General features: G+C 34.4%; 63 protein-coding genes, 8 long non-coding RNA genes, 3 other non-coding genes and 34 pseudogenes across 136 annotated transcripts; 48 read left to right on the top strand and 60 right to left on the bottom strand.

Moving 5' to 3' along the window:
* The first annotated feature begins 6,492 nt into the window (after window positions 1-6,492).
* On the top strand, window positions 6,493-6,957 carry LOC147946899 (uncharacterized). The gene has a single exon (XM_087507284.1). It carries the CDS (start codon window positions 6,493-6,495, stop codon window positions 6,955-6,957), a length of 465 nt encoding a protein of 154 aa, XP_087363410.1.
* Window positions 6,958-8,028: 1,071 nt separating this feature from the next.
* Window positions 8,029-9,494, top strand: LOC147946898 (uncharacterized). Its single transcript, XM_087507283.1, has 2 exons — window positions 8,029-9,163; window positions 9,451-9,494. Exons 1-2 carry the CDS (start codon window positions 8,029-8,031, stop codon window positions 9,492-9,494), a joined length of 1,179 nt encoding a protein of 392 aa, XP_087363409.1.
* Window positions 9,495-18,740: 9,246 nt separating this feature from the next.
* On the top strand, window positions 18,741-20,734 carry LOC104777170 (uncharacterized). 5 transcript variants are annotated; one of them, XM_087504266.1, is made up of 2 exons: window positions 18,741-19,748; window positions 20,141-20,734. In XM_087504266.1, exons 1-2 carry the CDS (start codon window positions 18,951-18,953, stop codon window positions 20,567-20,569), a joined length of 1,227 nt encoding a protein of 408 aa, XP_087360392.1. In that variant the 5' UTR covers window positions 18,741-18,950; the 3' UTR covers window positions 20,570-20,734. The 5 variants fall into 5 exon arrangements, with proteins under 5 accessions (XP_087360392.1, XP_087360415.1, XP_087360395.1 ...); XM_087504289.1 differs by having other exon boundaries at window positions 18,796-19,752; window positions 20,144-20,734; XM_087504269.1 differs by having other exon boundaries at window positions 18,797-19,752; window positions 20,184-20,734.
* A 2,224-nt stretch (window positions 20,735-22,958) lies between these two features.
* Window positions 22,959-26,072, bottom strand: LOC104777168 (uncharacterized). Its single transcript, XM_010501377.3, has 9 exons — window positions 25,205-26,072; window positions 24,761-24,959; window positions 24,563-24,651; window positions 24,332-24,470; window positions 24,183-24,257; window positions 23,857-23,978; window positions 23,685-23,760; window positions 23,512-23,571; window positions 22,959-23,345 (listed from the first exon to the last, which is right to left on the bottom strand). Exons 2-9 carry the CDS (start codon window positions 24,899-24,901, stop codon window positions 23,211-23,213), a joined length of 837 nt encoding a protein of 278 aa, XP_010499679.2. The 5' UTR covers window positions 24,902-24,959; window positions 25,205-26,072; the 3' UTR covers window positions 22,959-23,210.
* Window positions 26,073-28,458: 2,386 nt separating this feature from the next.
* LOC104777166 (protein argonaute 2) lies at window positions 28,459-32,478 on the bottom strand. The gene is made up of 3 exons (XM_010501375.3): window positions 31,728-32,478; window positions 30,294-31,458; window positions 28,459-30,210 (listed from the first exon to the last, which is right to left on the bottom strand). The coding sequence occupies exons 1-3, from the start codon at window positions 32,128-32,130 to the stop codon at window positions 28,731-28,733; spliced, it is 3,048 nt and encodes a 1,015-aa protein (XP_010499677.2). The 5' UTR covers window positions 32,131-32,478; the 3' UTR covers window positions 28,459-28,730.
* A 5,419-nt stretch (window positions 32,479-37,897) lies between these two features.
* On the bottom strand, window positions 37,898-41,828 carry LOC104777167 (protein argonaute 2-like). The gene is made up of 3 exons (XM_010501376.3): window positions 41,065-41,828; window positions 39,632-40,766; window positions 37,898-39,545 (listed from the first exon to the last, which is right to left on the bottom strand). Exons 1-3 carry the CDS (start codon window positions 41,624-41,626, stop codon window positions 38,141-38,143), a joined length of 3,102 nt encoding a protein of 1,033 aa, XP_010499678.1. The 5' UTR covers window positions 41,627-41,828; the 3' UTR covers window positions 37,898-38,140.
* A 2,703-nt stretch (window positions 41,829-44,531) lies between these two features.
* On the top strand, window positions 44,532-45,587 carry LOC147946897 (uncharacterized). Its single transcript, XR_015592363.1, has 5 exons — window positions 44,532-44,629; window positions 44,712-44,814; window positions 44,892-45,136; window positions 45,225-45,265; window positions 45,375-45,587. It is a non-coding gene; the product is annotated as an uncharacterized LOC147946897 (long non-coding RNA).
* A 3,624-nt stretch (window positions 45,588-49,211) lies between these two features.
* On the top strand, window positions 49,212-51,047 carry LOC104777164 (putative zinc transporter 10). The gene is made up of 3 exons (XM_010501374.2): window positions 49,212-50,029; window positions 50,309-50,458; window positions 50,582-51,047. Exons 1-3 carry the CDS (start codon window positions 49,364-49,366, stop codon window positions 50,885-50,887), a joined length of 1,122 nt encoding a protein of 373 aa, XP_010499676.1. The 5' UTR covers window positions 49,212-49,363; the 3' UTR covers window positions 50,888-51,047.
* Window positions 51,048-55,771: 4,724 nt separating this feature from the next.
* LOC104777162 (uncharacterized) lies at window positions 55,772-59,247 on the top strand (annotated as a pseudogene). Its single transcript, XR_015592380.1, has 3 exons — window positions 55,772-55,920; window positions 56,239-56,691; window positions 58,824-59,247. The product of XR_015592380.1 is annotated as an uncharacterized LOC104777162 (transcript).
* A 1,949-nt stretch (window positions 59,248-61,196) lies between these two features.
* LOC104779000 (putative zinc transporter 10) lies at window positions 61,197-64,080 on the top strand. The gene is made up of 3 exons (XM_087504253.1): window positions 61,197-61,917; window positions 62,219-62,368; window positions 63,639-64,080. Exons 1-3 carry the CDS (start codon window positions 61,285-61,287, stop codon window positions 63,651-63,653), a joined length of 798 nt encoding a protein of 265 aa, XP_087360379.1. The 5' UTR covers window positions 61,197-61,284; the 3' UTR covers window positions 63,654-64,080.
* Window positions 64,081-68,224: 4,144 nt separating this feature from the next.
* On the top strand, window positions 68,225-70,783 carry LOC147946896 (uncharacterized). Its single transcript, XM_087504251.1, has 2 exons — window positions 68,225-68,353; window positions 68,699-70,783. The coding sequence occupies exon 2, from the start codon at window positions 68,967-68,969 to the stop codon at window positions 69,837-69,839; it is 873 nt and encodes a 290-aa protein (XP_087360377.1). The 5' UTR covers window positions 68,225-68,353; window positions 68,699-68,966; the 3' UTR covers window positions 69,840-70,783.
* Window positions 70,784-74,647: 3,864 nt separating this feature from the next.
* Window positions 74,648-76,145, top strand: LOC104777161 (transcription initiation factor TFIID subunit 8-like). Its single transcript, XM_010501370.3, has one exon. The coding sequence runs from the start codon at window positions 75,030-75,032 to the stop codon at window positions 75,864-75,866; it is 837 nt and encodes a 278-aa protein (XP_010499672.1). The 5' UTR covers window positions 74,648-75,029; the 3' UTR covers window positions 75,867-76,145.
* Window positions 76,146-76,705: 560 nt separating this feature from the next.
* On the top strand, window positions 76,706-81,583 carry LOC104777157 (bifunctional aspartokinase/homoserine dehydrogenase 1, chloroplastic). Its single transcript, XM_010501368.3, has 18 exons — window positions 76,706-77,067; window positions 77,177-77,375; window positions 77,470-77,844; window positions 77,980-78,068; window positions 78,170-78,473; window positions 78,592-78,644; window positions 78,735-78,943; window positions 79,022-79,109; window positions 79,198-79,311; window positions 79,385-79,483; window positions 79,591-79,785; window positions 79,865-79,947; window positions 80,027-80,252; window positions 80,377-80,522; window positions 80,632-80,767; window positions 80,857-80,940; window positions 81,029-81,121; window positions 81,210-81,583. The coding sequence occupies exons 2-18, from the start codon at window positions 77,180-77,182 to the stop codon at window positions 81,453-81,455; spliced, it is 2,736 nt and encodes a 911-aa protein (XP_010499670.1). The 5' UTR covers window positions 76,706-77,067; window positions 77,177-77,179; the 3' UTR covers window positions 81,456-81,583.
* A 5-nt stretch (window positions 81,584-81,588) lies between these two features.
* LOC104777160 (phosphoribosylglycinamide formyltransferase, chloroplastic) lies at window positions 81,589-83,271 on the bottom strand. The gene is made up of 5 exons (XM_010501369.3): window positions 82,791-83,271; window positions 82,535-82,649; window positions 82,263-82,439; window positions 82,050-82,176; window positions 81,589-81,956 (listed from the first exon to the last, which is right to left on the bottom strand). Exons 1-5 carry the CDS (start codon window positions 83,140-83,142, stop codon window positions 81,843-81,845), a joined length of 885 nt encoding a protein of 294 aa, XP_010499671.2. The 5' UTR covers window positions 83,143-83,271; the 3' UTR covers window positions 81,589-81,842.
* A 1,448-nt stretch (window positions 83,272-84,719) lies between these two features.
* LOC104778998 (uncharacterized) lies at window positions 84,720-86,877 on the top strand (annotated as a pseudogene).
* A 16,168-nt stretch (window positions 86,878-103,045) lies between these two features.
* Window positions 103,046-105,354, bottom strand: LOC104777156 (phosphatase IMPL1, chloroplastic). 2 transcript variants are annotated; one of them, XM_087504239.1, is made up of 10 exons: window positions 104,843-105,265; window positions 104,629-104,696; window positions 104,366-104,499; window positions 104,193-104,281; window positions 104,023-104,080; window positions 103,894-103,946; window positions 103,590-103,802; window positions 103,407-103,508; window positions 103,201-103,304; window positions 103,046-103,118 (listed from the first exon to the last, which is right to left on the bottom strand). In XM_087504239.1, exons 1-9 carry the CDS (start codon window positions 105,143-105,145, stop codon window positions 103,206-103,208), a joined length of 1,119 nt encoding a protein of 372 aa, XP_087360365.1. In that variant the 5' UTR covers window positions 105,146-105,265; the 3' UTR covers window positions 103,046-103,118; window positions 103,201-103,205. The 2 variants fall into 2 exon arrangements, with proteins under 2 accessions (XP_087360365.1, XP_010499669.1); XM_010501367.2 differs by having other exon boundaries at window positions 103,046-103,304; window positions 104,843-105,354.
* A 348-nt stretch (window positions 105,355-105,702) lies between these two features.
* Window positions 105,703-106,240, bottom strand: LOC147946895 (uncharacterized). Its single transcript, XM_087504244.1, has one exon. It carries the CDS (start codon window positions 106,123-106,125, stop codon window positions 105,949-105,951), a length of 177 nt encoding a protein of 58 aa, XP_087360370.1. The 5' UTR covers window positions 106,126-106,240; the 3' UTR covers window positions 105,703-105,948.
* A 569-nt stretch (window positions 106,241-106,809) lies between these two features.
* On the bottom strand, window positions 106,810-108,434 carry LOC104777155 (uncharacterized). Of its 2 annotated transcripts, none has more exons than XR_002037516.2 (2): window positions 107,677-108,434; window positions 106,810-107,115 (listed from the first exon to the last, which is right to left on the bottom strand). It is a non-coding gene; the product is annotated as an uncharacterized LOC104777155 (long non-coding RNA). The 2 variants fall into 2 exon arrangements; XR_002037515.2 differs by having other exon boundaries at window positions 106,810-107,093.
* Window positions 108,435-112,109: 3,675 nt separating this feature from the next.
* LOC147946894 (uncharacterized) lies at window positions 112,110-114,743 on the top strand (annotated as a pseudogene).
* A 9,917-nt stretch (window positions 114,744-124,660) lies between these two features.
* LOC104777154 (sulfiredoxin, chloroplastic/mitochondrial-like) lies at window positions 124,661-125,686 on the bottom strand. 2 transcript variants are annotated; one of them, XM_010501366.2, is made up of 5 exons: window positions 125,518-125,686; window positions 125,246-125,409; window positions 125,114-125,147; window positions 124,933-125,026; window positions 124,661-124,834 (listed from the first exon to the last, which is right to left on the bottom strand). In XM_010501366.2, the coding sequence occupies exons 1-5, from the start codon at window positions 125,588-125,590 to the stop codon at window positions 124,819-124,821; spliced, it is 381 nt and encodes a 126-aa protein (XP_010499668.1). In that variant the 5' UTR covers window positions 125,591-125,686; the 3' UTR covers window positions 124,661-124,818. The 2 variants fall into 2 exon arrangements, with proteins under 2 accessions (XP_010499668.1, XP_087360361.1); XM_087504235.1 differs by having other exon boundaries at window positions 124,661-124,856; window positions 125,518-125,653.
* LOC104777153 (14 kDa zinc-binding protein) lies at window positions 125,671-127,385 on the top strand. Its single transcript, XM_010501365.2, has 6 exons — window positions 125,671-125,809; window positions 125,890-125,997; window positions 126,078-126,164; window positions 126,279-126,426; window positions 126,870-126,987; window positions 127,067-127,385. The coding sequence occupies exons 1-6, from the start codon at window positions 125,718-125,720 to the stop codon at window positions 127,132-127,134; spliced, it is 621 nt and encodes a 206-aa protein (XP_010499667.1). The 5' UTR covers window positions 125,671-125,717; the 3' UTR covers window positions 127,135-127,385.
* A 3,741-nt stretch (window positions 127,386-131,126) lies between these two features.
* On the bottom strand, window positions 131,127-134,545 carry LOC104777152 (uncharacterized). The gene is made up of 6 exons (XM_010501363.2): window positions 134,062-134,545; window positions 133,063-133,985; window positions 132,174-132,983; window positions 131,882-132,055; window positions 131,697-131,744; window positions 131,127-131,589 (listed from the first exon to the last, which is right to left on the bottom strand). The coding sequence occupies exons 2-6, from the start codon at window positions 133,981-133,983 to the stop codon at window positions 131,395-131,397; spliced, it is 2,148 nt and encodes a 715-aa protein (XP_010499665.2). The 5' UTR covers window positions 133,984-133,985; window positions 134,062-134,545; the 3' UTR covers window positions 131,127-131,394.
* LOC147946893 (agamous-like MADS-box protein AGL63) lies at window positions 134,262-136,809 on the bottom strand. 2 transcript variants are annotated; one of them, XM_019243777.2, is made up of 6 exons: window positions 136,205-136,809; window positions 135,583-135,661; window positions 135,296-135,469; window positions 135,003-135,062; window positions 134,828-134,869; window positions 134,262-134,677 (listed from the first exon to the last, which is right to left on the bottom strand). In XM_019243777.2, exons 2-6 carry the CDS (start codon window positions 135,658-135,660, stop codon window positions 134,459-134,461), a joined length of 573 nt encoding a protein of 190 aa, XP_019099322.2. In that variant the 5' UTR covers window position 135,661; window positions 136,205-136,809; the 3' UTR covers window positions 134,262-134,458. The 2 variants fall into 2 exon arrangements, with proteins under 2 accessions (XP_019099322.2, XP_019099323.2); XM_019243778.2 differs by having other exon boundaries at window positions 135,003-135,050; window positions 136,205-136,781.
* A 2,161-nt stretch (window positions 136,810-138,970) lies between these two features.
* Window positions 138,971-140,436, top strand: LOC104777151 (uncharacterized). Its single transcript, XM_087504219.1, has one exon. The coding sequence runs from the start codon at window positions 139,279-139,281 to the stop codon at window positions 140,242-140,244; it is 966 nt and encodes a 321-aa protein (XP_087360345.1). The 5' UTR covers window positions 138,971-139,278; the 3' UTR covers window positions 140,245-140,436.
* A 14,694-nt stretch (window positions 140,437-155,130) lies between these two features.
* On the top strand, window positions 155,131-159,243 carry LOC104777150 (potassium transporter 10). 2 transcript variants are annotated; one of them, XM_087504212.1, is made up of 8 exons: window positions 155,161-156,174; window positions 156,370-156,595; window positions 156,694-156,939; window positions 157,029-157,079; window positions 157,179-157,249; window positions 157,387-157,439; window positions 157,527-157,694; window positions 157,795-159,243. In XM_087504212.1, exons 5-8 carry the CDS (start codon window positions 157,236-157,238, stop codon window positions 159,084-159,086), a joined length of 1,527 nt encoding a protein of 508 aa, XP_087360338.1. In that variant the 5' UTR covers window positions 155,161-156,174; window positions 156,370-156,595; window positions 156,694-156,939; window positions 157,029-157,079; window positions 157,179-157,235; the 3' UTR covers window positions 159,087-159,243. The 2 variants fall into 2 exon arrangements, with proteins under 2 accessions (XP_010499663.1, XP_087360338.1); XM_010501361.3 differs by having other exon boundaries at window positions 155,131-156,174; window positions 157,179-157,439.
* Window positions 159,244-159,274: 31 nt separating this feature from the next.
* On the bottom strand, window positions 159,275-159,348 carry TRNAI-AAU (transfer RNA isoleucine (anticodon AAU)). The gene has a single exon. It is a non-coding gene; the product is annotated as a tRNA-Ile (tRNA).
* Window positions 159,349-160,074: 726 nt separating this feature from the next.
* Window positions 160,075-162,113, top strand: LOC104777149 (uncharacterized protein At4g15970-like). Of its 4 annotated transcripts, none has more exons than XR_015592328.1 (4): window positions 160,079-160,421; window positions 160,705-161,079; window positions 161,302-161,491; window positions 161,616-162,113. XR_015592328.1 is itself a non-coding variant. In XM_087504203.1 (4 exons), the coding sequence occupies exons 1-4, from the start codon at window positions 160,131-160,133 to the stop codon at window positions 161,635-161,637; spliced, it is 933 nt and encodes a 310-aa protein (XP_087360329.1). In that variant the 5' UTR covers window positions 160,080-160,130; the 3' UTR covers window positions 161,638-162,113. The 4 variants fall into 4 exon arrangements, 3 of the variants coding, with proteins under 3 accessions (XP_010499661.1, XP_087360331.1, XP_087360329.1); XM_087504203.1 differs by having other exon boundaries at window positions 160,080-160,421; window positions 161,247-161,491; XM_010501359.2 differs by having other exon boundaries at window positions 160,075-160,421; window positions 161,247-162,113.
* A 201-nt stretch (window positions 162,114-162,314) lies between these two features.
* LOC104778995 (putative F-box protein At1g30920) lies at window positions 162,315-162,755 on the bottom strand. Its single transcript, XM_019240230.2, has one exon. It carries the CDS (start codon window positions 162,753-162,755, stop codon window positions 162,315-162,317), a length of 441 nt encoding a protein of 146 aa, XP_019095775.2.
* A 3-nt stretch (window positions 162,756-162,758) lies between these two features.
* Window positions 162,759-163,454, bottom strand: LOC147946892 (putative F-box protein At5g42430 pseudogene; annotated as a pseudogene).
* Window positions 163,455-165,317: 1,863 nt separating this feature from the next.
* LOC104777147 (putative F-box protein At1g31090 pseudogene) lies at window positions 165,318-167,082 on the bottom strand (annotated as a pseudogene). Its single transcript, XR_015586979.1, has one exon. The product of XR_015586979.1 is annotated as a putative F-box protein At1g31090 pseudogene (transcript).
* Window positions 167,083-168,247: 1,165 nt separating this feature from the next.
* Window positions 168,248-172,041, bottom strand: LOC104778994 (F-box protein At1g67130-like; annotated as a pseudogene).
* A 2,109-nt stretch (window positions 172,042-174,150) lies between these two features.
* LOC104777146 (uncharacterized) lies at window positions 174,151-178,720 on the top strand. 3 transcript variants are annotated; one of them, XR_015592322.1, is made up of 8 exons: window positions 174,197-174,362; window positions 175,068-175,262; window positions 175,341-175,515; window positions 175,730-175,829; window positions 175,906-175,997; window positions 176,078-176,119; window positions 176,197-178,163; window positions 178,254-178,720. XR_015592322.1 is itself a non-coding variant. In XM_010501356.3 (6 exons), the coding sequence occupies exons 1-3, from the start codon at window positions 174,247-174,249 to the stop codon at window positions 175,692-175,694; spliced, it is 399 nt and encodes a 132-aa protein (XP_010499658.1). In that variant the 5' UTR covers window positions 174,157-174,246; the 3' UTR covers window positions 175,695-175,829; window positions 175,906-175,997; window positions 176,078-176,119; window positions 176,197-176,464. The 3 variants fall into 3 exon arrangements, 1 of the variants encoding a protein (XP_010499658.1); XR_015592321.1 differs by lacking the exon at window positions 175,068-175,262 and having other exon boundaries at window positions 174,151-174,362; XM_010501356.3 differs by lacking the exons at window positions 175,068-175,262; window positions 178,254-178,720 and having other exon boundaries at window positions 174,157-174,362; window positions 175,587-175,829; window positions 176,197-176,464.
* A 3,021-nt stretch (window positions 178,721-181,741) lies between these two features.
* Window positions 181,742-183,100, bottom strand: LOC104778993 (F-box protein At1g31080 pseudogene; annotated as a pseudogene).
* Window positions 183,101-187,559: 4,459 nt separating this feature from the next.
* Window positions 187,560-188,997, bottom strand: LOC147946891 (F-box protein At3g57590 pseudogene; annotated as a pseudogene).
* Window positions 188,998-190,683: 1,686 nt separating this feature from the next.
* LOC104778992 (putative F-box protein At1g30925 pseudogene) lies at window positions 190,684-191,822 on the bottom strand (annotated as a pseudogene).
* Window positions 191,823-192,868: 1,046 nt separating this feature from the next.
* On the bottom strand, window positions 192,869-194,122 carry LOC104778991 (putative F-box protein At1g33020 pseudogene; annotated as a pseudogene).
* A 2,032-nt stretch (window positions 194,123-196,154) lies between these two features.
* On the bottom strand, window positions 196,155-197,445 carry LOC104778990 (putative F-box protein At1g30925 pseudogene; annotated as a pseudogene). Its single transcript, XR_015586971.1, has one exon. The product of XR_015586971.1 is annotated as a putative F-box protein At1g30925 pseudogene (transcript).
* Window positions 197,446-205,211: 7,766 nt separating this feature from the next.
* On the bottom strand, window positions 205,212-206,702 carry LOC104778989 (putative F-box protein At5g42430 pseudogene; annotated as a pseudogene).
* A 2,294-nt stretch (window positions 206,703-208,996) lies between these two features.
* On the bottom strand, window positions 208,997-210,344 carry LOC104778988 (putative F-box protein At1g33020 pseudogene; annotated as a pseudogene).
* A 323-nt stretch (window positions 210,345-210,667) lies between these two features.
* Window positions 210,668-214,635, bottom strand: LOC104777145 (UDP-N-acetylglucosamine diphosphorylase 1-like). The gene is made up of 15 exons (XM_010501355.3): window positions 214,111-214,635; window positions 213,961-214,015; window positions 213,699-213,850; window positions 212,999-213,038; window positions 212,733-212,825; window positions 212,519-212,631; window positions 212,354-212,428; window positions 212,223-212,262; window positions 212,051-212,133; window positions 211,884-211,961; window positions 211,651-211,794; window positions 211,486-211,553; window positions 211,301-211,415; window positions 211,066-211,222; window positions 210,668-210,978 (listed from the first exon to the last, which is right to left on the bottom strand). Exons 1-15 carry the CDS (start codon window positions 214,327-214,329, stop codon window positions 210,881-210,883), a joined length of 1,530 nt encoding a protein of 509 aa, XP_010499657.1. The 5' UTR covers window positions 214,330-214,635; the 3' UTR covers window positions 210,668-210,880.
* Window positions 214,636-225,072: 10,437 nt separating this feature from the next.
* On the bottom strand, window positions 225,073-227,528 carry LOC104777144 (uncharacterized). Of its 4 annotated transcripts, none has more exons than XR_015592317.1 (6): window positions 227,201-227,528; window positions 227,054-227,078; window positions 226,554-226,942; window positions 226,137-226,486; window positions 225,556-226,030; window positions 225,073-225,460 (listed from the first exon to the last, which is right to left on the bottom strand). XR_015592317.1 is itself a non-coding variant. In XM_087504171.1 (4 exons), exons 1-4 carry the CDS (start codon window positions 227,271-227,273, stop codon window positions 226,014-226,016), a joined length of 465 nt encoding a protein of 154 aa, XP_087360297.1. In that variant the 5' UTR covers window positions 227,274-227,526; the 3' UTR covers window positions 225,838-226,013. The 4 variants fall into 4 exon arrangements, 1 of the variants encoding a protein (XP_087360297.1); XR_015592318.1 differs by having other exon boundaries at window positions 227,046-227,078; window positions 227,201-227,465; XR_766223.2 differs by lacking the exon at window positions 226,554-226,942 and having other exon boundaries at window positions 227,046-227,078; window positions 227,201-227,465.
* Window positions 227,529-230,561: 3,033 nt separating this feature from the next.
* LOC104777143 (transcription factor bHLH111-like) lies at window positions 230,562-233,975 on the top strand. The gene is made up of 7 exons (XM_010501354.3): window positions 230,562-231,008; window positions 231,833-232,373; window positions 232,564-232,680; window positions 233,045-233,113; window positions 233,239-233,304; window positions 233,433-233,471; window positions 233,563-233,975. The coding sequence occupies exons 1-7, from the start codon at window positions 230,692-230,694 to the stop codon at window positions 233,737-233,739; spliced, it is 1,326 nt and encodes a 441-aa protein (XP_010499656.2). The 5' UTR covers window positions 230,562-230,691; the 3' UTR covers window positions 233,740-233,975.
* Window positions 233,976-236,612: 2,637 nt separating this feature from the next.
* On the bottom strand, window positions 236,613-237,023 carry LOC104778987 (F-box only protein 12 pseudogene; annotated as a pseudogene).
* Window positions 237,024-238,196: 1,173 nt separating this feature from the next.
* LOC104777142 (protein RGF1 INDUCIBLE TRANSCRIPTION FACTOR 1-like) lies at window positions 238,197-241,401 on the top strand. Its single transcript, XM_010501353.3, has 4 exons — window positions 238,197-238,834; window positions 240,067-240,141; window positions 240,217-240,354; window positions 240,932-241,401. The coding sequence occupies exons 1-4, from the start codon at window positions 238,622-238,624 to the stop codon at window positions 241,238-241,240; spliced, it is 735 nt and encodes a 244-aa protein (XP_010499655.1). The 5' UTR covers window positions 238,197-238,621; the 3' UTR covers window positions 241,241-241,401.
* A 3,980-nt stretch (window positions 241,402-245,381) lies between these two features.
* Window positions 245,382-246,480, bottom strand: LOC147946890 (uncharacterized). Its single transcript, XR_015586969.1, has 2 exons — window positions 246,274-246,480; window positions 245,382-245,937 (listed from the first exon to the last, which is right to left on the bottom strand). It is a non-coding gene; the product is annotated as an uncharacterized LOC147946890 (long non-coding RNA).
* A 6,943-nt stretch (window positions 246,481-253,423) lies between these two features.
* On the bottom strand, window positions 253,424-255,393 carry LOC104777141 (thioredoxin O2, mitochondrial). Of its 3 annotated transcripts, none has more exons than XR_015592308.1 (7): window positions 255,146-255,344; window positions 254,937-255,045; window positions 254,624-254,689; window positions 254,464-254,514; window positions 254,282-254,375; window positions 253,859-253,903; window positions 253,424-253,751 (listed from the first exon to the last, which is right to left on the bottom strand). XR_015592308.1 is itself a non-coding variant. In XM_010501351.3 (7 exons), exons 1-7 carry the CDS (start codon window positions 255,173-255,175, stop codon window positions 253,653-253,655), a joined length of 480 nt encoding a protein of 159 aa, XP_010499653.1. In that variant the 5' UTR covers window positions 255,176-255,393; the 3' UTR covers window positions 253,424-253,652. The 3 variants fall into 3 exon arrangements, 2 of the variants coding, with proteins under 2 accessions (XP_010499653.1, XP_087360208.1); XM_010501351.3 differs by having other exon boundaries at window positions 254,282-254,361; window positions 255,146-255,393; XM_087504082.1 differs by having other exon boundaries at window positions 254,282-254,514.
* Window positions 255,394-255,481: 88 nt separating this feature from the next.
* On the top strand, window positions 255,482-257,680 carry LOC104777140 (protein OSB4, chloroplastic). The gene is made up of 6 exons (XM_010501349.3): window positions 255,482-255,930; window positions 256,377-256,648; window positions 256,746-256,849; window positions 256,946-257,081; window positions 257,214-257,281; window positions 257,376-257,680. The coding sequence occupies exons 1-6, from the start codon at window positions 255,590-255,592 to the stop codon at window positions 257,484-257,486; spliced, it is 1,032 nt and encodes a 343-aa protein (XP_010499651.1). The 5' UTR covers window positions 255,482-255,589; the 3' UTR covers window positions 257,487-257,680.
* Window positions 257,681-259,461: 1,781 nt separating this feature from the next.
* Window positions 259,462-259,545, bottom strand: TRNAL-CAA (transfer RNA leucine (anticodon CAA)). Its single transcript has one exon. It is a non-coding gene; the product is annotated as a tRNA-Leu (tRNA).
* A 118-nt stretch (window positions 259,546-259,663) lies between these two features.
* On the top strand, window positions 259,664-263,263 carry LOC104777139 (protein SUPPRESSOR OF FRI 4). Of its 6 annotated transcripts, none has more exons than XM_087504132.1 (7): window positions 259,664-260,055; window positions 260,653-260,753; window positions 260,988-261,111; window positions 261,540-261,946; window positions 262,044-262,186; window positions 262,275-262,328; window positions 262,864-263,263. In XM_087504132.1, exons 1-7 carry the CDS (start codon window positions 259,862-259,864, stop codon window positions 262,933-262,935), a joined length of 1,095 nt encoding a protein of 364 aa, XP_087360258.1. In that variant the 5' UTR covers window positions 259,664-259,861; the 3' UTR covers window positions 262,936-263,263. The 6 variants fall into 6 exon arrangements, with proteins under 6 accessions (XP_087360258.1, XP_087360255.1, XP_087360252.1 ...); XM_087504129.1 differs by having other exon boundaries at window positions 259,693-260,055; window positions 261,537-261,946; XM_087504141.1 differs by having other exon boundaries at window positions 259,714-260,055; window positions 260,653-260,807.
* Window positions 263,264-263,499: 236 nt separating this feature from the next.
* On the top strand, window positions 263,500-265,974 carry LOC104777137 (GTP-binding protein ERG). The gene is made up of 7 exons (XM_010501347.3): window positions 263,500-264,128; window positions 264,297-264,386; window positions 264,494-264,639; window positions 264,952-265,110; window positions 265,215-265,389; window positions 265,486-265,625; window positions 265,719-265,974. The coding sequence occupies exons 1-7, from the start codon at window positions 263,601-263,603 to the stop codon at window positions 265,801-265,803; spliced, it is 1,323 nt and encodes a 440-aa protein (XP_010499649.1). The 5' UTR covers window positions 263,500-263,600; the 3' UTR covers window positions 265,804-265,974.
* On the bottom strand, window positions 265,882-267,470 carry LOC104777136 (protein UNUSUAL FLORAL ORGANS pseudogene; annotated as a pseudogene).
* Window positions 267,471-273,623: 6,153 nt separating this feature from the next.
* LOC147946888 (putative F-box protein At5g42430 pseudogene) lies at window positions 273,624-274,775 on the top strand (annotated as a pseudogene).
* A 2,045-nt stretch (window positions 274,776-276,820) lies between these two features.
* Window positions 276,821-278,428, top strand: LOC104777135 (putative F-box protein At1g30930). The gene has a single exon (XM_010501345.3). It carries the CDS (start codon window positions 276,897-276,899, stop codon window positions 278,376-278,378), a length of 1,482 nt encoding a protein of 493 aa, XP_010499647.1. The 5' UTR covers window positions 276,821-276,896; the 3' UTR covers window positions 278,379-278,428.
* Window positions 278,429-280,040: 1,612 nt separating this feature from the next.
* On the top strand, window positions 280,041-281,481 carry LOC104778985 (F-box only protein 12 pseudogene; annotated as a pseudogene).
* A 3,789-nt stretch (window positions 281,482-285,270) lies between these two features.
* LOC104778984 (putative F-box protein At1g30930 pseudogene) lies at window positions 285,271-286,791 on the top strand (annotated as a pseudogene). The gene has a single exon (XR_015592314.1). The product of XR_015592314.1 is annotated as a putative F-box protein At1g30930 pseudogene (transcript).
* Window positions 286,792-287,981: 1,190 nt separating this feature from the next.
* LOC104778983 (uncharacterized) lies at window positions 287,982-289,355 on the bottom strand. The gene is made up of 3 exons (XM_019240218.2): window positions 289,252-289,355; window positions 288,708-288,976; window positions 287,982-288,561 (listed from the first exon to the last, which is right to left on the bottom strand). The coding sequence occupies exons 2-3, from the start codon at window positions 288,958-288,960 to the stop codon at window positions 288,281-288,283; spliced, it is 534 nt and encodes a 177-aa protein (XP_019095763.2). The 5' UTR covers window positions 288,961-288,976; window positions 289,252-289,355; the 3' UTR covers window positions 287,982-288,280.
* Window positions 289,356-289,722: 367 nt separating this feature from the next.
* LOC104778982 (F-box protein At3g57590 pseudogene) lies at window positions 289,723-299,189 on the top strand (annotated as a pseudogene).
* Window positions 294,390-296,460, bottom strand: LOC147946887 (uncharacterized). 3 transcript variants are annotated; one of them, XM_087504111.1, is made up of 6 exons: window positions 296,067-296,460; window positions 295,416-295,947; window positions 295,210-295,329; window positions 294,764-295,139; window positions 294,554-294,680; window positions 294,390-294,469 (listed from the first exon to the last, which is right to left on the bottom strand). In XM_087504111.1, the coding sequence occupies exons 1-6, from the start codon at window positions 296,443-296,445 to the stop codon at window positions 294,390-294,392; spliced, it is 1,614 nt and encodes a 537-aa protein (XP_087360237.1). In that variant the 5' UTR covers window positions 296,446-296,460. The 3 variants fall into 3 exon arrangements, with proteins under 3 accessions (XP_087360237.1, XP_087360234.1, XP_087360236.1); XM_087504108.1 differs by having other exon boundaries at window positions 294,390-294,680; XM_087504110.1 differs by having other exon boundaries at window positions 294,390-294,680; window positions 294,764-295,153; window positions 295,230-295,329.
* Window positions 299,190-300,815: 1,626 nt separating the features above from the next.
* Window positions 300,816-303,861, bottom strand: LOC104757484 (uncharacterized). Of its 4 annotated transcripts, XM_087504066.1 has the most exons (10): window positions 303,757-303,861; window positions 303,356-303,617; window positions 302,803-302,971; window positions 302,183-302,332; window positions 301,924-302,100; window positions 301,728-301,816; window positions 301,596-301,660; window positions 301,404-301,506; window positions 301,204-301,314; window positions 300,816-301,119 (listed from the first exon to the last, which is right to left on the bottom strand). In XM_087504066.1, exons 2-10 carry the CDS (start codon window positions 303,542-303,544, stop codon window positions 300,994-300,996), a joined length of 1,179 nt encoding a protein of 392 aa, XP_087360192.1. In that variant the 5' UTR covers window positions 303,545-303,617; window positions 303,757-303,861; the 3' UTR covers window positions 300,816-300,993. The 4 variants fall into 4 exon arrangements, with proteins under 4 accessions (XP_087360192.1, XP_087360190.1, XP_087360196.1 ...); XM_087504064.1 differs by lacking the exon at window positions 303,757-303,861 and having other exon boundaries at window positions 303,356-303,723; XM_087504070.1 differs by lacking the exons at window positions 302,183-302,332; window positions 303,757-303,861 and having other exon boundaries at window positions 303,356-303,695.
* A 1,182-nt stretch (window positions 303,862-305,043) lies between these two features.
* Window positions 305,044-308,426, bottom strand: LOC104777133 (vacuolar-sorting receptor 6). Its single transcript, XM_010501342.3, has 11 exons — window positions 307,687-308,426; window positions 306,888-307,580; window positions 306,650-306,808; window positions 306,492-306,575; window positions 306,333-306,409; window positions 306,163-306,244; window positions 305,972-306,054; window positions 305,819-305,882; window positions 305,608-305,736; window positions 305,398-305,501; window positions 305,044-305,286 (listed from the first exon to the last, which is right to left on the bottom strand). Exons 1-11 carry the CDS (start codon window positions 307,979-307,981, stop codon window positions 305,161-305,163), a joined length of 1,896 nt encoding a protein of 631 aa, XP_010499644.2. The 5' UTR covers window positions 307,982-308,426; the 3' UTR covers window positions 305,044-305,160.
* Window positions 308,427-309,255: 829 nt separating this feature from the next.
* LOC104777132 (uncharacterized) lies at window positions 309,256-311,152 on the bottom strand. The gene is made up of 5 exons (XM_010501341.2): window positions 311,008-311,152; window positions 310,320-310,492; window positions 310,143-310,241; window positions 309,898-310,049; window positions 309,256-309,788 (listed from the first exon to the last, which is right to left on the bottom strand). The coding sequence occupies exons 2-5, from the start codon at window positions 310,488-310,490 to the stop codon at window positions 309,401-309,403; spliced, it is 810 nt and encodes a 269-aa protein (XP_010499643.1). The 5' UTR covers window positions 310,491-310,492; window positions 311,008-311,152; the 3' UTR covers window positions 309,256-309,400.
* A 49-nt stretch (window positions 311,153-311,201) lies between these two features.
* Window positions 311,202-312,247, top strand: LOC104777131 (uncharacterized). Its single transcript, XM_010501340.3, has 2 exons — window positions 311,202-311,624; window positions 311,971-312,247. Exons 1-2 carry the CDS (start codon window positions 311,390-311,392, stop codon window positions 312,096-312,098), a joined length of 363 nt encoding a protein of 120 aa, XP_010499642.1. The 5' UTR covers window positions 311,202-311,389; the 3' UTR covers window positions 312,099-312,247.
* Window positions 312,248-312,408: 161 nt separating this feature from the next.
* On the bottom strand, window positions 312,409-313,830 carry LOC104777129 (peroxidase 7-like). Its single transcript, XM_019243770.2, has 2 exons — window positions 313,483-313,830; window positions 312,409-313,332 (listed from the first exon to the last, which is right to left on the bottom strand). Exons 1-2 carry the CDS (start codon window positions 313,777-313,779, stop codon window positions 312,568-312,570), a joined length of 1,062 nt encoding a protein of 353 aa, XP_019099315.1. The 5' UTR covers window positions 313,780-313,830; the 3' UTR covers window positions 312,409-312,567.
* A 4,264-nt stretch (window positions 313,831-318,094) lies between these two features.
* On the top strand, window positions 318,095-323,927 carry LOC147946886 (uncharacterized; annotated as a pseudogene).
* Window positions 323,928-330,250: 6,323 nt separating this feature from the next.
* LOC104777128 (uncharacterized) lies at window positions 330,251-333,363 on the top strand. Its single transcript, XM_010501338.3, has 5 exons — window positions 330,251-331,414; window positions 331,532-331,650; window positions 331,760-332,419; window positions 332,506-332,845; window positions 332,935-333,363. Exons 1-5 carry the CDS (start codon window positions 330,614-330,616, stop codon window positions 333,247-333,249), a joined length of 2,235 nt encoding a protein of 744 aa, XP_010499640.2. The 5' UTR covers window positions 330,251-330,613; the 3' UTR covers window positions 333,250-333,363.
* A 219-nt stretch (window positions 333,364-333,582) lies between these two features.
* On the bottom strand, window positions 333,583-334,757 carry LOC104777127 (uncharacterized). The gene has a single exon (XM_010501337.2). It carries the CDS (start codon window positions 334,692-334,694, stop codon window positions 333,774-333,776), a length of 921 nt encoding a protein of 306 aa, XP_010499639.2. The 5' UTR covers window positions 334,695-334,757; the 3' UTR covers window positions 333,583-333,773.
* Window positions 334,758-339,214: 4,457 nt separating this feature from the next.
* LOC147946885 (uncharacterized) lies at window positions 339,215-340,069 on the bottom strand. Its single transcript, XM_087504094.1, has one exon. The coding sequence runs from the start codon at window positions 340,067-340,069 to the stop codon at window positions 339,236-339,238; it is 834 nt and encodes a 277-aa protein (XP_087360220.1). The 3' UTR covers window positions 339,215-339,235.
* Window positions 340,070-340,987: 918 nt separating this feature from the next.
* LOC104777126 (uncharacterized) lies at window positions 340,988-341,961 on the bottom strand. The gene is made up of 2 exons (XR_766221.3): window positions 341,593-341,961; window positions 340,988-341,515 (listed from the first exon to the last, which is right to left on the bottom strand). It is a non-coding gene; the product is annotated as an uncharacterized LOC104777126 (long non-coding RNA).
* Window positions 341,962-342,357: 396 nt separating this feature from the next.
* LOC104778978 (uncharacterized) lies at window positions 342,358-343,954 on the bottom strand. The gene is made up of 6 exons (XM_019240208.2): window positions 343,924-343,954; window positions 343,770-343,815; window positions 343,547-343,661; window positions 343,277-343,447; window positions 343,118-343,186; window positions 342,358-342,837 (listed from the first exon to the last, which is right to left on the bottom strand). Exons 1-6 carry the CDS (start codon window positions 343,952-343,954, stop codon window positions 342,814-342,816), a joined length of 456 nt encoding a protein of 151 aa, XP_019095753.2. The 3' UTR covers window positions 342,358-342,813.
* A 275-nt stretch (window positions 343,955-344,229) lies between these two features.
* On the top strand, window positions 344,230-345,396 carry LOC109130545 (uncharacterized; annotated as a pseudogene).
* Window positions 345,397-346,056: 660 nt separating this feature from the next.
* On the top strand, window positions 346,057-347,447 carry LOC104777125 (MD-2-related lipid-recognition protein ROSY1-like). 2 transcript variants are annotated; one of them, XR_015592303.1, is made up of 4 exons: window positions 346,057-346,354; window positions 346,666-346,759; window positions 346,897-347,057; window positions 347,165-347,447. XR_015592303.1 is itself a non-coding variant. In XM_010501336.2 (4 exons), exons 1-4 carry the CDS (start codon window positions 346,252-346,254, stop codon window positions 347,282-347,284), a joined length of 483 nt encoding a protein of 160 aa, XP_010499638.1. In that variant the 5' UTR covers window positions 346,140-346,251; the 3' UTR covers window positions 347,285-347,447. The 2 variants fall into 2 exon arrangements, 1 of the variants encoding a protein (XP_010499638.1); XM_010501336.2 differs by having other exon boundaries at window positions 346,140-346,354; window positions 346,661-346,759.
* Window positions 347,448-353,763: 6,316 nt separating this feature from the next.
* Window positions 353,764-355,470, bottom strand: LOC104777124 (putative purine permease 4 pseudogene; annotated as a pseudogene). The gene has a single exon (XR_015592309.1). The product of XR_015592309.1 is annotated as a putative purine permease 4 pseudogene (transcript).
* Window positions 355,471-369,875: 14,405 nt separating this feature from the next.
* LOC104777123 (uncharacterized) lies at window positions 369,876-371,066 on the bottom strand. The gene is made up of 2 exons (XR_766220.2): window positions 370,827-371,066; window positions 369,876-370,706 (listed from the first exon to the last, which is right to left on the bottom strand). It is a non-coding gene; the product is annotated as an uncharacterized LOC104777123 (long non-coding RNA).
* Window positions 371,067-374,135: 3,069 nt separating this feature from the next.
* TRNAV-AAC (transfer RNA valine (anticodon AAC)) lies at window positions 374,136-374,209 on the top strand. The gene has a single exon. It is a non-coding gene; the product is annotated as a tRNA-Val (tRNA).
* A 402-nt stretch (window positions 374,210-374,611) lies between these two features.
* On the bottom strand, window positions 374,612-376,971 carry LOC104777122 (actin-related protein 2/3 complex subunit 2A). 2 transcript variants are annotated; one of them, XM_019243769.2, is made up of 11 exons: window positions 376,680-376,963; window positions 376,441-376,507; window positions 376,119-376,326; window positions 375,852-376,009; window positions 375,673-375,750; window positions 375,456-375,588; window positions 375,268-375,359; window positions 375,116-375,172; window positions 374,950-375,015; window positions 374,793-374,862; window positions 374,612-374,717 (listed from the first exon to the last, which is right to left on the bottom strand). In XM_019243769.2, exons 1-10 carry the CDS (start codon window positions 376,739-376,741, stop codon window positions 374,827-374,829), a joined length of 957 nt encoding a protein of 318 aa, XP_019099314.1. In that variant the 5' UTR covers window positions 376,742-376,963; the 3' UTR covers window positions 374,612-374,717; window positions 374,793-374,826. The 2 variants fall into 2 exon arrangements, with proteins under 2 accessions (XP_019099314.1, XP_010499634.1); XM_010501332.3 differs by having other exon boundaries at window positions 374,612-374,862; window positions 376,680-376,971.
* Window positions 376,972-398,058: 21,087 nt separating this feature from the next.
* Window positions 398,059-402,885, top strand: LOC104777121 (uncharacterized). 2 transcript variants are annotated; one of them, XM_010501329.3, is made up of 22 exons: window positions 398,059-398,454; window positions 398,788-398,969; window positions 399,075-399,154; window positions 399,271-399,357; window positions 399,457-399,507; window positions 399,618-399,735; window positions 399,822-399,878; window positions 399,989-400,053; window positions 400,160-400,243; window positions 400,339-400,389; window positions 400,485-400,547; window positions 400,644-400,690; window positions 400,783-400,852; window positions 400,932-400,994; window positions 401,089-401,178; window positions 401,258-401,296; window positions 401,379-401,606; window positions 401,697-401,782; window positions 401,867-401,915; window positions 402,000-402,080; window positions 402,158-402,251; window positions 402,346-402,885. In XM_010501329.3, the coding sequence occupies exons 2-22, from the start codon at window positions 398,852-398,854 to the stop codon at window positions 402,528-402,530; spliced, it is 1,806 nt and encodes a 601-aa protein (XP_010499631.1). In that variant the 5' UTR covers window positions 398,059-398,454; window positions 398,788-398,851; the 3' UTR covers window positions 402,531-402,885. The 2 variants fall into 2 exon arrangements, with proteins under 2 accessions (XP_010499631.1, XP_087360157.1); XM_087504031.1 differs by having other exon boundaries at window positions 398,118-398,509.
* Window positions 402,886-404,696: 1,811 nt separating this feature from the next.
* LOC104778977 (uncharacterized) lies at window positions 404,697-406,653 on the top strand. The gene is made up of 7 exons (XM_087504033.1): window positions 404,697-404,779; window positions 404,865-405,007; window positions 405,113-405,223; window positions 405,337-405,443; window positions 405,528-406,106; window positions 406,188-406,241; window positions 406,350-406,653. Exons 2-7 carry the CDS (start codon window positions 404,869-404,871, stop codon window positions 406,431-406,433), a joined length of 1,074 nt encoding a protein of 357 aa, XP_087360159.1. The 5' UTR covers window positions 404,697-404,779; window positions 404,865-404,868; the 3' UTR covers window positions 406,434-406,653.
* LOC104777119 (uncharacterized) lies at window positions 405,294-409,974 on the bottom strand. Of its 2 annotated transcripts, XR_015592302.1 has the most exons (4): window positions 409,687-409,974; window positions 409,226-409,435; window positions 409,013-409,124; window positions 405,294-406,104 (listed from the first exon to the last, which is right to left on the bottom strand). It is a non-coding gene; the product is annotated as an uncharacterized LOC104777119 (long non-coding RNA). The 2 variants fall into 2 exon arrangements; XR_766219.3 differs by lacking the exon at window positions 405,294-406,104 and having other exon boundaries at window positions 408,469-409,124; window positions 409,687-409,956.
* A 304-nt stretch (window positions 409,975-410,278) lies between these two features.
* Window positions 410,279-414,756, top strand: LOC104777117 (lysine-specific demethylase JMJ18-like). 3 transcript variants are annotated; one of them, XM_087504021.1, is made up of 12 exons: window positions 410,310-410,511; window positions 410,746-410,863; window positions 411,252-411,341; window positions 411,447-411,524; window positions 411,625-412,116; window positions 412,200-412,424; window positions 412,513-412,674; window positions 412,770-413,141; window positions 413,228-413,804; window positions 413,894-413,997; window positions 414,089-414,268; window positions 414,354-414,756. In XM_087504021.1, the coding sequence occupies exons 2-12, from the start codon at window positions 410,819-410,821 to the stop codon at window positions 414,501-414,503; spliced, it is 2,475 nt and encodes an 824-aa protein (XP_087360147.1). In that variant the 5' UTR covers window positions 410,310-410,511; window positions 410,746-410,818; the 3' UTR covers window positions 414,504-414,756. The 3 variants fall into 3 exon arrangements, with proteins under 3 accessions (XP_087360151.1, XP_087360147.1, XP_087360149.1); XM_087504023.1 differs by having other exon boundaries at window positions 410,508-410,618; XM_087504025.1 differs by lacking the exon at window positions 410,746-410,863 and having other exon boundaries at window positions 410,279-410,511.
* A 6,682-nt stretch (window positions 414,757-421,438) lies between these two features.
* Window positions 421,439-422,965, top strand: LOC104777116 (F-box protein At5g25290). The gene has a single exon (XM_010501327.2). It carries the CDS (start codon window positions 421,548-421,550, stop codon window positions 422,742-422,744), a length of 1,197 nt encoding a protein of 398 aa, XP_010499629.2. The 5' UTR covers window positions 421,439-421,547; the 3' UTR covers window positions 422,745-422,965.
* A 644-nt stretch (window positions 422,966-423,609) lies between these two features.
* LOC104778973 (F-box protein At5g25290-like) lies at window positions 423,610-424,791 on the top strand. Its single transcript, XM_010503374.3, has 2 exons — window positions 423,610-423,752; window positions 423,907-424,791. Exons 1-2 carry the CDS (start codon window positions 423,610-423,612, stop codon window positions 424,745-424,747), a joined length of 984 nt encoding a protein of 327 aa, XP_010501676.2. The 3' UTR covers window positions 424,748-424,791.
* Window positions 424,792-425,368: 577 nt separating this feature from the next.
* LOC104778972 (uncharacterized protein At4g04775 pseudogene) lies at window positions 425,369-425,816 on the top strand (annotated as a pseudogene).
* A 212-nt stretch (window positions 425,817-426,028) lies between these two features.
* LOC104778971 (uncharacterized) lies at window positions 426,029-428,430 on the bottom strand (annotated as a pseudogene).
* A 27,077-nt stretch (window positions 428,431-455,507) lies between these two features.
* Window positions 455,508-456,703, top strand: LOC104778969 (F-box protein At1g30790 pseudogene; annotated as a pseudogene).
* A 1,227-nt stretch (window positions 456,704-457,930) lies between these two features.
* On the bottom strand, window positions 457,931-458,709 carry LOC104778968 (uncharacterized). Its single transcript, XM_087507282.1, has 3 exons — window positions 458,683-458,709; window positions 458,494-458,572; window positions 457,931-458,391 (listed from the first exon to the last, which is right to left on the bottom strand). Exons 1-3 carry the CDS (start codon window positions 458,707-458,709, stop codon window positions 457,931-457,933), a joined length of 567 nt encoding a protein of 188 aa, XP_087363408.1.
* Window positions 458,710-459,906: 1,197 nt separating this feature from the next.
* On the top strand, window positions 459,907-463,029 carry LOC147946883 (F-box protein At1g30790 pseudogene; annotated as a pseudogene).
* On the top strand, window positions 461,631-462,332 carry LOC147946884 (uncharacterized). Its single transcript, XR_015592301.1, has 2 exons — window positions 461,631-461,855; window positions 462,011-462,332. It is a non-coding gene; the product is annotated as an uncharacterized LOC147946884 (long non-coding RNA).
* Window positions 463,030-469,475: 6,446 nt separating the features above from the next.
* On the top strand, window positions 469,476-470,321 carry LOC104777111 (uncharacterized; annotated as a pseudogene).
* An 83-nt stretch (window positions 470,322-470,404) lies between these two features.
* Window positions 470,405-473,054, bottom strand: LOC104778967 (lysine-specific demethylase JMJ18-like; annotated as a pseudogene). Its single transcript, XR_015592300.1, has 6 exons — window positions 472,513-473,054; window positions 472,038-472,409; window positions 471,376-471,951; window positions 471,183-471,286; window positions 470,912-471,091; window positions 470,405-470,843 (listed from the first exon to the last, which is right to left on the bottom strand). The product of XR_015592300.1 is annotated as a lysine-specific demethylase JMJ18-like (transcript).
* A 2,747-nt stretch (window positions 473,055-475,801) lies between these two features.
* On the bottom strand, window positions 475,802-477,314 carry LOC104777110 (F-box protein At5g25290 pseudogene; annotated as a pseudogene). The gene has a single exon (XR_015592293.1). The product of XR_015592293.1 is annotated as an F-box protein At5g25290 pseudogene (transcript).
* A 2,912-nt stretch (window positions 477,315-480,226) lies between these two features.
* LOC104777109 (monolignol oxidoreductase AtBBE-like 13) lies at window positions 480,227-482,500 on the bottom strand. The gene is made up of 3 exons (XM_010501322.2): window positions 481,979-482,500; window positions 481,093-481,579; window positions 480,227-481,011 (listed from the first exon to the last, which is right to left on the bottom strand). The coding sequence occupies exons 1-3, from the start codon at window positions 482,452-482,454 to the stop codon at window positions 480,391-480,393; spliced, it is 1,584 nt and encodes a 527-aa protein (XP_010499624.1). The 5' UTR covers window positions 482,455-482,500; the 3' UTR covers window positions 480,227-480,390.
* Window positions 482,501-490,660: 8,160 nt separating this feature from the next.
* Window positions 490,661-491,026, bottom strand: LOC109131409 (uncharacterized). Its single transcript, XM_019242389.2, has one exon. It carries the CDS (start codon window positions 490,974-490,976, stop codon window positions 490,884-490,886), a length of 93 nt encoding a protein of 30 aa, XP_019097934.1. The 5' UTR covers window positions 490,977-491,026; the 3' UTR covers window positions 490,661-490,883.
* Window positions 491,027-491,187: 161 nt separating this feature from the next.
* LOC104777108 (protein PSK SIMULATOR 2) lies at window positions 491,188-494,568 on the top strand. Of its 2 annotated transcripts, XM_010501321.3 has the most exons (13): window positions 491,188-491,408; window positions 491,499-491,775; window positions 491,924-492,249; window positions 492,326-492,418; window positions 492,518-492,608; window positions 492,727-492,820; window positions 492,901-492,998; window positions 493,074-493,143; window positions 493,230-493,327; window positions 493,402-493,518; window positions 493,617-493,693; window positions 493,775-493,819; window positions 493,922-494,568. In XM_010501321.3, exons 2-13 carry the CDS (start codon window positions 491,524-491,526, stop codon window positions 494,406-494,408), a joined length of 1,848 nt encoding a protein of 615 aa, XP_010499623.2. In that variant the 5' UTR covers window positions 491,188-491,408; window positions 491,499-491,523; the 3' UTR covers window positions 494,409-494,568. The 2 variants fall into 2 exon arrangements, with proteins under 2 accessions (XP_010499623.2, XP_087360119.1); XM_087503993.1 differs by lacking the exons at window positions 491,188-491,408; window positions 491,499-491,775; window positions 491,924-492,249 and having other exon boundaries at window positions 492,327-492,418; window positions 492,529-492,608.
* An 89-nt stretch (window positions 494,569-494,657) lies between these two features.
* Window positions 494,658-495,555, top strand: LOC104777107 (uncharacterized). The gene has a single exon (XM_010501319.2). The coding sequence runs from the start codon at window positions 494,695-494,697 to the stop codon at window positions 495,340-495,342; it is 648 nt and encodes a 215-aa protein (XP_010499621.1). The 5' UTR covers window positions 494,658-494,694; the 3' UTR covers window positions 495,343-495,555.
* Window positions 495,556-495,560: 5 nt separating this feature from the next.
* On the bottom strand, window positions 495,561-497,523 carry LOC104777106 (berberine bridge enzyme-like 12 pseudogene; annotated as a pseudogene). Its single transcript, XR_015592297.1, has one exon. The product of XR_015592297.1 is annotated as a berberine bridge enzyme-like 12 pseudogene (transcript).
* LOC104778966 (berberine bridge enzyme-like 11 pseudogene) lies at window positions 497,489-499,353 on the bottom strand (annotated as a pseudogene). Its single transcript, XR_015592299.1, has one exon. The product of XR_015592299.1 is annotated as a berberine bridge enzyme-like 11 pseudogene (transcript).
* A 756-nt stretch (window positions 499,354-500,109) lies between these two features.
* On the top strand, window positions 500,110-502,595 carry LOC104777105 (uncharacterized). Of its 2 annotated transcripts, XR_015592295.1 has the most exons (4): window positions 500,246-500,611; window positions 500,796-500,890; window positions 501,420-501,893; window positions 502,360-502,595. XR_015592295.1 is itself a non-coding variant. In XM_010501316.3 (3 exons), exons 1-3 carry the CDS (start codon window positions 500,587-500,589, stop codon window positions 501,666-501,668), a joined length of 369 nt encoding a protein of 122 aa, XP_010499618.1. In that variant the 5' UTR covers window positions 500,110-500,586; the 3' UTR covers window positions 501,669-502,595. The 2 variants fall into 2 exon arrangements, 1 of the variants encoding a protein (XP_010499618.1); XM_010501316.3 differs by having other exon boundaries at window positions 500,110-500,611; window positions 501,420-502,595.
* A 675-nt stretch (window positions 502,596-503,270) lies between these two features.
* LOC104777104 (berberine bridge enzyme-like 10 pseudogene) lies at window positions 503,271-505,070 on the bottom strand (annotated as a pseudogene). Its single transcript, XR_015592294.1, has one exon. The product of XR_015592294.1 is annotated as a berberine bridge enzyme-like 10 pseudogene (transcript).
* A 1,132-nt stretch (window positions 505,071-506,202) lies between these two features.
* On the bottom strand, window positions 506,203-508,173 carry LOC104778964 (berberine bridge enzyme-like 9 pseudogene; annotated as a pseudogene). The gene has a single exon (XR_015592291.1). The product of XR_015592291.1 is annotated as a berberine bridge enzyme-like 9 pseudogene (transcript).
* A 3,891-nt stretch (window positions 508,174-512,064) lies between these two features.
* Window positions 512,065-517,468, bottom strand: LOC104777103 (berberine bridge enzyme-like 8). 14 transcript variants are annotated; one of them, XR_015592278.1, is made up of 9 exons: window positions 516,759-517,468; window positions 515,606-516,485; window positions 513,909-514,331; window positions 513,494-513,659; window positions 513,352-513,389; window positions 513,218-513,276; window positions 512,943-513,132; window positions 512,611-512,657; window positions 512,065-512,362 (listed from the first exon to the last, which is right to left on the bottom strand). XR_015592278.1 is itself a non-coding variant. In XM_087503955.1 (2 exons), the coding sequence occupies exons 1-2, from the start codon at window positions 517,393-517,395 to the stop codon at window positions 515,530-515,532; spliced, it is 1,593 nt and encodes a 530-aa protein (XP_087360081.1). In that variant the 5' UTR covers window positions 517,396-517,468; the 3' UTR covers window positions 515,411-515,529. The 14 variants fall into 14 exon arrangements, 1 of the variants encoding a protein (XP_087360081.1); XR_015592279.1 differs by having other exon boundaries at window positions 515,637-516,485; XR_015592277.1 differs by having other exon boundaries at window positions 513,352-513,659.
* Window positions 517,469-520,695: 3,227 nt separating this feature from the next.
* On the bottom strand, window positions 520,696-522,780 carry LOC104777102 (berberine bridge enzyme-like 8). The gene is made up of 2 exons (XM_019243748.2): window positions 521,936-522,780; window positions 520,696-521,749 (listed from the first exon to the last, which is right to left on the bottom strand). Exons 1-2 carry the CDS (start codon window positions 522,609-522,611, stop codon window positions 521,118-521,120), a joined length of 1,308 nt encoding a protein of 435 aa, XP_019099293.1. The 5' UTR covers window positions 522,612-522,780; the 3' UTR covers window positions 520,696-521,117.
* Window positions 522,781-524,217: 1,437 nt separating this feature from the next.
* Window positions 524,218-526,326, bottom strand: LOC104757459 (berberine bridge enzyme-like 8). The gene is made up of 2 exons (XM_010480201.2): window positions 525,643-526,326; window positions 524,218-525,389 (listed from the first exon to the last, which is right to left on the bottom strand). The coding sequence occupies exons 1-2, from the start codon at window positions 526,277-526,279 to the stop codon at window positions 524,434-524,436; spliced, it is 1,593 nt and encodes a 530-aa protein (XP_010478503.2). The 5' UTR covers window positions 526,280-526,326; the 3' UTR covers window positions 524,218-524,433.
* A 2,062-nt stretch (window positions 526,327-528,388) lies between these two features.
* LOC104777100 (patellin-4) lies at window positions 528,389-531,148 on the bottom strand. Its single transcript, XM_010501310.2, has 4 exons — window positions 530,878-531,148; window positions 529,276-530,445; window positions 528,923-529,186; window positions 528,389-528,833 (listed from the first exon to the last, which is right to left on the bottom strand). The coding sequence occupies exons 2-4, from the start codon at window positions 530,434-530,436 to the stop codon at window positions 528,576-528,578; spliced, it is 1,683 nt and encodes a 560-aa protein (XP_010499612.2). The 5' UTR covers window positions 530,437-530,445; window positions 530,878-531,148; the 3' UTR covers window positions 528,389-528,575.
* Window positions 531,149-532,514: 1,366 nt separating this feature from the next.
* Window positions 532,515-537,292, bottom strand: LOC104777099 (primase-helicase Twinkle, chloroplastic/mitochondrial). The gene is made up of 19 exons (XM_010501309.3): window positions 536,844-537,292; window positions 536,462-536,595; window positions 536,243-536,298; window positions 536,100-536,157; window positions 535,914-536,006; window positions 535,690-535,773; window positions 535,382-535,462; window positions 535,209-535,274; window positions 535,011-535,124; window positions 534,866-534,913; window positions 534,643-534,789; window positions 534,376-534,558; window positions 534,161-534,292; window positions 534,016-534,077; window positions 533,796-533,879; window positions 533,536-533,667; window positions 533,220-533,451; window positions 533,059-533,126; window positions 532,515-532,851 (listed from the first exon to the last, which is right to left on the bottom strand). The coding sequence occupies exons 1-19, from the start codon at window positions 537,133-537,135 to the stop codon at window positions 532,788-532,790; spliced, it is 2,130 nt and encodes a 709-aa protein (XP_010499611.1). The 5' UTR covers window positions 537,136-537,292; the 3' UTR covers window positions 532,515-532,787.
* Window positions 537,293-538,485: 1,193 nt separating this feature from the next.
* LOC104778962 (transcription factor bHLH52-like) lies at window positions 538,486-539,599 on the top strand (annotated as a pseudogene).
* Window positions 539,600-539,958: 359 nt separating this feature from the next.
* LOC104777098 (primase homolog protein-like) lies at window positions 539,959-542,209 on the bottom strand. Of its 2 annotated transcripts, none has more exons than XR_015586967.1 (9): window positions 541,845-542,209; window positions 541,606-541,676; window positions 541,429-541,512; window positions 541,179-541,262; window positions 540,970-541,060; window positions 540,766-540,882; window positions 540,614-540,664; window positions 540,382-540,531; window positions 539,959-540,288 (listed from the first exon to the last, which is right to left on the bottom strand). XR_015586967.1 is itself a non-coding variant. In XM_087495670.1 (9 exons), exons 1-9 carry the CDS (start codon window positions 541,855-541,857, stop codon window positions 540,217-540,219), a joined length of 717 nt encoding a protein of 238 aa, XP_087351796.1. In that variant the 5' UTR covers window positions 541,858-542,068; the 3' UTR covers window positions 539,959-540,216. The 2 variants fall into 2 exon arrangements, 1 of the variants encoding a protein (XP_087351796.1); XM_087495670.1 differs by having other exon boundaries at window positions 540,986-541,060; window positions 541,845-542,068.
* Window positions 542,210-542,363: 154 nt separating this feature from the next.
* Window positions 542,364-543,812, top strand: LOC147946882 (uncharacterized). Its single transcript, XR_015586965.1, has 3 exons — window positions 542,364-542,628; window positions 542,832-543,247; window positions 543,402-543,812. It is a non-coding gene; the product is annotated as an uncharacterized LOC147946882 (long non-coding RNA).
* A 10,023-nt stretch (window positions 543,813-553,835) lies between these two features.
* LOC104777097 (putative WRKY transcription factor 14) lies at window positions 553,836-557,077 on the bottom strand. The gene is made up of 3 exons (XM_010501307.3): window positions 555,971-557,077; window positions 555,164-555,304; window positions 553,836-554,675 (listed from the first exon to the last, which is right to left on the bottom strand). The coding sequence occupies exons 1-3, from the start codon at window positions 556,534-556,536 to the stop codon at window positions 554,078-554,080; spliced, it is 1,305 nt and encodes a 434-aa protein (XP_010499609.1). The 5' UTR covers window positions 556,537-557,077; the 3' UTR covers window positions 553,836-554,077.
* Between the last annotated feature and the right edge of the window lie 585 nt (window positions 557,078-557,662).

Below are 557,662 nucleotides of genomic sequence, written 5' to 3'. Positions count from 1 at the left end.
CGGATTAGTTTTGTAAGAGGATAGATACACCACAATATCGGATAGTAGTTTTGTAAGAGGATGATTTTTTTTTATTTTGGTTTGTCGTCAAAAGATGAGAAGTTGCTTGTTAAATTTTGGTGTGAGATATTTTAATGGTTAAGAACAATTGTATTTCTAGTGAGATTAGGTATATTTAGGTTATCATTTAGAAGTTAATATTTGATATATCAAATCTCAGAAAGATATATCTTTTTCTTGTTTTGTTATAACTAAAAGATGAATATTCCATTTGTAAGACTATCCTAAAAGATTGTTTTAGATTTGCAGTTAAAAACAATCTCGGCAATCAAGCAATTTTGTAAGATTTGGAAATCAAAATATATGGTTTTAATTAAAACTATTGAAAAAATATGTGGCCAAGATATAATTTTATTTTGAGAATCAATGGATAATGTTTGATGAGAAAATCGGATCAAATAATTGGTAGTCAATGACCAGCGCGAGATCCGACTTAATTTGAATGGTTAGAGAATTTTAATGTCAATATATACTAATGTATTAATAATTATTGATTACTAACCATTATATTTAAAAACTACCAAAACAAAGTCATGGTCCAAAAGTTGGTCCATGATTACTCCTGCATTAATAGTATAAATTCATTAACCAAATAAATTTGCGATAAGCAACAAATAAATCTGTAATAACTAATAAATAAGTCTGCCGTCAAGACAAATATTTCATTGAACACCTTTCATGCAATACGTTTTTTATCATACATTTTATTAGTGAAATAACTCGACCGTTTTTTTTTATAATATAATATATAATTAAGCATCTCATACTACTTAATTAAACCAACCAAACCATAGTTCAACAATAAACCAACAACAACCAAGATGCACAGCAGAAACATACCAACAATACAAAACCAACATATCATCAATACAATAACATTTCTAATCATTCTATCCAACAACCTAACATAACTCTATCCAAAGTTCCCACATCAATAACATAACCATAACACCATAATCGAGACCCTAGATCATCCACCTCCTCATCGCCATGATTCCACGTCACATACCTGCACACCACAAACAACAATTGAGATGCGTAAGTATTATCACAAATACTTAGTGAGGCAACCCTCCCATCTACTGGGTTATACACAAAAGCAACTGAGAAACCAATGTTTAACAAATAGCAAACAAACACAAACAAACCAGGAAAAACAAGTATCAGCCGTCTGCTGAAAAGATTGGTGTCGACCGACACCCCACTGGTGTACTTGGTGTCGATCGACACCGACTCCGCATATCGTTCTGCTCGAAGCCGAAAGTCGCAGAACCACTTCCCAAATCCTCCAAATCGTCTGAAACTCACCAAAAACTCATGGAAGCTCATGGAAACCAACAACCGACCACAAGAACACAAGAAAACAACACATACAGCCACAAAACAAGCAAAACAAAGGATTCTTAGGCTTAGATCAGTCATGGTCATGCACTCACCTCTTTTGCAGGAAGATTCTGTCCAATACTGACAAATCCAACACTCTAGAAGGCTTCTCCTTCGTTCCTAGCACAATATCTCCACTCTTCAGAGACAGATCTCACCAAACAAGCCTTGAATCTCCAAAATCTCCCAAGAACACTTTCTCTTCTCTCTTTTCTCTCTAAATTTTCTCTGGAACAGCTAAAAGTGTTATTCCCGAAACCCTTAGGTCGATTTTTCACTTATAAACCTCGATTTGGGATCCCACTTAAACCAAACCAATCAAAACGACAATTTGAAACAACCCGGTCGAACCAAAAATTGATAGTGTCGATCGACACCCACTCCCAAAACTCACAATTTGGTTCGCGTATGTTACAATTAGATAGCCATGAATTGTTGGAAACCCTTGATTAAGAGGAGAACGTGAGACAGAAAACTTACTAGAACTCGAAGAGGAGAAGACAACTCGACCAGGAAGAGGAAGAGACATAGATTCGCCAAGAAGATGAGAAGATGACTCAACCAATGAGGAGATTCACCAAGAAGAGCAGATAAAGAATAGGAGAAAAGAATAGATAGGTTCATACTCGATCAATAAAACAGAAATACTGGAAAATGTGAAGACAATTCGCCGAGAAGAGGAGATAGGGACACCAGAAGGAGGGTCACCGAAGAGAAACAAAAAGCGTCGGAGAAGAAGAAAGAAAAGAGAAAAGAGTTGTTTTCTAATTTAAGGTTTTTGTGATTTTTTGTGATTTTTTTATTTATTTTAATTAATTATAATGACAGTTTTGTAAATAAAAATGAAAAATAAGGTAGAAAGTCATTTGACAAAAGATTTGAGTCATTCTAGTTATATCATCCATAACAGAGTCATTCTAGTTAATTTTACAAAGATATAGATCATTCTTGGTAATTTTTACAAAAAAACAATTTAACAATAATAAAAATGAAATTTCAAACGTTTGTTTCTTCCAACATAAACTCAATTCAATAAGGTATATGATAAATAAAGTATGCGAAATTGACATTTTTTTTTTGTTAAAAAGCGAAATTGACATTTGATGCTCTTTCTTTTCATATGTGTTTTTAAATTTTAGTGCTACAACTTTAATCGTTGACTTTTGAATACAATAGACACAATATATATTTTTCGAATAATTTGATCTTTGTTCGTTCTCACAATTTAAAGTAAAAAATAAAGGAAAAAATATTTGATGACAAAGAAAACAATTTACATTAGAAGATGTCCATCCCAATTTTAATTGTAATATAATAAGGGTTTTTACTCCTTTTTTATTGGTCTACTTGGCACTCTCTTTTAGTTTAAATATATATATTCTAATACTTAATAGTCATTATATTCTAATACTTAATAGTCATTCTATTTAAAATCCGTTTATTCTCATGAAATATTTCATATATAAAGACCCACCTCTTTGCCCAAAAAAAAAAAAGACCCAGCTCATGTTTGTTCAAAAAAAAAAAAGACCTAGCTAACAAATTACTTTTAAAAATGACCCAACTGACAAAGAATTTTTTAATAAGAATGATACAAAGTACTCATAAGTCATAAATAAAAGAAACTATTATTAAGAATGACCAAACTAATAATATTTAATGCAAAGTCGTATTCAAATTATTTGGTGTACCCATTTTCCTATATCATTTTTCAAAAATATGATTTCATATTGTTCATTTTTTAAAATATCTTTTTTATGTATAAAATAACTTAATTTGAAGGGAATTTTTGAGAAATACGCTTTTTGATGTACTTTTTTCAAAAATACCCCTTTCATCTATCCATTTTCAAATATATCTCTTTTAAAATATGAAAAATTATTAAGTTTTATATGGCTCACAAGGTACTTCTAGATAATAACTACTACATCTAGACTCAGTCAAAATATTTATGAATTTTTAAAACATAATAAAAGATTTTTACAAGCTTTTTAAAAGGTTTAAAAGGTTTTTAAAAGGTTTTTAAACAGTTTTTATAAGGTTTTTAAACAGTTTTTAACAGTTTTTTAAAAGGTATTTATATTGTATTTATAAAATACATAAAAAAAATTACACACATATAAAGGTAATTTGTGTATATATTTATAAGATTACACACAAATTTTGAAAAATTACAAATTTTAATGGTTTTTTTGGTAAAGTTTGAAAGAGGGTGTATTTTTGAAAAATGATATTGCAAAAGGGGTATTTCTGAAGTTTCCCCAAATTTTAATTCCTAAACAACAAATATTAAACCCTACCCCCTCAAAACTATATCTTAAATATAAATTAAAGAATCTAAACCTAAAAAAAGTTTAAAAAAATTAATTTAATATATTGTAATTGTGTAGAAGAGGATATCCCAAAAGAGGTATTTAATTACTAACAAATTCTCAAATTATTTTTATATACTCATTTGAATAATATGGCTTTCGTAGACCAACATATAAAACCATGGGCAGTTCTTAATAATAAAACTTTTATGACTAATAAAAGTAATTTGTAGTCATAAATTTTTGTAATAATTTCTAAGTTTTGTCATCACTATTAATATGAAGAATTTCTAAGTTGGGTCTTTATATTATTATATATATGTAATATTATTCGTAGGTTCGATCATTCACAATAAACATAGTTTGTAAGTTGGGTAATTCTTACTAGTTATCCTACTATATTAATTGAGAAGTACATTTATAAAAGTAACATTAAAAGTGTAAAAAATTACAATAGACTGCCATTGAAAATAGTACAAAAAAAGTTATGATTATTAAGGATAATTAATACAATTTAACTAGAGTAAACAAAAATTAAAATTAAATTTGTTGCTAAAAAAATATATTTGGAAATATCCATTCGGTGAAACAACTAAGAATTTTTTATGATATAGTACCATAAAAATAATCAGATTTTCTACAGATTTTTTTTTTGCAACAACCTCTGCATTCACATTTTCAAACGTTACTCACACGTTACTCACATTTGCTTGCATTATGGATTTTATTTATTATTTGTTTCAAATTCAGTTAGTAGGATTTCTTTTAAATTTATCCAATATAATAAGGATAAAGTTTCCATTTACGTTTAATAATAAATAAAGAGTAATGTTGAAAGTAATAAATAAAAATTAATCTTCAAAGTAAATTCTCATTTACATGTTGTATATATACACAAATTATTGCTATTAAAAAATTAAATTATTACAATCAACACTAAAATAATGAACTCATTTTAAAGTTAAAAACAGTTTTAAAATATGCATATATAAATTGCAAATCACAAAAGACTATAAATAACAAAATAACAGAAAAATATATTGTAATTTACTTTAAATAAAATGTTCAGCCCACGGTCCACTGTGGGTTAGTACCTAGTTACTTATATAATTTGTTTGACAAAATATAGATAATTTGTAACTTAATTGGCTTTGGGTTTCCTGAGGAAAGCTGCTTCGTCGCTTTGTTTGGAAATCATCCCGACGAGGTGACCCAAACATCGTGGTATTATTGGCACATTAAATATCATTTCCAATAGTTGTTCTCCACTCTTTGTTTCGCAGAAATGTGTTCCCTTAAGAATTCATGAAAATAAATGGTTTGTAAGTGTAATCGGACGTACAACCCTTACAAGAGTAATGTCTCGCTAAAGGGAATTTTTTTTATAATAAATTTGGAATATTATTACCAAAAGTAAAGAGTGTCTTACGCCAAAGTCAGGCTGAAACTTAAAGATAAGTAAATGGGAACTTATAAATATGCAAATCATTGAGACGACAATCCACTGCAACCTTAACGATATATGCGGGCGAGAAGAATATCTCCAATGCTTCTATCGATTTGTGAAAAGACTAATAAAAAGAGTAGTGGAATTAGAATTGTGAAAACGGTTATTTCTTTCTCGCCAGAGAAACTAGACCGTAGCTTGTGCAGTTAGACGCTTCAGAATCGTAGAAACTGAAGGAGATTTAGACATAAGCCACGAGATAACTGTTGGCCAATCAGCAAACATGGAAGGAGGAAAGCCAATGCCAAATCTGCTCTAAAAATGAGCAGTGTAGATGGAGATTATCCCTTGTTTCTTCAAACTGACCACAAAGGATGCAAGTGGATGGAAATTTTATTCCCCAATTAGCCAAAAGGATTTTCCTGATCTACTTGATATGTTTTCGGAGTGAACCAATGTACTCTGCCCGACTTATCTACGTGACTCATAGTATTAAATTGGTTCAAGAGTCCGGTCGGATCGGACAGGTCCAAATCACTTGATTATTCCACATATATTTATTATGTTTATGACAAGCATATTTTGAGGAGCGAGCACGGTTGTTTAAAGACTTCTTATTAGTTTGCTTTATATTTTTTTGATCTTTTGTAACTAAAAATTAGGAGAGATAGTCCTCACCTATTTATGGAACATATACAATAGTTAAAAACAAAAAAAAAATAGCAGGAATGGAGAATAAAAACATGAAAAATATAATAAAACATAAAACGAGTGTGTCTTGTCGGTTGGGACGATGCGTTCGAAATCGTTAGAAGTAAAAAGACGATATTTTGATACCAAAAAAAAAAAAAAGAACACGATATCAGTTAATTATTCTTCTTTAGAAATTTTGGTTCTTTTTAATTAAATGAAATGATGTATAGAATATAGATGCATCAAACATTTGGATGTGTTTAATTAGATATATTATTAAATTTATGATGTATTACATCATTGTATAATATAATGTAAGCATTATATTATAATGGAACACTCAAATATCTTAGTCGTTGGACAAAATTGCGTCTTAAATAATACTACCTCCTCGTTCAGTTGTCCCATGATTTCAACCATTAGATTAGAAAGGAGTGTCCAAAGATCTGAGCCGTTAAGATCAAAATGAGAAATCTATATAAGAAGCAGTACTTCTCACATCAAATATTTGAAAATATTTCTTCTATATACTATAATATGCCTCCATCTCTAAAGAAGGTTCATAATAATTCTACGAAGCCGGTGCATGTATACACGATGGCTGGTGGTGACGGGTGGCCTATTGCTTATGGAGAAACTAAGGATATTAATGATTATATCACTTCTGATGTATATTCGGAGATCAATGTACAAGATGGAGATAATCCTAAAGGATATCGGCTGAAGTACAACAATTACAAAATTTGCGTTAATGATGATGTTGGCATCAGTTCTGGTGTTGCAGATTCTGAAATTCGTACATATGAGGATAGAATAAATATTAATATACATGTACATATTAATCATATCCAGATATGGGGTAAGAATCCTTTTATAGGGATATTTCAACCTGATGGATCTATAAAATATTATAATTCTATTAATGCTACAATCAAAGAAGGAGGAGGTCTTACACTTGAAGGATTTCAGCCTCGAGGTGGGATAACTAAAGATGAAGTCGAAGAAGATGGAGAAGCATCAGCGGAGGATGGCGCAACCCAAAGTACCAGCAAGATTGATTAAGTCATATGACTAATTAAGTCTCCTTTTCTCTTTAAGTTCTGTTTTCTTGTGCAAATAATACAGTGGCTTTATGTTCCTATCTTTGAGGGCAAAACCACGTTTTCTTTTCTGCTTTGTGTGCTTCCAAGCGTGTAGGAGTTGAGACTCCTTTGTAAATTGAAATTATAACACATTGTCGATAATAATTGAAGAATTTGCGCATTTGCTAGCTCTAAAGATTTTGTATTCAATCCGAGTTCAACTCAAATCTGCAGTTTGCTGCTACACGTTTTTAGGGTCTTTCCAACTCAAATAAATAATGTGCATGGATGTGTATAGTTTTTGGCTGATCGGTTTATACCACACAAAGTCTAGATCTCTTTAAGAAACTACACAACTATATACTATCTAATCGAGAACCACACCAAAACGAGAATCGATCTGCATCCACTTTGCATTTTTTAAATATCCTAAAACTCTACTCAAATTTTTCAAAACACCAAAACATACAAACTCCACAAAATCATCTAAAATCTTTGTTCCAATACACCCTGTCACCCCCCTTAGATTATGTATGTTTCAATTCAATTTTTTTCTTTTTGGACAAAAATATATTTCCATGTTCAATAAGATTTAAAACGTGATTTAAAATCAAAATTAACTAATCGACTTCGTTAACCAATAGTATCCTACCCGAAAGACAATATGAACGACCAATCATTATTTCACTACATTTAAGTAAATAACCATCATTATTGATTGGTCGTTTAATACTATTTTCATCTCATTTCGTAAAATGGCACATTGATTAATATTGGGCTGCTTATATATATTGGGCGTCGATGTATTGTTTAGCCGACTTGTGTATAGTTGCTTGGTCAGCACTTTTTGTTTAGGGTTTGTCGTAGTTGATCGAGTCTGTATAAATAAGTCGTGAGGCAGCCGTAAATAACACACATAGAATTCATTCATTCAATCTTTACATGGTATCAGAGCATAGATCCTTCTTATTGATCTAAGCTTCTGAATTTTTTTTCACTCTCTTGCTAATTCATTTTCTTTTGTTAGTATCAAAACTCTCTTGTTCGTGAGATGGGGGAGGATGATAAGAAGATAGTTGAAGCTGGCGTGACCGGTGATAAAAGTTTTGTTGCATCTCCTTATGTGATGTTCTCGTCTGACAATCCAGAGGCGTTAATCACATTGGTGCAACTAAAAGGTGACAATTACAACGAGTGGGCTACAGAGATGTTGAATGCTCTCCCAGCAAAAAGAAAGACGGGATTCATTGACGGGTCTCTAAAGAAGCCGTGTGAGGGACATGCAGATCTGGAGTCATGGCTGAGTGTGAACTCAATGATCGTAGGTTGGTTGAGGACGTCAACTGAACCTCGTGTAAGATCGACGGTGACATTCATCAACGATGTTCACAAGTTGTGGGAAAATTTGAAGGAACGGTTCTCAGTTGGGAACAAGGTTCGGGTGCATCAACTGATGGCTAAGCTGGCGTCGTGTAAACAAGATGGACAAGCAGTCATTGACTACTATGGACGTCTTGCTAAGATGTGGGAAGAACTCCAAACATATAGACCCCTACCGGCGTGTATGTGTGCAGCAGCGGCGTCATATGAAAAAGAAAGAGAAGAAGAAAGAGTTCATCAGTTTGTGATGGGACTGGATGAGTCGAGGTTTGGGAATGTCGTGACTGCCATCATTGAAGCGGACGTGTTACCGGATCTCGGAAAAGCTTATAGCAAAGTTATCCGAGAAGAAGATAGACTCAATTCAGCTAAATCACGTGAACAACAACAAGAAGCTGTTGGGTTTGTGACTCGACTAGAGCAAGGAAGTGGTGAAACTAGTGGAGGACGTCGTGAATCTCGGAACGGAGATACCTTTGGAGTCCATGCCTCCGGTGGAAACAGAGGATGCGATCAACTTTGTTCTAACTGTGGTAGAGCTGGGCATGAAAAGAGTTCTTGTTGGCAGATTGTGGGGTATCCCGAATGGTTTTCGGAGAGAGGAGGTCAAGGAGGACGTGGTCCATCACGAGGTGAGGGTCGCGGTGGTTATTCTGGTGGACGAGGACGAGGACAAGTGAATGTTGCATACTCAACCAGTCCCAATCCTACCGGAAATTCAACGGATCTTACTCCAGAGCAAATGTTGCAAGCACTCTCCCATCTGCTTAAAGACAAATCAAGTGGTGGAAGTGACAAGCTAATGGGTAAGATATGTGGAGATGTGATCCTTGATACAGGAGCTTCACATCATATGACTGGAGACTTGTCGGTTCTTACGAATCTTAAAAATACTTCTCCATACACAATTGGTTTTGCAGATGGAAGTACGACGTTGTCAACACAAACGGGCGTGTTCCATTTATCAGATCGTATAAGCTTATACGATGTTTTATGTGTCCCGGACTTGACTTGTTCATTAGTCTTGGTTTCGAAGCTGTTGAAACATTCTAATTGTTTTGCCTTTTTGACTGATGCGGTGTGTATTGTGCAAGACCGGTTTTCGAGGACGCTGATTGGAGCCGGGAAAGAACTTGATGGAGTTTATTACTTTACGGATGTTCAGGCTGCTCGAGTAAACAAGACGGTCCTAAAAATTGATGCGGTTTTGTGGCATCAGCGGTTAGGACATCCATTGTTTTCAGTACTATCTACTATGCCTTTGTTTTCTAGAGTTTCTGTTAGTTCAAGTTCGTGTGAGACCTGTTTTCAGGCTAAGCAAACTAGATAGTATTAATAAAACAAGTGAATGCTTTTCTTTAATTCATGTTGATGTTTGGGGTCCGTACCGTATCAAAGCTTCTAATAGTGCAGCTTATGTTTTGACAATTTTGGATGATTTTTCACGCACAGTATGAACGTTTTTGTTGTTAGAAAAATCAGAAGTTAAGAGTGTTCTACAAAAATTTTGTGCCTACTCCGAAAAACAGTTTGGAAAAGCAGTTAAAATGGTTAGGAGTGATAATGGAACAGAGTTTCTGTGTTTGTCTCCTTTCTTTCGGGAAAAAGGAATTGTGCATCAAACAACTTGTGTGGGAACACCGCAACAAAATGGTAGAGTGGAAAGAAAGCATCGTCATCTCCTCAATGTCGCAAGATCTTTGTTGTTTGGGGCACACTTACCTACAAAATTTTGGGTAGAGGCGGTCTTAACTGCAGCACATGTTATTAACTTGACACCAACGAAGCTGCTTCACAATAAATGTCCTCATGAGGTGTTGTTTGGACAACAGCCGGTGTATGACGATTTGTGAGTGTTCGGTTCGTTGTGTTATGCACACAAGCAGATACGAGACAAAGACAAGTTTGTTCCTCGTAGTAGAAAGTGTGTGTTTGTGTGTTACCCCTATGGTAAGAAAGGTTGGAAGTTGTACAACTTGGACACAAATGAAATCTTTGTCTCACGTGACGTGATATTCAAGGAAGGTGAATTCCCTTTCTCTACTCATACGCAAGTAAAGCCATCTCGTGATGTTCTTGTTGGCACAAGTGATACTGATTGGCTTATTCATGAATCGGAACTAATTGGAAACAGGGGGAGTGTTAGTGACTCCGACGACAGGGGGAGTATTGAGATTGGTGATTTGACTGGTGATGTCGCTAAACCAGCAGTACCAGAAGATGATCCGGCTGCACTTGATGATGCAATTATCCAAGTCGGCCCCATTGTACCGACTAGTCCATCGTCCGTTGTTGACGGGTCTGGTTCTAGTAACCAGAATACTGTCGTACCTCATCCCAAACCTGAAATGGGACAGGGCAAACGTCTCAAGATACCGTATGTTCGTTTGAACGATTATGTGTTGTACAATGCAGTGGCAAGTGACTCCTCTCATCACGATCTTCCCGGTCTCTCCACCAGCTCGCCTCAAGACACGGTCCAAGGTACATCACTCTATCCTCTAACTGATTTTATCACTGATGCACGGTTTTCTCCTCGGCATCAAGCGTTTCTTGCAGCTGTAAGCACAACAGTGGAGCCACGAAGTTATAAAGAAGCTATAAAAGATAAGCGTTGGACCAATGCTATGGGTCACAAGGTAGGAGTTCTTGAAGAAACAAACACATTTAGTCCAGCAGATTTACCTCCTGGAAAGGTTGCTCTTGATACAATGTGGGTTTATAAAATCAAGTATCACTCTAACGGGAGCACTGAGCGACATAAGGCAAGACTAGTAGTGTTGGGAAATCGACAAGTTGCTGGTCGGGATTTTGCTGAAACTTTTGCACCGATAGTAAAAATGACTACGGTGCGAGCCTTGTTACGTATTGTCGCTGCGAATAATTGGGAAGTTCATCAAATGGACGTGCACAATGCGTTTCTTCATGGTGATCTCCGTGAAGAGGTGTATATCAAGCTTCCGCAAGGTTTTACGCATTCATCTCCGAATAAAGTTCTTCGATTAAACGAAGCTCTTTATGGCTTACGACAAGCACCCCGATGTTGGTATGAAAAGCTCTCTACGGCTCTTGCCAAGGCTGGTTTTGTTCAATCTTATTCGGACTACTCTTTGTTCACTTACACACGTGGACGTGTTTATGTTGATGATCTTGTTGTTTGTGGCAATGATGGGGACGCCATTCGCAAATTTAAAACATATCTCGGAGAGTGTTTTCGTATGAAGGATTTGGGGAAGCTTAAATACTTCCTCGGCAATGAGATTGCCCGTAATAAAGAAGGTTTTATGTTGACACAACGGAAATATGCCTTGGATATTGTAAGTGAAACAGGGTTGCTTGGTTCTCGGCCCGCGGTTACACCAATGGAACAAAATCATCACTTAGCTTCTGATACGAGTCCTTACCTCCAGGAGCCCGCATCGTATCGACGACTAGTGGGTCGTCTTATCTATCTCGCTAACACTCGACCTGATCTTTCAACTGTTCACATTTTGTCCCAATTTATGCAAAAGCTGCGAGAGAGGCATTTGGAGGTTGCGTTGCGTGTAGTCAAGTATCTTAAAGGAACGGCGGGGCAAGGTATTTTACTTAGTTCCCGTACGGATCTGGAACTCTCGGTTTATTGTGATACTGACTGGGATACATGTCCATTATCTCGTCGTTCTTTAACCGCCTATGTCGCTTTGTTTGGTGGCTCTCCAATCTCTTGGAAGACTAAGAAGCAAAAGGTGGTGTCACAGTCATCTTGTGAGGCTGAGTATTGTGCCATGTCTATTGCTATGCGCGAGATAATGTGGTTGCGCCAACTATTTAAAGATTTGGGTTTTCCACCAACTGCTCTTTCTCGTCTCTTTTGTGATAGTAAGTTTGCTCTTTATATTGCTGTTAATCCTGTTTTTCATGAAAGAACAAAGCACATAGAGATCGATTGTCATCGGGTACGTGATGCTCTTAAAAGTGGAGTTCTTACAACTGCGCATATCGGTACTAAGGAACAATTGGCGGATCTTTTAACAAAGGCTTTAGGCAAAGTTCAGTTTATTACTTTAATGTCCAAGTTGGACGTTTGTAATCTTCACGCTCCATCTTGAGGGGGAGTATTGGGCTGCGTATGTATATTGGGCCTTAATGTATTGTTTAGCCGACTTGTGTATAGTTGCTTGGTCAGCACTCTTTGTTTAGGGTTTGTCGTAGTTGATCGAGTCTGTATAAATAAGCCGTGAGGCAGCCGTAAATAATACACACAGAATTCATTCATTCAATCTTTACAATTAACAAACCATTTATTTTTAGAAAACAAGTATAGTATGCCATTTGCAATCTAACTCTTTAACCTTGTATTCGTCATGCCATTTGGTTATTAGATAATACATATGCATGTTGTAAAGTATAAATTTTCTTTGCCAGAGTTCCTTTGTTTACACTGTTATCTTATCTATGTCTGGTCGGAATCTTATTATATAAGTGGTTTACACTGCAAGCTTGATAGAGTAAGCCCTTTAAGGAGCCCTTTCGTGAATTAGTGATAATTTGCCCAACTTTGCTTATCTAGAACTGAAGGAAAACCTTGCTTTCCTTCAGTCCTTATCAACATCATGTTGGTTTTGGATCACTGTTTCACAAAGCCTAAACGTACGATTTATTCTTTTGATATCTCGATTCTCCAACTAGTCATATTGTATATTTTGATTTGAATATGTGGAAAGATAATCTTTCTTTGTCCCACAAATTTGCAACTACTAACGAGAGGTTAAAAGAAGAGACTAAGCCCCAAACTCTTAATGAATGAATTAAGTTTAGCTTTCCAACAGACGAACATATATATATCCAACTCACCAAAAATCCATCATCGAACAAACATTCTCCACGCATCTCTTGCACACGAAATTAGTTTTTTAAAGGACCCAAATGTGCTACTAAAGATTTCTTAAATTTTAAGAAAATTGGAAATTTTTGCAGTTAAGAAAAAACCCTTGGGTTTATAAAACTGTTTAGTGTCTTCATTTTTTTTTCTTGACATCCAGTTTTTTGTTTTTAAACGTCCATATTTCTTCTACAGGAAATGCCACTTTTCACAATACTCTTATTAAATAATAGTATAGCATTTTCTGTTTATGATATCACTTGAATTGACCTTAAGTAAAAATAAAACCAAAAGTAAAATCGTTACATTGTTGCAAAAATAATGTGTTTTGTTTCTTTAGAGAGAGATGCATTGCGAAATCTACAAAAGTGATTGGTCAAAGCAAATACTTGGGGTCCTAGCTGGTTAAATTACTTGACAAAAGAAGACGCTGACGTGGCGTCGCAGGCTTTTCAGTGTCCTGTCTTAAAGGACGAAATGGACTTTTTTTTTTTTTTTTTTTTTTCTTCAGAAAACAAAATTAAGATATGATGCTCAAAAGAAATTGCGATCACGCCTCAAAACTTTGCATTAAACATTCTAACCATAAATATGTAAATCAAATTCATCATTAAAATCATATAGGTAACACTTAACACCATCATAGTTAGTACTTAGTAGTTACTATATTTTTGTTAATTTTATTCACAGTGGATAACTAACAAACAAATGACAACACATTATATGGACACCACATTTCAAAGTGATATATATTGATGCTTGTGTTTGGTGTTTAGAGCAAGTGATAATACGTTTGTGTAATTTTTTCTATTCATCTTTGGTTTACATATATAGGCTTTTTCCCTTCATTGAAATATATTGAGTCTTATTTATTTCACTGAAATGATTAAGATTTAAATTCAGAAACTATTATAATTTACTTTTAATTAAGGTAAAAATTTTATTGTGTACAATTATCATAGAAAAATAATAAGAAGAATTAATACATGCATAATTTTTCATTTTTTGAGTCAACTTTTGTTTTAAATTTTCAGAACATCAGATCTTACATTTTCAAATAAATCATATCGTTAGATCCTCCAAAAATTCTAAGAAATAGGCTAATTTTCCATTTAATATATTTTGCAAATTCGTTATCAATTATGAAAAATTATTGAGTGGAAGTCCAAAATTGAATTTTGCAGTTCGTCTAAAGTATATGAAACATACGTTTACTCACGATTTTTTTTTTTTTTTTTTTTGATAACTCAAGGTAAATCCTTACCTATGGGAGAGGATATCCCATGGGTAGAGTTCCACGAGGCTTTCAAATGGGCTATAAAGAATAATCCATATCTATGTAGCTAAAGGGATAAAGCTAGTAATTTTGCGTTTGGGAAAAATCGATCATTGGCTTTGACTAACAGATAGACTCTTTCAACCAAGGTAGAACTACTAGCCCACCACCTCGTAGTCACACTTTCCATTTTCTTTGTAGATAAAAAAAGAAAAAACATGCAAAGTAATTAGTTTCTACCAACTACAATATTTATACACAAAAATATCATTTCGATCAGTTAAACACTTAGGAAAATTCCTTCATAGTATATAAACAAAAAAAGAAACTCTTCTATAAGTGTTAGTTATATCAACTATGTATACTTAATTTGTACCATTCAAAACCAAAATTCATATTATTATTTAAGTAAAATATTGTGTACAATTACTCTATATATATTAAAACGAATACTTTTTTTTTGTCATGATATGATCAAGCTACTGTATATATATTTGATTTAAGCATACTAATTAGGTTCGTCAGTCGTGACTATTGAAACCACCAATTCCTTGCATATAGCCAAATTTCAATTTCATATTTTAAAGTCCTATTTTAATGAACAGAAATATCAATAGCTTGATTTGTTCCAAATATATATATATATAGCTTGATAATATCATGAAAAAAAGTATTCATTTTAATTTTTTTAAAGGATATACTTTTACTAGGGTTTCATTGTTTTGACGTGACTAATTATAGTGGCATGCATGTCAACCATGAAACAAATACTACAAATAAGAAGAGAGAGAAACAGAGACTTTGCATTTTAATGATTGTTAAGGTTGTAACGTCGGTCTTGTAATTGATTCATGTATGCTTTTCATGCTAGATTTGATTTTTATTTTATTTTAAGTAAATAAAATTTGAAAGTTTAAGAGATATGATCTTTACAAAAAGCATACACGATCCATGCATGCAGAAATACATATGATTAAGTCCACTCCCTCCATGCAAGTTTCGACAGATCCTTTACTTGTTTAAGTTCATTCCACTTTCATTTATTTATTTGTTTTACAGGTCTATCAATTATCATTGTTACTTTGAATTGCATCATTCTTATAAGTTATAAATATCGATATAGGTTTAACCGTTTAAGTATCTTAAACCACAAGAAAATATATAACTTTTACTCTACAAAAAAGGTTACAAAATCTTTTGGAGAAAACTTACATTTATGGGTTGGGAAATTACTCACCAAAATTCGTCTATAAAAGAGTCCGTTTACCCTTTCTTTTCCACCATCTCCTAGGACAAGTAAGATCTGTCCTTAATCTCAACTGTGGTTTCTTGTTTTCTTTCTCTCAAATGGTTTACGCTCTCTGTAGGTTTAGGAGGCACGAAATTATAAAGAACAAACCCAAATCATTTCTTAAAAAGTCTTCTTAAACTAGGGTTAGAGACTTGGTTTAATAGGGTTTGTGTAAATGACATAACAATTTATACAATTTTATGACTAAAGTTTACTCATTTTAATGTCACAAACTGTGACTTGCATATATGTTATAAATTCATAACTAATTTGCAACAACATATTGGTCACAATGTAGTCATAAGAGTGACGATTAATATTATCTTAGCATATTCGTCATTAATTGTGATAGATTTTGGTTACGATTTTTTTCTGTCATAATATAGTGACAAAATACTATGAATTTGTGACATATAAATTTAGTCATAATATCGTATTTAAAATGTCACAAAATTGTGACAAAAATTTTATGTCTCAAAAATACATCTCAATAAAATTATTTCTTGTAGTGCTTCTTAAACCATACACACACACATTCTCATGAAAATCTTCTTAAACTATTTAAAATTTAGTATTTTTGAATTTTGTGTTTCAAACCATACATGATGTTTGTAAGTAGAGTTGCAACAATAGTTATCTAAAAAATACTTCAGATGTAAATTACATGTAAAAAATGGCTCGTCCATGGCCTCATTAGAAAAGTGGTTTTATTATCCTAATTGATTTGTAGTTCAAAGTCTTGATCGAAATAAACGATCTGCTAGTTTTATTCGATACACACCTTTTGCGGTATATATATATATAGAGAGAGAGAATTAAACTTCTGATTTTAGCATAGATCATCTAAAATAGATGGATTCCAAATGTTACATTTCAAATAATTTCGTATATATTATATTTCCTAAGAAATCATTTGTTTTGAACCTTATATTGAAAGAATAATAACATCTCTGCATCGTAGATTTGTAACGTGGGAGCTTCATTGTTTATGTATCATTTTGCAGACAATGATGCACTGTTTGTATTTTCCATATGGGATGCAATAATATCTCTCGCCATGCAATGCAACTTACGTAGTGTACGCAAATTATTATGTATATATTAATTTATCTATTTCTGTTGCTGAGAAAGTACTTTTACGAAAATGATACTTTTTTGAGTTTTTAAATACTGCGACATCTGTAATTACATCTGAAGTATTTTTTACATGTAATTTACATCTGAAGTATTTTATACAATAACGAAGTACTGTAAACATTGAAATTTCAGATGTAAATATTGAAATTACATGTTTCAGATGTAAATATTAAAATTACATGTAATTTCAGATGTAAATTACTGCGACATCTGAAATACTTCATTATTATTTCAAAAATACTTCAGATGTAAATATTGAAATTAATTTCATTAACCTGTCAAACTACTTTGGAAAATAATGAAATTTCAATATTAATGTATTCTAATTCATATATATTTACTACTTACATACATTAAGAATACTTTAGCTATCCATGAATATTTACTTTTATATGTTTCTAAATATCGCATTCTTTTATTAGATAACTTATATAGAAAACTAATCTTCATGCGAGAATTTAATCATATGAAGACCAAATTTATATATGAAATTTAGTTGAATTTTGATTTAAGGTCTTCTAATTACCAAAATAGGATAGAAATGAGAATTTAATCATTACAAATATGCTTTCAAAATTTTAAAGGATAAAAAGTTGTGTCCTTTAAAAAATCTGTGAATAAATATATACATATTTTGTGTAAGGGAACCTATAAGAAGAATCCTAATCCATGTTTGACTCCAAATCCTTATACAAATGATTTCTAAATATAATTTATGTACGTAAGGAAATTAAGCATTGACGTATTCTATACGAATTAACATACATGCATGCGCAGAAATAAGTTCAAAGGCAGATATATTAAAAGAAAGTAATTATTCTACTTATAGCTCGTGCACATGAGTTAGAGAATCGCAAATCAATCCATTTTTTTGTAAAAGAAAGTATGAGAAGCAATCATACACAAAGCCAATAGCTTTTCGAAGTTTGAAAAAAAAAAGTCATGTATATATTATCAATGTATTTGTTTTATTAAAATGGAAACGAGATCTACATAGGATGCCTCCAAAATCTACCAATTTCTTATATAAGTTTGAAAACAGATACATCATCACTCATGCATTTGCCTTGTTGAATAAGACCGTTTATGAAAACATTTGTGGTCCTAAACTAATTAAAAATATCGAGTCGCATTGTTATCATTTGTGGTTTCTTGACATTTTTGTCGTATATATACGTCTAGCTTTGTCTACTTACCGTTCAATACATACAATGTATAGTATCTAATTATGTAGCAATGGTGATTTGAAAACCTAGAACAACAAGAAAAGAAAAAAATCGATCGATAGATGTTCTTCTCTATTTTAGTTTCCTAAACATACCACATTTTGTTTGACAAAAAAAAAATATATATATATATATATATATATATATATATACCACATTTTTACTGCGATTATAATTAAAAGACACATTTTTACCATTAAATTATATAAAAAAAAATAGGGAAGTAGATTTTGTGTAACATTGACCCATTTACTCCACCTATTTGAAATTGTGTAACATAATTAGAAATGCTAGATACACCTAAGATTTCCTGTCCCCAAAGAAATAAAGAGAGACATGAATGAATGAATGAATGAAGTTTTGATATATAAACAAAAAAAAAAGAAAGAAGAAAAAATAGTCAATTTAATAAATTAATGATGAATGTTGCCAAAAGAAAAAAAGAAAACAATTAATGAATGAATGGGTTACAACACTACTTAGTTTTCTTTTCACTTGGCTCCCAATTTTGCAAATACTTGTCCTTTTTATTGCACTTGGTGACAATCTTAGTACTACAACAAAAAGATTTTGACCAGTCTTCTCAATCACACACCCACATGAAAAAACATAAAAGAAAATAAATCAAACTATCCCCAAAACTTAAACACACACTACACCTATCCCCACCTCAAGACAATCCCTTTCTTCTCCCCTTTCTCCAACACCTACCAAAAGCCTCTCTCTCTCTCTCTCTCTACACTAATCTCTCTCTAGTTCTTGATTTTTTCAAGATTATTTCAAGAAAAACCAAAAAAACATGGCTGACCAAAGTGGTGGGTTGGTTATGATGAGAGAGTACAGAAAAGGTAATTGGACTCTAAACGAGACCATGGTGCTCATTGAAGCCAAGAAGATGGATGACGAGAGGCGGATGCGACGATCCATCGGCCTTCCACCGCCGGAGCAGCAACAAGACAGCCGTAGTAGTAGTAATAAACCAGCGGAGCTCCGGTGGAAATGGATAGAAGACTATTGTTGGAGAAAAGGCTGTATGAGGAGCCAGAATCAGTGCAATGACAAATGGGATAATCTCATGAGAGACTACAAAAAGGTTAGAGAGTACGAGAGACGAAGGGTAGAATCGTCTTTTGCCGCCGGAGAGTCGTCTTCATCTTCAGCTGCTGCCGCCGCCTCGGCTGGGGATACGGCGTCGTACTGGAAGATGGAGAAGAGTGAGAGGAAAGAGAGAAACTTGCCGAGTAATATGTTGCCTCAGACATACCAAGCTTTGTTCGAAGTGGTTGAGAACAAAACGCTGTCTTCTTCCACCGCAGCAACCGCCGTGACCGCTGCTGTTGCGGCTGCTGCTGCCGCTATTGAAAGTGGAAACGGTTCGGGCGGTGGACAGTTACAACAGCAAGGTTTAGGATTTGTTGTTCCAAAAGTACATCAAATCATTCATCAGCCTCCTCCTCTTCCTCCTCCTCCTGCTGTTATAGTATCTCTTCCTCCGCCACCGTCTCAACCACCACCGCCGCTGCAGCCGTTACCACGACCACTACTTCTGCCACCGCCTCCACCGCCTTCTTTTCATGCTCAGCCAATACTGCCCACAGTAGGTACCTTCTTTCTCTCTCTTCTTAACTTCTAGCATTTGCTCTTAAGTTTAGTTTTTATTATTTGAGAATACTAAAAAAAATCTGACATTAAAAGAAAAACCCACATTGTAATTTATGTCAATAATTAGGCTGATTAAACCTGAAAATAATTTACAATTTTAACGCAACTTTTTGATGTATAAAAGCTAATGTTATTCTTTTATTTGATACAACTCTTAATTAAGAACAAAAAAAAATACTAATGTATCTAACAAAAACCATACATTAGTTGTATCTTGATATTAAGTTGGATTATTTTAGATATATATATATATATAGATAACGTTACCTTTAATTGATATTAACAAGTAATTTGGTTTCGGGTTATGTTTAATAAACTTTTTTGAAGAAGGATAGTAGTAGCTCAGATTCTGATACAAGTGAGTATTCAGACACATCACCGGCGAAGAGAAGGAGAACAATGCCGACCACAACGGCCGGTCCTAGTGGTGGCGGTGTAGAAGTGGAGGAGGCTAGACGCAGTAAGAGAGATGAAGAAGAGACGACAGTGGCAGCTGCGTTATCAAGAAGTGTGACTGTGATTGCAAACGCGATTAGGGAGAGTGAGGAGAGACAAGATCGGAGACATAAGGAAGTGATGAGTGTACAAGAGAGGAGACTAATGATCGAAGAATCTAGTGTTGAGATGAACAGAGAAGGGATGAATGGATTAGTGGAAGCCATTAATAAGCTAGCTAGCTCCATTTTTGCCTTGGCTTCTTCTTCATCATCTTCTTCTGCTCGCCATAATAATCAACATCAAGGAGGTCCACCATAATATATAACTTGAATAATTGTTATGTAGTTAATTTGATTAGGGAAGTGATGAAATCGTGGAGAGTGATGACCGGAGTACATAAATTGATATCTGAAGTCTTAATATTGTTTTTCACTCTCAAATGCTTTTTATAAGTAAGTGAAATTTGTTGATTCCATGCAAAAATCGAAATGTGATACTTATGAACATGGTAATTAAACTGTGGACTTCATATCACAAGGAAACTATATGTTTCGATTTTGATAATGTACGTATATGTTCCTATAGAATAAATACACCAAATTAAGGTGCTTAGCTAGTAATAGGTCAAAACTGTATCTTTACTAATTATCAAGTTAACTTACGTTACATGTATGTATGCTTTCTTGGCATATGTATGATTCTATACAAAATACATGATCTATTCGTATTAGAGAGATCCTTGACGATACTTAGACAGTTTGTGACTAACGTTCAAAAATATGGAGCCTTATCGGATACACGTAAATCGGTAAATGCAATGCTGCTCAATTACATTGGTGTAACCAAAAAAGACTTGGAAGGACGACGTAGATAGCTAATCATGGACCTAATCATGCAATTAAATAAGAAGAAGCTATGGAACTTTTGGATGGAGAGCGTGAGATGAACGAGCAGGAGAGAGGAGCGTAGGGAAGCATTTAAGTGAGAGAGAAAGTGGTCAAAGGGGGCAGAGAGAGCAGTCAAAGGAAGGGGAAGAGTGTGGAGGCCATTCTATTGAGTATTATTGGTTCCCTTCTCATTCTTCTCTCTCTCTCTTCAATGCATCAAAAAGCTTAGTGACAAAAAAACAAAAATCCTTCTAATTCTTTTTTAGCTTCTAAGATTTCTGATTGTTAATCAAAGTGTAAGAGTGTAGTTAGAATACAAACCTAAGGTTAGACCATCCTGTCCAATATACATACTAACTACGAATGGAACAACGGGTTAGACACAACCCACGTACGTTAACCCTAGCTATGGTCAACAATCCTACCATGGTGGGGTTAAGGTAGAATTACTTAAGCCACGTTTCAATTTTCCTTGAATTAGATTTCAATATCTCTAAGAATGTAGTTAAGAAAAGTGGAAACTATTCTGTCTAAGTTGAGCTTGAATAAAACATGCTTCATATAGATATATAGTCAATGCGCAGATCCTATAAACACACGTAAGGTCCATCTTATGAACACGATAGTTCGATATTTTATTTGCTAGTGAAAAAGGGGAAATAAGAGGAACCCATGAGGGGTCACAACAATAAATCACAATGGGCCAATTTGGTAACCAATATAATATGATATAAAATTATAAAATGTTTATATAGAAAGAGAAAAAAGAAAAGAAAAGTGAAGTATGTAATGTGGTATAGTGTTGTACTCTATGGCCAAAAGTGCCTCTCTTTTTCTCCCCCACACACCCCCCTTCAGATGCAGCTTTTCTACAGAGAAAGTGAGCTGTGTTGAAATAATGACAATAATAATAATAATAATTAAAAAAACATTTTAGATAGAGACTGGTGCGCTATGTTAACTTATGACACACCAAATTGTACCTGAAAAATCAAATCCAGATAAATCTATTCGTGTGATTAAAAATGGTTTACTTAGACTGATTTACAGACAAAACAAGTTTTAGATTGTATGGTTAATGTGGTTAATGTATGTGGTTACATCGATTATAAACTTGGTCTGACAATTTAGTCGTGATTTAGTACTTTAAATTTAACAAAAAAGAATGAAAAATAATAGTACTAATGATAACATTTACATAAATGTGGATTCTATCACCGTCGAGATTCAAAACCGGTAAAATGCATGGTTTTGACATTTCTTTTTCTTAATAAGAGAATACTATTCTTTTTTTTCACAAAAATTAAAAACAAAGCACTATTTTTTTGTCTTACAGAAACAACAGAAAATAAAGTAAACAGGACTAAAAAATACACAATCAGTCACATACCGTTGTTTGTATCCGTACATTATCCTAATTATTATAAAAAGAGAACTCAATGATGTCGACACATACGAATACGCAGTTCATGTGACAGTGCAGTATTCATATTGTGCAATTGTGTTCATTGATTGGGCCTATGAGCCACCACCGATAACCACAACAACTAGTCCACATAATGGCCTTCACGAGCGGGGTTTTAAATACATGTTAGAGTTCCACCCAACTCTACGCTATTATCTATTTTGTTGTTATATCCTAACCTAAACTTTAAATCTTTTATCATCTATACTACTACATTTGGTTCAAATACAAATTTGTTGTTTTAAGACATTCATAGTTTTTGTTACTGAGAAAATTGAACCAAATATAGTAAAAGTTACCAAATGTTTTCTTCCTCTAGTTTTCACTCTACATGTACCTAATTTAAAACCCTAAGAGCCAAAAAAAAACTATAAGAATGAAAACAGAATTACATTGTATACTGAAAAACGTAAAGAGAGGCTTGAATTTTTGATCATTTACAGAGTCAGAGGATCGTATCATTTTTGGTTTTTTTTTTTCCTTTTTCTTTCTCCATCAGACAAAAACTACTTACACTAGAGAGACAGACATATGTCAGAGGGACGAAGAAGAGAAGATGATGATCTGATGAAACAACATTGTGAGGAAGAGGAAGACTCACCAATCCTCAACATTCACATCTCTTTGCTAATGTTTTCTTTACCCCTCTCACAATTTTCCCGAACCATACCAAGTTCATGACACCAAGCGCAGCTGGTACCCCGAATACCAAAACGTAGCCGAAGATGTGCATCCTCATGACCTACCACAAAACAAAGTAATTCCCAATTTCATAAACCAAAAAAGAACGCATCGAGAAATTTGAAGCATTGTGATGTATTGACTTCATGGGGAAGATTTTGAAGCTATAGGTATCAACATATCAATAAAACCGATAGATAGTAAGGAGAAGGGATCATGTGTTTTACCTGGTTGTAGTGGAGATAGACATGATAAAACATGTATATGAACAGTAGGATTCTAGCAACCTGACATGAAAGTATTTGAGTCATACGTAGAGACATAAATGCCTAGCATCAAAATGAATCAAATGTTGATTAGGATTTTGTAATCATTATGGAAACGCCATTAACAAACGTACCAGCCAGGCCAAGAAGATGAAAACGCCATTAACAACATATGCCAATGACTTCTTCATACCAGCGGTGTCCAGGTACCTTCAAAAGACCCCCCACAGTCCGTTTTTTTTTTTGTCAGAAGAAAGATTGCTTAGGTGATAATTCCTGTACAGTAAGTGGAAAAGAGGGAAGTACCATCTCAAGTTGATCTCTGGGGTTGTAATCTCTGAGATGAGGACCATGTAGGTATACAACTGTCCTTCTCCAGAAAACAAAGAGTAGGCGACTGCTACCCCCGATAGTGAGTGATGCACAATCTGAAATCAATATGCCAATCTCTGTCTTAGTTTCAAGCGTGTTAGCAATCTTTACATATTAATATTGTTGAGCAATGCAGAGGTGTGCAAGTTGATAAACCGAAAGTGAAACATCAACAAGCCAAATATTTGGGAGGATTTTGAATGTCTTTGGAGAGAAATAACTAGATAAAGTCAAGTGTTTGGTCTAGAAAAGTTACTTACATACTCGATCCCACCCAAAGAAGGGTATTTCCAAAAGATCATCCCAAGATCAGCAATGAAGTAACCAATAGATATCTGCAAATCATTAATGTTATGATTTCATAGACTCTACATTATTAACTTTTGTATCCGGTTAAATCAGTTCTTACCCCTAAACCAAGAGAGGAAAGACGTGAGCTCCGGAAAACAACAAAATCATTATGCCACCTATCTGAAAAGAGGTCGGACCAGAAGACAAAATACAGAGACAGAGCCGAGATAAATATAGCATGAACTGTTGAGATACCCCTGCCAAACAAGAACAAACGATTCAAAAACCTAAACGAACACACACACACACCACTTGAAAAAGAGTAAAATAGTCATCAAAACACACAAACCGGTTATTCCATTCGATTCTTTGAATTTTAGTGAGGATGATATAAGTCTTAGAATGTGAGTTGCTGATAAAATGACAAAGATCATACACCTGCAAATAAAATAAAATAAAAAAAAAACAAGAAACATACAATCGTCAAATCAATCGCATCTCCTCAGATCTATAGAATCAATCATTATAAAAAAGAAGAGAACTTTACCACTTTGCAAAGGAAAATGCCAGTGAGAACAGAGGTGTAAGGAATAAAGGGATCAGCTAATAGATAGTTCTTAACCAAATGCTGAGCTTGGTGATGGTAAGACTTAATAGCACCAATCGTTTGCAAAGACGTCGTCGACATTGCAGACAATAACAAAAATCTGGGTCTTGTTCGTAACACTATCTCATCGTTTACAAACCTACACCCAAAAATCCCAAATTGACAACAACAAAGAGCATCATCATCACCAATCTCTCAAAAAAAAAAAAAAACTTCTCAAATCCACCAAATCCAGGAGTTAATTCATAAATGTCTCAATCTCGATACCTTAAAAAATCGAATCTTAGTTATCTGAATTAGAGATACGATAAACAAATTACACCAAAGGCGAACCCAAATCTCAAAAAAACTATAAGATACAGATAGACAGAGAAAGGCAAATACCTAAGATTGGGGAAGATCCAAAAAAACCCGATCGCGGGATAACGAAAATGGGATTCAAATCGAAGTCAAAAATTAAGATCCATGGAACCGATGAAGAATCTCAGAAGGGAATCTGAAATTGAAGAAATGTCACGCAAAGGGAGAAAGGAGAAAACTGTGAGAGTGAGAGAGAGAGAGAGAGAGAGAGAGAGAGAGAGAGAGAGAGAGGAAAAAGCAGAGAGAAAGGGTAAATGGGGAAGTAGCAACAATGAAAGAAGAAGACGTTGAAGATGATGAAGAAAGCTTTGATCAATGTAAACGGACGATGTTGTTACGATAGAGAAGAAACAACAACACAAAACACTCCATCTCTGGGCATACACACCAAAATAATCATAATAAAATTTACAGCTGTTTACACTAAATAAGAAAAAACAAAAAAAAACAAATTGTTAATTAGGTATTTAATTCATGGGTTTCATCTTTTTTTTTTTTTTTTTTTTTATATGCCAAACTTTAGGGTAATTTTTTTTTTTATAATATAAGCCTAACTTATGTTAATGAGTGGGGTTAAAAAATAAAATTAAAAACCCCTTATTTATTTGGTAAAAGTAATAGAATATACGTTTTTATTTTTTTGTGGAATATACATATGAAAATAACATGAACCAAAGGATAATACGAAAAACAAAAAAGATGATAGAATGTGGATAAAATAAAGAGTATATAGATTATTATAGTTCGATTCGTGTGAATCACTTCGACTATCATGTCTTTTTCACTTTTTTATTTTATTTTATGAAATATACAAAAGAAAATAAAGTATAACAAACAAAAGTTTTGTTATTAGTTGACTTAATATATTTCCTATTAAAAAACGTCGCTTATAAAACAATCAAATAGTACGTGAGGCTTTTTTAGTTTACAAAACGAACATACAACGAGTGTAGATATATATAATATAACATAAATGTTGTAAATGAGAGATTCTGAAAGCAACAAAGCAACCCATCAATGAGAATACATCACAACTAATTTTTTAAAAAAAAACCATATTCTAATTTTAGTAATAAAACTTTGACTTTGTTCAGAATCTACCTTCAATGATGTCTTATTATTTCAAAAAGTTAACAGCTATGGTTCATGAACCCAAGAGAAATATCAGTAAGGTCCATCAGAAAAATATACAAAAAGCCCATAATCAGAGTAAAAACATACACATCGAACTCATTATTTCATCATCTCTTTTAGATCTCAAGATTTCACTAAACATAGATACCACATTGCAAAAACGTTAGTGAAAACATGAGATACTTACTGAATCCAGAGTTTGAATCTATATATGATAAAAGAAAATACCATCATATGACATCGCTTCAGCTCTAAAGAGCATTACAAATTTACAATATCAAGAAATAAACTTTAAATATACCGATAAGATTCACGCAAAAACATCTTTCTAACCAAGAAAAAGGAGTAAAACTTGCGTCATTGGGACGTCGATAATAGTAGTATTAAGTTCAGACAAAGAACATAACGTTCTCAATATATGTGTTATCCCGCATTAGCTTTAACCCGACACTTCTGAGCTCTAACTTGGTTCTAAAACCACCATGACCTTGCTCCATAAGCTTACAGAGGTTTCGGCTCAAACCGAGCTCGTTGGTTCAACCAACAACACAACTTAACACAATTCAATCCATACAAAAGCTCCATATAAACACTCGAATAATTTACAAACTAACCGTTCAAATCGCAACTCCACCATTGGATAAGGAGCCTGTACTATCACGAGTCTCTCCAGCAAATTTTGTCTCGATCGGACTAGTTTTTTGTCCTCCAAACGACGCCTAGAAAGAACCATCTCGGAACAGTTTCTAGGATTCATACTTAACCCAGATTTCACAGTTTCCAGCAATTACTTGTCCAGGAAGCAACGGACATAACTCTTCGAGACTAACTCCAAATGATGCTCTCTCAGCTTCTGTCGATTCTTGGTTTGATGGAGATTACACCGATATCATCCGGTTCCCGTAAAAATGTCATATACAGCGGAAGAAAGACGTCAAATTAGACTCATCCACACTGCCTTTATCTCCAACCTTCTTTCACTTTCTTTCTCCTCTTCACCTCTGTTCACTCCAGCTCTGTTCTCCCACCACTAACGGACCTTCCCACAGCCACAAAATGACCAACCAGATCCATCAATGGTTCCCACCATCTCTGAAACGTCACTTCTCTCTCCTCTCTCTCTCTCTCTCTCTCTCTCTCTCTCTCTCTCTCTCCTCTTCCTCTTTTCTCACTTTCCAATAGCAATATGTACAACCATAACTCAGCGATACTGTACCATATCAACCACAATTATTGGCATGACCCTGATTCGATGGAATACAAAACTAAACCAACCGGGGAAACCATCAACACTACACGTCAACGCTCACCTCTTCACGTGACACAACACAAGTCAACACACCTTCACAACCATTATGATCGGTTCTATACATTAACTCATAGAAAAGTTTATATGACATCTTTAGCATCTGATTCAAAGATGACATGCCTGAACCCAGGCCCGGCACAAACTTTACCTATACCCAGTGTCTTAAGCCGGCAATGCTTGAACCTCAAGTTGCTAACAGAGAGGACTTCCCATCGCAGGTACTGCTTCTACTTCATCATCTTAGAAAGTAACGAGTCTTGTTAAGGTTCAAAGGCTTAAAAACGCGACATTATGAGCTTAAACCCAATAGAATCCAAGGTACTTTGAGACAGTACAAATGAATGTAACTCAGGAAGAGAACAATAAACAGAGAGAATGACGAATATATGACACTATGACAGTATGAGAGAAACAGGGGAGCACACACGAGTTAACAAATGAATATATCACTACATAGAAAGCGTAGAAGAATAGGTAAATGCTAAAAGAAAAGTATTAATTACATTTGAATATAAATAATGTTTGAGAGCAGGTCTTTAGAGTTTAGAGACTAGCATATATTTTTATTCACATTGATGTTCTTTTGTATTGTATTACGTGTTAGTTTACAAGGTTCAAAAGTTGAAGGAATGATGAATTAATCGAATAATGCAGAGCTTCACCAGATACTTGTGTAACAATCAGTCACGATCAATGCAATTACTAAACTTCAGACACAAACTGAACGTGTAAAAGCGAAACTAACGATATATTCCTATTTGTACTTTGTTGTTTCATCTGTAAGATCTTAAGGTTTAATAAAACTAATAACCAAATTAGCAAAACGCAAGCAAAATATGAGAGTCTGAAATACTATAAAACCAAAAAAACACAAAGACGTGGTTTCTGCTCTAAAGAGCATTACAACACCAAAAAGAAATTCATTTCAACACACCAACCAAAATGAAAGAAACACACTGCGAAAAACCCAATTAGATTCACGCACAAACTCCTTTCTAACCAGAAAAAAGGAGTATAACTGCGTTCTCGGGGCGTTCCGATTCCGAATATAGTATTAAGTTCAGCGTGGGACCCAAAACACAAAAAAAAAAAAACTCACACTCTTCTTCACACGAAGAACATAACATTCTCAAGCTCTGCGTGCAGCTTGAAAATTGCTTTGTCCTCGATTGTAAGAGATGATAATGAAGAGACAAGCGAAGCAGCAGATGTAGAAGCTCCCCTCGGCTGCCTAATGTTCCTCTCACGAGAACTTGCCTCATGGTAAATCCTTCCTCTATAGGCAACCATGTCAGCATAATAAACCGGAGGAACAAGAGAGACGGGTTTGGTGCAGCGAGTGAAAGTGAAACACATCTCGAAGATGAGCTTCTGAACCTGATCTGATGTGAATCCAAGTTCATCCCAAAGAGTGTAGTAATGAGTCGGTTTGCTTGTCCCGATCCCTCCGTGGTGACTGCATAGGTAGAAATCATACTCATACGGGTGAATGACTTTAGTATCAACAACCGTACCTGAAGGCACATTGCCTTTATCACTTCCATCATTGCTTGTAGCAGGGAAGAAACGGGTTTGATGACGTTTCTGTGCTACAATTACCGTTATCTTTGGATTGTAACCATTCTTCTGAAAAGTCAGCTTGACATCAAGCAACTCCACATTGAGAACCATATCGAACTGAGCATCGCTGACACCATCACGGAATATCACAATCTTGTTAGGTCGTTTCCCAGTGGACTTAACATGAGCTTTGACAAGCTCCAAGCAAGCATCCCCAAACCCTTCTATTTCCTCTTTGCGGTGAGGCTGGGCAATGACTCTAGCTGCATAACGGTTAGCTGCAGGCCAGTTTAGTGTACCCACAACAGCAACAATAGACGGGCTCATCTTGTCTCGAGCAGCGGGATGATTGACATCAGCACCAATGAACATGACCCCATCATCTTTGTGGAAGAAAGAGAAAGTATTATCCATCAGCTCGACGTTGCTTCCACCAACCTTCGCGTTCATCTTGAGGGCAAGATTTGCAAGATACTGATCAGAAATTCTACCTCCTCTAGAGGCAGATCCGGTCAAGAAACACTGAGTTACCAGACCAAGTTTGGTTTCTGCTACCCATTTCAGAGTTTTGTAGCCATCGGCCCTCCCGGACATAGCACAAAGAACAAGAGTTGGACGAGCCCCACCATGCTTACGAGAAGCCTCTTCAATTACGGACCGAAGCAATTCCTCAAGAGCATTACAATTAGAAAGCGTATCCATTCTCGATGTTTTGTATACGATAGGAGGCTCCATCTGCATCCCAAGTTTCCAACAACGTTCCATCAGGGCATCCACAAAGTCATTAGGCATCTTGTTAAATCTCTCGGATGCGGTGAAGTCAAGTACAGCCCAATGCTTGATTATAGATCCCCTTGTGACTCCCTTCCTCATAAGGTTCCATTGGTTGTTCTGTCTCGCGTTGGGTTCCTCGCTCACAGCTTTCCCTCTATCTGCCAACTTCAATGTTGGGGCCTTTAGTACACGACCTTCCACACGTGTCATGTTTGTATCCACTTTCAGTCCGAAGTTTCCAATGATTTCTCCACTGTCATAAACACACATACAAAAGGATTAGACTGACAAAATCTATAAAAGAGAAAATAAGAGTGAAGTTCTTTGTACACATACCCGCTCGGTCCATTACGAGACTTTATCATCTTATCTATATTTTTCTGCCTTTGTTGTGGATTTACCAGTGACAACTTCTTTAACCACAACGCTGAATCCTTATCTAAGTCATCCTTCGGATAAATCTGACCCTCAACCAAGTCGCAGAACTCCATGGGGACTAAATTTTGCCGACCATTTTTCCCCAAATCCAAGCAAGGAATATTTTTGTGCTCAATGTCTCTTCCATACTTGATCCTGAAATACTCAACAATGGTAGTTTTTCTTGGCGGCTCGTTTCCCTCTTGATCAATAAGATCAAACTTTATGTCTTTTGTGTCTTGCTTACTCAGCCCTACAATGGTGAGTTTTTGCTTGTTCTTTCGATGATTGACAGTGACTTTCAAACCAGTCAACTCCCTTTCCACATCACGCCTATAGTTCATGATCTGACGCATATCAGACAACTTAAAGTACAACTTCAAGTACTCGATGACTGACATTGCTTTGCGAAACGCCAACACGGAGTAGTCCAAGCACAATGATAAACCTTGTGCCGTGGGCTTCAGAGTATGACGATACCCTTTCGCAGCTGCAACCCCGAAGCCAAAGTCTTCATCACGCTCAGTCTCACGAGTGAAAAAGCTTTTACCAACAGTGATCATACACTTGGAAGGATGCTCTTTCATCACAACATCCAGCCCTTGCAATACATCACGCGGATTGGAAGACTTACTCCCTGTCGTGTACTCTAGCAAGTCACGTAGCTTCAGCGTACTCACCTGCTTGATCGTAAACGTATAGCTACGACCTCTCATCTCTTCAGTTGCAGGGAACTCCACCTTGAATGAACCCGTAGGCAGTTCAGCCGCGCTGAAAATGTTCTTCTGACCATCATAAGCAGTCATAGCGAAGGGAAACTCGCCGGGATTGTCGGTGAACACCTTGTCCCTGACCATAGCTAGCTCAAACCTCGATATCTTCTTCGTGGGATTGTCTCCTTTGATTTCAACATCATAATGTCTTATGACACTATCAGGATTGAAGTTGACTCTAAAATGATTGACATATAGATTAACACGCCGCACAGCCACAACACCGCCACTATCAGGTCGCTTCATTGGTTCTTTCCTATCAGTAGTAGACGCAACTTGTACAGATGGTCTTGGATTCATCACTTCAGCAACTGTCAAATTAATATACAAACAACTCTTAGCTTAAACAAAATAATCACATAAATAATCTCCTAATGATTCATCACTTCAACAACTGTCGAATTAATATACAAACAACTCTTAGCTTAAACAAAATAATCACATACGGAGTAAATAATTTCCCTAATGATTCATAATTAAGATCAATCATTTATTATAATCGTTTCTGAATTTTCCCTAATCTCAATTCCCAAAGGTATGAAAACAAAAAGTTAAAGCTATGAATAAATTAAGAACATACCACGAACGGGTTCAGTAACCACGACGGAGGTGGACGGAGAAGCCGAATCAGAAGAAACCTGTGGCTTACGACCCCAAGCATTAGTACCACGGCCACCGTGACCTGACGGAGGTCCTGCTTGTGTCACTTGTGGCTGCGGAACCGCTTGAGCCTGCGGAGTCGCCTGTGGTCGAGGTTGCTGGAACTGAGTCCCACGGCCACCGTGACCAGACGGAGGTCCCCACTGACTCTGGCTTCTGAAATCCTGTTGCTCACCGCGACCTTGACCACGATTCCCGCCGCCTCGCTCTGAGCCGCGACCACGACCGCGATCTCCGCCGCCATAACCGCGACCACGGTCTCCTCTCCCTCCGCCGTAACCACCACCATCACCACGACCTCCTCGGTAACCACCTCGCTCCATAGGATTTGGATTTGATTGGATCGTAACGGGAAGACACTTTAGTGAAATAAAATAAAAAAGCTTTTGGCTCTGCTGAAGAAGTTAAAACAACTAATACACACAACACAACTTGTGTGAACGAAGAACTAATCCGAGGTTTTATAAAAGAAGCCAATAAAGAGAATTTGTCTCAGAGAAGCTATTATTATAAAGAATTAAAAAAAAAAAAAAAAAAAGCCTTTAACTCGTAAGGAGAGAGTTTTGGAAGAAAAAAAAGTTCTCGAATGTTCCTTTTGTAAACCCACACCGTAAAACATGGGAAGTACAATCGTCTTGTTACCTTTTTTACTTTTTAATTGTCGTCGTCTCGTCTCTTTTTCTTCTTCTTCTATACTTTATTGTTTAATTCCTTAATTACAACTTTTTTTTTTGGTAGAATCCTTAATTACAACTTTTCTACGCATAATAAAACCTTTTTCCTTAATTACAAATATATTATTTTTTATTGATTTAAATCAATTAATGGGAAAAAAAAGAATTATTTTTTTCATGTTTATCTTGAAACCACGATTTTTCGTGTGCACAATCTTTTTAACTGTTTCACGTTCTTCCATCATTATGAATTAACTAACCACTACAGGGGTGTGTTAAAGCATGGGTGTAATTAAAAACTTGGTACTTGTAAATTTATTAATACTACTGATGATTAGTAGTAGTAACTTCTAATAAGTTTCTTTAAAGTTTTGGGTTGTTAGACGCTGTAAAGGTAGCTTTAAATTGCAATTGTATTTTTCTTTGTAATACATTTATGTTTTTATATACTACTCCATCCGCTTCAAAATATAAGATGTTTTAGTTAAAATACGCATATTAAAAAATAGTTACTTTTAAAAGTTTAACCAATCCTAAACAAGACTGCATAATATAAAATATACAACCAATCTTAAAAGTTGTATTGAAAATTGTAAATATCATATATTATAAAACAAAAATACTTCTCTAAACATCCTATATTATGAATATAAAACGGAGAGAGTATCATATTATCATACTTAAGGGTAATTCCTTATTAGCTTCTGCTTCTACTATAACTATTTTTTTCTACGACTTGTTGCCCTCGTATCAAATTTGAATTATTTTAGTTTAAAAAAAAAATTGATATACGATTTATTTTCATTTCACTAAACATATGAAAATATATTGTCCAACAAATACATCTAGCCAAGATAACTTAGCTTCAGCTGCTGCTGTTAGTTAGAGCTAATACATATGAAACCTGATAGGCAAACATAGACTAAACTCTGCTGCTATTGCCTTAGCTGATGCTACTGAGATGGCAAAGGTTGCAGCTGCTGTTGATAGTGTGGCTGCATTAGCTTCATCGCATGCAAACTTATTGGCTGAAGAAGCCTATGGTGAGGAGTCCTAGATGATGCTCGGCCTGTGTGGAAAAGTTGATCTTGTGAGCTCTGGTTCGGTTCTTAGTGATACCACACATAACACTTAGTTTATAAAAAAATATAGTAATTACATTATTTATTTATTTTTTGTCAAAGCAATATTTTTTCCTGAACTGAAATTTAAAAGTTTAAAACTATATATGGCTCCACTATTTTTGAGCCAATTTTTTCTACTTAAAAAAACGAAAAAGGAAGAGGAGTAGCAACTTCATGGCAGCTGAGAATGAGATCGAAAATAATGTCTGAAAGTTGATGATTTCATACATGTAGTTTCAGTTTTACACGTAAGAGATCAATTTTTTACACCGTTGGGAAAAAGAAAATTATCAAACCGTCATGGCTGAATTAACTTAAGTCTTCAAAATCTAAGGGCATAGTTATCGGGGGTTTTAATTTTGAGCCTCTAATGTACTATTTGAATTTTTAATGAATATATTATGTACTGTTTTTAAAATAAGAACTTTTGATCTCCTAATTAAAATTATCCCTTCCAATGGTGGGATATAATTTTGAATCTCTTAGTTTTGAAAATACAGTTTTTTTAAATTAAAATTTTTCCATCATGAAAAATGTGTAAAACAAAGCCACTAGCCTATCTTGGTTTGCATATCTGCACAATTCAAAAACCACACACCATTGAATCAAAAAAGAGAATTTCCTCATGAACTCTTTATTTAAACAGATGAACAAAAAAAAAGCAGCAGCAATTCACATCTAATCCATACTGAAAGCAGTTAATCTCTAAAATGTTTAGCCTTTGTAGTTAGCATTATCAATAGCCACATGTAGATGAATAGCAAAAAGAAAAAAACCATGATCAGATAAGAAAGCAGATTGGGGCATTTAAATACTACAGCTACAAATAAGAACAAGTGCAGTAAGTTGCAAATGAGACTGACCTATCAGTCACCACGACCTTCCTCTTCATTTTGCAACTTGATCTGTCCAAACAGTTATATATGTCATAAATAGAAGTAGGCATGGGCATAAAAACCGTACCCGAATACCCAACCCGGAACCCGACCCGAAAAACGGGTTCGGGTTGGGTACGGGTTTGCCTATAAAACCCTATTGGGTTCTATTTTCTAATACCCGTGGGTTCGGGTTAGGGTCGGGTAATACCTGGTACCCGTTTGGGTATCCATTAAACCCGAACATATAAACATATTTATAATATTTATCATTAATATAATGCAATTACCCCAAAATTATGATTATAATTTTAAATATTTCATTTAGTTTTATACCTAAATATCAAAAATAATCAAAATATCTAAAATATTTTGTTATGTAAGTCAAAATTTAACTAAATTTATTTAAATTTAATTATATTTTTTCGGGTACCCGGTAGTTCAGGTACCAGTCGGGTTCTAAAATTTGTAACCCAAACCGACCCGAACCCGATAGTACCCAAACCGAACCGAACCCATATATCTAAAAATACCCAATGGGTTTTATTTTTCTAAACCCGTTTACCTGAACCCGAATGGGTAATACCCGAACTCGAACGGGTTACCCGAATGCCCAGCCCTAAATAGAAAACTAGATATCAAGGGGGGAGTTGGGGAAGTGAAAGGAAGATTTGTTTACCTCCTCCTTCAGCTTCCGGGTCTAAAAAAAAATGCAATCTTTTCAGCTCAGGTTCAAGCCTGTTTTAGGACAAAACGGGTTTAAGTGCTTTTTAAACACTCCAAATTCATCCTGAACTCTTACATTTAGTTAAATGCATTGGATTGTTACATATTTTGACCCTAGAAAGAGTAACATAGCTTTTTACTTCTTCGAATCTATGTTTTCTCTCGGAAACCTGACCTTACGGAGTAACCAGACTGCCTTCACTATCTCGTTCTGCAACCGAAAAAAATCTGTGGCAGCAGTAGTTTTGTAGCCAGGACTTAGCTTAAGTGATAAATCTACCAATATCCCCTGCAGAAAGTTCTGAGAGCATCTTCTCCATAGTTTGCCTCACTAGGTTGATCAGATCACTTCGACTCTGATCAAATCTACTGGTTTTCAGTTGAGGTATCATTCTCGAACCTTTAAGTTTCTTTTCATGGCACGTCGGGTCTGCTTCAGGGATGAATCTGTTTTACAAAGGAAAACAAAGAACAAGAGCTCATAGTCATATAATCAATCAGCTAAACCAAAGGGAATAGCAAAATAGAAACTTTGGTAATGAACTCACTCAGTCACTCAGTCTTTCCCGGAGAGTGGTCCTTGGATTCAGACATATCAATACCCAACAGCCACCTACAAGGTTTTTAAAAGTTACCAAAGACAGCAAAAGACAAAACAAAGTCTAGAACTTCTTTCCATCGGAGCATTAAAGGTTGAAACTTTCACAAAGCCCTAATAAGCAAAGAGATTGCTTCAAGACCAAAGCACTTGAGGTTTCCTCCATCTAAGTTACAAATTATATTCCTAAATTCACACACAAACATATAAAACCAGAAAGAGAATAAACCTTCTTTTGAGACTAATCTACATCGTTTTACTAGTTCATACTATCTCTTGCATCTCTGAAATTGTGAATTCTCGGTTTGGGATTTAGCCAATTGGGAAAAGAACAAACATGAAACACCTTCAAGCCACCAAACCCAGTTCGAAAGTTCAAAACTTGATCACACAAACACCAATAAAAACAGAGAATCATATGCACGACAATCCAATGTTTTGGAACAATTTACACCAAAAACAAAGAAAAGATTCGAATGAGGAGATTAGAAATCGAAAAACTCACCGGAATCAAAAAGGCGAAGGGCAATCTCTGAATTCAATCTCCTCCGAGTTCAATCGAGAGAGAGAGAGGGAGAGGAAGAGAAAGAATAAAAATCAATCGACCATCAAAAATATCCTCCGATCCGAATCTCCTCTGATTCCATCTTCTTTGTTTCCATCTTCTTCCATAGCCAATTCGCGACTTCGATCGAGAGACAGAGAAACAAAGAGAGGGAGAGAGGAAGAGAAAGAAAAATAATCAATCGAGTTTGCCCAATAAATAAGTGACACATACCGTCTCTTGTTACCAAATCCAATATACTTATAAGAGAGCCTCTTAATTTTTTTCTTTGTTTCTGATTTTTTTTTAGTTATATCTCCTTTTAAGTTCCTTCTTTAATCTTTTTGAACCAACTTGACCTTTTAAAAAAATAAAAAATAATAATAATATAATTAAATACCTCGTTATATTTATTTATAACCCAAACAATAAACCATCAACAAACCAATATAAATTAACATGAACTAACCATCAACATCCACAGCTGAAAAGAGGAAAAGTTGATGCATATATCAAAATCTTCACTAACGTTGCAGGTTGAAAAATGGATAAAGATAGTCTGCCAACTCAGGATTCATATATCCTCTTCTATATATACAAGAGAAGAGGAGGTGCAAGGATTACTCGAAGCTGCAAATAAAACCTGTTATGAACCTGCATGAATCTATTATAACCATGGTAGAGTGTAACTCTCCATTGTGGGTTTTCTTACCTTTCTAATTAACGTTCCACACTCATTTTATTAACGCTGGAAGCTTTTGGTTGAATTTTCGAAAGATTCCAAAGATTGAAAAAGTTAGCTGAGTGGAGATAGGTAGAAGTAATTATTGTAATTTGTCATAAATCTACTGCATCTATATAAACACCTTTATTGAGAAGATTATAATCAAACCCACTAAAACATAAACTTAAAAATAAATACAAAAAAATAGAGAATAGCACTAGATATATGAACGTTGAGTTTGACGTTAAGTCTCCTGTGGACAAATTGTTTTAAAGCTTTTCATCGAAGCATTAAATTAAAGACGATGCTAAATATATTAAGATGTATATATATTTGAAGAATTTACAGAGTTCTTGTTATGTTTGATTTCTCGTCAAGATGAATTTGTTTATTCGTTTTGACGAAAAATGAAAGTTATTTGTTTTAAAAATAATAATATGGGAAATATATTTGCTGAGAAAGGGATGTAATTAAAAGATAGATAGTGTATGCTTTGTGTGGATCAGTTGAATATGAGAGGTTGTGTTCATTCATATTTTAACTAGAAATGAGAATAAAAACATTATTTGGTGAATTGTTCTTCACAAATTTAGTCACCAAAAGGAGTTTTTCTTTCTCTTTAATTAACTTGAGTGTTAAGGTTATTTTATCTGCCACATTAAGAAACTAATTGCAAAAATACGTAATGTAGATTTTTTTAAAGTTCTTAAAACGATTTTTTGGGCTGATCGAGTCTGTCTAACAAAAAATATTTTGACTAACGAGGATCATAAACAATAATTATAAGAGTGTCCAGTTCATATATTTTAACAAAAAAAAAAAAAAAAAAAAAAAAAGAGTATGCAATGTTAATGTGGTTTCTGCTCTGAAGAGCATTATTACAACACCAAATAGAATAAAACAAGAAAAAAAAAACAAAGACGTGGTTTCTGCTCTAAAGAGCATTATTACAACACCAAATAGAAATTCATTTCAACACACCAACCAAAATGAAAAAAAAACACACCGCGAAAAAACCAATTAGATTCACGCACAAACACACTGCGTTCTCGGGGCTCACACTCTTCTTCAGACGAAGAACATAGCATTCTCAAGCTCTGCGTGCAGCTTGAAATTTGCGTTGTCCTCACAAGAGCTTGCCTCATGGTACATCCTTCCTCTAGAGGCAACCATGTCAGCATAATAAACCGGAGGAACAAGAGCGATAGGTTTGGTGCAGCGAGTGGAAGTGAAACACATCTCGAAGATGAGCTTCTGAGCCTGATCTGATGTGAATCCAATTTCATCCCAAAGAGTGTAGTAATGAGTCGGTTTGCTTGTTCCGATCCCTCCGTGGTGACTGCATAGGTAGAAATCATACTCATACGGGTGAATGACTTTAGTATCAACAACCGTACCTGAAGGCACATTGCCTTCATCACTTCCATCATTGCTTGTAGCAGGGAAGAAACGGGTTTGATGACGTTTCTGTGCTACGATTACCGTTATCTTTGGATTGTAACCATTCTTCTGAAAAGTCAGCTTGACATCAAGCAACTCCACATTGAGAACCATATCGAACTGACCATCGCTGACACCATCACGGAATATCACAATCTTGTTAGGTTGTTTCCCAGTGGACTTAACATGAGCGTTGACAAGCTCCAAGCAAGCACCCCCAAATCCTTGTATTTCCTCTTTACGGTGAGGCTGGGAATTGACTCTAGCTGCATAACGGTTAGCTTCAGGCCAGTTTAGAGTACCCACAACAGCAACAATAGACGGGCTCATCTTGTCTCGAGCAGCGGGATGATTGACATCGGCACCAATGAACATGACCTCATCATTTTTTTGGAAGAAAGAGAAAGTATTATCCATCAGCTCGACGTTGCTTCCACCAACCTTTGCGTTTATCTTGAGGGCAAGATTTGCAAGGTACTGATCAGAAATTCTACCTCCTCTAGTGACAGGCCCGGTCAAGAAACACTGAGTTACCAGACCAATTTTGGTTTCTGCTACCCATTTAAGAGTCTTGTAGCCATTGGCCCTCCCGGACATAGCACAAAGAACAAGAGTAGGACGACCCCCACCATGCTTACGAGAAGCCTCTTCAATTACGGACCGAAGCAATTCCTCAAGAGCATTACAATTAGAAAGCGTATCCATTCTCGATGTTTTGTATACGATAGGAGGCTCCATCTGCATCCCAAGTTTCCAACAACGTTCAATCAGGGCATTCACAAAGCCATTAGGTATCATCGTGTCAGATCTCTCGGATGCGGTGAAGTCAAGTACAGCCCAATGCTTGACTTTAGATCCCTTCGTGACTCCCTTCCACATAAGGTTCCATTGATTGTTCTTTGTCGCGTTAGGTTCCACGGGCGCAGGTCCCCTTCCATCTGCTAACTTCAATGTTGGAGCCTTTAGTACACGACCTACCACCGATGTCATGTTTGTATCCACTTTCAATCCGAAGTTTCTAATGACTCCTCCACTGTCATAAACACACATAGAAAATGATAAGACTAACAAAAATTTTAAAAGATAGAAAAATAAAAGTGAAGTTCTTTGTACACATACCCGCTGGGTCCATTACGAGACTTTATCATCTTATCTATATTTTTCTGCCTTTGTTGTGGACTGACCAGTGACAACTTCTTTAACCACAACGCTGACTTGTTATTTAAGTTCTCTTTTGGATAAATCTGACCCTCAACCAAGTCGCAGAACTCCATGGGGACTAAATCTTGCTGACCATTTTTCCCCAAATCCAAGCAAGGAATATCTTTGTGTTCAATGTCTCTTCCATATTTGGTGCTGAAATACTCAACAATGGTAGTTTTTCTTGGCGGCTCGTTTCCAATAAGATCAAACTCTATGTATTTTGTGTCTTGCTTACTCAGCCCTACAATGGTGAGTTTCTGCTTGTTCTTTCGATGATTGACAGTGACTTTCAAACCAGTCAATGCCCTTTCCACATCACGCCTATAATTCATGACCTGACGCATATCAGACAACTCAAAGTACAACTTCAAGTACTCGATGACTGACATTGCTTTGCCAAACGCCAACACGGAGTAGTCCAAGCACAATGATAAACCTTGTGCCGTGGGCTTCAGAGTATGACGATACCCTTCCGCAGCTGCAACCCCGAAGCCAAAGTATTCACCAGGCTCACGAGTGAAAAAGCTTTTACCAACAGTGATCATACACTTGGAAGGATGCTCTTTCATCACAACATCCAGCCCTTGCAATACATCACGCGGATTGGAAGACTTACTCCCTGTCGTGTACTCTAGCAAGTCACGTAGCTTCAGCGTACTCACCTGCTTGATCGTAAACGTATAGCTACGACCTCTCATCTCTTCAGTTGCAGGGAACTCCACCTTGAATGAACCCGTAGGCAGTTCAGCCGCGCTGAAAATGTTCTTCTGACCATCATAAGCAGTCATAGCAAAGGGAAACTCGCCGGGATTGTCGGTGAGCACCTTGTCCCTGACCATAGCTAGCTCAAACCTCGATATCTTCTTCGTGGGATTGTCTCCTTTGATTTCAACATCATAATGTCTTATGACATTATCAGGATTGAAGTTGACTCTAAAATGATTGACATATAGATTAACACGCCGCACAGCCACAACACCGCCACTATCAGGTCGTTTCATTGGTTCTTTCCTATCAGTAGACGCAACTCTTTGATTCATCACTTCAGCAACTGTCAAATTAATATACAAACAACTCTTAGCTTAAACAAAATAATCACATAAATAATCTCCCTAATGATTCATAATTAAGTTGCAATCTTTTTTATGAAATTTTCCCAAGATTGAAGATATGAATTTTAAATCTGTATAAATTATACATATATTAAATTATATTTATGTATTAAATCCTTAAATTATATTTATATCTAGAATTAAATCCTTAAATAAAATATATTCAAAAATTTAATTTATGAAATCAAAAACTCAACTATCATACGACGATGCAAATAATAATAATTGAGAGCATACCACGAACGGGTTCAGAAACCACGACGGAGGTGGACGGAGAAGCCGAAGCCGGAGAAATTTGTGGCTTACGACCCCATGCTCCCTTAGCGGCGCCTCCAGCATGACTCACTTGTGTCACCTGAGCCTGCGGCGTCTGAGGAGCCGCCTGTGGACGAGGTTGTTGCAACTGAGTACCACGGCCACCGTGAGGTCCTGCTTGTGTCACCTGAGTCAGCGGAGTCGCCTGTGGTCGAGGTTGCTGGAACTGAGTCCCACAGCCACCGTGACCTGACGGAGGTCCCCACTGACTCTGGCTTCTGAAATCCTGTTGCTCACCGCGACCACGACCGCGATCTCCGCCGCCATAACCGCGACCACGGTCTCCTCTGCCGTAACCATGGCCACCACCGCTACCATCGCCACGACCTCCGCTGCCTCTGCCACGGTCATCACCACGACCTCCTCGGTAACCACCGCTACCATCGCCACGACCTCCTCGGCCACCACCGCTATCATCACCACGACCTCCGCTGCCTCTGCCACGGCCATCACCACGACCTCTTCGGTAACCACCTCGCTCCATAGGATTAGGATTTGATATGATGATCGTAACGGGAAGACACTTTAGTGAAATGAAATAAAAAAAAAGCTTTGGCTTTCTCTGCTCAGGTTTAAACGATTAATACACACAACTGATGTGATGTAAACAAAGGACCAATCCGAGGTTTTTTATAGAGAAAGAATACGTAAAAAAAAGAAAGCCTTAACTCGTAAGGAGTTTTGGTAACTCAAAAAAGAAAGTCTTAACTTGTAAGGAGAGTTTTGGTAAAAAAAAAAGAAAGCCTTAAGTTGTAAGGAGAGAGTTTTGGTAAAAAAAGAAAGCCTTAACTCGTAAGTAGAGTTTTGGTAAAAATAAGTGTTCTCGAATGTTCCTTTTAACTTTTTCATTTATTTAACTTCTTAATCACAAATATATAATTTTTGTTATTGAGATAAATCAATTTAGGGGGAAAAAAAAAACAAACAAAAGTTTCAGATAGTGCAATATACCACTGTTAAAGCATGAATGGGTGTAAATAAAAACTTGCTACTTGTAAAACCTCTATAAATTAATAATGTTGGTATCAAAATATTTTATTAATTTATAGTGATATTAATTTTTCTATAAATTAATAATAAATTATTTTATAGTGTAAATTAATAATTATTAATTTATAGGTATATTTTTAATTATTTATTTTTTTAAAATTATGAATTTAGACAATTTTTGCAAAATAAGATGATGAAATTACAAATGTTATATAAAAAATTTAACAATAAATTACAAATATTATAAATTAAATAATATTATAAATTTTATGGTATTGGAATTGAATTTGAAATAATTAAAAAATATTATTGAAAATAAATTACAAATATTATAGACAAATTCACTTAAACACATGACATAAATATTCATATTTATGAATAAGAATATCAATTATCGTATTTTAATATCAAACTATCAAAATGTAAATGATGTATATTTAGAAATTGAAAACTTTAAAAAGTTTTAGCTGTTTTATGAAATGTTATAGATATCATTATAGTTTGAAGATACAATATAACAGATATGAAGTTTAAGAGAAACATACTTTACTATATCAATATATATATATATATATATATGTAAATTTACATGATTATTAATATATGATATTATTGGGACCTATTTTATATGGAGATTTCAAAAAAATTATTATCTTATTATTTTATCAAATTTTTTTATTTTTTACACAGTCCTGACTTGGAACTAGCAAAATTTATTAATTTATAGTATTTATTAATTTATAGAATATTAATTTATAAAGGTTTTACCCTACTTGTAAATAATTAATACTACTGATTAGTAGTAGTAACTTGTAATAAGTTTGTCTTTATATTTTTGGTGGTTAGAGAGGCTGTAATGGTAGCTTTAAATTGTAATTGTATATTTTTCTTTGTAATACATCTATGTTTATATATATATATATATCATACTCATGGGTACAATACTTTACCGTAACTTTTTCGTTTTTAAAAGAAAAACTCCATTAGTTTTCTTTATGTTTGGTTATCGATGTTAATTTTTTTTCAATTTCTTTTATAATCAAATATTCGTTAAGATCAGTTTATTATGTTGATGTAACAATCCATATTTGACCTCTATTCAAATGTGCCTATTCTGATTATTTGATGAAATTATTCATATACATTTTTTGTTAAGTTAGATTTTGTTTGTATGTTTGAGTTATTAAGAATTTTAATGCATTTGTAGTTGATCTTGATCATAATGTTTTTTTTTTCTTTCTCTTAAGTTAGTTATTTTCTGATTAAATAATTGGTTTACCACAATTGGGCCTATTGTTTGATTAATGAATAGATTAGCACTTGGGCCGTATGTTAAAACTTTCCTCGTCTCTACTAAACTACAACTACCAAGTGTTTCTTTCACATCATTTTGTTTATTTGTTGAAGAAACTTGTATATTAACCATACGTACTGTGTGGTTGAATGCAGTCTTTTTGGAAGAAAGAGGTTTGTCCTCTGTTTGAATTGCAGGTTTTTTGGAAAGGTAATCAAGCTTATCTCGGTTTAAAAAAAAAAAAAAAATTTGTGCTTCGTGATTATCTTTCATTCCTTTGTATAGACCACTCTGGGTTTGTGGAGGTGGTGTTATGGTAGGCTAACTGTTCGTATACCCTGGTCGTATGGGCTGTCAGTGTAAATTCTCGGTTCCACAGGTTGAATTAATATAATTTCAGATGACAAAAAAAAAAAAAATCATACGTACTGTGTATGGGTTGCCAAAAGAAACATATTTCAATGTCTTTTTTATATAGTTAATTTTTGTGGAGTACACCAAGTTACCAACTTGTGGTTTAGTATTATCGAGTCATAAATCAATATTTTAGACATTATAAATAAAAAAACTAATTCTGTCAGTGTTTTCACACGAGCCCTTATCTAGTTTTATATATAGTTAAATTTTGTGCACTGATGCATAATACAAACTTGTGATTTAGGATTATCAATTCATAATCATTATTTTAAAGTTTTTATTTAATTTTGTAGTTATTATAATAAAAAATGTCCGAATATTATCCTTTATCTTATAAAGCACAAGTCACCTGAGATTCTGCCACGTAGATTTCTGTATTATATTTTAATTTTAAAAAAAAATTGTAAAACAATTTTGAGATCGTGTGCAAAACAGCAAAAAGATGAAAAAAAAAACTGATTAAATTTTATTTTTTTCGACAATGATATTATAGCACATGTCATTTTTTAATTTCTGAATAAACACAATTACTCAGACTGTCTTTTTTTGTTTCATTTCTTTGTCGAGAACTATCTTTATTTTAACTAAAATTTAGAAAACAACCACAACCACCCTTCTTCCCACGTTCTCTATTGATTCAATGTAAGTTTGTAACCGATTTCCGCAACTACCCACAACTTGAAGCTCTATTTAATCAACATACTTCTCATCTTTCATCGCTAACTTTCTGCAACTTTTTTTCTTCGAGCAGGTAAAAAGCTTGATCAAAAAGCTTTGTCGAACCAGGTAAATTTGTAAATTATCATAACTATTTCACATTTAATTGTTTTCATTATCTACAGTTTATTTAATGTCTATCTTTTAACAGTATCTTACACCATGCCGCTCTTCTGAATCCAACAATTTTACAAAGCTTTTCATTTTAACTACGGACTTACGGTATTGAAGAGATCAACGAATTCAAACAAAGGGTATGAATAGTTGATTACATTTTCTTTAGTTTAAAATTGTTTGTCATAAATTTATTTTAATGATGGAATATTTGCAGATGCAAAATTTGAGTCTCTTATCACTTCTTTGGTTTCAAGCCAATCTTCCTTTGAGAACACATCATTTTCATTCAACGGTGACAGAAGAAGTATTATTTTCAAAGAGAATATTAGAACTTATGACTCCGTGTTTGTATTTACTTCTATGGGTGGTAAGATTGATACTTCTGTTAGCAAAGGACGTGGCCCAAATGTCTACCGATTTCACAGTCAAAATTTCATCAAACAAAAATGCAGTATTAAGGTATTTATTTATCTCCTTATATAGTGTACTAAATTGATCATCATTAATACGTGTACTAAATAATCTTAAATGTACGTTGATCTTTCAGGTTCCGAGAACTATGATACATATTTATATGTGAATCTCAAGGTAAACACTAAACACATGCACAGCTTTTATACTCTCACACAATATATTATTACTTATTTTACTTATACTTGATATTATAGTAATATTTATCTTACTTTTCTATACATAGGTACGTGCAACACAAAGATGTTTCATCTACTTTTTGGTTTTATTGCCGATCATTTTATGGATTGTAGATTTTTTTTTTCTTTCTATCAAATTGATTGTAGATATAATATCATTTATTTTGAGTTTATTTAGTCTAAAGTTTCGTTCTTAGTATGATTAAACTATTTGTGTTATTATTTTCAGTTACATTATTTTAAAACTATTTGTGTTTATTTAATTTATAATTTTATTCTTAGTGTATGATTAAACTAAATTAACTAATTATGCTTACTGTTTGCCACAGTTTTTAAACACATATCTGAAATTTTGTGTTGTAATAAATTTCTGACACCTGAAACCAAATTCTAAGCTCATATATCTATTTTAACAAAGACAAATTACAGTTATACCACAAAATTGAGCGAGACATAAATTAACTTTAACATTAATAATATAAACTGGGAACAAAACGAAAATAAATTTATTATCTATGTCTATTTGATGTTTGATTTTTTACACTTTGATTTTAAAGATAATATGTTCCCGTAGGAAGTACGGGTCCACTACTAGTATTTAAATATTTTTAGTTTTGGTCAAAGTTAAATTAAAAACTAATAATAAAATAGTAAACTAAATTAAAATTTTAAGCTTGAATATCTCTGCTAATTCTAATGCACGCACTTTTCTAAAAGACCCATCTAATTTTTTTTTTAATAAAACTATCACAATTTTATCTCTCAATCAAAAACAAAGATGGAGAATCATTTTCACAGTTGTCTTACCGGTTTGGTTGATGGTGCCTTTTCAAACAACCCAAGGTTATATCGGCTTTTTATTTCCAAGTTGCTAGTTGTAATGTATAGGTTTTTTTTTTTTTTTTTTGAACTCATAGCTGATATGACTCATCTTCTAGATATAGTCACAAGAACGATATATACGGAGTATATCTCATCTTATCACCCCAATACTTCCATTGACTTTTAACGACTCCTCCGGCATTATTGGATATTGAGATATGATAGTTTAAAATTTATTCTTCATATACGTTTTAAGTTTTGACTCAAACGCCCAAAAGACCAAGCTCCAATATATGTAAGGCATGTGTTTGTGTAATGTACGTTTCTAAAACTAGGTTAGCTAGTATTAAAATTTTATGCAAAGCCACTGGACCAATCATATACCGTTTCAACTTAAACTTTAGAACGATCCATCCATATACCAATCATAACATATTTCGAATATACTATGTATTTCTAGATCGTCGTTGCAACGAATCAGATGGTTTTTTTTTTGGATAATTGATTGTTTTATTTACGGTGGTTGCACGGCTTCGAAATGAACACGACTAATAACTTTGATTAAAAGGATGTCGTATTCTAGAGTGATGTTTATGAACAGTAAGTAGAAGTAAAGTCAGCGAAGTACGTTCTTACGAAATCATGAAGTCAACGAACCGTATGTCAACAATGGGCTTCTGATCCCGAAGGTCTGTCTACATCACTAAAATTTATTTTGTTGTTCGATTCCAAAAAAAAAAAAACATACAGATTCACCTAATTACTATTTTTGTTTGTCTTTTAAGTTTGAGATTTTATAGAATAGTGGGAATTATCCCGTTCCCTGGTCAAATACTTGGTTGGATGCGGGATCGTTGGTTACACAAACTTCACAAGTCTGTCATTAAGTCTTAAGTGCATGGTTTCTCATCAAGCTAAGCTCAAAACCTCTAATTGATCATCCTTCAAGAACTATTTAAAACCAGAAAACTATTAACCGTGATCAATTTGCTTATAGCTTTAATTAGTTGCTTCAATGACAATCACATCAATGATTATTTATTGAAACATTCCTCCTCCATATGGATTAGCAACTTAAAAAAGTTAGAAGTCAACTTAGGGTTTAGAATTTTTTTAACGAAAGATACTCGACAATTGTTTTTCATTATTGTATCAGCCTATCAAGTCATGTACTTGAAAAAGAAACGTACACAACGTACATATGGGCTATGGAGTGTGGCTTGCTTATCCTTATGTACAATTAAATGATTATAAACATCATTCTTCATAGTATAAAAAATGTGTAAAGCCGATGTGTAATTAAATATCCAAAAACTACATAGATTAATACTGTAAGTGTAAGTAAAAAATTATCAAAAGGTTATATCATCATCCTAAAACTATACAAATGTATCAATACTATCATGTAAATATAAATCCGATGATTGTTGACTTATTATGTAACATTGATTTTCGAAAGAAAAAAACCGTAAATTTTTTGACTAAACATTTTGTACTATTCAAATATTTTATAAGTTGTGTGATTAAATTTGGAGTTATTTGGAAAAATAGACACTTTTTAAAACATAATTGTAAAATTACTATAATCACTATTTACAATTAGCAAATTCCACATTTTTTACTGTTTTTACTGTTCACATGACCTTTCAACCCTCATCAACATTTCCTATTTACAACAATGCCATTGAGTCTTTGATTTTTTTTTTTAATATATGCTCCCTACAATCTTAAAAACAAAATGCTCGGTAATTAAAATTGATTTTTGAAAATTTTAAAAATGTATAAAAATCTCTGTTTTTTTCTTTATAATTTGATATATTTTTTGTTTGATAATTTTATTTGATAACTTTAAATATTTTTTACAAATTTTGTATCCGTACACATTAATAAGTATACAGATATATGTACACATTATTAAGTGTACAGTACACATTATTAAGTGTACAGATGTCCGTACACATTATTAAGTGTACATATGTAATTTGTGTAATTTGTTTAATTCTTAGGGTTTAAGATATTTGTATCACAATGGTTTTGTTCAAATTACATATGTACACTTAATATTGTGTGTATGTAAACTTAATAAAGTGTATAGACATCTGTACACTAAATAAAGTGTACGCATACATAAGATGTATATAATATATATAAAAATTATGAAATAAAATTCTTATCAAATTATAAAGAAAAAATATAGATTTTTTTTGTATCTAAAAAAAATTTCTAAAAAAAATTATATTAACAATTATTTGAATAATTATGATTGAAAGAAAAAAAAACTTTATTTCACACCCACACATACATACCCCTTTTGGTAATCTTCTCATCTAAGCTTATGTCCCACAATCTTTCCTATCTCACACATTCTCTATTACACAACACCTAATTTTCCAATTTTGAATAGTAAATGTATTAGTTTGCTAATTAAGTTTCCAAAATATACTAGTATGCAAACAAACCCTTAAATCTGTAATTTTTCCCACAATCTCTCCTATCTCACACATTCTCTATTACACAACACCTAATTTTCCTATTTTGAATAGTAAATGTATTAGTTTGCCAATTAAGTTTCCAAAATGTACTAGTATGCAAACAAACCCTTAAATTTGTAATTTTAGTAGTTCATTATCATATCATATGTATCTGAATCGGGGTAACAACAAATCTGCTTATATGGTAACATATATGATGATATGTAAAATCTTTTCAACATGTTATAGACTTAGTAATAATTAATAAACATATATTTATATAAGTTTTGTACAAGTGTCTAGAAAATTGACTTATATATACCACCATCTCTGAATACTTTCCATTTATTACTTCCGTATACAACGCGAGACAGCACCTATATATAGTTACAATTTATTTTACCTAAATAAAAAAATTTGATGATTATTATGAAATTGTATATCTTTATCCTTTATCCAAGAACTACGTAACTAGTATGATTTTATTAATTTCTGTAAGTGAGAACCTATTAAAATAAATTAGGTGTGTGTCGAGAACATGCCTCTTGCCCCTTCGCTAGAATAAGTTAATTGGACTTGGTTGTGTATTTCAGTATTTTCTTAACAATACATGTTGACATTTATTAGTAATGTCGACACTTACTTTGATTGAGATCATGGTGATCAAGGCTTAGTCTTCTCTTATACGAAGATTAAGACAAAGTATACTTTGTACCAAACTCAAAACAACTCCATAAGAAACAATGAGAATGATGACTAACTCTCCTGTCAATATCTATGCCGCCGTCGCTATCTTTCTCCTCCTCTCCATCTCCCATTTCCCCGGAGCTCTCTCTCAATCTGCCAAAGTTTGCGAATCCGAATCCAACAGCACATGTATCAACAAAAACAAAGCATTAGATCTTAAACTCATATCAATCTTCTCAATCCTCATCACCAGTCTAATCGGTGTTTGCCTCCCGTTCTTTGCGCGGTCAGTGCCGGCTTTCCAACCCGAGAAATCTCACTTCCTCATCGTCAAATCTTTCGCCTCCGGAATCATCCTCTCTACTGGTTTCATGCACGTCTTACCTGACTCTTTCGACATGCTTTCATCTCCTTGTCTTAACGATAACCCCTGGCACAAGTTTCCTTTCACCGGATTTGTTGCCATGATCTCCGCCGTGTTCACACTCATGGTTGACTCTATTACCACCAGCGTCTTCACCAAGTCAGGAAGGAAAGATCTACGTGCTGACGTGGCATCAGCAGAAACTCCTGACCAAGAGATGGGGCAGTTGACATCTCATCATGGCCATGGCCATGGCCATGGTCATGGTCATGGTCATGGTCATAGTCATAGTCATGGAGAGAATGATAAGGAGCTCGGTTCTTATTTACAGCTTCTACGGTATCGTGTGATTGCAATCGTTCGTACCAGTTCACTGATCTCATTCTTTTTTATTTTTCTTCAAACTTTACATAATTAACTCTAAACTTGATTTTAGAAAACTTGTGGTAAAAGTGAAAATTTTATAACTTGGTTCTACAAGTGATTGAAATTGATGATTCACATAGGAGTGCCTTCGAAGGCTATACACTTTTTGTCACTAAAAAAAGGATGAACCATATATAATTAGGGGAATAAATTGAAACAAAAACTGATTATGATTTGATAGGTGAGTAACTAAAATGAATAAATGGAACAGGTATTGGAGCTAGGAATAGTGGTGCACTCGATAGTCATAGGACTATCAGTAGGAGCCACTAACAATACTTGCACCATCAAAGGTCTAGTCGCTGCACTTTGCTTCCACCAAATGTTCGAAGGCATGGGTCTCGGCGGTTGCATCCTCCAGGTGAATTCCTCCTTTCCTTACTCCTATCCATTCTGGTTTCATTTCTTTAAAAATAGTTTTGCTTTTGAAAGAATTGATATGGAAATCATATGATTGAGAACTTGATAGTACATATATATGTAGGCGGAGTACGGATGGGTTAAAAAGGCGGTGATGGCTTTCTTTTTCGCGGTGACGACGCCTTTTGGAGTGGCTCTAGGGATGGCACTATCTAAAACATACAAAGAGAATAGCCCTGACTCGCTTATAACAGTTGGGTTGCTCAACGCTTCCTCGGCTGGATTACTCATCTACATGGCTTTAGTAGACCTTCTAGCTGCCGATTTTATGGGTAAAAAAATGCAGAGGAGCATCAAGCTTCAACTAAAGTCATATGCCGCCGTTTTGCTTGGTGCTGGTGGCATGTCCGTCATGGCCAAGTGGGCTTAATGATGTTTTAAGTTAAAGAGTGGAGATTACAAATAGATGTATTGACTTTTTTTCTATCTTTTGCACATCAAATAATGGCCACATATATCTTGTGTAATAGCTAATAAATGTAAATTAAACTATGGTATCTAAGTTATGCGGATGCGGAGTTGAATTTGAATAGCGACATAACAATGATCCTAATATAATCCACCATATTACATACGTTTTAAGTAAATTCCGTACGTTTAGAATACCATACTTATAAACAAAATCAAAACGTAAAATGAATCTAGGATGTTATATTAATATGAAAATTCATGTAAATTACTAATATTTTAATAAACAATAGATGGTATTTAATCGTTCGATAAAGAGATCTAGCATTTCCACCATCCTTAAACGTAAATAGATTATTTGCTATTGTAAAATTTTTGAATCCGAGATATTTAATATTGAGTTGAGATATATAACGAGAATTAATCGTATAGACGAAGTGTAAATCAACAACATACATATACTAATTTAAATTGTACTGGTCACATGTCGATGCAACTGACATAAGTTATATCGTAGGCTTTAGAAATATCAAAATCAAATAGACGTGAGGTTATGTGATCGAATATGCTTGCATATTTTCATATTTTATATATATTTAAGCCTACGGTACATGCTTGAAAATAAAAAAAATTATTGGACACATATATCTCATCTGATCCAAGCTGTAGAATCCCTTTCTTATAAAACTTGCCAGAAAAATCAATAATTTTGATCATAAATATGTCAATCTATATTTAAATTATATATATTTTATTTTATATAAATTATATAAAGACTATTTAAAAAATACATATAGGCTAAAATACAGTTTCTATAATTATAATAAATATATTTGTGGAAGATAGACTCCATATCTTGACTGCCATAACTAAAATTATAGTCCGATGATCTATATTAGACAAAATAGATTATAATTGAAGAAAGAAAAGTATGTTCTATAATGATAAATTTATTATTTTAAAGTATAATGAAGTAAAAATAGAACTGTTTCTTAAATATAGTAGCAACCAATAGGTCTAATGGAAAAAAGGTAGAGCACAAAGTTAAAAAACTAAAGATTTGTGAAGTGACAGTTAGTCCAGTGATCAATGGTGAGTCCTTATTGCATAAAACAACATTACACCAGGGATCGAGTCCCGCTCCCTACAAATCTTTAGTTTTTTTTTGTTAACCATTGGACCACAACAGATCGGTCCATTAGCCAAATTCCTACGAATGTAGGGAGCGGGATTCGATCACTGGTGTGATGATGTCTAATGCATTAAAGACTTACCATTTGCCACTGCAATAAGATTACTTCACTGCTCTAATAATTTTATTTATGATAAATAGTCTCTCTGTATTGCATCAATGAATATTAAGTGTCATCAAAATAAAAATATAGACAAAATCTACTAATTTTTTTTCAATAAATTAAAAAAAAATGTTTCTTAAATATGATATTCCCAAAAGGCCTAATGAAAAAGGTAAAGCACAATTTTAAAAAGTTGTAGATTTATTACAGTAATTTCATTTGTGAAAATAGATAAATCATAAATGTCATATTTTAAGATAATAAAATATTTTACAGATAAAAACTGAAATTTAAATTTAAATTAAATTAGTATAAAAATGGGTTCTTAAATAAAAATAACCCCAAAAGGCCTAATGAAAAAGGAGAAGCAAAATTTTAAATATACTAGATTTATTGTAGTAGTTTTTGCGAAAATAGATTATGTATATTGGATCATTGACTAAATGTCACGATTAAAAGAATACAATAATTTTTAGAAAAAATCTGAAATCTAAAGTACCTTTTTTTAATTACAGTTACATTTTTTTATTCTAACATGTATTTAAATTTTACTTTCATTCAAAAACTAATTAACACGTTCAAAAATTTCAAGTATGATCATTTAATTTTCTGTTAAAAGTTGGATTCCATTATTATTACTAATAAAGTTTTCATAGTATTGTTTTTACTAATTAAAGTTTCATTTATTTTACTTAATTCATTTTTATTTAAATAATTTTTTTATAATAATAAGTAACGTAAGTGTATACATTAAATGAATATAGTTAAGGAGCATTCTCAAAAATACCCAATTTTGTATGCTCATTTTTTTAAATACCTCTCTATGTTGACTATTTTCAAAACTACCTCTCTTTATGTATAAAATGACCAAATTACACTTTTTGAGTGACAACAGGAATGTACAATCACCAAAATTAAAAAAAAAATTCTGCCAAAAAATAAAAAATTTTCCCGCCAAAAAATGAAAAAAATCCCGCCAAAATTACTAAGTTAGATTTTTCTGCCAAAATTTTTCAAATTTATACCTTTAAAAAATCATATAAAAACCTTGTAAAAGCCTTATAAGGTTTTTTTATAGTTTTTAAAAGGTTTAAAAAAGTTTTGAAAAGGTTTTTAGAACTTTTGAAAAGGTTTTAATAGATTTTTTATAAGGTTTCTATAAGGCATTTATAAAGTTTTTACAAGGTTTTATAAGACTTTTGTAAGGTTTTTAAATTGTTTAAAACCTTATAAAAACTTTTTAAAAGCTTTGTAAAATTTTTTTTCGAACTTTTTTGGCGGGAAAATGTCGGAATTTTTTTTGGCGGGAAAGTTTTGTATTTCATTTGATTGATTATAATATTTTTATGTAAGGATAAAATGGTCATAAAAATGAAAGGAGGATAAAAATGAAAATAGCCTAGAATATTTTTGAAAAGGTGTATATAAGGTGTATATCAAAAAATATATTTCTAACAAATTTTCTATAATTTATTGTAAAAAATAATATTCTTTAGGTGGACATCGTAAATAAAGAAAGAAATCTCCAATTATATATTAGCTTTTAGTGCTAAATGGTATATAAATAGAGATAAAGAATAGCTTAGTTTCACCATTGAAAGCAAACAGAAAAAAAATACATATACTTAAAAAATGAAGAATGTCTCGTTGAAGCTGTTTTTATTTGTTACTCTTCTTTTCGTTGTCTTGCGTAAGTATTATATTTTTCATTTCTCACTTTAGTTTAGTAAAATAACATATAACTATACTATTAAAAAGAAACTTGGAGAAATAAAAATATATGAAATTGAAATATATATGTTATAGATGCATCTTAAGGTTTATGTGGGAACATATATAAGTTTTTCGTATGAAAGAGAAGTCTCCTTTGTTTTACTGTTTGAACTAACACATTATTCATATTATTATGCAGGAGAAGATCTTGCAAAGGCCAAGAGATGCGACGTAAACTCTGACTGTCAAGGCTTACAATCTTGTCAGAGAGGCCCAGAATTAGGATACTGCGATGATGGAACTTGCAAGTGTCTACCATTACCAGCGACGAATACAAAAACCATCGATGTGAATCATGGAGGAATATGCGATACATACCTCGAGTGTGGAAGCATGTTATGCTCTGATTATCGTAAGGCATGTTGCATAAATGATAAATGTGCGTGTCGTAAACCAGGCCAAAATGTGCCCAACTGCCCAAATTAAATTATGTTAAAATCTTCATTGTTATAATCGATTATCAATGAGTTATTAAGCACTTTGTATCCATCGACAACTTTTCTATGTTTTGAAAGAATAAACGTCTCATTTAAGTAAGTCATTTTAAACCATTTGTTAACTATATCTAACAAATGAATGATAAAAAGTTTAAAACATACTTAAGAGGTGCAATTATATTGAGCCAATGGAATCCTTGTTCTTAAGTTAGGTCGTCTATGGATTTAGATATGTTAAATTTTAAGTGTAGCCATGCATCCAAATCTTGAATTTGATAGATCTTCAAAAATCTAAAAATTTCAATATGATCAATGTTTTTGGTGGATGGATGGTTTTTTACTGGATTTCTGGTAGAGTTCATATATTCATCTCGGGCTCTTAATGCTGAAATTTATTTTTCCAAAAAAAAAAAGAATTATAGCTGAAGAGAGAATTATACTTTTGTCATCTTTCGTTTTTGTCAACAACTTTATTTAGAGAGGGTTATTGGTTCTATGATTTTGATGGATATGGAAATCCAAACAAAAATCATATTTTATTCATTCATTGATTTTAAAATACTTATCAAAATTATGTGTTATTGGTTATATGATTTTAAAATACTTGTTAAAATCCTATGTTATTCATTTGATGATTTGTTTTTGAATTTCAAAATCCACATTATGTTTTAAATGGATTTGAAAATGTAAAATAGAAGGATTCAAATCCAAGGATAAAACATGTTATTTCAAAATCCATGTGTTTTAATTTTTAGAATTTACAATTCCATATGGATTTAGAAATCACATCTCCAATAACAGCCCCTTACTTTTGCCTTCTCAACATTATAAAATAAAGTATATTTTCATAAGAAAGTAAATTAAAAACTGTTTTAAAATATTAAAAAAGTAAATACAGATTTAACAACTGTAGATTATCATAATACTTTTGTTTTATGAGGCTTATAACTGAAAAATAAAGTCTTCTCTATATTAAACAAAAAAAAATTGTAACCAAAGGAAAAAAAGTCTATTCTGTAATGGTAAAATATAATACTAAATGAAAGTATTTTTTCAAATAAATTAAAGATAAAAAAGTTTCATATATAAATTAATGCCCAAAAGGCCTGATGGAAAAGGTAAAGCACAATTTTATGATATTTATTGTAGTGGTTATATTTGTGAAAAAATAGGTTCTGTATCTTGGATTGGATCATTACATAAATGTCATGATTTTATTTGTGTAAAAATAGGTTCTGTATCTAGGATTTTATCATTAAAAGAAATGTCATGATTAAAAATAAATAATGAAGATATATTATAAATAAAATATGAAATTCAATGTAAAATTTCTCCATCCCCTATATAATTGAACTCAAGACTAGCTAGTTTTCTCACTAAACCTAACTCATCCAGCAGCATTCACATACAATTATACAAACATTGTTTAGCTATGAGCAACCTTTCTTTTATGATGGCTTTTCTTCTCTCCCTCTTGTTGCTCTTCTCTTGTAAGTAAACGTGTTCATTGGTAATTCATTTTACTGGTGAAGTGGTTCCAAGATTTTGCATAATTTGAGCAATTATACAAATTGTGTGGAATTGTAATTTATGTTTAGCAGTTTGTGATAAAATCTACCATTTTGAAGATTTTCGCTTAGTTTTTATGTTTCCAGTAATTAATGAATTTAATATTTTGAGGATTCTTCTATGTCACAATGCTACCTACAATATTTTATTTAATGTTTCTAACTACAGTAATTTTTGAAAACATATGTAGTATACTAATTAATTTGACATGTTTTGTTTTTTCTTAAAATAAATTGAAGGTCAAAGCATAATTATCGAGGCCAGGGAAAGCAAAGAATGTATAGGAAAATGTCCTCCTACTCCTCCTTCTCCTTCGATGATAGATTCAGAAGAAGGGGACAATAAAAAAGGTAAAGATATAGGCAATTGTCATAAATCTCCTATTCCTTCTCCTTCTCCTTCGATGATAGCTTCAGAAGAAACACTCAACAAAGTATGTATGGAATAAAGGAAAGAAAATCAAATGTCATTGCAAGTGTCCTAAGCATAAAGCTCATACTCCTTCTCCTTCGATGATGATGGATTCAGAAGGAGCCAACAACCAATGGATGAACCATAAAGGACATATGGGTAAATGCCCTCCTAGTCCTTCCCCTTCAATGATAGAGTTAGAAGAAGGAGTACTCATCAAAGAATGTATGGACCATAAAGGACGTATGAACAAATGTCATTGCAAGTGTCCTCAATCTAAAGCTCCTTTACACCAAAAAAAAAAGAAAAAAAAGAAGCTAAAGCTCCTACTCCTTCCATGAATGATTATGGTTTTTTAAACTAGATGTAACCCTGAAATATATTTTTTTCGTATAATAATATTAATAAAAAGGGTCAACATAATCGATTTCTATATGACAATGCTTAATAGCATAAACCAAAAATTGGTTTAGACACATGACGATCTCCGAATAACTATAACTTGTGGTGTGTATATGGATGAATTTTAATCGACTTTCTCAAAATGTATAATGCAAACGATTTTACATATTAAACCAAATTTACAAGCTCATGCATACAAATCGTTGTAATGTCGTCCATGGATACACTACACAAAAATGCAAAAAAAAACCAAGTATCTAAACCCCACTATAAAACCGAACACACACAAAAAATCCTAACTCAAGGGAAACACAATCAGAAAGAGAAAACCAAGTATGTCGGGAAACCTTGTTCACGAAGAGGGCCTTCGCTATTGGTTTAGAACTCACATCGGCTAGATTTTTTTTCTCTGGTTAGGGCATCTCCATCAATGGCTGTAAACAAAAGTTGCTTAAAATATCTTTTATTAATTTTGAAAAAAGTTAGTTTAAGAAATTCTTAAGAAACTTTAGAATTTCATGGGTTCATTGATGGTTGTTAAATTTGGGATTCTTAGCAAAAATATAATTTTGTAAATTGTTATAATTTCTGATTGTGTCCATTGATGGTCGGATTGGTTGAACCACGAGTCAATTAATTTATTGGTTTGTTTACATTTTATAAATATAACATCTACTTTTCTATAAATATATGAACAAAACATATATAATAACGTATTAAACAACTAAAATTAAACTTTTACACAGTTAGATAAAATAACTCAGTGATTTTTCTATAAATAGCAACTATATTTTTAATTTGGTTTGAGTTTGAAGTGTGGTAAAAATAAAATATTTTAATTTGATAATAAGCCATTGGTCCGACCTGCTGATTCAACCACCGGTTCACTGGTTTTTAGCGGGTTTTTTCGATTTTTTGCAGGTTTCTAGTTATCCAGTTTTTAGAGGTAATCCAGACCGGAATGTCTACCGGGTCGCGGTTGGACCCGTCTGATTGGCCGGTCTAGTTTGGGTTTAAAAACATTGAAATAAAGTATATATCTATACAAAGTAAATTAAAAACTGTTTTAAAATATAAAAAAGTAAAACACAATTTTAAAAACTTTAGATTACTATAATACTTTTGTTTTATGAGACTTATAACTGAAAATAAAGTTTTCTCTATACTAGACAAAAAAAATTATAACTAATGGAAAAAGGTATATTCTATATTGGTAAAATATAATATTAATTTAAAATATTTTTTGAAGGAAATTAAAGATAAAAAAAAGTTTGATAAATAAATTAATTTAATGGCCAAAAGGTCTGATGAAAAAGGTCAAGCACAATTTTAATATATATTTATTGTTGTAATTTTTTTTTTTTTTGTGAAAAAATAGGTTCAGTATCTTGGATCGGATAATTTAATAAATGTCATAATTTTGTTTGTGAAAAATAGGTTCTGTATCTTGGATTGCATCATTAAAAATAAATGTCTTGATTAAAAATAATTATTAAAATTTAGTGTAAACAAAATCTGAAATTTAAAATTAAATTATCAAAGAAAGTGAAAAAGCTGTTCTCCATCCCATATATAAGTCAACGCAAGACTAGCTAGTTTTCTCACTAAACCTAAGTCATCCAGCATCATTTACATAGAAACATTGTTCAGCTATGACCAACCTTTCCTTTATGATGACTTTTCTTCTCTCCCTCTTGTTGTCCTTCTCTTGTAAGTGAACGTGAAAAAAATATACCAATTTGAAGATTTTCGTTTAGTTTATGTTTCCATTATATTTATGAAGTTAAATATTTGATGTCACGATGTTGCTTATAGTATATTCGATTTAATATTTCTAACTACACTAATTTTTGCAAACATATGTAGTATACTAATTAATTTGACATGTTTGTTTTTTTTCTTAAAATAAATTGTAGGTCAAAGCATAATAATCGAGGCTAGAGAAGGCAAAGGATGTCCTCCTACTCCTTCCCCTTCAATGATAGATACAAAAGAAGGAGTCAACAAATGTCCTCCTAATCCTTCTCCTTCGATGATGGATTCAGAAGAAACAGTCAACAAAGTATGTCTGGACCGTAATGGACAAAACACCGAATGTCACTGCAAGTGTCCTAAGCATAAAACTCATACTCCTTCTCCTTCTCCTTCGATGATGGATTTAGAAAGAGCCAACAAACAATCCACGGACCATAATGGACATAGGGGTAAATGCCCTCCTAGTCCTTCCCCTTCAATGATAGATTTTGAAGGAGTACTTATCAAAGAATGTATGGACAATAAAGGACGTATAAATAATTGTCATTGCAAGTGTCCTAAATCAAAAGCTCCTACTCCATCTTTCCATGAATGATTATGATACTTTAAACAAAATGTAACCCAGAAATATATTTTCTTCAATATAATAATATTAATAAAAGGGTAAACATTTTTCTCTATTTTAATCTGATATAGTTTTATAATCCATTTCAATATGACAATCCTTAAACGGATAAGCCAGAATTTGGTTTAGACACATGACAATCTACAAATACAAGTTATAACTTGTGGTGTGTATATGGATGAATTTTGATCGAATATATTAAATTAATAAATTGTATAATGCAAACGATTTTTGATGGATTCTGTCGAGATTAATGGCTAAAAGAGCCATCATCTCGAGGGGCGTGTGGAGAAAAGATCCCACATCTGATAGATGTAAAGGGACTTGAGTAATATATAAAGGGTTAGGGCCTCTCCACTCATTGTCAATTGGTTTTGAGTTGGAAGCCCACAGTAAAGCCCGAATTTAACATGGTATCAGAGCCTACACACGCTGACCCGTTAACTAGTCCAGCCCGGATAGAGGCCCGATCACCCTCATTAATTGATGACCCAAAGGAAGGCCCAATTCTATCGAGATAGCTAAAAAAAGAGAGCATTATCTCGAGGGGGAGTGATGGATTCTGTCGAGATTAATGGCTAAAAGAGCCATCATCTCGAGGGGGCTTGTGGAGAAAAGATCCTACATCTGAAAGATGTAAAGGGACTTGAGTAATATATAAAGGGTTAGGACCTTTCCACTCATTGCCAATTGGTTTTGGTTTTGAGTGGGAAACCCACAGTAAAACCCAAATTTAACAATTTTACATATCAAACCAAATTTACAAGCTCATGCACACATCTCGTTGTAGTGTCCATAGACACACAACACACACAAAAAAAAAGGCACAAAATCCAGTACCCAAGAAGCAGTACATAGAAACGCCACTATAAAATCGGACAACACACACATAAAACCCTAATTCAAGAGAAACACAATCAGAAGTGATTCAAAACGAAGTAAATACCTGATCAATGAATTGCCCTTGAGAGGAGGTGTATTAGAAGAAGCATGGACATCTACAAACTCTTCAGAATCGTAAAGAGCTTCGTTTCCATCATCATCATTATATCGATTTGGGTGAATCCTTCGTTCTTATACTCTTGAATTGAGCCGTCAGCTGTGTCAATCAAGCTTCATAGCAAGCAAAATAACGAAATAGCCATAAACATAGCCACATTTTCCCTAATCTTGTTACAAGTTGCTCACTCTTCTTCTCTCGCACACACTCCTTTAGTCACTCATATAGAGATGATGAGTCGTTTCTATAGTGTCATGTTTACACACATTCTCTCCAAGCTATAAACACGGATCAACGACTAAGTTATACTCTCTTCATTTTATATTACTCGTCGTTCTAGGTAATTTCTTACATTAAAAAAACAAATAAATTTTATGTTTTATTCTTTATTAATATACTCTTTTATTTGGTATAGGTTGTTAATAAGCTAAAAATAAGAAACAAAACTGAAAATTTATTTTACAAACTTGCATCGTAAATTCAAAAGGACAATTAATTGACAACAAAAAGTGCCAACTAAAACAGAGAAAGTATAACTTTGAAACGACAACTAAAAACCGGAGATAGTATTGTATAATGGAGCAGGCCTAGTAGGCCCGAAATCTTCAATGATACTATTGGTTGGCTAAGAGCTATGATTCGGTCGAAGTAATTAATAAAAAGAGGCTAAGAATGGGTCTACTCAAACAATAGAGAAGACACCAAGTGAAATCTTAACCCAAAGAAAAAACAAATTAAATTTGAAATTTTTTCAGTCCATCCATTTTAATAGTACTACCACATATTTACAATTCATAAACAATTTTAACTTACAATTAATATGACCATTTTCTTAAGTGGGGGACTTATACGTAGTGTAACTAGTGGATAATGTATATGCATGTGTCGAGAACCGTCGTCCTAGACCTAGTCTAAAATATTCGAGACTTGGTTTATCTTGTACATAATTGAATAAGATAACATGCCGACACTGATTAGTACGTAATGTCGACACTGATTAGTGAGCCGTCAAGTCAATTCCCTTATATGCCGAAGATAAAATCTTATCTTTCCCAAACTTAAAAACTTCCACAGTAAACAAAGAAAGAGATCATGACTAAATCTCCGGTCACTTTTTCTGTGGCCATCATCAACGTCTTACTCTTCATCCTCTCAATCTCACATTTCCCCGGAGCTCTGTCTGAATCCGACGAAGAGTGTATACCCGAGTCTGGCAATATATGTACGGACAAAACCAGAGCATTTGATCTCAAACTCATAGCAATCTTCTCAATCCTCACCACCAGCCTTATTGGCGTTTGCCTCCCGTTCTTTGCTCGTACGGTTTCCGCGTTCCAGCCGGAGAAATCTCTCTTCCTCATCGTCAAATCATTCGCCTCTGGAATCATCCTCGCCACTGGTTTCATCCATGTTTTGCCTGATTCTTTCGAAATGCTCTCATCTCATTGTCTTAACGATGACCCCTGGCACAAGTTTCCTTTCACCGGCTTTGTAGCCATGATCTCCACGGTGTTTACACTCATGGTTGACTCTATTACCACCAGCGTTTTTAGCAGGTCTGGTAGGGAGGAGCCACGTGCTGATGTGGCATCCGCTGAGACTACTGACCAAGAGATTGGGCGCCCGCAAGCTCACGCGTCTCATGGTCATGGTCTTAATCTTAGCGATGACAAGGAGATTGGTACTTCTAATTTACAGCTTCTGCGATATCGTGTTATGGCCATCGTTAGTATTCCTTCTGTCTCTTTTATTTTTGAAGATTCCATAAATTATTTTAACTGATATAGTCATATTTATACATATTACTTATTTTTAATATATAAATAGAGATATAAAAATTCAACAATTTGACTAAAGTCTTTAAATGTTTACAAAAACATTTTTGAATAGGGGTTTGTTCAAAACAAATCAGTTTAACCAAATTGGAGATCTTTATTTTGGATGGATCACTCCAATATATTACATTTGTAAACCTTTATAAAATGTCTTAATGATTGAGTGATACTGAAAGGAATAAATGGATTAGGTATTGGAGTTAGGAATAGTGGTGCACTCGATTGTTATCGGTTTATCCGTAGGAGCCACTAATAATACTTGCACCATCAAAGGCCTCATCGCTGCCCTTTGCTTCCACCAAATGTTCGAAGGCATGGGACTCGGTGGCTATATCATTCAGGTAAATTCCCCTCTTTTAATAAACTAGTTCGGCCGATGTAGTTATGTCCACCCCCGGACATCTAATCCAGTTTCAACTCGAATATGTTTATCTATTGTTTGTGTTTCTTCAATAAATAGACTCATATGAATTAATGAAAAATACTTAGGTTCACCCCTAGGGGAGAACCTTTGTATTCACCTTCTCTCCTCTCAACTAATCAGAATGTCCTATCTAATATTTCATTTAAAAAATAAATCAAAATTAAATTAAAAAACAAACAAATTAAGGAAACAAATTCTGTATACTTTTATTTAAGGAAAATTAAATATTAGTTTGGTTTAGATTTTACAATTAAACGAGGTTATATATTGGTTTGGGTTTATAAATGAAAATTAGGATTTAGATTTTACAATTAAAACGAAACTATATGTCGGTTTGGATTTACAAATGATGTGGTTAGAGTTTAGATTTTACAATTAGAATGAAATTATATGTCGGTTTGGGTTTACAAATGAGATGGTTAGGGTTCAGATTTTACAATTAGAACGAAATTATATTATGTTGGTTTGAGTTTACAAATGAGATGGTTAGGGTTTAGAATTTACAATTAGAACAAAATTATATGCAGGTTTGGTTTTACAAATGAGATGGTTAAGATTTAGAATTTACAATTAGAACAAAATTATACGTCGGTTTGGGTTTACAAATGAGATGGTTAGGATTTATATTTTATAACGAGAACAAAATTATATGTCGGTTTGAGTTTATAAATAAGATGGTTAGGGTTAAGGTTTAAATTTTATAATTAGAATGAAATGATATATCGATTTGGATTTATAAAAAAACGGTTTAAGTTTTTAATTTTATAATAATGTATATATATTTTATTTTCTTATTTTAGAAGAATGTGAACCTCTTCATTCCTAAGTATTGGTCTGAATTAATTATCCATAAACTTTTAGGAATATTGGAGAACTGTGTATATATGGTTTCTCGTCTATGTTGATTTTATAAGTACTATTGAAATGTAGAGAAACTAATGTGGGGGTATCATTCATTCTTTGTGAATATCAAATCACACGTCCTCCTTTAGCGTTGATCTTCGATACCGATATAAGAGAAATACTTTAAAAAACACTAGATTATTTTTATTGTTCAAAAAGTACATTAGCTCTTATAAAACTTGAAAACACTGAATTGAATGACTACTATAAATCTTGAAAGCACTGAACTGAACTGAATTTAATAAGTTAAATTCATATGATTGAGAGTTTGAGAACATGTGTAGGCAAGGTACGGGTAGGTGAAAAAGGCGGTGATGGCCTTCTTTTTCGCGATCACAACGCCTTTCGGAGTGGTTTTAGGAACGGCTGTATCTAAAACATACAAAGAGAATAGCCCTGACTCGCTTATAACGGTTGGACTGCTCAATGCTTCCTCAAGTGGACTACTCATCTACATGTCTTTAGTGGACCTTCTCGCCGCAGATTTTATGGGTCAAAAGATGCAACAGAGCATCAAGCTTCAAATGAAGTCATACGCCGCTGTTTTGCTTGGTGCCGGTGGCATGGCCGTTTTGGCTAAGTGGACTTGATGATGTACCACTTTGGTTCTTTTTTTTTTTCTTTCTCTTTGGTACATCAACTACTGGATAGTATACATATATCTTGTGAGATATATCGACGCGATCATCTGATCCGTTTTAATAATTTGCTATTTCATTACTTAAATAATGCATAAAATGACGGTAATTAAAAATCATGATGTAAAGGAGATAGAGTTCTAGTAAAATTTGTAGATATGAGCTATGTAGGTGAAGAGAAAAAAACTGCGTTATATGTAGAACAAATCTAATATTTAAAGTATATTTTTCAAATAAAGTATAAGTAAATATGTGTCTCAAATAAACTAACACTTAAGAGGCCTGATGAAAAAGATAAAGCATCCTATCAAAAAAAAAAAAGAGAGCACAATTTAAATAACCTTTTCACAAAATAAAACTGTTTTTATTTTATTTTATTTATGATAAATAGACTTTGCATCATTGAATAAGTGCCATCATAAAAATATAGAAAGAATCTAAAATATACATTAAATATTCAAACAGATGTTAAAAAAAAAATAACCCCAAAAGGCCTAATAGAAAAGGTAAAATACAATTCCTACGATATGGCCTTGCTTTCGGCCACTTTTGTGCCGGAAGATGTTGCTATCATTTCTGCTATTCCTTTAGGTATGTCGACTTGTTCGGACATGCTGGGACGACATTTCACCAAATCTGGTATTTATACGGTTAAGTCGGGATATCATATCTTACGACAGACGATAACAGCAAGGACTATCTGTGGTCCAGACATTACACCTCTTCAGGTTTTTGTTTGGAAAATCCATTGTCCTCCTAAAATTAGGCATTTTCTTTGGCAAGTCATCACATGATGTGTCACAGTCACTTTAAATCTTCGTAAACGAGGTTTGAGTTGTGATACAACGTGCATTTTTTGTGGTTTTCCGGTTGAGACAATTAATAATGTTCTATTTGAATGTTCCCCGACAAGGCAAGTTTGGGCTTTTTCATCTTTACTAACAGTGCCGTATGGCTTTCCATCTGCTTCTATCTATGAAAGTATGGATTTCTTTTTTTTTGGCAGGCTCAACAGTCCCCCACCCCAGATGTTTATCCCTGGATATTGTGGTATATTTGAAAAGCTCGGAATGATAAAGTTTTTACTAATCTGGATTCAAATCCGCTGGCGATTTGCGAATAGCAGAAGAGGAACCTCACGCCTGGTTTTGTGCCCAGCTGGATGAAACAGTCGATGTGCCGTTCGGTGCTCAGCATGTCACGCACAGTGACAGACTTAGGTTGGTGGTCGCTAGGCCTGCTTCGAGTTACCTTTGTTTTGTAGATGGGTCTTGGAAAGCCACAGACAAATATGCGGGCCGTGGCTAGTATTGCACCTCCTCTGGGGAGGAAACTCCCACTGTGGGAGCCGCCAACCTCTGTCGTAGTCTTACACCTCTTCATGCAGAGATGGAAGCACTTATATGGGCGATGCGATGTCTGATTGGTGCAGATAACCAAGACGTTGTCTTTCTTACCGACTGCTCTAACCTGGTGAAGATGGTGTCTTCACCTACCGAGTGGCAAACCTTCCAATTTGATAGAGAGGAGTTCCTCTCTTTCTCATTAGCCTTAGTCCCCCGCGCTCCGAATGGTAAAGTTGACAATCTGGCACGACGGGTTCGTTCAGTTTCGCATACAGCTAGCTATGTAAACAATATCCCTTCCCATTGGCTCTTTTTGAGCTAATCTGTTCTCATGTTGTCAAAAAAAAAAAAGAAGGTAAAATACAATCATTATTTTATTCCACGGATTAATAGAATCGCTGAACTAAGTTGTCTTTTATGGTGTTTAAAAAGTATATGTGATCTTCATATTATGGATTGTGAAGTTTGGACGGATTGTCCGGCGGTGGTTTTGGCGCTGGAATCTCCGGATAAATGGCCAAAGTACAGGGCTGAATTGGATAAAATTACTAGTGTAATACAGGTGATGGGGGAGTTCGTTATCAAACCTTTCTTCACCGAAAGCCAATTCGTTGGCTAAGACGATTGCATCTAGTGTGACAAGAGATGGTCGGCTTAACTCCTTCCTTGCGTTAGGCGGTCCAGCTTGGTTGCAGAATCAGATTGAACAGGAACAATGAAGTTTTGGAATAGAGGCATCGGTTCCTCTGTTTTCTTTTTCAGCTTGTCCTTTGTTTCTTCTAGCTCTTTTAGTTTTTGTATCTGGACTATTCATTTAATTTATTAACTAGGGGAGCCCAGTGCTACAGCACGAGATTAGATATTTTGCTAGTTACTTGTTTTGTAATTTGTTTTTCTAATGTAGTTTGTTATTTTGACTTATTTTCTTTTTTTATATAGTGTTTATTTGTATTTTTATATAGTTTCTTTAATATTACTTAAATATTTTATAGACTTTAAATATATTATAATATTTTAAACTTTCGACAGAGTGTATATATTTATAATAATTTAAACATTCTATAAAATTTTAAATATTTATAATATCCTAAACTTTTTTAAAAACGTATATATATTATTAGGATTATTTTTTAAAAGTTTAAATATGCTCAAATATAGAACCGAATTAAACTGTTAAATTTAGATACATGACAATATTAAGTTTCCAGTTCATTTGTACTCAAAACATATTAGTCATATATTTATAGGGATTATGACCCATATTCCAAAATACTTAGTCGATGTGGGATATACAGTACACCTTTTCTGTAAATTAGTTTACAACTTTACATATATCTAATATCTGAGTTTCTAATTATTTCCATCTATACTACTCATAATTAATTACTATAATTTTGTTAAGGAAATATTGAAAAATCTAAACTAAATGATGATTTGGTTTTTATTTAATTTATTAAGTTGATTTGTTGTTTCCAAAAATATCTCACAATATAAAAGCAAATCAAATAAGTTTATATATATATATATATATAATTTCGTATTTAATCTATTGATTATTTTGGAACCAACAAAATCACAATTGATAAGTATTAAAGATTTCTCATTATTATTAATATTCACAATAATTATAGGGATTAAGTATGGTAGTAGTTAATATTTGATATTATTGAAGCCATTTAATATTCGAATACCAGTTTCCTTATTTATAGGGATTATACCTCTGTTTGGTGATGGGAATAAATATTCTTGAATCAAACCAAATAAAAAATCCGAATAGTGTCAAACCGGGTTACAAACGGATCCGCGTGTTTTGAAGTCTACTATAATCGGGTCAAACAGGATCCACGTGTCAACCCGGTTGTAAATATGTTTTCGTCCAGAGGGTATAAACGTCAATTAGTTAAATCAAAACTATAGGGTAATTTAATTAAATTAAACAATTCTCTAACCATTTTTAATGAAAAACGTACCAACTAAAAGTCATTGTCCAATTTGAGTCTAGTTAGTATTCTTGCTTTAATAGTATATATATTCTTAGTTTAAAAAAAAAAATACAATCATTAAAAGTTGCAGATCTGTTGTAGTTTAATTATACTTGTGAAAATAAATTATGTATCTTGGATCATTGAATAAATGCCATAGTCAAAATTACAAGATTTTGGGGTGTATTCAACTTGACATTTTAAGTGATTTGTGTGAAATTTACAAATTCTATGTTATTCAATCATGGATTTTAAAAATTCTATTAAAATCCACTGTTATTGAACTGATGATTTAAAAATCTACTTTAAAATCCATTAAAATCTCTTGTTATTGAACTGATGATTTAAAAATCTACTTTAAAATCTACTGTTATTCAAAACAGTTTTGTGGATTATGATTTTAATAATTTTTAGGATTCTGGAGGATTTGTTTAGTTAAAAATACAAAAATCCAAATCTCATGGTTTTAGGTGGGATTTGAAAGAATTTTACAGAAAATCATGTGAACTTCCCTAAAATCTATCAAAATTCTAAATTTCCTAAATCCCATCAAATTCTCCAAAATCATGGTTTGAATACACCCTCCTTTATATATTGCTTGGATCTTTGAACACATGTCATAGTTAAAAATAATAAAAAAAAATTAGACAAAATCTAACTGTTAAAGTATAATTAAATTAAAATAAAATTGTTTCATAGATAAAGTAACCCAAAAGGCATAATACAAAAGCTTATGCACAATTATAAAAGGTTGTATATTTATTCTAATAATTATACTTCTGACAGATATATTATCTATCTTTGATCACAAAATAAATTTTCATAATTAAAAGCAAGAAAATGTTTTCTAGACAAAATCTGAAATTTAAAGTACAAGCTGCTTTTCCATCCAATATATATAAATGCACACAAGACTAGCTCGTTCTCTCACTAAACCTAATTCATCAATCATTCATATAAAAACACGGTTTAGCTATGAGAAATTGTTACTTTAGGACGTGTTTTCTTCTCTCCCTCTTGGTGTCCCTCTCTCGTAAGTATATGATTGGATATTCATAAAACGCTGAAATGTTTCAAGATTTTGCATAATTGACCAATTATCTAAATTATGGGGAATTGTTATTTATATTCAGTAGTTTGTGATAAATTTTGTTGGTTTAAAGCTAAGCAAAAACCACATGTATAGACTAAATCATAGGCTATTTTGACTTTAATCATGGATTTGTGAAATTTTAAATGACATCCAAGTTTTTTCTATATTAGGTCGTTACGGATCATATATGTGATTAATGTTTCTCATTAAATTAATTTTTGAAACCATATATTACAATATATTAACATTTTTGTTTTTTTGTTTGAAATAAATTAAAAATCAAAGCAAAGAAAGTCAAGGTAAGGAAGTCCAAAAATGTATTGGCAAATGTTCTAGATCTCCCACTCCTTCCCCTTCCTTGAGAGTTGGATGCACAATTTCAAATGCCTCTCTTTCTCTGAGATTTGGTGGCACAACTCCCAACGCCTCCCCATCGTTGAAACTAAGAGGTACAACTCCCAACGCATCCCCTTCACTAAGACTTAGAGGAACAACTCCAAATGTCTCTCCTACTCTGAGATTTGGAGGCACAACTCCCAATGCCTCCCCATCGATGAGACTTGGAGGCACAACTCTGAACGTTTCTCCTTTGCTAAAACTTGGTGGAACAACTCCTAATGCTTCTCCTTCGCTAAGACTAGGAGCCATAACTCCTAACGCCTCCCCACCACTGAGACTAGGAGGCATAACTCCCAATGCATCCCCTTCACTGAAATTTGAAGGCACAACACCCAATGTTTTCCCTTCTCTGAGACATAGAGGCATAACTTCCAGTGTTTCCCCTACGCGGAGAATTGGTGACATAACTCCTGACGCTTCTTTTTTGTTGAGACTTGGAGGCACAACTCCCAACGCGTCTCCTTCAATGAGATTAGGAGGCACCACCCCCAATGCTTCCCCATTTCTGAGACTTGGAGGCACAACTCCCAATGATTCCCCTTTGCTTAGACTTGGAGGCACAACTTCAAACACATCTCCATTGCTGAGACTTGGTGGAACAACTCCCAACGTCTCTCCTTCGTTGAGACTTAGTGGAACAACTCCTAATGCTTCCCCTACATTGAGATTAGATGGCACAACACCCAATGCATCCCCTTCTTTGAGAATAGCAATCATAACTCCCAACGCTTCCCCTTCGCTGAGACTTAGAGGCAAAACTCCCAATGTTTCTCCTTCGATGATACATAGAGGCACAACTCTCATTGTTTCCCCTTCACAGAGAATTGGTGGCATAACTCCTGACGCTTCCTTTTTGTTGAGACTTGGAGGCACAACTCCCAATGCGTCTCCTTCGCTGAGATTAGGAGCCACAACTCCAAATGCTTCCCCTTTTCTGAGACTTGGAGGCACAACTCCCAACATCTCCCCTTCGCTGAGACTTGGAGGCATAACTCCAAACACATCTCCATCGTTGAGACTTGGTTGAAACTTAGTGGAACAACTCCTAATGCCTCCCCTACGTTGAGATTAGGTGGCACAACTCCCAACGTGTCCCCTTCTTTGAGAATAGCAGACATAACTCCCAACGCTTCCCCTTCGCTGAGATTTGGAGGCACAAATCCCAATGCTTCCCCTTCGATGAGATTTGGAGGCACAACTCCCAACGCATCCCCTTCACTTAGACTTGGAGGCAAAAATCCCAATTCCTCCCCTTTTCTAAGACTTAGAGGCACAACTCCAAACACCTCTCCATTGTTGATACTTGGTGGCACAACTCCCAATGTCTCCCCTTCGCTAAGCCTTGATGGCACAACTTCCAATGCCTCCCCTTCGTTGAGATTAGGTGGCACAACTCAGAATGCTTTCCCCTTGTGGAGAATAGCAGGCACAACTCCCAACACTTCTCCTTCGCTTTGACTTGTAGGCACAACTCCCACCCATTCTCCTTCACTGAGACTTGAAGGTATAACTCCCAACACTTCCCCTTCGCTAAGATTAGGAGGCAAAACTCCCAATGTCTCCCCTTCTCTAAGATTAAGAGGCACAACTCCCAATGCATCCCCTTCAATTAGATTTGGAGGGACAACTCCCAATGCCTCGCCTGCTCTAAGATTAAGAGGCATAACTCCCATTGCATCCCCTTCTATGAGATTAGAAGGGAAAACTCCTAACGCTTCCTTGTCGCTAATACTAGGATGAACAACTCCCAACGCTGCTCTTTTGCCGAGATTTAGAGGCACAACTCCCAACAACTTTTATTTGCTGAGACTTTGAGATCATAATTCTCAACGTTTCTCATTCATCATATAATTAATTAATATGAATAAAAATGATCAATTTGTTTAACTTTGTTAGTAATGTAATCAGTTCCCAAATGACATTACTTAACCGTATAATTATTAAATTTCCAAAGTTCAATTGATATTTGAAGATATTTAGAGCAAAGAGAACATGAGAAATTGTATTGGGGATGATATATATCAAGTCCAGTCCACTTGAACCTAATACAAGCCCAAAACAATCACTTTATTTTGTGGTCTAAGAAGGGTGACGAAAATAAGAGATACATGCACCAAAAGTCACTTTGGGTCTTCATTCAATTTAGTATCTTTAATGTTTTTAGTTTCAAGAATAATAAATACTTGGCTTTGTGACCAAGATTTCTATCTCTTTATAAACACATGTAATCTCTTCTCACAAATCTTTTATCTTTTATTTGAGAGTGGTAAACTTCGATAAATACTAGGGGTGAACCTTTGTACTCACCCCCTCCTCTCTCAACCAATTAGAATATTCTATCTAATATTTTATTGTTAAAAAAAACCAAAATTAAATTAAAAAGCAAAACAAATTAAGGAAACAAGTTTTGCATACTTTTATTTAAGGAATATTAAATATTGGTTTTGTTTAGATTTTACAATTAAACGAGGTTATATATCGGTTTGGGTTTATAAATGAGAATGAGGGTTAGATTTTACAACTAAAACAAAACTATATGTCGGTTTGGGTTTACAAATGAGGTGGTTAAGGTTTAGATTTTACAATTAAAACGAAATTATATGTCGGTTTGAATTTACAAATGAGATGGCTAGGGTTTAGATTTTACAATTAAAACGAAATTATATGTCGGTTTGGGTTTACAAATGAGATGGTTAGGGTTTATATTTTACAATTAGAAGAAAATTATATGTCGGTTTGGGTTTACAAATGAGATGATTAGGGTTTAGATTTTACAATTACAACAAAATTATATGTCAGTTTGGTTTTATAAATAAGATTGTTAGGGTTTAAATTTTATATTTAGGATAAAATGATATATCGGTTTGGGTTTATAAAAGAATGGTTTGAGTTTTTAATTTTATAATAATGTATACAAATTTTATTTCCTTATTTTAGAAGGGGGTGAATGAAGATGTTCATCCCTAGGGGTGAACCCAAGTATGTCTCGTAAACTCCTTTGTTTCTTTGGAAATTGTTCTTTCTCCTTGGTGGGTTACATCAAAGAGTTTTCGGTATATCAAGTGATTCCACAACACCTGACGTTGCCATTCACTAGCTGAAGAGTCGTTATAAGAGAGTCTTGGGCACTAGGATTTTCGGGATTCGTCTCACGCCTTGTCATCTGTCTCCGAGAAACTTTTATCTAAAGTTCCACCACCTTAATTTGTTTGGTTTGTTTTAAGAGAGTTTAGGGCATAAGGATTTTCGAGTTTATCTCACGCCTTATCATCCAACTTCGCGAGCCATCAGAGTTCTAGGATTATTAGTCTACCTACCTTAGAGTGTCGATTCCTTGGGAGGATCACATCAGTTAATGTTGTAAAAAAAATAAATAAGCAAAACTTAAAGGACATAACACAAAATGTACTTCAAAAATATTAATATCGATGATTTCGATCTTTTGGTCAAATATAGTATTAATTACACATAATGTGTTTCTAAAAATATATAGAAATAATCGGCAAACTAGGGCTGCAAATGGTTGTATTACAACCTGGTTGAATGAGCTGAACATACATTTCAATCTTGTTCAGCAAAAAAATCACCATTTAAGATAAAAATGTTTTCAATCCAAAATTATTGGGTCCTATTCTAGAGCTGGAAATAGCACTTTTTGGATTAAAATTGTTCAATCTTAATATAGGACATGAACAAATTGAACGAGATGACAAATTAAAATAATAATAATAATTATATTTAGTCAATTTACATGTTTGAATTAATATGTTTGGCTTTAAAAAAAATATTATATAACAAAGAAATCTTGGAAATCTAGATTATTATTACGATAATCTAGGAAAACCAAATTGAAGTTTAAAAAAACTGTTTTTAAAATTATTTTTATAGTTTTTAATTATTATATATATATATATTTATTTTTGAAATATGCAACAAACGAATCGTTGACTAACTAATTATATTCTTTTGTTTGCAAATTTTTTGACATTAATTAATGTTAAATAATAAACTAAATAATTTAAAATAGCATTATTAGTTAATAATAAAAGATATTCAAGTACGCAAAATCAGCTAAATTTTAAACTCTTTCGAATAATTCATATTTGATTGATTAAAATCGAAACTAAAATCAGATCCTATATATATACATTGTTCATCACGATTTATCTTCAGAAAAAAATAATTATGAGCTAAACACCTTTCTTTTTCATAAACAATTGTAGCCATGAGTGAAAGGTATTTTTCCCTGTCTATTTTAAAGTTTATTAGTTTCATTAACTTGATTAGCTATCAAACACTATTCTAACCTAGCTAGTGTTAGTTTGTCGTTTCGTTTTAATAACTTGTTTGTATTATTGTCAACAATAAACTCACACGAAACACTATTCTTTTGTCGTTTCAATAACTTTTTTCACTATTCTTTTAGTTTGTGTTAATTGTTCTTTTTGTCGTTTAGAAGATCAAGCTTTTTTATATCCATAAAACATTTAATTATTAGTAAGTTTAGCAAATGTGTGTTTGAAATTAATGGTGTTTTCTTTTCTGTTTTGCTTATATTTGATTCAAATAATTTGAATGGTATTTTTTTTTAATCACAAAACGTGCTATATTTGCTACCATGTGACTTCAAAATTTTATTCGCCGGAATAATATTGAAGATGACTTTGAAGAAGCTGATAAAATAATGATGTTTCATATGGGCAGCAAATGTTAATGATGATGTGATTGATGATCAAGGTATTGGAGTGGAAGAAGAAACACACGATGGAAATTATATGAAGATTGTCCAAGATCAAATTGTTGAGCAAATATGGTATGCAGATCGATGTAGTTATCGTATTAGATTTTATATTATATTTTGTAATAAATATTTATTTCCAAACAAGAATTAATAATATATTAGTTTTTTGAAAAATATATTTCTTATATTTAAAAACCAGAGATCCATCGAGATTAAATGGTGTAGATCCATCACGGGTTTTGTTAAATGTAACATTGGATCCTCTTGGTGTAATAAATCTAGAGTATCCGGTGGAGTTTGGATAGTGCTAGATGATCATGGACAAGTCCTCTACCATGCGCGAGCTGCACTTCCAGCCTCTGAATCTCGATTTGTAGCGGCTCTGCAGTGCATATTGTGGTCCCTTGAAGCTCTAGTCATTCTCCAGATCCATAAAGTGGAAGTCGCTTTGGACAATGCATTGGTAGTTAAGGCTCTTAACAATCCTTCATTATGGCCCTGATTTATTTTGGTATTGAGTAGCATTCACGAGCTTCTTTCAAAATTTTCGTCATGGAGAGCGTACACGGTTGCAATGGCTGCAAACTCAGTTGCTTTAGCGATCGCAAAGAGTGTTACAAGAGATGGTCGCTATCAGTCTTATCTCTCACTTGGAGAGCCTTCTTGGCTTCAAGATCAAATGAGGCTTGAAACGTTTTAGTTGATTTTTATCTTTCTTTTCTATCAGATTTATTATTCGTTTAACATTTTCTGGTTTTATCAGATTACAAAAAAAATAATATATATATATATATATATATAATTTCAGATACTATTATAGATATATTATAAATATTATATTTTTTTGTATTCAGCTATTAAACTTAATGGTCACATTCAATTTATTCAGCTGGTTTAGTTTGTTATTCACCATTTTGCAGCCTAGATTTATTTGAGATTACCTCACGTTTATGACCCCGAATAACGTTTATATATCATAATTTGCTTTGAGGTTTATGGTGGTAGAAGGTGTTTTTGATGGAGCTATTAAACTTTATTCAATCTTGTTTGGAGAAAGTATTCACATCGATTCTTTAGTTCTTAGGTCGTCCTGAATAAGGTTTGGTCTATTGATTTATTTAATGCTACATTTTGTAATATCTATATTTGTAATGATCCAAATCCTATATCGGATGATATAATCTTTAAAGTTCGATAGGTTATATGACCGCCGAACAAGGGTCTCAGTCACGGTTCAATGGGTTCAACCGGCAGATCGGTTTACAGTTTTTATAAATAAATGTTAACCTATTGATTGATATTTGTGTTGTAACAAGATCTTGGCGTCGTGGTTTGTACGTGCTGATTATAATAACTAATACACAATGCGACGCCGGTTCGAACCACACGATTTAGGGTTCTTTTTAATAAATCCAACCTTTACAAACTCCAACACGCCTCCTTGTTTCTCGATCCTCTCAAAAATCTCCACCACCAATGAAGCGACGCCGTAACTCCAAACTCAAATTCGAAGAACCCTCCGACCAATCACCGACAACCACGGCGGATTTCACCTTCACTCTCACCAGAATCGCCGTCGGTCAAATCTGCCAATCTATTGGATACAAAGCCACCGATTCATCAGCTCTCAACACTCTAACCTTAACCACAACCAAATTCTTACAATCCCTCGCCGGACTGGCGTCGTCGTTCTCAAACGCCGCTAATCGTACGGAATCGAACCTCTTCGACATCGTCAACGGTCTCCAAGACATCGCTTTATCTACCTCCGATTGTTTCCCCGGCGGCTCTACCGTTCACGATGTTGAATCACACTGCTTGATCAAATCCGCGGTTGTCCGTAACCTCTCCGATTTCGTCAAGTATGCTCCTGAGATCCCTTTCGCTAAACCGTTACCGAAGCCAGAAAGAGACATCGGATCATCATCAGGAAGAGATTTGGATCACGCGGCGGTGGCGGTGACTCGATCGGTGGAGTATGTTCCGGCTTGGCTTCCGCCTTTTCCTGAAGCTAGTCTCTACTCCGATCGGTGTACAAAGGATGGATCTGATCACTTGTGGGAAAACTCTGATTCCGTTATTGACCGTGAAAATTTGCCGGGGAGTTTGAAATCTGAGAGTTGTAGAGGTAGAAAAAGCGGAAGATTACCTCAGAGGAGAGCGAGAGTGAGATTCAAAATGGAACGAGATTGTAGTGGTGGTGATACCAGGTGGCGCCGGGATAATAATGACGGTGAATCTGGCCGTGATATTGAGGTGAAGAAGAAAATTATAGAAGAATATTTTCACAGTGCCGGCGAGTGGCCGATTTAAGTATATAGACTAGTGTGACTGGTTTGAAAAAAGAAAAAGAAAAACCGTGAGGTTTAAGATGGATTCGAACCGGAGACGCTTGAGGACCCGTGCATTTTTGCTAATTGGTATTATACCGCACGAGCTGCATCTCTGAAAGTTTCAATTCACCCAGTGGTTATAATTTTATAGACTATTGATATTTTGGTTACTTTATTTCTTACTATGAGATTATTATTTTTTTTGAATATTCAGACGTATAAAAAATTAAAAATAGTGGAATTATACATTTTATTTCAATAGTTTTTTTTCGTTTTGCCAAAATGAAAAGACTATAATAAAGGGAAACTATTGAACCATCCCGGTTTTAAATGAACTTTTAAAGTTGATCTTTACCCAATGTTAACTTGTTTAGTCATTAGAACCATCACACAAAGTGAACAACGGCAAATAAGTGTTTTGTTCATGAATATGATGTGAAGTGTGGTTCTTTTGTAAACTAGTTGAGAATATTGACTAGATTAGTTGTTTCTAAAACCATCTATAATGTATAATTGTTTCTAAAATAGATGTGAGAATATAATTGCTCTATATATAGAGCAATCCTACATTTTTCTCTATTTTAAAGTAAAATATAGAGTAGGGTTGGAGTAAATGTTGCTCTATAATAGAGATTTAACTCTAAAGTAAAGTAGGGTTGGAGATGCTTAAAAACAGAGTTGAGGAAAAAAAAACTATGTAAAATTGTTTGTTTCATTTTTCTTTATTTGTTATATAATAATAATAATGCAAACTACACAGGTTGGTGGGTTAAAAAAAAAACGTATATGAAAAGCAGAAATGTCATGTGTTTTTTCTTTTCACCAAATTTAATGTATAAAAGCTTTTGTTTAAGCTACTTGACGACTCTAGTGTGGTTTGTATAGACACATTTATGCAGTCTTTTTCTAACATTCATTTTCACAAAGACCCAAATTAATCTCCACCGTCCATGTTTTAAAGAAGTAACACAACACGTACACGTGTTGCCCATCGAGTTTTGAGGTACACTGTTTCATTACCCCCACAGCCCCACTATGTACAACAATAACGAGTCGCCTTCCTTCTCAAAATTTACTGAAATTGCCACTGTTTTCGAGTTTGTTGGTTCTTCGATCTCGGCGGTCTTCGGTGGATATTCTCGTTTTGTTTAAACCTCCGGTAGTGTTTGACTGAGCTTACGGTATGATTCTGCTTCTTCATTTTTATTTTTGATATATTTGTCGTTGTATGGAGTGAGTATTCCACTTGTTTTTGACTTTAGAAATCGGAATTTTTGGAAATTTCTACAGGATATGCCGGTGGTTTCTCTGGCTAAGGTTGTTTCTTCTCCGGTGGTGGCCGGAGATTTCTCCGTTCGCGTTCCGTTCATTTATGGGAGACGACTCGTGTCGAATCGTGTTTCTTTCGAGAAATTGAGGCGCCGGAGTTGTATAGGTCACTGCGTAATAAGCGAATTGCAGAGTCCTCGTGTCTTAGGTTCCGTCACAGGTTTGAAACTCCGACGTTGATTTTGCTTGTTAATCTGAGAAGATTTGTGATTGTTGTGTTGATGGTGATTTGTATTTTTATTTTATTTGAATAGATTTAGCGTTGGATAATTCTGTTGAGAATGGTCACCTTCCCAAAGGAGATTCGTGGGCTGTACACAAGTTTGGAGGAACTTGTGTGGGAAACTCAGAGAGGATTAAAGATGTTGCTGATGTTGTAGTTAAGGATGCCTCTGAGAGGAAGTTGGTGGTTGTGTCAGCGATGGCTAAAGTCACTGATATGATGTATGATCTCATTCATAGAGCTCAGTCTCGGGATGATTCATACCTGTCTGCTTTGGCTGCTGTTCTTGAAAAGCACCGAGCAACTGCTGTTGACTTGCTTGATGGAGATGAACTTGCGAGTTTCTTGGCTCGGTTAAATGATGATATAAACAATCTCAAAGCAATGCTTCGTGCTATTTACATAGGTACTGGTTTCGTTTTCCTCTTTCTCAATGCTAATTTCATATTGTTAGGAGGAGTTATTAAGTGGTTGAATTGGATTTGGTATATGTTGTTCTGAAATCTTATTCCTCCTGTTATGAACTCTTTTATCTCTGCAGCTGGTCATGCGACAGAATCTTTCTCAGACTTCGTTGTGGGTCATGGAGAGTTGTGGTCTGCTCAGATGTTAGCTGCTGTTGTGAGAAAGGTATAAAAGTCCTAGATGTTGTGCTGGGAGGAAATTCTAATTAAGAAGAATAAGTTTTTCTGTTTACCATTCTTACATGCTTGTGTGCATTTCCCTTTTAGAGTGGATTGGACTGCACCTGGATGGATGCAAGGGATGTGCTTGTTGTTATTCCGACGAGCTCTAATCAAGTCGATCCTGACTTTGTGGAATCAGAAAAGAGACTGGAAAAGTGGTTTTCCCTGAACTCAGCAAAGATTATTATAGCAACTGGCTTCATAGCCAGTACACCACAGAACATTCCAACGACTCTCAAGAGAGATGGGAGTGACTTCTCTGCAGCTATAATGGGTGCTCTGTTTAGATCTCACCAACTCACAATCTGGACAGATGTTGATGGCGTGTACAGTGCAGATCCACGGAAAGGTATGTGCAAGCATACATTTAACTGCCATATAGTTAGGAGTAGTTATAGAGCCATGACAGGCGTGTGTTCCTCATTATGTTTGTCTACTGTTATGCTAATGAATATGTTTCGATGCAGTTAGTGAAGCTGTTGTACTGAAGACTCTTTCTTATCAAGAAGCTTGGGAAATGGTAACTTTCCAACCTGTTTCCCTTGTTTAAAAGCGTAGCTTTCCAGAATCGTTGTTTACACATAACATTCATGTTGATATTCCTGCGCAGTCTTACTTTGGGGCAAACGTTTTACATCCCCGGACCATTATTCCAGTGATGAAATATGACATCCCAATTGTAATAAGGAACATTTTCAACCTCTCTGCCCCTGGAACAATGATATGTCGGCAAACTGAAGATGAGGATGGGTATAAATTAGACGCTCCTGTCAAAGGCTTTGCAACGATTGACAATTTGGCTCTTGTAAATGTAGAAGGGTGAGCTGATGGTGGATATTGTGTTACAAACTCGATGATTACTTTATTTCTTATACGAACTTTGCATTCTTTTTATAGAACTGGAATGGCTGGTGTTCCTGGTACTGCCAGTGCCATTTTTGCTGCTGTCAAGGAAGTTGGAGCTAATGTGATTATGATCTCACAGGTCATTCTAGTTCAACTTTCTGATTTCTTTCATCTGTTATGCTCTCCCTTGTCAATTGTGGGTTCTTAATTAACATACATAAATCCAGGCTAGTAGCGAGCATTCTGTATGCTTTGCTGTACCTGAGAAGGAAGTGAAAGCTGTTTCTGAAGCATTGAATTCCCGATTTCGTCAAGCTTTGACCGGTGGTCGCCTTTCCCAGGTGATCAATTGGATTCTTGTTTAGGCATCGGCTATTTTTCTCAACCTATGGTTTTAATTTTTTCTTTTTTCAGATTGAAATCATCCCTAATTGTAGCATATTAGCAGCAGTTGGCCAGAAAATGGCGAGCACTCCTGGTGTTTCTGCCACTTTTTTCAACGCATTAGCAAAGGTAAGCAAGTGTAGTGTTTGCAAAGAAAATCGAATGACGGTTCTATCGTTCATTTCATATCCTTTTTGTGCTAAGAAGCTCTGCTTGCCATTCCTAAATAACTGCAGGCCAATATCAACATCCGTGCTATAGCTCAAGGTTGCTCCGAATTCAATATTACAGTAGTTGTCAAGCGTGAAGATTGCATTAGGGCATTAAGAGCTGTGCACTCAAGATTTTACCTATCCAGAACCACTTTGGCTGTGGGGATCATAGGACCTGGATTAATTGGTGGAACCTTACTTGATCAGATTAGAGATCAGGTTAGTATCTGATGTGTATATGTGAGATTATAGTTATATACAGGTTCAAGCTGAATCATCTTTAAAATTATTTTCACAGGCTGCAGTGCTCAAAGAAGAGTTCAAAATTGACTTGCGTGTTATAGGGATCACTGGCTCAAGTAAAATGTTGATGAGTGAATCGTAAGTCAACGAACTTGATTCAATACTTGTAGGTGAACCGCATTACTGCTGTAATCCTTACACAATCATCATCTTTTAGGGGAATTGACTTATCAAGATGGAGAGAACTTATGAAAGAAGAGGGAGAAACAGCTAACATGGAGAAGTTCACCCAATATGTGAAGGGAAATCATTTCATTCCAAATTCTGTTATGGTTGATTGTACGGCCGATGCTGGTATCGCTAGCTGTTACTACGACTGGTTGCTCCGAGGAATTCATGTGGTCACTCCGAACAAAAAGGCTAACTCAGGACCACTTGATCAGGTTAAGAGTTCGATATGTCTTAGTGACTGTTGAATAGAAAGCTACAACTTTGTTCTTGTTGAGGTTCCGTGATTCCATGAGCATATATAGACTAGTTGGTAACACTTTCCTTTTGTAAATGCAGTATCTAAAGATTAGAGATCTTCAAAGAAAATCGTACACACATTACTTCTATGAAGCAACCGTTGGAGCTGGTCTTCCAATTATCAGCACTTTACGTGGTCTTCTCGAAACAGGTGATAAAATACTGCGGATTGAGGGCATTTTCAGGTATCTCCTGTTCAGCTTGGTACCACAACAATTTGTTCAGATAACAAAAGAATGAGCCGGCTTTGCATCTTCACACACTCTAATATTATCCTTTGATGCCTTGCTGCAGTGGTACTTTAAGCTACCTTTTCAACAATTTTGTCGGCACCAGAAGCTTCAGTGATGTTGTAGCGGAAGCAAAGCAGGCAGGTTTCACAGAGCCAGATCCACGAGATGATCTATCTGGAACAGATGTTGCCAGAAAAGTACGGTTTTTTTCTGTCACCAAATTGGGTCCAGCTTGTGTTTGATCATTTAATGATTCTGAACCTTCTTGTATCTGCTTCTTATGCAGGTGACAATTCTTGCCAGAGAATCAGGCTTAAGATTGGATCTTGACGGCCTCCCAGTCCAGAATCTTGTGCCAAAGCCTCTACAAGTAAGTCTCTGTATACAATATTAATTCTCATCGTCAACAAAGATAATCCTTTTGACACTTCAGTATTCTATTCCAATGTTCATTACAGGCTTGTGCATCAGCAGAAGAGTTCATGGAGAAGCTACCTCAGTTTGATGAAGAATTGTCCAAACAAAGACAAGAGGCTGAAGCAGCAGGAGAAGTAAGTAGTGCCTCATGTTAAAAACCGAACGCACAGCCTCGAAAATAACTCATTTCAGATTATGTTGCTGTGTTGTGTGTGTTTATAGGTCTTGAGATATGTAGGAGTTGTAGACGCGGTAGAGAAAAAGGGAACAGTAGAGTTGAAACGGTACAAGAAAGATCATCCGTTTGCTCAGCTCTCAGGCGCTGACAACATCATCGCTTTCACAACCAAACGGTACAAAGAACAGCCTCTGATTGTTCGTGGACCTGGTGCTGGTGCTCAAGTCACAGCCGGTGGAATATTCAGTGACATTCTTCGCCTTGCATTCTATCTCGGGGCTCCATCTTAACCCAATCATTTCTTCTAGGAACAAATCTAGTTGATAAAAACCCTGTTTCTACATTTTAGAATCTGTAATATGGATTTCAGAGATTTTGATTCTTCTTATAGATGAAATAAAACTTTATGGTAATAAAACACTCTAGGGAAAAAAATTGGATAAAGCTTTTGGTATTACACAATACAAAAAGTCTCTTGGCTTTAATTTCATCTCCTTCCATATAATTCTGACCAAACTGAAACAAAACTTGAGCTTTCAGAAACATTTCACAATCTATACTCTGCGCAAAAACTTCTTCTACAGCCTGAAGACTATATGACCTAAGGTTGAAATACATTGATTTGAAAATGGAACTAATCTGAGATCCAATGTGGTTGAACTTCATTTGTCAATGATCTAATAATACTCGTCAGGGTTTTCTTTGCTTTGAATGAGAGGAACACCATCTTCTCTCCATTTTATACGTTCTTCGCAGATTGCAGCTACTACCTCAACATAGAGTTTGTGTTCCTAAGCCCAAAATAGAAAGAAGGAAAAAAAAACCAATGAAATTATCTGACTTGTAAAATGTAATATTCAAAAGTATTCTTTAGTAGTAAGCACCTCACGAAGAACCCTTTTGGCCAATTCCTCTGGTGTATCATTAGCATTCACGCGGACTGCACTTTGAGCAAGTATACGCCCTGAGTCGTACTCTTCATCGACAAAGTGAATTGTCGGACCTGAATACCTACATAATAAAACCCGTTTCATGTTTTCTTGCACATAAGAAAAAGAAAGAAACTACACATTGTATGAGTGAGTATGCGACTTCACCTAGCTCCAGATGCAAGAACAGCTTTATGAACTCTCTCACCATAAAGCCCTTTGTCTCCAAAAGCCGGAAGAAGCGCAGGATGGATATTTAGAATCCGTTTAGGAAAAGCTTGCACCAGCTCAACCGGTATAAGTTTCAAATATCCAGCTAGAAGAACAAAGTCTACACCATATTCCCTGTCCATTAAACCAATGTTAAAGAGACATATCTAGAAAAAAAAGTGGTAACACCCATTGACTAAAGAATGAGAGAGAGAGAGAGAGATGGCAACCTAAGAACATCAACGAGCTCTGTAGAAGAGAGTCCATCAGATGGTTCTCGTTTCCCTTTTGGGAATACTAAAACAGGAATGCCATTACTTCTTGCATACTCAGCACCTCCACAATCTAAGATTGATATACATATAAACAAGTACTCAAAATCAAAACACTGATAGCAAGCAGTTCTTGTCTGAATCAATTCTTTTGCTTTTGGAGTTCTTGTCTGATTCACTAACCCAAAGAACCAACAGAGAAGAAAGGTAATACCTTTATTGTTAGTGACCAACAAAACAACATCCCCGTGAACAGAACCAACACTGCATCCCTCATGAATCTTCTTGAAATTGGAACCACCTCCGGACACAAACACAGCAAGCTTCTTCCTTCTTATTATTATGACTCCATCTCTTCTCGAAACATCACCAACCTCCGCTACGATTGGAGCAGCTTTTACAAGTGTTTTTCCGATCCTCATTGCAGATCGGGTTAATTCTGGGAAAGAGAAGGAGAGAGCATTCCGGGAAGGAGGCGCCAACAACGAAGGAGCAATCGAGTTGTCGCGATTCTGAACCGGCGGCGGAAAGTAGAGTTGACTCGAGAACAATACCCGTGATTCCATTTGAAATCCCGACGGAGGTTTGTTTAATCGGAGGTTTTGTTGTCGGAACGAGTGACGGACGGAAACTGTTTTGTTTTTGTCTTCTCTGCCTCTTCTTAGTTAAGAATCTTAACCCCTTTACAAGTTGATTCAGTAATTACCGATCCAAGACACATATTAATATTAATCGGGTCGCTCCACCCGAACCAATAAATTATCGGATCCACCCAATTTTTTTTAATTTAATTATGAAAAATTATAAGGTAACATATATATATATATATATTTATTTATTATAATATTTTTTATCTATTATAAAATTAATTCATTTATTTTTAATTTGGTAAATCTATTGTTGTACGTACCTGGTGTCGTTACAGGAAGGTTAGAACAAAAACAAGAAGGGCTATGAGAGCTGGGCGCAAGTTTAACAGGCATCAGATTTATGGGTTTTGTTTTGACAACTGGAGTGACATTCTTAGTCAAAGGGAATGGAAGAAACCATACTAAGGCTATAATTAAAAAAAAAAAGAACATATAAATTTTCTTCAATATCAACTGCTTTTTAGTTCTGTTTATAGACATTGTTGTTGATGAGTCGTCTCTTTGTTTTGATTATGCAGCAGTTGTTCGCCTGCGCTGATGTACTGTTGTAGACCACGGGCAGAAAATAATTGGAAGATTCCAAAACGGTAATTAAGGCTATGAAAAAAATATTTATTCTTCAACTTTCTTTGTTCTTTTTCTTAAATATCTTATGAAAAAATATTCGTGCTGATGAGTCTCTCTCTGTGGTTGATGATTATGCAGGCTTATTCCTTGTAAAGGAGCCTTGTAATTTCTGTGAGTGTGCTGGACTACAGCGAAATAAATCCAAGGAGCCAAAAAAGTACATATAAATTTCCTTACATTTTTTTTTTTTTGAACAAACATAAATTTCCTTACATTTTTTTAAAAATTTGTAGACATTTTGGTGTTGATATTGTTTGATTATGCAGAGGTATTGAGGCTATGTTTGCTACAACAGTGAATAAAGGAAAATGGATTCTTTCTAATCCCCATTTTGGGGGGCGATGGCGGCAGTCAGTACAATGAGGGTGTAAGTTGTGGGAATAATCCATTTGTAACCATTTATATTAAAACATAGATTAGTTTTCTGTCATCTTATTTTGTTTATGTTGTATGTTTTACTTTCAAGGTCGTGAATGTTTTCTGGGTTTTTCGCCCCAGCTCAAGGAAAAAAAGAACTGAAGGAAAAGCCAAGGTCTTCAAGTTTTGTTTTCATAACTCATAAGCACTTGTCGGTTATTTTTGTTTAAAACAAACTACTCTCGCCAATTTACGACTAATTTAGAGACCAGTTTGACAGTCGCTAAAAGATTGCAACTAAAGAGCTACTATTTAGCGATTGCTTAAATAAATTTGGGCCTTAACAAAACACGAAAACCCATTATTTTTCGTTTTCTTCCCCGAACAAACCCTAATCTAACATTTCTTTTCTCATTTCTTCTTCTTCTTCTTCTTCTTCGAGACGAAACAGCGAAACCTCAAAACCCTAGATCTAAATTCCTCTCACTCGACGAAACCGTAAACCCTTGATGGCTGGAGTAAAGAAAAGAGGCGGAGGAAGAAGAAACCCCTCTAATCGAACCTCTGGAACCTCACAAACGGCGAATCACAGACCCGCCAATCTTCCTTCCCAGTATACCTTCACGCCGGCGAACCATCGAGTCCCAGAGACTGATTCTCAGGGAACTCCTGTCCCAAACCTCCAGCCTCCAGCGAGACCTACACCTTCTTACCGAGACTATCCACCTCCGACAAATCTGTTCCAGCACTCGAGGAGCTTTCCCGGAACATACCCTTCCGGCGAAGATCCAACCAGGCGTCCTTTTCCTCAACCTCTCGCCTCCGCGACGAATCCACCAGAATTCTCGAGTCAACTTCGAGAGTCTCCTCAACCGTCAGTCACGAATCATCATCGACAGTCTCCTCAAGTATCGAATCTACCACGAGAGTCTCCTCTACCTCGACAGTCTCATCGACCACTCTCTTCTCAACCTGGTCAACCTCGAGCAGCTTCTGCATCGCTGCACAGTTCTCAAGCGCAAAACTCACATGAGGAAGAAGCTGATTCGGAGGATGACGGTGCAAGGGAATCAAATCTCCCAGCTGATGTACTCGCTTCTTTACATGACATGCTTGTCCAACCAGGCCGTGAGAAGTATACCACTGTCCTCTCTCTCTCATTAGAGCGTGGAACCACATGGTAAGAATTTGGATTAGAATTTTGTATTTTGGATTAGAATTTAATTGTGTTTGTTTGTTTGGATTAGAATTTGATTGTGTTTGTTTGTTTGGGATTATAATTTGGATTAGAATTTTGTATTTTGGATTGTTTGTGATTAGAATTATTAGAATTTTGGATTGATTGTGTTTGTTTGTGATTAGAATTTTTAGAATTTTGGATTGTTTGTGTTTGTTTGTGATTAGAATTTTACTTGGATGGATCGATTTGTTTGTGTTTGATTGGAATTTGACTACTGATTTGTTTGTGTTTGAAGGTTTGGTAAAGACAAGTCATCACTTACCCGAAAGATTACAAAAGTGTTTACAAACAAGTTTGATGATCCATATTACAGTTGGGGTTGTGTTCCGAATGCAAGAAGAGAAGGTTACTTCTTGGAATTCGCGGTAAACTTCTACTCCTTTCAATTTGATTTCTGTATGTATAGCTTTTTTTTCTTGGTTTTTTTATCACTAACACTAGTCTTCTTTTGTAGAAAACACACACCTGGGATCCCTCTCTAACCGGTGTGGTTCAAGCAAAGTTCTATAGCATTTGTCAAAACCGTATGAAAGACATGGTTTCCAAGGCAGCAGCTCAGCGAGAGGAAGGGAAACCGAGGTGGATTGAGAGAACTCTTTGGAAAGAAATGTGTGACTATTGGAACACAGAAGAGGCCATGGAAAAGAGTGCAACCACTTCAGCAGCTCGAATGTCTGACCGTAATGGTATTGGCCCTCACAAGCATGTATCATGGCCGAAGTCTTACTTACAAATCGAACAAGAGATGGTGAGTTACATCATAACCTTTTCATTGTTTAATTACTTGACATCAAATGGTTCCTAACCTTTTCATTGTCTAACATTCCAGGAAGTAGAATTGGGAAGACCGCCAACTATTCCTGAAGTTTTTCTCAGGACTCATACAAAAAAAGATGGTACTTTTGTGGATAAGAAAGCGCAAGCAGTTCATGAGGCATATAAGAAAAGAAGGGAAGCTAAGTTGGCTGCTCAGGATAATGATGAGTCTTCAGATGGTACTTCACGTCGATCAGAGCTATCTCATGAGGAGGATGATGAGCTCTTTCTTCAGGTAATTTGCTTCTTTCTAATAAGCTATTAAGTTTTTCATTGTTAAGTAATTATAATAACTTTTTCTCTCTGTTTTGTGTATGGAGTCTACTTACATAAATGATAGAGGAACATACTTTGGAGTTGGAAGCCTAGGAAGTTACATCAACGGGAAGCGGAAGTACCCTGGAAGCTCTTCTACTTTCACAACCCTGCAACAACAGCTTGAAGACGCTAATCGTAAGATAGAGGAACAAGCAGCTCTACAAGCAAAGCGTGACGCAAAGGCTTCATGGGTTGCAGCTGAGGCTTTGCGGGTTGCATCTGAGTAACAAGCAGAGATCTCATGCTTGGTGAGATTCCTCAAGACTAACCCAAACTATGTCGCATTTCCTTGAGTCTCAAACTAATGACCTAAACCCTGCTGATTTTCAAAGTTAGGTTCCCTCATGTAATATTTGCAACACTCTTGGATATTTGGATGTTTTTTGGAACTTTTGTGTCATCTTATTTTGTTTATGTTGTATGTTGTGTGAATAATCTCATTTGTAACGAATTAAATTAAACATAGATTAGTTTTGTGTCATCTTATTTTGTTTATGTTGTATGTTTTATTTTAAAAAAAAGGATTAACGAATAATATGTTATAAGAAATTATATTTTGTTTATGTTGTATCTTATTTTGTTCAAATTTGTTCAAAAAAAAAAAAAACAGTATGAGCTTCTTGAAGATGGTTCTCATGGTAATAATAGAGCCGTTGGCAATGGTTCTGATATAAAAGCAGAGGTCCGTCTTTTCTTTTGAGATGTAGATCGAGATGATCTATATTAGAAAGAGTTCTGTGTTATTTCTTTAGAGATGAGGAGGACCGAGAACAGGGGTGGATCTACGTTATGAGGAGGTAGGGCACGTGCCATATACTCCTTTTTAAATTTCTGCTTTTAACATTTTCCCATTAGAATCTTTAGCTTTGTTGGTAATTGTTTCCAATAATAAGCTTTAGGTCCTGAGATCAATTCTCAATTAGCTCTTGTCATATTTCTTTTGGTCAGTTTTATATTTGTTGGAGGCATTTTCTTATTCCATTTAAAAATATATATATATATATATATATATATATGCAATTATTTTTATTTTCACTTTATTCACATTTCTTTTATTACAAAGTAGACATATATCTTTATTTTCAAAATATAAGTAATAAACTATTAAATTAGTAACATTAAAAAATATTATCTCTTTTATAGTTAATTTATTATTTTTAGGCTTTAAATTTGTGTGATATGATAAGATAAGTGATTTTAAATATATTACAAATATTTATATTTGATAATGAATTATAAGTTTGAAATTGTGTATTTCCTAATTAATAATTAAGTATGTATCTAATTAAGCATAATCATAAACCAATATAAACAATACTTTCAAAAAGTTTGACTCATTTTTTGGACTTCATAGTTCATACCATAGAAATATATTAAAAATGCAAAATATATACTTTAACAAAAACAAAAACAAAATATATTTATTAACTATATTATTTAAGTGCCCTAGACCAAATATTGTCCTGGATCTGCCACTGACAGAGAAGATCCTCAAGGTTGAATACATCAATAGTACACCACACCCTACCGAGAAGATGCTCATCACCACCAATGTCTTCCTCTTCATCATTCTACAAAGTCAGGAAACAATCATAATCAGGTAATCAGGAAACATTAATAATCATCAAGCATATAACCTCTTGGTAATTTTCAAAATTTAATCTCATCCTATGGTATTTTCCAATATTAACTAGATGAATATAAACTATGTAATAAAAAAAACTTTTCTCATTTAATGATAAATAGGAACCTTGAATTATCTATACAAGTGTCACCTTCAATTATCTATACAAGTGTTACCTTGAATTATTTCACCGCCACACAATTATGTATACAAGTGTCACCTTCAATTATCTATACACGTGTTACCTTGACATTTTTCCAAAACTATAAATCAAAAATATTTCATATAATTGTTTATATTTTCAATCTTTTTTTTTTTAATTTTATTATTGTTGCTATTGAAAAAGCATTACAAAACATATAAAATTATTTTATATGGAATAAGGAAAATAAATAAATTTAAAATTTGGATAATGTGTGATAAGAATTTTGGTGATCATTAACTCGATTGACGTTAAGTCAAACATCATTAAACTAACGTCGGTTTTTATTTCTTTAACGTCAATTAAAACACTTTTACAACCGACGTAAGTTACACATAATTAATTATTTAATTTTAGCATTTAATTTTAAAAAGAATAAAAAACAACAATAGAAAATGTAATCAGAACATAATATTCAAGTGATAAAAAATCAATTAATCTGTCTCAAATATTCTTGTGTTCTTATGTGCATGATAATAAAAAATGTAAAGGTAAATAACATTGTATTAAAATCTATCATTTATATATCCTCTGAAAAAACAAAGTAAATAGACTTAGATTCAATTACCATAACAGAATTCTTTTAGATTGATGATCCGATGAAAATGAACCAATTGCACAATCTTAACCAAAATGCATCATTCATGGCTTAACATATTATGCATAGCTGCTATAAGAAGTAAAGATAAACGTACACAATCATCATTACTGCTGTAATCCTTACACAATCATCATCTTTTAGGGGAATTGACTTAACAAGATGGAGAGAACTTATGAAAGAAGAGGGAGAAACAGCTAACATGGAAAAGTTCACTCAATATGCGAAGGGAAATCATTTCATTCCAAATTCTGTTATGGTTGATTGTACGGCCGATGCTGGTATCACTAGCTTGACAGTTGATTTGAATTTGTCGTTATGTTTTAGTTGTTTGATTGAGTTGAATAAGTCTTGTGTTCCTGAGATGTAGGAGGCAAGTGCTAGTAGTTGGAGTACTTTTAGGATCTAGTTTGTTTAGCTCTTTAGTCTATTTAAGAGACAAAGAAGCATTCTCAGTTTTTTAATAAGAACGACGAGCACTATTCAGATCCATTGTGTGTTCTGTTCTACTTTTAACAAGTGGTATCAAAGCCATTCATAAACTGTTTGTCGTTTGAGATCGAAAGTACCAAAAGAAAGAGTGAGAATGAGTGACAAGGAGATCAGCATTCCTAAGTTCGATGGCGACTATGAGCATTGGGCAATGCTAATGGAAAACATGTTGCGGTCAAAGGAATGGTGGGATCTCATTGAGACAGGGATCTCGAGACAAGAGAGAAATATCATCATGTCTGGACCGCAAAGAACAGAGCTTGTAGAGATGAATCTGAAGGATCTCAAGGTGAAGAATTATCTATTTGCGTCCATAGATAAGACGATCCTGAAGACCATCACCATGAAAGATAGTTCAAAGGACATTTGGGATTCCATGAAGACGAAGTACCAAGGGAATCTGCGTGTCCAAAGTGCTCAGCTACAGAGATTGAGGAGGAACTTCGAAGTATTGGAGATGAGAGAAGAGGAGACAATCACAGAATACTTCTCAAGAGTAATGGTGGTAGCTAATGACATGAGGACATTGGCGGAAGATATGCCAGATGCGAAGGTTGTTGAGAAGATTTTAAGAACGCTTGCTGAGAGATTCACATATGTTGTGTGTGCCATTGAGGAATCAAAGGACATCAAGAATCTCTCAGTGGATGAGTTGCAGAGTTCTCTCTTGGTGCATGAACAGAAAATGCAAAAGAGCATGAAAGAGGAGCATGCTCTTAAGGTTGAGGGTCAAGGAAGAGGTCGTGGAGGATACCAAGGCCGAGGAGGGTATTCTGGTAGAGGAGGCAGAGGTCGAGGAGAATTCGACAAAAGCAAGATTGAGTGCTACAAATGTCATAGAATGGGGCATTTTAAGAGTGAGTGTCCAAGCTGGGAGAAGAACGCAAATTACATCGGGTTAGAAGAAGATGTGTTGCTGATGGCGTACATTGAGCAAAACAAAGCAGAGGATGAGCATGTGTGGTTTCTCGACTCAGGCTGTAGCAACATGTGTGGTACCAAGGCATGGTTCATAGAGTTCGACAACACGTTCAGACAAAATGTCAAACTCGGCGACAACAGGAGAATGGTGGTAGAAGGAAAAGGTAACCTCCTGTTAAAAGTCAATGGCTTAATTCAAGTTGTATCGTTTGTGTATTACGTTCCTGGGTTGAAGAACAATTTGTTAAGTGTGGGTCAACTACAACAAAAGGGGCTGCGAATCACCATTGAAGATGATACATGTGAGATATGGCACAAAAAGCAACAGAGAGTGATAATGCAGTCTTCGATGTCAACAAACAGGATTTTTGTTGTCTTTGCAACAATGGTTGAGATGAAGAAAGAGATAGAAGCAAAGTGTCTACAAATGACAGTGGAGAAAACAGAGTCGATGTGGCACAAGAGATACGGTCACTTGAACAGCAAAGGACCGCATACCCTTGGAGAAAAGGAAATGGTAGTAGGACTGCCACAAATCAGTCCACAAGAAGGAGCGTGTGAAATCTGTATGAAGGGGAAGCAGATACAGAATAACATACCGAAGCAGAGCAACTGGAAGGCAAGTAGAAGACTTGAGTTAGTCCATAGTGACATTTGCGGTCCCATCTCACCAGCTTTAGATGGAGGGAAAAGGTACATCATCAACTTCATTGATGATTACAGTAGGAAATGTTGGACGTACTTCTTAGCTGAAAAATCAGAGGCATTTAGCAAGTTCAAGGAGTTCAGAATGGCGACTGAAAGGGAAACCGGAGATCTCCTAGTTTGTTTGAGAACAGATAGGGGAGGCGAGTACAACTCAAAGGCTTTCCAAGATTACTGTAGAGAGCATGGGATAAAGAGACAGCTTACAACTGCGTATACTCCTCAGCGGAATGGGATTGCATAGAGGAAGAATCAGAGTGTTCTCAATATGACAAGGTGCATGATGATGGGAATGAATGTACCACAACGTTTTTGGCCAGAAGCGGTTCAGTACTCAGTGTATATTTTAAACCGAAGTCCAACGTCCATACTTGGAGATATGACGCCAACAGAGAAATGGAGTAATCACAAGCCATCGGTTGATCATCTTAGAGTTTTCGGTTGTGTGGCATTTGCTCTGATCCCTTATGAAAGGAGAGTCAAGCTGGATGAGAAAAGCACCAAATGCGTGATGTTTGGAGTTAGCCGAGAATCAAAGGCATATCGTCTCTATGATCCAATCGCCAAGAGGATCATAAAAAGTAAGGATGTTGTTTTTGATGAGAATGTGAGCTGGAACTGGGAAGCAAGTGAAGAAAACAAAGAGATACCGTGGGAGGTGATGTTTGGAGATGATAAGGAGGTGACTCAGGATCAGAATGATGGCGAAGAAGGGGAAGAAAATGGTGAACCTGAGCAGACCGATGAACCCAATGAAGAAGAATCAACGGCTCAAATAACCAATCCTGATAGCACAGCTCCAAGAGAAAGAAGGGAGAGAAAGAAGCCGGTCTGGATGAAAGATTATGAGTGTGAAGGTATGAGTCTATTCATAGAAGTTTGCTATGATGAAATGGTAGCGATGTTAGTTGTAGAAGAGGACCCAACCAAGTTTGACGAAGTAGTTCAACATGAGAAGTGGAGAAAAGCGATGGAGACTGAAATAAAGTCAATAGAAGACAACAATACTTGGGAATTGGTTGAGCTACCTGCAAGTTCAAAGGTGATAGGCGTCAAGTGGGTCTACAAGATGAAACTTAATGAGAAAGGAGAAGTGGACAAGTTTAAGGCGCGGTTGGTAGCTAAAGGTTTTCATCAAACTCAAGGTGTTGATTTCCATGAAGTATTTGCGCCTGTTGCTCGTTGGGATACTGTGAAAATGATACTTGGAGCTGCAGCACGTAAGGGGTGGAGTGTATTTCAGCTTGATGTGAAAAGTCTGTTCCTACATGGAGAGCTCCAAGAAGATGTGTATGTAGAGCAGCCGCTGGGTTTTGAGAACAGAGATGAGAGTGAGAAGTGTACAAGCTTAAGAAGGCGTTGTATGGTCTGAGGCAAGCTCCAAGAATGTGGTATAGTAAAATTGAAGGTTACTTTCAGAGGAAAGGGTTCAAGAAATGCTATTGTGAACATACTCTGTTCGTCAAAGACGAAGAAGATGAGATACTGGTCGTAAGTCTTTATGTAGATGATCTAATCTATACTGGAAACTCAGAAAGGTTGCTTGAAGAGTTCGAAGCATCAATGAAGGAGGAGTTTGCTATGACTGACCTGGGCAAGATGAAGTTCTTTCTCGGTGTTGAAGTAATTCAGGATGAAGAAGGAATATTCATTGGCCAAAAGAAGCACGCTGAAGAGATTTTGATCAGATTTGGAATGGAAAATTGCAACTCTGCTAAGAACCCGATGGTGCCGGGTCAGAAGCTGTCTAAGGAGGGATTTGGACTACCTGTTGATGCTACAATCTTTAATCAAATGGTGGGAAGCCTTAGATACTTGACGGAAACAGGACCTGACTTGATCTATTCGGTCAATTTGGTCTCTCGATACATGGAGGAACCAAAGGGACAACACTTGCTGGCTGTGAAAAGGATACTGAGGTATGTTCAAGGGTTTGCAGGTTATGGGATTCAGTATAAACGAGAAGGAGATTTGAAGCTGGTTGGGTACGCTGACAGTGACTATGCTGGTGATGAGGATGATAGGAAAAGCACCTCAGGTTATGCGTTCATGTTTGGTGGAGCATCGGTGGCTCGGGCATCAAAGAAACAGCCCACAATTGCTTTGTCTACTTCTGCTTGCAGCTGCTAATGGAGCTTGTCAAGCTATATGGTTGAGGAATGTGTTGATGGAGATTGGAATTGAGCAAAAGGAAGGCACGATGATGTTTTGTGACAACAGTTCAACAATTAAGCTTTCAAAAAATCCAGTTCTTCATGGAAGGAGCAAGCATATACATGTGAGGTACCATTTTCTTCGTGAGCTTGTAAACGATAGAACTATTAGCTTGGATTACTGCTCTACACAAGTTCAACTAGCGGATATCATGACCAAGGCGGTGAAGCTCGAGACATTTGAAAGAGTTAGTGAAGCTTGGGAGTCTGCAAAAAGGAAGATTAAACTGGAAAGGATGCATTCCAGTTTAGGGGAAGATTTGAAACAGTTGATTTGAATTTGTCGTTATGTTTTAGTTGTTTGATTGAGTTAATTTGAATAAGTCTTGTGTTCCTGAGATGTAGGAGGCAACTGCTAGTAGTTGGAGTATTTTTAGGATCTAGATTGTTTAGCTCTTTAGTCTATTTATGACACAAATAAGCATTCTCAGTTTATTAATAAGAAGCACGATTCAGATCCATTGTGTGTTGTGTGTTCTGTTCTACTTTTAATATAGCTGTTACTACGACTGGTTGCTACGAGGAATTCATGTGGTCACTCCGAACAAAAAGGCTAACTCAGGACCACTTGATCAGGTTATGAGTTCGATATGTCTTAGTGACTGTTGAATAGGAAGCTACAAATTTGTTCTTGTTGAGGTTCCGTGATTCCATGAACATATAGACTAGTTGGTAACACTTTCTTGTTTGTAAATGCAGTATCTAAAGATTAGAGATCTTCAAAGAAAATCGTACACACATTACTTCTATGAAGCAACCGTTGGACCTGGGACCTTGGCCCAAGGTCTTCAAGCTTTTGATTTCATAACTCATAAGCACTTGTCGGTTTTATAGTTTAAAACAAACTACTCTTGTGTTCTGTTCTACTCTTTAAGATTCTAGAACTTGATGTTTATAACTTAGTTTTTAACAGTCCTTCATCAAACTGGGATACGAATCAGCTTGAATGGTGTTGGAAGATTTTGGTTGCCAAGTGTAGCTAATTCCGATTGATCGTGGTCTTTGCAATCTTGATCGTTTTGATGATTGTAGAGGTCATCTTGCGAACGTTTCTCTTCCCTACATGGATTATCATGCAACTGATCCAAACAATATTTGTTACTAGATTTATCTAAGGAAGGTAATTTAATATATATTTTTGTTATTAATGTGAATTGTTGAATATTATTACAATTAGAAAAAATTCAAATTATAAATCTATACAAATGTCAAATTTATTTTATTAAGTAATATATAAGTTATATATTTTTATAAATATTTTTCACTGTTAATTCTTTCGTTATTTTTTAATATAAACACGTCATCTCTTATTTTTTTTTCTCTGATCGCGAGGAGTCGTCATCTCTTATCATTTATTCTCTTTTGACATTCTACTATCTCACTAACAATATATTGATTATGAACATATATCACAACTAATTTTCATCTTCTAATATTCTTTTTTCTTCTTTTTACTGCGTGATGATTTCTTACTAACGTAGACGTAAAAGAATCTTAGGGGGCGGTTTTGGAGAAGTGATTTCTAAATCCATATACAGTTGTTAATTATGAAAAATCATATCCAATGGATTTTGAAAGAACATGTTTTAACTTTGGATTTGAATCATTTGATTTTACACTTTTAAATCCATTCAAATTCATTTAAAACAAAATGTGGATTTTGAAATCTAAAAACAAATCATTAAATAAATAACATGAGATTTGAGAAGTTAATGCCAGGAATTATATAGATATATAATCTAGAGATTTACTAAGAGTATTATACAACACGTATATGTGGTCGGTTACCTCGATATTTGAGTTTCTGTGTGTTGTATTTATGAAAGCTTAAGGTTTTTTTCTATCCTATATATGATCTCTAAACCTGAATTGCTTATGCTTCTTTTGTGTGCGCTGATGAATTTGAGATCAAGGTTTTATCTTCTTGTGAATTGCTTCTACTTTGGTTTATCGGATGATGATGATATTCTCTGTATATTAATAGAGGAGCACATTTGTAAAAAAATGTTGATGTGTGTGGGTTAAAGACCTCATGACACTTTTTATCAAACATCCCTCAAAATATCAACTTAATACAACTCTATCTCATTAAATTTATTAAAAAAATTCATAAAACTTTTAAACCTAGAAGAACCTCTCAGAAGCCAAAACCTCTTCTCTCACCTATAAATACATTATTTTTATCAGTAAAATATACATCTCCACAATTCTTTTGGTCTTCCATGAGAGCAAGCAAACAACTCCACAATTCTAACAATTATCCAACTATAATAGAATTAGTGTGAGTATACATCACCTGCACAAGTGTCCCTCCTCATGCAATCCATACAACAAGTGTCTCCCTTTCATGCAATGCATGTAACACTTGTAACATTTGTACACCACTTGTCACCAACCTCTCTATCCTTGTCTTTGTCTCCTCCCTATATAAATAGGAATTATGTAGAAGAGAAAAATCTAACAGTGAGAGCTTTCTATCTCTCTAGTTTTCTCTCGAGCTTCTCTCTAAAGTTCATACACTCATCTCTCTAGATCTCTTCTCCTTTGATCCTTCTCATAATAAATATCTTGTTCATCTTGTTATCTCCAAGCTTATAATATAGTTCATAACACGTTATCAGCACGATGTCTTTACCGCTGGAGCTTTTACGTGGTAAGTAAATTTATATTTTTTCTATATATGTTTATAGAACATAAATATTATATACAGCATGAAATTATGCCTTTTTCCGGATTGATCGTTATATATGATACGCTCTGCCTACTCTACGATCAAAGAAAAAATATTTCTATTAAATATATAAGGCTATAACTCTTATTTTATTTTCTGAATTTATAGTTTGTTTATTCGTAAAGAATAATTATATGTGTTATATAAGATTTAAAGAGAATGAAATGTCTTTATAATCAAAAATATATTTCTCTTATGAGAATATATAAAGCACTTGTACATATATTTTATACAGTGCAAAAATAATTGGAAGGTTTGGATGAGTTAGCCTCGACTTCCAAAGACATCAGATTCATAATTATCGATGTGTTCTCCAAAGTCTCAAAGAAACTCACAGAGTTTCAAAGACATTTTGTCTTAATAAAATTATTATGTTGAGACTATAAATAAATATGGTATCGCAAGATCAACCATATTGGAGACACGCATGTATATGATTATATCATGCAAAAAGAAAGATAGCAAAATGATAGTAAATATGAAATTCCTTAATGCTTTAAGCATAGTGTTACCGGTCAAGTCATTCCGGACAATCAATGATATTAAAAATCATTGAGAATTTGTTTAGAAGAACAAAAGGGAACAAAAGTTCTTTCAAAAGTATTGCATGTCCCCGTTCACATTTCAAGAGGTTGTAAGCACTACACTTCATTCATATTTCAAGTAACATCTAATTTATGTTGAGTTTATTTGAGTTTATTTAAGTTTATTTAAATTTCTATTTATTGTTTATGGAGTTGATGGTTATATACCTCTTCCTTGATTCTGTAGTAGGCTATGCCTCCAGAATCATATAGTGTTGGCCCATTCACCATCGTTTTGGATTAACAAGATCATTGTATATATATGATGGTTTAATTTCTTTAATAAATCCCAAAATTAAACCCCAAATATCACCGATCTAAAAATAAGATTCGGTCAAAGGTGAATGGACATAAAAGTCATCATCTTGAGAGGGGGTAATACTAATCTCACATCTTATAAGGATCGAAGATAGTAGACATAACCGAAATCGGTATGTTGTAATCCTTAAGTGGGATTCAGTACAAGATGAATGAACTCCAAGAGTTATCATCTCAAGTGGGAGAATTAAAGGAATCTCACATGGACAATAAGTCGATAAACTTTGGTGAATTTGACACCCCATAGCGATATAACTTTGGTGAAGTCATATCCTTTAATTTATCATATATATATATATATATATGTCGCATGTGATAAAGTGAAACATTCATGATGTTCACTCTTGAAATGAGCTATGATGAATCGTTCATAGTGCAACTCCAAGATATTGCAAAAAGATTCATGGTGATATAATCTCTTTGTTTTTACATGAAACATGCAATTTTGTATGTAATAAATATTATATATGAGGCCAACAGTTTGAAAAAAATATTTCTCCCATGTTATATATTCATGGTTGGAGATTAAATATTTCTCATTTTGAATATTATGGGTGTGTGATATATATTGTAAATGCTCCTCCACACCGCATAAAATATACCATCCAAAGAGGATGAAATATATAGATGCAGGAGATGAGTCTCCACTCTAATAATATAGAGCCATCTTATGAGAGATGTGCGTATTGCAAGATTTGCAGATCATCAAGTTGGATGATAAAAGTTCCCCTTCATTATGGGAGAATCATTGAATAATTTGAATCTTTGAACAAATGAATATAATGAATATGAACTTAAAAGTTCAAAGTTCAACAGATCACTATTCAAGATATATATTGCAAATCAAATGCAAAAAGCTGATGGATGAGATTTCGTATAATTATTGATCCTCACATAAATGAATATGAACTTGTAGTTCTGAGAAATCTCACATCCCAGCTAAAAATGCTCCAATAAAGATATGTCTCTGACGGATGACATAAAAGTCTATGACCCATATATAAGAAACGTGATAGACTACTTTGGTTCCTAAGATAAATAAAATCCTCGGAAAAAGGAGCAAATTAAAAAGAGGATTATACTCTCAAAAGAGGAGCAAATGAACTCCTAAAGAGGAGTAGATAGACTCTTTAAGAAGAGCTAATAGACTCCTAGAGAGAAGCAAATATACTCCTATAGAGGAGCAACATATTTCTCAAGAAGAGTAGAGGAACCGATTGATATGGTTAATAACGAAATCAGGTACCTGAATAAAATCATTTATATAATGATTAAATAGATCTCGATTAACCATGTCATTACAGGAAATATGGAACCAAAGACATAATGTCGACAATAAAAATATTATATCGCGCAATGTGATTAATGATGATCATAAATCTCCGCTTTGTGAGCGTATATATATATATATATATATATATATTGGCCAATAAAGACATAATCAAGTCTATATTAAACTCGTATTAAAGACGAGTAATTTTTGGACTAGTGGTCTAAGAATCAAAAGGGTATAATGATATATAACAAAATGGTGTGTCGCGCCATGTTTTGTTAAAGTACCCTATATCAATCAAAATGGATGTTATATGATGACTTGAAATACATCTCATGGGATGCTTGAAGAGGTTATCCCGAAAGATATATGATATCATAATTATGTTCTCAAAAACTCATTGATGGTCATCAAAACCCTTAAAGGGTTATTTTGAATAAAAGATCTTGTAAACATCTTTCGAAATAGATGTTATACCAATAACTTCTAAAGGAAGTCATATATATATATATAGTCATTTAAGATCATATATAAATGCTAACGAGCATTTATATATCTTATGAATTGTGCATAGCATCTTTTTACTATTCTTTTTGCAGCATATAACTTATTCTCTATGAGTAGATTTTTGAGATAGTTAAAATGTATGATTAACTTGGGCTTAATATATTTTGGAACCCCCATGTTTGGTCTAGTTGGTTTTGTAGATGCAGGATATTTATCAGATCCACATAAATCCTGATCCCAAACTGGATATGATATCACAATTGGAGGAACTGCAATCTCATGGCGCTCACAGAAACAGACTTTGGTCTCCACTTCCTCAAATCATGTAGAAATAATTGCTCTTAATGAAACATTGAGGGAATGTGTATGGCTTAGATCAATGACTAACCATATACAAGAATCGAGTAGAATAGTCACCAAGAAAGAGCCAACAACATTATTTGAAGACAATGATGCTTGTGTCGCCCAAATCAAAGAATGTTACATCAAGAGCGACATAACTAATAGTACTTAGAATTGTGATAATTAGAAAACAAAATCTCAATAATATTATTTGGAATTATATAATTTATATTAGTATTGAAACCTATATAAAAAAATATTTTAGTTTCCCATACTATAGTATTTGTTTGTATATATTGTACATTTTTTACCATGTTATCTCACATGTTCTCTTTCTTTTATATTCAGCTCATTTTGGTGCTGGTGTTGCTGATTTTGTGTCTCCGTTCTTAGATATCCGTAAGCAACTCCAACTGTTGAATAAAAAACTTGCTTGTATCCTTAAATCAACTAGGAATGAGTTTCCGGTAAGAGATGATCACATGACGAGGGACGGTATTAATTTTTCGTGGATAATGAAATGTGGCATCGAACTTCCACAAGGGAATCAAGTAAGAGGTATCACTACAAAAAATAATTTGTTTCACATCAGTTATTTTTTTAAAGTTAGCACCGGTTAAAAAATTGACACTAGAATTATATGATTTTTGTAAAAAATATTGCTAAAGTTAGTGAGATAAAAAAAATTACCATCACTTACAAAGTGACTATAATTCAAATTTAGCATCACTTCATTTTTTATTAGCATTATTTATTCAACTGATGCTATTAATATTTCAGTATTGTTTTAATAAATGTTACTATCAAGATTTCTACATAGTATCAAAAGTTTTCAAATGAAGTGAAAATTGATTTTTTGTGCATATCCCTTCAAACAACTACATTTCTGGTAAATCTCTATAACTTAATTTTATAAATATGAAATTAGGACTGTTATTGTAAACTATGTTATTTTTCTTTTAACTGTATCAAATAAAAAATGTGACACACAATTTAGTAATTTAAGATCGATTAAAATAAGTGATGTTGCACTTATTTGTTTTAATATCAGTTCTGATGTTAAATAAGTGATGTCAAATGTCTTTTTTGTTTATTATAATCATGTATAGATTATCTTTGCTTGATAATTTTAAGTATTTTTTCTTGTTGTACACAAAATTGTTTGGCTTGGGCTCTTGACAGAGGTCATCGATACTTCACTGCAATTAATGGTCTACAAGGATTCAATCCCTTGATTTTTGAGACGTTCTTAAATGGTGTTCTGAAGATGCACCTTGACTATGAAGATGCAATTGATAACATCGAAAATGTAAAGTATTATCTGATTAATAACAATCACGTCAAAGACATGATTGTCTACAGGCGCCCATTACAAAATTATGCAGATGCAGGTTTTGAAGTTTCAATAAAGAAGTTGCTGATTAAAACCCCAGTTGTAGTGTCAATTGATATGCTTCCAAGCTTTCAATCCTCCTATTTTGGAAAGGTATGACGGTAAATATTCCAGAACTTCCTTAGCTTTGTTATGTTATATAATTTAGTAAAAATAATATTTAACTTAAATTATTTAAATAATTTTCAAGATATGTACACTCCTATTGTCCTCAAGTCTCAAACAACTGCTTTTGAAATATATCCAAAGAATATTGTTAATATCACGGGGTTCGGTGCTAAGAAGATTGATGGAGTGATAAAAGAATTCTGAGAAATCCAAGATTCCAAAGGAAAGTGATGGGGAATGGATGGATTTGATTATTTGGCTCGTGGGACGGTTCTAATAAGAGAAGCAGTTGAGTTTTTCCCCCAATTTGAAAATCCAAATAATCAAACCCATCCACTCCAAATCCCTTTCCTTTGCAATCTTGGATTTCCCAGAATTCTTTTATCACTTCATTGATCTTCTTACCACTGAACCCCGTGATAACAACAATATGCTTTGGATATATTTCAAAAGCAATTGTTTGAGACTCGAAGACAGTAGGATTGATCCCTGAAAATTAATTAAATAATTTAAGTTAAATATTGTTTTTACTATATTGTATAATATAACAAAGTTAATGAAATTCTGAAATATTAACGTTATACATTTCTAAAGTAGAAGGAGTGGTAGCTTGGAAGCATATCAATTGACACTACAACTCGGGCTTCAATCAGCAACTTCTCTATTAAAACTTCAAAACTTGCATCTGCATAATTTTGTAATGGGTGCCTGTAGACAATCATGTCTTTGACATGATTGTTATTAATCAGATAATATTTCGCATTTTCGACGTTATCGATTGTACCTTCATAGTGAAGGTGCTTCTTCGGAACTCTATTTAAGAACGTCTCAAAAATCAAGGGATTGAACCCTTGTAAACCATTAATAGCAGTGAAGTATCAATGATCTCTATAAAGAGCCCAAGCCCAACAAGTTTATGTACAACAAGAAAACACTTAAAATTATCAAGCAAAAGTAATCTATACATGACTATAAAAAAAAAAAAAAAAAAAGGACAACACTAATTTAACATCAATTAGAGAACTGATATTAAAACATATAAGTGCAACATCACTTATTTTAATCGATCTTAAATTACTAAATTGTGTGTCAAATTTGTTATTTGATACAATTAAAAAAAATAACATTGTTTACCAATAACCGTCCCAATTTCATATTTATAAAATTAAGGTATAAGATTTACCGGAAATGTAGTTGTTTCTAAAAAAATGCAAAAAAAAAAAAGTCATATTTCACTTCATTTCAAAACTTTTGATACTATGTAGAAATCTTGATAGTAACATTTATTAAAACAACACTGAAATAGCATCAGTTGAATAAATAACGCTAATAAAAAATTAAGTGATGCTAAATTTGAATTATAATCACTTTGTAAGTGATGGTAAAATTTTTTAGTTTCACTATTTTTAGGAATATATTTTACAAAACCATATAATTATAGTGTCACTTTTTAAGCGGTGCTAACTTAAAAAATAACTTATGTCAAACAAATTAATTTTTGTAGTGATACCTCCTACTTGATTCCCTGGTGGAAATTTGATGCCACGTTCCATTATCCACGAAAACTTAATACCGTCTCTCGTCATGTGATCATCTCCTACCGGAAACTCATTCCAAGTTGATTTAGGGATACAAGCAAGTTTTTGATTCAACAGTTGGAGTTGCGTAGGGATATCTAAGAACAGAGACACAAAATCAGCAGCACCGAAATGAGCTCAATATAAAAGAAAGATAACATGGTAAAAAATGTACAATATATACAAACAAATACTATAGTATGGGAAACTAAAAGTATTTTTTTTATATATAGGTGTCAATATTAATATAAATTATATAATTCCAAATAGTTATTATTGAGATTTTTTTTTCTAATTATCACAATTCTAAGTACTATTAGTTATTTGAAAAAAAAAAATTGAACTAGGAATAAAGTCGTTACTTTTGTAAAACCATAGATCATAGCTATTTTGTGAGTATATATATATATATATATATATATAGTTTTAGAAGTACTTAAATTTTGTGTAAATTATATCTATGAATTAACTCATGTTGTAACGTCGTTAGCTCTTGATTTTTTTTTCTATAACTCATGTTGCGACATCCTTTAAAAGAAGAAATGAACAAAACTCTGATTATAAATGTGTCTTGATTTTGTAAATTTTTTGTTTAAATTGTGCAGAGCAATAGAAAAGCATGGGTTTTATAACCGAGTGTCTTAACTTTGTTTGGGGGAGGTGACTCGAGATATTGGGTTATCCCTAGAGAACCACGGTACCTTCCGATTCATTCTGAGGTGACTCGAGATATTGGGTTATCCCTAAAGAACCAAGGTACCTTCCGGTTCAGTCTACTAACCAAGATACTAAGCTTCAGTTTGGTCTATATGAGGTTTGGACTGGAAGATGGAAGACCGTTATGTTGATCCATGAAGCCTTTCGTTCACCAAGTTTAAGAGAATATGATCATTGTTGACTGATAGTCTGAACACGAATGTTATACCTCAAATTCGAAGATTTAGTTCTAATAAACGAGCTTTACACCTTAGATCATAATTATGTAAATGAAGAAAAGCCTTGTAGCAAAAAGGTACACTTTCTTGAACAAGTCTTAATGTTCCGTGTGATAATCTTCTGGCTTAAACCACAGCGAGAAATCGATTCCTTTCGACTTCAAATTCTCAGTTGCGGGGGCGATTCTCTCCAGAAGCTACAACGATTCAACAACACATATGTTCAGACCTTATCTCTAAGCATAACATATTGAAAGCATTAACAAAAGTATTAACAGTTCATCAAACCTTTCACAAACCTTAGAGTGAAGAATGCCATTGGACACCAAAACAGATCTATCAAACACAGAAAACTTCCCGCCGTCCATTCGAGTCACAGCTCCTCCAGCTTCCTCAACTATCTGTGTTCATATTCAGACATGGATTAAGCTCTACAACATATGTAGTTTGGTAAGAAAGAAAAAAACAAGAAGGAAGATTACAAGAACACCAGCTGCCATATCCCATGGCTTTAAACGGTACTCCCAGTATGAATCTGCAATCCCAAGTGCCACGTGACACATGTCAACTGCTGCAGCACCAAGTCTCCGCACTCCCCGACTCACATCAGTGAACTCTTTGAACAATTCCATGTTAGTACTCCATGCATCATCATGTTCATACCCAAACCCTGTGATAAGAAGTGCTCTCTCCACCTACACTCAACCATAATAGATGTGTTATAAAACCAAATCTACTGAACATACCATGAAGAAACTAAATTGGATTCCTGATAAGTTTACTTACAGCATCAGTTTTACTGACATGAATTTTTTGCCCGTTACACAATGCTCCACCACCTAAGAAGTGAACTAGTTAGCCAAATCTTAAATACCTAACTAAACTAGACGAACATATAAGCTGGCTACATTGTACCTGCAGTTGCAGAAAAGGTTCGAGTGTTCCAACACATTGGACCACCTACAAACTCTACCTGCACAATGAAATTTTTTGGTTTCTTACTAATCCTATTGATCAAAAGAATCAGCAGAGAGGAACTGTCAATAAGTAATAGCTAGTTTGTGCAAGTGTAAAATCAGATCTACCACAGAAGCAGCAGCGGGAGTTCCACGATACAGAACACCCACAGAAACAGCAAAACTGGGATATCCATGAGCAAAATTTGTTGTTCCATCTAACACATAAAAGGAAGAAACTATCACTCAAACCTCACACAAATAAAGAGGAAAGCAATGAGATTTGTTAAAGAGAGCAAAACCTAGAGGATCAATGCACCAGAGGTAATCAGAAGCCGAATCGCCGATGATACCTCCTTCTTCACCAAGAATAAGATGATCACTAAAATTCTTTTTCACTACTTCCAAAATAGCAGCCTCGCTTGCTTTATCAGTACTGCAAATTCAGTAAAATACTAACACTTTGATGCTTCAAACAAAATCAGCGATGAAGAAACTAGTCCTCAATCTATACAAGCACAACACAAGCTAACAACTTTTAAAAAACTCTGAAGAAGCCCCTTACTCAGTTACCAAGTCAGTGAGACCTTTATAAGTGATATTCCTAGGCTTATTCACAGCTTCCATGACAACCTGCCAAACCAGATGAATCAAATCAAGTTATGTTTTTTACTCTTCTCCTTCTGCTCTACGGACCTAAAGAACTCGACTCTAATACCATTGAATTTTCCAGTAAACATAAATTTGGTAATGAATTGTAAAGACAAGAAATTTCGAACCTCGGCGCCGGTTTTAGCGGCGAGTTCAACGACTTCTAGGAGATGTGCCGGCGATATAGTTCCGGTGGATTTAGCGCCGATTCTGGGATAACGCGTCTGATCAGAAACTTCAGAGACAACAGCTTTTGTTTGAAGCCTCGTCGTGGACTTGCTCAAGCTATTAGACAATAATATCCTCCAACTTGACCCATGTCCGGTTACTGTCCGGCATGAAAATGGGTTTTGCAACGGAAGCGATGATGATCTGGGTATGTGAGAGATTCTCATTGACATGTTCCCCGAGAAAATTAGAGACCTTCCCATCGGTATCCCGGAGAAATTTTAGATTTTTTGTTTTGTTTATATATGGGCGCAAGTGAGTGGATGAACAAGGGAGAGAGTCCCAACAAAGCTGATAGAAAGATACAATTTTTATTAAAATATTATCTGAAAAGAACTTATACAAAGATGGAATTTATGTGGTGTAATTCTGAAAAATTCACAAGACTAAAACTGAAACTAAGGTAAATGATGTATGAATTACATGTGTGTGGCACAGTAGTTACCAATAGACCCTGATATTGTTTGTTGTTGATTGATCACACTCAGCAACAGAAGCTGAGCTGATTGTTTCCAACATACAGAAAACAGAAATAGTCTGAATGCATCCATGTACATAGAAGAAATACACAAGAACAGCTGAGGAAAAAGGAAACGATTCTAATCATTCAATTCATCAGAAGCAGCCTGCATCCAAGTATCATGATTGATTCGACCATTTTGCAGATTGAGAAACCAAGCAACTAAAACTACTCAGTTTGCAGTAACTCCCACCATAATGTCTCCTGCTTCATAGCAGCTTTTTGAACTACAGATTTCAAACCCAATTCGCTATACCAAACCCCATATAAGGACTAATGCAGATTAACCAAAATTCACAATCTTTTGGTTCCTCTCATCTCCTCAAAATGATCAGCACATTCTTCTACTTTTCATGATCTCTCTCATCTCCAACAGATGCAAAAAAAGAATCAGACTTTATAATCCCTAAACCTCTAATTTCCCCCAATTACAAAGCTCAACCACATCCAACAACAACATATATAGTAATGACTCCTCTTAATATCCTAACGCTGCTCAAATTGTCTCTGATGACGAGAAAGACATAGAGACAGTGAAAGCTGAGCGTCCTCGCACTGTTTACGCTTGAGGCTTGTTCTGCAACCCGATCTCCTCGCCGGTCCCTCCGGCATCCGACGGTGGCACTGCAATAGCGCTTCCTCCAACCGATCGCAAGATCTCATCGGAATCCGAATCACCCCGCCCTGATTTTTTCCGGTGATCGATCTCTCTCACTCACATGATCTTCTTTGATGAGTCGCGTTGTTGTATTGTTATCATTAGTTTAGAGTTTGGGCTTGGGCTTTTGAGTTATGAAGCCAACTTAGTATTACACTACTACGCGAATTCAAAAGTAATTAAGAACGAGAGATTAGAAATAATATCACACTTTTTTTTCTTTATAATATTTCTTGGTTTTTAAAGTCAAATCACACATGTGGTAGTTATAGAAAAGTTTTGTGACTTTTGTAGTCTTTGCTAAGGTTGCTTCTTCAGCAAGAAGTGGTTATGGATGTGACCAACTATGTTTTTTTACTAGATGAGCGAGTGATCACGCTATAATTAGTCTCTTATGTTTCATTATATAAAATATGCATTTTTGTTTTTTGCTAGTCATTTTTCTATAAATTACTAGTCTTTGTCATGATGTTAGCTAGATATCAACTCTCAAACATCTTATAGGTCCATGCACAATTGTTTCAAAATCGGATTTTTTTGATACATCAATATATTGATATATATATATATATATATATATATATATATTAATACGGTGATTAATATTTTCCTATCATTTATTAATATGAATTGTGATATCATTATCATCCTTGCAACCCTAGTATCTACAGATTCCAAAAATCTTTATATTTTTAATCTCAAACACATTGTATATATATATATGACCACTTTGGAAAAAAAATTTAGAAGTGTCTATGGAAACTAGTAATCGTAACAAATGATCTAAAACCACCAGAACCCAACTATGAACTAAATTACAATTTTAAATTTGAAAGTAAGAGGAAAAATAATCTTCATGATCTTAATTAGTACAATCCATATCACGCGTCCTCCAAATGAAAAATCTTCGAAACAAACTAGAATTGCTTATCAATATAGAAACTTCAATGTCGGTCGTTGGTTATGGCACCACCTATATTACAAATAACATGAGTCTGCAAAAAGGTAATAGTATGCAAGATTGGTCTTAAGATGTATGTAGAATATGAAGGATATAGTGCATGTTTCTAAGTCACTGAATGGAAGAGATTATAAAACTGAACGCAATCTCTCATTGCCCAGCAAGCACAATGATAAAATCATAAAATACCATATTAAAAACCTATACTATGTAGAACATCTACCATTCTTAAGATAGCCCGATGTGTACTAAGCACTAAATTAGCCAATTTAACACTATATGATTAATTAAAATCTATACATAACTAAAACAAGAATGATCTCGAAGAAGATGAATTGTTGAATTATAAACTAATATATTATGTTTATTTAATTATAAATCTTCGTATAGGTCAAGGGAAAGAAACACATAGGCACATGTAAACGCGTTCCTACCAACGAACATGGACTTGTGGACATGTATTTCATATACACAGTAACTAAAAACATAAATGCGTATAATTCGGAGAATGAAGATGTGATACTATGAAAACAACACATTATTGGATTTACTAGCAAGTACAAGAACAAGACAAGTAGATGTATTTTTTTTTTACCTTCGATGATAGAGGAGATCATAAAAGTTAAACGCGGCGGGATCGACTTTCTTAGGATGTTAAGTTTATCGTTTCTGGCCAGATTGTTGGTGATTTAGTGACTGAAGCTGCAGGATGACCTAGTACTACTATCTAGATACACACACGCACATACATCTGTATACTAATAAAAACCGAATATATAATGAACGTGTTCAAATTGGTGTATTGTACCACACACGAAATGCATGCATGTAAAGTTGTAAACTATGTACACAAACATGCATGAATCCATAAATTCATATTACAAGTAGTCAAAAGAACTAATAATCATCAATTATGGAAAAAGGGTGGGGGGGGGGGGGGGGGGGGAAACGCTTTAAGTTGTAGAAAAAAAAAACTTTAGGTACGGTGTGGAAATTAGCAAATGTATGTGAATGAATACTTGTATACATGTATAGAGGTGCGTGTATGTCGTATGTAGTAATTACCAGATCATGCTGGCAGCTTCAGCCTCTCAAAACCAACATAGATATAGATCCATGCATGTGTAGAAATCGTAGATGAACAAGTTAATTGAAATTGATCAATTAAGGAAGAGGATGAGAAGAGAAATACCCCCTTGTGAAGCTTATTTTTCAAGATTTTGGTTCTTAGGAGAGAGCAACCATTAACAAGAAGAAAAAGAGATATTAAAAATGTCTCAACTTGATAATCTTAGTTGAGATTCTTCTTCCTTCTCTCTCTCACACACATGTATATAACAAAAAATTATCAACAACAATAATTATTTATTTAATAAGATATAACAACAATGCACGTTACCCAGATGCTTAATTGGATAAAATGGACCACAAATAGGCATTTTTTTGTCAACATGTGTATTTTATTTTTTTGTATACAATAACCTTAATATAAATTAATACAGTTTGAATCATTACATTTTTCTTAATATCAAGGTAAGATATTTTTCGTGAAATTTAGAAGAATGTGTTTGGACAGTCTCATTCAAGTATTATTAATGTTTTGGACGCTTTCATTTTTTTTTTTTTTTTTAGTTTTGGCTTAACAAGAGAATATTTAATTCAGAAATTTCGATTGAAATATTAACTGAAGTAGTTTATACTGTCATTATTTACTTTATTATATAGCCAAGTATTTCGATCTCCGAAATGTTTATTTACCCCCAATTGTATGATAAGCTGGCCATATAGTTAATAGTTATCTACATACAAAACACTATAAGTTTACGTAATAATATTAGAATTTTTTAAGAACGAAAAAGATGGATGAAGAAGAGAAGATAGGGTCTAGGAATTAATGGCTGAGACAAATGAAAAGGATACGACCAAATCCGAAATCTTCATTGCACGCGTCTTCTGTCTTATTGCATCTCCTCTTTCGTTTGTCCTCAGACATCACAATCCATCGATCCATCCAACATGTTCACATATAGTGATATACATGCATACACAAAAGCAATTATTATGTGAAAGCTTGAATTTCTTACATGAAACTCAAACAATCTAACTACAACGTTCAAAATAGATTTAAGATTTACTAAAGTTCAAACTAATCTTGAGATGTGTAAAGGATATATATATCAACAAAACAAGAAATTTATTAGGATTACGATAGAGTATATTGTAATGTATCTGCATTTCAGTGTTTTGATAGCTAAATATTGTAATATATCTGTATTTCAGTGTTTTGTGAATGGATCTGCAATTTGTTCCTCAGAACAGATATGGAATAACTGAAACCATCCGGCAAGTAACCTCTCGCGAACACTGTGACAGTCCTTTTCGATGTGCTTTGTACGCTCATGAAAGATTGGATTGCGAGCGATGTGAATTGCAGCTTCATTCTCGCAGTAAAAGAAAGTAGGCTTTACCATACGAACCTGGAACTCTTTGAGGAAAACAGTGAGGCACATAAGTTCATCAGAAGCAAAGGACATGCTTCGGTATTCAGCTTCAATAGACGATTTTGCAACAACTTGTTGCTTCTTAGTTTTCCAAGAGATAAGGGAAGAACCCAAGAAAAAACAATATCCATTAGTAGACCTTCTGGAATCCAAACACGAACCATAATCAGCATCCGCATATCCAATGAGTTGTAATTCAGACTTGGAGGAATAAAACAAGCCTTGACCCACTGTTCCTTTGATATACGCCAGAATAGTGTGCAGAGCTTGCCAATGATCTTTACAAGGAGCTTTTGAATACTGACTCAACTTGTTGACAGCAAATGTTAGATCAGGTCTCGTGATCTATAGATACATTAAGCGACCAATGAGACGCCGATAGGGCTTAGCATCAACAAAGTCACCTCCTGTATCTTTTGAAAGTTTGATAGCAGGATCAAGAGGAACAGGAGATGGTTTGCAACCCAACATGCCAGTATCATCCAACAGATCCAGAGCATATTTGTGTTGACAGATTGTGATTCCAGAAGCTGATCTTGCTATTTCCAGACCTAAGAAATATTTCAAAGGCCCCAAATCTCTTAGCTTGAAATAAGAATGAAGTTGTTGTTTTAGAACATCCACCGCTGCATCATTGTTACTGGCGATGAGAATATCATCGACATAAACCAATACACACATGAAGACAGTTTCTGTGATTTTAAAGAAGCAGGTGTGATCAAAATAAGATGTAGTAAACCCCAAAGTCAGAAGAGTTGAGGAGAATTTAAGAAACCATTGCCGAGAGGCTTGCTTAAGACCATACCGAGACTTCTTGAGCTTACAAACAGCATTTGGAGGAAAGGAGTCCCCCTTACTAGAGGCATAACCAGGTGGCAATTTCATATATATTTCCTCATCAAGGTCACCATTCAGAAACGCATTAGAGATGTCAAGCTGGGTTAGAGAAAAACCATGAATAGCTGAAATAGCAAGAAGCAGTTTAACCGATGTAAGCTTGGCAACAAGAGAGAAAGTTTCATGGAAATCAACACATTCCTCTTGGGTATAACCCTTAGCAACCAACCTTGCCTTATACCTCTCAACACTGCCATCGGCATTGAACTTGATTTTAAAAATCCACTTGCAACCAATGGGAATTTTGTTCGGAGGTAGTGAGCAAATCTCCCAAGTACCCGTTATCTCCAAAGCATCAATTTCAGTCCCCATAGCACCACACCAAACCTTATGTTTCTTTGCCTCAGTATAGGTTTTGGGTTCAAGTTCTTTATCAATGGAAACTAAAAAAGAGTAATAGAGTGGAGAGATTTTTCCATAACAAAGATATTGAGAGATTTCGTGTATGGTTGAGGACCCTACTGAATGACAGTAGTAATCCTGAAGATAAGCAGGTGTTTTTGTTCTCCTGTGAGATGTTTGAGTAGAAGACTCAAGATCATCAGTTATAGGGTTAGCAGAAGGCTGAACCTCTACAAAAGAAGAAGATAGAGAAGTATCTTCGCCAGATGAATCAGATGACACAGGAGAATTGTAAATCAAATCAGGAAAAAAATCAGTATTAGCTGGAGACAAATCTGATTTGACAAACGGAAAGAGCTGTTCGTGGAACACCACATGTCTTGAGATAAAGATATTGTTACTCTCAAGATTAAGAAACTTATATCCTTTGTACCCAGAAGGGTAACCAAGGAAAAAACAAGCCTTAGCTCTAGGATCAAATTTATGTTTGTTCTTGGGTGAGGAAGAAGTATAGCAAAGACAACCAAAGCTTTTTAATTGACTATAATCTGGTTATTTCTTTGTAAGAACCTCAAATGGACTTTTAACATCAAGAATAGGAGCAGGTAGACGATTAATGAGATGAACTGCGGTGAGAATACAATCACCTCAGTAAGGAAGAGGAATGTGAGATTGAAAAAATAAAGCTCTAGCAACATTGAGGATATGTTGATGTTTTCTTTCAACAACAGAATTTTGTTCTGGAGTTTCAGGACAAGAATGGAAAGATTGGATACCTTTAGAGTGGAAGAGATCTTTAAAAGAAAGCTCTGGAGCATTGTCGGATCTAACCCCCTTAAGTTTAGTTTCATATTGAGTTTCTATCATCTTAATAAAAATGGGAAAAAATTGTAAGACATCAGACTTTTGTTTAAGAAGGTAAACCCAAGTGGCTCTAGAACAATCATCAACAATAGTTAAGAAGTATTTGAAACCATCATGAGTAGAAACTGAAAAAGGACCCCATGTATCCATATGAATCAGATCAAAAGGTTTATCACTGATATTATTATGAGAAATGAAAGGGATATGTTTTTGTTTTGAAAGATGACAGACTTTACAATGAGAATCTGAAACATTCTTTTGTTTAGGAAAAGCTAAGATGTTATACATAGATAACAACTTAGACATAGAGGGATGTCCTAGCCTGTTATGCCACAATTCAGGACTATAAACTACATTAGCTAAGATAGGAACATTATTAAGAAGGATACCTGATAAAGAAAGGGAGTCTATATCTGATGTGATCATGGATGGAGTTAGGGAGGAGGAGCTTTTAGCTGAGCTTGAACCCGAGGAACTTGTAGTTGAGCTTGAACCCGAGGAGCTTGTAGCGGAGGAATCATTGCTTGTACCTGAAGGACCAATGACTAGAGCAAAAGCTAAGAGGCTAAGAAATGCAATAAATGGGCTTATTCAAGAGCTTATGGCCAAAGAGAGCATGAGAAGAACTATTAGGGATGATACATATCAAGTCCAGCCCACTTTGAGCCTAATTCAAGTCCAAGAAAGCCCAAAATAATCACTTTGTTTTGTGGTCAAAGAGGAGTGACGAAAATTGAGTTCAACTCATCTTGGAAAGGACACCTTGGGAAGACAAAGTTCAAGAGTTGAATCTTCATTAAACTATCTATCTTTATTGTGTTTTAGTTTCAAGAATAATACTTTGTTTTGTGACCAAGTTTTTTATCTCTATATAAACTCATGTAATCTCATTTGAGAATCATCAATCAATTTTCCTTTTCATTTTATGAGTTTATCTTTTTGTTCTTTGTCTAGAACATTTCTTTGTTTCTTGGTGTGTAATATCCAAGCAACAACCTCCTTTTGCTGGACTAGTATGTCATATCTAGCAGTAATTGGAGTTGGGAATATCAGCAGCCTTCCGCAACTGCTGTGCGACCCCTCAATCCATCAAATCTCCCTTGTTACACCTTGCACCTTGGCGAGTTTCTATCCTTTTTAGTCCGGCTGAGTGATCCTCGAATTTTGGGCGTATCAAGAGGTATCAGAGCCACTCAACCGGTACTTGTCTGTTCATCTTCTCATCTTCCATTTCTAAATACTTCATCTTCTTTCTATCTTAAATCTGGGCCATCTCCTTATCTAGGCCATTTCTATTTTTAAAAAAAAAAAAAAACAAAAAAAAAAAACAAAACAAAACAAAAAAAAAAGCAAAAAAAAAAAAAAAAAAGATTTGCATTTGGCTAGGTGGTGGAAGAAAAATCATGCTGGCTGAGGAGAAATCCAGCCATGGAGTGGTTAAAACAGATTTCACAAAGATCCTCTTATCTTTCTATCTTCCTTCTTCCCTTGTTGCTTGGGAATTCCATTGGGTTGCTTGGATTTGTTCTCTTAGAACTTAGGGAGAAAACTCTTGAGTGACCTACCAAAAAAATTGAGAGAAACACTTTTGTGAGGATTTTTTTTTATCTGCTAACTTTTGGTGTTTAAGTTTTCAGGAAACCATGGAAAGTGATGGAGAACGAGATCGGCCAGAGAATTCTGTCGCCGGGCTATCTAACTTGCAAATGAGAGCATTGAATGACACTATTACTAACCTTATGAATTCAGGTCTAGAAGAACTACACCAGAGGCTCGACGAGATTCAGAACAGTCAACAAACCCGTTCTAGACCAGCAGCCAGGAGAGAATGTTCAAGGAGGACTTACCAGCCCGAAGAGGAAATTGAAGAAGAGGAGTTCCATGAAGAAGAGGAGTTCCATGAAGAAGATGATCGATCAATCAACCGACCTAGACGAAGTCATAGAAACCGTGATCAAGGTGATGTTAATCCTTTTGGTACAAAAAATGACAATTTAGGTGGTTTAAAACTTAAAATTCCAACCTTTGAAGGTAAAAATGATCCGGATGTTTATCTAGAATGGGAAAGGAAAATAGAGTTAGTGTTCGAATGTCAAAATTTATCTGAACTCAAGAAGGTTAGGTTAGCAGCAATTGAGTTTATAGGCTATGCTATTAACTGGTATGATCAAGTTTTGACTCATAGGAGAAGGACAGGTGGAAGACCAATAGTTTCATGGGATGAGCTCACTACCTTGATGAGGAAACGGTTTGTGTTGGCTCATTACCACAGAGATCTCCACCAAAAACTCAGACGCTTGCTTCAAAGAACCAAATCTGTGGAGGACTATTTCCAGGAAATGGAAAGCTTAATGATCAAAGGCGGACATAGATGAAACCTTAGAAGCTACCATGGCCAGATTCCTTGCCAGCCTCAATCGAGACATTCAGGACAGAATGGAGCTTCAAGAATATGAAAGCTTGGAGGGAATGTTGCACAAGGCGATTCTAATCGAACAACAAACCAAGAGGAAGGGTTTCTCTAAACCTTCTTTTGCTCCAAAACCAAGTTATCAAGATAAAGGTAAGTCTTCAAACCCATCAAATTCAGTTTTTAAGACTAATGCTCCTACTCGTCTTGAGAAAGGAAAGGCAGTCGAGACCAACAATCGGGCAAGGGATATTCGGTGTTTCAAATGTCACGGACTTGGACATTATGCCAACAAATGTCCGAATCAAAAGGTAATGATCCTCCTAGACAACGGTGAAGTGGAGTCCGAGGACGATAAAGAAAAAGAGGAAGATCTGGGACCAATCTTTGACGAAGAGGAAGAGCAGTTTGAATATCTAACTCAAGGGACACTTCTGGTCACTAGGAGATCATTGAGCGTTCAACCTAAGTCCAATGACCGAGAACAAAAGGAGAATCTCTTTCACTCTAGATGTTTAGTTAAAGATAAAGTTTGTTCTTTGACCATTGACGGTGGAAGTTGTACTAATGTTGCTAGTGAAACTCTTGTTAGGAAGCTTGGACTTGAGACAAGACCTCATCCGCGACCTTTTAAACTGGAATGGTTGAATGAAACGGGTGAACAGTACGTCACAGTTCCTCTTACCATCGGCCGATATGAAGATGAGATCATGTGCAATGTCCTTCCCATGGATGCAAGCCATATTCTTTTAGGACGACCTTGGCAGTTTAACATGAGGGAAATACATGATGGCTACACCAACCGGCATTCCTTTGAGCATAAAGGAAAGAAGATCACTCTGGTTCCTTTAACTCCGTTGGAGGTCCATCAAGACCAGGTCCAGTTGAAAAAAAGCCGAGACAAAGAAATTAAACCAGCAAAACATGAGGTATCTCCTAAGAACTTTAACTTCTTTGTCAAAGAGAGTCAAGTAAGGAAATCTTTGTATTCTCAACAGCCATTGCTTTTGCTTGTGTATAAAGAAACACTAATAGCATTTTCTGACCTTGCACCTGAGCTCCCGAGTTATTTGATAGATGTTTTGCAGGAATTCTCAGATATCTTTCCAGAAGAAAACCCTAACGGTTTGCCGCCAATAAGAGGTATAGAACACCAAATTGATTTCGTCCCAGGTGCGTCACTTCCAAAACGGCCGGCTTATCGAACTAATCCGTTGGAAACAAAGGAAATCGAAAAGCAGATTGGAGAACTTCTTGAAAAAGGTTACATTAGGGAGAGCCTAAGCCCATGTGCTGTACATGTTCTCCTTGTGCCTAAGAAGGATGGCTCTTGGCGCATGTGTGTAGACTGTCGTGCCATCAACAATATTACGGTAAAGTATAGGCATCCAATCCCTAGGCTTGATGACATGCTAGATGAATTGCATGGTTCTTCTGTTTTCTCAAAAATAGATTTGAAAAGTGGATATCACCAAATTCGCATGAAAGAAGGTGATGAATGGAAGACTGCATTCAAAACTAAGCTAGCATTGTATGAGTAGCTTGTCATGCCTTTTGGCCTTACTAATGCACCTAGTACATTCATGCGTTTGATGAATCATATCTTGCGATCTTTTATTGGTCATTTTGTTGTTGTCTACTTTGATGACATTCTTATCTATAGCAAGAACCGTGAGGAACATAAGCTGCATTTGAAATATGTCCTAGACGTCCTTAGGAAAGAAAGGTTATTTGCAAATCTTAAGAAGTGCTCTTTTGGAACAGATCATGTGGTTTTCTTAGGTTTTATTGTAGGTACTGATGGACTCAGGGTGGATGAAGAAAAGATCAAGGCCATCCGTGATTGGCCTAGCCCCAAAACTGTTAGAGATGTAAGGAGCTTTCATGGGCTAGCTGGGTTCTACCGGAGGTTTGTTCAGAACTTCAGCACAATAGCAGCTCCACTCACAGAGGTAATCAAGAAGAATGTTGGTTTCAAGTGGGAACAAGCTCAGGAGGAGGCGTTTCAGATACTTAAAGGGAAGTTAACTCAAGCGCCTTTACTTACACTTCCGGATTTCTCCAAAACTTTTGAGATAGAATGTGATGCCTCAGGATTGGGTATTGGTGCTGTGTTGATGCAGGAAAAGAAACCCATTGCCTACTTCAGTGAGAAATTGGGAGGAGCTACACTCAATTACCCCACTTATGACCAAGAGCTATACGCTTTGGTTAGGGCACTCCAAAGTTTGTAATTCATACAGATCACCAATCCTTGAAGCACCTCAAAGGCCAGCAAAAGTTGAACAAAAGGCACGCTCGTTGGGTTGAATTCATTGAGACATTTCCCTACGTCATAAAATACAAACAAGGTAAGGAAAATGTGGTGGTTGATGCCTTGTCTAGAAGGTATGTTCTTCTTTCAGCTCTTGAGACTAAGTTGATTGGTTTTGAGTTCATGAAGCAATTGTATACAACTGACCAGGATTTTAAAGAGATTTATAGAAAATGCTCTAAAGTCGCTTATGGAAAATATTATCAAATGTCTGGTTTCCTATTCTTTGATAACCGTCTTTGTGTGCCCCAATGTTCTTTGAGGGAGTTATTTGTCAGGGAATCACATGGAGGTGGATTGATGGGACATTTTGGAGTAAATAAGACCTACAAAGTGGTTCATGAGCATTTCTACTGGCCGAGCTTAATGAGAGATGTGGAAAGAATATGTGGGAGGTGTGTCACTTGTAAGCAAGCTAAGTCTAAACTTCAACCCCACGGTTTGTATACTCCTTTATCCATTCCTACTGAACCTTGGACTGATCTGTCAATGGACTTTGTGTTAGGATTACCTAGAACCAAGAAAGGTAGAGATTCTGTCTTTGTGGTTGTTGATATGTTTTATAAGATGGCACACTTCATCCCATGTCACAAAACTGATGATGCTACAAACGTTGCTGAATTGTTCTTTAGAGAAATTGTGCGATTGCATGGCATGCCTAGAACTATTGTTTCTGATAGAGATACTAAGTTCTTAAGCTATTTCTGGAAAACTTTGTGGTCTAAGTTAGGAACTAAGCTGTTGTTTTCAACTACTTGCCATCCTCAAACTGACGGACAAACCGAGGTAGTGAATAGAACTTTGTCTACTCTTTTGCGTGTTATCATTAAAAAGAACATCAAATCTTGGGAAGAATATTTGCCTCATGTTGAGTTTGCATATAACCATTCAGTTCATTCTGCTACTAAGTATTCTCCTTTCCAAATTGTCTATGGTTTCAATCCTCTAACGCCTTTGGATCTAATCCCTTTGCCTTTGAGTGAAAGAGTTAGTATGGATGGGAAAAAGAAAGCTGAACTTGTTAAGCAGATTCATGAGAAAGCCCGACTCAATATTGAAGCAAAGACAAAGCAATATGAGAAGCAAGCAAACAAAGGAAGACGTCAATTGGTGTTTAAAGAGGGAGATCTAGTGTGGATACACTTGAGAATGGAACGTTTCCCAGCAGAAAGAGAGTCTAAGTTAATGCCACGGGTCGATGGTCCATTCAAAGTCTTGACAAAAATCAGTGACAATGCTTACAAACTCGACTTGCAAGGTAAGTACAAAGTGAGTTCAATTTTTAATGTTGCTGATTTGGCTCCATTTGTGGCAGATGATCCAGATTTGCGGTCAAATCCTTTTCAAGAGGAGGAGGATGATGTGATCATGGATGGAGCTAGGGAGGAGGAGCTTTTAGCTGAGCTTGAACCCGAGGAACTTGTAGTTGAGCTTGAACCCAAGGAGCTTGTAGCGGAGGAATCATTGCTTGTACCTGAAGGACCAATGACTAGAGCAAAAGCTAAGAGGCTAAGAAATGCACTAAATGAACTTATTCAAGAGCTTATGGCCAAAAAGAGCATGGGAAAAACTATTGGAGATGATACCTATCAATTCCAGCCCACTTTGAGCCTAATTCAAGTCCAAGAAAGCCCAAAATAATCACTTTGTTTTGTGGTCAAAGAGGAGTGACGAAAATTGAGTTCAACTCACCTTGGGAAGGACACCTTTGGAAGACAAAGTTCAAGAGTTGAATCTTCATTAAACTATCTATCTTTATTGTGTTTTAGTTTCAAGAATAATACTTGGCTTTGTGACCAAGTTTTCTATCTCTATATAAACTCATGTAATCTCATTTGAGAATCATCAATCAATTTTCCTTTTTATTTTATGAGTTTATCTCTTTGTTCTTTGTCTAGAACATTTCTTTGTTTTTTGGTGTGTAATATCCAAGCAACACCCTCCGTTTGCTGGACTAGTGTGTCATATCTAGCAGTGATTGGAGTTGGGAATATCAGCAGCCTTCCGCAACTGCTGTGCGACCCCTCAATCCATCAAACCTCCCTTGTTGCACCTTGCACCTTGGCGAGTTTCTATCCTTTTTAGTCCGGCTGAGTGATCCTCGAATTTTGGGCGTATCAATATCCAGAAAATAGAGGTTTGCCACTTCGCTACCCTTCCCAATCATTAGGCCCCGTGTACGATCCTGAATTTCACAACAATGATCATCAAACCAGACCCCATAACCTAGTTGTTTAGCAAGAGAGATGACACTAAGAAGATTAAATTTGAATTGAGGGATGAAAAGAACTTTTTCTAAGGTTAAATTACTACCCAATGTAACAGTTCCTAGACCGACAATTCTCACGAGGCCGCCATTAGGTAAGGAAACAGTAGTGTTTGAGAGGATAGTGAGATAAGAAAAAAAACTTTTATCATGACAGATATGATGTGAAGCTCAAGAATCCACAACCCAAGCATTAATAGCAATAGCGTTGCTATTAACAGAACAGGCATAAGGCCTAACATTTCCGGAAAAAGAACATAGGATAGAGGGATCAAACTTACCGGAAATGGGGAAAACTGTTGAAGAAAAAGGTTTGGAAACTAAGACAGAGTGAACTTCAGGTTTGGTGATGGTGCTTGAAGACTGAAGCTTGGTGCTAAGGTATGACATAAGCTGTTGAATCTGTGTTGGAGTTAGATCATCAGATGAAGCACTGAGAGTTTCTGAAGTTTCACCGATAGCCACATTAGCCAAAGCAAGGACGAATCCTTTATGCTTCAACTTGAAGTGAGCTGGATAACCAACTCTTTTGTAACATCGCTCAGCAATATGTCCAGATCTACCACAGAAGGTACAAACAGGTTTGTCTTTCCTCTGATTCACTGAGTCACCACCATATTGTTGACCTTGTCCTAAAGTAACAACATTAAACTGAACTTGAGTGTTGGATACCTGAAAAGCAGTCGGATCAACACTAGTATGAGAAGGAAGACGAGCTGACTTCTGACTATCCTCTTGATCAAGCAGATTATAAACTTCAGACATAGTAGGCAGAGTTTTCTTCATCGGAATCTGACTCCTAACCGTATCATAGTTATCATTGAGGCCCATCAGAAAATCTATAACACGATTAGTTTCTCTTTCAGCAATCAAAGCTTCAACAGAGTGAGCTGTAGCTTGGAGACTGCTCAATTCTGCCCATAAAGACTGAGTGTGTGTGTGATAGGAGGAGAGAGTCATACTGCCCTGACGTAGAGAGTGAATCCGATGGCGAAGTTTGTAAAGTCTTGGCAAATTTGACTTGTGAAATCGTGTGTGTAGATCTTTCCAAATATCCGAAGCTGTTTTGGTGTAGAGGATACTTGTGTAGATCTTCGGAGTAACACTATTCAGCAACCAGGACTTGACCATGCTATTACATCTAGACCAGATTTTGCAATATGGATCATCTTCATCAGGTTTAACAATAGAGCCGTCAATGAAACCGAGTTTGTTCTTAGCCTCTATACTCGTAGTCATAGCCACAATCCAGGTTCCATAATTAGTTCCGTCTAACAGAGTAGCAGTTAAAACTAATCATGGATGATCTGCGCTATGGAGATGATATGGACTATGAACATTATCAGGTGAATTGGATACCTCGATGTGATGTGGAGAACGTTTGGGGAACATCGCTCGAGTTTGGTTAGTATCCTGAACATCGGAGTCACGACGAGCTTGAATCGAACCATATGGTAGCTCGCGAGATCTCGGCGATGTAATATCTAGTGGATCCGGCGTCTCAGATCTGTACTTCGATTTGCAATTTCGCTTCCCCATCGTCGTTGTGAGAAAACAAAAAACAGACGAAGAAGAAAAAATGATCGAAGCTTGAAGAACAGATTCTGGGTTGGATCTGTGGAAGAGATGAATGAGAATTTTCCGAAAAAACGAAGATTTTTCTGGGAATCGAGATGAGAAAAGTTAGTTACGATCGTGATTTTGCTCTGATACCATTTTACTAAATGAACTAATTAATCTCATTCTCATTAAAAAGATAAAATGTACATAGTGTGCCTTATATACAAACTCTAAACTGATTTACTTAATAAACTTAAACCAAAACATAAAGATATTATAACCGGTTTATACAATTCAAGAGCATAATATTTAGCTATCAAAACACTGAAATGCAGATACATTACAATAGAGTACAACAAATGAATAAACAAATGTATACGTTTGTGCTCATCTTTTTATATTTATATTTGAAATCTCCTATATAGAAAATTACAATGTTAATATCACGAAAGTGAATTATAAATCTTAAATATTTAGAATAAATTTGATATAATAATTTACTTATGTCGTAACCAGTCAGTTCGGATACAACATATTTGTATACATATATATCACTAGGGTATCAATTGGTATGACAAAAAAAAACAAAAAAATGTGTGTATTAATGGATGTGCTAACAAGTAGTAATAAATGGACGTTGGCATGACAAGATTGGTTGGAAGATGGAGTTGTCTTGTGTAGTGTGTTGTCTCTTGTCATCTCTACTGTCTTTTGTTTTGGGTTTTACATACTATATCAATTGAACATTTCCAGTTGTATGTACGTAAAAATATAGTAGCATAAAATTCACACATGCGTTTTTTCTTAGAAACAATATTGGAAAATTTTAAATCCACATTACGTTGACACAAGTAAATTCTGTTAGTTTTAATTTTTAAACGAACGCATTAGTAAAGAGACTAAGAGTTGATATGTATCTTCATAATATAAACCCAAAAAAATAAAAATAAAAAATAAAAATCAAGTAGAATGTGCTATGAGTCTATGATAACTCCATTAATTGTTTTTCTTGTTTTTATTGTTATAATTGACGTAAATAATTTAATAATTGGGTCCATTGAAACGTGATTATGTTTTAATGTCTCCCATGATTGAAATCAGAAAAGATAATTAGACTTTATTAAGTGTGACGAGAAAAATAATCCCCCACTCGTCTTTTGTGGTTTGACAATTAGTTTGTGAATAAGATTCGTTAACCAAACCAAATCAACGACGTGATCATATGTGTCCGTCAATAAGCATCTGCCACCTAGCAATTTATACTTATGAGATTGAGAACTATACTAATTTATTATTATTATTCCAATTTCCAAAGTTGGTAACTAAAAAGTAAAAACAAACACAAACGTTTTTTATTCTTTTAATTATATGCTTTGCAAATTAAAAACTCAAAACTTTCTTAAACAAAAAACACAATCATAATAAAAAGATCAAAGCTGAAAATTTTTAAGTCAAACAAAGATTTCATCTTAAATCCATCCAATACGTAAATATTAACAGTGTATCAAGTAGATAATATCTAATTTAGTATTGTGAGAATGTGTTGAAATAGTATTGTCCAAGTGTTTAGCCCATCCATTAATAGCTCCAACCTGGCCGAATGGGAGCCGGGCTTCTCTCAAGTTCGAATAACATCCGAGCAAACCTCACTCCACACAATCTTTTCTAAAACATTTGCAGAAATAACATTTTATATGTATTGAAAGACCACTTTCGATTATTCTTTGACGATTATTAATGTTTGTACGACTGCAAAAAAATAATTATAAAATGAAGAAATTTTTTATACAATTGTCTTTTGTGCGACTGCGAATTCCTGTACGATTGTAATGTCCTTAAGATTCTTAACTTTTGTACGATTCTAATGTTTTTATAAGATGATTAACTTTTTGTGTGATACTTGATTGTACTAAAGTTAAAATGTTTTATAGTACAATTGTGTAAAGTTTTGTACTGTTATAAACTTTTTAACGATAATATTTGAAAGTTTATGGCTGTAAAAGGTTAAACACACTACAAGAAAATAGTTGATTTGCGATGGAAATCTGCGACGACGCAACGTCCTTGCAAATTTGCGACGGTGCAACACCCTTGCAAATTTGCGACGGCGCAACACCCTCGCAAATTTGTAACAGAGTTGAGAGTAGTTTGCTAGGAAGGCGAGGGTACTTGTAATTCCCTCGCAAAATTTGCGATGGCGAAATCCCTCACAAATTTGCGAGGGAGTTAGTACGGTTTTGCGACTCCGCTAAAGTTCCTCGCAAAACACTCGCAACTCCCTCGCAATATTGCGACGAGTTAGCGATGACGAAATCAGTAGCAAATTTGCGAGGAATTTGTAAGGGACGATGATGTCGGCAACCACGTTTTCCCTGAGTGTAACTGATATGTCATCAAAGATACAAGAGGTTCAGTCTCAGCTCTGTTCAGGGGATAACACAGAGAGTTCTGCTTCTGGTGGGTTGTCTGTTCATACCAAGAACAAAATTTATGCCGAGGTAAACTTCTTGTGTGGTTTTTGAAATCTCTTAAGTTTGTCTTGTATGAGTTTGTGTTAGTTTGTGTTGTTGTTTTTAGTTTGTCATATGATATGCTAAGATTGGTCTGATTGTAATGTGCATTTGTAGGATATGCTACATTTGTGTTGTTGTGTCTGTTCTAGGATATGAATCTTGTATGTTGCTTGTTGGTTCTTTCTTTCATATGACTATGAAAGTAATTGTTTGATTGTATTGCTCGTAGGTTGCTCCGAAGAAGAAAAATAGACTTTATGGAGTTGGTTCTTTGTAAAATGAAGCATCTTCAGCCCATTTTGGACCATCGCTTCCGCCTACTGAGGATCCGGTTGTTCTTGCTCAGAAGCTTGCTGTCGCTGAAGCTACTCTCGCAACTCAAGCCACTCAACTTCAAGACAATGCACAAAATATGCATAGCTACAATGCATACTTTGACTACCTTGTCGGGAAGGATCCTGAATTTGCTGCTAAGTTTGGAAGCAGGATTGAACATGGCTGCAATCCAACCATAGCTGAGACAGGGGACGGACACCGACACCGACACCGACATTGGCACTGGCAATGGCACAGACACAGACACAGGAACCGGAACCGGAGTTCCTTCTCTATCACCATCTTTTTAAGACAATTTGATATTAAGTTTTAAGGTTTCATTTGTTTTTTGGACGGATTATATGACAATTTTTGTTTCTTAATTTTTTTGTCTAGAAACAAAAATTGTCTCGGTTAATATATGTTTGAATTTTATTTTATATTTTGATTATATTTTCTATTTCTTATAAACTATTGTCAAAATATAAATGTATAAATTTCAAAATAAAAAAAAATAAATATCAAAATGAAAAAAAAAAAGCCAAAATCCGTAGCAAATTTATGCTACGGATTTGCGAGGAATACAAAATTGCTACGGATTTGCGACGAAACTCATTTCTGGGTTTATAATAATATTAATATTTTGCGATGGAAATAATGTCGCAAAAACCTAACAAATCTGCGAGGGATTTACTTTGACAGATTTTGCAAGATAGTTGCGAGGAATATTGTTCATCGCAATTTGCATTTGTTTTTCGACGGAGTTACATTCGTCGCAAATTTTGCGAGGGAAGTGCTACGTGTAATAATTTGCGAGACACGATTAGCGAGGAATTGACGATCCTCGCAAATCCATCACTAATACCATTTTGCGAGGGATGAGTGACAAATCTTGCCATCCCAATAGGCTTGTTTTCTTGTAGTGACAGTTGTGTGTATAAGCTTTTTGTCTAGTTGTAAGTTTTTGTATGACTGTAAGCATTTTAAGAGGTTGCATGATTGTTAACTTTTATATGATTAATTGCAACTTTGCAAGCTACTGTACGACTATAAGGTTTGTAACTTTCGTTTAATTGTGTAGGCTTAGATATGGTTATAAGTTGTTGTAGGATTGTAAACTATTACATGTGTGGACTGTGGATATTAAGTTTAAACGTCCCATGTTCCCCTTTCTTTAAATTAAGGTTTCGCTTAAGAGTGAAGACTATTTTCAGGAACAAAAGGTTTTATCTGAAGAATGAGAATGAGATAAGAAGGGAAATGTTTTTTTTGTTGTATGTAAGACCTTGCTGGTCAAAAACGTTTCCAGCCATTAAAGTCATTTATGTCTTTGAAAGAGCTTCTACGTCAACCCATAGGTGTTGATTTGATCGTTTTCCCTGAGCTATGGGTACGTAAAATTGGTGAAGAAGTAGTCGTTATATGCAGAAATGGGTAACAACATTTGGGCTATGTGTTGGTACCTCCACTACAATGCCACCCAGCTCCCGCGAAAAAAAAAAGCAAAAATAACTTCTCTTAAACTGTGTTTCTTCAACTTTGTTAATTTTTTTTCGTTTTTCTAAGACCTTCCAAATTTGTTCTCAACAATGTAACATTTTGATCAAGTACTTCATATTTAGATTACCAAATCTATCACATAGATTGTACAGAGTTCTTATTTTAATTTAAAGATAACCACAAACACTTTCAAATTCACACTCTCGACTACCCCTTACCATACAAATTTAACATACTTCAAAAGAAAACATTCTCTCAGCGAAGATGATGCCTGTGGCAACCACAAAGAAGCTCTAATGTAAAAAACAAATCCGTAAATCTTCAACCCAATTCTTTCATGTAAAAAAAGAACACAAACATTTTTATTACCTTAGTGTTTCCTTAGTTCCTTTGCGGATTTTGCAACTTATAGTCGGAAGACCTAACTTCTGATGCGCCTCGTACCTATGACAACCCGAGAACCCTACAACAATGGGGAGAGCACGCTATAGGCTTTAATTTTTGATTAACAGAAAAATCATGAAGAAACAACAAAATTTAGAACAATCACCATAGTAAGTTCCATCAACTTCAATCACATCAATCTGTTCACAAAACGAAGACAAGATTATTATATTCATCAATTATATTGAATCACGAATCGAAGAAACAATTAGAAATTGGATAAACCGGGTTACTTAACCGGAACTTGAAGGCCGATTACACTGATACTATCCATAAGCTCCTTCACTTTGTTCTGATCATTGGATCTAGTTCTCATCAACGGTCTCCGTATCTTCTCCAACGGTAATTCCACTATCATCGGACCTACACCGCCGCTTGATCCTCCGATCACCGGCGGCGATCCTGATAATCAAATTTCAAAAAAAAAAAACAGAGACTGACTCAGGTTTAGCTTCAACCTTGGTTTTAATAAATTACTGTGTAAACTGGATTAGTGAGTTTGATCGTTACCGTTGTCGGATGAAGAAGCTGAAACGGAGAAGCTCCTCGAGCCAATTGGTAATCTCATCATCAAATTCGCCATTGTTTGTCACCGTCTCCTTCCTTCCTCCTCTCAATCTCTAAAAATAATAATTTGTGAACGAAATATAAAGTTTCAATACGTCGTCGTTTTGCACACAACTTTTAGAACGGCGTCGTTTGTTTAAAAAATGTTCAGAAGAAAAGGTCTGATCGAAACGGTTAACGAAGCGCAGAGAGCTTCTTCAATGGCTGTCACTTCATCTTCTATGCTGCTGCTACGGTAAAACTCTCTAACTCTCTCTCTTGAATTGGTGGTTGTCTTGAATTTGCTAAAAGCGTTGTGGTTGTTCGTTTTTTCAGGAACTTCTCTACGGCGGGGAGAGTTGTTCAATCTGTGAGAGCGACTTCGAGAATTTGCTTCTCCACTGGAGAATTGATTAGGGTTCTTCCTCATACTCGTTCCTCCAGGTGAGAATATGTGAATTCTTTTGTGTTTGGTATGTGGATTATTGGAACTTGAGCTGATTTTGGTTTAATCGATTGGGTAGATTCATTTGCTCTACTCGTGCTGCTCATAATGAAGAGGCGGCCGCGAAAGCTGCAGCTGCTGTTGCTGAAACCGGAGCTCCGACCATGTATGGTTCCTCTTAGTTTTTGATTTGTCGTTCACGTAGCATTGAGATTTTTACATCTGAATTACGAAATTGTGGAGTTGAAATTATCCTATCTTCATATTTATGGTTTTTAAGATTTGACAAGATTATAGCGAAAGAGATTCCATCAGACATTGTCTACGAAGATGAGAACGTTTTGGCATTCAGAGACACAAACCCACAGGCTCCTGTTCATGTTTTGGTTATCCCCAAGTTTAGAGATGGCTTGACCATGCTTGGCAACGTGAGTCTCTTTTATATTTTTAATATTCAGTCAGTTTTAGGATAGTGTCTTTCTTGACTGTACGTGTTTGCAATCGCATGACCACAAACAGTTATTGGACCATGTTGTGGATTCGGATAGTGTGTTTCTTGACTATTCGTGTTTGCAGTTGCATGCCCGCTTCGTATTGAATCTTTATATTTCGTATCCACTGTTTAGTATACTCTTGGAGATCTCATAGAGTCTCATCTTGAGGACAATATGCTTGTGTTCTGTAAAGAGTAATGACTAGTATTATGCCAGTGTGTTTCTGATCAGTACATGTAAGATGCTGCTTTGTCTTTTACCTGCCCGTGTTCGTAAACGGATAACAAGAGGAACAAGTCATGAAATAACATGTAAAAAAGAGTTTTAAGCTTTTTTTTTGGACCTGAAATTATCTAATCCCTAAAGCGCCATCGCAGGCTGAACCAAGACACGTCGATGTTCTTGGCCAACTTCTACACGCGTCAAAGATTGTTGCAGAGAAAGAAGGCATCCTCGACGGGTTCCGTGTGGTTATCAACAACGGTGTTGAAGCCTGTGAGTCTTTTCTTTTCCATCCAATCAAACATCATCATCATCATCATACACTTAACTGGATTAACTTCCTCTTATCCAGGCCAATCTGTTTACCATCTTCATCTGCATGTCGTCGGAGGCCGACAGTTGAAATGGCCACCAGGTTAAGAAGAAAACATTCATGTTAAAGCAAAGAATTTGTGGCCAACGAGCTCCAAATTTGTCAACTCCAATCCTGTCTTATATGGTTTATGAGTTTTTACCACGGTCAGATTTATCCAGTTGAGAGTTCCTAGAGATTAGATAGCTTCCATTTCCAATTGTAGTCGAGTTTCTCTCTTCATTGTTAGAAATAATTGTCAACATTTTATATGGTTTGAGAGTGTTTCTCTCCGCAGTATCTATACATTTACTCAAAATCGCTCTCGGCTGGGCTGCTTAAAGTGTTTTTACCGGTTACTTGTTACAGTACCGACCTAGTCAGTACAGCAGCAGATGCCTTGTTCCCTCTTATTCTCTGTGAACTAAACCTTTACCAGGTCAGCATATGTGTCTTCAAAAAACGTAAACCGAGTTTCTGTGTCTTAAACCGCAGTAACTTAACAGTCTGTGCTACACTGCTACCTCTAGGGATTGGGAAACGAACTGATTGAGAAGCAGGTCAATCCGAACATTAAAACTAGACTAGCAAACGTGCTTCAGGTACTCACAACGTCAAATCAGATATCTTCATCCTTGGACCGTCTCAACTACCAAAGATTCAGAAAGAACCTCAGAAACTTCTTTGTCTAAAGCTCGTTGGTTTCTGAAAACTAAGTGACCTAAGTTTAGAACTTAATGTATTTGTTTTCTTTTTGTGGGTTGTAAAAAAGAAGTTACTTGGTAGAAGGCTTTCCGTTTGTAACAATTCAATTTTACTTTAACCAAATGCAAACCCTTTATTAGATGAATAATGTGATTATCTCTGATTTGAATTTAGAAGATGTAGTTTACCAAAAGAAGTACTGAATACACAGAAGTTTGTGAGCAGTCTATAAAACAATATGTCTAATAGAATCATAATACTGACAAAATGACAAGTTCAAACTTATAAAGGTCAATAATAGTCTGCTCATATGTGTAAAAATTGAAGAACAAATCTCTCTTTAATTATTTTCAAAGACATGCATGTGACTTATGTCTTTTATTAGTGGTTTCATATGAGAAAATTTGGTCTAAACCAAAGTCATTTAGACCATGGATGTTTGCAGTTTTAAAATGGCTTTTGGTTTTTGATTTTTGGTGTAGAATTTAGTTTTTTTTTTTTTTACTTGAATGGTAGTTTGTTTTGTTAGTGATCCATGGTTTTAAGTTTTAACGGAAAAAAAATATGGATTTTGCTTCTTTTTTTTGAAAAACTGTCAAAACACTTAAAAACTAGATTCCTGGTTTTCTTGTAAAATTTGTTTTTCAAAATCATGAATGGCTACAAAATAGATTATTGCAAAAACTAAAACCAAAAACTACTTCAAAAACCAAAATTATTTGAGGCCTTAGTCTTTGGTTATTGCACATTACTTCTAAATTGTTTAGGATCACGGTTATAAATAGAAGTTATGTATATTGTTATATAATTTTTTGTCATTAGTAATTAATTGTTTTTTTCTCTATTATCATTTCTATTATTTATCACTTTTTATCACCTTTAAAAAAAATTATGTTTTGATTTATTTTTCCTTATGTTTTGCTATATTTTGTTGGGGTTAAATTATGAAACAATGCCTTTCTGTAAACCAAAGAAACAGAACAAGAACTAAACCTAATTTCATTTTTTTTCACAAAACTAGTCAAACTTTAGTAATTTCAAAAATAAGAACAGCTCAGTTGGCCAATAACCAGCAGACATAAGTACGGTGCTGCTGTTCAGGCATAACCACCAATGTCCAAGGTTTAGGTCCAACATTTGTTACATAAACATAGTAGTTACATAACAAACAAAATAAAGTTAAACATTCTAACCTTCCATATGTGGATTGTAATGACTTCAGTTTAAGGAGAGATGGCGCCTAGGATGAAGGCATTGCCACTGGTTTGTATAAAACCAGGGTATCGAAGGTTATAGCATCTCTCACGAGTGTATGCATCTATCCGCAAAACAAAAAAGAAAATATCATGCATTAGTTTTTTAGAATTTTTTTGTTGGTATAGTTTGGTCGTAAAAATTGAAGTGAAAAAGAAACATATCACATATTTACTGTCCAGAAAATGAAGAGTCTCGGCTGGTAGTCTGAGACTTTGAGTATAGTTTGGAATAAACCTAAATTAGAAAGTAAGAAAACAACAATTATAGTTTTAGTCATTCACATACATAAGTTTTAATTAAAATAAAACTGGTATAACAAATAGTTACCAGCTAGAAATCTCACTAAAATCTAACCTGCCATCAGGCCTCGATGGTGTTCATATCGCCTGTCTTGTATGAACTCGAGACGAGCCAAAACTGGCCTAAGTGAACTAGCGGACTTGAGCAATTTTTGGGTGCCCCACACTCATTGTGGCTTTTGTTCCTAAATCTTCAGTGTGCTGTTCAAATATGCGATCGCATAATGTATATACATACCAATACACAAAACAAAAGTTATAGTTAACATAGGAAATAATAATTACCATATTCACAAAAAAAATCATTTCATATATTTATAGACAAAATACACGCTTATATTTCGTCGTTTTAAAAAAAAAAAGAAAACATCATAATTTTTAATTAAACACATACAATATTTGAAACTGATGTGTTAACTGTACATGGTGAGTAAAAATATATATGAAGAAACAAAGACCTGGAGCCTCTGATCCTTGAGGAGAGGATGACTGAACATAAATTAATCAGTGACATGAAGCTTGTGATCCTTGAGTGAGAACATAACAAGTGAAAACAAAAAAGTTGAGATATATATATATATATATATATATATATATATATATATATATATATTGATGTTATTGGCGCATGTTTATATCCGCTCTCGACGTTATTGTAAGATGATTTAGAATACGGTGTTTAGAGCATCTCCAACCCTCTGTATTCGTTTTTATATTCTATTTTAGAGTAAAATATATTACAATACACTTTTAGATTTACTTTTAAGATATAGATTGCCACATTTTACTCTATATATAGAAGAACTCTATTTTTACTCTATAATAGAGTTAAACTTTTCTAATTACAAAGCATTCATATAAAATTTAATTATTCTTTTAATATATGATTAAAATAAATAATTTAAATAGTTAATAACATAACATAATATCAACTTCGTTGATAAAAAAATTTTAGTTTTAAAATATTATAACTAGAACCAAAATTAATAAATAAATAGATAAATGAAATTGTTATTTTTAATTTAAACTTGAATTTTTTATTTACATAATGATTCTTTTAAGAAAATAGGTTAATTTGCATAATGATTCTTTTAAGAAAATAGGCCAAAAATATTGGAGTCGAAGCCCAACAATTACATACAAAGCGGGTTATAAGTGAAAGGACGCCGATCCTTGTTTTGAACGGGTCGGGTAATGTCGATTGCTGATTTGTGACAAAATTACCACTATCAGTTTCAATAAACACTCTCTTCATAACAAATTGAATGGCATTCTTGGAAATTTTTGGCAATTTTAGAATTTGTACTTCTCTTTTATATATGTAGAGATAAGATAGGTTAAAACAATTCAATAATCTTTGACTTAGATGATAAGGTTTTTTATATTTAATCAACTTCTTTGGGATTTATATGGTCTAAAAGAGTTTAAAACAATTCAACGGTTGCCAGATTTTTTTTTTCTTATCGTAGTTTTATCAAAAGTCAAAATATATTTTTTAGACACATTTCTTCCTCTCCTTAAAAGTTCAAAAACAGATGATATGTAAAAATTTATATTTTTATTTTGAATATAATTTAACAGTTTATTCCAAAAATATATATAAATATATATCTTTAAGTAACAGGTTTACAAGCTTTATCTACTTTTACCACAAAAGAATACTCATCTAATCGTTGACAAAAAAAAAAAAAAGGAATACTCATCTAATCGAGGCAAATGAGCTTCTGTTTCTAAATTTAATAGACACGAAAATACTTGAAGAGAAAACAAAAGAAGGAAAGCTGTTGGAGAAAAAAAAATGGAAAAAAAAAGCTAAGGAACAGCTTTATACTACGAAGTTGTGAATTGTGATACTACAACTTTCATGAGGATAAGAGTTTTTTTGTTGTTGTTGAACCTCAAAGCATGGTCAATGTCCATTAGAATTTAGAAGTCAGCAAAGACAATAACCGGATATATATATACTAGCTGTCTTGTAGGCTGGTATCAACCTAACCAAACCAAACCGGGTCGAACTGCTTAAGTTATTATCTGATTATTAGCTAGACAGAGAGATCGCTGCATCAGTTATGGGCCTAGTCGTGGGGCTGGTTGTGATGGTTGTGGCAGCTGGGGGAGGTGACGAACGCCGGTCGGTTCCTCACCGTAAGAAGGGAACTCCTTCTTCACTTGCCGGTGCATGATGTCATCATCTTCTTGCCTTTGACACAAGGCACGTACCGGATTGGTAAAATGTGTGCTTTCTTCATCCATGAGTATTTCCTATTAAACAGATATACAAACAGTTAAAAAAATGGTTATACATTATAAAGCTTCAAAACTTTATTAATATATTAGCTTCAAAAAATGGTTCATTGCCAAGAACTCACCTTTCCCTTTTCCTTATGTTTGTCTTGCTGCTGCCGCATGAACTCAAACTACATAATTAATAAACAAGAAACATGAACCATTGAAACTGTAAAAGTTGGGATATGTGTATGTTTATAAAATGTTGTTCATCATTGAGCCGTCTAAATAATGAAATGTATGTATATAGAGTGTGTATATTATATACCTTACGGGTTCGAGCATTATGCAGAGAAGATTCAAGTTGGATCTCAAAACGAAGGAGCTCGTCGTAGTTTAAATGATTCAAGTTATGTCCTTCGTACAATTGAAGACTCAGTTTAAGATTATCTATCTCTCTCATCATTGATTCTTTCGTCTTCAAACAATTTGGACAGTGATCCTACAAGAAATTGAATATAATTATAATCAAAATTACGGGTGTGAGATGTAAAGGGAGACAAAGAGGAATCAGATAAAAAAAATATGGGAACTGGATGTAAGAATGTAACAACACTTACAGAGTCGTTAATTTCCTGCATCAAATCATCTTCCTGAGTGATTTTTAGAGCATCTCCATAATCATCATATTGATCAAATGTACCGGGGCTTTGCGCATTTCCGTCCTCATTCCATGGACTCTGTACATCCTCTCCACCTTCCCTAGCCAATGTCCCTAGAAACTGAACATCCTCTCCACCTTCAATGTCACCAGCTGACTCACTTCTAGTTGATATGGAATGAGCCTCTATCCTTTTGCGTTTTCGCGTTTCTGTAGGGGGTGCATCAGTGTTAGCCATCATTTCCAAACAGTTGGTGTTAAGCCTGTTTGATCGGCGCAGATTAGATGCTCCTCCTTCAGGTGTGTCTTCCTGCGAATGTGATTTGGAACCAACAATTTCTGTAACGTCCTCCCTAATCTTGCTTCTAAGGTCTTCATTCTGTTTCAGTATCCACTCCTTCATGTCATTCAAGTGAGCAAGCGTGACGTACCCCGGGTCGTTACTTTCTCCGCTAAAATGAACTTTGGCCGTTGGTTTTTTCTGAGAAGTATGTTTATGGATGGTAGTAGGAGGCTTGACAACTTCCTTCTCCTTCATAGAACACCTAGTAAAATGTTTAGGCTTCGCCTTATCTAGAATAGGCTTTTCTTGAATATTGACTTCTTGATTGGCTGCTTTCAAGACTGGCCATTCAAACGGTTTGAAAACATGTCCCTCGTTGATCAGTTTCAACATGAAATCCACCTTAGGATCAGAAACCTCTGTGTCCCAAACCAACTCTGCTTCGTTAATTGTTCCCTTAGGATACAATGTATGTGCTACCAGAAGCTACATTACATTAAGGAAAACAATGTGTTACAACATGATAAATAATAGTTATCTATTTTAAAATGAAGGGTTAGCTAACCTTGGCATCAACCTCAGCGTTGAGTAATTTACTCTCATGAAGCAGAACTGCGCATGACAACCCTTCAGCTGACCTCTCGGTGAAGTTACGAAGATCCATCGGATCTTTTATCCTCTCCAATATAACCGGAATGGATTCAAGAGCTTGTAACTGTAGCGCTAGAGGAAAACCGTAACATGCACTCGTCTTCTGTTTCAAACGCTTCTTAAGTTTCCCTATAGGATTAGTCGCATCCATAGGCGGCCCGAAACGACGAATGGTCGCGGTAAAAGCTAACCTCCCCCAGGGGTAATCCAAAAAGTAGTCAATATCATTCAACATCTCCACAAACTCAGTACTAACAAAGCTTTGGTCATGACATACAACAACACCATCCACAATCACAATGAGAGCAAGACAAAGCTTTTTCCAAGACGAGAACTGCTTCTTCTTCTCTGTCGTTTTATCGTTCTGTAACAACATATCCAACACATCTGCGACCGTAACCATGGTTTTATTTCCGAACAGCCTATGCCACACAGACAAGTACTGATCCTTGTGCTTGTCTACCTCGTCTTGCGATGGTAACTCACCGCAACGGAGACCAGCCACAATGTGAAACTCTCTCATGGAGAAACGCATTGGGTGTCCACCGAACACGAACCACATCTCGTGTTTCTTTTCGGTTACGAGCTGTCGGGAGAGCAAACCGTGTAACAGTTTACCTGAATGTGAGCATCGAGCTACAGGGAGTTCGAAGAGTTTACCGAATTGTGAATTCTTGATTCGTTCCCATTCTTTAGATCCTTTGAGAAGTGTAGCGATTGTACCGAGGTACTCTGGTCTCGAGTATATGTTAAGACGTGCTCCGTCGGAGTAGCTATCGACTGGTAAGAGACGTTCTGGTAAATTAGGGTTTGGAGGATCTTCGATTTGGTTCATTGCTGCACGAATCGGAACTGGAAATGATCAGTGATGTTACTTTTTAGATGAATCGATGTCGGGACATTTTGATTTTACCTTCTGACTGTGTGGAATTGTCGTTGGCTCCTTGTCTATTCTCCGTCGGTCTCGAGGGAAGACGTTGTCATCGAGTTTTTTTCCGGTTCATCGGAAGGTTACGTTGATTTGGTTTCTCCGAACACCCTGTTTAATCCAGTGGCAATGAAGTGTAATAATACCTAGTTTACTGTAGTGGCATGGAGTCGTAAATACGGTAATTAAATAGAGAAACATTTCCTTAAACCAACCCGAAAGTTCAATGTGTTTGTTGGTTAATTAGAAGAAACCAGGAAAGACAATAACCGGAAAATTAATTAACTGTCTGATATCAATAACCGAACCATACCAAATCAAACCGGGTCAATTCTTAATTTGAGTTTGATAACTATGAGGTAGACTAGTAATATGGGCCTAATTAGTTTGGGGGTGGTTGTGCTGATGATGATGGCTGTGGCAGCTGGAGGAGCTGAAGAGCACCGGTGGGTTGTTGTTGTTCTTCCTCACCGTCAAAAAGGAACTCCTTCACTTGCACTTGCAGGCGTGTGACGTCATCATCATCGTCTTGTCTTTGCCACGTCATCATCTGTCTCTCTGCTTGCCACATCAGATGCTGCCAAGAGTTTCCTCCTTGCCCCTTCATATTAAAATGCAAAAAAATAAAGAGTTTTTTTTTTTTAGTTTCGACATTTATATTAAAAAGCTTTTACAGTAACATACATATACAAAATGAAAACATGATAATATCTTCTTATATTATTATACAAACAAAAAGGCATGCATGTACCGGATCGGGAAAATGTTGGGTTTCATCATCCATGAATGTTTCCTAAAGAAAAAAAGTAATGAGAACATTTGAAAACATATATGGTTATTCATATTATAAACCTTCGAATGTTAAACAATAACTATTATCAGATTTAGTTGCAGGGGAAAAAATATTACCAATGACAAGAACTCACCTTTCCCTTTCCCTTGAGCTTGTTTGTTTGTTGCTGCGTGAACTCACACTGCATAATTCTCTTTAATAAACACAAGAGTTTATAACCATTTACTTTAAAAATTATTATAACAATTCTAACAAAAGAAAAAACTATATACAGTATAGTATAGAGTGTGTTATCGTATGTTTAAACTTGAAATACCGGTTCAATTTTCACCAAAATATTTACTTTAGAGTTTAGACATACTTTTCTTTTTAATAAACAAATGTCATTTATAGAGTGTGTGTGTGTGTGTGCATGTGTATATATACCTTATGAGCTCGCGCATGTTGAAGAGAGGATTCGAGATGGAGTTCAAACTGAAGGAGCTCGTCGTAGGTTAAGAGATTCAAGCCATGTCCATCGTACAACTGAAGATTCATCTTAAGATTCTCGTTCTCTCTCATCATTGATTCTTTCGTCTTTGCACAGTTTGAACACTGATCCTATATATATAAGAAATTTAATATTTATTATTCTTAATAATATTATCCTATAAGAATTTTAGCATGTGAAGATAATTAATAATAATTCATGGAACTGGAAGAAATTTAATTACTGCAGGGTGGAAACTGTGATCTGCAGAGGTATGACCAACTTCTTTTTCCTTTTGGTATCTCATGATGAGATTCTCCATGCTGATAATATGTTGAAAAAACAAAATAAAATTAGGAAATTAAGTAACAGAATACAGAAAATTGTTAATAATGATGTCTTATTTTTGGATATTCATTAACAAGAAAACTTTTTTGGATCAACATCATAAAGATCATAGCTTTCCTTAAAACTAAACCCTGACACATGGCTAAATATCAGAAAACGATCTCTTAATTCATTGATTGAATTTTTTATTAAAAAATTGAAGTTCAAAATCAAGCCAAGAAAGCATATAATAAATTCGGTAAATTAAATATCAATGTTTATATATGTTAGGTAAACGAAATTATTGAATACACTTCAAAAAGCGTACCAGTGTGAACATGAAAAAATAAAAGATGCAACACTAAAATGAAACCAAGTGATGATGATAAGAAACTCAAACTTTTACTCAAATTTTTGGTCTATATATATTTTTGTAAAAGAGGATTCGTTTTTATGTTTGTCTCCACCAAAACAAAGAACACGTACACATGTATGAGTCTACAATTATATACACATAAGTGACAATATATAAATGAAACCTGGTGGAGCTGGAACAGAAATCATAGAGCTTGTTGGAGTAAGAGAAGATGATGAGACCAAGGGGGACATCAGAGAGAACAGAGAGTTCATGTGCCTTCTTTATCAAACTCTTTCTTCTCTTTGCGAATGTCACTTGTTTCCTTATCTTATCCTCTATCCTTTTTATCCTTGTCTCCTTATCTTATCCACCGGAAGACTCTTGATTTATCGGTGGATCAATTCTTTGGATATTACACACCAAAGGGGATCGACAACTTGTTGGATATGACACACCAACAAAGAATGGATAGAGAGATGGATCGAGAGACGCCACAAAGTGAAATGATCTATGATAAGTCTGAACCAACCATGAACATAGATATAACACACCATGAACATGGAGTTCCAAAAATTACAAGATATCACATCTTGAAAGAGAAACTTCTCTGGTTTTTTTACTCAACGACAAACCACCTTTCTTCTCTTTTCTCTTTCGTCATCGATCTATCTTTCTAAAATCCTAATTTCATGAGAATGCTAAACGAGAGAGAAAGAGAAAAGAGAAGAAAGGTGGTTTCCTTTTTCTTTTTAGTCAATGAAACCTTTAGATGGAACGATTAATGCTATTTATATATAGTCGTACTGCTACTTTCATATGTATATATATACGTGATATTTACGGAACCTTTTTGATGTTATATGTGGTTTTTAAGTTAATCTCTATAGGTGATCAATTAAAATTCGAGGGCAATTCCTAATGGTACTTTGAACATGTTCAATTAATTAGACCGGCCGGTCTAGTACACTTGTTACAGTTCTTTGTACAACGTTTAAAAGTTTAACTAAAGTAATAACTAAAGTAAAACAAAAGTTGAAACATGAAAGTATATATATACTAGATTTTATATAATTTCTATTATAATTTATATTTTATGTTGTATCTATTTATTAAATATTGAATATTTTGTAAATAGAGGAATAACTAAATTTTCTAGTTGTTGTGGCTAAATATTTATATTATTTTTTAACCCGCAATACACTTCAAGACCATTTGTTTGTTATATTTTTGGTTTATTTTGTTTAGTGTTTGAGATTTTATTTTGATTTTTAATTATTATAACAAAAAATAAGGGATCTAAATACATAATCAGTAATTATACGTTTTGATTAAGTCACATTTTTTCTAATGATTTAATTATTTTATACAATCTTAGTTAAATCAACTTGATTTTATGTCAAATATTTTAATATTAGTAGTGTTGATAAATAATTAAATGAGGATTTAACCAGTACTAACATAAATTTAATAATATTTTATTAATTTCAACATGTTCTCTTTATAACTCATCTACTATATAACCACATTATATAGTATTTTAAATTTTTTTAATTTTACATATTCGTAATAATTAAATTTTTTATTAAGTTTATATATGTTAATTATAATATTTAAATAATTGTCAATCGAAGTTTTTCTTACGTTAAGAATCAAAGCTCACAGATTTTAGAAAACAAATGAGAATCAAATTGTTTTTTTCTTTGTTTACGAAGGATTCAGATATAGAATATCTTCAAAACACAACATAATGTATGGTTAAATATATGATAATTTCTATTTCCATATTCATTGATGTTATTTTTTAATTGAAATGAAATGTGAAATATTTATGAAACAAAATCTGGAGTAATGTTAGTTTTGAAAAAAATTTAGGGGTTAATGTTGTAAATAACTTTTTAAATAAACAAAAATAAAAGGGCATAACACAAAATATACTTCAAAAATGTTAATATAGATACCAATTAAGATATATCCATTTAGATTTATTTAAACGGTATTGAAAGTATAATTAAATAAAAAGTGTTACACGTATATGTGTAGGATTAGTGCTTATACACCAACATTTGACTGTTAGTTCTATTTTCCTTACGTAAAGACTTTACTAAAGTTAAAGTCAACTAAACAAAAAAAGAAAGCTATAAGTTCGATAATAATCTCAAAAATATTAATTGTTACAGTCTATTAAATTTCCAAAATGATTCTTCACATTAAAACCAAAAAAAAACCCAAAATGATGTTTAATATGTTTGAATCCTGAAATTATAAAGTTGATACCGACATTTAAGAGTTGGGACCATCGGTCCATGTGATTTCTCTGCACCTCCGATTCCGTCGAACTGTAGTCTGTAGAAGTAAACCATTATTCCTTAAATTAATTACTCTTTTTTTTTTCTTTTTCTAAAACTAAAAATCTGTAAATAAAATGAAAACCTGTAAAATAAAGTGTAAATCATACTAACATTCAAAACCTATTAGACATTTATCAAAATCCTTTTTTAAGTAAGGTCGGATTAAACGAAAACTTAAGATCGTTAATTAATTTCTCTATTTGCTCTTTCTAGAAACTTGATCCTATTTATAACGTGGAAACATATACAAGTATAATCACACATACAATCGAAATATCAAACCATCAAAAAATTAATGTTTTATGTCGTTGAAGTTAAATTCATGTTTGCATTCATTCCTTAAACTTAAGATATTTTTAACACGTAAATAATTAATAGACATACTTAAATATAAAGTATTACAATAGTTGGTATTCTTACAAAAATGAAAAGTCTTACCAAGAATTAAAACCAAAAATAAAAATAATAAAAGTCTTCAAGCCTGATTCATGATTGCGTCTCAGAGATCATGCCCAAAGAGTTGTGCTCATAAAACTTGACCAATTACATTTTTTTTTTTTGAACTAAAGACCAATTACATATATTATTATTCCATAAATCAAAGTGTGTAATATTTCCAAAATATTATTTCAAAACTTAATTGCCAAAAAAAAGAAAAAGATTTGGTACAATACAAACTAGTCAAAAAAACTTAAACGTGTTTTTAAGAGTTTCCCAGAAGTTTCCAACAAAGCCTTTTATCCTCATTTCCTTCTTTTTACATCTTCTTGATATTAACAACACCAAACAAAGAAAGAAACTAAATAAATAATCTCTCATCTTTTCTCAGATTTCCAAATTGACCCGTCGGTGATCCTTCATCTCTCCCTCGTCCCTCTTCTTCTCCGATCAAACAAACCCACCAACCATGGATCTCCAACCAGAAGAGCTTCAGTTCTTGACCATCCCTCAACTACTTCAAGAATCAATCTCAATCAAGAAACGATCTCCAAGAACCTTCTACCTCATAACCTTATCTTTAATCTTCCCTCTCTCCTTCGCTATCCTCGCTCACTCCCTCTTCACTCAACCTATCCTCGCCAAACTCGACAAATCCGACCCACCGAACTCAGATCGCTCACGTCACGATTGGACCGTTCTCTTGATCTTCCAGTTCAGCTACTTGATCTTCCTCTTCGCCTTCTCTCTCCTCTCCACCGCTGCTGTTGTCTTCACCGTCGCTTCTCTCTACACAGGGAAGCCAGTTTCTTTCTCCTCGACTCTCTCAGCGATTCCCAAAGTCTTTAAACGTCTCTTCTTCACTTTCCTTTGGGTTGCTCTGTTGATGTTTGGTTACAACGCTGTGTTCTTTGTCTTCCTTGTGATACTCCTCGTTGCTCTTGATCTGAACAGTGTTGGTTTAGCTATTGTAGCTGGAATCATTATCTCTGTTCTCTACTTTGGTGTTCATGTGTTTTTCACTGCTTTATGGCATTTAGGTAGTGTGATCTCTGTTCTTGAACCTGTTTATGGACTAGCCGCTATGAGGAAAGCTTATGAGTTGCTTAAAGGGAAGATTAAGATGGCTATGGGTTTAGTCTTTGTTTACCTTTTACTCTGTGGGTTGATTGGAGTTGTCTTTGGAGCTGTTGTGGTTCATGGTGGAGGGAAGTATGGAACTTTCACTAGGACTTTGGTTGGTGGTTTGCTAGTTGGTGTTCTTGTGATGGTTAATCTTGTGGGTTTGCTTGTTCAGAGTGTGTTTTACTATGTTTGCAAGAGTTATCATCATCAGACCATCGATAAGACTGCTTTGTATGATCATCTTGGTGGGTATCTTGGAGATTACGTGCCTCTTAAGAGTAACATTCAATTGGAGAACTTAGACATTTGAAGATGATTATCTCTGGTACTGTTCTCTTCTCTTATTATCATTCTCCCTTGCTCTCTGTAGTAGTATGTAAACATTTGAGAAGAAGAATTGTGGAATCTAAATATTAGTTTTTGATGTAATGTGTACGTATTAGACTCAAGACTCTTTGTTGTTATTGGCTTTGATTTGATAATTGATCCATGATTTGAACGATTTTTGAGTTTGTTGTCGTTGAAGATGTGTTTTGATTGTTCTATAAGTGCTGATCATTGTCATCTATGAAAAATTAGAGGGAAAATGTTAGGTTCGTAGATGCCTAAGTTGATCATTATTAATGGAGGAAGCGACTTGTGTTAGTATGTAATTAGATGCAGGATTTGACCTTTGGAACCTAGACTAGGTTTAGTTTAGGTAGTAGGAGCAATTGTGGATACTAGTGATTTACTTTGTAATTGTGGATACTAGTGATTGGCAAATTTGGTTTAGATACGTTACATTAAATCAAATGGAAACCCCATTTCAAACATAATACAAAGAAAATGAAAAAAAAAATATATGTTCATAATTTATGTATGATTATATTCATTTTTTGTTAATTAATAAAATGTATATTGTAGATTTAAATTTAGATGGTGATGTAGCAACAACTAACACAAAATCAGTATGTTAAATATCGTGATCAATGAAACCAATTTGTTAAAGAAAATGCATTACCGTATACAATCTCAATTCCGTTTACTTGTCACCCAAATGTGTCAGTCAAATGTGATATCAGCAAGCCAAATCGAAAGAAAAGAATCTATAAAGATAAAAGATTACACTTCATTTTAGCAATGGGAGTTAACATGTCATGTCTAAGATTCGAAAACATAGGCAAAGACAAAGTGGAACGAATCTATGCTGTTCATGTTCCAAAGGTAACTAAACTTTTTATGATATACTTGAATAAAACCGTAGTATGTTGGTTCCATATCGTGTGAAACCAAACAGCGGCGGTACATCGTCTATTCTGAACTCTAATTACATACTGAACTCTAAGCGACTTGTGTTAGCATCGTCTATTCTAAGCGACTTGTGTTAGTATCATTCTTTTGTTTACTTCAATGAATCGTACCAATTATCAAACTGAACTCTAATTGGGCCATTTATTTCTGAAGTGCGTTCAAATCTGTACTTTTTACTTTTAGTCGTAGGCCCAACAAAAAAATCTTCACGGTTTAGATTTTTCGTCAAGAACGTAGAGAATAAAAAATAAAGAAAGTCACTTATTTAGAAAATAATATTGTAGAATTGCAACTTCTTCTTATATTTTGATTGTCAAAATTGTTGACTTATTTTTATGCGTCGACAAATTATTTTGGACGTTATTATTTAGTCAAGGATAGGATAGATTTTGTGGGTATACACTTGTATAAATAAACCATAAATTTGGACGTTAGGTTCATCAAGTTCAACTAACATATAGTACTAGCACTAATTTGATTATGACAAATTTATTAATTGACTATACGATTCGATTTAGATCCTCACCGATTCATTTGGAATAATAACATTTGGAGAATTGTGATATAAATTGTCCATTAGAAAATTATCAAAATATAGAATATGGTTTTACGACTCACGTTATTATTTTTGAAGTCGCTGATTGTTTATACAACATAAACAACACTATTCCATACGACTGAGGCACAAATTTTAAAACTGAACGATCAGGCATGATTAACAATGGTTATGAAATGATGTAGACATGTTATCAAACAAATAATGTATGTGTAGACTCTCTCATAGATTCTCAATGAACGTGTGGAAGGGAATACAATTCCAATGCATGTGGGTCAAGCCCACCTCATGGACTTGATTTTATTTGTAACGTATCTCTCGTTCTCTCTCTTTGGTTGACTAAAAAAAATACATGTATATTTTAAACACTTTTTAAACAAAACCACCCGTGGCTGGCCATCATTGATCAAACTATTAAATTGATTTCCCAAACAAGAGAAATACTCGAGGACTTATACGAACCAAAAAAAAAGACTAATGAGAGAAAAGTTAGACAACTCTATGTTAATTGGAATTCTTATGTGAAATTATCAAGTACCTAGTTTTTTGAGTATAAAAATAATTCAAGTTGGAGAATGGAGATCTTCTACATATCCAATCTTAAGAGAATTTTATATTAACACGTGTTATTTAGTTTTAGGAGAATCATAGCTGATTAAATAATTTGTGTAATTTATGAATTTTGCCCCCCAATATATCAATTAGCGAAGACTCTACGCAAATCTAAAAATAGTACTTGTTTTGTGAATCAGGTTTTTTGGTTTTCGGCTAAGGATGAAGTTGTCGTCAAATCTCAATTTCAAATGTCACTTTTGTCTAACCTAGGTGCGACAAAATTATAATCGGGAAGATCTGACCCGTTGATACGGAATATTCCAAGGATCTAATTTTTGTGATATACTAATATTCTTTATCATAAATATCTTAGTAAATCTTAGAAGGCAAAATATATAGCTTCAATGTGTGTTCATATCGTCATATATATCAGTACTCCATACTTGAAAACTAAAACGACTATAGTTTATTCCATGGAAGCTAACAATTTTTTCTTTTTTAATAATTATTTGCTTATTTTATTTTATAAAGTTAATAAAACTTTTTTTTTTTGGGGTGGATGGGGTATTTAAAAATCCCCCGCATTGTTGCTTCAAAATGGAATATTGAATATTCATAAAAATAACAATGAATTTGCTAGATTCTTCGATGAACTCGCGAGTGAGTGCTTGCTCTCTCAAGGGTTAGCGAAAGTCGAAACAACAATGTTTTATGATAATTAAACATAAAAAAAAAAAGAAAAAAAAACAGTTCACGTATAAAATTTTCTTCTAAATACTGAATCTAATAATTTAATCTAGTATAATAAGAACGCAACAGACAACTACGTAGAACCTAAAGTATAGATATTAGATTGCGATATATATTGATTCGTTTTATATTATAACATTATTATGCTACGACAGTTCATGTTAGGTTAAGGTCTATTCAACTATTATGCAGTTAATAAAATATTCAGAATATGACGACTAAACCTAAACTTCTTAATTAATGACATTCAATTAGAGACTAGTTATTTTTTAAAGACACATAGTTTAGCTATACACTATATGTGAAAACGATACTCGATACAGAGAGCTACTAGTTAGCATGTTCCAAAGTTTTACTTCTTTTTTAGTAAGCAAATCTGTCTATGTGTATTTTTTTTTTTTTTTTTTTTTTTTTTATAAACTGCAAAAGTTCCGAACCTTTGATCCATAATCTTTTTCAATATCCGAAACCAGATTTTAGTCCATTTCGAGTTTTAAAATGCATCTCCGATAATTGAACCCGAGGCACAAGAGAACCAACCCATTGAACTACCACTAGGCCACCACCCTTTTGGTTTGTAAAGGAGTTTTTGATGAGATAATTCATTCAATATGCAATTGGTTCTAAAGGTATTTCATCATCTATATAATCTTCTTTCAAATTTGAAATTTCTTTGTTTGTTTCTACATTGTGAAGTTTTTTTCACCGAACTGTCTTAAAGACATAGGCACGTTTCTTTCTTCAGCAGATTTTGATTTTCTTTTTTTTTATAAAACAAAATTTTAATTATAGAGGAGTAACAGGAGTTAAATATGGCATCTTAAGTGGTGCCCGCGTACGGAAAATGTTTTTTGGTCGTTTCGTTTCAAAATTGTCTTTGGTATAAGTCTTTGCTGAACCCTATTACGTATATAGCACGTGATACACGTGTGCGTATGAGTACCAATAACAAACACGTCATGGTAGTTTCTAACTTGGATTTACAAAAGTAATTAGGTTGCTTTGCTTGGGTTCACCTTGGCTTCACAACCAAAAAAAAAAGAGTAGTAGTAATATGTTCATTTGGGTAATTAAACGACCTTCATTCCTCGAGTTAATAATAGAAAACCATAACACAAAAGATAATTATTGGACCAGCTTTGTTTGTTGTTATTCCTTTTCCGGACAAGGACCACTTTTTTTGGTTACCGTATCAGCTGTCTTATTGTTATATCACGTGCCTTCAAATGAGTCGGTACAAATATTATAGGAATTGTTATACAAGAACATCAAATGACATGAGTCCATACATATCATTCTTGTTAATCGACATTTATCTAAGTTCGATCGGTTTTTATTATTAGACATTTATCTTAACCATCGGAACATGATAATAGCTTTTTAAGTTCTCTATATATTTCGATTTCTAAATCATAAGATAAATAATAACTTCACACAGTTTTAGACTTTTTGTTATATTTTTTGAATTTATACATGCGCACGCGTATTTTAAAAAAAAAATTACGTAAATTCTTTTGTCTATTTCCCAACATAATTATGTTATGATGCACATACGTCATTGTAATATTTGGAGTGTGTAAGTGAGCTAGATGCGTATATGCATGCCACGCAATGGGTATTTTGTGAACCGATACTGATATATCCAGTGTTCAAGCTTTAGTAAGTTTTAATATCGTCAATAAGTTGATTTTATGATAATATATAGTTTGGTAATTTCGGTTTATGATATAGGTATATGTAGCAAAGTCACATTTAATTCACGAAAAAGATATGACGACGCTTTTGACATTTGGTAACCGTGAAACTATATACTGTATAGTAATGAATTATAAACATTATCCAATAGGCAAAATTGAAAAGGATTACAATAAGTTAATTAAACTGCACCTCCTAGATTTAAATATTTATTTGATAAAATAAGATAACGTGTCTTTTAGAAAACTTAAGAAAGAAAAAAATCCCATTGGGGTTGTACGTATATATTTTTGTGTGTGTGATAAAAATGGAGTTTTCATCTCAAAACTCTCCAAATTAATTCTGACAATCTCAAAAGTCTCTCTGTCTAATAGAATATATTTTTCATTTTATTTTAAATCGAAAAAAGAGGTTTACAGTGTTATCCCAAACAAAACAAAATAATTACAAGGAAAACCTGGGTATTATCCACCCGAGCAATCCTTATTCGGATCTATTCACAAACCCGACAATTTAAAACAAAAAATAAATCAAAAACGATTGTAAAAAACCGCTATCTCCTTTTTTTCGAGCAAATCAATCGATTTGGGTGAAACTAAGTAGAACTAGGGTTTTCATATTTCAATCACGAGACAAAGCGATTAAGAAGATGGTGAAAAAAAAAGGCGGTTTGCCGAGAAGGAGCACTCGATTGAAGGAGAAGAGAGGGATAAATTCGAATCTGGGACAAATTATTCCGGTGGAAGAAGAAAGTGGGGTTCCGAGTCAGGGAAAAGAAGTAGGTTCAGGTTCGATTTCGGCGGCAATAGGAGGAGAGGGGGATTCGATCTTTGGGCAAATTATTCCTGTTCCAGAACCAACCATTGTTGTGAGTGAAGAAGGAGATAAAGTGGAAGAAGAAAGAGAAAAAGGAGAAAAAGGAGTAGATAACGAGGGGTCCACTTCTCTGGATTCAAGTAATGGAGAAGAAGAAGATGATGGAGAAGGAGAAGGAGACAGAGAAAAAGACGAAGAAGGAGAAGAAGAAGATGATGGAGAAGGAGAAGGAGTCGGAGAAGAAGACGGAGAAGGAGAAAGAGAAGAAGACGGAGAAGGAGATGAAGATATTGAAGGAAGTACAACCGGAAGTGACCACATTGATTCAAGTGTAAGTACTAGCATTTGTTATTTGGAATTGAGAAGGATTTTTGAAATTTAGGTAAAACTGGCAGAACTAGTCTGTGTAATACTGGTAACACTTGGTACAACTAGTGTTTTGTAAAACTAGCAGAACTTGTAAAACTAGCAGAACTTGTAAAACTATTGGGTGTAAAACTAGTAGAAATGGGTAGAACTCGTTTGTTCTAAAACTGGTATATCTAGCTAAAACTGGTTTTGTTGCAGGAATCAGAGGAGGAAACAGAAGCGATGCAACCTTTAGGAATGCACTTCAATCCGAGTGAGTACAACAAGAAAATCAAGCTATCGACAATGTGTCATATTTATGAAACTTTGTCAATGCTAGAAACCTTGGAGCATCCACTGACTAGTTATGAGAGTGATTGGTTTGAGAAGCATCCACAATTCAGTCACATTTTCCACATGCCAAGGGACCCAAACCACAAGCTTATGGGAATGTGGATGCTCCTTCTTCGAACGGCAAAAATAGAAAAAAAGAAGGAAGCATGGTTCGTTGTAAATGGTGTACCAATCCGTTATAGTCTTAGGGAACACACATTGATGTCTGGATTAGACTGTCGGAGCTATCCACTTCATTACAAGAGAGGCGGCAGTAACGTCTTGAAAAGGAAGTATTTTGGAAACAAAAAAAAGGTTAGACTTGAAGATTCGAGGAAAAAGCTTGAGGAAATGGAACCTGATCGTTCTCATGATAGGTTGAAGATGGCGGTCCTCTTGTTTCTAGGAAGCATCATTTTAGGCCAAACAAAAAACTCGGGGAAATATGCTAAGGGTGTGGATGATTTTTGTCTAAGAGCGGTGAATGATCTAGATTTTTGTAAAACTTTTCCTTGGGGGAGATTATCATTCGATCACATGCTAAATTCGATTTCACATACAATGAGCCATTTTGTGGATCTTCTAAACACAATGAAGAAAGATATGAAAATCCGTTTCGAAAAAATTTTCGCCAAGATTGATGGGCTTGAAAAAAGGATAGAACCGTTGGAAGAATATGTGAAGGAGGAAAAGAAAGCAAAGGTAAGAGACTCTAGTAATACTTGGTAATACTATAGTATAAGGTGTTAACTATATTTGGTTTCATGGCAGGCGCGTGCAGATGAAGAAGATGAACTCCATGTAGATCTACCAAACAAGCAGTCGGGTACTTCAAAAGTAGATGAAGGAAGAGAGAAGAAGAAGAGGAAGAGAGAAGAAGTAGCAGAAAGAAGGAAGACTAGTAAAACTATGTAAACCTATGTTATTTTCCTAAATTTGCCATCGTATTAATAGTACAACTATGTAAAACTATGTTATTTTCCTAGATTTGTCATCGTATTAAAACTATGTTATTTTCCTAGATTTGCCATCGTATTAATAGTAAAACTACGCAACACTATGTTTGTTATCTGGAAACCAACCACTTTGTATCCTTCGTAACAGAACCATTCAACAAGAGAATTCATAGAAAAAGATAGAACAACAAGAGAATTCATAGAAAAAGATAGAACAACAAGATAATATCAATCATAACACAACGTTTACTTGTTGATTAAATGGTTGAAAAAAGGAAAAAACCTTAAAATTATTGCTACGTGTACTTGTGTGCGTTCACACTGCGTGTTCACACACAGTTGTACCGATTAATTCAGTTGCACCAAAGTTTCACATAGTTGTACTTTAGGGGTTTTTGAGTTTAATCAGTTATACTAAATCTTAAAATTGATTTTTGTAGTTTTACAGTTGATTAAACTTAAGAAACATACAATTACAAGCTTTTATGTATTCATATGTTAAAAACTGTATTTCTATAACTTTATCATCCTTACTTGGTTATTATTTACAAAGAGACATTGAAAGTGTATGGAAATACTTGTTGGAATTTCTCCATAATAATTCCAAATAGGTAAATTTTTATAAATTATTCATTTCTAGTAGAAAACTATGTAGAACAATTACACAATATGTTTTTCGACACTGGTTTTATGTTTTTGTAATTTATTCTCAATTTTATTATTTTTAGTATTACTAGTTTGACCATTTATACTATCTTCTATACCCATCGATTTCAGAAGGAAACATTAATGAACCTCAAATTAAGTTTCAACAAGGAGTTATGCCATAAAAAAGTAGAGTAGTCAAAACAAACACAATTGATACATGAATCAAACATGAACATTACAAGAATCTCCAACTACGGGTTTCAACATCTCCAAAAACCAATTCTAGCTTGCATCATTCTCACCATCAAGAACACCAAACGCCACCGGATAATGGTGACGATTAGGATTTTGAGCCGACGCAAAAACAAGAACACCCGCATAACCGTTCTTTAGAAAAGTTGCATCCATAGTTATAACTTTCCTCATGACTTGAAATCCTTCAACGCTAGCTCCCAAAGCTATGAACAAGTACATGAATGTATTATTCTCATTGCAATGCACATATGATCTTGTACCATGATTAACCTTCTCTAACATGTGCAAATAACATCGCAACATCTTGTAGCTTTCTTCTGGGCTACCTTTTAAATCACTAACAGCTTGATTTTTCCCTCTCAACACCGTGGAATATGATATATCAGCACCTAATCCTACCAGCTCGTAAACCCCAATTACATCCTTTTTTAGTACATTTGAGCACATAACACACCTTGTCCGACTTTACTATTTCAAAACTAAAACAGTTAGCGAATGACGCTCTATCCACCACCTCTTGCAAAGCCTTCTTGTTTGGAAATTCTTGAAGTTTAATCAGACCCAAGCCGTCATCCCATGGTTCAATAAACTTACACGGTTGAACAACAGGTCGTGGCTCAGTATATTCATCACCTTCATCACGTGATACAACTTCACCCTCTTTATTAGAATCACCTTCTACAGCCTTTTCTTCGCCTACGTAGACAACAATGACGTTAGGTCCGATTTCATCATCCTTCGAATGTTGGTTTTCAAAATTCATACCAACAGAACTTTCGTCCACTATGGGCACTGTGGGCACTATGGGCACTGTGGGCACTATGGGCACTGTGGGCACTGTGGGTTGAGGCTCGAAATGGATGACATTCACAAACAACATACATCTTCGCTTCTCATAATTAATGGAGTCTAGATAAACATTAACATCCTCATCATCATTAAGCTCACAATGTTCCAATGTTTCTACCAGTAGTGGCTTGTAGCTCAACTGCAACCGAATGTTACTTTCAACAAACCCAAGCTTCTTGTATATCCTTGCTTTTAACATCAACAATGTTATATTCCTCTTGAACATTATACTATACATGCGATCTTCAAATTTAAAAATGTAGGCTGACGTTCTCGCACATTGTATCCTGCCAAATCAACCAATATAAAAAAACTAAATTAGTACTACTAGTAGTTTTACTAGTTGTACTACATGAATCAGTATTACTAGTTTTACTAAATATACCAATATTACTAGTTTCACCACCATCTCTCTCCTATCAAAATCAAATCGAATGGTAAACGAGTTCTAACCTAATCTCCATAATTCACAGAAATCTAAAGCCAAATTCCTTTCTTATCTAATAGATAGCTCAATCCTTATCTAATAGATAGCTCAATCGACCCATAAACCTTTGTAAAACACCCAATGTGCTATGGTTTCTTCAGTCAAAATCCAATTAGATTTCTAAATTTTCAAATCAAAAATAAATTCAACCAAAAGCTGCTTTAATGTGAAGAACGCACCTACATTTCGAAGAACTTAATTCAACTCGAGTTGGTGAAGAAACGTGCCCAGTAGGAGCTCCGACGACGGAATAATCGCCGGCGGCTGGGTTGAGAGATTGGGTCTATCGGGTCGAAAGAAAATCGCCGATTATTGCGGGTTTTAGTTTTTTGTTTGTTTTTTTTTTAAATTTAATCAAAATCAGTAAAATGAAAAAGGGTAAAATTGTTTCACTATTTCTTAATAAAATAAGAGGGAGTATGAAGAATAAAGAGGGAGATACGAGATTTGTTAAAATTTGATAGAGGCTTTTGAGATGATCGCTCCATAAATATGTGTGTATATATATTTCTAAACAAGCATTATCTTGGATGCTACGGGATCTATTTGTGAACATCTTTTTCTTCGAGCCAAAGTCTAATGTTTGAACATATAAAAATGGAGTATAATTGATTAATTTCCAGTTGGACGCTAATTTGTTTTTTTTATTTGGTTACCCACAACGGTAAAGTACGTGACCGCATGCTATAAGTCTTATTATAGCCTAAAACGAACAGCGTCCTTTGATCTAATCAACGTGTTTAATTATAACTTTTCACAAGGGTCTAATCAAAAAAGGAACTGTTGATATTTAAATAGTGAATTTACTTGGGTTGAGGAAAAAGGAAATGTTGATATTTAAATAGTGAATTTACTTGGGTGGAGTCCTAGAGGCTAGCCACAGCGGAGTTCTTGTCCAAAAATATTTTTTTTCTGGTCGGGAAGAATGTGGTTAGACTTAGACGTAGTTGCGTAAATTTCCATTCGAAAACATATACTGGTTTCTAAGCTTTTAGAAGGTCGTCACGTACTAGAATCAAGCGATACAGTAATATGGAAAGTGAGTTATATTAAAAAAAACAAGAAATATAAACTCATTAGCAGACAATGTGCTATGCATGGCTCATTGCGTAGATCTAGTTCGTCCAAAAAAGCTAAATAATCGTTGACCTTCTCATATGTAACTTCGATAAAGCAATTTCATATGTCTTTGCTGGATTTACCAGTCATAAAATCATACAAGAAATATAAGTTAATTTTATTTCAAATGTAATCCAATATTTCATTTAAATCAATCCCGCACATTGTGCGGATTGATACCTAATACTTTAGTTATTTATGTTTTCTTTCACAAGAAGTTAAAGCCAAATTTGATCAGTTAGCCATCCACGGCAAAGCAATTGAACATGACTTTGGTTTTGCTTTGCATAGATGAAGTCAGGAGAAGAGAGTATATTCCATATCTGAACTAACGACGAGTTATGTTTTGTAACTTTTACCGTTCACCTCTAAAAAAAATACAAATTAATCATACGAAATTAAAAAAATTATGCATTATAAATTTGACACGATTATACACATTAAATTTTTTAAAAAATTTAAATGTAAAACATAGATTATCCATCACGAAAGCTTCAGTTTGATTTATTATTTGACAATATTTTACAAATTGATGGTAAAAAGACGGACACTATTACATATTATTTTTGATTTCGTATGATTGTTTTGTATTTTCTAACAAAAATTAACGACTCACAAGGTTTTTTTTACACAAAGTCCTTGTAATTAAATAATATGGTAGTTATAGTCCCTAATAGCATATTTACTATGAGATTATGTTGTTTTATTTTCTTAACCGGTATGTGACTCTTAATAATATTAAAAGAGAAGTACAAAATTAGATATGTCCAAAATGTTGGTTTTATTTAACTTCAATTGCCACTTAATTATGCATAATAGAGATGATTAATTGAAATTGACAAGGGTATAATTGAGTTATCGAAAATTCATTTAAAGATCCAATACTCGATTCTAGGATCTGCGTGTTTAGCATGGATCTTTAAATGGATCCTTAATTGTGAAACCCAAACTCTTATTATTTTGGTTAGCTGACTTTTATTTTATACCAACACAAAATATAATATATCTTAGATTTAATCTTATGAATTATCATATAAGTTATATGGTCATAACTCATAAGTCATAACATGTAACCGATGTAGGAAAATTGGTTTTGGCTGTAGCTAGATCATATTTAACTGTTTTACCTTTTAAATTATAAAACTAAACCTTATTTAAACATAGCTTTCAAATCAATTTTACAAGTATTATGATACACAAATTAAATTCCAAGTATTATTGTTAGTTAAATAACAAGTATTATGATTCAATCTTAAACTAAAAATGTTAAAAGTCTTGAAATAAAGTAAAAGTTTACATAACCAAAAAATTGTAAACAATCATGTACCTTTAAAAAAAAACATGTCGTTTATTTTAAATCTGGATCTTATGTTTAACCGAATTTAGAACAAAATATCTGTTTCTTTTTAAACGAGTCATGTAATTTGTGCTTTTTTTTGTAAAGAGCAGTAGAAATTTACAAGTTAATAAATTTAATTGGTTATCACTTATCACTTGAAAATATAGTATCCTTACTTTTTCAATTATAGTAGTTATCACAATTAAGAACATAAATGACATCAAATATATTAAAAACAAAACATATGATCATCTTTTATTTCTTTGTCCAAAAAAATGAATATCTTTAATTTCTAAAAATATAGTATAAATTGAAATAATAAATTATGTTCCAAACACGAAACTGTTATACCGCATTGTATCGCATCTTAATCAGTATCCACACTTAAACTTATCAATTAAACCAAAGTATGTTGGGTGGATGCGACTATGGGTCTAAATAGTTCAATCAAAACACATATTTTGATTTTCTACGGGTCAAAAATACATACTAACTGTAGGATGCTTTTCTACACGTAACAATTTTTTAAAATGTTGAGGGATGTGTCTATAGCATGATGGGTTTGAATTTTTGAACTATTAAACCAACGCTAAAACTATTACCTTTTCACTATCACATACTTATAAACATATGTTGTAATTAATTAAGTTACAAATTATATCATGTACTGCAAAATATACCAATCCATAAAAAAAATATTATATTATTTCGATTAACATTTCAAAATTTTTTAAAAATAAGAAAATACTAAAATTTAGTTAAAGCTTAAAATAAAATATCCCACAATTTAATTTACTGTTGGTTCGAACCTAGTTAGTAGATATAACTCCATCAACTATCAGTGTAGAAATGGAGATGTGAACAAATCCGTCTAAAACTCTAAATAGCCGACTAGTTCATAGCCATCATAAAAGAAAAATAAACTTGGCAGTTCCGAAGGAGGTCACTAATGCTGGTGAGTTTTGCAGAATTAATTAATCATATATGTACATTGAGAAGGGCTTGATTGTTGATATATGATGACTATATTAGAGATTATATCTCTGGTTTATGACCAAAAAAAAAAGAATCTCTGGTTTAGTATTATAGGTAAATCGATTAGTACAGTTTGATTATTATTAGTGGTTCAGTGACTTGTATTTAAGCTTTACATTGTACACACATATTTGATTTTTCACTCAATGAAAGTTTCACAGTGATTTGATATGGTATCACATCAAAATTCCCAACCTTCATTCACTATTTCCACTTAATTCAATTCTCTGATTCTAATCAGTTTTCGATTCTTCAGTCGATTAATTTTGAGATTTTGGCTCTTCCATATATATCAAAATAATTATGAAACCTTCATTATAGTGAAAATGTGTACAAAGCTAAAGCTTAAATAAAAGTAGAAAATAATCATTAGAAAAATGATGTTACAAGCTTTGTAGGGAGGACCTTAAGAATTCACTAATTACAATTTAATTACAAATTTACAACTTTAATAACATATGTCTATAACAAATATATTAAATAAAAAATTTCCTGCACGGCTGCACCTTCCACATATACTACCCACTACTAATAATGGATAGTGCTAAGTTACTAATACTAATGAATTGTATTTGTATCTCTGTAATGATTCTAACAAATTAAAAAAAAAAGAAAAAAAGTAAAAACACGAGTCATAAACATGGAATTAAATTTAAATAAATTAGGTAATGTCGCCAAAAGACAAAGACAGTTTTAGTAAAATACAAATCCGAATTTAAAGAAAATATAATTAAAAGTGTTAACGCTAATAATCAAATTTATACTAATAAAATGTAGGAGCTATAAGTTCCTAAAGGCGTCCACATAGGATTTTAAACTTCCAATTGTAATTAGACACTTCACTAATTAACATTTTTTAAAATCTCCAGAATTTTATATATTAAAAATTATTTTAAACAACCAATCAGGATTTGACATGTCATTCATTAACATTTTTTAAATTTCCAGAATTTTTTAGAAAAAGGAAAATTTTAAATTTATGGAAATAAAAAAACTATGCACAATATCCCACATCGGCTATAAAAATTTTAGACAATAGTTCAGAACCAGTATAAATAAGATTAATATGCTTCCAACAACGAATGAACAGAAAATCTTGATTTATCACGCGTCCAAGTTTAAAAGTATATTCAGTTTGATCCGGTTTTTTGTTTGATCAAATTAAAACTTTAAAAAGTTTCAAAAAAAATAAATTATAAATATTGAAACTTTTAAAAGTTCTTAGCTTTTAAAAACTTTTTAAATATTATAAATATTATAATTTTTAAATTTGAAAATATTAAAAATATTGAAAATTTAAAAAGTTTAAATATTATAAATATTGAAACTTTTAAAAGTTCTTAGATTTTAAAAAGTTTTTAAATATTATAATTTTTAAATTTTAAAAGTTTAAAATATTATAAATATTGAAACTTTTTAAAATGTTCAAAATTTATATTTCAAAAACTTTTAAAAGTTTAAAATATTATAAATATTTATGTAAAACATAAATTATTTTATTTATCTAAGTTTGTGCTTTTTATTTCTTATGAGCTGTAAAACATATTTTTGTGTATGATTTTATAGATAAGTTGATATTTTTTCATTAATTTTTTTATCTTATTTTTTATTTTTATGAGAAAATAAATGATTTTGTTCTTGGAGTTTGATAGATTAACAAGTTGTGTGGTAGTCTAAAAAAAAGGTTTTTTTAGTAGAAAAAAGTGAAGAAGTTGATGAGGATGAAGAAGAAAAAGAGTATAGCGAATAACCAGACGGTAAAAGTAACGATGACGATTACCACAAAATTTGACAGTAGAAATGACAAGAAAGAATATGAAGAATAAAAAAACATTGAATAAAAAACACGAAAACATAGGTGGTAGCGTTTAATTGAAAACGAGTTAAATTTATGATGATTAAATTGTTTTGTTTTTCTGGTGGTCAAATAAATGGTTTAGGATATTTGAGGTCATCAGTTTAATTCGCCTCGCCTAGATGTCGAGTTAAATTCATGATTTTTTTTTATAAGATTTGATTTTATAACATAATTGATTTTTATATTTCGAAAAATTGTGTATCTGAAATTTAACTTTTTTCTTAATACTAATTTAAATTTTTTATAAGATAATATTTTACTATTATCATCAATTATATATAGTTTTCATCCAAATATATCAAATATATCTATGCGTAGCATGAGTTTAAAACCTAGTTAAATTAAAAAGAACAGCTAATTTTATGTAAATCCCTCCGCATCCGCATCCACATCCACATCCACATCCACATCCACATCCTCCTCGTCATCTAAACCCCAGTTCCTCCTCCTCCCTGTCTCTCTCTCTCTCTTTTTCTAAAAAAAGCTGGTTGCTTTACTCTGTAAAACCAGAGTAAAAAAAAAGAAAAAAGAAATCAGTTACTTCTTTCGTTTCTCTTAATCATCATCATCATCATCATCATCACCTGTAAAACTCAAAAACAAAATCAAAACTGGTCTGGTCATTTCGATAGCTTCGATCATCTTTGTTTCATTCTCCAGCTTGGGTTTAGTTTAGTGTGGAATTTTGATTCATTGGTAACGAATTGAACAGGGCCCACCAAACACCGTTAATGCTCTCTCCAGAACGTGGAAAACATTTTTCCTCTTTACTGAAGAATTTTCAGTTTTTAAGGCTTCTCTTTGAATAATAATAAAAATCCAAACTTTTTTGGGTTTTTTTTTTCTATAGGAAATTTTTAATATTTGCAAAATTCAGAGAAAAGTTTTAAACTTTAAATTGGATTTGTGTCTATTAGTTCAAAATTGGGATGCAGGACATAAGTAGATGGTTACCTTTTTTGTGTATTAATTGTTTTATTTCTCCTTTTAGGGATTTTTTTGTGTGTAGATTCTCTGGTTTTAGATGATACAAATGTTGATCTCTATAGCTTAAATTGATCGAATCCAAAAGTTACAATTGAAAATCTTTATCTGGGTTTTGAGGATTTAGAGGAGATTTTAGGGTTCTGGGTTTTTGTGTGTTATAGAGTCAAAAGATTAGATTTTTAGTTTCCTTGAGGAAGTAGAAATGGCGGCAAGAGTAGAAGCATCATCAATTGGTGGTGGTACTGGTGAGATTGATGAAGAGGGTGTTGATGGGAGAGGTACTATGTGGGATTTGGATCAGACACTTGATCAAAATATGGATGAAGAAGCTGGTCAGCTCAGGAACATGTATAAAGAAAAGGTTAGATACATAATTCTTGATTATATCTTTGTCTTGTTTATATCAAATTAAGCTGCCTTAGAGTGTTGATTTGTATTGGTTTTGGTTGTTTAGTATCTCTTACACTGTTTGCTAGTTTGCTACCTGCATTGGTATAGAGACATACAGAGAGAATTTTTAAGTTTGGGGGTATAATGTAGTTACGGTTTTGTGCAGAAATTCTCGGCGTTTTTGCTTCTGCAGCTTTCGTTTCAGAGTCTTGGTGTTGTTTATGGAGATTTGGGAACTTCTCCTCTATATGTTTTCTATAATACATTTCCTCGTGGGATCAAAGACCCTGAAGATATCATTGGAGCTCTATCTCTAATCATATATTCCCTCACACTCATCCCTCTCCTCAAATATGTGTTTGTTGTATGCAAAGCAAACGATAATGGTCAAGGTAGTATTTATATGTTATTTGTTCTTATATTCTCTCATTTGGTGTTTTTTGCTATGCGTTTTGTGTTGATTTGAATTGTCTCTTGTTTTGGTGAGTAGGTGGAACATTTGCTCTCTATTCTTTACTCTGTAGACATGCAAAAGTGAGCACAATTCCAAACCAACACCGTACTGATGAACAGCTTACAACTTATAGCCGTAATACATTTCATGAGCATTCTTTTGCTGCAAAAACCAAGAGATGGTTAGAAAAAGGCACCTCTAGGAAAAATTCGCTACTTATTCTCGTTCTTCTCGGTACATGCATGGTGATTGGTGATGGAATCCTTACTCCCGCCATTTCGGGTAATGTATCTATCCACGGACCTTCCAAATGTATACATTTTTGTTCTCTCTATCGGGAAAGTATTTCATTGTGTTTAAACCTGTTGCAGTCCTATCTGCTGCGGGTGGACTCAGGGTAAACCTTCCTCATATAAACAACGGTATTGATTACTACGTTTTAAGTCTCTTATATCTTGTACGGTGCCCATTTATGCGAGTGTTGATAATTGATTACTTTAGGTTTTTGATTGTTGTTACAGGTGTAGTTGTTCTTGTTGCGGTTGTGATATTAGTGAGCTTGTTTAGTGTACAACATTATGGAACAGATAAGGTTGGGTGGCTTTTCGCTCCCATTGTGTTTCTTTGGTTTCTCTTTATTGCAAGTATCGGTATCTTCAATATATGGAAACATGACCCAACCGTTTTGAAAGCCTTTTCCCCTGTTTATATATATCGATATTTTAAAAGAGGTGGTCAAGATCGCTGGACCTCACTTGGAGGCATTATGCTTAGTATCACAGGTAAGCCTTATCATATATGGTCTTCTTCTTCTTGTTACCCTTTTTGTTATTCATTTTTGTTTGTTTGTTGTGTCGATCTATTTTCAGGGATTGAAGCTCTCTTTGCAGATCTATCGCACTTTCCAGTCTCGGCTGTGCAATTGGCTTTTACTATTATTGTGTTTCCTTGCCTCCTTTTGGCCTATAGTGGACAAGCTGCGTACCTTAGAAAGTACCCTCATCATGTAGAAGACGCATTTTATCAATCCATTCCAAGTCTGTTATACTTCCTTCCTTTGTTAAGTTTTTGTTTCTGTTGAGGGATATCTCTATGGTCAGTAGATTCTGATGGAAGTTTCTGTTTTCCTTGTTGCAGAAAATGTATATTGGCCAATGTTCGTCATTGCAACTGCTGCTGCAACAGTTGCAAGCCAAGCCACAATATCTGCAACTTTCTCATTGATCAAGCAAGCTTTGGCTCACGGTTGTTTCCCTAGAGTTAAAGTCGTGCATACTTCCCAGAAATTTCTTGGTCAGATTTACGTTCCAGACATCAACTGGATCCTCATGATTCTTTGCATAGCTGTCACTGCCGGATTCAAGAACCAGAACCAGATAGGAAATGCTTATGGGACTGCAGTTGTGATTGTCATGCTCGTGACAACGCTTCTCATGATGCTGATAATGATACTTGTTTGGCGATGCCATTGGGTTCTAGTCTTCTTATTTACCTTTCTATCCCTTGCCGTGGAATGCACTTACTTCTCGGCGGTGCTCTTCAAAGTTAACCAAGGCGGATGGGTTCCGCTGGTCATCGCGGCCGCGTTTCTCGTCGTCATGTATGTCTGGCACTATGGAACACTCAAGAGGTATGAGTTTGAAATGCATAGTAAAGTCTCAATGGCTTGGATTCTTGGGCTTGGTCCTAGCCTTGGTCTTGTCCGTGTTCCTGGGATAGGCCTTGTTTACACCGAGCTAGCTAGTGGAGTCCCTCACATTTTCTCTCATTTCATCACAAACCTGCCGGCAACTCACTCCGTTGTGGTCTTTGTCTGCGTCAAGAACCTTCCCGTCTACACTGTCCCCCAGGAAGAACGGTTCCTTGTAAAAAGAATCGGACCCAAAAACTTTCACATGTTCCGCTGCGTCGCCAGGTATGGATACAGAGACTTGCACAAGAAAGACGACGACTTTGAGAAACGTCTCTTTGAAAGCCTCTTCCTTTTTGTCCGCCTCGAATCAATGATGGAAGGTTGCTCGGATTCAGACGATTACAGTGTCTGTGGAAGCCAAAAACAACAGTCCAGAGACGGGGTTGGGAATGGGAACGAGATTAGGAACGTGTCGACGTTTGATACATTTGATTCTATAGAGTCGGTTATAGCTCCATCAGGTGCAACAAAACGGACGAGCAACACCATAACAGGGTCGAGCCAGATGAGCGGAGTAGGGGACGAGGTGGAGTTCATAAACAGGTGCAGAGACGCAGGAGTGGTGCATATAATGGGGAACACAGTGATCCGAGCTAGGAGAGAGGCGAGGTTTTACAAGAGGATAGCTATTGATTATGTTTATGCGTTTCTTAGGAAGATTTGTAGAGAGAACAGTGCCATTTTCAATGTTCCTCAGGAGAGCCTTTTAAATGTCGGCCAGATTTTCTATGTATAGAAACAATGCATAGATGCTTCATGTAAAATGTTAGGCATGATTGTTTTGATTATATAATAGTATGTTGTTTGAAGCTGTTTAAAGAAAAAAAATGACCATATAATACAAATGGAAAATGTCTCTCTTTGTTTGAGGAAAGGAGCTAAAAAAACAAAAATCCTGAAATGAACAATAAAAGATTTTAAAAGTGGCCTATACAGGGATCGAACCTGTGACCTTCGCGTTATTAGCACGACGCTCTAACCAACTGAGCTAATAGGCCATTTGTTAGACATTTGATACGTTGTATATTTATTTTTATTAGTGTGATGTCATTGTCATGTTAACAGGAACCATAGGAAGGAAGTACGAAGATGATGTAGAGCTTAAAAATGTCATTGGTATTAATTTACTTTTATACGCCAAGTAAGTTACGTTCACGATACCTTGGAAAAAGACACTCACTTCACTTGCCACTACTACTAATTCTACTTGGCCAATACTAAAATATTTAATGCATATGGAGGCGCATCTTTTTCACAACAACATTCAAGATAGGTCTCAACAGCTTATATTAAAAGAAACTTTTAAAATACACATTTCTTATGTTTCCAATAAAAATGAAATAAATACTAATAAAGAAAACACAACAGTTTCAAAGTTTTATATTAGTACAATTTTTCCTTTTGCAAAACATAAACGCAAATGACAAAAAGGTTGTTCTTTTTGGTTGTTTATCTTTATCTCTTTGACGTGTACAATTGCAATTAACAAATAAATTTAATACATATAGAGACGCATTAACCTGTTTTCACAACAATATTAAATGTAGGTCTCGAATTATATGAAACGAAAAATTTGAGATTTCTATTTTTAGTGTGCAAAAAAAGAAACAAACTTTTATTAAAAGTAAACTAGAAAACTTAATTAATTTATAGATTGCGATATTACACATGAAAATGACCGATCATGCATGTTATAAAACGACACACATGCATGAGTCCAAAAATACATTTAAACAATGCTAGGCGAAAGAGATATTACTTAAAAGACCATATTCGAAATATGATCATCACTGAGAAAACGGCTGCCAGCAGTTGTTCCACCACTATCAACAGCTGCCACAGTCTACAGCCACAGCCGCTAAAACAAATGTTACTGCAACTTCAAGCAAAATTGAGAGTGATTAAGTGGATTGTATTATTATCAGTTTTGACAGTTTTGCTGTCTCTAACTGTTTACTATTTGACGTCTCTTGTTCAGCCACTGCGTCTACCGCTGCAGCAAATCTCAAGCTTTTCAGCGTTTGTGCCGCCGGTGATCGCGGCCAAACAGAGACTTAACAATACTGATAACGTTTGTAACCTTCATTTTATGATCTACATATTTATCATATATCAAGTTTACGTATACAAATATATATGCACGAAAAATACGATTTATATATCAAGTTTTCGTTTTTTTTTTTGCATTTATAATACGACACACGTCTGTATTGTTATATATTATTAATATTTATCTTATAAAATAGTATATACTATAGACACACATATATATATATATATAATTTTGAAGAATTTTGTTGTTGAATTTAAATTGAGCATTTTAAATCAAGTACCTAGTTTTGTTTGGTTGATAGATTGAGGCAGAAGATAGGATAAATTTGGCAAGAGTCCTAAGGGAAGCAGCGACCAAGGAGAAGACGGTGATAGTGACGATAATGAATCAGGCGTGGGCGGAGCCAAATTGGATGTTTGATGTGTTTCTTGAGGGATTTCGAATCGGCATAGGAACGGAGAGGCTACTCCCCCACCTTTTGGTGGTGTGTTTAGATGATAAAGCCTACACACGGTGCTTGGAAGTCTTACCCCGCCGGTGCTTCTTTCTGAAGACTACCGGAGTTGATTTCTCCAGCAAGAAGCGGTTCATGGTGCCGGATTACCTCAAGATGATGTGGCGCCGAACCGAGTTCTTAGGTTCTCTGCTTAAGCTTGGATATAACTTCCTTTTCACGGTAGCTCTCTAAGCTTTACATCTTTGATTTTGGTTTTACATTTGGTTATTCAACTAGGTTAAGTTTGGTTATTTATCTCGATCGATTTATCTTGAAAGTGAATTTGTATATACATATGCTAATATTGTTGTTGTTGTTTTTTTTTTTTTTTTTTTTTTCTGCCAAAGGACATGGATACAATTTGGCTAAGAGATCCATTTCCTCGATTTGTTGCGGATGCAGATTTTCAGATCGCTTGCGATGTGTTCTTCAACGGGAATCATAGCGACACCCACAATTCAGCCAATGGCGGATTTAAATTTGTCATATCAAACCGCAGAACAATCGAGTTCTACAACTATTGGTATGAGTCCAGACTAAGATTCCCCCGCGAAAACGAGCAGGACGTGCTTAACCGGATCAAAGATGATCAGTACGTGAAAAAACTCGGACTCAAAATGAGGTTTCTCGATATGACACACGTTGGGAATTTTTGCCAACGAGATTGGGATATTACCAAAGTTTGCGTAATGCATGGGAATTGTTGCATTGGACAGGATAATAAGGTCAAGGATTTAAGACAAATGTTGAAGGATTGGACGAATTTTGTGTCTGATGGCAACGGGAAAGGAGGGTTTGGGCAGCCAATTAATTGCCGGAGAAGTTGAAAGATAGATGTTTCACAGAAAGCACAAAAGGATGGGTTGTTTCGGCCGTTATTTTATACGTTGGTGAAATTAAGTAAAGATAGCCAAATTAAGAGTCGAAGATAAATTTGCTTTTTAAAATCATTATACTAGATTGAACTCGCCCCAGTTGTTGTTTCTTTGTACATGCAAAGTGGTAGTATGCAAGTTTTTTTTTCCTAGTCTAGAATCCAAGTTACCTGTTTGTACTTACTTTCTCATGGTTGGGCATGAATGATGTCCAAGGTTGCAGCATGTTTGGTTGTTATGCATGTCCTTGACCGGGATGTCGAGTTGAGATTCTGAGACAATAAAAGACTTGGGATAACAACAGAGTATATATCATGAAAGAAGTTTTGTGAAAACAAAGTGGATTCAAACATTAATTTAATTAATCTGCTCTCCAACATAAGAATCATGGAGATGATATCTAGGAAAATATTAACAAGTTCAAAGGAAAATAATATGACTAAAAAAAAAAGGTAAAAGGAATCGAATGGGTTAATTAGTAGATAAGTCCACAAACGAACCTGTAAAAAAAAAAGATTCTAATGCATTAGCAGCCAAACTTTAGCCCGCTGCTAGAAACTTTAAATCCTCAACATGGTCTACAAAGGTTCGAACTCTATATCTCTCAAACTTTTCAAATCCTTTGATTTCAACTCTTCGAAGAGTGTAGCTATCAAGATTGAAGTAGAAAACATAGAATGGGTTAGAAGATGTATACTCCCTCGACAAAACAACTTCACCAGTAGAAGTCACTCCAGCAATGTGAACAGAGGCATTAACGTTTCGGTTCTCCCACAGTTCCGGCAAATTGTAGACACGTTTCGAAAACTCCCGCTTCACGGCATCCTCTAAAACCCATAAAGACAACACAAGGCTAAGCCTTCCATCTACAGCATCATTAGCACGCCACTCACTCTGAATTCCTCCTAACTTACCTTTGAAATTAACCAAAACACTAGGCCTTGACCAAAGTCCAATGCCATTAACTTCCGGAATCCACATGAATCACTCAGACCTAAAATCAAAGGAAACTATCACCACAGCCGAACCTTCTACTACTCGACCTATATAATACAAAACACCATTGATACATATCCCCTCAGACAAAGGATAATGGAGACATCTCCGTTTTTTCAACCTCCACTGTGCAGTTCCTAGTGTCAAAATCCAAGCCTCATGGATTGCAACGTCTTTAGCATGGCTCATGACCAGTACCTTAAATTGTTTTAGAATCGGATCATACCCAAAAAAGTTATGCACCAACTCCTTGGTCACTTTAGGTTTTGGTAAACTTACGTGTTGTCCCGTGCTAGGTTTACATATTACAGGTAATCTATCCACCGAGAACGGTGAATTAAGGCAATAGACCAATCCAGAGACAGCATAACAATTTTGTAAACGCCAATCTGCGGGGAAACTAATATGAAACTCGGCGGTTACTACAAGAGACGAATCCTCAGGATTCTGTAACTGAGTAGATGAGCAGAAGATCAACTCACCGGATTTTTCAAGGGAGATTAATAGACGTGGTCTAGCTGATGATCTCGTTAGGAACAACTCTGTGAAATAATGACGGCGAAGCGTTGACTCCCAGAATTTGGAAGCGCGACGAAACCTTGAAACTGTTTTCGCTGAAGATCTCGAGAGTATCTCGAGCATGAGATCAGTTGAGTCGATCGAGGTGGGAATCTTTCTCTTCATCGAGATTTTTGTGTGTTGCGTAGGAGAGAAGATAGGGTTTACAAATTGGAGAGGTTGTGGTATCTTTATAAGGGAGATTTGGAAATATATTGAAACAATGCGTGGAATGAAAAGGACAGATTAGTCTTTTTTTTTTGGTCGGAAAAAAAAATTTAAAAATCAATTAGGATAATCACAAAACAATTTTGGATTTAGGAAAACAATTGGGCCAAAACTAAAAACAAAAGTTATAAACTATTTGTTGTATTTTACTTTTATTTTTTTAATGTTTGAAGCTTTCCCCTCCAACTTATAGGAGAACATATTGGATTAAAGCATAGTAAGATTTACGAAAGTTGTGACACAAATGTATCTTGTACGTGTAACACATATATACAGTTGTTTACGTATTTTATTTTCTTTAAAAAATAATTAATGGTACATCTCTGGGTAACACATTGACCCTCTGTATGTATAAATTATATATGTAATCTTATCTAACCAATAAACTCGAGTGTTCACCATATTTACAAAAAAAGTTATTGAAGCTCGATGGGCGAATGAAAATTAACATTGCACCCAAGCATATACATGCATGGTGGTTGTCGTGCTAGGAGAGATCTGAGGAAACATATTTACATGGAAAAAACAAAATTGACAGAACCGGTACAGTTTCTTATATATCCAATTGTTCTTGTGACTTGCGAGGTTTGTTTAGATTAGAATGAATTAAAAGCGGTTTTACGAAACAATTTTTTTTCTTTTTAAAAGCAAGAGTACTAAAGATATTAACATAACACAATTAATTAGGACATTAACAGGATAACCAGAAAAGAAGAGTGTTAAGCCAACGTTGAAACTCACACGAAACATGTAAATGAGAAGTTTGACAGGCTATGAAACCTTGTGATTGACTTTGCCGGCAATCTCAAGAATAAGATCAGTTGCGATAGGTTCCAAGTTTTCTCCTCTTTTCATCGATTTTGAACATCGTTGATTGCCTTGGGACATGCTTGTATCGTAAGCGAGGTTGTTCTCACTTATTGAATAACAACGAAGGAGAAAAATAAAATAAAAAACTAGGGTTGACGAACAAATAAGGATGATCAAGGCACGTGATACGTTAAGAACTAAGTAAAGAGAGAAACACACATAAGTTGTGGCTGCTCTGTTTTCTTAATTCAGAATTTAAAGGGAAATATTTCAACATCCAATTTCCAATATGATTTTAAAAACTTTACATAAACATTTACATATTTTTATTGATATTTAGGGCATATATTAAAAGCTTTATGGCCTTTGCTTCTTCTAAATCCTAGGTTGTAATGATTCTTTAAAAAATAAGAATACATATGTATTGCAATCATTCAAGTATTAAGTAGTTTGATTGACAATAAATCAATAAAAATTCTATGAATTCAAGTAGCGCTTAGTCCTCCTAACATTCTATCATATTACCTTTTGTATGACAAAGAAATTTAGAATCTTGACTGTTGAACATTTAGAAAAAGTCGTCAATATGTCTAGTTTTTTTGTAACTTCAATTATGCTAAATCTTTTGTGGTAAATTCAAAGTATGTTAACTAAGAGATTTTTAAATTTTTTTCAGCAGATATTTTTTTTATAGGAGATAATTTGTTTTTCAGAAGGAGAGAATTCTTTATATTAACTCAGAGATCGTTTTACTAAAATGATATTTTGTTGCATTTCGTTTCAATAATATATCATTGCTTTCAAGTTTTTTAAAACGATGAATGTTATGAGAATAAAAGAAAGATAATTTTTGTTGAATTGAAAGAAAAAAATGCACATGTTCTATATTTCTATATTTTTATTGCTCATTTGGTTGCGAGTCTTGCGACATGATTTGTATAAAGAATCTTATTGCACATTAATTTTTTTGTTTAAAAAATGGCAAATGTGTGTTGTGGGGTGTGTGTGTTTTGTGTTTTCCATTAATTTTAATAATTTCATGGTTAAGGGCTTGCAGCATGTTTTTAATCTGTTCAGTGTTTATTATTTTTAATTTTTTGAATGCTCAAGTTACTTATTAATCTTACGACAGGCTGCAAGCTCTTTCCATTGTGATCTATGATTTGCTATTTTGCTTGATACTCAAGTTTTGGGATGAAAGAATTCGCATATGGCGTTACAATATATCATTAGTCAAGACTTCAATCTCCGATGATAATTGTTCTACTTCATGACAGTTTTGAGTTGATCATGTTGTTTCTTTTACGCCAAGCAACATAATCAACTTGTCAATGTCAAAGAGGAGTATCTGGCTTGAGGAGTAAAGTAAGCAATTAGTTTTGGCACCAGTAAATTTTAATCATCATCTAAAAGACGCATAGCCTCAAAGATTAACGCTCTCAATCTTGTTTCTCGTGAGCAACGGTCGTCACTTGATGATCTCCTCTAGATGATGTTGATGATGTGCTTTGTTCTGGTCGGCTTATAGACGATGTTGCCGCATATGTTGTCTGCATGACATCAAACCTAAGATCCTCAACATGGTCTACAAAGTAGTAAAATCTATGCTCGCAAAACCATTCTTCCCCTTCTCTTATACCTTGGATTTCAACACTACGGAGAGTGTTCCTTTCGAGATTAAAGTAGTAAACATAAAACGGTTTATAGAAAGGGTTTGCCAAAACAATTTCACCTGAAGCAGTCGCCCCAACAACACCAATGGAACTGTCATCCTTAACCACATTATTCTCATCCCTCAAAGTGTAGGCATATGCCGTCAATTCCTCTTTTCCGACATCTTCTAGAACCCATATATGTAACTTAAGGAGAAATCTATCTTTACAACCATCCTCCAACATTATCACACCTACTTTACCCTTATAGTTGATCAATTTAGTAGGCCACCTCATGAGTTCTACCTGTAGTAGTAGAAACTTGAATTTCTCAGACCTAACATCAAAGCAAACTATCACTGCATTCAATTCATCAGTTTGTTGAGCTAAGTAATACACAACTCCATTGATGCATATCCCTTTACACCAAACAAAAGGATCATGGTTTGAAGGACATTGGATATTCCTCCACCTCATTTTTCCAGTTCCTAATGTCAAAATATGAAAAACCAATTCAGTACCGACTCTATTGTATATGACCAAAACCTTATATTGCTTTTCAATTGGATCAAACCCTAAAAGGTCAAGACAGCTTATGTCCGTTAATCCTGGTGGTAAGATCGCATATTGCCCCGTGCTAGGGTTACATATCACACGCATCCGCGTATCAAGGAAATAGATCAAACCGGAAGCATAGCTAAAATCGTTTGGGTTTCTGCCTTCAAAGAATTTCATATGAAAACTGTCGGCTACTACAAAAGACGACTTCCCATTATGATTCTGAGGCTGAGGCGGCGTTGAGAAGAAGCTCCATTGATTGCCTCGTTGGACCTTAATCAATAAGAGACGTGGATTAGATAAGGATCTGGTGTGGAACAACTCGGTGAAATCTTTACGGCAAATAATGGACGTCCATAGCTTCGACACGCAGGAAAACCTCTTTATTGACTTTGCTGGCAATCTCGAGAGTATCTCGTAAATGAGATCATTGGGGAGGGAAACTGAGTTTGCTCCTCTATTCATAATCGTCGTTGTATTAGTTTGCTTGTCGGAGAAAGAGAGACTCTGACTTTATATATAATGAAAAACTCTTAGGGCGTTATTAATTGGGAGATGAATTTGTGTAAGTTTTTGATTGTAAAAGTGGAGAGATTTTTAATTTTTTAAAATAGATTTTTACCAAATTTGTCAAATTTTGTTTTACTTGTTTATAGATTATCATTAACTTGTTTTCCTCCAAAAGTTACTTTACAAGGTAATACATGTACTTTTCTTAAAAGTTTCAAAATATTATAGATTCCAACCTTAAAGTATGTTAAGGTGAGAAATTGTTTTTTTTTTCAACCAAATATTAATTAGAAAAAAAAACTTAATATTGGTCGTCCAAATAGGACGATAAAAGTTTATAAAAACAATATTTATTACCTTAATTATAAATACATTAATTAGATTCCAACCTTAAAGTATGTTAAGGTGAGATTGTTTTTTTTTTCAACCAAACATTAATTAGGAAAAAAAAACTTAATATTGGTGGTCCAAACAGGAGGATAAGAATTTATAAAAACAATATTTTTTAAAAAAGCAAAGATATCTTTTTTTTGTAAAGGATATTTCTTTTACTTAAATAATATTCTATAATTAACTAATTAAATTAATTCTCTCTATTAAGTTTAACAATTTCCATTTTATTCAATTTTTTTTTATAGAATTTCTATTAGAAACAAGATGTTTACAACAAGAGGTGATAGGTCTTAACTTAATGCTTGAAACATGTTTTTGCTATCTTGAACCAATTTTTCCTCAATAGGTTCTTTTCCAAGGTAATTAAGTTCGTAAAAGTAAACCAAAGCAAACAAGAATACTTGTAGAAGTCTTAAAAGAAATTTAAAGCATTTTGTAAGATAAAGCATTAGTTTTGCTCACAACTCCCAAGTAATGTTTTACACAATTAGGACATGATAACCAGAAAGAACAAAATGCTACGTCAACGTAATAATAAAACCCACACGAAACATGTAAACGAGAAGTCACACTCACAGCTAAAATTTGGGTTGGCTTCCAAGATCAGATTAGACATGTCCTCTCGGTTGGATAATAATTCGTATTTGTTCTTCATAGGTGGAGCAGAGTTACAGTCTTACAGAGGTCACGCGATGTATGCCTAGTACATATTAAGATCCTCTACATAGTAAAGATGATGTTGATGTTGGTGCCTGTTGGGTTACGCTTCTATTCTGGTGGGTTTATTGATGTTGCAGCATGTGCTATCTTCAAAGTATCGAACTTATGAAGATCCTCGACATGGTCTACAAAGTAGTAAACTCTAGGATTGTTATACCATTCTTCCTCTTCTCTAACGCCTTGGATTTCAACACTTTGGAGAGTGTTCCTTTCGGGACTGAAGTAGAAAACATAGAACGGTTTACATGTCGTTGTCTTGGCCAAAACAATTTCACCTGAAGCAGTGACCCCAACAACGTGAAGATTTTTGTAAACCTCAACGACTTTATCCTCAGACTTCAAAGTGTAGGCATATTTCGACCATTCCTGTTTCTCGAGATCCTCTAGAACCCACAAACATAATTCTAGGGGAAATCCACCATCCTCAGCATACTTCCAGTTGATCACACCTAATTTACCCTTATAGTCTATCAATTCACAATAGCGGCATAGTATATCATAAGTTTTATCTAGCAACTTGAACTTTTCATTCCTAACATCAAAGCAACCTATCAGATCATCCACTGACAAGCCTTTGTCCATTCGATTGATTCTTTCGCTTCTTGATAGTTGATAAGTTCATCATTTAACGACAGGAGAAGGATTTCACATTCTAGACCAGCTAGAAGAACATAGTCGGCAAGATAACTAGGCGGATTGTGTTGTCGACTTGATCTTCTAAGAGGAGCTGGATTTGTTTCAATGTTTTCATGATCCTGCACTTCCTCTTCTTCTGCAGTTTCTTGATCCTCTGTGGGTTGAGAACTGTTGTCAGTGAATGGTCCTTGTCCACTGTCTATAGTTTCTCCCCATGTCATTTGAAACATCCCTGGTTGATCTCCTTTGTTTTCTACTCCCTTCCAAGTCCAAGACTCCTTCTCATTGAACACCACATCGTGACTTACTACCACTCTTCTCGTTGTTGGATTGTAAAGTCGATATGCCTTAGATCCTGGTTCTATACCGAGGTGGACAAGTGTTTATGATCGATCATCTAGCTTTTTCAACTGCTCTGCTTCTACCTTTGCATAAGCGATGCAGCCAAAAATCCTGAGATGCTCGATACTGGGCTTTCTTTCTCTTAAGCATTCATACGGTGTTTGATTTTTTAGAGCTCGAGTAGGAACTCTATTGATCAAATATGTTGAATGCCTTACAGCTTCTCCCCATAAATAATTTGGAACATTCATTGCCTTAAGAATGCTTCGAGTCATCTCCATTAATGTCCAGTTTCTCCTCTCAACAACTCCATTTTGCTGGGGAGTGTAGGGTGCTGTAAGATGCCTTCTGATTCCGTTTGCATTACAAAAATCTTGGAAATCTCTTGATGTAAACTCTCCACCTCTGTCTATGCGTAGAGTTGCAGTTTTCTTGTCGCATTCCGTTTTGACAAGAGCTTTAAACGACTGAAACTTCTCAAAGGCTTCACTCTTCTCTTTGAGCAAGATTGTCCACATATATCTGGTGTAATCATCCACTATCACAAAGATATACTGATTTCTAGCAAGTGTGGCTGGTAATATAGGTCCACAAAGATCGGCATGTAATAGCTCCAATGCTCGTGTAGACCTATATTGAGTTGCAGTTGGAAAAACATGTCTCGTTTGCTTTCCTACCAAACACGATTCACACAGTACTTTCTTACTTGTGATTTTAGGCATACCTCGTACCATCTCTTGTGTGGACATAGAGTTCATCGTCGTGAAACTTATATGGCCAAGTCTCGCATGCCACCTCCATGAATCATCATCAATCCTTGAGTGTAAACATGTTGGTTTTCCTATCTTTAGACTGATCTTGTACAGTCTATTGGGAGAACGAGTTACTTTGACCAACAAACATCCATTAGGATCTCGTAAAGTGAGATAATCTGCTCTCATTCTTACATCACAGCCATATTCTGTAGCTTGTCCTAAGCTAAGAATATTGCTCTTTAACATCGGAATGTAGTAGATGTCTGTTAAAAGTCTCTGTTCTCCGTATTTTCCTTCAAAAAGGATTGATCCTTTTCCTCCAATGCTGACACAAGATCCATCACCAAACTTCACTGTTCCTTTGATGTTCTCATTTAGTTCAGAAAAGTATCCTTTCTCTCCTGTCATATGGTTGCTTGCACCATTATCCAAATACCAGATTCCATGCTCTCTTTTGTTTATCTCATACTTCTCTGGAATTACCTTCTCCTCATTTAAGTACACGATTTCATGCATATATAAAGCTTCATCTGCTTCTTCTGTCTCGTTTTTGTTGAGTTTTTGTTCCTTTACGAACTTAACTGGACAAACATACGCAAAGTGCCCTGGTTTCTCGCATCGGAAGCATATAATTTGAGATCTGTCCTTTTGTTCTCTGTCTTGCGAGTTTCCTCTTCCTCTTCCTCTGCCTCTGTTTCCTCTTCCTCGACCTCTACCTCTGCCACGTCGTCTACCTCTACCACTGTCTCCGTCCGTATTTGAGAACAAGAGGTTTTGTTGAGTTTCTTGTGCTGCTTGCCCGTTTATATGAGCCTCAAAAGCTTTAAATCTCCCAATTATGTCGTCAAAACTAGTTTTGTTTAGATCCAAAATTTGTTCAAGAGAAGCAATGAGGTGTATGTATCTGTTGGCGGGCAAGCTGTTTAGAAACTTCTTCACTAACTTTGGTGCATCGAGAGGCTGGCCTAGAGAGGCTGATGTCGAAGCAATTTCCGATAACCTACCTGAGAAGGTATCGATAGTGTCTGAGTCTTTCATCCTTAAAGACTCAAATTCAGACATAAGGGTTTGGAGGCGAGCTTCTTTAACTCGTTCTACACCTTGATTTATCGATTTTATAGCTTCCCAAATATCCCGAGGCGAGTCTTGTTTACTAATTTGCAGAGTCAGATTTTCTGGTATGGATTGATATAGCAAAGCCGTTGCAACGTCGTTCTTCTGTTCAATATCCGTTCCGGGTTCAATTGCGATCCAAGCTTTATGAACTTTCAGCGTTGCCTTCATCTTCAATGTCCAGACGGTGTAATTAGTTGAGTTCAGCATCGGACATTGAAAAGCGGAGTTTAGGATTACAACTTTTCCTTTTTCTAACTAGATTCCTAATTCCTTTTAGGATATCTATTCTACAACATTCTAGAAGCTTATCCAACAGCCATAACCTATGTAATACAAAACCCCATTAATGCATATCGCCCTTTGCCCACGATGACCAAAATAGGGAAAGGGGCATGTGATCTCCCTCCACCTCGAATTTTCAGTTCCTAATGTCAGAATATGGTAAACCGCTACACCAGTGACTCTACCGTCAAAGACCAAAACCTTGAATTGCTTACCAATCGGATCAAACCCTAAATCCCCGCTGACGTTTCTGCACATTGTTCTCAGGTCAGGTGGTAAGATCGCACACTATCCCGTGCTAGGGTTACAAATCACACGCACTAGATCGGCATTCTCGTTTGGGATCCACATATGAGAGAAGTAAATCAAACCAGAAGCATAGCTATAGCTACAACCGTATGGTTCTATTTCTTTAAAGAACTTGGTATGAAAATCGTCGGCTACTACAAGGGACGACTTCTCATCTAGATTTTGAGGCTGAGGCGACGAGAAGAAGCTCCACTTACCATCTTTTTCGACCCCAGTTAAGAGACGTGGACGAGTGGAATACCTTAATGACAACAACTCGGTGAAATATGGCTGGCAAATACTCAACTTCCATAGCTTCGACACGCAACGAAACCTAGCGATTGATTTTGAAGGCAATCTTGAGAGTATCTCAAGAAGGAGATCATTAGGGCTGATAGAATCTGAGTTTGCTCCTGTATTCATCATCATCTTTGTGTTTGGTTATTATCGGACAGGAGAAAGAGATATATAAATACAATTCTCTTACAGTACAGTTCGACCTAAGTACATCTCTCATTCATGGGCTTTTAGAGGAGAAATTCCGGTATTATGCTATTATCTAGTAATTTCGTATAAACAAAACTGTAGAAGTCTTAAAAGGAAATATTTATGTCTTTAGAAAGGAATTATGTATTTAGAAATATTTATGTAAATCTATCCATAAGAGAAATAAAGAAGAATCTCTAAAATCTGATCTCATGGCAGGGAGAAAGAAATAAGAATGTCAAAACTATAAATGTACCAACCTCTCCAATTAGTTTCAATCTTGTTTTAATTTTGTTTCAATCTCTTCATCGTGATTTTGTGTTTTGCGTAGTAGAGAAGATTTTTATGGGAGATTTGGAAAAACTGAAACAAAAGAGTGGAATGAAAAGGAAAAGATGAGTTTAAAATTAAATTAGGAAAATTATAAAACAATTTTGGATTTATAGGAAAACAATATTAGATTGTGGGCTTCCAACTCAAAACTAATTGGCAATGAGTGGAGAGGCCCATATCTTATATATACCACTTAAGATCTTACTCAACTTCCAATGTGGGATATTATATCTCTAATATGCCCCCTCGAGATGATGGTTCTTCTAAGCATCAATCTCGGTATGTTCGGGCATGAATCGGCGGGCCAACTATTGGGTCGGGCCGATTGTGAATTGGGTTGAGCATGTGTGGACCGGGCTCTGATACCATATTAAATTGTGGGCTTCCAACTCAAAACCAATTGGCAATAAGTGGAGAGGCTCATATCTTACATATACCACTTAAGATCCTACTCAACTTCCATTGTGGGATATTGTATCCCTAATAAACAATTGGGCCAAAACTGAAAACAAAAATTGTAAACCTTTTGTTGTATTTTACTTTCTTAATTTTTTGTTTGTTTTCTTTTTAATTTTGAAGCTTCCCCTCCAACTTAAGGGAGACATATTGGATTGGAGCATAGTAAGATTTACGAAACTTATGACACAAGTGTATCTTGTACGTGCAACACATATATACTGTATGCTTATGTATTTTATTTTCTCTATAAAATAATTTATGGTACATCTTGGGGTAACACATTGACCCTCTGTATGTATAAAATTATATATTTAATCTAACCAATAAACTCTAGCGTTCATTATATTCTCAAGAATATCTCAAGAATAAGATCAGTTGGGATAGGTTCCAACTTCCAAGTTTTCTCTTATTTCCAGCGATTTTGAACATCGTTGATTGCCTTTGGACATGACATGATTGGCTTGTGTTGTAAGAAATTTTGTTCTCACCTCTTGATTAACAACGAGGAGAAGAATAAAAAAACTAGGGTTGACGAACAAAATAAGGATGATCAAGGCACGTGATACGTTAAGAACTAAGTAAAGAGAGAAACACACATAAGTTGTGGCTGATCTTTTATCTTCAGAATTTAAAGGGGAATATTTCAACATTCAATCAACTTGGTGTAGCAACTTGTTATGATTAATTACCATTTTTTTTTCTATGTTTTTTTTTTTTTTTGTTTTTGTATAACAGATTTTCCTTTTTTTTAATAAGAATTCTTCTTGAGAACTAAGGATTTTTTCTCTATATCTTCAATAATCCACTTTAAGCCATCTCCTTTCTTGTTCACATCATAATCTACTCTTGCTTTGAAGGAGATGGAGCCGTACCAAGCGGTCTCTTATTTTTCTGAGATCCAATGCCAAGATCTCGAGACCGAGGCAAATACAAAGATACCTATAGTTGATGTTTTGTCTGTGAAGAGTGACAAAAATACATGTATAAAACTATTTTGGGATTACCTCTGATAGGATGCGACGCCAAAATGTCTACAAAATATTATCTGATAACATTGTCTTATTTTTCAGGAGGTTTCGCTTCCAAGTCAAAATTCTTTGCTTCATCTGCTAGAGTTTTAACAATTCAAACAAAGAAAGTGACAATAATAATGTTTCTCTCAACTTCTTCTTAGAACATGACACCTGCTTTCCTATATATCTGACACGTGTACTCACCTTTTATTCGAAACCATACACTTTCCTTTTTAGTTTTAGGCCCAAACAAATAACTTCAAATACAAGCCCATCAAAAAGTAAACGCTTTCACTTCTTACCTTCTTCAATCTTCGCCATCGTTCCCACACCTCTAATGTTTCTTCGCCGTTTCGTTCCCCTTTATCAGCATAGGGGAAAAAACTCTCGCTCAGTCAAGAAGCTACACACTAGGGTCGACGATGGGACCATAAATGTTGATCTCTCTAACAGGTTTGTTTCAAAATCCAATTGGGTCTCATCACTGTTTACGCTTCATTTCCATTGAATCTCCAATCCAGCATCATCTCCGTTTTCCCCATTTGGTTTAATTTTAAAATCTCCTAAACTTATTCAAATTTGGTTTAATTACCCTCCACTAACATTCAATTCTAATCCATAAGATCCCTACCAGCTATTCCAATTGTATGTGACATTAATTTTTATTCATCTTCGTTTTCAAAAAGGTTTGAATCAAATTTTATTACAACTTTCCCAAATTTAGTTTAAGTATCCTCTACTACCATTAATTTCTAATCCCTAAGATCCCCACCAGCTATTACAATCGTATGTGACATTAATTTGTATGCATCTTCGTGTTGAAAGAGTTTTGAATCAATATTCATTATTAGTTTTTAAAACCAAAGTTAAGATCCGCAAAAAAAAACTGTTTTGATTTTTACAATCACAAATTTCAATATGATCCTCTCGATAAATTAGAATAAGAGAAAATATTACTACCGTTGTGTTATTTGAATTACAGAATCCCATTAAAGCATATCATGCGTTTCCCTTTTACGTTTTGGTCCACTTGATAACGTTGAAAAAAAAACCAAACGCCTATGATTTTATGATCATTAACATTGGACTTTAATCCCTGATTTCTCTCCCTCTAACACTGCATTCCGTTGCCTTTTAAATACCAACATTTGACGACAGTTACCTTCTCTATCACACCATGGGCAAAACTAAAACACTTCCTCCCTACTCTACCTTAGAGATTCAATCTCCAACGAAACACACAACACTTGTAACAATAGGATCGTTGTTGGGGTTATCCATATTTGGGAAGTTCGAGACTTTCGAAGAAACAATATCTTACTAAGTCTTGAATGTCTCCTTCTTGATGAGAATGTATGTTATCTCTACTATTCTCCATGGTGACCCGTAATTTAGCTGCATTTTAACACATTTACCTCACCTCTATTTCAGGGTTGTGCTATACAAGCTTCAGTACAGGAAATACAACCCAACAAAAGTTTCTCATGGTATTAGCAAAGTACGGTTAGAGGGAAGTAAAGAACTAATGCTCTCATCTGGATCTGAAGATGAAAGTATCAAAGATGAACCAGGATCGAAAACTCCGAAACACGCCACCAAGCCACATGTAAGGAAACACTTATTCCACTGGTTTAAGGTCTTCACTATTCTCATTAATAAACTTGCAAACTTAAATAGGCGATTACAACTGGGAATAACCTACGACCCACATCTGAAGTTGGGCCCTCTACTAAGAAATGTCGTTCTAAATTGCCTACACTTACCATGTGTTACGAGCGTACTTAATCTAATCTTCCTTCCATCTGCACTGACAAACACAGGGAATCTGTTTTGGTTTCATCGGAAACAGATGTTGAATCTCCCATAAACGAAGTGGAGGAAGAAGAAAGCCACTTGCCCTTAGATGAACCCTAAACACATGTATGCAATTTCCTATTCTACACAATATAGGGACATACTACTCACTTTATTTTTCTCTACTTGCCATGTGTAATAGGTGAATTCTGCTGGTTCCATCGCAGACAAAACAACTGTGGTTCAGGTCTCTACTACTTCTGCAAGACCAGTGAGAAATCGCCGCCCAAACAGGTTTTTGCCAAGTTTGCTTCTATTAACATGTCATCTGCTCCTTTTATTTTCCTAACCTCAAACATGTCGTCACTATTCAGGAAATATGAAGATGGCTTATCCAGAGATCAAACATTTGGCAGGTTCGTCATAAAGTAACTTGATTGCTTAACTTTAAAACTTGGTTTTTGCTTCCAATTCTCTGAACCTCCTCTCACAGGACATGTAACGAAAAAGCTGTCACCAAGGTACAAGGCACCACAGATGTTAAGGAGGATAAATCAGTAATTGTATTATCTGGTATTGAAGATGTAACCACCTTAAACAAAGAAGATGAAGTCAAAGAAGATGAAGTCAAAAAAGATGAAGTGAAAGAAGACAATGACCGGCCATCACAAGTTTTTTTTAATTAAATTTAGGAAAATAAACAGAAAAACTGTTGAACCAGGTTATGCTTTTAATTTTACAAGTATGTTTAAACAGACAAATACTGATGGCGAGGTTTCCGAACTTATTGCGATATTAAGCCCACTGGACTCCACGGCAGCCCACCGTACGTATGCTTCAAGAGCACGAAGATGTATATTTGTTGGATATCCATATGGGAAGAAGGTCTGGAGATTGTATGATTTTGAGAAAGAGGAATTTTTTGTGTCGAGAGATGCGATTTTTGTGAAGAAGTGATTCCGTTTGCAAATGCTGAAGTTAACATCTCTGGAAAAGATGTGGAGAAGATAAAGAAGGATTGTGGGCTCCTATTTCTACAAGCCATTTTTTAGATGAAGAAATTGGGTCTAGTTTGGTTGCACCCTTAATGGGCCAAATAAATTCTGCAAGTCTATTAGAGACCAACCACGTGCCTAGCAGCCCACCAGCTGAAATTTCTTCTTCTTCGATGGAAACTCCATCTCCCACATCTTCACAACCTGACGCTCCCAATTCACCAAGAGATACTTCCTCCATGTCTTCTGATACACCACAAAATTCGCCTAGCCGGGATGCAACTACGGTGGTCACTCCGCCATCATCTCCGACACCCGCTGTTGTGGTTGAAGAACCTGCTCCGGTGATTCCGCTTCGACGAGGAACACGACCACGTACATTTCCGTTAGAGCAAAACACCAACTTGTCTTTCTCTAGTTCTCCTTTGCTCTCGGATCCTGAACCGTATCAACGTCTGATTGGGAAACTGATTTATTTGGGATCAACAAGATCCGATTTGGCTTATTGTGTACATCATCTGGCACAATTTATGAAGAATCCAAGAGAGGACAATGGGCAGGCAGCATTACGGGTTGTATGCTACTTGAAAGGGACTGCTGGCCAAGGTATTTTTTTACGAGCACTGAAGAATTTCCAGATCACAGGCTGGTGTGATTCGGATTGGTCAGGTTGTCGGAACTCAAGACGTTCAGTGTCTAGGTATTTTGTTCAGGTTGGCGATTCCCCTGTCTCATGGAAAGCCAAAAAGCAGGACACAGTGAGTATGTCTTCCACCGAGGCAGAACATCGGGCCATGGCATACATCACCAAAGAACTTTTGTGGCTGAAACGTGTTCTTCATGATCTCGGCGTCAATTATGATCAACCAATGCGTACTTTATCCGCGAAAAAATACAGAAAGGTATTATTGCACCAGTTCATGTTGATAATAGTGCTCAGTTAGCCGACATCTTTACAAAACCACTTGGTGAACAATCATTTGAAGATTTTCATGTCAAACTGGGCATTTTAAATTTCCATGCTCCAGTTTGAGGGAGGGTATTGCGATATTAAGCCCACTGGACTCCACTGCAGCCCACCGTACGTATGCTTCATTGTCATCAAGTCTCCGTCAATCTCTCGTCAATCATCTCCATCTTCCTTATACGCTTCTGCATATCTCTCTGCGTATATTTATGTATCTTCTGTAGTTAATATTGATTGATTGTGTACGTATCCTCCAAGCTAAAAGACTGTATATAATTGTTGGCCATGAGCTCATGAATAAAACAGAGAATTCTCGATTCTGTTCAGAACTACCTGCAAAAACAAGGAGAAAGCACCGAGCAACCAGGTGATTTGGAATTTGGTTGAAACACAATGTGAAACCCTTTCTTGCCTGTAATTTAAACTTTACACCAACAGGAGACATGGAGCTGAAGATGGATTGCTCTCGGTACTCCCGAAGAAAGAAAACACCCCCAGGTCAATATTTTAAACAAATCAAATCATTGACCTAAAATAGTTAAAGGTTGGAAATAGTTAGTTGGCAAATATGTTTTCTTTGGGCGATAGGAAAACGACCGAAACAGTATCTCCAAAAGTTACAAGGACCCGACGTATTAGCGGACGCAAAAATCAAATCAACTCATCTGATTCTGAGAGCGAATAAACACCATTGAAACATGTGAAGTACAGAACCTACATGTTTTTCCTTCAGGTGAGGCCAACTATTTCTGATCTGACACCTTAAATTTAATTTTTAGAACACTAAGTTGGTGAGGAGAAAACATCTGTGACTATAACCGCTGGAGGCTTTTATCTTTCAATAAAGTTGAACACTAAGATGGTGAGGAGAAGACATCTGTGACCATCGTTGCTCAATCTGACGGCTTTTTTATTTATTTTTATGCCCACAACTTTTATTTCACTTATCCCATGTTAAATTAAAACCATTTGGTACCTCTTAACAGAGTTCAAACATATCTATTGTCTTTATTATTTATATTTTCCTTCAACATTTATATATTAGTAGTTTCACAGCCACAAAGATTCATACACACCATTATTTCTGAGGTATTTTATTTATAATATTTTTTTCAGTACTGAATTATGAGAAAAGAGGGTCCAACTATTATTATTAGTAAAATATCTATTTTATAAGATTATATTTAATATTTTAGAGAAATTCTCCAAAATAAATATATTTTTGTTCCACAATTAAACTTATCTTGTCACGTCTTCCTAGAGGTAGTGTATATAGATTATAGACCATGACATGACTTTTTGCTGAATGTGATACTCATCATGACTACCAATAGTCTTGGGCATTCGTTTATCAGTTCGGATTGGGTTCGGATATTTCGGACTTCGGGTATTTCGGGTTTATAAATTATGGCATCATTTAGGTATTTTAGAAATTTTGGTTCGGGTTCGGTTCGGGTTTTTTCGGGTTCGGTTTGATTTGAGTAATTTTTTTAAATACCAAAATATATTCAATATTTTGTAGTTTTGTTCGGTACAAATATTTTTTACCCGTTTGGAACCGAAATACCCATATATATCTATAATACCCTAATTATAAATTGAAAAACTAGATCAAATTTCATGAAATTATACCTAAAAATCATACCAAAATACCTAAACCAAGCAAAATAAGCAAGAAAAAAACATAATCCTTAAACAAAATAATCCAAAACATAAATAAGTAGTAGAGTAGTAACATCCAAAATCAAATTCAAAATATAAAGGCTAGAGTTATTGAGAAAATTCAAAGAAACATCAAACATCCAAATAAGAGAATCAATCAATGAAAAGTACTAAACTCCCGTTATAAACCAAGTATCAAGATGAAAGAGACTTACCTTTGAATGAGTCTTAGACGTCTCTGTAAGAGGAGACAAAGAAAAGAAATTTAGAGAATCCAGTTTGAGATTTGAGATCGTGGAATATTATAGAATTTATAGAAACAAAAAAAAACTCATGTAGAAAGAGGGCAGAAGAACCGATAAACACATAGGTTTCAGTGAAGCGTGAGCGGGTGCGGAGAAGGAAAGGCCAAACACTTACGGGAATGAGCAACGACGAAATTCTTCTTTTTGGCAAATTCGACCTAGGGTATTACATATACAAAGGGGGGGGGGGGGGGAATTAGTATATACATATATGTTCGGATATATTTGGGTACTAATTGGGTATCGGGTATTACCCGAACCAAACCGATACCCAAAAGTATTTATAATCAAGATCCAATTAATATAATGTGGAAGATCCATACCCAATCCGAACCACGGTTTTTCGGTTTGGTTCTAATACGGGTATTTCGGATCGGGTATTTTTCCCAGGTCTAACTACCAATATACATGGTCACGAATTAAATAGAGATTATGTAACTCCAACTTGATGGTTTTCATGCAACGTAATATCCACTTAATTTGTTGGCCCGTTCTTTTCACGTAATTTAGAGACTGCTAAACTTGTAAGTTAATAGTAAAAAAAACATTCAGAAGAACATAGCCAGAACTTGAGAGGAGTCTAGAATTTTTTTTTTTTTTTTTTTTTTTAAATTGTAGCTAAAGACGAACAAAAAAAGGGAAAAAACCATTCCAATCGATTGACTTCTTCAATTTTACATTTGTCAAATGTTTTAACCTACCTCTGATTCTTCATTTTTTTGGCTTTGATATATTTTTTTATCAATCGTCATAAATAATTAAATGAAATTGAATTAATGAAATAAGTATTTAAATGAAACCAGCATAATTTAACTGTTTCACGTTGACGGATATTACTATTCTGTCATTTTTAGTGGCGGTACAAACAGGAAAATTAGTTTTAAGGTTTAAAGTGTTAGTGAAATCATTTTAAATGTTTATAGTGTTAGTGAAAATATCTCAATGTTTAAAGTGCTACTCAACCACACCTTAAAAATTTAAAATATAATTTTCCCCTTAAAAATCACCAACTTACTCCTTACAAATTTAAACACCCATAATTTGCTCCCACGGCAAATTATGCATATAATAAAAACGTTGTTATCCTGTGTTATTATATTATGTGGATTTTATACACTCAGCTATTATATAACGAGGAGCAGAAACTACACAAAATATAGAAATTGTCTCGAAATCGAAGATAACAACCCAAAATGCAACGACAAGGCTAGATGTGGAAGTACTAATAGGAGAGCTTGAAAATGGCCAAACACAAGGCACCGAAGAAGAAGAGGTGGAATGCTCAATATGTCTCTAAGATATAAAAGGGGACAAAAACATAAACACACTACTATTCAATCATAAATACCATCATGAATGTATTATCACTTGGTTACAACACAAAACAACATGCCCAATTTGTAGAAGACAATTACTTTAAGCTTTACTATTTTTTGTATTTCCAAAAAGAACCCATGAATAATACCATTTTCCTATTCAATAAAACAACAAGACTATCAAAATATATTTTTCTTATATATACATTACGGTAAATGTTTACTACTACCACAAAATCCAACTCCATAGTAGACTATAAATTGGAAAAATAATGTAGGAAATGGTTACTCAAGCAACACAAAACAATAAATTAACAAAAAAAAACCAACACACAAAAAAAACAAAGACAATGCAAACTAAACCCGTGCGTAGCACCGGATAACTACTAGTATATATATATAATTATTTTATAATAGTACATGATACCAAGAGCTGTGAATGGATTTGTAAGAGATGCGCCGCAATTACATATGAATCTTGACATGTCGACGACGTCACAGATAAAGAAGAAAACCTCGCAGATATGAGATATCTCTTGTTAAGACCTTTTAATTCACTTGATTGCAATATGTGTGTTTGCTCCTTTATCTGACATTGGCAAGCAATATATAGTAATTAATTACTTCTTTCTAAATCTTCAGTCGTTGCTGACTTTAAGTGAAAATCTTAATAAAACATACTTTCTTTAAGAACTTCTTTGATAACTTAATTTTTACAGCCACAAAGAGAGAATACAAATACAACTTGGGTCACGAGAGCATTTTCAGCTAACTTGAGAGGTAAGGTAAACAATCAGGTTTTGACACCTTTAAATTTTAATCATATTCTAAAAGACACGAAGCATCAAATTTTTTAACGCTCTCAAACGTTTAACGATCTTGTTCCAGGTGAACCACGTTCCTCACTTGATGATCTTCTTCCGTAGATGATGTTGATGTTCTCTGTTCTGGTGCACTTATAGATGTTGCAGCATATGCTGTCTTCATAACATCAAACCTAAGGTCCTCGACATGATCTACAAAGTAGTAGTAAAGTACTGATTCTTTTTCTACTCTAACACCTTGGATTTCAACACTTTGGAGAGTGTTCCTTTCGGGATTAATGTAGAAAACATTTAATGGTTTAGATGCAATATTGTTCGCCAAAACAATTTCATTAGAAGCAGTCACACCAACAATAGAAACATAGTCGTTTCGATTGACTTTATTCTCACCCCTCAAAGTGTAAGCATATGCTGTCCATTCATGTTTCACAACGTCCCTTACAACCCACATACATAACTTAAGGGGAAGTCCACCATTATAATCATCTTCAAAATTAATCACACCTAATTTACCCTTATAGTTTATCAATTTAGTAGCCCAAGATCTACTAGGGCAGTCTGAGTTTAGATTTAGATACTTAAATTTCTCAGACCTAACATCAAAGCAAACTACCACATCATAGGTGTCAAAAGGTGATTGACTTAAATAATACAAAACCCCATTGATGCATATCTCTCCACTCCAAAAAGGAGGATAATGGGGGTAAAGGACATTGGATATTTCTCCACCTCATATTTTCAGTTCCTAATGTCAGAATATCAAAACTCAATTCATCAGAAACTCTATTGTTCAAGACCAAAACCTTGAATTGCTTGCCAATGGGATCAAACCCTAAAAAACCATCGAAGTTTTTGTTGAGGTCAGGTGGTAAGATCGCATATTGTCCCGTGCTAGGGTTACATATCACACGCACTTTATAGTCTCCATCATTTGGGCTCCGCATTTTTTTTGTTCCCCCATCCTTTGAGATTCGCGTATTAGGGAAATAAGTCAAACCAGAAACATATTTACAATAGTAAGGATACATGTCTTTCGAGAACTTCATATGAAAACTGTCGGCTACTACAAGAGACGACTTCTCATAATGACTCTAAGGCTGAGGAGAAGAGAAGAAGCTCCACTCACCGTCTTGTTCGACCCCAATTAAGAAACGTGAATTAGATGAAGATCTGGTATGGAACAATTCAGTGAAATCTTGACGGCAAATAATAGACGCCCATAACTTCGACACGCAGCGAAACCTCCTTATTGACTTTGCAGGTAATCTCGAGAGTATCTCAGGAATGAGATCATTAGGGAGGGAAACTGAGTTTGCTCCTCTAGTCATAATCGTTATATTAATTTACTTGTTAGAGAGAGATGTGAATACATATTGAAGAGTCTCTGAAATTTATACATATAAAAATGGAATACATATTATTGGGAGATGAATTTGTGTAGATTTATTGGTTTTAAAAGTGAAGAGATTTTAAAATGCTTCTAAGATTTTTACTAAATTTTTCACTGATTATCATTGATTTGCATTAATTTGTATCCCTCCACATTATTTTCTATAAAGAAATATATATGTATTTCTTAAAAATAATCTCTATATTATACATTTCAACTTTATGTGGGGAGGGTGGGTGGGGGTATTGGATGAGAAACTTTAACAGAATAGAATAGAATAGAATTGAACAATATTCTATGAAAAAAATCCTTGAACAATATGAGAGATGGTGCAACATGCACAAAGAAAAAATAATGTATCTTAGAAGCCAAGTGTTATTATATAGAAGAAATACCCCATAAATAAATAAATTACAAGGAAAAGGTAAATTCAAAATCTAAATGTGTTATCCGCTATTAGTAGCTCAGAAGCCAAGTGTTATTCAAGATCTAAATATGTTTATGCGCTATTAGTAGCTTAGAAGACAAGCACCACAAGTATACATTTTCATTGAAGAACTTCACATTTATAACAAGTATGGCAGTTAAAACGGACATATCTAAGGCATACAACATACTGGAATGGCAATTTCTCCGTGATACAGTGCATCATATGGGTTTTGATAATAAATGGATCAGATGGATAATGAAATATGTGGAATCAGTCACTTTTTCTACATTGATAAATGGCACACCAGTGGGAATGATAACACCAGAAAGGGGTATAAGCCAAGGTGACCCTCTATCACCTTATCTCTTCATCTTATGCTCTGAAGTCCTGAGTCATCTTTTACAGAAAGCAGAAGCATCCAAGAAGCTTAAGGGAATGAAAATAAGCAATATTGGTCCAAAGATAAACCATCTATTATTTTCAGATGATGCTCTCTTCTTTTGTCATGCCCACACAAAGTCCTGCTCAACGATAATGAATATCCTATCTGAGTACAAATTGGTGTCAGGACAAGCAGTAAATCTACATAAATCAGCGATAACTTTTGGCTCTAAAGTTGATCCACACATGAAGACAAGACTGAGGAGGATACTCAACATTCATAATGATGGAGGTTGTGGAAAGTATCTAGGCCTACCAGAACAAATTGGCAGAAAGAAGAAGGAGATCTTCGACTTCATTGTTGAGAAAGTCAAGAAGACGACAAATGGTTGGTCAAACAGACTGCTTTCAGATGCGGGTAAAGAAATACTAATTAAAACAGTAGCTCTTGCCCTTCCAGTTTATACAATGTATTGTTTCAAGCTGCCTAAAGGAATTTTTGAAGACATCAATGGTTTATTAGCAAAATTCTGGTGGAAGAAAGGAACAAACAGAAGATCAATGCATTGGCTAGCCTGGAAACGTCTTGCTTTACCAAAGAAAGAAGGGGGTTTAGGATTTCGAGATATTGAACATTTTAATGTAGAAATGTTGGCAAAGCAAGTCTCGAGAGTACTACAAACACCTACCAGCCTGTTGTCAAGATTATTGAAAGGAAGATACTTTGCAGACTCTAATATCTTAGATGCACCACTCGGGAAGAAACCTTCTTTTGTATGGCGTTCACTTATGGAAGGTAGAGACTTATTAAAGAAAGGAATGCGTTTCTTAATTGGGAATGGGAAAAAAACAAATATCTGGAAGGATCCACGGATACCAGCACATCCTCCAAGAGCGGCAACAACTATAGAGAACAGGGCATCAGGTTTCACTTCAGTTAACGAATTGATAAACGAAGACACAAAGACTTGGAACTTAGATCTATTGGAAGAGTTCATTGTTCCAGAGGATGTTGCCTTAATAAAAGACATCAAACTAAGTTCCCAATCAAATTCAGACCTGCTAGGATGGCATTACACAAAGACAGGTTTCTATACTGTAAAGTCTGGATACTGGTTAAGTACACATCTCCAAAACAACATACAAGACTTCAATCCACCTGCAGGATCCGAGGAACTCAAAAAAGCAGCATGGCGGGTGAAAACAACACCAAAGATAAGGCACTTTCTATGGCGATTAATAACAAAAACCATAGGCGTTAAATCCATTCTATATCAAAGGCGAATATTAAGAGATCCAATATGCTCCAAATGCAATGCCTTTGAAGAAACTCCAGATCATCTTTTCTTCACATGTCAGCATGCAAGTAACATATGGCGAGGTACAGTATTTTCACATTCTGGTCTCCTTGATTCAACAATTCCATTCACAGAGAAATTGAAGATGATAATGGAATACAATAGCAATACCAACTTGTCCAATTTGCACAACCAACTGCCTCTTTGGATACTTTGGAGAATATGGAAAAGTCGAAATATGCTTTTCTATCAAGGGAGAACAATTCTTTGGCAAATGGATATTCAAAAAGCTATTACGGAACCAACTGAATGGGCTGACACCAGGTCTACAGATGATTCGCACCAAAACACAGCAAGACAGCAAACACAACAACGCTCATCTTGGAAAAAACCGAACATAGGTTATATTAAATGCAACTATAAATGTCGCTTACTAGGTGATGGAAGACCATCAAAGGCAGCATGGATTTTACGTGATGAAAATGGATTTTTCTTAGAAGCTACTATCGATGTAGGACAAAAATGTACAGGACCATTGGAAGCAGAACTCCAAGCGCTCCTATTAGAAATGCAACAAGTCTGGAATAAAGGATACAAAAATGTGGTTTTCGAGGGAGAAAATAAACTGGTGAAGCGACTAACTGAAGGCAGCAGCAAAAATTTCGGATTACACAACTGGGTAAGAGATATCAACTTGTGGAAAGAGAGGTTTAGTTCCGTATATTTCCAATGGACGCCAAGAAACAACAATATGGTTGCAGACCGTCTAGCAAAAGAAGATATTTCAGATTCATTGATTGTAAATTACCAATATGTTCCCAGTTTCATTGTAAATCTCCTCCATAAGGATCACATTAAAAGTTATTAATGCAATCAGCTGTTAAAAAAAAAAAACAAGTATGGTTCAGGTAAGAGACAAGCACAATGTATCTCTTCTTCAAATGTTATGCATACAAATATTGGATGAGAGACTTTAACAGAATAGAAGAAAAAATTGAAGACATCAAACTGTCATAAGTTATAGGTTTTTTTTTTTTTGAGAAATTGTTTTACTAAAATAGTAATATTCTATCTTGCATTGCGCTTCGAAGTTTTTATGAAAATGATGAATATCATGAGAATGATAGGAAGAAAAAAAATTGTTGGAATTTGGACAAGAAAACGTACATATTCTAATATATCTACATTTTATTGCTAATTTGGCTGTGACATGATTTGTATAATGAATATTATTGCACATTAATTTTTGTTTAAAAATGGTAAAGGAGTGTGTGTGTGTGTGCATGTGTATGTGGGTGGGTGTGTGTTTTTGTTTTCCATTAATTTTAAGAATCTCATGGATAAGATCTTGGAGCATGTATTGAATCTGTTCAGTGTTAATTGTTATGTATTCTTATGACATGTTGCAAGCTCTTTCCATTGTGATGAGTTCCTTGATACTCACAGGTTTTGGGATCAAAGAATTTGCATCAAGCTTTAGAATATATTATTACATTGATCTTTGGACTCAATTTCATTCTCTGATACAACTGATTAGGAATTCAAAATGTCATCCATGAAAGTTTAAGAAACATGTTTGGTTCCAAGTAGCAATGGTAATAACACTGATAGAAGAAAAACAAATCCTTGAACAATATGAGAGATGGTGCACCGTGCACAAAGGAAAAATAATGTATCTTAGAAGCCAAGTGTTATTCCATAGAGGAAATACACCATAAATAAATAAATTAAAAGGAAAAGGTAAATTCAAAATCTAAATGTGTTATCCGCTATTAGTAGTTTAGAAGCCAAATGTTATTCAAGATCTAAATATGTTTATGCGCTATTAGACCATCTTTAGTCGAGAACGGGTAAACGTTGCTCAGAAAACAAAAAAAAATATTTTTATTACACATTTTTATTTTTTATTTATTTTTAAAAATATGTGCCAATAAGTGAACGACACGTGTCGAGAAACGTTTCTCAAAACGTTCTTAAAATTCTCCAACAAGGAACATTACTCTTTCTTTACTTTTCTTTCTCATCTTTTTATTATTTTTTTAATAAGAGTAACTACATGAACAACCTCCACTACAGATGTCCTTAGTAGTTCAGTAGACAAGCACCAGAAATATATATTTTCATTGAAGAACTCTACATTTATAACAAGTATGGTTCAAGTAAGAGACAAGCAGGATGTATCTCTTCTTCAAATGTTATCTATACAAATATTGAAACAATTTTGCCCGCTTGAACCAATTTTTCTTAAGAGTTCTTTTGTTCCCTAGTAATTAATTCGTAAAACTAAATTCAAAGCAAACAAGTTTATTTGTAGAGGTCTTAAAAGAAACTTTAAGCATTCATTAGTTTGCTCACAACTCCCACCAAGGTAATGTTTCACCACTCACCAGAAAGAACAAAATGTTAAGTCCACATAATGATAAAACCAACACGAAACTTTTAAACGACAAGTCACTCTAACTGCCAGAATTTGGGTTGGCTGTAGGCTAGTTGTTCTTCACAGGTGGAGCAGAGTTGCAGAGGTCATGCCTACGTAAGTAGTTATTGTTTTGGCCGTTCCGTACTGATGTTTATGCCTTGGTTAACTAGGCTTGACAAGAGTTGCTTTGTATCGTGAGAATTTAAATCCTGTGCATAGTCTAAAAAAGCGTAAACTTTACTTTTCTTCTCAAGACCTTGGATTTCAACTCTTTGGAGAGTGTTCTTCTGGGGATTGAAGTAGAAAACACAAAACGGTCTAGATGATCTATACTTCTCACACAAAACAATTTCACCAGTGGCGGCAGTCACTCCAACGATGTCAACATTTTTGGGATCAACGATTGCATTCTCCCCCAGAGAGTAGACGTATCTCGACCATTCATGTTTCTCAACATCCTCTAGAATTAACATACGCAACTCAAGGGTATTGCCGACATAACTCCAACTAATCCCACCTAGTTTACCTTTATAACTTATCAATTTATAACTATATTGATCACAAAAGCAACTTGCGTCAATAAACTTGAATTTCTCAGACCTAACATCAAAGCAAACTATCACATAAGAGGATTCACAAACCGTGCTAGCTAAGTAATACAAAACCCCATTGATGCATATCCCATCAGACAAAGAACGATCATACGCAGGACAGTGTATATCACTCCTCCACCTCAGGTTTCCAGTCCCTAATGTCAGAACTTTGTGATGAACCCTTTCATCAGAAAACGGATAAGCCTCGGCCAATACCTTGAATTACTTGCCAATACGATCAAACCCTAAAAATTTTGTTGATTTCCTGAAGCTATACAGTTTAGGTAAGATCGCATACTGTCCCGTGGAAGGGTGACATATCACAGGTACTGAAAATTTTGAGATCCACATATCAGGGAAATAGATCAAACCAGAAGTATAGCTACGACCATAAGGGATCATGTCTTCAGAGAACAACTTCATTTGAAAATACGCGGTTGCTACAGGAGAAGTGTTCCCATATGGATCTGATGGCTGAGGGGACGAGAAGAAGCTCCACTCACCGTCTCGTACAACCGCTAATAAGAGACGTGGACGAGCCGATAACAACTCCGTGACATATGGACGGCGAAACATGGACCCCCATAGCTTAGACACGCAGCTAAACCTCCCGATGGACTTTAGAGGCAATCTAGAAAGTTTCTCAAGCATGAGATCAGTTGGGATGGATACAGCTAAACCTCTACACTTGATTGTTGTTTTTGCCTTATCGGATATACATAAATTCTAGGGTACAATTCATGGATCAGTTGGGAAGGGTTCTCCTAGGGCATTTATTCCAAACCAAATATGGTTATACAACTCGATTTCGGTTTAAAGGCATAAACCAATCAGCAGTTTTTGTTTTGGGTTGGTTCTCGGGGTTTAGTTGGCTTTCTTGGCCTTTTGGGGTTAAGAAACAGAGTTAACAAAAGTGAAGTTGTGTTTTTTTTTTTTTGATAAAGCTAAAAAAAATTCTTTGACTAAAGAAATGTAAATAAAAATGTTTACTGTTTATATTAGTCACAAAGTCTAACTAAGCTTTTGAGCCAATAACATAATCTAATCCTACATCCCGTAGGACTGGCTGGATAAGCCAACGCTTAGAGCCACATTTTTTTGGTGATTTTAAGGCCACATTTTTATATATCTAATGGATTTTAAACCATACTATTTTTTTTGGTGATTTTAAGGCCACATTTTCATATATCTAATGTTTTCCTTTATTTTTTTGAAAGGATTTTAGTTTTTTTTTTTTTTTTTTAAATTGTAAGAAAAGGCCACATTTTTTTTTGCTTTGGGCCACATCATAAGTTCAACAGAGATGGAGCAACTAGAATGTTCTATGAAATCGTGTCGTACTTTAAAATTCATTAACCTTTTTGTAATGAAGTTATAGCAATTGTCAAAGTGATCGTAGAGATCGCAATGTGACAGAGCATCCATCTTCAACATTTGACACATTGCTAAAGAATGTCGTCTCCGTATAGACTGTATTTTAAATCACGTATATATATAACTCTGGAGGATTGGGGAGAGCTAATTAAGAAGAACTTTCTCAGTATATATTTTTCCTGAAAAAATAAAACCTCTTGCCAAATCCATTATGCAGCCAAGAACCTCTTACCAAATCCATTTCTGTTTTACTGAAGATAAAATCTTGATATGTAATATAATAATCTGATACAAATTTGCTAATCAAAGTATTTACATACATATAGTTCATGCATAATGCTCACTTTTCTTTTTATATCTGAATTTCTTAAACACATCAGCATTATTTTCCACACGTAAAAAGAATAACTAGCAACTCTTGTATACAAATACAATATCAGTTGAAACATGTTACCAGCGACTTGAACTAGTGTTTTTGCATGTGAGGTTTTTTTTTTTTTTTTTTTTTTTTTTTTCTGGTAATTTAGTAATTTCAAAGTCATAGCAAAGAAAAAGAAATATACGATAGAGACTAGAGAGATTTTAAAAGAACTTGTAAATACTGACATTACGAACAAAAAAAAAGAATGTTATTAATAAAACCTTAGATTGCTCTAACTCCAAAGTAATGTTACCAGAGAGAACAAAATGCTAAGCCAACGTAAATGAGAAAACCCACACGAAAACCTGTAAATGAAGAGTCACACTCACAAACACAATAGGTAGACTATTTTGGTTTCCATGATCAGATTGGCCAACAACAGATCGAAACATGTCCTCACTCTAGGAGGATTGTGGGCTGCGTATTCTTCACCATTGGACTGTCGGATTCTAATTCTTCACAGATGGAGTAGACGGCGTTGTGGTTATAGGCCTTTTTCTGATGATATCTAGGCCTCGGTTTAGTGAGCTTGACATGAGTTCCTTTGCATCGTTAACATTTAGATCTTCTTCATAGTCTACAATAGCGAAAACTATACTACCCTCTTAGCCTTGAATTTCAACAATTTGGTGGGTGTTCCTTTCGGGATTGAAGTAGTAAATATAAAACGGTCTAGATGCATTCGTCTTAGAAAAACCAATTTCACCTGTAGCAGTCACTCCAACGATTAAACCATAGTAGTATTTATTATAGAATTCATTCTCTCGCAAAATATAGACATATTTTGACCACTCATTTTTCTCAACATCCTCTAGAACCCACATAAGCAACTCAAGGTCAAACCATGTACCAGCTTCACCAGAAAGAATACGACGACTCGGCCAATAAATCATACCTAATTTACCCTTATAGTTTATCAAATTCAGGTTAATAATATCATGTACTTGATCGCGAACAAATTTCGCATCAATAAATTTGAATTTCTCAGTCCTAACATCAAAGCAAACAATCACATTGTCATGATTTTCAAGTTGGAGAGCGTAGTAATACAAAACCCCATTGATGCAAATCCCTTCAGAAGAAGGATGATGGGTAAAGGGACAATGGATCTTCCTCCATCCCAGTTTTTCAGTTCCTAGTACTATCAGAATTACATGAACATCAGAACAAGATAGATAAGCAATGAACGCCAACGCCTTGAATTGCTTATCGATCGGATCATACCCTAAATAACTGAAAATCTTTATGTTCCTCGTCAAGACAGGTAAGATGGCATACTGTCCCGTGATAGGGTTACATATCACAGGACAGGTACTTCATCCTTGTCATCTCCTTTTAAGATACGCATACTAGAAAAATATATCAAGCCAGAGGTAACGCAACGAAAGCTTGCCAGCATATTATCAGAAAACTTCATATGAAAATCAGGGGCTACGACAAGTGAAGACTTTTCATATGGATAGTCAGGATGAGGCGACGAGAAGAAACTCAACGCACGGCATCGTTGGATCCCAATCAAGAGATGTGCACGAGTCGAGGATCTTGTCAGGAACAAGTTCTTGAAATATGGACGAAACCTCGCGACTGAACTTGACGGTAACCTCGAGAGTATCTCGATAATGAGATCAGTTGGGATAGAATATGATATTTCCCCTCTTTCCATGATCATTGTGTTGTATTTTCTTATCTGATGGTGATGGGGAGAGATAGAGTACGAAACTTCGCCTAGGGCAAACTTATTCATTTCGATATCGGTTCAAAGGCATAAACCGATCAGTAACCTTTTGCTATTCACTTTGATTCTTGGTCCGTTACGAGTTCAGACCGGTAAAACTCAACATATTCGGTTCGTTTTCGCAAATCAAATTCAGTTTCACGAAACTGTGGCGTACGTTCTTTAATTTTCTAGGTACACTTGATAGGTAGTTGTCAATTTGTATGTATCACTTCTATGATAATAAAACTTACTACTTCCAGTGGAATTAGCATCGAGCATAGAATTGTGAAGAAGACATTGGTAGTCCTGCTATGAACGTCATGCTTATGGTTTAGTCGTTCTTTGTTGGGAAACAGAGTCGATAGGAATAAGTTGTTATTATTGATTATGCTACCTCTTAAGGATAATGAATCGCTTGGAATCTTATAACCAAGTGTTACTATTAAAATAGTAGATATTCGTGGGTATTACGTTCCTTTTACTCTGTTTTCTGTTTGTTTCATTCATCTTTAGGTCTCATTGTATTAAGTTCGAAAACAAGTTCTTTCATTCATCTTTATATCCGAGAGTTTAAGAGTCCAATAGTTGGAGAAACATTGGCCAGTGACGCTTTTTTCCCATTTTGTATCGAAAACTATTATTTCTCTCCACAAAAAATGAATCAAGACGCCATTGATTGTTGCAACAAGTATGGAGGCTCGCCCTTGCTCTTCACTAATGTCAGAGATTTCCACCGATATCAGATTTAAATGATGTGAAAAGGCTTTGGAGCATAAAAAAGATTCACTAGTACATCGTAAAGCAAGTATTCACTAGTGGAAACCTCCCTTGAAAAGCTTTTTGATTCGACAATGATTCAACTTATTGTATCTAATGTTGATGTGTTCAAATGAAAATAAGAAGACCTGTAAACCAGTTTTAATTTCTCACACTCATAGACTAGAAATATTACGTAGACAACTATAGGCATGACTCTGACTTGAATAAAATCTTAATTTCTTAAGGTTTTCTTTGATAAATTGATTTTTACATAGAGAAGAAAAAAAAACATTTTGTAGAAATTAGAGAGATTTTTAGCTGACTTGTATAGCAATGGAAGCAATCAAGTTTGGAACATGTATATATTTCAACAGGAAGCATCGATCAAATTTGTAAATGCTCGCAAAGGATCATAAGCCTCTAAGATCAAATATGCTTGACTTGAGAATGTTAACACTAAGGTCTTCTATATGGTCTACAAAAACATTAACTGTACCATATTCATCTCCAACACCTAAGCTGACACGTTGGAGAGTGTTCATCTCAGGGCTGAAGTAAACATAATAATTAGATGTCCAGATATAGGAAAAAACAATGTCGTCTGTAGCAGTCACACCAAGAACGGAAAGATGTTTGTAGAATCCAGCATCCGGAAAAGGGAAGAAAAATTCCGACCATTTCTGTGTCTCGACATCCTCTAGAACCCACATAGGCAACTCAAGGTTAGGCCATCTAAAAACATTACCATGGGCACCCTGTCGACTATCGTTGTCATACTTCAACGTTATACCACCTAATTTACCCTTATAGTTTACCAACTGATAAAAGCATTTTGCTTTAATAAACTTAAAATTCTCAGACTTAACATCAAAGCAAACTATCACATTAGAACTTTTATCAGTTGGTTCAGCTAAATAATACAAAACCCAATTAATGCAAATGCCCTTACCGAAAGGCTTATGGGTAAAAGGACATTGGATCACCCTCCACCTCATTATTCCAGCTTCTAATGTCAGAATATGATGAACCGTTTCATAATTAACTATACCGTTCATGAGTAATACCTTGTATTGCTTGTCAACTGGATCAAACCCCAAAAAGCTTCTCGACTGCTTGTTCGTTCTCAGTTTAGGTAAGCTCACATACCGTCCCGTGAGTGGGTTACATATCACAGGCATTGAATCCTCATCCTTACTTTTTGTTGAGATCCACACATCTGAAATATAGAGCAAACCAGAGGCATAGCTACAAATACGATTACATCTGCTTTTATGGAACTTGGTATGAAAATCGACGGATACTACAATAGACTTCTCATATGTATTCTGATGAGGGTGAGGGGACGATTAGAAGAGCCATTCACCGTTGTATTTTTGGAGGGCGAATAAGATACGTGGACGAGTCGAGGACCTGGTTAGGAACAGCTCGGTGAAATCTTGATGGCCAAGTATGGACGCCCATCGCGTCGAAACGCAACGACACCTCCCGACTAACTTTGAAGGCAATCTCGAGAAGATCTCGTGAAAGAGATCGATTGGGATGGAATCTAAAGTTTTTTCACTACTCATGATCGTTGTATTTGGTTATCGTACGAGGTGACTCCGGTATATAGAGTTCGTGGACTAGCTAGGGCATTAATTCCAAACAAAATCAAGGATCGATTTGGTTTATTCAGTGTGATTTTGGTTTAACCGATCAGCATCCTTTGATTTTACAGATATTTGGCAAAATGATACATTTTTCAAACATAATTAGGAAGAATATACATTCGCTATTTACAATTAGATAAACTCACATTTAACACTATTTTGACTATTTTCTCAGCTTTTTTTGCCATTCAACAATCTTCTTAATTACATTTCATGCCATTATACAATTACTCTCTTTTTCTTCTTATTTCTTGACTTTTCAAATCAATATAATTTTTCTTAGAAAACTTCTTACATACAAAAAAAAATCTATAGTTTTTTCTTCACAATTTGATATGAATTTTGTTTAATAATTTTTAAATATATTATATAAATCTTTTGTATCCGTATACATTTTAAGTATACACATGTCTATACACCTTATTAAGTGTACAAATGTCTGTACACATTATTAAATGTACAGATGTAATTTTTACAAAACCATTGTGGTATAAACATCCAAAACCTTAAGAATTAAACAAATTAATTCTGTACACTTAATAATGTGTACAAACATCTGTACACTTAATAATGTGTACAGACGTGTACACACATATGTACACTTAATATAGTGTACGGATACACAATTTGTAAAAAATATTTAACATTATCAAATAAAATCATCAAACCAAATGCATATCAAATTGTAAAGAAAAAAAACATAGATTTTTATTTATCTGAAATTTTTTTAAAAACAAATTTTAATTAGCCAATTTTTTTTTAGATTGTATAGAATATAATAAATAAAGAAAAACTCATGCTTCTCTCTCGTCTCTTTCCACCCTCTCTCCTCTAACCAAACCACAAACCCACGCCGCAGGGCTATTGTGTAATCTCCACCCATCTCCTCTGTCCCACATTTTTTTCTATCTCTACTCTTCTTTATCTTTTAACACCCTGTTTTTTTTTTTTTAAATAGTGATAATATTAAACTTCTAACTAAATTCTGTAAATGTACTAAAACACCAAGAAACCCTTGATTTTATTATGTTCTCGGTTTCGTTTGGGTTCAAACCGAACCTAACCATATCGAAACCAAAGTTTGATTGGTTATTCAGTTATTTAAAGGCCTAAAACTGAACCGAACCGTATCCAAACACAAGTTTGGTTTGTTATTCAGTAATATGATATAACCATTCGGTATAGGTTGGATATCAATAATATCTGAATGGTTATATCAATATATCATATTACTATATCCAACCTAACCGAAACTGAAACCAAATAATTCCTTGTAAAGTAGTACAATATAGATGGGAGAAAAGAGCCATTAAGATCTATTCCAATTCTCCGACACTTTTAGTTTGAGTCGGGAAAAATGTTAGTAAATTAAAACCGATCCCAAAAATTTGAGTTGAGCGAGCCTTTATACACTACAAGAAAACAGTGAATCAGCCACTGTAAGAATAGTCGCTTAATAGTCGTTAAATGAAGATATACGACTATTTAACGACTAATCACTGTTGTAGCTAATATTTTGTCGCTAAACCAGATAGTTGGTAAATAGTCGTTATTTAGCGACTATTTTGTGATTAATACACGTTGTCGTGACATTGTCGGCTTAGAGTCGTTAAATAGTTACTAAAGTTAGTGACCCATTAACGACTATTTTATGACTATTTAAGCAATTGTCGTTTAATAGTCGGATAATTTAACCCATTCCCTTCATTCCCTTAAGCAATTGTAGTTTTTTTTTTGGAATGAAGAAACAGTTGTAGTTTGCTCCCAAACAACCTGTAACACAATTACCATAACAAAATGCTAACCAGAAAAAAAAAAGAAAAAAAATCAGAGTAATAAAGTTCAAAATACTATATATGCCAGCAGAATAATAAAGCTCACACGAAACCTGTAGAGTCAGCGGCAAGATAGAGAGAATTATATAATTGTGACAATTTCAGCCAAAACTTGGTTTCTTAAATTTTTTTTTTATAATTGATGTTTACATCATCTAAAAGACACAAAGCATCAAATTTGTTAATGCTCTTAAACGATTCTTAGATGCTTGACTTGAGTTGCTTTGCATCGTTAACACTAACATCCTCTATATGGTCTACAATGGCGTAAACCGAAGCACAATTAGCTCCACGGCCTTGAAAATTAACATATTGGAATGTGTTCCTCACGGGACTAAAGTAGATAACATAAGACTTAGAAAACGTCTCCCACAAAACAATTTCACCTGTAGTCGTCACCCCAACAACGGAAAAATGATTGCAGAATCGATCATCCGGAAAAGGGAAGACACATATTGACCATTCTTGTTTTTCGATATCTTCTAGAACAGACATACGTAACTCACGAGTACGCCATGCACTATAATTGTCACGGGTACGCCATCGACTACCAGTTTCATACTCCAATTTAGTCCCACCTAATTTACCCTTATAGTTTATCAACTGATCAAAGTATTCTGATTTAATAAACTCAAATTTCTCATACCTAACATCAAAGCAAACTATCATAATATAACTTTTATCAGTTGGTTGAGCTATATAATACAAAACCCCATTGATGCAAATCCCCTTACCGAAAGGCTGATGGGTAAAAGGACATTGGATCTCCCTCCACCTCATTCTTCCAGTTCCTAATGTCAAAATACGATGACTCGTTTCACTATGAACTATACTTTTCATGAACAATACCTTAAATTGCTTGTCAACGGGATCAAACCCAAAAAAGCTACTCGCCTGGCTGTTTGTTCTGAGTTAAGGTAAGATCACATACTGTCCCGTGAGTGGGTTACATATCACAGGCTCATCCTTACTTTTTGAGATCCGCATAGCTACAACGACAATAAATTTCGCCTATATGGAACTTGGTATGAAAATCGACGGATACTACAATAGACTTCTCATATGTATTCTGATGAGGGTGAGGGGACGAGTAGAAGAGCCATTCACCGTTGTATTTTTCGAGGGCGAATAAGATACGTGGACGAGTCGAGGACCTGGTCAGGAACAGCCTGGTGAAATGTTGATGGCCAAGTATGGACGCCCATTGCTTTGAAACGCAACGACACCTCCCGACTGACTTTGAAGGCAATCTCGAGAAGATCTCGTGAAAGAGATCGATTGGGATGGCATCTAAAGTTTTTTCACTATTCATGATCGTTGTATTTGTTGGTCGTATGAGGAGACTCCGATATATAGAGTTCGTGGACTAGCTAGGGCATTTGTTTATTTGGTTTATTCACTTTGATTTCGGTTTAAAGGCTCAATTTTACCAACTAAGTTAAATAGATGGGTCATGGCCTCATATGGGTAGGTGTCGGTGTTTTTGATTAAGAAACAAACAAGAAAAAGCTCTCAATATAATAAGGAAGGAGAATGAGTGGATCCACCACTCTTTAAGAGTTTGGTTGGAAGCTTACGATACTTAACATGTACAAGACACAATATTTTATATGTTGTTGGAGTTGTTACATGAAACATCCAACAACAACTCATTTTAAAGAGGATTATTTTCCATATCAAAGGTACTATGAACTTTGGTTTGCACTATTCTATTTCAAATGATTATAAACTTGTTGGATATAGCGATATCGATTGGAGTGGAGACGTAGATGATCGAAAAAACACAAGTGGTTTCATGTTCTACATTGGAGATACGGCTTTCACATGGATGTCGAAGAAGCAATCAATTTTCACGCTTTCCACTTGTGAAGCGAAATATATGACGGCTACTTCATGTGTGTGCCATGCTATCTGGTTAAGAAATCTTCTAAAATAATTAAACTTGCCACAAGAAGAACCAACAAAGATCTTTGTGGATAACAAGTCAGCAATATATTTGGCGAAGAACCCAGTCTTCCATGATCGAAGTAAGCACATTGACACACGGTATCATTACATTAGAGAGTCTATTAAAAAGAAAGTTGTGCAATTGGAGTATGTGAACACACATGATCAAGTAGTTGATATTTTCACTAAGCCTCTCAAACGTGACGAGCTTACTTGGAGTGGAAAAATCAAGTTTAAGAGGGGGTGTTGATAGTTAAACTTGATTTTTAATCAAGATTAATTAAATCCAAGTTCTAGAGTTTTCTTTAGAAATATCAAGATCTCTCTTTAAAAAATATATCTAAAAGTTCTAGAAATATCTTTCACCTCCTTAAACATATAAATCTAGATATTTAATTAGTATTATCTAGAGTATTATATTATTATAATCTAGATATTATGTTAGAATAATCTAGATTAAGAATTAAAATATACCAAATATTTTGTATTTTAAAACCTGATTTGTTTTGGGTGGACAAACAAAATTATAACTGATATGTCACAGACCAGAAAAGCTCACACATCTCTCTTGTTAAGAACTTCTTCTTTTTATTTACTTGAATGATAGATAGTTCCAAATGCGTTACTTCTTCTAAATCTTCAAGTCGTTATTGACATTTAAATGAAAACTATAACAGAGTTTTAATAAATTAAATAATGAGATGCGTTATCAAGCTTTCTCTATTCTTGCACTTGATGATCTTCAAGCTTTCATGATGTAACTAGAACGTTGATATCTTCATTACCTTGAGAAGATTTTGTCATTGTGATCTTCTCTCTTCTGTTTCAATAGTTTCTTCTTTACGCATTGTTGTCAGTCTTACAATTCTGTCAACACAATGTATCTTCAATCTCTCCCTTGTTGACTGAGTTGTAGAACTGACAAACGTTGATGATTTGCAACCTCTACAAATCATGTTCTTGTTTCTTTTGGCACATCAGTTTCAAGCAACTTCAATCTCGGTCAACACCCATTCAATCTCTCCCTTGTTGGCTGAGTTATAGAACTCTAGCTCTCCCTTAATCATAACCCATCAAGCTCCTGATCTTGACCCGATCACATCTTCAGTGAATATCAAACACCTCCAAGTGTTGCCTGCAACCACGACCTAGCATTGCAACAACAACAACTAGCATATGGGAGTAATTCAGAGAGTCTCCCTTAACAGCTCAATTTGATATTAAACTTCATACGATGAACCAACTCATCATCAACAAACCTTGGACATTGACATTAATACCATCTTCTGCATTTATCAAACATCTTCAAGTTGTGACAGCAACATTGAAACAAGCATAGCAGCCCCAACAACTAGCAAATGTGAGTAAGTACAAGAACTCTCCCTTTTTAGCGCAGTTTGATACTCAAGCAATCAATGGCACTAACTCATCCTGCAAGGCAACCATAAAAACTCCCCCTGCTTGAGTGCATAACTAAGGTAAAAGTAACAAATCAAGAGCATAGTCCAATAAAGAACTCATTAAGCATAATATTGATCCTCCTCTTGCTTTGATGATAAGAGTCTGCTCAGACGTGCCTGAACACTGCAGAAACTTCACACATATCAAAATCATAAAACCAGAACACGATATCAGCCATTAAACCATTGAAAATGATTACTTGGTTACAATGACACAGATGAGAGTAGCTTAGAACTGGTTAACCCATCTTCAGAAATGTACCGTTGTCGCCAGTAGGAACAAGATCAAAGCCTGCGGTACGCACAAAACAGCTAATTTCTAAAGACAAAAACACAAACTAGTTCTGAGCCGAGAACACTTCCTTGAGAACACAAATGTCAAACATCTTAAAATCCTCTTTGAACCTCATGAATCTTAACTTGGTCAGAAACTCATTAGCACTAGCAAGCAATGTGCTTCATTTCAAGTTTCACCCTTTGAACAATGGAAGCAAAAACTGATCAGAAGCATTAACACAATCATCAAAATAATACCTTTGTAGTCGCAGCGGAAACTTAGACATATAATCTCTCGAAGAAATGATGATTTGTTAAACGTAGCACTGACTGAATAGACCTAGCTTTTGTAGACTTACTTGCTCAAGTAGTCTTGATTTAAAGCTGTTTCCAATTTTGCAGATGTAGCCTTCAGAAAGTCCTCCTTTAAATTCAGAAATCGTTGTTACTAAGCCAGACTAGAGATCCATATATTGTAATTCATGAGGTAGACATGCACCTTCCATCAATCAATTACAATACATACCATAACCATGATTTCCTTGAGACTCCACCTTGAGACAACCTTTACACAAATTCTTTTGATCCCAACATTGAACCAGTGAATAAGATAGACGATTGCAGCTTCTGAAGCAGTTGTTGTTTCAGTATTTGGAACATCTTTCTTCAACACACACAAGAGGAACCTCATAAACAATCCTCAGATTTAAAAACTAGAGCAGCAACAATTTCTTGAATTTCAAAAAACGATGTCCCAACTTTTACTGACAAGACACTTCAGCTTACTGGGTTACAACATAATCGGTTTTACTCAACTTTGAGTATTCTACCTTAGATTGATCCCGAAAAACATCTCCTTGCAGATGTCACTTACGCTAACCTTGCAGAACTGAACCAGAGTTACACAACTCTGAGTATTCAACCTCAGATTGATCTCGACCATCTTATACTACTAGTGAAAGTGAATCCTTCTCTTAAACTTTAATAATGGAGCGCTCTTACTCTTCTCTTCTAACACCCAGAGGTCTTCTTAAATATTCTACAACAACTAACTTGTAACCAATCCCAACCAATACAAGGCACAACTGAGAACAAAACCAATATCAACTGATACAAGCTTCAAGGAAATTCCTCACTAAAACCTCCAAGAACCATAAGAGTTTTCAACAGAAACATATGGGTTTCACATCTCCATAGTAACACTTCTCTCGTGACACTAACTCCCAGAAGAGATTAATTCCTTGTAAACATATTCTATCACACAAAAGATTTTACTTATACTGACATACCTTTGAGGTAGTGATATAGGGGTGAATGTCTGCCTTGAACACTTTAGACTTTGGTGCAAGATATTCACCTTCAGATCAGATTACTTTCCACACTTCTTCACAATCAACTTCGTCTTACTCACTGATGGATCTTAATACTTTGATTGTGATTACGAGACCTAGGAACATTAAGAACTTATGTTTCTTTTTCCAACCATGAAGTCTTAAACTGAGCTTCTTCTCCTGCCTTGATGCAGAGCATAGACGAAATAACAAAACCACCCAGAAAATTCCAAATGTTGTGGGATGATCAATGACAGCAATATGAAACCACAGGAGAAAGCAGATCACAATTTGGATTTACAGATTGAAAGTTAAGACCAAATTTCCAAAGCATATCCAAAATGCTAAACACCGGCGAACAACTAACTTTGGGAACAGTATCCCATCAAATAACACAGAACCAGAAAGAGACCTTTATATCATCGGAAAGATCTTGCTTTCAAGATTCCAAAACATCTTTCCATACTAAAATTCGAGGTCTATAGCCATGTCAAACGAAGAGGCAAAGTCAGACAAGAACCCAGTTTCATGAACCTGGAACTCCATCAAACTCATAACTTTTTGTTCATATCTTCTTCTTTTAGCTTCATGAGTTTGGTTTTTCTCCCCCATGTTGATTATGTGTTTCAACCTAGAACTGTTCCATAGGAAACACACAATCAACACAGACCTTGTCTGTTTGTAGATTTCAAAGACCTTGATAAATCTTTCATAAAAACTTCTTCACCATTCTTGATCCACGACACAAACGAAGAAGCAAATCAACCCAGAGAAATCAGAGACACAACAATTTCCTTGATGTATGAAATTATAACACGACTGCAGATTTCAATATCTGAAAAATCTTTCATTTGATCTCTTCTCAAAAATCAGCAACATTTGTAAGACCCATAATCCGTATGATTATCCTTTGATGATATTTCCCTTTCTTGTGATCTCAACTAGTCAATATGACCTCAAGTCTTCTTCTTTAGCTAGAAGTATCTTTGATAGGCTGAGAGTCTGAGACAAACCTCTACAACACAACTCATGCAATTCAGCCCCTCCCTGATCACTTCTTCACCATACTGTTTCTATCTCCATCAGATCGCAACACTCCACGTGCTTCCTCGAGAATACATAAAGGCTTAAACTGCACCCAAACATGTGGTTGACATTAAACTCCACAGTCACTTGCAGCTTTGACCTATCTTCACCATTTTCTGTAATGGGCTTAGATATAATACCACACTAGGTCTTTGCACAGTTACTAGAAACCCAACATAACACAAGACCACACAAGATCAATTCTTCATCTTTCTCAAGAGGCATCAGCGACAAACTTCAATTTTAGTGAGGATCAAACTCAATTCCTCACACAAGCTCTTCTTCACTTCCATAGAAACTCAGATTCGGAGATCATAATTCTTTGTCGAGAATCACTTCCTTTCTTTTCAAAATGGAGAAAATAACCATGGCGTGTTATTAACTCTTTCTATGAAATCCCAACACAAGTAACACTTGTGATTGCAAAGAACCAATCAAACGACCATTGAATCCTCAGCGGCGGAGAGATGAACGTCTTCTTCTCTTACTCAAAATCAGATGTAAACCACAACACTTCGTCTCTCTCTTTACCGTTAGAGACACAGAACAAGAACTCACCCCAGATTTGGGATATCAAGTGTGAGCATCCGATGACATCTTCTTAGCCTCCTTCTCTCTTTATAAATTCAAAAAAGATGTAGTTCCTCCTCATATCCACGATATATACTTCATATTGTTACCAAAATCTCTAGTGAATTTTATGAAATGTTCCAAGAACACTTCACACAGCTCACAGCTTTTCCGGCGTCGGAGCATAAACTTCAAAAGCAGTGATGAAGGCAATAGTAAAACTTGAAGGCTAATCTTCCAAGCCGAATCTAGAAGCTTTAAGAGAAAATACCTGTTGAATCAGGTTTCTTGTGACAAAACAGAGACAACGGAGAATCCCTGAGCATCAACAAAATCCTCTATTAATTTCAGGGCGAATACCAAACTGGAGCAGAAAATTCTCGTTGACACAAAATACCCATGAAAGAAAACATTTCTGCTTTCTTTGAGTACAATTTCTCACGACACGAGAACCAAGACATCTTGAAGACGACACTGAAAAATTCGATGAACTGTACAGACAAATTCCGGCGAGTTTGAAAACAGATCCGTCGTCGTCATCTTTCTCTCTTCCTCTTTGTTCTTCATTTTCACCAACCTGGAGAGAACCCATCACTTGATTTTCTCCAAATAAAAGAATAGCTTTTCTTCCTCATCAAGACACATCTCAGGATCTAACCTGTTAGAGATAGTAATCTCAGATCGGTTTCCTGCTCTGATACCAATTGAAATAATGAGATGCGTGCTAGATCTATAGACTTGTATGATAGATCTGTATTTGCGATGCTTAACAAAGAGATGAAAGGATAGTGAAGAGACGACAAAAGAGATTTGTTAACGGGGTTCGGATAACCTACATCCCCGGGACCAAGTCCAGAATCATTCACTATAATTAGAACGCAAAAGTCATATTTGCCAATGGTATCTAGCACACACTTGTGCCTACCACTCTAATCTACATGAACTAAAGGAACCACCACTCTTTGTCTTTTCCGATGAGTGTGAACCTCTACAAAAACCACCAGCATATTCTCTATCTTGCTGGTGGGACAACACCACACACAACATGTGTGCTTCTCTCAATTTTAGGTCTAGGGTGCGTAAACTGCTTCTTGTTACCAACTCTTCCTTTTATACCTCTTAGAGTTCTCCACACACCCTTGGTTCCACAAGCTTCTTCCTCTTATCTTCTGGGTAAAAGCTTATTCTCTTTTTGTCAACTTGACCCATGCTTTTGTTCCTGTCACACCTAACACAAGCATGCCTTTCCTTTGATACAGCCGCTCCACTGTTTGTTGCAACTTGAAGCTTTTCCGCTCTGTTGCACTACATAGCCACTACACAATGTATGTTCTGTTTTTAGCTCTGTTGTACTACACAGTCACTCCATGTTGTCTGTTATGTTTTCTTCTGCGTTGCGCTTCAAGTAAACTCAGCTGCTAAAACATGTTTATGCTCTATTGTATTATGCAGCTGTTACCTCCTTTTTGCTCTGTTGTGCTTTGAGGTTTACTCAGCTGCTAATGGAAGACTTGTTCTCATGAGCTTAAAGCATGCTTGGTTGAGCTCTCACTTCTTGGATCTTCTCGATAAGACTCCAAGGTTCAACACGTCACTTCATTCCATGTGACTTTATATTGAGCTGTCTTGTCTGTGGTAGATTCTCTGATTTTCTTCATGAGGAATCGTTGCGTCTGTGTCTGTAGCTGGTTACACATGCTCCAGCTTGTTCACTGCTTATGTGTATGAACATGTGTTTGTATCAGACTTGTTCACTACAACGTTCACTGCATCTGTTTATGTACTTTTTGTTGTGTCAGGTTTACTCATTGCTTCTTGATCATCTCTCTTGATTCTTATAACCAGTAACAACACCAATATATCTTCAATCTCTCCCTTTGTTACTGAGTTATAGTTATCAAGCTTTCTCTATTCTTGCACTTGATGATCTTCAAGCTTTCATGATGTAACTAGAACGTTGATATCTTCATTACCTTGAGAAGATTCTGTCATTGTGATCTTCTCTCTTCTGTTTCAATAGTTTCTTCTTTACGCATTGTTGTTAGTCTTACAATTCTATCAATACAATGTATCTTCAATCTTTCTCTTGTTGATTGAGTTGTAGAACTGACAAACGTTGATGATTTGCAACCTCTACAAATCATGTTCTTGTTTCTTTTGGCACATCAGTTTCAAGCAACTTCAATCTCGGTCAACACCCATTCAATAAAAACAGAATTTAAAAACAACTTTTTGTATTTTTTTAGCTGACTTAGAAAGATCAGGTCTTTAAACCTGTAATTTCATCATCATCTAAAAGACACAGAGCAAACATATATAATATCATCATCATGTAGATTTGATTCGTACAAGCTTTTTAACGTCTATAAGTAATTAAAGAACGTAAACGCATAAACAAATTGAAAGCCCAATTGCTTTGACCTACCCCTTCTCGCATTGTCTCTCTCTCTTCCTCTCCTCTTATACTCTTCAGCACTCCAATTATATATCTTTCTCTCCGCCTCTCCACATGCCATCTCTCTATCTCTCATCTCTTTGCTGCTTCTTCTCTCACATGATGAAATTTTCAAGAAAAGACAGAGCATCATCTCTAAACATACTTCTGAGCCATTGTAAACTAGAGACTGTTGTCATTTTTGAAATGAATCCGTGTTATTACTCTCAAACGTACGACGATCTTGTCCCAGCTGAGCAACGGTCGTCACTTGAAGATCTTCTCTAGATAATGTGGATGTGCTCTTGGGTCTATGATTCTGTTCTAGTGGGTTACTGGTTTTATAGATGTTGCCGTCATAATATTAAACTGAAGATCCTCCACATGGTCTACAAAAGCGCAAACTGCATGATACTTACTCCAATCATGGTCTTCTCCAAGACCTTGGATTTCAACACTTAGTAGATGGTTCCTTTCGGGATTAAAGTAGAAAACATAAAAAGGTTTGAATGCAGTTTCCTTGACCAAAACAATGTCACCTGAAGCAGTCACCCCAACAACAGAAAGATTGTAGTCAACCTGAACAACTTTATTGTCATCCTTCAAAGTGTAGGCAAATTTCGACCATTCCTGTTTCTCGACATCCTCTAGAACCCACATACATAATTCTAAGGGAAATCCACCATCCTCAGCACACTTCCACTTAATCACACCTGATTTACCCTTATAGTTTATCAATGTAGTACACAAACCATTTTGGCAGCATATATCTAGAAACTTAAACTTCTCAAACCTAAATCGAAACAACCTATAAGATGTGATCGAGTATCACAGTCGTACACTGTGAAATACAAAATTCCATTGATGCATACCCCTCCATTCCGATCATCCTCCTTATAGGGACATTGGATCTCCCTCCATCTCTCTTTTTCAGTTCCTAATGTTAGGATATAACGATCCCTTTTATTTTCAACTATATTGTTCATGGACAATACCTTGTATTGCCCCCCAATTGGATCAAACCCTATAAGGCCACCACTATGGTCTCTCGACGTGATGGGACCTCTTTGGACCCAAGTACGATGATGGCCAGTTCCTAATCTCAAACGATGTAAGATCTTTAACTCTCCCGTTATAGGGTTACATATGACACCCGCTCCATCCTCATCCTTACATGAGAGCTGCAAACATGGGAAATAAAGCAAACCAGAGGCATATCTACACATAGCGAGGCTAGTGTCTAAGGAGCACTTGATATGAAAATCGGCAGCTACTACAAGGGACGAAGGCTTCCCATAATGATCCTGAGGCTGAGGCGCCGAGAAGAAGCTCCACTCACGGTGTTGCCGGATCCCAATTAAGAGACGTGGACGACCCGAGGATCTGGTAAAGAATAACTTGGTGAAATATGGCTTGTGAAGCATGTATTCCCATAGCTTCGACACGCAGCGAAACCTCCCGATGGACTTTATAGGTAATTTGGAGAGTATCTCAAGAATTAAATCATTAGGGATGGAATCTGAGTTTTCTTCTCTATTCATGATCGTTGTTGTACCTTTATCGAATTCTGGACGGAGAAATCACAAATCGCAGAGACTCTAGGTTTATTATATAAGGAAATTTTCAGGGTCTGAACTAACCTAAAGCCCAAGAAACATGGGCTTAAACCACTTAAGTATTCTCATTATGTCGACGTCTTTTTGATACTTATTTTCAGGGTCTAAAGTCTAAACTAACCTAAATCCTGTCACATATTTTTCAGTTTTCACATTCAAAAAATACCATGAGAGACCGTAACAGATTGATAAAGCTCACACTGACCTATCACATATTTTTTCTTTACTCTCTCTCTCACATGCAAAAATAGCTTAGACAACTTCTTGAATAAAAACTTGATTTATTAAGAACCTTTTTGATAACTTAATTTTTAGAGAGAGAGAATACAATTACTACTAATAGTAGGCCTGCGATTTCGGTTTGTTCGGGTAATTCGGTTTGGTTTTTTCGGTTTTCGGTTTAATCGGAAATTGAAAACTCTACCGAAAGTAACCGAATAAAACTACGGTTCAGGTCGGTTCGGTAACCAAAACTAACCGATAATCTTTGAATTCTGGTGACTGATAATGAAAATTGTTGTATTCCATGGCCATAAAAAGGCAGATAAAGTCACGATTCATGAGCCACTCTGCTCTGCGGAACATAGAATAATCAAGTAGAAGAAGAATTATAATCTAAAGAGTAGATATGAGAAAAAAAAAACTTAGAAAAGGAACAGATAAAAGGAGTAGTCATACAGAAGAGGGGCGCCGAACAGAGAAGAAAAGAGAATGAAGATACTTTTTTATGTTTTTAGGGCTTGTATTCTAAATGGGTTTGAAATAAATTGGGCATCTGTTTCGTCTAGCCCAAATTCTAATATTGTTTTCCCCCCTAATTAAAACTGTATAAATTAAATTGGCCACTTTCTTTGGGTTTTTTTCTTCTTTTTGAGGTTTTTATATTATATAATTACACATATATGTATTTTCTTCTTTGTTTATATATTAAAACTAGGTTAAAAATGCAGAGATGCCGGCGGCTCGACCACAATTGTGGAAAAGAGATCTTGAGGATGATGATGGTGAAGACGACGACGTCGGCTGAGGAAGATGGTGAAGTGATTCATATTTTTCGGTTAACCGTTCAGATATGATGAACCGAACCGAACCGAAGCGATAACCGAACTTGATTTATAAAGCGGCCGATCGGTTTAGCTCTCTTCACTGAAGCCAACCCAAAAACCGAGAATTTCGGTTCGGTTCGGTATTCTCGGTTCGGGTAATTATCGCAGGCCTAACTAATAGCAAATAGAGAGATTTTTCTCTTGACTTGAGGAGCAAGGGAAGCAATCAAGTTTGGAAACCTATATATTATAATCATCATCTAAACGACACAAAGCATCAAATTTGTTACTGTTGTCAAACGATCCAATGTTGCTATTATCAAATATGCTTGCACTTGAGATGCTTATCGTTAAGACTAAGATCATCGACACGGTCTACAAAGATAGAAACATAGCCACGGTCAGCTCCAACACCTTGATTTCCAACATGATAGAGATTGTTCCTCTCAGGATTGAAGTAGAAAACATTAGGCTTAGATCTCGCGGCCTCGGAACAAAACAATTTCACTTGTAGCAGTCATCCCAACAACATCAAGACGATTGAGAATTTCATTCTCCGGAAGAGGATAGACATGTTTAGACCATCCCTGTTTGTCGAAATCCTCTCTAGAACCCACAGATGTAACTCACAGCAACGCCATAAACTATAATCCCATGGACTATCATAGGCATAACATGAAAGCAAACTACCACATAACATCAAAGCAAACTACCACATCAGAACTTTCACCACTTGGATTACCTAAGTAAAATACAAAACCCCATTGATACAAATCCCTTTACCAAAAGGCTTATGGGTAAAGGGACATTGGATATTTAAGCAAGGGGTATCCAAGAGTTCGGGAGTCCAGCAGATAGATAAACAAGAATGTTCTATGAAATTTGTTGTAGCTCCAAGTTATACAGCTAAAGTTCTTGAAATCCTGAAAGGAAAATCAAAAACCTTGAGGATACTCAAGGCGAAAAAAAACGGTATAATATAGCTATAAGCTTCACGAATAGTATAGAATCTTAATTTGATAACACATTAGTTTACTCCCAAGTAACGTGTAACACAATTACCCGAGACCAAAATGCTAACCATAAAAAAAACACAAGAGTAATAAAGCTCACACGAAACCTGTAAATGAAAAGTGCCACACTCGCAGGCAAGATAGAGAGAGTTATATACAGACGATTTCAGCCATCTTACTCGAATAAAAACTTGGTTTCTTAAGAATTTCTGTGATAAATTAATGTTTACATAGCTAGAGAGAATACAACTTGTATCAAAACGAGAGCATTTCTAGCTGACTTGAGGAGCAAGGAAAGTAATCACGATTTGACACATGTGTATTATAAATCATCATCTAAATGACACAAAGCATCAAATTTGTTAATGCTCTTAAACGCTTCTGAGGTCCTAAGATCATAGATGCTTGACTTGAGTTGCTTTGTATCGATAACACTAAGATCATCTATATGGTCTACAAAGGCATAAACAATACCACAATTAGGTCCACCACCTTTGAAGATAACTTTTTGAAAAGTGTTCCTCTCGGGACTGAAGTAGATAACAGAAGACTTATATGACGACCAGCTCTCCCACAAAACAATTTCACTTGTAGCAGTTATCCCAACAACGGAAAGATGTTCGCAGAATCCATCATCCGGAAAACGGAAGACACATTCCGACCATTCTTGTTTCTCGACATCTTCTAGAACCCACATACATAACTCACGGGTACGCCATTTATAATAATTATTATCATGTTCATACTTCATTATAATCCCACCTAATTTACCTTTATAGTTTATCAACTGATCAAAGGATGGTGCTCTAGTATACTTAAATTTCTCAGACCTAACATCAAAGCAAACAATAACATCAGAACTTTCATCAATTGGACGAGCTAAGCAATACAAAACCCCATTGATGCATATCCCTTCACCATAAGGCTTATGGGTAAAGGGACACTGGATCTTCCTCCACCTCATTATTCCAGTTCCTAATGTCAGGATATGATGAACCGTTTCTTTATTAAGGATACCGTTCATGAGTAATACCTTGTATTGCTTGTCAACTGGATCAAACCCAAAAAAGCTGATCGGCTGGATGTCCGTTCTCAGACGTTTAGGTAAGATGGCATACCGTCCCGTGAGTGGGTTACATATCACAGGCACTGAATCCTCACCTTCTGTTTTGAGATCTGCACATCTGAAAAATAGAATAAACCAGAGGCATAGATACAATCACTTCTGCTTCGATGGAACTTGGTATGAAAATCGACGGATACTACGATAGACTTCTCATATGTATTCTGAGGGTGAGGCGACGAGTAGAAGAGCCATTCATCGTTGGCTCGTTCGGAGGCGAATAAGAGACGTGGACGAGTCGAAGACCTGGTCAGGAACAGCTGGGTGAAATCTTGACGGCCAAGTATAGACGCCCATTGCTTTGAAACGCAACGACACCTCCCGACTAACTTTGTAGGCAATCTCGAGAAGATCTCGTATAAGAGATCGATTGGGATTGAATCAATAGTTTTTTCACTATTCATGATCGTTGTATTTTGCTGATCAGACGGAGACACTCCATTATATAGAGTTCGGGACCTAGGGCATCTATTGGTTTGCTTTGGTTTACTCAGTTTGATTTTGATTTTTAAGCATTAAACCGATCAGCATCATTTGCCTTTGCCACATTGTGCGGGTCGTGCACAAATACCAAATTGGCAATCTCTTGATGGGTGTTTATTATCATCTACGTTCTTTCTTTTTAATATTTAGGTTCAATTACAAATCATCAAAAACTAGTTTCTACAATTGGAATAAATTAACTTATATTGGTTGGAGACTCATCTCCAAAACTATACCTAAAAGATTAAAAAAAACAACAGAAAAATTTATAAGATATGTTACAATGGATACAAAACGCCAAGACCTCTTTGTCTCTCTCTCTCTCTCTTTCTCTCTCTCTCTCTCTATATCTCATGGGAAGATAGTAAGTTTATATATAAACCACAGCCGGAAAACAAAAAAGCAAATGAAAAAGAAGAAAACATTTTAGTAACCCCAAGACAAAACAAAAACATTATTAGAGGGAAATTTCACAAGGTGCATGAAACGTTCTTCCTCGACAGATAGCTTCAAGATTTTCTCCGGCGTATGAGCACAATGGTGAAACCTCAACACCTAACATTTATTTGATGTATATGTGCATATGAGAAAAATAAATAAATAAAAACACTGTAATGAGAGAAGATTTTTTTTTAGAGTTACCAGTTGCATATAGAGGCACTGAATGTGTTAGAAATCCACCAGCTGCTATAACCCAACGTGTGTGTAGCCTTAGTACCAAAAGCCTCGCACTCTCCGGTGTATCGAAATTTGATCCGCTCACGTTCTTCACTGGTGCAAACTCTTCTTCCCTCAACACCTACACATTGCTCAGTTCAATATCTTAATATTTGTTTTTTAGTTAGTGTTTTATGTCAATGAATTAAATACTATATACCTCAAAGAGTGCCGTTGAAGGAGCATATGGAAAGGAATCGAAAATGAACTGTTCTAGTTTCAGTCCCATTGTGTATCCATTCATGGATGGTATCTTCTTCTCCGCCAAATGGTAGCTGCCAAATAATACAACAATTTAATAACATTTTGATTGCGGGATTCCATTGTAATTTCTTGAGAGCTTACACGCTGTCTTTTTCTAGGCCGGTCGCGACTTGGTTAAGGAAATCTAAAGTGAACATGTGTAAGCACACCTGACAAAGGTGATATTAAAAACAAAACGTTTCATAAGCTTTTCTTAATTCTGAATTCATGAGGATAGGAAGAAGACGAAGAGAAAGGGATTTTTACGTTACTCCAGCAATATTGAAGACGTCCTGTTCGTTGATTAATAGCGGAAGCCATAGACTGATCAAGCTCACTGTACTCAACTACTGTCAACGGTCCGCCTTTGCCTCTTCTAACAAATACTCCAACCTGCTCTTGAGGATATGCCTGTTTTTTCCATATAGAAATATAAAAGAAATTGAAGTTTTAATCTTAAAAATCTTTGTGAACCAGTGAGATTGTATGATCTTATATACCTTCCGCACAACTTTTGCAGCCGAAGCAGCCCCTTTGTCGATAAAGTATCCAAGAAATGTAGGATCAGCTACTCGAACCTGCGTTCCAAAAATTCCAGATTATAACCAACAAAAACGTTCAGAAAACAAGCCAATGTCAAGACTCAAGATTACACTAGAGAGCTAACCAGGACATTGTCAACACCATAGCAATCCACGTATTTAATCCCCCTAGAAGCCATATCCTCTAATAACCTTGAACATTTTAGCGCTGTAAAAATGTCGGATCAGAAACAGCAACGGTTTGAAAAGAACATATGTATGATGGTAAAGAACAGAACAAAAATTTGGTAAACATACCTGCATAGACTCCACCGTTCCCATCTGGAGCTTTAGCTAGCTGTGTTAATGATAGGTAACTAAACTTATTACGCCAATTACTTTACAAATTAAACGAACTGAAGATACTCATTTTTGTTTATTGAACATACACTGAAAGGTGTCTCCATGATAAACTTTCCATCCTTTGTAACGCAAGGCAAAGTACCTTGTTGGAAAAAACTGATCTGTAGTAAAAGTATTGATCAAGATTGGTCTAAGACACAAAGGGAACAGCATCAAAGAAAGTTCATACAAATAATTAAGAAGCATCTTACTTGATCTGGCTCAAGACCAAAGTACTTGTGACTCGAGAAATATTTTCGTGTGGCTTCATCAGTAAATGGACTAGTCATAATATACCAGTGTATTGTAACTGGACGAACTGGACCTGAACGTAAAAATATTATGCGAAAAAAGAGTGTCAAATTTGGTGTAAGGGTAAACATATCCATTGGAATGTAGCAGAAGTCATGAGAGTCTCAATCTCACCTTCACTCACTACTTGAGCAGCAAGTCTTTGAACACACAAGATTCTCTCTGCTTGAATCTGAAAGAGCGATTTCCCTGATGGAAGTCCGATATCTGAAATGGAAATAACTAATTTGTAAGCAACCCTAGATATAAGCAACAGGGAGACTTTGGTTTAGTACATTGCATTCAAATAAAAGATAATGACAAAGATCTCTAAACAGTTGTTCTAAATTTGACTACAAAGAGGATTAAACAGAGGAAACATAAAACAAAGAAGTACTCACTGAAACATCCTTTTGGATCTGAGCTTCCAAGCCTTGTTCCCTACATTAGTTTCATAACCAGACCATGTTCATTATCAGATCACTTGTGGAAATGTACTAAATGTAACACTGCAATGTTTGTAATCATCAAGCAACACATATCTTTAAAATCAGATTGTTTTTTGCAACATTCCTTACATTACACGTAACAGAGCATCCTAATTGAGAATTAGAATATACACATATAGTAATAAAAATTTACGGAAACCTATAAAAGCATCTTTTGAGATCACGTGATCATCATCCTTACAATTAAGCAAGAAGGTTCCTCCTAGAAGAAATCACAATTTACTCAACAAAAAAAAAATTATAATTAAAATGCACCACAACCACCACCGACAGTGATCTATTTTGAAATTAATCATGCTTATTATTTTGCCAATAGAATAAAAACCCTACTTAACAAAACTTTTATTTCCGTTTTAAAACCATATAGCAATTATATAAAGTACAAGACTACACTAAAGTCGTATCATCATCCATTAATTCAAAACTTTTAAAGTTAGGTAGCAGCATTATTATTCCAAAACCAACACCTATTCTCAACCATCAACAAGAGAATCATCTTACTAGCACTACTCCTCTAAGTAGCTCTACTTAATTATAAAACTAATTAAAAGCTTAAAAGACAAAAAACTACATTATTAATTAAAAGTTATACCTGTCCACCAGATAAAAGAACAACACCCAATTTGCCTTCATAGATAGTTTTTAATCCCATCTTCCACCATTTCTCTCTATCTTCCATTGTTCTTCCATCTACCGTTGATACCCAATTCTCAGGTACCGGTTCTATGGCTGCCACCGGTAAACCTATTTAACCGGAATCAAAAATAAATTGAAATGACAACAATGCATGTAATTAGGATGAAGTAAATAACATTAACAGATGATTACTAAATAAAATAAAATAAAATAAAAACCTTGAGAGTGAAGTGAACATCTGATGATCCGATCTATTCTTGGAAGATCCAAATTCTGATTTAAAAAAAGAAAAAAAAGGACAAATCTGAGATCCAAAATCTAAACTACGAATCTTGAAAAAGATTAATGAAAATCAAGAAATTAAAAACCTCAATATCTCTAACGAGAAAATCTTTTTCGTCAGGTGAGAGTTCATCCCAAAGAGAGAAAATATCTTCTTGTCCATAATCTTTCAATCTCTCAACTAAAGCTTGACGCGGTGAAGAAACCGTCATATGAGGAGGAAGAGGAGGAGAAGTCACGGCCGTCGTAGTTGTCGTCTCCGTTAATGTTGTTCCATTTTCTCTCTCCATCGACGGTTCTCTCATTCTCTTATCTATAGATCTTTCAAAGAGGCTTAGAAAAAAAAAAAAACGATTCGAATTTTGGGATTTTTGGATTTGTGACGTTTGGCTTAAGTGTGTGTGTGTTTTGTTTTTGGAAGGGACTTTATAATATAACACGAGAGGAGTCGGAGACAGTGGCGAAGAAGACAAGAATCAACGAAACCAATCAACGTGTAACAAAACAACAACTGTGAGTTGTTTAAATTACTGTTTTACCCTCTCTCTTCTCTTTTATTTTTGCCAGTCTCATGCATTTCTCTTCTCTCTGTCAGAGTTCCCCGACAGTTTGTTGCCTATGTATGCCCTTCTGGCTTGTTTAGCGGGTTTTGATTTTTTTTTTTTTTTTTGTGGAATTATTAAAAGAATGAAACTATTCATTTTAGATCCCATTTCTTCTTATTTTTTAACAGCAGATTAGATCTCAATCTTAATCACCGGAAAAAAAAAAATCTCAACACATATTTGTAAATATATACTGTTTTTATTACTAACCTCATAGAGAAGTATATATTTATGTAACTGTTAAAACCGACCCGTAAATGTTTTTGTATGTTAATATCACAAGGATTTTATAGCCACAACAAATTAAAAATCGAATATTTTTGATGTTTACAATGATATTTGTATTTTGTTTTCGTTAAATGGTTTACAATGTTTATAGTAACATAAGAGAAATTACACTGTGTTGTCGACAATAAAATCTGATTGGTAGAAGAAAAGTGTAATAAACTAAACAAATTTTGTAAAAATTAATTTTAATATTTTTTATGTTTTACAAAAAATGTCATTTTGATACATTTTACATAATTAAAAAACATTAAATTATAAAATATATATATATCCCTATTGAATAACTGATTAATAGTTATTTAAGGATAAAATTAAGAAATGTATTGTTAAAAATGCATTCAAAATGTAAAATGATATTCTTTGTGAAATAGTAGAAATACATTTTTTATATTAATTACAACAAAAGCACGACACCATGTACACAGGCACAACTGTAAATGGTTACTAGTACTACTTATAACCAATACAGTTTGATTTCTAGTTTTGATATGTATGGTAGAGTTTCAATTTACTCTAAAATATTATTGGAGTACATGAGGTTGAGTTCTTTTTTTTTATTTTTTTTTTAATGTCATTTTAAAAAATTTATCTCAAATAGACAATAAGGGGTATATAAGTTTTTTTTTTCATTTTGAAACTTTGATTTATATAAGTTGGATTAATTTCCCATTTTCTGTTAAATTTTTTTTTTTTTTCTGTTAAAATATGAGTGACCGACATATATAGTATAACGGGAACTTTCAATTGCGTGATGTAAGAAAATATGTTTCTTTGTTTGGGGAATTGTGTTGTATTTATGGAACTACGGTGCAATGTTATGGGTTGTTGGAGTTTTTATACTATCGCATCTTCATGCATTATGCATATGTATTGTCGAAGGATATTAATATTACTAATAATGGTCACACGACGTGAAATTAATAAAACTACTAGATATATATATATCTAAAATTATTAAAATTCGGTTCCATACCTACGTATCCTAAGGCTAAGTCATGGACTAAAAGTTATACGGACTGGTTGGTTTCATGAGTTTCTACAGAAGAAACAAAAATTATAAAAATCAGAATCCCCATAAAACGTATTTACTACTAGTAAGTACATAACATAAGTAAATGAAAACAGTAGTATAACGAATTTTGTATTATTATTTTAAGTAATTTGGACTAAACCAATCACTAATAATAACAAATGTTTAAAATATGGTTTTGTTCATGGCGTTAATAATAACAGTGTTGCCGTTGTAGAACTTGAGAGTCGAATCTATAGAAACCAAGATCACATAATAAATTAAAATGTTTTATTATTATACTAAACAAAAGTATTTGTATTGAAAATAGCAATGCAAAATCTTAAATAAATTCAAAGAATTAAAACACTAAGTTTAGGAAAATTCTCAAGAAATTATGGAATATTAAATCAATCAAATAAATTAAGATTCATTTCATTAAAATCAAATCTTGAACTATAAACTTATTGTAAAATAAATCAGTTCTCACTGCAAATATTATCTAAGTTTAATTAATTTAATATCTCATAATTTCCTGAGAATTCTCAAATCTCTTTGTAAAATTCAAGTTAAAAACCAACTTTGAAAACAAGTTTAGATCGTTCACAAAATTACAAAATCAAATCTCTTTGTAAAAAATAATTTTGCTCATCAAAGGTTTTATCAAGAAATTAATTATATTTTCATATCAAGTTATTTTTCTAGGTTATTAATTATAGGTAATCAATCAAAAATTAATATGAAGAACAACCAAAGATGAATCAACCATTAAAACCCTATGAAAATCGTGAACCTAACAAGAGATCTACACAGACATGGTGAAAGAAACAATCATCATGAATAATATAATTATCATCAAAGAATCGAAAGAGAAAACAAAAGAGTTTAGAAACTTCTCTCAACAGGACTGAGTTCTTGACTTGTCTCTCTAAAAGCTCTCTAGATCTCTTTCTCTTAAAAATTTGCAGAAAATAAATTTTAAAGGTTATTAAGACCTAAAAATTATATATATATATATATCTTAAAATACGTCGGGGACTAATGCTGCAATTAGGGAAGACTTCAGACCATTTTGTAAAGCTTCAAACTTGGGTATTTTCGTGTGTCGGCAAAAGGGTGTCAAGCAACACTAATACTGGTGTCGATCGACACTAACATCCTAGATCGCCTCCAAGTTAATTTTTTCAGTCTCAATACTCCAAAACGTTTCAAATTACTCCATTTTGCTTCATTTGTGCCAAAATATTAGAAAGTCTGTAAAAACTCACAAAAAACCTAAAAACATATCAAAAGACTCTAAAATATTCTTTATATCATGGTTAAAAACCGTAAAACCGATGATATATGAGGTGATGTTGTAATATTAAAGAAACCCCGAAACTGTATCGATTTTGTTCTTATATTATAAAATTTAGGTGATGTTTAGTTCATTAATTTACCGTTAGTTCAATCTCGAGAAATTGGAGGAAGGTATAAATCGAGTATGAGTGGAATTGGGGCCTCTAGTCTACAGTGCACCCAATATTACTTCAGTTAACAAGGACAGCTAAACAAAAGTAAGCTAATAATTTAAAAGAATAATGATTACAGTGCTTATTTAAATACCTTATTTAAATAGCATTCTGAAGTTTTTTATTTATATATTGGGCCATCATTGTTCGCCAAAAAAACAAAAGAAACATTGGCCCATCATTTCATTTGGTCATAGGCTTATAATCGACTAATCATTGGTTCTGTTTCTAATCTTCATATAATTATTAGAAAAATTCGGATTAAAATGTAAGCAAAAGACTCAGAGCTGGTGACAAGAATTAAGAGATTTGGTAAGTTGATTATTCAATTGTTACATCAAACTTAGTTAGGCGGGCGGTCGCAATTTAGGCCTAAGCAATTCAGACAGCTAGGTGGTATCTAATACTTTTAACTTTTAAGTAATACAGTTAAAAGATAATAATTTAAAATTATGAAATATAAAATATAAGATAATTATAATTTAGAACGCAAAACATAGATATTCTTTATATTATTTTTATGTTTTACAACAAATGTTGTTTTAGTAAGATTATTTGCATGTTTCAAATTAAGTATCGCTAAAATTTTCAATGTATATTTTGGTATAAAGATTTTCATTGAAGCTCAAAATCCATAAAAAGAATATCAAAAGTTAATTTAAATTTTAATGAGATAAGAGAAATTTTAATTAGTGTGAATGTATCGAAATGACACTTATTTTGAAACATATGGAGTATTAATTTATCAACTAAGTAATCTTTGACACAAAATTCATGCAAATAGAAATATACATAGTTAAAAAAAATCACTAAAACTTGGATGAATCACTTAAAGTTATGAGTAATTTAGTTTGGGAGAATCATTCAATGTCTATCTAATTAATATTTGGTGATTCATTAACCAACATTTGTATTAGTAAAGGTTTTTCATTACAAGAAAATAATTTTATTAAGACGAAATATTTAGTCACAATAAAAAGTAATTGGGAGATTTGCACTCTAACACATTTTTATGAAAGTATGTTCATTTAACACACTTTTTGTCTATTGAACACTTTTTTGCCAACTTTTCCACTGTTCACATAATTTCTAGACTATTTTAAGCAATAGGAAGAGAAAAGCTGTTTGTATTACCAATAGGAAGAACCATTGGATTGAAACTATTAGTTAAAATTCAATGAACAAGATTTTCTATCACATTTTTTTTTTCTATTCTTAACTTTTTTTCTCCTACTCTCTTTTTAATCACTTTATTTAATTATTATGACATATATTTTTGATTTTGTTTTTATGATCCATTATAATTTTATTTTTTCTACGTTTTGAGATCTATTTTACTATATTTAAAATGAATAATTATAATACATATTATCCAATTATAGTTGAATATTTGTTGTCTTATTATGTGGATACTTATTTGTGGATAATATACTTATTCTAAAATCAAGTCCACATGGACGATGAGTTATACACGTCCACCAAAAATTATTTATGTTTTGGTGAAGTAGTCATTGTTAATTATCAAACGATGTTAACCTCATCATATCCCCCAAAAACCTAAGCATGAAACTGTTCATCATATCATATCCTAAACTCTAAACCAGAAACCTCTAAGCCCTAAGCCCTAAACCCTAAACCCTAAACCTCTAAACCCTAAACCCTAAACCCTAAAGCCTAAATCCTAAATTATAAACTTTAACCTTAGATCATAATGATAATCATAATCTTAAATATAATTTCATAGCAATTTTAATAAATGTAACCACATATGAAGATCTTTTATTAGAAAACATGAAATTGACCCACCCCAACCTGTAAACACTGAACCTTAAATTAGGCCAAATTTTTGACTACTTGCATTACATTCTTTATAAATTTCCAAATTCATTGATATTGTTCGCGATTATGTGGATAGTTAACATGTATAGATGGATACTTATTTTGGATGACCAGATAAAAAACAATATGAATACCTAATTAATCAAACAACTTGTGGTTTGCTAAAGTAATCATGGTTAACTATCAATCGATTTTAATCTTTCATGTCCATAAAATCAAGTCCACATGGATGAGTTATACACGTCCACTAAAAACTACTTGTGTTTTGGTGAAGTAGTCATTGTTAATTATCAAATAATTTTAACCTCATCATATCCCCTAAAAATCTAAGTATGAAGCCATTCATTATACTAAACCTCAAACCCTAAACCCTAAACCCTAAATCTTAAATCCTAAACCCTAAATTCTAAACCCTAAAGCCTAAATCCTAAACTTTAACCTGAAGATCTTTAAACCTTAATCATAAATTTAATTTCATAGCCGTTTTAACAAATGTAGCCAAATATGAAGATTTTTTACTAGAAAACATGAAATTGACCTACCCAGTAAATCCTAAACCTTAAATTAGGCCAAATTTTTGACTTCTTACATTACATTCTTTATAACTTTCAAATGCATTGATGGTGTTCACTATTATGTGGATAGTTAACATGCATAGATGGATACTTATTTTTGGATGATCAGAAGAAAAAAACATATGAATACCTAATTAATTAAAAAAATTTGTGGTTTGATAAAGTAGTCATGGTTAACTATCAAACGATTTTAATTTTTCATGTACATAAAATCAAGTCCACATGGACAATAAGTTATACACGTCCACGAAAAACTACTTTTGTTTTGGTGAAGTAGTCATTGTTAACTATCAAACAATTTTAACCTCATCATATCCCCTAAAAACCTAAGCATGGAACCATTCATTATATTTTATACTAAACCCTAAACCCTAAATTCTAAACTTTAGATCATAAACTATAATCATAAATTTAATTTCATAGTAGTTTTAACAAATGTAGCCAAATTTGAAGATTTTTTTACTAGAAAACATGAAACTGACCTACCCCAACTTGTAAACCCTGGACCTTAAATTAGGCCAAAATTTTGACTTGTTGTATTAGATTCTTTATAAATTTCCAAATTTATTGATGTTGTTCTTAACTGGTAAAGAAATATTTGGAAATTATATTACTGGTTTTTGTGCTAGAAACACTTGGAATCTGGCACCTCAATCCTTTGAGCTTAAGAGAAATATTTTATTGAAAAAACTCAACCAAGTGTTAACTAGAATTATCCATCTAAATATGTCCACATATTCATGATTTGTATGACATAATATACCATTTGCTTATTTCATCTAGAAAATTTTTCTGCTTTTCTCTAACAAAAATTATATATTTTTGTCTCTACACTTTACAACTAACAAAAATTATATATTTATTTACACAATAAAAGAGAGAGAAGAGAATGAAAAAGAAACATGTGAATTGGGTAACTAGAGGAAGATTTATAGTTTGATGGCATTGTTGTAAATAGAGTAATAATGAAAGGATAAGATAGTTAATAGACATAGAGAAAGTGTCCAAAAAGTAGAAAGTGTGTTAGAGTGCAAATACTTTTGAAAAAAATGTGTTAGAGTGCAAATATTTCAAAAGTATTTAGTCAAAATATAAACATTGTTACGAATTTGTGACGTTTTTTTAATGGTTGCAATACAATGGTCACAAATTTTTTATTTGTAACAAAAACGTCACAAGAGTTGCAACGAATATAATAGTAACCATTTTGTCATCAATAATTACGACACAAAAAGTAACAAAACTGTCTCAATTACAGACTAACAATACGTCTTTAAATCGTCACAATTCGTGTTTAAAATAACGTTTTAATTATGTATCTTATTATTACGAAACTATAGTCTCAAATGGTCACAAATGATAATTAAAAAAATTTCGCAAAAATTTAATAAACACTCAAAAATCATGATATTTTGTAACTATCATAATGTACAATCTTGTCATTAGAGTTTAGTTTCAAATGGTCACAAGTTATTACTAAAAAATTCATTGCATATGATAAAAATTATGACTAAAAAATTAATCTCAAAACAATATTATTTTTTTAAAAATTTATAATCATACAAATTTTTTATAATAATAAACATTAGATATACATTATAAGCTATCTTTATTCTTACAAAGAAAATAAATCACAAATTCGACCAGATCAACATATTCGACCATAACTTTCATATTATAACTCATATGGAAACGATCTCAGGCTCTATGGAAAGATAATACTCAGATCTTTCCAACTGCGGGTAGATCAGCTTCTGGTTCAATTTTGTAGCAGTGGGAAACGATTTCACAAGATGACTGATGTTAATTTGCGGATCTGCGCAGAATAGGTTTGAGAACACATGTATAACTTTTAATCTATAAAAAGGATTACAAAATCCTTTGGAGAAAGATTACATCTATGGGTTGAGAAATTTCTCACCAAAATTTGTCTATAAAAAAGTCTGTTTACCCCTGATTTTTCACCATCTCCTAGGACATGTAAGATCTGTCCTTAATCTCAATTGTGGCTCCTTGTTCTCTTTCTCTTAAATGGTATACTCTCTCTCTCTAGGTTTAGGAGGCACGAAATTATAAAGAATAAAACCCTAATCATCTCTTAAATAATTCTTGTTAAATTAGAGTTAGAGATTTGATTTAATGGGCTTTGTATAAATGACATAACAATTTATACTATTTTATAACTAATGTTTACTCATTTTAATGTCACAAACTGTGACTTGCATATATGTTATAAGTTCATAACTAATTTGAAACAATATATTGGTCACAATGTAGGCATAAGAGTGACGATTAATATTATTGTAGCATATTCGTCACTAATTGTGACAAATTCTTGTTACTGATATTTTTCGTCATAATATAGTGACGAAAATACTATGAATTTGTGACAAATAAATTTAATCATAATATCGTATTTAAAGTGTCACAAATTTGTGAGTAAAATTTTTTGTCTCAAAATACGTCTCAATAAAATTATTTTCTTGTAGTGTTTAGTCTTTTGTGTCGTCTCTCAAAATGGTAATACACACAAAGACATTCACAACTGGACGAGTAAGGCTATCTACTTGGGACCCTGGCACTAAGTGAAGTGTTCACGCTATCTCGTATATAGAAAACTTACGGATGGCTGATAAGATCGACCAAAAGCCATCATACTTCATCCTGATTAGTTGTCTGGTCCTTGAACAATAAATGGACCAAATGGACCAAGTTATCTTATCTGAAGTAGTCCTAAAGCGACAAAACTGTCTTAATTTGAAGGTGTAAGATAATTATATTTGATATAATATTATTCGAACGTGTACGTAGTATTATAAAGATGAGAATGGTTTAGTTAATTTGTAGTCACATCTTCCTAAATAGTAATATACTAGATAATAACTCGTGCTATAGCACGGGACAAAATATTTCATATAAATTTTAATTTCGTAAAATGACTAAAAATAATATTAACCCAGGTGTTATATCATATGTGTGTTATTTCATATAAATTAAACTAATTTAAACTTCGACGTATTTACTTTAGAACGAGAAACACGTCTCGTCCCGTCCCATCCCTTCATGTCCCAACCCATCTTCTCTCGCTCCGTCTCAGTTAGTCTCGTCTCATCCCATCTCGTCACGTCTCGTCTCGTATCAATCCATCTTTTTTGTTAGTTGAAATTATCCAAACAATTATAATTTTAAAAAAGTATATAAATGTTTACAAAGTACCAAAAATTTCAAAGTGTCCGTTCTAAAGTGGTTAATTACCTGTCGCATTATAAATTCTTATCCAAATTAGTGAAAGCTTGACACTTAATTTTTTTACCAATATTTTTTGATTTTGTACTTTTATCTAAAATTTATATCCTTTTTTAAAAAAAAAATTGTTCAATATATTGATTTTCACTATTTGAATTATCTGTTTCAGTTTACATATACTCTTTCTTGTCTTAATACCATAAACACACTGAAATTTTTCTCAAAATTAAATTATTATTTGTTTAAGTATATGTACTTAAGTAGTAAATTAAATTACTTCAAAAACAGCCATAAACATATATTCAGTCAAATAATTAACCCTTTTAGGTAGTAAAACTTTAATTGTATAATATTAGTATTTTTCAGAAAAAATAGTTAGCCACTCTTTTACGGTGTTGTCAATATTTTGGTATATATGTCGAATACTGCAACCCATACTAAAAACAAACATGATCATTATCTTCATCAGCTGCAAAATATACAATTTTTTGCAATCCATCCATAATAATCAAGCATAGCTCATGTTTGGTTAAAATGTTAAAGTAATTTTGTTACAGGGTATCAAATCTCTTACGGTCTCATCTCATTTCATCATATCCCGAACCATCCCGTTAGAAATTTTATGTCCCATCACAATTCTCTTTTAAACAATTACCCATATAATAATATTATTAATAAATTTTGCCTAAGAAATTTAGACGAAATACATGTATTCTTCATTTGAATGTTTAATTTTTATAGTTAGTAGAAATTATAATTTTCAAAAGCTCTCAAAATATTTTCAAAAATATCCAAAATTCTCAAAATACTCGTCTCAAAATAGTTCTTTACATGTCACATAGTTAACCTTTTTTTACAACCGCTTCGCACCATCAAAAAGAATTCCTGGAGTTCTATGGAATTCTTAAATCAGTCCTTCAGTTTTAATCTTAGATCAGAGGCGGAAAAATAAATTATTAGGTTTGATGTCTCTTTACATAAACGTAGAAAATCAACGGCTGCTTTGTTTTGCTCAAAATAATTCATTGTAGTCATATTTCTTTTTTAATACGAATCTGTTATTTGCAAAAATTATAAGATTTATTTTAGGAATATTTTTATTTTATATTTATATGTTGACACTATCCATATCTATATTTTTTTCAAAATATATGGTTGAAAATATCTAATTAATGTTTGTTAGTCAAAAGAAAAATCTATGATTCCTCATTCCCATATTCCCATAATATATGAAAATTGTGTCTAAGAATAAATTAATATTTATTTCCTTAACTACAAAATCTTCAAAATCCCATGAAATGCGAATTTGTTTCTAAAATTAATTTTCAAAATTAAAAATTTAAATTATTAATAAAATAGCCATAAGACATATTTACCCGTTTGAAAATAAACAGCGATAGAATTGGATGCAAAGATCCGAAAAATTTTACATGGGTCAATTAGGCCAGGAGGCCATAAAAACAGCATCATGGTCCAGTGGTATGAGAAACCGGATACAAACGACTGTGCAATCCTCCTCAAGTACACATTTTTTTCTTATAAGTAGCAAAAAATAATAAATAAAATATTGAAAATCAAAATCAAAACTAATTATCAAACCTAAATTTCCTCTATTTATTAGGTAAAAATGGAGAAAATTTAGGAAATAGTTACTAAGTTATGCTTGCTCACCAATTTACCCTATAGTAATTCGAATCTGTGATAAAATATTTGACGACAAATATATAAAAAGACTTCAATTGGTAACTTAAAAATTCTATCATTCCTCAAAAATTTATCATTTAAATATAATAAATTTTCTATCTCATTCATCTATTACATTTTTACACAGAATAAAAATGTAATAGAATAAAAATGTAATAGGATAAAAATGCTGCTCTCCAATCTTGATAATCAAGAAAAGGAACAAAAAAAAAAGAATAAATACTAAAATTCATTTTTTTAGTTTTTTAAAAAATATATATGTTTGTACGGGTACGTTTAATGTCCTCTTTTATACGATGCCGTTTTAAAGATTAAATTATACAACCCCCACACAATCGTTTAATATGAGTCAATGTTTCTATCAGGAGTGATTATAAGATTTGTTTGAAAACTTAGGGAATGGGACACAGAAATAGCAAGAGAGAGCTTTAAACTTGGGGTATAGCTTGGACGATATCTTGAGGAGAACCATAGAGCGTCTCTATCACCATTTACAGCTTCTGCAATTGTTGAGAACAGCCGCATTTGAAAGGCTTTGTCCATTATTGTAAAAGTCCAGCCCCTGCGTTTCCCTCGAGATCCGCATTGTTTTAGTCTGACCGGAATATGATTGAGGTTTTAAAATACACAGCTATCTTCTTACTTGGGTAGCTGATCACCTATACAACCCAAAATTTACCACTCACTTTGTTAAAATTCTATTCATTTATATAACTGAAACTTAAGAGAAAAATACAATCTTTTTGTTTCTTACAGTTGTAGACTCTAGGTTCGTTTTTTTGGTGATGAAGCTCATTGCTCGTCCTGGATATGCACCAACCAAGGTCTTTCCCAGACCCTTCACAACCTCAGAAACACACAGGTTTGTGATCATTGGTTTTTTACCCAAAATTTTTAAATATGGAGCAAGTTCTTTTACCTTCCGTGATGTTGAAACGACATGACCCGTTTTTTTTTAAATAATAAATAATAATAATTACAACTAGTGGTCCCATATCCACTAGCCACCTAACCACAATCACAACCAACAGCGGAATAACCAATACCAATAAAAATCCAATAAATAATAACCATTAATCAAATATAACAATAATCCAATAACCAATCATCAGAAAACATGAAACCAGCAACCTAGCAATGTTTCTAATGACCAACTCTAGCAACCTAGCAATGCTAGACAACATCTTCCTCTTCATTGCCTTGATTCCACGATCACACTTTGTCTTTACCTGCATCACAAACACAAATTGCAATGCATGAGTATTTTATAAACACTCAGTAAGGCAATCCTCCCATCTATTGGGCTATACACACAAGCAGTAGAGATACACTAACCATCAAACAACAATCCACAAACAAACCAGACTTTGCATCGACCGACACAAGACTTGCATCGACCGACACCACCTGGGGACTGCATCGACTGACGCATGATATGCTCGACATCACGCGGAAAACCTAATTGCATCGACCGACGTCTCCACATGGCATCGACCGATGCTCTTAGGTCAAACAGCGCCGTTCTCGCACTTGCATCGACCGACGCACAAAGTGCATCGACCGATGCACATGCCGAGCATCGTTCTCTCCAAAGCTTCTCGCCGGATCTTCGTTCCTGCAACCACAAGACCCGATCCCAAGCCACAAGAAAGCTTCCTAACGCCTCAAATAACATTCTAACGAGCCTAACAACACATAAACAAACAGATCAGAGGAATCTCCAGCTTAGATAAGCCATGGTCATGCAATTACCTTTGCTACAGAAGAAATCTGACCCAAACACAGGAAGAAAACGCTCCTAGGAAGCTCCTACAACGATCCTAGCTACAAATCTCTACAGAAACAGTTTCCAACTACAAGAAATCACCAAGAACAGTCAAAAACACCAAGAACTCTCTTTCTCTCTTTTGTTTCTCTCAAAAGCAGCCAAAGTCAACTAATGAGACAAAAGAATGATTTAAGGGTTTTCCTTTTCCCTTTGCCCAAAAACGCAGCGTTTAACTTAAGTCAAAAAGCAGAAAACTGAATCTGCATCGACCGATGCACATCCCCAAACCGGGATGTTAGTTCGCGGATGTTACAGATGTCTTCGGAGTTGTTGAATTCCCATATAGAACTTGAACTTCTTTCACTACATATTTCTGATGAGTAACCAAAATCAAATGCACAATGAATTGAGAGATTCCAAAAGCTCCATGAAGATGGAGTTTTCAAAGATTTGTTTAAAGAGAAGATAAGAAGTACCTCCTTACCTCTTAGATCTCGTGATATAACTACCTGCAACCACAAAAATTAAATCAGAGAGACTCCAACAATTTTAGTCTGTGATTATTGTCATGTCAAATTCAAAAGGTAGATAATGAAGCATGACAAAGTATACATTAAAAAAAAAAACTTACCCAGAAGAAGAAAGGTGACATATCTCTGGTTGGTGACCTCGACATAGCCTTGTATACCCGCCATCGTTGACATTAATTGAACAGAAGAATTGGATTTGATGTAGAATCCAAAGAGAGATTAGGGTTTAGAAGGAAACAAAGAGATTGAGAAGAAAAATAGAGGCAACGAATAACCCGATGAATCCACCAGAGAGAGAATTCATGTTTAATTTCGCTGATTAAGAGCTGTTGTGTGATGAACTCTGCATAAGAATTTGAAGACGGCGAGAGAGACCATAGAGAGAAAAACTCTTTTTAGGTTTTTTGTTTTTTTTAAATGGATGGATATGATTAAAGTGAATCAACGGTTATGATTTAATGAAAACGATCCCAAAAAAAATATAAACGGATCGTTTAGATCCGCGTGTTTATCCATTTACAACAGATGCATAATTATATTTTTACCCTTCACTTAAATGAATTATTTAGTCATAACTCCAATAACATTTGATTGTAATTTCTTACAAAACTAAGGTTAATTGGTTAAAATGTTTTACGATTAATAGTAGGATAAAGAAATATATTACTATTTAGATGACTTCATCCTCGCACATCTGGTATTCGTTTATTAAACGAAAACTTAAGAATGTAAATATACTCAAGTGCTTTGAATATACATGTTCAATTTTTTTTTTTTTTAAGATAAGTATCTTCTTAACACCGAAAAGAGATTCCTTTATGTTACTATCTTTGATCACACAAAAAAAAACAATTTCTCATCTTTATAAAAATATCCATTCTGTTGTGTTGTTTGATGTGACGTTAAATTGTGTTGTTTTGATATACCGTTTTGTTGATCAACATCAAAAACAAAAAAAAAAACAAAACAAAACAAAAACAAAAACAAAAAAATATATAAGATTTTGTTGATATTCCCACGTGGATTAATCTGGTTTTTTTCCGATTTTGTTTCTTGCCGTATAGAAAAATCTGTGATAAGCAAAATTTAAACTTCGTAGCATCCTGAAATCTTGATTGTTTCATTTTCATACGTTACCAACAAAGGAAATGAAAACTATCGTTGCACCTGCATGCATGAATGGGCTTCTGAAGAACCAAACACCAATAAATAAATGGGCCTAGAACACTTTCATGCATGGCTGGCCTAATCTTTCTCTTAAACTAAATTTTATATAGTTTTCATGTAACCAAACTTTATAATCACCCATTGATGTTTTTCCTCATTAAAAGACCATTTTGGGTTATGGTGCTATCGATTGGTTATTGACTACAAATTAAGAGTCAAATATAAATGATAATGAATATTAACAAAAAGTCAACCTCAGAAAATTTGGCCACTCAATCTCCTTTTTAAAATTGCTATTTATTAAAATATGATAAAAGGAATAAAAAAATGTAGCAAAAGACAAGAAACTTTTGGAGTGGAATTGGACTCGGATTAAAAGGGATGAATGCCTGAGAAAAATAAATAGCGCACCAAGAAACGATAATAGATTAATTATACAGGCGTGATTATTGATAAATACTTTAAATTATCTTTTTGAAAACTAAAAAGTTAGGGCCAATATGGAATCGTAAACCTTTATTTGCTAGGTTTCGTGTCACCAAACAAGTATGCATCAAGTTAATTAAGCTTAAGATATAAGTCAATATTAAGAAACAATAAATCTACTATCTGTTGTAATTATTAGACATCTCGATCCAACTAGTAATCTTTTTCTTGTGCAACCGAACTCATGACTTTAAAGTTTATTTTTGTATATATAGTGTTCCATAATACCCACCACTCATAAATATGCTTACAACGGATAAAATCACTATTGGTTCATATATCTTACACTCGATCAAAATAACTGAAAACTGAATTACCCACACTGTCACACTGAGAAGGGTATGGAGTATTACATGGAAATATGTATATTGATAAAACGAGTGCTTTTGTGTTTGGTGATTTGAAACCTTACATTATATATAAACATTTAATATTCCATATTGCCCCTTACTTTTGGCTACAGAAAAAAGAAAGATTATAACGTGTATCAATAATAATCACGCTTGCATATTTAATTAACATATCCAAGTTAGTTTAATTTATTTGTTTGGCATCATGTGTCCACTTTTTATAATAATTGGACCCAAAAAAAGAATTAAAATAAATTAACCCTATTGCCCCTCCTACACCTTCCTCCTTTTCGCCCTAGGTTTTTGTTTCCTTTTGGTATGATCAGAAGCTCAAGTCTTTCTAATTGTATTAACACAACATGCATATAGAAAGCAATAAACTATATGTATATCGTAAACAGTATTTAGGTAATAAGTTTTAATGTTCTTCATCTAAAATCCCTTCAATTTTGTTATATTTTTAGTTTCATTATCAGAAATTTTGTTATCGATCAAAGAAAAAAAATATAAAAAACTTTTGGTCGGCAAACCAACATCTTTATTAAAGCGGGAGAGCAAAAGAATAGACGTTGGTCAAACCTAATGTAGCAAGGGAATCAAGCCAAGTAATTGGCTTCTCATACGATATTAACTCATCAAAACAATACGAATGAAATTTTGATAAACGTATTGTACAGAGATATAGAACCAAATCATCGTAAAGGATTTACCTAGCTAGTGACTATGGCCCGGAGTCCGATTCTACTCCTTGTGCACTCTTGAAACGCGGAGCTTTTAATACGGCCGCGCCTTCTCTCTTGCCAATGCAGAGGTCGAAAGAAACAATTTTCGGGTATGTACCTATAACATCAAACCACCCACCTTGTACCTCATGTCAAGGAGTTTTGGCACCCGGCCGCATTCACGTGTGGCGGAGGCATATTGTGGTACGTAATAGGCGGATTGTGGATTATAGGTTGACCAAATAACAAGTCTGATGACAATGTCTCTTTCTCGGAAGCAAAAACATGTTTTGGAACCCAATTGGTTCCTAACTAATCATATATTGATTGCGGCAAATCTTTGGAATCTTTAAAACTAAACTAATCTCCAAGAATCTAATATGTTTGAAAAAAGAATTATTACAAAGAAAACAGTAACCATTTGGCTAGTATCAAATGGTTCATGGCATGCTGTTTATAGGAATCTATCTTTTATAGTTTGTTGCGAGCCTGCATGTTAATATGTCTAGGCCAAAGATAAATACCTACCAATATTACATTATTAGTTTCTATAGAATTTAACTGATTGAAAAGTATTCCTAGATCCGTCGTCTTGTTACCGAAAAAATGTGACAAGTTCATGTAGAGGTCAAACACATCTTCAATTGACGTACGATCTTACGCAGACCGCATATAACACATCTTCGGTGGCTTAGTATGTAGTTTTAAATGTAACTTAGTGGACATACCCCACTCGCATATAATATTGTCACCACCACCGATCGTATCACATACACTTTATATTCACTAATGCACATATCCTCTAGACTCTTAACCAACAAAATAAAAGAAGAAGCCTAAAAAAACGGTTCGAAGAAAGGCAAAATAATGTTGAGGGAAGAATGTACTCCAAGTTCATCATGGTGGGAAGATGTTCAACATCATCATAACGATCATGCAAACTCCATTACTTCGACGTCGTTTTACCATAAGAGTAGTAATAATATCTCAAACACAAACGTTAGCTGTGAAGAAGACAATCTCTCGATCTCTACCGTAAGCGCTTCAAATCGTTTGGACCTAACTGCTGAATCCTCGAATCATCACTCTCTCTCGGCTCCGGCTCAGCCTCCCTCCTCCTCCGATGAGTTGCTCCGCGACCATGTTGCCTCTTCTCACAATCATCTATGGAGTCTTGCCTTCTTGTAAGTATCTATCAAAACACTTTCTATTTATCTTATCCACTCATGAATTATTCTTCTTTGAGTTTCGCGTTATTACTTGCACTTCACATAGCGGTAATTGGAGATTCAAAGTTAGTTTAGGGTTTTAAGTTTTACGCTCCATGTCCATAAAGATATCGTCTAGTTCATATTATTGTTGTTTTTCTTTGTTTTAAAAAAGAATGAATATGCTTTATGCTTCCAGGTCTAAAAAAAATAAAATAAAAAACGTTAGAAACAAAAGAGAGGTCTAAAAGTTAGTTTACAAAAGTAAATTAGTAGCTCTTTTGAATTATTGTTCCCCAATAAATGATTTAACGTTTGATTGGTGAGGGTATGCCTATAATTTTGCACTTATATAAGATTCATCTTTTATTATTGGCCACTCGAGATGTTTATTCTTTATTAAAAAGTATAAGAAGTTGTAGTAGTTAACTATAATTAATATATTTGTTTTTGGTTATTTCTTCTACTAGATCAAATATTATGTTTTACAATTTTTAAATTACAATGTTATCTTTTCGTAGCCATTACTTGAACAATAATATATGAACGAAAACGTAAAACGCAAACAAAGAATTACCATTTTGTATTGGCTTACAATTTCTCAATATTTTTTTAGTGAAAGTATTGAAATGTATAGTTTCTTATTCTGAAAGCAAAAAACAATAAGCTAGCATGTAAATTACCCCTAAATTCATTATATATATATATATATAAAGATATAGAGTTCATATTTACCTTAAGTTTTGTTGTGATAAAAATCACATTTCTAAAATACACACATTTATATATAAAATGGACAGGCCTGGTAGAAGCTTAGGAGATCAAATGATGGATCATCATCATCATAATCACCACTTAACATCTTCAAGAAATTCATCAACAACATCAGAGTTGCAATCATTCGAGCCAGCCTGCGATAACGGTAACGGTTGGATCTATGACACAAACCAAGTTAGGTACGGTCAAAGTAGTGACCAACGGCTGTCAAAGTTAACAGATCTTGTAGGGAAGCACTGGTCCATCGCTCCACCAAATAATCCCGACATGAACCATAACCTTCATCATCACTACGATCATGATCATCATTCTCAGACAAACGACGATGTTTCTATGTACAGACAAGCCTTGGAAGTGAAAAACGAGGAAACTCTTTGCTACAATAATGGCTCAAGTACTGGTGGTGGTGGTTCGTTGTTCCATGATCCTATTGAAAGTTCTAGAGGTTTCCTTGATATAAGGTTAAGTCGTCCATTGACAGATATTAATCCGTCGTTTAAGCCTTGCTTTAAGGCCTTAAACTTATCCGAGTTTAGCAAGAAAGAACATCAAACGGCATCACTGGTACGTATATGCTACCAAATCTGTTCATATCATCAAATATGTGATGCAATAGTGTAAAAAAAGGTGTTAGATTCACCTTTACTATTGTTATTCTGCGCATATACCATTCAACTCCACAGTAATACAAATATTACCAACTAGTCTATATATGTACCGACGTTAAACACGAACTTGGAAGCTGTTTTTGTAGGAAACTGTGAGGTTGGGAACAACAAACGCCGGCAAGAAGAAAAGATGTGAAGAAATTTCCGATGAAGTCTCGAAGAAGGCCAAGTGCGGCGGTGGCTCTACACTTTCACCGGAGAAGGTAATCTCTATGCAATATACGTGTGTACGTAAGTACGTATAAATGCATGCCATAAAATAATGAGTGTTTAATCGGATAACTAAAAAAACAAAAACAAGTGAATATACATTTATCTACTTAAACAGTAATTTTTTACGTTTCTTTATTCTTTTTTGATAAAAGCAAAACTGTACGTTGGCAAGCACTTACTTTTGATAGTAGTAAATTTGTTTTGATAGTAATCTTTATTTTTCTTGATGTATTTAGGTATCGAGTCTAATATTGCAAATTTTTTTGAAAGAAACTATACTGTATTAAGAAATAAATAAATAAAATAAGAAAAAACGTTATACTTACATTATTATTTTCGAAAAAAAAATGGCAGGAACTACCCAAAGCCAAGCTTCGAGACAAGATCACGACTCTACAGCAAATTGTGTCTCCCTTTGGAAAGGTACTACAAAGATAAGACCTTATTTTTTTCTTTCTATTTAGCTTTTAATTTTTGTTTTTCTCTTTCAACGTTCCTTTATATGTTACAAGGAAGAAAGTAAAACATTTGGTTTGAAAACATTTCAGACGGACACTGCTTCTGTGCTTCAAGAAGCCATCACTTATATAAACTTTTATCAAGAGCAAGTAAAGGTAACATGCTTTATATATACGATAAAATGTACGAAAATAATAAACGTTGCCTACATATGCAAGCATCTATGTAACCTTAACTACTTATATAATTAACAATTTGGTTGGTGATTTAAACCATCATGCAGCTGCTAAGCACTCCTTATATGAAGAATTCAGCAATTAAGGTAATATTTGAAGGAGAAAATGTGGTAGATGTTTCTAAAATGTTTAAAATATTTTAGAAAAGAAAATTTATTTAGTTATGTGAGGTTGTAGGATCCATGTGGAGGATGGGACAGAGAAGATCACAAAAAAAGAGGACCAAAACAACATCTAGATCTAAGGAGTAGAGGGCTCTGTTTGGTTCCCATTGCTTGCACCCCAATTGCGTACCGCGATAACAGCGCAACTGACTACTGGAGTCCCTCGTATAGAGGTTCTTTGTATCGTTAACTACGACCACCGTCAACTGGTATAGCTAGACAGTGTGTAGAGAAAACGATTTGATTACATTTATGGTAGTGACGATAAACCATTTGGTGATTCCGCAGTAGAACGAAAAGAGTAGTATGTGTATAGATAATATATATGCATATTAATCAGTGGGAGTCACAGTTGTTCCTTAATTATAACCTTAAACATTGTGATATGGTCATATAAAGAATACAATAATTTTGGCGTTTGATTTAGTTATACTACGTACAATGCAGCACAGACTAGTCTATTAATGCACCTTTAAAACAGACACTACTGATTAGGTGTTTTGATCTTATGTCCATATGTGACAAATTTAGCTAAGCCAGCAGAATGATGATAGAACTAGAAGAAAACGAAAAACAAACTACATAGAACAAAAAATAAAATACTAAAATAATTATTTTAAAAACAAATAAATTTCATATTGAAATATTTATTATTTTATGCATTTGACTTTTTACCAAAACTTTAATTAAGTAATTTGATAAACGACAAAACATATGTTTTAGATCGTAGATCTTCTTTCTTAAATCTCATGCACTCAATAAGTTTCGTGGGGCAGTAGTTGCATCGGTAGTAATGATCAAACGAGAGTTGAGAAGAGTCAGTCGTGATTTGTTTTTATATTTTTCAAAAAAAAATCTTATTTTTTAAAATTTCTGATGAAATGTTAAATTTATTTAGATTTTTTTGAATATATGTGTCATGTGCCATTAAATTTACATCAAGTTTTCTAGGTTATTATTAATTGAAATATTATTTTTTCCAATTGTTTATCTTTTAATATTCTCAATCGTATTCGTACTTCATTTTCTCTAATTCTTAATGAATAAAATAGTTAGATAAAAGATATATATAAAAAAATATTTCATTATCATTGATTTGTTTCAAGTTAAAAAGAAAAATTCAACCGGAATCATCCGCAACCGCAACCGCAAACGCTTGCGGGAAGCAGCTTTGGAATTCAGTAGTTTGAAGCGATTTGGAGCAATTGAGAGCGGTTTGTGTGATTGATACTTATCGCTATCAACCGCTACTTCCCGCAAACGCACCAATCAACACTTTGTTTCTCCCTAATTTGAAAGTTTGAAACTTCATTACACACAAACATTGGGTTTATTGGTTTACGACTTAAACCGATACTAAACCACTTAAAACCAATACTAAAGCAAAATAAAAAAACTGACCACTTAAAACCAATACTAAACCAAATTAAAAATCTGAACTATCTCCTGCTCTTCCTTCTTCATCTCCCCGAGTCACGAAACAAATAGAATTAGTTTCGATCTACAATTCTATTTGTTAAGAAAAAATTTCAAATATACTGAATTAGTTCAAAATTTTCAAAATGTTTCAAAAGATAAACCCCTCCCCGAGTATCTCCAATTTTTTTCTTCCATGTAAAGGTAATTAAAAACTTAAGAAAGTTGAATTGTCTCTCAAATTCTCAATCCCTCTCTCCCACGTAGGCATCACGAAAGAATTAATACAAAACACTATCGGGGAATATAATTAAAATCTAGACCACGTAGGCATCTCCAATTTTTTTCTTCCATGTAAAGGTAATTAAAAACTTAAGAATGTTGAATTGTCTCTCAAATTCTCAATCTCTCTCAGTCTCTCTCTCCCACGTAGACATCACGAAAGAATTATATTTTTTTTATCTAATATATCGCTTTAAATTAAGTAGATAGATTTTTAAAAAGTTTGAAATTAATCTTATCAAATATAAATTATTTTGTTTGGTTATAATGATTGTAGAGAACTATATTTTAATTTGCGATACTATATTTTTATTAAAATTATAAAGTTGTGGTTGTTAGTTAATTTTATTAATTTTATTTGATATTTATAATTGTATTTATATAGTCGTATTTGATTGTTAATTCTAAGATTTAACTTGTGATATAGCGTCCGACAATTGTTTTCTACCTAATCGTAATTTAATCACTTTAAATATGTACAATATTTTAATATTGATGGTATTAACAAAATAATAAAATGATGATTTATCCCTGTTGTAGCCTACACCAAATTTACAATATTTTAAATTTATATTAATATCAACTCAAACCGTCCCGCCATATAACACTGTCCCTTAAATATATTAGTATTATTTATAATAGTTTTGAACCATTGTCTAAAATTTTATACCCAGTATGAAACGCAATACATACACTTTTTTGACTGAGTAATATACGTTTATTTTAAAAAATTCAGTGCAGCATATGCGAAATAACTTGTATTTTTATTATATGTTTTATGTAATAAAATCATATAATGATAAAAGGAGAGAAAAAAATAGAAAATTGTAACTAGATATATAAGGAATAATTTTAGGAAATTTTGTTAAATATAATAAATATTAGTTTCTAATTTTCTTAACAAACAATAAATGTCAATGGCACAGGATTGTAAATAGTATAGAACTTCAAGCTTTTTTTAACAAAATGTATTTGCTAAACGTATATATATAAATTAATTGAGACTTATTTCATTTGGATAAATGGATAAATAGAATAATGTTAAACAGAGTTTATTCTTAATGAGCTGACTTTTTAGTTTTAAGGTAATGACACATTTGGTACTAATATAGTAAAATTTTAGACATTTTCAAGATGTACTTCACTTTTAATAATATTATAGATTATATAAACATTTACACTCTCCAAATTTAAGGTCCAAAGCTCCCGATCGAAACCTCATTAAATTTATGGTAGTATGTGTATAGATAATATATGCATTTTAACAAATGTCAATGATATGCAGTTGTTCCTAACTTACAACCTTAAACATTGTGATATGGTCATAGAAAGAATACACTAATTTTGGAGTTTAATTTAGATATACTACAATGCAACAGGGTTAGATATCACACGCTTTGCATCTTCATCATCGTCCTTTGGGATGCAGATATTATGAAAATAGATCAATCCAGATGTATAGCTACAGTTGTATCCGCTTCTCCCTTTAGAGAACTTGATATGAAAATCAGCGGCGGATACTACAAGAGAAGACTTCTCATATGGATTCTGAGGCTGAGGCGTTGAGTAAAAGCTCCACTCACCGTCTTGTAGTTGTTGTACCGCAAGTAAGAGCCGTGGACGAGCTTTGGACCTGGTCAGAAACAAGTCGGTGAAATCTTGACGCCGGAGGATGGATCTCCATAGCTTCGACACGCAGCGACACCTGGCTGCTGATTTTGCTGGCAATCTCGAGACTATCTCGACGATGAGATCAGTCGTGATCGAGTTCTCCATTTTTTTTCCGCCGTGTTTTTGCTGATCGGACGGCGAGAGTATATGTGAAAAATATCTTCTCCTAAAACGTAGAAGATGTTAGGGGACTTTAGTGGATTTGACATTTAAGCCCAATAAGTATATGGGCTTCAAAATCAATATATAATAATTTAACTCAAATATTGTAAATTAGTTTCGATCTACAAAAAAAAATGCTAATACTGTATTTATGATTTCAGCCTTGAATTCAAATATTTCGATGATCATTTTCTTGTAATGCATGTTCATATGTTCCTCAACTCAATGGTTAGTCTTCCACAATCTCAGAAACCATGCACATAATTGTAGTAACCAAAAGCTGTATACGAACACAATTCTTATATATACCAAAAAAATGTAGAGCATATTTATTCAACTATTCAAGATACAAAGAGAACAAAATAATATGAGAAAGCTTTAAAGAAACCGAGGTGAGGAGAAAGTACTTAAAAGCTTTAACAAAAGAAAGAGGATCACTCTTGCCAAGGCCAACCTCTCTGCCATCTAGACTCTCTCTTGTATGTGTTTTATTCTTTCTTATTTATTAAATTAATAAACTAATCTTATACCAGACTATATTTTATTTTATTTTGGAATATATCTATACTATAGTAGTTAACTATACATAATCATATATTCTTAACTTCATATGATATAAAACTACCTTTTCGTTTCGGAACGTCGACGGTGAAAACATGACTCATGAGTGGCGACGTGGGTGGATTAGGAGTGTATGGATGAAAAAAAAGATTTTACCAAGCTTTAGAGTCATTAAAGACGTCGTAATTCATGAGTCATGACTCATATTTTACCAAATAAAAAAAAAACATGACTCATACTATAACATATCCGGGGAAAGGTAAATTAGCCTGAGAGATCCGTCCAAACAAACTAATCCTCTCGGACACTTGTCCTTCACAAAATTATAAGATATCCTAATAAATGCACACAAAACAAAACAAACAAAAAAGATTAAAAGAGATAATGAGATATACATTATACATCACTAGTAATATTGTTTCAAAAAAGAAACAAGATAAACCCCTCCCGAGGATCTCAGTCCAATCCTTTTATTTACATGTAAAAAGGTAATCAAAAACTTTCGAATTGGGTTATTGTGTTATATCAAGATTTAAACTTGAATTATATGATGACACTTTGTCACACTCACTTAACTGTCTCTGAAAAATTGATCTTTCTCCAATGGAGAGAAGATTTGATCTTTTTGGGAAAATTTTGTTTTCTCAATAAAGACATTCTTCTCTCTTTCTTCTTCTCCCACCCAACCAACACTTTCTCTCTCTATACGTAGCGACAATAATTCTGGAACCTCCTCCTCTACATTACAATACAAATATAACCAATATACACAATACACACACACGTATACATATAGCATTAGATATTATATAAACATTTACACTCTCTTATTCTTCTTCACACACACACACACACTCCAAATTTAAGGTCCATAAGCTCCCAATCAAAAAAATCTCAATCTCTCTCTTAGGGTACTTCTTGTTCTTCAATAGGGTTCTTGAAATAGAGTGAAAATTTTCGAAACAATAAAATTCAAAGAAATGGTTAGAGAAGGTGAGGAAGAAGAAGAGATGATGATGATGGTGGCAACGAAACCTGCATGGCTCGAAGGACTAATGGCTGAAACTTTCTTCTCGAGCTGTGGAATCCACGAAACTCGCCGTAAAAGCGAGAAGAACGTCTTTTGCTTACTCTGTTGTCTCAGTGTTTGTCCTCACTGTCTCCCTTCCCATCGCTCACATCCTCTTCTTCAGGTACATCACTAATTTAATAGAATTGGAGAAAAAAACCCATGATTCGAATTCGTGACAATTTCAAACACCCATGTTTTAGTTTTTGTGATTATATAACTCTTTTTTTTAAAAAAAAAATTGTTCTGTACTTGCTTACTTACACCTACACGAACTAGAATCACTGAGTACGTATGTTTATTCTGTTACTTCTATGAAAAATATGTTTGGATTGTAGTGAAATTTGTACTACTTACACCCATATGTATGTATACTCTCACACCACGTTAGCGAATTCTCAATTTAAGCGTTAACTCAGTAAATCTTTCAAAACCCTTATTTTATTTTACTTTTTTTTTCTTGTTGATTTTCAATATTCTGGGTTTTGTTTCTTCTCTGGCCTCGGATTCGAATTTACTTCGAATTCACATGTACATTTAGTAGTATATTTTTAATTGCAAATTATAGAGCTTTTGAAAATTGTACTATAATAAGACCTTTTTATTTTATTTTAATGGACCTTTCATTATCATAAACTTTTTCTTCTCCCCAAAAATATATTTCTTATAATAACAGTGTTCATCTTCTTAAAAGACCCTTTAAGCTATCTTTTCTACAAATTTCACTCAATTTTTTAAGTTCTACATATTTAACCCTTTAGGACAGATTTTGTTTAAGTTATACTCTAAAAATATATGATCACTTCTCTAATTTGATGTTGAGAATTGTAGATGTTTGAAAAGCAATGTATAAAACATATCAATATATATGTATATATGTGAATGTGATTGACAGTAATTGGACTTGAATTGTATATTGTGTGGATTTGGTTTGTTACTATATATAGTATGTATCTGTTCACATCTTTTATTTATTCTTTCTTCTTTTCAAATTGCTTGGTTCCTTTAAATTTATTGTCTTCTCTGCTCAACTTCTCTTGAGCTGTTGCTTTCAAAGAACATCAAAACTTTGACCAAATTCCTTTTCCTTCACTTCCCTTAACTTCTTTCCCACAGGTTTTTGTTTTTTATCAATTTAAAATTTTTAATCATTATCTACTATTCCCCAAAAACATTATTGGTGCAAGCAAATCCATCCCTCTTGATCAATTATACTAGTAAGATTTATGATGATTTATTTATTAATAACCGTGTTGTTGATTTAGGGAAGAAAAGGAGATTTTTTTGAAGTGATTCTGATGTTACCCTATTAGTTTAAATTCTATCAATTAAGCCATCTCGTTTATGTATTGGCAGGTGAGACGATACGTATACCATGACGTCGTCCGGTTGAGTGATCTTGAGAAGCTCATAGATTGTTCATATGTTCAGGTGAATGCTATTTTTATATTGAAGGATTTGATTTAAGTTTAATTTGTTGTACTGATTGACAATTTATACATTCAGCCATATACAATTAATGGAGCCAAAGTGATATTCATAAACCAAAGACCACAATCAAGAGCTAAGGTGTCTTCAAATATTTGCTTCACTTGTGATAGAATCCTCCAAGAACCATTCCACTTTTGTTCACTCTCCTGCAAGGTAAATAATATATTACATATTCTTTTAGTTTTTTTTTTTTTGAACAAAGATTACATATTCTTTTAGTTAAACCCTAAGAAGGTAAATTAAACCTTTTAATTTGAATTTATTTTCTTACTAGCGCAATAAAAACATGGAAATTTAGTTATAAGTTGGCATAGTTGACTCATGAATGACAAAAGTGAGTCCCATTAATTCTTGAGATTCACTTGTTGATTGTTTTTATTCTAGCGAAAATTAGAAATAATAATAGAGTAGAATGATTGCTTCAACTTTTAACCATATGAAATAAAGTTTAAAAAAAAAAAAATCATTACTCTAAAGATAAAAAAAACAAAACTTTGGGAAACAGCTGTTTATTTTTCTTTCTCCATGCTTTATAATCATGTTAAAAAAATATCTTGGATTATGTGTTCGTTTGTTTAATATTCTTAAACACATGTGCAAGTACAAAGTGGGCACTTTCCTAGGTTATGAACTATCATGTCCAATATTAGCCATATGTATTGTTTATTATTATAGTAGGACACAATTATCTTACCTAACAATGATTAAAAAAAAATATGAATGCATGCAGGTGGATTACTTATCATATCAAGGAGATGATTTATCAAGCATTCTCTATAGAATTGATGAATCAGATTTCACGTTCGAGGGTTTGAGAATGGACGGACATGATCAGCTCGAAGAGATATCGACGATGGAGGATTCCGAGGATATGATGGTTATTTCAGATCAGTCGGAGCAAGGTAACAATAGTAGTAATAAGAGAGAGAAGAAGAAGAAGAAGAAGAAGAAGCAAGAGAGCAATTACTTGCCTGGGATGGTTCTTTCATCACTTGGTAATAGAAGGAAAGGTGCACCTCATAGGGCTCCTTTTTCATAAATATTTTAAAATAAAAATTATAGGAGAAAAAGTAATTTTTAAAAATAAGCATTCTATATAATATGTATCGCGTTTCTTCTGTTAGGTACATGTTGTAACGGGTACGATTATTAGTACTCTTTAATCATGAAAATGTGTTTACTTTTATCTGTTTTTTTCTCTCTTTTGTGGGTAAGTTGAAATCAGTTTGTTTTTTTAAAAAAAATTTTGTTGATGAATTATTGGTCTCTTCTTGATTGAATAATAGAAAAAGGTGTATGTGATTTTTGTACGTTATAAAAGTTATAAGTGAGTAATAAAAGAAAGAAATTAAAAAAAAATAATGGAGAGGACTCGTAGTTGGGGTAAATTTCATTGGGAGAGGGAAGAGACGACGACAGGTTTTCACGGGGACAGCTGAAAAGTATCAGCTGCGTCATCAACACCGTTTTTTCTGCTTTACCAATTCATTGGTTGCTCGGATTTTATTATATATTGTTTAATCTATAATGCATCGTATCTTACAATTATGGATATCTCTTCCACATAAATTGTAATATAGTATTCGTGTAATTTATTATATTATTTATTTATATGTATATATATTCCCATGAATCTTGAATAACAATATATATATTTTTGAAAAAATACCGAGAGATTATCAACATCATGCTAGAAACCATTGCAGGAAATTCAAGAAGCTAATGAGTCTCTGGATTATTTAAAGTTTGCATCAACAGGGCCAAGTCTTTCAGATTAATTTAGCTTCCTTGTTTTTTTATTTTATTTTTTTGTCAAGGAACCAAGGTACTCATTTTGTAAAACCAAAACCTTTCATTTATATGATATTTACCCACTTTAGCAAAAAAAAAGAAAAAAAAAACCATGAGATTTATACATTCTACGACTGTTTTGACCATTTTGATTGAATAAATCTTGGTATTTTACTATCCCAAAAAGTGATGTTGTAATTTGTGGTATATAATCTTTAGCGAAACTGAAGATTTAGTTGTTTTTTGTCATATGAGGGGGATCTGTCATGTGAGGCATTCTTCACGTCACCTTCAATTTTATCTTTCTCCTAATTAAGCTATTGAGGACCGCTCAATTAGCAAAAGAAACTCTGATTTCTTATATAAATCTTTAATATTCTTTCAAAGCAAATGAGGCAACTTCTGATGTATTCCGATGAAAAACAAAGATAAGTTATTCTTTATCAAAAATAAACACACAACAAATTTATTCATTTTTAATACATACAACTTTTTCCTATGTTATTTTTACTTATCGTTAAATTTGTAGTTTTGCTAATTATAAAAAAAAATTACAGAAATGAACTTCTTTGATTAGTTCGTAATTTCTTTTCACTGAGGTAAGGCATGCACTACAGTGAAAAGAAATGCCAACTTTATACTATAGTTTACTTGTTGTTTTCTTAGAGTTGGATAACTATATTTAGATTACAATAATATCATTAGTCGGAATTATTTTAAAAGATTTTTACATCTATAATACTATTAAAATAACATTTGCTTTATCATTAAAACTTCGGACACATGTCGAAAATACCAAGTAAAAAAACACAATTTTTGCTTATGTGTTTGTTGTCTTAACATCACATGTGTTTGAATCATACGTAAGGAGTAAGGACTATAAGCAATAACTAATACTGTACATAACAAAAAGGAGCAGGGGCGGATCTACATGGAAGGTAGGTAGGGCACGTGTCCCACACAACGTTTTAAAATTAGTTTAAATGATAATTGAACAATAATGTAGCTTAACCCATTTGGTTAAGAGTGCCTTAAGCTATGGAAGAGGTGAACGGTTCGATGCCCATCAGTTGTCGTTTTTTCTCATTTCTCATTTCAAAAATGTTAAGTTATATTTTCCATGTTTTTTATTATTGATTTTTTTTTTTGAATATGATGGATGCCCAAGACTATTTTTTCTTCTAGCTCAGCCACTGAAAAGGAGGACACCCGATTTAGAGTAATAATACCAGTAATTAGTAAATTACATAGCAAAAAGGAGTACCTAAGAATTAAAGTTTGAATACCAACAATTAGCCGACTATGAGACTGGGGAGTCTCTCTGACTCTCTGTATCGACGTTTAAACGTAAATTTACGTTATGCTTCGTGGTTTGCATTAGGTGTACAATATAGATCATCAAGCAGAGAAGCTCTACCATACGCTGTGCCTTGCCATTAACTAGAGCGTAACTACTAAACTAGTACTATATGTTATTATGTTTTTCGATAATTAGCTTGTTATAGTTCCCGTTATAGTACTATAGAATTACTTTTAAAAAATAAAAATAAATCAGTACTATAGTAGTGAGGTAATAATGGTGAAATTTATGGCAGCAGAAATTTGGAACTACTAACTACTACGATTCAACGTTGATTTGGTACGATAGAATCAAGAAACTATTAAGTAATTAGTATATAACAATTTATATATATAGTAGTGATTTAAACAACTAAACAAGTATTATAATACGTCACTAACAAGACTTGATGCATAACCAAACAAAACTTATAACGCGAAGTAACGCTAGCTAGAATTTGGAACCTAAATATGTTTTAACAATTAAGGTCTTTCATTTTGTGGAAAGTTTATTTTTTTAAGTTTGTCAGAGTAGGTCATGTGTAGTAACTGCACAATGATTAAAAAAATAAAATAATACATAAATATATGAGAAAGAAATAAAACTTTGGTTTCAACTATTGTTGTTTAGTTTTCACAATCCAATTAGTGTGGTTCTGAAAATTGTTTCATTATATAATGATCTGTTCAATTAAAATGTAGGAACTCTATGTTTTGTTTTATATGCAATTGCATCTTAGGATCCTTTCATCGGGAATTAAACCCACCTCATGGTCGGGGTATTTTGTCAAGTGTTTCATATGAATACAACAATTACGGGTTATAAAAACATTTCAAAGGACAATTATGAAAGCAAATTAAATCGTTTTTATACAGACGATATCAGGATCTTTCTTACACCATAAAACTCCAAACCGGTCATAAAAATGTTACCGACGAAATACAAATTCATAGAATATAATTATTAGGTTATTGTATTCATCAGTTGTCAGTCGAACTTTAACGTTTACACTAAACCATCAGAATTTAATGTCGATTCTAATTGATGGTATTTAGACGGATGAACATGAAACCATATATAACAACACCAAAAAACCATATATCTAACCAAATATCTGAAAGAATATAATTTAAGAAAATGTCACGTGTGTGTATAAGATTTACTGAAAATATTAAGGAATAATTATAAAAATAAATGTATTAATAAAAAAAATTCAATACATCTATCTAATTCTTTTTATATATTAGAAATAAAATGAGAAATATATTTTCAGAGCTTGATGAGGATAAAAAGCACATGGTCGGTCCACTTCTTCGTATTAGGTTTCCATATTTGTAACAATCTATGCAACAGTCCAGGCCATTGGCGTACATACAGTAGGTGGCAATACGGGATTTTGACACGTGTATTTCTCTGCCAAGAATGCCTTCATGTTCTTTTCTCCCCCACATGCAAATGCAATGGCTTTGGGCTGAATATTTTGTTTGTTCTTAAGATAAAGGTCATTAAAAAAAGTAATAATTAGTATCCTAACGTAGTAATTAATAGCTAAATGTATTTGTATCAGTAGTAATTGATTTTTTCTTTTGTTATTGGAAGCAAACACAATTTTACTGTATTGATCTTTTTGTTTCATCGTTTTTTAAAGACGAAAAAAGTACCTTTATTATATCATCTTTATATCGATGATGATTAGTTTCTAATAAAAAAGTTATATATAAATTATAATAATTGGCTATTAATAATTTTAATTTAATAATTTAATTTTTAATTTCTCATGAATAGTTTAACTATAGTTTTAATTTACTGATATTAATTAAATTTGGAATATATAGAAATCATTAAACAAAACAAAGAATATTTAATAAACGAAAGGGGAAAATATTTTTAGGAATACTATCACAAATAGATAGATGGTTTGAAGATATATATCTGAATTTTTTTTTCCACCATTTTTTGGTGAGGATCTGTATGATTTGTTTTTGGAAAATTGCAGTCTATAACCACAAAAAAAAAATTATAATTTACCCACTAACTATACTAACCATCAAAACTTTATATACTCTATATTTTATATATTAATTACATAATTAATCTTTTACACTATTTCCTCCCACCACAACCACCACCAGTCTACCATTACCTCCGACCACCTCCGGTCACCTCCGACCACATTCCAACGACGATCTCCGATCACATTCTGGTGATCACCTCCGGCCACCACTCCAACGACCACCTTCCAGTCACAACCTCCACCGGCCACTATTTTGGTGATCACTCCGACGACCACTTTCATGGGCCACAATTCCGGCCACTATCACCATTTGAGTGTAATATGGTAATCTCACAATATCCTTTGGTTACTCACTTAATTTCACTCATTATATGGCTATATTCTTCGTTACATTTGCTATTTTGGCTGTAGGCAAATTCACCTTTTTTTTTTCTTTTTTTTTTAAAAGAGCAGAGGAAAGGGGAAAACATTATGGATCTTATTATTTGTTTATCGGAAAAAGAGGCATTAGGCTGAGAGATGGGTTCCCATTCACCAATTCAGACTTTCTCAAGAACCATGCCAATTGCCACCTGACTCCTGACGTTCGTTTCTTTTTTGAAAAAGAAAACTAGAACAATTTCATAATATGATTTCATTACAGTATTTAGGATGCACACCAAAAAAATAGTAATAAACTATACTAAGTAAACGTTTATTATGAAATTTGTTTTTTCACTGCAAAATTTCATATATTTTTTTTTTTGAAAATTTTACTTTTATTTATAAATGATATATATATATATATATAAAATTTGGTCTGTTTCGACATATATAAAAATATTAGAGTAGTGCAATATGATTCCATACACTAATGAATTACTATGTAATATATATATATAGACCGGATATTTATATATATGTAAATATGATAATGGATATGTATCACCTGGACAGCCTGTGCGTCAAGGCACAAGAGGTTCGAGGTAGTCGGACAGATAGGAAACAATAGGACGTGTCTGTGTGTGTGTCATACAGAGCCTTTAGCTGCAGAAGTCCACTAAGATCTCTTTCTCTATCGTCGGGATAAAATATCCATATATTATTTATATATATGCTCCTCCTCATATATATATGTATACATAATACATTCTACAATTTACACTAAGCACAACATTTTATATATATAGTAAAATCTCTATAAATTAATAATATTGAAACTAAGAAAATCTATTAATTTATAGAGATTTTAATTTCTTGATAAATTAATAATTATTAATTTATAGAGATTTTCCTAATTTGGTTAAAAAACATTAAAAATAAAATTTTATGGTTATAACTAATATTTTTATAAAATCAATTACAATGAAAATAACAATTATCATGTTTTGACAATAGCACTCAAAGATTTTTATATACTAAAAATATCAAAAATGAACTCTAATAAAAATTAATGTATCTATATATACATATATTTGGATAATTCTATATAATTATTAATTTATATTATTGATGGGACCATATATTTATAAAAGATTTTCAAAAAAATTATTATTTTATTATATTATTGAATAATGTTCAAAATTACATTAGTCCCAAGTTGGGACTAAAGAAATTTATTAATTTATAGAAATTATTAATTTACAGAGTATTAATTAGAGAGGTTCTACTGTATATATTCTATTTTATACTAGCATAAACATGAAATGGAAATTATCATTAATGTCGACATTGACGTCAGGCGGTACGTGGAACAATAATTAATAGAGCGGTGGGGGTCAAAATGCAAATTTTACAATTTATCGTAGATGCTTAGTTAGATAATTTCCTAAATGTGTAATGTAGGACTTAACATAAACCAGACTCCCCAACCACATCTTCTACTAGATTTGTAAACTTCATTATTATTATTTTTTTTATCATTTGAATTTATTATTAATAGCAAATTATGAGAACAATTATATATGATTCTACAATGGGCAATTTTTTTCTGATCCTACTAAATTCACTACAAACACTCTTGCTCTCATGTGCTCCATGTTCTTGATGGTCACCTCCCTTCTCTATGCTCATCTTCATATGTATGTAGAATCACGGCGAACGACGGTAATTATGCATCACTAGACCTCATGGTATTTATTATCGTCTGTAAATTTGCCTCTATTAATCTGCACAATTAATAAATCGTATTATCTGAAAATTGAACCTCATACCTTATGGTATAGAAGCATTAATGAATCCTAAGCCAACTACTGGACCAACGAGGCTTCCACCTTCATTATTTTTTTTCGTATCTACAAATTTTACCATTTTTAAATTATCTGGTAATCACTATAACTAAGAAAATTGACACAACGTCAGTTAGTTATTTAGTCTTTACATAGACGTACCCCATAAGTATTTTGCAAATATATTTGAGAGAAAAAACTATAATTCTACCCTGTAGACTTTTTTTTAGTTAAGTTGGGCCCAAAATTTAGCCATTTAGTATTTTGTTAAGACCCTAAATTTATGTTTTACTTGAAGATACATAGAAAGATTTAAGATACACACGTATGTTTTGAAAATCTACGTATTAGATGAATACCATGCTAAGTTTTGGGGGATTTATCAATTAGAGTGATATTCACGGATCTTAATTATATTAGCTGAAATACTTTGAAAGAAAGGCGGATAGCTTGGAAATTTTTGTCTCTGTGAGTGAGTCTTTTGTGCTCGAGCGATTTTGCGTGTTGAAACAAGTTATTAGGAATTAATTAGTATCAAGGGTACGTCTTAAGGTCGAGTTGATACGATTAAATGAGTTTGTAAAACTTACATAAAATATTTTTAGTTATGTGTTTAGAGGTTTGGAGTAAATAAAGCTTGTTGAATTGCTTGGTCTCTATGTTCTCCATTTTCACTCCAATTTTTAGAGTAATAGTGAATGTTTGAAAATTTGGAACAATTCTGTAAGGTATATGATTATATCAATGAAGTACATTTGACTTGTTGGGAACTTCTTTTGAAATAATCTCCCAACTATTTGACAAATAAAAGACAGACGAAAAAAAAATCTCAAAACTAAACATCTTCATGCTTCGAGTAAAGTGTTACTATTTAACATAACCATTATGAAATTTTGGTAAACAAGCAAGATTTGCTTTCGTTATCCATTCATTACTGATTTAATTAGCATAGTGGCTTCTAATATGATATAGCCACACAATTAAGCCTCAAACCAAGTTTCCTAAAGACTCATAATTCTCGTATGATGTGAATGATGATAAAACCTCAAAATAAATGGTCACTCGTGATAGATAAATAAAACTAGTTAAACAAATCTTATAAATTGTTTAACAAAAAAAAAACAAGTCTTATAAATTTTCTAAAGTAATGTATTAAATTATTAATCGACCACCAGGCAGAGGCACACACATGGTTCATAGGCTAAAAGAAAAGGAGAGATACCACGACGGCTGATTATTCATTTTTATATGCAAATTGAGGTCGGACCAAATATATATGCAAATTGATTATTCATTATATATTTTGTTGATATCATACAAAGTGGCAAGGAGTTTTATCCCAACAAATTGCCAAGTCAAAGAAATGTTTTTATTTAATATGTAGATATTTATTTCCACCTAGTAATATGGAATTTGGGGTATTGTTTTTTTAGATATACCAAGTTTTTTTTCCTTTTTGTTAAAGATGAATTAAATTACAAAATTGGATTGTCATCTAGCTCAGAATTCTTGTGTTAACTTTTAAGTAGTAGAAGGTGCAATCTGATGAAGTTATAAGTAGAAATTGATTGTATATATTTGAAAGGTTGTGTATTCATAGATTCCAACATTATGGCATTACAGTTAATTGTGCAATGATGTTTTCTTGTTTAGGTATGTCGTATTAGCCTGCTTATTTCCGCAAAACTCGTATACTTGTTAAATGGAATCTGTATAACCGTAATAGGGGTTTTTCATTATCAGAAAGTTAAGACAATATAACGAGTTTCATTTGGAATATTTGTTCGAAGGAAAAGAAAGAGAGAAAGATTTAAGGCATATGGTATGATAGAAGCTTTTGACCATTTACTCAATCATTTATGTAAATGGAACCTACATGATGTCGACATTTTTGTAATGTGTAGGCTTCACTCCCTTAAGGACCCACGTAATTATTTTAGAAAGATATATACAAAAAATGAGCAATTCAAAGTATTTTATTTTATTTTTATTGAGTTTTCTTAGGATGTCCCCTCTATGCACATGACAGTGACTATCCACCTTAGTTATATATAAACTACAAACCCCTATTTTTGAGACACAATAAAAGAGATACGAAAAGCTTTCAAGAAGAAAGCAAAATTATTTCGAGGAGTAACAATTTGCAATCGCAAATAAAGGTAGCTGATGTAAATTGTCAAAAAAAAAAAAAAAAAAAAAAGAAGAATGCATTGTCAGTTTGTCACTCACTCCTTTAATATCTAGTAATTATTTATTAACCATTTCGTTTGTGTGTCACAGTATGACATTAACCATTTATGTGCATGTATCTCTTGATTAAAGTTATATATGTCAAAATAAGAGTAATATATAAATGTGAAGAAAAAGGAGGGATGAAAATGATGAAGGTGGTGGTGCAGAGAGGCCATAGAAAGAAAAAAACTAGCTGGCCAATTTACTCCCTGCAGAATCTGGCAATCTATTAGCCTTTCTTTAGATGGGACCTTCTTTGAGAGAAGAGAGAGAATAGTCTTCTCCATTTGATGGATCTGACTCACTGCTCCAAAAGATCACTCTCATTATTGAAAACAATTGTCAGTCCTTTTGGCCTCTGAGGACCTCCTACCGATCTTGTTTTGTCTTCTTGATTATAGAGTTCAGATGGGTGGCAATTAATTATCAGAAACTCCAGTTTAATTACAGACAATTCGTTTACACATCTCAGTTGTATTAACAGAGAACAGTAGAAATTTAGTAAAGTGATTTCTTTCTATAAAAACTTTTAGATTTTCTTTGGGGTTTTTAGGCAAAAAATTTGATATATATGTTCATATCTACATGAGTTTCTTATCTAGAATCTGAAATTCTGGAATTGAAAAGCAAGCAATTTTGAATCCGTAAAAGTTGGGCCTCGATTCGAGTATAATTATTATGAGGTCAGGATATGTATAATAAATTGTTTCTCACATATGCTTTGTAACTCTTTTATTTATAAATACAACTTTTGCTATTTTATGATATATTAGATTTAATTCAACATATCTTATAGATATTTAACTAATAATAATTTTAGTGTTTTGTATGTTTATTTGTTAATCAATAAAAAAAATTATCTGTTTTTTGTTTACGAATTTGATTACTATTTTTGGACGGATATGTGGAACTTCCACACTCGAAGTTAACATATACTCCCTCCATTTTAAAATATATGATGTTTTAATTAAAAAGTCTTTACTTTTAACAAGTTCAATAATATAAAATACTAAACTAATCTAAAAGTTGCATAGAAACTTGAAAACATTTTATATTATGAAACAAAAAAACTTCTCTAAAACATCTTATATTTTGAAACTGAAGGAATATTAACGTATAAGTATAAGGGCGTGAATGGAAACATGAGATAAGCGGTTTTCAAGAAAAAATTTGACAAAACCACACATGGTTATCAATCATACAGAAAATTATAAATTTGCGTTTTCCAAAAAAAATTGTTTTGTGATTTGCGGTTTTATGTACTGATTTTTTGTATTTGAACCGCTTTTGTAATGCAATATGTGTTTTATGCAGCGGTTTTCAACTAAAAACTGCAGTAACACTACACTATTATTATAACAATTAAATACATATACAAAGAAACATATAACTATTAATAAATAATTTAATAGTATGTTATGGGAAAATTAAAGTAATAGATAATATTTTTTTAATGTATTGTACTTTTTTATGATATAATTATTCAAAGCATTTAACAATATGTATGTTAAAAAAATAAATTTATATTTTGATTAATTTTTGTATAAGTGGTTTATAAAAATATGTTATTTTTATTTATTAATAAGGAAAAAATAATTAATTATTAATATATATATATAGTCTGCACCGCAAGTAGTTTTTTCACCAATCAAATATTATTCTGTACCGCTTATTTTGTACAAACCGCACTTATCCCGCAAATATATTTCTCCTACACGTACCGCAGTTGAACTGTACCGCACTATAATACCGCTTTCCCCGAAAAACCAAAACCGCGGTTACCATTCGAACCCTTAGTATATCAAATTGTAGGTCGGGTCCGGATAGCTCAAATTTGAAGATTTATGATATGTTTTCGTTTCTAAATGTATAACTAATAACTATAAGCATCACAAGTCATTGTAGTCAAAATTTAACTATATCACAATCTAGTAGAAGACAAAGTGAGTGTATTATTCTCTTATCAAATATATTTTGGGAATGACATAATCTTATTTGATATGACAAGCCATAGGATGGTATCACTATCTACAATCTTAATTGCACTAATATATAATTATATAAAATGACAAAATATATGCTGTGATTGAACCAAATAGAACATTTTGGCCCATATAGGTTCTACTTACCTAGTGATCAAGAGTTGTGAACCTTTCTTTTACCACATGATTATAACTCATATAAAACCTACACAAAAGTTCGAGGAATTCAAACTTTTGTCGGATTAATATTTAAGTTTCACAGATAGTTACATAATTGTAAGGAACTTTTACGACACAGTTAATCGTTTAGATATCAAAGTCTGTTTAAGCACAAATATGGATTGTGTTTTTGCTATGAATAGCAAAAAAGATGATAAGTTTAGAGATAAAATTTGGAAAATTAAAAGGAGACTGAGATAAAAGTACCGAAGAAACAAAAGAGGGCCAAATCATTGTCCTTCTCCTTTGACCATTTCCCCACCCTCCTCTCTCTCTCTCTCTCTCTCTCTCTCTTTCATCCCATTTATTTTTCTTTTTATTATTGTTAGAAGAATTATTATTTACTTCCTTTTGATAAAACCAAAAGAAGAATTGAAGTAAAAAACGAAGACCACAAAAAGGATTATTACAAAAAAAAAGGGAGTTTTTTCGTATCTAAGATTGAATATTTGTGAGTGTGACAATCTAACATTTCAATTTTCTATCATAAATTCGTCAATTTATCTTCCTTTTTTTTGTTCAAAAAATTCGTCAATTTATCATGTACTGTATTCCAGTTAAAATTATGTCCGGTGAAGTTTCATGTTTAATCAGAATTGAGTCATATATAGATTTGTTCGAGGTTTCAATTTCCATTTAGATTTAACCATAAAAGTATATGTAAAAATAGGGTAGCTTAGTTCTATTATTGATGCTGATGATCATCTTATTACTCATCACAATAAACAAATATGGTTCCATGCAGTATATAAAATACGACCAACGATTTTTGCATACACTTTCACAATAAACAACTTTACATGCATAATAAAAGTTGTATGATAGACAGTTTTAGCTACACCACATTCAAGATTATATAATTTATCCCTTACCACACAGAATATCAAAAAACAACGCAACCAACAAAAAAAAAACACTTCACGACACTAAACTCTTGGTACACCAAGACTAAACAAAAGGACTTCAACCCAACTTCGTTTTGTTTTACATTATCCAAATACATATAGATGTGATCTGACGACTTATAAAACTTCTAGTTATAATCAACATAGAATTTGTAGGTCTTTTATGTTTACGTTTATTCGAGGTACAATCCAGTGGTAGTGTATAATAATAACATGTTCGTTCTCATTCGTTAATGGTTGTTACTTAAAGTCTCTGAATGGAGCTGTAAAAACAGATTGTACTATACCGGTCAAATCCGGTCCTACTACTCACTCTCATCTAACTCCCTTTGTATTTGTTTCTTCTTCTCTCTTTATCACTCACAGTCTCGCATACTGATTTTCACAACTGTCCTGTCATTTTCTCGGTTTGGTTTAGCCAAATTTGAGATGTCCCGGTTTATATAATGTATTCTTGGTCGAGGGAAATCACACGAATCTTCTTCTTAACAACCAGCCCGAGTCTGTTTGATTTCATCCATTGGCCCAGGAAGGAAACACAAGTCCATATCACATTCTTTTAAGTAACAACACTTTTAGTATGACGAAGAGTCAAAATAAAAACAACTTGTACACCCATTTGTTTAACAGAAACCAAACTTAGCCACCCTTATGAATTGCAGGAACACGAGAATGAAAGAATCTATAACGTAAAAAGCAAACGAACAAAATAATCACAACTTCAAAGCAATGTGTAGTGTACAAAAACTTCAAGAGTCTCTCTCACTTGTAGAGTTTTTCCATGAGATTCCTCAGCTTCATCACATCCACACCTACAATCTCTGCTTTCTTCACGCCTCCTTTGAAGAATTGTAGTGTTGGCTGTATTCAACATAATGCTCCATTAGATGGGCTCATATAGATGCAGTACTAGTTCATGCTTGATCTTAGAAAGTAAAGTTATCTTTAAAAGGAACAGAGGATGTTACCACAGCAGAGACATTTTGCTTCCCAATAGCATTTGTAAGACCGCCCTACAAAGAAGCAAGAAAAAATATCTTTGTAAATGGAGCTTACAGTGATATTCATAAGAAGATAGCTTATTTCTGCGTGACTTAACAACAAAATTAATCTACTACGCGACTTGACTTATGTCGTTTTCAAGGATGTGACATCAGTAACCAGTAGTTGTAGCCAGCAGAGTGTAGCAATTGATCTCAGACTTTCCATTAGTTGAGATATTCATTTGGTTCTACATATCGACTATTTAAAAGGCTTTAGATAGCAGAAACTTGAAAAGCCTTTGACTATAAACAATGGTGGCTTTGATCGCATGATGATATCATGATACTAATATAGACTTACGAAAGCCATTCTAGTGAACATAGATATTTAAATGCAACCATATATACCTCGTCAATGTCGACCTTATACGTTGTTACATCAGGATACTTATTACTGAGCTCCAATATTACAGGAGCGAGAAGCCTGCCTATAGTCAAACCACTAATACATAAATTAATACCACCACTCGTCTGTAAGATGTTAAATGCAGAACAAAAACTTGCTTTCAGGAAGGAAACTAAAAACTTACAAGGTCCACACCAAGCAGCAGTGAAATAGAAAACTGATGGCAAAGATCCATCTGAACAATGTATACATCAAAAGAGGAGATAAAGGAACTAAATCATACTAAACCACTCATATAGTTCTGAAGTAGATAACAAAGAAGAAACACAGGACAATTTATTTACCTCTGGCTTTGCTCAATGCACTATTGAACTCCGCCTCCGATTTCAACACTACAAAGCTGGATCTATCTAAAATTTTCAAGTAGCAAGGATCAGCAAAAAATCTCACACAAATAAGAAACAAGGTATACTCATTACAAAGAATATGATCAGAAAACTCCAATCCAGTACCCTCAAGCTAAAGCTCATTTTTTTACCAATTCAATCTCATTTCTAAGCAAATAAAACAATCACCTAGACCAATACCATCGATGCTTAACACTACACCAAATTCATGTATCTATACAAGAATACCACAGAACCAAATTAAATTTACCTTTTGCTGCAAAGCAAAAGCTACTTCGATCAGGAAGAGGAGTGTTTAAGAAGTTGAACTCAGTCGAAACATAAATAGTGGAAGCAGCTAAGAAAGAGTTTCTCCCTATCTGCAAAAAAAAAAAAAAAAAAACGAGGTTTGGGAATAGAATCAGAGATGGTCGCGATATAAAGATGTCTTAAGAGAAAGAGAGAGAGTTGAAAAAGAACCTGATGAAAATTAGACCATTGACTCTTCATCGTATGAACACACAACGAAGCTTCTGATTTCAAAGATCCCTCCTTTTTCGTCGATTTAGGGTTTCTTGAATTTTCCGATTTGTAAAGGTTTCTTCTTTTTTTTTTCCTCCACCACAGCGTTCTCTCTCCCGCCGCGCACGGCGAAGTTGCGAAACTAAACAAATAAATAAATTACAAAATAACCCATACAAAAGCTACAATTTCTAAATTATCCCCGTAAAAACATAATACAAAGATATGACACCATTTTATAACCAAACGACGTCGTTTTTGATTTTATTTGCCCGCGAAACGACTTTGTGAAGAAACGACACCGGTTTATGACAAACCCGAAGAGTCTAAAAAAAGGCGAAGTCTTTGTCTTTTGTCGTCAAAAAACCCCATAAACCCTAGAACTTGAATCCTCTACTCGAAATGCAGTTTCTTGCGAGGTCACTATCGAAGTCGATAAGACCTTCGTTGATATCAACTGCTACTAGACAATCGTTGGTTCTTTCTCAGCGATGTCATTCAACTTTTTCTACGGGAAGTAGTAGCCGTACTCGCGGAGCTGAGAAATCGTCGGAGGAGTGGCCGAGACCGGCGGAGGTACCTTACCAACCCAAAATCGCGAATTCTATTGATTTGATTGGGTACGTTCACCAGCCAGTTCAGTGCGACTCTACAACTGATGGAAAGTTCTGGGCTGGAACAGTCATTTCCCATGAACCTTCTTCTGATTCCAAATCCGAGTCTGATTCATCTACTAATTTCTGGTTAGTCTTTTTTTTTTAAAAAAATTGTTTCTTTTTTTGGTGTTTTGAGAGTTTTTTGCATGTTGGGTCTCAGAACTGAGTTAAAAAGTTTAAGACTTTAAGCCATGATTTTGAATTTGGTGGGTTATGATTCTCAACTGTGTTGAATGTTCTTGTAAAGTTTAAGACTTTAAGCCAAGATTTTGAATTGCAGATTGGGTTCTTGTTAAGTTTAAGACTTTAAGTCAAGATTTTGAATTGCAGTTTGAATTGTAGATTGGGTTCTTGTAAAGTTTAAGGCCTCAAGCCATGATTCGTGTCAATCTATTGTCTAAGCATTTCTACATTCTGCTTAAAAAACGGGATTTGCTGGATTTTAGGCTGTTACGAAGTTGATATTTGTTAGGATGATGTATTTGGTATATTGTATTGATACGACATTTTGTTGGATTCTGTGAACCATTCAGGATTCCGCTACTGTTTGAAGGGGATTTAGCTCATATGGCTAACTCTTATTTGAAGAAAAACGATCGGGTTCATATTACAGGACAGATTTTAGGAGATGTGATTCAATCTGGAGCCAATTCTGAGCAAGCGTATGTTCAGATGTTTAAAAGCTTTCATGGTAGCTTTTCACATCAAGTAATGGTTCATGATCTCCACTATATTGAAGGTTCTAAACCTTTACCAAAAGCTTTGCCAACGTTGGACCAAAATGAAGGTGTGCTAAAGCATTCTGGTAAGTGCATCGATCATGTTTCTTTCTTGATACGTGTTTGGCTATCTATAACCGATGATGGCTCTAACCATGAATATTTGGTCTTCTTTGTTCTTAGCTAGCGTTAAAAAGGTAAGAGAATTTGGAAGTAATCGTTGGACTGATCTTGTTGATTGTCCGAATGAATGGTTTGATTACCGGGAAAGCAAAGAGAATGGATCGGTAATTGAACTTATTCTAGTGGTTCTATTTGTTACAATGCCGTGATCCATTTGTCAAAAAAGTTTCCTTTATTTCTTGATATCTCTCTGTCTACAGGTACATCCTAAACACCCTGATTTCAAGAAGAGAGACGGGAGTGAAGCGCTTTGGCTTAACCAAGCTCCCAAAGATATTTTGTCCGAGCTCAAAGATGTGAAGTTTGATATTCCAAATTACTTGAAACAACCAAAGGGTAAGGGAAACAGTTGTCTTACCATTGAATCTCAAATAGAATTGGAATGACAGCTGAACTTCTTTGTCTCTGACTCAGAAGATGCAATATCCAATTTTGTTTAACAATCTTGCTTCTGTAAAACATGTGAAGCCGGAGAGGAATCATGGAAGGACTTGGTGGGAAACATGAGTAATTGGTGGGACAATAGATTGAACAAGGTAAACAAAGTAAAAACCTTTACCTCTTTAATCAAATCCTTTCTACATCTACTATAATAACATACCAATCATTCAAAAACTCAAATCCATGTAGAGAAACCCAAAATCGCCGGATTTCAAGCACAAAGAAACCGGTGTAGGTCTCTGGCTGAATGATTCTCCGAGCTGGGTGTTAGAAAGACTGCCTCCTCCAAAGAGCAAATGAAGTGACCAATGTTCATGTTGCGTCGCTCTAATATTTTTATATGGCTTCTATGGATAGTTGAAATGTTAGTCATAGACGTTTTATCTTATGTGCATATATTAGAACATAGAGATTCTATCTTCAAGCAGAAAGAAACAGAGATGTTCCAGTTCTCTTCGTCTCATTTATTTAATTAAGTTACGGGCTTAGTCCAATTCGATTCCTTAAAAGACTAGCTTAATATTTATAATTGAATAGAAAAAAAAGAGAAGTGAAGGAAGAGAGAGAGATTAGGGTTTATGCTTAGTGAAACAAGAAACGTCATAAAAGAACACTATAAGACGTCGCAGTAAAACGACAAAGATCAGCAGGAACGAATCGATGGGGAAAGTAACCTTACTTCATATATTTGACATGTGGGATGTGGAAGATGCTGAGAAATATATAATGGTCGAAGATACGTTACTCATTAGAGGCAATATTCATACGGGTGAGATTATTTTTTGTACCTTACGAATGCGATGTAGGATACGGTATAACTTATGTTGTCTATTACGATCTCAAGAAGAGTAAGCTTAGGTTTAGAAATGTTGCATTTGATTTAGGAACTCTGTTCCCACATATTTCTGTAATGAGAGTGCTATGCCCTTGTAAGGAGATCATTATTGCAAAGGCAAAACAAGTGAGGGCCAATTTTGCCTTCTACGGATATGAGAAACGTGGTAGTACTTATGTGTGCATAAATTGGAACAAAGAGTCTAGACCAGAGACATATGCATGGTGAAATTTGATTTTATTAATTACTCTCTTACAATTTGATGTTATAAAGATATTAGAAGTAAAGTCTCAAGAGTCCAACACTGATTCATGACTTCAAGTCTTTTATTCTTCATCTCTTCTATGCCTGCGCTTCCACCATGCATACAATGTAGAAACCATCCATTAACCTTTGTTTTTACAATATTTTAGGTCTTTCCAATTTTTTTCTTAAGTTTGATACAAAGGGTTAACATTTCTTCAATAGTTACAGAAATATGGTAATAACTCATTAAAAATACTGTTTCTTTGACATTTTCTCAAAACTGTTAATTAAACTATTGTTTTCCTCTTGCTTATTGAATATATATATATATATATATATATATATATATATACCTCAACGAAGTTTGTGACATCTACGGTAGCAATTCTGAAGGCATTTGATCGGAAGTGCACCGGTGGTGGCACATTCTTGAATGCAATTTTCACGGCATTGAGCCAACGTCTCTCCATTGACAATATTCATTGCCATTACCATTACCATTGTCATCACAAACACAATTACAATAATCGAATTCCAATTTGCACCCATATTTTTTGCTTTTTTAGCTGCCTGTTTTTTTTTTTTTTTTTTTTTTTTTTTTTCTTTGGTACTTTAATGAATAGTTTTTAGCTATCTTCTATTTATAATCCTTTCTGAAACTGTTACCTCTTCTCAGTATATTTTTCTTTGTGGCAGAATCTTTTTTTGGTCAAAGTTTCTCTATATCTCATTTTTGTTAATAACAACAAATCAGGGAAAAAGGAAAATGAATCTTTTCTTTGTGGCAGAATCTTTTCTTGGTCAAAATTTCTTTTATTCTTATTTATGTTAAGACAAATTCTTTTTGTACATTATTTCTTTGTGTTTAGAGGAATTTTTTTGTTATATGATTTTAATGGATTTGGAAATCCAAACAAAATGATTTGTTATTGAATCATTAATTTTAAAATACTTCTCAAAATTATGTGTTATTGATTTTATGATTTACAAATATTATTTAAAATTTCATAATATTCATTTAATGATTTATTTTTGAATTTCAAAATCTACATTGATCACGTTTTAAATATTTTTATATATCATAAATAGATTTGAATGTGTAAAATAAAAGAATACAATTCAACAACAGTCCCTTAGTCAATGTGAGACTTTGGGGAAAAAAAAGAGAAATGATAAAATATCGAAAATGATTATTGTCAGAAGTGGGGTTTGAACCCACGCCCTCTTACGAGGACCAGAACTTGAGTCTGGCGCCTTAGACCACTCGGCCATCCTGACTTACTTGTGGTTCTTCGTAAATAGAAATAGATAACACCTACTAGTTAGGAAAATTATGTAATTAAGCAAAACGTGTGGGCTTTAACGAAATATTTCAGAAGAACGTTCCTTTTCTTATAAATACAAAAGAGTAAACCTTAAAAGATAAAAAATAAAACAGAGAAGATCGCAGAAGTGCCAATAGAAACCCTAGCGAGCGGAGGGGGGACGAAGGAGACAAAGAACGAGACTTTGGGAGACGGGAGCTTTCGATTTCGATTAGATTTGAGATCATCAATCTCGTGAAATCAAAAATACATAGGAGAAAGGTTTAGTGATGGGTAAGAAGAAGAAGAGAGCGACGGAGAAGGTGTGGTGTTATTACTGCGACAGAGAGTTTGATGATGAGAAGATTCTGGTGCAGCATCAGAAAGCTAAGCACTTTAAGTGCCATGTCTGTCATAAGAAGCTTTCTACAGCTAGTGGCATGGTGATTCATGTTCTTCAGGTTCATAAAGAGAATGTTACAAAGTATGTGGCTTTTTTTTTTTTTTGACCCTTTCCCCTTATGGCTCCTTTTTGTGTATTGGGTTGATTTGGATATTAGGGTTGATGCCTCTATGATCTTGTTCTGTGTGATCATCTTTTGGTTAATGTTAAATGTCCTAATTTACTGCTGTTTTGTGGTTTGGATCGGTTGATTGTGGATGTTTATTGAGAAATTAGTGAATTTGAATCGTTTTTTGGATTGGGTATTGAAGGGGTTTGGTTAATTTCATACATATCTGCTGGTCATAAACCCTGATTTCTGTTTAGGAAAGGAACAATCTTTTGCTTGATAGGTTGTCTAGGCATAACTGGAGGGGGTATTGTAGTAGCTTTTAATGTGTTTGCATGTTGAATTTGGAATTTGATTTGTTTTTTTTTCCCTTTGGTTCGTTTAGTTGAATTTTGAGACCTCGGTATTATCAACTCAGTTCTTGTAAATGTTGTTTTTGGTCTGATTTGATTAGGGAACCCTTTCAGTTCCATACATTGTGTTTGCAGAGATGCACTATTATATAGGCCCCTCTTTGTTTGATTCCATGACACAACTAACTTTGATATCTTTTACATTTTTCATACCAGGGTTCCTAATGCTAAAACCGGTCGAGATTCAACCGATATTGAAATATATGGAATGCAAGGAATTCCACCCGATGTCTTGGCTGCTCATTACGGAGAAGAAGGTAAGGAGCTGAGATGATTGTTTACATTATTGGCCATCGATTTAGAGAAGTAATGTAAGTAGTACGTCTGTCACTTCGTCAAGTGCTTTGGGTTCATTGCATCTAATGGTCATAAACTCGTTCTTATTTTGATGCGGCTTTTTGCCTTTTTAAAGTTATTAAATTTTTTTATTGTGCTGGTTTATTTCATATGGACATATGGTACCTTTTGAACTGAACTCATGTTTTCTGCAGAGGAAGAGCCTCCAGCAAAAGCTGCGAAAGTCGAAATTCCTTCTACGCCTCTTGGTGGTGCAGTTCCTAGACCATATGGAATGGTATATCCGCCTCAACAAATGCCTGGTGTTGTGCGACCAATGTATGCACCTTTAACGCTATTCTCTCTCTATCGCTGTTACTTGTTGAGTTTGCAGATGCTGTCTTTGTTTAGTTCTCTTGCTTCTTTTGGTTTCCTGGTCCTAAAATTTGGTGCACTCAAAATGATGCGAAAGGTTATTGGTTTCTTTAGCTTGTTCCTGTCCTAGACCTATGATAATTTTGTTCCTCTATATAAGACCACTATAACATCTGTAGTATACATTTTTCGAAGTAGATCTTTATTTAAGATACTGTTGCACTCAACCAAATATGACCCATAAGGTTCTTACTTCCCGTAACTTGTTCTCGGGATTTTCCAAGATAGAACAATTATTCTTTCGTTCCTCTTCAAGACCACAATAACACTTGTATCTAAGATATTGTAATATGTATAGCTACTGACCATGATATATAATTTCGTGTCAGCAGGTATTATCCCGGTGCTACTATACGTCCTCCTGGTCCTGTATGGCCTATGCCGCCTCCTCGCCCACAACAATGGTATCCGCAAAATCCAGCGGTTTCTGTACCTCCAGCTGCTCATTTAGGGTATCGACCACAACCACTTTTTCCTGTTCAAAATATGGGGATGACGCTGCCAACCTCAGCTCCTGTAGTACAACCTTCACCAATGACTGGAGTTACACCTCCTGGGATTCCTTCATCATCACCTGCAATGCCGGTTCCTCAACCTCTGTTCCCTGTTGTGAATAACAGCATTCCTTCTCAAGCTTCACCATTTTCTACTCCTCTGCCTGTTGGTGGGGCTCAGCAGCCGTCTCATGCAGATGCTTTAGGATCAGTAAATGCTTATCCGCCCAACAATTCTATCCCAGGTTCAATCTTAAGTTCTTAGAGTCATTGGCTTACATTTGTTTAGCTGTTTCGTGTCAAAACACCAGCTGATATCTTTATAATGTTGTGTTACAATAGGTGGGACTAATTCCCATTCTTATGCCTCTGGTCCAAACACCAGTGGTCCTTCAATTGGTCCACCTCCAGTAATTGCAAATAAAGCTCCTAGCAATCAGCCTAATGAGGTCTATCTTGTATGGGATGATGAAGCGATGTCTATGGTTAGTTTATTTCTTTACATCATGTTTGAGCGAAAATTGTGAGTAATGAATCATTTGTTAATCTGACGCAATGTGTCTGTATCTGCAGGAGGAGAGAAGAATGTCCTTACCGAAATACAAAGTGCACGATGAAACCAGCCAGGTAAGTTCTGATTTGCCCTGTTTAAAGTTAAGAAGAGTTTACTTTTGCACGTCTAACCCAATCGGTAGGCTTTATTTATGCTTCTCCATTCCAGATTCTATTGTTTCTGTGCTAAGGAGGTACCACGATATCATTCAGTTTATAATTTTATTCCCTTAAGATACGATAAGAAGTACTTAGGCAAGAAACTTAAGCATTTCGAATCATTAATGTTCAAAAGGTATCATTAGTAGCTTCCAATAGTACTAGCAATAGGTAGTAAAGAAAATCACCTTTGTATCTGTTTGTTTTTCATTATGTATCTCCTGTCTCTTGTATTGTATAAAAAATGTGGTGATTGGTTCCACAAGATCATACTCTACAGGTTTGGTTTCAAACCCAGGTCAGCTCTTTTTATATTCTTAACTTTGCAAAGCTTGGTACCTTTGCACAATCACGACCTTGGGAGACCATAAAGAACAAAACTTGTTTAAGTCTTTCGCATAATAAAGCATCCAACTTTTTTACTCAGAACCAAGTTTGGTAATTGTTGCAGATGAACTCGATAAATGCAGCCATAGACAGACGAATCTCAGAGAGTAGGCTTGCTGGGCGGATGGCGTTTTAGATTTCAGCACCAAACAAAACCAAACCTGTGGCGAAGATAAAAGGCGATAATGAAGGGGCTTTGTTACTACAACTCTTCACTCACTTTTGTTCAGATTTTCAGAAGCTGAATTTATGATCTGACTTAAAGCTGTTACTTTCTGTTGTATTCTTTAGCTAAGGTGAGTTAGTTTACCATTTTCATTGTTTTAGGGATCTCAGAGATGTTTCTCTCCAAAAGTTTGAGTCTTTCTTTCTTTTTATGTCCTTGGGAGACTTCAAGAACCTTGGTCTCTTTTTGTTCTGAAATCTGAATTGATCAAGTATTATATAATACAGATTCACCAAAAGTGTTTGCATCGTATTTTTAGTATACAAAGTAAAACTCATTCCATTAACGGTATATGCAAGCCTCTGACGCAAACGATTAAAATTGGAAGTCTGTATTACAAACATACACATGAAACCTCAAAATAAGGAATACCTCAAAATTTATCGAATACAAACGTTAGGGGTTAAAAATGGGATTTGTCTAAAATGAAGGGGTCTATCTGTAAATATTTAGTTACTTTCTCGCACCATTTTCATTTTCCCCAAAACATCAAAACCTCTAAAACCCTCGAAGCCTCTCTCTTCAAATCTGTATACTTGTTCGAGATCGCTGCTTGCTTCGCCATTGTTGGGAAAATGAAAGCTTTTGGATCTCTTCGAATACTAATTTCCATCTCACGAACGACGACGACAACAACACCGTGTAAACCCCATCAATCTCAGAACTTTCTCCGCTGGTTTTACTCAGCGCAGCCGAATCTCGAGCCCACTTCCGTCAACGAAGACGGATCAAGCAGCGACTCTGTTTTCGATAGCAGCCAATACCCAATCGAAGATTCACCTGGAGACTCAGTGAAAAAGCCCAAGCAAGCTACTTGGGATAAAGGATACAGGGAAAGAGTCAACAAAGCCTTCTTTGAAAACTTGGCAGAGAAAGGTAAAGTGAAAGTTGCAGAAGAAGAGAGTTCTGAAGAAGAAGATGATGATGATGAGGATAGTATTGATAGTTCGAGGATTCTCGCAAAGGCTCTCTTAGAGGCTGCGTTGGAGTCACCTGATGAAGAGCTTGGTGAAGGTGAGGTTAGAGAAGAAGATCAGAAGTCGCTTAATGTCGGCATCATCGGTCCACCAAACGCAGGGAAATCGTCGCTTACTAATTTCATGGTTAGTCATTTCTGCTTGGATCTTTTATGAACCGATTGAGACGTCATGTTATATGTTTTGTTTTACATTCTGGATCCTAAAGTTGAGATTTTTAAAGTTGGTTGTATCTTTCTATTGCCCTCTTGTTGAGAATCTTGCTTACTGTTGTTTCATTATGTGTAAGTGCAGGTTGGAACAAAGGTTGCTGCTTCTTCACGGAAGACTAACACAACGACTCATGAAGTGTTAGGAGTATTGACTAAAGGGGATACACAAGTCGTAAGTTTTCTCTTATCACTACTCGTTATGGTTAAGTTTGGAGATTAACATATGTATTATTGCAACCAGTCCTAGATTGAAATATTTGATATTTGTGAACCTTGTAGTGTTTTTTCGATACTCCGGGTCTGATGCTGAAGAAAAGCGGATATGGTTACAAAGACATCAAGGCTCGTGTGCAAAATGCTTGGACTTCTGTAGACCTGTTTGATGTCCTCATTGTTATGTTTGATGTTCATAGGCATCTCATGAGGTTAGTCATTTATTCGTTTGAATACTTTATTAGCTTCGTCTAAGTTATATCTCGTAACTGAGAGTAGTATAGTTAGGAGCATCATCAAGTGGGGTATCTTGTGGTGGACTTATTGTTACTAGCTTCTCTGTTTCGATATCTTGTTCATCATCCATAAGCTTGAGAACCGCAAACCGATGGTAACATGCATCTATTTCTATCATTAGAAAAAGGAGTCATAACTGTTGTTTTGCATTTCTGGCAAGTAGAGATAGAGTTCTCTCAGACTTATTTCGTAGTTTGTGAATTCTGTTTTCTGTTTAATGTATGTAGTCCCGATTCAAGAGTTGTACGTTTGATCAAATTTATGGGCGAAGAAGAAAATCCGAAACAAAAGCGCATTTTATGTATGAATAAAGTTGATCTGGTTGAGAATAAAAAAGATCTATTAAAGGTTGCTGAGGAGTTCCAAGAGCTCCCGGCATATGAAAGGTAGATATATACACCTGACTCAGTTTATAAAACAAAGAACGGGATAGTTTAATGAACTGAATGAAACAAATGTGCTTTTTTTTCTTCTCTGTTTGGTGTTCTAGGTACTTCATGATATCGGGACTTAAGGGATCTGGAGTTAAAGATCTTACCCAGTATTTAATGGATCAGGCAGTTAAAAAACCATGGGAAGAAGATGCATTCACCATGAGTGAAGAAGTCTTGAAGAACATTTCTCTTGAAGTTGTTAGGGAGAGATTACTAGACCATGTTCATCAGGTAATAATAATACAACCTCTACTAGTGTTTTCTTCTGTATCGGTTTCTGTCTATTCCAAGATGACTAATTGCAGAATTGATTGAAACAAATTGTAGGAAATCCCATATGGCGTGGAGCACCGTCTAGTGGACTGGAAAGAGCTGCGTGACGGGTCTCTCAGGATTGAACAGCATCTCATCACTCCTAAACTTAGCCAACGCAAGATTCTTGTAGGCAAGGGTGGTGCCAAAATCGGGTAAGAGCATACAAGATCACACGCTGGTTCAAAATTCACTCTTTTCTGACAAATGGATGATGAAATTTTTGTGATGATTCCAAATTTTTGCAGGAGGATAGGAATAGAAGCCAATGAAGAGCTGAGGAGAATAATGAACCGCAAAGTTCATCTCATTCTCCAGGTAAAGCTCAAGTGAAACCATTCCTCCAAGACATGTTTTTGAGTTTGATGGATTTAGGATTGGTTTGTACGCAATTAGATATCTGTCTGTATATGGTGTTGTCAAAGATCAAACATTTGACATTAGAAATATAAACTTACTACAAACAGACAGCAATAAGATAAAAGCAACAGAGTTTCGGGGAAACAACAAGCAGTCTTAAGGCCAGAAGTGGAAATGACACGTAGTCTCTTATAACTTAAAACTAGAAATAGAAAGTCCTAACAGACTCCTGGATACGGAAGTGTTAACTGATCTAGAAGACTAACCACCGGTGTAGTAAGTACCGGGTCATAAGCTAAACCCTGCAAAACCTCTCCGTCTGAACCGCCTGAACGACTGCTACCACCGCCGGAGTAAGGACACGGTGGGACCCATAACCAGCTTTTTCTCACCATATCAAACAGCAGCTGCAACGAGGTTCCTTTTAAGACAATCATTACAAACTCTTGATTTCCGACACACTCGAATCCTTTTCCACCTTCTGCTGCAAACTGTGTGTAGAGCGGCTGAGGCATCCGTTCAATCTCGACCCACGTGGCGTTGTCTTGCTGCAAACTCCAAAGCCTAAGGCTTTTGGGAACGTTAAGCTTGCTCTTCTCAACGGCTGCTACGAGAATAAGCCTCCCTTGGCTCTCGAACAAGCTTGGCGATCGGAGAAACCTCCTCATCGGAGCTTGAATCTTGATCCAGCGGTTTCCAGTGACCTCATAGCACAAAACGCTGAAAGGGCTATAGTTCATACAGTAAAACTTGCCTTGCACGTAAACCATCTTACCAGATTCCAAGCTACAAAGCCGTGGCAAAGAAGAAGTCATCGCCCAGAGGGAGAAGAATCCGCCGGCATCAACATGGAAACTCTCCGAGGAGAGGTTTTTCACAGCGTAAGGAGATATGAGATCATCTCCGGCGACAGTAACATCAATAGAGGTCGGAGTTACTGCGAGACCTATGGAAGGGAAAAGCCGTGGCCTTGAAATTGGTGGCAACTGACTCACGGAGCCAACAAGAGGGTTACATAAGAGAATAGTTTTAAGACCAGCTTCTTCAGAGACCCAACTCACTAACCCTCCTGATGATCCAGAAGGATAAAACCCTGAAGGGATATAAGCAAAAGAGAGACGATACCATCTGATTTCATTAGGATCAAACAAAAAGCCTTCAGCTTTATTGGAATCATCATCGTTTGTTCCTCCTCCTCCTCTCTTGTAAACGTAGCTCTTTAGGGTTTTGTGTTTGAAGAAGAGGAAACAGTTGTGTCGGAGAGGAAGCAGTTGTAGATATATCTCAAGGAAAGCATTGGAGAAGAGTAGACTGTAGAATCTCTTGCAGACGCAACGTGTCCGGAAAAACGCCGGAGGTGGAAGAAAAGCGATGATGCGGTCAAGAAGAGGAGCTGGTAGCTTGCTCCAAATCCGACCGTCCATCCATTGACCGGAGCTCGAGTCTGTGGTGGTGCTCGTGGTTGTGCTACTGTTACTGCTACTGGTGAAGGTGTAAGAGAAAGGTAAGGTCAAAGATGGGTTATTGATGAACACATTTGTATCCATTTTAGTGTTTAGAGTTTGAAAAAGTGAAAAGATTGGGTGACAATGGATCTGGGGTTTTGTTCTTGTGTTGGGAATATGTGAAAGGGGAGATTTTAATCTGTAGGATTTTGGTAAAAGTTATGCAAACCCCATTGTAGGAAAAGAGGCAAAGATCATATGTATAGGTTTTGAAGAAAGAAGATACAAACGAGACAAAAGTGTTTGGTCTTTCTCTGTGCTTCTTGCATGGGTTTTTGATATGTTCTGTGACTTCAATAGAGTAAAGTGGCATATGATATATAACTTATATATATAGAACCTTTGGTATATAAAAAACAAACAAACAAAAACATATATTTTGATTGAGAAAAAGAAAAAGAAAACGTGTCACACCAACAAGTCAAGAAAATAAATAAATAAAGAAATTTTTTCTTCTATATATTTACTTTTTTTTTGCATTAGAAATAAATGTTTATATTATATTAACTCAAATTCTTTAATCTTTTATAATAATATTGTTTTTTTTTTCTACCGTTGGTAGCCTTCTTACACACGTTTTTTGGTTTGTGTGTTAACAAAATAAAATATATATATAGGTAAAAAATCAGTTGATATGTTGTGATATTTACATATTGAAGGAAAAAAAGACTAAACCGGTCAAGTGGCCAAGAGAAGAAAATAGGATTAACTCCACATAGTCTAAACTTCTCAAGAAGTTTGGATATCATTTTATAAACTCCAAAGTGTGTTTTATAGATAGGTACCGAATGTACTTTGTAATAATTCGAATTTCGTACCACAGATATATCACAGTAATTAAGTAAAGGCATAGCAAACCTAGAACATCAACAACAACAACTATCGATCCAAAGCAATTAGCACAGTTTGGTGATAATAATTGGCTAAAACCAATTAGCACAGTTTGGTGATAATAATTGGCTAACAAAGTTTTGTTTGTATATGTGTGTGTGGGTAAACGTGAAAATGGTGGCAGAAGAAGTGATGGTTCTTAAAGTTGAGAGCTTCTAGAGTTATCTTGTCAATGCCCAGCATCGAAATTATTAATTCGGAGACTACTCCAAATACTTTTCACACTTGATCACATCTTCATCTTCTTTTTCATTTTTATCTCTAATTTTGTAATACACAACTTTTCTCCTAAACTACATGCACGCTTCTCATTTTTTTATGGTGGTCAGACAAATTGTACTGGATGGAGATCAACCCAAGACAACCAGAGATTACAAGATCACACAATTGGTTTACTTAATTAATTGGTTCAATTAGGAATACTTTGTTTGTGAATATTTGTGATTCAATCTAAATAATTAGTTCGTTTTTTAATCTCGGAGAAGTGGAAACAAGTAATTTGGTACGACATGTTTGGATTGTGTGGATCCTTAATGGAATATTATTTTCTTGTTGGAGGAGACTAGATTACCTTATTCGGATCCCAACAAAAAATTTGACAATATCTTCGGTCTAATAGTGTTCAACAACGAAACTTCCATCGAGGATGAAAACTGAAAAAATATAACACACAAAATGTTATTTCTAAACATGAGAAATAGATTTGTACGTTATGCAATATGCTCCAACTTCATAGCAGAAATATCACTTAGTTTTTTTTTGGTTAAGCATTTTTTAATGCCCTGATTTTAATGTTGTTTCATGTTTATATGAAACCATTCATTATATATAGTGATTAATTTTTATTATAAATCGTAAACACTTTGTGACCCCGAAATCTCTAAGCTAAAGACCCTCAACTTCTTAACTAGAAATTTCCAATATTCGAGAAAACTAACTTTTTAAAAAAGCTTAATTCAGTTCAATTATAATATGCAAACATCAGATTGACATTACAAGACATCTTCATACTTCAACTCTTATTTTTTTTTGTTATTAATCATTGCTAGCTATAATCAGGTTTAGAAAGAAAGAATTTAACAATGTTTAGAAAGAAAAAAAAAAAAAAAGAAGTTTGGAGTTATTGAGATTAGGGTTAGAGAAGACATCATGACTGAAAATAAAAAAAGAAGAGAGAGAGTGAAGAGTAGAGTCAGATCAAAAGTCCAATCAGGGTTTCTTATTTAAGGCATTGTTTACCGTGAAAATAATATATACAAGTGCGAATATCTGAAGCTGACAAGTCGCAAAAGGGTAATAATATTCTCTATTTGCAGTAACTCAAGAGGCTTCGCTTTTGTTTGTGTTTTGATGCTAAAGGAAGTCTCTGAAACCAAACAGTGTCTTGTTTTTATCAAATCATCTATCTTCCCATTTCCCAACTAGGTTTTTTACTTTTAATTACGCTTACAAGTCGTACCCATAGTTAATACTTATTGGTATCTCTGTTTTAATTTATTATAGAAAAAAAATGGTTAGCTATGCGAAATATTGGTGAATACATGGTCAAACATGCCAAGTATACTATTGTATACTCAAATTATATGTATTACATGGTCACATGCATAAACTATATGACGTTATGCGGTCAACATCATAAATATATAATTCAGTACACCGGTCAATTGACTCCGGCGAAGACCAACGTTGACTCCGGCGAAGACCGACGTTGACTCCGGCGAAGACCGACGTTGACTCCGGCATTGACCAGCACTTAAAAAAAAATTCTAAATTAAAAAAAAAATATTATAGTAAATTATTTATGGGTTTTCATGATTAAAAGAAATTTTCTATTCAATATCCAAATATATCTTTTATATATCTCTAATATATTCATTCTTATAATTAATTACTTTTTATTTTTCAAGATATAAAAACAATTTATAATTATTTTCATGATTTAATATCTTGAAAATCATTAGAAATGATTTTATATCTTGAAGATTATTATAAATGATTTTTTTTTTATTTTGAAAATAATTATAAATGATTTTTATTTAACTATTTACTTTAGCTTGAAAAATAAAAAGTAATTAATTATAAGAATGAATATATTAGAGATATATAAAAAAATATTTGGATATTGAGTAGAAAATTTATTTTAATTATGAATACCCATAAATAATTTACTATAATAATTTTTTTTTTAATTTAGATTTTTTTTAAGTGTTGGTCAACGCCGGAGTCAATTGACCGGTGTACTGAATTATATGTCTATGATATTGACCGCATAATATTATATAGTTCATGTAACCATGTAATACATATACTTTGTGTAGTTGAATATACAATAGTATACTTGGCATGTATGACCATATTTTCACCAATAGTTAATGTAGCTAGCCATCTTTTTTCCTTTATCATAAACCATAATCCTCTTTTTTTTTTTTTGTCGCCCACATTAATAACTAATTCTAAACTTTAGTCTCCCGCCATTGTGTATTTACACACATGTGTTAATTTATCATATTATGTGACATATATAACAGTCATGGATATAAATTTCCGATCCAAAGAGGAAACTGATTTTGTAAATAGATGTCTAGGACTTTATATAGAGTGGATTATTACAATATTTGTTCTCTAGAAACTCTCTGATTTTTTGTTTTAATTTTCAGTTAATTTCATATGCACTAAAGCTATTAACTTATTTAATCAAGGAACACATAAGAAACTAAAATACGGTGAGTCAATTTGATCTTTCAGTACTTCACCTTTTTTTTTCTTTTTCTCATTCATCTCCTTAGAAGATAAAATGCATGCAGACGTTCATATGTAAGTAAAGTAGATGGATGCTAATGTATTGTCTGTTCATCAAATTCTATCTAGCTCTAAAATCTATGGAAATGAGGGGGTAAAAACATTGTAGCTATCAAATTCTAGAACTCAAAGTAAATATTAACCTTCAAGAAACCGCCACTTATGGAAAAATGTTAAAAACTTTTTCGAACTTGGTAGTTTTGGGTTGTCTTCACTCTTCAAGCAAACCTTATTTTGTTTTTTTTCACCCTTTGACACTTATTTTAACTTTTCACCTAGATCAGTAGTAACTCAGCTGGCCCTTTCTTTTACTTTAATAGATGAAATCTCACAATGCATCAAATATAATAAATAAAAGTATATAACGAATTCAAGGGTAAATATTGTGGACTAAACTTTTGATGAAATTTGGAGTTAGCGTATAAAAACGATTTTTTTTAAGAAATGGTAGCATCAACCAAATCTAATAATCTATTTGTTGGAAACAATCTCACTTCTTCCCCTACACATCCTTGAAAGTTGATATGGTATGGCCTAATAAGTGACTCGCATGTTGAAGGGTATTCGGAAAACGTATACGTTTGTCATTTCTCCGCTAACATCCATAAACGACAAGTAGCCATCTCCACACTTGAATACGAGATTGAGTAAACTTATTTTAGTTGCGTTAACTAATTTGTTGGTTTTATTAACGTCTCGGACTAAGGTATGAGATTTAGAGTTTTCTTCTATAAGTATGTTACATCCAAGTCTGAAAAACCCTTTCCAAATTGAAATTGGGAATGAGAGCTACATTTTTAAAAAAAATTATGGGACTTTCCTTTTATTATTTCAAACAACGGGAAAATGTTACACCGCAAAAACATTGTTGTAAACGGTGATTGAATCTATATTAACATTTTTGAAGTACATTTTGTGTTATGCTCTTTTAGTTTTGTTTATTTAAAAAGTTCAACATTAATCTCTAAAAAATTTCCAAAACTAACATTACTCCAGATTTTGTTTCCTAAATATTTTACATTTTATTTCAATTAAAAAAATAAAAGCAATCAATATGGAAATAGAAGTTATCATATATTTAACCATACATTATGTTGTGTTTTGAATAAATTCTATATCTGAATCCTTCGTAAACAAAGAAAAAAACAATTTGATTTCCATTTTGTTTTTCAAAATCTGTGAGCTTTGATTCTTAACGTAAGAAAAACTTCGATTGACAATTATTTAAATCTTATAATTAACATATATAAACTTAATAAAAATTTTAATTATTACGAATATGTAAAATTAAAAAAATCTAAAATACTATATAATGTGGTTATATAGTAGATGAGTTATAAAGAGAACATGTTGAAATTAATAAAATATTATAAAATTTGTGTTAACACGGGTTAAATCCTCATTTAATTATTTATCAACACTACTAATATTATAATAATTGACATAAAATCAAGTTGATTTAACTAAGATTGTATAAAATAATTAAATCATTAGAAAAAATTGACTTAATCACAGCGTATAATTACTGATTATGTATTTAGATCTCTTATTTTTTGTTATAATAATTAAAAATCAAAATAGAATCTCAAACACTAAACAAAACAAACTAAATATAACAAACAAATGGTCATGAAGTGTATTGCGGGTTAAAAATAATATAAAAATTTAGCCGCACAACAACTAGAAAATTTAGTTATTCCTCTATTTACAAAACATTCAATATTTAACAAATATATATAATACAAAATATAAATTACAATAGAAATTATATGCCGTTAAAATCTAGTATAGGAGTCTTAGGAGAGACAATGAAACTATTAGAGAATGTATATAGTTGGTTTACCTTGGTATATCTCTCTTGTATATATAGTTCGGTTAGAATAGTAATTTAGTTTACTTGTATATAGCTAGTATCTCACTTTACACTTAAAAAATTAACTTTTCTCGGATTCTGGATTCTGTTTCATCTCTCTCGATCTTCATGGGGAAAGCTAATAGAAACATACATAGACACAACACAAGTAAGAGAAAAAAAAATCAAATATAGGAGTATAATGAAAAAACTGTAAAAAAAAAAATGAATCATTGGAAATTGGATTAATCAATGTTGGTGTGTTAAAGAGATCGACCAAGTATCCATCTCTGGAACATCATGAATCATGAATCTTTCCTCCATTTTATATTATGCCGTGTGTCCTTCCTTCCCTACAAGACTGAACTAAGAAAAACCTACTTTTGGTTCTTGTTTAACTTTAAATGTAACGACACGAGAGTGAGATTTTATGTACTCGGAAAGAGACTTGCTTAATTTGTGACAAATGTTATATTGTTTCGCGTAAGTCTTTATGTATCCAATAACTTGGTTGTTAAGAAACCATTGCTTGTTCATTAAAAAAAAAGGTGTAAATTAAAGTTATATAACTCGGGATGGTTAAGAAAGCCCATGCATCTTGGGCCTAATTTAGCGCCGACCTTGAATAAGTTCCAAGATTAATGAATATAAATCTCATTAGGTTCTTTTGAAACCATACTTTATATAATAATAAGATTCTAATTCATTTATTTAGTTGTCACTCTCCGAGAAACAAATACAACGACATGAATTCCATCCCAATCGATCTCTTTCACGAGATCTTCACGAGACTGCCTGCGAAGTCAATCGGGAAGTGTTGTTGAGTTTAGAAGCAATGGGCGTCCATACTTGACTGTCAAGATTTCACCGAATTGTTTCTGACCAGGACCTGGACCCGTCCACGTCTCTTGTTTGCTGTCCAAGGAGAGGGTGAGTGGCTCTTCTTCTCGTCGCCTCAAACTCAGAATCCGTATGAGAAGTCGTCTCTTGCACTAGCTGCCGATATTTATATAAAGTTCCGTTTGGACAAAGACCACTACAGATGTCAGTATACTTCTGGTTTGATCTATTTCTCTGGTACGAAGGGCCAAGTGATATGCAATCCTATCACAGGACAACATGCGATATTACCTAAAGCGGACAGAGAGTTGCGAAGTTTTTTTGGGTTTGATCCGATTGACAAGCAATACAAGGTATTGCTTATCAATAGAATAGGTGATGGTGAAAGGGCCTATCATATTCTGACACTAGGAAGTGGAATAATGAGGTGGAAGATGATCCAGTGTCCCCTTACCCATTATGTTTATCATACGTGTAAAAGTATATGCATCAATGGGGTTTTGTATTACTTAGCTGGACGACCTGATGAAAGGTATAAGTACGGTATTGTAGGTGTGATAGTTTGCTTTAATGTTAGGTATGAGAAATTCACGTTTGTTGATGGAGAGTGCTTTACAGATGAGCATAATACTATATTGATCAATTATAAGGGTAAATTAGGTGGGATTAGTTTGACATATGATAAGTCTGGTGTCCTTGAGTTACGTATTTGTGTTCTAGAGGATGTCGAGAAACAAGAATGGTCTAAACGAGTCCATTTTATATCTCGGATGCATGAGAAAGTCATTGACCCCTGGAATATTTACGTTTTTGGGGTGACTGCTACAGGTGAGATTGTTTTGTCTGAAAACTATACACATAAACCTAATTATGTATACTACTTCAACCACGAAAGGAAACTCTCAAAAGTGTTGAAATCCAAGGTGTTGGAGAATACAAAGAATGGTTTAATCAGCATAGAGTTTACGCTTTTTCAGACCATGTACAAAATCTTAGTTTTGACGATTCAGAGCAAACCAAGTCAAGCTACACACAGTAGGGAAGATGTAGAGAGATAAGAGACAGTGAGAGAAGGGATAGGTGAAAAAAATGGGCATGTCATGTGTGCTCTATCTATGCGTTTATGTTCTTTAGAGAATCAAATCTTTTGTGAGAATTACTCACTGCATATACCTTTTTCAACTTTTCTGATTAATCAGTTTTTTTTTTTTTTAAAATTTTATTCTGTAATTTCATCTCTCTTCAGTTTTAAATTAAATATATAATATCTTCCCCCACAGTAATGAAAACAAATCGCGAAATTTATATTGATGCCGTCTTCTACATAGTAGCTGCCTTGTCACCATCATTGAGATCAAAAGTGTTTCTTGCCGTGTGTACGTCGGAGGGAACCAGAATTGAAGAAGCAGAGATACATTGTGGCATGCAAGGTCTTATTACTTACCCCAGCCTTTGATTCAAACTCTTCCGCAGCAAATATAGCATCTTGAACCAAATGTCCAAATCTATATTTGTTGGAAATAATCTCACTTCTCTGTACATCCTTGAAGCGGTCTGGAAAGAGGCTTGCTTTAACTGTGACAAATGTTATATTATAATACAGTATAATGTATAATCTATTTTTGAAATACATTTGGAGAATAAATCCACGAGTTTCTACTTATTTACAAGCTCATGTCATTAATATTTAGTTACCAAAAATATATTATGGGTCATATTTTAAAATAAGGAAATCTCTCAGCCTAACTAAAACCTAATTATGTGATTTTCTTTCCCTTTTATTTGATTTTATATTTAAATTATTATATAATATATTTAATTAATAAAAGTTGCGATTTTTTTCTGCATATTATGTAATATTCAACCGATAAATAAAAACAATATGTATACGATGTTTCACATCATCGAAAAAACTGGACAAAAATTCAAAGTCATCCTATAAAAGATAGACCAAAATGATTATGAATATGAATAATTAGGAAACTTGATTTATCAAATATTCAAATTTAAATATTTTATTTGGTTTATCCGGTTCCTTATTTTAAAGAATTTAAAATTTTATAAATTTTCAATATTATAAATAACTATACCTTGTAAGAAGTTTAATTATGATAAATATTTCAATTTCTAAAAAAGATAAACTTTATAAAATGTTTAAAATATTAATAATATGTTTAGACTTTTACGAATTTTTTCTTGCGGCGTGTATCAAGAGCTAAAATATCACGGACGTGGTTATATGGTTGGACAGATTTGGGTAGATATTAATATAAAATTAAAATATCATTAATTCTGTGTTACACATAAAAAATCACTTCAGTAATTTGTTAACAATATCAATATTAGAGAAATTGACATATCCAATTAAGTTGATTCTATTAATATTATGTAAAAAATAAATTGTTCTGCATCTTATTGTGAGTTAAACTTAATACAATTAGATATAAGCATTAAACAAAACAAATAAAATTAACAAACAAAAGTTATTTTTTCTACCAAATAACTTTACTGTATTAATAATTTTTATCAGGTGGTATTATTGTCGAATTAAATTAATGATTTACCTATCACACCCTTACCTATTTCAATACCAAGGATAATGAAAGATGTAGACTTTATTTAAACTAAACATACATCGAAATAGATTTTGATGCAAGTGGTCAAAACATCCTATTAGAATTCGACTCCACAAAATCGTGTTACGATGTGTAGTAGGAATCAGCTCAGATTCAATAAAAAATAAAATTTAACCACTGATTTACCATAATTTTTCCAGTTTTCGAAGGACAACAAAAAAACCCACCAAGTTCACTTGTTTATACCAAATCATTGCTGAATCTTATCTTTCCCTTTTTTTCTTTTTTTTTTTGTCCAAAGCTGAATCCTATCTTTCCAAAAACCATGTCTTGCCATTGAAATATCAAATATGTTTCGATCAACACAAAAACAAGAAGAAAAAAAAAAAAAAAAAAAACACACAAAAACAAGACATTAAAAAAGGTAAATAAAAAATTGGATGGTTAATTAAAAGCCCATGCTTATTGGGTCTTACGTTAGTGCCCACCCTGATTAGGCCCACCGCCCTAAACTTTTTATTGATTAGGTCGAGATCTTGAGTCTGTCTGTGGCTGTGCGATTTGTTTTCTCTCTGAAATATCTTTCTCCGTCCAACTCCGATCATGGATAGTGGAAAACCTTTTGATTCCATTCCAGATGATCTCCTCATCAAGATACTGTCGAAATTGCCAGCAAAATCAATAGCTAAGTGTCGTTCCGTGTCGAAGCGATGGAAGTCCTCGGCTCTAATGAGATCTGGATTCCACCGTGACGATTTCACCGACTTGTATCTAACCAGGTCGAAACCTCGTCGACGACTCTTAATTGGGGTACAAAAACCACAAGAAGGTGAGTGGAGCTTTTACTCAACTCCTCAGCCTCAGAATCCATCTGAGAAGTCTTCTCTTGTAGTATCCGCCGCTGATTTTCATATCAAGTTCTCTAAAGGAACAAGCGGGTACAATTGTAGCTATGCCTCTGGATTGATCTATTTCCATAAGATGTGTATCCCAAAGGAAGATGAAGATCTAAAGCGTGTGATATGTAACCCTCTCACAGGTCAGTATGTGATCTTACCTGAACTTAGAGGTGGTGTTTCGCATAGCTATTCGTATAGCTATTTAGGGTTTGATCCGGTTGACAAGGAATTCAAGGTATTGTTCATGACTACTCGTGAATTTATAGCTTCTAGTGGTACAGATCATTATATCTTGACACTGGGAGCTGAAGAATTGAGGTGGAGGAAGATCAAATGTCCTTTTACACATGAGCCTTTTTGGGAAAGGATCTGCATCGATGGTGTTTTGTATTACTTAGCTCAAGTTGGAAGGTCTTATGTGATAGTTTGCTTTGATGTTAGGTCTGAGACATTCAAGTTCATAGGCGTAGAAAGACATTTTGATGAATTGATAAACTATAAGGGGAAACTATGTGGGATTGATTTGAAGTATGGTTATGATGGTGGATTCCCCGTTCAGTTGAGTATGAAGGTTCTAGAGAAGCGGGAATGGTCCAGCTATGTCTACTCTTTGTCGGATGATCAGAGTGAAGGTTTTAAGGTCAAAGAGAATCTATCCGTTGTTGGGGTGACTACTTCAGGTGAAATTGTTTTGTCGACGAATTCTGCGTCTAATCCTTTTTATGTTTTCTATTTCAATCCGGAAAGGAACATTCTCCAAGTTGTTGAAATGCAAGGTGTTGGAGATAACTGTGATTGGAGATATGCCTTTGTAGAAGACTATGTAGAGGATATTAGTGTTACTGATGCAATGCAACTGAAGTTAGCAGCCCCTTTACAACCAGGCCGAAACATTGTTCCCGAGAGGCCAAAACCACAACAACGCCGAGATACGTCTCTCTACCTCTCCAAGACTTCTCAATCTGTGGAAAACGAGGAGCAAAATAATGTTCCTGTGAGGCCAGAACCACAACGACGTAGGGACACGTCTCCTGATCTTTCCAAGTCTCCCCAATCTGTGAAGAACAAGGAGCAGAACGGGTGCGGATCATCATCAGCTAACCTGCTCTATCGCTCTGTTAGCTTAGCTATTTTATGTTTTGGTACACTTAGCTATGTTTTTTTTGTCCAAAAAAAGAAAAAATAGTGTAGCTCTGTCATTCGACTGGCTTAGCTAAAAAGCCTAAAATTTTCATCGTTCCCTGTGTCTCCTCTTTGGCTCTAAATTTGTCTGATCCGAAAACTTTTAAACAATGAAACAGAGACAATATTCATGGAGTTTAGATACATCTTGCAATGGTAGCATAGTTTTACAGCATAGAGTATTGACAAATTTTGTCTAAAAGGATCTAATATCTGTCCAAGTGTTGTTACAAAGCAATAATAGATGTTAAGAGACTAGCTAGGACTTGCCTGCTTTGGACATGCTTGGGTCTAAATTGGTACAGGATTCCTGACAACTTTATTCAAAGAACCCTAGATCACGTTATGGGACTATTAAGAGCAGAACCGAAGGAAAGCAATTGAATATGACTGAGAACTTCACAAAGTGATCTGGAGCATAATTTGGATCCATATTCCACAGGTCTTAGTCTCAGAGGCTGCCACATAATGACATAACAGCAAAGATGTGAGCTCTTCAGCACAGTGACAATCATTTAAAATAGAGTCAAAGCTATAAGACAGGCAAAACGTATATAAAACCTGAATCAAAACGAACAAGTCGACAAGGCTTCGCAACGAGGTTTGTAAACCATACCAGGAGCTCTAACCACTGAAAACGCAGCCAAAAGGTTAATGGCACAGTGACAAGAATGATTTGAGAATGTGAAGGAGTTAAAGTTGGAATCTAAATCTATGGCTCCAACTTCAATGTCAGCTTGTAATTTAACTCCATAATTATCGATAGAAATGTTTGTTTAACTCTCAAATTTTTTACATTTTTATATGAATTTGAAAGGTTAAAAAGTGTTAGTATAAGCCTGTTGAAATTTATTTAACTTCTGCATCTGAAACAGAGTCTACGACCAAACCAGAGGAATCTCTCTGATGGTAAACTGACGACAATACAAAAAGCGTTAGCCACTTAACCCATATCACTCCCTAATTATGTTACTGTTACACGTAATTTATCTACATTGTGTTTTCAAAAAGCAAATTACTGTTTTATCTACATTGTGTTTTCTTTAGACTCTTTTTTCTTCTTCTAATGTTATTGTTTGAAAGTACTTTATAGTATTCTTGTTTCCTTTGACATTGTTTTTACAAAATTACTAGACTGATACCGGAAATAAGAGCTGTTTTTAATATCTAATTTGTGCCAGTCTCTTACTTTTTCCGGCCTAAATTTTGCAACAGTCCTCACTCCTCACTTAATGATCATACAGTTTACTACTTTGTAGACCATGCATGTCGAGAATCTTAGGGTTAATGTTATAAAGACAAGTTAGACAACATAAGTTGCAACATCTATACATACGCCTACCAGAACAGAGCACATCTACATCTCAAAATTTGATGCTCTGTGTTTTTTAGAAGATGAGTAAAATGTACAGGTTGTGTTTGTATTCTCTCTCTGTAAACAGTAAGTTATTAAAGTTGTATTTTATAGGTGAAATAGTCTTGTAGATCACGTAACCAGCGCTATCAGCAAGAGGCACTACTGTTGGGCCTTAATTAGGTTAGTGCCAATCTCCGAATAAGTTCAAGTGCACCACCGCCTCCTAATTAGATAAATAAAAATCATCTAATTAGGTCGAACATTAAAAAAAAAAACTAATCCAAAACTATACGTATCTCCTGGTCGATCATGGTTAGTGGAAAAACTTTTGATTCCATTCCAGATGAGCTCATTCTCGAGATATTCTCGAGATTGTCTACAAAAACAATTGCTAGGTGCCGCTGCGTGTCGAAGCGGTGGAAGTCCTCGGCTCTCATCAGGTCAGGATTTCACCATGAGGATTTCACCGAGTTAACTCGTCCACGTCTCTTAATTGGAGTAAAAAAAGAAGGTGAGTGGAGCTTTTACTCAACTCTTCAGCCTCAGCCTCAGAATTCATATGAGAAGTCGTCTTCTCCCGTAGTAGCCGCCACCGAGTTTCATTCCAAGTTCTCTAAAGGCATAAGCGAATACAATTGTAGCTATGCCTCTGGCTTGATCTATTTCCATAATATGCGCATCCCAAGGGAAGATAAAGATGTAAAGCGTGTGATATGTAACCCTCTCACAGGACAGTATGTGATTTTACCTGAACTTAGAGGTGTTTCATATAGCTATTTAGGGTTTGATCCGATTGACAAGGAATTCAAGGTATTGTTCATGACTAATCCTGAATATATAGCTTCTAGTGGTGCAGATCATTATATCTTGACACTAGGAACTGGGGAATTGAGGTGGAGGAAGATCAAATGTCCTTTTACACATGAGCCTTTTTGGGAAAGGATTTGCATCGATGGTGTTTTGTATTACTCAGCTCATGTTGATTATGATGGTGGAAGAAGTTCTCATGTGATAGTTTGCTTTGATGTTAGGTCTGAGGCATTCAAGCTCCTTGACCTGAATCGCCGTTTCGATGGGATGATAAACTATAAGGGGAAATTATGTGGGATTTATTTGGATTATGCAAATGATGGTGGATTTCCCGTTAAGTTGAGTATGAGGGTTCTAGAGGATGTCGAGAAGCCTGAATGGTCCAACTATGTCTACTCTTTTTCGGCTCAGAATGAAGTTGTCAAGGTCAACTATGTCTACACACTTAATCTATCCGCTGTTGGGGTGACTGCTTCTGGTGAAATTGTTTTGTCGACGAATTCTACGTCTAATCCATTTTATGTTTTCTACTTCAATCCCGAAAGGAACACTCTCCAGAGTGTTGAAATCCAAGGTGTTGGAGGAGCTAACTGTGATTCAAGAGTTTATGTCTTTGTAGACTATGTAGAGAATCTTAGTGTTAATGATGCAACTAGTAGGCGAAAATATTAAGTGTGCAGACTATGTAGAGGGTCTTATTGTTAATGATGCAATGCAACTCAAGTCAAGCCCTTTACAACTAGAAGGCGAAAATATAGTTCCCAAAAGGCCAGAACCAGAACGACGTAGGCATACATCTGCTGACCTCTCCAAGTCTTTTCAATCTGTGAAGAGCAAGGAGCCTAACAAGTACGAATTATCAGCTAACCTGCTCTTACGCTCTGCTGGCTTAGCTATTTTATTTGTTGTTTTGTATTGTTTGTTTTTTCGTTTTGTTTAGCTCTATCATTCTGCTGGCTTTGAGTTAAATTTGTCACATATGGACACATAAGATCAATAACGCCTAATCAATAGTCTGACGATTATTCATTTGTTATGATTTACAATATATTTCCCTGTGGTTTCCCCTTTGGCTCTAAATCTGTCTGATCCGAAATATTTTCTTGATTAATTGTGTAAGGACAAATCAAAAAGCTGATTCTAAAGAATTAAACAAAAGACAATATTCATGGAGTTTGAAATAGGACAAGCTTTTGATAACCATAAAAGGTGATAGTGTCCTCAGCTAATGCGGCAATCCGTCAAATAGAATCATAGAAATGTTTGTTTCAACTCTCCAAAAATTTAATTCTTATGTGAACTTTTATTAATCTGAATCATTATTTGGTTAGAACGTGTAAGTTTAAGCATATTGAATTTTATTTAACTCTGCATCTGATACAAAGTCTACGACTAAAACACAGGGGAATCTCTCTTATGACAAGTGAAAAATACAATATTACAAAAAGCGTTAGCCACCTAGGCATATCACTCTGTTTGGCTTACCTTACAATTTTGTCTTGACTTTTTTTCATTTCTTCTGGTTTTGACTTACATGCCCTAATTTTGTTACACGTTTACTTGGAAATCTGAAGCAAGTGAATGTTTTATCGACATTGTGTTTTCATAAAATCGCCTAGCTCAAGATTTTTGATTTTTCTTTCAGGACTTAAGACCTTAATTAGCAGTATAACTTGGAGCTACAACAATATCATAGAACATTCTTGCTTCTCCAACTATTGTAATCTTGAACTCTCGGAACTAAAGATGAACGAAACAAACAGAAAACGTAATGCCCACGAATATTTATAACAAAACTTGGTTATAAGATTCCAAACGATTCACTATCTTGAGAGAACATATTCCAAGACTCTTACATCATTGTGAGAGAGACCGCATGCAAATCATCACTAATCAAAAATACCAACTTATTCTTATCTACTCTGTTTCTTAACAGAGAACAACTACAAGTCTACAACGTAGGCCGTAGCATGACGTCCATAGCAGGACCACCATCGTCATTCTTCACAACTGTATCCTCTAAGCTAATTCCACTCTTTACCAAGAAGTGATACATACAAATTGACTACCACATCAAATGTACCTAGAAAATAAAAGAACGCCACAGTTTCGTGAAACCACAACAAGTTTGGAACTTGGAAGCCACGTAATGGTACGTTTAGGTCAAATCGATCTGTTTTACTCAGTCTGAACTAAACGAACCGAGCAAAACAGAATAACAAAGGTTACTGATTGGTTTATATGACTTTAAACCGCAACCGAACTGATGTTTGCCCTATGGGATGTTTTGTACTCTCTCTCTCCATCAGATAACCAAATACAACACAGTGATCATGGAAAGAGGAGATTCAGATTCCATCCCAACTGATCTCATTAATTATCGGAACTGATGTTTTCTTGCGTTACCACTGGTTTGATCTATTTTTCTAGTATGCGGATTTCAAAGAAAGAGGATGAGGATGCAGTGCCTGTCTTATGTAACCTTATCACCCGAGAGTACGCCATCTTACCTTTCTTGATGAGGTACAATACTTTTTTAGGGTATGATCCGAGATTGACAAGCAATTCAAGGCATTGTTCATTGCCTATCCATGGTGTTCTGATCGTCATGAAGTTCCAGTAGGAACTGAAAAAATGGGATGAAGGAAGATCCATTGTCCCTTTACCCATTATCCTTCTTCTCAAGCTAAGGGAATATAATTGCATCAATGGGGTTTTGTATCACTTTGCTGTCAAAATTGTTCAAACTTCCGATGGTGGTGATGAAAAGTGTGAGGATGTGATTGTTTGCTTTGATGTTAGGTCTCAGAAATTCAAATTTAATGATGTAAATTTCCTTTCAAGTACATATGACATTAATATATTGATTTTGAGAAACTATAAGGGTAATTTAGGTGTGAATCTGTTTAAACTGAATAAACTGTTACAATTGATACCAAGATCGGCCTCTAGACACAGCTAGATCATAACCGTCTCCTCAAAGTCACATAAGACTCTGTTTCACAACAAAACAACATAAAACCTTTTTTTCTTCCTTTACAAGTATATAAGCACTGAAGAAGATGAGCTATTTACTCGCACATGTTCCTTTCTTATCATTTCTTTTTATGTACACCTGATGAGGCTTATCAGAATCAGACGTTTTGTGACCCTCGTAGAAGGTTTAACCTTGAGTTGTGTATGTGAGTTCTAGAGGATGTAGACAAAACTGAATGGTCAAAATATGTCTACCCTACTATGATTTCATCGTTGGAGTGACTGCAACATGTGAAATTGTTTTTTTTTTTCTTCTGAGAAGTGTACATCTAGACCGTTTTATGTTTTCTACTTCAACCCCGAAACAAAAACCCTCCAAAGTGTTGAAATCCAAGGTTTGGAGGAGGGTAGTAGAGTTTTCGCTATGTAGAGGATCTTAACGTTAACGATGCAAAGCAACTCAGGTAAAGCTCAGTATACCAATGCCTAGATATCAATAGGAAAAGGTCCACAACCACAGCTACTCCATCAGTGAAGAAGAATAAGCAGCCGACATCCTGCAGAATGAGGACATGTATTGATTATTTTTGTTGGCTAATCTGATAATTCATGTTTAATAATCTAAGCTACTTTAGTCGTGAGTGTGACTTCTCATTACAGGTTTTGTGTGGGTTTTACCCCTATTTTTGTTGAAGTTTTGCTCTTGTATTATACCAGAAGCCATTGCTTCAAATACAGAGCATGGTAGAGAAAAAACAGAGAATGAAAAAGTGGAAAACTTCTCAATTATTCTCGACAACTTTGCATTACAACATTACACACAATTATATAGAGTGCTACGGTCGTAACCGTTCGATTAGTAACGGAAACAACGCAACTTTTAACATACACCTATTCATGTAGCATATGACCGAACTCAATTACCACTAACAATTTTTTCTTAGCTTGTTTTTATAAGTTTTTTAAGACCTCTCTATTGTATTGTTGTTTGCTTTGAATTTTTTTAGCGCAATCAACTAGAAAATAATCTCACATGGAAAAAATTAGCTCAAGCGGGCAGTAACATATGTAACAAGGAAAGCTGCACTGTGCCAATCTCTTACTTGAACCAGCCTTTGTTTCAAACTCTTGTCAGTAAAGCCGAGGAAGAGTTTGGATTTAATCATCATGAAGATACTTTTCTCTCTGTTCTGTTACTTTTCACACTCCAGATCAGAACATTAAACCACTCTTCTTGATGCTAAACGAAGCCTATATGCTCCTCTTTGTATGGACACATTTACATTTTACTATATGAACACAATGTTGTTTAAACATCACCAATTTTACTATATGAACACAAATATGAGAGGATAGTTGTTTTCAGTCCCGTCTCTATATTCTTTTGACCCTAGGTAAACTGAATTTGTTGGACCCTATCAAGGGTTTTTGTTGGTTTTTTTCTGAATTTTGGAGTGAACCTAGTTGTTCAAATCAAGGGTTTTACCAACTTCACTTGTTTTCAGTTTTCACCATATGACTGCTGAATTTGCAAAACCTTGTTTTGCCATCAAAATATTTTTCGATCAACACAAAAATAAAAGTAAAAAGTAAATAAAAAATTGGATGGTAAAAAGTCAATGCATCTTGGGCCTTAGGTTAATGCCGATCCTGAATAGGTTCAAGTCCACCACCGCCTCCTAATTAGATAAATAAACATCATCTAATTAGGTCGAACTTTTTATAATAATCCTAAACAATCTATAGAGTGAGTCTGTGCGACTTGTATTGTCAAAATATGTTTCTGCGTCCGACCATGGTTAAGAGAAAAACTTTTGATTCCATTCCAGATGATCTCATTATCGAGATATTCTCGAGATTGTCTACAAAATCAATCGGTAGGTGTCGTTGCGTGTCGAAGCTATGGGCGTTCATACTGTACCGTCATGATTTCACCGAGTTGTTTCTAACCAAGTCCTCGGCTCGTCCACGTGTCTTATTTGTGGTCAGCCAACGCCTTGATTGGAGCTTTTACTCAACGCCTCAGCCTCAGAATCCATATGAGAAGTCTTCTCTTGTAGTAGCCGCCACTGATTTTCATACCAACTTCTCTAAAGGCTTAAGCGATATCGATTGTAGCTATGCCTCTGGATTTATCTATTTTCGTAATTTTCATATCCCAAGGGAAGATGAAGATGCAAAGCGTGTGATGTGTAACCCTCTCACAGGAAAGTATGTTATCTTACCTAAACTTGGAGATATTTCAAGGCATAGCTATTTAGGGTTTGATCCTCTTTACAAGGAATTTAAGGTATTGGTCATTAGTGTTTCTTATTCAAGTGTTATTCATTATATCTTAACACTGGGAACTGAGGAACTGAGGTGGAGGACGATCCAGTGTCCTTTTAAACATCTGCCTTGTGGGAAAAATATTTGCATCCATGGGGTTTTGTATTACTCAGCTCAAGTTGATCAAGGTGATCAAGGTTATTATGATGATGTGATAGTTTGCTTTGATGTTAGGTATGAGAAATTCAAGTACATAGGCTTAGAATGCTGTTTTGATGGATTGATAAACTATAAGGGGAAATTAGGTGGGATTAACATTGAGGAGAATTTTGCTCCTTATCTTGTTGAGTTGAGTATGTGGGTTCTAGGGGATGTTGATAAACAGGAATGGTCGAAATATGCCTACACTTTGTGGGATGAGAGTAATGTTGCTATACATAAAGGGGATCTTTCTGTTTCTGGGATGACTGCTACCGGTGATATTGTTTTGTCAATGAAATATGCAGATAATCCATTTTATGTCGTCTACTTCAATCCGGAAAGGAACACTCTCCAGAGTGTTGAAATCCAAGGTGTTCCGGCCAATCGTTATTCCAAAGTTTACGCCTTTGTAGACTATGTAGAAGATCTTAGCGTTAACAATGCAATGCAACTCAAGCCACGCCTTTTAAAACTAGTCCAAAATTTCGTTCCCAAGAGGCCAAAACCACGACGACGTCGGCGTAAATCTCGCGACCTCTCCAAGTCTTCTCAATCCGTGAAGAACAAGGAGCAGAACATGTACGGATTATCAGCTAACCTTCTCTATCGTTATGCTGGCTTAGCTATATATATTTTTGTTTTATTTAGTTTATATTTTTTGTTTTTTTTACGTCTTGTTTAGTACTATCATTCGACTGGCTTATAGCTAAAATTGTCACATATGGACATAAGATATATCAAAACGCCTAATCAATAGTCTGATTATTCATTTGTTGTTATGATTTACAATACCTTTTCCTGTGGTTTCCTCTTTGGCTCTAAATATGTCTGATCCGATATTTTTTCTTGATTAATCGTGGACAAATAAAAGACAAGACTCATGGAGTTTTGAAATAGGCTAAGCGTTTGATATACCTTGCAATGAGAGCATAGTTTTTATCTACACCATAGAAAGTGATTGGCATATTTTCTATAAGGATTTTTCTGTCAGAAGTCTTAGGTGAACTGGTTTACATTTCCTTTGAACATACTTCATACTTGGGTCTAAATGGGCACGATCCTTGAGAATTTAATTCATCCGGGAATCAAGAGAACCCTGGATAACGTTATGGGGATATTTAGAGTAGAACCGCAAGAAAGAAAAATAGAATTGTGATGATAGTTTTCGTCGATGTTACATCTATGAAATGCAAAACTTCCAGCAACCATTGAGGACTTTATGTACATAGTCACTAGTCACTACTACGAAATAAAATCTTATGTACATAGACTTTAAATGGTTAAAGCCCATGCATCTTGAGCCTAGGTTAGCGCCCACCATGAATGAGATCTAATTAGGGCGATCGAACTTTAAATTTGTATTATCTCCGTCCGATAATTAAGCAAATACAACGATGATCATGATGAGAGGACAATACTCATCAGATTCCATCACTATTGATCTCAAAACGAACAAGTCGACAAGGCTCCCTCAACAAAGTTTGTAAACCATAGCAGGAGTTCTAACCACTGAAAACGCAGGCAAAAAGGTTAATGGCACAGTGACAAAAACATTGACAAGAATGATACGAGGATGTGAAGGAGTTGGAATCTATATCTATGGCTTCAACTCCATAAATATCCATAGAAATGTTTGTTTCAACTCTAAAAAAAAAAAAAAAAAAAAAAAAAACCTTTGGGTTTGTTTCAACTCTCAGTGATAGTTTTATTACGAATCTGAATCATTACTAGGTTAACAAGTATTAGTATAAGCATATTGAATTTTATTTGACTCTGCATCTGAAGACAAGAAAAAACAAACAACAAGTGTTAGCCATAACTGGCTGTGTTACACGTTATGTAGCTCCTTGAGAAGCTTCTTCAGGGTATCAAGCGAACTTTGGAAATAGCACGAGACTGTGTAAAAGCAAAACCGAAAGAAAGAAATCGAATTTGATATAAGAGTAATGTCTTCTTACTAAAACATTTGAACATTTAACAAAACATCTAAACCAGTGATATGTGAATATATAAATTACTCAAACTCATTCGTATATGGTTAGAACTGGAAATGTTTTAATTTCTCCGCCCATGAAGGTAGCATTACAAACCATTCACACACGAGAGAACATATATGAATAAAACAATTATAGGATAGGACAGATCTCTTCAATATTCTAGTTCTTCAATCAATAAAAAAAAATTGACAAATAAAAACCATCATACTAATTCAATCATTCCACGTTAGTATTTCAGTTCCACATTATTCAAAAAAAAAAAAAAAAAATGATAACATGTTAGGAACCTTCGATGAGTTAACATGATGGGGTCAAAGTTTGGCTGGTTATACATGATACATCAGGTTCTTCCAATAGGCTTTTCCAGAGCCATGTGGTCTTTGCTGAAGCAACCAAAGACTCTGAAGCATTTTGAGGATGTGCCAGAAGAATGTTATATCCCCTCTCCATCTCTTGGTTATGAGAGCGCGTTTCTTCGTCACGACAGATGAACATTATATTAGCCGGAGGTGGATTATCAAACCCCCAAAACATCACATCGTCATAAAGACGCTTCCTAACTTCTCCTCTTTCAGGACCTAAAGAGGTGAAACAAAAGCTCGCATGGTTAGATCATGTCGAATTCTTTGTAAAACCAAAAGAAAAAATTATAAAAAAAACAGCCATCTGAATCTGAACATCAATGTCTAAATTCTACTATACATGTAAGAGATAGAAGATTAACCAAAGTTGACGTGTTCAAGAGTGATTCCAGTGGAAGAGAGAGCTTGCTTGACAAAAGGAGGGATGTGATTCATGTTGCCAAAGGCAAATATGGAGACTTGACCACGGTAGTTCAGCTTATGGAGGGCCGAGATTATTTTCTGAGCGACCCCCTCAGCTTTACAACCCTTGGGGATTGGACAATTATCAATATCCCAGCAAACGGACGTTTTAGCCTTCTCGTAGTGAGGCTTCGCCGCTTTGTTTTTCACCATAGCGTATTATTGAAGGCTTTGATGAACATAAAAAAAAAACAATTAAAGGTGAATAAATTTAAAATTGGGAAACGAAATTGCAGCTAGGTTTGTAATCTATGACAGAAATCTTATGGTAACATCTCCAATCAAATCGAAAACGAGAGGGAGAGAGAGAGAAGCGTAGAAGATGGGGCTAACATACTAACAATCTTCGGGCAACAGTTTTGATATATAATATTTGAAATAAGATACATACGAGACTGATCAATTCAACAGAATCATGTAGATATCAGAGGGACGAGATTATACCTTTTCACCGTAACAGACTGGGATTTAGGTTTTTCTTTTGAAGGGTTTTCTTAGGGTAGTAGTATGTATTCTTCTTAATGCAACGTGAATTTTCGCACCGCCACATGTTCCGGTGGCTTGTTGTGGGTGAAGTCAAGCCCAGCCCGCGCGGCCCTACTTAGACCCATTTCATAATAGGGTTTCAACTTTTAACGCTAATAAAAAAAAAACAGCTTATTGTATTTTTCTTAACCTTGTCTACCTGTCTCAAACGAACCAAACCGATCTCGTTTTCCTCTCCAAACCGATGCAACATTTGTTTAATCGAAAAAAACAAAATCTACCAATCAAAACAGAGATTTCCGGACCAAGAAGAAAACCAATTTACTTTTTTGATAATTTATTTAGACCTAAACGGCGAAACCCTAAATGTCTAAAACCTATAAATACATATTAGAGTCTTTGCGATGAAATGTTTCAGCAAATAAAACGATGATGAATACTGGAGGAGAGTATCCAGTTTACATCCCAATTGATCTCATTCCCGAGATACTATCGAGACTGCCAGCAAAGTCAGTAGGGAGGTTTCGTTGCGTGTCGAAGCAGTGGGAATCCATACTTAGCCGTCAAGACTTCACCGAGTTGTTCTTCACCAGGTCGTCGGCTCGTCCACGTCTCTTATTAATCCTCCAACGATCCAACGGTGACCTGCTCTTCTTCTCGGCGCCTCAGCCTCAGAATCCATATGAAACGTCTCTTGTTGTCACTGCCGATTATCATATGAAGCTCCGTGGAAAGATATTGAGTCGCTACGAGATATGTAGCTATGCCTCTGGTTTGATATATGTAAATGAATTTGTGATCTCAGAGGATCCAGCTGTGTGTGTGAATAGGTTTCCCATGGGTGTGATATGTAACCTTATCAAGGGCCAGTTTGTTACCTTGCCTTATCTATGCAGCTACAGACACTCGACAAGCTTTTTTGGGTTTGATCCGATTGACAATCAATTCAAGGTAGTGGGCGAAGCTTATCCATCTTTTGGAGATCAAAGAGACAAACATAAAATTCTGACATTAAAAACCGGAAAACTGAGGTGGAGGGGAAATAACCATTGTCCCACATACTATAAATTTACGTGTGATGGGATATGCATCAATGGGGTGTTGTACTACTTGGCTGACGCAGACGGTAGTGAATTTTCTAATTTGATAGTTTGCTTTGATATTAAGTCTGAGGAATTTAAGCTTATTGAGGTGGAATGTTTTAAAGAACAGAGTGCTACTAGATTGATCAACTACAAGGGCAAATTAGGTGGGATTGATATTTCGTATGATGAACTTATGCCATTGTGTTGAGTATGTTGGTTTTAGAGGATGTCGAGAAAAAGGAATGGTCCAAATATGTCTATACTTTGCCTATGCATGAAGTTGGTCTCCACAATGTTTTTGTCGTTGGGATGACTGCTAGATGTGAAATTGTTTTGGGGGAGAAGTTTACATCAAAACCTTTTTATCACTACAAGAAAACAGCTTAAAACTGACGAGCATAACTGTCAGTAAGCCGTCGGAAACATCTATTATCGACAAATTACTGACAGATGGCGTCCGTCGGTTCTAGATTGTCGGAAAAATAAATCTGTCAGAAATCCGTCAGTAATTACCGACGGAATTCCGACAAGCATTTACCGACAGATTACCAACAGTAATATTAATGGTAAACTGTCGGTAAATCCGTCAGTAACAGCCTGTCGGACAGTCGTCGAAGACGTGTTTGTCGGTAATCCCGTCGGTAATTTGCTGTCACACATCCGTCAGAAATATATTTCCGACGAAATTACAGACAGAACAATATCGGAAAATATCCGTCGAACCGACGGAAAAACCGACGACTTAACGACGGAATTTTGAGAAAGTCCGTCGTTTCCGACAGATTACCGACGGTTTATTTTCGAGAAAGTCCGTCGTTTCCGACAGAATTCCGACGGTTTGTTTTCGAGAAACTCCGTCATTTATGACAGATTTCCGACGGAAATATATATATATATATATATATATATATATTATAAATAGCATTATTATACAGATTTTATTATGAAAATATTCATTAAAACTGAAATGCTTATATATTTAAATTCAGAAAGTTAAAAGTTTGAGAGAAAATATGTTTTAAGTGAAAAATATTCTAATAACCGAAAACAAATAATTGTTCCAAAAAGAAAGCAAAGATTCAAGAAAACCTAAGAAGTGGAATGTCTTGCCCGCATCTCACTCATGAAGGCTGCTAGCTCCATGTCCCTCATCTTGTACTCCTCGTCCCTTCTTTTGTTCTCTGCTTTTTGTTCTTCCATTTCCGCTTTTTGTTCTTCCATATCCTTTTCCAAAGTTGCAATCCGAGCACCCTTCTCTTGCATAGCTTGTTGGAACTCTTGGGTGGGAGCAAATGAGAACCCCGATGAACGAGAAACCGAACTTCTTTCGGAGAGATTTCCTAGTCTAAAAACCGTCCCTTGGTTTTAATAGTTTCCTACACATGCATTTAAAAATTATATAAATATTTTAAAACAAAACAAAAGTAAAACAAAAATTTTAAAAATAAATGTTACCTCGAAAAAAATTTCGTTTAATTTCTCTTTTCTAAATTCAACCGTAGACTCCGATCCATCAAGAGATTGTAGCATCTCCTCCTCCCGCTTCCTCGAACTCTCAACAAGCAGCTTAGCTCTACCATCTTGTAATTGGCCGGTCTTTTTGTTGGTGTGCATATCCTCCATCAAAGTAACATAGTCTGGTACCACACCATCCCTAGCAGTCTAAAAGAAACATTTAAATTATGTAAAGATTGTCTAATTAATGATAAAGAAAATAATTATAGAAAATCTTAAAATTTACAAGTTGCTTTTGTCGAGTATGGGCACTTATTGGACCATTGTTGTGGGTAGCCATACCCAACCCCCCACGTTCGCTTCTTTTATTCTGAGAATGTTGGGAGGATGTTGCTTCTGTAGTTGGTTCCCCCCAATATTGAATGAAACCTTTAAAAAGATCCTCGTTCACATTTTTTGGCACCTTTCCTCTCTTCCACAATTGCTTCCACTCATGCAATTGTTTAGAATATCGCAGTGCGGCATATTTCTTAAAAGCTGTTCGAACTTGGCTAGTGACATCTGGTTTCCAATTGAAATCTTGCTAAAAATATAAAGAAAATGCATTAGCAAAAAATATATAAAACAATGTTATAAAATTAAGTTGTTAAAGTTGAAAACTTTACCGCAAATTGCCGAAACCAAATGTCTTGTTCTTTTGTAGGCATCACTGAAAACTTTGCATATGGTGTTTTGAGGATTCCGTACATCATATGCAAAATGGATTTTGTGATGCCATTATGAGAATCACAAAACCATGTTGTCCCTGGAGCACCATACGGATCTAAGCGGGGGATAAGTGATCGGTCAGGTTGAGAAACGAATTCTTCAACACTCATCTCCACTGGAACATTTTCTGAACCTTGAGAATCTGGGACGGCGCTACTAAGTGATTGTGAAGCACTAGCTTCTCCATTAGCTTGGTTCATAGAAGTGTTTGCAACATAAGAACCATAGTTCCTTCAACAAAAAAACAACAAAATTTAGAAATAATCTTCAAGCATAATTAAATTAACAAAAATCAATCAATAACAAAATTCAATTCATCAAACCCAATTAACAATTTATATTCCACCATTTACTAAATCATCAAAATTTAATTAATGCTATCCAATTAACAATTCAAATCCTCAAATCAATAACACCCAAACATAGCCAATTAATCAAATCTAATAACTTTACCATATTCCCAAGAAATCTAACAAACCTAAGAAATTCATTAGAAAAGAGAGAACTTACGCCATAAGAAGTCGCCGGATCAGAGGGAGACAATCGCCGGAGTTTCGCCGGTTTGGAGGGAGACAATCACCGGAGTTTCGCCGGTTCGGAGGGAGACAAACGCCGAAGAAGACGCGGGGGAATGGAGAGAGTTCGATGTTTTTTTTTTCTGAGATAAAATAAAACACTCGGGGGAGAAGAAGATAAAACTACTTTGTTATTATCGATATTACCGATGGAAAACCGACAGTAAACCCGTCGGTTTAGACTGAAATATTTAATTGCCCGCGGTAATGAAAATTTCATTTTATTTCATTCCCGGGGAAAATTATGGGATCCGTCGGAAATCTGTCAGTAATTCCAAACTATTTCCGACGAATTTCCGACGGTTTATTTTAAAATTTCGCTAACCGTCGGTAATCCGTCAGTATCTCCAACTATTACCGATGGATTTCTGACGGCTTAGAGGTTAAACCTCTTTATTTCATAATTTCTCTTCACAAATATGCATATATTATGTGTTTAGATTGACCATGTAAGTAATGTTCAAAATAAGCATCTATATGATTAAGTTATAGAAAAAAAAATTCAATGATAAGTAACAAATACTTGAACCATAACTTGTAATACCACATTACAACTACTTTAGCCAAACAACTTAACTTATTTTTTCAAAAACAAATTTTGAAGATTTTTGTTTAAAAGAAGATTATTAAGCCATTAAAACATCCATCTCTATACGTTTCTTATAAAATAAGTGCGTTACAGAGCCAAAATTAGAGGTTTTACACTAGTCCGTCAGTAAACCGTCAATATCTGTCGGTTATTACCGACGATTTACCGACAGAATCAAAAAAACGGACAAAAAATAAAAAAAATGATGAAAATTTTATTTCCGTCAGAAAGTTGTCGGAAAATACCGACGGATTACCGACAGTTTACTAGTTTCCGACGCATTTTCCGAAGGGTATTGTTTATTTATAAGAGTTATTTTATTCTTTTATTTATTTGTAAGAGATATTTTATTTATAGAATATGTTTGAAAGTATTTAAATTTATTTCTTTATTTATAAGAGATATTTAATTATTTTATTTATTTATTTTTATAAGAGGTATTTTTTTATTTATAACAGATATTTAATTTTTTATAAGAGATATTTAAAAGTATCAAAATTTATATACTTATTTGTAAGAGATATTATTTTTTTTACTAAATTTTGGAAATAAAATAATAAACTGGAATTAAAATTGAAAATTAAATATCTACTTTAAAGATACAATAAGTTTAATAAAAACAAACTATTCTGAATCAGAAGAGTAATCAGAAGAAACTGAGTCTGAATCATCTCCGTCAAATTCTCCAATTTCATCCTCTGACTCTAAGTCGACTCTGTCATCAGTGAATTGGGAGAAGTCAATCACGAGGTCAACATCAAAAGAATGCTCAACTGGGGCCATGTAGCCAACTCCGCTAGGTTGCAAAGGATCATGATCGGAAACTCCGTATATTCTCCCTCTTGGGTTTATTTGTGTAATTGTTACCCAACGATCTGGAGTATTAGAAACGCGAGGGTAGCGAATGTAGCAAACCTGTTACAAATAAAGTTATTTTACTAATTACATAAATAAATTCTTTAAATAATTATTCAATAAACCGATAATGTAATCCTTACTTGGTCTGCTTGTGACGCCAGGATGAACGGATCATATTTCACCAACCTACGTCTTATGTTAACGGATGTAACACCAAATTGGTCAACTCTGACACCACGATCGATGTAAGGATCATACCAATCACAAAGGAAAACAACGCATCTCAAGTTTAACATCTCCAGATAGCGTACTTCTAAAATCTCTCTAAGGACACCATAGTACACAACATCACTTGTATGAGATGATATACCCGTATCGGTTGTTCTCCGCCTACTTCCTTCCTCGTGAATCCGAAATGCATATCCCCTCGTGCAATACCCCGGACAAGACGTTGCACTATAGTTGGGACCGTTTACTAATTCTACTAACCATGTTGGAAATGTTTGTCCTTTTTCGCTTTCATCATTAACCTTAAAAAATATGTTTAAAAAAATTAATGATATTTAATATTAAATTTTTATTAAACCAAGCTAGTAAAACACTTACATAATGTTTCAACCAAGGCGCAAAATCCCTTTGCTTATGCTCATCAAGCTGCTCCTCGGTATATATCGGGTAGTAAGAGCGTATTAACGCCATGTAAATCCTATTACAAAACCAAAAAAAAACCGAATTTTAGAAGATATGAAATTATAAATTTAAGTTTTAATTCATATTAATTTTAAAATGTACCTCTCATATTCCATAATATCCTCACAATTTGTGAGAATATACATATGTAAGTGCGTATACTCTTGCTGCGACAGTTGGCGATTCTTTCTTGTCCCGCTGAGTTTTCCTACTTGTGTAAACAAGTTAGGTACGTATACCGAATAACTAGCCACTTCGCCTCCATCATCATGACAAGTAGGACGTCGTCTTTTTGTACGAACTTGGGCAGGAAAGTAAAATTTGGCAAAATTTGAGGCTTCTTCGTTTATACTTTGTGCCACAATAGAGCCTCCAACTTTGCTTAAATTTTTGACCTTCTTCTTCAGATAAAACATATACCGCTCAAAAGGATACATCCACCGGTACTGAACAGGACCACCAAGTTTAGCTTCTCGCGGAAGGTGTATTGGGAGATGCTCCATAACATCAAAAAAAGATGGGGGGAATATCTTCTCGAGATTGCATAGGATCATTGGTATGTTTTCTTCCAAGTTACGAATACCGTCAACTGTAAGTGTTTTAGAGCATAAATCCCGAAAAAATGCACCTACCCCTGTAAGTAAAAAGAAGATCGGATTAATACTGTAAAACCTCTATGAATTAATTCTTTGTTGTATATATAAATAAATATGTAAATAATTCTTTAAACAATGGCGATATTTAGAAATGTACTTGCAATTGCTTGGTGGACATTACTTGGTAAAAGATGCTCAAATGCAAATGGAAGAAGTCGCTGGATCACAACATGACAATCATGGCTCTTCATTCGAGTAAACTTTCTTTCAGCCATATCAACACAATTACGTAAATTAGATGTGTATCCGTCAGAAAATTTAATATCGTGGGTAATCCAGTGGAAGAACGCTTCCTTCTTGCGCGTGTCTAACCGAAATGCCGGGACTGGACATCTCCCATTTTCTAGTACATGAAGCGGATCGCGATCACAAATATCTGGCAAATCTAATCTAGATTTAAAATTATCTTTTGTCTTTCCCGGGACATTTAGAACAGTGTTCATGAGGTTGTCGAAGACGTTATTCTCGACGTGCATGACATCTAGATTATGTTTCAACAAAAGATCTTTCCAATAAGGCAACACCCAAAAAATGCTATGTTTATACCAATTGTGATTGATGCCAGCACCGTAAACAACAACATGTCCATTACCACCACAATTTGTAGTCCTCACTGCTCCAAAATCTCTTAACTGTTCCAGTAAAATATTTCCGTCGACTTCAGGAGGTGGTGCATCAACCACTTGCTTATTCTATGACAATCAAACCAACTCGTTTTACGTCCGTGCCTCAACTGGGACGCATCTGTATTATCTTGACAGTACGGACACGCTAACCTTCCATGAGTTGACCATCCAGATAGCATCCCATAAGCTGGAAAGTCACTAATCGTCCACATAAGTGCTGCACACATCTGGAAATTCTGCTTGGTTAAAACGTCATATGCTGTAGCACCATGATCCCATAACATTTTCAGCTCATATATCAACGGTTGCAGAAACACATCAAGAGATCTCTTCGGATGATCTGGACCGGGAACCAAAATCGAAAGGAAAAGAAACTCTCGAGACATGCACAAAGATGGCGGTAAGTTATAAGGTGTTACGATTACTGGCCACAACTAATATTGCCTTCCATGCTTTCCAAATGGGTTGAAACCATCTATAGATAATCCTAGGTACACGTTTCTTGGCTCATACGCAAAATCTGGATACACAGATTAGAAATGCCTCCATGCTTTTGCATCTGAAGGATGCGTAATCTCTCCGTTTGATCTATGTTCTGTGTGCCATCTTATTGGACCAGCCGTACGCTCAGATTGATATAATCGCTTCAGCCTTTCTGTGATCGGTAAATACCACATCCGCTTATATGGAACTGGAACCCTACCGCTTGTTTCCTGATATCTTGGTTTTTGACAAAATCGACACCTTGTCCTATCTTCGTCTTCTCTCCAATAGATCATGCAATTATCTTCGCATACATCTATCATTTGATACGACAAACCAAGACCGGCGACCAATTTCTGAATCTCGTAATATGTACCTGGAAAATGATTATCTTCAGGCAAAATGTCTTTCATAAAATCTGTTATCGCATCCACACATTCCTCAGCCAAATTGTAGTCCGTCTTTATGGTCATCAATCTGCTTGCAGATGATAAAGCCGAATGACCTTCCCTACAACCTTCATATAACGGCTGCTTAGCTGCGTCCAACATAGAAAAAAACTTGCATGCCTCTGCATTAGGTTCCTCTAACCTATCAACATTTTGACCCATCGATTGCATATTTTCCCTATATGCATCATTCACCATCTCAACAGTACCCACACCATAATCTACTTCTGTTCTAGGTTCCTCTACGCTATCAACAATATATGGTTCGCTAGAACTAGTATACTCTGGTCTTTCACCATGGAGAAACCAAATTTTGTAACCCGGCATAAAACCACTCGAATAAAGATGACCCCATACTAAATCAATCCTAATATTGTGAGAATTCCGGCAAATCGAACATGGACATTTCAACTTACGGGTTTGAAGAACGATCGGTTGTTGACATGCCAACTCCATAAACTCGCCTACACCACGAGCATACTCATCATTCAATAAATTTGATTCTGGATCGAGCATCGGTCCGTCCATCCAAGATCGAAAATAAGAAGAAGAAGACATTTTTTGTTTTTTCTAAAAAAATGAGTGAGAGTATGAGAAGGAGTGGTTCGTTTTATAGAGAAAGTAAATTTTGTATCCGTCCGTACTCTGTCAGTAATCCGTCAGTAATTTTTGAAATTTTCAACAGCTACATTAACGGATATATTTACCGACGAATATCCGACGGATATTTATTTAAATGGATATAATAATGGATACGTTTATGGACGGATTTCCGATGGCTGTAAATTAATACCCGTCGGAAATCTGTTGGTAATTGAATAATATACAAACAACAACAACAACGGATATATTTACCGACGAAATTCCGACGGAAAATACTGACGGTAGTATCTGGTCGGTAATCCGTCGGAAATGTTGATTTACCGATAAAATTCCGACGGAAAATACTGACGGTAGTATCTGGTCGGTAATCCGTCAGAAATGTTGACAGATTACTGACGGATAATGTTTGTTGGTAAATTTCTGACGGAAAGCTGACAAACTTTTATGGCGTCAGAAATCGGTCAGTATATCGTCGGTAATTACCGACAGATAGTTGCCCGTCAGAAGTGCCGTCAGTTATGATCTTGTTTTCTTGTAGTGTATGTTTTCTACTTTAATCCGGAAAGGAACACTCTCCAACGTGTAGAAATCAAAGGTGTTGGAGCTGACGGAGAAGCATTTGAAACTGACTGTAAAGTTTACGCCTTTGTAGACCATGTAGAGGATATAAGTGTTAAAACTCAATTCCAGCCTTACAAAGGGGATGAGGATGAGGATGAGGATGAGGATGAAGACGGATATGAAGAGAGATATGAATATGGATATGATGAATATAGATATGAAGACGGATATGAAGAGGGATATGAATATGGATATGAATGTGAATATCAGTACGGATATGAAGACGGATATGTAGAGGGATATAAATATGGATATGAAGACGGATATGTAGAGGGATATGAATTTGGAGATGAAGACGGATATGTAGAGGGATATGAATTTGGAGATGAAGACGGATATGGTCAATATGGATATGAAGAGAGATATCGAGAGGGATATCAAGACGGATATGAAGATGATGAAGAAGAAAAAGAGTTAGAGAGGCATGAGGAGAGCTGAATCGTATATAACCTTTTTCGACTGTTTTTGATTTAAGTTTCCATATTATATCTACTTCAATCAAAGCAAGATTTGGCTCCACTCTTTTGAGTCAATCCTCTTCCTTTATCGTTCACAATCAACCAGTTTCGTTCCCATAGGAATCCTAAGCAACCAAACCCCAAACACAACTTAGCTTTTCCTACATTTCCCCCAACAAATCACACAACAATGAAAACCGCTTATATTCAAATAAACGCACAAAAGATGACAAACTTCATCATCAAATTGTTTATTCATGACTTTAAAACTTTATTCTTCGCCATTTTATTGTTAGCAATCGATCTTCGGATGAGAGAATTGACATGATGGGGTGGTCATAGTTTGGCTGGTTATATATATCTGGTTCTTCCAATATGCTTTTCCAGAGCCATGTGGTCTTTGCTGAAGCAACCCAAGAGTCTGAAGCATGTTGATGTTGAGAATGTGCCAGAAGAATGTTATATCCCATCCGTTCATCTTGAGATCTTATTTTGTCACGAGTGGTGAACACTAGATTACTAATTATCCCACACACAAAAAAACACACCGTGGCAAATATGCCTGCTAGTATCTCGATTATGTCTTTTAAAAAAAACAAAAATTGGTACGTTAAAATCTCTAAATCTTATTGTTGATAATGTGAGAGGTCAAAGTTTTGATAATAGGTCTAAAATGAAAGGAAATCATCAAGGGATTCAAAATAGATTGCTTGATGTTACAAAAGCAGTATTTGTGTGAAAAGGTTTTTTTTTTTGGGAGCATTGTAGAAAATAATAGAATATTTTGCTTGATCATGTTCCTTACATGACTATATGAAATCTTTTTCTAATACCCGATGAGAAAATCGAATAAAAAGCAATGTTTTTAAAACCGGACCGGACCGGCGGTCGAACCACGTTAACCCGCGAACCAGCAACATATCTGGTTGGGTTAATATCAAAACCCAAAGAAAACTGAACCGGTAAAAAAAATCATATTAACCCGCCAAAAAACGAAAAACCAGTGAACCATTAAACCGGATAAAACTGGGTTCTACTTTTTTTTTGTAAAAATGGGTGCAATTAATTTAATTAATTTCCTTTTCTAGTTTTCTTCTTAGCAAATTAGCAATAGTAGGGTTTCTAGTTAACACTCTTATTCTCTTATTGCTTTTAGATTTGAATTTCTAAAATATTTTACTATTACTGGTTATATTTTGAGTTTGTTACACTTTGAATTTATTACTTTTTAAGGTTTTTTAAAAATATTATGATTATTGAAGTATTTTATTTGGTATATCCAATTATATCATAGTTGTAATCATTGGAAAAAATAGAAGACATATCCATACCTATTATTTATAAAAATATCATCAAAATCAATTGAACCCGGTTGACCCCGGTTGACCCCGGTCGAACCATATTGACTCATGACCCAGAAGCTTTTCCGGTTCAGTTACCGGTCCGGTTTTAAAAACATTGATAAAAAGTGATAAAGCTATTAGGCTTGGAGCTCCTCAACTGAGACGAATCGATCTATATGAGTCATGTGATACCATAGCAGAGAGTGAAGCCCAAAGATAGTGATTTCAGTTGAGAATTTTGAGTTTTTACTTAGTATATGAAATTTTGTTTTTTTATGAACAAGGTAAAGCATCAATATGCATTGATAGTGCTACAAAAAAAATTAGAAGGTATAATGTTATACTTTGAAGTATAGGATAAGTATACAATTATAAGTGAATGGTTAGAACAAGATAAGAGAGAGATTCACGATTCTATACTTAAGCTGCAAGTTTCTTGGATCAAGTTGCTGCTTCAGCAGGAGACGACAGTTTTCCAAGGACCACAATGGAATCACCAATTTCAATTGTTTTTCCAATTCCATCGCCGAGTCGATCTTTCCAAACCATGTTCTGCCCAAAGTATATCTGCATATCATTTTCATATCTATCATTCAAAACCCTCATATTCATTTTGTTATTATGATGATACACCCGGACCACGGTCTTTACCTTTCCCTGTGGTTTCCTCTTTGGCTGTAAAACTTTGTCTGACCTGAAATTTCTCAAAGTCTCAATCGGCTCTTGACCTGCTATCCCAGTTTCTTGACTAATGGTAGGTACCTGATCATGGAAAAATTAAAAAGCTTATCCTTATACGAACAAAACAAAAGATTCATAGAGTTTTGAACTACGTTAAGGTTTTGATATACCTTGCAACGGGAGCATAGTTTCACACCGTGAAAGGTGAAATCATTGATAAGGATCTCTGTCCATAAGTCTTCAGCAAATGGTTCACATCCATCAACAAAGATGCTGTAATTAACATTTCCCAAGTGAGAGCTATCAATAAGTGTTGTTACAACAAAGCAATAAAAACACTGAGGACTTTCTTTTGAACCTACTTGGGTCTAAATCGGTTGATCGGTACAGGCTCCTTGAGAAGCTTATTTAGGAAATCAAGCGAACCCTGGAAATAGCACGAGAGACTATGTAAAGCAGAACCAAAAGAAAGAAACCGAATTTGATCCTCTGACCTGTGATATAAGCAAGAATGGATACATATCTGAGAACTTCGCAATGTGACCTGGAGCATAATTTGGATCCGCAGGCCTAGTCTCAGAGGCTGCAATATAACAGCAACATGTGACTCATGATTAAACATGCCAAAATGTTTCAAAGGAGTCAAGCTGTAAGATTAACTAATTAAGACAGGGAAAAAGTATATGAAACCTGAATCAAAACGAACAAGTCGACAAGGCTTGCCAACAAAATTTGTAAACCACTGAGATGCTTCTTCTCCTTCATCTAGTGCGGAGCCAGACCACTCCCAAACTGAGACACCGTCTGCTATTTTGTCGGGTTTAGCTAGGGAGACCTTAAGGGCATCCATACCAGGAGCTCTAACCACTGCAAAAACACAGCCAAAAGATGAGAAAAAAGACAAAAGAAAAGCCAGTTATAGAAGAAGACTAAAAACAAACAATCTGACCCATGTTAGAGCTCTTGTTGGGCTCCCAATCCTCTGCAAAGGCATGCTTAGGCATTTCTACTTCAATCAAAGCAAGCTTTGGTTCCACTCTTTGAGTCAATCCTCTTCCTTTATCGTTCACAATCAACCAGTTCCGATCCCATAGGAATCCTAAGCAACCAAACCCCCAAAAAAACTTAGCTTTTCTACTTCTCCCCACCCAACAAATCACACAACAATGACAACAGCTTATAATATTCAAGTCATTCACATTCCAAGTCTTAAAACATTTTTAGAGCATCACTGCAGGACAGCACAAAATTCAAAATTTCCCCCACTTGAAGAACATCCAGAGTCACACCTCAAAGACTACTTAGAACACTCACAAGTTTCATTAACTATATCAAGAACCCATCAACAAGAGCTCACAACAACATCTGAAACTGAAGCAAACAAGAAGTGTCACTGATTCATGATGAGCCCTTAAAAACAGACTACGCGAAGATATCGTTCAATAACTTAAACCCACATGAAGAAATACCTCTCATATGAAACCCAAAAAGGAAAAATCGAAATTGAAAAAAAAAAAAAAAAAAAAAAAATAGGATTTTTCAAAAAGGGACGAAGATACTAGTTTATACCAGTGGGAGTGAGAGCAGCCTGAGATAAAGAAATCCCTCTACATGATTTGATCGGATAAACGAACAGAGACGATACTCTTGCAGCCACTTCACTCGCCGGCGTCAAAGCGTTCTCCATCTCTTGTTTTTTTTTTCTATATAATTCTCCACCTTCCGACGAACATAGTATCTTACATTTACCAGAAATTCATTTATGACCCCAAATTTCTTACGTCCTTCGACTAAAGTCTCAAACTTTGGTTTTTAACAAAAATTTCCATTTAAAATCTAACCCTTTTTATACTCCGTTGAAAGTTTAAAACTTTCCGTTGGATCGGAGTAATATTTACAACCAAAAGAAAGAGTAAAAATGACCAAAAGAAAAAATTCATCTTTAGCTCTTTATGAATACTTTAAAAATCATCTATAAAAATGAAAGCCAAACTATAAATTGAAGTTGCATGTTAATCTCAGCTGTTGATGTTGAGATATCTTTCTTTTTTTATTGAAGGGCTTGAGAGAGAGTGAGATATCTTAGTAATAATATCACGCATATTATGGTTGTACATCTTACCGAAGATGGGGTCAAAGTTTGGCTGGTTATATTTTTGGTTCTTCCAAGATGCTTTTCTAGAGCCATATGTGGTCTTTGCTGATCAAACAACCAAAGAGTATGAAGGATGTTGAGGATGTGCCAGAAGAGTGTTATACATCCTCTCACTTCATGATCATGAGATCTTATTTTGTCATGAGAGATGCACATTAGATTAGCCGGAGAGGTTGATTACTAATTTTCCACGAAAACACAACGTGGCTAGCTTCTCCTCTTTCAAAACCTAAAGACGTGAAATAAAAGCTCGAATGGTTAATTAAGCAAAAGAAAAAAAAAAAAAAAAAACACAACCATTTGAATCAGAACATCAGTGTTTGTACTTCTACTATACATTTCAGAGATAGAAGGTAAGAAAAACTAACTGGAGTTGACGTGATTGAGAACGACTCAGATGGAAGAGAGAGCTTGCTTGACGGAAGGAGGGATGTCATGTGATTGATTTTGCCATAGGAAAATATGAATACATTATTTGAGGGTTAATACAACAAGAAATCATCTATAACAAAACAAATAAAAATATAAATTTTAGCTGCAGAATTTAATCTCAGATTCTCACCTCTTGATATTGAGATTTACAGTGGTCAATTCAAAACGCAGTATCTGGATGTAGCATTTAAATGATGTTTGTTTGTGTTATTTGTTCATGCTTCCAAAAATTGTATGTGGATAAAGTTACGTTTGTTTTGTAATTTGATATTTGTATGTTGATACAATATATATAAAAAAACCAAAAAAAATCCTTTATTTATGTTGAAGATGTTTTAGTGGTTATAATTTATTCATGTTTTTAGCTTATTTTCATATTAAATTTAAATAAACATTTTTAAAAAAAAGTTATCTTGTCTTGGCGGAAAACAGAGATTTTGTGTTTTTAGCGGAAAATCAAGATTTTGTGTGTTTTGGCAAAAAACCGAGATTTTCATTTTTGGCCGGAGATGGACAGCTTGACTGCAAAGGTACCATATGATAGTCCAAGAGATCATAGGATCGACTGGTAGCTAGTACAAATAATTCCAAGGTGTTGGAGCTAACGGAGAAGCGTTTGAGACCGATTGCCAAGTTTACGCTTATGTTGACCATGTAGAGGATCTTAGTGTTCAAACTCAAGTCAAACATTACAGTGTGGAAGATGATGATGAAGATGAAGAAGAATACAAATTTCCATACCAATACGGATATCCATACGAATATGAATACAGATTTCTATATTATATTACGGATATCCAAATTACGGATATGGATATCCCAATTATGAATACAGATATCCATACTATGGATATTCAAATTACAGATATTGATATGCCTACTACGGTTATGGATATCCCTACTATCCCAACTACGGATACGAGTATCCATATGATCCATACTACGGATTGGATATAGATATTGATATGTATATGGATATGATGATGAACAAGAGAGCTAGAGAGAGGCCAGTGGAGAGCTGAAGTTTTTGAGTTTTTTGATTAATCAAGTTTTCATTTTTAAAAAAAAATCCATGTCTCTGCAGTTCTAAAATTAAATGAGCTTTTTTAATACATATATTTGATGTGGTTGCTTCTTTTGGGGGTCATCTAGAAGCTTTGGTAACCCTCTTCCTTTATCATTCATTTTTTAAAGAAAGAGTAGAAATGACCCAAAAGAAGTCGTTTTCAGGGTAAAACAAAAATTTCATCTTTAGCTCTTTATGAATACTTTTACTTGACTGTTGGTTAACACAAGAAGAAATCATCTATAGAACAAAAAAAAAAGTGAGAATTATTAATTTAGGCTGCAGAAGTTAATCTCAGCTGCTGCTGTTGAGATTCACCAGTCACTGGATCGTTTGTGTTTTGGCTCTCCAATGGCATGTACTGAGACATAATCGCCATGATTTCGGAATCCATATAAGACTGCATTTTGGATTTTAACACACAAACATATAAAACAATTATCATCTTTAGAGTTTAAGTTTAAGAGAGATTCATGATTAACAAAGGGAAACCAAAGCGTGAAAACGTTACCCTGAGACGATACTTGTAGAATACGTAACCACCTACACAAATGCTTGCAACCGCAGCTAGTATCACAAACGTCAAGAACCACCCAATTCTTGATCCGCTTCTCTCTGCGAGAAACAAAAAAACACAAGAAATGAAGAATATGAGTCTTGGATAGTTACAAAAGAATCTGACAAAGTTGAAGATCATTTATTGTTTGTTTTCGATACTTACCGATGCAAGTGTCTTGTTCTTTCATGTAGAGACGATTTCCAGAGCACTTGCATTCAAAGCTTCCCCAATTGTTCTTACACTTGCATCCATCACATTGACAAGCTGATTGCTCCTTACAGTCATCGATGTCTATAGTAGATATAACAAGACTAATCAGTTTAAGAAAACATGATGAGAGATTTTGAAATCTAGAAGATATAAAAGTTTTTACCTTCACATTTAAGACCATCTCCTTTAAAGCCTTGAGGGCAACGACATCCTGATGCCTCCGAGTTCTGAACTCAACAGTTAGAGAATATTTGTTAAAACTTGATGGCATTATTACTGAAAAAAGCCAAAAAAACAAAAAGTAAAGTCACTTAACCGAACAAGCAGAGTAAGTTAAGCCCTTTTTGGTTTCAGACCAGCACCCTCCTTGATTTATTGAGCATCTCGCAGGGCCATAAGCTGTTACAACATTCAACCAAAGACGACTTCTTTATCAAAGCAGAATACAAAAATGTTTATAAATGAAAGTTTTCTACAAGATATCAATGTCGAAGTTCAAGAACATACGTTCACATGAGGTATAGCCATCTCCTTTATACTGCACACCATTCACAACAGGGCATTCACAGACTCTTCCTCTAAATGTGTCCTGACATAATCCAAACTCACGTCTAAAATTTACCAACACATTTATGAAAAAAGTAGTCTCTAAAAATTCATCGGTTCTAATCAAGTACCTTGCAAGCTGTTACATTAGACTTCTTGTCTTGCCAACACCCTCCATTTGCTTCAAGACATTCGTTTGTTTCAATATCTGTTTCAACAATGTAAAGAAGAGATCTTTAGTTCATTCTATCACCACGAGAAGATTAGCTTACAAGGGAATTGGTTGTAACCTCCACTCAGACAGATTCCTGGTTCAGTTCTTTCCTTAAATCCTGAACATATAGCCTTGAGTACTGCATTCCTCTCGAGTTTACCTGAGCAATGAATAATCTTATAAGCTTAAGCATACCTAAACAAACATGTTACAATGAGAAGGAAAGAAACAAACCGCGGTATTGAGCATTGTTGATGATCAATGTTGGCAAAATTGTGACATCTCCGCGGTCACCTTGTCCTACCTGAAGGGATTGCTCAGATTTCAAAACTTCATTCTCCACATTAGCTTCAGGATCACCAATACATTTCTTGATCTTTTCAAGTGGCAAACCTGAGTTTAAAGAGAAAAGAATCAAGACTGCGAAAATGCGAGGAACAGGTGTGAAAAAAACGATTGTAATGTCTCTTACCAAGAGATTCAACAACTCTTTCAGCACATTCTTTGCTATACTTCTTCTCCTTCATTGAACACCTGATGTGAAAATCAGTCACATAGTCCCACCAAACCCAAGACCGGTTACTCTCTTTCGCTACTTTATGAACACACAACTGTCTCAGATTCTCGAAAACAATGTCTTTCCCATCGTATCCATCACCAAAGTCTTGTTCAGGGTCAGGAGCACAATACCTCCCTTGGTTTATACACTGAGACTTACATTGATTGCTAGAAACATAATCTTTAGGACAAAACCATGTAATGTAATGAGGTGTAAACAAAGAGTATCCTCCTTTTTCAAGAATCTGCGCATGACCTTTGAAGTTCTTGACAAAGTTCATCTGCTCATCACACCGTGCACCACACTCATCGTTCGTGTTAGTCCATAGCTCATACTCAACTCTCTCATCCGGATGAGGTAATGACTCGCTCCAGTCTATCTTCAAGACTATTTCCTCGCCTTTTTTAAGAGCTTGCTTGATCGAATTGGCGAAAGAAAAGTCTATCAAAGCCGAAGGAATGTTGAGTTTCTCTATAAAGTCATCAGCTTCTTTGGATTCCTCAGGTGAGTCCATTGTTATCAATGGCTCATCGACGTTATCAGCTACTAGAACTGCTGCTGCACCGGACTGTTGACCGTTCCATACCTTTAATGCAAAGTAGCACTCTAACGCAAAACAAAACAAAGCGTTTGAGTTCTTCTACAAACTAAAAATTGATATTGAGACAAGTCTAATTCTAACCAGAAACAAAAATTTGAATGAAACAGTTACCTCCACGATCGATGATTAAGATGGTAGGACGAGGGAACTTGGGTTTGAAAGTTTTGTCAAAAGAGTCACAACCATAAGCTCCTTTACCAGCGTAAACGACGGAACCGATTATGTAACCACCGTAGTTAGGAACGCCGAAGTTAGCAATGGCTGCATCATGTTTAGACCGCATTGCCAAAGGGTTTAGAATCGTTACGCTGCTCTTCTCAACGATGAATCTACCGAAAACTCCGTTGATCACCATGGTCAACGTTAGAAACAGAGCCAAGGTGGCTCCTTTATGAATCAAACACATTGTTTCAAAAACAGAGTTTGAAACCTTTGGCTTCGAATGGGTTTATATTTGTTTCCTGAGAAAGTGAAATTAAATCGGAAAGTAATGATTTTTTTTGATTTTTCCCCCGGAAATAGGTTGCTCTGTTTTTTTTCTGTAACTTTTCTCGAGAAAGTTAGATCTTAAACAGAGTTAAGATTGTTCATTTTTCTATCCTTTTTTCCTGGAAAGTAATGGAATTAAAAGGAAGAAACTTTCTCGAGAAAAAAGAATTTGAGTTTAGAGAAAATGGATGTCTCTCTCTCTGTTTTCGATTTTTTTTTTTCTCGATGAATTTTCTCGAGAAAAAGAGATGTGAGCGTAAAGTAAACGGGAGAGAAGATGACTTGAAAGAGTCAGCGGAACTAACCATGTCTTTGCAACTACTGATTCAACAAACTTCTCTCTCTTTTGTCATTTTTAAATCATTTACAAGAAAAAATAATAATTAACGTTTTCTTAGAATGTAAGGCAAATCGTGAGTTCCTATCATTTTATTTTCTTTTCAAAGCTTCTAATCTTGAAGCTTAATCAAGGTGGTGTAACGTTTAAAGTTTTAAATTTTTATTTGGACACTTCATCATATGTTAAATCATACATCTACTAGTATAAGTAAAGTTTCAAAACCAATGCTTACTTCATTGACTTTTATTAATGCAAAGTCTAATTGAAGTACCATATGGGTTAAGTTAGAAAACTTTGGAATCATCCGAACGACGATGTGACAATTACTAGGAGACATGAATAGTTGCTTAATCAAACATTAGTTAATTATCCAACCTAATTGTTAACGTTACCATTATTTATTTCGAAATTATTTCAGGCTGACCATGAATATGATATGTTTTCTTTTTTTGGTAGAAAGAATATGATATGTTTTTTTATAGGTCATGATGTGTTTATTTAAATATAAATTCACGGAAATGGTTACAAACATGCATTTTTTATTTAGCAGAGACCATGTCTATCTATAATAATAAAATGATTGGAATGAATTATAGTTAAGTATAATATTTTTATTTTTATGTTCTACTTGTTGGAGGAGAGCAAATTATCATATTGAACATGATGTTGATTTAAAAATGTGTATGACTGGTATGCATATGATTAAAAATGTTAATCCATTATTTAAAATTAAAACTTAAGTTGTCCCGTTGGGTGGAGTCTCATGCCAAAAGGGAAATTGAATTAAAGTTGTTTCTTTTCCTGTATTTTTATGTCTCAATCGAATTAGAGTTTCTACAAGCACAGTCATGGAAATAAAAATGTTCAAAATAACACTTTCCTCACGTCAGTCATATGAATAGAATTGACAAACATACATCGCCAAGAACGTTCAAGTTACGCTACAAAGTACACCAAGAAGAATTCACAAAAACAAAAAAAAACGTAATGCTCATTTCAAAAAAGCCAATTAACACTAATGTTACCAAGCCATATCAAAAGAGGGAACTGGACCAAGGCTAAAAAAAGCAGAAGGTAGTGATGCTTGCTCGAATCATAACTCCTTACTTCAGCAAACAGAACACGTTTCATCGTCTTCACCAAGAAAATCCCAGTGCATAGACACGTCCATGGCATCAATGCGTAGTACGAGTATCCCCACATTATCTTGGAGAAACCCGCAAGACATAGACCAGCAAAAGCATAGCCTCCGTATGCCACAATGTCTAGTAATGGCGCCTCTCCGCTACCAAGTGATAGTAGTGTCACTTTCAGGAGCATCACTTGCAAAAACCAACCAACCAATCCTTTGACGAACAGCCAATTCAAAGCTTCCGGTGTAAACCTAGAGACACCAATCAGGTTTGAAACAGATTAATAAACCTTAATCAATCCCTAAGACAGAAAAATCTAAGAGGGAAACAACAGGGAGAGAGACTAAACATAAAACTTACTTTCCGTTAAGTCCCAATGAAAGGCCAGCAAGAACAACATACGTGCCAAATGCCATAAACGGAATGTATAAGTCTGGCGCATTGATATCATAGATTGGAGGCTTGTATGAGAGCCTACCACCAACTGGTTCAGATATTCTTGTCCAATGTCCCTGAGGGTTTGAAGCAGAACCCACACTAGTTTAATTTCATGGCTGGTATGAGAAGGTCCTAAACAGAAGAAGAAAAAAGGGAGACTAGCTTACCCGGTGTAGAAAAGGAAACAAAACAACCTTCAGTTTGTTCCTCACATATTGATCATTCACTTGGAAGTAGTATTGAGGATCAGAGAAGTATCGGCTTATCTGTTTCATTTCAGACACTGAGTCCAAAAACAACCATAAAAAATCAGATATTACGTGAGATATAGGGAATTCACTTACATTGCTCTGCACATACTCAGAGCTTGATCCTAAAATTTTCTCCCCGTAAGCTCCCAAACCACCACGGATAAAACCCGAACCAGCTCCAGTGAAAGGATTACCAAACGGACCAGGCTGAGGGTTTCCTGGAGGTCTTGGCATACCCGGTTGAGGTCCCATGTTATTATACATCTCTGCCATCAAACCAAAACCATCACAACCAACACATCTTAATCTCACACCAACCACAAAACCACCACAATCAATGCATCTCTCTCTTAACTCTTCAAATCAAATAGTAAGATAGCATTTTTGTACATCAAACATTTGCTTCTTCCAACCAAATTAAGATTCAACACCAGATCCTAACATTGACGCTCTAAGTCATCATCTCAATTCATAATGAGTTCAATTTCTTTTCGATTTCAATGACGAGAATGCATAACCAAGCTCCAAGCATAGCCTACTCGAGATCTATGATACAACAGGAAGAGACCCCAAATTATATCGCAACACAATATCAAGAGCTTCCAAGCTCAACAACACAATCAGTCTAAGTTAATTCCATCGAAACCAATCAAATTCGTAACGGAAGAAAACAAAGATCTGATTCGCTAAATCAAGAAACAACTAACACATACGAAACGAAATCACAAGACGAATTAAAAAAAATTCCACTACCGATCAACACACACAAAATAATACTAACCTGGAGATGAGCAAGGTAGAGAGTAAAAAGCTTCGAAGGTAAAGTTCTTGCTTTCTTCTAATGGAAACAATGGATTCTCCTCAGGAGAATCAAACAGTGTGATCTGCACGGAGACGGCGAAGGGTATTCTCGGGATTTCGCGTTCGCAACCGTTCTTCTCTATTTATTTGGGCCTAAATTGGGCCACCAAACATAGAACAGGCTTTACACTTGGAAAAGATATAGATAATCTATTAACCAAACAGACCCGGACCAATTTCTCAGTTCCTCAATTAGGTTTTAGACGATATAAAACTAATCCGACGCTGAAATCAAAAACCCCTTTTGCCTCAAAACCCTAATTTTTCGAATCTCTCACCAAGCTTCGATTTCAACCGCAGCAATGGCGAAATCAATGAGATGCAAGAGAGTGAAGAGATTAAGAGCTATCAGAAGAGATATAGTGGAGAAGGAATCATTCACTCTGACGAGAGAAGACGCCAAGAATGCCGCTATCGAAGCCGCACTCGCCGCTCCGAAGCTACCAGTTCGTCTACCTCCAGTTTCGCCGTTTATGGAAGTCGCGACGCCGTCCTCTGAATCTGCTCCTGTCTCCGCCACTATCGCCAACGATATGTGTATGTTCTGTTTCTTATTGTAGTATCGTTAACTTTGTCAATTAAACCTTGGTTTGTATAGATTTGAGTAAACTTGATTTTTTTGAATTTAACAAGTTTGAATTTAACAAATTCAATGTTGGGAGTGCATAGAAATGTTCTATGGAACACATTTAGTAATCAATACTGGTTTCTTGATTTTGAAATTTGTTCACAATTGCATCTTTACAAGTATAGTAGTTTCTTATTCAAGGTTGATCATTTGGAAACGATGGTTTTGAGTTGATTATATATCTTTTGAAAGGGTTGGTGATATTGGCTATGTTCTGTTTTGGGATACTATTGTTGTTGTTGTTGTTGTTTGCAGATGTGGAAATGGATGATGAGAAGAAAAACAAGTCGCTAAAACCTATCGGGAGGAAGTTGAAGAAGAAGTTTAAGATGGGGATGAAGAATCGCCGTAGTAAGGGTGTCCTTAGAGGCAAACGAAACTAAACTGGTTTGTTGTTTCGATTGGCATAACTATGTTTTTTTCTACTCTATACTGTCAGGTTCTTGAATGTCTTAAGAGTATATCTACCTTTTGTACTATGTTTTTCTCCTTTGAGTTGCAATATTATAGAGACCCTAAAGACTTCTGATTATCCCTCCCCAGCTTTCATTTTATTCCATCATCACTGCTTTTTTTACTTGGATTCTATTAACATTATGATCTCCTTTAATCATGCATTTGTCTCAAGTTCAAAGATAGTGGTACAGTACTTTGGGAGAAATGTAATTCAGAAGTTGAAAACAACAATACGAGAGGGTTAAAAAGTAACTTGCAACCAAAATAATTCTCAGTATACATCAAGATTCACATTTTTGTTGTACAGACGACAACAAATTACAATTAAAAAGAGAACAAAATTAGAACCAAACAAGAAATTACTTTCAAGATACTCATGAGAGATAGTAATTATAATTAGTAAGCAGCTCCTGAGTTAGATTTGCTGCAAACCTTCCTGATCTCTCCGGTACGGTCTTCACCAGTGAGAACACCAACGTTGACCAGCTTGGCCATAGAGACAGCAAACTGCTGTCTGAACATCTGAGGAGGCTGCTCTGCGAAAGCTTTTACAAGTGGAGCGGTCCTTGGGTCCTTAACAAGCTCCTGATCAGTCGTCAAGACTCCCATATTCTTCTGAAGATTAATGTAATACTGATTATCGAACACTGCCGGAGTTATGGCGTCGAGAGAAACGGTCTCAGTCGCCCAGCGACACTTGCGTCTCAAGTAATCTGCGTATTTAGGTTCGATCGACGGATCAGTACCACTGGTACCGTTGTAGTTGTAAAGCCGCGACTGGATGGTGCCACAGTAGGCTTGTCCGATGGTATGGGCCCCGGAGAGGACAACTAGGTCGAGGATGTTGAGACCGTAAGACTGAAACGTCTCGAGAAGGGCGGTGACATCACGGCGGCCTGAAGGGACTTTCTCCACGTCTCTAGCGTAAGAGGCTTTGGAGTCACGACGACCGTAGGCGTTGGGCCAGTAAGGACCACCGAGTTGGACGGTCGCGGCACGGCTAGCTGCGGTTAGGATGTCAGCGCATGAGGCTAAGCCGGGGCAAGATTTCTCGAGCTCTGACTTGATATCGTCGATCAGCTCGAAGCCTCTTAGGTTTTTGCTCGCCGGAGATCTTCTCTCTGTCCCTTCGTAGTCTAAAAGAACCGACGCATCACATCCCTGAAAGTTGTTAATTCATTAGATATGCGAAAAAACACTATGGTGGGTTTGTCCATAGACTTTTATCTAATAGTATATGCATATAAATATTAGGCAACTGAACGATTGATGATGAATTTATATTTAAGAAAGAAGATATAGTTGCAATACCGTGACACCACAATCGTGGAAGATAAGGCGGAGGAGGGCGGGACCAAGAGAAGCGTCACTCTTAGTCCATTCCCTCACTTTGTTATCAACGATTTTCTCAAAATTTGGACAAATCTTATCATAGTAATTCAACGATAATTGATTGTCCAATGGAAACCATGACTGTGTGTCATCATCACCACCATCATCATCACCTCCGTATCCTCCCGTTCCCGGTAAGTCTTTCCGGCCAGCTGATACAGGCCAAGCCACAAGGACCACGAGTAGGACGACGGCTGAGACCACGGCCAACTTCATTACCTTGCTTTCTTGATAATATGTTTTTCGGAATTTGATGGATTTGTTTGATGAGAATTGTTTTGTGTGAGTAATTTATATATTGGGTTGGGAAATGAATGTGATGCTTTTACGTGGGAGGCACAACTAAAAGATTTGAATATTCAAGTGACTTGCCTGCATGTCGTTTATGAAATGTTTATAATATATGATTTATGAATTTCTTTTTCCCTTAGAGAAAACAAAAAAAAAATGGAGATAATGATCTTTGGATTATTAATATCCGGGTTTTGACTTATTTGAATTATATTAATTTTTTTTTATCTGCCAACTTCTATTGGGTTAATTTCTTTGCTCTTTGGTCGGTATAATAACATTATTTTCGTCTATATCTCACTCGTGTACATGAGTAAGTCGGTATTAAAGCAAAACGTGAGATTTCGAAATTAAAAGTTTCTTGCATAACAACCACACGGTCCAGACAGCACTACAAAAAAAAAAAACAGGTACGTTGTATCATTTATTTTGTATCATAAAATTAAATGAAGTAATTTTAAATTACTTATTTTCAAGTGAAACAAACAAATACGATTAGCATCAATTCTAACAGGTATTTTTATATCATTTAGATAATTGATGTATTTATTTATTTTTGGTAAAATCACTTTTTAAAATGATATAGAATTTACATAAATAAAAACTACTGATGTTAAATTATATTATATTTATAGAATTAATAAGTCTGTTTAAAAAAAACTTGTGAACCTAAAAAAAAAATCAATCTAAAATAATTTGTATCACCATCGACAAACCTAATCCTAACTAGCATCTCTTTTTTTCTTGGAGTTTTTAACACAAATTAGATCATTAATCCAAATATGAGGAGAGAAACAAAGAATAACAGTGTATACAAAAAAGTTTGAGTGTTTTTTCGACTTTGATTATATGATTATCTTTTGGTGTTTATTAATCTTCTTAAAATTTTTTAGTTTTATTTTTTGTAATCTTTTTCTGCAAAGTAAAACCGAAACAATCTTTGGTGTTATTAATTTTAAAGTTCTTATTATGCAAACACATAATAAGATCTAATTTGGATGAATTTGCCTCATAATCACGTGGGTGATGACCCTTGAATAAAAAATTTGCAAAAAATTCTGCTGATTGCAAAGGAATAATCCCATATATGCTTATCGGCTCCACGTTCCTAGTTTTTTCAATTTAAACGCAGTAGTTTTATTAAAAAAAATTCTAATACTACATCTTTGTTAATACATCAATTTGGTTTTAGTTTCATATGTGTCATGTACATGCATATATTTAGGTCCTGTTCGTTTCAGTGTCGCAGCGACACCTTCCAGCTACGGTAAATTACACTGACATTAATGGATTCTTTCTTCTTTGCCATCGCTGATTTTCCGTTTGCTGTCGCTGCTTTCATTTTTGTTCAAAATTACTGATGTCGTTGTCCGTCGCTGGCCGTCGCTGGATTTTTCAGCGACTCATTTAACGGAAGCGGTGTCGCTGTTTTTTTTTTTTTTTATAAGATGCTTTATTGTTGGGTCATGAATAAACCAATCAATTTAGTGTTATTTTGGTGTCACTAGAAGGTGTCGCGCGACTCTGCAAAAGAACAGGGCCTTATTTTAGATTCTAAAGGCTTTGAAGTTTTGTTAATTACGTTTTGTGAATTTTGTGAAACTTACAAATAATCCATTTTGATCTTTCAGGTTTTGATGGATAAATTATGGATAAAGAAACCACGTTTATTTAAAGATTATATATCAGAAGTTAAACATTTTTCGAATTTTGCATTTAGTAAATCAACTACAGCCACGATAAAATGTACATATAATCGTTGTTCTCAAACCAAATTCAACTCAAGAGAAGATATTGAAGGCGATTTGATGTATTATGGCTTTTTAAGTTCTTACACAAGTTGGGGTTTTCACGGCGAGAAAATATTTGTCACAGAAAATGAAAGAGTATCTATTGATGATTTAGCTCAAGTTGAAATGGATTCAACTTCGAATCTCTTGGATGATCTTTTTCCTGATATTGATACTAATATGTATGGCGAAAATGCATCTTGAAGATGTGAGAGCAGATGGATACTGATATTTCATCAATTTCAACTGGAAATTTTAGAAAAAGAAGGTTTTGATGAGTTGCTTGCTGATTTTACCCAGGACCTATTGCACTTATATATATCGTGGGTAATACTCTCCTCGTTTTAATATAAGGTAATGTTTTAGGAAAATAATTGTTTTCAAATTAAATGATGATTTTATTGTTCTATGCAAAATTTTAGTATCCTTTTTTAAATTGGACTATTTGTATTCTCCAAAATATTATGTTATTAGTTGAATAATATCTTTTACACAATAACTAATTTTTTATATAGAAAACATATCATTTATGTATTTTTTTAATTAATATGTCAAAACCTTCATTAAAATTACAAATTCGTAACTAGGAAATAATACATGTATGTATGGATGTGGTTTATATGAATTGTAGTTTATTACTCTATAACTTTTCATATAACTAGAGAAGAAAGCCTAATGAGGATCATGAATAAGGGGATCAAAATAATTCACAAATATTTGAAAGGATTCGGTAGAAAAAAGGCTCATTTTGGAAAAAATCTTTTAATGAAAAAAGTTGGTGATTTGAAAAATGAAGAAAATGAATTGTGTTGAAGCTAGATTCAAGAGACCAAATCCTCCAATGTGTGGACTTTACAATTTGGTACAAGTGTTTGACTTTAATTCAGATTGATTTGTACATTTGGAAGTCTCAAGGTTAGGGGTAATAACTAATACACAGAACTTGCGCGAAAATAAATTTATTTAAAAAAAAAAGTTGTTTTACTTATATTAGATTTTAATCTTTAAATTGTTGAAAATCTTTCAAAAATATTTTTCTTGTATGATTCATGTTAAAATTATTTGGTTAGAGTTTAATATCATTTTTACGATGCATCAAAACCTAGCCAAAGAGAATTTTTTATCTTTCGATGTGGATGTCCAAATGTAATCGATTTTCTCTTTAAAACATTTGTATATGTATCTTGGACAAAAAAAAAAGATCTTTCAAGACCAAAAAAATAGACTGATCACTCAAAGTTACAATTCATATTTATGTGGGTAAATGGATCATGGTCCATCGTGTTAAGTATCAATCTCAACTTTGCAACATAACTATTATTACTATATTTCTTTACATATTAAACTAACAAAAAAAAGAATAAGATTGATTAGGAAAAAAGATTGTACCTAAAATATTTTGTATTCTTTACTCAAATTTGTTTCCCTTGTCAGTTTCTCCAATTATACTATAATAAGATCTAATGCTATATAAAAATTATTTTTATAATCTCTATATAAAAATTATTTTTCTAAATCAAAAAGGAAAACTGTTACTCATTAATAAGATCTTGACACATTTTAAATAAATTTATCGTTGTAATATAAATTTTTATTGTAAATAAGTACACAAAATCATGAAAGAATAATGAACTTTGAAAAAAAAGATTCAATACATGATGTATATTAATATAGTTTTACATGTTTTATTTTAAAGATTTTAATGCATTTAGTAATATGAGAAAGCTGAAGAAAAAAAACAGAAAAATGAGTTTGTAGGAATATATTTTTGGTTAATTGATGAAAATTGACAAAAGTATTACTTATGAAATTATGAGATATAGAATAATAATATTTCGTATATTTTTGGATTTCCAAAAATTCTGTGGATGTTAACTGCTTTTTTTTACTGATTATTTTTATTGTTAAATTTAAAATACTAACCAATATACATATTATCTCATATGATGCTCATATTATTTTTATTATTAAAATTATAACTCTAATCCGTAAAAAAATGAATTATGGTTTTACGATGATATAGATAGTTAAATGTGATTACTAAAGTGAATGTTTAACGATGAAATTTATTTTAGAATAGAAAATTTTCAAATATTAATATGTATCATTTTGAAAAAATCATTTAAGAATATTAGTAATTTTTAAATGTTTGATTTTATAATTTCAACACATAAATTATTGTAATGCATATGTCAAAACGTAAGATAATGCGAAATAAATTATAATTTATAGGAATGAATCTTCAGTTATTTGATGAGAATGTCTCTATATCTTTGTATATGTTTTTATTTTACGAATATCACTCATTTAAAATTGATTAAGACATGAATTAAAAATTAGTACTTATGAGATAACAACATAACAAGTGGTAGCTTCATTGTTAAAAAGTTTTGCTGACGTGTCAAGAGCGGAAAAAGGGCGATTAGGGTTTTCTTACTTCTTGGTCACGCATGGGGTCGCCGGCGGCTACTCCAAGCCGTTCTGCGGTGGATCTGGGGCAGTCGGAGGCTCCAGTGGGGGATAAACAAACGGGGATGGTATCTGCGGTTTCTTTTGACGGCTCCCAAGTGGCTCCGTCGGTTGGTAAAGATCTGGGGGATGTTTCGAAAGAGGTGTTTTCGTCGATTCAGCCTACGACGTTGACTCAACCGGGTAAACGTTCTTTTCTTCAAGTGGCTCAAAAGCGTAGTATTACTCAATATAAGTTTGAAGTTTCATAAGTGGATGGAAAGGAGAGAGTCGTTGTCCCTAGGGAGGTGTTTGTCGGCGCAAAACCTCTTTGGGAGGATTTCGTGATTGGTAAGTTTCTCCATGTCAAAGCTCCTCATGTGGGGAAAATTTAAATGATTGTAAACAAGATCTGGAGGTTAGGGGATCAGACATCTTTGATTGATGTTTTTGCAGTTGTGACAACCCGTCCCGTGGACCCCACTAGCCTCCCGCTAGCTGCTCCAACGGACCGTCCATGGACCCTACTAGCCCTCCGCTAGCCGCCCAAACGGACCCCAAGCTGGTCCTGTAGGGCATCGATCCTAACCCATCATTGTGGATATTCCAATCCACCAGTAGGTTATTGGTGCACCAGGCGTTCCTCGAACCCTGGTCCCCACCCTTTAACAACTTTCCCACAGGACAAGTTGCCACCAATTAACCTCCACGGGACGGGTTGTCACATAAAAATCGATTTTTATTGTAACAATCCGTCCTGTGGACCCCACTAGCCCCCGCTAGCTGCCCTAACGGACCGTCCGTGGACCCTACTAGCCCCTGCTAGCCGCCCAAACGGACCCCAAGCTGGCCCTGCAGGGCATCGATCCTAACCCATCACTGTGGATATCCGAATCCACCAGTAGGTTATTGGTGCACCATGCATTCCTCGAACCCTGGTCCCCACCCTTTAACAACCTTTCCACAGGACAAGTTGCCACCAATTGATCTGCAGGGCCACCCTTTAACAACCTTCCCACAGGACAAGTTGCCACGGGACGGGTTGTCACATGCAGGTCAATTGGTGGCAACTTGTCTTGTGGGAAGGTTGTTAAAGGGTGGGGACCAGGGTTCGAGGAACGCCTGGTGCACCAATAACCTACTGGTGGATTGGGATATCCACAGTGATGGGTTAGGATCGATGCCCTGCAGGGCCAGCTTAGGGTCCGTTTGGGCGGCTAGCGGGGGGTTAGTAGGGTTCACGGACGGTCCGTTGGGGCAGCTAGTGGGGGGCTAGTGGAGTCAACAGGACCGGTTGTTACAGCAGTGAACAAGTCTACGGTTAAGTTTCGCATAAGGAATGAGGGTATGAGACAAAGAGTCCTAAATCGTGGCATGCGGAATATTACTGATCTCCCGATGATAGTTTCGAAGTGGACACCGTTCGCTGAAGAAGCACAACCTGCTATGAAATCTATACCTTTATGGGTTAAGCTTAAAAATATCCCTCCAACTATGTTTACGGATAAGGGTTTGGAGTTTTTAGCGAGTGCGGTGGGGAAACCTCTACGGCTGCATCCTAAAACAGAGGCGTGTGTTAGTTTTATTGAAGCTCAGATAATGGTGGAAGCTGACTTGACAAAGGAGCTTCCTAAAGAGTATGTTTTTATGGGAGAAGAGGAAGGAGAATTAGACACTGTCATCTGCTATAGTTATCCTTGACTACCGCCGCGGTGCTCCCGTTGTAAGAAGTGGGGCCATCTTCTGCCTACTGGTTTGTCTCATGGGGAGTTACTCGTCAGTGAGAAGCAGGTTCAGTAATCACCAGTTGGGGTCGCAGCTGTTGTTTCGGCTCCATCTCTGGCTCACCATCACACTGTGGACGAGGTTCCGTTAACAGTGAGGGAGGAAAATCTTGAGAATGATGTTAGTGCAGACGATGAGAAACATACTGAGGGGTGGCAAACCCCAAAAACGAGTCGTAGCCCAAATAAAAGAATTGTTTCTTCGACATCCGATGTGGCCTCTTTGCTCTCAAATTCATACTCTGTTTTGGGAGCTGAAGAGGAATATCAAGCAGGGACAAGAGACGCTGATGATCCCCCCTTCTCAGGTTATACAAGCGGGTGTGGCTAATCCAAATGTTACAATTTGGCACGCCGATGGCGGCACTCAGTCACGGGATACGCAGGATGAGGTTCTTTTACGACCTTATTTACCGCGTAGCTCAAAAACTGCTCACAAGATAGTCTCAAATTTGCTTGCTCCTACTAAGAGTAGGAAACCTCCCTCGCAACATTAATGTCTGGGTTCTTTTGGAATGTTCGTGGTCTAAACAAATCTTCAAAGCATTCCATAATAAAACGGTAGGTGGAGAGTAATGATTTTCAGTTTGGGTGTTTGCTTGAGACTCGTGTTCGGGAGAGGAAGGCTCAGCGGTTGATGAGTGGTCTATTCCCTGCATGGTCTTTTCTAACTAATTATGAATACAATCGTTGGGGGCGTATCTGGGTTATGTGGAAAGGAAACGTGAGGTTGGATCCATTCTATAAAAGTGAGCAGATGATCACCTGTTCAGTGACTTTAGAGGGCCAGGCGGCGTTTTTCTGTTCCTTTGTATATGTGTTGAATACAGTGGAGGCTAGGAAGGAATTGTGCAAGAGATCAAAGATCATTCAGACTCGCCTATTATGCAGAATCAACCTTGGATCCTGATGGGGGATTATAATGAAACACTCGATATGGTCGAACACTCCAAAGTGGATACTAGTCCAATGGTCACAGGGGCTATGCATGATTTTCAAGCTGTTGTCAATCACTGCTCTCTGTCGGATATGGCATCTCATGGTCCTCTTTATACCTGGTGCAATAAGAGGGAGAACGATCTTATACTTAAAAAGCTTGATCGAGTGTTGCAGAACGATGCTTGGGAGCGTTCTTACTCGCAGTCGTACAGTGTGTTCACAGCGGGTGGTTGTTCAGACCATTTGTGCTGTCGTATTGAGATTCAAGGAGAGGTTGCTCCTACTATGGCACGTCGTCTCCCTTTTAAGTTTGTAAATCTCTTAACTGACATGGAGGACTTTAAACCGCTGGTGGGAGCGTATTGGCAGGAAACAGAACCTTTGTTCTTATCTACATCCTCTCTGTTTTGTTTCTCCAAAAAGCTTAAAGGTCTAAAACCAGCTCTATGGTCGTTGGCGAAGAGACGGTTAGGGAATCTTGTGCGGAAAACGGTGGAGGCTTATCAAGTATTATGCCAAAAACAGCAGGCCAATTTGACTAGCCCGTCCCCACGGTTGATGGAGGAGGAGAACACTGCTTTTAAACGCTGGGAGTTTTTGGCTAGTCTTGAGGAGAAGTATATGAAGCAGAAGTCAAAGCTTCATTGGCTGCAGGTGGGGGATAGAAACAATAAAACATTCCATCGTGCGGCAAAAGGCAGGGAAGCAGTAAATACTATTAAGGAAATTCACTGTCTGGATGGTCGTGTTGTTAACGATGGCGATAGTATTAAATAAGAGACAGAGCGGCACTTCAGGGATTTCTTGTAGGCTGTTCCCGCAAGTTTTGAATGAGTCACGGTGGAGACGCTTGAGCAGTTGTTACCGTTCTGTTCTACTCCTATTGTTCAGACACTCCTCACCCGTGTGGTCTCTGGTGATGAAATTAAGCATGTCCTCTTTTTCATGCCGAGTGATAAATCCCCAGGACCTGATGGTTTCACTACATAATTCTTTAAAGCTACTTGGGATATTTTGGGGCAGGAGTTTGTGCTAGCTGTTCAATCTTTTTTTGCTAAGGGTTTCTTACCTAAAGGGGTCAATGCTACAATACTTGCACTTATTCCTAAGACGAAATCCGCAAAGGAGATGAAGGACTACCGTCATATCTCTTGCTGTAATGTGCACTACAAGGTGATTTCGAAAATTCTTGCCAATCGTCTTAATAGGTTACTACCAAAGTTCATATCTAGTAACCAGTCTGCTTTTGTGCCATTAAGATAGACATTTCCAAGGCATTTGACTCAGTTCAATGGCCCTTCATGTCCAAGATCTTTACGGCTATGCATTTCCCGCCAATGTTTACTCACTGGATTATGTTGTGTGTGTCTATAGCATCATTCTCCGTTCAGGTTAACGATGAACTTGTGGGGTTTTTTTTGCAGTTTGCATGGTCTGCGTCAAGGGTGTGCGTTATCGCCGTATCCATTCGTTATGTGTATGGATGTGCTCTCCAAGATGTTAGATAGGACAGCGGGCGAGCGCTTATTTGGTTACCACCCGCGGTGTCGAATATTGCGACTCACTCATTTAAGTTTCGCGGATGATCTTAGGGTTCTGTCCGATGGTAAGTTGCGCTCTATTGAGGGAATCTTGGTGATGTTTGATCATTTTGCCAAAATGTCCGGACTCATGATTAGTTTAGCGAAATCGACCATTTATATGGCTGGCGATACTTCTAATCCACCTCATATGCAGCTTCCCTTCACGGTAGGTTGTTTACCGGTTAGTTACCTCGGTCTTCCTCTCGTTACCAAGAGACTCATTGTAGTGGATTGTTCACCTCTTTTGGAGCAGATTCGCAAACGTATTGGTTCCTGGACTGCTCGCTATTTGTCTTACATTGGTCGGCTCAATTTGATATCTTCTGTTTTGTGGAGTGTCTGTAGTTTTTGGATGGGTGCTTTTCGCTTACCCTGTGCGTGCATTTCTGAGATTGATTCGTTCGAAACAGAGATGAGTACTAAAAAGGCTAAGGTGTCCTGGGAGGTTGTTTGTAAACCTAAGGCTGAAGGGGGTCTCGGTTTACGATCTTTGAGAGAAGCAAATTTGGTGAGTTATTTACGGTTGATCTGGCGGTTAGTGTCCCAGGGTAACTATTTGTGGGTGGAATGGTCCTCAACTAATCTCCTACGACAAGTTTCGTTCTGGTCAGTTAATAGTTCAACCAGTTTGGGCTCCTCGATGTGGAAAAAACTTCTAAAATATCGGGATCTTACAAAAACTTTTTATAAAGTGGAGGTTGGGAATGGAGAGCGTACTTCTTTTTGGTATGATAAATGGTCAGATTTGGGTCCTTTCATTGATATTGTGGGTGACAGAGGGGTTATCGATTTGGGGATTAGTTGCCACAGTTCACTTTCGGAAGCTTGGACTAATCATAGGCGACGACGGCAACGATCAGAACAGCTAACCGTGTTGCAGAACGCTCTGCATTCTCAATGGCAGCGACGTCAGGAGAAACCCGATCAACTATTGTGGCGAGGTAAGAATGATGTTTTTAAGCACAAGTTCTCAACTCGGGACACTTGGAACCATATACAAACAACCTCTGCCACGGTATCATGGCATCGCGGTGTTTGGTTTAGTCATGCTACTCCGAAGTTTTCTTTCTGCGCTTGGTTGGCAGTTCAGGATCGTCTTTCAACGGGTATGCGTATGGTGGCCTGGAATGGGTGGCTTGCGGGTACTTGTATCTTATGCCATTCTGCTATGGAAACGAGATCATCTGTTCTTTTGCTGCTCTTTCGTTTCGGAAGTGTGGTCAGCCCTGTCCAAAGGTCTTCTAGGTGCACGTTATACAACGGATTGAACAACATTGCTTGAGCTCATTTCAAACTCTCAGCTCCACAGGGTCGATGGGTTCCTCATCAAGTATGTCTTCCAAGCGGTGGTCTATGTTGTATGGCGTGAGCGTAATGGGCGTCGCCACGGCGAAGTTTCGCACAATGCAGCCTCTCTTAAAGACTGGATAGAGCGGCAAGTTCGTGATCAACTACTTGCCATTGGTCTCTTGGGTGATCGGCGGTATGATGAAGCATTCCAAAAGTGGTTACACTCTCGACAATCGTAATCTAATTTTTTCGATTTTGTTATGCAACTAGATCCTAGCTTTCTATAAACTGATGCACCAGTTGTAATAACGTTTATTTTTCTTTTGAATATAATTTAACATTTTATTCAAAAAAAAAAAGATAACAACATAACAAATATATCTTAGTGAATTATGGTTTTACGATGATATAGATAGTTAAATGTGATTACTAAAGTGAATGTCTAACGATGAAATTTCTTTTAGAATATAAAATTTTCAAATATTAATAATCATTTGGAAAAAAATCATTTAAGAATTTTAGTAATTTTTTTGATTTTATCATTTCAACACATGTATTTTTGTAATGCATATGTCAAAACGTAAAATAATTTGAAATAAATTATAATTTATTAGAATGAATCTTCAGTTATTTGATGAGAATGTCTCTATATCTTTGTATATGCTTTTATTTTATGAGTTTCACTCATTTAAAATTGATTAAGACATGAATTAAAAATTAGTACTTATGAGATAACAACATAACAAATATATCTTAAATAATGTTGATACAGTTTTTGCGAATTATATTTTGTTAATTTTTATTTGTATTTTCAATTCTTACTAAGATATAGATTCGATATGATGTATTAATTGTATTTGATATAAAATATAAAGTTCTATGCATTAAGATGAAATGCGTAATTAAACGTAAAATATTGTTTATTATGATGGTCTAGATATTTAAATGGTACTCCCTGTCCTATAAGATTTTTTTGGAAAAAGCACAAAGATCAATAAATGATAAATATTATGTCATTTATAAAACATCAACCAATAGGAAAATACATAGTTCAAATAGTAATACATTATTATATTAATAAATATTATAAATAGAAATTTGAGAAAATATTATAAAATAGAGCAAAAAAAACCTTAAAACTCTTATATAATGGAACTGAGAGAGTATGAAAATGAAATATGAGAGGTTCATATTCAATATTAAAATGTTACAAGATAAAATCTAAAAACATGTAAATTACTACTTAATTATTCTTAATATTTTTTTTATTAATTTTTACCCGCGTAATAATGTGGGCCTTATCTAGTAAATCTATAAAGTTGGATATTGTGGTTTTTTTTTTTTGCTTAACGTACGTATTATAGAGTATTTCAGTATATATGTAGTATGTGTAGTTAATTCCGTAGACCACATTGTAGTTACTTATATATAATAGAGCTATGAGATTATAAAATTAAATGGTAAAAGAAGCTTATATTTGTGATATTTACCTTTGAATAGCATGAGAAGTTGAGCTTTGTGGTTTTCAGGTGATAAAAGCTAATAGTGACAAAAAGTAGATTTCTGAAATTTACGATTGTTGAGATACATCACACATATAAGCTTATTGCTGATTAAATTAAGATAAATATATATATATATTATCTGTTTTTAAAAGATACTAAAACTAGATGCTTTAAAGATATATAAACTATAAAATTAATTTAGTATATACATACATATATATCTTTTTTTTAAGATAAACTAATAATTGTAATTTTTTTTAAGTCACTTAATAAACCTACAAAATATTATATAAGTCCATGTGATTTCACAAAATCATATATGTTTAAAAACTTAGAGATGCATCTCTCATAAACACATAAATTAAAGAAATAATTGCATTAAAATGGTTCAAAAATATTTATGTAGTACACAAAATGTACATACCATACCACTTATATTTTATTATGACGCTATTTACCTAGCCCTCAAGGTAAATTGAAATTCACATTTCTTTATGAACATGCTCATTTGTAGACTGTAGGTTTAGATTTTTTTTGTTTTAGAGGGTTTTGATGGATGTTGTGATGAATATGGTTGTGAAGAAATTTGGCACCTGAAAGATATATATGGAAAGCTTATTATTTATGTCAAAAAAAAAAAAAAAAAGATTAAGAAGCTTACATTGAGTCCATATATGTGGAAGGTTCATCTTCATGTCAGCCTTTAGAGCTCTCAAATAGGCTATGCGAGTCTCTTCCTCCACACATTGGCGTATTATGCCAGGGTTCAAAAAATATGTTTGGCACACCATGCAGAGTGGCAGAGTAACAGACTGTGACACCATTTGGAGCATGTACCTATTAAAATAGGACTTGCACACTTGGTGTCCACAGTCTGTGGTAACAAGAGGGTGAATGGCAAAACAGTGCTCACACCAAGTCAGAGATTGCTACAAAAGAGAGAGAGAGTCATGCTCAGCTCTGATTCTACCAGTACCACCAAAAAATGATTTGGTCACACAAAACTTCATACATTAAAGACAAGAAGAATAAACTTACATGAACGGCAGCATTGAGATTCAACGGCAAAGGACGAGCCACATGATGAGTGGCAAGACTGAGTCTCTCGTAGCCTGGTCGATGAAAGATAAGGAGCTTCGCATCCCAACGATAATGAAGGAGGATGTATCCACAAATGATGTCAACTAGATGTATCCACAAAGAAGGATGTCTCATCATTTGGGGGAGATGCGTGTTGGAGACCATCTTGCCGTAAAGGGATCTAAAATCACCTCCATTAGTTATATTTGAGGAGTGTCTACAAAATTTTCTATAATTAATTCTAATATTATTTAATTGTTAAGTGTCTTAAGAGTATCAAAATATGTCTTAAATCTCTACTTGAAGACATTTTTGTTCATTTTTGGACACTCTTAAACAATCTAAAAACACTTTGGATTAAATAATATTAAAATTAATTATAAAAAAGTAAGTATACACTCACAAAAGAAAATAACCAATGGAGATGGTCTAAGGTACCTTCAATTCATATGTTTGTGCTTAGCTGATCAAACATGTTAGTATTTACTTTTCTTGAATCTCAAACTTTTGTTGTGTTATTACCTTTTATTTGTAAGGTAGGTTCAAGTATCGACCTGTTCAGTTTAGGGAACTTGGAATGCTTGCTGGAGGTTCAGGTATGTTTACATTTGCGTTTAATGTTGTTTCGAAACCAATGTATCTGTTTCAAAACACAATTTATTTCGTATTTGTGAAGGTCGCTAGAGAAATTCTAGAAACCCCAACATACAAGACAAAGGTGCACCTCATTTACGCCAATATCACATACGAAGACATTCTCTTAAAGGTATAACGCTTCTCACCAGTTGATTCTTATGCTTCGAGAACAAGTTTTGCGTTTTCATATTTTATTACATAAAGAACAAGGCTATGACTGCAAAGCTTGAAGCTCTGGGATACTCTTCGGAAATGCAATGAACAAGGCTATGGCTATGGCTGCAGATCTTAAGATGCGGGCCACCGCCAATGAACAAGGCTATGGCTGCAAAGCTTGAAGTTCTGGGATGCTCTTTGGAAATGCAATTCCAGTTATGATCTACATCTCTGCCTTTGATTACTCCAGAATGAAACTTATTTTCATCTGATTAACAATGTATCCCAAGTATAAAATATTAAGAAAAGATTGTGTCTTAACTGAGTGAGAGTTGTATTTGTGTTGGAAAGCTTCATAAACCCTTGTCCGTTTTTTGTTTTGTTTTTTTTAACAAACAAATCATTGTCCGTTATGGGTTTGAATTCCAATTGAAGTATTAATTGACTGGTTTACGAATTGTGTTAGACGTGCGGTTAACATATGCCGTTTTGGTACTCGGCTAGTGTGAGTGGTAGACATACTGACATGACCCTGCCCTGTTTGTTTTGGTATGTTGCTACAAAAGATTATTAAAATATATTTGGTAGAATGATTTAACGAACTTATAATTAAGGCAGCTTTTACAAGTCTGCTTTTTCTTTTCCAAATCTTTTTTTTTAATATATAATGCTTTATGATTTTTTTAGTAGATTACATGAAGTTGGCTGTACCTCAATTTTTTACATGCAGAACAGCAGAAATACAAATTTATTTTCTCTATTTTCTATCTTTATCTTTGTAAAGTTTTTTCCTTGATTGACATATACTCATCACTCATGTTCTACTAGATTAGGACCCGCTCGATGTGCGGATTTAGAGTTTTTAAAATAAAATAAAATTTAACAAATAATATAAAGTAAGTATTTTTAGTAAGTAAAAACTATCTATAAAAGTAAATAGATACATCGAGGTGTCCAATGTAAATATCTGGTGTAAAAGGTGCGACTCTGCGGTTGAGACTATTAATCACATTTTTTTTAATGTCCTCACTCGTGGGAAATTTAGGATTTATCTCTAACTCCGGTCTCATCAGAGGGTTTTCCTCATGAGTCGGTGTACTCAAATTTGGATTTTGTTTTCTGGAGGGATATCTCTCAACAGGGTGATCCTGATCAACTTTTTCAATTACCATGATTTTTATGGGCAATTTGGAAGACCAGAAATAATTTTTTTTTAAAGGTTTAGAGATCGAGACGAATGATACAATTGTTCAGGCTTTGGGCGATAAGTTAGCCTGGGAAGATGCACTCTCTTTTAAGGCGGTCATGTCGGCTCCATCTCCATCCTTAAATGTCCAGGTTTCTTCACTTTGTTGTCAAATTGATGATTCTTGGAAAGCAACCAATGAGCATTCATGATTGGGCTGGTGGTGTTGCGTTGGTGAGGAGCGAACCTTGTTGTTGGAGGCCAAGTGTCTAAGAAGGTGCCCCTCCCCCCTGCATTAAGAGTTAGAAGCGTTGTTGTGGGCCATGGAGCGGATACGTGTTGAGTTACTCACTATGGTGCATTCTCCTGAATATTGGCCATCCTTCTTCAACTTGCTCGATAAGTTTAATTCGCTGGAGTTTTTTCCACTACTCTCCATCTCTTGGATCTCGCATGCGACAAATTCGAAGGCAGATTGTCTTGTCAATGCTTCGCATTCTCTTATCTCTAAAGTTTCTTTTGTAAACCCTTTTCCTCTGGCTTGGGCAACTAACCGATAAAATTCCTTTTAATTTATTGTTTGGTTGAAAAGAAAAATATATACACTTTTAGTTAAAGAAAATAGTTGTAGATGAGTTCAAAAGTATTAAAATTAAATTAAAATATATATATATATATATATATATAAATATTTAATTCTTTTTGTAAGTAAAAACAATGTATAAAAGTAAAGAGATAAAATTTTAGTCATAGAAAATAGTTGTTTTGTTTCTTTTGCTATAATATACTAATGTATATCCATTTACAAATCTACTGTCTACATTACCACTAAAAGTTTATTTGTACACACAAATATATTTTACTGTTAAAATATACTCTTTAGTCTTAACTACTACCAACAAATTATCTTTTTGAACACGTTAAATAACCTATTATATGTCTCTTCACTCTAATCTTACATACTCCTATCATATATATTACAATAGCAGTCTTTTGAATAAATTATTTGATTGGTGAAAAAAATATGAGACGGTTTATTTTTTATTTTATTTTTCAACAATCTTTTTCTTTATGTAAACGTAAGTATTTACATTTTTTCAGAAACAGTAACTAATTGTATAATTTTCACAATTATTTTTTTATCTTATAAAAAAAGTAATATTGTTTTTTGTAATATAGCAACTAAAAATTAAAATAAGTAAACAATATTACAATTTTGAATTTTATGGTATATATAGATATAATTTATCTTATAATTTGATTTTATATAAAATTAGATTTTATTTTATCTATTTACTTTTATATAAAACTTTTTTATGTTAGGTTTTGAATTTTTACATTTTATTTTTTAAAATTTTAATAATGAATTGACATGTGTCAACATCTGAATAATATAATTGACACGTGTTAATGAGTAATTTTGTCATCAAGATTTATATAAATGAGTAATTTTGTCATCAAAATTTATATAAAAAAAATTAATAATAAATTGACATGTGTCAACATCTAAATAATATAATTTACACTTATCATAATTTTGTTAATGAATTATTTTGTCATTAAATCCTATATAATAAGATTCTAAAAATGTATAGTGTTTACTATACTAATATTTAGTTCTTCAATTTGATTAAATGATATGGCATTAAAAAAAGTGCATGGTTCCCAGTTTCCCACTCACCAACGGCTAAATCTCCCAACGGCTCCAATTTGACTATCGCATATATGAATTAGGAGCCTTTATCACCTTTAATAAACTCAATATTAGTATAGTAATCAAATGCTCCTTTTTTTTGCCATTACTAATTAAATGCTTTTACCAATATAAATGACAAGTGTATACAGAAACCGTTTAATTTATTTATATTGTCAAAATTTATACTCCAGCTTTTTTTATAATTAGTTTCTTTCCATAACGATATTTTTCACTTTTGGCCACGGAAGCTTTTTGTTTCCCTCGAGCGTACACCTCATATATTTATTCTCTTATTTTACAGACACGTTCCCAAGTTTAAGGGACAAAACAGAGCGATTTTAGGACAACACATATTTGTGTTAGCGGTGTTTTGGAAACAAAATAAAACAAAAAAAGGTTTGTTTTACTAAACAGATAAGAACAATACTGTTTCATCGGTTTTGTTTCTTCTTCTTCTTCTTCTTCATTCATTCATCCTCGTATCTCCACCACTTCTTCTTGTTCTGTTTTCCTAACGGAGAGAAAAATCTGTGTTTTCACTAACCCAAACCTAATTTCTCTTTCTTTATTCTTCTTCTTGTAAGAGAGAAACAGAGTTGTTCCTCTTTAACTCTCATCGAATATAGGATGGTATTTTGATCCCCTTGTGTTCGATTCTGATTAACAATGGCGTCTTCTCAGGTGGAGATACCTTCTCCGTCTCAGAGATACGGGTTTATCCTCAGAGACCGTAATCAAAACGCTGGCGTTTTCCAGAAGAATCTGAAACCTTCTCCTCCGATGAAAAACAATCACGAGCTCGAGCTCTTCAAATCTCATCATGTCTCCGACGAGAACTTGGTCGATTCTTGGATCGAGACTCATAGTAACAAGAACAATCTTATTCGATTGGCGGAGAAACCAATTGTTAGAGCAGAGCGTGTCCTTGAATCTCCCGTTGAACATGGCGGTGCTTCTTCTTTGGTACAGATGTGGGAGGCGAGGCTAAACCGATCCAACGCCGGAAACTCACCGAGCAGTGGGCGCTGCTCGGTGAGTAGTAGTCGGAGCGATTCAGGACTTAGTAGTGTTCAAGATTCGATCGATGGAGATTCTGAAATGGCTAAAGAATCAGATGTAGCAGAGGCTAAGAACCCTAAACCGACGGTGGAGGTTGAATCTGAGAGCAAATGGGGACGAGTCGCTGATCTAGTACGGAAGCTTGGCAACGAAGACAAGAAACTAACCGCGGGAGATAATAGCGACGGCGGTGGGATCTCGATTTTAAGAACGCCGAGGCCTTGTAGCAGTTCGTCTTCGTCGTCGGAGAAAAGCAGTTTTCCGGTGGTTAGTTTCTCGCCGAGGATCCGAGGACGGCAAGCGTTTACCGATTTGCTTATGCAAATGGAACGTGATCGCCACCGTGAGTTGGATTCGCTTCTTGAACGCAACGCAGTTTCTAGGTTTACTCAACGTGGTCGTCTCCAGGTAAAAGTTATATTTTTCACTATTTTGATAAACGCCCAATGTTTTTGTGACTTTTTATAATCCACTCAATACTTTTTTTTAATTACGATATCGTCCGGTTATGTTTCTTGTAACCAGTCAATGTTAAAGCTAAGGAGCCTCAAACGTTGTCTTTTGATACAAGATCGAAACCTGTCTAACGCAAAACCAACCGGACTAAACCGGATCGAATCAGGCTCTGCAGTTCTGAATTTAAGGTTTATTTCGTAACCTCTGTTCTTAATCTTTTCCCTAAAAGGTTCTTGATTTTAGTTGTCAGCATTTGTTTATTTCTGATTCTTGATCTTTGAATCTATCGCAACGCAGAGAGAAATTTCGTCCAAATGCGTTGAAGACCGTGGCTGCAGAAGATCAGAGGAAGGATCATCATAGATCCGATGAGATGAGTATTAAAGCTGTACAAGTAACTACCGAGAACACGAGGTTGCAAAAAGGCGGTGTTACTCCAGAAGCTTTCTCCAAAGAGCGGTTGAACATCCGTGACAGCAAGATAGAGGAAGCAATGTTATGTAGTAAGAAAGGAGAAACTGAAAATGCAATAGTTGAATTGAAAAAGAATTGCCTTCAACTGCAAGAAACAAGAGAAGTAGAAACAACTTGCAGTGACGGCGAGGCTGGGAAGAAAGAAGAAGAGAAGACAAGTGTGATCCCCTGCATAACTCAGGAATCGTGGTTAAGGCAGAATCAAAGTGAGAATTGTATGCAAGAAACTCAAACACAAGGTGTGTTACATAAGAGTAATGAGATTGATCAGTGCCTTGAGAGACACGAAACATCATATCTAAATGGATGGGAAGAACAAGATGAGTATGAAGATGAGCAGTCTTATTATGGAGAAACGAACAATGATTGGCTTAGCGAAATATCTCGGCCACGAAGTTACTGGGAGGAACTGAGGAAGTCGAGGTACCTAGAAGTAATGAACACTCGGTCTGAAAAAGAGGACATACGCAGACTCCTTGAGCGGTAAGTAACCATCAAATTCAGCAAATCATTTTTGCTCTTAATTGCCAAACATTGACTTAGAAAATGTGTATTTCCACGTAATACAGAGGAACGGTGACAGATTTCCTAGAGAGCGGGTTGCGAGAGAAGATCGATAATCTCATGATGTCTCGTGTGCAGTCACACTCCAACAGGCACTCTAACCAATGGGAATTCCAACAAGTAGAAGAAGAGGCAGAAGAGACAGAAGAGACAAATGAAATCGAAGAAGAAATCAAAGAAGAAGAGTCTTTAACGGAAGGCAAAGAGCAAGACGATAGAGATGACTCAAGCCAATCATCATCTTCATCACAAATCTTTGCATCATCTCCTGCAGGATCATGGAGTTCTCAAGACACTGGAGTTACTTCCACTCCTATCTTGTCTGTTCAAAATCCTCATTCACCTGTGAGTCTTCATCGATTTCTCATTATACAGTAGAAACTTGCAATCGCACTAGCGGTAAATATCATTGAACCGCTTAAAAACGTTTTCAGGAAATGGAGCTGATAACTGGTATGAGATCACAGATCCAACAGCTACAGCAAGAAATGTCGGTTTTGCGAGATTCAGTCAAAACGTGTTTGGATGCAAACGCTAGCTTGCAACAGAAGGTTCATCGAGAAAACCCAATGAAACGAAAATGCTGCGTCTGCGACGATACGCAGGTTGAGGCGGTTTTGTACAAGTGCGGACATATGTGCATGTGCCTGAAATGTGCCAACGAACTACATTGGAGTGGAGGGAAATGTCCGATTTGCCGAGCTCAGATTGTGGATGTTGTTCGTGTCTTCTTCGATACAAGGAACTGATTTTAAAACGCTGACTATTTCACTAATCGTATTATACTCTCTTAATATTAGGTTATGTTACCCGACATTGTAACCAAAGACTTTTGTCCAGTTTTATGAAGCTTTTTTTATCTCCTTAACTTTTGCAACCACTCTTGTAACCATACTCTTCATCGGTTTTGATACTTAATAGGACTCGAATGACCTGAATACACACTATAAATTGGACTATGAAAGTGAACAAAATTACTCTAATAATGAAAGCTAAAGATTACAGGAAGCTAAAAAAAAACCCTCAAGAATAGGAGATTTTTAAAGTCAGAAACAGAGCTTTTTTAAGCAAACACGAAAAAATGAGTTTTGAATTATTTCATTATCATCGATTTTGATTTCTCAAAGATTCAACAACCCCTCTCTCTCTCTCTCTCTCTCTCTCTCTCTCTTGATAGATATTTAGTATTTACACAGCCTTACGAACTCACATTCATATACACATACATATTAGAAAAAAAACTCTCTGTGTTCTGTTTTTGTTTCCTCTCATTTCATGCGTTTTGTGCGGTCAAGAAAGTATTGAAGTCATCTCTAGCCTTACGCAAACGTGGAGTGATACAAGTCCGCGGAGAAGTAGGGCAAGAAACAGAAGCGGACGAAGACGAAGTCGAGAATCTTACACGACGTTGCGGTGAAGTCTCAGCCGATCTCCGGTGATCTCTAGTACTCCTCGTTTTCAAAACGCTTCTTAAAGCCAAAGTCTCTGTTTCTCTATCGAACAAGAAACCAGAAGTCACCGGTTCTTGCACATCTCTTCCTCTGTTTCCTCCTCTGCTGTTGCATTTCGTCATCTCCACGGGGAAATCATGAAACAACCGACCGTTATCTTGAATCAGAGCGGTCGTCGATGCCCAAGAACCACATTCGAATTTCTCGAGCGAGGCGCGTATGGAAACGGTCGAATTCGTGAAGGAAGAAGCTCTGATCATCTTCTTCTCCATAGAATCTTGTCGTTTAGAAGAAGATCTAACGGGCTTGTGCTTCCCGAATCCAGGTAGAGACAAGCAGAAGGCGTTACATTTGAAATCTTCTTCCTTGTAGAGAATCTTCTCCGAGTAATGTGTTTTCCTCATAAAAAGGAATGATTCTTGGTGGCTAAGCTTCTTCCGGGTTCTCATTGGCTCTGGGAGCATAGGAAGCGGAACTGCTGAGTCTCTAGGAGGAGGCATGGCAGGCGGCAGTACCATTCTGAAGCTGTCGTCTCTTGTCGAGGAACGGGAGAAAATAGGACTGATTGATTTCTCGTTCTCCAAAATTGCCTTCTTAATCAAGAAATTTATATTAGTGTTAGGGTTAGGGTAAGGGGTTGTGTTAGGGTTTTCTCCTGGAAAAACACTGAAACCTTGCCACTCATTATCACTCGAATTATGAGCTAAACCATCTTCAAACGCAAGCATTGCCGGAGGAGGCATAACTAGATTTGTCAACGGAAAAAAAAAAAGAGATTAGATTTTGAGAGATGGGTTTATAATTTTCCGGGTAAAAAATATGCGGAGGATAGAGATATAAGTAGTAGGGAATATAAAAGAAAATGGGAAGCACGTTGATCATGGCAAAAGTAGTGACTTACATGTCGGTACTTCTATCTTTGTCCTCAGATTTTGACATGTGGTTACTATCATGCTCCATGTGTGTGTATCTATGCGAGAATATTAAAATAAGATGAGATTTTAAGGAACAAAAAAGATTATTTGATTTATTCAGTTTTAGGATGTTGGATGGAGACGTATGAAATGGTTTGCACGTAGTTCCTGACCTGATCGTTTTGAGTTGACTTTACCTTCGTGTGAGTGTTCCTCTGTTTCTCTCTATAGGTAAGTAAGTCAACACTTCTGTGACATGTGAATATTAGTTCTACTTCCAAAACGAATCCAAGATTTACTCTTGGAAAGCCAATAACATACGAAGTAGTACAAATTAAGTCATATTTGTGCTCGTGTGAACATGGTTATCGAACTTAATTATCATTTGATCTGAAAAATCTCAAGCACCTAGCTAATACATTTTACAAAAGGTTTATGAAAGTATTAATTGAGCCTATTTTTTAATTTCCATAAACTTGTCTATGGTTTTTTGGCCTACAAATCACGGAAACTGGATAAACCAATATGAAAATCCAATTGTTCAATGTTGACAATGACAAACGTACGGTTCTTTGAAATGTTTCACACTAACCAAATAAACAAAACGTAGATTTGTTCACTGTAAAAAAAAAACTGCTATATTACTATTGCTTACGTTTTGTAGATTCTTAATTATTTTTAGCCCAGACCTTCTATAGCTGGTTTCACCCTCGTAAATTCAAGATATATGATATCGTACGACGGCTGGTTCAACATCTTCAGAAAACAAAACACAAAGCACACATCCAAATAACCCACAAAACACACATCCAAATAACTCACAAACTACAAATACCACTGTCCCACAGCCTTTCATGTAATCAATCTTAGGACCAAACTTTTTTACCTCAGCGTAAAACGCCGTTGGTGAAATGCCGGCATTTGCCATAACATTATACTCGGTCCGTGAAAGGCTCAATATTAAAGGATCAAAGAACTAAATATGTTCTCTGAAAAATGAAATAGTCTGAATAATTTATTGATTAAATCAAAGAAAAACAATGGCTTTTATACAAGCCTTACAACCACAACAGAGAAAACAAAGGAGCTCAACTCTGAAACAAACTACAACTAAAAAATGCTTATTCAAACTCCTAGAAACTCGCTTGACTTATTCTACTTCAGACTTTGTCAATATCCAACAAATTCCTCCCCTTAAACTGAAGCATGCCTGCAGCAGTTTAACCTTCCAATCTTCGAACTCTAAGGCACTTCCTAAACTTCTCATACTGTTCAAGCTTGATAGGCTTAGTCAAGATGTCTGCAAACTTATCATCGGTTCCACAAAAAACTAGCTTCATAACACCTTCATTCACCAGGTTGCGTAAGTAGTGAAACCTTACATCAATGTGTTTTGTTCTGCGATGCATGACTGGATTCTTTGATAATTTGATCGTTGAGCTGCTATCACACATAATGTCCATACACCCTTCACTTAACAGACTCAACTCCTGCAACATTCCTTTCAGCCAAACACAGTGACAAGCTGCATGGGTTGCTGCTACATATTCTGCTTCAGTAGAAGATAATGTAATGATGTCTTGCTTTCTTGAACTCCAACATACTGCTGCTCCATTCAGTAAGAACACGTATCCTGAAGTACTCTTCCGATCGCCAACGTCTCGAGCATAATCACTATCTGTGTACCCCACTAGATTCATGGTTGGTGATCTCCCATAGAAAACTCCAAAATCCAAAGTTCCCTTTAAGTACCTTAGTACCCTCTTTGCTATCTGCATATGCTCTTCTTTTGGATATGCCATGAAACGTGCAATCAAACACACCACAAACATCAAGTCTGGTCGTGTTACTATAAGATACATCAGAGAACCCACAAGCTGCTTGTAGAGTGTTGCATTGATGTTACTGCTTCCCTCCTTCGTGATGACAGTACTAGGAACAATTGGATCTCTTACTGAGTTGCAGTTCCACATCTTGAACCTCTCCAAGACTTCTCTTGCATATTTCTTCTGGTTTATGTGTATCCCATTACTATTTTGATGTACCTCCACTCCAAGAAAGAACTTCATCTTTCCCATGTCAGTCATCTCAAATTCTCTTTGCATTGACGATTTGAATTCAGCACATAGCACTTCATCATTTCCTGTGAATATCAGATCATCAACATAGAGACTTACCACTAGGATTTCGGTTTCTGTTTTCTTGAAAAACAGAGTGTGATCATATATGCTTTTCTCAAACCCCTCCTTCTTGAAGTAGCTTTCAATTCGACTGAACCATGCCTTTGGAGCCTGTTTTAACCCATAGGGAGCTTTTCTCAGACGATAAACTTTATCTTCCTCCCCTGCTCTGAGAAACCCTTCAGGCTGCTCTACGTAGACCTCTTCTTTCAATTCTCCGTACAAGAAAGCATTCTTAACATCAAGCTGATAGACATGCCAACCATGTTGAGCTGCTACTGCCAAGAGACTCCTCATCGTATCCCACCGAGCGACTGGTGCAAACACCTCCGTGTAATCTACTCCAGCAGTTTGAGAGTATCCCTTTGCCACCAGTCGAGCTTTGCACTTCTCCACTGTTCCTTCTTCGTTGAAATTTTTCTTGTAAACCCATTTAACACCAATTACTTAGGCGTGTTGTGGCAGAGGGACCAGCTCCCACGTTTGATTTTTCTCAATGGACTTAATCTCCATTTTCATGGCTTCTCTCCATTTGTCTTCCTTCTCAGCCTCGTAGAAATTCATTGGATCATCACTTGTGACAAAGAAGACAAAGTTCATCAAATCCTCCTCTTCACTCACCTCATCACCGGTTACAAAGTCTCGCATCCAACCAGGCTGTTGTCGCGACCTTTTTGATGGATCAGTCTGGTTGTTTGCTCCAGCATATATAACCTCTGCTGGTTCTGCATCATCACTATATTCTACTTCTGCTGGTTTTGCATCGTCACCATCCTCTACCTCATCATCGGTATCTTCTTCTTCAAACATATCATCATCTCCCCAGGCTAATACACTCTCCTCCGGTGCGCTCACATTCCAGTCCTACTTTGCATCTTCTTCAAATACGACATCTCGGCTGACAATGATTTTCTTGGCTACTGGATCATAGAGACGATATGCCTTTGATTCATCGCTAACTCCGAGAAGAATGAATTTGTGACTACGATCGTCGAGCTTTATCCTCTTCTGCACCGGAATGTGAACATGAGCAACTGACCCAAAAATCCTGAATTAATCAACCTTCGGTTTGATTCCCGACCACCTTTCTTAAGGGACTTTGTCTTTTACTGCTTTAGTGAGGCTACGATTCAGAACATGTGCCGTCCATCTCACTGCATCTGGCCATAAAGATCGTGGCATCTCCTTCTCTGACAGTAGACAGCGAACCATGTTCATAATTGTGCGGTTTCTCCTCTCTGCTACTCCATTTTGTTGAGAAGTGTAGCCTGCAGTCAACTGTCGTTTTATGCCCTGCTCTCTGCAGAACTTGTTGAAAGCTTCAGAGGTGAACTCTCCTCCCCTGTTTGTACGCAGCCCTCTGATGACAATTTTAGCTTCCTTTTCGACAGAGTTTTTAAAAACTTTGAAAGTGTCGAAGGCTTCTGCTTTCTCTGCAAGAAAGTGGATCCAGGTTGTCCGGGAGAAATCATCAACAAGCACAAAGAGATATCGTTTACCACTGTTTGAGGTTGGAGTAATTGGCCCACGGAGATCCGCATGAATCAGCTCCAATTTCTCTGTTGCTCTCCACTTGCTTTTCTTTGCAAATTTATCTCTTTGTTGCTTTCCAATATTGCAGACAGTGCACACCTTTGTCTCCTCTCCGAGAGTTAGTAAACCTTGCACCATCTCCTTCTTTTGCATGACATGAATGGACTTGTTGTTTAGGTGTCCGAATCTTCTATGCCAGAGAGATCCCAAATCTTCATCTTCTACCTTGAGACAGCTTCCTCAGACGGGCTTCTTCATAGCATTCACCAAGAACATCCGGTTCATGGTCATGTGTGTCTCCACAATCAATCCTCTTTGAGAGTGAAAAATCTTACACACACCATTCTTGATCAGAATAGTTAGCTCCTTCTCTTGCAGTTGTCCAACGCTCAACAGGTTATTAGTGAGGTTTGGAACATAGTAGACATCGCTTACCACTTGAGTGATTCCTTCTACTTCCATTCTGATTTTTCCTCTCCCCTGGACCATCAACCTTGTTCCATTTCCCAAGCGAACTGAGTGCTTGACGCTTTCGTCCAACTCCATAAACCATGACTTCTCCCCAATCATGTGGTTTGAGCATCCAGAATCAAGGAACCACATTCCTTGCTCTTTAGTGTTGCACAAGTCTGAATGTGCCATTAACAGGAGCTCTTTTTATTCATCAAACTCCACATAATTGACACCTTTCTCTGCACTTGTACATTCAAACTGGTAGTGTCCCTGCTTTCCGCATCGGAAATAGTTGATAGCAGATCTGTTCACAAATGATCTGCCTCTCCCTCGTCCCCTGTTACCACCTCTTCCTCTCTGGGGGTTCCATCTTCCTCTTCCTCTTGCCTCATTTTCGACTTGCAGCACTTGCTCTTCACTTCTCTTCTCGATCACCTTATTCTCATAAATTTGCAGTGAGGCCTGCAATTCATCAACTGACATACGATCGATGTCCTTAGATTCTTCAACGGAACAAACAACGTAGTTGAAGTTGTCTGTGAGACTACGAAGAATCTTCTCCACAATTTTGACATTTTCAATAACTTCACCACAGTTCTTCATGTCATTCGTTGTTGCCATAACCCGAGCAAAGTATCCGGCCACTCCTTCGCCAGATTTCATCTCCAGGGTTTCAAAGGTTTTCCTTAACCTTTGAAGCTGTGCACGCTTCAATCTAGCATTTCCTTGATGCTTGGTTTTCATGGACTCCCACAACTGCTTAGCCGTCTCCTTCTGTGTGATTGTCTTGAGGATGGTTCTGTCAATCGATTGGAAGAGATAATTCTTGGCTTTGAGATCTTTGAGATTTGCTTCATCAAGATCCTTTTGTTGTGCTGGGGTGGGAGCTTCGATACTTCTCAGGCTATCAAATCCATGGTTGATGACACACCAATACTCTTTGGATCGAAGAAGGTTCTCCATGACAAGGTTCCAGTGGTCGTACTCTCCATCAAACTTTGGTACAGCCGGCGTAGTAAAGCTTCCTCCGTCTGCCATTCTCTCTTAAGTGTTTTCCTCTCAAACACTCACGGATCTTTGCTCTGATATCAGATAAAGGATTACAGAACTAAATATGTTCTCTGCAAAGTGAAATAGTCTAAATACTTTATTGATTAAATCAAAGAAAAACAATGGCTTTTATACAAGCCTTACAACCACAACAAAAAAAACAAAAGAATTCAACTCCAAAACAAACTACAACTAGAAAATGCTTATTCAAACTCTTAGAAACTCGCTTGACTTATTCTACTTGAGACTTTGTCAAATATCCAAAAAAATATGGCCAAAGCTCGAACATAACATTTTACCAAAACCAATCATTTAGAATGGAGAAACACAAAAAAAAAAACTACAGAACATAGATATATAAATTAAGAAGCTTATGTTAGACACGGAGGTATGACGGATTCATATAAACTTTAGCCTCTCTCTTTCTATGTTTCTTTTTTTAAAAAAAAAAAAAAAAAAAAAAAATGCATGACTTTCGTCATGGCTTATGTAACACCTTATCAATAAATTAATGGGGTAATTGACTAAAAACAAAAGAAATATATATTAAAAACAAAGCTTATGTTTCAGTCTTAGGTATGACCGGTTCATCATATACACCACCACAAGCGTATGGGCCGAAAAAAAAACAATCGGCATGATATCCATTGTGTGTAATTTATGGCTTATGCAGCAAGCTCTAGTCCGACAAAAGACTGGACAAAGAAAAACACATATAATAAAAGAAGGACAGAACAACTGACCTACCACACAACTGTCGAGCATGAGAGAGGACATGAATCAACGTTCCAAATTTAATTGAGCCCCATAGTCCTTTAATTTTAACATTCCAATTTATCCTTCGTATTATTAACATGCATGGTATTATTATTATCGATATCGTACGTTTTACTTTACGTGGATTACTTTTCTTCCGAGTATAAAACTTATAAATTATGCAATAACAAGAAGCATCATGATTCATCTATAGTAACAACAAACATTAACTAGAAATAAGTTGAGCTCACAAATACTCAAGATTCGACATTGAGGCTTAATTAAACGATTTTTGATAAAATAAGATTTGATGAACTGCAGCGATATCCGCTGTTGGGAAAGCCAGCGGCGGGAGAAAAAGAAAAGTTGTGCGTGGACGATATGTTACAGAGATACTACGGCGAGCTGGGGCGTTGGCAGATGATATATGTGTTGACGTCTCTAGCATGGGGACTAGAAGCTTTTCACGCAATGATAATGATATATGCCGACCAAGAACCCAAGTGGAAGTGTGTTAGATCGGATTGCTCAGTTGGATCTTGGTTTTGTGATATGGATTCCGGTTCATGGCAATGGAAAAATGCCAAAAGCATTTCCACATTGGTGAAGTGGGGGGGGGCAGGTTGATTTGCGGTGAGAAGTATAAATTCGGTCTCGTTCAAGCCCTCTTCTTGACATCTACACTAGTTCAAATTAGAGTCCAAGAAAATAGAGTTGACAAAAGAAATATAAAATACAAGATTCATAAGACTAACCGATCATGGCGAAAGACGAGGGCTTAAAAAGAGGGTAGATACTTTTTGTATTATGTTCATGACCATATATGAATCCGGATTTATATCACAAATCCAGGATCCAACCGAGCAACTCGGTCCCAAACGCTTCAAATTGGGTTCTTGGTCCGCATATATCATCACCATCGCGTGAAGGCTTCTAGTCCTCACGCTAAAGACGTCAACACAAACTGCTTCATCTGCCAACGCCCGAACTCGCCGAAGCATCTCTGCATCATGTCGTCCACGCACAACCGCTCTTGTTCTTCCGCCGCTGGCTTTCCCGGCAGTGGTGGCCGAATATCACTGCCGTTCGTCAGTATCTTATATATTTCAATTTTTATATATTATGAGGTTTCTTTATTCTATACTACTATATATAAAGCGAGAAGGGATGCGTTGCAACTTGCACATTAAATTATTAGGTGTAGTAGATGTAGGTACACTGGCCACTCTAAAGTCTCGCTTAGCTAAATTAGCTTCATGTGCATGAGTGATCATTTTCATTTGCTTTTGTGGAGTGTGGACCATGAAATGGCACAGAAGATCGAATAAATTCCACGAAAATTGCATATCCACGAAAATTCCATGATGGCAAATAGCTAACGTGAACCAACTTTTTCTCTCTTTTATTATGCTTTAATTTTTCTTATGAGTATAAGAGACATTGAAGAATAAATTATGTGGTAAGTTATCATTGATAACACATGAGAGGATCCGATCAGTCGATCACATTGATGGTAAATCTAGACACAAACAGTTTTATTCTAATTAACAAACAAAATCATATACATTAGATGTTCCTCTTCCACAGATTAATACATCAAATACTTACCATGATATAAACCTACATCTAATCATATAATAAAATCAGTGGAATTAGTGTTGCATGGTCTAAAGAAATGAAAATAGTAAAAAGTACATTTGTGGAATTCGATATTTACAATCACATAATTTTAGTTCAAGTATGTCGTCTTTCTGAGGTCCCGTCTAGCTCTTTCCCTGGCCTCAACCTCGACCTTAACTCTATATGTTTTATAGGCTTTGGCTTAGGTAAATATTTGCCATCTTACCATAAGAACCGCCTCTGTTTTCAAGTTTTCATAGGTGCGTTGGCTCTGATGTTGGCCCCTTACTGGTTTAGCTAGTACTACGATTCCTTAGCTTTGGTTTTACTTTCTCTCGATTTACTATAACTCCCGTTCATCTACGTTTCCTTTTGATGATCTATATAGGAAACAGTTCTTCTATTAACATACACACTTCACTTAATTGGTTTATTATACACACTACTAAAACGTTCCTTAGTTTGTCAAACTGAAATGTAAAGGTAATTAGAGACTCTAGCTGCAAAATCATTGATACAAATTGGCATATTGACTACGTTTCCTTTAATCAAAAACTCAAAACTCAAAACAACTTAACATCTCTAACTGCTAGAAACCAAAAGCAACCTTCTCCAAAAGAAAAAAGCTATCGTATCGATTCTTGACTAATCGGAGCTAACCTTCTTATCGACACTCGACTTACTGAGGATCAGAACTCCAATGGTAATCGATAAAGCTCCTGCAAACCACTGCCAATAAATTGGAACATATTAATTAGCCTATTAACCAACAAAACATAGCATAAACACACACATTTTTGCCAAGATCAAAATACTTACGCGGAAGGATAAAGATTCTTGAAAAAGAAAGAGACCAGCTAAACCGGAAGATAGGAAATTAGCAGCAAAGTTTGTAACAGTAGCTTGTAAAGACGAGAGAGCTCTTAAACTGTTTACATAACATGCCCACATAACCACATTGCACATTACAACTAACCCATACTTGATCACCTGTCAAAGATCAAAACTTTTTTTCCTATTAAGTAATTTGATCAAAACTCAACCACCAAAAAAAAAAAAAAAAAAAACAGAGAAACAGAACAATCTTACGAGAGATGAGAAGAACTTGGCAGAGATGGCGGCAAGAGCTGCATTGAGACCATCTGCGATTGCCCAGATGTATCCTCTTCTTTGCTTCAATTGTACATCAGCCACCGATTCAAACCTATTTGTATAAATTTCAAGATCCATATAAATATCACTTAATTAGTTTCAAATCGAACTGGTTTAAAAGAAAATTGAAGTTCTGGGTTCTTCACCACTTGACATATACCTGCGACTGCTGCAATTTCGGATTTTGTTTCCGGTAGTTTTAAAGTCTTACCAATTTGAGAGCATCAAATCTGAAATTGGAGAAGAAGAAGAAGAAGAAGAAGAAGAAGAAAGACAAATTGAAAGCTGAAGAGAATAGTGTAAGAAAAAAAAACCAATAAGATCTGATATGGGCCATAGGCCCATCATATAAATTCGAGCTAAGGTGATTTGATCACCAAAAATTACGAAAAAAATAGGAGTGGGAAGCTGACTTTGCTAATCATTAATATTTTTAATCACCAAAAAGTTACTGATTACCTTTGTCTTTTTTTTTTTAAGAATATAATTTGATCCAGTTTCAGACTTTCAGTATTATACGTTCATGTATGCTAACTTGTAAAACAACTAGTTCAAATTATATATTCTTTCTAATTAATTAACTCAAATGTAGTTTCTTTTTTAACCGTATATGTAAGACGATGGACTATGGCAGTGTTAAATAGAATTTAACCTCCTGGTGGCTTGATTCATGCATTGTTAAATAGAATTTGGGGTAGAAAGTGTAAGAGCTTTATGCGTTAGATGGTTCAAGATTTCTCTTCCATATCCCGGATGCTTCAACCAGAGCTTGGGTTCTACAAAGAGGACTATGGCATGTTGATGATTGTCTTATGTTTGTTGCTCCTTGGTCTGCTGCAGACACTTTTGATCTTCCGGAGATAATCAACTATTCCTGTCTGGATAACACTCAAAAATATACCACACAGGTTATACTCAATTCCAGGAATTAGTCATATTGCATCAGGTTTAGGTGCTTCTATGGCTACGTATAAACCAAGACTTGACCCTTCCTTAATGGGTGAGGCCAAGATATTGGTGGAAGTGGAGCTGAGTAAAGCTTTCCCTACTAGGATTGCTGCAGCTGACAAAAGGGGTAACATTTCTATGGTGAATGTTAAATATGCTTGGATCCCAGCTGTTTGTGGAGATTGTGGACAGTTAGGGCATAAGGTCTCCCGTTGTTTGCACCCCCATCTGCAGAATCAAAAAGTTACCCATCTGGTTACAAAAGATGTCACCGCTCCTACTATTGTAGGTATTTCTAGTCTCACTATTTTGGTATCACCAATCACTCTTCCATCCGAGCCTCTAGTTACTCCCATTACCACAGCCACAGAACTCCAACTCGATACCGCAGTTGAGGCTAGCCATTCCAAGTCGTAGAGGAAAGCACCGAGGTGGCAGATTGTCACACAATTGTTGAAGCTGGAATCGTACTGGAGGCTGTTTACTCAGTTGAAACAGTTACTGAAATTGCAGGCTCACATGAACATGCTCTTAGTGAACGTGAGGTAAGACATGTCATGACTAACAACAGGTTTAACCATTTGGGGTCTTCGTTTTCAGATGGAGAGTCACTTGAGTCAGATGGAGATTCAGTTGAGTCCGATGATTCCGACACTAAGTCGAGATTGTTGGATCAAATGACTCCGGCTGGACAACGAATTTTGCGTGAAAGACCGGTTCAACCTTCCATCAAAGCTAAGGAGATACAAGAATCTTCTACTGCTCGAGGTAGGGGTAACCGGGGACGTGGGAATCGTGGACGCGGAAATTGTGGACGTGGGAACCATGGGCGTGGCTAGTTGTCCTATCATGAAGAGATAAGAAGCTAATTAAAGTGGAAGATTTGGTTACCCTTTGTAATATGGGCATTTGTCTGTATTAGTTTCTTGTTTTAAAAATTGTACCAGTCATGGCTTGTGTATCACTAAATTGGTATGAAAAAAAATGAAAAAAAAGAAAAAAAGATGAAAGTGGAAGGAAACACAAAACAAAAAGAGTTTGATGCCAATAATATAATAAATAATGTTATTAGACAATCGCCGAAATTACTATCTTATTCGAGCCGAATTCATGCAATATATAGTCTTGTTTTTTCCGGTGAACATGTGTAATTTTTCTTACTTTTGGGTCTGTTAAATCGTATAATCACTCTATCGACAGCAAAATATAGTCGGCATGCAATGAACTTTGAAGCATGACACGTAGTATAACCAAAAAAAAAAAAAATTGCAGAACACCAAACAGAAGCACAACACGTAGTAGTAGACTAGTAGTACCCATAATATACATCGATCTCTACTGAAGTCTGAAAATATTTTGAAGTTCTTTTTATTTATTTTTTAAGTTTCTCGCGTATAACGTGGGAGATATTTTACTTTGAAGTGAGGAACTAATTAATTTGGCAAATCTTACAACCTAACGACTATAAATTAAAATATATGTGTGTAAGCATAACACGTATACAAAAAGAAAATTAAAATATCTCTCTTCACTAATATTGTAGTATGTATATGTGTTATCTTCACTAATTTGAACACCTATCTAAAAGACTATATATATATATATATAATAGTAGGCATACATATCTAAACATAACACGCACTACAACAGAAAATCAAATAAATTTCTTTAGTGAAGATCAACGAGCTAATTTTATGGCGATATCTCAAGCCAAGCCTTTGCTGCTTCTTCTTCTCGTGTCACTCTTTCTCTTACCTGCTTTGGGTAACAAAACCAGGTTCTTCGGAAACTGCGACAGTAAGTATCTATTTTAATGTTTGTAAACTACTTTGATTTCAAAAAAAAAAAGTTAAAAGAAAACTTAATCATATATAGTAAGGTGTTCGCATCATTTTATTTTTGATTTTTCGGGTTTGAACTTTCGTTAATTGACGATAACAACTAATTTTATATATTATTATTCATGAAGCAAGTCAAATCAGTAATTTGTTAGATCATATATATATATATATATATATATATATAGTTTCTAGCTTAATTTGTTAGATCATTATATAGCTTCATGTTACAAATATAGTTTCTCAAGATATGTATTGTTTCTAGCTCAGCATCAGTATCCCGCTATACCCACTGCTGTGGACATTTCTCCATATCCGGTTTATCGTACCCATAATGCTAACTTTACAATAACCGGCTATACAAGTAAGTAATTCCCATATTTTTTCATGATACTCGCAATTTAATTTGAAGTTGATATTGATCTTGATAACCAAGTATTTGGCCCTAAACATTATGATGCTATAATCTCTGATCTTGATCACATATCTTGGTGTAAACAGAGATTGCAATCCCTAGTGGAGTTAGTGTAGATCTCTACTTAAGGGGTCGATACTTCAGACCTACTTACTCCCTTTGTGATATAACGGCATGCCCTGTTTCACCTGGCCCTTTTGTCCTTACTTTCACTAACGTATTCACTTCAAAATATCAAAAGATGAAAGTAAGTTTGAGACAAATTCCATAAATATTTCTGCATTTGGTTGGCTTTTCTGTCTAATGAGACCTTTTTTTTATTGTTTTTTGTTTATTTTTGGATTAAAACCTTAGGCGGATGTTATGGTTAATCTAAGGATCATGGAGAAGAACATGAAAGATCCAATAATGTGCATGGGGTTCTATTGTCCATTCACTGGTTATGTGCCGCATCTCAGTCAAGTTACCGAGTGAAACTATATACATTGTTTCAAAGTCTTTTATTACTCGATCTCTCCCCCTCTCTCGTTAATTACTCTTTGTATGGTAACCCTATAGTTTGTAATCCTTTATGGTTTCTGTGTTGTCCAACAAATAATCAAAAGAAGAGCTAATAGACACCCTTAGCTGTTTTTGATTTGCTTTTATCTCTCTGAACCACATTGGATGTATATTTAATAGCTAAGATTCAAAATGTTGGAAATTGTAGGAAGGGCTGCATTGAGCCATATTTGTACTTAAATAGGCTTATGATCCATTACATAAATTCAGAGCCTATGATATATAACCTTACAGAAAAATAATATCATGAAATGTTTTTTTAAAACTTGGTTGTTAATATTTGGTATAAATGTAATGACTTTGATTAAGAATTGTTAACTACAGTAAATTGTTAACTACAGTACTAAAGCAGACTTTGAATAACAAGAATCAACTCGCACCATGATGTGCCACAATAAACAAAAAGGATGTATATCATGAAGCCATGCATGTAAACTTCCATCACCATAATCTATGCTTACAAGATTTATTTATCAACTTAAGTTAGAGAAAAGAAGATATTAATTTATCAACTGATCTATGCTTATATGATATATGTATGTAAAAATTATTAACTGAAATTGCTATTAGATAAATATTATAGCAATCAACTCTTATCAAATTTTTGGAAAATAATTCGATCATCCAAATTCAAGATACTGTCATGTAGCTGCAAAAAAAAAAGATACTTTCATGTACACTAGTTCAAATATACTTAAAGGTTGTATTCTTTGTAAATAGTTAACTCAACTTTAGTTTTTCTTAATCGTATACAATTAAAAAGATGAAAGGGATACGAAGACACAAAAGTTGGACTTTGATGCTAGTAGTAGTCTAATAAAAATATTAGACAAGATATGTGGGGGTGAGGGATTAGTGAAGAGTTTAGTTGGTGAAAAGTGAAAACCTTCGTATGTCTTCCACATAATCATTTCATCATTAGAAGCATATATTTGTGGGTCTAATTATTTGTATCATTATCCTAAATTGTGATAAAAATTACGAATATCCACTTTTAATAACATTTTTTAAGTTGAAATTTGATGTAAGTTAGAAAGAAAGGCGGCATACTTTGCTTTAGAGGTCGAAGTTAATTGGCTACGGACCTAACTCCTACGGTACTTTATACTTAGTACTAGTATATCTTTGTTTTAGTTAAGTTATTTTGCCTAAAGGGCTTATACAACTTATAGCTTCGGACACAATTATAAAACTATTCACGAAAAACGTTTGTTGTATATTTCGTATTCTAATGTGATTATGGATGACTGAAGTCGTCTTTTGCGTGCCTTCTTTTGTTCTGCGGTACGAACTCTCTTTTTAGATTAGTTTTAACAAGAGACGAAAACTTAATTGGACGAGAATTGAGATGTAGCAATAGCATCTAAACATTTATAAACTTTTAAGTTTAGAGATTATTTAAGACATATTGTGGACAGGACGACAGGTTGTATATATTGTGTTGTGGATACCCCCTATAGTATATTGTGTAGTGTAAACACTAAACACTAATAAAAAAATATCAACAAATGAAAATTAATTGGACTAGATTTGAGGTGTAGCAATAAAGTCCACACATATGACATACCTAAGTTTTTAGTTTTGATTAGGTTAAGAGATTATCAAGATACAATTGTGGCCGAGTGGTCGCAGTAGTTAGTGATCATCACTTGATATACTTTTGAGTAGACTGAGTTAGTAGTTAACTATCACTTCATCGACTAAAAAAAAAAAAATAGTAAGAACATTTGTTCGAAATATTACCAAACATAATATAATTCAAATTCATGTCCTCTTTTTTAGCATCTCAACAAAATTTATTTACGAAAAATGTTTGGCTTATCTGTCTAAACAAAATCCGATAGTCATATCGACAGTAAAGTCAATGATAAATACGTGAACAAGATTCAGTAAAGCTTGTTTTGTTAGCGACCAAGACTTTCTAATTTGATGTAGATTTTGATTGGTGACAAAAACAAACCTTTACTATTTTATACAGTTTTGATTTTTTACCAATCACAAAAGCTTTATCAATAACTTTATTAAAAGTTTTACAGCTTTTTTTTTTACAGCTTTCATCCACACTTATTTCTTACACCTTTGCATTATTCCGTAAAAGCTTACAACTTTAGATTACAACTTTTCTATACAGTTTTGACTACGTTACCAACCAGACCCGTAACTTATTGACCTACGTACAACCCCGTAAAATTAACAAAAATTATAAAACAAATTTTCCCACTTTGCAGTTTTTAGTTAAGTTTATTTTCTCTCATAGTCATTTCAGCACATGCCTTTCTATACCCCGTAAAACAAATTTTCCCATTTTTTGTAGACTATATAATAGATATATTTATGTTTTTTTGGTTATAAACTTGTGACATAGGTGTATCATAATATAGGGGTTAGTCTGATTTTTGGTAAGTAAGGATAGTATGGATTTAGTTAATTATAGTAACATATAAATCAATTATAGGTAACATTTAAAAGATAAGGAAATCTCTCAACCTAATTAAAACAAAAATATGTGATTCTTCTTTAACATTTATTTTATTTTATATTTAAATTATTTTATTTTTTATCTAATATATTTAGTTAATAAAATATATGATTTTTCTGCATATGATGTAATTTATTTTTTTTAAACAGACAAGCTCAACTGATGAATAAAAAAAAATATACAAAATGCTCTACATCACCTAAGAAAACTAGGCAAAGATTCAAAGTCATATTAATAAAAAAGAGACCAAAAATGATTTTGAATACGAATGAGCAGAAACCATGATTTAGGCATTGAAGCTAAAAAATTTATGCATTTTATTATGGTTATTTATTTTAAAGAACTTCAACTTTTAATAACTTTAAAATTTCAAATGTATAATTTTCAAAAAAAAATTAAAGATTATTAATATTTCAATTATTAAAACATTCATCTTCTTATAAAATGTTTAAGATATGAATAATATTTTAACTTTATAAGAAGTTCAAATATTATAAGTATTTCAATTTCTAAACTAATAAAATTTATTCAAACATTTGAAATTTTAATAATATATACAAATTAAAAATATCACAGGACTGATTATATGGCAGGACATGTTTGAGTTGATATTAATAGAAAATTAAAATGTCATTAATTCGTTGCTACATGGGTAAAATATCATCTCATTATTTTGTGAACTTTTTAAAAAATAAAGATTATTAGTATTTCAATTATTAAAACATTTAATTTTTTATAACCGTTTAAGATATTAATAGTATTTAAATTTTATAAGAAGTTCAAATATTATAAGTAGTTCAATTTCTTAAAAAAAAGAAACTTTATTAAAACATTTTAAATTTTAAAAATATGTTTAGATTTTTATGAAGTTTTTTCTGCGGTGTACAACGAATTAAAATATCACACGACAAGTTATATGGCTAGACATGTTTGAGTAGATATTAATAAAAGCTTAAAATGTCATTAATTTGGTGTTACAGGGATAAAATATCATCTCATTATTTTGTTAACAATATAAATATTAGATTAATAGACGTATCTAATTAAATCGATTAATTAATATTGTAACAAAATAATTAATATGCGGTATAGTGTAGGTTAAGTCATATAATTAACAATCAAAATACAATATATAATTTTAAAAAATTAACAAATCAAATAAAATTAACAAACCAAAATTAATATTTTTATCAAATAACTTAAACTGCAGTGTACTGCGGCTCAAAATCTAGATCTACTAGAATAAATCTTACAAAATAGATGTTATTTTCATAAGTTATATTCAACATAACATAATGTTTGAACAAAAAACAAAAAAACAATCATATTGTGAAAAAATATAAAACACTTTAAATAAAAATTACAAAATAAATAAAATAAATGGTCCAATTCTAGTATATATATATATTGCTTATTTAAATGAAACAACGATTCTACGGTTTTATAATGTTTACTATTCTAAATCTTGGAATTAATTAATGTAAAAGGTAATTCGTGAAGTACCTAGCGGTGCGAAATATTATGATGCTCTCTCTCTACATGTTAGTAGTGTATATATATGAGACTACCAATCTTAACCCCAAATCTTGGAAACGTAATCTTTAATATTTTGATATTTTCTTTAAAAGCACAACAGACCATAGCCTCTATCTCTGTATCCAATTTAGGTTCTTAGGCACAGCCTTAGGTACCAACTCTGTCAGAGTATTGATGTCCATATTGGTATAATAATTGACGTGTGAACCTCCTCTTACAGCTCAAATCAATGATCTAATTCTACTATAATTTTTGGAGTTTATCCCTTTCTAATTCCTAAACTTAAATCGAAGCAAAGGACACTTTGTGTATATATATATCAAGTATCAACATATACTTTTTAATTCAAGAAGTTAACCAATCCTTAACTTTTTTTTGTTTTGTTGCTTAATGGCGTAATTCATTAGTCATTACCTACGCACTTTCGCTAATCATGCCTCTATTTTTTTATTCACCCCAAAAGTCCATTCACTGTATTCTAAGCTCTTTTGAAAATATTCCGTCGATCAAAAGAGATAATCTATATTACAAAACTTTATGAATCTATCATCTAGTTTATTTAAAAAAACTTTAAAGTCGCCAAATATTAGATCGACGAGCTTCTATGCTTTCTCGTACGTATATAGATTATACATATAAAAAAAATCTTACTTATTCTTGGCAAATGATACAAGTATGTAATCTATCAATAGGGTTTCGTTCATATGAATTATAATAAAAGACCGAATTAGTCATTCTTTAAATGGTTATATCATTTTTATTTATGTGGACTTGTGATAATTAATGATATGTTTGCATTTGTAGAGTCGTATTCAAAACACGTCACGGAAACATACATTACCCTACACTGGATCACAAAAATTCGATATAATTTCTGGTTGAATTTAATTAAGAGCAACAAAAGTTTGGATTTTGTGGGCTCTAAGAAATTTACTAGAGTTTAGAATGTAAGTGAAGAGCCAGAAGCCATAAGAAAAAACAATATTTTTCATGTTAAAGTGCTCAAAGAAAAATACAAAAACTAAAGGAGCATTAAGGAGACAATGTTCGTAAACAACACCCAGTTAATGCCAAGCTGCATCATCACCATTAAGCATGTCTCTTCTTTATTTTACCCATTCATTTTTTTAACACTCTCTAATTAAGCATCATGATTATCATTAATATTTGTCTAATTGGAATCTTATAGATCGTGAGCACTTTCATTTTTTTTTTCCGGTATGTTTGTGTATCCCATAAACCACAGCTTTTATTCCTTTTTTGTTGTTTTGTATGTTTTATATTTATTTAATTTTAAATTGCTAATGTATGTTATTGGCTACGTTATTGGGTGTAACATGTATTTATTTGTTATTTGTATTGTTTATCATTCATTATTTTCAATTTTAATCATACTCTCACATATATAGTTATAGATTTAAATATTAGTTCCCATAGAAATTCTCCATGTAAATTGAAAGAAAAATTCTATTCAGTATAACATTTTTTTAAGAGTAAATTCGTAGGAAGATAGCTTTATTAATAATAAAAATTGGTATTCTTTTGGAGTTATCGTATTATATATACTTGTCTATGTTTTTAATATAACAAGTATAAATGCTTTTATATATTTGTACTCTACAAAATATAGCTGATTTAACTACTAAAACATTCGAGAATTGTTATTTTCTCTGGAAATAAATTGGTCATAAAAACAGAGGCCATTACTGGTTCGTTCCTTTAGTAGTCGATGTGACTGTGTCTGTGATAGAGCAAACGACGGCGACGATCTGATTTCTTTTAACAATAACAACACTTTTTAACAAAAACGACGATTCTTTTCAATGATTTGAAGACCGAACAAGACCTACGTTTCCATGAGAGCAGATATGAGCAGCCCAACTTGACGGATTTGTAGATATCTTCATATGATAAACAGACCAAGGATGGGAATAAATCTTTAACTACCTTTGGTACGAGTATTTAGTATTATTTACTACCGATAGTCCTAGCTCCAGCAAATTTTTTCCTGGTAATATCTTGAGTTTTTGATTTTCATACTTTATTTTGTTATGTGATGAAATGGATCATATACAATATTTGATAGAAACAAATTGATTTAATCTCTATAAATTTTGGTTTAGATAATTTTTACATTCATTTATTTTAATGTACACTATATTTAATCCTCATAAGACTATATAAGTAAAACTATAAGAGTAATAAGAAGAAAAAAAAAATTTTGAACAAACATTTTCCTAAGATTTCTTCCTTTTTTATTTTTCTTTTTGTACTTTTATCTTTTCTCTCATTTGTGTATTGGTGAGTGTCAATTTTTTTATAAAAAAAAAAATTAGCTGGAATAAACTACTCTATCTAATACAACCAATCAAACCGGTAGATGAAATATACAAATACTTTATCAACCGACAACTGGAAAAAACAAATCCACACTTCAAAAGTGTACACATAATTAGTTTTGTCCTTGACATGATAATTCATAACAAAATAACCAGAAAAGGAAATACAAAACAGCTTAAAAAAAAAAAACAAACAAACAAAATCAGATGCATTACTCGAAAACAAAGGAGAAAATTAAGGTGAGAAAAAGATAGAACATGAAAAAGATACTACTACTCGCTTTTTTTTTGTTGGCATCCTAATAATAATAATCATAACGGCCGTCTCAATCACACAGATATCTTCAAACCCTATCATCCGCCGCCGCCACGTCATCTTTAACATTACCCATTTCCACCTCCATCTCTCCGCCGTCTTCCGACGTCTTTACGCCGGAATATTCTCCTTTCTCCTTCTCCATCAACTCCGCCTTCTTCGACTTTGTATACATCCCGTAGATGTAACTCGAGAACCCCCAAATACATAGCACCGTCGAGACAATCTTGACTCCACCAAACTCGTCACTGTAAACCACAACACCTCCGATCACATTCATCGCGAGCAACGCCGTCATGCAGATACCTCCGGTGATCCCTGACGTCAGGTAAACCATCCCTGACGTGGCAGCGAAACAGAGCTGCCACGTCACCACGTTGACAAAAATCGCAACCGTCCAGTAGACCGTGGGTCCTTTGGTGAAAACATGGTTAGCTTCGTTAACCATTTCTTTAAACCCGCCGTCGAAAGCCATACCGAAAGTGGCGAAAACCGTCGCGGAGAGCTCCATCATCAGCTGCAACTCCATGACCATCGCGTAGCAATAGACGCTGCGGTAAAGCTTCTCCGTCACGGGGAGGTATAGAGCGAAGAGTAAACCGGCTCCGATCGTGGATGCAAACCCGATGTAATACTTGGATTTAGTTAAACCGGCCGGTTTATCGCTACTCGAACCGAGAGCCAACAAAACAGAGCTTAGCGTCAAGAGAATAACGCAGTTGAGGTTTGAGAAAGTGACCTTCTGTTTCACAATGAGCACGGACAAGATGAGAGTGAAGACGAGCTGTGTCGAGAGGAGAAGCGATGACGTGGACACAGGGAGGTACGAGGTTCCCCATGAGAAGAGGAAGTTGTTGACACCGAGAAAAAACCCGATCAACACGGAGAAGATGAGATGGCGGCGCGTGAAGCGCGTGAAAGGACGGCGAGTGGTGGTTTTGAAGACGTAGCGAGGGAAGTAGATCAAGGTGAGGAGGAGAGGGAAGCCAGCGGATTGAACCCACGTGGAGACCCAACGGCTCGAGCCACCGTGGACGAAGTAGTATTTGGCGAGGAGGCTCGAGGCGATGGAGCCGACGAAGAGACAAGAGTAAGTGGTGAGGAGGAGAATGAGAGATCTCTTACCCGTTGGTTTAACCAGGTTTTGTTCTTGTTCTTGATCCGCGTTTACTCGACCATCACTCATTTTTGTCTCTTTGTGTTTTAATAATCTTTTCTTGATTACCTCTATTTTTTTTTTGTTTTTATTTAGTTTATTTGAAACTGTGTTTTTGCATGGAAGAGAGAAATGAGGAGGAAGAAGAAGTGTTGAAAAAGCGTTGATGGTTCAGTCTCCCACAACACATACACACACTCACTCGGGTATATATATTGTGGTTTTTATCGAAATCAATATATTATTATATATTCAGAGTCAAAAAAATTCATTTTTTCAATTAATGGCATGCATTGCATTGAGTCCGTTACTAAGAATACGGTTAGGTCTAAAGAGGATTACTTAGAGATTATCGTAGGTTTTAGTTAGGATTTGTTAGCATGTCATTCATATGATATATTGGCTTTTAGAGAGAGGAATATTCTACATAATAGAAAATTAAAAAGGAAATATATCAAAAATTTATAAATTTATTATCTAAAATCTATGACTATATCTTCTATTAATTAATGTTATACTCAATCGCTATATTATTTAAAAAGAAGAAAATCAAGGTAAAGTTTGGTAACTTTGTTCAACATCTTTCTTTCACACTTATGTTAGGATAAATCTATTAAATATTTCGATATGAACTCTAAAATATTTTTACCAATCTTAATACATTTTATAGCTTATATGGCCAATTACTTTGACTAAAAATAAACAAAAAGTTTCAATGTGTATATGTAATTCGTTTACTGGCTAACAAAATTTATATTTAAATTTCGGCTCGTAAAGTTTAGGCCTAATGTCCACGAGATTATCTAAATTTTTATTTAGTTAGCTTTTTTAGCATCGCTGTATACATCAAGAATACTAAAATTTACATCAAGATATTTTTCTTGAATTGGCTAAATATGATATTTACAATGTAACCGTTTCATATTCTGGTTACAATTTAAATTAAGATATTTACAATGTAACCGTGACTCCGTCGTTGATACCGTGTGTATTGAGCTAGTGAGTTTAACCTATTATTTTTCTCTTGTTTTGTGTTATTTACAATTTCTTTGTATACTCTAATTTTTTCGAGTCATAATCTTACCAAAAATATTAAAGCTACTCAGACTTAATTGTATCCATTTATAAAAATATCAACATATTTCCTCGTACCCCGTGTATCAAATGATCTTTTGGAAAACTAGTTGCCACTGTATAGCGTGCAAATTGTTTAAAATAAAATAAAAGAGAAAACTCCTTTAGTTAAGAAAAAATGAAAACAAGATCCAAATCTAGCAAAGGACTATTCTAAAGGTTAAGAGAATAAAAATAAACTAATTTTACCATATATCTTGCATTTGATACAGTCTATTATATCGAATCGTTTTGGTAACAACTAACAACAGCTACACCTAAATATCTGCCTCATTTTTAGAACAGATAAACAAAAATAAAGGCATTCGTTCTTTTTTTCTTAATCAAATTTTCAAAAGATTGCATTAACAGCCAGCTATATTATAGGGTGTAAGTAGAGTTCTTAAAAGACATCTTACTGTTACCATCTCTGTTACCTATTAACTATTTTGTAATATATATTTATTTTAATTTGTTGGGGGTAACAAAAAATTACTTTAACCATTGGATAACTACAAATCAGTCTGACTCTTAGGTAATTAAAAACGTGTCTAAGCTCTTGGATAAATACAATTTTGTTTCCAAATTTTTTGAATACCTACTTCAAAATAATATGTAAAAACACAAAATTAAATTACAAACAACAATTTTCACATGATGTTAACAAATTATACTAATTTCAACTAGAATGTACCAAAACATTGTAAATAACCATGATGTTAACAAAAGGAGCAAATGTTGAAAACTTCTCTTGTGAAAAAACCTTGATTGCTAAAAATAAGTTTGTTATTTCTTCATTCCAAATGGTTGCGAACACTGCTATTGGTATTGCACTTATGAAGCTTTAAAATGCAACTCGCATAGCCTAACGTACTGTTTTTAGTGATGACTTTGACTCTTCTATATTCCAATACTATATATATAATCTTATTTTTGTATATTATCTAATTATTTAAAGAGGTCACCATCATCTGTTAATATAACTTCTCTGCCCTGTTGGTTTTCATCACTAATTCTAGAATATGAGTTCTCAAAACGTTCGAAGTTCATTCTAATTGGTCATTGATCGTGGGAAGCCAGCGGGCTGAATTCACGTGAAGACCCAACAGCTCGAGCCACCGTGGAGGCGATGGAGCCGATGAAGAGACAGAGTACGTAACTGGTGACGAGGAGAGTGAGAGATCGCTAGTTACCATCACTCAGTTTTATCTCTATTTGTTTTGATAATCTTTTCTTAATTATGTCAATTTTGTTTGTTTTCTTGATTTATTTGTAACAGTGTTTTTGCATGTAAGAGAGAAATGACGAGGAGAAGGGAGAAGTGTTGAAAAAGCGATCATGGTTCAGTCTCCAACAACCACAACACATACACACACCACTCAATATACATATATTGTGGTTTTTATCGAAATCAAGAAACTACTAAATTATTATATTCAGAGTCAAAATGAATTCATTTTTCAGTTAATGTTGATGCATTAATACTAAAAATGCAGTTAGGTCTAAAAATGACTTTTAATAAGAGATTATCGTAGTTTTTAGTTACGATTTTTAGCATGTCATGCATAAAATATGCTTCTAGAGAGGGAATCTTCTATACATGTGCTTTTTGGCATAGATACTAATGTATTCATTTTATATTTATCGTCGAATAAATTATTCTAGATAACGTGATGATCGTTACTAACAAATATACTTAAAATACGGCTTATGGAGGTTTAGCCTAATGTCCACGAGATTATCAAAGTTTTTAGTTAGCTTTTTAGCACATCAACCGTACTCCGTACGTATACGTATTGTGGTATGCTTTTGAAATTGTTATATCTCACGAATACTAAAATTTACATCACGATATTTTTTCTTGAATTATCTAAATATAATAAATGCAAAATTTACGTCACGATTCTTAAAAAAATGAGAGGGAAACAAAATTATTTTCCTTTTGTTATTTTTCTTCTTAAAAATCCATCGTATAGTATATACTATATACTCATACGAAAAAAAATCATAAGAGCTGGCCACATTTAATTGTATCCATTTATAACAATCTTATCAACACATTTCCTCGTAGACCCCTAGTTTCAGAAATAGAGTGCAGAGAATTTGTGGCATAGATGATCTAGGAAAACTATAATGCCGCTATATATCGTGCATATTTTAAATGAAAAAATAATGAGAAAACTATGAAAACAAGATTCCAAACTGAACCAAAGAATATTCTAAAGTTTAAGAGAATAAAAATAAACTAATTTTACCATATATCTTAATACAGTTTGTTTAAACTTTTAAATCAACACATATGACACGAATCGTTGGTAACAACAACTATATATCCGCATGATTCCTAGAACAAACAAATTAAAATAAAGGCATTTATATTTTTTTATCAAATTTCAAAAGAAATTTTTAAAAAATTATTAAAAGCTATTGTTATGATCTCTGTCACCTATTAATTATCTTTTCAATATACATTAATTTTTTTTTTTTGTGATTTTAAACAAAATTTATTTTAACTATTGATTAACTACAAAACAGTTTGACTTTTTCGTTAGTTACAAACTAATCTGACTCTTGAATTTCTTTAATTTTTTTATTACTTAAAAAGTTGAAATTAGTTTTAAAAGTTTATCATATATAAGTACAAATACTAAAAGAATCAAAATGATTTTAGAAGAACATACATTAGAACACCTACTAAAAATGATCTAAAACACATAAAATTTTAACTACAAAACAACAATTTAACCCAAAATGATGTTTTTTTATCATTAGCATATTATTGAAAGATGAAATGCTCATTTGATTGGATTCTAAAAACTATTGTATCTTATTCAATATAATCTCGGCTTATAAAACCTTTTACGATATCATGATCCGAAATTTAAGCCACAAAAACAGTATAACAAATTGACTCTAACTTGATAATAATACTCGGTCTATTATTGATTACTAACTTAATACTCGATCAGACTTAAAACAACTTCAACGGCTCCTTTATTCAAATGTTGATTTGCTCCAACAAACTCTCCCTAAATTAAACTTTATGCTCAAAGCTTAGCTTATCTGTGACAGAGCAAATTCCCAGCTTGCTCCTTAGACTTTAAAACACATCACGTTTCAACGACATTTACCGACTCAAAAGACTTACAATGAATTACAGATTATGTCTCGTGGTGGTGAGATACAAGAGACTTCCAATTATATGTTTGTAGAGAGTATCATCTACTTTCTCTTCTTCTTCATCAAGATCAAGTTTACTTCCAGGCACCATTGGATTGTACACTACATTGCAATTCTCCATGTTGAAATGATTCAGCGCTTCAAGAGCATACTTTGCCTGAGAAATATGAATTCCGCTTAATGTCTGCAGTACTTCAATTCCCAAAAGTCATGTCAAACTCTCTCTTCATCGACTATTGAATTCTCTTATCATTGAGACATTATCACCAGTGTAGATTAGATCATCTACGTAAACAATAACAAAAGAGAAAGCTATTGTGTTTGCTGTTCGAACAAAGTTTCTTCATTTTGAGATTTCTTGAAACCTTCCTTGACAAAGTATTCCTCAATTCGACTAAACCTGGTCCTTGGAGTTTGTTTTAGTCCATACAATACATTGTGAAGCTTTTACACTTTGTCTTCATCTTCCTCAACTACATTTCCCTTTGGTTATTATATGAAGACATCTTCCACAAAAACTCCATGGAGAAAAGCTGATGGATGTCCCATTCTTTGTGTGCTGTTGTAAATAAAATCATTTTGATAGTATCCATTCTAGCAACAGGAGCATAAAATTTAGTGTAATCGATTCCATATTCTTGAGAATATTCTTTGCTACCAAATGAGCTTTGAATTTGGTTACCCTCCCCCCTCCATGTTTGTTGAGCTTTGTTTTGTAAATCCACTTTACTCCAATACACTTTTCTCCTTATGGTAAGTCCGTAAGTTACCAAGTCTGATTTTTCTTGATTGAATTTATCTCCTCATCCATAGCTTTTCTCTAGTTAAAATACTTTTCTGCTACTTCGAAAGTTGATGGATCCAACGACCTAATCTCCACCATATTAATCTCATCTTCTTCATAATCAATCTTATCCCCACTGACATAGTCATTGAGGTAACGAGGACGCCTCGTAGTTCATCTCTCCAGACTTCAATTTGATGCTCAATTCTACCGGTTTGAGCTTCTTCTTCACTTTTTGTGGCATGCTCCTCTGCTTCACCATCAAGATCTTCTTGATCACTTGCTTCCCATGACATGTTATCATCATTCCACGTAAGCTCAATTTCCTCATAACCTCGATCTTCCCAATTCCAGTCTCTTGTTTTTTCAAATACTACGTCTCTGCTTACTACAATTTTCTTATTTTTTAGATTGTATAAGCGATATCCCATTGATTCGTCAGAGAAACCAAGTAATATTCTTGTCATCGAGCTTACCTCGTTTCTCAGATGGATCTTATGCACCTCAAGACTCTTAGAATACACCAGGATGTCGTCAATCAAGATGATGATAAACTCATCCAGAAACTCCTGGAACACACTGTTCATAAATCTCATAAACGCAGATGGCGCATTAGTCAAACCAAAGGGCATCACCAAAAACTCATAGTGCCCATACCTCGTCCAACTTGTTTATCGGAATCTGATGGTACCCAGACGCCAAGTCAATCATGGATAACCAAGTAGCACCCTTCAAATGATCCAACAACTCATCATTTTGTGGAAGAGGGTACTTGTTCTTCACATTGACTAGGATCAAATCCCGATAATCTATGCACAAGCAGAAACTTCCGTCCTTCTTCTTAACAACCAACACCAGCGCTTTCCGCGGTGAAGTGCTAGGATGAATGAATTCCTTGTCCAACAAATCCTCCAACTGATTTTTCAGCTCCGTCATCTCTGTTGGAGCCATCCTATAGGGTGCCTTAGACAATGGCGCGTACCTTGTCCGAACTTTAGCGTGAAGGGATCAGATCGAGATGGTGGTAACGCAAAGACTGAAAAACCTCCTCAAACTCTCAAACCACAGGGATCTCACCCACATCAACTTGCCCTACGGACTCCGACATAAAGATAGTAGCCAAGTACGCCTCCTAAACCTTACTGATCATCTTCTCTGCTTGTATAGCTGTGATAACCAGACTCCCTGAAGTCGGTCTCACTCCCTAATAAAGTAATCTCTTTGCTCCAGGCCGGTTAAACACAACTCTACGCCTATAACAACCCAAATGGACTCTATAATGATGCAACCAATCCATGCCAAGTATAACATCATAAAATCCACTAGGCTGATAACCAGATCTGTCGGCATTGACTCCCTAACCAACTGAATATCCACACGTCTCTCCCGTTCATGGACCTGGATCATCCTGCCTCCAGCAAGCTTAACAGACTTGAACTGTTCTCTAGTATCTCCATGAATGTTGCCAATCTCGGCACATTCCGGGGTAATGAAGCAATGAGTTGGTCCATAATCAAATAACATGTGGGATCAAAACCCGCCCACCAACAGTGTCCCTACACAAATCTAATGTGCTAAGAAATCTAACATTCGTACGAGAGGCAATTATAAAATCTAAACTACTTCAATTTACCAAGTCTGAGTCTCAAAAGTTATACGTATGATCGCTCTGGCACTGGTTCCACATATCTCTACGGTCGTGTACAGACGCGGTGCCGCTGGTAAAGGCAACACCGTCTAGCTAACCTACTGCACTCCTGGCTGAATCGTTGCCACAACCATCAGATGCAGCTTGGGACACGCTTATTTGAGGTTTACAGACTCTATGTAATGGTAGCATACCCGCGTCATCGGTGGTGCTGGATGGTTGCTTTCTGTGCTCCAATCTACCACACCCAAAGCACCCAATAACGTTGGATCCCGCCCTCTACAAGGTATCAAACTTCTGCTTCTTCTTGCCGCCCTTGCTAGGAACATTTGGCGGCTGAGTCTGCTTTGGCTGCACTGGAAGACTCACCACCACCACCTGTGCTCTCAAGTCATTCTCTAACCCAGCTGGAGTCTACACCAGCTCCACTCTCGTAGCATAACTCCTCAGCCTGCACCGAGTCCTCATGTCATCGCGAAGAGCTAGCAAGAATCTTCGCACCTGAGTTGACTCTGATTCCATATCCCGGTCTGCATACAACACAAGCCGACTAAACTCCACGTCTAGCTCCAACACAGTTCATTTCCTTTGGTTAACCTCAAGAACCGCACCTCCATGCGATCAAGTGTCTCTTACGAGAAATACTTGACGTTGAACTCTCCCATAAAGTCCATCCAAGTCATCTCTTGCAGCACTCTACGGGCCATCGCCGACCTCCACCATGAATGCACATCTCTCGATAGGTAGTGCACTACCAAGCCCACTCGATATTGGTCAGGACATCGAAGCGACTCAAAAATGTCCTCCATCCGCTCTCTCCACTCATCCACCACACTCAGATCCGTCCTTGCTGGGAAGTATCCATCACCAACACACTGTAACTGCACCAACATCTGAACATATTATGCATCCACTACCTCGGCCCACAGATGCATACCTGCCTATAAGCCAAGAACATGTTGCACTCCTAGAGCCAGCCCACCAACCACTGGCGGTACTATAAGAACCTACCCACCAATTGTTGGCGGCAATACTAGTGCCTGCACACCACCCGCTGGCGGCACCACAACTAGAAACCACGCTAACACCTGTGCCAGCAAGTCTGTGAGAAGATCATCCCGACCTGGAGCACCACCCACTGCAACCCCCCACACCCGGGGCAACACCAGCACTAACATTGAGCCCACCAGCCCCATCGATACTACCACCAGCCAATCCCGAGGCCCTCCAAGATGATCTTGCAACTCTGCCACCTCCTCAATGGCGATGTTCCATGCTACACTCACACTGTCCTCGGGAACCTATCCCCAACCCCGACCACGACCACTCCCACGGCCATGACTCCGACCATGCCCAACAATTCCAGCACCTCTAACCCTTTGTATCACCAAAAACAGAAAGCTAAGAAAACAACTAATCGAGCTACGCAAAGATAACACAACTTACTGTGGAATCACATTGAATGCTCTAAGAATATGTTATAGGATCCAATGCCACACACAAGCATTCAATCCAAACATCTATATCACAAAGCACACATCAAATTTGTACCTAGAACCGCAAGAGCTCTGATAACAAACTGAAACAACCCGACCCATTTTTTTAATACTCTAATACTAGTGATCACATACTCACTAGCAACCGAACCCCATCAAACAACAGCGGATAACTTGAAATAGTATTATTAATCTAATAACCAACAACGAATAAACGACTAACATAATTCCAATATCTTAAACATGTTATAAAACACATCATATAACCAAAAACATATCATCCGTTCTAGACAACTTAGTTTCACTCTAGCATCCTATCAGAAGCACAAAGCAAATAACCGAGACTCTAGAACATTCTTTTTTTCATCGCCTTGATTCCATGATTACATTTTTACTTTACTTGCACCACAACATAAATGAAATGCATGAATATTATTATATGAACGATTCTCCTATCTACTAAATTATACACATAAACAAAAAGACAAATACAAACAATACACAAAAAAAACAAGCAAAACCAACAACTTTGAACACATATGTCGAGTCTACGCTTTCGGATATTACTTTAACTATTGGTTAACTGGAGCAGTTTGACCTATGGTTCAATATCCAACAACATATACACACGCTTACTCAATGTATATGTACTGTGTTTTTTTTTCTAAATCAATATACTACTATATATATATATATATATATATATTTTGACATCAAATACATTGCATTGCATTGAGTCCATTACTAAAAATATGGTTAGGTTTGGGTTAAAAGAGGATTATTAATTACTAAGAGATTAGTTTTTTGTTAGGATTTCTAGCATGTTAATCACTCCACTCATAAACACACACACTCACACACTAATGTACGTAGAATTAATTGTTCCAGATAATGTGATATACCAAGTCGTTGACTAGCTAACAAATTTTTCCTGGAAATACGGCTTGTGAGGTTTAGGCCTAAAGTCCAGGAGATTATTTTTTAACATTGTTATATATAAAGAATACTCAAATTTACATCACGAAATTTTATTTGAATTGGCTAAATATGATAAATATGATAAATATAAAATAACAGTATTAGTTACCAAAATAAATTGAGATTTCATTGATACCGTGTCTTTTTCTAAACAATATATTGAGTTTTTTCAGCTAAAAGTGAGTTTAACTTTGGATTCATCTTCACTTTCACCTTTTTTTCTCTTGTTTTGTTAAACTGATAATTCCATTGTATACTCTAATTTTCTCGAGTCATACAGCTCATACTCATACAAAAAATATAAAAGCTGGTCACATTTAATAATTGTATCCATTTATAACAATCTTATCAACATATTTCCTCGTAGACCCCTACATTCAGAAATATATTACACAGAGTTTGTGGCATCAATGATCTAGGAAAACTATTTGCTACTGTATATATAGCGTGCAAATTTTTTTAAATAACCGAAAGAGAAAATAGATTCCTTCATTTAAAAAAAAAAATGAAAACAAGATCCCAGTATAGCTAAAGAATATTCTAAAGTAGAGAATTAAAAACTTATATCGAATTGTTGGTAACAATATCTACCTAAAAACATGTATCTAGAACAGATCAACTAAAATAATACTAAGATATAGGATGTGATTTAAGTTGTTAAAAAACATTTTACTTTTGTATTCAATTTTTTTTCAAATTCTTTAGAATATCTACTTAAAAAAGAATACGTCAAAAATAGATTTAGGTAGGCTATGCGAGTTATGTTTTTAAAGTTTCATCATTAGTGTGTGATACCAATCGTACTATCGTATCACTAGTGTGATTGATACTAATCGTACTATCGTAGTTTGTATTTGTATAAACAATAGTGATAAACAATGAATAATCGTAGTTTCTTACCTCGATAATCGTGGTTTGTCTTTGTAATCGTGGTTTCTATCGTTAGTTTATTGGGTTTTCAGAAAAACTTTTTTCTGTAATTGTGTTTTTGCATTGAGTGACTGAGTGAATGTGTTATTGTTGGGGACTGAACCATCATCGCTTTTTCAACGCTTCTTCTACTTTGTCTTTATTTCTTTCTTCCATGCAAAACCACAGTTACAATTACAAATATATATATATAGTTTATTTGTAATTGTGTTTTTCATAGGAAAAAATGAAAAATAAGAAAAAGCTCTGAAAAAGCGATGATGGTTCAGTATCCAACAACAACACATACACACACTCACTCAAAGTATATATATTGTGGTTTTAATCGAAATCAAAATACCACAAATTTTTATATTCAGAGTCAAATAAACTTATTTTACAAATAATGTTGATGCATTAATACTAAAAAATACGGTTAGGTCTAAAGATTACTAAGAGATTTTAAGTTAGGATTTTAAATACGGTTAGTTTTTAGTTAGGATTTTAAGCGTGTCATTCGTAGGATATTCCTTATTTAACATCACATATGATAAATGCAAAATTTACAATACGATAGGAAACAATATTATTTTTCATTTGTATTTTTTCTTCTTCTAATTTCATTGTAGACCTAAGTTTCTCCAGTCATACTCATACCAAAACTATAAAAGCTGGCCACATTTAATTGCATCCATTTATAACAATCTTATCAACATATTTCCTCGTAGACCCCTGGTTTCAAAATAGAGTGCAGAGATCTTGTGGCATATAGATGAATGATGATCTAGGAAAACTATAATGAGAAAATAAAGAGAAAACTATGAAAACAAGATTCCAACTACCGCAGTCTAAACAAAATAATATTCTAAATTTTAAGAGAACAAAAATAAACTAATTCTATCATACATCTGGCGTTTGATACAGTCTGTTTTAATAAATACTATATGACACGAATCGTTGGTAACAAACAACAGCTACATATTCGCATGATTCCTCGAACAGACAAATTAAAATAAAAGCATTTGTATGTTCTTATGATCTTATCAATTGTCAAAAGAAATAAATTTTTAATTTGTCTATTCTTATCAATTGTCAAAAGAAATAAAATAAACTAAAAGTTATTGTTATAATCTTTGTCACCTATGAATTATCTTTTCAATATATATTTATTATATTTTTTTGGAATAACAAAAAAAATTACTTTAACTATTGGTTAACTACAAACCAGTTTGACTCTATATTAATTACAAACTAGTGTGATTTTCTTTTAATTTTTTTTTTGCTACCTAAAAAGCTAAACTTAGTTTCAAAAGATTATATATTGATACACAGATTAGAAGAATCAAGATGAATTTAACAAAATCAACATACATTTGAATACTTACTAAAAAATGATGTAAAACACACAAAAATTAAATTGCAAAACAATAATTCAACACATTATGATTTTTTAACATTAACCTATTATACTTATTTCAATTAAAATGAAGCAAAACATTACAAATAATCGTGGTAGCAATCATTGTTTAATCAAAAATAATAATCGACAAAGGAATCACAATTGAAAAAATATGAAACAAATAATCGGAAAGCAAAAAATGGACAATGACGACTGAAGAAAGCAAAACGAACGAAGGAGAGGTCAATTATTAGATCAAACCATTGATACAATGGAAAAGAGAAAAATGAGAGATTATAAAATAGAAAATGGCCAAAGACAATCGAGGAAAGCGGAAATAAATTAGACGGAGCATAGGTAACTTAGTTGATCGAACCATCGACTGACCACCGACAGTTAAAAATCCATCGATAATCTAACCATCAATTAATCTTCATAGTTATAGAAAATTCAATATATACAAAACATCATCATGTCATAATTGTACTCAAAGCCGAATCATCGAATTCGTTGCAACAACCGTCGTCATTAATCACTACTATCGAGCCGAGTTATCAATTTGGTCATATAAGCAAGCAACGCACACAAAAGCCAAAATGTCTGAAAATTTTGCCGAAAGAAGCTCTCGAGACACATAGTGCAACTCAACAAGCCTATGTGCAAATGAATTCGATTTAAAATTAACCAATAGCACAATGAAAAATCTAGCATGATGAACAATCTAAAACAATGACCAATCAAGCCTTTTCCCCTAGCCTCTTTACCGTCCTCGAGCAAAACAAAACCCGAAAGTCAAAGCATAAAATGTCTCACTTTGCTACAAGAATACTTCATCGCAACGACTCCACCGAGCTTGAACAAATATAAAAGCATTTGTTTTCTTTTATCAAATTCTCAAAAAATATAAAACAATATTTTAGTCAAAAATAAATAAATAAAATCATTAACACCAAGCTAAATTACACACCTTATGAATTCTAGAATATATCAACTAAAATAAAGACATTTGTATTATCATATAAAATTCTCAAAAAATTAAAATAAAATAATAACATCAACAACAAACTAAATTATAGGATGTGATTAAAGTTGTTAATAGAGATTTTACTATTTTGATCTCTGTCACCTATAAATTATCTTTTATATATTTTGAAATTTTTGTAGTTACAAAAAATTACTTTAACCATTGAATAATTACAAATTAGTTTGACTCTTGTGTAATTACAAACTTATCTTACTCATGGATAAATACTATTTTTTAATACTCTTTTTAAAAAAATATTTTTTTTGTCAATGAAATCATCAAGTTAGTTTTAAAATTTTATCATATGTAAATATTTCAGCTATAGATATATAAAGGAAAAAGTAAGCCGATTTTGAAAAACATAAAAAATAGATAAGTTAGCAAGTGCAATAAAATGTTTGATGTTGTTTATGATTGTCGGTTATGTTATGGGTTTTAAAAAAGTGAAAACCGACTAAGGAATTACAACAAAAAGATATGAAACAAACGATCGAATATCAAAAAAACGGACAAAGACAACAGAAGAAGACGAATGGAAATTGAATGAAAGAAAGGTCAATTAGTGGATCAGACCATCGACTAACCACCGACAGTTATAATAGAAGTATTGATGCGAGATACCACTAATAACATAGCCGGCGAATCAAAGTAATATATGATCCACATCTAAGGTACGCTTAACCACCGATTTATCCTCTCAGAGATAGGTAAAATTTTTAATAAATAAACTATCTCAACCCTATCATATACGTATTCTAAGCTGAATCACCGACTTCATTACAACTAACCACCGCCACTAACCGATACTATCGGTTTATTGATTTATTTCCTTGAGCAAGCAACACATAATAACAACCAAAAATTCCAGAAGCATTGTCGAAAGAAGCTCCCAAAAATTATTGTGTAACCCACAAAGCCTCTGCGCAAATCAAGTCGATCCTTGTTAACTACCAGTATGATGAACAAACCAAACCTTTTCCTTCGAACCATTCCCCATCCTAAAGGAAAACAAAAGTAGAAAGAGAGAGCACGACCGTTAGAATACCTTATCACATCGACTCAACTATGCTTCAACAACACCAAAACCCTAGACAACCTACCAACTCCGGCAATTGCACCTTATATCTGGAACATATATTAATAATGAAACGTAGATAAAGTATATACGTTTTGAAATTATAGATAATCGAGTTTCTAAAACATATCAACTAAAATAAAGTCACTTGATTTCTTTTTTTAAGAATTAACATCAAGCTAAATTATAGGATGTGATTAAAGTTGTTAGAATAGATGTTGGAGAATTGTTTTGATATTCTATAATCTAGTAATTATCATTTTAATATATATTCATTTTAATATTTGAGGTTATAAAAAATTTAACTTTAAGCATTGGATAACTACAAATCAGTTTGTCTCTTAAGTAATTACAATCATGTCTCACTTTTGGATAAATACAATTTTTTTTTTAACTCATATCCTAATGGTAGCTTTAAAATTTTATCATATAAAAATATTGGAAGAAAAAAGACTGATTTTGGAAGAAAAAAAATTGCAAAATAAGCATTTATTTTTGTGATATTAACTGTTTCTAATTTCAGTTTAACTTTCTCTCTCACTTTTTATCATTATCAGTCTTTTTGGTGGAGAACATAAATATAACATGCAAATTTTATAAATAAACCATGTTTAAATTTTTTTTTTATCAACTATTTGACCACAACAGGCTGGTTCATTAGTTAAAATTCCTATATTCATAAGCACCGAGACTCGATCTCTGTGTGATAATGTCTTGTGCATTTATAACTTATCATTAGCCAGTGTACTAAGATCACTTCACTCATGTTCTAAAGTTTATAACGAGAAAATATATATATTTTTTTAATTCCGAGAAAAGATATGTTAGGAGGAAAGATATGTTAGGTGAATTAGATATAGTACATTATTGAATCACACGGTGGGATGTCATTTAGTCAAAATGCATTCACTATGCATCCACGAGTAACGAGATATCTTTACGAGTATGTTTTGATGTTTGCTGTTTCTAATTCCCTGCCAACCTTTTAAACACTGATTAATAAAGTTGTTTAGGCCACTAATGTTTTTTTTTTTTTTTTTCGGTAAAAGGTTAAGTTTTATATCAATTTTCGTTTGTGACAGAAAGTTACAGATAAATAAAGGTAGCACAGAAAGACCAAAAACTACAATGCAAAAAAAAAAAAAAACAGAACAACAATAAGGAAGAACACACAACAAAGCACGGTAAGATGAGACGAAAGAAACCACCATAGAGAAAGACAAATGCAGAGCACAACATGAACTCAAAATTGCCGCGAGCGTACGCAATCAAGGCAGTCTTCAAACCTAGTACCTACAACTTTCTCGATCAAAAAACGCTCGAAAACTGTGGTTAAAACCACAGACCGGAACCACCATTGATCAATCAAGTGACAACACTAGCGGCTTGGGAAATGCTCATCAGAATCCAATGCTGCTGCTAGCACGAGAGATGAATAAGCCGGCTCCATCTTACTCACAACATGAGACTCCCCTATACACTTCCCCTAGAGGAGACAAAAGCTAAAACAAAAATGGCCGAGCAAATCGTCTTTCATGGTTTCAATAACCATCTCTCATTAACTCCTCCCTACTTCGCCAAAGTCGCAGCATGAACAAGAAAACAACAAACAACAAACAGCTACACACAAGGCAACATAAACTGAGCCACCAACAAAGCCACATCAAAGCCTCAAACGGATCCGCTCTGAAACCTCCACAACACCACCGCCGCAGCCACTCTGAACAGCTACTGAGAGACTCCTCACCATGAAGCTCCGCACCAGAAAGTTGCCACCACGAAGAGCCGCAGGAGAGAGATAAAATCGATCCATCCAAACCGAAATCGCGCCGGGAAAACCCAAGCCGAAGGCTAAAAGAAGAAGATCTGATGTCGTCTTCAAGCTCTGTCACGTCCTCTTTCCCTGCCAACGACAACGCAAAAACAGATCTAAGATCTCTCTGCTTCGAACTCAGCACTTTGCCGCGAAAGAAGAAGAAGCAAAAGAGAAAAAAGAAACAGGGGAAGAAAATAGAAGGGAGACCGGCATCGGTGCTGTGGAAGCCACCGAACGCCGTTCACCGGTGGGTTCAATATTTTTTGGGGCGTCTAGAGCGAACACAATCGTAGAAAGAGAAGAGAGAGAAAGAAAGAGTCTTTGGCCACTAATGTTGTTGTATCATGATACCCACATTTGGCAATATCCGATTTATGTGGGATGTTGCATACGGTTTTCGTTTCAAATTATTAGAAAAGATTTGTGTTATCTGCTTGCTTGACTAACGAATCTTCACATCACACCAAACCAGCATAATTAGATTAGTAAGTTGGTTGGATATAATTTTTTGATATATATTTATATCTAACAATTATTTTGTTAATATTTGTTGTTAAGCATCTGATACATTTGTTAAAAAAATGTCACAAAATAAACTTACAACCAAAATAATAACCGTACACCACGAGCCAACAAATCAGCCTTCTAGTCAAACAGTAATTAGGAAGCCGTTGGGTACACCGTACACCATTTAACACATGAGAAGTTTGAGAATCTTAAGAAAGGGGATGTTATACGTGTACCAAGCTTGCCATGCAGCATACGTTACATTACATTCCGGAAAAATGTCAAAAAAATCACGAATTTTCAAATTGTGGCAAAAAAAATCATCAACTTCTAAAATATCATTTAAATCATTAAGTTTTATTGACTTTTCAAAAAAAATAGGTAACTTTCGTTGACTAAGCCATTTGAGGCACGACGTTAAATTTTCAATTAAACGGCGATGACGGAGTTAATTTCCGTCAGAATCTCTGTTATGTCAAAACAACATCGTTTTAATTAGAAGATTAAAACAAAAAAAAACTTTGGATCCAATGGGAATCGAACAGCCTACCTTTGAAGGCTCATTACCAGTTCTCTACCATTGAGCCAAAATAATATTTTGATAATAACAAACAGAGATCTATATATATATATATATATGTAAATATCGATTAAAAATAACAAAACTAAAAAATTGTTATATGTAATATATTTATAATATATATTATCATATCATTACACTTTATATATATATATATAATATAAAGAGTAAAAATTAAATATTTCACAAATACCAAATAAAAACTACAATCAATATGTTTTATTTGGTGTATATGTAAAAAAACCGTATTTAAAATTTATGCACTCCATCCCGATAAATAAGACATACTAATTTAAATATATGCACGCTATCAGTTATATATCTTACTTAGTATTTAATAAAAAAAAATATTTGTATAGCAAAGAAAAAAGTTATATTAACTTTTGGTAATGAGCCTTCAAAGGTAGCATGTTCGATTCCTGCTTGACCGCAAAACTTTTGTGTTTTAATCTTCTAATTAAAACGACGTCGTTTTGGCTTAATGGATGTTCTGACGGAAGTTAACTCCGTCATCACCGTTTAACTGAAAATTTAACGTCGTGCCCCAAATGGCTTAGTCAACAAAATATACCTATTTTTTAAAAAAGTCAACAAAAACTTGGTGATTTAAATGACATTTTAGAAGTTGATGATTTTTTTGGCCACAATTTGAAAGTTCGTGATTTTTTTTACATTTTTCCCCATTACATTCTTACTTTTGGTTTCGTATTTTGAGAGGTGTTTAATATCGAGATTAACCATTGTTTAGTATACACTTTTAATTGTTTCAAATTAATTAATCGTATGATATTAGGCAAATTAATTAAAATATGAACTTATGTATAATGTATCTGTATATATCTCAATCTACAATATAACAGATAAAATAACATGACATTAATTAAATCGATGTAATACCACATTTGGTCTAGTGTTAAATGGATCTTGGATAAATACATAATTCATATCCAAAAACAATCAGACAAAAGTTCTTTATCGGAAAGACAAAAAAAAACATCGTTGTCAAATAAAATTTTGCTAACACATACGGTGTGAATGGTTACAGCGGTTGGGGCGGACAAATCCATTTGCGGACTGAACCGCTTTTTATTTACCATGCAACAAATATAGTCCGTAGTGGTGCGGTCCAAATAAAGCAGAGACAAGACCGCAGCGGATCAACTGCAAACCGCTTTTGCATACAAATAGAGTTGGTCCGCAGCGGTCTGTAGTCCGCCTTAAAAATGGAGTGGTCCAGACCGCAAATGGATTTGGCCACTCTGACCGCAGTTACCATTCAAACCCATAATGATTGATAAGCGGAAAGCTTTTCCTCACCAGTTAGCCCTGGGCATTCGGGTTCCCGAACCTGATCGGGTTCGGGTTTTCAGGTTTTCGGGTTAAGACATATAGAACCCGTTCAGGTTTTTTGTACTTTCGGGTCGGGTTCGGGTATTACCCGTTTGAGTTCGGGTTATTCGGGTATACCCGAACTCAAACAAATCATGAACATAAAAAATAATTTTTTTTTTAATCATTTTATAAATTTCAGAGCACACGTATATATATAAATATTTAACATTTCACATTAGGACAAAAAAAACTAAAATGGCAAAATGGTTTAATATACACCCTTAAATGTCCAGGATACTGGATTTAATTCAGATTAGCTCGGGTTTTATTTCGGCCTTGGGATTCAGGTTTGGATAATATGCCCACGGCTACTCATCACTATGAGAAACAAAAATTGTAATTCTTTTTTTCCTTTTTTTTTGCCAGTCACTAGCCATATGTCGTAAAAGACTAGTAACTTCGAAGTCAAGCTTCTAAAGACTATAAGCAAATCGGCGACTGATGCTACAAGGGATCGGATATACGGTTATGTAGGAAATATTGAAAAATGATGTGTAAATTTCATCAAGTCTTGGAATTTCAGAACGAGCTATTTTGTATTTCGGTTAGAGGGATATAATATTTTCTGGCTAAAATTAGTGACATATATATAAAACCAATCACTAACTCATTTTTCTCTGAATGCATGTGTAATATTGAAAAAAAATCACAAATTTTCCTTGAATACATGAGTCAAATGCTATTTCAAATTTACAAATTATGCTACTTTTAAAGTAAAACAGGGTTTGTATAGTTCTTTTGTTAAACTTTTTTATTGGTTTAACTTTTGTTAAACTTTTATAAAACATGTTGTTAAACTTTTATAAAACATGAACAAACAGAGTGATCTCACTTTCTGTTTCAAAGCACATCAATAAATGGTGATAATGTTCACGTTGCAAATAAAATTTAAGATGGTAATTAATCATGCTTCTCTCGCATAGCATATCTCCCATAAGAAAATGTTTTTGCGTTTGCGAGCAAATAAAGGTGGTTGGGGGAAAAAAACAATGAAATAGTAGTTAAATAAAAAATAATTAAAGCAAGAAGACCAAAATGGTTTCGTGGTGTAGTTGGTTATCACGTCAGTCTAACACACTGAAGGTCTCCGGTTCAAACCCGGGCGAAGCCAATACTTTGGTGTTCTTCTTTTCATTTTGTGGGCCTTTATGCAAAGTGTAATGTACGTAGACCATGAATGGATCTGTTTTAGACTAGATGCTTCAAACATTTTTAAGCGACCCGTAAACAGATTTCGAGTTTTGCCTTAAAAGAAAAAAAATGGTAACCTCTTTGATGTAAAACTTCGAAGAACAATTTACTGTATCTGTAGTTTATATGTTCAAAATGGTTTCGTGATGTAGTTGGTTCTCACGTCAGCATAACACACTGAAGGTCTTGGTTCAAACCCGGGCGCAGCCATATATCTTTAGTTCATTATTATTAAGATAGGATCAATTTCTTGTTTTTTTTTTTTTTTTTTTTTTTTTTTTTTGTTGAAACACCAAGTTTAGATCAAGATAGACACAGTTCATATCAAAAGATGAATTTCATACAGAATTAACATTATACATTTGTTCAAATATTTAGCAGGATTAGATGTATAGAGTATCTGAAAAGAATTGTACAAACATCCAAATCTGAAACGTAAAAATAAATAATCAGAGATTGAATCCAATTTAAAAAGAAGAAAAAAACATGTCTCAGCTACTCACAAAATTATACAAAATTGCTTTGTGAGAAATTGAACTACTTCGAGTTGGTGTGGTTGACATCGTTGAGTCCCTGTGAGGAAGAAGAAGAAGACACAAAGCTCAAAAACAATGCAAACAAAAACACATTGTTTACAGGGACATGGTTTTCGAAACTTACTAGACGTTTAAATGATTTGTTGTTCATCGATCTTGCTTTCTCCAACGGCTTAGCTTGATCCAGAGCCTGAGACAACACGGTTTTGTTAACTATAGAACATATTCAAGAAACCGTTTTAATAAGCTGAAGAGAAAGGACAAAAGACAAATCGAGTTTTGTGTTTCACCTGAATCATAGACTCCACACGACGCCGCATTCTGGTATGCATAAATCCCTCTGAGAACTATGATATAACAACAAAACAAATTCATATTGGCAAAGAGACAGAGAGAGACTTGAGTTTTTAGTATTTTTAGTGCATATGAAAGAAAGATTAACCTTGACATGGTAACTAACATAAGCATGAAAGGTTGATAAATTCCAGACAGTACGATCAAGCTTTTTCCCTTCTACATGCCGAGGAAAAATGACTGTGATATATGGATAATGTCAAAGTAAGTTTCTCTCCGTTTTGTACTACCAATGCAAACTGAGATCACACAGAATAGTTTTTCGAGAGATCATACCAAAAGTAACAAAACCGGCATTAGCAGATAGTGTTTCTTTAGGAGCTCCCTCTAACTCCTGCGGTGCGGTTGGAGACCACGAACAAGAAGGAGCAGTATTAAGCGCAGCTGCACGCCTAGCCTCTACAAATTCCTATATTATAAAATCCAATCTTCTCAGTAAGAAACTACAGAAATCAAAACCTGTCTCAACATTTACTTTGATCATTTTTGTCACCTTTAGGAAAGAAGTCGCTAGAACAGTGTCGACAGAGTCTTTAAATCTCATAGGAAAAGCCACCGTGACTTTATCCGCCTGTGATGCACACTTAAGTTATCTATCCCTCTATATCCTTACTACGCATAAGAATGAACATCAATCGTTAAACATGAAACTCTTAACGAGTGGATATATACCTGAGGCACGAGGAAAAAAGTCTCGTTAGGTCTATGCATAATTGCTACAAGCCTATCCAGCTCAGGAGCAACTGTCCTTGAAGCTAAATGCTTAAAAATGATTTTTAACGGCGCACCCATCACCACTTCTCTAATGGAAGCTAACTTCGTTAATAACTCTGCCAAAACAAAAGATACAACATTCAATGAGAGAATAAAAACAGACTTCCAAATCGAAGCAAATCAAGTAATTTTATTGATTAGAGTAAGAGACTGGTTGAATAAAACCTTCATCCGGACGAACTTTGGAGAAATTGAGCTTAAGGGTAAGACTAAAACCATCTCTTGGAGGATCAAGAATTTGGAAACCAGTCCCGTAAGTAGTTTTAATAGCTTCTATAGCTCCTAAAGGAAGTCCATCAAAGGACATTGCTTCAGGTGGTGGGTTTGGTAACGAAACCGAAAGCAACAAGATATTTGGATTCTTCATTGTCACCTAACCAAACCAAATCCCCATTATATATATATATATATATATATATATATATCTCAGAATATTTAACAAAGAATCAATATGGATCTCACACAGGTCAAAAACAATAAAATTCACCTGAACATGGTAACGAACATCATCGAATTCAATCCATTGATAATCTAGCTCCACTGCTTTATCAAGACTGAACCACATAAAAACACAAAAAGTATTGAACTTTATCACCATTCTACAAAACCCAGTTCTTAGATTCCTTAGCCAAATCAAAAATCAAACAAATGGGTCTGATTGCTACAGAGTATCTAAAACTAAAACTACAAGAAAGATGAGAGATTTGAAGAATCGAAATGACTCACTTCTGAGCTCGCGTCAATAGCGTCTGAAGAAGAAACCTTGAATGCGATTGCAAAAGTATCATCGATCACCTTTCTCGCGAATTCCTCAAAAACAGTCGATTTTGAAATAAAAACCCTAGAGTCTGTGAAACTCTTTTTCTCACGGGATCTAAACAGAGAAGTGAGAGAAGAGAGAGAGCTCGTCGGAGATAAAAACAAACAAAGACGACCGACCGATCCCTGAGAGATTCTCTCTGGTCGCAACTTGAACGTTTCTTCGATAACTTTTTTGGAATTTTACTATCTGTTAATTTTTTTCAACTCAGACATATCAAACTACGCCGTTTTTTTGTGAAATTTAATGGCCCATAGGCCCAATTATATAACACCAGCCCAGTTCTTGATATATAAGTTCTTTCTTTTGAGCTTAAACATTCCAAAATATTGAATTTGAATGTTGTAAATATTCGTATGTTTTGTGTAAGCAGTGGCAAAATTAGGGTTTTGAAGATATTTTTTTTGACTGTTGTTTATACCTGGTTATGTTGGTTGTAGTGTGGCAAAGATTTGTTTTTTATATTAAGAACCTAATAAAATTAAATGCTAGTTTTTTTTTTAGAATATGCTTTAAATTGAACATAAACGACAAAAAATTAGTGGAGCAATATTTTTGTATTAAATAACTTGGAAAATGACCGTTTATGTGTGCTTTTAAAATTGAGAAATTGTAATTTGGATAAGATTACAAAAAATATAGCCCTTTTCAGATTTTTCTGTCGAAGATTTAATTAGAACATCAACATATACATTAGCTTTTCATCGATGAAAAGATAAGATATTTGATCTATAAGGTATATATATATCATATTTAAATTGACCAGTGGGACAAAGACAAATGCATATGCATGTGAAGTGTTTATTTTTATAAACAGGAAAGTAGACTAGCTAGTATAGTTTCTAAATGTAATTTAACGAACAATAAATGTTTATACGATCAATTTAGTTATTTTTAGTTTTTTAATGCCCTTAGCTTTTAAAATATTCCATTAAAATTATTATTTTATCTTTTGACGACAAATATGTTTTTTAGGTTAGATATGAAAGTTACATATCTATATAAAAAAAGATCGTTTTTTTATAGCTTTAAAATGTCTATTGAGCTTTGATCGTGGCCGGACGGATGTGAGAGGTGAAGGAGCCTCAAAAACAAAACTGGCTCACGTATCTATACGCACACATATACACATACGGTCATACTGCATCGACATATATATATATATGTATGTACATAAATATGCGAAGATATATATATATATATACATTTCTTAATCCTTTTATATATACGACATAGCAAAATGAGTAATGTTAGCAAGATAGGTCGTGGCATGGTCTTGGCAAAAGAGGAACCGCTAGTGACGTATCTTCGCCATTGCATAATGCATATATATAGATCTATAAGACCAAGCATGATTTTGTTGAAAGAAAAGAAAAACAGTCGTACGTACGTTATTTATGTAACTAGAAATTTTGGATTCAAGTACAGACTTGTGTACCGAAGACTCTTTAAAAATCGAATACTTTTATCATTAGAAACATGCCAATCATAATTGAAATCATTATAGAAATAAAACAAATTAAACCTGTATCCCTAATTAATTAATATCTAGATGGATTTTTCAACCATGAAGAAGTTTTTTTTCTTCTATGCTTATTATTTTTGTTTATAAATCGTGAAAGTTTTAGATCTTTGCTCAATTGTCAATACTCGAAATTAGCTTTTGAAAGTTAAAAGTATTTTGATTAAAAATAACTTTCCGAACCAAAGAGTGCCTGAACCCGCGGGAGAACTAATTAATTAACCTCTCTTGTACGACCACCAAAACTTATATATATATATATATATATATATATATATATGTTGCAGTACTTTTAGTTTCATTATAGTGATCATAGGCTAGACTACTAATGTAACCTGTGATAGATTAGATTACGTAGTAATTATACGAATTTCGACATTGACAATATAAACTTCGCAACAAGAATTCATTAACTAGTCCAGAGTAAATCGTATTCTTTTTGTTTGGTGTGAAACATATATATATATATATATACTGTATATACATATATATTTATTTACAAGCAAATTAGTTGATATAGTGTTAGATTCCAGAATAATGTAGTAACTGTTATGGTACAGTTAGTAATTAAGCACAATTTATTACTTATGAAGTTGTAAGACTTTTAAACGGTTCTAAATTTCTAATACACAATTATCGTTAAATACTAGATAATATCCCGCGCAAATGCATGGATTGTTGTATAATATAATATATTAATTAATTTAAATTTATTTGATAATCATATAAACAAAACTTAACAAATTAATTTAAATGTCATTAACATTTTTTACACTTTTATTTATTCAGATCATACAATATCAAAATATATAATTTATTTAAATATAATCGTACATACATTATACATATCTCTTAAAGTTATTTATTTTTTATTGTTCAACTTTGATAATAATTTTCATTAGTATTTTTAAGCATTTGAGGTGATAAAATATTATTAATAATAAAAACGAAATTTTACTATGTGATTTAAATATATAATTTAAGTTTGTATATAAACTAACACATAACCTAAAGTATTTAATAATTTAAAGCTAAACTATTTTGAAAGTAAAAAATACATATTTCCTATAAAATCCTATGAAGTGCATTCAAAGTTTTAAAATACCTTTTTTTAAGAAAATCTTTAATTATATTCCCCTGTGTTTAAGATATATTGCTAGGTTTAGTTATAATTTTTATTCTTGTAATAAAAAGCTAGATAGAAAATAATTTGTTTTTTATATAGAAAAATCTTTAAAGTACATATTTGAATTAAATTAAAAAATAATGAATTTTATATCATTATATGTTGAATCACAAACTGAATTTAATGATTATTATTCTAAAATAAATGTATTACAATTTTGTTGGATGTAAGTGAGAGTTAAGAAAAATTCTAAAATAAATGTATTACAATTTTGTTGGATGTAAGTGAGAGTTAAGAAAAATTGATTTGATAATTATATTACAATTTTTTTATATATTCCCCTGAATTTAAGTTATATTGCTAGGCTTAGTTTCAATTTTTCATCGTTGTACTAAAAGCTAGAAAGAAAAGAAATAGTAAATTGCTTTATAATATAGCAAAATCCTTAAAGTGCATATTTGAATTAAATTTAAAAATAATGACTTTTATATAATTATATGTTGAATCATAGACTAAATATAATGATGAGTATTCTAAAATATTTATATTACAATTTTTTTGGAGGTAAGAGAGAGGTGATTTGATAATTATATTACAAAAATTTCCTTCATGAGAACATTTTAAATTTTAAAAATAAAATAAATATACATGATTTTGTAAGAACTAATCAAACATCTAAAGTAAAGAATTAAGATGTTTTATTTAGCTTGATTCCCTTATTATGAGATGGTTATAACCAAGATATTATTATGGTCATCAAAAATTTATAAATCAAAATAATATAAGAAAACAGAGAAGAAAAGGAGAAGTACATAAAACAAAGAAACAATAAAATTCAAAACAATGTAAAATATATAATAAACAAAAAATATAATCAAACTCTTATTGGGGTTTGCAAGAACATTACAAAAAAACAAAAAAAATATTTACGATTTGGGATATGGTGGAAGAGGATGTGAGAATGGTTATTTATAGAATAAAAAGTGATGGAAATTACATTTCTAAAATAATTAAATTAGAAAAGTTACAATTATAATTAATAGTGTGTTTAAATGAAAATGAATGGTGGAGAAAAAGTCAATTCACAATTTATATAATTTCAGTTATAATTTAGTAGTAAAGAATGAATTTAAGTTATGCATTAATGTATATAATAAAATTTGTTGTTTAATTTAAAATAAATATTAAATTTTTAAAATTGAATGTCAAATTGACCAATAAGGAGAGAGTAAAACCTTACTTTTATGTATTTTTTTAAAAATAAAATAAATATACATTAATGAAGATGATTTCTTTAGCTTGATTCCCTCATTGAGCTTTGATCGAAATTAGTATTGTTGAATCTGCATCAATAATAGTTTTTTACAACCACCAAAATTTTATTATACGTATGTAATTAAAAGTTTAAAATAATAAGAAGATAAAGAAGGATGGAAGAAATATATTAAAACAAAGAATCAAAAACAAGATAAGATACATATCATATAGTCTCTAAAATATTTAAGATACATGAATATAGTAGAAGAGAATGAAAGAATGATTACTTATAAGATGATGGAACTAAAATAGACAACAGATATGGATCTTCAAAAAATCAATAATATTATAAGATACATATCATATAGTCTCTAAAATTAAAATTTAGAATGAACTTTTACAATGATATTTAATTTGGTTTTCTAACACATACAACAACAAAAAGCACAAAAAAATACAATATTTAAGATAGAGTGGAAGAGAATGAAAGAAACAACAAAAAGCACAAAAAAAAATACAATATTTAAGATAGAGTGGAAGAGATGAGAAAATGAGAGAATGAAAGAATGAGTATTTATAGGATGAAAAGTGATTATAATTTAGACAAAAAAAGTGTGAGAGGTGATTCTAATTTATTGTTGAATTTTGGGAATGTAGAAAGAATTAAGTTTTTTTGACTGTCCATAAATAGAATCACACTAAAGAGAGATGGTTGACTATCCATATAAAGAGTTATGTATTGGGGACAATTTATTGACTATGAATTGATTTAATTTGTAAATTTAATCACCACAACATTTAATTATTATATATAAGTAAAAAAAAAAAAAGCAATTACTGCAAAGCAAACAATAAGGAAAGAGTGAAACTTACTTTTTTATATATATGATTGCTATTGGTATACCATCTCAAGACTACGGGTCTAATTAAATATTACCAGAAAGTGTCGTAAAAACAAGGAGTACTAGAAAGTAATATCAAATATGGATAAGGTGAGTCATTGCCACGCATGTTGTCGAGTACGTACAATTACGAAGGCCCATCATTTTTTATATTATACGTCATTGAATCGACGAATTGAACACTATATATCTGCGTATATATATAATATTATATATAAGTTACTTGTACGTATATTAAGTGAAAGATTCTTGTAGGACAGTATAATACAATGGATAAAATCTTAACTTATGAGTTCAATTCAATTGACTGCACAACTATACAGCGATAACCTATCCACCATTATTTTCCGTAGTTCTATATGAATAACAAACCATAAACACAACTATACACATATATAGTCTAGTGTGCTGATAAGTTGTTATAAGAATTGTGTTACAAAATGCAACACGTAAATAGCTAGCTAGAACCAAGTAAAACCATACATCACATGCATGTGCTAAATGTGTGAAAACAGATACATTCATATCGAATAATGAACGTGAATTCGAGTGATCACATGGACTACAATTTCAAACCTTGTTTTGTCTCATTACATGTCGGAGAAAGAAACCACCTAATTTCTAGTTTGCCTATCACGGGATGCTCTCTACTTCTTGATATATTCGCTTCAGTATTCTTTAACAAAAAATTATATGATAAAAAAGCATAACTTAATTTGTATGGCTTGGCTACATATATACAAGTAGGCCAAGATACATGACTTAATCCCTTTCTCTCAACTGATACTGATTTTATTATTAAACCGGGTTCTAAAATTAACTACATTAACGTAGTCGTATAGATACTCTAAATACACACCAATGTTCGGCCAGATAATTAGTCGTACCAAAACAGAATATAAATATTTCAGTTTCTCTCATGTACGTAGCAATCATGACTCATGCGCGATGTTCTTAAAAATTTGATCTTAATGAAAATAATTCTACGAAAGGGTACTAAAAGTGATATATATATATATATATGATTATATATAGTTCTAATTAACCAGAGTAGATATATTAAATATCTTTGCTGCTTACAAAATGAAAGATTCCATCTAAGATATGATTTTCTCATTTCATCTTGTTTGACAAATACATTTTGTTTTGTTCAGCACTAATCATATCAATCACTTGTTATGCACTAATGGCAACGTTTATTAAGCAACAACTAATTTGGAACCTGTTTTCTAAACAGTAAAAAAGAGTTGTTTTATTGGTTTTGCGGTGGTCCCTTTGTTTTGTAATCTCATTTTCACCGCAAACTAAAACTAGATTTTGTTTGATTTGGTGATCTTGTATCGCAGTGAGTGGTTAAGACTTAAAGATCTCACGTGACGATGCATTGACTCATCAACGCGAATTTTACACGGCTCGATTTAATTATAAACCATTACTTCAAAACTAATTAATTTAACAACAGCGACCAGTATATATAACTTAATAGTAATTGTTTTCAAGCAAAACCCAATAATTGATATATAAAATACTAAAATTTTAATAACGATATGGGTATAATTGATAACCCAGCTAAACAATTATGATAATTACTTTTGTTAGAAAACACAAGAAAAACAGAATTAAAAGAGATAAGTACGTAATAGTATGTAATTTTTAAAAATTGCCGTATGGATTTTGTAGTAATGATCTGTAAGTGAAAGTTCAAATAGTGCTATTAATTAGCTATAAATATGTCATTAGAAATCATATGTACTTTATAAAATATACTATATTTTTACTGAAATTTTTGTACAAAGAAACAATAAAAGGAGGTAGAATATATTTTTGTGCTACAAATGATTAAATTTAGAGAGTACTATGTATTTATTTTTATTTAAATATACTCCTCAACTTTCTGAATAAATAGTAACCATCTTATTTCATTATTATTAACCGTAATTTTCAATCAATAAGGAGTTCAATACTCAATAATAAACAGTACTGTGTGTAGGAATTTTAAAATTTGGAGAAGTTAAGAAGAAATAAAAATAGAAAAAAAAAAAAAAAAAAAAAAAAAAAAAAAAAAAAAAAAAAAAAAGAGAAAGAAAGGGTAGTTGTCGGCAAAGAAATAGAAAGAGTGGGACCAATCCCGTAAATAAGAACGGTCAACTGTCACTTTGTCAGTAGGTCAACAGAAGAGTGGGACCCACGAAGGCTTGTAAGATGAGATGACGTGGCCCAACCGTTAGTAGCCGACACCCAACGGACCAACCTCCCCCCTTCCTCTATCTTCCGACATTCACTTTGGTTCCTCTCTTAATCTCTCCCTCTCTCTCAACCTTTTTGGGATTTATCTTATGAACCACATATTAGTTTCATTTCATTCATCACAACATTATGTATTCTTCTGTTAATTATTATTTATTCCATCGCTCCTATTTTGTTTATACTCATTTCGCATGTTCACATCTTTTATAAGGAGTTCCCTGTCCCCAATTATATAGTATTATTCATTAGCTTGAATGGTGAAGTGCATTTGACACGTTCGATATATTTTAGAGTGTTCAATACAGTACTCATTGTTAAGGTTACCCACTTACCCGTTACCATTGGTTGAAACTTTTTTTTTTTTTAACTTTTTAACTATTTATTTAAAAGAAAATAGTCAACTATTTATTTACAATCTACGAAATAAATATATAAAGTATCATATATGGGTGTTTATAATAAAATTTATCTCTAATAACAAATGTTTAGTCACTTTGTGCAAGGACTTTCTTGGTTCAGCGAAATCACTTTCACACGTAACACATGAAAATATGCAAAATGACGAGTTTGATTCCCTTACGTGTCATAAGATAGAGTGAAGAATCTAAATACTAGATAACTCATGTATTTGATCGTAATCCTACTATATTAATTGTGAACTACAAATATAAAACTAACTTTAAAATGTGTAAAAAATTACATTCAATTGTCATTAGAAAATTTTAATTAAGATTAAATAATTATTTCTAATTAAAAAACGAAAATAAGGGAAACATCAAATAAAATAAATTGTAGAAAAGTAAAAAAAAAATCTATTAGAATCAAAACTAATTTTTACTTAAAAAACTAACAGATAAGATTTTTTTTACATGTTAGTTATATCTTCTTACTTACTTCACAACTATAACAAATATTTCACAAAGGTTTAAATAATTTTATTCATTACATGCAAATATTTTATTGACAGGTTTTCAATAAACATTTTTAAAATACAAAAATCATAATATAAGCAAGAAATTTTTAATCACAAACCATTATAAATAACATAATAACAAAATGAATTATTACAAATTTTCATCAAAAAGTTCAGCCCGCGGTTTTCAGCGGTATAGTACCTAGTTGTACTTCTATTTACTTAATATTACATCAAATATTAAAGTCATATAGTTTTTCCTATGCGCTAAAAAACAATATAAAAATGAAAGTGTCAAGTTTCAATATATATATATGTATATATATATGTGTGTGTGTTGATCTTGAAATATAGATATTTGCATCAGGTTTTTAATTTTTTAAACCACAGTTTAACCGTTGGGAAGTAGATGAACATGCATTAAGGAGTAATCGTTGGCTTCTACTGATAATCATTAGAAGAACAAAAAAAAAATGAATAAATAGAAAAATGCGGAACGGAATAAACAATTTTTGAGGAATGAAAGCAAAAGATATAGAGAAAGAACAAAATAATAACTAGTGACCAAACAATAATAATATTTTTAAAAATATATTAAATATTAAATAAGTTAATAAATAAAAATACTAATCATACTTTAATGTATATAAAATAATTTTTACATTTGATTTCAAATAAAATTTGTGAATTAAATTTTAGATACATCATAGTAAATACTAATATTTAATATTAACATACAATAAAATTTTAAAAATAATTTAAAATATTCTTTAGTTTTTATTTACGATATAAACATCTTTTCAATTTATTTTACTATTCATACAATTTTCTATAAAGCCTTCAGATTTTTTTTTTGTCAACCAAATTAAATTAAAATGAAACTCCAAGGTTGGTTGTCCAAGCCTTCAGATTTTTAACATGAAGTTTTGTATCAAAAATATTTTTCTGCCAATATGCTGCGAAAAATGTGAATATTTTTGTATTATAAGATTGAAATATTATTAATAAACATAATTTTTATTTATTTTAAAATAAAAAACAAATTTTAATATTTGTCTTTTTTTGTTCTATTTGTTCCTCATCAATTTTGGAGAGGAAAATATTTATTCTATTATCCTCATTGTACGAGAAATGTAGAGGAATGATGATGAAATAATTTTTTTTGTAAGTTGTAAAAAATTTAAGGAATGAAGAGGAATATCATATTTTTTCTCGTTGTTTTCCTAAATTATGGTTACCGGTTGGAGCCGTTATTGTCTTGGTATCATGAAGAACACATGGGAATAAATATGCTTTCCGAATAGAAAACAACAGATAAATGTTTATAGAGTAGACATATCAAGTGCTATACGAAGCATTAATGTTTCCACACCATAGGGTGTTTTTTCTCTCTAAAATATACTGTAGTATTATTTCAAAGAGAGATTGTAAATGGATTCCAAAGTGATTCCGATCAAAACTCTCTTTTAAAAGTGATGATCCTGTTCGAGTTCGGACACTAGCTAGATACAGCTTCAGCAGTGTGGTGTGTGTTTCACACGTTGGGTTGCCACATAAATTAAACACTGAAAAAATAGGTTGGGTGGCATACAAGCTTTTTCCAACACCCCACCATCGTATGTGCGTGGATAGGGTAGCACAATTATGTCATACTCTTTCTTTCAACGATGTGCGTACTTGGTTGCTTATATTACTTGATGGATTGATGCAAAAGAATGCATCTTAATGCTAATGCGGAAGACTATACTTATTCAAGTGTTCCCTTGAAGACTATGAATGTTACATGTCGACTGGTGCATAAAAAAAAAAAAAAATGTCGACTTTTGATTGACCAAAGAACTTAGAGCAAATCCAACAGAACAACCTGGTCACGTTTCTTTAAAAAATAGAAAAAATATTATTTTAATCATTTATATATTTATTACTTTTTATTAATAATAACTATTTAAAAACTGACACATATCTAATTGAAAGGAAAACCGCTGCTTCCGGAAGTAACTTTAGTACCGCTTCTCTCTTTTTTTTTCTTTTTTTTTCATTATTATATATTATTTTTTAAAGAACTCTTTGAAATAACCTCTCGAGATGCCCTATTATCAACAAACATCCACATAGCCATCGTAACCATATAATATAATCCGATTGTTTTACTCTTGTGGTGACTTTTTCTTTTTATCGTTTAGATTTATTATTGATTGAAAATTATAAAAATTATTATATATGAGCCTATCATAGACAACTCCTTCTCACTCTATTAGATTTACTATATACACTCTTCTGGTTCATGCTCTTGATGGACACCTCCTTCTTTATGCTTACCTTCAGTTGTATGTAGAATCACGGTAAAACGGTGATAATTGTGCATTACTGAAGATCGTTTGTAAATTTGCCTCTATTATCCGGAACTCGAACCCCAGACCTCATGGTGTAGAAGCATTAATGTACACTGGGACAAGGAGGCTTCCATTGATTAAATTAAATTTTGATATGATTTTTTTGATTTATTTAGTTTTATATGCTTAAATTTATATCAAATTAAAATGGTAATTGGTGATATCAAATTTAATCAAATTTAATCAAATTTAATCAAAAATAATTTGAAATGATAGAAACATTGTAACTGACTAAGTTAGCACCTAGTTTTAATAAAATGATTTGAATATAAATTATTAATAAAATAATACAACATTAGGTAAGAACCCGCATATAGTGCGGGATAAATCTATGCAGATAAAATTAATATTATGAGTAAAGTTATTATCAAAGATCTAAAAAAATTTTGTGTAAAAACCAAATATATAATCCGTGAGATTATGTTTAGATCAAACTACTATGTATCAACTAAATATATAATCCGCTCTTTCTTCAATCTATGCAAGATTTTTTTTTTTTTTTTAATTTTTTGTGTGTAAAAATATGTTTCACATGTAAAATATTATAACAATTGTATTAAATAAGTCAATTGCCTATAATAAATGATTATTGTGATAATTTTATTTTGAAAAATTTAAATATGTGAATAGTAATCATTTTTTTAATAGGTGAATAAATGCGGGTTTTGAAAATGTTTTAGATCTAATAATATTAGAATAGTTAACTATGTTATAAAAATGATTTAAATATATTTTAAAATTAAAATTTTTGATTTTTTAAATTAATTGAAAATGAATATTCCTTAATCATTCAATAGCAATTATGTGTAAAAAAAAAATCCCTAAAAATGAGAGCAATAAATTCATTGGTGTCTCAAGCTCTCTAGCGACGACACATCAGCATTTTCTTGAGAATGCTTCTCTATTAATATATAGGGGATTAGAATTAATTTCAATATCAATAAGACTATTATATGTTTTTTTTTCTTGTATCAGTTTAGTTTTTCTGATCATGTTGTGGATGTTGTCAAAAAGGATCAATTTAATAGATCACTTAAAAGTAAACTGAATCAATTTAGGAATTTTATCAAAAAAAGTCAAGTGATAGGATATTTGAAAAAAACAAATTCTAACTTAAGGAAAAAATCAACCAAAAATACTTCCACTTTGATTGGTGCACTTTGAAGCAATAGAGAGAAAAATATAATACAATAGGAAAGAAAGTAAATGTGAAAACTGAAAATTAATCTATCTTAACATTTTTGAAGTACAAATTTGTGTTACCTACTTTTTCTCTTATTCGGGTCAGGTTTTTTTGGAAAATTAAAACCGATTGCAAAATCGGATCTTTTCCAAATATATCTGATTTTCTTTTTTTCAAATCCCATCCTCTTTATCACAAAAATATTCTATCAGACTTGCTAACTTATTTACATCCCTAAATTATAGCAACAAATTAAAGATACAATCATATTAGGCAAGATTTAATTTAGATATAAAACTCGAAAATGTATTATGTCCCCATTAACTACCTTTTATGGGATAAATCTTAATAACATTTCTCACAATAAAATCGGATTAAACTCTAAATTTTCTGTGACTAATTTACATACTGTGGAGAAAATTAACATAATCTATATTAACATTTTTGAAGTATATTTTGGTTTATGCCCTTTAAATGTTATTTATTTATTTTATTATTACAACATTAACCCCTAAAACAATTCCATAAACAATATTGCAGAGAAACTCAAATACTAAATTTTCTTAAATTGACCAACATTTATTACATTTATTACCATAAAATCTTAATAACATTTATACATTCTGATTTTTCCAAAAACAACTATACCCATTAAAGTTTTACCCCATTAAATCTCCAAAACTATTTTTATGGATGCTATAATCTCTCAAATTTAAATGATATATAACAGATTTTCCATAACAAAAGTTTACAATATCCATAATTATATTAACATTAATAATTTTCCTAAACTGAAAATCCAATTATAAAATGTCACATTAAATATGTTGAAAACCCCCATATAATTTGGTTTATTTTTTATTTTTTGAGGAATTACCAAAAAAATTAAAATTCTATTAATTATCATAAACTATATATATTGACATGGAAAAATTATAAACTATAAAAATATGCTAATTTGGTAAAACAATTAACATAACTAAACTTGATAAAAAAAATTATTTTGATTATTTTTTTTACGCGAAAACTTATTTTGATTTTGGTGAGACGGGTTGGCATTAATCTCATATAGGGAGTCAAGTGGAATTGTTTTTTTTTAAAACACTTTTAGAAGTTTACCAGGAGATAAATGTATTAATAGACTATATATATACCACACGGGTTCAAACTTTGAAAACACTACAAAAATCCTATACTTTGAATACTTATATCAAATACCTATAAAATTTTATATTTTTTTAAAATTAATAAAATAATAATAAAATAACAAATAAATACAATATAAATTTTGAATTTTTAAAATTAAAATATTGTCCCGCGGTGTACCCCGGGTTAAATACTAGTTTGAGTTAAATACAATGGCATATTCCTTATCTTTACGTATTATTCTTTCCTATTAATTCGTAATTATATGATTAGAAAGGATATTTTCCTTGCTCACCAATTTCTTTTGCGATTTGATATCACAACTACTATTATCATCACTTTAAACTCTATAAATACTAAGGTTATATTTTAACGAAAATGCACAATCTCAAACGAGCATTTAGCTTAGAAACAAACCAACCCTTAATATTCCAATGGCTGCTTTATATTTGTTTATTGGTTGTTGATTTGTATTTTACATAAGTCCAGTCTTAATTGTTTTTGTAGATGAGTCATTGTTTCAGATTTTTAGCAACTATACTAAATTTTTGTTTTCTTTCTAGATGGCCAAATCGTTAACATTGGGGAGTGGACTTGCTTAAAGAGAACAACAATCCAGCTAATAAATCGATATTTATTTAAGAGTTGAAAAGTGAGTTTTCTAAAGTACTTTTATTTTTATATAGCATGCCTTAATTTCTGGTTTAATCGGGATAAGAAAGTCTCAGATAATGAAAAGAGGAAGATGATGTTATATAGCATGCCTTGCTGTTGTTCAAAAAAAAAAAAGAGGATGATAATGAGAAGAATCAAGGTTGATGATGGAGAATTATTTTCTTTTCCAGGTCAAGATGACAAAATTGGGTTTTTTCCCTGTTTTTTACAATGTAAGTTAAAAAAAAAAATCAAATCAATAACGCAAATATAAAGCACATTAACGCCAAATATGACTCTCTTTTTTGTTACTTCCTAAAATTTTCTTTGGTACAATAAGAAGGACATACACAGAAACGAAAATAAAAATAAGCAGTATAAGGGATTTTCTTTATTTAGCATTACTACCAGTCTACCACAATTAATAGACTAACTAAAATAGTACGATTTTGTCATCTGAAAAATTTATGAACATTACTTTGATGTTCAATTTATGTCACAAATAAAGCTATGCTCTTTTTAATATGGGATAGTAAATTAATAGGGCTAATGTATTTTATCAAAACTAATAGTGACAATTCCTTTAAAATTTTATTCTTATTTTTTTGTGTTCGTAAACAAGTAAAACAAAAAATCACTAAAAAATCATTCATATGGGGTACAAAATTCTAAATAAATAAATATACATATATATATATATATATGTTAGATTCACTAAAAACTAATTCTGTTATTTATTATTGTTCAATATATATAAATATTTATAAAAACAATAAAACTATGTAGCAACACAACTTAAATTCTGAAATTTTAAAAATGAATGAAGATACACCTTAAATTATAAAGTCAGCACTATAACAAATAAGTTAGATATATATAGCACTATAAATTGTGGACCTCATCTCCTACAGTAATAACTATATATGTATAGTTAGTTTTATCAAACTGAGATTGTGCAAATATATTTAGTATGTCTTAGCAGACAAAACAAAAAACTAAACTTTTGCAACAAACTAAATTTGATAATATAAAAAAACAATGGTCACGTGGTGTAATACGGAGTAAATCCTAGTGATATAACATTTTTCTCCACCAAACACAAAAAAAACGATTTATTCTATATTTTACTTTAACACAGTAGAAAAAAGTATCAGTCCAATTACTTTGTTGGTAATTCTTTTAACAAAACACAGAAATATAACTAGATTTTACTTTTTACTCTTTAACATTGTCTTTCAACTACTACTGTATTAAGCTTTAACTTTTAACCATTGGCATTGTATTCTTCATATAAACATAGAAAAGTATATTTTGATTGCGACCCAAAACAAACAAAAAAAGTTTATTTTGTACTGAATACAAAAACACTAGGAGGAAATTCATTAAGACAAAAGTTATGAACATTGATTATGTTTGACCAGCAGTAAGTTGACATGTGGAGCTGACGATGTACCGACACGACGCTAACTAGGCGCCACACTAGACATGGCTCTTCCAGTCACCACCACGTCACCCTCGCCCTTTTAAGAAAAGAATAAAACAACTTAGGTCACTCTCTTCTTTTTTTCATCGTTCATATAACTCTTTCTTTGGGAAACTTATTGCCCTTACAAGTTTAAAATATATATAAGTGTTTTGTCATATGATAAGTCACCCATATCTCACTATTCGTTTTTAATACATAATCGCATGTGCAAAATTCAAAGTGGATAGAATTTATATAGTTTGGCTTATTGTTGTCTTATTATATATCATTAATTACTGGAAAAGTCAAACTAGTTACTAGCCTACACTCATTTTGTTGTGGGCAATTACACTTTATTTTTTGATAACCAGACCATTTTTTACATCTGATTCATCTATATGTTTTTATATAATTTGGAATCATTTTTAATAAGATTATGATGAATCCACGTACATTAACTAAGAATTTGAATTCGGATATAAATGGTAGCATTAAAAAAGATCTTTCTATCTAGTGGAATGGACATTGCATTTGGGTAAATGGACATTAAATTATACATGATGTAACAATATATATGATATATAAGGTAACTGAAAATGAGCGATATACGCACTGGATAAATAATTCCAATCTACCAACATATAAATTTAAATATTAGAACTGCTGATTGTGAAGATCTCAGTCCGATAAAAATCAAAGTTATGCAGCATTATCCATACTTTTAAAAAATGGATTACGGGTCAAATTTGGTGTGACGTAGACCAACTAACCTGATCCAATGAATGAATTTAAATTAATTTGCAAGGAAGTTTAGTTTAATATATATATCGTAAAAAGAGCATGGACTTTGTCACTCTGGTCTCAATACGAATAGAATAATCTTAAAGCTTCCGAAACAAACGCAGATGCAACATTTGACCAGACACAAGAGATATGACACGTGGCGTACAGTGGGACACACTGATGGGTTTGGTAAAAGACCGACAGAGCCACCGATCCACTCTCTCACATTCGTGGCTCGTGGGTTGCAATGTCATGTCCTAATAATAATAATACGGAATGATTTAGAAAAGAAAAAAACATCGATCCTACGTGAATACAAATGTTCGATCGATTCATGGATGATTTTGGTCCCATTTGACTACATTAAGCAATAAGCAGGTGTAATAACAAAATTTGGGGTCACTATTATAAATGCAAGTTAATTGCAACTGTGTGCAAATTTTCGAAAAAAGTAGATATAAAGTTAGTTCCACCCATTCCATCACATACTCGAAAGTATATGCAAGAAGAAATCAATAGTACATAACAATATTAACTAAACAATTTGGCACCAGATAAGAATAGAAATAAAAAACCAATGTTTCATGCATGTTTTGTTGATTATTTACGAGGATTTTTACTCTTTGATTCTGTCAAATAGTTCAAGTGGTTGTTTATATATCATTTCTTTGTTGTCATGCATTTTATTTTTATTCACTCAGTTTGCTCGGCAGTTTTAGATACTTATTGTAAAATTATTGTTAGAATAATAATGCTAGTAGAATTTAACCACAAGGAACATAAAATAAAAAAAGGATTAAAATTCCATGTTATTAGAGAGTCATTGGACAGTAGAAGATATGGATCATAAAGTGTGCATATGCATGTATGAATGTTAGTTGGTAGTTATAAGTTTGGTGGGTTTCTTAAAAGTTAAATATAAAAGATTACTCCTTTGACCTTTTTCTTTAGCATTTTTTTTTTACATTTTTCTAATTATTTCTCCTCTTATTTGCAATTAAATTTCTCATTTTTTTAAAAAATTTACTTTTTGACTTTCGCGAAGATAAAAAGCACACATTCTTTAAAATGTATAGTGAATTTTTTTTATTTAAAAAGAGTAAACAATAAACTATTTGTTCCATTCCATTCATTATATTCAATATACAGATTAACGAATACATATGATACTTGTAAATTTTTTTGTTGATTTTACCAAAGATAACTAGCAATACCATTTTCGTAGTAGATTTTTTCATTTTGTAGTAAATTCTCGACATATAAAATATACTATGTCTAACGATCGGTTGGAAACTCAACGAGTGTCGCAGTACTTAACCAACAATGCCACATATCAACATTTTTGTTCATGTATGTAAATGAAAAAAAAAAGAAGAAGATAAAAATAAAAATAGGAAAGCAATAGAAGATAACATTGTTTTATTTTTCTTTAGTAATAAATTTTGATAGAAAGATAACATTGTTGGGCTCAATGATGATGGTACATATTTCAATTGTTTATTACAACAATTAAATACCGTAGAGTAAAAACATGGTAACTACGTCATTATACGGTTAGTATGATCAGGGTCATGAATGAGCAGGGCCGGCTCAAATTTTTTTTGGACTATGTGATGTAGCGGAAGCTAATAGGAATAGAACTAGAGATCCGTTGATTCTTCAGAATACCGGATAACTAGGTTTTGAGAGTTTTCCTTTTAGGGCTTTCGTAAAAACTCTTGGATTTGTGAATATTCTTCACAGTGATTTATCAAAACCTCTTTAAATCTTTTGATTAATCAATTCATTAATAACTGAAAACAATAGGAGGCCCAAGAAGGCTATGTATAATAAAGCATAAAACCCTAAAACATAGAATATTCTAGAATAATTATAATTAATAAATTAAAAGATAATAATAATAGATATTTGGAAATTATCCAAATATCTCGCTGCATCAGGTCTCACCGGCCAAGAAAAGATTCGTCCTCGAATCTTGTATTTTCGCTGCATCAGCTCTGATACCAACTGACGTAGCGGAAGCTAATAGGGATAGAACTAGAGATCCGTTGATTCCTCAGAATACCGGATAACTAGGTTTTGAGAGTCCTCTTCTCAGGGCTTTCGCAAAAGCTCTTGGATTTGTGAATACTCTTCACAGTGGTTTATCAAAACCTCTTTAAATCTTTCGATTAATCAATTCATCAATAATTGACTACAATAGGAGGCCTAAGAAGGCTATATATAATAAAGCATAAACCCTAAAACATAGAATATTCTAGAATAATTATAATTAATAAATTAAAAGATAATAATAATAGATATTTGCTGCATTAACAGGCTCGGCGATGGCATGGTGCAAGAGGTGCTTTTACACCATGTCAAATTATTTTTGAAAACAAATTACAAAATTTTAGGCCCTTAACATTTGATATTTTGACAAAAAAAAACACCCCAAATATCTGAAAACTACAAATAAGACCTCCAATTGAAAAGAATTTTTTTTTTTTTGCACAAGATAATGCAACGAGATATTTGGATAATTTCCAAATATCAATTATTATTATCTTTTAATTTATTAATTATAATTATTCTAGAATATTCTATGTTTTAGGGTTTTATGCTTTATTATATATAACCTCCTATTGTATTCAGTTATTGATGAATTGATTAATCGAAAGATTTAAAGAGGTTTTGATAAACCACTATGAAGAGTATTCACAAATCCAAGAGCTTTTGCGAAAGCCCTGAGAGGAGGACTCTCAAAACCTAGTTATCCGTTATTCTGAGGAATCAATGGATCTCTAGTTCTATCCCTATTAGCTTCCGCTACGTCAGTTGGTATCAGAGCCAAATCGGTTCTTTGATTACTCTGATGATTGGATGTCTCTATCCTGCGGATGTATATCCGTTTATTTCTTCGGAAGACTTGTATGGGCAGTACAAGGAGTTCTATGGTCCTCCCATCTACGATGTTTATGAGGAGGATTTCGTTTGTGCAAAATACGGACATTTTCAGATCTGTGCGAAATCTGTGCTGAACACGATTTCTACCATATCTGTGCAAATTCCGGTTCGTAATAATTTTGCAGAAGATTCAATTTGTGCAAATTTCGGTTATTCTACAGAAGTCGTTGAAGTTTCAGTCTGTGCAAAATCCTGGAAGAGGCAGATCCGTGCAAAATTAGGGTTTTCTGCAGAAAAAAAATCTGTGCGAACTTCGGGCAAGATACGGTTCGTGCAAATTTCGGGTTAGACTGGGTCGGTACAAATTTCGGGTCAGACCAGATCGGTATAAATTTCGGGTCATACCAAGTTCGCGCAAAGTTTGGGTCAGACCGTGTCTGTGCAAAAATTGGGCAACACCAAAAGATGGAGATGAAGATGGATCTTCGAAAATCTCCTATGTTAAAAACGTTGCTGAAGATTCGAGGCCGAATCTTTCTTGGTTGGAGGGAGCTGATGCAGCGAAGATACAAGATTCGAGGACGAATCTTTTCTTGGCCGGCGAGACCTGATGTAGCGAGATATTTGGATAATTTCCAAATATCAATTATTATTATCTTTTAATTTATTAATTATAATTATCCTAGAATATTCTATGTTTTAGGGTTTTATGCTTTATTATATATAGCCTCCTATTGTATTCAGTTATTGATGAATTGATTAATCGAAAGATTTAAAGAGGTTTTGATAAGCCACTGTGAAGAGTATTCACAAATCCAAGAGCTTTTGCGAAAGCCCTGAGAGGAGGACTCTCAAAACCTAGTTATCCGGTATTCTGAAGAATCAACGAATCTCTAGTTCTATCCCTATTAGCTTCCGCTACGTCACCTATGAATGAGTAACCAATGCTAAGATTCCCTTTCAGAAACTAAATTTTAAATGTCAATTGTTTTACATGCGTTGAAAGATCCAATGACCAATAATTAGTAATCTGATCTTTTGATATATTCTGATTTTGGTTTCAGATATTTTTTAAAAAAATTTGAATTTGGATATCAAATTAGTTATTTATAATAAAGGAGTTTCCTGGTTTCGGCCAAACGGAAAACGTAAAAAATGCGAACAACGTCGTTGTAAATTTCCACGTTTATGCGGACATAGATCAAACCGGTGGGTCCAATACGACCATTGCTAGATCTGTAACGCATGTAATCACAAGATCTTGCTTCAGTAAAAAGTAAAATCCAAAATAAATATAAACCATAAGAATTTTAAACTGGGTTGTTAACGAAATTAAAATAAATGATCAAAATTAAGGATTTATTTTTACAAAAAAAAAATGAAGGATTTTTTAAAATATTTTATAGAAGTATATATATTGGTTATAATCGGACCCAAATAGAATTATTCGAAATTCGATTGTCCTTATAGTTCTATATTACATAATCATAATATAAAAAAATCATCAGTTCCATAACCAAAAACCGGTTGGACAGCTTCACTTAGAAAAAACAAACACATTTCTATATCTCGAGTCGAATTGATTGAGTTGTGTGCAATTTTAGATACGTGGTCAAAAGAAGGAAAAAGAAAGATAACATTAGTGATTAGTCGGAGAAGAATAGTGATTAGTTAATACCGTTATAGTGGTCCATCTGAGTGGTCACAGTGCTAAAGACAGGCCAATAACTCATGTCCACAGAACCTTTCATATTTCACATCCAATACGCAAAATGGAGAATATATATTTTAACTATAATAAAGTTACTACATGTAATTCTGTGTGACTAGTTGAAATATTTTTTTTATATATTTTTTTTCGTTGAAATAAATTGAATACACCGTTATTAATCTTTTGACATATTTTTTTTACTCGAATATATATTACCTTGAAATTAACCAACATTATTATCAATTATCTAATTTTGTGTATTAGGAATAACCCGGGTATAACTAACAAACTTTTTTAAAAGTTGTTATGTTTTTTTGTTCATGGAAAGAAATTTTAATGTACTAACATGAAATCAAGAAAAACAAAGAAGAGCATTTCGAACCACAGTACTGTATCTTTAAAAAAAAAAGAAATTACAATATCTTATGCGCCTTTCAATTTCTTAATTCATTTTTGTAGTGTACTACAAAGTTTGTTTCAAGACGATTTGATGTTATGAAGACACAAAATATTATCTAATGCATATGAGGATTTATATGCATGCTGTTGTTTAATGAAGATTGTTATACAACTTCTCGCAAACCTAAATATTTAATATTTTTTTTTCTCTTAATAATTAAATTTTACATTTTAAATGAGCATTAGAGATTTGAATAAACTAAAAATCATATATAACAAAGCCAAAATAAAAATATTATTGAAAATATGAATCTATAGATGCACACCTATAAATTATCCATTTTGAGTAATATAACAAACTCAACCTAACTTGAAAAGAGCGAAAGAGTGATTTTTTTTTTTTTAAATATCAATAAAATTGGTTTAAGTAGTCACAAATAATTTAACAAAAATAAATGTTACAAATGAACAAACTACAGATTTTTTTAATAGAAAAACTCATACATACGTCCGGGTATCGGCATAATTTTAAGAAATATGACAATAAAATCATATCAGAGTAGGAATAAATAATTATACCGTAGTTATTTCATTAGTGATTTAAATAAATTTGTTTACTTTTTAAGAGATAGGTAAATAAATATAAACTGTATTAAAGATATTATTATTAAGTAGGATCCGCAAATATAAATCCAAATATAGAAAATGAAATAAAATAATTAAGAGAAAGAAATATAGGTGGAGCCGTGGAGGGTTTACATTGGGGGGGTTTTGAGAGAGAGAGAGAGAGAGAGAGAGAGAGAGAGGCGCTCTTCTTCGCTGCTATTACAGTGTTTCTCTCTTCTCTCTACTCTTTATAAAACGGCTTCCGTCGTCAATGGCGTGAACCTAGAAAAAAAATTAAAACTCTCATTCTTCTCTCTCTCTCTCTCTTCTCCATCGTTTTCACACTTTTCTCGCCGCCCTTTATCCTTATCCGATAAACCCATCAAAACCCACAAACCCCAACAATACACAGTTTCTTTCTTTTCTTCTATTTAATAAAATCCAGAGCCGTCGGGAAAAACAAACCCAACCGCTGGTGCTACTCTCAGGTCACTCTCTGATTTAGGAATCTCTCTGTGTTCTGAGTTTGATACACATGGAAATGTAACAGCTTTTGCTCTGTTTGGATACTGATTTCGAAACCAAATAACCAGAGAAAGTTTCATTTTTTTAAAAAAAAAATCTTTTTTTTGGCCATTCTCTGTGTTCTGCGTTTAAGGAGATGTTAAGTCTACAAGAATCCAATTTCTCTGTTAAACATTTCAAAAGCTTCGTCCTTTCTCACTTTCTGGTTTCTGCTACTCTGTTTGTAACCAATCACTTGCTTCTGTTTCTTTGACTGTTGACTGATTTGGTTTCTCCTCCTTTGGTTACTGGTACAGGACGACTAGTTGATTTTACACTTAAGAGAAAGTTTTTTTTGGTTTTGAAATCGGAAGGAAGAAGATGAAGTACGTGCTTGTGACAGGCGGTGTTGTGAGTGGATTAGGCAAAGGAGTAACAGCTAGTAGTATTGGTGTTCTCCTTAAAGCTTGTGGTCTTCGTGTTACTTCTATCAAAATCGGTACTTTACTTGCTTTTTTAATACTCTCTCTCTTATCTCTCTCTTTCTGGTTTAGTCAATTCAAATGATGTTTTTGCTTACGGAGCACTCAAAATCTTATTCCAGATCCTTATCTAAACACTGATGCTGGAACCATGTCTCCATTTGAGCATGGTGAAGTGTTTGTCTTGGACGATGGTGGTGAGGTAAAATAAATATGACTTTCTTTCTTTTTGTTTTGAAACTTTTTTGTAAAGATTAAAAGACTTAGCTTTTTGAGAACTTTTTTGTTTTTTGTTTTTGATGTGATTCTTGGGAAAAGGTGGATCTTGATCTTGGAAACTACGAGAGGTTTTTAGATATTAAATTAACCAGAGACAATAACATCACTACTGGGAAAATTTACCAGGTAAGTAAGATCTAGATCTCAACTAATTTGTTAGGTTGATTGATGTTGTTAGGTCTGCGACTTAATCTTCTTATACACTTCTCTGTCTGTGTCACACAGCATGTTATTGCTAAAGAGAGGAAAGGAGATTATTTGGGAAAGACTGTTCAGGTAGATAAATAAGACTTTTACTTCTTTTTTTTTTTTTTTTTTTTCTCATTACATGTTCTGGTGTTGGTTTTCTTGTAACTCATAAAGTGTTTTGGTTGTAATGATTTAAGGTTGTTCCTCATGTCACTGATGCAATTCAAGATTGGATTGAGAGAGTTGCGGTTATTCCTGTTGATGGAGAAGAGGATCCTGCTGATGTTTGCGTTATTGAATTAGGGGGAACTATAGGTTACACAGAAATTAAGATATTTTTTTGTTTGTTTCCTGGCTTTGCTTCTTCTGTGTAAACAGAGATTTTGTTTTTATGTTTGCAGGTGATATTGAATCTGCACCTTTTATCGAAGCGCTAGGCCAATTCTCTTACCGTGTAGGTAAGCATCATTTTTCCTCATACCATTTGAATCCAAAAGAAAAGCTGAAGTGGATTTGGTGGATATGATGAAATTAACTACTGGATCTTTTGGTTGGTGGTTGAGTTCAGGCCCAGGGAATTTCTGTCTGGTCCATGTCAGCCTCGTGCCTGTGCTTAATGTTGTTGGTGAACAGGTATATATATATAACTTTTCTTGAAATGAAGCAACCATGATGTGACATCATTTGATTATGTATGTCTACATTTACTTCATTTGCTTTTGTTACTTTTTTCTTTCAGAAAACTAAGCCAACACAGCATAGTGTCCGAGGACTACGAGGCTTGGGCTTGACGCCAGATATCTTAGCTTGTCGGAGCACAAAGGTTCGTTTCTTTGCTTGCTTCTTCATCTTGAACTTGAAATCTTTTGGTGTATTATGTTCTGATATAAAAAAGTCTCAACCTTTTGCTTCGGTAAGGCACTTGAAGATAATGTGAAAGAGAAACTAGCTCAATTCTGCCATGTCCCGGTAAGATGCTATACGATGCTGCTTATTGTCACTTCTTGTTATGTTCTTGACTTGTGAAATCTCTTTAATTTACCAGCTTATGGTTCTTGTTTCAGCTTGAGTATATCTTCACTCTCTATGATATTCCCAACATTTGGCATATTCCTTTGTTGCTAAAGGTACCTTTTCTCAACTAAAACTATTTGTAGTCACTGAACCGGTTACTATAAATCATCAAGAAAACAATGCTCAATACACATTTTTTGCTTGAACAGGAGCAGAAAGCTCACCTGGCAATCTCAAAAGTGCTCAATCTTGCTAGGTATTTATTGTGTCTTATTTTCCTTGGTATGTGGCTTGTTTGATTTGCGACTGAAATGGTTTGGAACTGATCTTTTATTGTCTATGAAACAGTATTCTTAAAGAGCCTTCTCTAGGGGAATGGACTTCCAGAGCTGAATTATGTGACAATTTACATGTGCCGGTAAGTCTCAGCTCTCAGCTACTTTTTAGAAACTGTAACCTTAACATCTCTTACTTAAAGCATCCAATCATTTTTACAGGTGAGAATCGCTGTTGTGGGGAAATATACAGGCCTCTCCGATGCTTATCTCTCAGTCTTGAAGGTAGAAACTTAAGCATCAACCTCTCATGTGATACTGTCTGAATAAACTAAATGGTTTCCTTGCTTCGGTTCTCACATTTGGATAACTTGTTTAGGCTCTCTTACATGCTTCTGTGGCTTGTCGCAAAAAGCTCGTAGTTGATTGGGTTCCAGCTTGTGATCTCGAAAAAGAAACTGAGAAAGAGGTTGGTAAACTGATATTACATGTATGCATCTACCTTTTTAACCAAATTTAAGCTAAGTCATGGTGTTTCTTTTAAGCAGAATCCAGATGCGTATAAAGCTGCTTGGAAGTTGCTAAAGGTTTGAACTGTTTGCCAATTTTTACAACTTCAATCATCAAGAAGCCTTGTGTAAGCTCATTCTCTATTGGTATCTTCTTCAGGGAGTAGATGGAGTTCTTGTCCCTGGAGGTTTTGGTGATAGGGGAGTGGAAGGGAAGATTCTTGCTGCAAAATATGCTCGTGAAAACAAAATCCCTTTCCTTGGTATTTGTCTCGGTATGCAGATTGCTGTCATCGAGTTTGCACGATCAGTTCTCTCCTTGCACGATGCCAACAGCACAGAGTTTAAACCCGAAACCAAACATCCCTGCATCATTTTCATGCCTGAGGTTCTTATATTCTCTGTCTCTTTACACGAAATGTACTTTTCGTTACTGTTTCACCGGATTTTAATATGTTTTCATGCTTGGTGGGTTTAGGGTTCAAGAACTCATATGGGAGGCACTATGCGCTTAGGATCAAGAAAATCATTCTTCAATGTCAAAGACAGCAAATCCGCAAAACTGTAAGAACCGTTGTCCTGTAGTGACTTGGTTGGTTCAACTTCAACATTTTGAATGCTAAAGATTACTTAACATGATTCTTACAGATACGGGAACAAAACCTTTGTCGATGAGAGGCATCGCCATAGATATGAGGTATGGAATTTGTATACAAATTCTTGGATATCCACCAGTTAATATGGAAAAGGTGAGTTTCTAAATATACACACACACTTGCAGGTGAATCCTGATATGGTTGAACGCCTTGAGAAGGCTGGTCTCTCTTTTGCTGCAAAAGATGAAACTGGCAAACGCATGGAGGTCTGTTTTGATCTTTTAACTATTGTATCTCTTGTACAAATCCAAATCACTGACTAATCTTATACTGAAATTTGTAGATCATTGAACTCCCGAATCATCCTTTCTTTATTGGTGCTCAATTCCACCCTGAGTTCAAATCCAGACCCGGGAAAGCTTCTCCTCTATTTTTAGGTCCGAACCCTTTTCTTAATCAGTCTGAAAGATCCCAACTTTAAAACAACTCAAGTCTTTAAAACAATCTTTTGTCACATTCTTTTTATTGCAGGACTCATTGCAGCATCGTGTGGGGAGCTAGACACAGTCATGAATCCAGCAGCTGTTCATCAACATCTGATTAGTAGTAACTGTCCAAAAAACGTTTTTGTCAATGGAAGCTTAAAGAAATCTCCCAATGGCGTCGCTGATGTAAGATATAACAACGGCTACTGCAATGGCCTCTACACTAGATAGATAGCTTGCATTAGCCGAGTTCTCTACCGCTTTCTCTCTTCATTAGAATTGCTTCGTCTTTCGATTTTAGTTTGGATTTTGGTTTGCTTTTCTTTTTTTCATAATGTTAGGATTTTTTCCTCTGTACATATGATCCAAAGCCTTTTTGTTCAGGTTGTGTTAGACTCTTTTTAACAGACTTATGTTCTGGAAAAGACTCTAGCTTGAAACGTCTGAAAATGGCGGTTGATTCCCCTGGTTTGTTTGATTTTTTTTTCTCATCGAAAGGGGAGTTCATATGATCATATGTATTGCTGGAACATTTTGTATCTTGGTTTGGTCTGAATGTGAAAGACGACGCATTTGATAAATAAAACTCTTAGCAAGACTTTATGAAATAACTCTGTATTTAGGTTTGGTTAGCATTTTTACAAAAGCTTTTTGTTTCGTTTCAGCTCACTCAAAAATCATAAAATTAAATGGTTTATTTTTCGGTTTTTAATTAAAAGTTGAATACTTTTTGTTTAATATTTGGTAAGCAAAATTGTCATTTTAGCCTTGAATGGATGCAGATATACTATACTGGAGTAGTTTTTGATTTTCTATTTTGCAAAAATCAAAATGTTTAGCCATTCAAGATTAGATTATGGGGGTGTATTCAAACAATGATTTTGGAGAATTTGATGGGATTTAAGAAATTTAAAATTTTGTTAGATTTTAGGGAAGTTGATATGATTTTCTGCAAAATTCTTTCAAATACCACCTAAAACATGAGATTTCGATTTCTGTATTTTTAACTAAACAAATCTTCTCAAATCCTCCAGAATCCTAAAAATAATTAAAATCCAAATCCACAAAACTGTTTTGAATAACAATGGATTTTAAAGTAGATTTTTAAATCATCAGTTCAATAACAATAAATTTTAATGATTTTTTTTTCTCAGTACCATTCCAAGATTATGTGATAAACGTAGTTTTTTCCAACAAATTTACAGTAAGATTTTTTTAAAAAAAATCATTATCATTCTTTTAGTAATTTTTAAACACCCAACAAAAATTAAGAATAAAATGAAAAGAGTTAAAAACGTTCTTAAAAAAAGAGTTATAGATAAAATCATAAAAACCAAGTTTTCATTCAAAATTTGCAAGAACTATTACACCCAAAATCAAAAACCAGAAAAATCAAAACTAAAAACCATGAACCAAAAACGAATTAAAAACTGCAAAACGTTAATTTGAAATTTCCGCATCACTACTAACATTTTGTTTTATATAGATTCTCATTTCTTTTTGCTCATTCTAGTTGAACTAATTTTGTGTATTACTTACAGCATCCTTCTCCCCAAGCCCCATTGTTGCTTAGTCAGTACAAAACTCTTGATTTTGGCTTTCATATTAAATTGAGCTATGCATTATTTAATTATTTGCTGTATATTGAAATTTTAGTTATAATAGTATTTTAATAATAGTATTTTCTATTAAATTCTTTGTTGATATTTCTGGTTGTCATTGAAATTTGAAACTACCATACTAAACCGAATTGCATATAGCCCTTTTTTCTTTTATGGTTTTAAACTTTTAACTTTTGCAACACTGATAAACCACAAACCACAAAATCAAATGACATACAAATTTTAAGGATTTCCTATAGCAATCCTCATCTACTATGACCATACAACTAGAAGTCTAGAATCACCATATACTCTCACCCTCTATCCAATTCACTTTTATAATAACTATAGTTTTCTTAACTCAATCCAATCTATAAAATTATTCCTAATTAACCAAAATCAATTAATTTATTTAATTACGATTTAAAGTTGTAAAACCGCGTTTGTTGTTTCGCGACTAGAGTACTAGCAATGAATAATAGAGAAGTGAATATACACGATGCTTTCGGAATGAAAGCCTTATTCACTAACAAATCAACATATATTATCTTCTATCTTTAGAATCAATTATAATCTAATATGATCGTGGTTCTTGACTATCATTCTCTGGATGAATTTTCCGAATCTTCTAATAATAACAACATTTTCTCTTACATCGATTCGTTTATTCATTCTCGAAAATTTTGTTTCGAAATAAAGGAAATTTATCGAAAATAGATAAAAATATATTCAAGTTAATGTATCTAAATTAAGTTTTATATATGAAGAGGTGCAAAAGAACGTACCTTCGTAACTGTTCGTGGCTACTTAAAAGACCAACAAAGACTCCTTAGCTCTTTTCATATCAAAACTCCCTTCTCATCTTCTTCCCTCAGCAAGGTAAAAGTCCTTTGATCTTCTCTTCAAAGTTTTAAAACTATAGGTCTCTCTATCTTTTCTAATCTTTTGGTTTGTGTGTTCTCAGAGCTATGCAGGACCATCACAAAGCTATTCTGAAAGAAAAACTTGAGGCTAACCTAGGAAGAAGAATCATTTTTGCTGAGCTTGATACAGGAGGAAAAATTCTCCGATGTCCAAATTGTCACGTTCCAGTCCAAACTCATCTCGGTATATATATAACATCAAATTTTTGTTTACTTTCTCTATTGTTACATTTTTTGTGTGTGTGTGTGTGTTTTTTTTTTCCTAATTATTTTTAATGACTATATATAGGAGACTGGATGGCAGATAAGTTTCCATGTGAAAGATGCAAAGCTAACTTATCTTTTAAAAACAGCACAGAAGAAACAGCGAGATGTTGTAATATCTCACGTCCTGTGCAAAGTACGTAGGTTCTTGAAAAAATAAAGAAACAGAAATGTTGAGGTTCCTAAAATTGAATCTATGGATCTGATTTTTCTAATCTAATTTTTTGTTTAATGAAAATATTATTTTAGACAATCTTGTAATGCTTGTGTGTGGCGGGTGTCAAGCGAAAGTGATTCACCAAAGAGGTGACAAAACTGTGAAATGTTCTGACTGCCAACACATCAATATTACAACAGTAATTTCCTCTATTTTTCTCTTATCATTTTAAAGAATTGTTAACAAACTTCATCAAAACTCTAATGTTTGTTTTTTGTTTTAGGTTGGAAGAACTTATGGGGTTCGTCCACCTAACCAAGGTCCTCCGCAATTTAGCCGGTTTGTTCGGCCTCAAGTTAACCTAATTGATTGTCCTCAAGGTACCCAGGTTGTTCCTCCTCACGTTAACCTGCTTCTTCCTCCTCACGTTAACGTGCTTGTTCCTCCTCAAGATAACCGAGATCATCTGCCAGCTTACCGGTTTTTACCTGTTCAAGTTAACAAGGATTTTCCTCTAGTTTACCGGCTTGTTCCTGATCATCGACTTAACCAGGGCCCTCCACAAGTTAACCGGGTTGTTCCTCAGCAAGTTAACCGGGTTGTTCCTCAGCAAGTTAGCCGGGTTGCTCCTCAGCAAGTTAGCCAGGTTACTCAGCAAGTTAGCCAGGTTACTCAGCAAGTTAACCGGGTTGTTCCTCCTCGAGTTAACCAAGATCCTCTGCAAGTTTACCAGGTTGCTCTTCAGCATGTTAACCAGGTTGTTCCTCAGCAAGTTAACCGGGCTGTTCCTCCTCGAGTTTACGGCCGGAGGAACCGTGTAGAAACTGCTGAAACTGAATCAACTGCGAGTTCTCCTTTCACTGTGAGTAAAAATGTTAAACGTTATTTCTCTCTCTCTCTCTTAAAATGTACTAATAATAAGATGCTGTTACTCTTGTTGCAGCCAAAGCCTGAGATCACTGTAGTTGAATACCCTGATAATGCTGTTGCTGAATCTGTAATCATCTCTTCTACTTCTCACTGATTCATTTGTACAAACCTTTTTAGGTTGCATTCTATTGTCTTTTTTGATAACATTGTGCTCTTTTGATTGTGTTTTGTTTAGGTAAGGAATGTTGCAACCAAGAGAGTAAAAGAAGTAGAAGAAGACAAGACAGAAGCAGCAGGAAGCAAGAAGACTCGTCTCTGATCGATTCAAAGTAATGCCAAAAATTTCTATTTGTTTTTACACATTTTAGTTTCTTTTAGTTCTTTCCTCAGTTAGATCAAAACTCTCTTGTGGAGATGTTTTGGTCTCTTTCCTGCTTTAAAATTTTCTTTTTCTAAAAAAAAAAAAAAAAAAAAATTATTTTTCTTGCATTTTGAACTACAGTATTATTTTAGATGACACAGTCAACAAGATTCAAGAATTTATTGTTCGTACCTTTTTTGATCAATTTTAAAGTTATGGTTCCAAAATATAAGAAAGATCAAACCATGGGGATAAAATATGAAATTTATATAAAACGTGGCGTTTTGATTAATGAAAAAAGAAAAGAAACAAAGAATCGGTGGGGAAACGAGCTATTTCCCCCCAAGAACTATCATATCTCGCTGGATGGAGCCCGAACATGAGCCACAATCTATATAGCTATGTAAACTATGACCAATCTCTATGTCCCCCCAAATTAAAAGTTCTACACCTATATCCCCATGAAAAAAAAGTTCTATATCTATTTACACCTAGACCTGGTTATGTGACGGTTTACTATTTGCTTAACCGTCTAACGAATAGCCTAAACCAAAATTGACCAGATTAAACCTGATTTTACCCGAATTTGTCGATTTAACCAGATATATCATCCTCTCAATCTCGAGAAAACTCTAAATCGAAAAATCCCCAAATTTCTCCCAACAAAACCCTAAATCGAAAAAATCCCCAAAACTTGAAGAACCCTAAAAACTGCGATTTCGAGTTCTTTCGAGTTGAGAGACGATGTCGTTAGTTGAGAGAGATCCCGGCGGTGATTACGACGAAGAAGGTGAAGATCGAGACGAATTTCACATCGAACAGCTAGTTGAGGATTTTAGCGACGAACCTCCAATCCGCCACGATGTGTACCCAGAGAGTGAAGACGATGATGAAGACGGACCAGCAAGAGCTCGTACGAATATGAGGCGTGGGAATGGGGAGTTGTTCTATAAGCAGGAGTTTTTCAATGGAGTTGCATTCAAGGAGGCGGTTCTCGATTATGTTCTCAAAACCGGGAGAAATCTGAAGCAGTACAGGTATGATAAAGCGAAAATAGGGTATAAATGCGTTGGTGTTAATGATGAGGATGGATCTAAATGTGAGTGGAATGTTTATGCGTCGATTCTGTCAAATGATAGGGTATGGAAGATCAATAAATTTGTTGATAAGCATAGTTGTATCCCAAATGGAGAGTGTGAGATGTTAACAGTGCCTCATATAGCTAGGTTGTTTGTTGATAAGATTAGAGATGATCTCGAGTACTTCATGCCTAGGAAGATTGAGGAAATCGTAATGAGAGATTGGAAGATTAGTACGAGAACTGGAAGTTCCAGTCGACTTTGTTGATAAATTGCTCATTCTGGAGCTCAAATTCGATAATGGGAACCCAGAAAATAAGACAGAAGAAGAACAATGTCAAGTTGATTGTAGGGTTCATGATATTTGAAAATTGGGAATTTGTAGGTAAGGAATCGGGTCGTGACTATGTAGGAATCGGGTCATAATTGGTTTAATTTTGAGTTTATATTGTTTGGTCTGCGGTTCACCGGATAAACCGAAGCAATTCATTTCCAGGGGGATATAGGTGTAGAACTTTTAATTTGGGGAGACATAGAGATTGGTCATAGTTTACATATCTATATAGATTGTGGCTCAAGTTCGGGCTCCATCCAGCGAGATATGATAGTTCTTGGTGGGAAATAGTTCGTTTCTCCCAGAATCGGTCAAGTACTTTACTTTTTCCGACGCGGAGAGAAAACAAAACCCGAAGACGACGTTTCGTTCAATGGCGATGGCATAGAACCGTAATTAGCCATACAATCTAAAGGGTAATATAGTAACTTTACCTTCAAAGATGAGATCGTACGGTACGATGATGTTACTTAACGCAGATCTGTTATAAAAAAAGAACACTGTTGCGTTTCTCTCCTTTGGCGGGTGTGTTGTCTAACTTCCTCGTGTTTTTCTTGTCTTTCTCTGTCTCAATCTCTAATTTTTTTTAATCTTTATTTAATATTTTTTTAATTTATTTAGTACTAGTATATGACCCATGCATACGCATGGAATTATTATATGTGATCACATAATAACTACTTCCCTATTATTTTTAATAAAGTAATATATTTTTAAGTAGTTTATAATATAATTTTTTGGTTGAATATTAGTAAATTTTAATGTTAAAGTATATGTAGTTTTGATTCTGTATCTATTATAAACTATAAATTTTAGGCTTATAATCAACTGAAAGTTGAATTTCTTTTCTTTTTCTTTTATCATCATTATGTAACCACTTGACTAAAAATATTTTTTCAAAGTATTCTTTATAAAAGCATATGCAGCGGTGCAAAACTCACAAAATTTCTCAAAACTAATATTTATATTAGAAATAATTTAATTTAGTTTTTATTTTATTTTTAGAACTCAAAACCAATTATAAACTGCCATGAAGAAAATTAGTTTCTCTTGAAAAATTAGTGCCCTGCTAGAGAAAATACATAAGAGAGAGATGTGAAAGATCATGATCATGATCATGATACCTGGTATTTTGAGGTAGGCACTGATTCTTTTTGGTATTATTCGGGGTGTGGCGATGTCACGGGAAACATTTCTCTGTTCTACTACCCGTTGACAATTGAGCAGACTGAGCCTCTTGCACATCAGCAAAAAACCAGTATAAGTTATCTCCACGAAAATTGTATATATGCTTAAAGATCACAATAGTAATCAGGCTTTTAAAAGACGCAACATACCAGAATTAGGAAAAGAGCCACTTGGAGACAGAGATTCCTTCTTCGGAACAGGAAGCTCCGCATCATCGGAAAACAAAAACGAATGGTCTCTTGTATCCTTTAGAGTCTCCACTTTCCTTCTCACCTCATTCACAACTTTAGGCCGCTTCTCTTGTGATACATTCTTAGTGCATGAACGGCTGAACCACTCTTTGAAACAGGTCTTTTCTTCTAAAACCCACAAACAATTCCATCAACAAAAAAATATAAATGATAAAACACAAAGACGAACAGAGATCAACTGCTCATACAGTTTGGCTTGAACCAAAGGGTAAAATAACAACAACAAAAAAGAAGTGTGACATAGAAATTTTGATGAGCATAGAAATGACGATGAACCAACTAAACCATAGTTGAGAATCCCAAAACAGAACATAATATCTCGATCATAATTTAGGTTCCTGCATAGTGAAGAATCATACCTTTTTGCCAACGGTTTCTTTTCCTTTCTTTTCTTTTGATTCAATATCATCTCCTTGGTTTTCTTCTCCTTTCTCCGTGGATTTTTGGGTTTTTTTTTTTTTTTTTTTTTTTTTCTTGAATTTGAATGGAGGACAAAGCAAATAGACGGTTTAGTATGAATATGAATGTCTGATCTAATGAGAAATTGAGAATTATATAATAGTGATGACGGATTGTTAAATCTCAGAGATCGTGGAGTAGATATCGTGGGTGTGAAGAAGTTAGACAACATGATTTTTTTTTACGTCGTATTTTCTTTTATTTATTTTTTGTAGATTTTTTTAAAAATAAAATCTGAGGTGGCATAATCTTATTGGACATGTGACTTGTGATTTATAAGATAACTGATTATCGATTCGATTTTTTATTTTTTTTTCTAATTTATAAAATATTCTATGTTTCGATAGAAAATAAAAAAAGTAGATTCTTTGTAATCAGAGAAAATCGCAAAGACACTTCTTCTCCTCATGAAATCCCAGCCGTTGGTTTGAGGTATACTCCATCTCAGCCGTTGGTTACGACCTTTTCTTTTTCTAAAAAAATTTGTTGTATAATATCTTTTTTTTTTGTAATATTTTTTCCTAATCCTGGTTAAGTTCGGTTTTGTTATTTTCTAAGTTCCTTCTTTTATTCGTTACTAGGTCAATTAAAATCTCATTCTTAAATTTTCCCAGATTCGGGTATTTCTACTTTAACTGCGAATTCAATTTCTAATATCATTAATTTGGAAACAAAAAAAAAACAAAGAAGCAAAACAACTTTGAAAGCTTTCTCGGTTATTATAGGTAAAAAACAAAAATTTATCTCTGATTGAATATAAATATATGTGATATTTTGATGTTCTTGTTATTGTTTGATCCTATCTCTCTGTTTCTGTGAATTGAATTCTAGGGTTAGGGCTCTTCTTTAACTTTTCTTTTATTTGGATATAGTTTTAAGCCTTTGGATTTATATATATATAATTTTGTTTGATAAACATCGTTTTCTTATCTTTTTTTTTTTTTTCTTTTTCTTCTCAGTTTCATTGGCTCTCAATCGAAGAAAACTTTTTAGCTTATAGAATTTGGTTTTGAGGATTGATTTTAATTCAATATGGGCAATCTCAACGTTGTTCCATTAGATTCTGAGATCAAAGAGGTTCGTTTCTCCATGTTTTCATTCGTATCTCATATCGTTTTTGTTTATTGGTTTCTTGTTAAATTACTGAGATTGTAAAATTTAGCTATTGGTGTGTTATTCATCATAATAGAGACAATTTTATCTTTTTTCCCGGATCTCGTTTGTTTACTTGATTTGGCAAGATAACTAATCAATCATAAGATCATTAGATCCCTTTGTTCTTTTCTGATTTGTTAATGTTGAATTCTATATTGGTTTTTGTTGTTTTGGTTGATCTTGTTCTGGTGATCACAGTTTCTAGCTCTGTTTGATTTGAACTCGTTATGCAGAATCGAAACAAAAATCTATGAGAGAATTTGGTGAAGTGATAAAACTTATGTGGGGGTTTTTTTTTTTTTTTTAACAGGAGGATATATCTTTGAAGAATCATAATCCAGACAAAGATAAGGACAAGGACACGAACATGGAACTACCTACTAGTCCACGTCATAGGAAGGTAAGAGAGAGTATATATGATGTAATCTGATGCAATCCCAAAAGTTTTAAAATCTTGTTAACAACTTTGATCTTACATAATGTTTTTTTATTGTATATGTTAAAGGTTGATGCTAGATGGTTACCAGCTGAAGCTCAGAGGCCGATCATCGATGATGCTCCGGTGTTCACGCCATCTTTAGAGGTACTTATTGCTTGTTGTTTCCGTGAAATCGATTGTGATTGTTTTTTTTTTTTTTTTTTTTTCGTTTCTTTTGTTGATGTTTTGAGTTCTTGATCATCAGGAGTTTGAAGATACACTTGCTTATATCGAAAAGATACGTCCACAAGCAGAACCGTTTGGTATATGTCGAATCATCCCACCATCGACATGGAAACCTCCTTGCCGGCTTAAGGAGAAGAGTATATGGGAGAATATAAAGTTTCCTACCCGGATTCAGACGGTGGACCTTCTTCAGAACCGAGAGCCGATGAAAAAGAAACCGAAGAGTAGAACACGGAAAAGGAGAAGAAACTCTAGAATGGGTTCTTCTAGGAGACGATCTGGTTCTTCTCCTTCTGAATCGACTTCATCTCCCGAGGCTGAGGAGAAGTTTGGTTTCAATTCTGGTTCAGACTTCACTCTTGATGAGTTTGAAAAATATGCTCTGCATTTTAAAGACTCCTACTTCGAAAAGAAAGATTCTGGTGGAGATATAGTGAAATGGACACCGTCTGTGGATGAAATTGAAGGCGAGTACTGGCGTATAATCGAACAACCAACTGATGAAGTGGAGGTATAGAAACCGACCCTTTCACTAATAAAACACATACAGTTACATACATATATAAAAATACTAAATTCAATTTTGTATTTCAGGTATACTATGGTGCTGACTTGGAGAATGGGGTACTTGGAAGCGGGTTTTGTAAAAGAACGGAACAGTTAACCGGTAGTGATATGGATCAGTACACAGTTTCTGGATGGAACTTGAATAACCTACCGCGTCTCCCTGGCTCTGTACTCTCTTTTGAGGATTGTGATATCTCTGGAGTTCTAGTTCCATGGCTCTATGTGGGAATGTGTTTTTCGTCATTTTGTTGGGTAAGTGCACTTTCACAATTTGATGATTAGTTATAAAATTTTCTTCTCTAATGTTTGGATAGTTGATATTTTCTGTGTGTTTGAACAGCATGTGGAGGACCATCATTTATATTCACTAAACTATCATCACTTTGGGGAGCCAAAAGTATGGTATGGTGTACCAGGAAGCAATGCAACCGCTCTCGAGAAGGCGATGAGGAAACACCTACCTGACCTGTTTGATGAACAGCCTGATCTACTTCATGGCCTGGTTAGGAAGAAAAACATCTACTTGATTTATACTTTGTTCCTGTTTCATCTCCACCATGTTTAGAGACTAACTCTTCGTTTTTTTACTTGATTCAGGTTACTCAGTTTTCTCCTTCAATTCTGAAAGATGAGGGAGTCCAAGCTTACAGGGTGGTTCAGAATGCAGGGGAGTATGTACTGACATTCCCGAGGGCGTATCATGCTGGATTCAACTGCGGTTTCAACTGCGCAGAAGCGGTTAATGTGGCTCCTGTTGACTGGTTGGCTCATGGACAGAACGCTGTGGAACTATACAGTAAAGAGACGAGAAAGACTTCTCTGTCTCACGACAAACTTCTTCTTGGAGCAGCTTATGAAGCGGTTAAGGCTCTTTGGGAACTCTCAGCTTCTGAGGAAAAGGAAAATACAACCAACTTGCGATGGAAGAGTTTCTGTGGGAAGAATGGAACACTTACCAACGCGATACAGGTAATTAAAAAGGATCACTACTCGAGTCATGATACTGAATATGGTTTTAACTTTCTAATGCTTACTTGGTTCTTTTGTTTTGACAGGCTCGGTTAGAGATGGAAGAGGAAAGAATTGAAGCTCTTGGTAGGGATTCGTCAAGCTTGATGAAGATGGAGAAGGACTTTGATTCAAACTGTGAAAGGGAATGCTTCTCATGCTTTTATGATCTGCATCTGGCAGCTTCTGGCTGCAGGTGCTCTCCTGATGAATACGCGTGCCTTAAACACGCAGATGATCTTTGTTCATGCGATGAGAAAGATGACTTCATCCTTCTCCGATACACAATGGATGAGTTAAGCTCATTGGTCAGAGCATTGGAAGGGGAATCAGATGATTTAAAGATATGGGCTTCCAAGGTCTTAGGCGTTGAACATAGTGATGAAGATCAGACAAAGACTTGTTCAGTTGTAAGTAAGGAGAAGAAGCTAAAGGAAGGTTCGTTTGATCTGAACATTGACTTAGAGTTGGATTGTCAAGAGGACCTTAAAGAAGAAGAAGTCAGCACCAGTGGCGGCGAGTTAACGTCCTCAGAGAATCTTGGTGTATCGGTCGAGCCTATAACCCTCGGGTCCTTGAGTTTTGGAAAGCTTTGGTGCAATAAGCATGCTATATTCCCAAAAAGTACAATCTTTGAGAAACCTTTTATTTAATGTTACTTAACCAGAAGTTTGCTCGCGAAGGTTGTTAACATGTTTTTACTACTTTTACAGGATTCAGGAGTCGTGTCAAGTTCTACAATGTGCTTGATCCAACAAAAATGAGCAATTACATCTCTGAGGTTTTGGATGGAGGACTCATGGGTCCATTGTTCAAAGTAAAGCCTTTCCCCACAACAATACATTTCTATTTGATAAAACAGAATCTTGAAAAGTAATGCTAACACTAGACTTTTCTTGCTTGCTCAGGTTACTCTGGAAGAATCTTCAGACGTGAGCTTCCACAATGTTTCAGCCCAAGAGTGCTGGGAAATGGTGTTGCAGAGAGTTAAAGATACATCCACAAGTCTTGGTCTTCCTAGTTTACCGCAGTTGGAGGGTATCAATGGGCTTCAAATGTTTGGTTTCCTCTCACCCTCTATAGTTCAGGTAACAAATTCAAATCCAAGCCTTGTTCTACATTTAAATCCTATCGATCTTTACTCTTTACACAACTTGGAATCCTTCTCTACAGGCCATTGAAGTTCTTGACCCAAACCATCAACTCGTTGAGTACTGGAACTACAAGAACCAAGCTTCATCAGACTCAAAAGATCACTTCATATCGTCAAACTGTTCCGTGAGTTTAACCAAAGGAAAACTTTTTGGAGTTGATTTGATGTAACTCAAGAAGCCAACAAGACAGTTCCGACTCCAAGAAGACGACAACAACAACAACAATGACATCTTTTAGATAGATAGAATAAATTGATTTCTGATTATATTTTCTTTTTGGTTTTGGGAGCATTTATTCATAATCTTTTGTTCTTTTTTTTTTTTTTTAATTTTTAATCGTGAACAATAACCTAACCTTAGCGTTAGAAGTGTAAACTAGAAAGTTCGATTCTTTTGCTAATGCGGAAACTCATACAATAAAATACTCACTCTGTCTCACAAAAATTGATGTTTTAGGTTATTTTTTTGTTTGACAAAAATTGATATTTTGTAGATTTCAAAAAGTAATCATTGAAAATTTTGAATTGTTATTGATTTAAAATTAAATAATATTTCTTTAGTCAAAAAAAAAATATATTTAAACTCAGTAATCATTGTTTTTTAAAATATGTAAAAACTTCCAAACATCAATCTTCCTAACACACAGTAGAAAAATTTTTATTCCTATTTCTCAATGTCACAAAACTTCACATTATGTACACAGTTTCACAAAATCTAGTCTTGAAAGTAACCAAAAAGAAATATAATTTTCCCGCCGTTAGTTGAATTTTGACGGTTGTACGCCGGAATAGAAAAAGAACTGACCTCTTCTTTTATATACCTCTCTGGTTAAATCGTTGTGGTTGTGGAGAGGAAGGATGAGTTCAACCGGTTTGGTTTTGGGGATGGTTTTAGTTGTTAACCGAGATTTTTGATTGCATAGACTAATAATAATAGAACTTTTGGGCAAAGAGTCAAAACCAAAATGTTTATTCTCAAAATTCTCGGTGATGATGGGCTAACTACTTTTTTTCAATCATAAATAATTAAAGATACGTGGTTTTTCTAATTTATGTGAAAATTTTGAATTAGATATTAAAAATACTTAAAAACATATAATGTGTTGTTTAGTATTAAAATTTAAATTTGCTATGTGAATTATATGAAATATTGTCAATTTCAACATATACTCGAATAGTGTTAAGTCGAAGTTTAACGATTATGAGTCAGATGATCCGTGTCATCCACGTAGCAATGTAAGTCATTTTGGTCATTTTTGGATGTCATATGGCAAAATATGACTAAAAATGAAGTCGCACAACACATCAAAAAAACGGATTTCAATATCCAGTTTTTTTTTGCCACAACACACCCAAAAATGCTTTAGAAATAATATTTTTTTTGAACTTTTTATTATATATGGTCTCATCAATAATATAAATTAATATTTTTATAAAATTATCGAATATATATATATATATATATACATTCATTTTTGTTAGAGTTTCTTTCTAATAATTTTACTGTATCAGAAACTTTTATATTCTACCCAAATATGATAATTGCTGTTTTCTTTGTAATTGATTCTAATAAAATATATTTTTTAACGATAAAATATATTTTTTTAAAAATTATGAAAAACTTCTCTATAAATTATAAATTATTAGTTTATTGATAAATTAAAACTTTTATAAATGAATAAATTTTCACTATCCCAATGTTATTAATTTATAGAAGTTTTACTGTTTCGTGATATAAAAAATCAATCATGTGGTAAAATATTAAATAAAAAATGTTATTTGGCTTGGTAGAAATATTCTGATGAAGAGACATGATCCTAATTAGTGAAAATATTGAAAGAAAGGTTATATAATAAATAGATGCAACCTTAAATAAGTTTAAAAATAACATATTTCATTTTGAGAGAAAATGTATCAACTGAAAACTATGATAAAAACAAAACTTCTAGAGATAAAAGAAATAATTTGAATATATATATATATATATATATAAAACGATAAATATATATTACAAAGAGTTACCATAAATTAAATAGGTTTAGGAATTAACAGTTGAGTGGTTTTGATGAGTCTAGAGATTGTAATTGTTGATGCCAACCACATGTTTGATGAAATGCTTGAAAGAGTATTTCAAGGTCTATAGTTAACACTAGCCCTCGGCAAATAAACCGAATCCGATAAAACCGATCATAACCGATAAAACCGATCCAAATCGGTTTCGGTTTCACTGTTAAAACCGATCGGATTATATTTTGATTGTGATTTGATTTTCGATTTCAAACCGATCCGAACCAAAATCCGATTCGACTCGAGTCGATTGTCCTTCCCCTTCTTCTCCTTTAGACTGTGTCTGTGTGTGTGACTATGTGTGACTGTCCTTCCTCTCCCAAACCCTCTTTTGTCTCGACTCTCACTTCTCGACACACAACTTTTGCCTAATTGTTCTCAACACACACATGTTTTCTTCACAACCTAAAAAAAACCCACCATCAAAACTATAAAGGATGATGGAGACGTACATACTGTACCGATCAGCATTAGAGCTTAATGACTTTAGAGAATTTTATAACATCTATCATGCTTACTTACAAACAACTCACTACACATTATTTATACTTGTGCTGAACTTTATAACATTTCTCATCCATTATGGTGCCATCATCAAATATATATATATATATATATATATATATATCAAAATGATCCAAGCATCTCGTCAATCGATTAATCCAATCCAAAAGCTGGTATCAATGTCAAGACACGATTGACATCATTCCTCACGATCTCAATATCACTCATCTTCTAAGGCCAAGCTTTCACCTTGGAGAAAGAAAGAGAGACTATAGGAGAGAACATAAGGTGTAGAGATAGAGGAAATTTCTGCAGTTGGTTTCAGAATTTTTTTTTTTTTTTTTTGAAAACTTTCAAAATATCATCTTTAAAGGTGTGATTTTGTTACTCATGTATTTCAACTAAAAATGGTTTAAAAAGTCTCCCAAAATCACTTACAATCTCATTTTTTTAAAGTTGTGATATTTTGAATAACAATGTATTTGTAGTGAGATTTATAAATTATTGATTCAATAACAAGATATTGTGAATGATTTAAGATGATTTCTAAAAATTCCAAATTCAATAACACAGGATTTCAAAAGACTTTTTAAACTCACTGATTAAATAACAGTGGATTTAAAAATACACCAAAATCTTCTAAAATATCAAGTTTAATACACCCCCCAAAGATTCTAATCCGATTTCAAATTATCATAATATAGGCAAATAACATACTAAAAAATTGGACATGTTATATCAAATAACTAGATTATGACCCGCGGTACACCGAGGGACAAATTATTTATAATTAAAACATTTAAATTATAAGTTGTATTTATTGGTTAAATAATTATATAATAATTGTTAATTTTATAGTTTAAACCAAATAATACCGTAATAAATATTATTTTTTACATAATATTTATTTAATCAATTTAATTAGATATATCTATTCTCTGATGCTAATAGTGTTAACAAAATAATGAAATGATGTTTTACCCGTGTAACACCAAATTAATGATATTTTCAATCTATATAAATATCGACAAAACCCATCCCGCTATATAACCCGTCCCGAGATATTTTAACTCGCACTATATCATCTTAATTTTTAATATTTATTGTTTTGTATTATAAATATTAGATTGAGTTGATATGTTATTTATTAAGATTTTAACCATTTACATTTTCTAAGATTAACTCTTCTTATAAATTTTAAATATTTATAATACTTAGAATTCTTAAAACGAATAAATATTTCCCATATTTGAAGTTTTGTAAAAGTTTAAATATATTATTTATATTTTAAAGATCTTCTAACTTTTTTAAAGTTGAAATATTTATTAATATTTCGAGTTAAACTTCTTATAAAGTTAAACTTCTTATAAAGTTTCAAATATTATAAATATTTGAAACTTCATAAACTTTTAAATATTATTAATATATTCTAACGTTTAACTTTCTAAAAATATAATTATTTATAATATTTATACGTTTGATAAAATATAATTATTTAGAATATTTAACTTATTAAAAGTTTTAAATATTTATGATATTTTAATTTTATAAATATTTAAAATAAAGAACCAGAATAAACCAAATAAAAGTTTTTTAAGTTTGAATGCCTAATAAATTAAGCTTTCTACTCATTTGTATTATGAATCATTTTGGTCTCTTTTATAGTATGACTCTTAACTATTGCCCAATTTTTAGGCGATGTGGGATATTGTACCCGTATTTTTTATTCATCTATTGAGTAATATATGTCCGTTTAAAAAAAAATTATTACATCATATGCAAGAAAAATCACAATTTTTATTAACTAAATGTATTATAGAATAATTCAAGATAATTTAAATATAAATTCAAATAAAAATGAAAGAGAATCATATATTTATGTTTAAATGAGGTAGACAGATTTCCTTATTTTTTTAAATCTTTCCTATAATTATTTTGAAATTTTAGGTAACTACTATTAAAGTCAATACATTAAATACAAAAACTTTCCAAAAAGTATTTTTGAGCAAAAACTGCTGCAAAACTACTAGTATAGATAAAAGAGGAACATTTGAGTTTTTTTCTTTTTCATGTTTTTAATATCCTATTTTGTGCAATTTTTAAAGGTTGTACCAAATTAAGAAGGAGAAGATTTAACCCAATAATATTTGTGGATTTATTTATGCATAAAAATTATTTGTTAGATTTCAGACAATTAGTTTTTTTTTTGTTTTTCCGGTCAATTAGTTGCAGACATAAGGGAAGAAGATATCCTGATTTCAAATCCTAAACATTATGTTTAAGAACATATATATATATTAGGTAGTAACCCGTGCTACAGCACGGATAAAATATTTTTCATATAAATTTTTAATTCGTAAAAATATTTGTACAATTTTGGCATTAAATCCAAATACCAAATTTTGTTTGGTTTTAGTTTAGATTATTTTGCGTATATAATCTAAACATATCTACTTTAGAACGGAAAATACGTCATTTTCCGTCCCATCTGTACCATCACATTATGTCTTGTTCCATGTACTGTCTTATTAAAAAAATATTTCCTAAAATTTTCAAATAATTATTCAGAATAGAGATTTTGTTTTATAAATATAGAGATGATATAAGATAGGACAATATTTCATGTACTTTTACTATTGCATAAAATGATTTCCTAATAATCATAACTACTTAGGTAGCAAATATTTCTTATTTTTACCATCTCTTTCATCACAAATATCCCGTTGAATACATACTTTTTAATTTTAATTTATTTAGTTGAAATTATCCAAAAAAATATTTAATTGTTTTCAAAAATATCCAAAATTTTCAAAGTACTCGTTCCAAAGTAACTGATTACATATCATATAGTCAACCTTTTAAAAAAAATATATATTTTTTATAAACAACACAATACATAACGACATATTAACCACTGAGACTCTTAATGTCTTCTAAGTACTATCTCGGAATACGACATATTCCTATATCATATCTATTTTTTATATTTGAAAGTTAAATTTAATTTAATTATCCAAATTTTATGATTTCATCTTGTTATTTTGATTAGAAATAGTTTAGATAGTTACTTTTATTGTTTGAATTATCCGTTTCTATAAGATCATATCTTCTGTTATATAAATGACATCATTTCCATGTGACTAAAAAAAATATTTCCTAAAATTTTCAAATAAATATTCCAAAGTAGAGATTTTGTTCTATAAATATAGAGATGGTATAAGATAGGGCAATATTTCATGTACTTTTACTATTGCATTAAATGATTCCCTAATAATCAAAACTACTTAGGTAGCAAATATTCCTTATTTTTACCATCTCTTTCACCACAAATATACCCTTGAATACTTACTTTTTAGTTTTTATTAGTTACTTGAAATTATACAAAAAAAAACTATTTAATTGTTTTCAAAAATATCAAAAATTTTCAAAATATCTGTTCCAATTACATGTCGCATAGTTAACTTTTTTTTTTGTTCTTTCTTTTTTAATTTTGTAGGAGTATCATATGGTATACTGTTTTTATTTTATATTTTTTAAATCCCTAAATGTACTCCCTAATTAATAGTATAGATAAGATATATAACATTATAAAATAAAGAATTTTTCTACTGAGTATGAGTATTATTTTGTAACTAACAACTCCAAATTTATATAAATATTTTTCCGACCTATAACGGGGGTCACAGTATCTAGTTAACTACTAGTAAATGTTGACTATATTTTAGATCAAAATTGTTATGCCAACAATAAATTGAGGAAAAAAAATTGTTAATTTCAAATACTTAGGAATAAAATTTTCTAGAATATTGTCCGGAAAGAAATGCAAAACCATATAATCGTTTACGGACCCGTTACTATTTTATTCTCGCTGTAATTGGGCTTGGTAGCCCACAAGGAAACCCTAACAGGAGAGAGGATTAAACGTCTGCGCAACTTGACCTAGCCTTAATCTCAGCATCAGATCCGACGAAATCATCCCCGTTCTGATAATGGAGGGAGTAGATCGACCAGCAGGCGCCGGAGTTGGTAATTCAAAACGAAGCGGGAGTCCTAAATATAATGAGTGCATGAAGGTCCCGCGTCCGACTATGGTATGAAGTGATCTTTTGAGTCTGATGAGACTTGGTTCTTGTGGTTCCAGTACTCAACAAGTCGATGGTTTGGGTCAAGAACTTCAATTACTGCTTCTGCCTCAATATTCAATCAAAGGTTGGATAAATTGGTAATCCTTATTTTCTCCCTTCTTCATTTCATCACTAAGTTTCAAGCTCTTAAAAGGTAGCTTTTTAACATATATATATATATTAATATGAACCATATACTGTATTCGTTATATTTTTAACAACTTCTCAAATAAAATAAAAATATTTTACAAAAATGTACGAAAAGATGCAACATATTATATTACCATGCTAATGAAAGAACGGTCAGGGAAAATAAAAGCAAAACCATAATAGTTTTTTTTTGTTTTTTTTTTGTTTTTGTTAAAAGAACCATAATAGTTTACAGGTCTATGATAATGTTATATTGGGCTTGGTAGCCCTCGAGAGAGCCCTAACTTTGTATAAACATAAGAGAGATAAAAACATTTGCATAACTTTGAAGCTTCCATCTCGTCCGACGAGATCATCCCCGTTCTGATAATGGAGGAGGAGGGAGTAGATCGACCAGCAGGCGCCGGAGTTGGTAATTCAAAACGAAGCGGGAGTCCCAAGTATAACGAGTGCATTAAGGTCCCGCGTCCGGCTTTGGTTTTTGATCCAAAAAGCGGTTCTCCTCCATTGCTGTTGCTGTCTCCAGAAGAGGGCGGTTGTCGTGTGTACAACCCTGACGAAGACAAGGTTTACGAGACGAAGAGTGACTTTTCAGGGTATCGATTCCTAGCAAACTCGGGTAAGTGGTTCCTGGTGTTAGATGAATCTCGATCGGATCTCTATATCGTCGATGTGTTTAGCGAGGAGAGGATCCATCTTCCGGCTCTAGAGTCAATCAAGGGTGGCATTTACAAGGTTGAGCGAGTAGGAGATAATGAATTCACCGTTGATTTAATTAAACCTTATTTTCCTGCTGCTTCGTGTCCTACCACTACCAAATATCTGAGAGGTCTTTTGTGGGTAGACGACAAGAAGAAGAATGGAGTCGACTATGTTGTTGTGTGGCAATTTCAGGAAGGCCAGTTTTTAGGCTTTTGCACGAATGGGGATTTCCATTACCGCGATATTCCAATACGGAACAGGGTCCATGTTCCCAGGGAGTTCCGAGGCCTACAAGATGTGGTGCTCAAAGGTCACCGTCTTTACTACCTGTCGCACCGTTGCTACATTCGACAACTGGATTTGTCTGGACAAGGTGGTTTCAAGGATGTGTATCCGCTCCCTAGCTTTCAAATGTGGAAGCCATCTAGGCGGCCTAGTGGTGATTTGGGAATAACGGGAGTAAAAAAGCTTATCTCATCTGGCGATAGCATTGCTGTTACAACATCAGGACACGTTTTGTTGGTCTATACCAGGGCTTACGAGCCTGTCTGTGAAAGCTCTAGGATCTTCCGCGTCTTCAAGAGTGATCCTAAGGACCGGAACTCCACCCTTGTTGAGGTTGAATCTCTAGGTGATGAGGCCCTGTTTTTCGATTTGGGTATCACCGTGCCTGCTGACCCTACCCTTGGTATTGAGCCAAACTCCATCTATTTCACCCGTAATGACCGTTTCGGTCCCGGGGGTTGGTATATTCCATGCCTCGACATATGTGTGTACAATATTGCAACAAGGACCATCAAACGCTTCCTCAGTGGCTCCACCTTAAAACTCAAGGATGCGCAGTGGTTTCTCCCCTCAGCTTGATTTGGTGTTTTCAAGAGTTTCTCTTGCGCGGTCATTTTCCTGTGTTCAATCCTTTTCTTTTCATGTATAATATTTGATATTACTAAGTGTTTCTTTTCATGTCGAATATTTGACATTTCTTTGTATCCTCTTTTTCTTTTCATGTATAATATTTGACATTGCTAACTAAATCTTTTCATGCATAATATTTGACATTGCTAAGTGTTTAAAATACCTTTTAAGACTAACGTTCCAGATTTCAAACCATCAGTTCAGATCAAATTATCATACACTCGTTGTCGTTGTAAGCATTAGTAAAGAGTTAATTTTTTTAAATGTCTCTGTCATGGTAAGATAGATTTCCCAGTTTCCAGTCATCCAGCCTGTCAGCAATTTCACTATGCGTCTCACAAAGATAGAGTGTTACACAAGTTATATAAATATGTAGAAGAAGAGAGCATCGAGAGTACCGTCACAACGATCACAAGAGCATATGAAAAATCCAATTTTTGTCCTGGTCATTCTTTTAATTTTTCCAGTTTTCTTGATTATGCAGCCTAAATTCCCAAAAAATATTATAAAGCTAAAGAGAAGAAAAAATAAGAGTGTGTAATATGCAAAGTTGAGGATATAATAAGAGAGTGTCTATTAACGGGTACGTAGTTTAGTATATATTGTAATAAATACAGAGAATATAATAGCCAAAAACTTTTCTAGTCATCTGATGAATTCTAGTATTCTACTAAAAGGGTTGGTATCCAGCCTATTCTACTAAAAGGGTTGGTCATCTGATGAATTCTAGTATTCTACTAAAAGGGTCAGGGTTGTATTCAGGTTTTTCTTTAGGAAGTTGAGGAGGTTTGTTGTCAACGTTGTGTTCAGGAAGATGAGGAAGTTGAGAAGGTTTGTCGTTAACGTTGTGTTCAGGAAGATGAGGGTTGTGAAGAAGCTGAGGAAGTTGAGGAGGTTTGTCCTCAAAGTTGTGATCAGGAAGATGAGGGTTGTCAACGTTGTGTTCAGGAAGATGAAGTAGTTGAGGAGGTTTGTCATCAACGTTGTGTTCAGGAAGATGAGGGTTGTAAAGAAGCTGAAGGTTCAAGAGGGAAGATAAGTTCAAGAAGAGGATAAGGGTCAAGAGGAAGTTGTCTTGAGGAAGCTGAAAGTTCTTTTGTTGTGATACAAGCCTTTATAAAGTTGAGCGAGTAGAAGATAATGAATTCACCGTTGATTTAATTAAACCTTATATGCCTGCTGCTTCGTGTCCTATCACTACCAAATATCTGAGAGGTCTTTTGTGGGTAGACGACAAGAAGAAGAATGGAGTTGACTATGTTGTTGTGTGGCAATTTCAGGAAGGCCAGTTTTTAGGCTTTTGCAGGAATGGGGTTTTCCATTACCGCGATATTCCAATACGGAACAAGGTCCATGTTCCCAGGGAGTTCCGAGGCCTACAAGATGTGGTGCTCAAAGGTCACCGTCTTTACTACCTGTCGCACCGTTGCTACATTCGACAGCTGGATTTGTCTGGACAAGATGGTTTCAAGGATGTGTATCCGCTCCCTAGCTTTCAAATGTGGAAGCCATCTAGGCGGCCTAGTGGTGATTTGGGAATAACGGGAGTAAAAAAGCTTATCTCATCTGGCGATAGCATTGCTGTTACAACATCAAGAGACGTTTTGTTGGTCTATACCAGGGCTTACGAACCTGTCTGTGAAAGCTCTAGGATCTTCCGCGTCTTCAAGAGTGATCCTAAGGACCGGAACTCCAGCCTTGTTGAGGTTGAATGTCTAGGTGATGAGGCCCTGTTTTTCGATTTGGGTATCACCGTGCCTGCTGACCCTACCTTTGGTATTGAGCCAAACTCCATTTATTTCACCCGTAATGACCGTTTCGGTCACCGGGGTTGTTATGTTCCATGCCTCGACATATGTGTGTACAATATTGCAACAAGGACCATCAAACGCTTCCTCAGTGGCTCCACCTTAAAACTCAAGGATGCGCAGTGGTTTCTCCCCTCAGCTTGATTTGGTGTTTTCAAGAGTTTCTCTTGCGCGGTCATTTTCCTGTGTTCAATCTTGCAACAAAGACCCTCAGACACCTGCCTCCCCGTGATTTCTCCCTCAGTCCTTGTATAATATATGACATTACAAAGTGTTTCTTTTCATGTATAACATTTGACATATAGCTAAGTGTTTATTTTCATGTATAACATTTGACATATATAGCTAAGTGTTTCTTTTCTTGTATAATATTTGACATAGCTAAGTGTTTCTTTTCTCATATAATATTTGACAGAAAAACGAGCTATTTCCCCCAAGAACTATCGTATCTTGCTGAATGGAGCCCGAACTATGGACACGAGCTATATATCCCTGTCCACTATGATCGACACCTATTTCTCCCCAAATTGAAAGTTCTACACTTATATCACCCCGAATTAAAATTGCATTGGTTTAGCTTTCGAACCCAATACCAAACCATATAAACCAAAAATTGAACCATTAAAGACCCGATTCCTTACCCTGTTACGACCCATGAACCCACAAATCCCCAATTTTCAAAAATCACGAACCCTACTATCGATTTGGCACTGATTTTCTTCTTTCTTCTTTTCTGGGTTCCCATTACCAAATTCGAGATTCAGAATGAGCAATTCGACCGGATCATCCAGTTCTCGTGCGAGAGGAAGAGTGTTCGGTGTGTCAAAGAGATGTTGGTGCGGGGAAGCTGTTGTAGCTTTGATCTCGAAATCTGATCCAAATCCTTACCGGAGATACTACCGTTGTAGTTTTGCTGCAACAAATAAGGTAAAATTTGTGCTTTTATCCTCTTGTCTCATGATTTTGGTTGGTACTAATAATTGGGTAATGGCAGCTTCGGAACGATGAACATGTGTTCAAGTGGGTCGATGAAGCTTTGCTGAATGAGGTAGATGCATTGGCTATGAAGAATGCTGGACTTGAGCAACAACTGAAAGAGCTTAGGACATATAGGTTGGAGTTTGATACTGTGGTTTATGAGAAGATGGAGAAGGAGGTCTTGGAGAAGGTTGAAGATGGTTTAGGTGAAGCCAAATATGGAATAAGAAGATGATGTGTGTTGTATTGTTAGCTTGTATAAGCAAAGTAGTTGGTTGAACACATGGTGTATGGTCATGTTTGTTTGTTTGTCAATGAAATCTTGTGTCAAAGATGAAGCTACATTTGTTGTGTTTCAAACGATCATCAAAAGAGATGAAATTAAATGTCATAAACGATCATCATTTGAAACGAAATAGATCATACAAAAGAGTTAGGAAAGGCAAGAGTATATGTGGTCGAAAATACAACATGAGCAACCACAAAATTCACCATTGGAGACAAAAGACACTAAGCGACCTAGGGGATGAAAAGAGTTCATGTGGTCGAAAATATGTATCTAGGCAACCACAAAATTAGCACCCTAGTAATAAGTAGGTTCTTGATCAAGCTTGAGTGAGTGATCCTTGACTTGGTTCAGGTTGAGTAGGCTGTCGAGAAGGCTGAAAAAAACATGGCATTAGAGTTAGTAACCGAAAGAAAAGTTAGAAACTGAAAACATCAAAGCAAATTATCATACCTGAGCAAATTTAGACTTATGGAACCTAGAGTTATGGTTAGCTTCCCCACAAATGCCACAATGCATTATTCTTTTTTTTTCTGTTTTGGTTGCTTCTTAGTTGGTGGCTCATTGACACCTTTCTTCCTTTTCTTGTCAGCCTTGGTCTGTTTTTCCTCAGGTGGTTCTGCATACACCTTATTCCCATTTGTACAAGGCCAAAACTTTGCACTTCTTTGTGGAGTTAGTCCTTCTTCATAGTTTCTTCTCCATAAAGCTGTTTGGAACCACTGACAAACGTAGTTCTCAGCCGTTAGCTTATTATCAATGATGAGACCATATGCATGCTCACATGGGATGCCACATATTTGCCACTTCTGACAGGTACAAGTCATCTTCTTTAGACAAACACGGTGAGTGTCTCCACTGACTTTGACTTCAAAGGTCCTATTTGTGCCTGTTGATACCTTAGCCGTAGATGCTGCTTTGTGCTCAGCCGCAAGAAACTTAACAACATATGGAGTACAGATTCCTGAAAACATTTGTGAAAAACAAGAGAATCTAGAAACACAACAAGTAATACATAAGGATAAGATGAAATTTACCTGTGTGAGAATGAGATATTGTAGACCTCTTTGCAATTCGCACCATGGCCAGTCGTCTTATTGTCTCTAACATGGCAAAAAAGGCTTCTCTCTTGCCTTGTTGATAGAACTGTTAAAAGACTCTGTCGAGTTATTGTCGACATCTTCGCAGTAATTACCAACCTTGTGGAATGCCCTACACCAACTCTTTGGATTTGTCCTCATTACATCACTGTAAACCCGAGAATCATAAGCAAATATCCTCTCCAAATGTCGTAGATACTATGACTCATTGTAAGACCATGCCAAATCCCAAAGTAGTGGCTTCAGTCGGGCTTTATTTCCATGAGCCTTTTTCAAGTTACCGTAGATGTGTTGAACACACATCCGATGCTCTATCTTTGGTAACTCCAGAGAAACAGCCTTGATCAATCCCTGAGACAAATTAAACAAGACACAAATTAAATAAGACACAAAGTAACAACAAGACACAAATTAAATAAGAACATGAAACTTGCCTTTTGCCTATCGGACATCATAATGAATCCATCACCATCGTTTAACCCAAGGTCTTCTTTCAACAACTTCGCAAACCATACCCAATTGTCAGTGTTCTCAACCTTTACAACTCCCCATGCTATTGGATATATACCATTGTTTGCATCCCTACCTAAAGCTACCAATAGCTGACCCTTAATTCTATTTTTCAAAAAGCAACCATCAATTCCTATGATCGGCCTACAAGTCGCCATCCATGTTCTTCTAATGTTGTCAAAACAAACATAGAACCTGTTGAACATGTCTTTACCATCATCATTCGTAATACATTCGACCTCAACATGTGAATTCGGGTTTGCTTCCATAATCTCAGCTGCATAATCTCTTAATCTATGGAACTGCTCATCATACTCCCTCTCAATCCACTTTAAAGCAGTCTTCCTAGCAGCTTGACACTGAGGCCTAGTGATACTGATCTTCCAATCTGTCTTTACAATTTCTTCAATCTTCCTTGGCATGAAGTACTCAGGATCATCCCTAATCTTATCAACAAACAACCTAGCTATATGAGGCACTGTTAACATCTCACACTCTCCATTTGGAATACAACTATGCTTATCCATGATCCTATTGATCCTCCACATCTTATCATTCGACAGAATTGACGCATAAACCTTCCACTCACATTTAGATCCATCCTCATCATTAACACCAACACATTTGAACCCTATTTTCGCTTTATCATACCTATACTGCTTTAGATTTCTTCCAGTTTTGAGAACATAATCAAGAACCGCCTCCTTGAAAGCCACCCCATTGAAAAACGCCTGCTTGTAGAACAACTCCCCATTACCACGCCTTATATTCGTACGAGCTCTTACTGGACCATCGTCACCGTCGTCTTCACTCTTTGGGTACATATGGTGGCGGATTGGAGGTTCATCGACAAACTCCTCAACCAGCTGCTCGATGTGAAATTGGTCTCTATCTTCACCTTCTTCGTCGTAATCAGGCGTCGGGCCGCCGGGATCTCTCTCGATTAACGCCATCAAATCGACTCAACTCGGATTCGCTCTTTAGGGTTTTTCTCTTTTTGGGGATTTCTCAAGTTAGGGTTCTCTCGATGATTTTGGGTTTCAAACAATGTTTAGTCGGGTCAAAACCACTAAAAATTGAAAACAATCGGGTCAAATTATGGTTATCTTGATAAATTCGGATCAAATCAGGTTTAATCTGGTCTAAATTGGTTTAGGCTTTTTGTTAGCCGGTTAAGCAAATAGTAAACCATGACAAACCGAGGATTAGGTGTAATTACATCTCAAATGTTTAATTCTGGGTGATATAAGTGTAGAACTTTCAATTTGGGAAGAAATAGGTGTTGATCATAGTGGACAGGGATATATAGCTCGTGTCCATAGTTCAGGCTCTATTCAGCAAGATACGATAGTTGTTGGGGGGGAAATAACTCGTTTTCCCGATATTTGATATTGCAAAGTGTTTGTTTTCATGTATAATATTTGACATTGCAAAGTGTTTCTTTTCATCATGTATAATATTTGAGACATTGCCAAGTGTTTCTTTTCACGGATAATTGTATAATGCTTTTTTCATGTATAATATTTGACATTGCTTAAGTCTTTAAAATACCTTTTTAAGACTTACGTTCCAGATTTCAAACCATCAGTTCGGATCAAATTATCATAAAACACTCGTTATCGTTGTAAGCATTAGTAAGAAGTTATTTTTTCTAAATGTCTCTGACAAGGTAAGATAGACTTTCCAGTCATCCAGCCTCTCACCAATTTCACCATGCTTCTTACAAAGATTGAGTGTTCCACAAGTTGTAGAAAGATAACAAGAGCATATGAGAAATCCAATTTTTGTCCTGGTCATTCTTTTAATTTTTTCAGTTTTCTTGATTATGCAGCCTAAAATCCTAAAAATTAACATAAACTAAAGAGGATGTCAAAACTACCGCTCTGTTCGCTTGATCAGGTCCCTCGAGTCATGAATAAAGCGGCAGATAAGCTCTCATATTATGCAAACACTATGCTCAGTACATATCAAACTTTTGATGTTTTGCCTCAATGGCTGATACAATGCTTGTAATACACTTTTCATAAATAAAGTAAGGTGTTAAAAAAAAAAACTAAAGAGGAAAAAAAAAAAGAGTGTAAATATGCAAAAACCATAGATATAAAAAAGATGTAAATGGTGTATTAAGGGGTAGTTTAGTATATATTGTAAGACGTGAAGAAAAATAAAACATGAAGAAGACCAACCCGTTGACCAAAGAATGGGTATATGCGATTTGGTAAACCTAACTCATCAATCAACCTTGATGTTTACTTCTACAAAACTTTACTTACTGGGACAAACTGAGACTGCAGAGATAAGAGAACCATAATTCCCTTTCCAGTAAAGCCGTATCTCTGAAGTGTTATCAGTTATGGTCGTGGTCAGTGGTCACTTCTCTTATAACTTCCTTGTGACGCTGAAATCCTCCCAAATTAACTTCCCCTGAATAGATAACACGGTTCGAACTCAAGAACGCTTAAAAAACTGGAAAAGGGTTCTTAAGGAATTCGCAGCAAAAGGCTATGTGCCTGAACTTAAATGTGAAAAACTGTTCCTCATATGAGAACTGAATCTCTGCAACATTGAGTGGAGGTTCCATTTTCGAAGCAAAATGCAAAGCAAGCCAAACTCAGGGGAAAATGTAGAGCTGTCTGATAAAGCTCAGAATATTTTTGCTGATACTGCAGATTCTGATGAAACTAAGTATGTATCTTCGGTTATTGCATTATTCATAAAGCCAACAATGTTGCTGAATCCCCAGTTTGTGCCATGATAGTTCATGGCTGAACTAGTAGGTCCATAGTTTATCTCCCTCGTACGGAAACTTTCGACAAGAGCTTTTTATGAGCGACCTTCTATCTGTCAAAAGTGAATATCTTCCAGTTCTTATTCAGAAACTTGAAAATGGGTATTTGGAAAAATCAATAGAAAAGCAATAGAACCTACAATTTTGGCAATGCTTACCGCAGAACAAGGAAGAACGAATGGTTCTGAATACAGTACAATGAGTTAGTAACAGTAACAAAGTGGCCAATGCTCTTACAGACTATTTCTTGCGAGTGAGCTCTCATATGTGTTTATTATATCCCTACACGAAAAATACGCATCCAGAAATTTTTTACAAGAAAAAAGGCAGTAGTTTAAAAATAACTCTTAAAAGAATATACTTCCTCTCTTTGCATAAGAAGGCCATGTGAATTTATTATAGCAAAGATCACACTACACAAAAGAATATTTGAACCAAGAAAGAAAAGAGAGGTTAGTGTAATAATAATGTTTTGACATATATGGCCATACATATTTTTGCTCGCAGTAAGGATATTGGAACCAAGAAACAAAGGAGAGATTAGTGCAACATAGAATGATGTTTTGACATATAAGACTGTTATAGAATAAGATTGGCCAAACATATTTGTGCTCGCAGTAAGGAAAGCTCCTGTTTCAGCTTGTCGAGACAACATGTTTCCAGCCAAATATTTGGAATTTGAAACCAGGCGACGAGTTCAACAGCTTTAGTACATATTCATTCCATACCTGAAATCATTTGATCATCTAACAATAGGACCTGAGTATATTTCGGCGGGGTTGCATATACTGGTATTTCTCCAGTCAGCCTATCAAAGGAAATAAGGGTAAGGCATCATAAGAGATTGGATGGTGTTTAGCAAGTTGTGAAGCGATATGAACACATAACATAAAACTTACATAGTCTTGAGATTGAGCAGATCTCTGTAAGATTAAAAATATCGACTAAAAAGGTCCTGAATGCAATCTTTGTAGATTCACCAGTTCCTTGGTAATAATAGTTCAAGAAAATTGATTGGATTTGAGAACCCGGAAATCATACCAACGGACGAAACTCAGACTCCAAAAAGACCAAACCCTTTTCTCTATGTCGTAAGAACATACCTGCAAAATTGAGGTAGTTTTTCTTTCACATACTTTTCAAATGTCTTAATGAAGAAAAAGGTTGAGCCTTTAATATCAAACCACAAAGATAACACAACGAGATACTGTAATTCCTAGATGAAACAGATTTCAAGCTAAAACTATCCAGTGTGGACCAGAAAAATTCCCTGGGACTGAACTTAACCACCACCACTGAAAGATGCAGCCTAACACATCATACATATCCCAGTTTTTATGAGATTTGGTAAACCTAACTCATCAATCTCTACTGATAGTTAGATACCTAAATCTTACCATATAAATTTTCCCGGTAATGGTGTTGTTATCTCGGGTGAATCTGATAACTACAAACCTCTCGCAGTTTCCAAAATCAAGATCCACCTTTTGTCAAATTACATCAGAAAGTGAAAAATCATTGAAAAGTTGTTATCTTTAGATTTAAAGTAGAAGTTTTATACCTCACCACCATTCGAGTGAGAGACAAGGTTCCAGCATAATGGTTTGACAAACATCATTGACTCAACCAGAGAGATAAAATTAATAGTAGTAAGGCAAGTTCTTCATTAATTACAGCTTTGAACTCAGGTGTTGAAAAGATGCAGAAACACAAGTTAAAAAGACATCAACAAGAAAACAGAACCAAGCAATGAAGAAACAGAAATCTTCGGACAAACCTCTTCCTTCAAGATTAGGAATTTGTAGCCAAGGACGAAGATCTGGCATGACGGTAGAAGGTAATGCTTTGAACAGCGTGTAACTTAACATTAGAAGGAAGCAATGTAGGCCTGAGTCACCTAGAAATTGTTCAAGGATCATTTTCTGCCAGATATATATATATAGATATACCAGATTAGCATAATGCAATATGCAAGAACACCTTCACCTAATCGTTCAATTGTTTGTTGAGAAAATGATAGTTGAGATTTTGGGATTTACAGGAGCACAAAGAAGCATCATCATTGTCTGCCGAAAAAACTTCCACGATCGCTTCATCTACATAGCAAAACGACACACACAAGCTTCGTGATTATCTGTAGCAGTTAATGAAATCTTGTGCATATCTTAGCACTATAGACAAACACCCGACAAGTAAGCAGCTGCGTTTCAATATTCATTGAACAGTAGTCACTTTGGGGAGCCAAAACTAGATTGCTTAGTGTAGAAAAACCAATGCTTTAAATTATGATAAGAAGAAGAAAAAGATTCAGAGTTTGTCAAGCTCTTACAATAGTAATACATATAAACATTTTAAAAGGAGGCAATACTCTCAACGTGTTCGGATGAGATAGAGACGCAATATGTGTCGATGAGTCCATATCTGCTTCGAAACTCTTCAGTATCTGCGATTCCTTGCAGCCTAACTCTTCTGATGTCTTGTCTTTGAAGATTGTAGTAGAAAATGTAAAAGGGTTGAACATCTTGTGGAAGAGAGTTTGGGGAAAAAATGATTTCACCAGCCTTGTTAGTGCCAGGGGAAGTCATGTTCATCAAAGGGAAGGGAAGCTCAAAAGTTTGCTTAGACCAATGCTGTTTCTCGACATCCTCTAATATCCACAAATCAAAACTAGTTCCCTAGGCGCTCGGATGAAACTTAGAGTCTCCCATATTTATTTTATAATTATTATAAAAATAGTTCCCTAGGCACATGGTCTTAAATCTCCCATATTTATTTTATAATTATTATAAAAATAGAATAAACGTTTATTTTGAATTTCCTAATATTATAATCTTTTTTTTTTTTTTTTGTCAACCCTAATATTATAATCTATATAATAATAATAAAGGAAATATTACTGAATTATCTCCTCCGGCTTAAAATAAAATAAAAATATATATATATTCTATCTTTTTTTTTGTTTTTCTTAGTTTCTTCCGTTCTCTTCATTCGTGTGTTGCGATGTCAATTCAATCTACTTCTTTGAACTTCGGTATTTATGTATTGATTCAATTTCTAATTCAGGAGAAAGTATTGACCCTTGGAGCGTGATAGGTGTAAAAATCGGCAATGCTCATGGAGTTTTCTATTTCCTTTTTTCAGTTCTTCTTATGTTTGAAATTGCAGGTAATATTGAATCGTGAGTTTTTCTTTTTTTTGAAATAAAATTCTTAATATTTTTCTTCGTTAAGATGCTTTCTTTTGTCCCTTGTTCTCTCTTATGTTATTTACTCGAACTCTCAGTCTATTTTGCCAGTTTATGGTTCTTGTTTCATCTTCAGTATATTCTTCACTCCCTATGATGTTCCCTAACATTTGGCACATTACTTTGTTGCTAAAGGTATCTTTTCTCATCTACTTGTGCTACGTCGGTTACGGTTATTATAATGCTCAATGTGCTTGCTCCCTTGAACAGGTTCAGAAGGCTTACCTGGCTTTCTCAACAATGCTCAGTCTTACTAGGTATGAATTATATCTTGTTTTATCTTTTGTTCTCTTGGCATCTTGTCGGTTGGATTTACGGTTCAAATGGATAGGAACTGATATTTTGTCTTTACTTTCTTAAAGATCCTTCTCTAAGAGGGGGGGGGGGGGGGGGGGGAATGGACTTCTAGAGCTGCTGAACTATGTGACAGTTTACATCTACCGGTGGGTCTCAAAGTGTAACCTTTAACCATCTCTTTCTTAGCTCGCCAACTCATTTTACATCGCTGTTTTTGTGGAAAATATGCATGCCGCTTTTATGCCTAGCCCTCTGTCCTGAAGATACAAGTCACCTATCATCCCCCATGGGATAGTGTCTGGATAACACATTATTTCCTTGCCTAATTCTCTCATTTGGGTAATTTGTATAAGCTCTCTTACATATATTCATTCCCGAGTTTCTCCGTCTCTCTACTTGAAATGTAGCTTTGTTACTGGCTTTCTGACTGCAACTTGTATTCATGCTCGGTGGCTTTAGGGTTCAAGAACTCAAATGGGAGGCACTATGCCCTTACGATCAAGATTCCTCTGTGCCAAAGACAGCAAATCAGCATAACTGTAAGAACCATTGATCTATATTTACTCTGTTTATTACTTAGCATGATTCTGTCTACCATGTTCCGTATAGATACGGGAACACAAACTTTGTCGATGAGAGGCATCTTCATAGATATGAGCTATGGATTTGTATACATATTCTTGAATATCTGCCAGTTCAAAATAATAATAAGAATTTGAATTCCTGATATTCACATACACATTTCTTGCAGGTGATCCTGATACGGGTGAACGCCTAGAGAAGCAAAAGCTTAGAGGTCTGTTTTTTATCGTCTTTTAGTTAAAAAAAATCCATTTGCTTGCAAACAAAAACAACATAAAAAAGGCTTTCAGCTTTGACCTTCCTTCCTTTCAAAATAATTTTCTTTTTCAATTAGGTCTCTTTATAGTGAAAAACAAGACAAGAAATACGGATAAAAGTAAGGAATATATTGTTTGAAAATGTATATATCTATGTTATCCAAAAGATTTTCATAAAATAACAAGGTGGGTAATTTGAAAATTTGAGACACAATATGCTAACTGAATCAAATAAAAATTGAATTCAAGTTTGAGTTATTCAGAGTCAGAAATTAAAATCATCATTAATGGTAAATTATAAACCAGATAACCATCTTTAAAAAAAATTATTTGAGTAAAAAAAAAAAATAGACAAAAAAATTATTAATTTATCATTGGTTACCATATAACAAAAGTAACAAAGATAAAAAAAAAATATCACAATTTAGACCGGTTATCTATATATATTGTAACATCCGCGAACCACATATGGCATTTTTTGTCTGAGTGTCGATCGACACCTTTGGTATATCGATCGACACCAATATTTCCAGTTTCGATTGGTTTGTTTTAATTGTTGATTGGTTCGGTTTGATTCAATTAGAAACCCTTAAACCAAGTATATAAGTGGAGAAGCGACGAATTAAGGGTTTGAGGGTGTTGTTTTGTCGCCGTTGAGTGAGAAAAGAGAGAAAAAGGAGAGAAAGTGTTCGAGAGTGTTTCTGTGAGATTTTGGGTCTGTTCTTGGTGTTTTTGGAGAGATCTACAGCGGTAGAAGGGACTGAGTGAATATATACTTTAGGCTCTTATGATATGTAAATACATGTGCCTTTGCACCATAAAGATAAGATCTCCAAATCTTCTGGGCAAAGACCACATCACCCATCTCCAAATCATGAGTAGGATAGTTGTCCTCATGCTTCCGCAACTGCCGCGAAGCATAGGCAATCACCTTCCCATGCTGCATCAACACACAACCCAAACCAACTCTGGATGCATCTGTATACACCACATAGGGTTCCCCCTGCTCAGGCAAAGCCAACACCAGAGCAGTAGTCAACATCTCCTTCAGGCTTGCAAAGCCCTCCTCACACTCATGTGCCCAGACAAAAGGAACATCCTTCCCCGTCAACTTAGTCATAGGATGTGTTTTGCCCGCAAACCCCTGCACAAATCTCCTGTAATACCATGCCAACCCGAGAAAACTCCTGATCTCTGTGGTATTCTGCGGTCTAGGCCAATCCCTGATAGCCTGAATCTTCTCCGGATCTACAGAAACTCCATCTGCAGACACAATGTGACCCAGAAAACCCATTTCACGCTGCCAGAAACTACACTTGCTCAACTTAGCAAACAACTTCTGCTCATGCAGCTTCTCCAGAACTGCTCTCAAATGCACTGCATGCTCTTAAGGACTCTTAGAATAGACCAGGATGTCGTCGATGAAAATGATGACAAACACGTCCAGAAACTCCTGAAACACGCTGTTCATCAATCTCATAAACGCTGCTGGCGCGTTAGTCAACCCTAACAGCATCACCACAAACTCATAATGCCCATACCTCATCCTGAAAGCAGTCTTCCTCACATCTGCCTCATCTATCGGGATCTGATGATAACCCGACGCCAGATCTATCTTGGAGAACCAAGTAGCACCTCTCAACTGATTCAACAACTCATCGATCCTCGGAAGAGGGTACTTGTTCTTCACAGTGACCCGGTTGAGACCTCTGTAATCAATACACAAGCGGAAACTTCCATCATTCTTCTTAACGAATAACACCGGCGCTCCCCACGGTGATACACTAGGACAGATGAATCCCTTGCTCAACAGATCTCCAAGCTACTTCTTCAGCTCTGCCATCTCTGCTGGAGCCATCCTGTAAGGAGCCTTGGATAACGGTGTCGTCCCTGGTTCCAGTTCAATCGTAAAAGGATTCGACCGAGAAGGTGGTAATCCCTGCAATGACTGGAACACATCCTCAAACTCCTCCACAACCTGAATACCGCTAACTGTAGACTTCCCCATTGACTATGGCATCGATATAGTAACCAAATAAGCATCACGGCCCTTCTCGATCATCTTCCCAGCCTGAATGGCCGAAATCACGAGACTCCCCGAAGTCGGTCTAATCCCCCGAAAAACCAACTTCCTTCCTGAGCGCTCAAACTCCACTCTACACATATGAAAATCCAGATGAATCATATGCGGATACAACCAGTCCATCCCCAAGATAACGTCATACAACTCCACTAGGCTGATAAGCAAATCCATTGACCAAGACTCTCCTGCGATCTGAATATTGATACCCCTCGCTCGACCAATGACCCTCGGGAACTTGCCTCCAGCAACTCTGACAAGTCCTGCACGCTCTCCAGGATCTCCCACGATATCCGCACTCTCTGCACACTTTGGGGTAATGAAGCTTTGAGTAGCTCCAGAATCAAACATAACATGGGACTTAAACCCGCCCACCAACAAGGTCCCTACACAAACCTCATGTGTTGAGAACCTAACACTTTATCACAGGACAACATAAAATCTGAACTTACTAAGAATTCACAAAGATACAGTACCAGAAATTATACCTGTGATCGCCCCGGCACTAGTTCCACCAGTCTCGACAGTCGTGTAAACCTGTGGCGCCTGCTTAATCCGTGCCACCTGCTGCCCTCCCGGCTGCACCTGCTGCAACGCTGCCACTGCTACCGACTGCAACTTGGGACAATAGGGCTTGATGTGCCCTGGCTCCCTACAATAGTAGCATACACGATCTACTGTCGACGGGGCACTCCTCTTGGGACAGCTAGCAATCTTGTGATTCTTGCTCCCACACCTGAAGCAACTCGCACCACTTTACGTCTGCCTAGCCTCCCACTTCCTCTTGGTTCCCTGCGCAGGCTTGCCGCCCTTGCTAGAACCTCCCTGATGTTGAGCCTTACTAGGCTGAATTGCTGGGCTAGCCGCCACTGATTGTGCCCGGATATCCTCCTCAATCTCTGCTGCAGTCTCAACCAGCTCTGCATGCTAACCATAACTCCGCCCCCTACAGTGAACCCTCAAGTCATCACGTAGGGCCCTCAAAAACCTCCTGATCTGAGCCTCTCCAGACTCCATATCCCGACCCCCGTACCTCAGAAGTCGACTGAACTCCAAGTCAAGCTCCCGCACTAACCGAGCCCCTGAGCTAGCTGAAGGAACTGCACCTCCAACCTATCCAGTGCCTCCCTAGGAAAATACTTGCGGTTGAACTCCAAGATGAAGTCAGCCCAAGTTATCTCCCTCTGCACTCTCCTGGCTGCCACATAACTCCACCACAATTGAGCATCATCAGTCAAATAGTAGACCTCAATGTCCATCCAAAAGACCTCAAGACATCTCAGAGTATGGAATTTACGTTCCACACTCGTCCTCCACGCATCCGCAGCAGTAGGATTTTTACCTCCCGAAAACCGCTCGGTACCAATACGACCTATCTCTGTCAGCATGCTGGTATAACGAGAATGGACCCCCACATCCACAACCACTGGTTGCCGCTCCGCCGCCACCACTGGTGGCACTACCTGAGCCTGAGCCGGTGCCACTGGCGGCAACCGCTCTAACAACTGTGCCAGCAAACCCGCAAGATCGACACCCGGGACTCCACCCATTGGGACACCTGCACTCGGGGCCCTAACATTACCTGCTACTGGAGCATCAACACCGCCCCCTCCGGCCACACTCACGGAATCCCCCTGGACACCCTGCGACTCGCCGACACCCTCTGCTGTCACACTCTGGTCCACAGTCTCACTAACCACAGGGACTCCGCCCCTACCACGACCACGTCTGCGTCCACGACCACGACCAGCAACATCATCCTCTCTAACCATCTGCGCTACCATGAGCAGAAGGCTAAGCACACAATAAACAGAACACAAAAACAAAAACTCACCGTGGAATCACAATGTAGGCTCGAAGAAGATGTTCTAGGACTCCATGCCACACACAATTGACTAACTCACATAATCAATCAAGATATGCAATCCCAAACATCACAACAGAAACCTAGTGAACCCAAACCTAGAACCGTGAGGGCTCTGATACCAAACTGAAACGACCTGACCCGTTTTTTTTTTAATAATAATTAATAATAATAATAAATAACTATGATTAGTGGTCCCATATCCACTAGCCACCTAACCACAATCACAAACAACAACGGAATAACAAATACCAATTAAATAACCAATAATAATCTATAATAGAGTAACCAATAACCAATCCTAACCATTTCAATGTCAAACAACAGGAAACAAGAAACCGGCAACCTAGCAAGTTCTAAAGACCCAACTCTAGGAACCTACCAACGCCAGACAACAACCAATCGAGTCCCTAGAACATTTTCCTCTTCATTGCCTTGATTCCACGATCACACTTTGCCTTTACCTGCACCACAAACACAAATTAAGATGCATGAGTATTTGATAAATACTCAGTGCGGCAATCCTCCCATCTACTAGGCTATACACACAAGCAACAATGATCCAATATTCCAAAACAACCAACAAACAAAACACACAAACCAGGAAAACGAACATCGTCTCGTTGGAAGGAAGGTGTCGACCGACACTAGCCTAGTGTCGACCGACACCAACTTAGTGTCGACCGACACTGGCATTGGTGTCGACCAACACTACCCCACAGTGTCGATCGATGTCATCTTGCTGGTGTCGACCGACTCTAAGTGGTGTCGATCGACACTCCACCTGCAACTGCGATCCGCACTAAGCCGAGAGTCGAATCTCGCTTCCCAATCTCTTCCAAATTGTCCAATACTCAAGACCCATGCCGGAAACATCATTAGGAACCTGTATCAACCAATCCCCAGCAAGAAAACACACAAAACAACAACAACAAGCAAGAACAAGGAAATCAAGGGCTTAGTTTAGCCATGGTCATGCACTCACCTCTTTCCAGGAAGTTTCTGAACTACAGCAACGAATCCCACCCTCCTAACAAGCCTCTAGCTCCTTCCTAGCCTTGGATCTCTCAAGAAACAGCAAGGAATCTCACCAATCTCTCTCAAAAGCTCAAGAACTCTCTTTTCTCCCTTTTCTCTCAAAAAACCACAAAGCGACAAACAAAAATAATCCCACAACCCCTCTGGTTGACAATTCACTTATATATCTCGGTCCAATGGTTTTTCCTAAACCAAACCGGTTTAAATCGATAATTAAATCAATCTGGTCGAACCAGAAATAAGTGGTGTCGACCGACACCACCATGAGTGTCGATCGACACCCACCCCCAAAACGTAGAGTTTTGGTTCGCGGACGTTATAGTGGGTATGGGACCACTAGTAAAATAATATTAAAAAAAAAAGAGAAGAGTTGTTTCATATATCTATATTAACATTTTTGCAGTAGTTTTGGCAAAGAATACTTGGAGTTGAGATATATTTACATCCCATGCCATTGTAATTAAGATATTTAAAACAAAAAATTGAAATAAGCAAAAATTGGATATGGAAATAAATATTTTCCTAAAATATCTGAACAAAATTAATTTATGTTTTTCTTTTTTAGTTACAAGTTTTAATATCTATATATTATTGGGTATGGAATTTTAAAATGGTAAGCTAGATTACTAAATTGATAAGCAATTGAAATTTTTTGATAATAAAGGTATGTAGTTAATTACGACAGTTACACTCATACATGTTAGCACATTCCAAAATAATTTTCTAAATCCTACAAAACATATTGGAAATGATGATTTCTTTAAGATATTTCCAATTTTCTAACCAAGATTGGAAATCACTCATAGAAAAATCCCTACCATTTTCTTAAACCACTATAAATACTTCTTATAAGCAAACCAGTTCTTCTACGACAACGTTAAACGCCTGTTTTCATATTTTGCTACTTATTATGTCTTTTTTACTTTTCCTGTTTTCATATTTTGTCCTCTCTAATATTGTTTTTTTTCCTTTTCTATATTAAAGTGTTAGGACTTAGGATCCATGATTCTATGAATATGTTTTATGGATTGTCAAATTCGTGAGCAAAGTTATTGATTTACATTATACTTTGATATAACATCCTCATTTATTGTATTTTTATGTTTTTCTAATCATTATTCCACATACTTCATAGGCTTTTTTAAAGATTAATAGTTAAAGAACAAAAATTGTCTTATAGTACAACACGGAGTAAATCCTAGAATGCAAACCTTCGATGATTTACATGTTGACAATTTCAAAAGATACTCAATTCTACATCGATAATAAATTATTATGGATAGGGTCAAATAAATTATTATGAACGGGTCAAATGGGGAGCCATTACAGATAATCATCATTTCATTTGTTTGGTTTATTAATATAAGAATATTACATATATAATATTAAATTGATTAAATTATGATTATGTAAAAAAAAACTATCTCGCCATATACTACGGTCAAATGCTAAAATTAACAACTAAAATATAATTACACAAACTTAAACAATATATATATATATAACTACAATTTTTTAAAAAATTAGTTACACAATCGTGCCGCGGTCTACCGCGAGTTCTCTCCTCGCTGTCACATCAGCAACACTTATTTTAAATTTTGTTAACAAATTTTTAACTAACCCAACTAACACTTCCTCATTTTTTTTAGCCAACTCACTTAAAAAGCCTAGACTATTATTAACACATCAATAATTGTTATTTGCCTTAATAACAGCCAAAAACGAGTCAAACAGTGAGGGGATCGCTAACCATACAATTGGTGATTCAAATTGTAGTAACAACGTTCAAATAAGAGTTGGAAGCATGCTTCTGTTCTGTAATCGGAAATATTGGTTGTCTGTTATCAGTTCTCGGCAAGATCTAAGAAGAAGAAGACAACCAGTTTCAAACCACGTGCTATTTCCTTCACGTTTAATCTCTTACAGATTTGTTTAATTTTATTTTTGACCCAAATCATCCCAAGAGTTTAAGGCTTAAAAATATTATAAGCCCAATCATTAACAAACAAAATTACAACCAAATCCACCTAATTCTTACTCATCAACAAAATTATAAAAAAAGCAACCCTCACTTACTCACTATGTATAATTATTATAACACATTACTTCTATGAAATAATTAAAATATCTTGGTTTCTAAAACATTGTGTAGTGTAGTGTCCATGTTTTGATTGATTGTTACAGTAACAAATATATTATGTAGTGAAATGACGTATATTTAACAAAACTAAAACTAAACAAATCACTAAACCATTCACAAACAATCCTCACGCAGTTAATTAAATGCCTTGCCAAAGTAAGCGTATACCAAACTACAACAACATACCAAACTACAACAACATATCAGAATAATACAATAAACAATCAATGGAACACAAAACGAAAAAAATATTAAAATATACAGCACTTACATCTACACCCACACATCAACCGATACTATACAAACTTAATTTCTCAAATAAGACTAAAGCTAAAACACAACCGATTCTGTAAACAAACACAACCTCAGATAGATTTAAAAAAAAAAGCAAACTATTCACTCGGATTATAGTTAGTGCAACAAGAAACAACCAACTTGAAAAAAAACACACTAAGAAATAAAAATCAAACCAATGAACCACAAAATAAATAGAAAAACCAAAAAAACAACCAAATTTAGGTAACAAATAAATAATAAACAAAACAGTCCTAAATAAACCTAAATATAATTTTCACGCGTCGCGCGGTCAACAAACTAGTATTTTATAAACAATCTAATCAATATTGCAAACAAGTAAAAAAATAGATTACCAAAACACTAAAACAAAAATAAAATAAAATAATTAGATATCAACTTTTATGATTTATATTCTTCCGTGCATGGTAGAATCTAGTTCTCTTTATTGTTAGATAAACATGTAACATTTTGTTATATTAAATTTTTAGTATATATAGTGCTCTATTTACAGTGGCCAGAAATATCGACAAAGAAAAATTAAGATTGAGATTCATAATCTCATTGAATTGGAGTTTTTGTTTTTGTCTTCTTTTGAGGCAAGATGGAGTCAAAACTTCTAACTTAATACTAAGATTCTTTTTTTTTTGGAATCAAATCTTCATCAACTTTGAAACGTACTACAATTGGTCCTTCTGATGGATTAAAACAACAATGAAAGGAGAATATAGAACCCTGCAATAAACGAAAGCTACGTTCAAAAAAATCCTAATAACAAAAAATATTATTCAATTTATACTTGTTCAACTCTCTCCATGTAAGTGACACGTCAGTAGTGGAGAGAGTGTCACCTGTCAACCTAAATTAAAAACAAATATATTCAAAATTAAATAAGAATTTGAAACATCTTTCATGTTTTTTATTCTTTTTCATATCACAAACAATATCAATATTTATATATAAAATCTAAAGAGGCTTAGAAATGTTGATATATTCTTTAAGTAAGTAGATGCATTACCAAAAGATAAAAATGTATCGAAAGTAAAACCAAAGATTTGTTTCCTCCTCTTAGATATATTTGAATATACATATATCTAAATACCTAAGTTTTAGACAAGAATTGTATGATGTTTAAATGTTTTTAACTACCAATCAAATGTGCAAATGGTATGCTTATTTTACTTCCTAAAAAAAAATATGCTAATAGTTTTCGTCTACAAGTAGAAAATTTCATCTACAAAATAAATCTAGAATAAGATTTAACTTTAAACAAAGTTTAGTATTCTTTGCGTCATCACAAAAAAATCTAAGTTTTGTTTGTTAATATATAACTTTAAATCTTTCAAAAATAAAAATATAAAAAGCAAAAAAAGTATTATAATAAATGTATATATATATATATATATATATAGATAAACAAACCCGCACGTAATGCGGGTACATATCTAACTATAATAATAAATAATCCTCACAACAAAATTCTTCTCTACTTAGGCTTCAGATTTGTGTGGACAATTTAGTAAATCAACTTTTTGTAAAATGTAGTTTTCAAGAAAAATAAAAAGTGGTAGTTTACAAAATTTAATCTCACCGTAGATTGTTTTCCCAAAATTCCTGTGACAATAACTAGATAAATTAATTATAAAAAAAAAACTTATTTCATTGAATGATAAATAGGAAAATAGTAACAAAATATAAAAGGGAAATATATTGTTTAAACCATGAACTTTCAAAATTTAGCCATTTAAATCATGAACTTTGTTGTAGGCCATTTAAAACATCAACTTTTGTTGATTAGCTTTTTTAAACATGAAGTTTCGTTGACCAAGCCAAAAAAGACATGACGTTAAATCTGATAATTGACCTACTAACAGACGTTACTATGCCGTTAATCACTCCGTTACTGACAAAATGACGTCGTTTTAATGGAAGCTTTAATTCGACAAATGTCATTTAAACCATGAAATTTTAAATATAGGTCATTTAAAACACGAACTTGTAAATGTATGTCATTTAAACCATAAACTTTCAAATTTATGTCATTTAAACCATAATACATGAAAAATGTGACTAATCCTTCAAACTCTAGTGTAGTGTCCTAAAACAAGATGATCAATCCTTCAAACTCTAGTGTAGTGTCCTAAAACAAGATGATCAATCCTTCCAACTCTATTGTAGTGTCCTAATAAATGAAAAAAACTCAAGACAAATACAAAAAGACACAAAATACATGACAAAGATCGAAAAAGAAGGATTTATTGATGTTCTTCTTTCTCTTTTTCAGAATCGCATCATGAGGAAGAGTCAAAGAAAGAAGAGAGAAACTAAACTAGGGTTAAACAATTTAGCCGGTTAGGCTTATATACTTATGCGGTTTCTAATAAACCAGTCTGTCCGAACCGAACCAAAATCCGATTATCCAAATCAATTGCGCCAAACGGTTAGGCTTTCTATTTTTGGTTTTTTTCGATAACCAAAATTTTCAGGTTGTTTAGTTTTCACGGAACGTCCAGGACAAGTTCATGTTTTATATGACAGAAATTTGAAAATACATGCTTTAAATGATATATTTTTACAAGTTCATGATTTAAATGACCTATATTTAAAAGTTCATGGTTTAAATGACATTTTTTCGAACTAAAACTTCTATTAAAACAATGTCGTTTTGTTAGTAACGGACTGATTAACGTCATAATAACGTTTGTTAGTAGGTCAATTATCAATATTAACGTCATGTCTGTTTTGGCTTGGTCAACGAAACTTCATGTTTAAAAAACCTAATCAACAAAAGTTGTTTTTTTAAATGGCCTACAACAAAGTTTATGGTTTAAATGGCCAAAATTCGAAAGTTCATGATTCAAATGATATTTTTCCCAAACCCTAAGGGGGGGGGGGGGTGTATTCAAACCATGATTTTGGAGAATTTGATGGGATTTAGTAAATTTAGAATTTTGATAAATTTTAGGGAAACTCATATGATTTTCTGTAAAATTCTTTCAAATCCCACCTAAAACCATGAGATTTTGATTTGTATTTTTAACTAAACAAATCCTCCAGAATCCTAAAAATTATTAAAATCCTAATCCACAAAACTGTTTTTAATAACAATGGATTTCAAAGTAGATTTTTAAATCATCAGTTCAATAACAATGAATTTTAATGGATTTTAAAGTAGATTTTTAAATTATCAGTTCAATAACAGTGGATTTTAATAGACTTTTTAAAATCCACGATTGAATAACATAGAATTTGTAAATTTCACATAAATCACTTAAAATGCCAAATTGAATACACCTCCCTAACTTTCACAATTTCAAAAAAAGAAACTCTAACTCTTTTTTGGAAAAAAAAACTCTAATTCTTAAAGGGAAATTTTCAAAAATACCACCAAAATTTTTTTTTTTTTTCCAAATTTAGCACAACATCTCTAAAGTTTCAAAAAAATAACATATATTTCAATAACTAATCTTTCAAAATTAAACCCTAAATTTAAAATACTAAATCCTATCCCCTTATAACTATACTCTAAATGTGAAATTTACAATCCAAACCTCAACAAAATTCTAACAATTATTTTAAGTGTTGTAATGTATTAAGTAGTATTATTTTAAAAAATTTATGGAGTGTGTGCTATAATTATCCATAAAACTTGTTGTACTATTATTTTAGGATATTTCTCATTCTTAAACTACTAGATTTTTCGTGACTGCACAAAATTAGGCAACTTTTAACATCTTCCGTTAATTACACCTTAACTTAATTTTTTTAAAAAGTTATCTAACCTCAACTTTTTCACTACCACTAATAGATTCACTTGCCTCTCTCTGTTAAATAAGAAGTCAGGTTCTGTACTTTGTCATTCACGAGCATCAACAATCCAAATAAACACATTCTCAACAGCTACGAGTCAACTCAAAGAGCATATCTCATAGTCATACCTAGAGATGTCAAAACAAACCCGGACTGATTCTAAACTCAGGTTAAATCTTAGATTTTTGTTAAATGTTGCATCTCAGTGAGACAAAAACGTTTTCAGATTCTATTGCATTGCAGCTAGATTTGATGCATGTTGGTGATATATATCATGGCTTAACTAAATCGAAAGTAACTTGGGTTGAAATAAATATGAAAAACTATGCTTACGTACATAGAAATTGAGCTTCCTCTTTTAGTGGTCATTGCTAGATGTCCTTGCCTTTTAAGTTCGAACCATACGTCCTCTTTTGTTTTGAATTCTCCTATAGTATAAGAGAAATAGTTATGACTTATGAGTACATTTCACTAAAGGAAAAATGGGACATTGTGACGTTAGATTGAGATGAATTGTTTTTGTTATAAATTTGTGACTTTTTAGATAATAGATACTATGTTGTGACATGTTTTCTTAATCATAAATTCGTAATTATTTCGTCACAATATTATTACGAATTAAATCGTCACTATTAGTTACTAAATGGTGTCAATATTATTAATTGTAACAAGTGTGACGGTTTCACTACAATTATGTAGTCACAAATAGTGACGTTCATTTGAGACAAAATTATTTGTCACACATTTGTGACCTTTTAGATACTTTATTGAGAAGAAAAAAATTGTAACAAAAAGTTGGAAAAGTTGTTATTTTAAAGCAGTTTGAATTTATGATTAAATAATTCTATTATATTTTAATTAAATTTAACAAAGTAGTTTAAGATACCATATACCAGATTTTTAATTTTTGGAAAAGATTTTATTTTTACTAATAATTAGAATTTTAAGCGCCTAAAGATTTTATTTTTACTAATAATTAGTAATTATTTCGTCACAATATTATTACGAATTAAATCGTCACTATTAGTTACTAAATGGTGTCAATATTATTAATTGTAACAAGTGTGACGGTTTCACTACAATTATGTAGTCACAAATAGTGACGTTCATTTGAGACAAAATTATTTGTCACACATTTGTGACCTTTTAGATACTTTATTGAGAAGAAAAAAATTGTAACAAAAAGTTGGAAAAGTTGTTATTTTAAAGCAGTTTGAATTTATGATTAAATAATTCTATTATATTTTAATTAAATTTAACAAAGTAGTTTAAGATACCATATACTAGATTTTTAATTTTTGGAAAAGATTTTATTTTTACTAATAATTAGAATTTTAAGCGCCTAAAGATTTCCGAAATATTTAGTAATTTTTGGAGTTTCCCTCTTAAACTATTTATTAGTATACCTAAAAACTTCACCTATTTTATATATAAAGAATATACCTAATCCTTAAATTGTAACCCGAATTGAAAACTCTATTACTCTTTCTTCTCGCCGCTTTGTTTCTCTCATTCTCATCAATCACTCTTGCAAGGTTAGTGACCATCTTTTTTATTTAATTGTTAGATTTATATTATGCAATCAATCGTTGAAATTATCCTTTTTCTATTATCAAGTTCTAGCACTTTGTTTACTTAGATACTGCATCATCATCATATACGCTTCCGGAGTGATTTGATTTTGACTAATCTAATGGATGTATATAATTGTATATATAGATTTTCCATTTGACTATTCTAATCGATCTGTATGTATATATAAAGGAATCAAATTGTTTTCACACTGTTACATTGATTTGAGGAAACTGTTGTGATGTCATCTACGTATATATTTAGATGGAGTGATTGCAGGAAAAATCGATGAACATGTGAAAGAACTCTTTACACAAAGAGAGTCTTCAAATGGCTAAGGATTGGCAATAGAGTCTAACCCAAAAGGAGAAATATGAAATTAATGTTAAGGTAATATTTATAGATTAAATTATACATAATTACATAATTTTAATGAGTTAAACATTTAGTATTTTATTTGCGGTTGAAAATGTTCATATACTTGTGTTTTTTTAATAGATTGCTGGAATATCAAAACAAGGCTGGAAAATGGGATTTTTATGTCTTTGGATGATGCTTCAGCGTTTCCACCGACTTGAAGAACTTGAAAATGAATTGAAAAAGAGCCATGATGTCCTCCACAAGTTCCCAATGGAGTGGCTAGTTAATTAAGTTTGGTTTAGCTTTATTTTGTATATTAATAATACTCCAGTTTTTCATATTGGTTTTGTTTACTTTAATTTATAAATTAATAAAATTATTTTATTATATAAGTTTGTTGTAATTATTAATATATAGCTTATGTATCATTGTGACAATAATTTAATAAAACAATAATATTAAGAAAAATAGGAGACAATGGTTTTGGTCATTAACTGTAATCATTTTGACACTAATGGCTGGTTGTGATGAGTTAAACATTATAACGTAATAATAGTAACAAAATGCATTACTGGTTTGGGACTAAAGTTTTGTTATAATGAATGACAGTTTTGATACATGTTCTTAGTTAGTAACTGTGACGGACAAGTGACATTTTACAGGTCACTATGTGTGACGTTTTGAGACTACAACAGCGTCATAAATAGTGACTAACTTGATAAGTGATTTTAGTCATGAAATAAAACGTATTTGGGACGATAAATTTAGTAAGCAATTGTGACATTTTAGATACGTTTACAAATCGTTACATTTGGTGACGAAATAGATACGCATGAGTTAGTCGCAACTCGTGTGACGTTTTAGAGACTAAAAAAAATTGTGATCACTGTATTGTAACCATTCACCCATCATCGCAATGTGACAATAGACTCATTTTCTTGTAGTGTTTGGACTAGTTTGTGGTTGTTTTTTATATATATATATATATATTAACTATTTTGATGCGATTTATTTTAATAATAAACAATAAACATCTCCTACAAGCATTTAACCTTTCTCTTTTATCTCTATATATTCCGACGAGCCGTTACACAATACGTAAGCACATGTATCCTTCATATTCAGTGATCGTTTGTTTTGATGTCAAATCAGAGAAGATAAATTTAATGAAAGCACCTAGGGATGTCGTAGGATGGTGGAGGTATGGAAAGCTTCGATTTTGATGGAATACAAAGGGAAGTTAGCTTCCATTGTGAGATACCCTTCTTGTTTCCATAGTTTTTGATTTGTGGGTGTTAGAAGACATGTAGAAACACGAATGGTATTTGTATTTCTTTGGTCTAATCACAATGTTATCAACTTATCATCAACAAAAGATTTATATAATATGCGCAGACAATTATAGTTGTCATTTTACCTTTTTAGGGTCTTCGCTCTTCGGTGACTTGAGAAGTCTAGAGAGTAGAAATAATTTTTTTTCCCGCATCACACATGCACTAACACTACTACTCGTTCGTTTTACTACAAAGAAAAAGCATTTATGAAACGTACAATTTAGACAGTTTCACCTGATTCGATTCAATCGGACCATATTGAACCGTGACCCAAACACCAATTATTCGGCTTCCCATCCAATTTCGAAAACATCATCTTTTACCAAAGTCAAATTAGTATGCGAGTATTTAATTTGCTTTTAGAAATTTATATGGAGAGAAAAGAGAGAGAATAGACATTTACAAGTTAGCAAATAAAAAAAAGAGAGAATCTTTCCGGTGTAAGGAAAATTAAAACATATTGAACAATTTCACTATGGAAAGGTAAAACTTCTTTTCATAAGAAAAATATTCAATATAACATAGATGATTCCTTTTGTGAATCTTTTTCCTTCCCATACAACACGACTTAAAACGCACTTTCACAAAGCACAACTTATATATGTATATATATATATATATCATCTTAATTATATCTAATAATATAACTAGAAAAGTATTTATTATAAATAGATACTTATTTTATAATGGGAAATGGTAACAAAAAAAACCTCAACTTCACATTTTCATCAATTAAGCAAGCAAAATAGATACAAGATTTTTCGTTGTGATCTGCACAATGTTTAGTGAACTTTTAACATCTTCCGTTAACTAGACCTTAATTTAAATTCAAAAACAAGTTAGATACTTTGTTCTTTTCACTACCACTAAGGTTCACTTGCTTCTCTCATTTGAAAAGTAGTCGGTTCTGTATTTTTTCATTCATGTTAATCAACAACCCTAAACAAACACATTCTTAACAGCTAAGCCTAAGAGCCAACACAAAGGGTTAGGTTGATTTCTCATAGTCATATCAAAGGTTAAACATCCCCGGATTTTTCTGAAGTCAGGTTATCTTAAGTTTGTACGAAGTTACATCTCACTTACACAAAAATGTGTAAGTGAGATTATATTGCAGCTAGATTTGATGCATGTTTGTGATCAAAAGTCACTCGGATGAAGCTAAGTAGGAGGGAGTGTAGGTGGATTGAAATATATATGAATAGTATAGTAGATTTTATAAGTTTTGAGACTAAATTGTATAAATTAGAACCAAAAAACGGCGTGATCTTGTAGCTCATTTGGTTTGGGCCTTTGGGGGGCTAACCGCTTAACTCTACCGGTCAAGACAGAGCAGAGAAGGATAAGAGAAAAATACTCAAAATCTCTTATTGTTCAGTAAAGTCAAAAACATTCTTCTTTTTTTTGTTCGGTAAAATCAAAAACTCTTCTTACCTACCACCTTGTTTCATAGTTGATACAGTTGAAAAAGGTGAAACTGTACCAGTTCGAAAAATACCATAAATTAAGGTATTGTATGCAAAATTCTGAAATTTTTTGAAATAATAACATTAAAATTAAAAAAATCCATTCTTCATCGATTTTTCATTATATAAAGTTTTCGACGTCTCCTGAGAATTCAACATATTCGACATATGGCAGAATTATAATTAACTAGATTATGGCTTGCATTAATCGACTAAAGATTTTGACGTGTGTTTTTATTTCATCAGTTTTTATAATGGTTCAATAAAAAAAACAGCAAGTGTCATTTTCTCAATATATTGTAAGTATGAAAATATATGCAATATTTACTAAGATACAAATTTCAGTTACGCAAAGTTATATGTTAGAGTTTTAAATATTGTGGAAGGCTAAAAGAACATATATATAGATATATAAATATATTGTTAATAAATGAATTAAATTTATAATATAATGATGTGAAGTAATTTTTTCAGGCATAAACCAAAGTATATGAATCTTTATCTTTTTCTGTCATCAGAGTTCAAAGTAAAACTGTGTTGACTCCATCCCCTTTGTAATGCACGCAATACTTTTATAATTACCTTCAGATGCGGGAAAATGTGAAGATTTTTTAAAACTTAAGTTTTCATTAAGAACATTGTGGTACATAATAGTATCTTTTAGTAGATTTAATTTTACTATGTACGCTGGTATTTCTTAAAAAAAAAATAATAATCCATTGTTATCATAATAATTCACTCAACTCAATAAGTAAAAAAAAACTAATAGCAAGGTGATGATAAAAATCCCACCCAAAAAAACGAATAATTTGTTTTCAACATATTCTTAATTATTTCTGAACCAAAGCTAAATAACATCGAACCAAAAGAATAGGAAAAAAAAAGGAAGCTTTTTTAACTAATCAAAATATATATATGACCGGTTTGCTTTAACCAAACCAATATATAATTGAGTTACTGTAGCGCGTAACGAACTTTTAACAAACTCCAAGATCGATTCACGTCTCTCTGTAACAACTTCACCACCGAGTTAATTCTGAAGATGTATTGGTTAGTCTGAATTAGTATCTATGTGATTCAAGACGTGATACAAGATTGTTGTTGTTTTATGTGCGTGAGAAGTATCTAAAAGATTTAAGAAGACAATATTGAAGGACGGTTTGAGAATGAATTGAAGAGGAAAACTACTATTTATTGAGTTGATTAAATTGGAGTTTTACAAGGAAAAGAAAAATAGCAAAAAGGAAAAAAGTCATTTTTTATGGAATTTGGAAATTTTTTCCTATGGTTATTAGAAGGTATTGATGGATATATAAGGAGGTGTTGGGCACGTCCAAGAGAAGCAAGAGCTGAGAGATAAAGATTAAAATCCTAGAGAGCTTTCTCATTGTGTGTGGCTTAGTTTCGCGGTTTTGTGTTTGTGTTGTTCAAGCTTCTTTGTTCGTCGGTGTGACATGTGTGTGAAGGTTGCTCAAGAGAGTTAAAGATCTGAAGTCTAGGCTCAGGGGGAGTTTAGCCCAAGGTTAGGTTATCTTGGTTTGAATCTAGGCTCGGTGTGAGTTTACTTAAGGGTAGATATTTATCCTTAAGATTTTATGTTATAGAACGGAGCGGTGAATTAAGAGGGTTGTGCTTGATTTACGCGTTTGCGAATAGGTTGTATTTGCTTTCTTGTTCTAGTGGAATCGAAATATGGACGTGGTCCCGGGGAGTAGGAAAAACCGAACCTCGTTAACAAAGTTCTTGTGTTATTTACTTCCTGCACTTTATTATTGCCTCATCCACATTTACAAGTGGTATCAGAGCGGGTTCTCGATAGAGATTAAGTCTAGTTTCAGGTAGATCAAAGGTGAGGGTAGTTCCGGAAGTAAGACAGAGCTTTGAATCAGTTGTGATGAATTCATACAGAGAAGGCACGTCTATGTCAAGACCACCATTGCTTGATTCAACGAATTACGGGTATTGGAAGGTTCGTATGCAAGCGTTTATTAGTAACCTTGATGAAGATTGTTGGAATTCGATTGAGCTTGGTTGGGAGCCTCCTAAAGTGGTGGATGAGAAAGGGGTTGAGAGTCTTTAAGCCTAGGGATAAGTGGACTGCTGCAGAGAAAAAGCTATCAAGTTGTAATTCGACAGCCAAGACAGCGATTTATAATGCTATTGATTCAAGTCACTTCAAGTTAATTTCTCAATGTGTATCAGCTCAAAAAGCGTGGAAGTCATTGGAGAATATGTTTGAGAGTACTTCAAGTGTTAAGAGAACAAAGCTGGATATGTTGGCATCACAATTTGAGAATCTAAGGATGGAAGAAAAAGAAACGGTGGTTGAGTTCAGTGCTAAGTTATGTGAATATCGAATGAGGCTTTTGCTCTTGGAAAGCAGTACAAAGACAAATAGCTTGTGAAAAAACTGAAGCGACTATTGCCTGCAAAATTTGAGTCAAAAATTTATGCAGTTGAAGAAACTCATAATTTATATGAGATGGCTTTTGATGAGTTTGTTGGGATTCTAAAGGCTTTTGAATTAAGCAAAGCATATGAAGCTGAAGGAGTAAAGAAGAAAAATGATCAAGTTAAGGAAGCAATAAAGAAGGAAGTTGACATTGGAGTAGCTCTTAAGGTATCATCTTATGAAGATTCAATAGCTATGTTATCAAGACAATTTGCTAAATTTCTGAAGCGTAAGGGCGAAGAGAAGAAAAGTAGAATGGGTGAAGAGATGAAGACTTCATCAAAGAATGTTCAATGTTTTGAATGCAAAGGATATGGTCATGTACGGTATGATTGTGCCAATCTACAAAAGCATAAGAAGAAGGCTATGAATGTTGTTACTAGTGATTCTAAAACTGATTCAGATGAAGAAGAAGATCTGAAGAATTTTGTGGCGTTTACAACTTATGAAGATAGTTCTGAATCAGTGTTTGCATCAGTGTCTGCAATTGCTTATGAACCTGCAGCAAAACCTACAACTGCATCTGAAAATGAATCTGATAGTGATAGTGATGGAGAGGATATGAGTTATGAAGAACTTGGTAAGAGTTATGAGAAGTTGTATGCACATTGGCTTAAGGTAGTTGATGATAATTCAGTTTTGATTAAGGAGAAGCTTGAGTTAGAGGCTAAAGCCATTGAAGCAGACAAATATGCAACAGAAAAGGAAGAAGAAGCATCACAAGCTAAAGTACAACTTCTAAAAACTCAAAAGAATTTGAGGATGCTTAATAATGGTACAGAGAAGCTGGATCATATTCTGAATATTGGCAAGCCAGATAAGTGTGGCTTTGGATATGAAAGAAAAGATTCAAAATTGGATATAGTGTTTGTTTCAAGTGGAAAACTCACGTCTGCATCAGGAACTGTGCCAGAGACTGCTTCAAAGACTGCTTCAAAGAGTGCTTCAAGGACTGTATTTTTGAAAGAGCATGGTAAAAGAATTTCTGAATTGCATAATGCACCTAGACAAGTGTTTTGACCTGTTTGTCATCATTGTGGTGTTGTTGGGCATATTAGGCCAAGATGTTTCAGATTGTTGAGTGAGAGGAGCCAAATGGAGAATGTTTATGATGTAAAGTTTCAAGGTCCTACATTTTATCATTGTGGAGTTCAAGGACATATTAAGAGGAATTGTTTCAAATTCATTCAAGGAGTCAATCATGGAGGTCTAAGGCGCAACAAGATTTGGGTTAGAAAAGATGAGTTCTATGGAGGTGGTGTACTAGGCTATCAACCGCGTATTGAAAAGCGGGGAAAATTTTCCTGTTAGTTTTGACCATGTTGTGACTCATTCAGGGGGAGAATGAAGATATGTTTGGTGATGTTTTTAGGAGTTTGGACTGATGAGTTCACAAGCATAGTCAAAAAGGGGGAGAACGAAGATGTATTGGTTTGTCTCTTGTCGTTGTGAGTCATATGGTTTATAACCCTGGAGATGATTCGACTCTAGGTCAACCGTTTGATGAATCTCAACCTCTTATGGGCACCTTTGGTGATGGTGTAGCTGAAGATCAGCCAATGAGGGACATTAAAGCAATTATGGAAGAACCAGAGGGCAATGCGATTCCTGATGGAGCTGAAGACAATGATGCGTTAGAGGAAATGATCATCAGTATTCTATTTGTGGACAACATGGAGATTGATGCAGCATGATCTCAGTATTCTTCCTTTTAAAGATTCTCACGAGCTTTGCTAATTTCTCACTGGCTGGTTCGTCTCTGAGTGTACTACATTCCGGCAGATCTTCGACCTGTTCTGGAGTATCAGTCTGGTATATTTTTTGTTTAGGTACCCGAAACTATTCTTTCAAGATTCTCTGAAACTCGAGTTTTGTTTTTCAAAATTCTGTATGTGTATCATTTCTATTATTTCTCTATGGAATATGGTTGTCCCACTGAACAATAAAAGAAGAGATGAATGTGTGCTATATGAGATTGCATTAATGAGTTTTTTTTTCTTCTTCCAAGTAATAGGTCTTTCCTAAACATAAAAGGCTTCTGTAGGTTATCGTGTAGTGAGTAGTACAGAGTAAAAATCAGATCTCGGAAAAGAGAAATTATTGAGGTAGAAGATTTAAGAACTACATAAATGTTAGTCATTGACGTTTCTCAGTGTTCTGCAACCGTAATCCTAAGTGCATGGATTTGAGTTTGCAACCTTATCCGAGCAGAACTATGGCAACAGTGATGATGTGAAGAGAAAGCCTGAATCACAAGCAAGCTACAAGAGATATGACGGTTTGGGCTTCCCACTCGGTTTGGGCTTGGACCAAGTAAAGCCTATTAAGCTGAGATATCTGGTGAAACAGAGAGCAAACAGAGAGCAAATGTTGTATCTTTATAATTCCCTCTGATCTCTTCTTTACAATTTACAAAACAAAACAAGTAGAAGATTCTAGGGCAGCCGTCATCATGAAACAGCGCAAGGAGATAGATCATATCCCTCTTGATCTAACAGTGGAGATTCTCACCAGGTTGCCAGCCAAGTCTCTTATGAAGTTCAAATCCGTTTCTAAGTCGTGGTCTTCCATTATCCGTAGCCAAGTGTTCATTGATTCCTTCTACTCAATCTCCTCGACACGACCACGGTTTATAGTCGCTTTCACCAACGGTATATTCGCCAAGCGTGAGGAGAAGCGCTTGTTCTTCTTCTCGTCTTCACACGAGGGACATGAATCTTCTTCTTTAGTAACCAATCACCATATGACAATACCATGTTTAAGCGTTTGTAGCAACCCTGCGTCAAGGTGTGTTTCCGTCCGTGGCTTCATAGGCTGTTCACTTGTAGGTGGGTTCATGGTATGTAACCCTAGCACCAGACAAGTCATTATCTTACCAAGGTTACCCTCACGCCGCGCTCCTGATATGAGAGGCGAATGTCTAGGGTACGATCCGGTGGATGATCAGTTCAAAGCTTTGTCACTCATTTCTTCTCGCATACCTAATAATGATAGTGTAGAGCACTTGGTGCTAACTCTAAAAGGTGATAAAAAAAATATTCATGGAGGCAAATCAGAGGTAACAACAATGTTCCACCTTATTCCCCTCTAACTATGAAAGTATGCATCAACGGGGTTGTGTATTATGGTGGTTGGACTCCAAAAGTAAATATGAATCCAGTGATCGTTTGTTTTGATGTTAGATCAGAGAAGATAAATTTTATCAAAGCACCTAGGGATGTCGTAGGATGGTGGAATGATTCGATTTTGATGGAATACAAAGGGAAATTAGCTTCCATCGTAAGATACCCTTTGGCTTGTTTCCATAGTTTTGATTTGTGGGTGTTAGAAGACATGGAGAAACACGAATGGTCAAAACATACATGTGAGATTCCATTTTCTCTGTGGGATTATGTTGGGGGGTTTCAGTTGTCTTTTCCAGGCACTAACAAGGTTGGGGAGATCATTCTTGCCCCAAAAATCTTGTCACGCTACCATCTTCAACCGTTCTACATTTTCTACTACCATGTAGAAACAAGCAACGTTAGAAGAGTTAGGCTTGAAGGAATTGCTGATGATGAAAGTTTTAGGCACTGTTATGGAATTGGAAAGATTGTTTGTAACGTCTATATATCACCAGAACATGTTGAAAATATTAGGTTTTTGTAAACATTTTTAATTCAATTGACCCGGATATGACCCTCTTTGTTTTTTCGTACTCAACATATATGTGTTGATTTTTATGTACCAAACAAATTGGTTTGATACTAAGGGATTTTCTCAAATTTATTTTTTATAAAACCATAGTCTATAGTGATTAATTTTTTATGATTGGTACAGAATTTTTGCTCAAATTTTATAAATGTCTTTTTCTTCTTTTTGTTCTATTTTTCTTTTTAATTGTTAGATTAATTGGAACATTTTACATTTTGCAATCAAAACATTCTTCCCTAGAGTATAGACGCAGCTGAGTGGTGGTTTTTTTTAAGTTCACTCTCTGATCAGGAATCATTTGATAGTAGAATCTTTACAAATACTTGTTGGGATCTCTGCTAAGTTCACTCTCAATACGAAAGCACATGTGTCCTTCATATTCATGTATATATCATTTGTGTGTCCCGCAGTTGTAAGACTCAGAATTAGAAAGGAGTGTCTAGAAAGCAGAATCACATGGAATATCAGGAATGATAATTAGAGCTCACTTGTCGCAGGACGTGTCTCAAAAAAACATATGTTCCAAAGTTTTTGCTAAGGAAGGATTCATAAGAATCAAGCGCATTGACACTAACAAGCTCGAGAGTCCCCATCACCTGGATGAAGTGCTGAGCAAGCGACCGATATCGCTAGAGATACGAATAAGCTTGTGATGACGTTTGAACAGAAAGAAACGAAAAAAAAAGACTAGAAAATGATCGACATATACCGATAAGTGTGATCCTTCGTTGTTTGTATTTGTTTGGTCTAATCATCACAACTGTATCATGCATCAACAACAGATTTTATATAATATGCGGACAATTATATAGTTATTATTTTACCTTTTTAGGGTCTTCGATGACTAGAGTCTAGAGAGTGGAAATTTTTTTGTTGGCATCACACATGCACTACCACTTTGTTCGTATTACGACGACGACAAAGAAAAAGCATTTATGAAACGTACGTATTTTGGCATTTTTACCTGGTTCGACTTGTTAGCAGACAGTGTCACATTGTTTCTCTATCATACAGTGTCCGCACATTGGTCCCAATACTCTCATAAATTATCTTTTATTAAAAAGGAAGAAAATGTTAAATACTGATATTATCTTGTGAATGTCTCCTAACACAAAATAGTATAGTTAAAAGAGACCCGGTTGAGTAAAGCCCTGAACTCAAGCTAGACCTTCTCTGGTACCTTCACAGCTTCTTTGGAACTTGTGGTTGTTGTGGTTGCATCATTTGTGGATAGGGTGTCAACGGTTGCGGAGGCCACAACTGCGGAGGACCATTCTGAAACTTTGATGGGACATGCCAGTTTCGGTTTCGCATCGGTGAAGGCTGTACAACCTTTGATTTACTGGTCAAACACAATAGAAAAGAAATTTTTTTTCGTATCCCTCTCTTGTTCTTCTGCTTCATCTTCTCTAGCAATTCACGTTCCATGGGTTTAGGATCATTATATGAACTAGCAGAGTCAGAAGAAGAAGTGCCATCTTCATCGTCGCTGTTTATATCATCATCTTCAATCTGGTACTTAACTGAGAAGAGCTCTGTTTTTTTGCCACATTTATTAAGTTTACGAACCAGAGCCATAGGTTCAACGTTACCTGTGACTGTCATGAGTCCTTTTTTGCTGTTGTACTCCACTTCGTTTACACCTGTTTTCATTGAAAACTAATTAGAACTAAGAATTATCTCATGTTATAAGACTTATATATGTGTCGAGCACTTCAAAAGTAAGTTGGACTTTTTCTTATTACCAGAGATACTCTTCAACTTGATGCCTGCTTTTTTTTGGCAACCGGTGCAACACTTTAGATCGACTTTTAGTACGCAAGTCTGCAAAATTTACACAGCTAAATCATTAATTAGCAACTGAAGAGAGAGAGAGAGAGAGTGATAGATAGATAGATAGATAGATAGATTGAGAGAGAGAGAGGAAGAAGTACCCTGACGGATTGGTTTGGGTCCGCCATTGTGAAAGAAGAAGAAGAAGAAGAAAACCCTAAACTGAAACTCAATGGAGAAAAAGAAGATTTGTATTAATAGGCATCGTTAAATCTTTCTATATACAAAGGGAGAATCCATAAACTTTCCATAGTTACCGAATTTTTACATTAACAAGTTAAAGGTAATGATACATTTTATCGACTTTGATAGCTATTGTCGGTTTCCAAATTCGAAAAATATTCTGGCAATTTCAAGACCTGCCTTCTCCCATATGTACCAAGTGAATTCAAAACTCAGATGGTGAGATATTTAAAAGTTCTCATTCTTGCATCATTTGATTTGAACTGAAGCTAACAAGAAAAGATTTGTTAAGTGACCTGATGACACTATTTAGCAGGAACGAGAGTTGGAGAATTAGCAAAGTGACTTAATTGGGAAAGATGAGAGGCATCAAATCTACATTAATGTACAAAATTACGACGTGTTTTAAAACTTTGACTATTAGACCTTGTAATACAATCAAAATAATTAATCAGAAAACTAATAAAATCAGTAATACCAACAACAAAAAAAACGATGAGGTTTCTCCGGTTCGAACCTCAGCAGTTACAGTTTTTTCCAACAAAAAAAAAAGTAATTGCAAAAAATTAGATTTGCTCGGTTTATCACATGTTTGGTTTGGTTTGGTTTGGTTTATCATCCATCAATAATATATATTATCGAAAGAAACTCCTTTTTTTCCGAGTCGAAATCCAAAGGGTTTTTGTTTGGGAACTGCAATGAAACGCAAGGAGAAAGACAAGACAAGGTAGATCCGTGCATCCCTCATGACCTAGAGATTGAGATACTGACTAGATTGCCGGCGAAGTCTCTTATGAAGTTCCGATGCGTGTCAAAGATGTGGTCTTCCACCATCCGAAGCCAGAGATTCGTCGATTCCTTCTCCGCTACGCGAGAATCACTTTTACTAACAGTGCCAAGCGTCTCTTCATCTTCTCCTCTTCATACGAGGAAGATGAATCTTCTTCTTTGGTCGCCAATCTAGACATCATAATACCTTCTGTGTACATGGATTACGCCTCCAAGTGTCCTTCCATCAACGGCTTCGTCGCTTGAGGCCACGAAGCAAGTCGTTACCTCACCCATTTTCGGACCCCGCGCCTGTTTGGGATACGATTCAAAAGTATTCAACATGGTGACTTCTCCTTACCAACCGTCTATTCATTCTCAATGGTTTCCTCTATTATGGTGCTTATGCTCCGAGAGCGAGAATGGATCCGGTGATTGTGTGTTTTGATGTTAGATCCGAGACTCTTGAGTTGTTTCATCAAAGCGCCTAGGGATGTTGTGGTTTATGAGGATGATGCAATCTTGATTGAATACAATGGCAAGTTAGCTTCCATTGTTAGGGACCGTATGGGATTCTCTAGTTTCCATTTATGGATACTATAGAAGATGTCGAGAAACATGGTTGGTCCAAGCAAACCTTTGAGCTTCCCTTCCCTTTGGTGAACATGACTTCCCCTGGCACCAATCTGGCTGGTGAAATCATTTTTGCCCCAATTTATCTGTTTTTGAGTGTTACGAGCAACCCAGGCATCAGAAGAGTTAGGGTCCATGGTATTGCTGACGATGAAATGTTTTGGCACAGGTATGGATTCAACAACGGTATGTGCCTCTCTATCTCACCCCGACACATCGAAAGTATCGCCTCTCTTTAGTGTGTTTTCTTCAAGGTGACCAATCATGTAATCCACTACAGTTTGTTATCTTACTACTCGTGATGATTTGCGATTTCTGACATTTGTTACTATTCTTTTGAGTAGTGTTCTTATGTTGAATGTTTTGTCCATATCTTTTGTTTTTGCTCACAAGGTATATAGACCTTGCCACAACTTTTCGCTCCACCAAAGTGATTATATATAGTCCAGTGAATATTGACACACAACGTCTTTTCAGAAACTCTATATAAAGAACTCCATAGATTCCCCCAAAACCGAATCTGAGGGCTCACTTCTCAAACAATTAACCTCGTAACTGAAACTTTCTCAAACCGGGACAAGACCTTGGTTGGAATGGAGTTCAGCTCTGCTAGCTTCAAGTGCAATTCTCAGATGGCGTTCATCATTGAAATGGTGGTACCCGTAATGCAACATCCCCCAATACGCATAACCGAAACCATCCCACTTTTCTAGCATCTTGGTGAAGAGCAGCCGATCCAACAATACCACAGAGTATTAACTAGAATAGAACTGATCAAAGGTAGGTAGACGAACATCAATAACCTCTATATCCTAGAGCATTAGGGATATAAGATTTCTGCATCCTCCTGAAAATTGATGAACTAAATTGTGTACTTCTCCATGGATAGAAGATATGCATCATTATATTGTTATGAGAAGAAGAGATATTTCACCTCCATAGCGAGGCCATACGTGGCAGGAGAAGATTTTTGCCTTAGTCCTTGCTTTCGTTGAGCACCTGTGGTGAATAGATATGTCCAGCATTCGCATCAGTCAAGTGACTTTATGCTTCCGACAGAATTAGTATAGGCGATATATAAGAGAATGAGGATCGCATTCTATAGACGACAACGTCTGGTTTAAGCCGAGGATCCCATTTATGTGAAAACGTAGCTAGCTGGCTTCTCCACTATGTGAAAACGTATGTGTGATCTTTAGTTGTTTGGTCTAATCACAATGTTAATCCATCAACAAATGATTTATACTATTTGTTGACAAATATAGTTGTTATTATATTTTACCTTTTTAGGCATTTTGACCTGGTTCCACTTGTTAGCAGACAGTGCCACGTTGTTTATCTATCAAACAGTAGTGTCCGCACATTGGTCGCAATACTCTCATAAATTATCTTTTATTAAAATACTGATATTATCTTGTGAAACACACAATTAGTATAATTAAATGAGACCCGGTTGAGTAAAGCCCTGAACTTAAGCTACACCTTTGGTTCCTTCACAGCTTCTTTAGTTTCTTTGGCATCTGCTTCAGCTGCAACCTCTGTTTCTCTTGTCTCCTGGGAGATTTTAGGTTCAGAGTTTTCAGCATCCGGATTCGATTCATCAGGACCGAGATCTCTCAAGTTCTCTGTTATTGCAGTACCACTTGCTTTAGCCGAGCTCTCAGTGAGTTCCACATCACTAGCTTTCGGGGTGAGCTTTCATTGCTTTCAACACCACTCCCATCTGGTAACTTCTCTGTGGTTTCATTGCCAGATGCACCTGGTGAATCCTCTGCACTTTCATAGCTATCTCTGCTTCCATACGATAATATAACCTGTGGTTGTTGTTGCATCATTTGTGGATAGGGCATCATCGGTTGCGGAGGCCGCAACAGCGATGATGTAGTAGTATTGGCGAAAGGAAGCCATAGCCTGGAGGACCATTCTCAAACTTTGATAGGACATGCCGATATGAACTAGTAGAGTCAGAAGAAGTGTCATCTTCATCGTCGCTGTTTAGATCATCATCTTCAAGCTGGTACTTAACTGAGGAGAGCTCTGTTTTTTTTGCCACATTTAGTAAGTTTACGAACCAGAGCCGTAGGTTCTACGCCGCCTGTGACTTTCATGAGCCCTTTTTCGCTGTTGTACTCCACTTCGTTTACACCTGTTTTCATTGGAAACAAAAGTATTAAGAATCATCTCATGTTATAAGACTTATATATGAGTCAAGCACTTCAAAACTAAGTTGGAAGTTTTCTTATTACCAGAGATACTCTTCAACTTGATGCTTGCTTTTTTTTTGGCAACCGGTGCAACACTTTAGAGTTTAGATCGACTTTTAGTATGCAAGTCTGCAAAATTTACAGAAGCTAATCATTAACAACTGAAGAGAGAGAGAGAGAGAGAGAGAGAGAGAGAGAGAGAGAGAGAGAGAGAGAGAGAGAGAGAGAGAGGAGAGATAGATTGATAGATAGATCGACTGAGAGAGAGGAAGAAGTACCCGGACGGATTGGCTTGGGTTAGCCATTGTATATAAAAGAAGATTTGTACATCGTTAAATCTTTTTTATATACAAGGGAGAATCCATAAACTTTCTATAATTACCGAACTTTACATTAACAAGTTAAGGTACGTAATGATACAGTTATTGACTTTGATTACTATCGGTTTCCATATTTGATGAATCTTGCCGTTACCATCTTCAATTCAAACCCTTCTACGTTTTCTACTACCATGTAGAAACAAGCAACATCAGAAGAGTTACGCTTGAAGGAATTGCTGATGATGAAAATTTTAGGCACTGTTATGGAATAGGAAAGATTGTTTATGTATGTAACGTCTATATATCACCAGAACATGTTGAAAATATAAGGTTTTTGTAATGTTTTAATTTATTTTTAGGATATGATATATCCCTCTTTGTTTTTTCTAGTCAACTTATATGTGTTGTTTTTTAGGTACCAAACAAATCGATTTGCTACTATGGGATTTGTTAGATCTTGAACAATATAAATGATGTGTTGTCTAAAACCATAGTCATGATGGGTAAAGAATCCTTGCCCAAAGTTTAGAAATGTCTTTTTCTTCTTTTTGCTCGGCTTTTCTTTTTAATTGTTAGATTAATTGGAACATTTTGCAATCAAAACATTCCTCCCGAAAGTATAGACGCAGCTGAGTGGTGGTTCTTTTAAGTTCACTCTCAGGACTTATTTGATAGTAGAATCTTTACAAATATTTGTTGGGATCTCTGCTCAGTTCACTCTGAATAAGTAAGCACTTGTATCCTTCATATTCATGTATATATCATTTGTGTGTCCCGCAGTTGTAAGACACAGAATTAGAAAGGTGTGTCTAGAAAGCAGAATCACATGGAATATCAGGAATCATAATTAGAGCTCACTTGACGCAGGACGTGTCTCAAGAAACATATATATGTTCCAAAGTTTAACAAGCTCGAGAGTCCCGGTAGCTTCACCTGGATGAAGAGCTGATCAAGCGGCCGATGTTGCTATAGAGTTACGAATAAGCTTGTGATGATGTTTAAGAACAGAAAGAAACGTAAAAAAAAAAACACGAGAAACTGATCCTTTGTTGTTTGTATTTCTTTGGGCTAATCACAATGTTATCGTCAACAAAAGATTTATATAATATCCGGACATATATTGTTGATATTTGACTGATTTATATAATATCCGGACAAATATTGTTGATATCCGGACTACAGTAGAGTGTAGAAATATTTAGTTGGCAATGCAGTAGAGTGTAGAAATATAAACTAAAAATGGGCGACTCATCTACTAATTTTATCCGGACTACATCATCTTTTACCAAAGTCAAATTACTATGTGAATATTTAATGAAGTTTTAGTAGGCCAATAATATGTAATTTCCGGAAAATTATTAGCAGAATTTTTTTAATTTGCGGAGAATTGGACTACTAATGAAATCTTAGTGGGCTGATAATGAAATTTTAGTGGACTGATAATTTTAACCCAATTCTTCAGCACTAATAATTTGTATTTTGTAATTTGCCGAGAATTATTAATAGGCAATTTTCATAAATATCACTAAATTAATTTATTTTGACAAAAATACCAATTTTATCTTTGTTTTCCAAAATTTGTTTTTATACAAAAATACCACAAAATTAAACTAAAATTTAATATTCAAAAGTAAACCCTAAATCTTAAAAACTAAAACTTTCCCCTCTAAAAACTATACCCTAAATCTAAAATTGTCAATCCAAACCTAGAAAAATGAATTCTACATCCTTAAAATTTGGTGTTATTATTGTAAAAGATTTTTTTTTGGTATTTTTGAAAAAAAAAATAAAGTGTGGTATTTTTGGAAAAAAAAACATAAAATGTGGTATTTGGAGAAAATTTTCATTATTAATTTATATATTTTCAATTACTAGTTTTTGATTTTTATGGTTATTGCTATTAAAAGTGCATTACAAAAAAGTAAAATTATTTTTTATTAACAAGGTAAATAATTATTTAAATAAAGAAAAACTTCTTGTTGTTAAAAGTGCATTAAAAGATAAAGGACTTCTTGTTGTTAGGTATTCAGCTTATTTAGGGACTTCTTGTTGTTAAAAATGTGTTATTTATATAAAATAGGAGAGGTTTTTGGTCTATACTAGGGCTAACGAGCCAGTCTGTGAAATCTCTAAGATCTTCCGCGTCTTCAAGAGTGATCCGAAAGGGCTAGACCTGAATACCTACGACACCAACCTTGTTGAGGTTGAATCTATAGGTGACGAGGCCCTGTTTTTTTATTTGGGTATCACCGTGTCTGCTGACCATACCCTTGGTATTGAGCCAAACTCCATCTATTTCACCCGTAATGACCGTTTCGGTCACAAGAAGTGTAATAGTCCATGCCTCGGCATATGTGTGTACAATATTGCAACAAGGACCATCAAACGCTTCCTCATTGGCTCCACCTTATAACTCAAGGACGCGCAGTGGTTTCTCTCCTCAGCTTGATTTGGTGTTTTAAAGAGTTTCTCTTGCGTTTTCATTTTCATGTGTTCAATCTTGCAACAAAGACCCTCAGACGCCTGCCTCCCTGTGATTTCTCCCTCAGTCCTTGCTTTGTTTCTTGTGTTGTTATCCTCTTTTTCTTGCGAAGAAGTACGCGCTTTGCGTGCTAAAGAATCCGCAATTACATTTGCGTTTCTAGAGATAAAAGATAATGAGAAAGACGAAAATTCTTCCATGTCAATCTTGATGTCGTCGAGGTACGTCGAGAAAGCTGGCCAGTCCGAAGAAAAAGACACCATCTTCACCAAGTCTGAACAGTCTGTATAAAACGCCACATCTCTAAAGTCATGTCCGATCATGCACCCAATCGCTCAAACGAAAGTTTCTACTTCAGCATGTAAGGGAGAGAGACTTTGTCGGAAAATGGTGGCTCCTCTAGTCGGCGATGCGTCCTGAAACGAGGTAAAAACCCATTCTCCACCAGCAAACGCATCCCACGCTTTCCAAGATCCATCTACAAAGTAGCGATAACCCATAAAAACGCAGGGAAATTAGTGGCGGCCACCCTCTGTCGGGAGTCTGTAGCGAGATAGGTAGAGGTCGAATCCATATTACCCCCCTCTACCTGAGTCATCTGATGAATTCAAGTGTGGGAATCCAGCATATAATTCCATTATTAGAAAAGTCACATACACTAAGTCTTTGAATTCAAACCCCGACGTAAGGAGCAATTTATTTCAGTTGGAACCTTTATCTTTCGTCGTCATGTGTCGTCAAAAAATCTTATGCCACTCTGCTTTTTAATAATCAGCGTCTCTAGTTTTTGGTACATTGGCTTCTCTCTATCTTTTTCATTAAATCCGTAGATTTGTGAGAAAAAAATTGCATCAATCATCGTTCGGTGCAACAACATCAAAAGTCCAAGTGGGAAGTTCAATTAGCTTCAAAAATGCGTCAAGGTACTCCCTACGATCTTGATCGTTTATAGTAGCAAGATGATGCTCGCTACTATCTTGATCTTTTCACATTGGCTTTTGTATCTTCTTACCAACTTTATTTTTATTTCTTCATGAACACAATTTCAGTTTTTATCCTACATTTGTTTCTGGTCTACTTGGGAAATATATGGAAGTCAATTTCGTTTACCAATTGGAATCGACTTACATTTTGATTAGTTAGTGAGTTTTTCTATATTTTTTTAGCTCACAAGTCAATTACTATATTGCATGCTGATGATTGATTGGTTCATCTTTCTAGGTTTGCTGAGATCTGATGGAGTTTGTCTAAATGCCAGTGGTTTTGTGGTTTGTTGATGTGTGGGAAATAAGATCACTTTTTTTTATAGGATTAGCGGGTGACATTTCTAAACACACATGTACTAACTTAATATGAAATTAACATAACTGGATTAGTATATATATGCCTTCCACAACTTTTTTTTATTTATGATTCCGTTAGAGGCAAAGCATCATTTTGTATTTTGTTGGATTATGCATCAGTTCTGTTATCATTATATTAGTTCTCTCTTTATTTCCTTACACCTAATCAAAAAAAATCGTTTTCATTTTCATCAGATAGAGATATTGTTTCCTACTATCAGCCAGATTCCAGTTGAGATTTTTGCTCATTTCCTAAAAATGATGGATTGCTTGGAGTATGCAAATTCACAAGGTGCTTTGACTCCATACAAAGGTCCCAATCACATATTTCAGATTGTGGCTTTAGATACAATAACTTTAATAGTTGATGTCTTAGAGAACTATTTATTGGTATTTATAGATCGAGTAACAAATAATTCATTTGTCGGTTTATCATCAATAACTATTTATATCCTACTCACAGATGTTCTATCTTTGAAGTTAAAAACGATACTAACAATTTTTTATGGATTTAATAATTTTAGGGAAAAGGAAAACAAAACAAGATATTGATATTAGAGTTATTTAACAAAAATGCCATGAACAATAACTTTTTAAAGTCAAAATGCCACTTTTCTCTATTCTTTTTCACAATGCCACAACCTTCACTTAAAAAGACATAAATGCCCTTCAATAAATACTATGCTGTTGATAGACAAGATACAGATGATGGATAAGATGAGGATGATGGACAAGATGTGGATGATAAACAAGATTCGGATGATAGACAAGATGAGGATGATGGACAAGATGTGGATGATAGACAAGATGGGGATGATAGACAAGATGCCGATGATCAACAAGAAGCAGATGACAGACAATATGCATATGATAGATAAGATGTGGATGATGGACAAGATGATATGGAGAATGATGCCGGTGAGAAACTCAATCCTCCACATCATCTTTTGGTCCACACTTATCCACATCATCCTCTTTTGGTCCATCATCTTTGACATCTTCTTTTGGTCCACCATCTTCTTATGGTCCACCATCTTCTTATTTCGACAACTTTACCTTTTTTGTCTAATTATCTTTCATATACAACCAACTAATTTAAACTCGTAGACAACTTCGTTATTATAATTCTCGTAGACAAGTTATAAAAACGAAATTTATGGACAAGTCTATGACTTCCTCTAATAACTTGTCCATCAGATCTCGTCCACGACAATCACTCTCTCATAGACAACTTATCTTTAATAATATGGATAACTAATTTGAACTCGTGGACAACTTCATTATTATAATTCTCGTAGACAAGTTATAGAAATGAAATTCGTGGACAAGTCTATGACTTCTTCTAATAACTTGTCCATTATATCTTGTCCACGACAATCACTCTCTTTGATACAAGGGTATTTTTGTCTTTTAATCACATGTGACCAATAAAAATGTGGCATTTTTAGAAAGATGAAAAAAATGTGGCATTTCCCAAAACTTTTATAAAAAATATGGCATATTTGGCAAAAATCCTTTGATATTATATGGAAAAAGGCAAAAAATACAAAAGCATTTGTTTTTTTTGTCAACAATACTAAAACATTTTATAAGGAGAAAGTGAAGAGAATCATTATTCAAGCCATAGGAGATAATTACAAAGATATATGTAAAAAAAATTGGTAATTTACAAAATTTAATCTCATCATATGGTGTTTTTCCAAAATTCATGTGACTATTAACTAGATGAATGTAAACTATGTAATAAGAAAAAGTTATCTCATTGAATGATAAATAGGAACCTTGAATTATCTACACAAGTGTTATCTTTAATTATTTCACCGCCACACAATTATGTATGCCCAACTCTTGTACATCGACATTTATCCAAAACTATAAATCAAAAGTATTTCATATAATTATTTATATTTCCAATCACTATTTTTTTTTTTTGAAGTTTATTATTATTGCTACTTAAAAAGCATTACAAAACATAGAAAATTAATTTTATGGAATAAGGATAAATTGTATTTAATTTTTGGATAGTGTGTTTTAAGAATTTTGGTGATCATTACCTTGATTGAGAATTTTCCGATTGTCTCTATAAAGAGAGTAGTGTTCATCAAATCTCGTGAAAAAAGTGGACAATAACTGTAGTTAAAAAAAATGCATTACATTGTTTCTCATACATATAGTGCCTCTCTAACCGTCTTCTAATTAATTTGAGTTAGTATACTAGTTTTACGATCCTTTTGGTTATCGTCATTGTGTTGCCTAATTTCCTTCATTTTAAAATAACAATGATATACATAATTTTATGATTCTCCTAAATATTAGACAACACATTTGACCTTTTTGGTAATTTTTTCTTATATATATTGAAGTAATTTATCAAAAGTCTATCATATTATATTACACATGACATATTTTCAGGATTAAATCGAAGCAACTAAAACTACACATTTGATTTTTTGGGACTTTTGTGATCTAATTTAAAATTATGGTTCAATAGTTTAAAATTTTACTTGCTAAGTTTTTTTAGAAAATGATTTTTCTAAAATTTACACATAAACTAGAAAAAAAACCCACTTATCTTTAATTATTTATAATTAAAAAAAGTGGTAAACACTAAGCTGATCCAATGCTTAAAATCTAGATAGGTGTGGGTGCCAAGTGGTTTTGCTGAAGACTGCCAAGTCTTTTTGGTTTTGACTCTTTGACCGAACCGATCAATTTCATAATTCTATTATTCTATACAATCAAAAATCTCGGTTTATCACCAAAACCAAACTTCTTGGTTTTGACTGACCGAACCCGATCAATTTCACAGTTCTATTATTATTCTATACAATAAAAAATCTCGGTTAATCACTAAAACCATCCCATAAACCAAACCGGTTTAACTCATCCTTCCTCTCCACAACGAATTATCCAGAGAGAAGAAGTCAGTTCTTTCTTCTTCATTGTCACATAATCCTAACGAACTCCAAAAACCGATTCTCTCTGTTTCTGTTTCTGTTACAACTTCGCCCGCCGTTTTAATTCTCCGATGGCCACCTCAAGCTATCTCCTCCTCATCATCCTCATCACCACCGTCTCATTCCCTACCTCCTCCGCTTCTCCTCCTCCGTATCTCACGTCGCAAGATCACCAACACGCCGACAGAATCATCGAAGCAATGATCGGAGCCGGAGATTTCCGTGACTGGGCCGCCGATTTCCTCTCCTCCGTCGACGATCAGTTCGGTATCCCTCTCTCCGCCACCTTTTTCATCCCAAGCGATTTCGACTCCGCCGACGTCTCCTCCTCTTCTTCCTCATCCTCCACCGGCGATAATGCTAATAACCCGCTTCGTCTCTCCGTCGCTTACCACATCGTACCTCAACGTCTCTCGTTCAGTGATCTCTCTTCTCCCCGGAAACTCAATCGTCGTCACTAACAACTCTGTTTCACCCTCGACGGCGTTCTTGTCACTGAACCGGATCTTTTCATCTCTTCTTCCATTGCTCTTCACGGTGTTGCTTCCACGCTTGATTTCTCACGTTACGGCGATTTAGGTAACGGTGATACTGCTTTCGCTGATAGTCGACGTTCTCGTCGCCGCCGTCGTCATCAGCATGGTGGTTTTGGACCTCTTGGTGGTAACGACGATAATGGTGACGGTGATGATACCAATCAAACCTCGGTTTCGTTTTTCACTGTACCTTACTCATCAGCTGGCTCGTTCTTGGTTCCATTGGCGGCTCTGGCTTTGTTCTGACTCTATGTTCCGGTGACGTTTTCCGGCGTACAACCGTCAAGATTCAACTAACGGCGGGAAAAATATAGTTCTTTTTGGTTACTTTCAAGATTTTTTTAGACTAAAGTTTTAGTCTATTCAAGATTTTGTGAAGTTTTGTCACATTGAGAAATAGGAATAAGAATTTTTCTATTTTATTGTATGAGTTTCCGCATTAGCGAAAGAATCGAACTTTCTAGTTTACACTTGTAACGCTAAGGTTAGGTTATTGTTCACGATAAAAAAAAAAACCAAAAAAAAAAAAAAAAAAAAAAAAAAGAACAAAAGATTATGAATAAATGCTCCCAAAACCAAAAAGAAAATATAATCAGAAATCAATTTATTCTATCTATCTAAAAGATGTCATTGTTGTTGTTGTTGTCGTCTTCTTGGAGTCGGAACTGTCTTGTTGGCTTCTTGAGTTACATCAAATCAACTCCAAAAAGTTTTCCTTTGGTTAAACTCACGGAACAGTTTGATGATATGAAGTGATCTTTTGAGTCTGATGAAGACTGGTTCTTGTGGTTCCAGTACTCAACGAGTTGATGGTTTGGGTCAAGAACTTCAATGGCCTGTAGAGAAGGATTGCAAGTTGTGTAAAGAGTAAAGATCGATAGGATTTGAATGTAGAACTTGTTACCTGAACTATAGAGGGTGAGAGGAAACCAAACATTTGAAGCCCATTGATACCCTCCAACTGCGGTAAACTAGGAAGACCAAGACTTGTGGATGTATCTTTAACTCTCTGCAACACCATTTCCCAGCACTCTTGGGCTGAAACATTGTGGAAGCTCACGTCTGAAGATTCTTCCAGAGTAACCTGAGCAAGCAAGAAAAGTCTAGTGTTAGCATTACTTTTCAAGATTCTGTTTTATCAAATAGAAATGTATTGTTGTGGGGAAAGGCTTTACTTTGAACAATGGACCCATGAGTCCTCCATCCAAAACCTCAGAGATGTAATTGCTCATTTTTGTTGGATCAAGCACATTGGAGAACTTGACACGACTCCTGAATCCTGTAAAAGTAGTAAAAACATGTTAACAACCTTCTCGAGCAAACTTCTGGTTAAGTAACATTAAAGAAAAGGTTTCTAAAAGATTGTACTTTCTGGGAATATAGCATGCTTATTGCACCAAAGCTTTCCAAAAATCAAGGACCCGAGGTTTATAGGCTCGACCGATACACCAAGATTCTCTGAGGACGTTAACTCGCCGCCACTAGTGCTGACTTCTTCTTCTTTAAGGTCCTCTTGACAATCCAACTCTAAGTCAATGTTCAGATCAAACGAACCTTCCTTTAGCTTCTTCTCCTTACTTACAACTGAACTAGTTTTCGTCTGATCTTCATCACTGTGTTCAATGCCTAAGACCTTGGAAGCCCATATCTTTAAATCATCTGATTCCCTTCCAATGCTCTGACCAATGAGCTTAACTCATCCATTGTGTACCGGAGAAGGATAAAGTCATCTTTCTCATCGCATGAACAAAGATCATCAGCGTGTTTAAGGCACGCGTATTCATCAGGAGAGCACTTGCAGCCAGAAGCTGCCAGATGCAGATCATAAAAGCATGAGAAGCATTCCCTTTCGCAGTTTGAATCAAAGTCCTTCTCCATCTTCATCAAGCTCGAAGAGTCCCTTCCAAGAGCTGCAATTCTTTCCTCTTCCATCTCTAACCGAGCCTGTCAAAACAAATGAACCAAGTAAGCATAAGAAAGTTAAAACCATATTCAGTATCATGACTCGAGTAGTGATCCTTTTTCATTACCTGTATCGCGTTGGTAAGTGTTCCGTTTTTCCCACAGAAACACTTCCATCTCAAGTTGGTTGTACTTCCATGTTCCTCAGAAGCTGAGAGTTCCCAAAGAGCCTTAACCGCTTCATAAGCTGCTCCAAGAAGAAGTTTGTCGTGAGACAGAGAAGTCTTTCTTGTCTCTTTACTGTATAGTTCCACAGCGTTCTGTCCATGAGCCAACCAATCAACAGGAGCAACATTAACCGCTTCTGCGCAGTTGAAACCGCAGTTGAATCCAGCATGATACGCCCTCGGGAATGTCAGTACATACTCCCCTGCACTCTGAACCACCCTGTAAGCTTGGACTCCCTCATCTTTCAGAATTGAAGGAGAAAACTGAGTAACCTGAATCCAGTAAAAAAAACGAAGAGTTAGTCTCTATACATGACATGGTGAAGACTAAACAGGAACAAAGTATAAAACCGATTTAGATGTTTTGCTTCCTAACCAGGCCATGAAGTAGAGCAGGCTGTTCATCAAACAGATCAGGTAGGTGTTTCCTCATCGCCTTCTCGAGAGCAGTTGCATTGCTTCCTGGTACACCATACCATACTTTTGGCTCCCCAAAGTGATGATAGTTCAGTGAATATAAATGATGGTCCTCCACATGATCCATACCATACCATACTAACTCTAAAAGAATATACTTCCTTTCTTGGAATATGGCCATGTGAATTTATTATAGCAAAGATCACTGCACAAAAGAATATTTGAACCAAGAAAGAAAAGAGAGGTAGTGTAATAATAATGTTTTGACTAATATGGCTATACATATTTTTGCTAGCAGTAAGAATTGGAACCAAGAAACAAAGGAGAGATTAGTGTAACATCAAATAATGTTTTGACATATAAGACAGTTATAGAATAAGATTGGCCAAACATATTTGTGCTCGCAGTAAGGAAAGCTCCTGTTTCAGCCTGTCGAGACAACATGTTTCCAGCGAAATATTTGGAATTTGAAACCAGGCGACGAGTTCAACAGCTTTAGTACATATTCATTCCATACCTGAAATCGTTTTGATCATCTACCACTATAGGACCTGAGTATATTCGGGGCGGTTGCCATATACTGGTGTTTCTCCAGTCAGCCTATCAAAGGAAATAAGGTAAGCAACATAAGAGATTGGATGGTGTTTAGCAAGTGTTGAAGCGATATAAACACATAACATGAAACCACTGCATGAAACTTACAGAGTCTTGAGACTGAGCAGATCTCTGTAAGATTAAAAATATCGACTAAAAAGGGTCCTGAATGCAATCTTTGTAGATTCACCAGGTTCCCCAGTTCCTTGGTAATAATCTGATAAAACCTCTCGCAGTTTCCAAAATCAAGATCCACCTTTTGTCAAATCACATCAGAAAGTGAAAAATCATTGAAAAGTTGTTATCTTTAGATTTAAAGTACAAGTTTTATACCTCACCACCATACGAGTGGGAGACATGGTTCCAGCATAATGGTTTGACAAACATCATTTGGTCGTCAATTCATCTTCTCCACTTCATACGAGGAAGAGAAATCTTCTTCTTCTTCTTTGGTCGCCAATCTAGACATTACAATACCTTCTGTGTCCATGAAATCCATCAACGGCTTTGTCGCTTGTGGTAATAATCTTAATAAGTTCATTATATCTAACCCGGCCAAGTACTAAGCAAGTCATTACCTTTCCCATTCGAGGACCCCGCGCCTGTTTGGGATACGATCCTGTTGGTCGTCAATTCAAGTATTCAACCTGGTGACTTCTCCTGACCAACGGTCTCTTCGTTTTCTAGTGCACGAGGTTATAACACTCGGAGGAGGAGGAGGACGCAATCAGGTTACCACCGCTCTTTATGACCCTATAACCAAGGGGGTTTGCATCAATGGTTTCCTCTATTATGGTGCTTGGGCTGCGAGAGCGAGAAGGGATCCGGTGATTGTGTGTTTTGATGTTAGATATGAGACTCCAAGTTGTTTCATCACAGCGCCTAGGGATGTGTTTATGGCAAGTTAGCTTCCATTGTTAGGAACCGTATGAGATTCTCTAGTTTCGATTTATGGATACTATAGAAGATGTCGAGAAACATGATTGGTCCAAGCAAACCTTTGAGCTTCCCTTCCCTTTGGTGAATATGACTTCCCCTGGCACCAATCTGGCTGGTGAAATCATTTTTGCCCCAATATATCTGTTTGAGCAACCCTTCTGCATTTTCTACTACAATCTTAAAAGAAAAGGCATCAGAAGAGTTAGGGTCCTTGGTATTGCTGACGATGAAAAGTTTTGGCACAGGTATCGATTCAACAACGGTATGTGCGTCTCTATCTCACCCCGACACGTCGAAAGTATCGCCTCTCTTCAATGTGTTTTCTTCAAGGTGACCAATCACCATGTAACAGAAACAGACCTCAATGTTTAGGCGTTGGCTTCTCAACATTAACCAAGCTACACTACAGTTTGTTATCTTACTACTACTGATGATTTGCATTTTCTGACATTTGTTACTATTCTTTTAGTGTTCATATGTTGAATGTTTTGTCCAAATCTTTTGTTTTTGCTCACAAGCTAAGGTATATATAGACCTTGCCATACCTTTTCGCTCCCCCAAAGTGAATATTGATTGACACACAACTGCTTACATGCTGTACAATGCCATTGCCTGCTACTGTCAAAACAGCTCTCCGTCTGCTACAAACTCAAGATGATAGGTTGTGCAACCGAAGTAGTCTCCATGTTCGATTCATTTTCCTCCAATCGAACAAGATACAAAACAAGAAGCATTCTTCTCTTGTCATTTTTGACCCAATTGAGAAGATCATCATGACTAGTAGTTGTACTCGCGTGAGCTACTTTACCAGAATCAACCACTCTTAAACAGCTTACGCTTCTTCTCAAAAAAATCATAAAAATGCTTAAAACTCTCCCACAAACTCTTGCTCTAACCCTATATATCCTCCTAACCACTTCCATATCTAAGAAATTACAACACTTGCTTTAAACGTTAAAATTCCCAATTGACTTATAAAAGTTACAACACTTGTCTTATGTTTTTTATGAAACTCTTTATAAAGAAATCCACATATTCATTCCCCCAAAACCGAATCTGAGGAGGACTCACTTCTCAAACCATTTAACCTCATAACTGAAACTTTCTCAAACCGGGACAAGACCTTGGTTGGAATGGAGTCCAGCTCTGCTCAACTCTGAGATGGCGTTCATCATTGAAATGGTGGTACCCGTGATGCAACATATATCCTCCAATACGCATAACCGAAACCATCCCACTTATCTTGTTCAATGCACGCTTCTAGCATCTTGGTGAAGAGCAGCCGATCCAACAATACCACAGAGTATTTATTAACTAGAACTGATCACAGGTAGACAGTGGGGTGGTATTCAAACATCAATAACCTCTATATCCTAGAGCATTCGGGATATAAGATTTCTGCATCTTCCTGAAAATTCATGAACTAAATTGTACTTTTCCATGGCTAGAACAATGATGTGAACTTCCAATCCGTACCGAGTTTCCTTCTTCTGCTTTTCACGTACCGAGCTTCCTTCAATGGCGAACCAAAACCAATCCGTCCGGGTACTTCTTCCTCTCTCTTTCAGGCTCTCAATCTATCTATATTTTATATATCTATCGCTCTCTCTTCAGTAGCTAACGATTAGCTTGTGCAGACTTGCATACTAAAAGTCGATCTAAAGTGTTGCACCGGTTGCCCAAAAAAAAGCAAGCATGAAGTTACAGAGTATCTCTGGTAAGAAAAAAGTCCAGATTGAGAGCCTTAAGTGCGGACTCAATAAGTCTTATAACATGAAAAGAAACACTTAGCAATGTCAAATATTCGACATGAAAAGAAACACTTAGTAATATCAAATATTATACATGAAAAGAAAAGGATTGAACACAGGAAAATGACCGCGCAAGAGAAACTCTTGAAAACACCAAATCAAGCTGAGGGGAGAAACCACTGCGCATCCTTGAGTTTTAAGGTGGAGCCACTGAGGAAGCGTTTGATGGTCCTTGTTGCAATATTGTACACACATATGTCGAGGCATGGAATATACCAACCCCCGGGACCGAAACGGTCATTACGGGTGAAATAGATGGAGTTTGGCTCAATACCAAGGGTAGGGTCAGCAGGCACGGTGATACCCAAATCGAAAAACAGGGCCTCATCACCTAGAGATTCAACCTCAACAAGGGTGGAGTTCCGGTCCTTAGGATCACTCTTGAAGACGCGGAAGATCCTAGAGCTTTCACAGACAGGCTCGTAAGCCCTGGTATAGACCAACAAAACGTGTCCTGATGTTGTAACAGCAATGCTATCGCCAGATGAGATAAGCTTTTTTACTCCCGTTATTCCCAAATCACCACTAGGCCGCCTAGATGGCTTCCACATTTGAAAGCTAGGGAGCGGATACACATCCTTGAAACCACCTTGTCCAGACAAATCCAGTTGTCGAATGTAGCAACGGTGCGACAGGTAGTAAAGACGGTGACCTTTGAGCACCACATCTTGTAGGCCTCGGAACTCCCTGGGAACATGGACCCTGTTCCGTATTGGAATATCGCGGTAATGGAAATCCCCATTCGTGCAAAAGCCTAAAAACTGGCCTTCCTGAAATTGCCACACAACAACATAGTCGACTCCATTCTTCTTCTTGTCGTCTACCCACAAAAGACCTCTCAGATATTTGGTAGTGGTAGGACACGAAGCAGCAGGAAAATAAGGTTTAATTAAATCAACGGTGAATTCATTATCTCCTACTCGCTCAACCTTGTAAATGCCACCCTTGATTGACTCTAGAGCCGGAAGATGGATCCTCTCCTCGCTAAACACATCGACGATATAGAGATCCGATCGAGATTCATCTAACACCAGGAACCACTTACCCGAGTTTGCTAGGAATCGATACCCTGAAAAGTCACTCTTCGTCTCGTAAACCTTGTCTTCGTCAGGGTTGTACACACGACAACCGCCCTCTTCTGGAGACAGCAACAGCAATGGAGGAGAACCGCTTTTTGGATCAAAAACCAAAGCCGGACGCGGGACCTTAATGCACTCGTTATACTTGGGACTCCCGCTTCGTTTTGAATTACCAACTCCGGCGCCTGCTGGTCGATCTACTCCCTCCTCCTCCATTATCAGAACGGGGATGATCTCGTCGGACGAGATGGAAGCTTCAAAGTTATGCAAATGTTTTTATCTCTCTTATGTTTATACAAAGTTAGGGCTCTCTCGAGGGCTACCAAGCCCAATATAACATTATCATAGACCTGTAAACTATTATGGTTCTTTTAACAAAAACAAAAAAAAAACAAAAAAAAACTATTATGGTTTTGCTTTTATTTTCCCTGACCGTTCTTTCATTAGCATGGTAATATAATATGTTGCATCTTTTCGTACATTTTTGTAAAATATTTTTATTTTATTTGAGAAGTTGTTAAAAATATAACGAATACAGTATATGGTTCATATTAATATATATATATATGTTAAAAAGCTACCTTTTAAGAGCTTGAAACTTAGTGATGAAATGAAGAAGGGAGAAAATAAGGATTACCAATTTATCCAACCTTTGATTGAATATTGAGGCAGAAGCAGTAATTGAAGTTCTTGACCCAAACCATCGACTTGTTGAGTACTGGAACCACAAGAACCAAGTCTCATCAGACTCAAAAGATCACTTCATACCATTCAAACTGTTTCATGAGTTTAACAAAGGAAAACTTTTAGGAGTAGATTTGATGTAACTCAAAAAGCCAGCCAACAAGACAGTGCCAACTTTAAGACAACAACAACAACATATCGTTTAGATAGATAGAATAAATCACAAAACAAAAGAATCTAAAATTTTCAATTATTATATTATTTGTTAATTTATAATTTTAAACATTTTTGTGCATAACTAAAGTCATGCAATGTATCAAGTTGTTTGAAAGACTTTAGAGACTCTAGAAAACTAATCAAAAAGATTATAATAACTCCATAACAATCCTTTAAAATATGTCACTTATTCATTTTTAATAATTTTATCCAAGTCATCAAAAATTCTTTATAAATTAAAAACCAGTAACACTTTCTTTTATATTTTGTAAATATCACAAATAAAAAATGATTTAGGCCTCGGTAACCCTAGCTAGGACCGGCCATATGGATGCAACATTTAACAAATCTAAAGATAATCTGAGTTTAGAATTAGACCGGGTTTGTTTCGAAAACCAGATGATGTTTCTAAGAACCTTTTTTTTTAAAATACAAAAATTAAAAGAAATTAAAGTTGTAATTGGTTATTCTTTTCTCGTCCGGTTTGGTTTTGGTTATATCAAAAGTTAAAAACAAAACCATATAGTAGTGCGAAAGAGAAAGTTTTTCTCGTCCGTTGACCTAATAACTTCAGGTTGATCTACATTGATATTGGTCAAAACGCTCTTGTTTACATGACGTTTGACTTTGAATAAAAATTATTAGAATATGCGTGGGTGATAAGTAGGAACCCAACGCAAAATAATATGCAAAGGTTATACAAATCATATAAAGTTGAATCATCAGTAACTAACCATAGAATTACACAAAAGACTAAACATCAACACCCCACATATACACAATGGCATTACTTTCACTTATGCTTAGATACGTCTTCGTTCTAAGTTTCTTCACACTCCTAAACTCCAAAAAAACATTATCTTCGCGACTAGTGAGATTCCCATCTAAAGTAGCTGAGATTGGAGCCGATGATTACCCATCTTCGGGTCGTAATTCACCAGTCCACGACCTCGGTTTCCCTGAATTCCCGTCTTTTCAAGAAGCAGTGGCGCCGCCGCCTCCTCCACCTGATATGCCTCTCCTTTCACCGCCTCTGCCTGATATGCCTCTACTCCCACCGCCTCCACCTGATATGCCTCTCCTTCCGCCGCCAGCATTTCCTGATCCTGAGAAGCCTAAGTTTCGGGTTCCAGTTTGGCCATCACTCCCCGATTTCCTGCCTTTTCCATTCGTAGATCAGGCTGCACCTTCCGAACCCTCCACTCCGAGATTCGACGAGTCAGATACTTGGATGCCTTCTACTCCAAGTATCCCTCAAGTGTTTCCGTAATCCAATGACACTCATGAAGCCTTGTTTCTCAAAAAAAAACATTACCATTTGAACTTTAAAGTTTTTGTAGCAATTAATAATTTGGAAACTTACGTATATTTGAAGCAATTAATAAATAAACTAAATTAAAAAATCGATGTTGGGAAATATTTGATCTTATATCTAATTATTTGACGTTGGCTCGAACTACCAGATATCATCAAGTACCAAACTGATATATACTTTGGGAAAAGAAGGAAACAAAAAATGAGTTATAGCCACATTGCGGAAATTTAAGAAGTAGTACTTAAAAGTTATGAAGAAAAAAGAAAAATCAAAAAGACAAGTTTATCATCATGCTCTTATACGGTTATACCAATATTAAGATCAACCAGAAAAAGAAAAGAAAAAAAAAACATGTTATAAAAAGCTATAGTTTGACCTTGTTCTGGTGAGATATGGATAAGGCAATTACCATTGTTCCCAATTCCATAACGACTTCTAAAAACTTCATCATCCCCAACTCCTTTAAGCTGAACCTTTCTAGTTTTCTCTTTTTCTACATCGTAATAGAGAATGTAAAAAGGTCCAACGCCTCGTGCCAAAAATTTTGGGGAAATAATAGTTTCGCCCATCTTGTTCGTGCCATGAAAAGATCTTGGAACGCTTCCTAAAGAATCCAACCCAACTCTCAAGTCTCAACAACCTACATGTCTTCATCAACCATTGATGTTCATTGGCATCTTGTAATACCCATAGGCCAAAGGAAACAAATTTATCACACGAAAAGTAATATAAAACTGTAGATATTGTGGTAGAACAATAACGATTTTAGGATTAATATATAATTGTAAATATGAATATATTGTGAGGACATGGCATTTTGGTTTCGATGGTGACTGCTTCAAACCAAACAATGGCTTATTGAGAGTATTGCATTTTTCAAGGATCCTCCTATAGTTTAACTTCAATCCAAGGATTCTAATGTAAGAGAGCATGGAAAACTCTTTGGTTTGTCATTACCTAACTCTCATCAGTATAGGCAGTGTTCGATTTGGTTTTATTAGCCAAATTTTCCATTACTTATATTTCTAAGCAGGATGAAGAACTCAGAGGAATTAGATTGGATAACGGTTTTTGAATTACAAGTTTGTTGACCATGTTTGAAAACAAAAAAAAAAACAAAAAGACACAAAAACAAGTAATATGTCTTTCCTAAGACAAATCTCATACCACACACTCTTATTATTTGTCAAACTCAAAAATCACTCAAGTTCCGTAGGAATACTTTGTTCATGTCTGAAGAAATTCTCTGGATCAAACTTAGCTTTAATATTCACCAACCTCTCAAAATTACCCTTAAAGTACTTACTCCCCCATTCTCTTGCATTACCCCCTTTACCATTCATCCCCAAATCAAGATCTCTATAGTTCACATACGCAGATCTCGGACTTTTCGATACATACTGCTCCATGTAGCTATACATTTCCCTCATCCACCCCATATGCTTCACCTCGCTAACTTTCCCATCTTGCCACAAAGTCAGCCATTGGATCTTGAACAATGTCCCACTCCTATGTGGGAAAGGTGTCTCGGTCTCGGGTATTTTCGCCATCATTCCTCCATAAGGGTTCCATATAGTCAACGGTGAGTCCTCTTCTAGAAGCTTTTCCCATAAACCTTCTAACCCTTCTATTGGAATTGGCTCTTCCACATAGTCTGACTTGGCTTTGAAGTAATTCTTAAACAATGATTTCCCATCAAGTAGAGCTTCCGATGGTGCAGTGCTTGGGAAACCCGCAATGTACATTACTGATTTGATCCAGCTTGTCTCTAAACAATCTTTCTTCGTTAGTCCAAGCTGTGGGAAACTCCTTTGCATCACCTACATAAACCAAATTTTCATAAATAACAATATCGACCATAATGTTTACAAAAATTTAAATTTTTACCCCATTAATTTTACCTGCAATAACCGATTAGCGTCTCCGAGAAACTGGCCTTGGTACGAAGTTGCAATAGTTCTCTCTTTGCTCTTCGGAGTTTTGCTCGCCGGCTGAATAATCACACGGATAAAAAGATCTTCGTCTAGCTTATCAGCTACTTGTTGCCACTTGTACAAAAGCTTAGTTCCGTCTTGCTCAAGCGTCCTCGTGACAGTGAACACCGTAACGGTCTCCGGCACAGGAACGAGTTTTATTTTCCATGCAAGAATAACGCCGAAGCTTCCTCCTCCACCGCCTCGAATCGCCCAGAAAACGTCCTCTCCCATCGCCGCGCGGTTCAAGATTTTGCCGTCGGCGTCAACGATCCTAGCGTCAAGAACGTTATCAGCTCCAAGTCCAAACTTACGCATCATTGAACCGTAGGCTCCGCCGATTATGTGGCCACCGATGCCTAGGCTTGTGCATAAACCCGCCGGAAAACCATGGATTTTGCTCTTCTCTTGAATCCTTTTAAAACCATGAAAAATAAACCAATTAATGACCGGGTCATAACCATAGCTTAAATATCATATTCGGTTCTTATAGTAAATTGGGTCAGTTTTTAACTTTATTATCAACATCTTTTTCACCTCTAATAGACAAAACCCCCAAAACCATACTAAAAATCCATTAATCCAATTTAACAAAAAGAACCAAAAGTGAATAAACCAGCCGGTTGAATCAAAACCAGAATATTTTTCAATCACAACTTTTAAACAATTTTTTTTTAAGTTTAAACTTTTTTCTGAATACTTACGAGGTTTTTTTCTCCATAGCTTTAATGAAATAAATAAAACAATGATACCTTTATATATAATGAAAAGTATTATACTATATGATTCTTAATTAGCATATGATTAATTTTACCTGTAATAAACCTCTCCAATAGAAGCACCAGCGTGAACCCACGCGCTGTTACTTTCCAAATCAACACTGATCTGTCTAAGCTTCGACAAATCAACGATCACAAACGCCGTTTCCATCTCCGAGACGTAAGAGAGGCCTTCGTAGTCATGACCACCGCTTCTTAGCCGCAAGTGAAGCTTCAGCTTCTTGGCGCAAACAACGGCGGCTTGAACGTGCGTTTCGTAAAGCGGCTCGAAGATGAACTCCGGCTTCGGGTTCGAAGGCATCAAGTAACGGAGGTTCTGAGCAGAAGTCTCTAACGCGGCTTTAAAGGAAGAGGCGTTTAGTTCGTGGGTGAAGAACGACGAGTCCATTGGGAACGAAGCGTCGGAGTTGTCGACGAGACACATCACGAAGTCTTGTTGGATCGTGGAAGAAGACAATGGAACGTAAGAAAGTGATAGTAGTAGTAGCGTTACGAGAAACGCAAACGCCATTTTGGTGTGTGTGTTTTAGTGGTTATGAGGTTTTGAAGTTTGTTGAGTAGTTTCATATGTATGTGTTTGGGGTTTAAATAAGGGAGAGGGAATGGGTTTATACGTAAAGTTGATGTAACATTTACGTCATGCACTTTTGACTCTTTAAATTTTGTTTAGTGTTGTTAATTATTTCTTTGCCATTTTGGAATCACTATGGCTAGCTAGTATTCGATTGTTTAATTTTTACTTTATAACCTTTTTGGAATTGGAATTTATTTTGTAACAAATCATTCCATCGTTTATGCTGAAAGCTTGAAACACATGGTAGTAGTTATATAGCATTCGTTATTCCTATACCGTGTGTGATCATATTTAGGCATCCTCTAACCAAAATTCATTGATTTACAGAATTTAAAAGAAACCCAGATGAAATCTGATAATGTAAAATCATGTTTTCATTATTAGTTGATTATGACCCCAAGTTTATGGAGAAATGTATGTAATCGAAAGTAGGTCATAATATGTGGACTTAACTTTATAGGGACACATTTTTTCATAATTTCAAAGATACTGACACCACCATCTCCAGTAATTGTGGCTCGAAGGTCAAATATATTTTTCATCAACTTATTCTTGTACCTAAATATTATAAATATTATAATATATCGTATTCTCCCCATTTGACCTTCAAATTAGATATTTACTTTTTTCCACAGATTTAGTTCATACATCTTTATTTTTTCTTCATTTTTTTTTTATAAAATGGTTATACATCTGAAAGAGAGTAGTTGTCTTTAGTTTCATGATCCAATATCATGTCAAATTGTCATCCGTGGGCTCCTACATGCGAATGTAAAATGATATTGCATTGAGCAATTTATACCATCTTTCACAAACAAGTTTCCAAGCCTAAGGCCAAAACACGATAACATCAAGTTTACAAAAACAACATCACAACTTATTTTACTAAAGCGGCCTAACGTCCTTTTTGTTCCTCTAAGACTTTTCCGACTAAAGTTACCTGCAACAAAAATATGGCATCAGTAAGATCGGGAATGTAATCGTAAGCAAAACACCACAAACCCATCAATAACACAACACACAAGCAAGCTATCATGCAAGCAAACAATAACAAGCATAAACATAAAATCAATCATCAGTGAAACCATGCGGAAGGTAATAAGCCAAATAAAACCAAATGTAAGCAATCAAACAACATGCAAACCTGAATAAAAAGAAATTTTATTGAGATTTTCAATTTATAACTTATTTGCTTGTCACTGCACTAAAAAAAAACTTCTTTACTTGTCAACTAAACACCTTTCTTTTCCTTTTCCAAAAACAGAAAAACTGAATACCTTTTTGTCAAGTTTAATATACATTCTTAAAATTAAGTAAACTTTTATTTTTAAATCCAGGATAGTCTCAAGATAAAATCTGAATAAATTATTGGAAAAATAGATATATATATATATATATATTAATCCGATTATCCGAATATAACTAATATATATAGAAGATATGTAAATGGAAAGGTACAACTTTCACCTAAACCTAATACAAATTAATATGTTGCATTTGAATGTTTATTATTTATAACTGACACTTAGAAATTAAAATAACATACAAAAATAATACAAATTGTTTTAGGTTTTTTCTTACCTCAATTAAATTAAAATATAAAACTATTGATGGATCTTAGCATACATTAAACTGAGTTATATATTTCCATCTTTTTCTAGAAATCTAAACCCAAAAATTGTGTATAGTTCTAGAAAGGCAAATGTGATAATCTTTTAAGTATTGTTGTCTATTGTTAAAGATTAAAAGATGCATACAAATAGTGTAATATTAGTGATTTGATATATTAATTTATTATTTAGACAACCAAAAACTAAGCCTCACATATAACTACAAACATATAGTAGACAAAAATAAATAATTGGTAATTTTCAAAATTTAATCTCATTGTGTGATGTTTTAAATGCATGTGATAGATAGGAACCTTGAATTATCTATACAAGTGTACTTTTGAATTATCTCACCCTCACACAATTATGTATGAGCAACTCTTGTACATTGACATTTTTACAAAACTATGAATCAAAATATTTCATATAACTTATATATTTCCAATCACTTTTTTGTAATGCACTTTTAATAGCAATAATGATATATAACTTATATAATTTCAATAATGAGATATGTGTCTAATTTTTTATTATTTGCTTCTATTAAATTCACTTTTTCACTCTGATTTGGTATTATATGTTTTTTATTTTTTTTATCTTAGAACTATAGGATCCTCATTGTTGGAGGTGAAGTGCAAGTGAATGTGCAAACCTAATCTCTTATATTTACATCACCACATAAAAGGGACTAGTGACTCTAATAATTTTATATATAATATATACTAAAACATTAATATCTAATGATCAGCAAAAATAATCGATTTTTATATTCGATAGAACTTGTCTAGTTGAGAAAAGTTCTATGATTTATCAACGATGAAATGTCTATATCTAACCATCACGTTGTAGTTTAGCTCGAATTCATCTAATTCGGTGATATGAGGTAGTTTGGCTAGATACACTTGTGCCAAGATATAGTGTTAGTGTATCTATAAACAAATATTATTATATTGTTTCATGATTACTAGTAATTTTTTTTAATTCATGATATGCATTAGACGAATTTATAAACACTATAAATTGTACTCATTTGGGAATTGCATTATTTTTGATGTAAGGATCACTTAAACAAATAGTAATTAGATAAGTAGTGATTGATAATATTTGTGGCCAATTTAGCTTAAAAGCAACAAAGTGACATCAACGACATTTCTAAAGATTAATTAGCAATGACATATGTGGACCATACTTATTTCAATCATTCTTATGTATACAAATCATCACACTTGTATCTTTTGACATAATCACACTTATATACATATATAGAAACAAACATGTCTCCAAGTGGCATTTTTACCCAAATAGTAAATTCATTTACCTCCAAAAATCAACAATAAAAGAACCGTACATAGAAATATATAGACATATATATATATATAGTATTACTAATTTCATTTTTTTCTTTCGATATAATACATGTTATTAAAATGGTTTACACAAAGAATGAAAAATCTACCGACAATTCGTCTTCTCGATTGGAAAAAATAGAGGAAAATGGTTCAAAGATAAAAGTACAAAATAAGTCAAACTAGTTTATTTGAAAATTGATCTCAAATGATATGCTGACAGTTTTTCTTGATCGTTGTATGTATATACTATAGTATAATTTATATATATATAATATTAATCTACACATCTGCCAAAAAAAAAAGAAACTACGATAAATTTACGCACTAGATTCTTATAGTCTTGACTTAGGCTGGTTAGTTGGTACGTTCCAGACCGAATTAAAGTCGGACCAGTCCATTATTTTTCTACTATTCACACACTTATTTGATAAATTACATACTAATGTCGGACCAAGTGCAGACCAATAAATTACATGTTAGTATAGAGTTACTGTTCACTCAATACAAAAATATAATTATTTATTCACATTTTTCTGTTCTGCTTTCAAAATCCTCCATAATGCAGTATGAAGCTGAGCTACCAAATTACTAATAAGCATTATTTAATATAGAGTGCATAGATCAACCATTCAAAGCATTAGTCTTATAAAATAATCTTCATCACTTGTTTAGGATTGAAACCTACCACTTCTTGCTTAAGAACCACAAAACGTTTCATCCTTATAACAACACAAATTTAGGATTGATGGTTTGGTGTTAAGAACGTATTTTGGGTGTGTATCATAAATTTTTTAGTGAAAAAGTAGTTTTATTTGTTGTTCAACGAGAAGTGTAATTGGCATTGAGAAATTGCGCCGGTTAATGCGCAAATAGAGAAAGCATTCAAAAGCCCAAAAAAAAAAAAGCGACGTCCGTTTTATACCATCCAACTGATACATTTCCAACTTATAGTGGGTGGTCTTATGTGTTGATGTATATATTTATAATTGTATATATAGAGAGAGATAGACATTTCGCGGTCTATTGGACTTATCTCTGGTTTGGTCATATTTTTGTTCACTCAAAATTCATCTCCCAACTTTTGTTATTCGGTGCAATAACTTTATATGGAACTTTTTTGTTTGTACGAAGTTGCCTAAAAGAAAACACTGAAAAGCGTACATAAGTCCATATACACAATACAATTATCTTTTTTCGTAGAGATACCTTCAAAACATTTCGTTCTAGATTACACTTTTTGTATGTTATAAAAAGTAGTTACTAGTTCTGTACGTACTGAATTATTAACTATACTATCAATGCAATTGATGATATAATCAGTAAATCAAACACCGAACAACCATCCGTAAACCTCAAAAGGCTATTATTTTATATAGTCTTCTAATTCCACCAACCGGCACATGATCCGCATGCAAATCTTGAAATCTGCTTTGATAACGCAATAAACTCTTATAAAATTATATGCTTTTTAATGTGTGCCCGTATTAAATATTATTTACAAGAGAGTCGAGACATACTAAACATGTCATGATCCACTATATATTACTCACATTCTCGTAGATAATGCTTGCCACAAGATAGATGCGTTAGCACTTCTTTGGTAATTGGTAGTTGGATCGGGTCAACTCCGATTTAATCTGTCGATGTAAGTGGCAGGTGAATAACACTGAACTGAATTATGTCCCAACTAAGGAAAATATTCGATGTCGACCAATAGAACAAACATGAGCTATAAATAGATTTGATAATAATTTTTACAAGGATCTTTATAAATTTTGGATCATTGGATGCTAGTCATTTACTCCAAGTTATTATCGGTATCAAACATTTCCAATGGATTTCTACCTGAAATAAAATAAGATATAAACCAATTAACATAACAAAGTTTTAGTTTAGCCGTAAAGCTGCAAAATCCTAGACTACATACTCGCACGCCCAAGCAGCAAGCACCCACACATGACACAAGTAGTCACATATATCTATATTTTATTACATTGTGCTAAAATATCTCTTGTTGATAAGTTTTAAAACTAATAATAATATATATTGATGATTGTTATCATATAATCATATGATCAGCTGAAAAAAGCAATATATGTACTTTCAATCCTTTTAATGTTCCTCATCCTTTACCAGAGTCTATCTAATGAAACAGAGACATAGCAAAAGACAACCTTTTTTTTTTTGTGTGTGCATGAGTATATCCTCTAAGAAAATGATAACAAAGATATTCTGAAATTCATTTCAGGTCATATGTACCTTCTTAACCTTAAGAATTTAGAAAAATGATAACAAAGTTCTTTTGTTTATGGACTAATAAGTCATACTTTTTATACCAAGACTATGATTAATAAGTTAAACTCTTAGCAAGACTATATGGTTAATTCTAATAACACTCTCGAGCAAACAATATGTACTTCGGTTATAAATGCCGCAGAATAACAACGATAAAGTATATGTACATTATGAAGACAACAGGAGGCAGTAAAACTAAAATATTACGAAATTATACATTTCAGTAATTCATAATATTATTCTTTGACCAAAGAACTGAAATACTACTTCCGTCTGCTTTTATCTAAGAAGTTTAAAGATATTTTTATTGTAATTGGATTTTTAATTTATTTTTTCTTTTTGTTTTTTTTTTCAATCAGAGTTGTGTTTCGTAATAACCAGTTAATAATGGTATGAAAAATACACGATAGTGAGTTATGGATAAGAAATTAGTAGATATGGTAACTATATAGCATAGTAAAACCTTAACTTGAAATGAGGACGAGGGGAGACATGAGCTTAATTTGCATAGGTCATATAGCTTAGTTACCATTTATGTAAACCATCGTCTTCCCAACTACTTCTTTTTCTGCTTCCCTGACAAAAGAAAAAAAAACTTCAAAATGAATGTGGATGGACTTTTTTTTCACAGAATGTCGATTTTTTCAATATACGTAAAGAATATTGTAGTAACAATTAGTTGACTTTAAATCCCTTCTCCAACAAATACATTTAATAGCAAACTTTTAACAATACATTTAATAATTTACAAATTTTACTGGTTTATCTTATTTTGAACAATACTAGTCCTAGTTTAATATTCCCTCTGTTCCAATATATAAAATCTTTAGATTTTTTTATTTGTTCCATTTTGTAAGATTTTTTCAAGTTTCAATGTACTTTTTAATGTTTTTGACTATTTAAAGTTTGTAGTATTTTTTTTTATTTGTTGAATTATGTTAAATAATTAAACATTTCTTGTTTCTAAATTTTTGTGTGTTTTAGCTAAAAACTCTTATTCCCTCCGTTTTATATTACTTGTCATTCTAGACAATTTCACACATATTAAGAAAACAATTAAATTTTCTATTTTACCCCTCATTAATACATTATTTCATTTGATATAAGTAACTAATAATCTAAAAGTTATGGGTAAATACAAAACGACAAATAATAAAAAACAAAAAATTATCTCTAGAATAACAAATAAAAATAAACGGAGGGAGTATAACTTAGAAGAGAGAAAGTAATATTGATAATAGAACTTTCTTTGTAGCACTTTAAGTGGTAGTTAATGAATAACACAATTAAACTTTTATCGTAAGGTTTATATTATTCACTAATCCTTTATAATATAAAGCACAAGTCACTTAACCAATAAATTTGTGACATGTGGCTTTTACTTCATAATTTAAATAATTAACAGAACAAGAAAACGTGAAATAACTTAACTGCCTCAAATAAAAGATTTTTTAATAATATATCAAAACTATTAATCTTTAATCATGCTGCAAATCTAAGAACACCTCTCCTAATTTGAAGGATAGAGTTACAAAATTCGCTCTTAATTTAACAACTTCTGGTTTTAAAATTTCGTATTTTTAACCATATTTTTGGGGAAAAAATCAACGAATATATTTTAAATTTATCAATTTTTTTGTCAACATTTTAAATTTACCAATTATTAATTATGTATTTCTACAAACTAAATAATTATTAAAATGACAATATTAATCAAAGAAGCTAACATCTACGGTTTTATGCTTAATCTCTCCAAACTAAATAATTATTACAAAACCTAACAGTTATCCAGTAGCAAAACCACCCACTATCTTTTTGTCAACCGGATGGAAAAAAAAAATCTCTTTCTCAATCGCTCTTAGTTAAAATTTCAAACAATTACTTGCATATATAGAATCAATTACTATTCTTTTTTTAACAAAAACTTCCAAATTATTTTCCAAATCAAGATTAGGCTTACACAGAAATGCGAAGCAATCCGCCTCCGAGAATAAACTCTCACGCCTCTACTGTCGAAATTGGGTAAGTGTGGTTCATCCAAGATCCCTCCATCACCTCAAATATCTTTACTTCAATCTCTCTTCATATTGGAAGCATTAATGAACAAAAACTACAGACGGAACCATCGGCAATGACTATATCAGATGCATACAGTCCCAAAGCAAACAACAAACAACATCGACCCACCGGCAAAACAAGGTCAATGAGAGTGTAGAGGTAAAACAACGACATCATTAGATCCAAATAGCACAATCATATATATTAGACCTCTTCTGTTATGTCTAAGTGAAATAGGGTGGCAAATTTTATTGATGAAGTCAAAAGATCTAAGATTGTCACTTTTCTTTCTAGACAATTATTATATAGAGTTTGTATATCGTTCTTTCATCTGTTTTCTTTTCTATTATAGGTATTCACTGGAAACATGTATATACGACTCAGATACATGAATTCAATACCTTGAACGGAAAAGTGAAACAAGGTTAGTTCGTTACTATAATGCAAATCTTTGGTTTATATATTATCTTTAGTATACGTGATAATTACTTATTTTCCAAATAATTTAACAAAATTCACTAAATTAAACACATGAGTAGATGCATCATCACGTATTAAGGGGTTTTGTTTATGCAATAGACTTTTTCCCCTTGAATTTGTGGTGATGTGATGATTGTTTAGATAGATCAACATTTTTTTTTGTTTAGGTATTTGATAAAACAATAATAACATTTTAAATATATTTAGTTGTTAAAAATATAACATTTTAAGTTTACAAAATAATTTCCCGGGTCTAATACTAGTAGCCTAATAAATAGCAATTTGTGATCCTTAAATTAAAATTTTCTATTTAAACTTTAGCAAAAAACACTAAATATCATCTCAATTTAATAAGAAACATAAAAAAAAAATTGTTTTTAGTGTGAAACTACTACAAAAACACACGTACAGTATTGATAATTTTATTCTGATAGGCCTAAACTCGGCCCAATATTTATTAATTTCCCACAAACCCTACGTTCGCCGCGTCGATTTCTCCAATTTTCAAAAGATTAAACCGTAATTTCCACCGGTTCAGAATTAAACCGGCACGGTACACCCAAATTCATCAACATCAACAAACAAACCAGAATCCCCCGATCACCGCTCTGGTTACAATCCCGGCGCCGGAAACAGCCTCAACCGCCGCGTCTCGGCCAGTAAGCATGTCTACTCTTCTTCTTCATCATCTTCTTATACTTTCACTATCGTTTAAACGAAGGTTTGACTATGTTTATACAAATGTTATGATTGGTGAAAAATTAAAACCTAAGCACGTCACTTTCAAATTTCAATGTTCAAAGGGCCGGCGAGGTTTCTTCAACTATGGTCTTCTTCTTCTCTCTCTCGATAAACAAACAAATTTTTTTAATAAAAATGACAAAAAAGGAAGTAAGAATAGTCGTAGCTCTGACTTCTCTTGTTTAATATGATAAGTCAAAGAAAACAAAAACAAATGGAGCCATTGATTCCACGGGGCTTCCTCTTAGCTTTGTGAATGGTGTTTTAATAAACAAAGTTTCTGACTTTGTCTCACCCATTTACCAAGTCTTTCTTTCTGTCCCTACCGTAGTTGCAATTCTTGATCTTCTTCTCTCAGGTTTTGAATTCTCAGTTTTGGTCTCTTCTGCTGATTTCTTGATTTTAATACAGTTGTTTCCTCTAAAGATTTGAGCTTTTACCACTATAGAGTTAACTTGTTGGGAGAAGACAGAATGGGAGGTGTTTGTTCTTGTGGATTCAAAGATGATGATGATAAGAACAAGTTGAGATCAAAGGATGATGATGATATGTCAAGACGGTTATCTGGGAAACTTAAGTCCATGAGGAGAAGAAGAACATCTGATTCATATTATACAGATAACATTCGAAGCTCCAGGCGGAAAAGTTCCAAGCCTGATGAGGCTGTGTACAACTTTTCTGGTGAACTTGGACCCATGCCTCCATTAAGGAACGATTCTACCAAGGTTTTTGTTTTTTGTTTTTTTTATGGCTTTTTTGGGATGTGCTATTTCTCTAGGGACAGTTATGAATCATGTTTTGAGTTACTGTTCTATTGCAGAAGATTTCATTTGTATTGATGAGAATTTGGTTCTTGATTTTTTTTTCCTACAGTTTATGCAGAGGAACTCGTTTATGGGACGCGCTGGGGTTATGGGGTTAGAGAAAGCAGTTGAAGTTCTAGACACGTTGGGAAGCAGTATGTCTCGTAACCCGGGAAACGGGATGCGATCTGGTGTTACATCGTTCCGTGGTAGCAAAGTCACTATGCTGGCTTTTGAAGTAGCCAACACAATAGCCAAAGGTGCTGCTTTGCTGCAATCTCTGTCTGACGAAGATCTCAAGTTCATGAAGAAAGATATGTTGCGTTCCAAGGGACTTAAGAAGTTGGTTTCTACTGATACTGCAGAATTGCAAAATCTTGCTGCTTCTGACAAAAGGTTTGTGTTTTATAATTTACCTCCATTTGTGTTGTCGTTTATTCATTTTTTTTATTCATATTCCTTTTTTTTGTAGGGAGGAACTTGAGCTTTTCTCTGGAGAGGTGATCAGGTTTGGCAATATGTGCAAAGATTTACAGTGGCACAATCTAGATCGATATTTTATGAAGTAAGTTTAAGTTCTGCGTCGAGAAAGTCCTTATCCAATGCTTTTTAGTCACTGGAATGCCAGTGGATTTTCATTGTACACCGGTCTATAACGTTTCAGGCTTGACACAGAGAACTCACAGCATAAACTGCCCAAAGATGAGGCAGAGGCAAAGATGCAAGAGCTCGTGACCCTTGCTCGATTCACTTCTGTATGTCTTATTTTTCTTCACTTCAAAACTCTTCCATCACCTATTTCCATGTTGAACTTGCAATGAACTGTTATTGTGTTCTGGGGGATTTCAATCTTACTTACATTTGCTTTATCAGGAATTATATCACGAGTTGCAAGCTTTGGATAGGTTTGAACAAGATTACAGGAGAAAACTTGCAGAAGTAGAGTCTTTAAACCTTCCTCGGAAAGGTTAGTCTTGCTATTTATTTATTTGATCATCCCTACCTCTTCCAAGGGCTCCTGATTTCATTTCCTTTTCCTTCATGTAGGAGAGAGTATCGTCATCTTACAAAATGAACTAAAACAACAGAAGAAACTAGTGAAGAGCTTACAGAAGAAATCACTCTGGTCCCAGAATCTGGAAGAGGCAAGTGATGATTGAATTGCTTCGTGTGAGTGTATGGTACATATGCCATTTATTCTAACATTTTCTTTGTTGCAGATAATTGAGAAGCTTGTGGATGTAGTTAGCTATATACGTGAAAGGATTGTGGAAATTTTTGGAAACAATGGTACTGTGTCTTTGTACCTCTGGTTCTCTGATAATCCAACTTCTGGAAAATCAAATCTCATTTGTCATGTTCTTAACCAACAATAGGTGTAAAAGTCAATGGAGGAAAGCAGGGAAGAGAACGATTAGGTGAAGCTGGTCTTTCGTTACACTATGCTAATCTAATTCAACAAATCGATAATATTGTAAGTATCCAGATTCTTACCAGTCTTATTCTGATATATATTCTCTGTTTGACACTGATCCTTGAAATTTTTAGGCGTCTCGACCATTGTCACTTCCTTCTAATGTAAGGGACACGCTGTACAATGCATTACCTGCTACCGTCAAGACAGCTCTTCGTCCTCGGCTACAAACTCTTGATCCTGAGGAAGAGGTTTATCCAAAAAAGATCTCTCTTTCTCTAGTATTTTTTCAGGCACTTTTTGGTTCTGTTTCTTTTTTTTTTGTTTGCTAACTTGAGTGTTTCTGCAGCTTTCAATATCTGAGATCAAAGCTGAAATGGAGAAGTCGCTTCAATGGCTTGTCCCCTTCGCCGCAAACACCACCAAGTAAGTTTCCCTTCACCATCGTTTTTTGTTCAATATGTTCCTCCTTATTCATTTTTGTCACATCTTATTCAATTTTCACAGAGCACATCAAGGTTTCGGATGGGTAGGTGAATGGGCAAATTCTAGGTAAGTCTTTCTAGCAACTACTGAAATTTTGAATCTTGAAATCTTGGAATCTTGAATCTTGAATCTGATCTGGAAAACTACGAATGGGAATGTGGAAAACAGGATAGAGTTTGGGAAAGGAAAAGGAAAAAGCGAGAACAACGGGAATCCAACAAGGCTTCAGACGCTTCACCACGCGGATAAACCAAAAGTTGATTCATACGTACTCGAACTCGTTGTATGGCTTCATCGACTAATGAAGTCATCAAAGAAACGAGTTCACGGCGTCAAGCTTACAGAAACCAACCATGTCTCTCCACCCAACAACCTAACCATCTCCAATACGCAACTATCCCTCTCCCCTGACTTCACTTATAAAAACCAACTCTCTCTAGAAGACAGGTTGTTGTTAGACAAAGTCCAAAGCATAAGATTTGGTCCTAATCTAAGTAAGAGTCAAGAATTAGTCGGCTTGAAAAAGAACAAGAAAGGAATAAAGATTTGGGCACTGAGCAGAAGTACAGGAAACTCTCCAAAAGTGGATCTTTCAGATAAGAACTCTTCTAGTGATTTGGATGTCCTTGATGGTTTGGATTTCGCTTTCCAATAGGCACGTACCGTTTGAAAACCGGTTTTTGATACATTCTTCTGTATTTTATAGATAAGTTCTATCATTCTTGTATATAATAAACACAGTGATGTAGTAGATTATACAAAACAAAGACACTACAGTATATGGTTGGTTTAGTTGGAATTGTGTTTCAGGTCAACTGCTTACTTTTTTCTTTCCATCAACTCCTCAGTCAACCTTGGAGAAGCTAACTACTACAGATTTGTATGTCTATAAGACCTGATGTTTAGTAAACCGGAATATACACTGGAAAATCTCAAAAAATATGGATATGAAATTCGCTAAAACCAGGAAATGGATGCTCACAATCATACTTCTCTGCCTTTTGGTTTCATCATCTTCAGAGGCAGCAGAAGAAACCCAAATAACCACACCATTACAACCAACAGGAGGGATCATCAATTCACCAACAAAGCTACAAGGGAACCAGAACCAACCAATTCTTGGTCAGCCATCTTCTTCTTCTCCTGTAAACCAGCCTTTGACCGGGGTAAATCAACCATTAACCGGATTTAATCAGCCAGAGTCGACTGGACTTAACCAGCCAATTCTTGGTCAGCCATCATCTTCTTCTTCTACTATAAACCAACCTTTAACCGGATCAAATCAGCCATTAACCGGTTTTAATCAACCATCATCAATTGGAAAAAACCAACCAATTCTTGGTCAGCCAACTTCTTCTTCTGTAAACCAACCTTTAAACGGGTTTAATCAACAATCATCAACTGGATTCAACCAAGCGTCGTCTTCATCTACTCAAAATCAACAACCGTTTACGAATCGACTCAACCAGAACAATCTCTCCGGCGTTCCATTTACTAATGCAAATTCGAAGTTGAAGGTCTTCGGCACAAAGATTGCCTTTATCTGGATTAGTCTTTTCCTTGCTTTGCACGGTATAGACAGGAACTGAGCCGAGCTTACACATCATATGGCGTCTATATTATATAATCTCATCATATTTGTTCTATAACTTTTCTTTATTCTGTCGTGGATTCTAGTTTAAGAGTGTGAGTATGTATAGTTACTGAAATGTTATTTTTTTTTCTTTTTGTTATTGGATGAGTGTTCGATGTTTTGCGCCCAGTTGCGGTTCAGTCTAATTTGATATATGAGGAATTGTGGAGTGTATGAAGCAAATTAGAAGAGATGGTAATATTCAAAAACGGGTGGTATATATACCACAATATATATAGCATGCAGCTAAGTCGATAGAAAATTATTCCAAGTTCCATGCAGAGAAGTTACAAAGGTCATATCAACTTAAGGTTCTCTACCTTCTTGTATGAGGTAATGTAGGTATACTCTGCTCGTTTCTAAAGAAATTATCCGGATCAACAGCCGTTTTAACCCGGACCAATCGATCAAAATTCTCGCCAAAATACTTCCTCCCGTAGATTTCTCCCTTTCGATAACTATCCCTCCCGTGATCATTAACCCCAATATCAATATCCCTATAGTTAAAATACGAACTTCTAGGATTTTTCGACACAAACGGAGTCATGATCCTATAGGTCGTTCTCATGTTACCAATATAGAGTCTCTCCGCATCCGGTCCAGCATCGGACCATGTCGTAGAATGTTGGATCTTGTATAGTTTGTGCCGATGCGGAAATGGCGTTTCTTTCACAGCAGTCGCGTTTAAATTCCCTCCGTACGGGTTCAAAACCAAACCGGTTCTATCTAGTGTCGCTAATTTCTGAAACAACCGGTTTAATTCTGGTTTGGTTATCTCCTTCTCGACGTAATCCGATTTCCTCTTGAGAAATTTAGCCGAATCCGGTTCTCTCTCAAGCAAAATCTCCGGTTTGACTTTATCCACATCTACATGGTTCATCCACCATAGGAGCGATTGGATCCAAGTCATCTCTTTACAATCCTCTTTCTTCAAACCCATCTCCGGGAACTCCTCGGTCATCTTCGAAACGACGTCGTCAGCTCTTCCAAGGTAAAGCGCCCTGAGCTTAGCGTTCACCGTACGTGTTTTGTTCTTCGTCGGAGAAGCTAACAACACTCTCATGAATAGACCCGGGTCCGTTCTCGGAGCTACGAATTGCCATTTATGAACCATATCGAGGGCATTTTCGTCAGTTGATTTATCGACTCTGAAGACGGTTACCGTTTTTGGAACCGTAACGAGTTTCACTTTGAAAGCCAAAACGACGCCGAAGCTTCCCCCGCCTCCGCCGCGTATCGCCCAGAAGAGATCCTCTCCCATCGATTTCCGATCGTGAATTTGGCCGTTAACGTCAACGATCGTGGCGTCGATTACGTGATCTACAGTGAGTCCGAACTTTCGAATCATGTGTCCGTATCCGCCGCCGCTGACGTGTCCTCCGACGCCGACGGTAGGACAAACTCCGGCGGGGAAAGCGTGGATCTCGCTCTTCTCCCGTATCCGGTAGTAAAGCTCGCCGAGCGTCGCGCCAGTTTGCACCCAAGCTGATCCTCCTCCGCCGTCGTTTACATCGACGGTGATGTTCCGGTAGTAAGAGAGATCGAGGATAAGGAACGTCACGGCGGAGACGTAAGAGAGACCGTCGTAATCATGGCCGCCGCTGCGGATCTTCATCTGGAGATTAAGCGTTTTGGCGCAGTTCACGGCGGATTGAACGTGGGAATCGACACGTGGCACGATGATGATGGACGGTTTGGGAGTTGAGGAGGTGTTGAAACGAGCGTTTCTGATGTAGGCGCGTAGAACAGGGGTGAAGGAAACGCTGGTACGGGATAAAACGACGTCGGAGAGAGAGTCATCGGAGATAGTTGTCTCGTTTTTGAAACATCGGACAAAATCATCGTAGATGGTTACGGAATCTGCAGCATAACTCGATGGTATTGAGTACGATGCAGCAAACAAGACAAGGAAGATCATGAGATACATTTTTATCTTTTTTAATATATTTATTTTTTCCAGTTTTAAGTTTTCTGATTTTGATAAATACAGAAATTTTTGACTTTGAATATTCCAGTCAACTTTGACAATGGTGATTGATGTAAATTTTATGTGATTTAACTAAAATTTGACGTGATATTAGGACATTAATCCGGCCAATTAGTGATCTTGAAAACACTTGTATAAGTTGTATTTATCCTCGAATGTGATCATCGTACATTTGACAACAATGATTTGAGCCAAAGCTTAATACATATGTCCTTGTTTATTTTGCTGAATATTGTGACACATGTCACAAGGTTACAACATTCGTGGCACACTTAATTATTTTCGAACCGGAATACTTTGTTCGTTCCTCCAAAAATTTATCTCATCATACTTGGTTTTGATATCCACTAACCTTTCGAAATTGTCTTTGAAATATTTAGCCCCATAGATTTTACCTTCCTCGTACGTGGAGTTAAGACTTGTTCCCAAGTCGAGATCACGGTAATTGAAATAGGCCTCCCTCGGATTACTAGACACGTACGGGGTCATGAATTTGTACATCTCATTTGCTTTAGCCAAATGGTTCTTTTCAGCGTCATCTCCTGCTTGGGACCAGCTTATGAGATACTCAATCTTGAACAAATTGCCTCCTCTATGTGGGAACGGTGTCCTGGAACTCGGGATCTCACCCATCCTTCCTCCATAAGGGTTCAAAAACATTTTCACTTTCTCAACCTCCACCAATTTCTTGAATATCAAACCGAGATCGGTTCTCGAGATCGTACGCTTCACGTAGTCGGATTTTCGTTTATGAAACGCCTTGTTCGAGACCGTAGTAGTCTTCAGCAATACCGAAGTTGGTGTACCGATGGGATAACCGGCCCAAAACAAGATCGAATCAATCCATCTCATCTCGGTACAATCGGTTTTCTTCAGCTTTAATTCCGGAAAATCCCGGTTCATTACGTTCAACGTCTTATCCAACGGGCCTAAGTACATCCCAATAAAAGTGGCTAAAACCATCTTCTCACCTGGCTTCGTACCGTTGACCAAAGTCAAAGTCAACCTCACGAACAAACTCCGATCGGTAGTATGAGAAAAATTCTGCCACTTCATTATAAGATCAACCGCACCTTCTCCGACGGTTCTTCCGACGCTAAAAACCGTTACTTTCTCCGGCACCGGAACCAACCGGATTTTGTATCCCATCACGATACCAAAACTCGCGGCTCCACCTCCTCTAACCGCCCAAAAAAGCTCTTCCCCCATGGACATTCGATCGAAGTAGGTATTCCCGTTAGAGTCGATGATCCTGGAGCCAACAACGTTATCCACCGCCAAGCCGTACTTTCTCATCATTGTTCCGTACCCTCCGCCGCTAATATGTCCACCAACGCCCAATGTAGTACACAAACCCGCCGGAAACCCAAGAACATTGCTTTTCTCAGCGATTTTGTAGTAAAGCTCTCCGAGTGTAGCGCCGGTGTCAACCCAAGCCGTTCCTTCTGTGAGGTTCACGTCGACGGAATTAAAGTTGAACATGTCGATGAGGAAGAACGGAGCGGTGGAGGTGTAAGAGAGTCCTTCGAAATCGTGGCCTCCGCTTCGGATCCTGACTTGGACAGGTAGCAAACGTGCGCAAGCTAGCGCGGGAGAAACGTGTGACCACGTGGTGGGGGTGATGATGGCGATGGGTTTTGGGGTTGTGGGTTTGTCGAAACGGAGGTTAGGTATGCGGCGGCGGAGGATGGTTGTGAAAGAGGAGTTTGATGGGATGTAGGTGACGTCGGAGATGAAAACTTGCGGGTTCGAACCTTCTTTTACGAGACATCGGAGGAAAGTCTCCGGATCGGTCTGGGAAGTTGCAACTGAGACTGAGATCAGTAGTAGACAAATTACGAGTAATTTTTTCATTTTTTTCTTTCCTTTCTAATGTTTATTTTTGGTGAGTTTGGATTATGTAATTTTGTAAGGTAGTGTTGTCTGTGTTTAAATAGAGAAGTTAGTTATCCTAGTTTCTTCTTATAATCCGTTCAAATGTTCAATGAATTATTAATGCGAGTGTTCTTATTATATAGTACGTGCTTCTGTAGTCAATCCGCTGGCAAATATTTTAAAAATTCAACCAATCCATTTTTATTTGATTTTCATTTGTATTTACGTAAAAGACTAAATTGTACACTTCAGTAAACAATCTTTTTTTTTTTTTTGGTAATCCAAGGTTCGCATTTGCTCATTGCTCAGTAATACAAAGATAACAAAGGTTACAAGTAAGTGTCACCGAAAACGTAAAACAATTAGCAAAAAGATAACAAAGTATCAACGTAAAACAGTTATGAAAGATAACAAAGTATCAAATTTTATATATATCCCACAAATATTTGAAAATTTCAGTGGCGGATTTAGAATGGTGAACGTTCTTCTTTAAGGGGTTTTACTGTAGATTTAAATAAGGCAATGATCCCAATTACGTATCAATGTATTTTAAACTTTTTCTTCCCACTACATATAGACATCTTAAAGGCACAAAATTTTAGCTTTTACAAGTTACAGACTTACAGTGATTAGGATGCGTTTTGGTATGAGATTTGTGGTTATATAAAAATAGATATACAATAATACAAATTATATTCTCACGTTCTATATTATCCAGCTAAGTTATTTGTCCGGATTAAATGTTACAGTGGACTATATATATTTGACTTTGACTTGTATATTAGCAGTTTAGCACTATAGCCAAAACGCGTCATTATCTAATCATATATATGACTTTTCAAGTTTATTGACTTATTGTTTGCAGTGTTTATGCAAAATTTTGGAGATTAATAGATAGATATATTTTTAGGCTTTGTAGCTGAGGGATGATGAAGTACAGGTTGACGTTTTTATATATGAAAATAAAATAAAAATGTATTAATCAGATATGTGTATCGTGCAACTGCAAGTCTTGTTTTATCAAATCTGGCGATATCCGTTAGAATATCTCCATCAAAAGTTATTAGCAATATCTTAATAGTTGCTTAGGTTAAAAAATAAATCATATTAATGAAAAAAAAACAAATTTTGCTAGTGATCGATCCTTGTGTTAGAGATTTAAGGATCACTAAGAATTGATGTTGTGTCGACACATGATTGGCTAGAGAGAAAAATATATTTTTTTTTATTTTTTGACTCCCTCATTCTCTCGCAACGCCTTTGTCCGTCGTCATCACCATCTCCATCGCCTGTGCAACCAGCGACAATTCAAGTGGCGAAATAAGAGTCTTTGGTTCAATGATGATTCAATCAGTTTTCCTGGGTAAGAATCTCTCCGATTTCATTTGTAGATGGTGGTGAATTAGGATTATTTGTTATGATTGAAATTAGGGTTCAATGAATCGTTCTTCGCTTTTGTGGATTGTTGCTGCATCTTAATTTGATTGTTTGAAATTTTGTTCCTTTTAATAATGTACAATTTTTTCTGATTTGTGTGTTTGTTGCAGAACAGTTGCAGAACTTGGCTGGACAACACTCAAATGTCCTTGAGAACTTGACTCCGACAGTCAGGAAGCGTGTCGAGGTTCTAAGAGAGATTCAAGTGAGTAAATTTTCATCTTTTAGATGATATTGGAACTAGCCTTTGATTTTGTGATCTTTGATTTTGTATTTTGTTTAGTACGCTGTTGTTGAGTTTTGATGAGATTTGGTGGAGTAAACAATTGTTTGAATCCTTTTTTCTTATAATTAAACCTTTTTAAAACCAATATGATGAAATGGAAGAAGCCTAAGAAAGGATCCAAAAACACAAAGTCGATCACTAATACTGAAGACTGTGAGAGTTTCTTTACTTCTTCAGTAGCAGTTTAACAATGGATGATGAATTGACTTTGTGTTTTTGGATCCGATCACTAAGACTGAAGACTGCAGTTTCTGTTTTTTTTTTGTTCCTGCAGGTTTTGGTTTTAAAAACTGCAGTTTCTGTTTTGAATACTTTCAGGTTTTGGTTTTTAAACTGTAGGATTTGATTTTAATAACTGCATGTTCTGTTTAGAGTTCTTGCAGGTTTTTGTTTTGAAAACTGCAGTTTCTATTTTGAATACTTTTATGTTTTGGTTTTTAAACTGTAGGATTTGTTGGCCCAACGGATGGCCACACGAGAGTTCTGCAGTTCATATTCCATCTTCTTACCGTATTCCAAAGAGCTCCAGGAGAGCATCGTGGTGGTGAACCGTGAACGCCATTGGGAAATTGAACTTCACATTGTCTCCAGCATCATAGTAGCCTCCAGTCAAGTCCACCTGCAACTCATACCATGTTATTCAAATGGATGCTTTAAGCTTTTACCGGCTAGTAGTGACAATGGGTTTACAGTTTAGTCTTACATGAGCAGAGGAGCCATCAGAGAGGCCAGAGCTGAATCTTCATGAGAGTTTTTGGTCACCAGGGATACGACCAGAACGCTGACCTTGGAAAAAGAGCAACGACTTTGAGAGTGCTTCTCTGTAATTGGGACTCGCATAGGTCTGTTCGAGTAGAAGCACAAAGAGAAGGAACACAAAGTAGAAAGGAGAAGCCATTCTTGTAATCGTGTTCGCTTGAGGGTACGGCTCGTTCACACACGCGTATATATAGCGAGAGAATGAAAACGAGGCTGATGAGATTTAGAGCGAAAAATATGGCTTTTTTGGAATTCACTGTTAAAAAACGGTTTTAAGTTATAGAAAAAAATAAAACTGTAGGATTTGATTTTAAAAATTCCAGGTTCTGTTTAGTGTTCTTGCAGGTTTTTGTTTTGAAAACTGCAGTTTCTATTTTGAATACTTTCAAGTTTTGGTTTTTAAACTGTAGGATTTGATTTTAAAAATTGCAGGTTCTGTTTAGTGTTCTTGCAGGTTTTTGTTTTGAAAACTGCAGTTTCTATTTTGAATACTTTCAGGTTTTGGTTTTTAAACTGTAGGATTTGATTTTAAAAATTGCAGGTTCTGTTTAGTGTTCTTGCAGGTTTTTGTTTTGAAAACTGCAGTTTCTATTTTGAATACTTTCATGTTTTGGTTTTTAAAACTGCAGGTTCTTCTTACAAATTGTACGTTTTGCTGCCACTGTGATTCAGACTTGAGAGAAGCTTTGCAACTGGTGCTAATTCCCACTCTTCTCGCAAAAGGGCATAGCCCGAGAATGTGGAGTATGAATTATTCAGCTCCACACCTTCTTTCTCGTTCTTTTATGCCATGCTTGTTTAAAATTTTATTGAATGCAATATTTTTAAGTTTTTAAAAGTATAAATGTCTTAAATTTAAACAAAATACCATAATAATTTACAATTACAAAAAAAAATATTTTTAAGAACCTTCAATGGACCTGTGAAATATTAAAGTTTCTTTGTGAAATATTAAAGTTTCTTAAGAAGTTCTTAATTTCACTTTTTTCAAAATTAAGAAAAAATTTTGTTTTAAGATATTTTCATTATATTCTTTGATGGAGATACTCTTAGTATAGAGACTAGAGAGAACGTTGAATGTCTTGGTAAAAAAATGTATGCATGTATCTTTGCCGCTTTGCGTGCATGTGAGTGTGTAATTATACTGTTATCCTCCCATGTACGAAATAAACCAGAACACTTCTTGAATGACATGTGAAAATTCATAACTTTGTGAGGGTGGCACTGGCAGCGCCGCAGGGGTGGTCATGACAGATTGACAGTACGTAGTTTAAGAAAGATGAACTTTAGATATAGATTATGATTGGTAACTTTTTACTGTTTATTAGTTAATTGGTACTTAACAATTTTTTTTTGTACTGTTCTCTTAATCTCTACTCTATTCTCTTCTATCATAATTATTCTCTTTTAAAAATATTTTGATATCGTTTATCATTATTTCTATTCACTTATATTATCTGCAGTTTAGTACACCAACCATCAATAATTATGTTATTTGTAACATCTAAAAGATGGCGCAGCACAATTATAGTACTATATATTTTTTATACATTACAATTATCTATATATTTAATTATTTTCACAATGCACTCAATAACAATATATTGAACCAGACAGTTTAATACATTCTTTTTTTTTCCTAGGCTTGATACATGTCACAGCTTACAACATTCGTATGGTATTGATTATGTTCGAACCGGAATGCCTTGTTCGTTTCTCCAAAAGTTTTCCGCATCGATAGTGGTTTTAATATCCACTAATCTCTCGAAATTGTTTTTAAAGTATTTAACCCCATAGATTTTACCTTCTTGGTACGTGGAATTAACACTTGACCCTATGTCAAGATCACGGTAATTCAAATACGCCTCCCTCGGATTACTAGACACGTACGGGGTCATGAATCTATACATCTCATTCGCGAGTGCCAAATATTTCCTCTCCACGTTATCTCCAGCTTCCGTCCAGTCTATAAGGTACTCAATGTTGAACAAATTGCCTGCTCTATGTGGAAAAGGTGTCCTCGAACTTGGTATCTCCCCCATCCTTCCACCGTATGGATTCCAATTCATTTCAACTTTCTCAACCTCTACCAATTTCTTAACTATCAAACCAAGACCGGTCCTCGAAATTGGACTTTTCACGTAGTCCGATTTGCGCTTCATGAACAACTTCTTAGCAACCGTCGGGTTTAGCAACACGGAAGTCGATGTACCAGTGGGATAATCGGCCCAAAACAGAACCGAATCGATCCATCTCATCTCGGTACAATCGGTTTTCTTCAGCTTTAATTCCGGGAAATCCCGGTTCATTAAGCTCAACAGCTTATCTGATCGGCCTAGATACATCCCAATAAACGAAGCCAAAACCATCTTCTCACCAGGCTTCTTACCGTTGACCAAAGTCAAGGTCAGCCTCACATACAAATTCCGATCCGTACTAGGTGCAAAACTCTGCCACTTCAATATAAGATCAACGGCTCCTTCTTCGACTGTCTTTTGGACTTTAAAGACCGTCACTTTCTCCGGCACCGGTACTAGCTGGATCTTGTAGCCGAGCACAACACCGAAACTTGCACCCCCACCTCCTCGAATCGCCCAAAAACGGTCTTCTCCCATCGAAACCCGATCGGTGAAGATGTTCCCGTTCGAATCAACGATCCCGGAACCAACAACGTTATCCACCGACAAACCATACTTTCTCATCAGGTTTCCGTACCCTCCGCCGCTAAAATGTCCACCAACGCCCAATGTCGTGGACAAACCCGCCGGAAACCCAAGAACATTGCTCTTCTCAGCGATTTTGTAATAAAGCTCTCCTATAGTAGCTCCCGAATCAACCCAAGCCGTTCTCTCCGTGAGATTGACGTCCACGGATTTGAAACTGAACATGTCGAGGACGAAGAAAGGGACGGTGGAGGTGTAAGAGAGTCCTTCGAAGTCGTGGCCACCGCTTCGTATCCTTACTTGGAGAGAGAGCTCACGTGCACATCCTAAAGCAGCTTGTATGTGTGTCCACGTGGCTGCAGCGACGACGGAGATGGGTTTTGGTGTGGTGGGTTTGTCGAAACGGAGGTTAGGTATGCGGCGGCGAAGAACGGTTGTGAAAGATGAGTTTGTTGGGATGTAAGCAACTGCCGAGTTGGGACTTGTTGCATCCGCTGGTTGTCGATCCAGACATAGGAGGAAAGCTATAGGATCGGTCACGGATTGTGAAGTTGTAACTGATGTTGAGATCAGTAGTACTAGAGAGATTACGAGTACTTTCTCCATTCTTATTTTGCTGTTTATTTTTGGGAGTTTGGATTATATTTAATGTAAGGTCGTATGTCACACAAACCATAGTTTATATAGAGGAGGTGTATTAGTGTGATACTTAAGTAATCAATCCCTATTTTCTTACTTTCTTGTATAGGACTAGTCCAAAGTAGATAGTAGCTTTCAAAAGTTAATTAGCCAAAGTTTTAGAAACTAGTTAATTACTTTTTCCATTTTAAAACTAAAGTTCATGAGTATCAAACCAATTTTAATTTTCGTACACCGTAGTTAATTTTGAGGATTAGAAAATTAAATCCCAATTATTCATGATTGACCAATTCATTAAGATAAAGAATATCCAAATACCAAATTCGCAACCGATATAATCTTTTTTCTTATCCACTGCTGATGCACTTATTCTTGAAAATAATCTCAGTTTTGGATATCAATCATACAAACTAGTATTTTGTAAATCATTTATACTTTTTTTCCACGTCGTTTTGACAGCTAAAGGTTTATCCGATTAAAGGCTAATAGTGGACTAAATATTTTTGACTTGAACTTTTACATTAATTAGTTGTATGTAAAGCGATAGCCAATAACGCGTCAATATCTACATGTATGTATGACTTTTCAAGTTTGTTGTTTAGAGTGTTCATATGAAAGATTTGGAGATAAAGAGATATATGTTTAGCTTATCCGTGAGCGTGATGTAGCTAATACTGTACGGATCGAGTTTTTTCTAAAATCTTTTTGGATATGTGAAAATTCGTTAGAAAAAAAGACATGTATGATTGTATCGTGCAAGTCTTGGTTATCAAAATATGAGTTGACCGTTCCAGTTTGTTTTAATAGAAGCGTTGAATATCTCAGTCAATATATTATAAATGTATCGTCATTGCGGGAATGTGATTCATAAGTTGACATGAAAAAAAGTTGACATGTAGTTGTTGGTCGACAAAAACAAAATGACATGTAGTTTTTTTTTATACATTGTGTTCGATTGATATATAATGGTGGAATCGTGGATAGAGTTAAAACCAAATATGTATAGTTTTGAAAGAATAATTTACAATTAGTTAAAACTGGTTTCTGTTTTTTTCTTTCCCATTCTCGTTAGTGAATTTTATTTTCGGGTAAGTGACAGATTGACATTTCCAAAACATTTCTTTGCGGAGGGAAAAAAAAAAACAAAGAAAACTAGAAAATGCATACTTCTTTTGTTATCATATAATAGAAATGATATTTTTCGAAAGTACATATAGAGGAGATGACTACCTCATCTTCTAATTTATGACAAAGCTCAAGCTCTTCATTTTCTACATCAAATAAATGAATAATTATATTATTTCTTGCATGCTATGAATTTTACTAGAAATTGTCTCTAGTCTCTCTAGTGGTTGGAGAGCAATGGAATGCTCTGCTCGTACCGGAAAAAGTTTTCGGGATCAACCCTGCTTTTCACCTGAACCAACCTCTCGAAGTTGTTTTTAAAATACTTCAGACCGTACACTTTACCTTCCTCGTGCGTCGAGTTCATGCTCGTGCCAATGTCAACGTCTCTATAGTTCAAAAACGCTCCTCTAGGATTCTTTGACACGTAAGTGCTCATTGCCTCGAACACTCTTTCCGTCTGGCTCAAGCAATCTTTAGCTACTGCTTCCCCTGGCACGAACCAGTTCGCTGCGTACTGAATCTTGAACATGTTTCCTGCTCGGTGCGGGAACGCAGTCTCTGTCGATGGAATCTCGCTCATCCTTCCTCCGTAAGGGTTCCAAACCATTGATACGTTCTCGTTCTCTATCAGAACCTTGAATATGGCATCTAAACCGGTTCTTGAAATCGGTTTTTGTACGTAATCCGATTTTCTCTTAAGGTAGATTTGCTTCTGCGGGATCCGGTTTAACATACTCGATGTTGGTGCTGTACCGGGTGGGATACCGAGCCAGAACAGAATTGATTCGATCCATTTCATTTCTATACACTCTGTCTTCTTCAGACCAAGCTCAGGGAATTTCGCGTTCATGATTTCTAGAAGCTTCGATGAGTTTCCGAGGTGCATCCCCATGAAAGAAGCCTTCACGATTTTGTTGCTTGAGCCTAAAGTTAACCTTATGAACAGATCGTTGTCAATCTTGTCTGCGATCTCTTGCCATTGGGCTACAAGTTCCGTGGTGTTCACGCCTCCTCTGTTTCCAACCGTTTCAACGTTAAAGACCGTGACTTTAGCCGGAACGGGAACAAGCTTAATCTTCCAGGCTAAGGCAACACAGAAACTAGCAGCTCCACCGCCACGTAAGGCCCAGAAAAGATCTTCTCCCATTGAGCTCCGGTCCAAGACTCTTCCTTTAGCGTCAACGATCTTAGCGTCTATGATGTTATCGATAGATAAACCGTACTTCCTCATCATGTTACCATAACCGCCACCGCCAAAATGTCCACCAGCGCCTAAACCGGGGCAGATTCCAGCAGGAAAGCCACGGAGATCATTGCTTTTGTTGGCAACTCCATAGTAGATCTCTCCAAGCGTAGCACCAGATTCGACCCACGCGGTGTCGAGTTTAGGATCGATCTTGATAGAACGGAGGTTAAACATGTCTAGAACAACGAAATCAATTGTTGATAGATATGACATACCGTCGTAGTCGTGGCCTCCGCTGCGGATCCGGAGCTGGATGCTGAGTTTCTTGGCGCAAGTGATCGTGGCCTGGATATGAGTGACATCAGCGGCAGCTACAATCGCTACGGGTTTGCGTGTCGTGTTGTTGAAGTAACGAAGGTTACGGACGTAGTTGTTGAGGACTGTGAGGAACTTAGGATTTTGTTGAGTGTATATGAAGTTTTGGATTGGGGACTTTGGATTTGAAGGTTTGAAATCTGTGAGGCATTGTGCAAAAACGTCTTCGAGTGTTGGCGGTGATGCAAATAATGTTGGGATTGAAAAGAGAAAAATGGTGATGATTAGGGTTTGAATGGTTAGAGATTCCATTCTACTTCTCTCTTTTGTTGAGTATGGTTAAGATTTATTTAGGGGTTTGTATTCTTTTATATATATTTGTTAATTTGATATGAATCCTCAAGAGCACAATCGGCTATTCATGTAAATGTATATGTTTTTGGTAATTGATATCTTTTAAATTAGTCAAATTCTCACTATAGAGATCAAAATTAATCAAATGCTTAATATGGCGATTTGTTTCGTTATCCTAAATTATAAGCTCAAGTTATGCTATTCCTTTCTGTTTCTTTCTCTTTCTAATTAATGCTAATTATATTAGTATACATAAAAAGAAGATTCAAATCATCTTTTATTAAGAAAACAAGATTCTAAACAAATTGAGTCATTATATCCTTATAACTGTTTCCAGAAGAAAAAAAGAAGGTAAATTTAATTATTTTTGTAAGTATCAATTTTTGAAGATTGTATTCTATTTAACATCACTTTTAAACTTTTAGTCTTGGGTATTTGCATTTTATTTCCTTCAATAGTTGCCCACTTTTATAAAGACTGCAAACTTTGTTTTAATGGAGGAAAATTATCAACAATAAACTAATACTTTTTAGATATGCAAGTTACAAATAACCTTTTAAATTTTTTATGTTCATGGTCCATTATGTAAAATCATTAGTATTCAAACATGTAATTGTTAGTAGTACCTTTTTATAGATTTTTTTTTAAATACCTCTTTTTTGACTATTTTCATTTTTGCCCTTTTTGCACAATTAGTACACTGTATTAATTGATTTTTAAATTTGGCTTTTAGGTTTAGATTCTCTATTTTACATTTATGGTATCATTTTATATATGAAAACAGATAACAAAATAGTGTATTTTTGCAAAATGTATTTAGAAAATAGTATTTTTGCGAATGCCCTTATTTTTTATTGTTCATGTTCCACAAAGTGATGATTCATCTTGTTGTAAGATTAAATTAATGATATTTTAAATTTGTATTAGTAATAATCCAAACTTGTCACGCAATATACTTCGTCGCATCATATTTAGAAATTTTGTAAGTTTAAATATCTATAATATTTTTAATTATTTAAAGTTTTAAAAATATTATAGATGGTGTCATTAAATGGTTAGACCAAAAAATCGAATTAAGCTGATACAAAATTTTAAACTAAGCTTATTTTTTTGATAAAGGGCTTTTTTTTTTTTGGTTATAAACCGATTCTCTCAAATCAAATATCGAAACCACAAAAGTAGATAAGGTAAAGTACAAACGTATCCACCATACTTGGACTATTCCTTACAATTAGATATTTTAAGAAACTAAAACTTCAATCAAAGAAATAACCACAAACACTCCAGAAAATAATAGTTTATTGCATACTTTATTGCTAAATAACCTGAAACAAGACGGGAGGAGATAAGATCATAGCGTCATCTTAACACACTTACTGACCAGAGCATGAAGACGGGAAAAACGGAGAAAACCCCTGTCACCGTTACCAACATCTCCGTAACTGTCATGTGTCTCATAGAAAGGGATTCTATGGACGTCATTTACACCAACAACCGTCAAAAAACACCGTCAAGAGCATGAAGTTATGTGATTCTAAGCTTATACAAACTTAATATGATGATTTGTTTCTTTATCCTAAATTATAAGCTCAAATTTATGTGATTCTATTCTTTTTATTTCTTTCTTATTAATGCTAATTTTATACATAGAAACAAGATTCTAAACATTTGTGAACAATTGCATCATCTATATATATATATATATATATATCAATTGTATCCTTAATTATTTCCGGAAAAAAAGTAATTATTTTTGTTAGTTTGAATTTTTCAAGATTGTATTCTAATTAACATCACTTTCCTAAACTTTAAGTCCACCACTTTTGCGTTTTATTTTCTTAACAGTATATCACTTTTGTAAAAACTGCAAACTTTATTTTAATTAAAAAAAATATCTCGAATTACCTAATATTTTTTAAATATAGTTAAAATAACTCTTTTTTTACTATTCATGTTCTATTATGAAAATAAGTAAAATAACAAAGATTTAACAAGTTGTATACTATAGAATAATTTATTTTCTATATCTTATTATCATAACTGAATTAACTTAATCTGGTATGTCTAATATTCTAATATTCTAATATTGATAGTGTTAACAAAGTAATAAAATGACAACTAATTTATCTTTGTTGTAATATTGGACTAATGATATAAACTCGTCATAATATATAACTTCACCCCGTGATATTTTCTATATATAAGTTTAAATACTTAAAATATTTTATTTATTTTTAAGTTTTAAAAATATTGTATCTAGTATAATCAATGAGTTTGACTAAAGAAATGAACTAAACTGTTTTAAAATTCTAACTAGGAAGCTTGTTAAGTTAAGTTTCATCCTCACTCACATTTAGATATAATTTAGTTTTCTTATAATATGAATTTGAATCTTTGTCTTCAATGTTAAAACTATAAGCAATGTGAGACGTTAAACACGTATTTATCTTTCAGTAGTTAATCAAATAATTTATGTTCGTTTCAAAAAAATTTGAATTACATAAAAAGTTAGTCATAACGACATTTCCTATTAACTTTTACCTTGTCATTTTTGGCCCCCGTCATATAAAAGGTATGTTGTCATTATCAAAAAGAAAAAAAGTATGTTACCGTGTGAACGGACTGTCTTCATGATCCACAACAAAAAAAAACAGTCTCTATGGTCTTGCCATTGTAGACGCGCGCAGTCAATACTCAAAAGATCAGTTAACAGTTCTATGTATAACAATATAACATCACGTAGTGTATGTAATAAATAATAGTCTTTTAATATTTATCTATAAAATAGTGTATAAATATGAATTTCAGATTTTAACTACATTAGAATCATAACTTTTATACATAAAATGATACGTATATCAAATCTTACGAACTAACAAATAGACTTACAAGTTACAAAATATATATATATATATATAATCATTATACAACAACCACTAGTAAAAAAGAATTGTATAGTTACGAAATATTGTGTAGATATAACAAGATTTCCGTAGTAAAAAAAAAATTTGAGACAGATTTGTCCGTCGCAACAAATAATAACTATTTACTCGTCGCAAAATAGTCCGTTCTAGCAATTTGTCGCAAGTTTCTACAACTTAGGGACAAATAAATACAGTAAAACCTCTATAAATTAATAATGTTGGGACCAAGACATTTTATTAATTTATAGTGATATTAATTTATAGATATATTTTTAATTGTTTATTTTTTTTTTAAATTATGAATTGGAACAATTATAGCAAAATAAGATTAAACTTTCGGATGTTATAAATTTTATGGTTTAGGAATTGAACTTGTAATATTTATAAAGCATTATTGACAATAAATTACAAATTGACTTATACACATGACATACATAAATTCAAATTTATGAATAATAATAATATTAATTCTCATATTTTAATAATCTGTCTAATTATCAAATTGTAAATGATGCATATCTAAAAATTAAAACTTTAAAATTTAATTATTTGTATGACATGTTATAAAATATTTTAGAGATATCATTATAGTTTGAAAATACAACATTACAAATGTTCTATAGAAATGAGTTTTAGGAGAAACATACACTATTATATCAGTACATATATATATATATATATATATATAAATTTACATGATTATTAATTTATGATATTATTGGGACCATATTTTACATTAAGATTTCAAAAAAATTATTATCTTATTATCTTATCGAATATTGTTAATTTTTACACTGGCCCGACTTGGGACCAGTAAAATTTATTAATTTATAGAGTATTAATTTATAGAGGTTTTACTGTATAAAGCTATTTGCTACTAATCGTTACAATTATATATAAGGTGTTGTTACAATCAGCTTCAAGATTATTAGTAGATACTATTTACAGAAAGTCACAAATTTTTTGTGTATAAACGACTCACAAAAAGCTACAATGATAGTTGTCATTACTCTGTTACTACTTGCGACAATTTTATTGTTACTACTTTGTTTCTACAAATTTCATTGAATGATTTTATATGTTGCACCAAAAACAAATTATGTGAAAATATAGAGCCAAAAACAATTTGTGAAAATATGTTAAAAATTAAATTGCAAAACAAAAGTACACAATTACAATTAAGGTTAAACCTTAGTTTCATATCATACATTCAAGAAAGATAAGAGTTTTAAACTCTTAGACAGAGTTAGAACCACTTACAAATAGAAGATATATGAGTACATAGAAGCCAAGTCTTATACCACAGAAAAGAGGGATGAAAGAAAGCTGAGACAACAACTTCATCCTTCTCAGCCTTCCACATCCGCTGGTGACTTCACTTGTCATTCAAACTCAGCACTCCGACGGCATTGATATGACACGACTGTAATCGGATTATAAACTCAACATCAGCTGGTCACATAAGAAATGCCGTAAAAATAGATTCTGAAGGTCACCAGCTAAACCATAATTGATCTCTACTTCTTACCGCACAAAACAAAGATGATATGCATTTACCAAACAAAGGCATTATAACAAAGACCAACATTTCAGATACCATTCAGATCTTTAAAAAAAACATCTCAGTGATATGTATTTTACATTAAGAGATTTAATTAGTGTTGGAAGTACCTCGTGAGCAGACACAGACATTTAATCTGATCTTTGCCTCATTCAATCTGTCAAACAAACAAACGCATAACATTAATTAATGCTTAAGAAACAAATCTGCTTTATCACCAATCTAAACATTGGTTTCTACAATGATTTGGACTTGACGAATGATGCACAAAGCTCGGACACACGTACAATATAGTAAAACCCAAACCTTTATAGTAAAACCCAAAATTGTGCTTAAGGAGAGAGGAACCCTTAATACATGTTGAAGACTGAAACCTAAATGATAACTTATGAGAGTTACTGCTGAGAATTAGAACAAAACAATTAAAGAGACTGAAGCTCACCTGATTCTGTTTCAATTGATAGAAACAGAAGCTCTAGTTCCAGTTGCTTGAACATTCTTAGTGACTATCTAGCGGACTTAAGGATATTCAGCAAGAACTTGAACTGAATTTGTTTTCTCTGTTATGGCCTCCCTGAGTGACATTTTCTTATCATACCATTAGTTCTCTTTGTGGAATGAATAAACAAAATCTGAAACATATCCGCAAGCCATTATCTCTTAATAAACAGTGAAAAATCAGAAAAGAATAGTAAACTGTAAACTTTAGCTACTCACTTGCTGTTATGGTTCTATCATCATTACTCAAACTCGATTCTACTTTTTTCTGAAACTCCCTATTACCCAAACCAAGCAACTTAGATGTGTTGCATCAGCAGAAACATTAAAAAGACAGGAGAATCAAAGTGAACCTTATTTCCTTGTTCAGCTCTTCCATTTGGCTTCTAAACTGATCTATGTATATCACAAAGAGAATTAAACAATCACCAAAGAAAAAAAAAGTTATATGTCAAGAACTTGAACTTATGAAGACGTTAGAAAGATGAGAACCACCTGAGTAATCCTTCCTTGTTCTTTATTTTCACCAACCATCAAGTCATCCACAAAAACTCCAGAATATCAAACTCAAACTCAAATAAACAATGTGTAGCCAAACCTTAAGAGCATCAATCTCACTGCCAATATTAGAAACTTCAAGCTGAAGAAGACCAATCCTTGCCTGAGGAAAAAAAAATACAGTTTCGTTCTCAATCCAACAACTCTTTGCTCTTAACGAGAAAAATCACCAAACAAATTCAGAATCGAAATCGCATAAAGTCAACTCCTAAAAATCAAAACGCATATCAATCTTCTCCAGATCTGTTCAATTTTGTATCGAATTTATTCTAAACGCCTTCCGATTTCTTCTTCTTCATCGCGAAATCTCTCCAGAAAACGAAATGTAAAAAAAAATGTATGATGATCTAACCTCCACGAGATCGTTCAGATGTGAAATTGCGGACGAGAGAGAGAAGCTGCTTTTGCGAATCGATTCCCGTTCAGCCTTCATATCTCTCTATCCCCGCCGTCGCAATAGTTCTCTCTCAACTGGCTCATCGCTGCTCAGTCACAACCCTAGCTTCTCGGTATTCTCTCGTACCCACATATCATCTGCAATATCTGGGGAAGCGAAGAGGTCTTAGTTGAGTCAGGTGGGTTTTGGGGTCACGGCGGCAAAGGAGGGGCTATCGAGGTGAGATAGGGTTTGGGAGGTGGAGGAGGACATTGAGGAGAGGAGGATGGGGACGGTTCAGCCATAACGGCGGAGATGGTGGAGGAGTAGATCGGAGATAGCAAGGATAGAGGGAGGAGAAAAGGGCTCGCACTCTCTCGTTCTTCATTTGTTTTTTCTCTAAACAATATAAAAGCAAAAGTCATTAAAAAAAAATGTACATTATTTTAGTATTTTTTTTAGACAAATTTTTACCTTTTGTGTTGTGTGCAATAATATTACAACACTAGATTATAACCCGCAGTACATCGATGTAAGTTTTTTTTTATTTTATTTTATTAATGTACTATTTTAATACTAGTTTTGCTAGTATATTTTCTTGTTAACTTTAGTGATTTAATATATAAACTATAGTATACTGCACAATAATTTTTCTTTACTACAATCTTAGTTAAATCAGTTTGATTCGACATATTTTGTACTGGTGTTGTTAAAACAATAAAATGAGAATTTAACCCGTATTGAAATATGATATTACTAATAGTTTATTTTTTAGTATTATTAATTCAATTCTATAATGTCATATGACCTGTCATGTAATATAACTCGTTTGTGTAATTTAGAAATTTTAATTTGTTTAAATATTTATAATTTTAAACTTTTTATTAAATTTAGATATATTAGTTATAAATTATAAAATTCTTAAAATTTTATAATTTACTATATACAGTAAATTTACTATATATGTATGTTGAACACATACTTTTTTTATTAATTGAGTAATATATGTTTGTTTTAAAAAATTCAAATCAAAATATATGCAGGAAAAATACACCTTTTTATTAACTTTATGTATTATATGATGATTCATTACATTTAAATTTTAAAATAAAAAAAGAGATGATAGGAGAATAATTTTTAAAATCTGGAATAAATCTTCTAAATATCTATATTAATTATAGAATATTATATATATGAATATTTAAAATATTTTAATTGTGTTTGGTTATAAGAATAGTAGAGAAAGTCAACTAAACTTGTTTGGATATGAATATAAACATTAAATAGCATTCAACGTAAAAACTTTCCAAAAAAACATTTTTGAGCAAAAATCGCTGCAAAAATACTAGTATAGATTTTTTTGTCTCAAAATTTGTAGTATTTTTGCTACAATTTGTATATGTTACTATTTGTCATTATATAGTTACACATAGTAACAAATTAGCTACAATATCTATTAACTAAAATTTTGTCACTAATTTGTAAGTATTTATAGCTAATATTAGTTATTATCTTTTTTGTAGCAAAAAAATGTAACTATATGATTAACATTTACTAGTGAACAATTTTACTAACTAATAATCAAATCAATATACACTTACGGTAACACAGGAATACTCTGTTCATTCCTAAAGAAATTATCACTATCAACTCTAGTCTTAATTTTGACCAACCTCTCGAAATTTCTGGCAAAATATTTTTTACCGTAATGCTTGCCTTCAATGTAGCTATTTATTTTCCCATTGTGTGAATTGATCCCCAAATCAACGTCACGATAGTTAAAAAACGACTGTCTTGGATTCTTGGAAACAAAAGGAGTCATGAATCGGTACAACTCCCTCGTCAATTCAATGTACCGGTCGGTTAACCTATCTTCTCTCCAATTCGCAGCGTACTGAATCTTCCAAAGATTCCCGGCTCTGTATGGGAACGGAGTCGCCGTCGATGATATTCTCCACATCGCACCACCGTATGGACTGAAAGTCATCGTGGGAATTTCAAGCTCGATCATTTTCTTCCAAATTGATTCTAAACCGGTTCTTGAAATCGGTTCACGTACGTAATCTGATTTCCTCTTGAGGTAGTTCACGGGTTGAATCCTTTGGAGTAGAAGTTTCTCCGAAGAACCAACTTGGATATTTATCCAGATTAGCGCAGACTGGATCCAGCTTGTTTCGGTACAATCAGACCGGACCAAACCCAATTCTGGGAATCTCCAGTTTAATATCGACAAGAGCGTTGTTGTGTCTCCAAGAAACATAGCTATGAATGTTGCCCTGACGGTCTTTTGAGATGACACGGTGCCGTTTACTACGTCAATGATTGTTCTTATGTAGAGCTCGTCGGGAAGCTCCGGTGCGACTTGTTGCCACCGGTGAACTATCTCCGTCACGTTTTGCTCTAACGTCCGGGAGATTCTGAATACAGTGACGTTTTCAGGGACTTCGACGAGGTTTATTTTGTAGGCCAAAACGACGCCGTAGCTACCTCCCCCTCCTCCGTTTATTGCCCAGAAGAGATCTTCTCCCATTAATTTTCTATCCAATATTTTTCCTGAAAATTTTCAAATATACAAGAGATATATAATGAGAAAATATTGATGAAACGGTTATATATATAAATATTCAGGTAAATGTAGTGTAACAATTAACAAACAAAATATAGTTTTGTCTAATGTTTTAGGTGTTGTCTAATTCATTTAAGTTGACCGGAGTTTAGCAAAACTAACTATTCTTATAAGTTCGGTTGATTATAGGGTCTGTATTGATAGTTTAATACTATAAAATTTAGTTAGCATAGAAAATAGCTAGAGATATTGGATTATACCATTGACATCGACGACCATTCTTGCATCGATGGTGTTATCTACGGCGAGACCATATTTTCTCATCATGTTACCGTAACCTCCGCCGCTAATATGGCCACCGACACCAACTGTTAGACAAACTCCAGCGGGATAAGCGAGCGTTTTGCTCTTCTCCCATATATAGTAATAAACTTCTCCGAGGATGGCACCGGTTTGGACCCAAGCGGTTTTACTCGCCGTGTCAACATCAACTGAACGGAGATTGAACATGTCGAGGACGAAGAACGGTTTGCCTGAGTACGTAACGTATGACAAGCCATCGTAGTCGTGGCCTCCGCTTCTGATTTTCATCTGAAGGTTGTGACGTTTGCCACAAGTAACCGTGGCTTGCACGTGGGTTTCATGTGTTGCAGCGATTATGAGGAAGGGTTTTGGAGTGTTGGAGGTGTTGAACCGAAGGTTACGAATGGTGGCTTCAAGTACGGAGGAGTAGGAGCCGTTTCCGGCGAAGTACACGGCGGGAGAGATGGGATGTTTAGGGTCAGAGTTTGAGGTTAGGCATTGTGTGAACGTCTCCGGATTTGCTAATGCTGAGCTTGATTCCGATATGACGACGAAGAATAGTAAAAGAACTAGTGTGGTTCTTGAATATTTCATTCTTAGAGATTGAACGTCGAAGTAAAGAAAAAAACAAATGATTTGAGTTTATGAATGTCGTCGAGGATTTTGGGTTATTTATAATAGAGAAGATCATATGGCATGACGCCAAAATATCTGACTACGTATATAGGATAAGTTGTCCGGTTGTCCCAAGATTCTGATGTAGCAATATATTCCAGAATTTACATTTAAAATTTGAAGAACATCTACATTAGTATTTTTTTGAAGTACAAATTTGAAATTATTTTTTATTTTCAAAAAAAATTACATTATATGACATTACTTATATTTATATCCAAATAACTTCCAATTATTTATCCCTACTATCCATATAACTAAACACAATAAAAAGATGGATTTTAACATTAATAAGAAAATTAAAAATAGCCGTATAATGTTTCTATAAACTTTGTTTGATTTTATTTTCTAATTGTTTTGAGTCATCATACAATGCATAAAATTATTAAAAAAATCTTAACTTTTTCCATATACTGTGTATTCAACATCCAGCATTAGCTAAAATATTTGGAAAATGATTCAGATTCATATTATAAATAATATCAAAATGAATCCAAATCCAAATGAGCATGAAACTTCACTTAATAAGCATCTAAATTTCGATTTTATATATGGTTTAATTCGGTTTTTTAGTTGAGTTGTTTAATTAATATAGTAAATTTTAAACTTTTAAAATTATATTTTAAACTTGTTTTACTATTTTTAAAACACTAATATAAAAAATGTCGACTTGAACTGATCTAATTATGATTTTTTAAAAACAAAAATTGATCTGTGGTATATTGCAGGTTAAATCTTAATTGTGTATACAATTATAATTATATGTGTATCCTGTAATAACATATATCATTAACGGGATTATAGACTATAAATTAAATTTTTTCTTTTCTTAAACCAAATTACAAATCAAATGCCAAGTATATGTTTTATGTAGTAGTAGTTGACTTGATGAGATGGTTTAGCGCTTGCTAGATCTATTAGATGAATATTGAAATATTGTAATGGGATAGTTTTTAATGCAACGTAATGACTCATATTAATTATTTGAATATGCAACTGTTTTGTAAAGTTCAAGATTTGTGTATACTATATGATATATTTCGAAGTGGATATATTTTGAATTCTTACGCTAAAAATAATTTAATCTTAATTAACTGTGACGTAGAATTCGAGCTGAGTTATAACTATGTTAAAACTCAGGACAGATAATTACCTGATCGGTTAAATCAAATTTCTGAATAAAACTTGTACTAATGTTTTTTTCTCTATAACTACACAAAGATAAAATCCGTAGGCTTTGTTGATCAAATGAAAGATAGAGAGGTCGTATACGTAAAGTATGTGAGAACAGTATATATGAAAGAGAAGCATAAATAAGCTGTCCATGAGTACCTTGTAGAAACACGAAGCAAATGTTTAGAAATTAAGATTCAATTCCGGCTTAAAAATGCTTGCAAGTGCATTTTGTTTCAATGAAGTGTTGTTTTACCGTACGAAAGCAAAGATGTTGACGAACGCAATTGTAGGAGGAGAAGTGCAAATCTCTCACAAGTTATAAAAAATTTTATTGAAGTAATTCTATAAACGGAAGAATTAAAGGATCAGTTCGTCTAGTCGGCTAATCTAATATTTTTCTGTGACGGCGACACAAATTTATAATAGAATGGTGCACGTCAAGACGATGATACCATGCATGTGGTCTTGTGTCGTAATAACTTCAGCAATTTTCTACGAAACTGAATTTCAATTTTCCGCAAATGTATATATATATATATATATATATATTCTTATATGTATCAATAATTCAACACAAAGCATAACTTTTTGTGTTGGGAGATGAGATCGACCGATATTAAGAACAAACAGTTGAGAAGGCTAACCGATATTATAGAAATCATGAAGATCAAGAAGAATCACTAAAGTACTATTTATATCTATATATAGTTTAGAATAGGAAATTATATCTCAATATAAGAGAATGCATATTGTAAAATTATTCTTCCAAAGTCTAATAAAATAATTCTTTCTAAAAACCTTTGTGTTCTTACTCTCACAATTTATCATGGCAGCAGAGCTATAGGCACATACAAAAAGTTTTGTTCGTTTCTTGGCTGCTTACGGTTACGGATCTATCATAATATGAGAACCTTGATCTTGTACCTACAGGTTAGGGGTTTTTTTTCTGTTTCCGTAACGGTTAAAACAAAAACAAAAATTGAGTTTCGTCTCTTTATTGTTATTCTTTTTCCTTATATAAACGATAACATGAACAACGAGGGCGCAAGGAAGATAATCACGATCAATATCACTTGATTGTGTTTACTTGTGATTGAAGAAATCGGCCACTTAAGGCCTGAATGGCAAGGGGTTATGCCATGAAGCTGATCTGACGCTTACGTTCTTCATCACATCCAACGAAGATGACGTCGTGAATAAAGTCTAAATGAACTTATTGTTGACATTTTTTTTATTTTTTTGCCACTACTTATTGTTAATATTTATGGTCCTTCATTTGTAAAATTATGTGTAATTTATTAATAAAGAGGAAAATACATACTTAAAACATGTTCAGTGGTAGTTTCTCCTAGGAGTTCTGTTAATTAAAAATTAAAAAATAATAATAAAGGAAGAGAAAATTTGAGAAATGTTTTTCTTTTCAGAACCATGAGAGTCTATTCTCTGGACATGTGCCAGTTTATAATAAATTAATTTTTTCTTCCAAATTAATTATTTAAATAAATAATAATATTTTAAAAAAATAATTAAAATACATCAATGAGCGTTTCTAGCTATGCAGATGATCTTATAATCATAAAAGAGACACTAACGGGCCCTTCTAGATTTCACAAATCTAAAATTCAGGATTGCCTATCAGTTAGAGGGAAAGACATTTTTGATTTTTCTCTTTTAAACCAAACACACAATAATTGAGGGAAGGTATAAAGGAGTTATAGGTGGTTTGGTCCCATATATTGATAAGTAGTTCTCATGAGATTGAGAGAGCAGATACGTGTATGGTGTCAATGAACGAGCGGTGGTGTGTGCAGTGGGTGTAGATTTTTTGTTTGAAACTGGACAACAACAACCAAAACGTGCCATATATGCATTGTTAATAACAGCAACAACAAAATTATAATAATAAAACACTAGTGACATATATAATTCAAATATCATTACTAAAAAACATTTGTATATATATCCTATATACTACAAAACAAGAAATACAAAAAGAAAAAGAAAAGAGAAAGAATATTACCGTGATGAAACACGAATATCATCTAATAATAATATCAAATCTTTATTTACCAAAGACAAATAGACTTGCAACATATTATACATCAACAAATTTATCTACCCAATAATCGAATAAGTATGCGTATAATGGTAACAGGAATACTCTGTTCATTCCTAAAGAAATTAGCACTATCAACTCTAGTTTTAATCTTCACCAACCTCTCGAAATTACCTGCGAAATATTTTTTACCGTAACGATTACCTTCAACATAGCTACGTATTTTCCCATTGTGTACGTTAGTCCCCAAATCAACATCACGATAATTATAAAACGACTGTCTCGGATTCTTGGAAACAAAAGGTGTCATGAATTGGTACAACTCCCTCGTCAGTTCAATATACCGGTCGTTTAACCTATTATCTTTCCAATTCGCAGCATACTGGATCTTCCAGAGATTTCCGGCTCTTTATGGGAACGGAGTCGTCGTAGATGGAATCCTCGCCATTGCACTGCCGTATGGATTGAAAGCCATTGTTGGAATTTCAAGCTGGATCATTTTCTTCCAAATCGATTCTAAACCGGTTCTTGAAATCGGTTCACGTACGTAATCTGATTTTCTCTTGAGATAGTTCGTGGTTTGATTCCTATCGAGTAGAACTTTCTCCGATGAACCAACTTGGATATTTGCCCAGAAAAACACAGATTGGACCCAGCTCGTTTCAATACAATCAGACCGGACCAGACCCAGTTCAGGGAATCTCCGGTTTAATATCGACAGAAGAGTTGTTGTGTCACCAAGAAACATACCTATGAATGTTGCCCTAACGGTCTTTTGAGATGAAACGGTGCCGTTTACTACGTCGATGAATAATCTTATGAAGAGTTCGTCAGGTAGCTCCGGTGCGACTTGTTGCCACCGGTAAACAGTCTCCGTGGCATCTTGCTCTTGTGTCCGGGAGATATTGAAAACGTTAACGGTTTGAGGGACTTCGACGAGGTTTAATTTGTAGGCTAAAACGACGCCGTAACTACTTCCTCCTCCTCCGTTTATTGCCCAGAAGAGATCTTCTCCCATTAATTTTCTATCCATAATGTTTCCTACAAATTTATAAATTATAGGGAGAAAATATTTTTAAAAATGTATAAGTAATGAAGGTGTCACAGAAACAAACAAATGTAAATTATGTTGATACTATTTTTTTGTCTATTTTTTTTTCTTTTTTACCTATTTGGCCAAAATTTCATTAGCATATAAAATAATGAAGCTAGAGATATTGTTTATACCATTGACGTCGACCATTCTTGCATCGAGTGTATTATCTATGGTGAGACCGTATTTTCTCATCATGTTACCATAACCTCCGCCGCTAATATGGCCACCGACACCAACTCTCGGACAAACTCCGGCGGGATAAGCAAGGGTTTTGCTCTTCTCCCATATGTGGTAATAAACTTCTCCGAGGGTGGCACCGGTTTGGATCCACGCAGTCTTACTCGCCACGTCGACTTCAACCGACCGAAGATTAAACATGTCGAGGACAAAGAATGGTTTGCCAGAGTGTGTAACATATGACAAGCCATCGTAGTCGTGGCCACCGCTTCTTATTTTCATCTGAAGATTGTGGTGTTTGCCGCAAGTCACCGCGGCTTGGACGTGGGATTCGTGTGTCGCGGCGAGGATGAGGAAGGGTTTTGGAGTGTTGGAGGTGTTGAACCGGAGGTTACGTATGTTGGCTTCTAGTACGGAGGAGTATGAGCCGTTTCCGGCGAAAAACAAGGCGGGGGAGATGGGATGTTTGTGGTCGGAGTTTGAGGTTAGGCATTGTGTGAAAGTCTCGGATGATACTAATGGTGAGTTTGATTCCCATATGGAGACGAAGAAGAATGGAAAAAGAACCAACATAATACTTGGATATCTCATTTTTAGAGATTGAACCAATGTAATACTTGGATCGTTCATTTTTAGAGATTGCACGTTGAGCTAGGGAAAGAGAAAATTAAATGACTGGATTTATGAATGTCAGTCGATGATTTTGGGATAATATAACCAATGCTCACGATGTAAAACGAACGGTGACCAGCCATTTGAACGTCTACAACATAAAATTATTATAAATTATTCTTATACAAAATATTAATCATAAAAAGAAGAATACAATACTGTAAACAAAAACTAGAAAACAACTACTTAAAATTTATATAACAATGTATGTGACAGTACAACTTATACTGTAAATTAAATGTATATAGTTAGGAAATTGGAAAAAATATACATGTATGTAATTTTAGACGATTAAAATGATCGCTTTTTAAACACTGTTTCGAACTGATATCGAAGATTATGCATGATGCCAAAATATTTGACGAGGAAAAGTCAAATGTGGGTGAAAGTTGTCCCAAATATTTTAATTTAGGCTATAAAATGGGACACTAGTGGAAAACTGGAAATAAAGAGGTTCCGGTTGGACCGCTTATTTCTCCATTTGACAAGTCTGTTGTGATTCGGATGTTTAAATTCGCACTATATTTGGTACATTCGGATGTTTCAGATGCGTTGTCTCTTTTTCCTTTGATCTAATTCAGGTTTTAATAGTTACACTAAATCTAGTAATCAATTTTATTTCAAAATATTTCTTTATTTAATAACTTAAAACATTCGAAAAGACCAGAGTTTATGTGGAATTTTTGATACAATAATTATCAAATTAATTACCCAAATTATTTATCTTGTATGATGTTATTAAGTAAACCAGTATATAAATTTTATTAAAGTTTTAGTTACATGATATATCTAAGAAGTAATATAAATAATTTGACTAAAAACTAAATAATCTGAATATAATACTACATGGTTAATTATTGTAATAACCAACCAGCACATATATAGATTTTTTTTCGATTTTTATAGAGATGTTTTTCACCTATAAATGTGCTTCACAAATAAATATTTATACACTAAACTAAAAAATTGCATGTTAGAAAAACAACAAAAAAAAAATATAGTGGCTTAAATATAATTCATAGTGAAACATAGTGTGGTTCAATAAACTATTTAATCTGATTTATATGACACATACTTTATGTTTGTATTTTTATTCAAAACTGTTTTTTTAAGTTTTTTTCTCAATTCGAACTGCATAATACGTTTGATCCGCAGTTTTTAGCTTAAACAGTTTGATACGAACCGTTTTATTCCCTTTCTCCATTCGAACCTATAGTACTACGATGAGTATATCTTTTCGGAATATACATAAAATAAAGTTTCGCTTATTATAAACATCTTGTCGACGTTCATCTGTACATACATGGTCATTTTTGGCCGTAGTCATATATAGGTATGTTGCCATGTGAATGGACTATTTCATGATCCAAACAAAAAAAGTTGTCCACATAGACGCGGTGAAGACCAATGATCAGCTCTATGTATAAATTAGATCACGTCCTATATGACAGATAACGGTTTATCTCTTTTTTTTTAATAGTAAAATAAGTTTATTCATCCAAGCTAAACAACAGATGAGAAAAACCAATTCGGTATTGAGGTTTACACGAGAAAAATATATAACTGGTCTTAAAAATAGTATATAAATATGAAATTTGGTTTTTACATCAGTACCATAACTTTATTATATATACAAAACTTAACTATCATCATTCCGTAGTACTGTACTTGTAAACTGTAATTAATATCAAATCATAATGACTAAAGACAAATAGACTTACAACATATAATCATTATTCAACAACCAATTTCACTAACCAATAATCAAATAATTATACACTTATGGTAAAACAGGAATACTCTGTTCATTCCTAAAGAAATTACCACTATCAACTCTCGTCTTAATCTTCACCAACCTCTCGAAATTTCCCGCGAAATATTTCATCCCGTAACGCTTACCTTCAACATAGCTATTTATTTTCCCATTGTGTGAATTAATCCCCAAATCAACATCACGATAGTTAAAAAAGGATTGTCTCGGGTTCTTGGAAACAAACGGTGTCATGAATCGGTACAATTCCCTCGTCAATTCCATGTACCGGTCGGTTAACCTATCTTCTCTCCAATTCGCAGCGTACTGAATCTTCCAAAGGTTCCCGGCTCTGTATGGGAACGGAGTCACTGTCGATGAAATCCTCGCCATCGCACCGCCGTATGGATTGAAAGCCATTGTTGGAATTTCTAGCTCGATCATTTTCTTCCAAATCGATTCTAAACCGGTTCTTGAAATCGGTTCACGTACGTAATCTGATTTCCTCTTGAGGTAGTTCACGGGTTGTTTCCTCTCGAGTAGAAGTTTCTCCGAAGAACCCACTTGGATATTTGTCCAGAATAGCACAGATTGGATCCAGCTCGTTTCGGTACAGTCTGACCGGACCAATCCTAACTCTGGGAATCTCCGGTTTAATATCGACAGAAGCGTAGTTGTGTCTCCAAGAAACAGAGCTATGAATGTTGCCCTGACGGTCTTTTGTGATGACACGGTGCCGTTTACAACGTCAATGACCGTTCTTATGAAGAGCTCGTCAGGAAGCTCTGGTGCGACTTGCTGCCACCGGTCAACGATCTCTGTCGCGTTTTGCTCTAACGTCCGGGAGATTCTGAAGACGGTGACGTTTTCAGGGACTTCCACGAGCTTTATTTTGTAGGCTAAAACGACTCCGTAGCTACCTCCCCCGCCGCCGTTTATTGCCCAATAGAGATCTTCTCCCATTAATTTTCTATTCAATATTTTTCCTGGAAAATTTTCAAATATACAAGATATATATAGTCAGAAAATATATAAGAAACATTCCTATAATTATTCAGCTAAATAAATGTAATAAACAAAATATGATTATGTCCAATGTGTTTAGGTGTTGTCTTATTCATTTTATCTTGAACGGAGTATAACAAAAATAACTATATTTGAATGAGTTCGGTTGATTATAGAATATGTATTGATAGTTTGATACTATAAAATAAATGATGCTAAAGATGTTGATTATACCATTGACGTCGACCATTCTTGCATCGATGGTGTTATCTATGGTGAGACCGTATTTTCTCATCATGTTACCATAACCTCCGCCGCTAATATGGCCACCGACACCAACCGTTGGACAAATCCCAGCGGGATAAGCTAAGGTTTTGCTCTTCTCCCATATGTAGTAGTAAACTTCTCCGAGGATGGCACCTGTTTGGACCCAAGCGGTTTTACTCGCCGTGTCAACATCAACCGAACGGAGATTGAACATGTCGAGGACGAAGAACGGTTTGCCAGAGTACGTAACGTATGACAAGCCATCGTAGTCGTGGCCTCCGCTTCTGATCTTCATCTGAAGGTTGTGACGTTTGCCACAAGTAACCGCGGCTTGCACGTGGGTTTCATGTGTTGCAGCGATTATGAGGAAGGGTTTTGGAGTGTTGGAGGTGTTGAACCGGAGGTTACGAATGGTGGCTTCTAGTACGGAGGAGTAGGAGCGGTTTCCGGCAAAGAACACGGCCGGGGAGATGGGATGTTTGGGGTCGGAGTTTGAGGTTAGGCATTGTATGAAAGTCTCCGAATTTGCTAGTGATGAGCTTGGCTCCGATATGAAGACGACGAAGAATAGAAAAGGAACCAATATCATACCTGGGTATTCCATTTCCACAGATTGAACGTTGGAGTGAAAAGAATAAAACAAGTGAATGAGTTTATAAATGTCGTCGAGGATTTTTGGTTATTTATAATAGAGAAGATCATGCATGACGCCAAAATATTTGACCAGGAAAAGTCAAATGTAGACTCAAGTTGTCCCAAAAATTTAATTTTGTGCGATGATAGCAATATATTCTAGAATTTATATTTAAAATTCAACAAATATTGTGTATACAATTACAACCACATGTGTCAACGTGTAATAATTTAAAGACGATAATGTACTTTTTCTTTTATTAGACCAGATAAAAAATCATCAAATGCCAAGTATGTTTTAGGTAGTCGTTGACTTTATGTCATGGTTTATCGCTTGCTCTCTATAATTTATAGATGAATATTGTGATGGGAAAGTTATGAATGCAAACTTAATGACTTTTGTTAAATTTTTCGTTAAAAGTAATTTAGTTGTCTTAAATGTGACACATGATTCGTTTTCTAACTTATGTAAAACTAAGGGCATTTAACGACCTAATCAGTTAAATCAAATTCTGATACGTACCTTCTCTCGCTAATTATACAAAGATAGAAAGATAACTCGTAGGATTTGTTGATAAAATGAATGATATAGAGGTTGTATACGGAATACATGTGAGAATACGTAACATGTGTGAAAAATATTGACTGAAATATAACATGAAAGATACACTTCAGCGGCTGGTTTGACTTTCATATGGTTGACCCAAATGTTATCATGGAGCCCCACACAAAAAAAAAAAAAAAAAAAAACTAAAAACAAATAATCAGAAGTGGAATCTAGTTAACTTTTATATGTTTACATCAGTACGTTAGCCTTGAGTCTATAAATTAGAGGGAATCATCTATGAGTCCCTATGGCCTTTATACAAACATGAAAGAAATGTTTAGAAATCTTTCACAGAAATAAACTTTTTAGAAACTAAGAATTATAATGCGGGAAAGAAACTGTTCAAATGCATTTCCATTTTGTTTAAACGAGGTGTTGTTTTACCGTACGAAAGCAAAGATGTCTTTTTCTTTTTCTTTGTGAAAAGCAAAGATGTTGATGAACGCAACTATAGCAGGAGAAGTGTAAATCTCTCACAAGTTACAAATTTTTTATTGAAAATAATTCTATAAACGGAAGAATCAAAGGATCAGTTCGTCCAGTCATCATCTAATCTAATATCTTTTCTGTGACGGCGACACAAATTTATAATAGAATGGTGCACGTAATGACGTAAACATGATGATAAGTAATCACTTCAATTCTGCAATTTTTTACAAAACTGATTTTCACTTTTTAACGAATGCATTAATCTATTTATTCTCTGGCCAATGATCATTCAAATATGTACCAATAACAACACAAAGCATAGCCCGTTTCTGTGACACTTTTTTGTTATCGCCGCGTAGGTCCACTAGTGAACACTAGGCTATAAGTCAAATGCTATCATCAATCGTAATAGTCTAAGAAGATAAATATATCCTTGAAATTTATAAATATTGAACGGTTGCCATTTACAGTACTGTTTCTGTAAATAACGTTTTCCATTTGATACTTGTAGTAGTTTCCATTCGTCTTCAAATCATATGTAGTATATAAAATCAAATGTTATATCATCCAATAAATGTCATATTTTTCTCTGTTGAATTTTTTTTTGGGGGTATATGGTTAATTAATCCAATGAGGACATACGTGTGTTTGATATCTCTCTTCTTTTTTTTGTTAATTTGTTATATTCAGATAATATTATATATTGTTGAAGTTATCTAAGAAACATCAACGAGAAGAGAAAGAAGAAAACTCTAATTCGATAGAGAAATACGTCGATAGATATTATCTTGCTTACCATTGAACTTTTTACAATGGGTCAAAGCGATGACATAATTTCACAATATTTACAAAAATGTGTGTGACGGAAAAACACTACTAATATAATATGCAACGGCGGTTAGTTCTTGGCCCTATAGTCACTTTCCAGGGCCATTGGGCCATTTTTTAGATTACTCAGTCCATATAAATTACTCAATTGAACTGTTGAACATATTTATTTATGATTCAAATAGAATATTAAGCAAAATAAATAAATCAATCAAATTGAAACGGAAGAGAATATAAATCTCATAACAAAAGATTGAATTTTCAATGAAACAATGCAGTATCTCTCTCTCTTTCTCGCACATATCACTCAAAAATAAATAATAATAACACCAAACGTTGAATTTAGAAAAAGAATATATATATCCAGAGACTGCTTATAGGTTTGTGCAGAGAAGCCTCTACTTCAGGAAGAGGTTTCAGTCTTGGTTCTGTACCTGTACAGAACTCTCTTCTTCTTGTTGGAGACATTGTCAACCGTGAGAACAATCTTACCAGCCTGACTGTTCTTGAAACTGTTCCTGATCGCTTCTTCATTTGCTCCAATCTTCTTCACCTTTTGGACAATTACGGTGTAAGCTCCTTCAGCGGTCGGCACAAACTCTTCCTTGTAGTTCACTTCCCATCCCAAAACCGCTATGTCCCATACCAATGTACCTTCAGTCTATGTAAACAAACACACATTATAAGAAAGAGATAGGATTGACAAACTTCCTTAAAAAAGATAAGGTTTGGTTTCTAGATTATGTTTACCTCAGGAGCTGGGATTTCAATGGTTTCAGATGATCCAGGCTTAACAACAACTTCAGTGACAGCTTCGTTGGAGAATGCGGTATCGTCATCTCTTTTGAACCCACCGTACTGAACTGGAAGCTCCTCAGCTGGAATGTACTTGAGAAGAGTCTCTGTGACCTTAGCTGGACGAGCCACATCAAACTTGCTCTTGGTTCTTTGAGTTAAGAATGGCGAGAGGACAGCATTGATGGCGTAGAACCAGAACGGAACATTTATGAATATCTGCAATATAACAAAACAAACAACGATTAGACAAAGTCAATAGACCAAACCAATGAATCCCAAAATGAGGATTGATTGATAGAACTCACGTTTCTAGACACGAATTCTGGATAGTTGTCCTGCAGTGTTACGATGACGTTCTTGATTCCAACCCAAAGATCTTTTCTTGACACTCCAGGAGCGTTTTTGAGATCATGGATCTGGAGAAGAGAAGTAACACCTCCTGGTTTCAGATTAAGCTGCTGGATACCCTTCTCCATGAGCTGAAACCTCCATCTCAAGAACTTCTCTCTGTTTTTCTCTGCCCCAAACGTCTGGTAAAGCTCCTCGCTGTGGACATTGTAACAGACAGGGTGGGACTCTCGGTCAACACCGTTCATGTAAGACGCAGAGGCAAGTTCCTCCCCAAAGTCTTCTCCAAGGATGGAATCAATCTTGTGTTGCTTCCTCCATTTAAGGGTTTTCTTCAGCATCTCATAGGCTTCGTTGACTTTGAAGTCTCTTGCTCTCAAGAACTTCAAGAGGATCACGTCAGTGGCTTCAGCTCCTTTGCTTGGAAGCAATGGCACTCCCCACAGCTCAATGTCCTTATCCACAGACTCATCTGCTTCCTCCTCCTCGACAGTCTCAGCTTTCACTTCTTCGGTAACTACAACATCCTCGGTTTTCTTCTCTTCTTCAGCTTTCACTTCTTCCTTAGTGTCTTCTTCTACCTTCTCAACAACAGTCTCAGCAGCAGTCTTCACTTCTTCCTTGGGGGCGGTTATCTCCTCTGCAACAACAACAGCCTCAGGTTTAGCAGCTTCTTCGGTAACAACAACAGCCTCAGATTTCTTCTCTTCTTCAACCTTGTTGTCCTCTGCTTCTTCTTCCTTCTTCTTCTCTACCTCAGCAGCAGCTTCTGGTTTCACAGCCTCTTCCTTCTTCTCCTTGACAGGAGAGGAGGTCTCCTTCTTCTTGGTCTTGAAGAGAAAGTTATCAACAATAGCTTCCTCAAGCTTCAACTTGAGATCACCCAGAGCCTTCTTCTCAGAATCTTTCAAATCAGCAAAGAAATCACTCTCTTCTTTGAACGAGGCACTCTTCTCAACACCCTTAGGCTTGCTGCTCTCATCTTCGTCCACAGCTTTGACATCGTCTTCTTGTTCAACAACAACAGATTTCACAGTAGTCTCCTCAGGAACAACAGCAGGAGCAACCACAACCTCAGACTCCACCTGTTTCTCCTCAACCTTAACTTCAGCAGTCATCTTAAAACCCTGTTAGTAAAGCAAGATTTAAACAATATATTAGTCACAAATTATTAAAAAAATCAACCAGAGTAGTAACCCTAGAAACCAATTCACTTTCTTGATTACTTGAGATCTAAAATCCAAAAAAAACGTGATTCTTGCTAAATCCTAAAAAAAATAATGAAATCAAACAGCAAAAACAAAAAGGAATCCTATAATAATACTTAAGTTTCTCAATTTCGAATCAGGAACTAACCAAAATAGATTCCAGGGAAAAAGATTGAAACTTTCTATTTTTTTTTTTAACCCAAGCTCAAGAAATTTTCTGTGTGTTTCGATTATTAAAAAAAAATCGAGAAACTAAGAGATATAACAAGAGAATAAAGACTCGAATTGTTAACTGCTTCTTCTAAATAGAAGGGAAAAAAAAAAAAAAGAATAAAGAAGAGAGGAACCGACCTAAAAGAAGATGATACAACTTTCTCTGATTCTGGAAAAGAGGTTTCTTCCTTATGAATCTCTCTCTAATTCACCTTCTTCTTCTTCTTCTTTGTGTTTTTAGTTTTGTTTTTGGGCTGCAGAGGAAAGAAAGGTTGTAAGGTTTTTATGACTTATAAAAGAGAGAGAAGAGATTTATTTATGCAGGCAGCCAAAGCACAAGAAAGAAAAGAAACAAAAAATTAAACCCTAGGTGTTTCTTCGAGGTGAGTAGACCCCACCGACTCTTAGCAACGGTCACATGATATGGACCCTACCAGTAAAGAAACAGGAAAAACCAACCACAGCCGTTGGATTATCCACGCTGGCATAGATACGCCAGCCTGGCAAATTTTTAATTTTATTTTTTAACAAAGATATATCTCTGCGGGAGGGGTCCCCACGGGTCTCGCTTCTCATGTTCTTCTCAACGGTCGTCTAACGCTGATCTGTTTATCCAATGGGAGAAGGACACGTGTGGGTACCCGACAGAGTATGTTCGGCGCAACGGACGGATGTGTTGTTATGTGTTTCGTTCACAAACCAAAGTCACTTTTGTTTTGTTTGTGTGTTGTGAATTTTTTTAATAGTATTTTTGTTTCCTTTCTAATTTTACAGAGTTAAACACTTGATTCTAAATTAAGTCAGTTTTTATATATGATTAGAAAGTACCATGTATAATGTGCTGCTACTAGTGGAGAAGAATCTTTACCTTTGTAACGGTTCTTTATTTTTGTCCAACTCTGACTCTTATTTTAGTCGACCTTAAAATTCATGATTTCAGTATTATACGTTCTCCTTTATTGGGTAAGTAAAGATTATGTTTTAGCTGTTGACAACCCAGTTTGCCAACAAAGCTAATTTTAAGACACTAATCATATTTTTTATTTTTAAATATTTTAATAGTGAGCTGCAGTTTCCTTATGAATGAGCTTCGTATAAATACAGTAGTATAATCAAAATGTGTCCATGTAAATCAGATTATTATTAGGTGATTTGAAAAATTTATTCTCTAAATTTCCTTGTTAATATTGGCTGTAATTTAAGAATAAGATTAACATAAATAAGCTTTTTCTAAAGGTTATTTGTTTTGTTATTCGTTGGTGATAATGAAAACTAGTTTACATTTATTTTATTTTTTCTTGTCAACACTAGTTTACATTTAGACAGATCACTAATTGAATATTCTACTACATTAGATATCAAATTATCAATAATCTTGGTCCAAGACATATACTTTGACGGCTTGACGCGAATAAAATATTTCCAAATCTCCACCTATATTCCTACATTCATTACGACATCGCAATGATTATATGATGACATTTATAGTGGCACCGCCGCAACTGATTCTTCTATCTATTATCATAATAATACTCACAAAAATCAATTAGATTGACAAAACACAAAGAAGTAGGGCTAAACAGTGGAAATAATTGAAGCCATTTGCAAAGAGGTTTGCGTGACAATAACACAGATATGTTTAGGTAGTTGGAGTCAAACCATTTACACCTAAGCTAATTCACCCCGCCAAATCAGCCGCAACTAAAGGAGCAGACAGAGACAGAGAGAAACAGAACAAATTATAGAATGAGACAGAGCACAAAAGATCACAGAGCTGTACAAAAAAAAATCGAATTAAGTCGCATTTTGGATCAGACCCACCAAACCAGACACGAGAGAGAGAGAGAGAGGCACGACGATCGTCATTACATAGAGCTAGAATCTTGTCTTTTTAACCGAGACAGTCTGTTTAAAAAACAAAGGGGTAAGAGAATCCTCTCACGAGAAGATCTTTTTCCTCATCAATGATAAACCAAGAGGAATAAAAATTTAGTTGATACATGTTATCGATACGCTATGTCCAACGTGTTTGACGGCCTTTAAACTGATCAGTGCCTCTTGTTTAATCTCATCTCAGGCGTCTCTGGAGAATCCGAATACAAACCAGTTGCCCTGTCGAAAAAAGAATTTCATTACAAATCCATTACAAAGGTTTGGCAAAATTTCTCTACGGCGTGAAGCACTCAGTTCTTTAATCTAAACTTTGAGTACTTTGGAATGACTTCAGCTAGTTTTCAGTGCCAAAGTAGCATACAATCCTGTTCAGTCCGTTAGGTTAGATTATGTAGAAATAACAAGATAGTTGAAAAGCTTATGTACCTATCATAACACAAGTACGCATCACCAATTTGTCCTGCAACCTTGTTTCGTACTTTCCTCACACAAATCTGAAACATACAACAAATAGTTAACAACTTCACACAGTACGAACGCAAATTTTAATATACACTACAGATGAAGATGAAGGGATTGGTACCCACTTGCACAAGATCAAGAGGCCCAGCTTTTTCATCGCGGTTTCTGTGAATTACTATACCATTGTCACATTTGTTTATAAAATGTGCGCTGCCACTAATATCGTAAAGGTTCGGTGCACTGCCATCCCATTGTTGCAACTGTTTTGGATGAGCGACAAACCAGACATGGCATGAGTGGTGTTGGGAAAAGCGTTTGATCTTTGTAAGCATCTGGCTAACATACTCTGTCTCCGTCCTACCAAAAAAAATAGAAATCTATCATGTTTCAGAAAGGAAAGAATGTAAAACTGACTGAAGTGAAAACATTATCATCACTCACTGGCGTGTAGTACGTTGATGGTCGAGCTCATTGTAAGGATCTATAACAAGTCCTCGAATCCCATACCGAAGAACAGCGGCTTTTGCACGTTCCAGAACCCATTCAATATTTGGAAGTGAATCCATCTCACATCTGATTAGTCATGAGAACCCAAACACCAAACTATTACCATATCATGTCCAAGTGATGCAACTTTCCAGGTCTTTAGGTAGTTGATGTATCAGCGGAGAGTCGAGTGCAATTAAAGCTCAATATTTTACCTTATGAGAGAGAAGGTGTCATTCAACCACTCTTTCCCTTCCTCCAACTCCTCAACATTCATCCGTTGGACAGCTCTTCCATAACTGTTGAGAAAAAAGGAGAAACATACACACCACTTTCAAGAAAGAACAAAGTTAAGTACAAGTTCAGACATTACAAGAGCAACAGTTCACGGCTTCAATCAGATTATGAGGGTCTTTTCAAAGTAAAGAGGCTTACTTTGCATCAAAGAATGGTTTCTGTACATGTTTTTCCAAAAGTTTCCTGCCATGATCTCGTACCTGGAAGCAGCGGGAACAAGAACAATCAGGTAAAGCTACTATAAAGCAGTTTTCCCATTCAAGGACAAGTTCAGAAACACAACCTTATTCTCCATTGAACAGAGCGCAAATTTCCAGCCAACACTATGGTTAAGATTGCATAACAGAGCATCAATCCATTCACTCTTCCCAGAATTAGGAACCCCTGTAACAACAGTCAACTCTCCTGGCACAACCTGATCAAGAGCAAATATAATATATCACATTAGTTGATGAGCCGAGAACAATATTAAATTAATAACATGACTTCAAAGCTTACACTATAGAAGTTGTCCAAAGTTTTCCACCCCGTTGAAACACCATACTCGTATCCGTGTGTGCGATGATAGAAGGCGTCAATTTCATCAAAGAAATCTTTGAAGGCGAATAATCCTTGTATAGGGTATGGCTCAGCATTTAGAATAGCTTCCTTGACTAAATGAGGTCCCTCAGACATAAGCAGCTACGAAAATCATCCAAGTAAGGAATCATTGTGGTCATTTAAACCAAAGTAACCACAATAGCAAATTCATAAAATCTATCTGACCTCGTTTGCATCTTTGAAATGTTCCTCCTCATTTTTCTTCGGCCATTTGACACGCCAACATCTTTCTTTCCCCAAACGCCGTGCAAGTTCTTCCCCCAGAGCTTGACCAGGTCCATCTCCATCAGTAGCAATAACAATTCGAGACGCCTACGAATAAAAAAACTTAAGGAAGATTGGCATTCAAATAGTCACACATAAAACTAAATAATCAGTTATCACATACCTTTTTTAGATAGTCATTGCAATTCCATAGGAACTTATACTTCGTGTCCTAGCTTCACAGAACAGTAAAATGCTTAAGGAATCAAATAAGAGAGAATGTTTAAAAGAGATGTAAAGTATGAAACCTAGAAGAAGACCAGGCAAACCTTTTCAGGTGGGGTTTCTTTTGAAGAAACCGACGCTGGAGCTCCATCAGGAACCGACACACAATTGCGAAAACCAGCCTCTTCCATTGCAAGTTTATCTATTTCCCCTTCAACCTAAAGTTTAATTTTGCCCACAAAATAAAAATACTGCTCTTCACAGTTCATATGATCATTTAAAGGAGATAACTGTAGACATACTATAATGATTTCAGATGCTTTTTCTATGTCATCAAGCCCATAAAAGATCCTCCGTGTATCCCTTTCCTGAAAGAAACTCAAAGAAAAAAGTATGTAAGAGAACAGTCGTAATAGAAAAGCTCAAGAGAGTTGTTCATGTATGCTATTGAGAAGGGAATTTGTCTGACGCGAACCTGAAAGAACTTCTTAGTTAAATACCGGTACTTGCAACTCACAAGCTCCCCTCTTTGCCAATACGTAAAAGCAATCACAATCTGTCGCATAAAATTTAGCAGGAAATTAGAGGTAAGAAACAACAGATTCAGACACACAGGACCAGAACCAAGCATGTTCCATAAGATAAGAATGTAACACGATAAATCAGGATTTCTAAATTGCAATCAAGACGGAACAGCGAGTGCGAAGTAACAGCTCCTTTAAAATCCTAAGACAGAAATTGATCTTGAAAAATAACCAATTGAGAAGAACACTCGTAAGGTACCTGATCACCTATTCTTTTCTGCATAACCCGATTTCTCTCAAGCGTTTTTCGTGAAATCGCTCTTGCAGCGAAATACTCCTGAATCTGAAGCATAACAAAGAATACAATAATATCATCAAACTCATATAACAACAAGGAAACGAAGAGTTCAGAAAGTTCAGTAGACACAGAAGAAAGAATAAGGATAAGCATGTCAAAAGAGACATGTAAAAGAAGACAAGCACCTCATCACAGAGAGGTTCTAGCTCTAAACTGTCCACCGTAACTTTTCTTTCAACCTTCTCTTTTGGCTCAGCAAATGGCAACCTATTATCCGCCTGTAAACAGGAATGAGGATAAGTTCAAAATATAATCAATTACTACTTTATAAAATCTTGGTCTCGTACTTATACTTAACCATCACAGCTCACCTTTACTCCCCCTTTTAACCCACATTTCCCCCGAAAGCAGTTCCATGTAGCTGACGATCTACAAAGTCATGATTAACTACAGTCTCATGCAAACCAAGTTCAAAACCCAAAAACTTATTTTATGAGATATCAAGATAGCATACCCATCCGAGGCAATGAAAAGTGACAAGCTTTTTTCTAGGGAGTCTCCACCTTCACACTGATGTACCCACAAACAACAGTCGACAATCTAAATTAGCCTTTTTTCAGATACTCAACAAGAATCCAACAAGAAAGAGCAAACATCTATGAAAGGAAGCATTCACATATTACTCAATTTTTGGCTAATCAAATAGGGATATGAGAAAGACTCTAAGGGATACCGTTGGACATATCAAGCCACTATATTGTCCTGGAGGACAGTTTTGAGCATCAATTCCTTGTTCCGCCAATTTACGCCTCAGAGTAACTAATTTAGATGAAACAGCCCTCTTGTCTGCTTCTTCTTCAGTATCAACTACAGAAAATGCTGGGATTATTAGAGCTTGTTGTATTGTATTGCAAGCAGCTTATAATCTAAATTGCATACACATGGAAACACAAGAGGACTCATTTACAAGAAGCATGACAACACAGTGAAACTGCAAAAGGGGAGCAATAGGAACAATAATAGAATCCTAAATGACTAAAAATGAAACCCCAAATGTCCAAAATTCCAAACATGTATTGAAATCGGAAGAGAGAACTCAAGCATCCAACACATACCAGGAGTTGCGACTCTAGAGATTGAAGTGTAAGATGATAAGCCACTGGTCCTTTGGTGAAAAGGACTGTTTTTGGACACGGGTCTCGAGGCCAAAACCGGAGGTAATCGTCTAGAGACGGAAGATAGCTGCCTACCAGGAGAATAACAAGGAGAAGACGAAGAAGAAGAAGAGGATACGGCAAAAGAAGGAAGAAGGCAAAACTCGAGGAATTGCTTGGAACCCATGAGTACAGACATCGAGCAAGAGAGATTCCGCAGGTGGGTTTGTGGTAGACGAAGCAAAAATCGCATCTCGAAGTATTGATTGAGTGAGAAAAGTCTTCAGCTATTCATAGTGGTAGCTCAAGGGTTTTAGGGGTTCTTCTTCTGCTTCTTTCCCTCCTCTGTCTCTCTGTGTCATAAGGAGGAAGAAGAAGAAGAGAGAAGAAGTAGATTTTGATTTCTGCTCTCTTTTGATGTAAATGGGCTTTCTATTAAAAAGGCCCATTAATTGTTACTTCAGGCCTGTTGCATTTATTTCGACCCATTTTAAGGAAAAAAAGACTTGGCGGCAAAGTCAAAGCGAGTGTGACACGTGGAAAAAGGGAGCGCGTGTTATAGTTTGGGCCTGGCCCATGTGTAATTATAGATACTTGGCGGCAAAGTCAAAGAGGCAGCAACGTGGAACTTACCAATCTCACAACTTTAGCCGCTAAAACCGTAGCTCGCTCCTTTACCGAGTCAATCGCACCACCGGAAAATATAAAACGCTAAAATAATACGATAAATATATCTCAATTTCCTTTTCTTAATTGCTTTAGAGATCACAATAATAAATTAGTAACATTTATAAAAAGAGAAAATTATCGTCGGAAACACAAATTAATTCAATGAAGATAGACTAATTGGTGACATGCTAAAGCATAAAATGAGATTTCAATTTTGATAGAACATCTGAGTTGCGCAAGACCATATCGTATTTTGGGTTTTGGCTTTAGTTATTTTCTTCTTTTCTTTTAAGTAATGGGTTTGATAAAATGAAGAGATTTGTTCATCCATCGAATTAGTCCGGCTAGACCCATATTGCCAAAGTGAATAAAAGCCTAAAATTCAATAATTCTCTAGTTTTTCACTAGTTTTAGAAGATAAAAATAGCCATATATACAAAGTATAACATTGAAATGTTGCTGAACGAGTTAATTTTAAAATATGTTTTTGCGAATTCAAGCTACTATATATAAGTTTATGAGAATGAACCAAATGTGTTTAGTGGTGTATGCTTTCGTAGAAAGTTGTTGAACGAATTTTAAATTGTATGAGCTGAGTAGACTGGTTGGTACGTAAAAGATAGGCTTCAAAGGTTCGAGTTTATATAATTACAGCGGTTACTCCTAAATCCTACAATATAATAATTTCTTGAATTGAGTGTTTAAGAAAATAGTTTAGAAAAAAAAACAAGGCCTAATACTAAGGAGGTAGTTACGCTAATTTTAAACCCACTATAACCCTCCTTAATCCTCGCCAAAACCTTAACTGCTCTCTCTCTTTCATATATATTTTCGTGACGGTTAAGTCAGTGAAGTTACAAACTAATTACAACCTCAAGTCTTACTTCACTTCAAGAAAACAAAAGACAGAATCTTTGATCCTCTCATCTCATATATCTTCTCTTGTCCTTTTCCTTTGTTTTCTGCGTTTACTATACTAAGCTTAATTAGTTGAAGCTAATTAAGTCTTCTTAATTACTCATATAACCAAAACTTCCCCATCAGTAACTGCTCCTGATTGCTTCACATTCTTTATTTGCTAAAACACCATATTCATCATCTCTTTCGTCTCTAATGGATTGCTTAAGCTACTTCTCCCCCAACTCAGATGTAATCCAGCTTCAGGATTGTTTTGTCCCTGAAACAGATACCTTCTTCTTTCAAGCACAGCCGCAACATCAACTGCATCAGCCATTGCATCTCGAAGAAGCTCTTTCACCGTCTCTCTGCGAGTTCAGTCACTTCTACGAGCCGTTTCTTCCTCCCCAAGACATCTTTCTCCCTAGCCCTAAAACCGAAGTCTTCAACGAGTCACAGGACTTAGATGCCTTCTTCCCCACGCCAAAACACCAAAAGCTCATTAACTCCAGCTTCCATTTCAACACTAACGAACCTTTCTTTCCGAGCCCTAATCGTAATCTCTTGGATTCCTACGTCACCGAGACTTCAAACTTTTCCGAGTTTCTTGTTCCTGACTTCTCTCCGGCATTCAAAGTGGGGTGGAGTGATAAATGTGATACCAAGAAACCGGAGCTTTCTGCTCAGAGCATCGCAGCAAGAAAGAGGAGAAGAAGAATCACGGAGAAGACTCATGAGCTCGGAAAACTGATCCCTGGAAGCCAGAAACACAACACTGCCGAAATGTTCCACGCCGCAGCTAAATATGTCAAGTTCTTGCAGGCTCAAATTGAGATTCTTCGACTAAAGCAGACCAATATGCAGGTATAAAGATTAACCATGAATCCAAATTAATCTCCACCGAATCTATCTATTTTAGAACTTATGCAACATTTGTTATACTTTTGCAGAGTCGGGAGAGTTCAAAGGTGGGAAGAGAAATGCAGTTTTTGCTTGCTTCTCAAGAAATTCAGGAAAAGCTATCGACAGAAGAAGTGTGTGTGGTTCCAAGGGAAATGGTTCAAGTCCTAAAAGCCGAAGAATGCATCTTGAGAAACCCTAGGATTTCTCGAGACCTAAATAAGTTGTTGTAAACAGATCTGATGAACTAGCTTCGATTTTATCCAGAGGCTCGAATGTCCAAATCCTTAACTTGCCTGGTTGTGTCTGTTTCTGATTTGTTTCTTGTAGTAGTTTCTACATTAGCGGTAGAGTTTAACCATTGGTTAATTGTCCTCTTAACTAATGTAATTTCGTTTGCTTTTATCCAAAAGTGTTATGTTATATCAAATCCACAAAGATTTTACTGTGACTCACACATCAAATCACTCATCCGGTCATCCCTCCTGATTTTGATATGCGAAAAAATGAACGGTCTGAAACCAACTTTTACAGTTGTGGTCTTTACGGACTAAGATATCCAGCTTTTATAGTTTTGGTGTTTTAGTGTACCAGCGCGGAAACAACTATATAACTTCTCAATTATAATCTAAATTTCATATTCAAAGTTTTAAACAAACAAAAATTACTATATACCATTGTCAGTTATCACATTGGTTTATAGAATGTGCGCTGCCACTAATATCTATCTTAAAGGTTCGGTGTACTGCCGTCCCATTGTTAAAGAAATTAAGTGCATGAATTCAACTCTTACACCCCGTTGAAAACACCGTACTTGTGTCCATGTATTCTATGATAAGAAGAAGGCATCATGTCTCTTCAAATCCTTCTATGGAATAGGGTATGGCTCAGCATTTAGAACAGCTTCCTTGAGTACATGAGGTCCCATAGACATAAGCACCTGATAAAACAAATCATCTAAGTAAAAAACTCATTGTTGGTCATTTAAACCAAAAGTAACAACGAAAAGCAATTTCATAAAATATAATCTGACCTCGTTTGCATCTTTAAAATGTTTATCGTCATCACTTTTCTTCGGCCACTTGACACGCCAACATCTTTCTTTCCCCAAACGCCGTGCAAGTTCTTCAGCCAGACAGTGACCAGCTACATCTCCATCAGTAGCAATAATAATCCGAGACGCCTACGAATAGAGAAAGCATTTGAGATGTATGTATACACCAATAATATCACATCAAACCAGAAAAAAAAAAATTATCACAAACCTTTTTCAAATAGTCATTGCAATTCCATAGATACTTATTAAAGCTCTTGTCCTAGCATCACAGAAACAGTAAAATGATTAAGAAACCAAATAAGAGAGAATGTAAAGAACAAGAAAAAATAAGTACGAAACTTAGAACAAGACAAGGCAAACCTTGGATTCAGGTGGGACTGGCTTTGAAGAAACAATATCTGGAGCTCCATCAGGAACAGAGACACAATTGAGAAAACCAGCCTCTTCCATTGCAAGTTTATCTGGTTCCCCTTCAACCTATAATATTCAAAAAGCTCACAGTTAAGTTCGTCGACCCATCATATGATCATCATGTATATATATATATAAAGGAGATGAACGTACGGCAGAGAAGATATACTATAATGATTTCAGATGCTTGTTCTATGTCATTAACCCCATACAAGATCCTCCGTGCTGTCCGTGTTTTCCTTTCCTAAAGTAAAGTCAAAAGTAAAAAATTAAGAAAGCATGTGAGAGTTGTTCATATGCATGTAATGCTATTGCTAGCTATATTTATATTAAGAGAAAAGAATTTGTGTGACGTGAATTACCTGACTGAACCTCTTAGTTAGATACCACCGGTACTTGCAAGTCACAAGCTCCTCTCTTTCCCAATACGTAAAAGCAATCACAATCTGCCATTAACGTAGCAAGAAATTACAGGTAAGAAAGTAAATATATAATTAATAACAGAGTACGCCCTAGCTAGACACACACGTTACGGAACCAGAACCAAGCATATATGCTCCTTAAGACAAGAATCTAACTAATAAGTCAATCTAAAGACTTTGGGTAACGTACCTCACCGCCTATGATTTTCTGCATAACCCGATTTCTTTCGAGTGTTTTCTCTGAAATCGACCTTCCAGCGAAGTACTCTTTAACCTGAAGCATAAAGACAAAAGAACACAAAAGAAATTAATCAAAACTCATATTATATAACTACAAAAATAAATGAAGAAGAATTCACAAACAAACCTCATCACAGAGAGGTTTTAGGTCTAAACTCTTCACCGTAACTTCTTCTTCATCAACCTTCGCAATTGGATCTGCAGATAACCAATTAACCGAGTCAATCGCACCACAAAAGAAAGAAGAAAACAAAAAAAACCCCGGCAAATTCGCATAACATGAAAACAAATTCTTTAATTATGAGGAAACAGAAGAACACGGCAAAAAAAAAGTAGTTGAAGCTCTCTGATAACGAAAGCGTATACCTGATGAACTCATAGTTTTAGAATCTGAATTTGAGATTAGGTGTTCTGAATAGTTTTAGATCTTCTTCAATTTGGTGATGGGAGATGAAGAGAATTTCAGTGTATTTCTGTTTAGGGTTGCTTTGGGAACTATATTTATATGACAATAATTCCTGTTTTCTTTGTTCTTTGTGTCCTCATCAAATTGGTAATTATTAATTAAGGAAATCTAGAGAGTTTTATGGAATTTAGGAAATTTTATATTTTTTTTTTATTTTAAGAAGAAGGAAAAGTTAATTTGTGATCAATGTAGTGAGATTAAAGGAAAAAATTGGGGTGATTTTGGGAGATCTGTAGAACATTAAAAATAATAATAATGATTTGGGTTTACTCATAATAAGAGAAGGGAAGCTTTAAATGTTTGCTTGGACCAATCATGTTTATCCACGTTAACTATCAACTAAAGGGTGCCTTACAACGGAAGCTAACTTTCCTTTGTATTCTATCAATATTTATTTACCCTCCCAACACACAACATCCACAGGCGCTTTGATAAAACTAATCCTCTCATGTCTAACGTCAAAACACACAATCATCGGATTCTTATCTCCATGAAGATTCTTCTCCTCAAGTGTTATAACCTCGTGCACTAGAAAATCAGGTTGTTGGTAAGGATTAGACAGAAGGTCAATGCTTTGAAGAGGGTCCAAATATAACTTACTTGAACTTGTGCCTTTCTCAGCGTTATGATTTTGCTCCTTGGATTGAAAAGGAAACTGATAGAGAGGTCTATGAATCCAATATTGTGAGTTAGCTATACATGTAGTGTCGGTATTACATTCTAATTTCACATGTATGCCTTTACCTGTTCATGGTTTAAACTAGAATCCAGAAGCGTGTAAGTTGCTATAGGTTTGAATAGTTGCTAGTTTACAACTTTAATTATTGAGAAGCCTTGTGTTTTTGCTCGGCTTAATTCCTATCTTCTTGGAGTTCTTGTTCGTGCAGCAAACGTACGTGTGAAGAAAAACAAAAAATCCCTTTCCAAAGGATGCAAATTGCTGTCATTGAGTTTACACAATCAGTTATCTGCTTACATGATGCAAACAACACAGAATTAAAACCCAAAATCAAACGTCCAATTTATCATACTCGTCCGCTGAGGTTCTTAGATTCTCCTTCACTTAACTTGAAATGTAGCTTTGTTATTGTCTTCAGGATTCCTTCTGCTTAGAAATCAATTTATATTTCTGTTTGCTATGCATATGGGCCTCATCAACAAGAACCTAACTTGTTCAATGTCAAGGACAGCAAATCCGCAAAAATGCAGACCATGTAAAGCGTTCAGGGGTGGAATCCATAGACATGATTTTGTTCATCATAGATTTGTATAGAGTACATTTATTTTCTCTCCATCATTAAAGGTACTAAGTCTATCCCAAGGTACAACAGTTTCCACTTATTCACATATCAAACTGTTTTCTAGTGATCACACTTATGGATCATGTCTCGATGGACAGTTAAGACTTATCTTTAGGTGGAGACGTGCAGTGAACTGTTTCAATGTTTGTGGTTTAGGAATGGGATTAAACAAAGGAAGAACTCATAGCAAGATAACTCTCCGATCCGACACCCAAACTGAAACTTCACTTGCAAATTCCAAACCAAAAATCCAATTCAGTTCTGGTTCAAACTTCACCCTCGATGAGTTTGAGAAATATCCTCTGCATTTTCAGAGACTCATAGATAGACTCTATCAGAGACAAGAAATGGACACCACCTGTGCAAGATACAGAGTGTGATTTAAATTAATTAGTTTTGGTGGCTTTCCTTTAATTTATGTGAAAATATCCAAATACACTAAAATTGACCCAAATTTGGGTCTATTGACATACTATAATATCTCATTAGTATATTGACACAAAATTTATGTAGAAAGACCAAAAACCCAAATTTTTATTTTAGTTAAGTTTTATTTTTAGAAATAAATGAAATCTGAAATTGAAAAAGAAATTTTGAAAAAAAAATATATATATATATATATAAGAAACCGTCTCTTCCTAGCGACTCAAGGGCGATCGAAGACAAACTAACAATCCACAGTTTTTGGCCGGCGTCGGTCACCTTCGTCTCTAGTTTTTATTCTCTTTAATTTCTTCAAGTTTCTGGTTTTTATAGTGTAAATAACGGCAAATCACATAATTCAGATCTATGATCTTTGCCATATTGTAACGGTGGTGATATATGCTTCTCTTCTGGTGATTCAAGATTTGGGCTTTCACTCACTTCTGCTTTATACTCCAATTTTGATAGCCTATCTTAACTTGCCGTATTGGTCAGATTCATCCGATCGATGTCCTTTGTCTCAAGTAATACCGATTCATTCGAATCGGGATGGTTGTCCCTATATAGGGTTTGTTTCCGGTGGTATTCCTCACCAACGTTATCTTGTTCTCAACCGATGATTCTTCTCTGCACCATTTGTATGGAGATATCATTTGGATTTTTGATTCGGGAATCAACGAATTAACCATCTCGCTTGAAGGAACAGGTCCACACAGGCTTTGTATTGGCCTTCGACTTTCAACGACATGGTCATACGATGATGTTCTCTCTATTCATCGGTTAAAAATTTTAGGTTTTATGAACGGAGAAACAATGTTCACAAACTGGCAAAGACGCATAAAACGTTTCAAAAGACATGATCCATGAGCTTTTCAAGCTACATATCAGTGTATTGTTTTAATCAAAGTGATGCAATTTACGAGTTTCATCTATGAGATGTTAGCCTTTTACGAGTATACGAAGAGAGGACTTCACAGATTTCATTTGTTGCCTCTAAGACTTCCATTAAGAAAGCAGGGTTACTTCCACTTCTTCCTCGAAATTGTGTTCAATTTCTTTTATTTGTTTCAATGGTTGTTTTTGAATTGTTCATGTATCATGTATTATGTAACATATTTATAATAATACTAGGTTCGGACCCGCACATACGTGCAGGGTTATTTTTGCATAATTTTTAAAAAAATTAAAAAATTTCATGTAAACTTCTACTCAGACCTCCATAAATGATATATATATATATAAGAAAAAATTAAGATATAATTTAGATACGTGATATTACGTCTATATTATTCTAAATATAATCCAAACATTTCCAACTGTTTGTTTAAGGATGTTAAATCAAGTTTGGATTCGGTTTCAGTTTCATTTATTTCTCATTTTTAACCTAGATGTATATATTTTAGAATGAGATACTTGTCTGGTTCTGTATACATCACGCTAAATATATTAAAATTGAATTGAAATGAAACCGTCTTGTTAAATATATGGGACCACTTAATGTTGTGACTACTGAGATACTCGTTTTGTTCTATATATGAGATACTCGTCTTGTTTTGAATTTAACTATAACCAATAGTTAATAAACCGTAATTGTACCCGTGTTCATGTCTACTTGTCTATACCCATCTCATTGCATATCATAGAATTTCCAGATGACCTAAATATAATTGTCAAGCGATCAAACCCGTCTAATATGTCTGATTGCAACGTTTATTTTTTTTTTACCTGAGAAAACTCATTTCTCGTAATTCACATGAGTAAATAGTATGTTCGCTTATATTTTGCTTGAATTCTTGTTCCCAAATTCTCATCCCGTATTTTTCCGTACATGAATATACCCACACAAAATTCTCATAATATGATTATATTATAATAAATATGTTATTTAATTTTATCAAATTCTCGTCACCTAATTTGAACGATTTCCTAAAATATAATAAATATGTTATTTAATCTTTTTCTTAGTATGTAAATTGGGTCATTTGGCAACATGGATATTTAATATAATTTTTTTTAACCCTTAAGTGTATTCCCTAATTAATAATATAGATTTCCTTCAATTATTGAATGAAATATTCCTTAGTTTATACTAATGACAATTTAATGTAAATCCCCTATATATTTAATGATATTCGATTATTTCACCATTAGAGCTTTATAAAATTATTAGAAAGATAAGATTATTTATATTTTTAAAGATATGATTTTAAATATATATATTTTTACATCTCATAGTATAGTTATATTATTATATTACAATACATAATAAAATTAATTTAATTTTTAAAATATGTAGGGGATAATATTTATCAATTTTTGAATAATATTTACCAATTTTTAGGAGCAAATATTGTGTATATAAATAAATTGAATATCAGTGGCAGTTGACAAAAGAAATATATAGGAGTGGCAATTTTATAGAATACTAAGGGTGAACAATAAATTGGTTACGGATCTCTCTGGCGACGACACATCAGTTTTTTCTCTAAAATGTTTCTCTTTTAATATATAAGGGATAATATTTATCAATTTTTGAATAATATTTACCAATTTATAGGAACAAAATATTGTGTATACAAATAAATTGAATATCAGTGGTAGTTGACAAAAGAAATATATAGGAGTGGCAATTTTATGTAATACTAAGGGTGAACAATAAATTGGCTACGGAGATCTCTGGCGACGACACATCAGGTTTTTCTCCAAAATGTTTCTCTTTTAATATATAGGGGATAATTGTTTGCCGTTAAAAAATATATATATATATATATATAATTTATAAAAATATAATAAAAAATAATGTATAAAAATATGATGTTTAAAAATATGATGTTTAAAAATATGATGTTTAAAAATATGATGTTTAAAATATGTTTTATTTATAAAAACACAATGTATAAAAAAATTCTTTAAAAAAAGATTTATAAAAAAATTATAATGTGTAAAAAATGATGTATAAAAATATTATTTAAAAAATACATCTATGTTGATGTATAAAAATATGATTCTCTTCAATTTCAAGAAAAAGAATATGATTTAGAAAAATATGTATGTACAATATGATTTATAAAAAATAAAATGTATGACATAAAGAGTGTATTAAACGAAATAGGAATATGTTCATCAAAAATAATATATAAACTTTAGAAAATGATAGATTGCCCAAAACTTACAAGTCATTCTCATTGCAAGTAGAAAAATACGGTATAATGGAAATTTGACTCGTCAATTTGTATTCCTCCTGCTTCTAGTGTTTATACCATGAGCAGTTTCCAGGTGAAAAACTTCTTTGTGTTCAACAAGTTCATTATCCCTAATCAACTTCACGGTATATATGTAACGCCATTTCGTAAAGGGCTAATTGCAAATTTCTCTATTCGATCTGTTAGTCCTCAAGTGTAGCCTCATAAGATATAATGGAAAAAGATAATGTATAAAAATTAAGAAAGTAAAAATGGAACCAACCTTAATTATTTTTTTAAAACATATTTTCAGTAAATTGAAGAAAAGACTAAAAGAAATTTATCAAATTTGAAAACTATCATTGTTGTAGTCTCATAGTTAGAAATTTATCAACACAAATAACTAACTACATTTTCATTGAAAAATGGTCTAATATATCATTATTTGTAAATTTATAATAAACTTAAAAATCAAATATCTTTGATAACGAAGTAACAAATGACAAAAAAAAGTTATAATTTAAATTTACTGAGAAGAAAACAAGTTCAAGAAAAGTTCATAGAAAGTGTGATAAATAGGGAAATACTAGAGAGGAAACATATCGTGAACACAAAAACAATTTTTTGAAAACTATAAGTACCTAAAGTCACAATACATTTACAAGATTCTTCAATATTAATCATGCCAGAAAATATAAATATTTCAGAAACTTTTATTATTTTCAAAAAATTATACTTTTTTATAAATAAGAAACTATTTTCCCAAAAAAAGTAAATTAGATAGTTGGCAATAAAATGTAAAGACTATTCTTTTCCCCCTCTGGTCAAATCAAAACAATTTATTTAGGAAACAAAGAGTTGTGATGAAGTTTTCTTTCTATCAATCAGACTAGATGGACGATTTGACTTGACCTAGAGTCACTATTTCCATTATATTCTCAAAATCCCACATCAAAATTGTTAGTACTCATTACCTTTTTCTTCTTCTTCATTCTGTTATTTTTAAAATATTGCTGAAATATAATTATTGGCTGACAAAAAATAATATATACTTTGGTGGCCACGACTTAGTACATTGACTTATGCTAGTATAATGCTATTAAGGCACTTTATCTATACTTAATTCAAATTACTTTTGGAAATGACAATTCGACAACTAACTGCTACAGTGCTACTACTATTTTTCTTCATTTTTGTTACGAAGTTAGAATTTTAATTCACTAAAATCCCTATATTACTCTTGTAATATCTGTAAATACAAAATTTGGTATATGGATTTCAATTTTAGAAAATTGGTACGAGAAAAAAGACAAAGATGGAATTAAAGTTGACATACACACATCAGTTAGATCGATCGCGTAGTAAATAACGCGGGACAACATATTGATAAAGGCTGCTCTGAGTCTCTGACACTCTCATGGATCATTTCATCTAATTCAGTTATAATTAAATAGTACATATATGTGTAAGATTTTTAAAAAAATAAAAAATAATACGTGTATGTGAAACGTGCTGCTGTGATTGCTTCTTCTTGTTTTTTTTTTTCACTTTATATAACCAAACAACATAAGAGAAGAGAAGAGAAGAACATTTGAATCCAAATGATACGGGAGAAATAACAGATCCATGACAAAATCGAGGGATAATGAATCTGATCATGTAGCTTGCATACATGAAATTTACTATAATAATTATAAAAAAAAAAAAAATTACTATGATATACGAAAATAGTTTAACAATGAAAAGATCTGCGAGTTACATATTATATTCATTCAAAAAAATTCTAGTATAATGTAATGGTAACATGTTGACTTATGCTATAATGATAACATGTTGCGAAATTTTACAGCGTTTTCGTAAAACCATCATAAAACAGATTTTTTTATTTGTACTAGATAAGGCCCGCACGATGTACGGATTTAAAAATTGTTAAAGAAAATAAATCATTAACAAATATATAAAAACTTTTATTTTTTAAAGTAAATATATTAATAATGTAAGTTAGAGAATATTTGTATTTACCTTCATACATTTATTTATATTTATATATTTTTAATATATTATAACAATTATTACAATAATCTAAAGCCTAATTATATCGTTACAAATATTATTATTGTCAAATTTCAAAAACGTTTCACAACTTATTCACAAAATATTTGACATGCAACAAATTCATCAAAGCAACATCTAATAAGTAATCACGTATAATTTTACTCTATGTTTTACCATTAAAAATATGTTCTTATACCCAAAATTATTTTATTGTTAAAGTATGTTTTTTATCATCACCTATAAAATATCTTCTAAACAACTTAAACAAATTTTATGTTGCTTTACTTTCATTTTGGCATAATTATAGTTCTTATAATTACTAAAATTGTTTTGTGACATAATTTCTTTAACCATGAAGTTTTTTTTAATCCAAAGATATTTCGGATGAACAACTGATGTAAATTATCTACTCGATTACAATAATTTTATGACTAACCCAATAAAAGTTGAAAATTTGAAAGAAAGTTAATATAATAAAAACAAATTGAAAATTATAATTTATGTTATATATAATTCTTAGATAATTCATATATACAAAATAGAAACTTTCTATACAATCCAAAACATGACATACTCCCTCTGTCTCATAAAGATTGATGCTTAGAAGCTTTTACACATTTTAATAAAACAATGATTACGGAGTTTAAATATATTATTTCCTTTGACTAAAGGGATATTATTTAATTTTAAACCAATAACAATTCAAAATTTTAAATATTTTCAATGATTGTTTCTTGAAGTTTACAAAACATCAATCTTTGTGGGACAAAAAAATATCCCAAAACATCAATCTTTATGAGACAGAGGGAGTATGTCATAATCACGTTAATGATCAACGACCTATTTACTCTTCAGAAATATTCAATTGTACCAAAACAACTTAAAGCTATGACCTCGTCTCAAATATTCTCGAATCATAAATTCTCAACTTATTTTTACTTGAATCAAAAGTTCTCATATATTTCTCTATATACCTTGTTTAAACGGTTTACGAACCTAATCCGATAGAAAACCACATAAATCCTGTTTGAAACCAATTTTAAAATGGTATATCGTTCCAACTTCCCAAATTTGAAACCGCTTCTCAATTACTTGATCATGCAGCTCTTGTTTCAGTACCGAAATCATCAACATTATTCAAAAAGACAACTTTATATTTTGACCAAAAACATCAACGACCAATTTATCTTCCAAACTTATAATGCTACTAACTGTACAATCACTTTTGAAGCCTCCATCAGTGTCTCTATCCTCGATTAAATTAGCAGGCTTATATACTTCAGTTTCATTGCATTGCATCTGATAGCTTTCATTGAAAAATACTTCAGATTTTAAATTTGTTATTCACTATTTATTTATTAATAATAATATACATGCTTAGTAAATTACTTTTTTGTTTATACATGTCAAAATCTTATTGAGAAAACACGTATAATATAAGTAACTTACAATGGAAAATAGATTAGTTTTGTTAATTTTCTTTTTTGATTTAGAAATTTTTTTATATATAAACATATAAATTTTATTTATATTTGTTGTTATTTTTTTAATTAGTTGTTTTAAAAAATAATAATTTTTGACAGTGTCAACATCTCATCAATGTATTTGACACATGTCATGATCATGTTAATGGCTAATTTGAAAATCCATTTTATGTAATAAGATTTTTAATATAATAAAAATATTAGTTCAAACTTCAATTCTAGCTACCAATTGGTTATTCATGATCTTCGTTTTCTTCGCATGTGCCTTCACAAATCTTGTTGCAGTACTCAGTGTCCGAAATTGGCTAACCATAGAGACATGAAATGTATTTATTTTTTTTTTTTTGTGCAAACAAAGACATAAAATTTAATGTGTTATATAGTATAATTCTACGACCAAATATGAATAGCACATAGTATATTTATTTTACCATGTAGTGGTTGAGAATCTTTGTAACAGTGAAACTTTGATATTGATGACACATAGTATATTTATCTTAGTTGTTGTTTTAATATAATAAGATTACAATTATCTTATACTTTGTTTTACTAAGTTTGAAAACTGTGATTTTTGATCTTTAAAATTGACACATGTCACGATCTAAAGAGTTATTAACTTTGATATTTAATTGTTAAAATGGATATGTGTCATGATCTGGTGAGTTTTTAACTTTAATCTCTAATCGTTAAAACTAACACATGTCACAATCTGGTGAGTTACTAACTTTGAGAAGCAAGGTTTATATAATAAGATTTTAAACTATTATATATTTTCTTCTATTAAACAAGTTTTGCTGCAAAAAATCATAAAAACAAAAACATACATCAATGAAGAAATGATGTATAATTTAAAAAAAAAAATCATAAAGCAAACAAAATTCTGCGACATCCTATTAACCGTTGATATCTTAAAAATAAACAGTGTGTATACAGAGGTGTGACAGTTTCAACAAAGTATACATTATATGAGAATAATATCATAAAACGACGAATTAAAGACAACATTTGTATGTGAAAAATGTGAATAGCAACGCGTTTTCTTTTTTCTCTCCCCTGAGTTCACCCTAGCCGTCGCCCAAAGACCAAATCTATGTCTGCCCTCTCTGGTGACCGGTGCTCCTCGCCGTAGCTGTGAGAGGACCCCCATAGCTCTGTATTTTGTTTGTTTGCTTCTGTTTGTGTCGCCTTGGCTAGATCTGGTGGATCGATGGTGTGGTTAGTGTGCTCAGCAAATGAGATGGTCTTCATAGCGAGGTCTGCTCGACGGTCTTTTGAGCGTTTGGTCGTCCTCCTCTGACGGTTTTCAGGAGAAGCCTCTGTTGCCTTGGTCAGATCCGGAGTGATCCTGATCTCTTAGGTGATGTTTCTCATATCTGTGGCCATGGGTTCTTGTTGTCTCCTGTTTGAGTAAGCTGATTTTCCCGTCCTTCTCCTGCACCGTTTTAGCTAGGGTTAGATGTTTAGTGTTGTATGCAGTCTTATTTAAACCTTCGTTTGGGGAACCTTTTTGGAGGATTCTTGGTCTGATTTGTGTTTAGGTTGAGGAAGCAGTTAGAGCAGTCATCTCTAAGAGGGTTTCTGATTACAAGTAAAGTTGATGATGCCGGATCTTAGATCAACGGTTGGTTTAAAGAATAATTGCCATTAGGGTTTGCTTGTTCCTGTCTTAGATCTTGTTGCTGGTCCTGTGCTTATTTTCATTTTTAATCCGCAAGTTTGGAATGGTGTTGTTAGCTCAAGCCATTGCATTTTCTCCCAGTCCTTGTCTCCATGTTTCAGCTTGTGGTTCCTTTTAGGCTCGGCTCCTTTCTTAGCAGAATTTTCGTTCTTAGTGTTTGGTTGGTAGTCTTCAAAGCTTGCAGTGTTTTCTTGTCCTTGGAGTTCGCGGCGTGTGTTAACTTTGACAAGTTGTGCTTTGCTCCTTGTCCCCGCTTTCATGATCTGTTTAGATATGATCGCCTTTTGAAGGATTCTAGTTGGACGTAATGAGACGCATCAGTCGTCGTCGTCGCATCTAGGAGTTGGTTTGAGTCTCTATGAACTTTTATGAGTGCCCTTTGCTTGCCGGGTTATGATGTCCTTGTTTCTAGAGAGATTGGCTCTCAACATGATAGGAGAAAGTAGTTGTTATCTACGGATTGGCCGTGGGCGGCTGTGATAAATCGCATGCGCAGGTGGTTCAGAAGAAGAAGTTTCTCTGCTATCTTGGTTCTACATTTTTAAGGTTGTTGCCCTGTTATCTCTGCTTATAGCTTAAGGAATTGTCCTCTCTCGATTTGTTTTGATATTATATGTCTCTTTTGGTGTTATTGTATCATTTAGCTTGGTGTAGTTGTTTTTTTTTCCTTGCATCGGATGTTTAGACTCTGGGGATATCAATTTTTTCGCCTGCTTAAGACTTTAGGGATATATCTTTCATCCGCCCGCATATGGTTATATTTGACAACGTTTCACTTTGATAATATTAATAACATCGGATGACCAAAAAAAAGACAACATTTGGATGTATATTAATTAAGCTCTTGGCCTTTTCGGAATATAATATAATTAGAATGGGATTCTAAGTTAAATTCCCCATTAAGAAAGCCGTGAAACTAGGGCTTTTCTCCCTGCCTTTCAAGATCGCCCACATGCATTGTCTGATTGAGAAATTATTCTTACCTATTTTACATATATAGATCCAAAAAATTCATCACCCCCAAACTCCAATTAATATTAGGCTCGTACATATATAGCAACATCCTAAAGAAAATAAAAAACATCCTAAACAAGATACTGTAATATAATGTGGGATCTTATTATGAACAAAAAAAACAAAAAAAAAAAACAAAAACTAAACACAATGACGACCTGACAATTTTTTTTTTTTTTTTTTTTTTTTTTCAAAAGATTGGTAACGCAATGAATCATACAAACTGACCATTTTAAAATATGTTTATATAAACTTATAGAATATAAAGTGAACTAAAATTGGTTGTTGAAATAAGTAATCCCTCTAGCTAGTCCACCTGGAATCATATTACATGGTCTAGGCTTTGCTATAGGATGTTTGGACCTACAGTCTTGAACCTCTTAACCATTAAAAACAGAAAATAATAAATAAATTTATAGTAGATGATTTAAAACTTTAGATTTATTTAAATTTGATCTTATAATCAAGATAATTCGATATATATGCCTAGCTTGGTAGCTTTAGTATGGGTTATTGGATGCGTTTGGTGATTGAACTGTAGACGAACGAACTTATTCACTTTGTGTCCCATCCACCATATATTCCTTAGCCCCACTTCTCCTGCTCCCATCACAGCAGCAAAACTTACATAACATATTAACTGTAACAATTAATCCATTGCATTTAGCTCAAACGATTTGTTAAGGAATTTTGGTCAAATTTTCTTCTCTAATATTGTCGAGAAATAAATAAAGCATGTCGTTACACATAAAAATTTTAAAAAAATACTGCCCTTTGCTTTTCAATTCTTTTTTTTTTTTAACTATACAAGAGGGATCCGCCGGAAACAAAAAAAAACAAAAAAACAAAAAACAAATATATGTAGAACAAATGACGATAAATACTGGTCTGTCAAGTAACCAGCTCATTAGCCCAGACCTGAGCAGACACTACGATCGTCATTTTCACAAGCTCAACTTAATTAAAAATAATACTTTTATCTGTAATTAACACTATCTATAACGACCTTGACTCTTGGTCGTAGTTATTATTATTATTATTACTGTTATCCCTCGACCAGCCGAAGAAATCGCTGATCCCATCAGACGCCATCTTTTTATCTTTCCCATCGCCGGCACAGCCTTGAGAAAGCAACATGCTTAGAGAATCTCCTTCTAACTCTTCAAGATCTGCGAAGAAATCATCTGGCTGGTTCTGATGATCATGAAGCTCCGGTCTATATGGAGCAACATCGTCATCGTCTTCTACATTTTCCAACTCCATATCATCTCCTCGTTCATCTTTTACTGAGGAGACTGAGACAGGAGGAGGAGGAGGAGGAGGAGGAGGAGTGGCGGAGGAAGGCAAGTAGGTGGTTTGGGAGCCAATGGATGAGGCGGCTGCGTTTGCGTTTGCCGTTGGGGATTTAGAGGAATTAGGGTTAGCGGAGGAAGAGGAGGAGCGTGTGGACCCAGCGAGAGCGTTTCGTTGGATGGGCCAAGGATGGTTATGTTCCGAGGTATATGTAATCACCAACATGTTTGGATCGGTTCGGCTCCTTTCGACTTGCTTTCTTGCTGAACAACCTTTTGAGCTGCTGCATCTATAGTAACCCCTGAAAGCAACAATCACAATTGATTAACCATAGTCCATAGATATTAGCCAAATCATTATATATAACAAGATACATTGGTGTTATGAAATATATATAGTCATCATGATGATTATCATTCTATTGGCTACAGAGTGATAAAACTGCAAAATGAAATTAAATAAACGATATACTGTAATTGCAACTTTCTTTTGCTTTTGTTATTAAAGTTTCAAAAACGTTAAATTATGACGGAACTTTATCCGTAACTTAACATAGTTCGTACAATCGTACGTATAAGTAAACAAATGTTATTTTCATGGGTTAGTATTTAGTAATATACATATGGACCAAATGTCACAATTAGCAAGAGGCGAGTTGTTGCATACGAATATTCGTAACAACTTGAGCCAAGAAAAATGTGGTGGTGAAAGAAAGTTTAATTTAGTCTTTGATATATAAATATATATTATCATATATGAATATTTTGGTATGATGAGTTAGTGTAGTACCTTGGAAAAGGAGAGCCTTTGATGGGTTTTTGACCGTACTTACGCCAAGCCCATAGATCAGACGGAACCACTTCTCCACTTGATCGGCTGTTCATCGCAGCCGGCGCTGGTATGCAGACCACCTTCTTTGCTTGACTCTTCCTGCAACCAAGTATATACAAAACATACTTACACACGTGTGGTTTTTGATCTGATATTCAATACACACACGTACGTGTGTATACATGTAAGTGATGAAAGCTAAGTTTGGTAGTGGGACATTATTATCAGTTGGGTTTGAGACATGATGCAACGAAGTTATGTGTTCTTTTAATTGTGACAGTTCATAGATTCTCCTGCATGTGTCTTCAACCTCAACCCTCCTTCCTCTTATGAATCTAAACAATTAAATATATAGTGTCTATATATGCAGAAAAATTCATGATTATCATGATATTGATCATGATAAAAGACAAAAAAAAAACCTAAAACACTCAATAATGGGAATTATGATATACATACACAAAGAAAACCATAATTTTTCATTCTATTATTAGCATATGTTGCATGCATCCGACTTTTTCCGAATGGTAATAGCGATGGATAGTTTCCTATAAACCTAGCTACCTAGTGGCCTATAACCCTAATTTAATTTACTCTATATGGTATCATCAAAATAATGCAAATTGAATTCCAATAATTTTATACCTATAATATATAACTTTAGAAAACCATCTTGTAATTAAATCAATATATTGTGTAGAAAGGTAACATTTAATGAATCATTTGATCCAAGATCAAGAATAATTAATAAACTAAAATTTGTACCTTCTTTTAAGGCCTAGATTCCGAGGGGAAGATATCTGAATCTGCGAAGAGAACGTGTTGCCATCGACCAATAGACAGTTTCTAGGACTGTTTGTGTCTACGTTGATGATCCCTCTCGGTGAGGCGGCTGCTGCGGCGGCGACAGCGTGAGCCGACATGGCCGGAGAATTACACGGAGAGGAATCGTGGATGATGTTACTATGCGAGATCCGGATTCTTGGGAAGATACTGCATTGACTCTTTATATGATCCTCCTCGAATACCTTAGGAACCAAGAAACCGTTATTATTGGTGTTGTTGCTATCTCCTACGGTGGAGAAATAGCTGGAGTTTGTGACGGCGTTGAGTTCTTGAAGGAGTGGATCGTTCATGCTCACAAATGGATCTCCAAAGGGATTTATATGAAGATCTGATGACGACGATGGTAGTGGATGCGTGAGAGGAAGAGGCCAGATGTTCTGAGGTGGAGTTTCCGGCGACAACACATGCCCTCCGATTCCTCGTACGACGTCTGTTAAGTCTCCTTGGAAGCTATCCATGTCAAGAAGCTCAGAGACGCTGCACATAATCTATATATGACGATGATGAGTGTATATATATATATATCTTGCTGTAATATATACAAACTATATAGAGGAAAGAAACTGATCGAGAATCAAGATAATATGATCATAACATATCCGAGGGAGAGATAGAGAAAGAAGAGATTATATTTCTAGTATCGTAGTTGTGAGTGTTTTCTTGGGAAAGTTTGTGATTTTCTTGAGAAAAGATTGAGGAGAAGAAGGAAGGAAGGTAGATGATGAAGAGAGAGAGAGACGCTGACTTTTCGTGATGTATGAGATGAAGAACATCTTCTTCCCCTTCTACATGTTGGTGAGAGAGAGAGAGAGGAGACAGATATCATAGTAAATATAATATTATAACGAGATATTAATTTATTAGTAAGTGAGATACTCTATTTATTTAATCATATATAGATAATCGGATCAATGGCCAAGTCTTGTACTTTTTAGTTTAGATTATCTTCTTTGAGTTTACTTGAGTTTGTGAAGTTCTAATATAATACTAGTTCTTGATTACTCGCCGCAAATAATTCGTTAGAATAGAGGTACAACTTTATAATTGATATAAATTAATACTTTCTTTTTTGTTTGTCTGCCCGCAAGAAGAATAAAAGAGATTCATATTATTGTGAGAGAATAATAGCACATTGATTTTCAAATACCATTTCAAGTTTTATTAATTTATTAATTTAATTAATAACGGAATTCAAACTAAAAGACCTCTCAGTATCTTTCATTTTAGATTATGATCTCTTGTCTTGACATAGTTTCATGACAAGATCACTCCAAAATGAACTTGATTATGAATTTGATAAGACTAGATATCATATAACATCATACGAGTAGACATATAATTACGTATCATATGTACGGGTACACTTGCGATCGTAAAGAGAAGAAGTGATGAGTGATCAACGGCGAAGCAAAGAGATACAACCGCATTTCTCGGAATACGTTTCTTTGTTAACCAATAAGAATCCGCCAAGGAAACATTATATGGTTTTTTTTTTTTTTGACTGCACATTATATGGCTTTCATTTCTTTCTGTTGAATAGTTAAATATGTTTGAAACAGATACTAAAATGCTATGCAAAATATCAGTACAATATGATGCCATTTTTAAACC

The sequence above is a fragment of the Camelina sativa genome, chromosome 3 (assembly GCF_030686135.1).
Source record: "Camelina sativa cultivar CO46 ecotype springtype chromosome 3, ASM3068613v1".
NCBI lineage: Eukaryota > Viridiplantae > Streptophyta > Magnoliopsida > Brassicales > Brassicaceae > Camelina > Camelina sativa.
The sequence above is the reverse complement of the archived record's forward strand: the minus strand, read 5'-3'. Positions and strand labels throughout refer to the sequence as shown.

What these genes read in the sequence shown, in the direction of transcription:
- LOC109131409 (XM_019242389.2), bottom strand. Translation starts at nt 490,976, where the DNA reads ATGCTTACTGGCCGAGACGCGGCGGTTGAGGCTGTTTCCGGCGCCGGG.
- LOC104778973 (XM_010503374.3), top strand. Translation starts at nt 423,610, where the DNA reads ATGAGGAAGTTGAGAAGGTTTGTCGTTAACGTTGTGTTCAGGAAGATG. An exon ending in GTTGTGTTCAGGAAGATGAA is followed by an intron (nt 423,753 to 423,906) that starts GTAGTTGAGGAG and finishes TTGTGATACAAG; the next exon opens with CCTTTATAAAGTTGAGCGAG.
- LOC147946895 (XM_087504244.1), bottom strand. Translation starts at nt 106,125, where the DNA reads ATGAGATCTTGCGATCGGTTGGAGGAAGCGCTATTGCAGTGCCACCGT.
- LOC104777135 (XM_010501345.3), top strand. Translation starts at nt 276,897, where the DNA reads ATGGATAGTGGAAAACCTTTTGATTCCATTCCAGATGATCTCCTCATC.
- LOC147946887 (XM_087504108.1), bottom strand. Translation starts at nt 296,445, where the DNA reads ATGCACGTCGAGAATAACGTCTTCGACAACCTCATGAACACTGTTCTA. An exon ending in TGTCCACCAAGCAATTGCAA is followed by an intron (nt 295,948 to 296,066) that starts GTACATTTCTAA and finishes TTTTACTTACAG; the next exon opens with GGGTAGGTGCATTTTTTCGG. An exon ending in GTAAGTGTTTTACTAGCTTG is followed by an intron (nt 295,140 to 295,209) that starts GTTTAATAAAAA and finishes TAATGATGAAAG; the next exon opens with CGAAAAAGGACAAACATTTC.
- LOC104777116 (XM_010501327.2), top strand. Translation starts at nt 421,548, where the DNA reads ATGGAGGAGGAGGGAGTAGATCGACCAGCAGGCGCCGGAGTTGGTAAT.
- LOC147946898 (XM_087507283.1), top strand. Translation starts at nt 8,029, where the DNA reads ATGGGGGAGGATGATAAGAAGATAGTTGAAGCTGGCGTGACCGGTGAT. An exon ending in TGGAAGTGACAAGCTAATGG is followed by an intron (nt 9,164 to 9,450) that starts GTAAGATATGTG and finishes TGTATTGTGCAA; the next exon opens with GACCGGTTTTCGAGGACGCT.
- LOC104777097 (XM_010501307.3), bottom strand. Translation starts at nt 556,536, where the DNA reads ATGTGCAGCGTCTCTGAGCTTCTTGACATGGATAGCTTCCAAGGAGAC. An exon ending in AATCTAGGCCTTAAAAGAAG is followed by an intron (nt 555,305 to 555,970) that starts GTACAAATTTTA and finishes ACTTGGTTGCAG; the next exon opens with GAAGAGTCAAGCAAAGAAGG. An exon ending in AAAGGCTCTCCTTTTCCAAG is followed by an intron (nt 554,676 to 555,163) that starts GTACTACACTAA and finishes TGTTGCTTTCAG; the next exon opens with GGGTTACTATAGATGCAGCA.
- LOC104777108 (XM_010501321.3), top strand. Translation starts at nt 491,524, where the DNA reads ATGGGAGGTGTTTGTTCTTGTGGATTCAAAGATGATGATGATAAGAAC. An exon ending in TAAGGAACGATTCTACCAAG is followed by an intron (nt 491,776 to 491,923) that starts GTTTTTGTTTTT and finishes TTTTTCCTACAG; the next exon opens with TTTATGCAGAGGAACTCGTT. An exon ending in GGTCCCAGAATCTGGAAGAG is followed by an intron (nt 492,999 to 493,073) that starts GCAAGTGATGAT and finishes TCTTTGTTGCAG; the next exon opens with ATAATTGAGAAGCTTGTGGA.
- LOC104777142 (XM_010501353.3), top strand. Translation starts at nt 238,622, where the DNA reads ATGGTTAGAGAAGGTGAGGAAGAAGAAGAGATGATGATGATGGTGGCA. An exon ending in TAGATTGTTCATATGTTCAG is followed by an intron (nt 240,142 to 240,216) that starts GTGAATGCTATT and finishes TTATACATTCAG; the next exon opens with CCATATACAATTAATGGAGC. An exon ending in TTTGTTCACTCTCCTGCAAG is followed by an intron (nt 240,355 to 240,931) that starts GTAAATAATATA and finishes GAATGCATGCAG; the next exon opens with GTGGATTACTTATCATATCA.
- LOC104778968 (XM_087507282.1), bottom strand. Translation starts at nt 458,709, where the DNA reads ATGGCGGACCCAAACCAATCCGTCAGG. An exon ending in ACCCAAACCAATCCGTCAGG is followed by an intron (nt 458,573 to 458,682) that starts GTACTTCTTCCT and finishes TAAATTTTGCAG; the next exon opens with ACTTGCGTACTAAAAGTCGA. An exon ending in CAAGTTGAAGAGTATCTCTG is followed by an intron (nt 458,392 to 458,493) that starts GTAATAAGAAAA and finishes CAATGAAAACAG; the next exon opens with GTGTAAACGAAGTGGAGTAC.
- LOC104777107 (XM_010501319.2), top strand. Translation starts at nt 494,695, where the DNA reads ATGGATATGAAATTCGCTAAAACCAGGAAATGGATGCTCACAATCATA.
- LOC104777164 (XM_010501374.2), top strand. Translation starts at nt 49,364, where the DNA reads ATGAGAATGATGACTAACTCTCCTGTCAATATCTATGCCGCCGTCGCT. An exon ending in GGTATCGTGTGATTGCAATC is followed by an intron (nt 50,030 to 50,308) that starts GTTCGTACCAGT and finishes TAAATGGAACAG; the next exon opens with GTATTGGAGCTAGGAATAGT. An exon ending in TCGGCGGTTGCATCCTCCAG is followed by an intron (nt 50,459 to 50,581) that starts GTGAATTCCTCC and finishes ATATATATGTAG; the next exon opens with GCGGAGTACGGATGGGTTAA.
- LOC104777099 (XM_010501309.3), bottom strand. Translation starts at nt 537,135, where the DNA reads ATGCGATTTTTGCTTCGTCTACCACAAACCCACCTGCGGAATCTCTCT. An exon ending in CTTTTCATTGCCTCGGATGG is followed by an intron (nt 536,158 to 536,242) that starts GTATGCTATCTT and finishes ATGACTTTGTAG; the next exon opens with ATCGTCAGCTACATGGAACT. An exon ending in AGAAAAGAATAGGTGATCAG is followed by an intron (nt 535,463 to 535,689) that starts GTACCTTACGAG and finishes TTTATGCGACAG; the next exon opens with ATTGTGATTGCTTTTACGTA.
- LOC104777152 (XM_010501363.2), bottom strand. Translation starts at nt 133,983, where the DNA reads ATGAACCAAATCGAAGATCCTCCAAACCCTAATTTACCAGAACGTCTC. An exon ending in TGCAGGAAATTAACGACTCT is followed by an intron (nt 132,056 to 132,173) that starts GTAAGTGTTGTT and finishes AATTTCTTGTAG; the next exon opens with GATCACTGTCCAAATTGTTT. An exon ending in ATAATGCTCGAACCCGTAAG is followed by an intron (nt 131,745 to 131,881) that starts GTATATAATATA and finishes TTAATTATGTAG; the next exon opens with TTTGAGTTCATGCGGCAGCA.
- LOC104777156 (XM_010501367.2), bottom strand. Translation starts at nt 105,145, where the DNA reads ATGGGAAGGTCTCTAATTTTCTCGGGGAACATGTCAATGAGAATCTCT. An exon ending in CCGCTAAAACCGGCGCCGAG is followed by an intron (nt 104,697 to 104,842) that starts GTTCGAAATTTC and finishes CTGGTTTGGCAG; the next exon opens with GTTGTCATGGAAGCTGTGAA. An exon ending in ATATGGCAGCTGGTGTTCTT is followed by an intron (nt 103,509 to 103,589) that starts GTAATCTTCCTT and finishes ATATGAACACAG; the next exon opens with ATAGTTGAGGAAGCTGGAGG.
- LOC104778977 (XM_087504033.1), top strand. Translation starts at nt 404,869, where the DNA reads ATGCAGGACCATCACAAAGCTATTCTGAAAGAAAAACTTGAGGCTAAC. An exon ending in TCCAGTCCAAACTCATCTCG is followed by an intron (nt 405,008 to 405,112) that starts GTATATATATAA and finishes GACTATATATAG; the next exon opens with GAGACTGGATGGCAGATAAG. An exon ending in CTGCGAGTTCTCCTTTCACT is followed by an intron (nt 406,107 to 406,187) that starts GTGAGTAAAAAT and finishes CTCTTGTTGCAG; the next exon opens with CCAAAGCCTGAGATCACTGT.
- LOC104777154 (XM_087504235.1), bottom strand. Translation starts at nt 125,590, where the DNA reads ATGGCGAATTTGATGATGAGATTACCAATTGGCTCGAGGAGCTTCTCC. An exon ending in AGCTTCTTCATCCGACAACG is followed by an intron (nt 125,410 to 125,517) that starts GTAACGATCAAA and finishes TTTGATTATCAG; the next exon opens with GATCGCCGCCGGTGATCGGA. An exon ending in AGTTGATGGAACTTACTATG is followed by an intron (nt 125,027 to 125,113) that starts GTGATTGTTCTA and finishes CCATTGTTGTAG; the next exon opens with GGTTCTCGGGTTGTCATAGG.
- LOC104777117 (XM_087504021.1), top strand. Translation starts at nt 410,819, where the DNA reads ATGGGCAATCTCAACGTTGTTCCATTAGATTCTGAGATCAAAGAG. An exon ending in TAGATTCTGAGATCAAAGAG is followed by an intron (nt 410,864 to 411,251) that starts GTTCGTTTCTCC and finishes TTTTTTTAACAG; the next exon opens with GAGGATATATCTTTGAAGAA. An exon ending in GCATGCTATATTCCCAAAAA is followed by an intron (nt 413,805 to 413,893) that starts GTACAATCTTTG and finishes CTACTTTTACAG; the next exon opens with GATTCAGGAGTCGTGTCAAG.
- LOC104777129 (XM_019243770.2), bottom strand. Translation starts at nt 313,779, where the DNA reads ATGAAGTTGGCCGTGGTCTCAGCCGTCGTCCTACTCGTGGTCCTTGTG. An exon ending in TCCACGATTGTGGTGTCACG is followed by an intron (nt 313,333 to 313,482) that starts GTATTGCAACTA and finishes AACAACTTTCAG; the next exon opens with GGATGTGATGCGTCGGTTCT.
- LOC104777103 (XM_087503955.1), bottom strand. Translation starts at nt 517,395, where the DNA reads ATGAAATATTCAAGAACCACACTAGTTCTTTTACTATTCTTCGTCGTC. An exon ending in AATGGTCGTCGATGTCAATG is followed by an intron (nt 516,486 to 516,758) that starts GTATAATCCAAT and finishes GAAAATTTTCAG; the next exon opens with GAAAAATATTGGATAGAAAA.
- LOC104777128 (XM_010501338.3), top strand. Translation starts at nt 330,614, where the DNA reads ATGGCGTCTTCTCAGGTGGAGATACCTTCTCCGTCTCAGAGATACGGG. An exon ending in TCTGCAGTTCTGAATTTAAG is followed by an intron (nt 331,651 to 331,759) that starts GTTTATTTCGTA and finishes ATCGCAACGCAG; the next exon opens with AGAGAAATTTCGTCCAAATG. An exon ending in ATACGCAGACTCCTTGAGCG is followed by an intron (nt 332,420 to 332,505) that starts GTAAGTAACCAT and finishes CACGTAATACAG; the next exon opens with AGGAACGGTGACAGATTTCC.
- LOC104777122 (XM_010501332.3), bottom strand. Translation starts at nt 376,741, where the DNA reads ATGATACTTTTGCAATCGCATTCAAGGTTTCTTCTTCAGACGCTATTG. An exon ending in TGCCGGTTTTGTTACTTTTG is followed by an intron (nt 375,360 to 375,455) that starts GTATGATCTCTC and finishes CATATATCACAG; the next exon opens with TCATTTTTCCTCGGCATGTA. An exon ending in ATGTTAGTTACCATGTCAAG is followed by an intron (nt 375,173 to 375,267) that starts GTTAATCTTTCT and finishes GTTATATCATAG; the next exon opens with TTCTCAGAGGGATTTATGCA.
- LOC104777125 (XM_010501336.2), top strand. Translation starts at nt 346,252, where the DNA reads ATGGCGATATCTCAAGCCAAGCCTTTGCTGCTTCTTCTTCTCGTGTCA. An exon ending in GTTCTTCGGAAACTGCGACA is followed by an intron (nt 346,355 to 346,660) that starts GTAAGTATCTAT and finishes TATTGTTTCTAG; the next exon opens with CTCAGCATCAGTATCCCGCT. An exon ending in CAAAATATCAAAAGATGAAA is followed by an intron (nt 347,058 to 347,164) that starts GTAAGTTTGAGA and finishes TTAAAACCTTAG; the next exon opens with GCGGATGTTATGGTTAATCT.
- LOC104777150 (XM_010501361.3), top strand. Translation starts at nt 156,016, where the DNA reads ATGGCGGCAAGAGTAGAAGCATCATCAATTGGTGGTGGTACTGGTGAG. An exon ending in AGCAAACGATAATGGTCAAG is followed by an intron (nt 156,596 to 156,693) that starts GTAGTATTTATA and finishes TTTGGTGAGTAG; the next exon opens with GTGGAACATTTGCTCTCTAT. An exon ending in CCTTCCTCATATAAACAACG is followed by an intron (nt 157,080 to 157,178) that starts GTATTGATTACT and finishes TTGTTGTTACAG; the next exon opens with GTGTAGTTGTTCTTGTTGCG.
- LOC104777146 (XM_010501356.3), top strand. Translation starts at nt 174,247, where the DNA reads ATGTTTCTTCGCCGTTTCGTTCCCCTTTATCAGCATAGGGGAAAAAAC. An exon ending in AATGTTGATCTCTCTAACAG is followed by an intron (nt 174,363 to 175,340) that starts GTTTGTTTCAAA and finishes CCTCTATTTCAG; the next exon opens with GGTTGTGCTATACAAGCTTC. An exon ending in AACACGCCACCAAGCCACAT is followed by an intron (nt 175,516 to 175,586) that starts GTAAGGAAACAC and finishes AAACTTAAATAG; the next exon opens with GCGATTACAACTGGGAATAA.
- LOC104777153 (XM_010501365.2), top strand. Translation starts at nt 125,718, where the DNA reads ATGTTCAGAAGAAAAGGTCTGATCGAAACGGTTAACGAAGCGCAGAGA. An exon ending in CCTCATACTCGTTCCTCCAG is followed by an intron (nt 125,998 to 126,077) that starts GTGAGAATATGT and finishes TCGATTGGGTAG; the next exon opens with ATTCATTTGCTCTACTCGTG. An exon ending in GAAACCGGAGCTCCGACCAT is followed by an intron (nt 126,165 to 126,278) that starts GTATGGTTCCTC and finishes ATGGTTTTTAAG; the next exon opens with ATTTGACAAGATTATAGCGA.
- LOC104777133 (XM_010501342.3), bottom strand. Translation starts at nt 307,981, where the DNA reads ATGTGTTTGATTCATAAAGGAGCCACCTTGGCTCTGTTTCTAACGTTG. An exon ending in CTTAATCATCGATCGTGGAG is followed by an intron (nt 307,581 to 307,686) that starts GTAACTGTTTCA and finishes GTTTTGCGTTAG; the next exon opens with AGTGCTACTTTGCATTAAAG. An exon ending in TCTACAAGTATCGTCTCAGG is followed by an intron (nt 305,287 to 305,397) that starts GTAACGTTTTCA and finishes TCCAAAATGCAG; the next exon opens with TCTTATATGGATTCCGAAAT.
- LOC104777132 (XM_010501341.2), bottom strand. Translation starts at nt 310,490, where the DNA reads ATGTATAATAACATGGGACCTCAACCGGGTATGCCAAGACCTCCAGGA. An exon ending in CTGAGTATGTGCAGAGCAAT is followed by an intron (nt 310,242 to 310,319) that starts GTAAGTGAATTC and finishes GAAATGAAACAG; the next exon opens with ATAAGCCGATACTTCTCTGA. An exon ending in TCATTGGGACTTAACGGAAA is followed by an intron (nt 309,789 to 309,897) that starts GTAAGTTTTATG and finishes TGGTGTCTCTAG; the next exon opens with GTTTACACCGGAAGCTTTGA.
- LOC104777141 (XM_087504082.1), bottom strand. Translation starts at nt 255,175, where the DNA reads ATGAAGAGTCAATGGTCTAATTTTCATCAG. An exon ending in TGCATTGAGCAAAGCCAGAG is followed by an intron (nt 254,515 to 254,623) that starts GTAAATAAATTG and finishes TACATTGTTCAG; the next exon opens with ATGGATCTTTGCCATCAGTT. An exon ending in ATAAGGTCGACATTGACGAG is followed by an intron (nt 253,904 to 254,281) that starts GTATATATGGTT and finishes GCTTCTTTGTAG; the next exon opens with GGCGGTCTTACAAATGCTAT.
- LOC104757459 (XM_010480201.2), bottom strand. Translation starts at nt 526,279, where the DNA reads ATGGAATACCCAGGTATGATATTGGTTCCTTTTCTATTCTTCGTCGTC. An exon ending in AAGAATGGTCGACGTCAATG is followed by an intron (nt 525,390 to 525,642) that starts GTATAATCAACA and finishes AAAATTTTCCAG; the next exon opens with GAAAAATATTGAATAGAAAA.
- LOC104777131 (XM_010501340.3), top strand. Translation starts at nt 311,390, where the DNA reads ATGGCGAAATCAATGAGATGCAAGAGAGTGAAGAGATTAAGAGCTATC. An exon ending in CACTATCGCCAACGATATGT is followed by an intron (nt 311,625 to 311,970) that starts GTATGTTCTGTT and finishes TGTTGTTTGCAG; the next exon opens with ATGTGGAAATGGATGATGAG.
- LOC104777151 (XM_087504219.1), top strand. Translation starts at nt 139,279, where the DNA reads ATGGATCTCCAACCAGAAGAGCTTCAGTTCTTGACCATCCCTCAACTA.
- LOC104777137 (XM_010501347.3), top strand. Translation starts at nt 263,601, where the DNA reads ATGAAAGCTTTTGGATCTCTTCGAATACTAATTTCCATCTCACGAACG. An exon ending in GTTCATAGGCATCTCATGAG is followed by an intron (nt 264,640 to 264,951) that starts GTTAGTCATTTA and finishes TAATGTATGTAG; the next exon opens with TCCCGATTCAAGAGTTGTAC. An exon ending in AAGGGTGGTGCCAAAATCGG is followed by an intron (nt 265,626 to 265,718) that starts GTAAGAGCATAC and finishes AAATTTTTGCAG; the next exon opens with GAGGATAGGAATAGAAGCCA.
- LOC104777149 (XM_010501359.2), top strand. Translation starts at nt 160,131, where the DNA reads ATGATCATCACTGAGAAAACGGCTGCCAGCAGTTGTTCCACCACTATC. An exon ending in GACTTAACAATACTGATAAC is followed by an intron (nt 160,422 to 160,704) that starts GTTTGTAACCTT and finishes TTTGGTTGATAG; the next exon opens with ATTGAGGCAGAAGATAGGAT. An exon ending in GATATAACTTCCTTTTCACG is followed by an intron (nt 161,080 to 161,246) that starts GTAGCTCTCTAA and finishes TTTCTGCCAAAG; the next exon opens with GACATGGATACAATTTGGCT.
- LOC104777109 (XM_010501322.2), bottom strand. Translation starts at nt 482,454, where the DNA reads ATGGCGTTTGCGTTTCTCGTAACGCTACTACTACTATCACTTTCTTAC. An exon ending in ATTGGAGAGGTTTATTACAG is followed by an intron (nt 481,580 to 481,978) that starts GTAAAATTAATC and finishes TGGTTTTAAAAG; the next exon opens with GATTCAAGAGAAGAGCAAAA. An exon ending in ACGCTAATCGGTTATTGCAG is followed by an intron (nt 481,012 to 481,092) that starts GTAAAATTAATG and finishes TGGTTTATGTAG; the next exon opens with GTGATGCAAAGGAGTTTCCC.
- LOC104777170 (XM_087504266.1), top strand. Translation starts at nt 18,951, where the DNA reads ATGGCTGACCAAAGTGGTGGGTTGGTTATGATGAGAGAGTACAGAAAA. An exon ending in CTCAGCCAATACTGCCCACA is followed by an intron (nt 19,749 to 20,140) that starts GTAGGTACCTTC and finishes ACTTTTTTGAAG; the next exon opens with AAGGATAGTAGTAGCTCAGA.
- LOC147946893 (XM_019243777.2), bottom strand. Translation starts at nt 135,660, where the DNA reads ATGGAGAATCTCATCATGAGATACCAAAAGGAAAAAGAAGTTGGTCAT. An exon ending in ATCACAGTTTCCACCCTGCA is followed by an intron (nt 135,470 to 135,582) that starts GTAATTAAATTT and finishes TTATATATATAG; the next exon opens with GATCAGTGTTCAAACTGTGC. An exon ending in AACATGCGCGAGCTCATAAG is followed by an intron (nt 135,063 to 135,295) that starts GTATATATACAC and finishes TGTTTATTAAAG; the next exon opens with AGAATTATGCAGTGTGAGTT.
- LOC147946899 (XM_087507284.1), top strand. Translation starts at nt 6,493, where the DNA reads ATGGCTGGTGGTGACGGGTGGCCTATTGCTTATGGAGAAACTAAGGAT.
- LOC104777167 (XM_010501376.3), bottom strand. Translation starts at nt 41,626, where the DNA reads ATGGAGCGAGGTGGTTACCGAAGAGGTCGTGGTGATGGCCGTGGCAGA. An exon ending in GGTTTCTGAACCCGTTCGTG is followed by an intron (nt 40,767 to 41,064) that starts GTATGCTCTCAA and finishes TTAATTTGACAG; the next exon opens with TTGCTGAAGTGATGAATCAA. An exon ending in TCTCGTAATGGACCCAGCGG is followed by an intron (nt 39,546 to 39,631) that starts GTATGTGTACAA and finishes TGTTTATGACAG; the next exon opens with TGGAGGAGTCATTAGAAACT.
- LOC104777168 (XM_010501377.3), bottom strand. Translation starts at nt 24,901, where the DNA reads ATGTCGACGACGTCTTTGCAAACGATTGGTGCTATTAAGTCTTACCAT. An exon ending in AGAATCGAATGGAATAACCG is followed by an intron (nt 24,471 to 24,562) that starts GTTTGTGTGTTT and finishes CTTGTTTGGCAG; the next exon opens with GGGTATCTCAACAGTTCATG. An exon ending in CCAGAGATCAACTTGAGATG is followed by an intron (nt 23,761 to 23,856) that starts GTACTTCCCTCT and finishes GGTCTTTTGAAG; the next exon opens with GTACCTGGACACCGCTGGTA.
- LOC104777161 (XM_010501370.3), top strand. Translation starts at nt 75,030, where the DNA reads ATGAAGCGACGCCGTAACTCCAAACTCAAATTCGAAGAACCCTCCGAC.
- LOC104778978 (XM_019240208.2), bottom strand. Translation starts at nt 343,954, where the DNA reads ATGGGCCTATGGCCCATATCAGATCTTATTG. An exon ending in GCCCATATCAGATCTTATTG is followed by an intron (nt 343,816 to 343,923) that starts GTTTTTTTTTCT and finishes CAAATTGGTAAG; the next exon opens with ACTTTAAAACTACCGGAAAC. An exon ending in CCAAGTTCTTCTCATCTCTC is followed by an intron (nt 343,448 to 343,546) that starts GTAAGATTGTTC and finishes GATCTTTGACAG; the next exon opens with GTGATCAAGTATGGGTTAGT.
- LOC104777160 (XM_010501369.3), bottom strand. Translation starts at nt 83,142, where the DNA reads ATGGAATCACGGGTATTGTTCTCGAGTCAACTCTACTTTCCGCCGCCG. An exon ending in GTTGGTCACTAACAATAAAG is followed by an intron (nt 82,650 to 82,790) that starts GTATTACCTTTC and finishes TATCAATCTTAG; the next exon opens with ATTGTGGAGGTGCTGAGTAT. An exon ending in GTTCTTGCATCTGGAGCTAG is followed by an intron (nt 82,177 to 82,262) that starts GTGAAGTCGCAT and finishes TTTATTATGTAG; the next exon opens with GTATTCAGGTCCGACAATTC.
- LOC104777157 (XM_010501368.3), top strand. Translation starts at nt 77,180, where the DNA reads ATGCCGGTGGTTTCTCTGGCTAAGGTTGTTTCTTCTCCGGTGGTGGCC. An exon ending in CAGTGCAGATCCACGGAAAG is followed by an intron (nt 78,474 to 78,591) that starts GTATGTGCAAGC and finishes GTTTCGATGCAG; the next exon opens with TTAGTGAAGCTGTTGTACTG. An exon ending in ACTCAGGACCACTTGATCAG is followed by an intron (nt 80,253 to 80,376) that starts GTTAAGAGTTCG and finishes TTGTAAATGCAG; the next exon opens with TATCTAAAGATTAGAGATCT.
- LOC104777098 (XM_087495670.1), bottom strand. An exon ending in TAACTAAGAGGTTCAGTCAG is followed by an intron (nt 541,061 to 541,178) that starts GTAATTCACGTC and finishes ACTTTACTTTAG; the next exon opens with GAAAGGAAAACACGGACAGC. An exon ending in AAGCATCTGAAATCATTATA is followed by an intron (nt 540,883 to 540,985) that starts GTATATCTTCTC and finishes TGAATATTATAG; the next exon opens with GTTGAAGGGGAACCAGATAA.
- LOC104777105 (XM_010501316.3), top strand. Translation starts at nt 500,587, where the DNA reads ATGATGATTCAATCAGTTTTCCTGG. An exon ending in GATTCAATCAGTTTTCCTGG is followed by an intron (nt 500,612 to 500,795) that starts GTAAGAATCTCT and finishes TGTTTGTTGCAG; the next exon opens with AACAGTTGCAGAACTTGGCT. An exon ending in AGGTTCTAAGAGAGATTCAA is followed by an intron (nt 500,891 to 501,419) that starts GTGAGTAAATTT and finishes TTTAAACTGTAG; the next exon opens with GATTTGTTGGCCCAACGGAT.
- LOC147946885 (XM_087504094.1), bottom strand. Translation starts at nt 340,069, where the DNA reads ATGGCAGACGGAGGAAGCTTTACTACGCCGGCTGTACCAAAGTTTGAT.
- LOC104777139 (XM_087504126.1), top strand. Translation starts at nt 259,862, where the DNA reads ATGGGTAAGAAGAAGAAGAGAGCGACGGAGAAGGTGTGGTGTTATTAC. An exon ending in CCTGGTGTTGTGCGACCAAT is followed by an intron (nt 261,112 to 261,536) that starts GTATGCACCTTT and finishes ATTTCGTGTCAG; the next exon opens with CAGGTATTATCCCGGTGCTA. An exon ending in ATGATGAAGCGATGTCTATG is followed by an intron (nt 262,187 to 262,274) that starts GTTAGTTTATTT and finishes CTGTATCTGCAG; the next exon opens with GAGGAGAGAAGAATGTCCTT.
- LOC104778995 (XM_019240230.2), bottom strand. Translation starts at nt 162,755, where the DNA reads ATGTGGATTCCGGAAGTTAATGGCATTGGACTTTGGTCAAGGCCTAGT.
- LOC104778983 (XM_019240218.2), bottom strand. Translation starts at nt 288,960, where the DNA reads ATGGTGAAAAACAAAGCGGCGAAGCCTCACTACGAGAAGGCTAAAACG. An exon ending in TCTTGAACACGTCAACTTTG is followed by an intron (nt 288,562 to 288,707) that starts GTTAATCTTCTA and finishes TCACCTCTTTAG; the next exon opens with GTCCTGAAAGAGGAGAAGTT.
- LOC147946896 (XM_087504251.1), top strand. Translation starts at nt 68,967, where the DNA reads ATGAGACTTGGAGGCACAACTCTGAACGTTTCTCCTTTGCTAAAACTT.
- LOC104777143 (XM_010501354.3), top strand. Translation starts at nt 230,692, where the DNA reads ATGTTGAGGGAAGAATGTACTCCAAGTTCATCATGGTGGGAAGATGTT. An exon ending in AACATCAAACGGCATCACTG is followed by an intron (nt 232,374 to 232,563) that starts GTACGTATATGC and finishes CTGTTTTTGTAG; the next exon opens with GAAACTGTGAGGTTGGGAAC. An exon ending in TTTATCAAGAGCAAGTAAAG is followed by an intron (nt 233,305 to 233,432) that starts GTAACATGCTTT and finishes ACCATCATGCAG; the next exon opens with CTGCTAAGCACTCCTTATAT.
- LOC104757484 (XM_087504066.1), bottom strand. Translation starts at nt 303,544, where the DNA reads ATGTGCATCTCTCATGACAAAATAAGATCTCATGATCATGAAGTGAGA. An exon ending in GGCTGCTCTCACTCCCACTG is followed by an intron (nt 302,333 to 302,802) that starts GTATAAACTAGT and finishes TTGGTTGCTTAG; the next exon opens with GATTCCTATGGGATCGGAAC. An exon ending in CATTCTTGCTTATATCACAG is followed by an intron (nt 301,661 to 301,727) that starts GTCAGAGGATCA and finishes TGCTATTTCCAG; the next exon opens with GGTTCGCTTGATTTCCTAAA.
- LOC104777144 (XM_087504171.1), bottom strand. Translation starts at nt 227,273, where the DNA reads ATGTCAACGATGGCGGGTATACAAGGCTATGTCGAGGTCACCAACCAG. An exon ending in TGTCACCTTTCTTCTTCTGG is followed by an intron (nt 227,079 to 227,200) that starts GTAAGTTTTTTT and finishes TTGTGGTTGCAG; the next exon opens with GTAGTTATATCACGAGATCT. An exon ending in TATATCACGAGATCTAAGAG is followed by an intron (nt 226,487 to 227,053) that starts GTAAGGAGGTAC and finishes ATGTGTTGTTAG; the next exon opens with GCTCGTTAGAATGTTATTTG.
- LOC104777121 (XM_010501329.3), top strand. Translation starts at nt 398,852, where the DNA reads ATGAAGTACGTGCTTGTGACAGGCGGTGTTGTGAGTGGATTAGGCAAA. An exon ending in CTGCTTGGAAGTTGCTAAAG is followed by an intron (nt 401,297 to 401,378) that starts GTTTGAACTGTT and finishes TATCTTCTTCAG; the next exon opens with GGAGTAGATGGAGTTCTTGT. An exon ending in GGCATCGCCATAGATATGAG is followed by an intron (nt 401,916 to 401,999) that starts GTATGGAATTTG and finishes ACACACTTGCAG; the next exon opens with GTGAATCCTGATATGGTTGA.
- LOC104777166 (XM_010501375.3), bottom strand. Translation starts at nt 32,130, where the DNA reads ATGGAGCGAGGTGGTTACCGAGGAGGTCGTGGTGATGGTGGTGGTTAC. An exon ending in GGTTACTGAACCCGTTCGTG is followed by an intron (nt 31,459 to 31,727) that starts GTATGTTCTTAA and finishes TTAATTTGACAG; the next exon opens with TTGCTGAAGTGATGAATCCA. An exon ending in TCTCGTAATGGACCGAGCGG is followed by an intron (nt 30,211 to 30,293) that starts GTATGTGTACAA and finishes TGTTTATGACAG; the next exon opens with TGGAGAAATCATTGGAAACT.
- LOC104777145 (XM_010501355.3), bottom strand. Translation starts at nt 214,329, where the DNA reads ATGAGAGAACCGTCGATGGAGAGAGAAAATGGAACAACATTAACGGAG. An exon ending in TGCTCAAGTAGTGAGTGAAG is followed by an intron (nt 212,632 to 212,732) that starts GTGAGATTGAGA and finishes TTTTACGTTCAG; the next exon opens with GTCCAGTTCGTCCAGTTACA. An exon ending in GGCCTAGAAAAAGACAGCGT is followed by an intron (nt 211,416 to 211,485) that starts GTAAGCTCTCAA and finishes ATTATTTGGCAG; the next exon opens with CTACCATTTGGCGGAGAAGA.
- LOC104777127 (XM_010501337.2), bottom strand. Translation starts at nt 334,694, where the DNA reads ATGCCTCCTCCGGCAATGCTTGCGTTTGAAGATGGTTTAGCTCATAAT.
- LOC104777140 (XM_010501349.3), top strand. Translation starts at nt 255,590, where the DNA reads ATGCAGTTTCTTGCGAGGTCACTATCGAAGTCGATAAGACCTTCGTTG. An exon ending in GATTCATCTACTAATTTCTG is followed by an intron (nt 255,931 to 256,376) that starts GTTAGTCTTTTT and finishes TGAACCATTCAG; the next exon opens with GATTCCGCTACTGTTTGAAG. An exon ending in AAAGCAAAGAGAATGGATCG is followed by an intron (nt 256,850 to 256,945) that starts GTAATTGAACTT and finishes CTCTGTCTACAG; the next exon opens with GTACATCCTAAACACCCTGA.
- LOC104777100 (XM_010501310.2), bottom strand. Translation starts at nt 530,436, where the DNA reads ATGACTGCTGAAGTTAAGGTTGAGGAGAAACAGGTGGAGTCTGAGGTT. An exon ending in CAGAATTCGTGTCTAGAAAC is followed by an intron (nt 529,187 to 529,275) that starts GTGAGTTCTATC and finishes GTTATATTGCAG; the next exon opens with ATATTCATAAATGTTCCGTT. An exon ending in TTGAAATCCCAGCTCCTGAG is followed by an intron (nt 528,834 to 528,922) that starts GTAAACATAATC and finishes TTGTTTACATAG; the next exon opens with ACTGAAGGTACATTGGTATG.
- LOC104777102 (XM_019243748.2), bottom strand. Translation starts at nt 522,611, where the DNA reads ATGAACGATCCAAGTATTACATTGGTTCAATCTCTAAAAATGAGATAT. An exon ending in AAGAATGGTCGACGTCAATG is followed by an intron (nt 521,750 to 521,935) that starts GTATAAACAATA and finishes ATAAATTTGTAG; the next exon opens with GAAACATTATGGATAGAAAA.
- LOC104779000 (XM_087504253.1), top strand. Translation starts at nt 61,285, where the DNA reads ATGACTAAATCTCCGGTCACTTTTTCTGTGGCCATCATCAACGTCTTA. An exon ending in GATATCGTGTTATGGCCATC is followed by an intron (nt 61,918 to 62,218) that starts GTTAGTATTCCT and finishes TAAATGGATTAG; the next exon opens with GTATTGGAGTTAGGAATAGT.